Source organism: Chiloscyllium plagiosum, unplaced genomic scaffold (genome assembly GCF_037043375.1).
Source record: "Chiloscyllium plagiosum isolate Xiang-an unplaced genomic scaffold, Cpla_swu_hap1 HiC_scaffold_24, whole genome shotgun sequence".
In the NCBI taxonomy this organism is placed as follows: domain Eukaryota; kingdom Metazoa; phylum Chordata; class Chondrichthyes; order Orectolobiformes; family Hemiscylliidae; genus Chiloscyllium; species Chiloscyllium plagiosum.
The window spans coordinates 38,152,570-38,729,285 of record NW_028270162.1 but is presented as its reverse complement, the minus strand read 5'-3'; the positions used below and the strand labels follow the sequence as shown (position 1 = coordinate 38,729,285).

Below are 576,716 nucleotides of genomic sequence, written 5' to 3'. Positions count from 1 at the left end.
CAGTAAAGATATACTTTATGTCAACTAATGGTGTTGTTTCAGTACTGGGATCATGAATTGAACTTTGACAAACAGAGATTTGGTGAACAAAGAAACTGCAGGTAACCTGAGATTACAGGTGAGGATGGGTTCCTTCAGTTTGCATTACCATACATTACCAGTCCAATTTGTTGATTTGGAGACAGTATGTCTGTAGAACGCACCAAAATCAATTACCTGTTGGGTGTGGCAACCACAACGTATTAAGGCAATCACCGAGATTTTCTGAGCAATTGGAGTCAAATCACTTGGTCAATGAGTGCTCCCAGCCAAAATCTTTTGAAGGTTTTCTCAGAACTTGCAGACTGTGCCTGTATTTGGATGCCCTGTGCAATTGGCAAGCAAATCAATTGTATGTTTGAGTTGAGTCACCAGTTTTGAGTGCATATTATTTGTACCTTTTATCACCTATTTTGGTCAATTTATCGTTTCCCATTTCGGAGTCCAAATTTGCATGAATGTAAAACATATGTAAACCATATGCAATGTCAGATCATATTGTTTTATTTTATTATATTATTTTATTGTATTATTTTATTTTTTAATATTATTTATTGTATTATTTTACTGAAATCACTTTGACTACAACGATACCTCTTTCAATGGGAAATTCACGAAAACCTTTTTTTATGATCACAGCACATAAACAGTTAAGCACTCAAAGTATTGAAAGGAAAATGAAAAAATTCTAAGTGAAATGTGGGCAAAGCAGAGTGCCTTCTCATCTGATTGTAGCACAGTGATATAGTTAAAGTAAATGCAAACCCCTGTGCATACATCATTTCAAAATGATGCTCCTGTGCATCTGAACTCACCTCAGTCATCTGCCACATCTTTTTCTTATCTCTTTTAATTCACATCGAAACATGCCTGGATTACAGAACAAGAATTTATTACCAATCAGTCTAATCCGAGATAGTTTATGTAAGAGGTGAACCTTGGAATAATTGGATATATAAACATAATTGTTCATAATTTCTTATAATATTATGAACAACAGCAATGTATTTTATTGTGTACTCCTGTACACTTTATCCATTTCCACAGTTGGAATACAGTTAATGGTATTATCAGTTCTGGTATAGTACTTGGAACTGAAAAAATGCTATCAATATCAAGTTAAAAAGGTGTATTAACATTGTTATTTTGAAGCACTTAATTTAATTATTGCAGAACACTTGAAAAATGTATAGAATGTATTATAGATCTTTACAATTGTTCAGAGCCAAAAGAAGGAAAAACATAAATAGCATTTTGAGTTGTGTTTTTGCATTATTGCAGTTTTAGCTGCTTACGATTACTTGAAGATTTGTGTTGGTAAAGTATCATTTTAAAATAAGATGTGTGATTTATTTCAAATAGATTTGTGCATTTTAATTTAAACTGTTTGAGATATTATTCATTTAATAATGTATATTCAATACTGAATATTATGCTCATGATTTTCTGCCAATGTGTGGAAATAATTTACTATATCAGTATTTTGTGCATTATTTAAATTATTCACATTGAAGTGCTGTATTTACTAGCATATGGATATTCTTTCCCTGAAATATCTCATTTTGAAACATAATTGAATTACACAACACAGTCTGAATGTGCAGTAGTGGATTAAAACACCAAACTGAAAAACCTTAAGAAGTTAATCCTGCAATGACTGAGATTTCTCCACACAATACTAACAGCTGCTGTATATAAGATACAACAATGCAACACTTCACATTTCTATACTCTGAGGCATCTCAGAAAGCTTTACAGTGTGGGGTGCAACATGTGGTTGCTAAATTGATGGAGTGAACTGTTCTGCGTGCTGCCATTTTGTATCTTATCGGTGGGATCTTTAGTGGCTTTGGTTGTCTAGTTTAGGAGAAGGGAGGAACCTACCAGTTGAACAAAAAGATTCTTATAGTGTAAACAAGTTGCATCCCTGGAACAATTTGCAGGATATAAAAATCATCTCTGCATGACTACAAAGACTGTTGGGAGAAATCAGACTTAGGTCTTTCTCTCATGAGATCCTACTTTAAACTCCCACGACCCATAGTGGCTTCATTAGACCTGGCGAATAAAACTGCAATGGATGACTGTGGGACCTTTGAAATGCCCATAGCCAATGACTGTTCTCTTTCCACTTCTGGATTTCCACACAATTCGTAGACCATTTCCTGGATTCTCCTACTTTTGCAGAAGATAGATGCATGTTGTGGATGTCCATTGAAAATTGTGTGCAGGATTGAGAAAAAGCTCACTTACCAGTCAGTTGACCAGAGTATTACTGAAGTGCTATCTTCTAACTAAAAAAATAATAATTCTATGCACAGTGTCACTAATAAAGTTTGCCATAATGTTTATTCAAGTATTGAAAACAATATCCATCATTGCACAGATCTCAGAAAGGCACTATATTTAAAAATAATTAGATGGTATCACAAGATGTAATGCTCCTGAATAAAAAAGTCTCTATTTTACTCCCTGTACAGGCCAGCCAATAATTTATTGGCCAGTTAACTGGACGATCAGTCAACTATATATATAAAATGTAATAGTGTAAGAGTCACCATATAATCTACATTGATTGAGATCTTGTGATGCAAAGTCCCTATCTTGGGTCCAGAAGGCCTGGGTTCCAGCTCCATCTGCTCCAAAGGTGAGTCACAATATGTCTGAACAGGTTAATTAAAAATATCTATATCCCAGACTGTACATGCAAGTCTGACGTACCATAGTAGTGTACAATTAGCTGTTAATAAACTTCCAGATATATTCTCAATAAAAATCCAAGCCTGTTTGGTCTGCCTTATGCATTCTAGTATGTAGAAAACCAAACCACATCAATATCTGCGCAATTCTTTAATGAAGAGAATGAAAACCAGGTTAAACCTCCATTTTTGAAATGTTGGTCTCCCTTCCAAATTAAGTGGTAATAGTCAGTATTGAAAAAACAGTATTGAAAAAAACAGGATTGAAGATAGTCAGGAATTCAAGTAGTTGAACACTGACATACAAGGCATAAATTCAATTCCAACAGCTCCTTGACTCTTAAAGCTCCCTGCAGTCAGTCATCTGATGAAGCATTATGTTGTAGCAAAGTCCTTCAATCTGAGAGGAAAGAGAGATCATTTACATTCTTCTGCTTAATTTAACTGAATCATTCTTTTGGGTGTGGAAAATCCTTGTAGGGGTACTTGCAATTTACATCTGTGCCTAAACACCCCCACCCCCATCCCCACCCAAACAGAAAGATTAGAAAATAATCTGGAAAATCTGGAAAAGTGTAATTCTATCTGCAGCAAATTTAAATTTGCTAGAATTTAAACTTAAGATATTTACATTCTATTTTACTTCACTAAGCACATGCAGTTTAAGTTCTAAATAAGTCTAAATAAACAGTTGCTTCGCAAGCAAATCTCTGATACAAGGATTTTATGGCTCAAAGGTCAGTTTGTAATCTTTACCATGACGATATTGAGGAGGTGGATGATTATCCATTTGACAAAATGCCCTCTGGCATCCCACATTCAATCACAGCTGCTTGTGATAATCACAAGGTACAAACATTTTTAATACAAATGTTAAATCCATCAAACCTGTTGTGGTTTGTTTTAGCAACTAGAAAAAGGAGGTGTGCATTCTGTCTTTTGAGGGTGCAGATAGTCAGCAGTTCCAAAATGCCAAGTCTTGATAGAAACGGATTCATGTGTGGAACTGCAGACAACACATCCTGGTAGACTATGCAAGGCATAATAGTTTTGCCTGAAGGGAAAGAAAAAAACAAAAGAATCTTTTAAAAATGCATGAAGCTGGCAAAGGAAGTGAGATGTTCATTTTGTGCTGTCTCACAAAAGGTGCATAACTCACTTTGTTTCTTTAAAGCCAAAAAATGTTTGCTTCACGTTACTTTATAATGTCACTCAAAATGTATCTTGCTATTCTTTAAAGTAGCGCAGTGAGTAGTGTTATGTGCAGTGTAACCTGAGGCTACACACTAAGAGATTTTCTACTTATACTCACAGTGTCACCAAATAACATTTAGCATCTGATCTGAAAGATGTCACCGACCGGAAAACAGTGCTTCTTTAGTACTGCACTGAAGTGTCAGTCAAGATTACACTTCTTACATGGATATTATTTATAAAGAAGCTAGGCTATCTGAATGAAAGAAAAATCCAAGGTTCCATCAAAGGGCTGCTCTAGCTGATTCTGACCAATACAAGATTAAGGGTACCAAAAATAAACTTGGTCAGTGCATTGAGCATAGGAGTTGGGAGGTCATGTTGCAACTGGACAGGACCTTGGTTAGGCCACTATTGGAATACTGCAGGCAATTCTGGTCTCCCTGCTATAGGAAAGATGTTGTAAAACTTGAAAGGCTTCGGAAAAGATTTGCAACGATGTTGCCAGGGTTGGAGGGTTTCAGCAAAAGGGAGAGGCTGAATAGGCTGAGGCTATTTTCCCTTGAACATCAGAGGCTGAGAGGTGAGCTTATAAAAAAGTTTGTTAAATCATGAGGAGCATGGATTGGGTAAATAGGCAAGGTCTTTTCTCCGGGGTGGGGGAGTCCAAAACTAGAAGGCATAATTTTAAGGTGATAGGGGAAAGATCCTGCTCCTTGGATGCTGCCTGACCTGCTGCGCTTTTCCAGCAACACATTTTCAGCTCTGATCTCCAGCATCTGCAGTCCTCACTTTCTCCTTAGCAGTACATGATACAGGCCCACACATGGTGTCGAGAGTGAGTGATCTGGGCAATGCTCATTTACCTTGGCAATGGTGAATGTGCACTCTGGGCCATAAAACAAATGAGCTTTGCTTATAGGAGTGACCATGGGTGCTATTGTCTCCTCCCTGGATAATTCAATAAAATGGTGAGAAGGGCAAATAACTGGACAAATTGGGTCTGGGGGTACACTTATCCTTTCTTCCCACTTCATCAATTTAGTGCTGGGACAGAGAGTCCACTGGGGCCCTTGTAATTTTGCAATTGAAGTTCTAAAGTGACAACTAAAGGGTCTCATCTCATCACTGGCTCAACTACTTGGACTTTATAAGCGTTAGGAGTGGTTTGATTTAGGTGTGTAAAATATTGAACAGTCTTTACATTATGGACCTGAAAAGGATGTTTACTCTCATGGGGGAGTCCAGAAGTAGGCAGCACTGTTTTAAAATTAGGGGTTGCCCTTTCAGGAACTAATTTTCTCTTGGAGGGTTGTGCGACTTTGGAACTCTGTGCCACAGAAGACATGATGGTGGGAGGATCATTAAGTATTTTGAGGATGGAGGTGGATGGATTCTTGTTAGGCAAGGGAATTAAAGGTTAAAGGGAGTAGATAGGTGTGTGGGATTCAAAACAAACAGATTGGTTATAATCTTATTGATTGATGGAGTAGGTTTGAAGGGCCAATTGTGCTACCTCTGCTCAATTTTGTAAGTTTGAATATATGTCTTCCAGAAGGTGAGAAAGTGGTTGTTTTTTAACTGGGAAGCCACAGGTTATTGGGCCTGTCAGTCACTTACCTTAATCTGATGTCAATCATGAACTGGGATGGAAAGTAGCAGCAGGTGACTGCAGAAAGCCACTTGCTCCCTTGCCCTCTACCATCCCTCGCTCCACGATTCCCACCCCACTAGATACGAAAGAAAATTTTTACTTTCTTAACTTTGGTTTCCCCTGAAGGCGAGGTTTCCAACAATGGTCTCTAGGATCCAACAGCTGCAAGCATCTAATTGGCCAGCAGTTTCTGGTGAAATGGGGGGACTTCAACATAAGGCCTGTGATTTGGTGAGAAGCTCTCAGGTCAGCTCTTAACAATTCGGTAGGAGCTCAATCTGTTGTTGGAGATGAAGACTCAGTCTTCACTGAACATGATTTGGATGCGAGCATAAGAGGTACAGTTAGTAAGTTTGCAGATGACACCAAAATTGGAGGTGTAGTGGACAGCGAAGAGGGTTACCTCAGATTACAACAGGATCTTGACCAGATGGGCCAATGGGCTGAGAAGTGGCAGATGGAGTTTAATTCAGATAAATGCGAGGTGCTGCATTTTGGAAAAGCAAATCTTAGCAGGACTTATACACTTAATGGTAAGGTCCTAGGGAGTGTTGCTGAACAGAGTCGCAGGTTCATAGCTTCTTGAAAGTGGAGTCGCAGGTAGATAGGATAGTGAGGAAGGTGTTTGGTATGCTTTCTTTTATTGGTCAGAGTATTGAGTACAGGAGTTGGGAGATCATGTTGCGGCTGTACAGGACATTGGTTAGGCCACTGTTGGAATATTGCGTGCAACTCTGGTCTCCTTCCTATCGGAAAGATGTTGTGAAACTTGAAAGGGTTCAGAAAAGATTTACAAGGATATTGCCAGGGTTGGAGGATCTGAGCTATAGGGAGAGGCTGAACAGGCTGGGGCTGTTTTCCCTGGAGCGTCGGAGGCTGAGGGGTGACCTTATAGTGGTTTACAAAATTATGAGGGGCATGGATAGGATAAATAGGCAAAGTCTTTTCCCTGGGGTTGGGGAGTACAGAACTAGAGGGCATAGGTTTAGGGTGAGAGGGGAAAGATATAAAAGAGACCTAAGGGGCAACTTTTTCATGCAGAGGGTGGTACGTGTATGGAATGAGCTACCAGAGGAAGTGGTGGAGGCTGGTACAATTGCAACATTTAAAAGGCATTTGGATGGGTATATGGATAGGAAGGGTTTGGAGGGATATGGGCCAGGTGCTGGCAGGTGGGACTAGATTGGGTTGGGATCTCTAGTCGGCAAGGACAGGTTGGACCGAAGGGTCTGTTTCCATGCTGTACATCTCTATGACTCTATGAGCACACCCATATTTAGGCAAGAAAAAAAATCAGGTCTTGGATATAACAAAAACTCATTTCCAACAGGCTCATAGGGTGAGATTTTAATTCACTCAAAACTAAAAATGGACACACTATCACAAATATTTGTCAGTCTGTTCCTGAAACATATGGTTGCTTATCTGATAGAAGGATGAAAAACTGTGCATCTAACATTGCCTGAACACCTGTAATGCAATACTACTGCTGTAGCCTGTAATTTGTTTACAGGCTATAGCAGCCAGTGTTGTCTGTGCATGAACATACTTGGAGCATTTACCTCCCACATGTTGTTTAATCGCATCGATTTAATCTATTTCCCCCCACGTAAAGAGCATACTGAATTCAAGTGACAGCTGAAAGTGAGCAGATCTCATGTTAGAGTTTTTAGAGTTTGTAACTATTCACTGGATTTTACAAAATATTAATGTAAGTTTGGTTTAAAGAGTCGGGCTACAGTGAAATTAAAATGCCTTGAAATTTGCTAAAAAAATAAAAGGCATGATCTCACAGTGTGTTCTCAAACCCAATCAATGAGTTTAACTATCTAGCTTCCCACATTTACAGTGAAACAGTTTATTTTTACATGCCAAATGTCAAGTTATTTTGTGGTTCTTTTAATTACAAGCGATGTAAAACCATATCACAAAGGATCCAGGAAATTAATTCCCAGCATTTTTAAAAAACGATTGATGTTTTTGTTTTTCCAAATGTAGGTTTTGCTGTTTGATGTCTTAGCATCAGATTTTATGCTTTCCACAGCTGTTGGCACAGACACTGCTCACCTGAGGTGGTTAAAACAAGTCTATATAATTACGTGTGTCAGCGATGTGGGGGAGCTCATCCCTAGAATTAATATAATTCATTGGATAAACCTTTGCTTAGGAGACTGATTTTCAATGAGAGAAAACATGATTGCTGAGCAAACACACTGATGTTGTAAAATGAATATTTTATTCGTAGTATTGTTCAAACCCAGTTCCATACACACCACTTTTCACACCAATGCAATTACTTTTCAATCAAATTTATCGCAATCTACATACAAGTGAATTCTGTTTGCGTTAGACACCTGAATTCTGCAGTACCTTTTTCTGTTACTTCAGGTTTTAAGGGAAACGGAAACCATGTCAAACCATTGACACGACAGGAAAACACAAGTTAATTTTTTTAAAAATGAATCATTGTTTTCTGCAGGAGCAGCGCCACCTTATTCAAACTAATTGCTGATTCTTTTTGACAGTAATATTATTTGAAATAATTAATTGGAATAATTTTCAAATTCTCTTTCTTCCTTTTGTTACTGCATTTGGTGCAGTGAATCTGCTTCCTCAGTTATTTAAAACCACTGAAGATGTCGTTTTAAAACTAAATAGTGTCCAAGTGCCATCTCGTGCCATTTAAAAGTACTGCAGTTTGTGAACAGGATTTACATATATTACCAAAACAGAAAGAGGCCATCACAATATACCAGAATAATTAAATTTCACAACGCAAAAGAAAAAGTTTTACTTTTTAAAATTTGTTCATTAGAGCCAACATTTATTGCCCAGAGGGAAGTTAAGAGACACCCACATTGCTGTGGGTTCAGAGTCACCAGTGCGCCAGACCAGGTAAGGATGACAGAATGCCTTTCCAAAAGAACATTTGTGAATTATATGCCTTTTTAAATAAAAGTTGACAGTGGTTATATGGTCACCATCAGAGTAGCTTTTAATTCCAGATTGCTTATTAAATTCAAATGCAGATTTGAACCCATGCCCTGAAATATTAGCCTGGGGTTCTGGATTACTGTGCCAATGACTGCACCACTTCTATAAATCCTGTATTTGACAAATGTTTTTATGTTTAACATATTGTTCAATAAACAGAAATAAAAATAACTCAGTGAAAATGAGAACTTCTCTCTTCAGCATGGATTAATCGGCTCATATTTTATAAGCATCACTGACTACTGCCAAAAATTTATTTGAACAAATGTGGTGCTCACTTCAGGCAGAGATATATTTCAGAGCACTTGACAGAATGGCAAGTGGATAATGAGAACAGGGAGAAAGATTTTCTTTCAGGAAAGGAGCTGTGGGATGAGAGGAGAATGCTGTTGAGATTTGTAGGTGGGGCAAGCAGAGCAAGAATATAGCTGTAGAGACGTTTCTGAGGGCTGCATGTCAGATGACAAAAGAGAGATATTGAGAGTAGTAGTTCCAGAGATTGGAACTCAGTTGTTACACGAACCACCAAGGTTGAAGCAGAAAAAGAGAAAAAATGTGGAATGGGAGTAAGGCCAATGTCAGAGGTGCACAGGGTGTGCAAAGCAACATAAAGCTGGAGGAGACTGTGAAGTTAGGAAGGCATAATGCCAGCCTGAGTAAGAAAATCAACTGGAGCTTAGTAAAGACCAAATTGATGATAGTTCAGACTCACTGTGGATTACAGTAGGGTCAAATTTTCCAATCTCCAAATCACTAGAGAATGGGCATTAAACCCAAGATGCATGGTGGGACCTCACCGAAGTCATGATGCACTGACATTTGTGGGAATTGCCCAGAAGGTATGTATTTTTAAAGAGCAAAGTTAAAAATCACACAACACCAGGTTATAGTCCAACAGGTTTATTTGGAAGTATTAGCTTTCAGAGCTCTGCTCCTTCATCAGGTTACCTTCATCAGGCTTCCAAATAACCTGGACTAGAACCTGGTGTTGTATGATTTTTAACTTTGTCCACTCCATTCCAAAACTGGCACCTCCAATCATTTCGAAAGGGCAATAGCCTTAAATCACCAGGCCTTTCCACAAAAGCCTCTAACTCCAAGTTAAAGTTGGATTTTGGACAGTTCCACAGAACTTACCTTGATCATTATTCAGAAAATATCAGAGAGGTTAAAACGGTCTTATTCCAGGGTAATTTGAGACCGGTGTCTCTGACTCCCGACTACTCCTCAGATAGCCCTGATTACACCTAATGATCCCCCCCTGCCTCCAGTCCATCCTGAGACAACTAACTCTTTTGAACCATTGACCAAACCACTAGCCCAAACAAACTACACCTCTGAATCATGTAAACTCTGAAGCAACTGACTAATCCCTCTTGACCTCCACCTACCTTCCCACTCAACTAGCCTCCTAACCTGACTGCATCTCCTGGTCTTATCCAGCTATCCACCAAACACCTATCTACCAACACACATCACCACTGCTTCGAGGTGCCACCCTATTCAGCTACTCCCCTGCCCACCTGCTACTGCACTCACCTGCCACTATACACCCATATCACTAAATACACCTAATACTCTACTTACCTGTCATCCTACCCTCCTAATACCTCACCACTACCACCCATATACAAACCTGCCTACTACTCTACATATGTACTACCACACCCACTTACTGCAATATAAACCTGCAAATCTATGGACCTTCTACCCTACCAACCGGTCTCCATTCACCTACCAAGCTAACCATTTCATCCACTCTGTCACCTTAGCAATAAGGCCCGTTCGCTCTCATATCACTCACCTATTCACTGACATTCACACTGAACTTTTAACATACCTTAAGGCAGTCAACGACACAAAAAGACGGGGAGTCCCTCTGCATTTCCCCATGACGCTACAGCGCTGTGAAGGAACAATAAGAATTCCTGTTGACGCCAGGCTTTGAAGACCTGGAAATAAATACAGAGCAGTGTCTACATGCAGGGACATTTGAACAAAGCAAACATCGTCTGATAACCGGCCGCTCCATGGAAGATCCAAGCCACCGTGTTGAAAAGGCTGCAAATCTTTCTAGTATCTATTTTTGTTATATACTGTGCTTCAAGTAACAGCAAACTAATTTATACAAATATTATCTTCACAGGCACTTCAGTCTTTGGATTGGCATTAAGCTATTCAGTTACGAGTAGTAGCATTTGGTTCCCACATTGAAAGGAATGATATATTTTCATCAGAAGCAGTACAGTAAATATTCATTAAACTAGATCCTGGGACGATGATATGATTTTCAGTAAATTAGCCTATATTCTGTGGAGTTCAGAAGAACATGCACTGATCTCATTGAAATGTGTAATATTCTGAAGGGGCTTGATAGGCTAGATTCTGAGAGTTTTTTCTTCCTGGTGGTCAGTGTAATGACTCTAATGAGACCGGTGTCCTGTCACCAAATTACCCGATATTTACATATGGACACTGATCTAGCTCCCTCAGAGCCAACTGTCAGGAACAGGATGTTCCCATCAGGGAACTCAATCTATGAGGTCCACCTAGTTGACTTTGTTACAATCTCGACATTCCTTCCTCTCTTGAGTCCGAGGACGTAGGCCAGGTTTTTTTTGCAGCTCCTTCTGAGGCATTTTTAGCACTGGACCAGGTTCCTCTGACTCAGTCTTGATATGGATGATGTGTAATGCACAGTAGTGGCATGTTTCAGACCAAATTCATTCTCTTCTTCAGGAGGCAAAGGCAGCAAGGCAGTTACATCTGCTGTGTGCAGCTCAGATTCTGAGGTATCTTCGAAGCTTGATGGAAAAGGAGAACCCATGGGTTCTAGAACAGTCGGTAAGGCTGTCGAGGACCGGGCACATTTTGCTCCCGCATTGTTTGCGAGTTTCCAGCCTTCATATGGTCCATATGCTTGTTCAGAACTATCGCACCTATCAAACTTTATACGTCACTGGACCTGACCTCGCATCAACCATGCCACTTACTCATGCAGGGACATTCTTGTGGTTCCTATATGAAACCTCATCCCCTGAAGTGAACTGTCTCACTCACTCAGCATGTCTTGTGTCCAGCATTGGCATTCCTAATGCTGCTTCACCCTGCCCACCCCCAGGTCCAGGAAAATCAGATTTAACCTGGTGTGGAGTCTTCTCCCCATTAGCAGCTCAGCTGGAACTATCACTGGAGTTGTATGAGGGATAGTCTAATAATCAAACAGGAACCAGGACAGTTTGGTATTAAGTGAAGCTGTAAGGCATTTCTTTAAGCCTGCCTTCAAATTTTGGACTGCTCTTTCAGCCAGACCATTGGATGATAGATGGTATGGAGCTCCCCTTACATGATGATACTATTCGACCTTAGGAAATACTCAAACTCCCTGCTGGAAAACAATGGTCCATTATCTGTGACCAACGCTTTCGAGAGTCACTGTATTTCAAAACATGTTGCAGTTTTCTATCATCAGTTTTCTATCATCATCTATGGCATTCACTATGACTAAGAATATTGAGCCTATGAAGGGGCCTGCATAGTCAACGCGTAACTGAGTCCAGGGTTTAGCCAGCTGTTCCCATGAATGTGGGAGAGCTGCTGGCACTAATTTTGGTCCCTTGTTGGCACTCTGGGCGCTGCCCCACTTACGCAGCTTTGTTTGCATCCAATCCTGGCCACTAGACATAACTTCTCACCAACATCTTTATTTTGAAAACCCCTGGATGACCCTGATGGAGTTCTGCCAGTATGTGGCAGCAGCCTTTGCTTGGGGCAATCATTCTTGCTCCCTTTAAGAGCATGCCATCTTGTACTGTGATCTGGTCTCTCCAGGTGCAAAAGGTTTTCAATGCTGGTTGTGACCGCCCTTGGTTTTCCTCGTCACCACGTTTTGGCATTCCTAATGCTGTTTCACCCTGCCCATCCCCAGGTTCAGGAAAATCAGATTTAACCTGGTGTGGAGTCTTCTCCCTATTAGCAGCTCAGCTTTTTCAGTTTTGTTAGGATGATGTTTCTTGCATCCAAAGTATAATATTGTCAGCTGTCACTGGAAATGTGTCCAGAAAATTTTAAACCCATACCAATGGTGAAGGATCGTAACATATTCATTACTTTTCCTATTCAAGGCGGTAATGTAACAGCTATTACAATTTAATATTACTGTTATTTACCAGCTTGCTAATCTGTTGTTCAACAAGATTATCTGCTGGTTAAAGCCTGCAGCAAGATGTGATAACTTTTGCTCTGTCACAGTAAGATCTGTTAGCCATTGCTCTGTTACAATAACGAACCAAACAAGATTGATCCAACTGCTGCAGAAATCTAAAAAAATGTTTGCTGTTTACTGTGTCAAACAGATTCTCAAAATTTCCCTTTCAGATTCAGTGAAGATGTTCTGGAAGCTTCACAGCATGAAAACAAATATGTGGAAACTAGAGATAGAAGGACCAAAAATACCTGAAAATATTTATAATAATCATTGCTGGCATGTGAACTCTCCATTTATTCAAAATAGTTTTGCAACTCAACCTAAATTAAGACAATTACATTGTAAGATAAAGTTTTTTTTAAAAAATACATGCTTTCTCATAAAGTTGCTCCTTCTATTCTCTGCAGTCTGTACATTGGTTGCAATGCTTAGCTACTAATCTAGTCTGTCTCTTTAAATTCACTATGTCGGTACCTTCTTGTAGAGAAGAGGTCTAAGTAGTTCCTGAAGTCTGTTAGATGTTCATTATTTTGGATGGGTCGTTCTCTACATTGACAGGTACTTGGCTTATTTCCTAGACCAGCATATTCTCAACTTCAGAAAGGAAGCAAAAAGAGCTGGGAATGCTTATTTCTGAAAAAAAAAAGTGGTCAGATATGGTGTCAATCGTGTGCCAGTTAGATTTTGAAGATACTCAAAACTTTTAGTTATAAAGGTCGATTTTACATATTAGTTGTACATTCCAAGGACATGTAATATTAATTATTATAATATTCAAAAACGTTTTGAATAAATCATTAACATGGTTTTCCTTCTTCCAAGAGGTGAATAGTTTATTCTGCTTAACTGCCTCTATCTTCACTACTCATTCCCACCATACTGTTGATTGAGCAGAAAGGTAGAATCAATAATGAACAATATAACTGCCTAAAAAGTTAATTTCAATAATTGTTTTGTCATTTAATATAAGCTGATCTTCAGCATCAATGAGTATGGATGGCCTGGGAACTGAAACATGGATGTGATATTTCTCTGTTTAACTTAGTCTACTTTTCAAAGGAAATCAGAAAAACTAACAGATCCAGAGGTTAATTGAAGATTAATCAATGAGGGATGTTTTCATGGATTGACTTGGTTTGTAAATCCTAAGTTCCTGACCTTGGTTAATTGCCAGTTCATCGATGTGGGAATATCAGCAAGAAATTAGAACTTTCTTTTTCTTTTTTTTAAAAGAACTACTTTTCAGATGCTGAATTATAACATCTGAAATACGTAAAGGATGTACACTGGATTCTTTGACTTAATCACAGATCATATATTATTGACCACTTCAATGTGGCATGTGTATTTATTAACAGTATTTCTGCTCCAAATATAAAGTAATTGCACAGATCATGAGAGGTATGATTGGCATCTCCTGTATGAAATACACCAGTTTACTTTTAAATACAGGATTATATGTTTTCTAAAACATAAACTGAGAAAGACAGCTTGCACAATTTATGAGCATGTCAAACAATGATTTGCTGCCCCCTTCAGTAATTTTGTGAAATGACTGATCAACAACATCCTTTTACTATTTCCCTCCTTTCCTGAAGGTGTTAAGTGATCCTTTCATTGTCATTAGTCTTCCTCATGGTATCTTGCTCAAGTGGGCATTTTTCATACGTGGCCTTGAAAGATGTTAGAAAGCTATTTCACTAGATGGGTGTTGGTGAGGAGGCAAGCTCCTCTGCTCTTTAAGAGTAAAAACTTAGGATTATTTACAATGACCCAAAGAGGAAGACAGGAGCTCATCCAAAAAAACCAGCATCCCCTCAGTTTAGGTTTAGCACGTCAAACAGGGTTTTTGTGTTTAAGTTTTTTGGTTATAGGACTTAAACCCATAACTCTCTTGAACTAATTGCATGAGTGTTACCCATTAGACCAGCACTTGTAAATACATTCTGGAATCTGCCTTGTTGTCCTTTGATGACTCACAGTTAATGTGTAATATACTTTTTTTTTTTAAGAACTGTTCAACGTTTAAAGTTGAAATTTCTTTTGTAAACATTTCCTTGTCTGGATGATCTATAAGGGCAAGGATGCACATCCCCATTAGAAAACATTATAAAAATGTTCTCCCCAGTGTCTGCGTGGATTTCCTCCGGGTGCTCTGATTTCCTCCCAAAGTCTAGGTGCAGTCTAGGTGGATTGGCTATGCTAAATTGTCCATAGCATCTAGGGATGTGCAGGCTAGGTGAGTTTTGGCCATGAAAAATATAGGGTGCCAGGGATATGGCAGGAGAGTGGATCTAGGTAGGTTGCTCTTCGGAGGTTCAGTATGGATTCAACAGGCCAAATGGTCTGTTTCCACATTGTAGGAATTCTATGGAAAAGAAATTGAAGTCAGTGAATGTGAGCAACAGCCATTTCCAGCATGTGAAATGCAGTTAATAATATGACATCTCCAATTTGGTATATGTAACTGATTCCTACATTTATGGATTGGATCTAATGTTAGCAATGTGGGCTTCATTCAATGATTGGGGAATCGTCCATTAAATAAAGGTTTCCAATATGCCCAGCAGACGGTGCAATTAAATCCAACAGGGTTGGAAGTTCGCTATGGGTTCAAGACACGCATTTTTCCTCTGGAGAAAGTGAGGACTACAGATGCTGGAGATCAGAGTTGAAAAGTGTGGTGCTGGAGAAGCACAGCAGGAATGCAAAGCTTATGGCGAAACATCGACTCTCCTGCCCCTCAGATGCTGCCTGACTGGCTATGCTTTTTCAGCACCACACTTTTACACATTTATCCCATTGACTGCAATAAGGGCTACACACAACTTCATGTTTTTAAAAGATCGCAGCATCTTGCCAGTATTGGCCACACTGTTCACTGGCTGGATATCAGAACAAGAGGGCAATATTGCAGTGGCCAGCACTGCTTACAGCTAGTTTTCCCCTCTCACAGAGGAATGCATTGTGGTTGAAGGAGTGAGTGGCAGTCATGCTGAAGTTGAATCTGAACATGTGTTATGTCACATAAAGAGACATGATGGACAGTAGGCTTCTTTAGGAGGTTGTAAGTAAGAGAGATATCTTTAGCTGAAGGGACTTGGAAAGGCAATCAACCCATACTCAGAAAGCAGTTGGAGCATATAGCCATGGGTGTCAATACCATAATTCAAGCTCTGAGAAGCTCAAATACTTTACATAAGTGATTAAGATGCATTCAAATACCATGTCCCCACCAAGTGAACCACTCACTTCCAGAGATCTTATAGTACATTGTTAGAATACCTATCTCTAGGCCAGAAGCACAATTTCTGCCTTGGGAGTTGGTGGCCACAGAAAGTGTATCATAATATGGCCAAACAAGTTACTTATCAATTTATAAATCCTCCCAGTATGTCTATTATAGATGGTAAGAGTGGAAGAGTTTCCTGAACTTCTTGGTAGCTGCCTTTGCACATGAACAAAAGGCAGGAGCAAGCTCCTAAGCCTGATCCACCATTTAATAAAATCAGGGCTGATAGCACTGTACCCACAAATTTACATTCTCATCTAACTCCCAATAACTTTTCACTTCTTCACTTGTCAAGAATCTACCCTCCTTTCGTTTAAAATATTCAAAGACTCTGCTTCCATTGCCTTTTCAGGAAGAGAGTTCCAATTGACTCACAAACCTCTGGGAGAAAACAAAAACTGCCCCTGTTTTAAATGATGACTCCTTGTTTTTAGTCGGTGGCCCCTAGTTAGTTTCTCCAAATCCTGTCATAGCTTCTTAAGATCTTACACATTTCGATCAAGTCACATCTCATGGTTCCAAACTCCAATGGATACAATCCTCGCCTAACCACTCTTTGGTCAGAAGACAATGTCAAAAAGAGCAGAAGAGTCAATGTTTTGAGCATAAGCTCCTCCTGATGAAGAGCTTATGCTCGAAATGTCAATTCTCCTGCTCCTCAGATGCTGCCTGACCAGCTGTGCTTTTCTAGCATCACACTTTTTGACTCTGATCTCCAGCTCACTTTTTTCCATAAGACAATATGCCCATTCTATGTATTAGTCTGGCAAACCATCTCTGAGCTGCTTCTAATACATTTAGATTATTTCTTAAATGAGATGAATAATATTCTCACAGTACTCCAGATGTAATCTAACCAATGCATTGTTAACTGAAGCATGACCTCACTACTTTTGTATTCAATTCACCTTACAATAATTTAGAACACTATTAGCTTTCTCAATTACTTGCTGTACCTGCATACCATTTTTTTGCAATTCATGTTCTAGGACACTCAGATATCTCATCACAGAGCTCTGCGAGTTTAGATTCGATCTCTTGTTGTTACTATTTAGGTTAAAATCCTCTACAGTTATGCAGCTCATAAGAACACCGGCCCCAGCTCAGTTCAGATGGAGACCGTCCCAATGGTACAGATCTCACATTCCTCAGTATTGGTGCCAATGCCCTACAAACCAGAAGCCATCTCTCCCACACCAGACTGAGCTACCTATTCATCTTGCTAAATGCTATTTGCCCTATGTCAATTTGGTTTTGACTCAGGTAATAATCCACAATTTATCAAACTTGGTTCCACTTTCGAATTTGGTGCCACACATAGCATATTAATGATGCAGCACTTCTTTCTTCATTCTACTTATGGCGTTGGTGACCTAAATGGACCACAAAGGCTTGATGCTCCCTCACCATCTCCTACTCTACTGCAAGTTTCTCTCCAGCTTCAAGCAGGTGATCAAAACCCTACCACTGATGGGACAGCACAGCTATCTGGACTCACACTTATTACTATGGAGAACCATGTCAATCCCTCTGACTATATTGTTCCCTCCTATCACTACATTACTTTTTTTTAATCCAATTGCAATGGATTCCTGTACCACAGTGCCACTGTTAGTTAGCTCATCAATCCCGCGGAATCCACTTTCATCCAAGCCGACTAAAAGAACCTCAGACTTGCTGGATAATTGCAAACACCGAGGCTCCTACACTCCTGCTTCCCTCACAGGAAACACTAACCAAACCTGAAGACCCTATCATAAGAGGTGTGACTGCCTCCTGGTACAAAGAATCCACGTAATATTTCCCCTCTGAGGCGTCACAGTGTCTATAGATCAGCTGCCAGCCCATAAACTCTGAGCAGAAGTTGCTCAAACTTCAACCACTTATCGCAGACACATTTGCTCTGGATGAAACTGGCATCTAGAAGGCTCCATATACTGCAGCTTTGACACATAATATGTCCTTCCATCCTCAATATGTTATAGTTAGCTACTTTATGATTTTGCTCACTTACGTTTTACATTTATTTTTATCCGAAATGATGCGGATTCTTTCTGGGTCCTCCTATCACCTTCTCTATGTTAAAGGTCTCCATGGACATGTTCTTGTTATGAGCAAGCACCATCCTTGCTCTGAAGGACTACCACACACAAGTGTCAGATGCTGTTCAATTCACTATATCAGCATCGCTCATTTACAAACTATCAATCAAGAGTCATACTGGAAGCTCCAATGTCTGCCCTATCTTTATACACTTCACAGTATTGCAGATCTCAAATCCACTCTCACAATTACACAGACTGCCAACTGTTCAATCAGGACAAACACACCTGCTGATGAGAAAACATGAGAGTCATTGACACACATCTTGTCCATTTGCAGGACAAGGAGGCAACAGGAGCTAAACTGAAGGAAACATATGCTTCAAAACAGTCACTTTTATTCAACAGGAGCAAAAGCTAACAGAAAACAAACAGAGTTCCACTTGCCTTGGACAACAGACAGGGACAGCTTGTCTTTTGAACAACAACAAGAATCACAGAATCCCTACAGTTGGAAGGAGACCCACTGAGCCTGCACTGAGCCTCCAAAGAACATCCCACCCAGATCCAGCCCCCCACCATATCCCAAAGCCCTGCATTTCTCACGGCCAATCCAGCTAACCTATACATCCCTGCTCACTACGGAACAATTGAGCAAGACCAATCCCACCTAACCTGCATATCTTTGGTCTATGGGAGGAAACCAGACCCTCCGGAGGAAACCTGCGCAGACACAGGGAGAATGTGCAAACTCCATGCAGACAGTTGCCAGAGCGTGGAAATCAAACCTGGGTCCCTGGCACAATAGGGCAGCAGTGCTAACCACTGAACCACTCTCCCACACAAACAAATTTACACTCAATAAATGAGAACTGCAACCTCTCCTCTCTCCCCCCCCCCCCCACTATCTACTAGAACTGGCTATCGATTAAGTCCTTTCTGACTCGGATCATCTGATGTTGGTGTGCTGTATCATATAGTCAGTGATGTTCTACCAGCTTAATGTCCTCCTCCTCTCTCAGAAGACTGCTCCCACTCTCCCATCTCATCACCCTCCATCACATCCCATTCTTGCCTGCTCCAGTTGTGTGGAGCACAAATATCTTTCAATCTGCAATGACTAAAGACTTGATCAAGATTGCTTTTGACTAGCACTTGTACCCAAATACTGCATGAATTTCACAGGAATGATGATATAATTAGAAATGACTTCTAACAAAAGGATTTTGTGAAGAAATCTATGGTTTCATTGCTTGTATTTATTTTAAGATAGACCTTAACTGAGAAGGAAAATTGAGAAAAAAAAACTGTCCCTTCAAACATCAAATGAAACTAAGGCTGAAACTGAGATTAGAAACCAAAGCCTTTGGGCAGATTGACACTCCATGAAATCAGATCAGCTCAATTAATGATGATCCCAGTGGTGCAGTATAGGCCAGCTGAGGATGAAGGTGACTAGATCTAGAAGCTGAGAATTGAACAACATACCAATGCTGAATCTGTTTCTGTTACTTGAAGGTGGATCTATGCCATCCAGATTGTTGAAGGCAGAATTGAGAAGGTTCTGTATAAATGTGCTATTGTTGGAGACGGTCATATCTGTAGAACTTGGGTTTTTTGTGCATTGGATGGAAATCCAGCTAAAGCCTGGAAGAAGAGAAGCTGACATTCTTTGTGAGAAAAACTAAACTTTGAAGGACGTTATAACCAAGACTGATGATACAAATGCAAAATGAACTGCCAAGCCCATTTATAAGATCTGCCTTAGTTGTATCTACTATTTAATATGCACTGTATAGTTGTTAATAAACTGTAATCTACCTGTTAATACATGTTTAACCATTTTTTATTCTGGGTTTTAGATTTTTACTTATCCAAGATAACATTTAACATTTGGTGCTCTACAGTGAAAATAAAAGTATTTTGGATTAAATGTGAAATTCACTAGCTTCATTCTTTCAGTAAATGAATAAGATTTTAGATATCTTGTTCTTGAACCTTTTTTAAATGGTCTCAACTAAGATCACAATGGCTTTACAAGAACATTTCAGTTACGATTTATTCCAACACTAAATCTTTCACAAACTCTGTCTTCTGGAACATGAGGGTATTTAACATATAATCTGAGAGCAATAATTTCATTAAGATAATTGACCTTCGGATATAACTAAAAGTTGTTTGCTGATATTTGAACAAATAATTTAAAAGTGAATAAAATTAAACTTAAAGAAAGATAGGTTAAGGCAACAACTTCGAGCAAACTTCAATTATTTTCAGAGTTCATCCTTAATAACATGTGGAAGCCGATTATAATCTCATTAACTATCCAGGTTGGTAGGATACATGTGAAAGTCCCAATTCTTTCCTGTCTCATGTTTACAAAAGAATAATTGTATTTAAAAAATGTGTAATGCTTATCAACAGCAATAATTAGGTACAAGAAAACTGAAACAACTATTATCAAAATGCCTGGTACAGTTCAGGAATGCCAAATCTCCATTGTCCCATTCTTTAATAAATGATTTTAATGTTCCTTTCCGCTTTTACATAATTGTATTTCTGTATTCCATCACTGAAAGTATTTAAATGTGAGGAAGATAGACTTTTGAAATATCAGCGAGTTTACAGTGATGCTGAGATGGCATAAAAGAGGTGGTGTTCTGGCCTTAGGCAGATCAGCCATTATCTTATTGAATGGGAGGGCAGGTTTGAGGGGCCAAGTGGCCTTCTCCTGTTCCTATTGCTAATGCTTTTACATTTATCCCCAACACCTATCAAATCTTGTTAAAGAAAGGCAATGCCAATTAAACCTTACAGACTGTTCTTAAACAGGTTTTGGAGGCAACAATATGTTTTACACTTATCTTGTCACTTATATTATGTTACATTGAACATGATAAGTGACAGCCAATGCTTCTGAGACATTTTGCAGCTGCTGTCTCCCACATCTCTCTGCACTCTTCGCTGAACATTTACCCTCAGTGGGCATGGCTGGATTATGATGTCTGCATGTGGACTTGCTACTTTCCGTGTACATGTGAGAAGCTAAAACTCACAGGAACACTTCTGTGAAACAGTATTGTATGTGTTGTGTGCAGACAGGCTGAAGGAAAATGGCTTCATTGCTTCACAAAAATCTGGATGCAAGTCAGTTCCAAAATGTTTGTTGCAACACAATTTAGAGGGTCACTTGTAGGGATTGAAAAGAACCACATTGTTTAAAATATTGCACTTTATCACTCGAGGTGCTTAAGAATATATAGTTTTCATTTGGTTTCTTGGAGAGCACAATTTTTTTTAAAAAGGGTATTACAACACAAAAGAGGGATTGAGTACTTCAGCTTATTATAAAAGGAAATCAGATGCATATATTAAAAATACATCCTGACTCTATTTTGCTAACATTATACAGTTGGTATTTAACATCTTGTGAATTAGATGTGGTTTTCACTTGTTCCCAAAAAAAACCTTGGGTTCTTTTTACCAAGTCTTTATCAAACAGTGAAGAGGAGGAAACAGCCCATGACCTACAGCATAACTTGATAATTCTCAACTGCTTCTTATCAGTCCATTAAATGTAGAAATAGAATGACACCTTGTAAATGCAAAATAGCATTAGATAACGAACATAGTTGAAGGGCTTAAAGCTCTTCCCTGTTGAGCACTGCCATGTTTTCTGGTGGGTATGCTTTTCTTTTCTGTCCTGGAGGTCTAGGTGGCCCTTTCATCCAAGCTGTGCTCCAGTCCTTTATCTTTCCTGGATGAGTGAAGGCCCTGCTAGGCCTCACTGATAAAAGATAAAGCTTTGCTCTCACTGCTGGCTTTAAATGACAGTCCAATTTTAATGGGTACTTTTTTTTCCAGAATGCTAGCCAAGTGAATCATGTGCACAAGAGTACTAGTGACCAACAGTGGACAGACTTCAGACTTGAGGATGCATTATGTCAGTGTGCACCTCCTTAATATCCAAGTAATGCTGGTTAGTCTTATCAGCAAAGACCGAGTTGCTTACCATATGCTGAGAAATTGCCTCCTAGTGAAACAATGAAGTTATCTAATGTAAAATGTTGAAAATATTCATAAGAGTTTGAATGATACAAAGGAGTAGAAACAGGCTTGTCAGGATGAATGATGATGCAGTCTTAAGCAGATTTTTAACTCTCTCAGAAATGATGTACCAACTGTACCAATTCTAAATGGGACAGTGATTTCAATGAGAATTTACATAACTAAATAGCAATGTGACCAGTACATTTTTCCATTCTGTGAAGAATTGTTACACATGATGTAAGGGGTTTCCTGCACTATAGGTTGAATGATGAAAGAGAGATTTCAATTCTGTTTGATGTTCTGTTTAAAATTTCTGTTTTAAATTTATTTTTACTTGGCATATTCAATCAGCCTTTGAAGTGGAATATGTCTATTGAAAGGAAAAGATATTGTTGCATTAATGCAGAACTCACCACACCACTCAGTAACATCTCAATATGCTTCAGAGACAATTAATTGCTCCGTAGTGCACTGACTACCATTGTTCACTTTCGCACATTGTTCTGACTCCAAGCATCCTAAATTTCTTTTTGAAATGTATTATTTTTAATTTTGAAAAGGCTTAAAGCCAATTCATAATTAATGAAAATACAGTGAAATTCTCCTGACTGAAAGGAACGTTAACATCAGTTCAATGTTAGTTTTACTGTTTGTCTTACTGTTGCAATATGATTTACTCACCTGCAGTGCCACTGATCTAAGTGGCATAAATTTCATCGACTCTGTTTAAATTCCTTCTTACACACCTTACATTTTACTGTAATATTAATCAGCTGTCTATCTCCACTCTGTCAGAGTCAGTGCAGGTGTAGACATATTTATTGTGTGGTGCTTCCAGAGCTCTGTTTAATCCCTTCATGAATGCTATTCTCCTCAGCTGAAAAATGTGTTGCTGGAAAAGCGCAACAGGTCACGCAGCATCAAAGGAGCAGGAGAATCGACGTTTCAGGCATAAGTCCTTCATTTTCCTGAAGAAGGGCTTATGCTCGAAACGTCAATTCTCCTGCTCCTTTGATGCTGCCTGACCTGCTGCGCTTTTCCAGCAACACATTTTTCAGCTCTGATCTCCAGCATCTGCAGTCCTCACTTTCTCCTGATATTCTCCTCAGTCAATTTTCGTAATTGTTAAATGACTCTTGGTTGAGTCCAAAATGACTCCATCTCATAAGATTACATGAGATAATTTGGTGCTTTAACCATGAGGCTTGCAAAACTGGGTTCTGTATTGGTGCTGGTACTGGCACTTAGGAACCCCGACATCTGTACAATTAAACTTTCAGCTATTTTTGGTGTGGCTTGTATGGTCTAGATCACAGGATTATGGATCATGACGCCAATCAGCTGTTCTGGCATAAATTTTGAAAACTTTAAATGTGCAGACACAGCGTATACATTCACAGAATACTTCCAGCATGGAAGCAGGCCATTCCGTCCATTGAGTCCACACCAACCCTCCAAAGAGCGCCCCACCAAGACTCATCGCCTGATCCTATAACTCTGCATTTCCCAAAGCTAATCCACCTACTATGGGCAATTTAGCATGGCCAATCCATCTGACTTACAAATCATTGGACTGTGGGAGGAAACCAGAGGGGTACCAACCCAGACACAGAGAATGTGCAAACTCCACACAGACAATCGCCTGAGGCTGGAATCGAACATAAGTCCCTGGCACTGAGGCAGCAGTGCTAACCACTGAGCCACCATACCACTCCCTGTGCCAACGAGCTAATCACTCTCAGCTAGATATATGTTTAGCTGTATGATGGAGCCCCTTACCAGAACAAGTGCAGAATAAACAGAAAGGCATCCGACTTGCTGGTGAGATGCTTTTGATTCATATCAGTGAATGCAAAGTTTGCAGCTTGCTTTTGGAGGTCATTTGGTGGGTTGGTGCCTCCACTCTGGGAGGGCACAAGATTTGGTCACCTACAGACTCCAAAGTCGGCAAGAGGCATGAGAATGGTAGGTGCCACGTTGACAAGCTAACTCAGAAATGGAGCAGAGGCTGCAAACTAGGGAAACTCGGTGAAGAGGGGTTAACAAAAAAAGCAATGTTGCAATGTTGCACTGTGACAGATTATGAGAGTCTTGTTTCTTTTGAGTGGAGCATTTGGTTGGTCAGGATTATGGGATTCCCAGTGGTACAAGGAGACATTAAATGCACTCACTTGGCTCTGTGGTTACCACCTCATCAATGGGGAGAGGTACAGGAACTGCAAAGCCTCCCTTCCATCAATGCACAGTTGATAGGTGATCTTTCACAAACCATTTTGTCAATAAGTGCTTGCTATCCGGGCATAGTCATGATGCCTGTGTCATGAGTGTGTCTGTTGTCCCACCATCTTAGGACCTCCAAGGACAGCCAGACAGTCGCTATCATGACACAGGGATCCGTTGATAAACATGGTTTATCAGCCCCTCCCTTTGCCATCCAGTCAAGCAAGGACAATGGACATTTAATAAAAGCCATGCAGCCATCATAAACCTTATAGAGCAGACCATCTGACAGTCAAAGCAACGCTTCCACTGTATGGGCCAGTTGAAGGGAGCTCTCCGTTACACACTGGAAAATGTCTCCAGGTTTGCGATGATCACCTGCATCTTCATAATGTTGTTATCACAGCTAATATTATCATGTCATCTCAGGAGGAGTGAAAGAGAGTGTGGCAGAAAGGATACATTCAGTTCCCTTCGTTCAAGGCAGACTGTCCAAGAATAACTGCCAAGACTTTGCTTCTCTTTGGGGAATATTGCTTTTCCATCATGGCTGCACCATTACCATCCATATGGGATATTACCTCACTACCAACTAAGATGTTTCAATAAAAGCTATTGACTTTCCATGACATTTTTATCCAAAACATTTGCAATAAAATGAATAATACACTTTTATGCATTCCCTTAGTGCCTGTCTTGTAGGTGTGTGCCTTTCTGAATGCCCTCGGATGGTTTCACTCCATTCCTTGCAGCATAGTGTTTGAAGAGCTGTTGACTTGCAGTGGGGAAGACCACAGGTTGTCTTGCAGCACATTCTGAAATGCGTTCTGAGAGTCTGACTTTGGACCTGAGGCACTACAACTTACAGACAATAGCAAGGGCACTGGAAGTGTGGCAGTAGTGCGACCATGAATATAGTCATAATGAGACAGGCAACAGGGCTTCATGCTCAATGACCTTCACAGCAACACCTCACAGACCCACTAAATTTCCAGATGTCAGATTGCTGGACTGCAGAGAGACCTTCAAAACTCTGGTGAACATATGGGTTCACACCCACAATGCCAAGACTCTGAGCTGTTTTTAGAAACAAACATAATCTCATGCATCTCAACTCCCCCTGCAACCCCTCTCTCCCCATCTGACTAAAATTCACATAGAATCACCAGCAAGGCTCTGTGGGTGCTATGTGTTATACTGAGTGACGATGCTTCGTTGACACTGGTGTAGTGTTGATCTCCTTTTGTCTTCCTTTGCAGACTCCTATTGCTGGGCAGGTAGCAGATCTTGCATATTTGAAAGCAGAAAATAATAAAAAGGAGTGTGTTGGGGTGAGGGAGGGAGTGGAGGGTGGAATGCACTGGTCATGCTATCTCTAGGCCAGGCAACAGGATGGAGGGTGAACTAGAAGTTGAGAACATTAAGATGCTCTGGCCCACCTCATTGTTCTCTGGGGCACAGGGTGCAATGGGCTCTGTTGCAGTTGGCCCCATGATTTAGATCTCCTCCATCAAACTCAGCAAATGCACTTTTGCCTATCCCCCACTGCTTCAACGCTGCTGCCCTCTTACAGAGAAAAGCTTCAAATGATTGCATTGCACTATGTTTGAATTATATGCCTGCCATACCCAAATAGCTGAAGGGAAGGAAGGTAACAAGAGCTGGCTATGAGACTGGCATTACTGTAAGGTATAAGGAAGTGAAGTGGGGAACATCTGAATGGCATCCCTCAGGCCCGACCTCTGAATGAGCCTTACATTTTTATGGCATATTTCAAAAGAAAGCTAGAAGGAAAAGTAGGTATAAAAAGTTATTGATTCACCACAGAAAATGATTATCTTTACCTGATCTAGTCTGTGTCTCCAGTTCCACACAAACATTATGAACACTTAACTACTCTCCGAATATCCTGAAAAGCCATGCAGATCTATTAAACATCTGCAAACTTTCATATCATGGACTGAAAATGATGCACCAGCCCACTTGCAGATCAATAGGATAGGGTATTAAATGCTGACATTATCAGCAGTGCCCACATCCTGACTTGAAATGATGAAAGGAAAATCTGAGATTTCTGCTACTATGATACATGCAAGAAGAATAAATTGCTGAGGGAGGTCTCAGTGATTTCAGAGTACAGAGGAATTTTGATTATCCGAACAACACAGGCAGAAACTATTTTGTCAGATAATTGAATGTTCGGATAATCGAATGCCAGATAACAGTTTAGCCAAACATCGGGACCTTGCAATCTTTTTTGGTTAATCCGAAATTTGGATAATCGAATGTCGGATAATCGAGGTTCCTCCGTAATATGGAGGTAGGGAGGAAGCCAGCAGTGATTGACCAGTCCCAGTGCAAGGACTGCAAATCAGGGAATGTAATTTACAAGAGTTCACTTAACGTTGAATTGTGTACAGAAAGCAAAATAACAAGAGGGAAAGAAAGATAGAAAGAGATAAAAGAGACACAAAGGTGAAGGAAAAGGGTTTTTTTTCAGGTATCCAATAACAATTAAAATCTGAAGGAAGGAGACTCCACTCAAGTAGAATTTATTTTTGAGTGTCAGAGACTTTGTTTGGAAATAATTAAGATTTGTTATCCTGTAAACAAATCTATTTATCATAATTTCATAGATAAAGATTTCATAAGAACAACACCTTTAGATATTCCATACTTTTCAAGATGTGGAGGTGCAGGTATTGGGCTGGGGTGGCCAAAGTTTAAAAAAAAAAATCACACAACACCAGGTTATAGTCCAACAGGTTTATTTGGAAGCACTAGCTTTCAGAGTGCTACTCCTTCATCAGATGTCCTATGATCCTGTCCCACTAGCTACCTGACTAAAGAGCAGTGCTCCAAAAGCTCGTACTTCAAAATAAACCTGTTGGACTACAACCTGGCGTTGTGTGATTTTTAAGCTCATATTTTGCAAGTCAGAGGTTCTTGGCCGAGATAGTTGTGGCTAACCTTTTGGATGCTTCTAATTCCATCCTTCTAGACTGGAAGTTGTCCAGTTTATTCTTCCATAATAGTGAGTATTGATAAACTCATTGGGGTGAATCTTAAGTGATTTTTGCAACGTGCAACTTGTGTTGGGCTTCATTTTGGTGGGATTCTTACCTTGATGCCCAACAAGATTTACCATCTTATCTTTTCACTCTCCCATGCCTCAGTGACTATCTACCCTGCCCCTATTGCAACCCTCACGTTCAATTCTGTTCCCATCTTACAATGCACCATTCCCAGAACAACTCACTAGTCACTGATATCTGTTGAAAGATGTGTCTCCCTTTCACCCTTACCATCTTTAAAATCCCAGTCAGCCATTGTCCAGCTGGAGCTGTCCTGCTAACGTTTGCCACTGGACACAGCAAAACAGGGTGAAATTGTCACCTCGCTTTGAGGGCAGAGTCCTGTTGGATCGGGTGTTGCTGATGTGGGACTTTCTTTTCGCTTACAAGTCGAGACTAATACCATGCCAGAGTGTCCAAGGTTGCCATACAGTTTGGTGAAATCAGCCACCTGGAGGAATACATTGAAGGAAGAAGGTCAATGACAACTCTACTCTGCCAGCGAAAGTGTCACCATCTTCTCTCCAATAACCCACATTCATTCTATCCCTGTTACTGTGCCCACCCTTCTACCAAGTGTCATGCTTTATCGCTCTCACATCATTCGCTGTCACCTACACCAACTGACACCGATGACCCTGCATGCCCTCAGCATTGGCAATACACTCACTCGGAGCATCTCCTTATCTGCACCAAAAGTAAAATCTGTTTTACGCACTTTCATCTCTATTTGTATTTTTCCCTTTCTGATTCCATAAGGAAACCAGTCCACAATAGACAAAATAGAGGTAGGGTGTAGGCTGGCTGACACAGGACTCCTTACTCCCTGTGCGAAGACGAACCGACTCTGAATGTACCGATTGGTGATTGACTGTATACAAGCTCCTCAAATGGTGGCGGAGGTTTCCCTTGATGTTCTGTGCTGGGACTGTCACAGCAATGGCTGCCTCCCTTGACAAACTTGCCTGCTGACAGCGATGACAGCTTGTGTCTATTTTAAATGGCAGAGCAAGACAGAAGTAATATGAACCTGCTAACTTTGGCTGAGAGAGCAGAGTGCACGAAGACAAGGTAAGAGAATACAAAGCCTGATGCTGTGAGCAGAAAGATAAGCTCAGAATAAGTCAGCACTGTGACAGCAATAGGTGCAGCCTGGGGCAGTCCATGAGCTGAGTGTCAATCCAATACAATGATAGCTATGGATGCAGTCCAAGGTGAAGCCCATGCCCGGAGATGTGGCAGCCCAATAACCACCATGGTGGATCCTTGGAAAAAGCAGTGAGCTGATATTGCCAAATCTCCACTCTGACTTTCATCTCAATATTGCTTGCTTTGGCATGTTTGGTAAGACAGGAAGCTGAATATTACTGAAGTGGGTCGTGCCATTAATAAGGTATTTAACAAGTAATAATCCTTTCCACTTGGCAACAGCGAGTTGCCAAGTGGAAAACTTGCCCCGTCACTCAGTAAAAGGTGGAGCAAGACACTCCCAATGTCGAAACAGGCCTCACTGAGCTTTTTATCTGATAGTTGTGGCATAACTCTTACCATAACCTGCTTCAGTTAGAACCCTAGGAGATTCCACCCATTCTTATTTTTATTCCAAGCCACTGGAGACTCCAGGACAAACAAAAAATGTAAACCCAAAGCAGTCCAGGACATGAAACATCAGGATAGAGTAAGGCAAAAAAAGTTGCAGAATATATTGAAAGCCAAGATTGTCTGGACTATATTTAAGAGAGCTGCATTGTGATTGGAACAGAGTCTAAATTAATGCTTCTACCAGCAATGCAAATTTCCCATGATTTAAATGTGCCTGATGCAAAATTCAGCATTACCTTTATCTGACAAAGAAATTTCACCCTTGTTTTCTGCTTTCTGTTATGGGCACAGCCTGACCTTCTACGAAGCACAGCTACTGTAATGATTTATGGCTTGAAGTCTGTTTATGTTCTTTTTCATCTGTCATTAAATCCTTGCGCATATATTGAGTTCCTTCATTCTCCAAATGACTAATGGTGGTTTCCAGTGTGTACCAGTGTCAGAGAGTGATTATGGAAAGTGCTTTAAGTGCAGTTCAAGGTTTAAGGTAAAGGAGCAAATGAAGGAAAATGGAAACACTTGCTTGTTAAACATATACAAGTTTATACTTTGGGATTAAAATTTGATTCCAAGGCAGCCTATTGCTATCCAGTGTCACAAATGGAGCTTGCCATCAATAGCTGGCTCCTGCAGCTGTCTGAACCTCCCAGTGCAAGTAATGTAATTGTGATATTAGTTAATTCACTGGCTACAGTATGTTGTAAGCATTTCTTCAAATACAATTTGTCATTCATAGACCAACTTATCTGTTAATATTTTTTTGGAGTGTGCACTTGATTTGTTTTTCTGTGTGGTCCCTTTAACTTACCACATACACATGCGTGCTAAGTTAACGGGATTGATTTGTGTTTAGCCTGCACAGAAACCTTTGGACCATTGCCACCGCAGTTCAGAGGGAACACAGATACAGATGTGCCAAGCCAAATTCTGAACCCACTCCTCTCCCCCGTTCTTCATAAGTTCCAGAATTACTCTGACAACTCAAGAATCGGTGTATTTGTCAAGTGGTATTACCTTCGTAAATTGTCAATGAAAAGCTTCTGTAAACAATAACTAACCTCTAAAGGCTGAGAAGATATACTGTAGAGACTGTTAAGGAAATCTGCTTTCTTATTAACTTGTGATGCGTGGAATCAGATATGCACTAATTATTCATTGAACCATGTACCTCTTGGCACTCCTTATGTATGGTATCAATGAACAAACTAATAGATCATTCATATATTGGAAGCATTCCCAGTACAAAGTAAACTATTGCAATTATGAGTAAAACAGTATTTTTCCTTATGGAATGTAAAATCACTACTTTAGAAGCTGACTTTGCTACTTGAGGACAAATGATCCTCTACAAAGACATTAGGCAATGCTTGATGTACTATGCTGCTGTTCACAGGAGAGTGACTCCACTTCATAGAGTATCACATTGTATAATTCTCGAGTTATGGATCTGTAAATGAACAATGGTTAGAACCCAAAAAGAGGGCAGTCAGCCAATTATATCCATACTGGCTCTCTGGCAGAGCAATTCTCCTATTGCAACTGCCACAGCCCTGTAAAGTTTTCCTTTCTAGTAATAATGCCATCCCTTTTTGAGTGGCATGATTGAATTTGCCTCTACCCCAATCTCAGATCCTGACCACTCACCAAATGGTTAGAGAAAAGAGAATTTTTCCTCATGTTTACACTTCTTTTTTTGACAATCACCACAATTCTGTGTCCTCTGGTTCTAGGTCCTCCCACCAACGGGAGAAATTTCTCTCTGTCTATTCTAAAGCAAAATGAGAATATTTGTTGAGACTGACCGTGAGGAGGTTAAACAGAGGGGAGTTGATTCTCCCTCCACACCTGATTATTACAGTATATACTGGTTCAGTATAAACAGGGCAAGCTTAAAGTACATTTTACAGAACTATTTCAGTGGCACAGTAGAATTCTACAACATAAACTTTCCTTTTTTGTTCAGATTCTGTTACTTTAGCAATGAGCAATCAAATTGTCACTCTAAATATAACACCCTAAATAGGAGTTTGGAAACTATTGCACTGCAGGGGCATTGCAAACAAATGCAATCCCACCTTTACCTGATGTAAACACACATGCGCACATTTCCAGAATTAATCATTTGGCCAGTTACAATGCCACCGAATTCAGTTTAGACTTTGGTATCACGTTATTTGCCAAAGAGAACATTTCTACTGCTCAACTAGGAAGATGATGCTTTTGTGTGTTTATTTGTTGACATGTTTCCAACAGAATCCACCAGCAGGGCGAAGTAATTGCACAAATGTAAAATAAAAGAGGTTATTTTTGGAGACAGACTCAACTGATAGGTAATTCTGAATCTGGTTTGTTTTACTTCTACCCTTGCTCTGCTTAGTCCTACAATTGTCAGGATTTGCTGGTGACAGTCATTCATGATACCGGTACCCTAGTGGATAGCAGAATGGGAAGTGTTGCAAATCTGCTATGTCTATTTCCATGTGGGAAAGTGGGAGTGCAAACATTGGGAAATCTACTGCTTAGCTATCGATTTTCCTGATGCTTTAAAATGGAGGATAGGAGGGGGATGGTGCTGTGGGCAGTTATATGACCAAGAGATTGATTTCACAGTGGATTGAAGGTGCTGACATTCTGAAGCATTTGTATACTTGACAATTGGTGGGAACAATGACTAAAGGTTCCACTTTCATTACGATTAGATGGATCACACTGTCTCAGCAGCCATTTTCATAATTGGATGGAGTGAACCCACTTCACAGATATAATTCGCTCGATGTGTAAGAGTGACTCTGCACCCCAGCATGGCTTTGTGAATTCACCTTATTTCCTTGCCAACCTTTGTAAGTCTAGAAATAAATGATCACAGTTTCTTTAGGGGTGGGGACAAAGCAGAAAGAAACCCCTAACACAAATGTGTAATAATAGAATCAGTGCCCAACAAAACATAACAAGCATCTACAATACATCTGGAACAAGTTTAGAAGTCAACTTCTAGTTGATTTATTTGAATGTTTTAAAGTATGCTGGTTTGAGGAGACTCCAAATGAAGATTTTTTCAAGTGATTTATTTCAAAGAAAAAGACAAGTTTTAAAATTGTGTTCTTTTGTAAATATAACATGTACATAAAAACTGGGGTCTCAGTGACAGAAAATGATTGAGGGAACTTTTCCTGAGCATGCTGTAGGACATCCATAACACTAGACTTGATCATTTAAAAGATAAAAGACACTCTGGTTTTGTTGTTGCTCAGCATGTTGCCAGGTTACTGACATTACAGAACTTTCAGAATGTCAGAATGCCCTTCACCTATCAAAAAGCATACACTTAGTTTGCTAGTAGCTATACATTTCAATAAAGTTACACAATTCACTTTTGAGCACAGCAATTTACTGGGAAACAAATCATGGTATGATATCAAACTACGTTACATACAAAGCTTAAGACAAGTATGTAGCACAAGCTACATGGCTTCTCCCATAACGTAGTATTTGGACCAGGTAATTATTTATGTTAGAACTGCTTATCTTCTCTCCCATTATTTACACAAGTGATAATTCCTGCTGGGAGGTTGACTCCAAGGCCCCATTAGCTACCCTCCGCTCCTTCACACTTGTGATTTTGTTCAGATTGTGCACCTACTCTACAGACATAGGTTAGCTTTTTGTCTATGACAGGGATGGACCAGCGGACCCTGGTCATGTTCATATCTGACAAGCATTCAAGTGGAATTTATCAGTAAGGGTCAGTGATGGGACTCACCTGCCCAAGCCCATTCGATCTGTGACCAATTATAGCACCCCAGTGCAGTGCAGCTGAGATAAGATAAATAAATATAATCCAGGAAATCACATTACTTTGTCTGGTTCAGGCCCAAATTGTGAATGTTTTGCTAAGAACAGAGCTGTATCAAACACTAACTCTTACCAAAAAGGATTTCCCTGGTGGCATTTCCTCTTACAGATTTTTATGGTAATTGGGAAACACTCATTTAAAGTCCATTCTTCCTTTTAAAGTCTGAAGCATTATGTCATCACTTTTAAGGTGCACAGAAAATATTGTAGTTCTGTTCAATCATGTGTGCAAACTAATGTCCCCATGTTTATGCAAATCCATAATGTCCCCATAAAGTTTTGAGTTATATGAATTTATTGAATCATGATCTTAGAGTCATAGAGACCTACAGCATAGGAAAAAGCCCTTAAGCCCATTGCATCCAGTCTTATCCCATTTTTCTGCACTTGGCCCATAGCCTTGGCATCATAAGACCACATCTAATTCCTACTTAATTGTTATGAGAGTTTCTGCCTGTACAGATAGTGATTTCCAGAATCTCATGACCCTCTGGGTGAAAAAGTTATTCCTCACATTTCCTCTAAACCTTCTGCTGCTTTCCTGAAAACTATATCCCCAGTCAGTGATCTCTTTATCAAGGGGAAAAAAAATTATTCCTGTTTTTCCTACCTAAGGCCTTCATAATTTTATACATCTCAATCATGATACTTATCAATTTTTGCTGTTCTAAGGAAAACCACCCGAGTCTGTCCTATCTCACTTCATAACTGAAACTCTCCAGCCCAGGCAACATTCTGCTAAATCTCCTCTGCACCTTCACTAGTGCAATCACATGCCTCCCGTAATATGGATTCCAGACTTGCACATAATCTTGATGATCGGATAACTCACTATAAGTGCAAGTCACAGTTTGATGTCTACACCTGCTGGGAGAGCATGGAATAGAAGGTTTTTTTTATTCCTCTGCAGTAGTGGGCGGCACGGTGGCACAGTGGTTAGCACTGCTGCCTCACAGCGCCAGAGACCCGGGTTCAATTCCCGCCTCAGGCGACTGACTGTGTGGAGTTTGCATGTTCTCCCCGTGTCTGCGTGGGTTTCCTCCGGGTGCTCCGGTTTCCTCCCACAGTCCAAAGATGTGCAGGTGATGTGCAAGTCAGGTGAATTGGACATGATAAATTGCCCGTAGTTTTAGGTAAAGGGGTAAATGTAGGGGAATAGGTGGGTTGTGCTTCGGCGGGTCGGTGTGGACTTGTTGGGCCGAAGGGCCTGTTTCCACACTGTAAGAAATCTAAGAAATCTGTAAGAAATCTAAGTAATTTTACATTTATTTTAAGTGAAATATTGTTCAGATCAATGACATCTCACATTTACCAAATGTGCATTTAAAGCATTGGCTTGATCTCTCAGATAATCTTTACCGTAATTCTAATCAACAATAGGGAACACAGTCACTGTGGTGAGATGCTGTAATTTCATCAATTGCAACAGTCATTTTCAATGACATTCTTTTTTCTGTCAATTTCCATGTTTCATTGGAAAGGGAGTCTTCGCGAAGATGTGACTTATAACCGCCTCTGGTCATGCTCTGCAATTTCCACTGAATGGTATTACTGGCAGGCTGAATGACTGTGGAGGCAGCATACCAAGCATATCAATCCTCACATCTCCTCACAAACCAATTATACCAAAGCAGGAGTGGGATAATGAAATTGCATAATTAAAAATCATATAGAATGGTAGTGTAGGCTCGAAGGGCTGAATGGCCTATTTCTGCACCTGTTTTCTATGTTTCTATCCTTGGCTGAACACTCAAACACTTCTCATCGGAGCAATCTGAAGTGGGATATTTTCATTTGGAACCTGGAGTCAAATCAGCAACTGGCCCCACTCCCACACTGCACATCTCCTCCCTCACTTCACCAGCATTGAGTGATAACTCCCTGTGGAATACAAGTTAAAACTTGGAATCGCTTGTCTGTTTGGCTCATTTTCTCCCTGGATTCATTTACTGAGTCAATGGATGTTTTTGAAATTTCATCCTGGCTTTGCCATGGCTGCCAATATTACAAATGTCTGTTTCAGATTATTCTCAAAAGTTCTGTTCACCAGATACATTCCACTGAGGCATAAATACATGTTTAAAACCAAAACTTTTCTTTTGTAACCTATTTATTATTAAAGCACTATGTCTATCAGTTATTCACTTCATGTAGAATAACAGTTAGAATTCTAGCTTGTTTAAAAATATATGAAACTATTTGGGATTGACAGTATCCTATCCTCTGCAGCTTGTTATCCCATGCCTCTGAAACCACAGAGGGTATAATTGTATGTGGTGATTGCACCAAGGTCAGCTAGATGGACCTCATTGAATAGGAGTTCCCTGATTGGACCAGGTTAACAGCCCCAATCAGATCGACAGATAGAAGCAGGAGGGTCAGGGATTCTGTTCACTCCAGGAGCTGATTCTGAGTTAGCTGGGTCAGTGTCATCTACTATGCATGTGTAAATAAAGGGCAACGGGATACCAGCCTTCATGAATTTATTTCACTATATTATTTTATTCCCCAATAGTTTATCAGATTAGGTCCAGTTGGCAGTAAGTCAGGAGTCATGAAGAAAACAATACCAATAAATACCATTTGAATAGTTTCAACTTGCAATGTAAGTGTCAGTATTCTGCGCAAGGAAGACAACCCTTTGAAGAAAAAAAAAATCTCATTCAGATTAGTTTAAAATATAATTTTCCTTATCACATGTAACTGTAGCTTTAATGGTTTTAATAATCTTTCTGTTCTTGGCATCGATATTATTAGGTTCATGATTCATTGCGTCTCCTTTCAGCCTTAAACAGTAACCATTTCTCTCCCACTGCTGAATACAACTATTCTGTCAATGATACTTGGCAAGGAAGTCCTGCAAACTGTCAAGGAGAAATGATTTACAAACAAAAAAGCAAATTTGGCAAATGCACGCAGAGAATGCAAAAATGAAAAATGTTCCTCTGTCACTGCCTACCAGAATTACGGTATACTCCTTAGACGCACAGTAGCTGAAGCAATTAAAATCAACTGACCTCACTGGATCACCTCACCTCAGATTTGGGCGCCAGGACTTTATCACTTAGAAAGTGAATGATTCTACCAAAAGCTCAGTGGAATTTATAGGCTACCTGGTCCCTCTCAAACAGATTAAAGACAGGCTGAAGAAAAGCCTCATGGTCTTCAAAAGGCAGCCTACAGTGCCCAGAGATACTAGAAGGCTGTTTACCCTCCAAGAAGTTTGCATATTCCAGGTTTCACAGAATTATGTGCACAGAAATTACAAGACAGGAACAATCTGCTCAGTTGAAGAGTCCAAAACAGTGCAGATACTCCATACATACCTCCTCCTAACCTACCTTTTCAACATTTCCTAACAGCCTTTTCTCCATCAATTTCTTACCAAGCTTCCCCTTGGCTGAATCAATACGATTTGCCTCAACTGTACCATGAGGTGGCAAGCCCTACATTCAAACAGGTTTGGATCATTGAAAGTATAGTTAAGTGAGCTGAATAGTATTGCATTAACATATTCCAGCCAGGTATTTTTGCTTTACATCTCCAGTTCTCCATACGACGTGAAGAAATTCCAATAGATGAGACAGAATATCTGTTGCTTGGAATATTGGTCCGAACCTTCTCTAAATGCTGCCTCACAGAGAATCCAACATGTTTTGCAGCCACAGCAGTTTTACCATGTTGCTTCAGTATCTGTTTATCATTTTACTTCCCAACTGCATGTGTCTAGAAACTTCCTTTTGTGAATCTGCTGGGAAGAGAGAGGATCTCTTAGCCTCAGAACCTAGCACCACTCCACCCACTGCCACAATCCTTCAACTACCAAACCCACATCATCCCTTTCATTCGAAGAACTCACAACATTGTGCCTGCATGAACAGTTTTTATTACATTGCATAACAGACTGGTATATTCAGGACCATCTAGTTTTCTGTGAAGTGTAAACTGCAGCTATTAGGTTTTAACCAAGTTTGTGCATTTGAAAAGGTCGCATATATTTTGTCATGTTTTAACATCTTTCTCATGGGATGTATCTGTTTGTCACAGAGACTAGCTTCTGCTCCACTGAGGGTAGGCAATGATCCTGGGCTTAAGTCAGGAGAAATTGTTACCCATCTGTAAGAGCCAATTACATAGTAACCATTGTACACAACCCAGTTTGCAAATGATTTTGCTGGTCATAAATTACATCAAGTAATTTGCTGCTGGACTGAATAAGGCTGGATTTCCTCATGGGGTTGAACATCAGGCATATGCAACATACAGTGCATTCACAATGTTCATGATGTGAGAAGTATGCTTGATTTCCCTGGTCAGGACCATTTGCTTGACATTATTTGGCCCACTCCAACGGGATGTTACAGTCCTCACTCTACAACCATTGTGTTTGCTGCAAATGGTTGTAAAGTGACTGACTGCGGCTTACAATAGCCCATGTGACGTCGATGAAAGATCGTTGAACATGGTCATTGGGGTCATCTGTCATCAGAGTCATATCACTCAATGAAGGCTTCCATATAAACAGCAGCAGCCTTGCCCACTCTGAGTGTGCTCTCAGCCATTTTCTTCCCATCTGCAAACATCCGATTTGCATCACGATAGAAGATGACAGCAAGTGCTCTTTGGCAGTGCCTTCCCACCTTCGCCTGACCGTGTCAGTGAGATTCCCCTCCACAAGCATCCACATCCTGGGTAGCCCTTCCTATAAGCCCCACATTTTCCCAGAACCCCAGCCAAGCTGTCTCCATTTGCTTACACCTGCCCATACTTCCCACCAGCCCCTGGCATCTGAGCTGACCATGCCATATGGGTCATATGCTGCTTCACACCTTGCAGCTCTTATGCTCCTGACGGTGGACAACCCACTCCCGCATGACCCCTTTCCCAGCTGTGACTTACTGTATCCTTCCCTTTCTGCCCTCTCTTCAAAATTGTATTCTGCCCTTCCCCAGAATCTGAAGGCCAGAGAAATGAAGAATAACACATCAAGGCGTAATCCAAGGGCAATAGCTGCCCCCATTCCTCCTAACAATAGCTTACAACCCTTTTCTGCTAATTTGCTGCAGACAGACCTAATCCACTAATTGTGGTCCAGTCTTTCAACCAACCTAACCAGTCAAAATGTGTCCAGACCCGAGTGATGCTCATAAATCTGTCAGATAGTGACAGCCTCCACCTGCATTATGATGCCAAAAACCTGACATGATGTATTCCCGAGAGAGCAGAGGCACACATTCTGCAGAGGCATGCCCTCCTGACTGGGACCACTTCAGCGGAATGCCTGACCACAATAATCCCCTGAACTGGTGATGGAGGCCTCTCTTGACTCATGTGCTGGGTTCACCCCCACCCCCACCCCTACCCCTCCCCACCCCATGCTAACTTTGAGACAAAGCTGTTTGCTTGCTAGCTGCACATGGAGTGTCTTCACCACAGAAGCGGATAGCACATGGAGCACTTGAGGGGTTGATATGGCCACAATGCCATACACCCCCCCACTGAGGGCTGCTGACAAAGTAAGCTGCCTCACAGTGTAACTGTCCAAACTGGCATGAAAGAGCAAGGCAGGTGGGCATGTAGGCAGGTGTGAAGCAAGCAAGTGGCTTCAGATGCAGCCTGGTCTAATTCCTGATCTGGGTGTCTGCCCTGTGTACTATGTGTCCCAACTGTAGCTTTTCAATGCTAGGTGCCAGTATGTCCTGCAGTGCAGGTCTTTGTTTCCACAGTGCACTGCATTGGAAAGATTTCATTCCTGAAGAAGGGCTTATGCCCGAAATGTCGATTCTCCTGTTCCTTGGATGCTGCCTGACCTGCTGCGCTTTTCCAGCAACACATTTTCAGCTGCATTGGAAAGGTGACAGGATGTCTGAGAGGGTTGTTGAATGGTATATGCCAATGTCTGTAGAGGAAGAGTGCAAGCCGCTGGTGCCCGTGGATTTTGACCTGGGCTGAGCTTCTCTTTTTTATTCACTTGTGGAACTTGGGTATTGCTGGCTGGCCAGCATTGATAGCCCATCCCTTTTTGCCCTTGAGAAGGTGGTGGTGAGCTGCCTTCTTGAATCTCTACAGACCACTTGCTGTGGGTTGACCTACAATTTAGTAGGGAGGGAATTCCAGGATTTTGACCCAATGACTGTGAAGGAACGGTGTTATATTTTCAAGTCAGGGTGGTAAGTGGCTTGGAGGGGAATTTGCAAATGGTGTTGTTCCCAAGTATTCACTGCCCTTGTCCTTCTAGATGGAAGTGGTGGTGGGTTTACAAGGCACTGTCTAAGGATCTTTGATGAATTTCTGCAGTGCATCTTGTAGATAGCACACACTGCTGCAACTGACGGCCGGTGATGCAGGGACTGAATGTTTGTACATGTGGTGCCAATCAAATGGGTTGTTTTGTCCTGGATGGTGTCAAGTTTTTTGAGTGCTGCTGGAGCTGCACCCATCCAGGCAAGTGGGGAGTATTCCATCACACTCCTGACTTGTGCCTTGTTCAAATGCATCATGGAGGACATTCAGAGCAAGGGGAAAGTTGATTTTGCGAGGTACCCACTCTGATTTTCATATCTCATTTTCCCAACAGCAAGCCTGTCAGACAAGTTTAATATGAAAGGAGGCTGAATATTAGTGAGGTGGACTGCTCCATCAACAATGTATTTAGCAAACGGTAATCCCCCTGAATTGGAAACTTACCACTGTCCAGCGAGAAACTCACCATAAAAACTGAACAAACTGAGTATGCTGTAAATCAGAAACAGAAGTTGCTGGAAAAGTTCTGCAGGTTTGGCAGCTCAACAGTGAAAAGAAATCAGATTTAACGATTCGGGTCTGGTGACCCTTCCTCGGAAACTCATCATGCTGCTCATGAAAAACATTAAAAATGGGGCAAATTGCTCCTAATATGGGCCTCACCAGAATTCTCATCCAATTCTGCCACACATCTCACCTTTGTCCACATCAATCAGACCATTACACAATTCTGCCCTTTACTTTAATACAACAGGCCCTAGTATAAAGGGAATCATAGAAATTGTAATGTGAAGTGTCAGTAAATTTTAATACAATGGCCATTTTATTGAAATACATTAGAAAATAAGTATTGGAGAGGTGGAAGAAAAATAAACTTCATCATTTGAATTAAGAAATTTCAAATGTTTTAATGATATTCTTATTATGTAAGTGCTAGAGTTTTGCAGGGTGTAAGATCAACAAGAGGAGGACATTTGATCCTTCAAATCATTTAATATAATCATGACTGATCTAACTGAAATTGCAATAGTCAATGAGACAAATAGTCAGGTACCTTGAGGAACTGGAACATCCCTTAATAGCAACGCTGCTCTGTTTAATAATAAAAGCTAAAGAGTGAAAGATGATCAGAGTAAAATCAATTCTGTAGACTGGAAGAAATTTGTATGATTAGAGCCAGAGCATTTCATATATTAATTCCAATTATATACATAATACTATATATATGCAGTAATTTTAAAAGCTATATGATATTCAGTATCAGCCTGCAGCAGAAATATATTTTGGTTGAAACACTCCGTTACTTTTTTGTTAGAATATCAGCAAGTGTTATTTCCTGCACCAGGAAAGCCCCCTCATGTGAAAAAATTATCTGCATTTAACAGCCTATAACAGCACATATCCCAAAAGGTGCCCAACTGTCTGTTGTCTCCCAGTCTAAACTGTTTCTCTATTTTTAATAAAGCTCTCAACCACATCAGTCCATGACAAGTTTGTACAAGAATGCCAAATTGCTGATTTAAGAACTGGTGTGGTTTACAGGGAGCCACAATTAAACATGCAACTTCAATGCACCTTGCATGCACTTGCTGGCCTCCCACTGGAGATGTGTAAGATTCTATAAACATTCTCAGAATAGTTATGTTGGGTAGTGCACTGCATAGTACAGCAGTTAGCACTAAGTAGAAATCTCTTCTCAGCTGGTATTATCCAGCCTTCAGTGCTTTGTACACAAGCCATTCAAATAGCACACATCATTGCCAAACCTCTATGAAACTTACCCTTCATTTCAGTACCACATTGATTCAGGCAAATACTGCCTGATAAGTATCACCTGGCTTCCTCTGAAATAATTAATTGAGTTCACAGCCACTACCTCAGAATTTCTCTCCAATCGGAGTACTATTTCCAAAATCAGCATTCAATCCTTAACATGCACTAACCCATACACTTTGCCTAGGATAAAGTTCTTTGAGTAAAGGTTCATCCTCATTACCTGCTGTGGCGGAAACAAAGGACTGCAATCACTGAATAATTAACCATTCTACTAAAAAAAATGCAAAAGCATTTGAGACAAAGCACAATATTAGGACACCTTTGGTTGACTAACATCTTCAAATTCCATTCATTGATAAAACCACAAAAAACCTGCAGATATATTCATAAAATTCAACATCTTAAAACAGGAATGAGAGAAGTTATATTCTTTTGTGATCAGCCGGCAAAACATTGCAAAGTTTGCTGAGCGCTTATTTCAAATAATCTTCCTTTCATGGAAGGTGAACTTGTCTTTCAAGGAAAATGCCCGTTCTATTCTTAAAGTAATAACTGTACAGGAGAATTTGGCTTTGAAAGCAGCAATTTTAAAAATTCAGTTTTGCTAACCATCACTGGTTATGGAGAATATTGGGCATTCTGCCAATTCCCATTAAAGAGAAGAATCTCAACTCATATCATTTATTAACTAATATTTTTAAATCCTTAATCATTTCATACATAAAAGGTTAATATCCTTTAATAATCTTGAAGAAAATCTCTAATTCTGATTAAAATTGTGTTACCGATCAGTTCACCTCTATGACAGGATTTGTGACTATTCTATATTTTCGGTCTGAGACTCAAAGAAATCAGGAGACTTATGAAGGGGTTAATAAGTTGTAACTACATTTGCTGCCAGTTTCAGGTTTGAGTTTCCGACAAATAATGACACTATATGAAAATTGCTAACAATTGTTTTTTCACTTCTGGACTAACATGAAAATAAAACTGGGATTTAGCTATTGCAGTGCCTACGTACAACATCATGGGGAAAATTATGGACTTTATACTGAAATGCTGACAAACATTCTCTGAAATTGCACGTCACATTGTGAAACCGTACACAATATCAGAAAATACACTAATATTGCACAGCAATACGGAAAACGTGATTGCAAGTTATAATAAGAGATTATCTGATTGAAGGACTTTTAGATAAAAGTCCTCCTCAGAGGTCTAACACATAAGTGCTCTGTAGTTTCTCACCCATCTACTTCTCCTTTGATCAAACTTTTTTTTTCTAGCACCAATCATCGCCTCCATTCAGATTCACCTCTTCATCAGCGTGTGTTGACATCTCATTCAAGTGCTTGATGAAAGACTCAACCTCAGTTTGGAACTGGAGTCCCTTCATGATGCCCCAACATCCTCCCTCAGTAATGTTAATCCCTACAACCACATTAAACCTCCTGACTTCTGTCAGTTGAATATTATCCCGGGACCCCCTTGATCCGTTACCAATGGTAGAGACTTGAATTTACAATGTTGTAATTGTGGGAAAAACATAACTTAAAATTAATGAATTACATTAGCAGCTATTATTTGGAATTTCTTGTCAAAAAAGGTTATTACACCACTGTAGGAAGCCATTTGGCTCAGTGAGTCCATCACTAATCCTTTTAAATTTTTATTTTCTCTTTAAACTTGGCATCTCATTGACTCAGGAACAAATTGGTGGAGCTCGTTATTGTTAGGATGTGAGGAGTTTCTAATTGGAATTTCTATCATGTAAGACTGAAATATTAAATTCCTTTCATAATGCAGTATTAATTCTGATTTCCCCATTCCAGTGTGAATAATGTTATAAATAGCAGATGGGCAATCTTTCTACGCAGCTCATGCACTTCATTCCTCAGTTCATACACTCGGCAAACTGCAGATTGCTCAATTGTTCAGCGTAGATTCATCTTGATCTTGTATGAAGGAGAATGACCCCTGTTACGAAAAATATACCATTGCGTCACTCTATTAACCCAGATATTTTTCTGCTGTTCATATGTTAATCTTGTCACAAATCCAATACAAACAAATGGAGGTAACCTAAAAATGATGAGTCAACCTGGTGAACCTACAACACAGGACTATTACATGCCAAATAGCATGTGCAACTAGTGACAGAGACTCAGACTCAGAGTTATACATCACGGAAACAGACCCTTTGGTCCAACTTGTCTATGCCATACAGATAGTCTAAATTAATCTAGTTCCATTTGCTAGCATTTGGCCCAAATTCCTCTGAAGTCTTCCTATTCATGTACCCATCCAGATGTTTTTTTTAAAATGTTGTAATTGTACCCAACTCCATCTTCTCTGGCAGCTCATTCCACACATGTACCACCCTCTGTGTGAAAACCCACCCCCTCAGATCCCTTTTAAACTTTTCCCCCTCTCAACTTAAACCTATACCCTGCAGTTCTGCCACAACCAGTCCCGCCACAACCAGTCCAAAATCGTGATGGCAATTAAACAACTTATTAGAAAAGGAAGCTCCACATAGGGGAGACAGTCCAGCAATTCAGTGCAAAAGACAACGCTGAAGCGTTTGAAACAAACTTCATCTCGAAGTGTCAAGTGGAAGGTCCATTGCGGCCTCCTCCAGTGGTCTCCAGCATCTCAAATACCGGTCTTCAGCCAATTTGATTCAAAGCGTGATATTAAGAAATGATTGGAGGCAGTGGATACCACAAAGCTTAACGGCCCTGCCAGCATTCTGGCAATAATACTGAAGACCTTTGGTGTCCCTAACAAAGACATTTCATTGTAGTGACAAAAGTGGTATCCAGTCAAAAATGTGGAATAATTCACAGGTATGCCCTGTCCACAAAAAGCAAGACAATTCCAGCACAGCCAATTACCACTACATAAAGCATGTGCTGTTTTCATGAGTCTTTTTTTTTGTTAAAAGAAAGATAAAGTCACCATAGTCCCAGAGAACCATGGAATTTTTCTCATATCTGAGAGAGAAAGAGAGAGAGAGAGAGAGAGAGACTGGTTGTGAGTTTAACATGAAGATCACCACGCCTTAGTTGAGGGGCAGGACCTTCATGGTGACCTCAGCTGGTATGGGAATTGAATCTATATTGTTGGCATCACTCTAATATGTAAACTAGCCATATAGACAACAGAACTTAGTCTTGATCCATTGTTTGTTGGTCTTGTACTTATTCATTATCACAAGATTTAGTAGAAGGAAACTGCTGAAGGGTCTGTCTTAAAATAAACTAGAGCAAATATTTTGTGCAAGAACTTATTTTCATAAAGGTTATGCAATTGTTCGGTTAATTGTATAAGCAAATTCTGCAAGGGTCAATGATAGATAACACATTCAGCTCCACCTCAACGAATAATGCCATACAGTTTTGGATGAGGGTAAGGTAGAACGCCTTAGGATCCCCAGGAATGAAGACTTATGTCCTAAGGTCTCTTTATAGTCTTAGTGACGACGTATATCATATTAGAATCAGAGATTATTCACTATCCATTTGAAACCTTTTTTTATACAATAAGCAATTAGGTGAACACTAAAAGAGAATGTTGATTTCTAAACAATTTTTTAAACATTCATTATATATTATAATTTGCAAATCAAGAGAGGAAAGTTATTTTCACTGCCTGCACATCATCCACAATATATATTAATATTTATTTAATTTTAATATTAATTTGAAGTCATTTGACATGACAATGAAACTCTCCCATAAAAGCGCATCTTCCATAATGTTTATTTTCCTTCCTGTTGTCAGAAGGAGAAATAGACTTTGTTGAATCATGCTTCATAATGGATGTAGTCTTTGTGTACTTTCAGCAATACTTCACAAGGCTCCTTTCCCTACAGTCCCTACCCTTCTAAACTGGTTAAAGCAGTAATCAAAGCATAAACCATACTCTTGAAAACTGGTGGCCTGAAAACAATAAGTACCTTGCGGCCTCAATCATCTTTCATGGGCTCTATTAGAAATCCATTGTAAACCTTTGTAATTAGTGCATTAGTAAACGTCACAGACAGCAACTAAAGCATTTGCTTGTGCAAAATCAGTCAATGAACCAAGAATTGGTTTGTAAACCCTTTAAGATATTTCTTCTTTAATTTGCAGCAGGCAAAAAGCATATTAACAATTCTGCTTTTATAATTATAGTTACAGCTATAGGAAGCAGATTAAAATCAATTACCAAACTAAACAGACCTACACAAATTGCTAACACCTGTGAATTTAATAAACACAATCAGTACAAAATCATTACAATTCTAGTTTATCCTAAGTAATTCTGCTTTCTAATTGAAATAGTGGTCTCTGTTTTGCAATGTTGTTCATCTTTCATTGTTTCGACAAACACAGGAAACTTTAAGAAACAGGAAATTAGCGGACAGTTAACTGAACAATTCTTTCATCTTTAGTCTGAAACAAATATTTCTCCCATTTAACCCATGCTTCAGTTCACTTTTGAGAATTCAGCTAACAAATGGCACACGGGACTGAAACTTACTATTTATTTGGTTAAATGCAAGTGAAATAATTTTAAGAGGGATTCTCACGATGAGCCAGTGAGGTTTGTCACCACAGTTTACCTAGATAAATGCTCAGTTAGGTATGGTAGCAAAAGTTGAGTAAGCATGAGGTATTGGAAAGAAGATGTTAATACTTATGCTTGTGGAGTGAAAAAAGTCATTGACATTCCTCCAGGCAGCTAAGACTAAACTGACTCAAGTGTCAACCTTGAACCAAGCTGTCATGGTCTTCTTTTATGACTTACTCTATTAGTCCTGGGGGAGGAGGATTGCCAGTCTGTGCACCACCCTTTCACCAGGACCTCTAGGTCCCTGCCTGAAAAGCAAGGTGCCAATTTTCCTTTGTCTGTCATGTCCTGAGCAAATGTTGGGAATGGTGTAGGGCAGCTTCAGACTAACAGTGTTTGTCTGGGTGCATAATGACTTTTTAAAGAAGCCAATGGAGGCAGGATTACTTTGGCAGTACCAAGTTTTTCCAAGTATGATGATAGTAGAATGTGGCTAGAACTGGACTGCAGTGGGGTCGAAGGGGTGAACTATGCAGGTAATTAGGCAAATTTGGTCAAGTGCAGTTAGAGAACTCATTCGGCCTCTTGACGAGAAACCTTTCATGAAACTGAGATTTAACCAAACAAAAGATTCAGCCCATAGTTTCTTGGGTCAAACTCCATGCCAGTATGAGATGGTCTGAATGCTTTTCTATATATTAGCTTCCATAACACATACCAGCAAGACTGTTTTTTTTATTGAAACAGATTAAAGTTTATTAGCAACACTTTTATTAAGTGGGGAGGGAATGGTTTAATGGTGTTGTCACTGAACTGTTAATCCAGACCCAGATAATGTTCTGGGTCTTCATTTGAAACCTGCCACAACAGATGGTAGAATTTGAATTCAGTAAATGTCTGGAATTAAGAGTCAAGTGATATCCATGAATCCATTGTCAATTGTTGGGAAAAGCCCATTTAGTTCACTAATGCCCTTCAGGAAAGGAAACAGCCATCCTTACCTGGTCTGGCTTATATGTGACTCCAGACCCACAGCAATGCAGTCGACTTATCTGCCCTCTGGGCAATTAAGGATGGGCAATAAATGCTAGCCTAGCCAGTGACACCCTCATTCTATGAATAATTTTAAAAAACTATTTAAATTGATATAATGTTACTGATTTGCACATATTTTGTGCTTAATGATATTAATGGTAAAATAGCCAGAGTCCCAAATGATTATAGGGTTGCTCTCACATCACAGAGACAGAGATATGACTGGTCGTGGTGTTTAACTTGAGGGTCACCACATCTCAGGTGAGTGAGGATGTTGAGAAGGCAGACCTTCACAGTAACCTTAGCCAGTATAGGGATTGAACCCATGCTGTTAACATCATGCTGCATCACAAACCAGCCATCCAAGCTAACTGAATGTATGGCATTGACTTGATTATATTGAGAGTGACTAAAGGTGAGGTAGGTCCTTTTTACCATAATGTCACATGTTGTTGCCTTGCCATGAACAGAAGACAATGGGACACTGCCTGTCAGACCAGAATCTATTCAATAACCAAGATTCAGAAACTGTCTAATAGTATGAACCCATAGAAAACTATAGTCAGAAGAGGGCTTTAAAATCTAGTTTTATATTGTGAATCAGCAGAGGGACCATACCTGAGATTTTAGCACTCTGGGAAGAATGTGAAGTATGTATTCAGTGTTAATCTTCTGTTTTTAAGCAGAACTATTTATTCATATTTTGTAATTTTATGAAGAGACATTTGTAAAAGAGTAAAACAGTATTTTTTTTCTAAATTCACTCACTGCAACCTGCCAGAAAAGATTAAGCTTTTTCTAGATGCTGGCCCGGGAATGGCAAAGTGCAAAAGAGCGAAGGTCAAAATCAAACGTCATCGACTGGGTTGCCTGCAGCTTGCAAGTGAACTTTACAAACCAAACACGTCTGAGCCTGAAACTGCAGGGCAAATTGCAGTAGGGGGTCCTGACGCTGAAAAATTAAATTAATCCAAAAGAAGGTAGTTTTGAAGATTTAAATGTTGGCTGCGTGCCAGAGCCCTCTCAGAACGTTAAGCGATGCGACAAGGAGTGCGATGCAAAACTTAAAAGATAAATGGTACAAAGTCTTGGCAAGTCAATCAGAAATGAGTGCTCCTGCAGATAAACATTTCTACTAAATGTTCCCCACAGGATGACAAGTGGGGAAGAGGGGGTTAAACTGACAAAGCAGCAAGTCATCATCTGCTGTTCTTCATATAACTCACAAATCAGAGGTATAATTGATAAATCATTTAGTGAAACAAATAAATATTATTTACATTTAGTAACGGTAGCATTTTCTTTAATGTGCTTAATTTTCCCGTATTTTGCATACAATCAATATTATGTACTCTGCTACTCGAACACTTAATCATCGCTACTTTAAGCATTTATTCCACTGCATCCACTTCCCTCTTCAATGGATTCAATTTGTTCCACATCAAGGAATAAATATAACCTTACTTCTTTCTTAAACTGAGTAATGTTCGATGCTAATAGAGCCATGTTTTATGTAGAATGCCCAAAAGACTGAAGTTCATAACACGGTGACTTCCTTAATTAGCCATATTTGCATAATATTTATGTGGGGATGAGGGGAGGAATTCTAATGGCCAAAAGAAGTTGAGTTTGCATGAGGTGGGATGCTAAAATGATAACAATTTGAAACCTGATCCGAATTAGCTCCAAACCCTGCCTCACCCATGTCTACCACACATTTCCTATTTTAATAGAGCCAGGTCAGAAGACAGCCTAACGAATCACTCATGGGAAACATGTTGACATTTTAATTATTCTTACAAGACAATATAACATGTAACTAGCCATTATTTTAACTTTAACTCTGACCAGCTGAGTTTTCTAGCCTTCAGCAAAACCTATGGTTAATGGGAGACAATGACCACTGAATCCAGCTTGTCAGTGACTTTCCACATAGATTCTAAATCCATTTTACTTTCATTCAAAATTGGAGGTGTAGTGGACAGCGAAAAAGGTTACCTCAGTACAATGGGATCTTGAGCAGATGGGCCAATGAGCTGAGGAGTGGCAAATGGAGTTTAATTTAGATAAATGTGAGGTGCTGCATTTTGGAAAGGCAAATCAGGGTAGGACTTATACACTTAATGGTTGGGTCCTAGGGACTGTTGCTGAACAAAGAAACCTTGGATTGTGGATTCTTAGTTCCTTGAAAGTAGTTGCAGGTAGATAGGATAGTGATGGCGGTGTTTAGATATGTTTGCCTTTATTGGTTTGTGCATTGAATATGAGTTGGGAGGTCATAGTGCAGCTGTACAGGACATTGGTTAGGGTACTTTTGGAATACTGTGCACAATTCTAGTCTCCCTGCTATAGGAAGGATGTTGTGAAACTTGAAAGGGTTCAGAAAAGACTTACAAGGATGTTGTCAGGGTTAAAGGGCTTGAGCTATAGATTGATGCTGAATAGTCTAGGGCTGTTTCCCGTGGAGTGCCAGAGCCTGAGAGGGCACCTTATAAAGGTTTCTAAAATCATGAGGGGCATTAATATGGTAAATACACAAGGTCTTTTCCTTTGGGTGGAACAGTCCAGACCTAGAGGGCATAGTTTTAGGGTGAGAGTGGAAAAATTTAAAAGGGACCTAAGGGGCAACCTTTTCACGCAGAGGGTGGTGAGTGTATGGAATGAGATGTGAGAGGAAGTGGTGGAGGTTGGTACAATTACAACATTTAAAAGGCATCTAGATGGGTATGTGAATAGGAAGTGTTAGAGGGATATGGACCAAGTGCTAGCAAATGGGACTAGATTAATTTAGGATATCTGGTGGCAAGGATGAGTTGGACTGAAGGATCTGTTTCTGTACTGTACATCTATGACTCTATAATTTTATGACTCTATACTCAACCTCCTTACATAAACATCCATAATCTCTTTCAAAGTTTCCTGTTCAACTCTCCCTTAAGTCTCTGATCTCCACTGTCTGAGCCTCAAATGTTGCCTGGATCCTGCTGTGTTTCAACCACCTTAATCTTTTATAGCTCTTCTCTGCTTCCCAGTTATAGTCAAATGCTATATACCTAGTCACCTGATAGCCAGCCAGATCCAACCTGGTTGCTGAGCTAGTGAACAGGGCCAAGAGTTGCAAATTTGGTGCTGCATTAAATTTGGCAGAATTTTTCAGGAAATGCATTCTTAAAGTTTTCCAATGTACATCCCTATCTCCCTCCTTGATTAAAATCCAACCTCTAAAACAATCAAAAATTTGAAGAAATATATTGCATCATTAAACAAATATTTAAAAATACACTAAGGTGAATCATTGCACTCACCAAAACATCTCTTTAATTAGGCATTGAAAAATGCAGCAAAATTATTCTAATGGTGGTAGTGAGCTACTATTACTGTTGGGATAGCTGTTGTTTCCTGTACCATTGCCACATACAGTGTTTACTTGAGATATACCATTGATCATATCTTATTAGTTAACTGAATATACAAAATAACCCTAATGTTTCACACCAAAAGTCTTACTTTTGCATATACTTGACATATAATATATCTGAACCTTTTTAAGCTATGAAATGCCATACTGACATCTTAGTTGACCTCAATTTTCACCTGAGGAAATGTACGTTTTGCTTACCATATGCTGTAAGTTGACCCATGACATCAGCAGGTTATAAGGGCTGTGTATGAGGAAAATTCATTGCAATTTAAGACAAACCCACAAAGAATACTTAAGTGCACCAAATCAAATCATGAATCTAGTAAAGGATTCAGACCCACAACCATTTGATAGAGCCACTGCATGGAATAAAACAGGCTGTAACAGAAAATAAGAATATTCAAAGACTGTCAAGAGACCTTGATGCCAAATTGCAGGTAATAGTTAATTAACAGGTAATACAAAAAACATGAGTACTCATTAAGATGAATGAAATACTCATGAATTTTGTACCATGGAGTGTGATCTGATTATAAATGATATTATTACTGAACAATTTAGATTCCAGACTAAAATCTGGGTTGCTAGATGTTTTTTGGTTTTAATGACATGGTATTTCACTGAAACACAAGCTTACCATGTTGAATATTTAGTTTTAACAAAAAAACAGAAGTTCATTACACAAAAGAAATAAAAATAAAATTGAATAAATCAAACTATTTACAAATAGTGTACATTTAAAGATTTTTCAAATCAAGATAAAATGCAATCCTATTAATCCCAAAAGCAATTCTTTACTGTACTCACACCACAGAAGATTTCCTTCTCTGTCACAAAGGGCTTGATTTAACTGCGATTCTAATTCCAGTCTCGAGGCTCTGATAGCCTCTTGCTTTAGTTTTTATATAATTGTGCTTAGACCTTCTCAGCTGCAAATAATTGCTTCAGGTTTTAATCAAACACTTCTGGTCTAGAACTTTCAAATTAACTTTTTACACTGAGGTAACATATTTGTTAACAGTTCTAAACTCTCCCTTCTTGCAGCTTTAACCAAGAACCTCTGTAAAACTGAGAAAAGGCTTTCTATTGAACCATCTGCTGAATTCTAATTAACTATTTGGTTATTCTTATTGCATGTAAAATGCCCCCAACACAGACACATTTGAATTGGCCTCCAAGGACTCCTGCTCTCATATATTTCAAAAAGAAGTCAAAATGGCTGCAGAAATACCTATAAAACCTTTTTAAACCACTTTTTAAATAGAAACCAAATCCAACTGCCACTAGTTCAAAATCCAAATTGTAAAATAAAAAAACTAAAACATGTTTTTTTAAAGCACACAATTTACATTACAAGTGGTCAGATTCCGAAACAGCTCCAGTGAAAAATAAGGAGGACATGAGAAGAGAGGATTCATGGTGGGAGAAGCCTGAATGAGCAACATATGACATGAAAGCTGATGGTAATTTTAATACGTAAAACCATGCTCAACATCAAGTTCCTTCAAAGTGGTTTTGTGCATGACCATGAAAATAATTGAATATAGGATGAAGTGATGTGATTTTATTAATTTATAATGTATAGTATAGCCATGGGCAATGACTCTGTAAGAATGGAAGCGCCTTGAACATCCGCAGGGCAGGGGAGACAGGAAGGAAAATCAGTGATTATGTAATTAAGATATTTTGCACAGAAACATTTGACCCAACTAGTGTTTATGCTCCATTCAAGCCTCATCCCTCTATCAGCAATACCCTTTATTCCCTGCTTCCTCAAATGCTTATCTAGCTTCCCGTTAAATGTACCTATACAGCTGTGCCATTCAATGAGATCAAGGCTGAGATATAACATTCAGCTCCACCTTTCTGCCTTTTCCCCATTACCTTTGATTCCCTTGTTGATTAACAATCTATCTCAGTCTTCAACATACTTAAAAGACCAACCTCTGCAATCTTCATCCGTAAAACGTTAAGAAGCTTCACAAAAATAAGCAACTATTTTACAGACTTTGTAAATGTTAGCAAGCTCTTTCCAGAATATTGCCAATAAAAGAATCTGGAGAACATCTGAAAGAGCTCATTGTGTTACACTTACACTACACTGTTTAATGGATTAGCATTTATAACATCAATAATAGAATAACCAACACAACATGACATGTTTAAATCATACAATTCAAGAATATTTAGCTTTGCAAAATCATTTTAAAATAGCAGTGTAAATCTGAAAACCTAAGCATGAGGTTCAGGTTTACCAATCTTGTATAAGTATTTCAGTTCACCACACAACCAGAGACAAAACACTTGGTTTATTTCAAATATTGTGAATGCACAGAAAACCTTTATCAATTACTTTGGGGCAAAAATAACTCAAAAATTCCTGTTGAACTTAAATATTGTCATGGACATCTGGAAATTACAAAGATGAAAACCAAACAAGTCATGAGAAACAGAATAAGGTTACTGTGCATTGAAGCAATGGTGTTTTGAACACTAAATGTTCTATTTGAGCTCCATCTACGATATCATGTGTTTCTGTGTACTTTAGCCCTTGTCTGACAATGAAACGTATTGTTCTCATACCCTTTTACGAATGAAGTGAATCTTGTTCTTTCTTTACTTGTGACCCATGGAATTCAAAACTTGTTAAATGTAGCCCAATAATTTCACTCAATATTTGTCAATTTTGTGAATTTGCAATGGCGTAGTGGAGATGCCATGGGATGTGTAACCAAGAACTCCAGGCTAATGTTGTAGGAACAAAAGTTCAAATCCCATCATGCCAGATGGTAACATTTGAGTTAAATAAAAAAAATGTTCTGGACTAAAATATTAGCCTAATGGTGAAGATGTAGCCACTGGCAATTCTCATAAAAGGGTGTAGCTTTGCTCGCTGAGCTGTAGGTTTGATATCTAGATGTTTCATTACCTGGCTAGGTAACATCATCAGTGGCGACCTCCAAGTGAAGCGAAGCTGTTGTCTCCTGCTTTCTATTTATATGTTTGGTGAGACCACATCTGAAGTGCTGAGTACAGTATTTGTTATTCTTGTAAATGCTTTGGAAGCAGTTCAGAGAATGTTTATTAGAACAATACCTGGAATGAGTAAGTTGTTTTAAGACGACAGCCTACGCTGTGCTGGAATATGAAAAAGTAAAAGGTTACTGGTTGAAATGTACAAGTTCCTGAGCTGTCCTAACAGGTTGTATGTAGAAGAATGTTTCCTGTTTTGAGAGAACTAGAGCTAGTGGTCACTGTTTAAATATCCATGATTGCCCATTTAAAGCAGAGATAAACAAAAATTATTTCTCAGACTGAGTCATGAGTATTTAGAATGGGGTTCCTGGGGTTTGTGGTGATGTCATTTCCTGTTCGTTTTCTGAGGGGTCGATAGATGGTATCTAGATCTATGCGTTTGTTTATGGCGTTGTGGTTGGAGTGCCAGGCCTCTAGAATTCTCTGGTATGTCTTTGCTTATCCTGTCCCAGGATAGATGTGTTGTCCCAATCGAAATGGTGTTTTTTTCCATCTGTGTATAGGGCTACGATGGAGAGACGGTCGTGTCTTTTTGTGGCTAGCTGGTGTTCGTGTATCCTGGTGGCTAACTTTATTCCTGTTCGTCCTCCTACGTAGTGTTTGTGGCAGTCCTTGCATGGAATTTTGTACACGACGTTGGTTTTGTCCATGGGATGTACTGGATCTTTTAAGTTTGTTAGGTTTTGTTTGAGAGTGTTGGTGGGTTTGTGTGCTACTAGGATTCCGAGGGGTCTTAGTAGTCTGGCTGTCATTTCTGAGACTTCTTTGATGTATGGTAAGGTGGTTAGGGTGTTTGGGCTGCTTGTCGTGGCTTGTTCCTGAGGAATCTGCGGGCTGTAATTTTTGAGTATCCGTTCTTCTTGAATATCTCGTATAGGTGGTTCTCCTCTGTTTTCCGAAGTTTGTCTGTGCTGCAGTGTGTGGTGGCTCATTGGAATAGTGTTTTGATACAGCTTCGTTTGTGTGTGTTGTGATGATTACTGGTGTAGTTCAGTATTTGGTCAGTGTTTGTCGGTTTTCTGTATACGCAGGTTTGTAGTTCTCCGTTGTCCTTTCTTTCGACTGTGACGTCCAGGTTTGCAAGTTTGTTGTCGGTTTCGTCCTCCATGGTGAATGTTATGTCTGTGAGGGTGTTGTTGATGATGTTAAATGTCTCTTCTATCTTGTTTTGTTTTGTGATGACAAAGGTGTCATCTACGTAACGGATCAAGATTTTTGGTTTGATGGTTGGTAGGGCTGTTTGTTCTAGTCTTTGCTTTACCGCTTCTGCTATGAATCCTGATAGCGCAGATCCCATGGATGTGCCATTGTTTGTTTGTAGATTATGTTGTTGAAGGTGAAGTGGGTGGTGAGGCACAGGTCCACTAGCTTCATGATGTTTTCGTTGGTAATGTGATTGATGGTGGTTGGGGTGTGTGTGATGGTCTCTTCTAAAAGCGTGCTAAGTCTTTCCTTTGCCAGGTCGATGTTGATGGAGGTGAACAGTGCTGTTACGTCGAATGAGATCATTGTTTCGTCTTCCTCTATTTTGGTGTTTTTGATGATTTTTAGGAATTCCTGGGTGGAGTGGATGGAGTGCTGTGACTCTTCTACTAGGTATTTCAGTCTTGCGTGTGTTCTTTTACTGTAGCACTGTTCACCTCCATCAACATCGACCTGGCAAAGAAAACACTTACCACACGTTTAGAAGAGACCATCACACACACCCCAACCACCATCAATCACATTACCAACGAAAACATCATGAAGCTAGTGGAACTGTGCCTCACCACCCACTTCACCTTCAACAACATAATCTACAAACAAACCAATGGCACACCCATGGGATCTCCGCTATCAGGATTCATAGCAGAAGGGGTAATGCAAAGACTAGAACAAATAGCCCTACCAACCATCAAACCAAAAATCTGGGTCCGCTACGTAGATGACACCTTTGTCATCACAAAATGAAACAAGATAGAAGAGACATTTAACATCATCAACAACACCCTCACAGGCATGAAGTTCACCAACAAGGAAGAAACCGACAACAAACTCGCATTCCTGGACTTCACAGTCGAAAGCATGGATAACAGAGAACTACAAACCTGCGTATACAGAAAAACGACTAACACTGACCAAATACTTAATTACACCAGCAACCATCACAACACACACAAACGAAGCTGTATCAGAACACTATTCCAATGAGCCACGTCACACTACAGCACAGATGAACTTCGGAAAACAGAGGAGAACCACCTATACAACGTATTCAAAAAGAACAGATACTCAAAAAATACAGTCCGCAGATTCCTCAAGAACAAACCACGACAAGCAGACCAAACACAGCCAGAAACCCTAACCACCTTACCATACATCAAAGAAGTTTCAGAAATGACAGCCAGACTACTAAGACCCCTCGGAATCCTAGTAGCACACAAACCCACCAACACTCTCAAACAAAAACTAACAAACTTAAAAGACCCAGTACATCCCATGGACAAAACCAACGTCGTGTACAAATTTCCATGCAAGGACTGCCATAAACACTACGTAGGAGGAAGAAAGTTAGCCACCAGGATACGTGAACACTAGCTAGCCACAAAAATACACGACCCCCTCTCCCTCGTAGCCCTACACACGGAGGAAAAAAAGCACCATTTCGACTGGAACAACACATCTATCCTGGGACAGGCTAAGCAAAGACATACCAGAGAATTCTAGAGGCCTGGCACTCCAACCACAACGCCATAAATAAACGCATAGATCTAGATAACATCTATCGACCCCTCAGAAAATGAACAGGAAATGACATCATCCCAAACCCCAGGAACCCCATTCTAAATACTCATGACTCAGTCTGAGAAATAATTTTTGTTTATCTGCTTTAAATGGGCAATCATGGATATTTAAACAGTGACCACTAGCTCTAGTTCTCTCAAAACAGGAAACATTCTTCTACATACAACCTGTTAGGACAGCTCAGGAACTTGTACATTTCAACCAGTAACCTCTTACTTTTTCATATTCCAGCACAGCGTAGGCTGTCGTCTTAAAACAACTTACTCATTCCAGGTATTGTTCTAATAAACATTCTCTGAACTGCTTCCAAAGCATTTACAAGAATAACAAATACTGTACTCAGCACTTCAGATGTGGTCTCATCAAACATATAAATAGAAAGCAAGAGACAACAGCTTCGCTTCACTTGGAGGTCGCCACTGATGATGTTACCTAGCCAGGTAATGAAACGTCTGGATATCAAACCTACAGCTCAGCGAGCAAACCTACAACCTAAACCTCAACCTAAGTTACAAACCTTCACAAACCTTGCATTGTCATAAAAACCCTTCTTTTCACTAATGACTCTTAGAGAAGAAAATCTGCCATCCTTACCTGGTCTGGTCTACCTATGACTCCAATCCACAGCAATGTGGTTTAATCTTTCGAATAGATAATGAATGCTGGTCAAGCCAGCAACATTCACATCCCATTAATTAATTTTTAAAATTGTGAAAGTACCAAATAACAGGAATTTCTTGGTAGTATACTCTGAGCAAAGATTAAAGTATTTTGAGAAGAATTAGAGAATGCTCTTATAAATTTTAGTCTGTTTTATATATCATTTTTACAGTCTAGCTTGATGGTGAGGTTCTGCAGCAGATTATATAGCAGAAGACACGTAGATGGATCTATTAAATGAATGAGTGAAAACATTGAAAAATTTGGTGCTTTGGCAGGCTATCCGGAGATCTTGTAGGAGATCTTGGCAGGCTATCCGCAGATCCGGCAAGGAGCATGAAGGAGGCCAGTACTAACTTGGTGCAGCAGTTTGTGCTGAACTTGAAGCCTATCTTTCGGTAACATGCACTGGCCAATGTTTTAAGAGAAGCAGCGGGCACTCAACATCCTTCAGTTGGAGTGGAAGCTCAGAGTGAAGTCACACAACCTCAGCATGCTGCCACACAGATTCAAGCAACTTTCTCGCAGTTGTGAATGCCAGTACGGAAAGGAGCATGGAGAGCAGTCCAGCAATCTGTCATCATGGATTGCATGAGATGTCAATATTCCATTGGAATGGCAGCTATCCAGAGAACTTGAGCCTGCTGCCCTCTCTTGAAATAATAGCATTCATTCCCCTACCATTGCCAATCTGTCAGTGTCATTGCTGCAAACTAGCTCAGAATGCTGCTTTCCACGCTTCCCTGTACTGTGCTTTGAACCATTATTTGGTATTGCATGTCATGAATCAACTTACCTGCAAGTTGTCTTCTACAATGGTGGGACCTCAGGAGGAGACCAAGATGAAATATCAACTGGACCTTTCTGGCTAAGGGTGGTTGCAAATGATTCAGCCTGGTCTTTTGGAGTCATCTACTGAGCTCCCCAATCATTGAGGCTGAGAACGTTATTAAAGCCTCCTCCTCCTCTTGGAATTTAATTCCCCACCAATATTGATAACTGAACATAATGGTCCTGTTATGTTCTATTAAAAATAGAACTTTGATATATGTTGCAGTAAAAGCTCCAAGATTGGATCTAATTACATTCAAACATTAATAGAATGAGGTCTGCTGGTGGTAAATTGACAATCCTCGTGGCAGATTGCTAATCAATGAAAAATAAGTTCGCCTTTGTTACTTTGGGCAGGAGTTGAACTACCAACTGATACATTTTAACTGATGTGTCTCAGCTTTTAAATAACATAGATATTACTATATTGTAATATATGCTTGAAAGAGAAACTGGCAAAGCATAAATGCATGTAAACAAACACATTCTTTCCCTTAACACATGAAAATAGTTTACTTCATGTACAAACTACAAGGTTTTAAAATTCCTCTGACATGAAAAGGTTAATTCCTTTGAATTATATGGACCAATTAAAAGGAGATATAAGTATATTATGTTTGCTGAAATTGAAAGTAGACACCATAGTAATTTTCTGTTGCTTTCAAAACAAGTGAAAAGTACACTACAATTTTCCATACACTCTGCCACATTACTCAGTAAACATTTTCATCCTGAAAACATGGCCAGCATTAAATTTCATTCATTTCTAATTTATGAGTGCAAGTGTTGAACAGAGACATGAAAATACTTAAGCAAAACTAAAGTGGTTAGCAAAATTAAATTTTTAGGACATCTGGAAAAGGCTTCTCCATCCTGTTTTACATTTAAGTTCTGAAGTGAAAATTGGATCAAATTTCAGCAGATTTCATTCAATTTTTAAAAGCAATATGGTCAATTAAGCTATTTATTATTCTGATTGCTTTTATCATTGCTAACATGTTGTCTAGCCTATAAAAGGCTTACACATGCTGTATTCGTGAAACAAAAGCATTTTTGCAGGGACAATAAGGGGATTGTGAAGTAAACAAAACTCCTTCCTGTGCTTTTTGTACATATCATTTTCTTGAAGTGATAGTGTAAGGTGGCTTCTTGCACAATGGAAATACTGTTGTTATCCCGAAAGAGTTAAGAAAGGAGCTGCAGTAGTGTATCTATACAAGCCATCAAGGAATTAAGACTTGTCTGAGAAGCAGACACAAGTAATTCTGAACTGGACAAACATGAGCAATGAGAATAAGGACCACATTGGCCACTTGTAAAACTTAGCAATCTAATGAAGCTAAATATGACATGGATTAGACCATGAAATAAGCTTGTATTGGACCTATTCATTCTCATAGCTACCTGTTGTTTAGTCAATATCAACTACTATTCTGACAAGTAGGAATTATAGCAGCTGTTGTCAATGTCTACTGGTGATATTATAGAACACCCGAGGACTCTTGTAGTGCAGTTGTGGTGTCCCTACCCCTGGACTGAGAGGCCTGGGTTCAAGTCCCTCCTGCTCCAGAGATATGTAATAACATCTCTGAACAGATTGATTAGAAAATATCTTCGAGAATACATGAAGGCACACTTCAATTGTTACAGCAACTAAGACATAGTGATGATGGATAATGGCCCTCAATTCATAAGGGAAGAATTCAAGTAATTAATAAAAGATTTGGAAATTCAACACCATGTATCACCTCTGTACTATTCCCAATCCAATGGAAAGGCTGAGGTGACAATGGAAGTCAACAAAAGCACTATAAAGAAATCAAGGGAATGCAGAACAGACATGTACAAAGCAAAAGTTCAGTGGAGAAATGGATATAATGAAGACATGGAAAGTAGTCCAGTCCAAAAACTGCTGCAATGCTGCACCTAAACTACTCTTCTAACAACAAACTGAAATATTGAAGCCAGAACATGTATTATTGATGAAATCCAAGCAAAATAACAGAAAACCAAATTTCACTGATAAAATTGCCTAGGGCTGAGCCTTGAAAAGCTAGTTGGGTTGAAAACATTAAATACTCTCAGAAAAGTCAGCCCACATAGCAATTTGAAATCTGGGTTGAACAATTGTTAACTTGACCAACTGTAGTGAATATAACCTCCCAAATATGTTGTTGGAACAGAGGCATCTATGTAGACTTGAGAAGTAGTGCCTTCACTGCTGGCAGCTGATCAGGAACTTGTGATCTTGCAATATGCTCTGAGTACAAAATAACCAACAGATCCAGGTGTCCACTGCTGCCCAGGAACAGCAATGGATCAGTGATCCTTTGGCAACAGCACTCACCACTGGAATGGCACTTCTTGGAGAAGGGCACTACTCAGTGAATGAGCAGATATCAGATGAACAGCCAAACACAGAATCCACATGTACAATTAGAATTTCTGCATGATTTAAAGATTATGAATGCAGTGCATATATAGAGACAGATGAAAATGGAACTGACTAAAGCTAAAACACAGCTTTGTTAATGAATGAGATATTTTTTGTGACCATATTGACTGTTAACTTGTGTAACTTATAACTGCAAATGATAGTGAATGCACTTTTTGTGAAAAATGAGATTTTTGGAGAAATGCAATTGCATTTAGTACATTCCGCTATTATACATAGCCATGTGACTTCTATCTCTGCTATAAGTATCTTTGTGTGTAATCTGTGGGAGACATTAAAGATATATCACTTGAAGTATGCAACATAGAACATGAAAGTGTTCCATTTATGAGGAGAGATGAATGGAAAGCAGATCAGTGGGCAACTAATTGGTAGCAGATTAGAGAAAAATGCCATTGTTAATAGAGTGCAGCTTTTGTAACAAATAATGTTCCAAATTGGTAAATGGTAAACACCAGGGACCAATAAAAAATACTTCAATCAAAGTCCATGTGATAGCAACATTGGATGTTAGTACCATACTGTTGACTTGTCTGACCAGCAAATGGTACGATATTACCAGATCAGATGAATAAAAAGATTTAAAAGGACAATTGTTGAAAGCTGCATAGTGAGAGGGCATTGTTTTATTTTTGATAATAAAGCTACTTTAGATGATATAGAAGTTAAATTCCATAAGTATACAATCTCCAAACTTACTTTAAAAAAACCACGTCACTCCCATTACATATATTACTCCAGTCTTCTAGTGTTCCAGTACAGACCAGAGGATTACCTCTGATGATGCATGAGCCTCCTGAGAACAGTTGACCTCAACTTGTAGTTGTATACAAACCTGTGCTGACAGCCAGGCTCAATGCAGTTTGAGAACGTCCATCATTTCCTCTGTGAACAGAGCTTCACTTACAAGTCAACACACCAGCAATGTTCAGTATGTCTCATTTTGGATTAGAAACTAACTTTTTTTTTCCCACAGTTACACGTTTGCCATGTTTTGAAGGAAAATTTCCAAGTATTGACATTATATTAATTATTATGCATCAAGAAACTTATTAACTATATTTGATTGCAAAAAAGGCATGCATATCCTTTGCACTAAACAACTGTCATAAATTAGCTGTGCATTACAATATTAAAGGAAGGGGAAATTTGTGTGAATTGATGTCTGTCTTTTAAATGGTAGCAGAAAGCAAAGAAAAATTAATCTAAGTTAGCATTATCAGTCCATGCTGTTGATTTGCTGCTCTGCTTGTAGTTACTCCAGCCAGATCTGCTTTCATGATTCATTATCCTCATCCATCTTGGGCTATCCTCAAACATCTACTGTAACACATGCACAACTGCTCTGTGACATCTGTCAACTAACTACACTGAGGTCAACCCTCAAATGCCTAAAATGCTGACATCTTCTTTTCTGCAGGGGATGGCAATTCTTTTTACCGTTACAATTTCAAGTACCTCTTCATTTGTGTTATAGTTTGTATATGGAAATTGTTGCACACTCCACAAAAAGCATTATTTTCTTCAACAAATCATTACATATTGTCCACACATTTCTGAGATGTACAAAAAAGTGGATAGAACGTAGCATCCTGTGAGTTTTCTTTTGTCAACTTGAGTTTTCCTGTCGTTACCTTCACCTTCAAACCTTACTTCTGGTTATCTCTGCTGAAAATGTATTGCTGGAAAAGCACAGCAGGTCAGGCAGCATCCCCGAAACGTCGATTCTCCTACTCCTTGGATGCTGCCTGACCTGCTGCGCTTTTCCAGCAACACATTTTCAGCTCTGATCTCCAGCATCTGAAGTCCTCACTTTCTCCTTCTGGTTATCTCTATCCACCTGACTTCTGCATCACATGTGTCATCTTTTCCTATTATTTGTCCTAAATAGACCAAATAATCTAATTGTTCTAGTGGGACACAGTCCACTTGAATCTTCATTCTTGTTTTCACAATGTACTCCCTCTAACTATAATGCCTTGGGTCAATGTTGATGGCATCAACCTCAATTACAAATTCAAGACTTTCCCTCAGTTTCTCTCATTCAGAAGTACGTTCTTTTTGAATCATTTTAGGGCTAAGTGTGTTACACACCACAATGTACCTACTGTAACATATTTTATAAAGCCATTTTATATTCTGTAATAGCTGGTACAAATTACAGTGGAGAAAGAACCATCACTCTTTCTATTATAAACCCTTCCCATTATACCCACAGTCAAGTCTTATTAAAAAAAACTGCTGTACTTCCCTCTACAATAAAAAGTTAGTCACACATTCAGCTTATTGATAGACATCACAGTTTGAAATATCTTTCATTGGAAATTTATGTTAATTTCATTGCAATGATCAACCTGCTAAAAACCAGATGTGAGGATTTCAGATCAGAAGACCCACTCAAATATAAGGAATCCAAGTATGACCTTCGCATTGCCATTAAGACAGCAAAGACCAATATTGATCCAAACTAGAGACCCAGACAGACAACCGGCAACTATGGCAAGGACTGAATGACATCACAGGTTCTAAAAAGTGACAGTGCAAGATAGCAGACGATGACAGATCCCTCCCAGATCGTCTCAATGCCTATTGTGCTCACTTTGAGCAGAATTTCAGTGGAGAGGTAACACCTATTCCGACAAGTCCTGATGAACCTATCCCAACAGTCACTGCATCAGAGGTCAGATCAGTTTTCCTCCGTGTGACTCCAAGGAAAGCGATGGGACCAGACGGAGTACCTGGCGGTGCACTCAGAGCATGCACAGATCAACTGGCAGAGGCACTAAGTCAAACATTCATGCTTATAAGCAATGAAACACAAATGACTGAGCAGACAAATAATGGTTCTGAACAGGGGGAACTAGTTGGCATGATGTCTAGAATGGAACGTGTGGGCTAATCACACATTGGAATTCCTGAGCTAATTTTCAGGTGATTTCCAATTTTTCCCCCTAAGAATGAAACCAATGTCCTTGTGCTTCTGCATCAAGTTGCAACAGAAGGCAGTTTCAATAGGACAAAACTCCCTCACCAACGTAACAAAGATGGAGAGGTGATTTACAATCAACCCAACTGCATTCTTGGTCTCTTGCCCCTGCTGAGAAGCTGCTCCTATTCCTGACACTTGATTCCTCGAAGTGGAGTCATAAGCTATCTTTAAGGTGGAAGAAGGTAGGATTTTGTTACCTGGGGATTATTTGGGAATGTGGAATTCAGCAGGTCGGTCATGCTTTTAGTGAATGGTGGAGCAGGCTCAGTTGAAAGCCAGTTATCTGACAGCAGCAATATGGTCAATTACAGAAAAGGCAGGGCAAGCTTCTTACCCACTGCATGTTTTCTAACTGCAAGCTTTGAGCCCTGCCTACTGCATTGTGACATCCCTGCAAATGGATAAAGAATTCATTTTGAAACAATGTCTCAGTTAAGAACAAAGATCCTACAAGTTGCAGCTGGGAACAGTTGGACCGGCACAACTGTGGGAGCTTGTGAACTGACTTGTTTTGAACTCAGTCATGACCAAATGTCCCTAGGGGGCTGTGTTTTTAATCTGTAATTGTGTGCATGGATTTTGAGGGCATGTGCTGTGTTTTGGGACTTCTATGAACTGTTTAATGTTTACATCCAAAACAATAAACTTGATCAATAATTTTGTTTTTAGAACTTAAGAAACCTTGTCTGGCTAATTCTTTACAAGGAGCACATATAAAACTTTAAAAACATACACTGGATTGATAAGTCCATCTTTTAAATTTCCAACACATCCATTGCAATCGAACAAAGAAAACCAAGGACACTATCCCATCCCTCCTCATTTGATTGTAACAACATCCACAAAATATACATCAACATGTATCTTCATGTCAGTCTCAATTGGCTCCAAAATGTTGGAAATTCATTCCTTGCAGGACATCCAAGCAGAATTCACTCAGTAACAACCTGCTCACTGACAGTTTGAGTTACACCAGAACATTCACCTCCAGTCCTCACAACCTTGACCCAAACAGGGACAAAAATGCTAATCTCAAGAGGTGAGGTCAGCTTAACATAGCCTTGACATCAAGGCAGTACGTGACAGAGTGTGACACCAAAGATCATTAGCAAAATTGAAGGCAAGGGGAATTGGGGAGATCTCATGATTAGTTAGAGTCATAGAGATGAGGGTGGTTGTAGTTGTTGTCGATGACGAGGGATTAGGTCTTTACTCACTGGAGTTTAGAAGAATGAGAGGAGATCTAATTGAGGTATATAAAATGCTAAAGGTGATTCATAAAGCAGATGTAGATTAAATCTTTCCCCTTGTGGGGGCAATCTAATTTTAAGCTAAAGAGTGACAGAGTTGAAATGGAGTTGAGGAGGAATAACCTATTCTGTGGACATCAGTACATCATTGATCACAGAATCATAGAATTCTTATAGCACAAATGAAGGCCATTTGGCCCATTGTGCCTGCGCTGGCTCTTCAAATGAGCATCAATACCTACTACTAATATCCTGTTTTGTCTCTATATTCTTGGACATTATTTTTATCCAGATAATTGTCCAATGCCCTCTGTAATGCCTCAATTGAACGTGCATTTCCAGACAATGCAACTGCATTTTAATTACTCACAGAGTGATAAACAATTTTAAAAAAATCCTTCCTTTAGAAATCACTTTAAATCTATGCTCTCTTGTCTTGTTCCTTTCACTAGCTTTTTCCCCACACAAGTCTTTATGTCTTGTGTGTGGCTTCATGCAGTCGCCAACATTCAGAAGCACTATCTTCTCTCAAAGGGCTGTGAATATGTGGAGGTCATTATCCCAGAGTGCAGTGGATGCTGGGACACAGAATAACTTAAAGATAAACAGATTTTTAATTGGTAACAGGTTAAAAGGTTATAGGGAATGTGCAGGAATGTGGAGTTGAGAGTGAAATGAGATCAGCCATGCTCATATTAAAAGGTAGAGCAGGCTTGAGGGGCTGAGTTACCTACTCCTGCTCCTCATTCTCATATTCCTATGTCATAGACCAATCACACGTGTTCCTCAGGATAGCATTCACCTTTAGCAGCTGCATCAATGACCTTCCAGTTGTATGTGCTACGATACATTATCAGCTGATGTTGAAGTAATTTACTACCACCATTCCCATTCCTTTATTGGGTCTTGGTTTATTGTGGTGGAGGAAAACCACCAGTAAGTCTTAATAAGAATAGATTCTTGTCTTTAACAAGACAAGTAGTTTATTACATGATAGGAATCAGGTACAAACTATATTAGTACATTAGATATTGTTATTAAGACTATGAGGATACCTAAGATAATAGGTCTGTCCTCATCAAGATCTTAAGATAGTCTGCTTCTTCCCCACCCAGGTTCTTATGATGTCAGAATATTAGGTGGAGCTTAATACAGTCTCCAACATTAACCCTTAGGAATTATTACTGCAAATAATACCTTAACCCAAGGTATTTTTTTCCCATAGCTAGTATTTATACATTTATGTATATAATTATTTTTACCATCACTCATCTCCCCTCAAGTCTCTGACCTCACAGATTTGGGTGATCTGGAATGTTCACAGTTCTTCAAGACTGCATTCTCTTTTGACTTGGAAGATTGGTAGGTTCTTTACTTGAGGGTGTTGACCTTGATGCTGTTTTTGGCTGTCTCAGGTCCGTAAATTGTAATCATCATTGCAATCCAAACTGCTTCATCCCAACCAATTATTTGTGGATAATTGTTCTACTGAGAAACAAACTTCCTACAGTTCCTTTATACAACTGTCTCGGCAATGTGAATAGTATACAGTCACTGCTGATCTGCTGCTTCTTGAACAATTACACCTTTTCTACCAATGTGACATATTCATACATATTGCACATGTGTATCAGCCATTGTGCACTGAGATATTTATTACTGTGGGAACTGACTGCTTACACTCCTCTTCTTTATGATATTATAGAGCTAAAAACTTAACTGTAGAGACAACCTCGCAACATTTTGGCGAGTTAGGTCTTCAATTATCCCATCTGGAATTCTGATGTTGAAACACTACACTGCAGTAAGGTGATGCAGTAATTGTGTTGCATTACATCAGCACTTTTCTTCAAAAGTAACTAGACCATCTGGACCCCATGCTTGGCTTCCCAATTTGACCATAGGAAGCTTGGTGAGCTTGTGAAATGTTCAAATTTATAACTGACTGCAAATTGGTCCAAAAAATCATGAGTAAACTATGAGTTTGTTATTTGACATGATCACTTCAAGGATCACATGCAGCAAATATTTGATGTGGTCGTGGTATATGACATTTTCACATCTATTTTCAATGAGTAATAGTTGACAGCAATAAGTTAAGATCATCTGTCAAACACAAATAGTTCTATTCCCACTCATTCCTATGTTCTAATGGGGAAAGTGATGGCTATCAGTGACTCTCATGTTCTCAGTTAGCTATGAAGTCTTTTGAGATGTTTACCCTCCACACCAATGACTGAGCTCTAGCTCTGCACTTCATAATCCTGAACCATGTCTAGGATATCTTGAATTGAATATCTTCTTGTAGCAAAACTGGAATAATCAGCCTTTCATAAAACTCTAGTAAGTTATCCACAATTCTGCTGATGCTCAAAATAGGTTATCATGGCCATTGCACTGGGGCTTTGGTCTGGCCAAACTTCGTAACATTACCCAGAACAGCAACCCAAGCTCAGGCCTTCTTTTCTTAATTTGATTAACATTGTTCTGGTTTGCTGGCCTCTCCATTACTGTTGCCCAAGTATATGACTCATCTTCACTGACATTTTCTCATTGTTTACTGTAGAGCTGTCTACTGTTGTTTTGGAGAGCCCATCTGCTGAAGTTTGTAACTTTCACTGCACATGTTTCATTTCATAGGCAAACTTCATAAAGCATAATAGGAATTTCTGTATTGGTGAAGGCATCCTTGCTAACTCTTTCTGATTGAACAATTGTTCATGGTCCATCTATGAAAGTGCTTCTAGACCAGGGCGTAGTCTGAAAATCTGCTCACATGGCTAAGAAAGCTTCCTTCTCCCTGGTGAGTCTTTGTGTCTGACACTGCTTTGGTGGCATATTCTGCTTGTTTTTGGAAATGATAGATTATAGTTGGCCCCGACATCTGTGGACATCAGTACATCATTGATCACAGAATCATAGAATTCTTATAGCACAAATGGAGGCCATTTGGCCCATTGTGCCTGCGCTGGCTCTTCAAATGAGCATCAATACCTACTACTAATATCCTGTTTTGTCTCTATATTCTTGGACATTATTTTTATCCAGATAATTGTCCAATGCCCTCTGTAATGCCTCAATTGAACGTGCATTTCCAGACAATGCAACTGCATTTTAATTACTCACAGAGTGATAAACAATTTTTTAAAAATCCTTCCTTTAGAAATCACTTTAAATCTATGCTCTCTTGTCTTGTGTGTGGCTTCATGCAGTCGCCAACATTCAGAAGCACTATCTTATATAACAACTCTGGCCAACAAAGGTTAGTTCTGATATTCAGAGGTAATTGCAATATTCAGTATTATTCACCTTTCTTTGGGATCTGAAACTATCCATGCCCACATGCAACAAGACTAGGCAAATTCAAGCTTGTGCTGATAAGTGATGAGAAATATGCAACATAAGTGTCAGGCAATGACAATCTCCAAGAACATTGGTCGATTCTATTTCTCCTGACCATTTGCTGAATCTTCCTGGAAACTACCATTGACCAGAAACATAGTTGGACAAGCCACATACATACTGTGGCTGCAAGAGCAGGTTGGAGTTTAGCAATTCATGGTGAATAACTCATCTCCTGACTGCCCAAAACCTACAAGACTCAATTCCTGGATGAATGCTGCACCAACAATCAACAAGAACAACAACCCCCATGACCCAGTAGCCCCTTCCTGTGACTTAAACATTCACAACCTCCACCACCAACATACAATGGCAGCGTGTATCAGAGATGCATTACAGAAACTCACCAAGTCTCCTTCAACAGCACATTCCAAATTCAAAAATAAAGAAGCAGGTGTCTGGGTAGAACAAAACCTAAAAGTTCCCTTAGGCCACACACCATCATCACTTGCAACTATATCACCATTCCTTCACTATGGTCAATCAGATCCTAGAACCCCTCCTGACAGCATATGTATTGTTGATATTCCAAGAAGGCAGCTTGTCCCCTTCTTTTCAAGGACAAGTAGGGACAGGAAATAAATGTTAGCCTTGTGATGACGCTGTCATCCCAAGGGCAAATAAAAAAAGCTCCCTATTCAGACGATCAAGAAACTCACGATTACATCAGTCAGGGTACTGATGTAAATTGTAAATCATTATTTTATTATTCTTTCCAGATTAAAAGCAAAATGTGGAATTTGGTGCCCAAATAAATATAGTTTGTCAAACATTTATGTGTTTTCTTTGGCAATAGCGAGTAAAATAACGCACCTGTGGCTCATTATAAAATGCATCTGCAAGTTTACAAAATGTGTTATTACTTTTTCCATTAAGAGCAGTCACTTTATTTGCTGTTTCCTGGTGAACAGCATTGCTAACCCTCTATTAAAAACACAGCAATTTTCTTGGAAGGATTGTTGGAAAATACAAGTAAGCCACTTTCTCAAATGAATCGCCAATGCCCCCTGGTGGTCACTGTGGTTGTCAGAGGCAGAAATGCTCAAAGGCTCTCTCTCGTTTTTCTTTGTTGATCCAGTCGATGAGACCTATTTGGTTGAAAGCATTCACAATACGAATACCATTCAGTCTGGATTTACCATAACAGAAAGATAATAAATGTGTGATCAATTAGTTGGGATTGGTTTATTAATCGTGATGTACAGTATCTCAATGAAAAAGTAGTAAAATTTAAAATACAAATGAGCAATTCACGAATGATCATTTGCTCCTTATATTCTGACATATAATTTAAAATAGGAACCTCCTGGTAATGAATATATGTATATACTACACAGCTTTAGTTAGCAATGGCTTGCATTTATGGTAATACTAATGCAGCCTGCCATTGGTCAACTAATAAAAGAATTTTTTTAGGTCATACTTAACTCGGGAAATAAACCTTTATGTCCAAATAAATCAATTAATCTATGGTAATCTTTGTCAAGTCAGGCATATATTGGATATGGATGGATTTATAGAAGGGTTTGTGTGTGTGTAATACAAAATAATATATCTCGTTATTATAAATTGTTCAATTAGGGATTGATTATAATATAACTTTTTTTACAGGGCTCAAATTCATTAATGAAATACTATTCTAAGAATGGGGGAGTTTCCACTATTATTCTGGCCAATATTCTTCCCGAAGTACCACTAAAACAGATTATCTGATCATTATCCCATTGCTGTTTAAGAGACCAATACTGTATGCCATTTGGTTTCTTCATTTTCCCACATTACCACAGTGATTAAACTTGGCTGAGAGTGTGTTGTAATGTTTTGAGTTTGTGAAAGTTTTTTATCCAAACAAAGTCTTCTTTCCAAATGTGGTCATTTTTCTTTCTTTTGTTCCTTTGTACAGAATGTATATATTTAAACTATCTGACATATTTGGGTTCTCTCACTGTAAGATAACCAGGTGAATCCTGTAAAAACTGTAGTAAGCCCCAAAAAGTGAGCACTCATGCTGTACCTTTGGGGATCACAGTAGGACGCTCTGAGAACCTCTGCAGAATTTTAGAGTCACCGCGTCAAACTTTGTATCATTACTGCTAAAGAAGTAAACTGTTTCTATAAGGACAATCGATTACATATTTGAAATCTATTGAGAAAGCAATGAGTTGGCCACCTGCTTTTATTTTATTTGTTAGTTTGTTTTAACGAGTCCCAAGAGGAACAACAGAAAGACAATTTATGTAGGAATATTCTTTATTACAGTAACAAAAACAGAAAATGCAGGAAGTACACAACAGATCCGTCAACATCTGGTGGGTCTGTTGTGCATTTCCATATTTCTGCTTTATTTCAAATTTCGAGCATTTACAGTGCTTTTTTTTAAGTGCACTAAAAATAGCGCTATGAGAGGCATTTACATGGTTTCTAGGTTACCAATGAAGTGCAACACAATGGTTATAAGTCAAAAAAAAACTGATCTTTGCAGCAATGAACAACTGGATTTGTTCTCTTGCACTGGATCTTGACCTTATGTTAGCCTTTCCTACAATGCTGTTCCATTCTCTCAAGGACACTGACACTAAAAGCACCAGATCTCAAGGATTACCAAGAACATGTTTTTAAGTCATTAATTACAACTGAAATATCTAAATACTATGCAATTAATAATAAATCAATTTTTCATTACCAAATAATTGTTTCCTAAAAATGTCATGCTTAATTCACAATAAACTCTAGTTGATCATTTTAACCTCCTCCCCTGTACATACCTCACATTGAACTGAGCAGTGGGCTAGAACAAAGTAATGGATTAGAGCTGCACCAAGATTTAAGATTGGATTGGATTACAAATTGCCTTGATTTTATCACTGATTGGAGAAAGAGACCAAAACTACACAAAGTTTCATCTATTTTCTAACAGTTTTCCCGCCCTTTGGAATTTGCTGACTTCATCCCCAATTCTTATTCACAATACATGGTAGGGTACTGAGAAATGTAGAGGAGCAAAGGAGAGTTTACCATTAAGTGTATACCCATGGATATGAAGGGAGCTGACCAGTAGATAAGATAGTGGAGAAAGTATATGGAATAATCCCTTTCCTGTTTGAAACCACGGGTATAACAACAGGGAGATTACGCTTGAATTGTCTAACCATTAGATAGACCACAGCTATCCACGACAGCATTGCTAAGAGTGATTACCACATCGTTCTTGTGGAGATGAGGTCCAATGAAGATGCTCTCCATTGTATTGTGTGATACTACCACCATGCTAAATAGGATAGATTTAAAATAGATATAGCAGTTCAAGAGATCCGTGAGGCACTGTGGACCAACAGCAGCGACAGTGTTGTACTCTAGCACAATCTGTAATCTCATGGCCTGGCATATCCTCACTCAACCATTACCATCAAGCAAGGAGACCAATCCCAGGTGCAATGGAGAATGCAGGAGGGCATGCCAGGAACAGCAGCAGACATACCTGAAAATGAGGATTCAACCTGGGTGAAGCTACCAAACAGAAACTCTTGTGTGCTAAACAGCATAAGAGCAAGTGATAGACAGAGCTAATTGATCCCACAACCAACAGATCAGATCTAAGCTCTGCCACAACCAGTCATCAATCTTCATTGGAGAAGGAGGCTCCACAAATATGCTAATCCTCAATGATTAGTGCAGCAGATAAGACTGAAGCATTTGCAACAATCTTCAGCCAGAAATGTCAGGTGGATGATCTATTGCAGCCATGTCCTGAGGGTCACAACATCACAGATACTAGTTTTCAGCTAATTCGATTCGCTTGATGATACTTTCTATCAATTTACCGATGACTGAGAGTAAACTGATGGGCTAGAGGCTGGATTTGTCCTACTTTTACTGTACAGGACATACTTGGGCAATCTTCTGCAAGTATCATGAAACGAATAGAGACACTGGATACTACAAAAGCTATGGGCCCTGACAACATTCCAGCAATAGTATTGAAGGCTTTTGTGCCAGAACTTGCTCACCCTCTAATCAAACTGTTCCAGTAAATAGACAATACTGGCATCTACCCAACAATGCAGAAGATTGTCCAAGTATGTCCTGTACAGTAAAAGTAGGACAAATCCAGCTTCTAGCCCATCAGTTTACTCTCAGTCATCGGTAAATTGATAGAAGATATCATCAACAGTACTACAACAGTATTATCAAGCAGCACCTGCTCAGCAATAAACTGCTCAGTGAAGCCCAGTTTGGATTCCACCAGGGCCACTCAGCTGCTGACCTCATTACAGCCTTGGTTCAAACACAGACAAAAGAGCTAAATTCCAGAGGTGAGGTGAGTATGACAGCCCTTGACATCAAGGTGACATTTGACCAAGTGTGGCATCCTGATGTCCATATACATAGACCCTTTAAAGTGGCAGGATAAGTTGTTAAGTGTTTTTTTTTAAGTATATTGATTGTTTGGATTCATATTCAGGTGAATGTGATACAAAAGAAACATTTTGTGCTTGAACCTGATGCTCTCTGGAGGTGCCAGTCAGCTACAACTGTTCCAGGAAGATACTCCGATGTCAGTACCTTGTTGCGTGCAGAGCAGATTCAAAAACCAGAATTTCATTTTGGATGATTGGTGGTTTATACCTTTTTTATGTTCCAACTTTTACTTGGCCAAAATACTTACTCATTAACATTCTGCACAGTTCTGCTTTCTCCTTCTCAGATTTTCAGCTCTATGCGTAAGATTTTATTTGAATATAGATGTATAGATATTTGGCTAATCTAAACTGTTTATCAAAGACCTATATAATTGCTCATATCACCAACCTGTTACATTTAATATTTGTTATGACCATTGAAGAAGTGATGGTATCTTGAATACGTATGAAGAAAGGTTTCTGAGAAATTAAGTGTTGGTTAGGCAGGATATTAACATCTTTAGCATTACATGCTGTAAATACATGGACGATTAAGCAAAATGATTTGTGTCTGCTTTCCTATTTCGCCATAGGCTTTAGAATAAATTAACATTTAAACATCTGATGGATTTTTTTGGACAATTCTGGACACCACTCCTCAGCAAGATATAAACTAGAAAGAGCATAGAGGGGGATTACCTGGATGCAACCAGGTATATCGGATTTTAGTTCCGAATGTAAAAGACATTTATGTAACAAAATGTTTGAGGAAGCTAAAATATACTTGAAAGAATTCAAATCAGTCTCCTTATTGAATTTTAATTGAGACTGATAACAGGGCATTGTTTTTGCAGTACATTGTTATTGTAGGAATGTGTGGTTGTTGTAGAAGATTCTAGGGAAGCATTTATTTACATTTGCAGGTGAATGGGGTTATTAGGGATCATCAGCATGGCTTTATGTAGAGGAGGTAATGTCTCACAAACACTGTAATTCATTGTATTTTTCTTTTTTACCCAGGATTAGTTGAGCGATCAAATCGACTTCTGCTAATAATACAGTATTTCGAACTGCAGCATGAATTTCAGCCCCTCAAAACTAGTGCCTGTGTAATAGTCGACCCTCATAAATTGAACCTTTAAAAAAGGGTAAAAACTTCGACTTATACACAAGTATATACGGTACCTGTGATTTGACCATTGTCAGAAGGACTACGGAATTTGCATTACTGATCCAATTCAATATAAACTGTGTTCAGGACTGTCAGATTGCATTGGCATATCATCCAAGACATCCAAATCTCAGTGGGGGAGCTCTACATTTGATTGCCAAGTCTAGTTGAATGTCTTTGAGGAGATGTTAACATATGATCTCCTACTTCTAACTGCCCTGTCCCCACACTCCTGCAGTTAGTCACCCCACATATCCATCCTCAAAACATGTGCCAATTCAAAGAAAGCAGACTTTTTCACTGCCCAGTTGAATGCAAGTGAATACAAAGGGACCTGTCCTCTGCAGAAAAATAAACATGCCCAGGCATTGTCCCTTTTTTGAAAGTAAGAAAAAAGTATGGGGGCAATAGTTCTCTGGTGATTTCTCCTTGGCATAGCATCAACCAATCAGCACACTTTTCTCATGTTGTAAAAATTGTTGCTCCCTCTGAAATTGGCATTCTTGTGCCTGTCCTGATGAGTACATTCAATAGTTTTTTTCAGTATTAATTGAATGGTTCTCAATTGCCAGTCAAAAAGCCTATCTTCCGATCTCCAATTTATTTTATCAATAATAATTGAAAGTCATCAAATAAAACCAACAGCAAAACACAATGCTTTTCAGTGTCTTTGGATTGCTTGCAGCCAATACATGAAGACTAATGTTCAATTCCCATAGCAAGCCAGTCCTGGATACTTAACAACATCATTATTTGCTACGTAATGATTTATAAAAAGAGAAGGTGGAAGGCCCACAGGAACCATTTCACTACTTAGCTTATTTAAATTTATAATATTTAAAAGAAAGAGTTAATAAATTTATGACATATTGAAGAAAGAAATAGATATGTTTTTTTTTACTTTAGAGGCATTAAGGGGTTTAGGGAGAAAGAGGAAAATGACATTCTGATAGAGAATACGCCATGATCATCAATAACATCCAAGTTGATATCAAGATCCTTGTGTATAAGGCTTCTGATTCTTCTAATTCTTCTATTTGGTGCTGAAACTTTGACCCTATATAGACACTACCTCAAGGCCCTTAAGAAGTTCCATCAATACTGTTTGCGAAGGATCCGTTGCTTCAGCTGGGAGGACAGGTATGTTAACATTAACACCCTTGAAGCAGCTAACAACACCAGTTTGAGGCCATGATCATCCAAAACCAACTCCACTGGGAGCCTTAGGATGCCTGAGTTCCAACTGCCAAATCAATCTTCCTTACCCAGCTCAAGGAAGGCACCTGAACAAAAGAAGGATAAATGAAGTGTTTAAAAGACTCCATGCAGGCTTCCCTCCCCATAGATGGGAGACCCTTGTTCAGAAGAAACCAACTTGAAGGAAATTCCTGTACAAATGCTTCTTTGAGAACACCCATCGGCCAGAGGAAGAACAGAAAAGGAACCAGAGAAAGGAAGGCAGGTGATCTTAAGGCCAAAGACCAATTCCACTTCCCGGAAACACCTGTCAAATATGTGATCAGAAATGTGGCTCAAGAATAGGATGCATCAGCCACACAAGGACCCACAGAACCAGTGACCAGTGACACGGACTTTCCTAGGTGGACAATCATGCTTACCAACAATGATGCCATGATCATATCAAGTGGTAGAGCAGGCTTGAAGGGTCAAATTATTTATTTTCTCTGTTTGCACCTTGATGATTTTAAGAAGAAATTGAGGCCTAATTTTGACTTTAAAAGCAAGACAACAATAGGTTGGACTAATAGGCCAATCACACACAGCTTATTAATGGATAACTACATTAATTACAATAGAGAAGTTTTGGTTTATGCTGTGATGATACAAATGCCCAGTCTTTGAACTTGCAAAACCTGTTGAAAATATATCATGTAATTCACTGAGCATAAATATCAAACATATGTAATGTTGTCTTCGTATAGATGACAAGGTATCATTATTCAAGATGATTTAAAACATGTGTAACATTCACTGTCCCCTTACTTACATGTCATAAATTTAAAGAAAATGGAGGGAAAAATCTTTTCCCAGCATCTGGAGATTTTCTAACCTTGAAATTAGATGGCATGTCTGAAGCATTACTCTGATTCCCTCACCACAGGTGCTGCCAGACCCGCTGAGTGTTTTCCACATTTTGTTTATAGTGTTAGGAATGTGAACCACATATTCTAAATGTTTCATACTTTGGCTACATTTTAATAACTACGTAGTCATTTGATAAGGTACCTCATGGCAGGCTGATGCAGAATATAGCATATGTGTTCTCCAAATTCTTAGGGGAATCATTGTTTGCATTTTATTCAAAATATTGACCTAAAGTTTGGAATGTCATGATGTCAAAACCATCAGAATTCACTGTTATCACTCAGCTGCAACCAATGGCAACTTCTGAAGTCCATATATTGACAGTTAAAGGTGGAATTCTGAAGTTGCTCTCAATGATTGCATGCTTTTCCAAAGTACATATTGTTGACCTACTCCTCAAATCAATTTGAAATCACTGAACTGACAGAACTTGTCTTTTTGAACCATTAGTCTTGTTTTAATAAGTAAGCCCTAATTAAGTGAAATGTCATTGTGTTTCTCATCTTGTAATAAGTTTATCATTACTCCTAGAAAAGTGCTTCTGACTCTTAAACAAAATTATATATTTATTGAATGGCATTGTAATGGCCATCGTAAAAAAAATTGCATATTTTAATAAATATTTTCAGTAATTTTATTGCATTTATGATTCAGCCTAACTCCATGTTTATGCCAAATCACTTATCTTACTCTCTGTAAAATGCAGTCAAAAGGGAAGGAGAATCATTGTGTTTTACTCCTGAGGAAATACTTCAATGTAATTGGTCACTTACCCTAATCTGCCTGTATATCAATAAGGGTGCCAAAACCCAATTCAGACTGCCTTATTAAAACAAAAAGGCTACTTGTTGAACATGAGGATGTATTTTTCCACTATTGTATTTGGAACTAATTATCATTAACTACATATATCAGAGAATGCCTACAGTGCAGAAAAGTCAGTATCGAGCCTCCAAAGAACATCCCAACCAGACGCAGTCCCCTACCCCATCTCCATAACGGTACACTTATCATGGCTAATCTACCTAACCTGCACACTATGGGACAATTTAGGATGGCCAATCCACCTAACCTACATATTTTTGTCTGTGGGAAGAAACCAGAGCCCCTGGCAGAAATCCATACGGATACAGGGAGAATGTGCAAACTCCACAGAGATGGTCACACAAGGCTGAAATTGAACCCAGGTTCCTGGTGCAGCAGTACTAACCACTGAGTCACTGTGCTGTCCAAGTAAAGAGGCGATATACAAGAATTCTGACTGTTAAAAGTAGGGAAAATCCCAAGATATTCCATGCGTATCTATGGGAAGAAGATAACCAGGGAAAGGGTAGGGCCCATTAGGGACTAAACGGGCAATCTGTGGGTGGAGGCAGAGGACATTGGTAATGTGTTGAACCAATACTTTACATCAGTCTTCATGCAAGAGAATGAGGATGAAATCATGGAGCCCAGGGGGAGAGACTGTTAGGTCCTTAAGCAAATTGTCATAGAGAAGGACAAGTTCTTGCAAGTGTTGGCAGGTGTAAAAGGTAGACAGGTCTCCAGGTGTGGATGAATTTGTCCCAAGCTGCTGTGAGAGACAAGGAAGGAGATTTCAGGGGCACTGACCCAAATGTTTGATTTCCTTCTGGCCACAGAGGAGTTGCCAGAGGACAGGAGAACAGCTAACGTCATTTCAATATTTACAGAAGGTTGTAGAGATCAGCCAGAGATCTACATCTTCATGTCAGTCATAGGGAAACTATTAGAGAAAATTCTGAAGTAGAGAATTCATCTCCACTCAGGAGTGCAAGGCTTGATCAGAAATAGTAAGCATGGCTTCATCAAAGGGAGGTCATAGCAAACACGTTTGATCGAAATTTTTGATAAGATGACCAATGAGTAAATAAGGGCAGTGCAGGTGATGTAGTTTATATGGATTTCAATAAAGCCTTTGACAAGGTCCCACAGGAGACATATCAAGAAGACAAATATAGATGGGAGCCAGGGTAATTTGATAAAGTGGATTGAAAATTGGTTCAGTTGTAAGACCACAGCTAAAGTATTGTATGCAGTTCAGGATACCACATTACAGGAAGCATGCCATTGCACTGGAGGCAGTGCAGAGGAGATTTATCAGGATGCTGCTGAGGATGGAAACTTTAAGCTATGCGGGAAAATTGGATAGGCATGTATTGTTTTTGTTAGAGCAGAGAAAGCTAAGATTTTATTGAGGTCTACAAGATTATGAGGAGCATGGACAGAGTAAATAAGGAGCAGCTCTTCCCCTTAGTTGAAGTTCAGTCACAAGGGGACATGGGTTTAAGGTGAGGGGCAGGAGGTTTGGATTTGAGAAAAGAACTTTTTACTCAAAGGGTAATGATGTCAGGGAATGTGCTAACTAGGAGAGTTGTAGAGGACAGTTGCCTTACATCATTTATAAAGTAGCTGGAGAAGCACTTGGCTCATCATAATGTTCAAGAGTATGGGCCAAATGCTGGTAAATGGGATTAGGTTGAGGGTCAGGTGTTTCTCACATGTCAGTACAGACCCAATGGGTTGAAAGGCCTTTTCTGCACTATATGATTCAATGATTCAATGATGAGCAGATTCTGGTTTCTTACTTGGTAACTCTGGTTCCTCTTTTATGAATATCTATCTTCATCGGAAGAAGATAAAGCAAATACGAGCAAACTATTTAATTTGAACTAAAATAAAACAAAGAACTACAGATGTTGGAAATCTGAATCAAAAACAGATGTTGCTGGAGGAGCCCAGCAGGTCTGGCAGCATCTGTAGAGAGGGAAACGGGCAACATTCTGAGTCAAGTGACCAGTCTTTAAAACTAATCGTAGCCAGGAAAAGATGGTATATATGTTGAAGACAAAGAGACCTCCACCTCCTGGCTTCAGCATATGTTTCACCTTTCAGTTCTATCAGTTCTATCAGTTCTGAAGAAGATTAACTCTGTCTTCTGTAGGTTTATGTTTTTTCTAACTTGTATTGCGGCTGTGGAACTAGACGCCACTGGTGTACAAATATATAAACAGCAAAACAAATTGGCTGGCCATTTACTCTACTGCTATGCAGGAAAACATTATGCACAAGTTGCATGGTACTTTTAAAACATTGACAACCATAACCACACTTCAAAAGTGCTTTGGTGTCTTGAAGGACCTTGCATTATTCAGAGGTTGCCACACATATAAATGCAAATCATATTCTTTCACAAAGCACTCTAATTCAGAAAAGCAAGTGTGAAGAACAGAACTAGAACCAACTTTTATACATGTTTATAAACATTGATTTATGGAGTTATGCATTACAAACATGCTTCCTCTCACCTATGAATACTGTTTCAGTCTGTTTCTTTCTAAAGGGGCCCAAGTGAATCTCAGTTAATACTCAGCACCTGCATATAATTAAATATCACTGAAGTAAGGTTTAAATTAGAAGTCCCCATTCGATCATGATACATTATATGCAATACACTGTATCAATTCGTATTGTTTGACAAAAAGGTTGTGCATTTGCTAAACGACAGAATTAACGGTACTTGTGGATAGAGGTCATGACATACAGTTGAAATAGCTCCACAGAGGCTGGTATCCCAATACCAGGTTTGCCCTTTACTTGACACTGGTCACGCTTCCCCAGAGCTAGCTCTCAGAGTGAGCAGAACCTCGGACACTACTGTTTATGTCTGTCAGCCAGGACTCCCTGATTGGACCAGATTAATAGCCCCAATCAAGGATCTCATATTCTATGAGATCCACCTGGCTCACCTCATTATAATCACTTCAACAGTGTTGTGTATAATGAGCCCTAAGTCTTGCAAATTTGAGTGTATCTTCAGGTTATAAGGGTAGAATGGTGATTTGCATCAATGACCTTTTTTTGAGGTTGCTGGTATGTCATGACCAGGTGAGGCGGGGTAATCAGCTCTCTTTTTTTAAAAACCTCTCTTGGTTGGCCATAACAAGTACTTTCACTTCTTTGTCAGCATGTAGCAATTACACTTCAATTAAACTTTGTTAACCAGATCATGAATGAAGGAAGGCCAATTCCAACTTTTCCTTGAGTGAAAGAGATTGGAATTTTATGAAATGCAAGGAAGATAAGAAAATGCAACTTCAAACACAGGTTTTAAACAAATATGGTGCGTGTACAGACAGAAGCAATAACATTGGCCCTGAAATGTTAACTCTGATTTCTCCCTACAGATGCTGCCAGGCCAGCTGAGATTTTCCAGCAATTTCTGTTTTTGTTTCTGATATCTAGCCTTTACAGTCCTTTTGGTTTCTAATGGTTTAAGTTGCTTTTCACTGGCTTTTGATTTCAGAGGTTGAGACAGAGAGAGGTCAAGCTAACTTTGCTGTTTGCAGTTCATGATGTTTCTGAAACATGTTACTGAAAAATCATTCATTTGTATATTTGTGAAGTGAATATTTCACAGATGACCCTTCATCCCCAATATGTGAAACTGGGATGAACGTGTGAGTAGAACAAGAGATATACATCACTTGATGACTCACTCAGTTTCAGTGCCTTCTTATTAAGAGATAATTCTAATTAACGTGACTCTGGATTGCAGACTAACCGTAATGAATATTGTGAGACCTTCATTAAATGTAACCAAACTGAAATGAATCCTTAATCCTGGAATATTTATGGAAATTATAGTATCCTTAACCTTATTTATTATTTTCCAATGTTTCTATGATAATTAACATTGTTGATTTTCATTGCAATCAACTGGCTTCTCCTGCATTATTTGGATTACATTGCAATATTAAAGTCCTTCAACTTCTTATGTTTTAGCTTTAGTTGGCAGCTGAATTAGATTTCTGTTCATTTAGTTAAAGACTTAGAGATTAAGAGGATGCCACAGGCAGATGGTTATTTGGCTCATGACCTCTATCCATCAATGCCATAATTCCTCTTATTTGTGTGCTACACTATTTGGGGATCAAAATATCTTATAAGGTTTCCATATTGAGCCAAACACACTTTCTTTTTCCTAATGATGCTGTTCTTTCTGTTGTTTCCATTTGCAATATTTGTCAAAATGAAACAAAGATGTCACGCAGATGGTCAAACCACACAATTAGCATTCATCCGTAGCAATACAATAGAGCAAACAGCAAGTAAACCTGACCTCCCATTGCCAAGATTTTTGAATGGGACAATAGGTAGCATAATAACAGTAGTAATATAACAAGGTAAAAGCAAAATGAAGGAAATGTATTTCAGTAAATATTTTTGACATCAAGCCAATGCAGCAGTGTCTAGGAAGGGTAGCAAAAAGAACAATTGCTACACATAAAGTGGAAACATCAAGAGAATAAAGAGAATTAAATAGAAAAATGAACAGAATAATTGAACAGACATTACACAATCTTCAAGTCCAAATGTATTAATAGAATAAAAACAGGACTCATAATATAGAGGGCTCATTGGGCTTTGCAGCTGTAGTTTATTTTTAATAGGGCCCTAGAAAATGCGTTAAGCACTTTGGAAACAAGGCCTGAAGAATTTCCTGAAGAATCATGCAATGCAAGATTTTCTTGCAGTCATTCCAATAAATTCCTTTCAATCTGGTGAACCTATTTACATAAGTCAGTCAGTGAGGTGAATAACATTGCGTGACCAGCTGGGTAACATACAGGAACCCTCAACAATATTATTCGATTAACAAGTAGAATATAAAGTCAGTAAGCCACAGCTTGAAAAGATACTGCTTTGGCAAGAAAATAAATCTAACTACAGTTTAATAGGCTTTGAATACAAGGGTGGTAATGTGAGAAGAGGTTTGCAGTGTTTTAAAACAAAAGTTGACTGAAACCTATTAAGCAATACGAGTGCACTTCTATAGCAAAGACATAGTGTAAGTAGGTTACAAATTTTCACATTGCTCTAACTTATAATAGATAATTCTACCACATAATATTTGTCATTTGAGGTTGGCCCTGGCTTTCTTACTCATTGCATAATGGAAAATGAACATTTTAGTGGTGTAAGGAATGATGAAGTGATGCATCAAATTACTTTGGGAAAAGAGCACATAATTATGCTAAACCTCACAGTATGAGTGCAGAGATTTTGTGTTTATTGTTCAGCTTAACACAATTATGAATTTTATTTCATGTGGAATTGGACTATAAAGTATAACTATGCAATAGGATGGGTTTCTTTAGCCAAATTCTAGGATTCTATGAGTTATGTTGACTGCACAATTTCAGTGTAGAAGGACTGTCCAATATTTTACATGGGATCTTTCCTGTGCAAAAAAAACGCTGCATATGTTCTGCTGGGACTGTGCACTGTCTGCATAAAATATACATTTTGTCATACTTTTTCTTCAACTTTCCTTCCAGCTCATCTTCTTCTTACTATAACCTGATATACTATCAGCATCCTGCCGTCATATCATATTTGATCAATACAACTGTTGGACCTTCCATCGACCAGTTCTATTATTATTCTGCCTTCCCTCTCACATCTCCTCATTAAGTTTTGCTTTTAGCTTTTCTAAGTGGCCCAACATCAGTGTTGTCTCATTTTCTCTCTTTCTTTCTTATACAAGCTGAATGATTACTCATTGTAGAGCACCACAGATTTAAACAATATTTGCATGTCTTCAAATTCCTGAAAAGGAGGGTGTGATGCCTGTTCTCATGTCCCTCACAGGGTCTTAAAGAACTGGACCCAGTCAATGCAGCTTCATCTGGTATGCAGAGGAACTAGCCGCCAGAGTAAAAGTCAATTTGATGGAAAATATTATCGTTCATTGTGGAAACCAGTTCCACAGCCCACCTGCCATGAGCTGCTCGCTGCCATTGGTCCTCCAATGAATTTAGAGTTTACACAAATCATTTATGAAATGTTGAATTTTCTCAATTATTTCTCATGAACTCATGAACTTGGATTGATTCCTTGCACTGCGAATCTTCCTTTAATCCATAGAACAACTTGTTTTTAATACAATTGAATGTTTCTTCATCTAATTTTCTTCCATGTGATGATATTCTGTTCTATAGCCTATAGCCTATGACCTGACTCTTAAGATGGAATGTACACTGCAGTATTAAACAACAGTATTTTTTCCTCCATCGTTGATGTCTGCAAAAAACATATGAATTAATTTTCTAAAGTGCAATAAGGAAGCAGAATCCAGAGAGTTTAAACTGTCTCACAACTCTGTCAAAAGGCAGCAACTGCAGTTCAGGAGAATACTAGGTTTTCAGATAAAATTATCACTTCCCATGGAACTGTTCCCTAATTTTTATCCTTCAATCAACATCATAGAAACAGGTTAAAATAAATTGAACTTGAAACATTAACTTGGCTTCTCTCCAAACAAATGGTACTTGAGCTGTTGAGTTTCACCAGCACTTTGGTTTTATTTATTTTTACAAAGCATTATCATATCCCTGCTTGTTGGAGTTTGTTGTGCACAGACTGGTACTGTGTATCTCTCAATGATAGCAGAACGCTTCATAAAGTAATTCATTGGCTGTACAGCACTTTGAGACATTCATAATAAAACAAAGAATTGTGCAGATGCTGGAGATCTGAAACAAAAGCAGAAATTGCTGAGAAACAGCAGGTCTGGTGGTATCTGTGGTGAAAAAGACAGGGTTACTGTTTGGTTAAGGTAAAAGTTTACTCTATTTTTTCTCCACAGATATTACCAGATGTACAGAGTTCCTCTAGCAATTTCTGTACTTTGAGACACAACTTGATAAGAAAAGGGCATCTTAAATGCAAGTCTTTTTTTCTTCCTTCTGGATATCCAGTCCTAAGCTGCTGCCTATTCAAGATTCACTTTGCTCTGAGTATTTTTGAGTTTCACAAAGCTGGTTTGTATCAAGTTCTAAAAGTTACCATTTCTGATCAAATGTAGGTACAGTAAAAGATTTGGGATGGTGGTTTACTGGTATGCCCTTCATTCCAAACCTATGCCATACTCAATAATATATTTAGCAGAATGTTTGACACAATAGTTGGGATGCTGATTTCTTATCTTGGTCCAAATTCAGCTCAGATTTTGTAGGATGAAAGAGTCTTCTCTTTGTTGGTTGTAAGACTACTGCATGAATATTCAGAAAAGAATTCAGAAGATACCATTTTAGCCAGAAAACGGTCACACTGTGAAATGTACTATAAGATAAAATAGCTGAAGTAATTCCTGGCTAATGTTGCCCCTCTCTGTCTTGGGGTACTGGTTACATTTGTTGCAGCATTGCCACTACCCCAGCAGCGAAATCAGCAGACTGGAGATTAACATTGAGATCGTGCTGGCTTTTTAGCACTCAGGGACAAATCCCAATTATGTAGCTAAAATCTCTTTAGTTTCTGTTGGCCAAGTGTGGGGAAGAAAATTTCCTCTTGTTTTAAAGAGTGAATAGCTTCTATCAAGATGTCAGATTGAGGAGTATGTCACATCTTGCAAGCTTGTGGGCCTTCAACATCTTAACTAGGTGCATTATATAAACAATTGAAATAATTCCTGACCTTTCTGGCACATTATTTACTTTAAATACCTGCTATACACCACACACTGGACCAGGTCCAAGGTTGACTGTTGTTTTTAATATTCTTATTCAGCTGAGGCAAATGATATTACACTGGGCACTCTGTATGTGTACAGCAAGTTATGTTGAGGCAATGAAAAATGTTTAAGGTATATTGTTTTCCTTATGTACATTTCTTTCTATATGACCTTCTGAGTTATTTGATTTACTATTGCTCTCAAAAACAATCAAAACAGAGTTTATTTAATTTGATGACCATTAGTCTTTATTGTAAAATATAAATATTTAACTATTAATATAATATTAAATATTGAAATACTAAATATAGATATAAATGTCATGTAGCAGCATACAGCAATGGCCAGATATATTTTTTACTTTGAAGGCTATGCTCAACCTCTGTAGGACTTCATGTGTATCAATTTGAAATTGTAGATGGTCTGATGAAAGGGCTTCAGCAGACTTATAATAATATGCATTTTCTGTACATTTGTCATTCCTGCCTAAAGTATTAACTAAAGTTTGATCAGTAAATGCCTCTTTCCTGAGGTACTTAAACAACCTTCTCAGGTACTTGACTTAAAATCCAATTGAAATGGAAGATGAAATGTACAAATTTTAACAAATTTCTTATCAGAATTATTGGAAGCAAGCTTGGGTTCTCATTTGAAATGAGAAAAGATTCATCCTTAAACTTGTATTGTAAGGAAGGTGTTGAACAACCGGTATCTTAATAAAGGCAAAATACTATGGATGTTGGAAATCTGAAGGAAATGCAGGGATTGCTGGGGAAATGAAGGAGGTCAGGCTTCTTCTGTGGAAAAAGGTATTTTATTAGCTAGGATCATTTTGAATTGTGTCTATTTACACATATAGCATTAATGACCACAACACAATCAATGAAATGAACTGGAATTATCTTCTCATTTTAATAAGAGTAATAGTAATATAATTTCAATACTTAGATTCTCCTATGAACAGATTGTGCCACATCCTGTTGATTATTTTGAGACTTTTTCTTATTGTTATTGGATACGGGTACAACCTAAATGCAAATGGACAAAGTCAGTCCATAAAGTTTGATGGTGGCAGAGTTACATGCTGCCCAGTCTGCCATGACCTGGATGTACGAATGGTTCTCTCACAGTCTTCCACCTTTCATCTTATTAATTAGGCCATTGAGTATGTTTCTCAAGGTCAGTGTCCTGACCCTCAATCTTATCTTCATCCTCAGAAGATTGCTGTTGTTTCCCCCATTTCTTCATCATCCAGGACACTCCTCCCCGCTCCTTTGACAATGATTTGAGACATTCTGTCTGTGCTATACTGCCAGGGTCCACCAGGGTCCACCAGAATGGTCCAGACATCAAAACCTCACCTTCAAAAGCCTGTGATTCACTCAACCATGGCTTTGGTCCAAAGCATGAGCAACGTCCTTCATTCAGCAACAGTCTGAGGAGTTCATAAAGGAGTCATGAGCCATATTTGGAGGGGGCTATTCCTTATCTCTGTATGGCCCAAGAACCTTGAAATGAGGCAGGAATGTCTAGTATATCAGTCATGGCAGCTTCCAGAATATCTGGCACTGACCTCCAAAATTTGGCTTGATGTGATAACTCAAAGTTGAATAATCAAGAGATAGATTTTTTTTTCAAACACTGATGTTTTGTGACAGGCTACTCTCAAAGCAATGTGGATGTAGTCAATAGTGTCCTCATCCTGAGAGATGTCAGTGATGGTGAAAAATCCCATGGCCTGAGGTGCTTGACATAAATCCAAGCAATCTAATGCTGCAATATCTTGCCACAGGTATATCTCCAAAACTCCCCATCAGTGAGAACAAAGCTTTGCAACCTCCTGCTAGTAATGAACTTATTGTGGCAAAAAACATTACCTTTCGAAGATCTGCTACAGTCTGAAGGACATACCAACCAACAAACCAAATTGTTATTAAGGAGAAAGTGAGGACTGCAGATGCTGGAGATCAGAGCTGAAAATGTGTTGCTGGAAAAGCGCAGCAGGTCAGGCAGCATCAAGGAGCAGGAGAATCGACGTTTCGGGCATGAGCCCTTCTTCAGGCTCATGCCCAAAACGTCGATTCTCCTGCTCCTTGGATGCTGCCTGACCTGCTGCGCTTTTCCAGCAACGCATTTTCAGCAAATTGTTATTAACCCAACATGTACGTTCATATCTTAGAACAAAACCTTGAACAACAAATCAATGCTGCAAGGGAGCAAGCTTCTTTAAAGGTAGAACAACAACACATGGATGAACAATTGCATTTCTCCCAAGGTGGAAACCAGACATCTGACTCTAATAATGGAGCAGAAAAAGTATAATCACTTCATAGTTCCCATACACTCCTGCCAATTCATCACTGCACATTTCTTCAGCCATATCATCAGAGTGTCTAATATAATGGAAACTAGGACAGAAAATGTAAAATCACCAACTAGATTGAAGTATTCTATGTTGTCACAATTCCTGACCTATCTATCAAAACAGATGAATCTGGTAAACAATTTGGTGTTGAACAGGAAAGATAAAGAAGAAAATACAGAAAATGTAAGTTAAACTAATCTAAATAATCTATTTAAGAATGTATAAAATTGCTGACCAATGTTTATACAAGAGGAAGAGGTGTTGTGTAAGAACATAAGGAGTAGGCCATCCGGTCCTTTGAGCCTGCTCTGCCATTCAATAAGATCATGGCTGATCTTTTCATGGCCTCAGCTCCACTTACCCGCCCTTAATCCCTTTACTGTTCAAAAACATCATCTTAGCTTTAAAAACATTTACTGAGGAAGCCTCAACTACTTCACTCGGCAGGGAATTCCTTAGATTCACAACCCTCTGGATGAAGAAGTTCCTCCTCAATTCAGTTCTAAATCTGCTCCGCCCCAGTTTGAGACTATGCCCTCTTGTCCTAGTTTCACCCGCCAGTGGAAACACCCACTCTACTTCTATCCTATCTAAAGTGCAACGTCAATTATCTGAATCTTGGATTATCCAAACAAGATCTCAAGGTTCCATGAAAATGGTATTAGGCAACTCAGCATTCAGTTAAAGGGCATTATTACATGCATTGCCGGATAATCGAGGCTTGTTCGTTAACCGGCATTCAAATTACTGTTTGTTTACGATCAGATCATTTTTCCATTACATAGAACATTACAATGCAGTACAGGCCCTTCGGCCCTCAATGTTGCACCTCGATGTGAAACTAATCTGAAGCCCATTTAACCTACATTATTCCATTTTCATCCATATGCCTATAACCAATGACCATTTGAATGCCCTGAAAGTTGACAGGTTGCACTGTTGCAAGAAGTACATTCCACATCTCTACTACTCTCTGAGTAAAGAAACTGTCCTTGCCATCTGTCTTATATCTATCACCCCTCAATTTAAAGCTATGTCTCCTTGTGCTAGTGTTTTAAAAAATTCCCAAGGTCAAGGACCAGGCTCGCAGGAAAGTAGTCTGACACAGAACAAACAGCCAAGAGGCGAGTCTGCTAGAATATAGTTTTATTCCCCGCAGTGTCCCCACAACCAGTCTCGTACTTACAACGGGTCTGGCTTATACTCACTCTACATGTTACCAAAACTGGGAGCCGTCAGTTCTCGTAGAGCGGTTGCCAACAACCCACGCTCGGCGGTTAAACGTAACCCCGGAGCAGACTCTACCGAACTGGAGACTTCTCCAGCTGATATACCCTTTTCCAGATATAAACATTCATGTGAACAGCAGAGCAAGGCTAAAAAACACATTCCATTCTGGTTACATACAGATAAGAAGATTCACACGGGAAGGTGTATAACAAGATTCACACGGGACTAAGCGACACCTTCCATTTTCGGTTAGATTCACACATGTATTGGGACACAATTTTAACCCTTTCACCACATTCCACTGCTTGGCCCAATACATGTGTTGCATAATGATTCACACATGTATTGGGACATAATTTTACACCACATTCCACTGCTTGACCCAATACATGTGTTACATTATGCCCATATGTATTCTTTCTAACAAGCGCCTACGTACACGCCAAATATACAAGCAAGTCAGGACATTACAGCATGTTAAAATCACCAGGACCGCTACCAGGATCGACAAGGGTGGGAACAGGAATGTCCCCGCAGTGGAGGACATACCACTCAATATGTCCCACCAATGATGAGCTGACTCCACGTCCACTACACGGGCAGCATGTACTACCTCCTGTCCATGTATAAAGGTAGACACCGTAACCTTGGTGACATTGGTTTGATGCTTTCGTAATATCTGCTTAAGCTCCTCGGATCGGTCCAATGCCCGCTTAAACCGATCCAGGGAAATGTTCCAGGGATTCCTCAGCACTTTCCACTGCACCTTGGTAAAGTGGCGAGCACTGCTATAAGTGGTCAACAAATAGGTGTGATTCTGCCAGTGCCATTGATAGACATTTGAGAGGCATCCCGAGAACGGTGCTGAGGGAAGCATAGGATGTGGATTATTGGTAGCCACACAGAGCGTGTGTGGCCCAATCTGCCACATCATGTCCCTTGGAGTCTCAACAGTCCATTCGCACAGGGCCGTTCCCTTAGTCAAGCAAGGGTCCCGATACCTGTCCATCAGTAGGCAAGTTTTCCCCTGATCAGTCTGTTCACAAGCGGACAGATCATAGGTAATATTGGTATCTGGGCTAAACCACTGTCCCCTTGTCTTCAGAAAATAATATCCAGAAGATGTAATCACTGGTAATACATAATATCGACAGACCGTAACAGTGTGGGTTACATTCATGATAACAAAGTATCCGTTACACATAGTTGCGTTACACCATGTTCGCTCTGGATGGGTTATCATCCACAATTTCTCAGATACATTCCATAGTCCCCTCCACGCCTGTACATTGGGGGATGTTACCACACGCAAAAAGCGTTCTTTCTGTATTTGAGCATGCAACATTTGAATATGACAGGCAGTCCAATTTAACTGAGCCGTAATGTTCTCAAACAGTTCCTGAGTGGCGCCCCAGACATCCAGTTCCCATTGCAGAGATCGTATCATTATTTCAGCTGTCTCTCCTTGAGTCATCATTACGGATGGCATCCACCTTCCAATAGTATGTAGTCCTTGTGAGGTGGCCTGTCCCGTGTTAGATAATTTAGTACGGGTTACCTCAGAGTCAATGGCATTCGAGATACCCATAACAGTTCCTGCGCCTCCCAGCAGGGTGTCGTACCACGCTCGTCACCGCCTCTTGGTATGACACTCGGGTATGAGGGGCAACTGTACCCGCCAATGAACATCAGTGTGCAGTACCGCCCGGGCCATCTGTTGACAAGTTGACATAATAGGGGCCAACTGTGTTCGATGCGACCGCACGCCCCCCGTGGCACCCCTCTTCGGTGCTGGCCCGCCCCGCGTGGGGTTTAATAACGCCTCAGACGGGGCGTTCGTCGAGGGCAGTACCATTATTAACCACATGAATCGATGACAATTCCGAATATCGGTGGCATTGCGCAGCCACAGATCTTCCCCCCGAGCTGTGACGCTCCAATGAGTACCCGTTGTCCCGCATGTCTGGGTGCGTCGGTCCCACAAACACGTCTTGACTTGGGCATTCACCACCAGGGTGCAATTAGGCGGTATGAACGATATGTCATATTTTTCCCCATCCCGGCGCATGTAGCACTGTGCACACGTGTACAATTGACAGTCGCTGGTGAGAGTCAGAACAACGCACTGCTGACCGGGTTCACATGTAAAATCGTCCTGCGTCCGTCGCTGGCTACTGGCCTCCCACCGCACCTCATGGCGGGCGACCGGTACCAGCGTCCAGGCCGTGATACCGATGCCCTGGAGTGGCCATCCGATCGCGAACATCGCCAATAGGAGTCGCAATCCCCATGACCACCCCATGTTCAAGGCGGAGGGTCAGCCTGCGGGTGCATAGCAATTACAACATTATTTAGGTCTCACGTAAGTAGCACTGGTTCGCCGGGACGTTTGCCCAGGTCGGGTCTCCGGGGTACATAATGGTGACCAGACTGTCCTTCCCCTGTGCTATGATTTCGGCCGGCCTGGGGGGGCCGGTCGTCTGGCGCACCCATACCTTGGCCCCCCTTAGTGTCAGTAGACCCAAATCCCCCCGTCCCACGCTCAGTAACCGTAACGGGAGCTCCCATCTCTTCCACCGTTGTAAGGTTACATGGCTTAATGACCAATTGCGCTATTCTGTCCCCCTTCTGTATCACGTAAGGTTCAGCGGTGATGTTGACCAGGATCACCCCCAACTCCCCTTGGTAGTCTGCGTCAATTACGCCTGCCATCACATCAATCCCCTTTAGTGACAGTCCCGACCGCGGGAGGATATGCCCATAGGTTCCAGGGGGACAAATCAACCCTAACCCGGTCTTAATCACCGTAGGTTTCTGTTGGATCAAAGTCTGGGCAGTTAGTGCTCGTAGGTCCAGTCCAGCCGAAGCCGGCGTGGCCCTTACGGGAATATCAGCTTCCTCAGCGAACTTCCACATTTTAATAGGCTGAGTCTTTGGGGTATCACATACTCGTATCATCCTATTCAAGGGTGTTACCCCATTTCCTAATGGGCGGTTATTAATTTGTTTCACCACCCGAATTAGTTGCTTCCTCCAACCCGTTAAGTCATTGCAACCTCCTGCTTTTCGTAGTGAGGACTTCAGAAGCCCATTCATTCGTTCTATAAGTCCCGCAGCTTGTGGGTGATAGGGTACATGATAAACCCATTCCACGTGGTTATCGTGACACCACTGCTTTACCGCCCTTCCTGTGAAATGGGAGCCATTGTCACTCTGGACCTGTATGGGCAATCCATAAAATTGTTCAATCAAATCTAAACATCGCAAGGTAGCCTGTTGATTGTTGTGACGACAGGGATGGGCTACCAAAACCCCAGACATAGTGTCCACAGCTGTACATATGTGGTTACATCCTTGTGAGGAGGGTAAGGGACCCACAAAGTCCATTTGCCAGCTCTGTCCCGGACCATCCCCCCGATGGATATGTCCCATCATGTGTTGGGGCACTCCCTGCCGCTGATGTTGACACTGCTCACACTGGTTTACTGCAGTCTTAACATCATCTACCATAAGATCTATTCCTCGGTCTCGAGCCCAGTGCAAGGTTCCTTGCACTCCCCAGTGCCCAGCCTTAAGGTGTGCCCATCTAGCTAGGTCCACTGAGGTGCCCCTTTGCACCATCATGGTTCGGACGATACCATCCACATATCGGTTATGTAGAGCTTCCACATCATTTCGAGAGGTATGGGCATCTACGTGGGTGATGTATATGACCAGGTATTGAGCTTTCTCCCATATATCCTCCCATAACTGTTTACCCCACACTTCCCTATTCTGGATCATCCACTGATTGGCCTGCCAAGTTGGCATCCATTGTGTCATGCCGTTAACCACTGACCACGAGTCAGAGAACAAACAAACTCCCATGACCCCTGCTTGCATGACTACCATATGCACTGCCTTTAATTCTGCCCACTGACTACTTTTTCCCTCCCCTAATTCTTCTAGGGTAGTGCCTTGTTTTGGGTTAAAGGCAGCAGCCTTCCATCTACGCTGTCCCGCTTTCCATTGGGCTGACCCATCTACGAACCAAGCCGTGGCTTGTTCATCCGGGGTCAGTTCATCATACCGTTTTCCCATCTTAACGGGTGATTCCTTGTATTCAATCACCTCAAACCGCTTTTCCCCTTCCTCAGGGGCCTCCGCCACTTGCTCATGTAGGACTGACACTCCTTTCTGTCCAGTCCGCACTCTCTCCGACACATACCATTTCCATTTAATGATGCTGCTCTCTTGGGCAGTTCCTATTCGGTGGGTAGTGGGGTCACTAAGTACCCACGGAAGAATAGGGATAGCTGTTCTCATGATCACTTCATGTCCAATGGTCAGGGCTTCGGTTTCCACCAAGCCCCAGTAGCATGCTAATAACTGTTTCTCAAAGGGGGTATACCGTTCCCCTGCCGGGGGTAATTTTCGGGACCAAAATCCCAGTGGCTTACGGGTTCTTTCCTGTTTTTGCCATAAGCTCCAATTGGCATAATCCCCCTGTGCTGAGACTTGCAGTTCTACAGGTCCTGACTGTATCTTTCCCAAGGATACAGCTTGCTGTATCGCTTGCTTGGCCATTTCAAATGCAGTTTGATGGACCTCCGTCCATTCGAACGCTGCCTTTTTCCTCGTAACTCGATACAAAGGTTTTAAAATTTGTCCTAAATGGGGAATATGCTGTCTCCAGAATCCGAATAACCCAATAAATTGCTGCACGTCCTTCTGGGTGTGAGGGACGGCAAAGACCTGAATCTTATTTTTAGCTTTCGCAGTGATTTCCCTTTCCCCCTTGTTCCACACGATTCCTAAGAATTTTACCGTTTGTGAGGGACCCTGGATTTTGGCTGGGTTGATCTCCCACCCATATCCTCGCATATGTTGAACCAGTTGGTCCAGCAATTCCTGAACCTGCTTCTGACTTGTCCCCTGTATCATCATATCGTCAATATAGTGCGAGATCATCACTTCGTCAGGCACTTTAAAGGCAGCCAAGTGTTCTGCAACTATCCGGTGGCAGATAGTAGGGCTATGCAGATATCCTTGGGGCAGTCGTGTGAACGTGAATTGTCTACCCTCCCAAGTGAATGCGAACTGTTCCTGCCTATCTTCGGGAATAGGAATTGTGAAGAAGGCATTAGCCAAATCAATTACTCCGTACCACACCCCTGGATGATGTTGGATTCGTCCTATAATAGTGACGGCATCCGGGACCGCTGCCGTCAAGGCCGGAGTGTGACGGTTTAGTTGCCGATAATCTACCGTCATCCGCCATGACCCATCGGCTTTATGTACGGGCCATAAGGGGTTATTCCACGCCGTGGTGCATGTCCTAAGCACTCCCGCTTCCAAATAATCCTTAATTGTGGCGGATATTTCTTTATGTCCGCCGGGAATCCTATACTGTCTAAGACTTATTACGCGATCGGCGATCGGGATGGGGAAGGGGTCCATCTTAACCTTTCCCACTAACACCGTCCTACAGCGCAAAGCCATTTTCGTGATTCCAAATTCAAACTTCCCCTGTTGGAGGTGAAGTGTTAAACCGGCCAGAATGTCCATTCCCAGGATCCATTCTCTAACCGGTGTAATGATAATTGAATAAGTTTTAATGGGCATTGTACCTATCTTTAGGGGCAATTGTACTGTTCTTCCTTCAATCAGATTACCTCCCAGCCCAACCAGCGTGACTGGGGTTCCTTTAAACTTATGGGGCGTCCCATAGATTAAGGTGGCCTCCGCCCCTGTGTCCACTAGAGCCATAACGGTTTGGACGGATTTGCGCCAATAGATAGTCAATGATACATGAGGTCGAATGTCGTCTGCTGACCATTGGCTCGTTCGTGGGCAAACCCTTGGGGCTTGGCCCGATTCCTATTGTTCCTCCCATTCATCTTCCCCAGACAGCACTGGGTAAAGACGTTTGCCTCGCCCTTCTTTGTTCTTGCCTTTCTTACTAGGTTTCCGGCCACGCCTATCCACTTTATAACACTCTCGGAGGGGAGGCCGTACCTCCTCCTCCTCCTCGTCCTCCGAGGATTCCCACCGCTGGGAAGTGGAAGTTCTACCCCTTCGAGGCTCATTAACAACCGGACCCCGTGTCTGACATTTTTGTGTTAGTAATTCCACTAGGTCTTCCATAGTGGGTCGGGACTCCGTCTCTACCCGGGACACCTTCAGTCCCTTTCGTCTGCATAAGTCTTTTAATTCCGGTGTAGGTAGGCCATCAATCTCCGATGCTGGGACCTGCGCCCGTATCAAAGCTTGCCACAAAGCACGCCGTGAGGGGCCTTGGTTACTTCCTTGATTAGGGTTTACTTTTCCCCCTGCTCGAGCCTCAGGGCGACGCCCCTCCGTGCCCCCCTGAGAAGCACGGGTTGTGGGTCCCCAATCCCCCAAACCACCCATCTCCCTCATCATACTACGGGCATCTCCTAGGGTTTCTCCCCGTCCACTCAACATTATGGTTAATAACAGTGGTTTATAATGGGGGGGGGCAGTCTTCACTAGGTGGTCTCTAGTCTGTCTACTAACATTTGTGTTATCTACCTCGTCCAGCACTCCCAGCAACAGGGCATCCCGCACACACAAACGGGTTAGCCTCTGAACCCCTTCCTTAATCGTTGTCCAAGTTCCTTCCAAGGGGGGCCAATCGGACGGGAAGGGATACTGTTCGGCCACTGCCCTGGCATACATCCCAAATAGGGTCCCCATACTGCGATCTATTACCATATCCTTGGCTTGGTTGCGGTACCCCAGGTCTATGGCAGCATCCTTTGCTAATCCACCAAACTTGGGAGCATCCTGATAGTCTACCTGCACTTGTTGCCCCCCTTCCTCGAGGAGCCGAATTAGCCATAGCTCTAACGGCTCCCCAGGATTACGTCGGGTTTTCTGGGTGATAAACAGCACCTCATCGGTAGTGAAGTCTTCCGTTAATTCAGAGAATTCTGCGGGAGGCTGAGCCCGCGGTAATTCATGCATAATTGCCTCCCTTTGTTCATTCCGTATAGGGTTTCCTTTCTCATCTAACATTACCTCCCGTTGCACTGGGAGACGTCTCTGAACCTGCTTTCTCCTAACCACTGGTTTAGCTTGGAGTACGGGTGGGTCCTCTTCGTACTGATCATCTAAATCTCCCCAAATGTTCCCATCCCAATGATCGATATCCCACCGATCCCCGTTATTTAACTGGGCTACAAACGCCCGTACTTGTACCGGGTCCGGGGTTCGAGGGACCTTCCTTTTCTCTTTCCGTTTCTTAGCAGACAAATACATAATAGTTCGTCCTGCTAGTTCAGTTAATGCTGTCAATTCAGCTTTTAACTTCATAATTTCCTGCCTCAACATAGAGGCATCTCCCGAACTGAGTCCCTGCTCATGTTTCAGGAGGGCTAATTCTGCTTCAGCTTTTTGGCGCTTGTCTGACTGTTGTCTACAAGCCGCCGCACAGGCCCACATCCTCCGCTGTACCCCAGGCAATGGGTTCTTCGGCAGGACTGGGATCCTCTCAAGGGTGGACAGCAGCGACCCTGGGGTTCCTACGCCCTCGGCCTCCCAGTCCTCCGGTCGCCCCCCACCATTTCTCAAACAAACTGCCACGCCATGCCACGGCCCATGCCATCCCGGGACGGTCAGGACCTCCACAGTTTGTTCCTCTGGTTTCTTAGCCTTTTTCCAAAACATTGTTCTGTATCAAAATCTTTCCTCAATTGCGATTGATCCTGCCGGCTACGCCAAAATGTTTTAAAAAATTCCCAAGGTCAAGGACCAGGCTCGCAGGAAAGTAGTCTGACACAGAACAAACAGCCAAGAGGCGAGTCTGCTAGAATATAGTTTTATTCCCCGCAGTGTCCCCACAACCAGTCTCGTACTTACAACGGGTCTGGCTTATACTCACTCTACATGTTACCAAAACTGGGAGCCGTCAGTTCTCGTAGAGCGGTTGCCAACAACCCACGCTCGGCGGTTAAACGTAACCCCGGAGCAGACTCTACCGAACTGGAGACTTCTCCAGCTGATATACCCTTTTCCAGATATAAACATTCATGTGAACAGCAGAGCAAGGCTAAAAAACACATTCCATTCTGGTTACATACAGATAAGAAGATTCACACGGGAAGGTGTATAACAAGATTCACACGGGACTAAGCGACACCTTCCATTTTCGGTTAGATTCACACATGTATTGGGACACAATTTTAACCCTTTCACCACAGCTAGCCACCACCATCTGAGGAAAAACGTTCTCACTATCCACCGTATCTAACCCTCTGATTATCTTATATGTCTCAATTAAGTCACCTCTCAACCTTCTTCTATAATGAAAACAGCTTCAACTTCCTCAGCCTTTCCTTTAGACCTTCCTCCATACCAGGCACCATCCTAGTAAATCTCCTCTGAGCCCTTTCCAAAGGTTCCACATCCTTCCACATTCTGGCAGGCAGGTTTTCTACTGCAACACCGCTACATTTAAATTAAGTAGTGGGGGGGAGGGGACAAGCTGGATGTTTAAAAAGGAAATTGAAGGGAAAGTTAGAACAAGAGAAGCTGAAAATGTGTTGCTGGAAAAGCGCAGCAGGTCAGGCAGCATCCAGGGAACAGGAGAATCGACGTTTCGGGCATAAGCCCTTCTTCAGGAATGAGGAAAGTGTGTCCAGCAGGCAAAGATAAAAGGTAGGGAGGAGGGACTTGGGGGACGGGCATCGGAAACGCGATAGGTGGAAAGAGGTCAAGGTGAGGGTGATAGGTCAGACTGGGGTGGGGCGGAGAGGTCAGGAAGAGAAGTCAAGAAAGACAACTGTATCAATGAGGCAGAAAACTCGGGAAGGCATCATGCTGTAAGGTTGAGTGAAATAAGGGTTGATGGGAAGGGTGAGAGCAGTAACAAATTAAAAATACTATACATGAATGCACGAAGCATTAGACATAAGATGGATGAGCTTGAGGCTCTTTTGGAAATTGGCAGATACGATATTGTGGGGATAACTGAGACGTGGCTTCAAGTGGACAGGGCCTGGGAAATGAATATTCAAGGATACATGTGCTATCGTAAGGACAGACTGACAGGCAGAGGGGGTGGGGTGGCCTTGTTAGTAAGGGAAATAATTCAGTCCCTTGTGCGGGAGGACCTAGAGTCAGGGGATGTAGAGTCAGTATGGATAGAGCTGTGAAATACTAAGGGTAAAAAGACCCTCTTGGGAGTCATCTACAGGCCCCCAAACAGTAGTCTGGATGTCGGATGTAAGTTAAATCAGGAGCTGTGGCCTGTCGCAAAGATGTCACTACAGTTGTTATGGGGGATTTTAACATGCAGGTAGACTGGGAGAATCAGGATGGTATTGGGCCTCAAGAAAGAGACTTTGTGGAGTGCCTCAGAGATGGATTCTTAGAGCAGCTGGTGCTGGGGCCGACCAGGGAGAAGGCAATTCTGGATCTGGTAGTGTGTAACGAACCAGAATTGGTCAGAGACTTCGAAGTGAAGGAGCCATTGGGAAGTAGTGACCATAATACAATAAGCTTCAATCTGCAATTTGAGAGGGAGAGGGTACAGTCGAAAGTGACAGTACTTCTGTTGAATAAAGGGAACTATGGAGCTATGAGGGAGGAGCTGGCCAAAGTTCAATGATGCAATATGTTAGCAGGGATGACCGTGGAGGAACAATGGCGGATATTTCTGTGTATAATGCAGAAGTTGCAGGATCAGTTCATTCCTAAAAGGAAGAAAGATCCCAGGAGGAGGCATGGGCGGCCGTGGCTGATGAGGGAAATAAAGAAACATATAAAGTTAAAAGAGAAAAAGTATAACATAGCTAAGTGGGAAAACTGAGGACTGGGAAGCTTTTAAAGAGCAACAGAGGATTACTAAGAAGGAAATACGCAGAGGAAAAATGAGGTATGAAGGTAACCTGGCCAAGAATATTAAGGAGGATAGTAAAAGCTTTTTTAGGTATGTGCAAGGCATAAAAATGGTTAGGACAAAAATTGGGCCCTTGAAGACAGAAACAGGGGAATATATTACTAGGAACAAAGAAATGGCAGAGGAATTAAATGGGTACTTCAGATCTGTGTTCACTGGGGAAGACACAAGCAATCTCCCTGAGGTAACAGTGGCTGAAGGACCTGAACTTAAGGGAATTTATATTTGCCAGGATTTGGTGTTGGAGAGACTGTTAGGTCTGAAGGTTGATAAGTCTCCGGGGCCTGATGGTCTGCATCCCAGGGTACTGAAGGAGGTGGCTCGGGAAATCATGGCTGCGTTGGTGATTATTTTCCAGAGTTCAATAGATTTGGGATCAGTTCCTGAGGATTGGAGGGTGGCTAGTGTTATACCACTTTTTAAGAAAGGTGGGCGAGAGAAAGCAGGAAATTATAGACCAGTTAGTCTGACCTCAGTGGTGGGAAAGATGCTGGAGTCTATTATAAAGGATGAAATTACTGCACATCTGGATAGTAGTAACAGGATAGGACAGAGTCAGCATGGATTTATGAAGGGGAAATCATGCTTGACTAATCTTCTTGAATTTTTTGAGGATGTAACTATGAAGTTAGACAAGGGAAATCCAGTAGATGTAGTGTACCTGGACTTTCAGAAACCTTTTGATAAAGTCCCACACAGGAGGTTAGTGAGTAAAATTAGGGCGCATGGTATTGGGGGCAAAGTACTAGATTGGATTGAAAATTGGTTGGCTAATAGGAAACAAAGGGTAGTGTTAAACGGCTCCATCTCGGAATGGCAGGCAGTGACCAGTGGGGTACCGCAGGGATCCGTGCTGGGACCGCAGCTTTTTACAATATATGTTAATGATATAGAAGATGGTATCAGCAATAACATTAGCAAATTTGCTGATGATACAAAGCTGGATGGCAGGGTGAAATGTGATGAGGATGTTAGGAGATTACAGGGTGACCTGGACAAGTTAGGTGAGTGGGCAGATGCATGGCAGATGCAGTTTAATGTGGATAAATGTATGGTTATCCACTTTGGTAGCAAGAACAGAAAGGCAGATTGCTACCTCAATGGAATCAATTTATGTAAAGGGGCAGTGCAGAGAGATCTGGGTGTTCTTGTACACCAGTCAATGAAGGCAAGCATGCAGGTACAGCAGGTAGTGAAGAAGGCTAATAGCATGCTGGCCTTCATAACAAGAGGAATTGAGTATAGAAGCAAAGAGGTGCTTCTGCAGCTGTACAGGGCCCTGGTGAGACCACACCTGGAGTACTGTGTGCAGTTCTGGTCTCCAAATTTGAGGAAAGACATTCTGGCTATTGAGGGAGTGCAGCGTAGGTTCACGAGGTCAATTCCTGGAATGGCGGGATTACCTTACACTGAAAGACTGAAGCGACTGGGCTTGTTTCCCCTTGAGTTTCGAAGATTGAGAGGGGATCTGATTGAGACGTATAAGATTATGAAAGGATTGGACACTCTGGCAGTAGGAAACATATTTCCACTGATGGGTGAGTGCCGAACCAGAGGACACAGCTTAAAAATACGGGGTAGACCATTTAGGACAGAGCTCAGGAGAAACTTCTTCACTCGGAGAGTGGTGGCTGAGTGGAATGCTCTGCCCCAGAGGGCAGTGGAGGCCCACTCTCTGGATTCATTTAAGAAAGAGTTGGATAGAGCTCTCAAAGATAGTGGAATCAAGGGTTATGGAGATAAGGCAGGTACAGGATACTGATTAGGAATGATCAGCCATGATTATATTGAATGGCGGTGCAGGCTCGAAGGGCTGAATGGCCTACTCCTGCACCTATTGTCTATTGTCTATTGTCTATTGTCTATTGTCTATTGTCTTCCTATAATGTGGTGACCAGAATTGTACATAATACTCCAAGTGCGGCCACGCCAGAGTTTTGTACAGTTGCAATATGACCTTATGGCTCCAAAACGTAATCCTTCTATCAATAAAAGCTAACACATCATATGCCTTCTTAACAACCCTATCAACCTGGGTGGCACCTTGGCTCAGTGCTTAGCACTGCTGCCTCACAGCGTCAGGGACCCAGGTTCAATTCCTGCCTTGGGTAACTGTCTGTGTGGAGTTTGCACATTGTCCCCGTGTCTGTGTGGGTGCTCTGGTTTCCTCCCACAATCCAAAGACGTGCAGGTTAGGGTGAATTGGCCATGCTAAATTGCCCATAGTGTTAGGTGCATTAGTCAGAGGGAAATGGGACTGGGTGGGTTTCTCTTCGGAGGGTCGGTGTGGACTTGTTGGGCCGAAGGGCCTGTTTCCACGCTGTAGGGAATCTAATCTAATCTAACCTGGGTGGCAACTTTCAAGGATCTATGTACCTGGACACCGAGATCTCTCTGCTCATCTACACTACCCAGTACTCTTTATTCCTGTTACTCCTTTCAAGGTAAATCACCTCACAGTTTTCCACATTAAACTCCATTTGCCACCTCTCAGCCTAGCTCTGCAGCTTACCTGTGTCCCTCTATAACCTATAACATCCTTCAGCACTATCCACACCTCCACCGAACTTACTATCATCTGCAAATTTACTAACCCATCCTTCTATGCCCTCATCCAGGTCATTTATAAAAATGACAAACAGCAGTGGCCCCAAAACAGATCCTTGCAGTACAGCACTAGTAAGTGAACTCCAGGATGAATATTTCCCATCAACCACCATTCTCTGTCTTCTTTCAGCTAGCCAATTTCTGATCCAAACTACTAAATCACCCTCAATCCCATGCCTCCATATCTTGTGCAATAGCCTACCGTGGAGAACTTTATCAAACACCCTACTAAAATCCACATACACCACATCAACCGCTTTACCATAATCCACCTGTTTGGTCACCTTCTCAAAGAACACAATAAGGTTTGTGAGGCATGGCCTACCCTTCACAAAACTGTGTAGACTATTCCTAATCAACTTATTCCTTTCTAGATGATTATAAATCCTATTTCTGATAACCTTTTCCAATGCTTTACTCACAGCCAAAGTAAGACTCACTGGTCTGTAATTACCAGGGTTGTTTCTACTCCCCTTCTTGACAAGAGGACAACATTAGCTGCCCTCCAGTCTTCAGGCACTATTTCTGTAGTCAATGATGATGTAAAGATCAAAGCCAAAGGATTTGCAATCTCCTCCCTGGCTTCTCAGAGAATCCTAGGATAAATCCCATCCAGCCCGGGGGACTTATCTATTTTCACACTTTCCAGAATTGCTAATACCTCTTCTTTATGAACCTCAATCGCATCTAGTTTAGTAGCTTGTATCTCACTATTCTCCTTGACAGCATTGTCTTTTTCCAGTATGAATACTGACAAAAAATATTCAGTTAGCACTTCTCCTTTCTCCTCAAACTCCATGCACACTTCCCACTACTGTCCTTGATTGGCCCTAATCTTACTCGAGTCATTCTTTTATTGCTGATATATCTATAGAAAGCTTTAGGGTTTTCCTTGATCCTATTTGCCAATTACTTCTCATGTCCTTCCTGGCTCTTCTTAGCTCTCTCTTTAGGTCCTTCCTGGCTAACTTGTAACTCTCAAGCACCCTAACTGAGCCTTCACATCTCATCCTAACATCAGCCTTCTTCTTCCTCTTGACAAGAGATTCAATATTTTTAGTAAATCACGGCTCCCTTGCTTGACCATTTCCTCCCTGCTTGACAGGTACATACTTATCAATGACACGCAGTAGCTGTTCCTTGAATAAGCTCTACTTTTCAATTGTGTCCATCCCTGCAGTTCATTACCCAGTACCAAATCCAATATGGCCTCGTCCCTTATTGGCCTGTAGACTTATTATGTCAGGAAACCCTCCTGCACACATTGGACAAAAACTGACCCATCTAACATACTTGAACTGTAATATTTCGTGTCAATATTTGGAAAGTTAAAGCCCCCATAACAACTACCCTGTTACTCTCGCTCCTATTCAGAATCATCTTTGCTATCCTTTCCTCTACATTTCTGGAACTTTTCGGAGGATTTTGGAAAAATTCCAAGAGTGTGACCTCTCCTTCCCTGTTTCTAACCTCAGCTCAAATTACCTCAGTAGACAAGTCCTCAAACGTCCTTTCTGCCACCGTAATACTGTCCTTGACTAACAATACCATACCCTCCTTTCTTTTACCATCTCCCCTGTTCTTACTGAAGCATCTAAATAATGCAGTTAAATGACATTATGGTGTGTATGTCGGATAACTGGCACTCATAAATTACAGCTTGTTTGCATTCAGGTCAATATCCAAATGATCAATTATCCAAACAAAATACCCCTTAGCCGTCTCATTCGGATAATTGAGGTTGTTCTGTATCCCATCTATAATTTTATATATTCCTATAAGAGCTCCCCTCATTTTTCTAAATTCCAATGAATATAATCCCAGTCTATTCAGTCTCTCCTCATAAGCCAACCCCCTCAACACCGGCATCAACCTAGTGAAATTCCTCTACACCCTCATGCCAGTCCATCCTTTCTCAAGTAAGGAGACCAAACTGCATGCAATACTTCAGGTGTGGCCTCACCTGCACCCTAGACGCTGCAACATAACCTGCCTGCTTTTAAATTCAATCCCTTTAGCAATAAAGGAAAAATTTCCATTTGGCTTCTTAATTACCTGCAGACCAAACTATTTGATTCATGCACAAGGTCACCCAGGTCTCTCTGCACAGCAGCATGCTGCAATTTTTTGCCATTCAAGTAATAGTCCTTTTTACTGTTATTCCTGTCAAAATAGGTGACTTCACATTTATTAACATTGTACTCCATCTGCCAGACCTTTGCCCACTCAAATTATCTATGCCCCTTTGCAAAGTTTCACAGTCCTCTGCATACTTTGTTCTATTACTCATCTTAGTGTCATCTGCAAACTTTGACACATTACATGTGGTCCCCAACTCCAAATCATCTATGTAAATTGCGAATAATTGCAGTCCCAATACTGATGCCTGAGGCACACCACTAGTCACTGATTGCCAGCCAGAATAACACTCATTTATCCCCACTCCTTGCTTCCTGTTAGTTAATTAATCCTCTCCCAAACTAATACATTGCCCATAACACCATGCATCCTTAACTTATGCAGCAGCCTTTTTTGCAGCACCTTGTCAAATGCCTTTTGGAAATCGAGGTACACCACATCTACTGGGTCCCTATTGTCTATCATGCTCGTAATGTCTTCATAGAATTCCAGTATATTAGTTAAGCATGACTTGCCCTTTATGAATCCATATTGTATCTGCCCAATGGGACAATTTTGAACTAGATGCCTTATTATTTCTTCATTGACAATATACTGAATCATTTTCCCACTACAGAATTTAAGCTAACCGGTCTATAGTTCCCCATCTTTTGTCTACCTCCCTTCTTAAACAGTGGTGTCACATTTGCTGTTTTCCAATCTGCTGAAACTGCCCCAGATTCCAGTGAATTTTGGAAAATTACCACAAGTCACATTTGCTATTTGTCCCACCATCTCTTTCAGGGCCAGGAGACTTGTCTATCCTTAGCTCCATTAACATGTCCAACACTCTTTTGTGCTGATTGTTTCCAGTTCCTCACCTACCTTCATCTCTTTTTCAATTATTAGCATGTTATTTGTGTTTTCCTCTGTGAAGACCAACACAAAATATCTATTCAATACCTCAGCCATTTCCTCATATCCCATAACTAAATTCCCCTTCTTATCCTCTAAAGGATGTTTACTTTAGCCACTCTTTTTCATTTTATATATTTATAGACACTTTTGCTATGTATTTAATTTCTGAGCTAGTTTATTCTCATAATCCATCTTAATTTTCTTTCTAGCTTTTTTTGTGGCTTTCTGTTGACCTTTTACGCTTTCCCAATCTTTTAGTTTCCCACTCATCTTGGCCAGTTTGTATGCCTTCTCGTTCAATTTGATAGCCTCCCTTATTTCCTTAGACACCCATGGCAGATTATCCTTTCACCTACAGTCCTTCATTTTCACTGGTATAACTTTTGCTGAGCACTTTGAAAATTGCTTTGAAAGTCCTTCACTGTTCATCACTGTCCCACCATAAAGTAAGAGCTTATAGACCACGGAACAACCTTGTAATTATGTCACTGAGGGAGGACATCACTGAGCACAAATAGTACAGCGTGGGTGGAGTTAGAACATATTGGATTACATTCACTGTAGAAGATACCAGACTATAACTATGCAAGAATGGCATGTCTGGTGTTTCTCCTAGTTTGGCATCATCCCTGGTGACACTGCTGGTATTGAAGAATTGTTGATCCTCCAATTGGCGAGTGAGATTTGAAGTTAGGATCTCATATATTTTGGGAATGAACGTACCAACAGCAGCGCAGTGGCTATCCCATTGCCTCTCTGAAACAGCTAAAGTGAGGTTGTCCATGACTTTGCAGCCTGCCTTTGGGTCCATGAGCATCATGACAGAATTTGAGCCCAGAAAGCCAACTGCACTCAGGACACAGTTTAAGTCAGTGCATAGAAACATTGTACCTCAGTTCTAACATGACAAGCCAAAGTTGGTGAAGGTTCACATCTGTAATTTTCCACACAAGAGGAGTTCTTAAATCTATCAACATTGGGAGAATTTTAACAAAAAACAGGTAGGAAACAAAAGAAGGAAAGTTCACTCCCATCTTCACTGGTACATCTCATAGTCGCCGGGCATATCATCAGAGACCCTGAAGACACTCATCTGCCCAGTTTTTCACACTGTGACTGGTGCAATAAGAGAAGGAAAAAAATAACAAATGGCTTCAAAAAACTTTTTAAAAAGTGGTGCCATGAATCTCACAGCATCACATATAAAGTGAAGCATAGAGGCTGAGAGCACAAGGAAGCTGTTTGCTACATGGTACTTGAGTGATTTTCATGAGCAGCTGGGAAAATGCAGTGCCAGGAAGCTGAAGAAGTAGTAGGTTATAGGAAAGCAAGAAAGGTTCATTGAAATTGTTCCCCTGGTGCATTTAGCCCCTGCAAAGCATATACTCAATAAATACCATATTGCCATCCTGTTCACTATAATTATATATTCATGTAAACTTTAATTGGTAATATTAGAAATTACAGGAAAATAAAGTTCTGCACTTAATTTATTGTCAAATCAAATGAACCAACTAGTCATCACACAACATCTGAAGTATCAGAAGGAATGTAAAACAATCACCTGTGAAAGATATCCTCGGGTACCTGTCAGTCTTGAGCTGCACTGTAGCAGTTTGCACCAATAACGTTGTACAGTCTCACACACACAATATAACAATGGACTTTAATACTGAATATCTTTTCATCTGATGCAAGGTAATAATTTTGAAGCGGTCTTCCGCAAAATTAATTTAATTCAATGTGATCTTGTTAAAAGGAAAAACCAATCAGTCCGTAATGTAACATCTGACATTCTTCCTTTGAAAGACCAAATCAGATGAAGTTGTGGTTTGCAGTACATATGTTACACAGCCACTGTTAGATAAAATATCATTTAGGTCACTGCTGTCTTGCTTGAAATCAAGTTGATGATGTGGTGCTTCAGAAAATCTCGAGTTTCTATTGTGCAACAGACTTCTGTTTCAAATACTGCTGCATTTAAGCTCTGTTCCACATCATTCAGCAGTGATTAATGGCACTCAGGGAGCAATTGCAGCACTAGCCAGAGTGATACAGCCAGGACACAATTTATTTCTGCTTAATTTTTGTAAGAGCTGACTAAAAAACCTATATGAAGATTTGAATTCATTGCCTCTGGGTGCCATAAATGTACAAATGTCCATCCCTTGTTTGATAGCTGTTTGGATGCACTAAAATGCTGTGCAGTGGTACAGCAAAAACAGTGATTACTCAGAGCAGTTCCTCAGCAGGCAAGACGGATAATTCTAAATTGTTTACTCCTTCTAAGTCAATAAACGCTTACCTTAACTGAACCTAGGAGATATATGTGTTAGCTAGAGTGCATTGTATATACATTGTAAATATTCCAAGACAAGACCTGTATTTATATGCATCTTAGTGCAAACTTCTATTATTCCAAAGAACTCCACAGCTAATGAAGTACATTCAAAATCTTTTTATTTGTTCATGGAAAGTGATCTCATTCACTACACTAGCTTTATTGAGAAGGCAGTGATTGTTTGTCTTCTTGCACCATTGCTGGCATTGGAGTATAGGTAGACCCACAGCGCTGTTAGAAAGAGGATATCCTAGGATTTTGACCCAACAACAGTGAAGAAACAGCAAAATATTTCAAGACAGGGATGCTGTGCAGATTGAAGGTGAAAGTGATTGATGGTGGTGTTGCCATGTATCTATTGTCCTTGTCCTTTTAGGCAGTAATAGTCTTGCCTTTGGAGTATGCTTTTGAAGGAGCCTTAATGAGTTACTATAGTGTATTTTGCACCTTAATGAGTTACTATAGTGTATTTCGCAATTGGTGCACACTGCTGCTATTGTTGAAGGTAGTGAATGGCATATCAAATAAGAGAACCGCTTTTCCCTGTACTGTATCAAGCTTCTTGAATGCTGTTGGAACAGCAGTCATCCAGGCAAATGGAGAGTATACCATCACACTTCTGAATTACGTCTGGTAGATGGTGTACAGGGTTTAGAGAGATGCCTATTGCAGATCTACTCCTGTCACCATAATATTCATGTGACAAATAAAAACAGAAAATGCTAGAGAAACTCAATCAGACTGGTAGAAACAGTGGAGAGAAAGCAGAATTAACATTTCCAAGCCTCCTTGGCCTGCCCTAATAGTGGAAGGCAATGGCAAATCACCAATGAATGACCAAACAAAAACTGCCAAAAAGATAGTTTAGGATGAAGCAACAGCAGACAATGAGCCAAGGAACTGGGTTTGAGCAGAGTGTGCAGGATGGGATTTTGTTGACTAGCTTGCTAATTGAAATCAGATCAACAGAGAGTCGCTAATGGAATAAATCTGATCAGGGCTTAGTTAAGATTTAGGTCCACTGGGATCTGTGCTTGAGAAACATTCTTAAATTACCAGATGATACAAAAATGTGCATAGGGCTCAATTATTTAAAGGAAGTAGTAATCAGACTGATTCAGGCAAATCAATTAAAGGCCCTACATGTGAAAAATGTCATTTAATTTGAGAAATTGCAGTATCATGAGACTTGTGGTTAGGAAATTCTAGGTATCTCTGTACTCTGAGGTGTCCAGAAAGATCGAGATTGGGAACTAGATAGATCCCAGGATAATATCTGATTGCTTGTTAAAAGTACACAATCAGTATGAAGCAGCTAAATAAAAATAAAGTAGGGTTTAGGTCATTTAGCTGGGATCACTGGGTGGAAACAATGCAGTATGTAACTATTTAATAATTAGTTACAATTGCTCCTGGAGCATTATGTCTAGTTTTGTTCCACACATACAGAATGGCATGATTTGGAGGTGCCAGTGTTGGACTGGGGTGTACAAAGTTAAAAATCACACAACACCAGGTTATAGACCAAGATTTATTTGGAAGCACTAACTTTTGGAGTGCTGCTCCTTGGCATACATTTTTCAATTCTAGGCACTACAAACTATGAAAAATATCAAGGGTGTGCAAGGGATATTTTTTAAAATTGAATCAGGGACTTGGATTATGTGGAAAAATTAAACAGAGAAGTAAAGGTTAAGGTGAGATTTAATTGTGGTGACCAAAACCATGGTGGACTTTGGAGTAAATAGGAACAGGAATTTTTCTGTTCAGAGGATGTAGTTTAAGGGAATAGGCAAATCAAAAGAAAAAGGCATTGAGGAGACAATTGCTAATGGAAATACTCTTGTGATCTGCAACATACTGACTGAAAGGGTGATTGAAACAAATTCAATATAAAGGGAACTGGATAAATACCTGAAGGGGAAAAACACCTGCAATACTGTTGGGAAAGGGTAGGGTACTGGACAAAGTAAGTATTTCTTTCAAGGTGCCAGCACAGGTACAATGGGTTGAATGACCTCCTTTTCTGCTGCTTAATTCTTTAATTCTAAGGTAGGATAAAGAAGCTAATATTAAATCTTAAAACTCTTGGATTGGTGGAAAGGCTTTTAAGTTGGGGTTTTATTTTAAGAAAATGGAGATGTATTTGCAGACAATTAGAAATTGTAAAATTGTGAAGTTGGACATAATCCCAATTTATATATTTAAGAGTAGGTAAGACAGTAGGGCCACCAGAATTGCCAATTAATACAGCAGGCAGAGTTAGGAAGAAGGGCTTTCAACAGGACCATTCCATGCAAGCATATTTATTAATTCTGTTTTTTTTTTAGATTAGATTACTTACAGTGTGGAAACAGGCTCTTCAGCCCAACAAGTCCACACCAACCCTCCGAAGAGCAATCCACCCCAGTCCCATTCTCTTACATTTACACCTTCACCTAACACTAGGGGAAATTTAGCATGGCCAATTCACCTAACCTGCACATTTTTGGACTGTGGGAGGAAACCGGAGCACCCGGAGGAAACCCACACAGACATGGGGAGAATGTGCAAACTCCACACAGACAGTTGCCTGAGGCGGGAACTGGCGCTGTGAGGCAGCAGTGCTAACCACTGTGCCACCGTGCCACCCATTTTCTGATACTCCTTTTTATATTAACAAGTACTGTACCAGAGATCATAAACTTTGTAGGGCAGTTAGAACATCTATATTCTGCATTAACTGTGTATATATCGTCACTGTGCCACTCTGCAAACCCACTTAATAGCTTCCTATGTTGGAGTGAAGCTGAGGAGCAGAAACATAGGAAAACAAGTTAGACCAAGGACCTCCAAGCAGTCAGCTACAGAAAAACATAAATAAAGCTTACAGGAACATTTCTTACCTGGTCCTGTGGGCAGGATTGCAATTAACAACTGAAAAATAATTAAAAATTGGTTAGGATGGGGGAATAAGTATAGGTTCAAGCTATGGTTCTTATTGGATTCACTTGCATTCATGAATCTACATATATAATGTGTGGCTTAACATCAAACTAATATCATAATGTCAAACTGTCTCGGTGATCAAATGAAATAACAAAAGTGAATTGTTTATTCCATTTACAAGTTGGAAGAAGCTCAATGTACAACAGTATACCCCTGGATTTTATTTACCAGATGAATCGAACTCGAATATAGAGAAACATATATAGAAAAAATGGTACATTTCTTCATCATCATTATTATCATGTTTATTGTGTAAATTTACTTTGTGCTTTCCAGAAAATAAATTATTCTCACAAGTGGTGTTACTTCAATTAACTGAAACAAACAAGAATTTGAGTTGTGCCTTCTATATATCCAGATATCCTACAATGCTTCATTACTAGTAAGTTAGTATTGAACTATAAGCACTGTTTGCAGATCCGAACTACATGCAAGTCGTTTACAAACAACTCTCAAATTAAATGACTTTGTTGGCATTGTTATTAGTTAAAGGGATTTGCTGGCCAAAACCCAAAAGAAGTCTCTTTCAGTCAAAAGAGAAAGAAATAACTTTACATCTCAATTTAGTGCCTCAAAGAATAAAACATCTTTGACAGAGAATTAAAAGACTGTGAACTTTGAATAAAACACTTAAAGCTGTCTAAGAATTGCAACTGAGATTCCAAAGTAGCCATGGCCTGGAAAACACTGCATATCTGCATCAAAGTACAAGCTAACCTAAGTATAAATCAAACATGTTGCCAAAGAAGATTGCAAATCTTTGGCCATGTGTAACTGATGCACTTAGTACACTGTTGTATATGGGCCTGAAAGGGTTAATGCTTGATTGAGTGCAGTAAGAACTTACCTAGATAATGATGTCAAGAGGACTTTGTGGGGAAGTAAAGTGGGATCTCATGCAAGCTAGACCTAAGGCTAAGTCCTCCCAGACTTCATAACAACATGGAGACTATCTTATAGCCTGTAAAAAGTTGCAGAGATACAATACGCTACATTTCATTTACCATACAAAACGAAAAGATGGCTACCCTTGCATAGAGTGCACTATGCAAGATCTTAAAGGATGCACATAGATCTGGATGGCAGTACACACAACATGGTGATCAGTGTGGGATCTGAAGATTTGAGTTATCAACACTAGTCCCAATGAAGCAAACACATAAGTAACCCAGAAGACTTCAAAGAAAATACTGATTGCTAAGTGTGGTGAACCCCAAAAAGGAATTCTTCAAATAGTGACAGAAAGCCTTTCAGTCCTCATAAGGCACCTGCTGGAATAGAAAATACCTGCAGGTCCAAGCCAGAGGTACAGGCTGCATTGTGAGGCACTGGCCCATGGGAGCGGACAAAAATCTATATTCAGTCAGTCAATGAACAACTATTGGAGATTGAGAGTCAAAACTAAACATCCCTTTGGACAAAGGAGAAACTTTAAATTGCACAGTAATTCAGGTTTTTTAAAATGAGGTCCAGCCCAATCAAGCATCGACATTGTAACATGTGGGTGCCACAAGGTATGGCGGGAAAACAAAACAGAACCAGGAAAGAACAAGAGAGACATTTGTACAGTCTGGGAGCAGACATCTAGGAACATCACAATCCCAGTCATTTAAACCAGAGGAATATTGGGCAAATTAAACATTACAGCCAGGTATCCTCCTGGTTAACCAAGTTTAATTGAATTGTGATAACTAATGCCAAACAATAAGAAGAAACAAAAGTTGTGGGAATTGGCGGAGGTATGGTGAAAAAGAGGGAGCAGATAATCCCTCCTCAAAAGATCATAACAACTAAGTTTCCTGAGATGCATATGCTTAAACATGTTGCAGTTATTGTACATGAGTTATGTTGGAATAAGTTGCAACTTTAGTTCTCATGTCAAAAAAAATTAATATAATCAGGGTTTGGTTCATTCTTTGAGCCTTGCTGATTTACACTAATTGGGGCCTATTTCACACTTGAGTGTATTAAACAAGATACGCAGGAAACGTGGGCATAGTTTAGTATTGGAAGGATGGTGCCAGAATAGGCAAACTTTTGGGGTTTCATTTTTAGTTTACATCATGGGGGGAATTGAAGGCCATTTGCCCAATTAAGTGTGATTCAAAACTTTTTCTATTCTAATTTAAGAATGCTATCACTGAGCTGAGCACATATCAGGCCTGATTGGTTACACGTTGTCTGCATTTCTCGGCCAGTTGGCCTTTCAGACTCCTTGGGTAGACTTCTTTTAATTTTCATGACCATCCGGAAACAGTCGGTCAGAGAGACAGGGAGATCATAGGACTCCCACCACTGCTGGAGTTTTAACAGCACAGCAGGTTAACTGGTGTCACTGATCAATTCACTGTTCAATGGTTTAGCTTTATTGATATTTGCTCTTTCAGTCAAGTGAGAAACTGGTCTCTGACAGATACAGTGGTAGTTGAACCCACTCTCCAGAACATATATATATATATAATATATATGTGTGTGTCTGTGTGTGTGTGTGTGTGAGAGAGAGAGAGAGAAAGTGTTAATTAGAGAGATTACAGAGTTGAGGTCTTCTGGGATACGATCCCTGGGGAAGTGAAGCTGCAATCATGAGAAAGGGAAGGTTGAAGTTCTCCTGGTAAAATCAGAAGACTTGGAGGAAAGTGATGCTGGGGTGGGGAAGGAAATAGAGGCAGGAGCAAGTTGGGTAGCTGAATTATGAAAGCTTCTCAGGCAGGTATCTGAATCTGGGGCAAACGTGAAATCACTTTGTGCCTGAATTCATTAATTCCTCACCTCCATATAAAACTATTTGTTTCCTTAAACTTCAGGAATCCCTGTTAACAGTGGTTAATGTTAAAATCACATGGACATATTGATTATTCACTTTAAAGTACTGTCCTTTCTCTTTAGATCTTCTTGGTCACTCATCCAATTTCCAAACTCACTTAAATTGGGAAAGTACAGAATCTGAGCAAGTTTCAAAGCAAGAAATAGATGTTGGAGACATTATCTATGAATACATCTACCCGCGTGCCACTTTTAAGATTAAGAGTTAGTGGCGTATCTTCTAAATCCAGTATATTTTTATGTGGTTGCTTTACCTTGCACTTTAACCTAATCCTGCTTCGTGAACATTGAGATAACAAGTCTGAAGTATCTGGGGTTGTAGGTTTCTGCAAATATACTGTCCCTGAGGTTGTTTTTACCTTATTGCAAAGTAAGATTCTTAAACTCCTAATATACTATAACTCCACTTTCTAAAGTAGTGACTAAGATCTGTTTCTTCACATGCTCATTTTAGACTGGTGTCTTTATTCTGTTTAATGTCAGTTCATGTATTCAATGCATCAGGAAATTCAGTATACAACAATTTTACAAAAGGCATGGAGTCAATGATGTTTCCCATGAATTTGGGAGATGACTTCAAGTTTTACAATGATGGAAAAGAGAATCAATCCATCTACAGTAATTGCAGCATTAGAGTGCTAAGTTGTGTATGGTGCAGCCAAAGCCAAAATTCCTCTCAAAATTTGGGAGGAACATGTTTACATGCATTAAATTCAAATTCACCACAGCCAATCATATCCACAGAACCAAGTATATAATTGCTGTTACAAAACAAATCTCTCTCTAAAATGCTGTGCTGACTTCTCCCACATCTTAACAGTCACCTTGCACAATATAAAGAAACATATATACTTTCAAGGTTTCATTTTTCCCATGGATTTCAAACCGAATTGTGAATATGATCAAATATGACTTTTTGTGATTAAATGTCAAAATATTACAAACTGATTTGTCAACATTGAACTGTCAGATATATTATTTATTCCAGTCATTTAAAACTTATTCATGAACTACTCATGATTCAATGCTCGTGGGTTATGATATCTTTCTTAACTTATGAAATAAATAATGTATCCCACTGTGTCTCCAATGACTGGCCACCCAACAATCATTCAAAGTAAGCATCATAATTCACTGACAATCATGACACACATGAAATGTCTAAACAATAACTTATTGAATCTGAAATGGGTCTGTAAATGACAAGTTTATTTTCCTGCACAAAGAACAATTTATTTTGCAAAGAGCAATTAATATAATTTAACATCTGAAGTCAGATGAGTTTTAAGTTTATGCTCCTAGAGTTCTGTTTGAACTTCAGGATTCAGTCTTCATCCCTCAATCGAATGCACCAGCCTTTATCTCTCAGTCCAATGCACTAGACTTCATCCCTCAATCCAATGCCATACCTTGTATTTCCTTTATCTTCTCTTTCAAGAAAGAAACCATGCGGAACACACTGCCTGACTAACTGGACCACATATATCTTGATTGAATTCAGAGAAGATATCATTCCTGACTGTTCTTCTGTAGCCTTTGTTCCCAGATATAAAAGATATCTATTTTATTAATGTATAATATACACACTTTTCATAGATTTCTATAACTCAATTATACCTCCAATCCTGGATATAACTCTAACAGTTTGATTAGGGCTCAATAGCCCATTAAAAAAATATTCTCAGGTTATATGCTTTACTGTAAGGAAAACATTTGTTGTCCACTGATAGTTGCCCTGGATGGTTTAATACAACTGAATAGATTACACTGCCACTTCATACAGCCAGTAAGAGACAATCACAATTGTTGCAATGATGTGTAGTCTTGAGCAGATAAAATAAAGTAGCAGCTCTTCTTTAGAAGGACAAGATTGAACAAGGTGGATTTTTAAAAGAAGACAACATCTTGACGTTATAGAGTCATAGAGTCATAGAGATGTACAGCATGGAAACAGACCCTTCAGTCCAACCCGTCCATGCCGACCAGATATCCCAACCCAATCTAGTCCCACCTATCAGCACCCGGCCCATATCCATCCAAGCCCTTCCTATTCATATACCCATCCAAATGCCTCTTAAGTGTTGCAATTGTACCAGCCTCTACCACTTCCTCTGGCAGCTCATTCCATACATGTAAATGTATGTGTGGAAAATTTTGCCTCTTAGGTCTCTTCTATATCTTTCCCTTCTCACCCTAAACCTATGCTCTCTAGTTCTGGACTCCCCGACCCCAGGAAAAAGACTTTGACTATTTACACTATCTATGCCCCTCATAATTTTGTAAACCTCTATAAGATCACCCCTCAGCCTCCGATGCTCATGGGAAAACAGCCCCAGCCTGTTCATCCTCTCCCTATAGCTCAAATCCTCCAACCCTGGCAACATCCTTGTAAATCTTTTCTGAACCCTTTCAAGTTTCACAACATCTTTCCGATAGGAAGGAGACCAGAATTGCTTGCAATATTCCAATGTCCTGCACAGCCACAACATGACCTCCCAACTCCTGTACTCAATACTCTGACCCATAAAGGAAAGCATACCAAACGCCTTCTTCACTATCCTATCTACCTGCGACTCCACTTTCAAGGAGCTATGAACCTGCACTCCAAGGTCTCTTTGTTCAGCAACACTCCCTAGGACCTTACCATGAAGTGTATAGTCCTGCTAAGATTTGCTTTCCCAAAATGCAGCTTCTTGCATTTATCTGAATTAAACTCCATCTGCCACTTCTCAGCCCATTGGCCCATCTGGTCAAGATCCTGTTGTAATCTTCGCTGTCCACTACACCTCCAATTTTGTTATTTCCTGCATTTTAAACTGAATTTAAATTCTTAAACTCAAATTGTAAATTGAGATTTCAAATTAGAATCGCTGGATTGCTCACTCAGTGAGGTAACCACTACTCCACTAGTCCCTCTATCTCACATTCAATTAGCACTGTCTTTCTATAACTCATTCCACATTAAGACTGAATTGTCTATTATTTGTCTTGGGGAATATCACCTCTCCATTACGTTATATATAAAATCACCCTTCAGTTCATAGGCTATGTGGACCACAATAACAGCCTTTTGCAGAATGCAGAAAATGTGACAGGAGAGCTTTTAAACTGAAATGAGTACTGAAGGAACAAGCAAAATCTTAAACATAGATCAAATTACGAAACACCAATCCATTTCCCACTGCATTGACAGCCCTCACATACAAACCACTTCCCATTTCACCTCTGTTACAAAGAATTACTGATCCAAATGCTAAAGATTACTTAAATAAATTAAGTGTAATTAAACTCAGTTCTGAATGTTGGGATCAGTCATAGTCAAAGGGCTAGATAACTTTTGATACAACTTTTAGACAGAAAGTTACAACACAGAGAGATGCCATTCAGCCCATAAAGCCTGTACATTGATAATCTTCCAATCAAAATTCCCTACCTCATGTTTATCTGTGATATAGTTTGTTTGCCAATTCTTTGTCCATTTGGCAAGTTTTTTCAATTGTTCCCTTGTAATGTATTGCAGTAGTCTTCAGTGTTGATTACCCTCAACTTTGAAGTTGTATTTTTGATTCTGAAGTCCAAATCATTAATTGTAAATTTTAAAGAGCAACAGTCTCAGCAGTGATCCATTTCTAAACCACTTCCATAGTTCTTCTACTTATAACTACCCTTTGCTCCCATAATGATTTGTGTCTTGGTGCCAGCTAATAATGCATTTTGTCTTGTTCATGGTTCCATATTCTTTTACTTTAGTCGTTAGTCTATTTTGGAGCACTTTATCAAAGCCTTTTGAAAATTCAGATACAGTACATTTAATACATAATTATTCTCTATATTCATTTTTAACTCCCCAAACAGTTCAATAAAGTTGGTTGTGAATGATTTTCCTTTTTGAAATCAATGCTGAACATTCATTATTGTATCTTTAGCATTTAGATATTCTTCAGTTCTCTCATTTAGTAGATACTCCATTATTTCTCCTACCACTACTGTCAAACTGACTGGTTGAGGAATTGGACAGCAGTACTATTAAAGATATAGTTCACCAACTTCAGTTAATGTGGATTTTATAAGTTTTTCAAATGATAGCTGTTGAAAAAACATAGATTTTGATGTCACAGCCACACACACGCACATGGAAAGAGTTCTTTGACTGTGAAAGTTGTTCATATGAAAATTTACATGGAGCCAACTCGTAATACTATACCTCACTAGGATAATCAAAGCCATTTGCCTGCATTTGGGAAGCTCCAGTATTTTCTGGAATGTCAGCGGATTCTAAGCAATTTAATGGAGCTGCTGTAAATCTGGTGCTACAGCTGATTATAGTGATATAATGCAGACATGCATTATGTCACCTTGAATTTGATTCATAGGTTAGCCTCAGCCACCAACCAAATATGTCTGGGCCAGTGGCTAATGCTATTAGACACAAGAGCTTCATGAATTGAAAAAGGAAATTCTAACTGTTAGCAAGAAGGGAACCTTTGAATTGCAGGCAGAGTTTGGTTTTACAAGTTCACTTCAGTCCCATCAGAACTGGTTTAAATTGACTAATTTGATAGCGAATGATGACAGAAAATGTCACATCAATAATATTATTGACATTCCAACTTACTGGTTGTGGATTGTTTTGGTGACAAGGTGCCTGGATTAATTTTTGATCAGTCTCCTTGCCAGAAGAGGGAGAATTTGGAAAGAGGAAGCAGGGGAATTCAAATTACTATTATAATTCTCTCTCCCAACTAAGGTCACTGAAACACAAAATTCTCTCCCACCCCTTCAACAATAAGTCACTCAAAAGTAGTGAGGGTACTCTTTCAAAACACAAACATTTCCTGCTTGCCAGACAACCAATACACTTCAATGAATCCCCTCCTTATTTGTTTCTCATGTACTGATTGGTCCTAAAGCTATTGAGTGATTTGCTCAGTTTCTCTGCCTTACTTCACCATATATGGAAAGGTAGAAAAGAAAAAGAACTGAAAATATTGAACGCACAGCTGGTAAAGCTAAAAGACAAGTTAGTACTTCATTGGAACTGAAAGCTTAAAGATACATATGTTTTGTTATCTGGAAAAGCAATAACAGATATGCTGATGACAGAGAGTAAGTTAATTAGTTGAATACCAAGGTGACTGCTGAATGGAAGAATGATCATCTCAAGGGAGTAAAAGAAAGATAATAATAGATTGTATGAATATGTGAATAGTGAAGACAGTGAAAAATTGTGGGAGAGGACATGGGGGAGAAATGAGAAAATATGACATAAAAACAGAAAGTACAGAAGAAACTCAGCAAGTCTGGCAGCATCTGTGGAGACAGAAACAGAATTAAAGTTTCAAATCCAATACAACTCTTCTTCGAATCCCAAGAGGAGTTACACTAGATTCAAGAAATCAGTTAGAGGATACAGCTGAACAAGATCCCATGACATTTCTTGAACAGAAACAGGCAGTATCAACTGTTATAGACTAAATATTTGTCCCTCAGCCAGATTCAGATTGTTGCTTATGGTATCTTGCCATGTGCAAATGGCTATCACACTTACCTACAGAGCAACTGGGCACAGCTCCAACAACCCTTCATCAGGAATAAAACCCCGAAACGTCGATTTTGCCTGTCCTCAGATGCTGCCTGAATTGCTGTGCTCTTCCAGCACCACTGATCCAGAATCTGGTTTCCAGCATCTGCAGTCATTGTTTTTACCTACAGCTCCAAAACACCCAAAAAGCTCCACAACATCCAGGACAGAGCAGCCCACTTTCGTAGCATACCATCCATTACCCTCAACATCCACTCCTCTCACCACTGAGGCACAGGAACAGGTGTGCGTCCAATTCACAAGATGCATTGCAGTAACTGAAGTAGTTCCTTCAACAGCACCATCCAAATCCATGCTCTTTGCCAGCTAGAAGAACAAGAGCAGTAGATACATAGAAACATCACCAGCTGCAACTTCCCCACCAAACCACAGGCCACCTTACTTGCTATATCGCTATTCCTTCACCGTTGCAGAGTGAAAATCCTGAAACTCCCTATTTAACAGCACTGTGGCTGCCCCTACAATCCAAGGGGCAGTAACTCCAGAAGCCAGTTCACCACCATTTTCTTCATGAGGGATGGGCAATAAAATGCTGGTCTTGGCAGCAACACCCATCTCATGAACTGTGACTGCACCTGACAAGTTCTTCATTGTCTGGTTGGCACTTCTGGATTTTATTTTCTCAACAATACTACAAAGGAGCAATGTGCACATTCTTTGCAACATAAAAGTGAGTTACATGATGTATATCCTTGTCCTTAGAGCTTTTAACTATCAAAAGCTGTAGACTATTTAGAGCATTCAGTATCAAACTAAAATTCTATGTTTATATAAAGACATATTTATATAGTTATTCACAGTGAATATCATGTTAGTGATTTTTTTTTGCACTCAGATTCATTGGATGGAATTTAATCCAGGTTCTTACCCACTAGATGGAGAGCCCATTTTGTCTCCATTAAGGAAGTCCTGTTGAATTGAATGCCAGTCAGGCAGTTGCGGCCAGCAACAGGATCAAGAACCCTGGGGAAAAACTCCCAATCCACCCACAAGAGCTGGCAGTCAATCAGGGTCAGCAGCTTTTCACTGCAGCAAGAGATCTTGGATACCTATAACCGGCAATGTGGACAATCAGGATTAGTCAGGGAGAGAGGACAGCCATAGGTATGGGTTATGCAAATTATCTGGGATAATATTGGGTTGGAGGCAAGGGTCGTATCTATACACTCAGTGAACACACTCTCTTCTCAGTTCCAAGTTACTTCACTGAGTATTGACCACATATCTCCACTGCTCTTTCCTTCGTCACTAATTGTCACTTGCTATAGGCCTTAACTCAGTCTCTTCCACCCAGAGTAGAGCTTAGATTAGGAGCTCAATGCATGACAATAACCTGTATCCTTCTACCCATGGCACAGCATGTTGAAGATACAAGACGGAAGTGCAATTTCTTTTTAATGTTCATTGCCGCTTGGGAGGCAGGCGAGACAGTTCTCATCCTAACCATAACTTGTAAAACTAAAAGTTACATTAGATTCCCTACAGTGTGGAAACAGGCCCTTTGACCCATCAAGTCCACACTGATCCTCCAAAGAGTAACCCACCAGACCCATTTCCCTCTGACTAATGTACCTAATACTATGGGCAATTCAGCATGGCCAATTCACATGATCTGCATATCTTTGGACTGTGGGAGGAAACCAGATCATCTGGAGAAAATCCACACAGACATGGGGAAAATGTGCAAACTCCACACAGAGAGTGACCTGAGGTGGGAATTGAATCCAGGTCCCTGGTTCTGTGATGCATCAGTGCTAACCACTGAGCCACCATGCCCAAGGATTACACAGTGCAGAACAACAATATGTCTTTAATCTACTGTCATCACAAACTGCTGAAATTTATTTCCTTATAATTCAATAAGAGTTAACAAAGAGTTTAACTTAGATAAAATTAGTATATTGAGTTCATGCATTAGATGCAGATTTTGTGTATTTACAAGTTTCTCTCTGGAATATATTCTAAGTATGTTCTGCACACTCACTCTTATTTTAAATCAAAAATCATATTTTGAAGTTAGCTTTCTATATGGTAAAGGTCTAATATGAGCAAACTGGTAAGATTCTGACATGAATCCTGTGAGAGAGAACAACTTTGAAAATGGAACCTATCCTTGTGCCAGCAAACATAAGATGAATGATTAAACTATTCTTAAGGGGCCCCTAGCTCCTTTTGAACTTCCTTTTTCAGTAAGTCATTTCATTTGGTCCGCTATTTTTACAGTAAAATCTGTGGTCCCGTGCCACATGGCTATTATCTTTACCAGGTGGAATTAATTTTGTTCTGACAATGTCCCCTACCTACTGGCTCCTTTGGACCAAAATGTAGAAGAGTTTTCAATTCTTTCTGAATTGTTTCAGTGTATCCAATGACTGTCAATAAACTGCAGAAAAATTTTGCTGTGATACTAATTGGATTCCTGATCCAGAAGGTCACAATTTTAAATCTCTGCTTCGACTGTCATTCAGGCTTGTCTGCCTTAATTAGACCAGATTACATCGTTCTTGGCCAGTTCATTGCCTGCAACAATAACAAAATGAAAAGCACGTTGAGGGCAAAGACTGGGGGTTGTGGGGAGAGGATTGGGGTGATGAAGCACTGCAGGAGTTATACTTTCAGGGTATGCTGCTGTCTGCTGATTATGAAAAGTTGCTTGCAGTCATGTCTGCCTTCCAAGCTGAGGAAAGATGATGAGAGCAAGAAGGAAGGGGAACAACAAAATCTAGCTGGTATTAACAAAAATTTTTGTGTATTAATTATGGATAAACTATTGGACAATAGCTATAATCTAGGCCTGTAAACCACTAAGATTTAGGTAATCAATTTCTCATAGTCCAATATTCATGTAATGTGCATCACAAAATGTACATCTAATATTACCACCCTTAACCCATTCATCAACACCCAACATATAGTTTTATCAGTTATTACTCTTGTTGATTTTATGAGAGGGGAAACAGGTCTGTGATTAATGAGGAGTTCATTAAAATGTTCTTCATAGTCTAAGTTGGGAGGTTCTCTACACAATGAGAAATAACAGCTCGTACTTTTAAACATTTATATATTTTGTGACAAGCCATTTATGACTGCTGAGCTTTACCTTCACATTTTGAAACTGTGGGGGTTTCATATGTTTAAAATAATTTTTACAGTTAAATGAGGAAAATGGTGAACAACCCATTTTTTTCAATTGTCATTTGCAGTGAACCGAAAAGCATTTCCTTCCCATAATGTTGATTTGCAGCAATGTAATTACTTCTTCATTCATGCCATTTCAAAAAAAGAATTTGACAAAGTCAAGCTATGAAGAGACATATTCCAGAAAAGCTTCCAAGTCAAATCTGCTTTAATTTTTTAAGCATTTCAAAGCACTTGGTTTCCTTACAATAGGGAGAATGTCGTATAATACCCAGTGCAATTTGAAGCAGTACCACATAGACACAGCATTGCACTTGGAACCAGTATTCATCACTGGAGAAACCATTTGTGCTGTTACTGTTATGATTTTTATCAATGATCTATGTAAGTTAATATAGGAGTGTTCATCTAAGCATAACTATTTTGTCTACAAAGCATCTCCATAACCAAATGTTTATTATTCACTCATAGGTTAGAATACCCATGGCAAAGCCAACATTTATGATCAATCCTTAATAACCTTTGACAGGTTGATGATGAGGCACCTTCTTGAACTTCTGCAATCTGAGTGATACAGGCAACCCCACAGAACTGTTGGAAGGATGTTGCAGGATTCTGAGCAGCAATTGTCATACAATGTCCCATTTCTCCTTCAAGCAAAAATAGGGTCTGCTGGATATTGGGCAGGACTTTTAGATCTACCATTTTGGAACCTCTGTACAGTTGCCACAAGACTGCAAAAAAAACCATTTTATCCTTTTAGTATTTGGGTTCCTCGCCACCTTTGAATCAAATTTGGCTTAAACATCATCAATCCATTCAAAGTCATTCACATAGATTACGAGTAGTTGAGGCCTGAGCACGAAGCCTGTAGCACTCAACTATTTATGGAGTGCTTACCTGAAGCTTACCATTAATGTTTCTGAAGAAGGGTCCCTGAACTCGAAACTTTAACACTGTTTTCTCTTCAACAAATGCTGCCAGGTCTATTGAGTTTCTCCAGCAATTTCTGTTTTTGTTACACTTATGATGTTAAATGCCATTAAAAATAAAATTGTCCACTTGATTGTTACCCTTACCAATGGACTCAATACTTACTGTCTCCAATATTGGCATACTGTAGCTGCAGTCCATACTATTTACATGGCACACTGCATCAACTTGCCAAGTAGCACCTCAAAAAAAATCTACTATCTAAAAGGATAAGAGTGGCCAAAGTGTGGGAAGACCACTCCTCAAAATTTCCCCTCCAACACACACTTGAAGGTACATTGTCATTTCTTTTGATATTTCATTCTTATTGGATCAAAATCTTGGAATTCCTACAAAGCATTAGTTGCACAGTAACTTGATCATAAAGTCAGTTGAAATTCCTGAAAACACAACATCTTTGGAATAAGTGGGTGGAGATATATGCTGCTTGTGAGAACAATTACATCTTGTAGGTAAATCAATAAAGTATCCAAAGTGGGCTTGAGAAAAGATTAATAGCAAGATTGGATAATATTTTTATTGAATGTTTTATTGAATAATATCAATGATCAGTTATCACTTAATCTGCTTCTGTATTGAGCTTTGTTATAAACAGATGGACTCTTGTTTACTGAAAATTTTATTGTTAATGTGAACAAATTTGTTAAGCTAAAAAAAAATTGACACATCAATGGGTTTCAATAATAGAAGTTTGTGGCTTTGATCGTTCTCAACCTTTTGTTGGAATTTTTAATAAAATGCCAGGGAAAATGAATACTTAAATTAATATTTAATGGGTGAATGAACACAGGGTAGTCTAACAAGATTTCCTCGGATGGGCTCAGATTTACACAGTATACAGTGCTCTTAATTTAATGCTTATTAAAATTAGGACAAGTATCTAGCTGAGATCAAAACACAAGGTTAGATTAATTTTCTAAAAGAAAAAGGAATGATATGCCTATCTGGTGAAATCATGCAGAAATATCTTTATATAAAGCCTTGTGCAAGTCTACAATACATTTACTTATGTGTAGATCAACTTGATGAACCGCTTTTGTTTTTGTTACTGGTATTATTTTATGTAAAGCTTATTGTATAGTGCATGGTATATTACCATTGAGAATCATGCAATGGTACAATACAGTTGACTCTTCAGTCCCACATGCCTGTGTCAGCACTTTGAAGGAGCTAACCCTATAGCCATGACAACATTTTTCCCTCTACTATTTATCTATTTCTGTTTCAAAGGTTATCATTGACTCTGTTTTATATCACTCTTTCAGGTAGTGCATTCCAGACCATAAGAGCTCACTGGATTTAAAAATTCACATTTGTTTTGCCAATTACCTTAAATATGTTTCCTGGTTAATGATTAAAAAAAGGAATTGACTTGAGCAAAAACAACCATGAATGATTCTAGTCTGAATATTCAATGGAGGATAATTCATTGATGCAGTCAACTGAACTGAAATTATAGGTGGCATGGTCTTGAATTTTAAAAATCTGATGAATGGACCTTTTGTATTGAAATACCAAAAATGAAGAGGATATTTGGATTATTAAGTATTAACAGCGTAAGAAATATAGCAGTTGCTATGAAAAGAAATGTTCACGTTTCGTGAGCTTGAAATTTTCAATTGGCAAAGTAATGGTTTAGACTAAATCAATGGAGGGAGATGTTGAATAAAAGCTTATTTGTGGATAAAGAGCAGTAGTTGGGATCTTGAATAGGTTTTGAAGCAAAATGTGCAGACTAAGTAACTTGAAGAGTTTAACTCATCACCTGACCCAAAGATCTATGTTTGACCATGGACAAATTGCAATGCAAGCCATGATCCACCAGCATCAGTCACACAATACCTTTCAACCATGGACATTGGCATTACACTTGCAGGGAAGAGTTGCAACCATCCTGGCATCCTCCAATATATTATCACCATGTCCTGCAGTGGCAAACTAGTCCAGGAGGGCATACTAGCGAGCAACAGTTTACAGGTGCATCAGGTACAGGTACATACAGAAAAAGGATCCCATTAACTGAATAGACCAAACTGTCTCCCAGGATTGCTTCCTTGCTTTTTCAACATGCATTAATCTGATGCCTACTGGCATGCCCTGCAGCCAAGTAACCTGTTAGGTGGCTGTGGTGTGCAGCAGTTCTCATTCAAACTGCTGTCAATATGTTATCATACTTCAGTGCACTACATCACTCAAGCGCGTGTACCACATAGCCTCAGTCTCTGTGCCAAACATGCAGCATTTGCAGTAAACAGTCAGAGATGTCTGAAAATGTCAGGGGAGAAGTCTGTAGTGAGATCCATGGGTCACTAATCTGTCAGAGGACTTGTCATGGTTAGTCAAGTGCCGCAACCCATAGCACTTTAGGGCTTTGGCCATGGTCAGACATCCAGTCAGGGTGAAAATGTATGGAGGGACTGAGTAACTGTCACGGTCAGGGACATATGTATCCATCAGTCAATGATTGAGGCAACTGGTGGCTGGTGCTGGCAGGTCAGATCACTCGAGGAGGTGGACCACCTCCAGTCACAGAAGAGAATGACTGTGAAGTGACTCCCAATGGGTGGTATAAATGAGACAATATATGAGGGAGGGGCTACATCTCCAAACATTCGCAGCACATTCAAAGGGAAACAACATTGTCCTCCAGCCCATTTTCTGTTGGGCACTCGGGCTTGCAGGCTCTTGCAGCATTGACCATCTCAGTTGTACTTTCTTGTCTCCTTCCTTACTGGGGAACTCCCTGAGATAAACATTCCTGCGCACACAGCCAGCCAAACAGTAAACACTGACAGAAGTTGAAAGCTAAAGTATTGAAAAGAACTGTGCCATGACTACACACTACTACCCCTGCTACCATATGATGTAACGGTGATCATTGGTGAACCGTGTTAATGAGCAAGGGATGATGTCACAGGGCATAATGAAGGATCTACAGCCACAACAGAGACAGGGACTATCACATGGTCAGTGAAACATAAGGGTTTATGAAGTTTTATACTATTGCAGACCATTGGCTGTGCAAGGAACCTTGAACATGAAAGTATTATCTAAACAAATTGTGGACATAACAGCTTATGTTAAAAAGACTATTTATTCTGGATGTCATGATAACCAAACACTGTATGAGGTTTCCAGCTGTCAGCCACACAAAACATTCATACATTTTTCTCCTTCTGTGCCTTGCCTTGTGCCCCACTGAGCTCCCCTACTCCCCATGTTGGATGGAGGGACCTTGCTCCATTATGAATCATGTTGGCCCTGGAGGTGAGATTGAGCGACCATGTGGGCATTTGGGTTTGATTGGGCCACACGTGCTGAGGGGATTCTTACCAGAGGCAGGTTGATTGTGGATAGCAACACACCTGCAGTTACACAGCAGGTTCTAAAAGATGGCACTGCCCCAAGGGATGATGGTCAACAAAACTCATGAGGTCCTCATGGTGAGATTCACTCCTCCAAACTCAACAGTTAGCCAAAGAAAAGTAAGATTCTACATCTTTGTTAATGTCCTGGGAGTCTATTCTGCAGATGTAAAGGTCAAAGTCCTGATAATAGTTCTAAATTTATCTTCTTCTAACTTGACCCAATGGTCTTTCATCCTACTATAACAGTTTAATTTAAAATAATAGTCCAGATTGACCTCTCCCATTTCTCTTCCAAACATATCTTAACCATCAATAAAATCCTCTCACAGGTCAACTTTCTCAAATCAAAAAATCAGTTTTTGAGAGTGGGCAAATTGAGTGTGACAGCTGGCTGTAAGAGTTGATCAGAAACCCATCTGAATTTCCAGGCTGTCCCCTCACTAGCAACTAATGGGTGAGCTACCAGCTGAAAGACATTCCCACTTTCCATTGAAGCTGTGATGACAGCACACAGGGCAATAGGGGATACGATGGTGAGGCCATTTCTCAAAAGCACTAAAAGAATTACAGTGGAACAGCAGGCAACAGCTGTTATTTACTGTAGCATCCTTACATGCTTTCAAATTCTTTTAAATAGGTTAAAAACCAACAAGCCACTACAAACCATTAATCGTATGGGTACTAAAAACTACAGCTGTGAATATTTGAGGGACCATTTAAACACTGGAGAACCATTCCAGACATGGTTCGTAGACAGGAATGAGAACTGACTGAGTGAGCACAGAAAATTATTTTGGTTACTTCAGAATGTCACTTATTCCCCATTTACTTGTACTGTTAATATTCCCACCAATCTGAACTGGGCAGTTACTAGACTCCAGTCAGAACTATGAACATATGAAGTTGCCATTTGTTGCAATCCAACAGGGGAGTTATTATTCCTAAGCTGTGTGCTCTGTAAAAGCTCAAATAAATCTAAACAAGCCCATGAGTACTGGCTGAACACACAGCAGTGTCACATGACTCACCTCTTAAAGGGACACTGCCTCAACATAATGTGCACCAACAATAACACATCAAACCCATCTGTTTCAAAAAGGACTTATAACTAGAACAGGGGCAGTGTAAAGTGGGAAAAACCCTACTACTGCAAAAAAGGCAGCTTTGTGATAGAAATAGCCCACCATGTTTCCCCACCCATTTCCTCATATTTCAACCATATGGGTGGAATTTTACAGTTAAATGCTAGTCATGTTGAGTGTGGAAAAGTGATTCTCACCTTGAGTATAAGCAAGTTTTCTCATTGCATCTCACAAACTCACTACACTGATTGTTGGTTGAGCCCTAACAGTGAGTAAGCCTTGATTCCAATCCATATTTCCATGCACCAATCCCAGGACAACTCACTGCTCAATGGAGATCCCAGAATTGACCGACTTCCCTGGTACCAGTGCCACATTGAAAAGGCCATTGTGCATCTGGATATGCAGCATCAGCCTGAAATTTGCCTCAGACATGGTGCAGAGGGGGACTATTCATCCCACTTTCTAGGCATGGTCCTGAAGTTCCTGCTGGATGGTGTGTGGACAGGTCGGGCTTCCTATTCCCTGAGACCATGCCAGTCTGTCTGATTTTGAAGTGGCCTCAGCCATGTGGAAGAATGCCCAGCACTGTATGAAGAAGATCAACGTCCTCCACTCCACCAGCATAAGTGCCAACATTTCTCTCCAATACCTCACACTCACCCTTCATCAGTACTGTGCACTCCATACTCAGTCATACATACAGTATTGTCCCCTTCACACTGGCTCTGCTACTGTACCTACCTCATACAAGCTCTACCATTCTCACTAATACGTACAGGAGAAAGTGAGGACTGCAGATGCTGGAGATCAGAGTCGAGAGTGTGGTGCTGGAAAAGCACAACAAGTCAGGCAGCATCCGAGGAGCAGGAGGATCGACATTTCGGGCATAAGCCCTTCATCAGTACAGCGCACTCCATACGCAGTAATACATAAAGTATTGTCCCCTTCACACTCACCCACTCCAAACAGTGTCACACTAATCCTGCATGCCCTCTCCACTGCCTACTCACTCGCTGAGGAAGCCTCCCCATCTGCACCAACAGTAATAGCTGTACTATCCATTTTCGTCATCATTATTACCTGTCTCGCTGTCATTCCAGGAACAAAACAGCCCACAATAGGGCAGAAAGAGTTAAGACAGATGGTGCACTATCTGTCATTCAGTCATTCACCCCTCTTGAGCTGAGCTGCCTGATTAGATCCTGGACTGGCATATGAGGTTGCCCTTGACTTATTATGCCGGGATCCCCTGAGCTAAGATTATCCTCCTTGATTGGACTGTGGCATGCTGACAGCTGTGGCAAGTTTCCTATGCTTTGTGTATGTGCTAAATAGCACAGCAAAATAGTTGCAATATGAGCCAAGTGTCTCTGGCTGAAGTGCAAAACACAAAATGACAAGGCAAGACAGGAATGCTGTGAGCATCCATGGAGGCTCAGAGGAGTAAGTGTGCTGACAGCAAGAGAAGAGCCAGGACATGCAGCCTGATCCAGTCATAAGCTGGCTGCATGTCCCTCCGCTCACAGTGACCTTGCTTCAATATTATACTCATAATCACTGATGCAGGCCAAGTTGCAGCAGTAAAGTGCAGAAGTATCATGTCAGTCGATCATACATATACTATGTGGGTTCATAGAGGCTAGCATGTTTTGGATGCCAGTGTCCATGGATGTAGAATGCACGTCAAGTGCCTAACGTCCAAGATGTTGGTGCCCAGTATCCAACCTGGAGGATATTTAGAACATGCAACAAATTGAAGACATCACGAACTTGGTCTAGTTTCTATGTCACGTTTTCCTGATGGCTAGTTTGTATGACAAGTTTAATAAGATCGCAACCAGGGATGAGTTGTGATGTGGAAGTGCTGGTGTTGGACTGGGTGAACAAAGTTAAAAATCTGATGATACCAAGTTATCGTCCAACAGGTTTATTTGAAATCACAAGCTTCCGGAGCTATGCTCCTTTGTCTGGTGAAGTCAAGTGACCTCACCTGACAAAGGAGTAGCAATTGGAAAGCTTGTGATTTCAAATAAACCTATTGGACTATATCCTGGTGTTATGTGACTTCTGACTTTGTGACAAAGTGGAATGCTCCCAAGTGTTTAACAAACAACAAAGAACGTCAATTAGGAACTTGCCACTCACTAGCATGAATTGAGCAAAGCGAGAAAGTTGCTGTGAGATCGTCTCAACATTGAAATGATCGGAACCTGGTAGGACTGCACCCATTAAATCTCACAATCGCCACTGTGTGAGATTGAATATCAGTCCTGTGGCACTGAAAGGTATCCTGAAAGTTCAGTTCTGACCACAACACTACATAGCATGACCCTGACTTCATCTGACTCGCATTAATCTTTTCTACAATCATAATTTAACATTCTACCACCTTCACATCAGTTTGATACATTGGACATTGAGTGTACTGAAACCCTCAGATGATTTTGTCTTTGGCTGTTTCAAATCTAACAATGAATTATGTGTGTTGTGTATTTTGTCTTCCCACATGCAATACTTCATATCTGTCTGCAACAGTTATCTTTGTTCTGCCATTTCACAACCAATTATCCAACTAATAGTACTATTTCTGATCTACCAACTCTCAGTTTACCCATCGTTGTTTGGTACAATCGCAAGATCTATCCACTTTGCATTGAGTTTTTTTTATATAATCTGCATCATTTATTTACAGTTAATAATGAAATGCCAGGACACACAGTTCTTCAATTCCATATCTAACATTTTAAAAATTGATTTACAGGATAAGGGCATCATTGGCTCGGCCAGCAAGCATTTGCCCATCCCTGATTGAACAGAGTGCAGTTAAATGTCCCACATTGCTGTGTCTCTGGAATTACATGAGGCCAGAGTAGTTAAGGAGGGTAGTTTATTTCCCTACAGGACATTAGTGAACCAGATGGGCTTTTCCTTGACAATCACGTCATGGTCAGCATCCCTCATTGAATTCAAAGTCCACCATCTGTCATGGTAGGATTCAAATTCAGGTTCCTAGAAAATTATCTGAGTCATTGGATTAATAGTTTTGATATTACCACTAGCCATCCCCACTTCATCCCAAACACACTGCTTTCTCACATATGCCAAGCTTCCAAAATTTTCAAAAGCCCTCCACATTTGAGTTTAATAAATAGTTATATTTAGCGTGAATATTTAGGTACACCATTCCATGTGGCTTACTACTATTACTAGAACTCAGTTGGAAATCCATCACTGGCAACGATTACCTCAGGGAATTTCAGGTTGCTTTATTCCTGAATCTTTCTGTCACTAGAACAATGATTTTCCCAGAAGCAGGAATGAGTGGAAACCACAAGGGTACCTTCCCAATACATGCTATTAGAAATCTGTTTGGAATCCCATTGAAAGAGATTCAACTGTAATTAGAAATATACTTTCTAGTTCATTTCCCTTTCTTAACTCTCTGAGGAAATTGATGGTTAAATTATGTGTGAATGGTGATAGACGAGATCATAGACAGACATGGAATACAGCCCTACTGAATGTTAGAAAGGCACAGTTTCACACCAAAGCAGGATTATTTATGCTCCTAGTTGTTTGCTCACATTATCTACAAGCGGACTATCGCAGTCTTGACTCAATTAGCAGGTTTCTCTAATCCAGATAATTACAATCTTTGGAGAGAGTGCAAATAAAGCTTACTAGATAGAGTGAAGCCAGAAATGAAGGACTTTAATTCTGTGAAGAGGTTACAAATGCACAATTGTTTTCAGGTAGGTAATGTACAGATTTAATGGAGGCATTCAAAATTATGAAGGGTTTGACAGACTATAAAGATGGAAACTGTTTCTATTAGCAGCTAAGTCCATAAACAGAGGACCCATAGGTTCAGCAAAAGAACCATAGGTGTAGAGATGCCTTCTTTTTCACTTTTATTATGATCTGGAATATAAATTCAAAACACACAAAACAAGATAGGTTATATACTCGAAAGGAAGAGAATGAAGGGTATGGGGGCAAAGAAGCAAAAGAATAGGACTAATTGGGTAGCTCTTTAAAACTGCTGCCACAGGCAAGATATGCCAAATGGTCTTCTTTTGTGCAGAACGACTCCATGATTAGTGGATTAGATCATAGTTTTAATAATGGGATCCATGCACCATACAAATTCTATGAAATCATCATAGTTCAGTTCATTTGAAACTGGGCATGTGTTCAACAAGAATTCTGTGTACCATATTTTACTTGGCTTGCTAGCATTTTATTTCAATGCTACACCAAATGGGAAAACATACGCTATAATGACAGAACCATTCAGTTTTGATTAGTTGACGCTATTCATCAAAACACAGGAGTGTGTCTCTATTTTTGAAGTGCATATATGTTTAGAGGACTCACATAGGTACGTTTTTGAACCAGTTAGCTAAACTGGGTGATCTTCCAACCATTTTGCTGGCAGCAAACAACCTCACCCGTGGTTATGAATATTGAAAAGCTGCAGATACATTGCTTACAATTTCACTTCACTGTGGATTGTAAATGATGAGCATTGTGCCTGCAATTTCCTGACATGCCCAGCTGCTGTGTGAGGCTGGCAGCCAACAGCACAAACTCAGAAGATTGAAACTTTAAAAATAACTTTCAATTCTATAGATGACTGACAAATAGGTAATAAATATTTTTGGTACTGTATAGTCTACCTATATAGTACATTGTAAATTAATGGAATCTTGACAGCCCACTCGATACAACTTCCATTAGGATAGAATCTGCTTCCCTGAAAACGCTGCCCATAAATGTTTGTGTGAATGTATAGCAACAGTGTTGTGATAATAAATTCAAGGTGAAATAATCCAGATGTTTGCTGACATGATATATTGAGATACTTGATGATCTTCAACTGTCATGGTGTAATACTTACTTTAGCTCCTGTAACATAACTATGAGACATGGGTCACACACTATTGACGAATTCAATGAACTTTTATTACAGCACCTGGTAGCTACAAAAGTACACTGTAGTCACAAGTATGGGCTCAAGCTAAGCAATTTGGATATCCTGTAGCATGTCCTCAGCATGCCATGCAGCAAGAGGACTCAGTAAGATAGAGACTGAGACTGCTATATCATTTGATCGCATTCCATGGTGATGACATCATGAGCAAGTCCCTTAAAAGTATGTGACATATCAGCTGCACTATAACATCAGGGAAAAGTTTTGACTCCTGGTCCTGATGTACAATTGCTGTTGTGAATCGCTTATCCATTATAGAAACTGGCCAAAAGTACAAGGTGTTAATTGGCAGCCATTCCTCACAGTCAGTTTTAAACCTGAGTGAAAAATTGAAGTATTACCCTACATTTTAAAAATGCTGCTCCCTATTAATCGTGTGGATTTTACTGTATTCAAAAATCATGACAGACAACGTGACTGGAAGGTGGAGATTTTACAAACCGATAAATAATTTCTTTCCCCTTTTGAGTTGTTGACTTTCTGAATTGATTAGTTGTCAACTCAGGGCATGGGCTGTTACCTGGCAAAATGAATGATGATGATTTGAAATTTTGAAATGCAAGTGGATCGATTCCTAATTCCGGATGGAATAACAGGTTTGATTTTTTCTTAAACTGATGAAAAATAGGCTGGTTGTGTGCAACAATGGAAATTGATGATGGTGTGAGTTGGATGGCTGAATGTGTTTTTTTCTTCTTTCTATGTTCTGAAGTTCTTATCAATCCTCCTGTGAGAACGCTGTCACGCATCAAGGACATACCATACATTTGAGTCACCATGAACACTGACTGGTGATGCTAAGAGAAATACTGAAACCATAATAAAACTACATGAATAATAATAATGCATGCTTAGTGCATGAAGAAAATACTGAATGCTAACAATTTTAAATAAATTCTGTTTTCTAAGTTTTGATCAACTGTTTAACTTCAGTCTCACCTTTGCTTTCTGAATTCAAGTTCATGATCAGATTAATGTTTTTCAATCATTTTCATTTATATTACACTTTGTATTTGTAGCATTGTAAACTGTAAAAGATCTCTGATCAGTAATAAATTTGCATTTTCTCCTTTCATCAAGCTCTGCGCACACAGTGCAAAAAGCTAGAATGCCCCATTTCCTAAATGATGGATATTCCACATTCCTGCGTGTTCCCGAGCCTATTGAGAATTGATTTACTGCTGCAAGTTTGCAGTAAAAGGTGAAATGACTCCAGCTTCTGATTCACAGCCTGACCTCAGTCTGGAGGAACCAACTTGGGGACCAGATTTTCCTCAGTTTACTGATGGTATATGGAACTTGGGAGCTTGGAGAATGAGGGGCAGCGGTAGTTAGCAAAGACTGGGTTGGGCCAATAAGGCTTAGTGTAACATAGGCCATGGTCACAGAGTTTTCTGAGTGAAAGTTTACAGAATGCAGAGGATAGGAAAATATTAGAAACAGATGGGAGCAGGAGCAGAGAACAACAATGTTAAAAGGGCAGGGTCAACATTGCATTGATGTTGTGAATACGAAGTTCTAAGTTCAGCTCAAATTGAATGGAATGCCTTGATAAACTAATATTCAAATGGATGCTCCATCAACCACTATAGTCACATTGAAGGTGGGCAATGCAAGCATTCTTAATATCAAATCAGGAACTCTTGAAAAGACAGAGTGAATTTTAAATTAATCACTGAATTTCTGAGCATTTTCTTGCTACTTGGAGATTAACAAGATCAAAGGAAGTTGTAGGAAATTCAACTGATGCCATATTTTCAGGCCTTTGAACGTCAACCTGATAGTGATTGAGAGGAACTTCACATGTTCTGGGTCAGCAGAGCAAAACGGGAGAGAAGTGCCATCTCCCTGTAGGTAAACTAGTTGGTTTGCACTGCTGCCTCACATTGCTAGGGAGCCAGGTTCAGTTCCGTCTGTGCGGAGTTTATACGATCTCCTTGTGTCTGCATGTGTTTCCTCCAGGTACTCTGGTTTCCTTCCACAGTCCAAAGATGTGCAGATTAGGTGAATTAGCCATCGCTTTCTATTTAGTTTCCTATTCCTGCCTTCTCTGTTATATGTACTTGGTCACACCATTTTTGTCTGATGTGAACCTCTACTGTCGGCTGTCTGCTTCAAATGTTCATCTTACCAAATTTATCAAGGTTTAATCTGCATTCACTCATTTCCTGCTCTTATCACCAATAAATTTCAGTGAAGCCTCACTGAGAGCTACTAGAAAGTAACCAGTATTTTCTCCTCAGTGTTTGTAAATGTAATATTGAGATATTGGTATTTTCAAGGTGTACATATGAGCTAAGTTTAATCTGCATTCCAACTGCTGTGTGAATAATTAGGCCCAAGTCAAAGTGCTGGTTTTAGGCTATTTGAACATAATGTTCTGAGAGTTACTGTTGTAAATTGCCAAATTGCCATGTAGCATCGGCATGCATCATAAGCACTGTTGAAATATAAGATTGGTGGAACACATGGGAAAACATTCATGAAATGTACACTTGAGCCAACCTCTGGTTACATGTATTGCTGCATAGAGTCACCTTAGCAACCTTCCCAATGTCCACCATCTAAATGCATCCAATATTATCAGTTCTTACAAATACTGGAGACGTCAGCCACCATTTTCTTCCTGGCAAGTGGCACTGGTGAGTTCAATAGTACCACATCTCCCACACCCTGTTCATACAATATAGCCACATCATTCAAACGCTGGAGTAGCGAAGAAATAGTTTTGTGGCATTTCACAAAATATTGAACAGTTTTTTTTTATCCCTCCTAATGACCTTTCTGCTTGCTCCTTTTAAGTTGTCATTGTTGTCCTTTTAGTAATTCCCATGGCTGTGTTTCATTTGTCTGCATGTCAGCTTGCAAAGGTATCCCAATGTGTAGCCCTTAATCATACACACTTAACAAAAGAGGACCAAAGCAAAAGACTGAGATGTGGCAACTGTGTGCAGTACATTGTGAAGCTGTCCCATTGTGAGCAAATTGCTGAATTTCTGCTGAAACATCCTTTGAGGGATGAGGACATCAACTACATTGGAATAGCAACTGGAATTCGTTTCATGATAGATGAATGATATTAGTGTCGAGATCAAGGGACAGAACTGTGGTATACTTGAACAAATATCAATTGAGATTGGGTATTTTTTAACAGTTTTTGGAGGCTTAAAAATGATCAGTCCTCAGGCCCAAGTGAGGTGTATCTTAGGCTGCTATGGGAGACAAGGGAGGAGATTTCAGGGGTCCTAACATTAATTATCAAATTATTTTCTCAAGGAGAGATACTGGAGGATGGCTAATGTGGTATTATTATTCAAGAAAAGGGATAGGAATAAACCAGGTGACTGTAACCCAATGAGTCTAGCATCTGGACCAGGAACACTATTGGGAAAAAAAATTGAGATAAAATTAACCTCCACTAAGAGAGGCAAGGACTAATGAAGGATAGTCAACATAGCTTCTTCAGGGGAGCTCACGTCTGCCAGGTTTGAGTGAGTTTTTGAGGAGGTGATTCGATGTCTGTAGTCTATATGGATTACAGAATGGCTTTTGACAAAGCTTTACATGTGAGACTGGTCAAGAAGGTAACATGAAATGGGATCCAGGGCAATTTGGAAAATTGGATTGTAAATGAGCTTAGTTGTGGGAGGCAAAGGTGATTTTCCAAGGTTGTTTTTGTGACTGGAAATCTGCGTCCAGTGCTGCATTACGGGATTCACTATTGGGTCCTTTGCAATTTGTCCTGTACATTAATATCTTGACATGAATATAGGAGATTTAATTAGTAAATTTTCTGATGAAACAAAAATCAGTGCTGTGGTAAACAATGAAGACAAACGCTTTGGATTCCAGCATGATATACATGAGCAGGCCAGATGGAGCTGAACTGGAACCAATCAAATTTAATCTGGAAAGTGTAAGTAGATGCATTTTGGGAGGACAAACAATGTTAGAGAGCACATGATGAACAGTTGGATCCTAAGAAATACAGAGGATCAGAGGAACGTTCATGTGCACATGCTAATTACTTTCTAGCAGCTCTCAATGAGGCTTCACTGAAATTTATTGGTGATAGGAGCAGTAAAGGAGTGAATGCAGATTAAACCTTGATAACTTTGGTAAGATGAACATTTGAAGCAGACAGGCATAGAGGTTCACAGCAGACAAAGAAGGTGTGACCAAGTACATATAACAGAGAAAGCAGGAATAGGAAACTAAATAGAAAGCTATGGCTAATTCACCTGACCTGCACATCTTTGGACTATGGAAGGAAACCAGAGTACCTGGATAGGTGGATAAGGTTGTTAAGAAGGCAAATAGTATACTCCCTTTATTAGTTGAGGCATTGGACATAAGACAAGGGATGTTATGATGTAGCAGTATAAGTTATTAATTGTGCAACAGCTATGGTAGAGTGTGCAGTTCTGGACACCTTACCATAGAAAAGATGTGGTTGCATGAGAGAGGGTGCAGAGGCGATTCACCAGGATGTTGCTTGGGCTGGAGCATTTCAGTATGATGAGAGACTAGATAGGCTGGTGTTGTATTCCTTAGAGCAGAAAAGGCTGAGAGGAGACCTGATTGAGATATATAAAATTATGAGGTACATAAGGAGGGTGGATAGGAAAAAACCTTTCCCCTTAGTAGAGGGGTCAATAATCAGAGGGCACAGATTTAAGTTAAAGGGCAGCAGATTTAGAGGACATTTAATGAAGGTTTTCTTCACCCAGAGAATGGTGGGTATCTACAACTCACTGCACAAAAGAGCATTAGAAGCAGGAATCATCACAATATTTAGGAAGCATTTTGATGATCATTTGAAATGCCAAAGAATACAAAGCAGAGCCAAGTTCTGGAAAATGGGAGTAGATTAGAGTAGATAGGTGCTTGATGACCAGCAAGGACATGATGATGAAGGAGAAAGTGAGGACTGCAGATGCTGGAGACCAGAGTTGAAAAATGTGGTGCTGGAAAAACACAGCAGGCCAGGTAGCATCTGAGGAGCAGGAGAATCGACGTTTCGGGCATGAGCCCTTCTTCAAGATAACTGAAGGACCACTTTCCATGCTGTTAATCTCTATGACTCAAGTAACTTTTCAAGTCATGCGTCATCCCGATTTTGACAGGTATTACCAGTTCCAGTCCTTCAAAATTGCTGATTCAACATCATCTATAGGGTTGGACAATAACTGCTGGCCTTACTAATGACCTCCATATACCAGAATAAATTAAAAAATGAGAGGACTGTGTTGATTTGCTGTGTATTTCTGAAGGAACCAGAATCAGATTTCTCAGCTGAAAATGTAGAGTTCAAGGATGTCAGAGAAAAAAGGAACAATTTGACTATGATTGCTATTCCTCGGGATATCTGTGACAATTATTTCTTAATATTTTAGTTTTAGCCACATATGCTTGACTTATCTCCTCCGATACCACATTTTTGTAGATATTTCCCAAGATAGTTCCCATGTTGAATTCTGATTACTTCAACAGGTAGCAAGTGGAAAAAAGTTGCTTGAAGATTGCCTTGTGGAGACTTGGAAGGAAAATAGTTATCTTTTTTGTATAACTGAATGCATTGAGTTCAGCTAAGTACAGTGTCCTACTTTCAGTCAGGTCTAGGATTCACATTCAAACTTAATAGTTGAGTTGAGGATTCCACTCTCTTGCACTCCGTGTCAAGATGAACACTCCAAGCTCCTCATTATACCTACACTACATTCACTAGGCCACCTTCAAGATTCTTAAATTCTGATGTGGGCAGCAATTGATTTTCATTGCATAGGCCATGAAACCTGTATGTAAATGACATCTAAGAGCAAGCAAAGGTCATTTCTTAATATTTAATTTCCATCAACAGGTATACTCAATTTTTCAAAATCTGTGTTTGTAATATTATTAACTACAGAGTCATATACTCATAGATGCATTCAGCATAGAAACGGACCCTTCGGTCCAACTCATCCAAGCCGACCAAGTTTCCCAAACTAAATTAGTCCTATTTGCCTGCACTTAGCTCACATCCTTCTAAACCTTTCTTATTCATGTACCTATCCAAGTGTCTCTGAAATGTTGTAAAGATAGGCCCTTGACTCATTGTCTATTCTTGTTTCAGTCTGAGCTGTTTTTTTGACAGTATTTGCTCATGGTGGTTTATTGCTACTTTCTACGCTCAGAGGCAGGGCATGGAGGTAGTTCCTTTCCACTTCAGCTGGATTGGGAATGAAACCCATGCTTTTGGTGTTATGGTGAATCACATAGTAGTCATCTAGCCCACCAACCAATTTATTGGTTTTAAGGTCTCATCGTATAAAAACTAAATAAAGTACCAGAGAAGAATATACAATTCTTCATTCCTCTATTAGCTTCATTCTCTCACAAAGATGATTTTTCAATGTTTTCACCTCTATTGCCTTGCATCGGTTTCATCGAAATATTTCTCAATGAGATGAAACAAGCATTAAGTGTCAACTCTCAAAGTCAACCACACTTTCTGATTGTGATAGATATGAACAAAGAATAGAGGAGCTTCAAAGAGCCTATTCCTGTTTTAAAAATAACAAAATGCTATGGATGCTGAAAAGCTGAAAACCAGAATATACTCAGTGAATCAAGTAACATCAATGGAGAGAGAGAGAGAGAGGAGCAAAGTATTGCAGATGCTAGAATCCTGTACTAAAAACAAACAAAAATGTTGGAGATCACAGTGAGTCAGGCAGGATCCATGGAGAGAGAACAAGCTAATGTTTCAAGTCTAGATGACTTTTTATCAGAGCTGAGGAAGAGTCATCTAGACTCACAATGTTAGCTTGCTCTGTCTCCACAGATGCTGCCTGGCCGGCTGTGATCTCCAGCATTTTTTTGTTTTGAGAAAGAGAAACAATTTTAGCTCTGTAAGTAAATGGCCTTTGAGGGAGTTAAAATCAGGCCCAACCCTTCACATCAATATCCTTTCCTCAGAACCTCCATCAAACTGAAACATCATTTATCAACTGATAATTTTGTGTTTATCTGTGCATAGAACTTGATTTATCAGTACTTCCAAAGGTTTTCAATATAAGTTTTCAAGCATTCAGTATAACGTTTTAACAATTCTGTTTAAAAATAAAGCTAGCCACTTTTCAATTGAGACTTGGAATTGGGGAAAAGAAAAATTGAAACCGAGCTTTAAAAGTGGAAAATGCTGCTTATCCAGAAATTAGAACTTTAATAACTAGTCAGACCTGAAAGTGAACCTAATCAATTCAACAGCTGAATATTTTTTGAAGTTAGTCCATGTAGACACAATACACAGGGTTGAATGCAGGTGATACAAGTCTCCCCTGCTAGTCCCCACCCATCACCTTCCCACCAATTAAATGCCCCATCTCCAAACTCACTTTGGGTGAGAACATTAAATTGTTCCTACAATAAACAATGTAAGTGCTAGTAAGTTGATAGGGAAATAAGAAAATACCTGGTGGAATGACAATCTTAAGACAAGGTGACCCGCTCTCTACAAGGAATCAAGGTTGCCTACCTTGAAGATGTTCTCCTCCTCTCTCTACAAGGAGATTTTCCTGCTCCTCAGATGCTGCCTGACCTGCTGTACTTTTCTAACACCTCTCTAATCTCACCTTAAGACAATCCTAGTGATATGTTCTCAGTGTTGTACAAGGCAAAAAAAAAACTGTGAGGACAGTCGAGATGACAAGATATAAAATTAATTTTTAATTTTTCAAAATTTAACCAAACAATTTGATGACTTATCCATTCAGACTTAAAGAAAAATTCAGCCTTTAACATTTGATATTCTTTAATGTTGCTAAGTGCAAACCTGACATTTCTTGGAAACGGAATGATCTTTCCAATTTACAGTACTAGGTTTCATGTTCACTTGACAAGCTGCAAGGCTGTCTGTCCTGTTTAGCTCCCATCTCTGAAAATCCCTCTTCCAATCCACCTACGGGAAATGTCATCTACTGATGAACAGCACAATCAAAAAGTGTTATTTTTAACACTTCCCCAGTAAAATGATCTTAAAATAAGTCAGCCAAATGTAGTAAACTAAGCAGGCCAGTGCGAGTCTCAATGACTCCTTTGAGACTGATCGCATGCAAGTTTAATGAGGAAGATGATATAGTAAGATGACAAATGCCCCAAGGCTATTCATCATGCTCCATATGAAACCATCCCTGCTTATTCAACTCATAGATTTTTGATAGGGAGTATTATGAGTCACTTGAAGGGGTAGAGATGAAGATAATCAATCAGTTCTTATAATTATCTTAAGCAACCATTAGGCAAAATTTCACCTCAGGGTAAGGACTTGACAGATCACTCCATGCTGACTTGACAAATAACTTATTTATCACATCATACAAATTTGGCAGCATCAGAATGTGTTGCAGAGGGTCAGTGTTTCAGCCAAGGCAATTCTGTTTCTCACTGACGTACGCTGCCAAGCATTAGTAGCTTTCAGCATTGTGGTACTACAGTTCCATTAGTTGTCATATTACACTTGTGATAGCTTTACTGTAATACTCAGTTTAGATGAAAGGATTGAACAAACAATTATTTTTACAGTGAACAGGGTGCACACTGAGAAAATTGATGTAGGTTTGATTAGTTCAAAATATTAGAGATTATAAATAGGACATCAGCAAAGTATTTGCTAAGAATTGAAAGACCGCTCTTTAGTGGGTGGCACGGTGGCCCAGTGGTTAGCACTGCTGCCTCACAGCGCCTGTAGACCCGGGTTCAATTCCCGACTCAGGCGACTGACTGTGTGGAGTTTGCACATTCTCCCCGTGTCTGCGTGGGTTTCCTCCGGGTGCTCCGGTTTCCTCCCACAGTCCAAAGATGTGCGGGTCAGGTGAATTGGCCATGCTAAATTGCCCGTAGTGTTAGGTTAAACGGGTAAAGGTAGGGGTATGGGTGGGTTGCGCTTCGGCGGGTCGGTGTGGACTTGTTGGGCCGAAGGGCCTGTTTCCACACTGTAAGTAATCTAATCTAATCTAATCGCTCATATCCTTCTCAAATTGTCCGTAACTCAATATTACAAAATACAAATATCCCCAAACTCATGAAGATTGCCAAACCATGACATGCATGAACAACCTACGGATTGCGATTACTCAATGCCTACAGAAAGATATCTCAGCATTTGCAATGATTGAAAACCGAGAACAGGAAGAGGGTTGAGAAGAAGGGTGTGAGGTGGAAAAGTGGAGAAACCAAATGAGAGTTCCTATTGGTAGAGGATATGATGGGAAAAATGGCAGCCAGTGAGGGAAAGTAGAACAGTAATAATCAGTAATTAGGTCATTTTCTGATGGAGCACATTGGAATACAGGGTTGGTAATGTAATGGTGGGAGAATGGGTCTGTTGTAAGTTGAATCCACACCAATGCTTACCATCTTGTATGAGCTATCTGAACTACTGTTCACCATAACATTGACTTGCTGCCACCACTCTCCTTTTAGGGCTTTTTATTGCAATGTTGCAGAGAAAATCACTCGGTATTATGGTGAGAAGAGGCTTTTGTTTTAACATGATGTAGTTCATTACATTTAAACAATCAGTTACACGCTACAAAGACTATGAGGGAGACCCAGATGGTCAATTTGTCTCCTTCATGATCCAAAGTTGTTCTAGCATCCAAGTCTGTATGACACTATCATATTGAGTGATGCTTCATTTAAGCCTCAAGCATTAACCTGTTCAGAACCTAACACCTTATACAACAGGGAGAAACTCAAGAAAATAACTGGACTTGAAATCTATAGCAAAGGAAGCCTATGGACCTTGACATCATGGGTGGTGTCAATGGAACAGTTGACATACACAGGGGTGATAAGACTGCATTTCAATGTGAGCATAAATATTAGATTCATCAGTTGAAGAGGGATCAAGAGTTAAGAATAAAAGTGAATGAAGAATGTAAATGTTTCAAAGGTGAAAGAAGGCAATCTCAGTGATATATGATAGGTGGGTCAACATCTAAGCGTATATGCAAACTGTATGGAGATAATATGATGTCTTCAAGCAAAAGGTGTGGTAAATGACTGGTGAAGACAATAGGATAGCATCAATTTTTTTTAATGTTATAGTACTGAACCAGTTTTCAATTTGTTAGAAAATTTGGCATAGTGACAACAGCAATGTCAAAAATGGAAGCGGTGGAGCTGAATGTTATTGCCTTCACATGAATCCTTACCTTATGCTGATCCTACGAGTTCAGTGAGGATGAGTTGGCTCCTGACCTCATTGAAGTCTCAGTCAAAATATAGAAAAAAAAACTGAACTCTAGAGATGAAGGGGAAGGAAGTGACATTGAATGAATGAATGATCCTATGACTCATATATCTTGAAGATACAGTGTCACAACAGTCCAGAGCCATTTAGAGTTACAATAATGAGAAAAAAAATTGCTTAAAAACGAGTTCATCTTCTGTTCAAATTGGGGTTTCAAGGACAGCTTCAGAGCTCCTGCGAGGTCTCTGCAATATATTCTTGTCCTTAAGGAGTCCCTCTTCAGGAACAGCAATGATTACGCAGATGTCCCAGGAGACCCTGGCTCTGCTACCACATCACCTCACCAACACCGCCAGGAGTCTCTGCCCTAGATATGGCCACCATCCAGAATCCAGATTCCATGTCTACCACGTCCAGGAGTCGATGGCTCTGGAGACCGTCACTGTCACTGCCAATGCTGGAGATACTGTCCCGTCGACACCACTCTTGCCTCGAACTTGATGAAGAAAGAAAGCATAAAAAGAAAAAAAGATGAAAAGTACATGGAGAAAATGATGCATTCTGCCTTGAGTGGACAGGCTCGATGAGCCTGAACACTTCCCACTTCCCAAGATTCCCAATGGAATCTTGCTTCCATTGTCACAGAAAGCCAGCATTTGAATGAGTATAGCATCAAGGAATCCTAACAAAATTGAAATCAATGAGAAGCAAGAGGGAAACGTTAGTTGGAAACATACCTAAAGTGGTGGAAAATGGTTGTGGTTGTTGGGGGTCAATCATCTCACTCCCAGGACATCATGGCAGCAGTTTATCAGAGTATTGTCCTGGACCCAACCATCTTCAGCTGCTCTTCCTCCCATCAAAAGATCAGAAGTGGGAATGATTACTGTTGGTTGTGCAGTATTCAATACTATGTGCAGTTCCTCAGATACTGAAGTAATCCATGTTCATATGCAGTAACACATGGACAACCCTCAGGCTTGGGCTGATAAATGACAGACAGCATTCATGATGCAATATTACAGGGCAATTATCATCTCCAACAAAAGAGAAGCTAACTACCTCCCCTTGACATTCAAAGACATTAGCACTGCAAAAAGCCCATCATCAACATCTTTGGCATTAATGTTAAACAGAAACTTAACTGGAAAAACCATACAAATACCATGGTTATAAGAGCAGGTCAGATGTTGGAAATTCTTCAGTGAGTAACTGACTCTGAAAACCTGTTCACTATCTAGTTACTAATCACGAGTGTTATGGAATACTGTCCACTTTCCGCTTCCTGAGATGGGTGCTGCTTTAAAAGCACTTGAAAAGCTCAATACCATCCATGGCAAAGTAGCCTGCTTGATCAGCACAACATTAAACATTCACTGCCTTCATCTCCAGTACCCATTGGCAATAGTGTGCATCATCTTCAAGATGAACTTGAGCAACTCAACAAGACTTCATTGACACACCTTACAAATTCTAACAATCAACTCCGCAGAGAAAAACTTACTGAAGCTTCAATAAAGGTTTCTGCCAAGCATTGATGCCTCTGTCCAAGCTAGAGGTACACAGCATTAAGAATCACTATTCTAGAAAGAAAGAAATTAAGCAATGTTGTTTTCAGTACCTCGGGTGCAAAGGTTGTGAAACAATGGACACCTGGAGCATTTACTGTGGTATTAGCTTTGAACTACTGCCATGCTCTGCAATGGTGCTACGTGGAATTGTGTTTAAAAATGCTCAGAAAAGGAAGGATGAATACAAACAACAGCACCAGTGTCTTAATAGTTCTGTGTCTAATTAGGCTGGAACTAGTTTTCATTATCAACTTCCTCTGATGTCAGACAGAGAAAAAAAGCACTGAGCACAGAAAGATGCTGACAAGTATTGAGTGACAGATCAAAGTTAAATGGCAGAGTGATTAATTTAGAACATTGGGTGGAGATGGCCTTTGCCTCTAATTCTTGTGATTTAATTATAATTTTCTCGTTCTACAGAAGCAGACTTCAGTAAACTCAACAATGGACTTTATTAAGGGATTTATTAAAAAAACAATAATTTATTAAAATAATTTTGTAAATTTGAATTGTGAAGGCTACTATTTTACAGGACACCAATTTCGTTCAAGTTGTATAATGGAGACAAATTAAAAACTCAAATTTTATACTTCCTGCTTTTGAGACACATACCTATTGTTATCAAACAATGCTAGACAGATGTCCACTCCTTCTTAAGTATAGTGAATATTTCATGAGGAGGTTAAAAGGAGTCCCTTGCAAAAGCATGAATTTTATTGAGGGCCAGGCTATATTTTTATTTAAAACTTAAAAAATTCAATTTCATAGAACCAAGTGAAAAACCATTTTTTCAGATGGTTTTGAACTGGTCTCTGAAATTTGGATTCTTTGTCGTTTAAATTCTGCTTGTCTAATTCATTTTGTTAAATTGTTTTTAAAATGAAATAAAATAGGACAGTACAGTTAGATCAATGAGGCATAGGTGCAGAAGTGGGACATTCAGCCCATCGAGATGTCTTCCACCATTTAATGAGATCGTGGCTGATCTGATAATCTTGAACAGCACTTTCCAGCCTTTGAAAAGGGCCTGCAGCAATTGTTTCCATTGGTGGGAGAGTTGGTAATTTGAGGATGTAGATTTGAAATGATTGGCAAAAGAAGCAGAAATGAGAAACAAAGGTTTTCTTTTCGAAAGCAAGCTGTTATGATTGTAAAGACGGTGTCAGAAAATAGTCTGGTGAGAATAGATTCACAAGTAACTTTCAGAAGTGCAATTGGATATATGTTTGAAAAGGCAAACTTTGACGGCCCATAAGAAAGGTTCAGAGAACTATGATTAATCAGCTTTCTCTTTTAAAAAGCTGACTGTGACACAATGGGCCGAATGATTGCCGTGGACTGTAAAATTCCATACCACTACCCGCGCTCCCCAAAATTTGTTATGCTATATATTCCATTCTTATTGAGTTCTTTGAGAAGGTGACCAAACAGGTAGATGAGGGTAAAGCAGTTGATGTGGTGTATATGGATTTCAGTAAAGCATTTGATAAGGTTCCCCATGGTAGCCGATTGCAGGAAATATAGAGGCATGGGATTGAGGGTGATTTAACAGTTTGGATCAGAAATTGGCTAGCTGTAAGAAAACAGGGGGTGGTAGTTGATTGGGAAATTTCATCCTTGAGCTTCACCTGGAGTAGAAGGATGGGTTAGTAAATTTGGATGACACTAAAGTCAGTGGAGTTGTGGACAGTGATGAAGGATGTTGCAGATTAGAGAGGGACATTGATAAGCTGCAGAACTGGGCTGAGAGCTGGCAAATGGAGTTTATGAAAAGTATGAGCTGAATCACTTTTGAAGGAATAACAGGAATACAGAGTACTGGGCTAATGGTAAGATTCTTGGTAGCCTAGATGAGCAGAGAGATCTCGGTGTCTATGTGCATAGATCCCTGAAAGTTGCCTCCCAGGTTGATAGGGTTTTTAAGAAGGAGTACGGTGTGTTCAGTTTTATTGGTAGAGGGATTGAGTTTCAGAGCTATGAGGTCATGTTGCAACTGGACAAGACTTTGGTGCGGCCGTACTTGGAGTATCACGTACAGATCTGGTCACCGCATTATAGGAAGGATGTGGAAATATTGGAAAGGTGCAGAGGAGATTTACTGGATGGTGCCTGTTATGGACGGAAGGTCTTATGAGGAAAGGCTGAAGGACTTGAGGCTATTTTCATTTGAGAGAGGAAGGTTAAGAGGTGACTTAATAGAGGCATACAAGATGATCAGAGGATTAGATAGGGTGGACAGTAAGAGCCATTTTTATTGGATGGTGATGGCTAGCACAAGGGGACATAGCTTTATATTGAGGGGTGGTAGATATAGGACAGATGTCAGAAGTAGTTTCTTTACTCAGAGAGTAGTAAGGTCGTGAAAGGTTCTGCCTGCAACAGTAAAGGACTCACCAACATTAAGGGCATTTCAATGGTCATTGGATAAATATATGGATGATAATGGAATAGTGTAGGTTAGATGGCTTCAGATTGGTTTCACAAGTTGGCACAATATCAAGGGCCGAAGGGCCTGTACTGCACTGTAGTGTTCTATGCTCTGGTTCTGTACAACCCATTGTGTGTGTTGACTGGCTTTTCTGATTTTACAGTGTCAGGTAGCATTTTCTATTAACCGAGACTTAATGTGAAATATGGCGTTTGAATCTGTTATATTGATGGTGAGTTCACATTTCTGGCAGTTCATGGTATGTGGAACAGAAAGGGTTTGGAGACCTGTTAGGAGTTTTTAACATCATAATATAATCAGGAGAAAATATTTTTGTTCCACCATGACCACTAAATACTGACTTAGCAACTCAAGCACCCACCCACTCACCACTGTGCCGAGAATGAATTTTTCTTGTGATTGAAACACAGAAACAAAGTAGGAACAGGAGTAGTCCTTGGGTCCTTTGAGTCTGCCCTGCTATTCAATATGATCATGGCTGCTCATCCTGCATAGTACCCTGTTCCTGCTTTTGCCCATACCGTTTGATCCCTTTAACCCTCAGAAATATATCTAAATTCTTCTTGAAAACATTCAATGCTTTGGCCTCAATTGCTTCCTGTAGCAGAGAATTCACTCTATGGCTGATGACATTTCTCCTCATCTCAGTCCTAAATATCCTATTCCAAATCCTTTGATGGTGATCCCTAGTTCTGGACTCGCAAGTCACGAAGAGCATCCTTCCTGCATATCCTCTGTCTCGTCCTATTAGAATTTTATCGGTTTCTATGAGCTCCCCATGTTTTTGTCTAAACGCTAGTGAATGTAATTCTAACTGATCCAGTTACTCTTCATCTGTCAGTCTTGCCATCCCAGGAACCAATCCACCAAACCAATGTTGCACTCCGTCTAAAGCCAGAACATCCTTCCTCAGATAAAGAGACCAACACTGCACTCAGTACTCCAGATGTGGTCTCATTATAATTGAAGCAAGACACCCTAACTCCTATTCTCAATTTTTTTTTGCCATTAAGAGCAGAACATCATTTATTTTCTTCACTGCCTGCATGCTTACTTTCAGTGACTGGTGTATAACCCTTGTTGCTCATTCACCTTTCCCAATCAACATTCAGATAATAATTTCCCATCCTATTTTTGCTGCCAAAGTGGATGATCTCCCAGCTATCCACCTTATATTTCACCTGCCATGCATTTGTCCATTCACTCAACTTGTACAAATCAAACTGGTTGACTTTAAGTGTGATATCTGTATTGACTGTAGGTTTGTCAATGGCTGATGAATCCAAACCTAGTCTTACAGCCTTGTAGGATTAATAGAAAACTAACATGCCATGATTGACTGAGTTTGTTGTAATCACGCAAAGTATATTAATTGATCAATCTAATCTTTTACTCTGCTGAATGATAGCCAATGCAGATCTTTAATGTCATGTGACTCTGCTTGTGGAGATCATTTGGATTGTGAACAGAGTGAAGACAATGACCTAATGTTTTAGAGTTACAGCTGCAAGGATGAAGGGTACTGTTTAGCTTAGATCCAGGCATCCATAGATGATTAAAACAGAGGTAGTATACTCTCAGCTTGTTAGCCCTTATCAAGAAATCATGACCTTAGTTGTGTTCTTGTACTGGTGTGTTTTAACTTATTTAGGAGTTCAGGAATTGACTAAATATAACTTACTTATTAGAATTAACTTTGAAAAGATTGTTACTGTAAAATCCTTTAGACTTTAACATACCCTGTATACCAACCTATAGATGTAAGTACTTTCTGATCTTCTATATTAATTTTTCTTTTAAATTGGAAAGGGTAGCATAAACAGTTTCCAAGCATTTGAAAATAGCAGAAGTCAAGCCAAAAACAACAAATACTCAGTGATAATTAATTGTTTGATTTAATGGAAACTCCAGCAAATTAAACGAGGATTGACACATGAGCTCAAGGATATAAATCTTTGAGTCCTGACTGCAAATGCCTTCTTTTTTCAGCAAAGTGAAGTAAAACATTTCAAATTATCCTTTTATCTTAGGAAGGTTACAATAATAAAATTTAATTAGGAGAATGGATTCAGTCATTGACAACTTAAAGACCTAGTCAGGAGATAGCGTGAAGTAACCTCCGTCAATGTCTATCATCCCAATTAGAGATTGATCATATGCTGCTTAAATTAATTAGCAGTGAGCCTTGCTTAGGCTAGGCCAATTGGAATGCAATGATGTAATTGATCATGCTGTGGGTTGAAGCTTGGAAAGAGTTAATAAACAATGGCTTTCCACAACCAACGTGCATGAAAAGTTTACATCCAATTGGGAGTGCAAAACCCTGAGGCATTGGAGAAAGACTAAATGTCTGAGAGACCAAGGAGTTAACCTACACCCTGAGCTGAAGCAGAAAGCAAGAGCTGTAATATGTCTGTGAAATTGTAGCTGTACATTAGTGGGCGTTTCCTGACTCAATGCATGACAGTGTCTCCTGTTCCCTTAATAGTTAAAGACTCAAATGGGAAAAAAAACAGTCTTTAGATTTGAGTTTAAATTCTAAGACTCCAAAACCTACAAGGCTCTCCTGAAGTGAAGGCATTGATTGTTGGCCAATAGAGATGATGATGAAATCTTGGCTTTTGGCAATTATTCTTTCTTCCTGTCTTCGTGACCTTTCTCTCTGGATGGTCTGTTGACTGGAGAAAAAAACCTTCATTGTGGCTTTGAAATATTTCCTTGGTCCCTGTATGAAACAGACTCACTGGCAGAGCTCTGAATAGAGTATCTTTTTATAGATGGTCTTCAGTTGGGTATTCTGATTTTTCCTTAACCATTGCATCTTATGGGATTATCATGACCTCTATATTTGGTTAGGCTTCATCTGGGAGGATGGAAGTAAGGTGTGAGGAAGTAAAATCAAGGTAGTTGTGGGAATTGGTGGGCTGGAAATGAATGTTAGTCACAGCCTTGCCCCAGAAATGGAGAAAGAGGAGTCAAGAGAGGGAAGAATCTGAAATGAGTTAGATGATCAAGAAAACTTGGTTGATTTAATTTAGTTCTGGATGAGAGCAAGTGAAACCAATTGAATACAAGAGTTATGGGAAGGGGGTCAAGTAGAAATAGGATAAGGAATGTTCCATATCCCTTTTAAAAATACATATATAACTAAGGGCCCATGTACGTACCTGTTGCAATAATCTTTATTTGGAAGAATGAAAAGTTTAAAGGAGAAATTGTTCAATGTGAGATCCAGCTCAGTCAGACAGAGGAGTGTGGTTGTAGTTGTGGACAATTTGGACTTGGGTTGAAGATAGGAGCAGAGATCTTACTGTGTCATAGTAGGACATGGATGTGTAGAGATTGGACATCCATAGTGGATACGTCAGTCAGGGGTAGGAAGCTCAAAACTGGTGAAATAATGGTTACAGTAACTGCTCTCAGTGGAAGTAGCATTACAACTTGTTAAGCTTGTGATATTAAAGGCATGTCCAACAAGAGTTTGCAGATGTTCTGGAGCCTATTTCTGTGATTTCGATTGTGGATTGGAATGGGAAAAGGACTTTTGAAAATCCAAGTGTTGTGGAAAGAATTACTACATATTTTTTAAAAAACAGGTGAGCAACACTTATTTTAGGTGCTGTTTATCCAACAAATTGTTGAAGCAATAGGGGGAGGCTACTGCTGATGAACGAGATGAGTGGGAATGTACAAAGGCCAGCAACAAGTAACTAATCAAACTGTCAAATAGTGACCTATTATCAATGTTTCAGGCCCTCTGCCTGCTAACAACTGTGGCTCCCAGGTGGCTAAACAGCTTGTCGATGAGAATGATGTAGCCAGAAGGTTTTGGGGCCCCTACAAATTGGTATAGTGTTTTTGCTTACAACCAGTACAACCCATGGACAAAACCAATGTCATCTACAAAATTCATCTGCAAGGACTGCCACAAACACTACGTAGGACAAACAGGAAGAAAGTTAGCCACCAGGATACACGAACACCAGCTAGCCACAAAAAGACACGACCCTCTCTCCCTCCTAGCCCTACACACGGATGAAAAAAACCACCATTTTGACTGGGACAACACATCTATCCTGGGACAGGCTAAGCAAAAACATACCAGAGAATTCCTAGAGGCCTGGCACTCCAACCACAACGCCATAAACAAACACATAGATCTAGATGCCATCTATCAACCCCTCAGAAAACAAACAGGAAATGACATCACCACAAACCCCAGGAACCCCATCCAGGAGAAAGAAATAAATAGAAAGCAGGAGACAACAGCTTCACTTGGAGGTCGCCACTGATAATGTTACCTAGCTGGGTCATGAAATCATGATATCAAAACTACAGCTCAGCGAGCAAACCTACAGCCTTGGTATAGTGTCTTGATCACTGCCGTAAAACATTCCTAAAGCCTGAAGAAAGCCAATTTATTTTTGTTGACCAGTTGTTGTGGCTTTTGACCAGTAACTAAGAGACTTTATAATTTGTAAACTGTCATTCTGGTCCCCTGAAAGGAAATGGAAAGCACCTAGATAAAGACAGACCAACGAACAGCACGTCCTGATTAAAAAAAGGATCATATCAGTGAACTCTGTGAAAAGGGACAGTCAAACTGCCTTTCTAATTTTCCCCCTTCACTTATAACATCAATGTTTCTTTGGTTGTCTGTCTATATATTTGTGGAAGAGCAGTTTTAATGAGTTGATTTGTATGTTGACAGTTATTAATTGTTGGGAGAAAGTGAGGACTGCAGATGCTGGAGACCAGAGATGAAAAATGTGGTGCTGGAAAAACACAGCAGGCCAGGCAGCATCCAAGGGGCAGGGGAATTGACATTTCGGGCATAAGCCCTTCTTCAGGAATCTGAATTATTAATTGTTTACTTGTGGCGAGAATCTATTTATTTATAATTAACAAATTCTTAAGAAACCTGGTCCGAGCTTTTTGTTAAACTGTCTAAAGACAGGAAATTTGGGGAATTTTGAGCAGTCATAAAATCTTCAACATTTGAGGTGACTCTAGGAATAGTAGATCTTGATTTTCAGTGAGCTACCCAAGTAGATTATGACAAATAAGAGCTTCATGTAGCACATGTGCTTGATCTAGGAGATTTCTGTAATCTAGATCAGTAGCAAAAGGGAATGTAGAAGCATAAAGGGAGGACTTCTACCTGTATTTTCTGTTCAATCCTTCATTATTATGAATATGTCTCAAGGAACCCTATTTCTTCCTTTTCGCCTCCTGATCAAATCGTACACCAATGTCCAAATCCCAGTGGCACTATCTCAGTTATTCAAGTAATATAAATTTTTCCAATGCCTTGAATTTGTAATCTTGTGGGTTTATTGATAAAATTGAAATTTTTCCCTGTTCAGAGCTCCATGTCTGAACAATTTGGCTCTGATACCCTAAATCTAAGCTCTCTAAACAAAATGTGATGGGCTCATTAAGAACAGCCACATGGATTTCTTAAAGTAATGGTTAACAGTTGGATTTTTTTTAAAGACAGAGGCTTCAGGGCAATGCTACATTGCAGTGCATACAGATTTCCAACATTTCCAGAAAACAGGTTTGTGAGAAGATATCTTTGTATTCCATGAGATATAATAGATTTGTGGATATGAGTAGCTGTGTAATAGGAAATAGTAATTGACTAATTGCTATTTTTCAGACTAGAAGAATTTTTTTAGCGGTGATCCCCAGGAGTCAGTATTGTGTTTCTTGCTACATATCTTAATCTTCATGTGGAGGGGACAACTTTCAAATTTATGGACAATATAAAACAAGGAAGCATTGTGAACTCAGAGGAGGACAACATAGGACTCTAAAGGACATAGACGATGCGTGGAGTGAGAAGATAGGTCATAGTTGATGTCTTAATATGGAAAAGTGTGCAGTGATTCGTTTTGAGAGGGAGAACATAGAAATATGATATAAAATAATTCTATGTAATTCTAAAGGGTGGAGCAAGATCAGAAGGACGCAGGTGAATATGTATATAAGTCACTAAATTCATGGCAGGACAACTGGAGAGAGCCATTTAAAGAGAACACTAGCCTAAGCTTTACTAGGGGCAAGGAACACCAGAATGAAGGGGTTATGCTAAACTTGTACAAGTCACTAGATAGACATCAATTGGATGTTTTTGTGCAGTTTTGTGCACTATACTTTAAAAAAGATGTTAACACATTGAAGAGAATGCAGAAGAGGTATACAACAATGGTTTCAGTGATGAGAAACATCAGTTATGAAGATAGATTTAGAAATGTTGGGATTTTTCTGGTTAGAGAGAAGGTTTAGAGGAAACTTTTGATAAAGGTTTCCAAAGTTATGAGGTGCTGGATAGAATAGATAGGGAGAAACTCTTCCTGCTTATGCGAGGATCAAAAAAGAGAGGGCACAGATTTAAAGTGATTTGTGAAAGAATCAAATGTGATGTGAGGAATAAATGATTTGAATCTGAAATGTGGGGAAGGCAGAGTTAATTTGGATATTCAAGAAAGCAGTAGATGATTTGTTTCTCTTCAAATAATGTGCAGCGGTATGGGGAGAAGTCTGGAGATTGTAACTAAGTTGCAATGCTCAGAGATTGTACTGACACAACAGGACAAATAGACACCTTTGGTGCTGAATTGATTTTGTGATGAGCCTTTAAGTAGGAGATCATTAAAATTATTGACAAGGTTCCCTGTTTAAAACCCCATTCTGCCAAACTAAAGCGAGATGTGGATTGATCAGTTCATGAGGAAATTCTGACAATTTGGCACGATAGCTTACAATTTTATTATTCATCTATTTATTTAACTATCATTGTGATTACCTTATCTCAGGATCTAATCCTGGTAAAAAAAAAAGCATATGCCCTTTTTCATGGGCATCCTTTGGACCATGATGCCAGCTGGCATTATGCAGTCCTTCTCCTGATCTGTGTATTTATTGCTATGTAATACCATTTGATAATCTACCAGACATCTGTATGATCATTCAATTTGTTTGTGCACTTGGTCATTATTTATTCATTGCTGTGCTTGGTCAATTCACTATTTTCTATCAACTCTTGATTTTTAAATTCTGGTTTTGCTGTAAAAGGCTCCATTGTAAATTGGCTGTACTTGTCTTTTTTTTCCACTTTTGGTCAGCCAAGTTTTTGATGTACACAAACCTCCCATTGAGTTTAACTATCAGTCAATAAAGGTTCTCAGGCATATACATGTACTAATTCTATTCACCAGGTGCAGAATCGAGTCTAGTCAAACATGCTAATAAGACAATACAGGAAAGACTGTACAAAACACTTGATGTCCTCAAAGAAAAAGCACAAAAAGCTTAGACTTTCTGCACAAGTCATTTCAGTTTCTGCGTTTTTTTAAAGACACTATGCAATAAATGTTTTTCATCCTATATAATTTTGTGTGATGTAAAGATTTGAAATAAGTACAAGCATGTATGAGATTATTAACTGATTATCATTGTGAATGTTGTTTCTGCATCAAGTGTTATGATAGCGTAGAGCTTAAAGTGATGGAGGCTGGCATGTTAACAATTGGAATTATTAACTTTAATTTCTCAATGGATAATTGTGGTGTAAAATTATGTCCCAATACATGTGTGAATCATAATGTAACACATGTATTGGGCCAAGCAGTGGAATGTGGTGAAACGGTTAAAAATTATGTCCCAATACATGTGTGAATCTAACCGGAATGGAGGTGTTGCTTAGTCCCGTGTGAATCTTATTACACACCTCCCCGTGTGAATCTTCTTATCTGTATGTAACCAGAATGGAATGTGTTTTTTAGCCTTGCTCTGCTGTTCACATGAATGTTTATATCTGGAAAAGAGTATATCAGCTGGAAAAGTCTCCAGTTCGGTGAGTCTGCTCCGGGGTTACGTTTAACCGCCGAGCGTGGGTTGTTGGCAACCGCTCTACGAGAACTGACGGCTCCCAGTTCCGGTAACATGTAGAGTGAGTATAAGCCAGACCCGGGAGTCTGCTCCGGGGTTACGTTTAACCGCCGAGCGTGGGTTGTTGGCAACCGCTCTACGAGAACTGACGGCTCCCAGTTCCGGTAACATGTAGAGTGAGTATAAGCCAGACCCGTTGTAAGTATGAGACCTGGTTGTGGCGACGCTGCGGGGAATAAAATGCTCATATTCTAGCAGACTCGCCTCTTGGTCGTTTGTTCTGTGTCAGACTACTCTCCTACGAACCTGACCTTGAGAATTTTTTAAAACATTTGGCGCTGCGAGCAGGGTCAATCGCAATTGAGGAGAGATTTTGATACAGAACAATGTTTTGGAAAAAGACTAAGAAACCAGAAGAACAAACTGTGGAGGTCCCGACCGTCCCGGGATGGCATGGACCGTGGCATGACGTGGCAGTTTGTTTGAGAAATGGTGGGGGGCGACCGGAGGAACCCCAGGGTCGCTGCTGTCCACCCTTGAGAGGATCCCAGTCCTGCCGAAGAACCCCTTGCCTGGGGTACAGCGGAGGATGTGGGCATGTCCAAAAAGCTGAAGCGGAGTTAACAGAATTGAATGGGATTGAACTGAACTGAACTGAGTGGAACTGAAGTGAATCAAATTGAACGGAACAAAATGGAACTGAGCTAAATTGAATTGAAATGGACGGAACTGAATTGAACACAATTGAATTGAACTGAACAGACCTGAACTGAGCTGAATTGAACTACACTGAATTGACTGAACTGAAATTAACTGAAACGAATTGAACTGAATTAAGCATAATGTAACACATGTATTGGGCCAAGCAGTGGAATGTGGTGTAAAATTATGTCCCAATACATGTGTGAATCATAATGTAACACATGTATTGGGCCAAGCAGTGGAATGTGGTGAAACGGTTAAAAATTATGTCCCAATACATGTGTGAATCTAACCGGAATGGAGGTGTTGCTTAGTCCCGTGTGAATCTTATTACACACCTCCCCGTGTGAATCTTCTTATCTGTATGTAACCAGAATGGAATGTGTTTTTTAGCCTTGCTCTGCTGTTCACATGAATGTTTATATCTGGAAAAGAGTATATCAGCTGGAAAAGTCTCCAGTTCGGTGAGTCTGCTCCGGGGTTACGTTTAACCGCCGAGCGTGGGTTGTTGGCAACCGCTCTACGAGAACTGACGGCTCCCAGTTCCGGTAACATGTAGAGTGAGTATAAGCCAGACCCGGGAGTCTGCTCCGGGGTTACGTTTAACCGCCGAGCGTGGGTTGTTGGCAACCGCTCTACGAGAACTGACGGCTCCCAGTTCCGGTAACATGTAGAGTGAGTATAAGCCAGACCCGTTGTAAGTATGAGACCTGGTTGTGGCGACGCTGCGGGGAATAAAATGCTCATATTCTAGCAGACTCGCCTCTTGGTCGTTTGTTCTGTGTCAGACTACTCTCCTACGAACCTGACCTTGAGAATTTTTTAAAACAATAATACAATTAAGAATTGTAGCAGAATACATTTAACTGCTGGATCATCTGTAAATACATAATCATATTTTCCCTGTCTCTCCTGATGTTAAGCAGTGAAATTTGATAAATATTAATATCTCATTACACTTTCCATTCTTAAAAAAAATTATGTCAGCAAATAGTTAAATTAGTCGCTGTCATCATGGAACTTGTGTGATGTTCTGATAATATTTTAATTTCTTTGACTCTCTTGGGAAAAGAGTGAAGGCTTGGTGTGCACAGGCTTAAACATGCAATTAGACTGGAGACCGACTAAGCAATTCCAGCATTCAGGATAAAAATAATCACACCAGACTACTTCGGACAACTTTATTCATTAACTATTCTATTCAAAGAACAATTTTATTTCTAATATCAATCCAAAGTCAGTGAGGCATTTTAGATACAAATAACGATTAGAAATTGGGTTTATTCTCCTTGGAGCACAGAAGGTTAACACATGGCTGTAGTGGTTGTAACAAGATCAGTCAGGTGGATTTTATAGAAGGAGTTCACTGTTTGGGACTATTAATCTGGTCCAATCAGGGAGCCCTGGCTGACAGGTAAGAACAGGAGTGTCAGACATCCTGCTCATTTTGAGGGAGCTAGCTCAGTATCAAGGACTCACCACTTGTAAATAAAGGGTAACTTTGGTGATGGTATACTGGCGTCTGTGGAGTTATTTCAGTGCCTTTACTGAGGTGTTCAAAATTCTGAATAGTTTTGACAGGGTAAAGAAGAGTATTCTGTTTTGGATAGTTAGTGTTCGTGAATGTCAGCAAGAGAGCTAGGAGCAAGATGAAATACTTCTTTACTCAGTTGTAGGGTTTTGGAATGCACTGCCTGGGAGAGTGGTATAGGTGAATTCCAAGGGGGTTTCAAAAGAACTAAATGTACTTTTGAAAGTGAATTTAGTGGGCTACAGAGGTACGGTTGAAGAATGGGGCTATCTGGGCTGTTCTTTCTGGAGAAGGTACAGACATAATGGGTTTAATGGCCTTCTGTACTGTAAAGATTAATGATTGTAATTGTATTTCCTCCTCAAAGGTGTAAGGTTTGAAGGTCAATTTGCAACTAGTGCTGTTCTTATGCACCTGCTATCCTTGTCCTTTTACGTAGATGATTGGAAGCAGCAAATTACTTGGAGAAAGTGAGGACTGCAGACGCTGGAGATCAGAGTCAAAAGGTGTTGTGCTGGAAAAAGCACAGCTGGTCAGGCAGCATCCGAGGATTTTCTTCATCAGGAAATTACTGCAAATGCTGGAATCTGAACCATAAACAAAAAAAATGTTGGAGATCACAATGGGTCAGGCAGCATCCATAGAGAGAAAGCAAGCTAACGTTTCGAGTCTAGGTGACTCTTCATCAGAGGGATCTGCTGAAAGAGCTTTGATGAGTTGTTACAGTATACCAGTCATATAGGGAGTAAATGTTTAGGGTGGGTTGTGTAGTAGGCAGCTTGCTACTACCTGCTCAAGGGCAACAAGGAGTTGGCAATAAATGCTGGCCATTCCATGTCCCATACATTTTTTTTAAAAATCAATTAAGCTAATTGAAAGCTTTCATGTGTATGATGTAGGTGAGGTTATATCTTTGTGCAATTCAGAGTTCTTCAAAAACAAAGCTCTGTCAAGCTAAGTACCAGATTTAAAAATGTGCATGAGGATTACTTCAGTGTAAGTATTGAGGTAAATGTTGCAATCCTGTGAAAGAAATCCTAATCTTCCAGAATAAAATCCCATCTCAAACAGGTAAAGATAGTTGTATCAAGATTAAAACTTGACACCTTTAGAGTACATACTCCATAAGCTGTACTTTCTTTCCATAAAATGTCAGCCATATGAGATTTCATTAAGTCAGGACCTTCATTAATAATATGTAAGATTTCTTTCCTTGCAGGATAACTGATCCTCTTGAATCACTAATAAAATACTTCAGGTCTAATGTTCTGTTTTCAGCTCGTGAGTGCCCTGAAGCCCTGACAAGAGACCGCAGTCTCATATTACATGTTTCAGAAACTGATCTTCCCCACACTCAGATTTAGGCCTATGATATGGAAATTAATAATGTGAGTGTCACTGATATCCGCAGGACTGACTGAGAACTGGAAGCAGCAACAATAGGCTTGCCAGTGAAACACCTGCTGGACTTAATGAGATTACCTGAAATAGGAAGCAAAGCAAATTAGTTACTTTCTGCTCACAGGTGAGAGTGTCACACTTAACCACAACTGAATGCAAGATGAGCTTTCATCCATTTTTATAGATGAATGCTTGAGAACATTTGCAAATTAAAACCCCAAAGGATATTTATTACTTGGTCCTTTTTTTTATATATGTGAACACTGTATCAATAGATAAATGGATAGAGGTCTGGAAAGAAAATAAATACTAACAATAAGCAAGCAAGTAAGTGTTGTACCCCAGCAATTTGTTATTGCTGTAATTAGGGTAAATGTTTGTTCAGTTGAATTGAGTCATTGTAATTGCTTAAACAATCCTTTGATGTTTAGGCAAATGTATAAGTTGTTGGTTTTCTGTCATTTCACAACAATTAGGTTTTTTTATACTAAATACTGATGGCATGTTAATGAAAGGCAATCAGTTCACCTGTGCTAAAATTATTTATGTTTGGTGGTATTGTTCTGGTGACATGGGACCACATATCTAAAAATGGAATAAATTTGAATTATGGATAAATCACAATTTTTAAGTATAAAATTTCCAGTGAGCATTTCCATTCAAGCCAAGGGACACGATAATACATTAGATCCCCAATCTCAGCCCTCATGGTTATAGAAATTGTATCCAGTCCCTGGTTAGGCCACCCAAGATTTTAGTTTCTCTGGCTCTGGAGCAACACCTAATCTAAGTAGGAATGAGTCTCAATTAAGACATAGATGGGCTTCAATGGTGAGCTGCCCATATGGAATTGCATTGACTTTCAGCTCATTTAGATTGTCTCCTTGGAATGTATTCAGGGAAGTTTCATTATGGTTTCCTACAGCCCAGTGTTCCAATCTACAATCCCACATTTTCCTTCTTTTTAGACAGTCTTTTGGGATTTTCTCTCTCTTTCAAATGACTTGCTCCCATTTTGGGGTGATTTGGTCTTAGCAGTCGTGTGTGAACCTAGGTCCAATCTGCAGATTGTACTACATGCAGGGCACATGGTGCTTGAACGATCAAGGAGTTGAGATGTTAGGAGGTTTGTGTGCTCTCCATTGAAGCCTTATGCTGCTCCCAGTGAATTCTACGGATGTTTTTGTTACCTTTCCAAATGAACATTTCCCATTCTGATCAGTCAAAAGCAAGAAACTTTTCTGAGTGGCCTGGGCTGGAATTCTCACTGCAATACAGACTCACTGAACAGTTTCACAGGGTTGTAGACTGAAGTTTTAAAATTATCTCCAATGTTGCTTATAGCTAGCTGTCTTAATCCAAATAATCAGTAGCTCACTTTTGACACGTATAGAAACATTCAACATGGGAGCAGAAGTGGGCCTTGAGCCTGCTCTGCCATTCAATATGATCATGGCTGATCATCAAGCTCGATACCCTAATCTTGACTTCTCCCCATATCCCTTGATCCCTTTAACCACAAGAGCTAAAGCTACTCCATCTTGAAAACATAATGTTTTGGCCTCAACCATTTCTGTGGTAGTGAATTCAACAGGCTCATCATGAGAGTGAATGAAGAAATTTCTCCTCATCACAGTCTTTAAAAGGTTTACTTCTTACCCTGGTAATGAACATTCTTCCTACATATCTAGTCCTGTTAAATTTTTATTTGTTTCTATGAGATCACCCCTCAATCATCTTAACTCCAGTGAATACAATCCAAACTACCTCATTGTTTCCTCATATAACAGACCTGCCATCCCAGAAATCAATTTGGTAAGCCTTTACTACACCTCGTCTGCAGCAAGAATATTCTTCCTTAGATAAGGAGACCAAAACAATACATAATATTCCTGGTATGACTTCACCAATGTCATATATAATTGTAGCAAGGCATCCTTGTTCCTGTTGAGAATTCCAGATGGTGGTGGAGTAAGATGCTTCAGAGAGAGTCTCGGACTCAAAGCAAATGTGATGAGGTGGCCTCCTGGCCTGTTGGGGTAGTCTCTTGGCTCAATATAGTGGTCTTTCAATGGTACATGGTGGTCTCTCAGCTCGGCATGGCCTCAGCATGGACTTCCAGTCCGACATGGCTAAGCACTTAAAGACTGTAATGTTTGAACTTTCAGCTTTATTTCTTTATTTTCTACTTAAAACTAAGAAGGTGCCACTGTACTATGATCACTGCAATGCTAAAAATCACACAACACCAGGTTTATTTGGAAGCACCAGCTTTCAGAGTACTGCTCCTTCATCAGATGGTTGTTTAACTTCTAACTTATTTCTTTCTACCTTATTCTTAAGATTCTGTACCTAGGTACTTGCACCTAATATGGTGCCCTCTATGGCAACATTATACAGTTTTCACTGCTGTACTTTGTATTTGAGGACACATGATAAAAAAAATCAAAATCATACTCAAATCCTCTCAGTATAAAGTTAAACATACAGTTTTCCCTCTTTACTGCCTGCTGTACTTGCGTTCTTACTTTCAGTGAATGGTGCACAAAGACACCTAAGTCTTGTTTAACATTCACCCCTCTCAATTTATAGCTGTTTCTTTAAAAAAACTGCCTTCCTATTTTTTCCAATGAAGTGGATAATCTCATATTGTACTGCATTTTCCTATTCACTCAACATGTCCAAATCATGTTGCAACATCTCTACATCCTCTTCTCAGCTTCTCCTTACACCCATCTTTTGTGTCTTCTCCATGTTGAGATGTTACATTTCATTCTCTCATTTGAATCATTAACTTGTGTTGTGAATAGCTAGGATTTAGTACCGATCCCTGCAGAACTCCATCAGTCACTGCCTGCCATTCAGAATAAGATTTATTTATTCCTACTCTTAGTTTCCTGTCTGCTAACCAATATTCTATCCATCTCAATACATTACCCCCAATCCCATGCACTTTAATTTTGTACATTAATATTTTATATTGAACTTTATTGAAAGCCTTCCGGGGTGGCACGGTGGCTCAGTGGTTAGCACTGCTGCCTCGCAGCACCAGGGTCCCAGTTTCGATTCCAGCCTATGATATGGAAATTAATAACGTGAGTGTCACTGATATCCACAGGACTGACTGAGAACTGGAAGCAGCAACTGTCTGTGTGGAGTTTGCACATTCTCCCCGTGTCTGCGTGGGTTTCCTCTGGGTGCTCCGGTTTCTTCCCACAGTCCAAAGACGTGCAGGTCAGATGAATTGGCCATTCTAAATTTCCCCTAGTGTTAGGTGCATTAGTCAGAGGGAAATTGGTCTAGGTGGGTTACTCTTCGGAGAGTCAGTGTGGACTGGTTGGGCCGAAGGGCCTGTAAGGAATCTAATCTAAAGTCCAAACAAACCGCATCCAATGGCTCCTCTTAATCTACTCCTCCAAATTACATTCTCAAAGAATTCCAATGGATTTGTCAAGCATGATTTCTCTTCTGTAACTCTGTCCTGACTGTCTAATTCAATCATTGTTTTCTAAGTGCTCTGCTATAAAATCTTTGATCATGGACCCTGGCATCTTGCCCATTACCAATATCAGACTCTTTGGTAAATAATTCCCTGTTCCTCTCTAACTTCTTTTTTAAATAATGGGGTTACATTAGCTCCCTTCCAATTTGTAGGAATGTTTCGGATACTAAAGAATCTTGAAAGATGACCACCAATGCAATTTCCAGGGCCACTTCCTAAATTACTCTGGTATGTAGATTATCTGGCCCTCGAGATTTATCAACCTTCAAACTTATCAATTTTTCCACCATCATTTCTCTACTGATATAGGTTTGCTTCAGTTCCTGCCTCTCACTAAACCATGTGTTCCCCATTGTTTCCTGTGCCTTATATGCGTCCTCCTTTGGGAAGACAAAAGCAAAGTATGAATTTAATTGATCAGCCATTTCTTTGCTCCCCATTATAAATGCCCCCGTTACTGACTGTAAGGGACCGACATTAGTTTTCACCAATTTTTTCTCTTTATATACCCATAGAAACTTTTTACAGTCTGTTCTTACATTCCCCACTAATTCTCATACTCTATTTCCCCTTTTTAATCAGTCTGTTGATTCTATGGTGATTTCTAAAAACTGTTCCTAATCCTCAGATACACTTTTATGCCTTTTTTAATTTGCCTGTAATGCTATCTCAAATTTCCCTCAACCCATGGCTTGGCTATTGTTCTCTTTTCTCTCTTGCACCAGTAATTCACCCATTTCCTTTTGAATGTTTACCATTGCCAATCCACTCCCCTTTTATTTCAGTCACATTTCCCAATCCATCATAGCCAACTCAGGCTTCATGCCATTGTAGTTTCCCTTATTAAGATTTACGATCTTTGTCTCAAATCAACTATCTCACTTGCCTTGATGAACAATTCTATCATATTATGGTTGCTCATCCCCAAGGACTCTCTCATAGCTAAATATATATCAGGGTAAACAACGAATGTATGACAAATTTGCTGCTACATCATTACCTCCTCTTAATGTCACTGGATGAATAATCCAGAACTCCTGGTTCAAATGTTCTGGAGATGTGAGTTCAAATCCCACCATAGCAGGTGCTGAAATTTTAATACAACAATGCAGAAATCTGGAATTTAAAAGCTAGTCTAATGTCGACCAAGTAATCACTGTCAATTATCATTAAAAACCCATCTGCATCAATAATCCTCTACAGGAAAGGAAATCTACTGTTCTTATCTAGTCTGGCCAATGTGTGACTCCAGACACACTGCAATATGGTTGATTCTTAATTGCCCTTTTAATGATTGACACTAAAGGCCTCATGAGTGATGCCCATACCCCATGAACACATTTCTTTCTAAAAGGAAAACAGTAAGGCTTTAAAATAAAATTGAATCATTTCACAGTTGCGTCACATTACTCCTGTGGTCTATTCTGTTATCAAAATAGAGGTTGCAGCCACTTAGAGTTATTCTAATTCAGTCAAAGTTTTCCTGCGTTCTTCAAAATAAACAATCATGATTAAGTCTTAACTCTCGGGGACAAAAGTCTGACTCAACAATGAGCAGGCATCATGGCTTCATTTGTACCTAGTAATGCACATTTTGAAAACTGTTCATGCAGCATTTTAAAGATTCAGGTATTGTTTTGCTCTAGATATTTAATGGAATTTATTTCTAATAATATATGCCCTGTTGTGTTAGGGTCATGCACATAAACACTGTAGCCTATGTAATTGAACTCCATGCAGGAAATAGCCACTGATGAATAGTCTAACGATTTCCTTTTGTAATAAGCCTCACTGCAATATTACATTTCTAGTTGTATTAATGCAGCTCATTTTAGCGAGAACAGGGCCGTAAGATTTACACAGATGGGACTGTGAGACTATCTCACGGCAGTGATCGCATCAGCAGTAGCACCAAGCGCACACACAGTGCTGACATAAATATTTTAATGCTGAGAATTGATTGTGGCTGCTTTTTTTCTTATAATATCTACTTGAATATCATCACCCAACACCAGCATCTTCAAATGAAACATCCCTAGGGTTCTGTATAGGCTGAAAAATCCATTTAATATTTATTGTTTTCAGGAAGTTTCAGAAGAAAATTACAGAGCAACAGACAATGACTTCGATCCATTGGCGTGTCCCCTGTGCGGCTTGATTTGAATTGCAGTCTATTTTTCCACTGAATGTCAAGGAGGTAGATCTGGTAGCCACTTAATTAAAGTGATAAGATCAAGAGGAATATGTGTGCCCAAAATGTAGTTCAACTGTCAAGGATTCATTAAAATTTCATGAAGGCTAACAGATAACACTGACAGTTCACTTTGCCAGCACAAGCTTGGGACTGAAGGTCACTGTAAGTGGCAATACTGACCAGCAATTAAAAATTTTATGTTGAGCTCAGCCAATGGGATGAAAAGAGTAGGAATATTTATTATCCCTAATCTTAACTTATGTATACTTCAAATGTTACCTTCACAGGGCTGCAATGATAACTTACATTACTTCACTTTTCAACCCATTCCTGTTAACGAGTCAAGACTGAAACATATTGGTAATGCAATTTGAGTGTAAGGATATCCCTGACCATTGCTAAATATCCTTTCATGTATTATTTGCTTTTCTGAGTTTGGTAAATGAATCTATCGTATTTTAATCACCAATAACTGGAATGCACAGCAAAATGTTTCCCCAGAGTCTGCATCATTAATGGGCATATTAGTGTATTCTAGTTTTACAGTAGTCATTAAGATTTTAGAACCTATTTCTTCGAGCAATTTAACTGCAAGTTCAATTCAATCGCATGTAGTGCACTATATTTCAAATAAGTACATAAAGCCTCCAAAATGTATAACAGGTCAATTGCTTTCTTAAAAGAAAATGTAGGTTAATTACATAGATATAATAAAATGACACGATTAAGAGTCTGTTGGAGTTATTACATCAATTACTGCTGATGTTCTAAACACAATATTTTTATCATTCACCTGTTTTTGCTGTCAAACTCATCTAAGATCAGTAAAGATTGCAATTTTGAGGTTTGATTTGCTCCCACTAAGTGTGTCCTTCTTTAGATTTGAGGTCCTATTGACAGTAGTTAAGTTAGGACACATTTTCTTTTGCTATTGCTTGATCTACTTACTCTCAATTCTGATTTGTTTAGTAATTGCATTGGACAATCTTTTTGCTTTGCTGGACAAATTCAATGGAACCTTATTTAATTTTCTTCTCTCTACCCACCAGCATGCTTCATTCACTATCTCTGCACGCATGATCTAAGTGCAGACAGTATACAGAGAAGTTTGTGTTTCCAAATCACATTCAAGATCTCAACAAGAAACAATTGTGTTGTATGTAAATTTTGTGAGTGAAGAGTTTATTTGTATGATTTACATATGCATTTATTATCTTTTAATGTGTGCATTCACATTTAGAGGTGTTGATTCATAAGTTTATTTCCAATAAAAATTTGTATCTTCCTTAGGTCCTTCATGTTTTCGAAACTGCACAATGTTATGTCTGACCTGCAAGCATAACGCATTCAGGGCACATCTTCTACATTTCCCTCCCATGAGCTGATTTCATCAACATCACAAAGGTTAAAACTTTTTTGGGTAACAGTTAAGGATTTCACCTGCAGTGCCTCGCTATGGACTTCCTCATAAGCTCAATGTAGCAACTGCCAACAGCCCACTCAATTCCAAATGAGAATAATAGTTAACCAAACTGTTCCCAGTGCCAACTGTGCCCCACTGGGTGAAATCCAAGTTAGCAACTGAGATCAACTATTCCTGATTGGTCTCTCACATACTTATTGACAACCATTTCAGTCATTGTGTATTTTTTCCTCCTGGGTTTCCACACCCAAAATTTCTAAAAGCTGTCTAATAGGGTGATGCTTCATACTAGATATTCCACCAATTCCACATTCATATATGAAACAAAACATCTCAAAGTTCTCATCAATAAGTTGAAATAGGCAGTGATTGCCAGGCTGCTGTGGGAGAGATTACAGGGGTTCTGACCCAAATCTTTACTTTCTCTCTGGCGACATGGTAGATGCCAGAGGACTGCACTGATGTGGCTCTACATTTCAAGAAGTGTAGAAGAAATAACTAGGGAATTACAGACCAGTCGGTCATATTAGTGGCAGAGAGGTATTTGGAGAAAATTCGAAAGGAGACAATTAATCTCCATTTTGAGAGGTAAGATTTGGTCAAAGGAAGTCAGCAGAGCTTTGTCAGAGGAAGGTTATGCCTATCACATCTGGTTGAATTTTTTGAGGTGACCAAGTGTATAGATGATGGTCGTGCCATTGATGGAGTTTATATAGATTTTAGTAAGGCTTTCAATGTGGTCCCACATGGGAGACTTTATCACGAAGGGCTTTTGCCTGAAACATCGATTTTCCTGCTCTTCGGATGCTGCCTGACCTGCTGTGTGTTTCCAGCACTACTCTAATCTTGATCCAAAAGCACATGGAATCTAGGGTAACTTGGCAAGTTGGATCAAAGTTGGCTTAATGACAGAGACAGGTCAGTGGAAGAAGACTGTTCATATGTCTGAAGGTGAGTGTTCAAAGGTGTACTCCAGGGATTAGTGCTCGGTCCAGTATTGTTTGTGATAAACATAAATAGTGTAAATGAAGAGGTAGAGGAAATGATAAATAAATTTGTGGATGACAAGGTTTTGCTGGGTGGTGGATAGTGAGGTTACAGGAGGATATAATTGGATTGGTCAGATAGGCAGATCAGTAGCAGCTTGAATATAACCTTGATAAGTGTGAGGTGGTACACTTTTGAAGAAGCAACAAAACAAGGGAGATTCAATGAATCTCTTGGAAGCTCAGAAGAACATAGGGAACTGGGAGTGCTTGTCCATAGATCCTACAAGTGAGAAGGGCAGTTCAATAGGGTAATTAAGAAGGTATTCGGGACACTTGCCTTTATTGGTTGGACCATAGATTATAAGAGCACAGAGAGTATGTTGGAGCTATGCAGGACTTTGGTTTGGCCACCGCTGGAGTATTGTGTGCAGTTCTGATTGCCACATGACAGGAAGGATGTGGTTGCACTAGACGGGGTGCAGAGGAGATTCACCAGGATGTTGCCTGGGGTGGAGTGATTTGGTGATGAAGGGAGGCTGGATCAGCTTGGGTTGTTTTCTTTGGAGCAGAGAAGGTGAGCTGATAGAAGTGTATCAGATTTTGGGGGACATGGAAAGGGTAGAAAGAAAACAGCTGCTCCCTTTTGTTGAGGAGTCAATACCAAGGAGGCACATTTTTAAGGTGAAAAGCAAAAGGTTTAGAGGGGACTTGAGGAAAATATTTGTCACCCCGAGAGTGGTGGGGGTCTGGAATGCACTGCTTGGATGGATATTTGAGAAGGGGAAACCTTGCAATCTTTAAAAAGTGCTTATCCATATATCATAACATTCAAGGCTATGGGCCCTGTGCTGGAAAGATGGTGACATTTTGATGAATGACATACCAAGATAGCAAAGTAACACCTACAGCACATGCCAATTGTTTGTACAGCAAACACATTGCAGGTTTATTCAACTAAATGAATATGTCGGATACTGGTGGCGTTAGTCCTCAGTCCGGAGAGAATGATGTCATTCAGTGGGCTTCAATACATTTAGTCAGAGAACTGTTCACACATAATCCATGGACTTTGACATAGTCAGTCATTGACTTTAGATACTTACGGTCAAGAAACCTGTCCCAAAACAGTCCAGGGTGTGCTAAGTGGTCTGTCCAATTGGGCCAGCACAAGCTGTCAGGGGAATTGTGGTTAAGTCAGGGACCTATGAGTACAGCATTACTGGGTCTGGTCAGTCATGTCTAGGAATTGTTAGTCAAAGTTGGTCAGAAGCCTGGGTGAAACACATCCATCAACCATTCAGGGGGATTCAAGGGTGGGCTGTAAAGGCAGCCCAGGAATCAGTGACAGATGGGATAGGGGAGTCAAGACTGGGGAGGAGGATGGGAAGCATTTGGGATGTTGAGGATAAGGATGCTGATTGATCTAGTAGTGCCATATTGGTTGATGAGTATGATTTGTACTAAGGTAGCAGCAATTTGATGAAGTCATAAAAATTGAGCATATGACTAAATTTCCATGCCATCCATGGAAAATATTAATTGGATAGAATGTTCGGTACAAGTTTTGCCAGATAGGATAGTGAAGAAGGCATTTGGTATGCTTTCTTTTATTGAGTATAGGAGTTGAGAGGTCATACTGCGGCTGTACAGGACATTGGTTGGACCCCGTTTGGAATATTGTGTGCAATTTTGGTCTCCCTGCTATAGGAAGATGTTATGAAACTTGAAAGGGTTCAGAAAAAAATTACAAGCATGTTGCCAGGGTTGGAGGGTTTGAGCTATAGAGAGAGGCTGAATAGGCTGGGGCTGTTTAACCTGGAGCTTCAGAGGCTGAGGGGTGACCTCATAGAAGTTTTTAAAATCATGAGGGGCATGGAAATGGTAAATAGACAAGGGCATTTCCCTGGGATGGGGGAGTCCAGAACTAGAGGGCATAGATTTAGGGTGAGAGGAGAAAGATTTAAAAGGGACATCAGGGGCAACTTTTCACACAATGGATGGTGCATATATGGAATGAGCTTCCAGGGGAAGTGGTGGAGGCTGATATAATTACAACATGTAAAATGCATCTGGATGGGTACATAAATAGGAAGGGTTTAGAGGGATATGGGCCAAGTGCTGGCAAATGGGACTAGATTAATCTAGGGTATCTGGTTGTCATGGACGAGTTGGACCGAAGGGTCTGTTTCTGTGCTGTACATCTCTATGACTGTATATACCAGCAACAGCTCACTTATGAAGCCAGCTTCTCATTGTAAATTTACCAGACCTGGTCAGCCATGGAAACTGGAATCAACATGGACATTTTGATTATATTAAGTTACAGGACTTCAATTCCTGTCACCAGCATTACCTGGAGGCCAGTTTGTAGGTCTGCACTGCACAGACTCTGCGTTTTGCAACCATAACAACTGTACGTTTTCATTTAGTCACTTTTCACAAGGTTGTTCCCAGATTGCCAGTGGTTCAATATTGTTAGGAAATATACCAATTAGTAAGTATGGGCAGAATTCATTTCTGGTAATGGACTAAACAATGCTCTCATCTACAATTATTATGTCAAATTACTCATGTTACTTACAGTTTCTAGGACTATTTATCCATCGCTGTACCAAAGTAAAACATAGCTAGATTGTTCAGTGCCATGTGAATTAACTGAATGCAACCAACCAAATTAGGTATAAAGGTAGAGATTAAGGTATTAAAAATGATACATTAAAACATGGTAAGTAATTGACGAGGAAAGGCCATTTGGCTCATGAAGCTTATCTATCCAGTACACCTAAGCTCCTTTAATTTGAATTGCCTTATTCAGAGCAAACAAAATGTTTCTGCTGCTTTAGCCTCACCTGTTAGTTAATTAAAGCATTTTTTATACTTTAAATAATATCACTCAATCATGTGTTATTTCTCACCACAGAATGTTACTTTTTGCATGCAGTTTCTGGATCATTGGGGTGGATGATGATAGCCTTCTCATGGGCCATCCTGTCAAGTCGATTCTTGGACATTCAAATCCACGGTTCATGTAATTAAAACACTGATTGAACACTTCTTATGGGTCTTCCAGTCAATGGAGCAAAATTGAGGCCAGTGTCCAGTTAATGTTCACTTAAATATCTCATCCCACTTCCTGCCACTATGCTTACTTGCAATAGAGGGAGGTCTGCCAAACAAGTAATGTTTTTCAGGGACAGCTGGTGTCAGCAAGAGGGGAGACTGCTCTAAGATGGGTCATGCTTTTGAAGCCTCACTCCCAGACTTGCAAATCCGGTTCACTTGCTATTTCACTCCCTTTGCTGGGGTCTCTAGCTAAGATATGCCAGACTTATTGTCCTCGAAAACTTTTTCTTCAGGAACTGATATCATCCCAGCAGTAAACATCATTCAAACCTGGAACCACAGAGCTTCTGGCCAATTGGATTGACCGGCATTTCTCTGAGGCAGACATTCCTTCCGAGATGATGATAGAAATCTTGCCTTGATCCAAATCTGTCTCAGCAAGTGCAAAATGATTGTGGGACAACAAGCATTTTTACATTCAACTTCAAAACCAGCCACTGTAAGGGGAATGCCATTCATATGTTTGACATCAACCCAGGAACAGGGACAAAATATTATGTTTTTGAAGACTTCTTTTGCGATTTTTACAAGAGCTACTTTTTGACATTAGCTGCTTTTCTTTTGGTTTTCTGATGCTCCTTTTTCATTCTCTCCAACTTATTTATTAGTTGATGCAGTCACACAGGGTCAGTAACTTCTGCATTTGTGTTGACCTTTAGGGTATTTAACTGCTCACCCAAGCAGAACGAGAAGAAATCATCAATATCTCTAATAATCATCACTGTTCCATTATACACCTTAAACCATAACACACAAGAAAATCCTAAACACCTCACAAATCGCGAACATATGCCATTCTATTTCAAGTAATTCACACTATGTAAGATTCTTTGAAATGTGATCATACATAAATGCAAATGTTTATGAAACAAAATTTTTCAATATTAAATTATCTAATTGGCATAGTGTTTATTACACCAGTATCCAACATCTTTTGCCCATATAGTAAAACACGAACGTCGGCTGCGATATGGTAAAGATTCCACACTCATTTGAAAATAATTCATTACCTCTGGGAATTCAAATTTTCCTGGTTCCTAGTTAGCTGAGTGTTCTATTTTTAAATGGTTAAACTGCTATTTAAAATTGCTCCTTTGCATCTTCTCTCTCATGTTTGTAGACCCTCACTCCCCAAACCAGATCTTCCTCCCTGTCACCTTGCAGCACTTCAATGCCTTTTGCTGCCCCTCTTCTACCTTGGCAGCCAATTTCCCTCACTCTTGCAGAGCCTTTCACTCTGTTTGCTGTCCTCTTCCCTCTTTGCAGCTCCAATATCGCTTTGCAGCCATTGTCTCTGCATTTTTAACTCTTCCCTACTCTTTGCAACCCTACTATCCTGCCAGTCCCCAACCTCACTCCTCCTACCAACCTAGCAGCCTGACTCCTCCTGCAAACACCTACCCCAGCCTCTGCAACAATACTTCCTGTGACTTGGTTTGCTAGCCTCACTTCCCATCACCATTCACCTCCGCCTCACTGGTCTCCAATAGCAGCATTGTTCACTGTTGTCATTTACTTTCTCATTATGAGCCTACAAGCAGCAAATACAAAAATGAACCAGTTCAAGATTGAATCAGCAGCTCAAAGGAGAGATTCCTTGATTCTACTCATTGGTTGAACTGAGTGGAAAGAAGGGCATTTTCTTTGATTGGTAGCCTTTGTGAATGAACTGTACCAGGCCTTTTTTAATGTCTCTTGGGGATGAATTTGTTCACTACCCCAGTGTATATTCAGTGCTATCCTGAGAAATTACTCTACTCAGAGCTCAGTCACGGCAGGAAGACAAAGGAAACCCTTTGGCGATGACCTCAAACATCTCCGTTGATTCCTGGAAGTCCCTGTCTTAGAGTCATAGAGTCAAAGAGTCATAGAGATGTACAGCATGGAAACAGACCCTTCAGTCCAACCCGCCCATGCCAACCAGATATCCCAAGCAATCTAGTCCCACCTGCAAGCACCCGGCCCATACACCTCCAAATGCTTCCTATTCATATACCCATCCAAATCCCTCTTAAATGTTGCAATTGTACCAGCCTCCACCACTTCTTCTGGCAGCTCAATCCATACACGTACCACCCTCTGTGTGAAAATGTTGCCCCTTTTATATATTTCCCCTCTCATCCTCAACCTATGCCTTCTAGTTCTGGACTCCCCGACCCCAGGGAAAAGACTTTGTCTATTTACCCTATCCATGCCCTTCATGATTTTGTAAACCTCTATAAGGTCACCCCTCAACGTCTGACGTTCCAGGGAAAACAGCCCCAGCCTGTTCAGCCTCTCCATACAGATAGGTAAACATTGCAGTCATAGAGTCATAGAGATGTACAGCATGGAAACAGACCCTTTGGTCCAACCCATCCATGCCGACCAGATATCTCAACTTTGTCTATTTATCCTATCCATGCCCCTCGTGATTTTATAAACCTCTATAAGGTCACCACTCAGTCTCTGACGCTCCAGGGAAAACAGCCCCAGCCTGTTCAGCCTCTTCCTATAGCTCAAATCCTCCAACCCTGGCAACAACCCTGTAAACTTTTTCTGAACCCTTTCAAGTTTCACAACATCTTTCCGATAGGAAGGAGACCAGAATTGCATGCAATATTCCAACAGTGGCCTAACCAATGTCCTGTATAGCCACAACATGACCTCCCAGCTCCTGTACTCAGTACTCTGACCAATAAAGAAAGCATACCAAACACCTTCTTCACTATCCTATCTACCTGTGATTCCACTTTCAAGGAGCTACGAACCTGCGCTCCAAGGTCTCTTTGTTCAGCAACACTCCCTTGGACCTTACCGTTAAGCGTATAAGTCCTGCTAAGATTTGCTTTCCCAAAATGCAGCACCTCGCATTTATCTGAATTAAACTCTATCTGCCACTTTTCAGCCCATTGGCCCATCTGATCAAGGTCCTGTTGTAATCTGAGGTAACCTTCTTCGCTGTCCAATTTTGGTGTCATCTGCAAACTTACTAACTATACCTCTTATGCTCACATCCAAATCATTTATGTAAATGACAAAAAGTAGAGGATCCAGTACAGATCCTTGTGGCACTCCACTGGTCACAGGCCTCCAGTCTGAAAAACAACCCTCCACCAACACCCTCTGTCTTCTACCTTTGAGCCAGTTCTGTATCCAAATGGCTAGTTCTCCCTGTATTTCGTGAGGTCTAACCTTGCTAATCAGTCTCCCATGGGGAACCTTGTCGAATGCCTTACTGAAGTCCATATAGATCACATTTACTGCTCTGGCCTCATCAATCCTCTTTGTTACTTCTTCAAAAAACTCAATCAAGTTTGTGAGACATGATTTCCCACGCACAAAGCCATGTTGACTATCCCTAATCAGTCCTTGTCTTTCCAAATACATGTTTATCCTGTCCCTCAGGATTTCCTCCAACAACGTGCCCACCACCAACATCAGGCTCACTGGTCTATAGTTCCCTGGCTTGTCCTTACTGGGTTCAGGAGGGTTTAAACTAGTATGGCAGGGGGGTGGGAACCTGAGTTATATACCAGTGGTGAGAGTTGATGGAGATGAGGCAATAGCAAGAGGTAGCGCAGCCAGTGGGAAGGAATTTCCTGGGAAAGAACCAAGGGATCGGTTAAACTGTTGTTTGCTTTAATGCAAGGAGTATCAGGAATAAAAGTGATGAGCTTAGAGCATGGATGCTATGATGTTGTGGTCATAACAGAGACGTGGGTTTCTCAGGGGCAGGACTGGTTGCTGGATGTTCCAGGGTTTAGAACATTTAAAAAGAATAGGGAGGTGGGAAAAAGAGGAGGGGGGTAGAACTGCTAATCAAAGAGGGTATCACAGCTACAGAAGTTACCATCATCAAGGAGGGTCTGTCTATGGGTGGAAATTAGGAACAGTAAGGGAGTAGTCACCTCATTAGGGGTTTACTACAGGCCCCCCAATAGCAGCAGAGAGATTGAAGAAAGCACAGGTTGGCAGATTTTGGAAAAGTGTGAATGTAATAGGGTTGTTGTAATGGGTGACTTTAACTTTCCCAATATTGATTGGAACCTCCTTCGAGCAGATGGTTTGGAAGGAGCTGTTTTTGTAAGGTGTGTTCAGGATGGTTTCCTTACTCAGTATGTTGACAGGCCGACAAGGAGAGAGGCCATTTTGAATTTGGTGCTTGGCAATGAGCCGGGGCAGGTGTCAGATCTTGCGGTGGGAGAGCATTTTGGTGATAGTGACCACAACTGCCTCACATTCTACATAGCTATGGAGCAGGAGAGAAGCAGGCACAATGGGAGGATATTTAATTGGGGAAAAGGAAACTATGATGCTATCAGACATGAGTTGGGAAGCATGGACTGGGAGCAATTGTTCCATGGAAAGGGCACTATAGACATGTGGAGACTGTTTAAGGAACAGTTGTTGCGAATAATGCATAAATGTGTTCCTCTGAGACAGGCAAGAAGGGGTAAGATAAAGGAACCTTGGATGAGAGCGCGGAGGAGCTTCTCGTCAAAAGAAAGAAGGCAGCTTACGTAAGGTGGAGGAAGCAAGGGTCTTGCTCAGCTCTAGAGGATTACAGGCAGGTGAGGAAGGAGCTCAAAAATGGTCTGAGGAGAGCCAGGAGGGGGCACGAAAAAGGCTTGGCAAGAAGGATTAGGGAGAGTCCAAAGGCATTTTACACGTATGTGAGGAATAAGAGAATGATCAAAGAAAGAGTAGAGCCAATCAGGGATAGCATAGGGAACTTGTGTATAGAGTCTGAGGAAGTAGGGGAAGCCTTGAATGAGTTTTTTGCTTCTGTCTTTAATAAAGAAAAGGATCTTGTAGTGAATGAAACCATTGAGGAGCAGGTAAGCATGCTGGAACGGATAGAGATTGAGGAAGGTGATGTGCTGAAAATTTTGACAAACATTAACATTTACAAGTCGCCAGGGCCAGACCAGATTTGTCCTCAGCTGCTTTGGGAAGTGAGAAATGTGCTTGCTTCGCCGCTTGCGAAGATCTTTGCATCCTCGCTCTCCACTGCAGTCGTACCTGAGGACTGGAGGGAGGCAAAAGTAATTCCTCTCTTCAAGAAAGGAAATAGGGAAATCCCCGGCAATTACAGACCAGTCAGTCTCACGTCTGTCATCTGCAAGGTGTTAGAAAGGATTCTGAGGGTTAGAATTTATGACCATCTGGAAGAGCATGGCTTGATTAAATGCAGTCAGCACGGCTTTGTGAGGGGCAGGTCATGACTCACAAATCTTATTGAGTTCTTTGAGGATGTTACTTGACAAGTTGATGAGGAGCGAGGTGGATTTGATGTATGTGGACTTCAGCAAGGCATTTGATAAGGTTCCCCATGGTAGGCTTGTTCAGAAGGTCAGGAGGAATGGGATACAGGGAAATTTAGCTGTCTGGATACAGAATTGGCTGGTTGACAGAAGACAGAGAGTGGTAGTGGAAGGAAAGTATTCTGCCTGGAAGTCAGTGGTGAGTGGTGTTCCACAGGGCTCTGTTCTTGGGCCTCTACTTTTTGGAATTTTTATTAATGACTTGGATGAGAAGATTGAAGGATGGGTCAGCAAGTTTGCAGATGACACGAAGGTTGGAGGTGTCGTTGACAGTATAGAGGACTGTTGTAGGCTGCAGCATGACATTGACAGGATGCAGAGATGGGCTAAGAGGTGGCAGATGGAGTTCAACCTGGATAAATGCGAAGTCATGCATTTTGGAATGTTGAACTTGAAAGTTGAGTACAGGATTAAAGACAGGATTCTTGGCAGTGTGGAGGAACAGTAGGATCTTGGTGTGCAGGTATATAGATCCCTTAAAAATTGCCACCCAAGTGGACAGGGTTGTTAAGAAAGCATATGGTGTTTTGGCTTTCATTAACAGGGGGATTGAGTTTAAGAGCCATGAGATCTTGTTGCAGTTCTATAAAACTTTGGTTAGACCACACTTGGAATACTGTGTCCAGTTCTGGTCACCCTATTATAAGAAAGATGTCGATGCTTTGGAGAGGGTTCAGAGGAGGTTTACCAGGACGCTGCCTGGAATGGAGGGCTTATCTTACGAAGAGAGGTTGACTGAGTTCAGACTTTTTTCATTGGAAAAAAGAAGGAAGAAAGGGGATCTAATTGAGAGGCATAGATAGAGTTGATAACCAGAGACTTTTTCCCAGGGTAGAAATTGTTCACATGTGGGGTCATAGTTTTAAGCTGTTTGGCGGAAAGTATAGAGGGGATGTCAGAGGTGGGTACTTTATGCAGAGAGTTGTGAGAGCATGGAATGCGTTGCCAGCAGCAGTTGTGGAAGCGAGGTCACTGGGGATATTTAAGAGACTGCTGGACATGCATATGGTCACAGAAATTTGAGGGTTCGTACATTAAGTTTACCTTACACGAGGATCAATGGTTGGCACAATATCGTGGGCTGAAGGGCCTGTTCTGTGCTGTACTGTTCTATGTTCTATGTTCTAACAATCTTCTGCTAATTATTACACATTTTACCACTGCATGTTATTTTAAATTATTACAGCTCTACTTCAGCCATCCCTTTCTGAGTTTGGTGGAACTTACAATATTTAGTTTTCAGTCTTTTCTTTATGTAGCCATGTTCCAGTTATTCTGACCACATTAAGTGCCAAGCTTCAGGTTATTGCCCCAGTTTTCATTTTATATTGGATGATGTGTACACTGTTGTAGAGACAGTATAATTAATCATTAATAGCTTCTCATTTTTACTTTATTTTTAATAGTCCTTTTAATGTAGTTCTATTTTATAATTATTTGTGTTCTATTTCAAGAGCTCTCATATAAGGAAGATCTTTTAAAAGTTTGTCAGTTGTACATTCATGCAAAAAGTTAAACAAAAAAGATAACTGTGATCTTCAGTGCATTTGTAATATTATGAGCAGCTGGTATATTGACAGGCAAGGATCTAAACATTGTTCAATGTTCATCCAGTAAATCCTTTTAATTTTGCCTCTGTCGTGTTTGTTTTTCTTCTAATGGATTAGTTCTGATGCTCCCATGCTTGTCACAGTGTGATAATATCTTTACCCAAAAGCTCTGTTAATTCAATTTCAGACACAGAATTGAGTAGAATAGAATTGTTTTGATTCTACAGTGAACCATAAGACTGACATAGGTGAAATGGACAGTGTCTTCACAGTGAGACATTTGACAAAGAGACTGTGTATAATTGAAAAACATTTAAATGTTCTCTTGTTGGTGTAATACGATTCTGGGAAGGATAAATAAGTTGGATCAATGGCCGTTTCCCATTTTGTAAATTTGACTCCAACCTCAGATTCTTCCCCCATTTTGTCCTAAAACAAAGTCACCTACTTCAGCCTTTCTAGCATTGCCCACTTTAGCCCTACTGAAATGCTCATTTATGTCTTTGGGACATCCAGTCTTGATTTCCTCAAGGTTCTCATGGACATCATCAAACCTCCAAAAACTTCAGTGCATCGCAAACATCCTACTATATCAATGCCATTTTCCAGCTCCCTGTCTTTTCTGACTGAAATTGATTCAACTCCCTCTATTACAAATGCCAAATGCAGTCTCTTTATGACTTCAATTACTCTCTGCTCACTTCTGCCTATTCCTCACCTCCTCGATCCCCAGTTCCCTGTGTCATTTCTTCTAACTTATCTTGGTCATCCGTGACAATTGTCAGTGACTTTCCCATCTTTCTCTTACTTTTAATGAGGGAAATTATGCTGCCTTATCTTCTCACCTTCAGCTAACAATTGGTTGTGAAATAAGGAAGTCATTATCTGGAAAACCCTGCAGCTTACCATTTCAAAACACAGAACACTGATGTTCCTCCTTTTTAAATTTTTTATAAATTATTAATTAATTTCGGAAAAACACAATAGTGCACTTAGCCATCAGAGTAAGCCAAATCTTGCAATGTCACCACATCTGTCACAAGATGTTGTGGTAGCAAAATATTTTCTATTAAATTCACAATCATTTAATTGACAGAACAATGAAAAAATTTGGAAGCTTTGTACAGCTTTTTAAACTGTGACCTATTATTTGCCAAAATGCCAATTTAAAGAAATGTTGATATCTGTCAGATAAGAAAACATGCTTCCTCGTGACTCCAGTTTCCAACTATGTGAATGACTCTTTATGCTTGATGTAACAATTAACAATAAATACAGCAGCTGTAGCTCACGTGCCATGATTTTTAAAACAAAAGTCTGCAGTCTAATAAATGTAAGTTTTGCATTGCCTCTCAACTTTACTCAGTTCTGATTAGTTTTCTATGTCAAAGGTATTAATGTAGATTAGCAACATTAGAGCACTGAATCCTGTCATACTCTACTCAATATTTGCCCCACCCTTGCATCATCCCCTACTGTTTTCTTTTCTACAGCTATATTATTACTAGCATTCAGGTTTTACTTTGAACTCAACTGTACACTTTCATGAAAATCATTATCAAAGGCTTGTTGGTATATAATAACATATGATTTTCACTGTCCCATTTGCAATGCACTTTCCTCAGAAGTTTCAAGGGGACATCAGGGATAATCTTTCTCTTTTAAAGCCATGTCAGTTTTTATCTTCTGATTACATTCATGCAAGTACTTCATAGGTTTCCTCACGGTCAACTGTTTATTCTTTTAGCAATTTACCAATTGATGGATCTATTGTCCAAATTAGATTCGCCTGGTTTCTTTTATATGAGTCCTGTGTTCATTTGCTTGCCAATCTAGTTCCCCCTCAATTTTATTTCTATTTAGATGAGGGTTCACAAGTTTAATTTCAGGTCTCCATTAATAACTTGGGATAACTTGGGATAGTGCTAACCACCGAGCCACCATGTCAACATCTTGTGTCTGGCATTGATGTTCTGAAGCCGTTTAACCCTTCCCCCTAGGTCTGGAAAAATCAGATTTAACCTGGTGCTGAGTCTTCTTCCCATTAACAACCCTAATGGAGATATCCCTGAGGAATGGTCCGATAATCAAACACGAACTGGGACAGTTTGGTATCTAGTGAAGCTATAGGTTGTTTCTTCAAGCTTGTCTTCAAAGTTTGGATTACTCTTTCTGCAAGACCATTGGATGATGGATAGTAAGGAGCTGTCCTTCTATGCCGAATGCCATTTGAAAATACTTAAATCCCCCTGCTAGTAAATGATGGTTATCTGTGACTAACACTTTCAGGAGTCTGTGTTTGGCAAAAGTTGCACACAGTTTTTCTATCATCGTCCTTGTGTGTGACAAATGAACTCAATGCCACTTTGAGTGGGCGTCCACAATGACTAAGAATATTAAGCTCACAAAAGGGCCAACATTGTCGACGTGTAACCAAGTCCAGGGTCAATCCAGCCATTCTCCCAAATGTGGGGGAGCTGCTGGCAGCAATCTTTTGCTGTTCTTGGCACACTGGGCACTGCCTCACCAACGTAGCTATGTCTGCATCCAAACCTGGCCACCAGACATAGCTTCCCGCCAGCATCTTCATTTTGGAAACCTTTGGACGACCTTGATGGAGTTCAGCCAGTATCTGATAGCAGCCTTTTTTTGGGACAATCACTCTTGCTCCCCATAATAATATGCCGTCCTCTGCCGTCCTCTAATCCCGAGCTGCCAGCTTTTAAATAAGATGTTAAATCCCAGCCTAGTCTGCTTACTCAGTTGGCCATCAATGTCCTTCCACACTGAAAAAAAAAAGCAAGATTGTGGGTTGGGGTGATGATCGTGGGTCAGTTGCTATCACAGGCCAAAAAGATTCGGGTTGTACATGGAGCAGAAGGGATTAATAGCTAATAATTTACATCATCAGATTACATGTAACTGAAACCTTAAGGTTCTGATGGAGTCTGCTATTGTGTGTTTCTATAAATATCAAAGTGAGTTAATAAGTGTTCATTATTTTCCAATAGCATGGTTTACAACTCTCTTCTATCAAAGGCACCAGTATGGACATTAATAGAGGGAAGAAGGTTTGTTGAGGGAGTGAGTGGGGAAAACCCTTGTCCCTTCTGGCCCATTAGCAGTGCTGAAATGTTAGAGGTGTTCAACCTTTGCCCACTTATTCAAGATGAATTTCAACAAATATTCTTCATCAGGTGCAAGGGCTCTTAAATAGCAATAGGTTCTTGTCTGCTGGATTTTAACATACATTCCCTTCACCTGTCCACAACCATAAAATCCAAAAAGACTAATCGCTAACCTTCAAACCAGCCTCTATTACTAAAGTAATCAAGATCATGGCAGGTTGGGGTCGAGTTTCAGACGTTTGAATTTCTATCCTACTCCTGATCTTTCCTCCCACTATCCCAGGAATAATATTTTTACCCTAAATCTGCGTCCTTTGGTTATCATCTCTCTGGCCAATGAAAATAGTTTCTCCCTAGTATAATCCCTTATAATTTCGAACATCTCTATTAAATCTTTCCTTAGCTGTCTTTATTGTAACATGAAGATTTCCATCTTCTCTAATGCCACTAAATAACAGATATTCCTCACCCTTGCTGCCATTCAGGCAAAAGTGATCTGCACTGTCTCCAAGGCGTTGATATCCTTTATTCATGGATAATGGTCAGAATGAGATTCCAACTGAGCTCTAACTCAGTGACTCATGAAGATTTACATATATTTTTCCTTCTTTTTATACTCTGTATCTCCATGAATAATGCCTAGGATCTCGCCTTACTTTCATACTTAATGATTAAAAATCAAAATAATTACAAGCTGGAAACATTAATGTCAGTGTGCACAAAAGGAAGGAGTTTGCACCTAAAATTGAATTTTGGGCTCTCTGATTGACCAGATTGTACCTCCAGTTTAGCGCTTAGTAGCTTAATAAAACACATCATAATCAAAGCAAAACACGTGGTTGTATTTAATTTCATGGGAAGAGCCCCTTGTATTCCAATGGATGGGTATAAATGATCCCATGTCACTATTTGAAGTGCAGCAGGGGAATCTACTTGGTAATTGGGTCAATACTTATCCCTCAATAAACATTGTGAAATGAATTACCTGGTCATTTACTGATAAGTATTAGAATCTCTGAGCCATTTCATACACTGCACGCCAGTTCCATTCCTTATTTTATGTCCAAATCTTGGCAATCCTGCACATTCATTACTCAGCTTATTCAAATGCAACTAGGTGAACACTGGCATCTCCAAATCAGGGTACATCTGCCTTTTCTGATAAAGTAACCACATCTAGTTTTGAAGTGAGCAATATCCATATAGCACAGAATGAAATCCATCAGAGGAAAGTCTTTTCAAATAGCAACATTTTTAACAGCATATTATACTCAACCTTTTTGCCAGTATTCTATAAACATAGCCTAAAATGCATTTTTCTCAATTCTGCATGAGACTAATGTTTGGAGAAACACCTATATTTAATTTGAGCATTAAATTTGATGCTGACACTCCAGTGCAGTATTGGGGAAATGATACACTGACAAAGGTGGTGACTTTCAAATGCAATAAACTGATGTCCAGCTTGCATTCTCAGATGGATGTAGAGGATTCCATAGTGGACATACATGGAATAGTGTAGGTGGGATGGGCTTCAGATTAGTATGACAGGGCGGCGCAACATCGAGGGCTGAAGGGTCTGTACTGCGCTGTAATGTTCTATGTCTATGAGTGCTACTGAAGGAAAAGCAGTGGATTATTCCTGGTAATAAAAGCAAATTAGTGCAGATAGTAGAGATCTGTAATCATAAAAAAACAGAAAATGTTGGAGAAACTCAGCAGATCTGGCAGCCTCTATGAAGAAAGGAACAGAGGTAACATTTCAACTCCAATATGATTCTTGTTTGGAACTGGTTATACCTGGTGTGGTGGCCAATATTTATTTTTCAGTCAACATGGTAAAAAATGTCTGCTCATGTTACTGTTAATGGAAACTTAGTGCAAACAAATTGGCTGCCATATTTCCTACATTGCATCATGAGATTGCAATGTAGGATGCAATGTAAGCACTTTGAGACATCTGATCATTATGAAAAATGTTACACAAATGGAAGTCTTTCTTTTAACTTTAACTGATGGTTTTCAACAGCCTTGCCTGCAATATATAGAGTTTAGCTTGATAGTTTCCTATCCAGTGAAATCTGATTTTCTTTCTGAAACATGAACAAACTGACACATTGACTGAATTATTGACTTTCTAAGCTCGTCATCAGTGTGCATTGTGCTGTTAGCTAGATGTTGATTACACATTATCTCCTGCTTACTTTTTCCTTACTATTGTCAATGTGTAAGTTTGTAACATTGTTATTATCTTGCTGGCTGGCTATAACCAATGGCATTTTTTAAAATCTTTATTAAATTGCACAATCACTTTAACCTGTTAATGTTCACCCCATAAGAGTTGGGATAGGCAATATACCTGACATGTCATTTAAGGAATTTGGACAGCAACCAGCCAGTAGAGAATATGAGCTTAAGATGCGTTACATTGGTGAGGTTCCATATTTATTCTAAAACTCAATAATCAAAATGCAAAAACACTAATAAGACACTAGATGAAATAGGCATAAAAAGCAAATTAAAAAAACTGTAGTATTACTGTCAAGATTATTAAACAGAATAATTGTTAACACTTTGTTGAACACATGTAGACACTTTGATCACACAAAGTTTTATTAAAAGAATGAAACATTGTAAAGCATAGCTTTAAAACAATTTATTTTTATTACCTGCTCCTTTTAATGAAATCATCCTGATCTGTTAGGGTCTACTACCACCTAGTGGTAGTTTTAAAGTTGTGCATATTTTTGTTAAGTTATTTGTCATAAAAATAAAATAGTAGACACACAAGAAAGGATCATAATGGTTAAAGGAGGTGAGGCGGTGGATGGGTGCAGTGGTGACAGTGCAGATTGAGATATTTAAGCTTTTGAAAAGAGAAGTGATCACCATCCCCACTTGCGACTTATGGGTTTTACCCGTCCACTTTACAGGCAGGTTGAGCAACACCTTAGAGATTTTAAGTATTTGTAATATTCAAGTGGGTGAGCAATTCCTTGTTTAACTCAGCATTCTGGTTTTTACAGCCAGTGCACATACTTCCTCAGCTAACGGATATACAACTTGCCAAGGCCAACCAGGCAACTGCACAACAGAGGGAATACCTTCAATGAAACAAACAGGCTGGCAAGCTTTTGGTTAGTGAAACTAAAGAACTCTGGCAATGACCAATTGAGATTTGTCTGCTTAAAGTGCTCCTGAAGTCTGTATTCTTACTGCTTTATAAGCAATTTCTCTCTTCTTGGAGTCATTTCAACTGTCCAGCATTTTAATTTCATGAAGCTGCTCTTCCCTACCATTAGTCTCCACAGTGGCACAGGAGTAGCTAATGCAGCTCTACTTTGGACCACTGACTAGAATCTAGAGGAATAACCACATTAACATCAACACATGTCAACTGCCTAAAAGCAAATTACTGCGGATGCTGGAATCTGAAACCAAAAGAGCTTTGACAAAGGGTCAGTTAGAAGCTTGTGAGAAGATTTGTAGCTCGGGTGCTCGTTGTTGTGATTCTGTTCGCCGAGCTGGGAATTTGTGTTGCAGACGTTTCGTCCCATGTCTAGGTGAGATCCTCAGTGCTTGGGAGCCTCCTGTGAAGCGCTTCTGTGATGTTTCCTCCGGCATTTGTAGTGGTTTGAATCTGGCAGATTCAAACCACTACAAATGCCGGAGGAAAGATCACAGAAGCGCTTCACAGGATGCTCCCAAGCACTGAGGATATCACCTAGACAGGAGACGAAACGTCTGCAACACAAATTCCCAGGTCAGTTAGACTTGAAACATCAGCTCTTTTCTTTCCTTACAGATACTGCCAGACCTGCTGAGATTTTCCAGCATTTTCTCCTTTCGTGTCAATCGCCTCCTTCTCACCCACTGTCCCTTGGCAGAGTAAAGGATATAGACACTGAACAAAGAACATTACAGCACAGGAACAGGCCCTTCGGCCCTCCAAGCCTGTGCCAATCCAGATCCTCTATCTAAACCTGCCGCCTATTTTCTAAGGACCTGTATCCCTTTGCTCTCTGCCCATTCGTGTGTCTGTCTACATGCATCTTAAATGATGCTATCATTCCCGCCCCTACCACCTCTGCTGGCAATGCATTCCAGGCACAAACCACCCTCTGCATGAAGAACATTCCATCTATATCTCCCCTAAACTTTTCCCCTCTCACTTTGCACTCATGACCCCGAGTAATTGAATCTTGCATTCTGGGAAAAAAGTTCTTCCACCCTGTCTACACCTCATGATTTTGTAGGCCTCCAACAGTTGCCTCTTCAACCTCCTTCTTTCCAATGAAAATAATTCTAATCTACTCACCCTCTCCTCATAGCTAGCACCCTCCATACCAGGCAACATTCTGATGAACATCCTCTACACCCTCTCCCAAGTATCCACATCCTTTTGGTAATGTGGTGACCAGAACTGTACGCAGTATTCCAAATGTGGCCAAACTAAAGTCTTATATAATTGTAAACTGACCTGCCAACTCTTGTACTAAATACCCTGTCCGATGAAGCAAAGCATGCTGTATACCGCCTTGACCACTCTACTGACTTGCGTTGCCACCTTCAGGGAACAATGGACCTGAACACCCAGATCTCTCTGTACATCAATTTTCCCAGGACTTTTCCATTTATTGTATAGTTCACTCTGGAATTGCATATTCCAAAATGTATCACCTCGCATTTGTCCGGATTGAACTCCATCTGCCATTTCTCTGCCCGACTCTCCAATCTATCTATATTCTGCTGTATTCTCTAACAATCCCCTTCACTATCTGCTACTCCACCAATCTTAGTGTCATCTACAAACTTGCTAATGAAGTAACCTACACCTTCCTCCAAATCAGTTATGTATATCACAAACAACAGTGGTCCCAACACTGACCCCTGTGGGATACCACTGGTCACAGGTCTCCATTTTGAGAATCTCGCTTCCACTCTTACTCTCTGTTTCCTGTTGCCCAAACAGTTCTCTATCCATCTAGCTAGAATACCCCGGACCCCATGCGACTTCACTTCCTTCATTAGCCTACCATGGGGAACCTTATCAAATGCCTTACTAAAGTCCATGTATATGACATCTAAATCCCTTCCCTCATCAATTAATTTTGTCACTTGCTCTATTAAGTTGTCAAGACATGATCCTTCCTGCACAAAACCATGCTGACTATCCCTGATAAGCCCATTTTCTTCCAAATGGGTATACATCCTATTTCTTAGTATCTTCTCCAGTAGCTTCCCTGTCACTAACGTCAGGCTCACAGGTCTGTAATTACCTGGATTATCCCTGCTACCCTTCTTAAACAAGGGGCCAACATTAACAATTCTCCAGTCCTCTGGGACCTCCCCCGTTTTCAAGGATGCTGCAAACATATCTGTTAAAGCCCCAGCTATTTTCTCTCTCACTTCCCTCAGTAACCTGGGATAGATCCCATTTGGACCTGGGGACTGTCCACCTTAATGCCTTCTAGAATACACAACACTTCCTCCCTCCTTATGCCAACTTGACCTATCGATGCAAAGTACTCATTAAGAATCTCATCCATTTTCTCCGAATCCAGGCATACCTTTCCTCCTTTGTCCTTGAGTGGGCCAACCCTTTCCCTAGTTACTCTCTTGCTCCTTATATATGAATAAAAGGCTTTGGGGTTTTCCTTGACCCTGCTTGCTAAGGATATCTCATGACCCCTTGTATTCCTCTTAATTTCTCATTTCAGATTGGTCCTACATTCCTGATATTCTTTCAAAGCTTCATCTGTCTTCAATCACCTAGACACATCCTTTTTCCTCTTAGCTAGTCTCAAAATTTCACCTGTCATCCATGGTTCCCTAATCTTGCCATTTCCACCCCTCATTTTCATAGGAACAAATCTCTCCTGAACTTTCTTTCAAAGCCTCCCACATATCAAATGTGAATTTTCCTTCAAACAGCTGCCCTGTTTGAAGGAAAAGGGGTAGAAGAGTTGCATTCCCCTGTTCCTGCTGAATTTTGGTATAGTTGGACTTCCCCAATTTAGCACTCATTTTTAGGACTACTCTCATCTTTGTCTATGAGTACTCTAAAACTATTCCCAAAGTAATCCCCCACTGAAACTTCAACAAATGTGGCAGAGGGATGGGAACCAAATGAGGAGGTTAGTAGACCGGAAGGAAGTAGTAACTAAAGCCCTTAAGGAACGAGATCATGAAGTCAGTGTGACTAAGGGAAAGAGTAGGCAGGAAGTGGAGGAGGAATGTAGAGAGTCTGGTGGTCTGAGGTGCATTTGTTTTAATGCAAGAAGTATAGTAGGTAAGGCAGATGAACTTAGGGCTTGAATTAGTACCTGGGAGCATGATGTTATTGCTATTACTAAGACTTGGTTAAGGGAAAGGTATGATTGGCAACTAAATATTCCAGGATATCAATGCTTCAGAGTAGTGAGGCAATATGGGCAGAGCTCAGAACTAGGAAGTTCAGTACGGCCCCTTCCCAAGTTAGACTACTTACATACTGCTCCAGAAAACCCTCCTGGATGTTCTTTACAAATTCTGATCCATCTAGACCTCTAGCACTAAGTGAATCCCAGTCAATGTTGAGAAAATTAAAATCTCCTTTCACCACCACCCTGTTGCTCCTACATATTTCTATGATCTCTCTACATATTTGTAGTCTATCTCAAGTTCGCTGTTGGGAGGCCTGCAGTACAATCCCAACTTTGTTACCGCACCCTGTCTGAGCTCTGCCCATATTGCCTCACTACTCTAGTCTTCCACAGTCCTCTCCTTCAGCACAGCTGTGATACCCTCTTTGACCAGTATTGCAACTCTTCTACCCCTTTTACCTCCCTCTCTATCCCGCCTGAAGCATTTATATCCTGGAATGTTTAGTTGCCAATCATACATTTAACTTAACCAAGTCTTAGTAATAGCAATAATATCATACTCCCAGGTACTAATTCAAGCCCTAAGGTCATCTGCCTTACCTACTTTACTTCTTGCATTAAAACAAATGCACCTCAGACCACCAGATTCTCTACATTCCTCCTCTGCTTCCTGCCTACTCTTTCCCTTAGTCACACTGACTTCATGATCTCGTTCCTTAGGGGCTTTAGTTACTAGTTCCTTCCGGTCTACTAACCTCCTCATTTGGTTCCCATCCCCCTGCCTCATTTGTTTAAACAGCCATGATTTGGAGATGCCAATGTTGGACTGGGGTATACAAAGTTAAAAATCACACAACACCAGGTTATAGTCCAACAGGTTTAATTGGAAGCACACTAGCTTTCGGAGTGACGCTCCTTCATCAGGTGATAGTGGAGGGCTCGATCGTAACCCAGAATTTAGAGCAAAAATTTACAGTGTGATGTAACTGAAATTATACATTGAAAAATTGATTGTCTGTTAAGCCTTTCATCTGTTAGAATACAGTGATAGTTTCACTTCTTTCATGTCTAAATCACAAAACCTTTTTTTTAAAGTTGCATTCTCGGGTTAGTTGTTAACAACGGTGATAGCTAGACAATATGTTGAAGGTGTTGGCCCCCTGTGTTCTCTGTCTATGCCATGATGTTTAGATTGATTCTAATCTAAAAAGTGAGATAACAGAGTTTTACATAAATTCATGGAGTTTTTGAGCTCAGAATTCTACACGAATGCATGCAGTTTTTGAGCCAAGTACAATGTAACTCTGCAAGTACAAATTCACCCCACAACATATATGTGTGCATGTGGGTCTTTGTCTGTCTGTGTGTGTGTGTGTCTGTCTGGGGTGGGGGTTGTGAGTGTGAGAAAGTGTGTGTGTGTGTGTGTGTGTGTAGTGAGAGCAGAGTGTCTTAGGTCTGTGAGGGGGTGCATGTGTGAGTGTGGGAGTGTGTGTGTCTGTAAGGGTGTGTGTGGGTGTCTGTGTGTACCTGTGTCCGTGTGTACGTGAGAGTGTGTGTGTGTAGGAATATCTCTGTGTGTGTGTAGTGTAATGGTGATCACCTGTAATGTGACATGAACCCAAGGTCCCGGTTGAGGCCCTCCCTATGGGTACTGAACTTAGCTATCAGCCTCTGCTCGGCCACTTTTCTCTGCTGCCTGTCCCGAAGTCCACCTTGAAGGATGGTCACCTGAAGGTCCGAGCCTGAATGTCCTGAACCACTGAAGTGTTCCCCAACTGGGAGGAAACCCTCCTGTCTGTTGATTGTTGTGCGGTGCCCATTCATCCGTTGTCGTGGCCTTTGCTCGGTTTCCCCAATGTACCATGCCTCAGGGCATCCTTGCCTGCAACGTATAAGATAGACAACGTTGGCTGAGTCACATGAGTACCTGCCATGTACAAGGTGGGAGGTGTTCCAACGCGTAATAGTGGTATGTCCACAATCTGACACGTCTTGCGGCGTCCACTGTGACAGGGTTGTACGGAGTTGTCCTGAGAGCCGGGCAGTTTGCTACGAGCAATGATCTGTTTGAGGTTTGGCGGTTGTTTAAAGGCAAGTAGTGGAGGTGTGGGGAAGGTCTTGGTGAGGTGCTCATCCTCATTGATAATGGGTTGCAGGTCACGAAGAGCATTGCGTAATTTTTCAGCTCCTGGGAAGTACTGAACAACGAAGGGTACCCTGCCAGTTGCAGCACGTGTCTGTCTCCTGAGGAGGTCATTACAGTTCCTTGCTGTGGCACGTCGGAGCTGGCGGTTGAGGAGTTGAGCATCTACCCTGTTCTTGTGATAATTGGATATTCAAGATAATTGAATATCTTGAAAATTTTCAGCTGATCATAAGCGGGCCAGTGTGGATCAAACTAAAAGAGTCTGTTTGATTTTACTGAAGAGCTGATTGAACTAGAGGATAGGATATGTCCATGGATATTATTTATGTGGATTTTCAAAAGGCATTTGATAAAGTTCTGCTTGAAGCTTTTATAAAGTTGAACCTCATAGACTTGAAGGCAAATTGTTGGAAATTGGATAAGTGGCAACAAAGTAAGTGTCGGAATAATGAGCAAATGTTCCAGTTCCATTGAAAGCTTGAAACATTTGTGCTCAGACATGGACAGAGAGTTGACCCTTTGTTCAGAGTCTCACCTTCTTCTAGCTGGCTCCCAGCACCATTTTAATTGCAGCGAGGGCAGAGAGAACAAGGACAAGGTGGCTGCCGGAAAGGCAAATAAACTGTTTAAAAAGCTGATGCATCTGGGCAGCAGCTGAACCTGAGACACAACCAATGCGGTATCTCCCACCCACCTTTCTCCTCTAACCAAATAAAGGACTCTGTGGTGTTTTGATAAGGTAAGGATTTTCTGCTTTTTTTTATTTTATCATGTGAGTGGTTAAAAAAAAATTTGCTTCTTTTTCGTAACTTTAGTCTCAACTTAGATAAAGCTTACGATTAAAATTGGCAAGAGATCTCAGACCTGTGTTATGCTCATCTTGCTCAATGTAGGAGCTCAGGGACATAGCTGATGTCCCTGGCTCCTTCACATGCAAGAAATGTGTTCATTTGCAGCTCTTGTTAGACTGTATGATGGCTCTGGAGCTGCAGATGGACTCTCTTTGGAGCATACGTGATGCTGAGGGGGTTGTGGATAACACGTTTAACAAATTGGTCACACCGCAGATTAGAATTGCTGAGGGAGAAAGGGAATGGGTGACAAGAAAGCAGAAAAAGAGCAGGAAGGCAGTGCAGGTGTCCCCTGCGGTCATCTCCCTCCAGAACAGGAAGGGCTATAGTCATAGGGTATTCAATTGTAGGGAGTGTAGATAGGCGTTTCTGTGGTCAAAAACAAGACTCCCGAATAGTACATTTCCTCCCAGGTGCATAGGTCAGGAATATCTCAGATCGACTGCAGAAAATTCTCAAGGGAAAGGATGAACAGCTAGTTATCATGGTGCATGCAGGTGCCAATGATACCGGTAAAAAACGGATGAGCTCTTACACAAAGAATTTAGGGAGTTAGGAACCAAGTTCAAAACTGGCACCTCAGAGTTAGTAATCTCAGGATTGCTACCAGTGCGATGTGCAAGTCAGAGTAGGAATGATAGAATATTCAGGATGAATGTGTGGCTTGAGAGATGTTGCAGGAGGGAGGGGTTCAGATTTTTGGAACATTAGGACCAGTTCTGGGGGAGGTGGGACTATTACAAATTGGATGGTCTATCCCTGGGCCGGAGTGGAAACAATGTCCTTGAGGGTGCTTTTGCTAACGCTGTTGGGGAGTACAAAGATAAAAATCACACAACGCCATGTTATAGTCCAACAAGTTTAATTGGAAGCACACTAGCTTTCGGAGCGACGTTCCTTCATTAGGTGATAGTGGAGGGCTTGATCGTAACCCAGAATTTATAGCAAAAATTTACAGTGTGGTGTAACTGAAATTATTGAGGAGAAAGTGAGGTCTGCAGATGCTGGAGATCAGAGCTGGAAATGTGTTGCTGGAAAAGCGCAGCAGGTCAGGCAGCATCCAGGGAACAGGAGAATTGACGTTTCGGGCATAAGCCCTTCTTCAGGAATGAGGAAAGTTTGTCCAGCAGGCTAAGATAAAAGGTAGGGAGGAGGGTCTTGGGGGAGGGGCGTCGAAAATGTGATAGGTGGAAAGAGGTCAAGGTGAGGGTGATAGGTCAGACTGGGGTGGGGGCGGAGAGGTCGGGAAGAAGATTGCAGGTTAGGAAGGCGGTGCTGAATTCGATGGATTTGACTGAGACAGGGTGGGGGGAGGGGAAATGAGGAAACTGGTGAAATCCGAGTTCATCCCTTGTGGTTGGAGGGTTCCTAGGCGGAAGATGAGGCGTTCTTCCTCCAACCGTCGTTTTGTTGTGGTCTGACGATGGAGGAGTCCAAAGACCTGCATATCCTTGGTGGAGTGGGAGGGGGAATTGAAATGTTGAGCTACAGGGTGGTTGGGTTGGTTGGTCCGGGTGTCCAAGAGGTGTTCTCTGAAACGCTCCGCAAGTAGCCGGCCTGCCTCCCCAATATAGAGGAGGCCACATTGGGTGCAGAGGATGCAATAGATTATGTGTGTGGAGGTGCAGGTGAATCTGTGGCGGATATGGAAGTTTCCTTTGGGGCCTTGGAGGGAGGTGAGGGGGGAGGTGTGGGCGCAAGTCTTGCACCTCCTGCGGTTGCAGGGGAAGGTGCCGGGAGTGGAGGTTGGGTTGGTGGGGGGTGTGGATCTGACGAGGGAGTCACGGAGAGAGTGGTCTTTACGGAATGCTGATAGGGGAGGGGAGGGAAATATATCCTTGGTGGTGGGGTCCGTTTGGAGGTAGCGGAAATGACGGCGGATGATGCGCTGTACATGGAGATTGGTGGGGTGGTAGGTGAGGTACATGGAGATTGGTGGGGTGGTAGGTGAGGTACATGGAGATTGGTGGGGTGGTAGGTGAGATACATGGAGATTGGTGGGGTGGTAGGTGAGGTACATGGAGATTGGTGGGGTGGTAGTTGAGGTACATGGAGATTGGTGGGGTGGTAGGTGAGGTACATGGAGATTGGTGGGGTGGTAAGTGAGGTACATGGAGATTGGTGGGGTGGTAGGTGAGATACATGGAGATTGGTGGGGTGGTAGGTGAGGTACATGTACAGCATCTCCATGTACAGCGCATCATCCGCCGTCATTTCTGCTACCTCCAAACGGACCCCACCACCAAGGATATATTTCCCTCCCCTCCCCTATCAGCATTCCTTAAAGACCACTCCCTCCGTGACTCCCTCGTCAGATCCACACCCCCCACCAACCCAACCTCCACTCCCGGCACCTTCCCCTGCATCCGCAGGAGGTGCAAGACCTGCGCCCACACCTCCCCCCTCACCTCCCTCCAAGGCCCCAAAGGAAACTTCCATATCCGCCACAGATTCACCTGCACCTCCACACACATCATCTATTGCATCCTCTGCACCCGATGTGGCCTCCTCTATATTGGGGAGACAGGCCGGCTACTTGCGGAGCAAGTAGCAACTTTTTCTCACATTTAAGAGGCAATTGGATGGGTATATGAATAGGAAGGGTCTGGAGGGATATGGGCCGGGTGCTGGCAGGTGGGACTAGATTGAGTTGGGATATCTGGTCGGCATGGACTGGTTGGACCAAAGGGTCTGTTGCTATGCTGTACATCTCCATGACTCTATGGCCGATGTCAACTTTTATCACACAATCTTCTGCCCTTCTCTCTCCGCCCTTGCTGCAATTAAAATGGTGCTGGGAGCCAACTTGTTGGCACCGTACTGTGGAATTGAGTGGCAGGAGAGGAAGAAGTTCCTACTGCTGTTAGGACTTTCAAAGATTATACTGTTAGTGCCATATTTAAATCCCATATCAACATCACTTTACATGCTGGAAGCCAAGAGTGGCCTTCACACTCTGGTATCATAGAGTCATAGAGATATACAGCACGGAAAAAGAAACTTTGGTCCAACCGGTCCATGCCAATCAGATATCCTAACTTAATCCAGTCCCATTTGCCAGCATTTGGCCCATATCCCTCTAAGCCCTTCCTATTCTTGTACTCATCCAGATCCCCTTCAAATGTTGTAATCGCACCAGTCTCCAACACTCCCTTTGGCAGCTCATTCCATACACACATGAAAACGTTGCCCCTTAGGTCCCTTTTAAATAGTTTCCCTCTCACCTTAAACTTATCCCCTTAAGTTTTGGACTCCCCCGCCCTTGTGCTCCATCATTATTATCCAAGGACGTGATCCAGAAATGCAAGTTAGCACCTTGGTTTGCTGACAGCTGACGCATTTTGTGGTAGAAAGGAGGGCATGCTTTCCTTTCCTGAAAATTGATAAAGGAGGCTATGCGAACAGTCTCACCCAGCTTAGAGACTGAGATAACAGCCTGAATCAGTGCACTGTGTCACTTGAAATAACCTGTGCTTTGCAAAGGTAAATGCCGGCATCTTCTCTCTGCTCCCTAATATTCACAGGGCCACCATTCACTGTAACTCTTCTACTGCACAGTCTTCTCACTAAACCATGGATGACAATTCTCAGTATTGAGCTCATAGTGTCTATTCAATGGCTTTCATCTACTCATCCTCCCAAAATACTAACCCTTCCTGCTCTCAGTCATGGATTCACTTTATCCCACCTTCTGCTCTTGCGTCACTTCTAATGGCTCCTCTATGCACAGTCATCATACTAAATCCCTCCCTTTGTGTCATTGCAGGAAATATTGGCCCACAACTTGGACTGATGTCTCCACAGTACTGGACTGACTGACTTGTAATCGTCTGAGTTGTTGTTTCTGAACTATAGGTCTGACCGTGGCCAACCCTCTGAACTGATGATCCCCTTCACTGATGATGGCAGTAAACCCATATTCTCAATTGACTCCACTAAGGACAGCTCCATTGTGACCTTTACAAATGGCTGTTTGATTGAAGAAAATGTAACGTAGGTGCCGTATAAGCTCCTGGCACATGCTGCAGGTGTGATATTAATGCAGTTTGATGTCATATATACCTACTTCCTTGACTGTTCAATGACCTGAGCCATGAAAGGCTGCTGCCTCTCCCTAAATGAAATGCAAGTTCACAAAGCTGACAGTCTCCAAAAAAGCACAAAGTATTGAGCACTAAGACCTGAAGCTAACAGCCACTAGAAGTATCCTGTGCAGATACATATGTGTGTATGCCTTTATGCTGAGATACCTGGCAGAAGTATATAGTTCATAAATGATCTGGAACTCTTGAGTGAAATCCTAATCGAGCTTAGGATTTGGTCTGAACCAGGCACAATGCAGTGGTGAGGATGTTAGTTTGTTATTGCCAACTTGTTTGGATGAAGGTTCGAAGAGGGAGATGTCCCTCGAGCATCCAGGGATATTGTGGTACAGACAGATCTGGATAAGGCCCAGAGAAACAAGAAGTGAGCTGCTTGCCTCTAGGTTATTGCTCTGACTTTCATGTTGGAAATTGGGGCCATATAGCTTCTCAGAGGAGAGGATATTTGGAAGCTGCGTAGAAATGAAGCAAGTTGTGCTCATAATGACATGTAAATACATGGAAATAAGGTTTCACAAGAATCTCATTTGCGAGACAGACCTCACCATTTAAAACCTGAGGCAGTGGTCTCTGATCTTTCATTCTCAGTGCAATATAAATTTTAAACTAAATATACATAGGTATTTATTTTGTCTTCTACCCCCCCAAGTATCAGTGTTACACCCTTGACTGAACATTATCTGCCAATGCCTTGAAGTTGGATAGTAGGTTAAGACTGCTAGTCATATACAGTCTGTGAGGCAGGTATGAACCATGGACTTGGTTATTTTTGATTGGCGGAACATTGTCTCACAGATATATATGGAGCCAGAGTAAGCTTTCATATAAAACTCACAGGATATTAGGAATGAGTATTTTTCTTGGTTTACCAGTCCTCCCAAATCACTGTCCCTTGACCTGACTTTCAGCTCAATATTATTTTGCACAGAAATTATCTTGGTATTAACTTCGCTGCTTTGTAAATTGAACACCTGATAGGATTTAGTAGCCAACTGCCAAATGTCTACTTGAAGGAATAGATTTGAAACAAACATGTTTCCAGGATTTGTGCTTGCCATTGCATTTTCAGTGTGGATATTATTTTAATTTTGTAGAGAGTCATAGAGGCATAAGGACGTACAGTATGGAAACTGATCCTTTGGACCAACTTGTCCATGCCAACTAGATATCTGAAATGAATCTAGTCCCAGTTGTACATCGTCTTTTACTCCATAAGTCGTCCATGGCTTTCTTTTAGGCAACTATAGTGCTGTTTCCCCTTAGGGGTATAAACTGTTTTTTAAAAACATTTTTAAAATGTATACATTTTATGTATTTTAAAAGTTTACTCATGACAGATGTGCATGGTTAAGTTTACAGTTTCTGTCTAAACTTCATGAAGTCAAATTTACCTGAATCAATAAATAAAGTCTTGATTTGCCTTCCCTTTCAAGTACCACACCAATGGCAATTAGATAAATGTTCACATTCAATTAGCTAAATTTAATTTTGGTTCAGAAATAAAAAAAGAAATTGCTGGAAAAGCTCAGCAAGTCTGGCAGCACCAGTGGCCCTTGGAACTCCTTGTTAACTCTGATTTCTCTCAACAGCCAGACCCGCTGAGCTTTTCTAGCAATTTCTGTTTTTTTGTTTCTGATTTTCAGCATCGGCAGTTATTTTAGTTTGTTTCAGCTTGTTCACTAAATCCGGCTTATTACTAAACTTAATACAACATCTCGTAAGTCTGGCAGCATCTGTGGAGAGAAATAGTGAAGAAATTATCCTACACTACAAACTCTTTCTCTTTGTACTGTTGCTGCCAGACCTGCGGAGTTTCACCAGCACTTTGTGCTTTCCTTTAAGATTTCCAGCATCCACAGCATTTTGCTTTAGTGCCAGGGCAGAATTCTGCTGGAGACACCCGGTGTGCATGCATGAATGACTGCTCCTCAGGGGAGCCAGTGAGCCCTTGAACCGTTTTGAACTGAAGATTGCGCGAGGAGGGATGGGTCCCTCGCTGCTTGCCGTCTTGCCTGCCGCAGGGGTTTCTGGGAGGAGGCGTTCGCGTGTCGGGCCCGGATTTCACGACTCGCGCCGACTGTGACCGTTGGAGAGAGCGCGTGAGGAGCTCGTGGTTCAGAATTGGGAAGGAGTAGGGAGAGGTTTGGCCTGGGTGAGAGCGCTAGGACCCGGGGAGGGAGAGCGGGCTGCGAGATGTCCCGGCTCATTGTGAAGAACCTGCCGAGCGGGGTAAGTCCAAGAGGCCGAGTTGGGGGGGGTGGAGGTGTACCTCGCATCCTTCTTGTCTCCTCCCCCCCCCAGTGAGTGAATCCCAAACCTGAACAACATGCAGGAGCTGACTACACCGGGCAGAGAGAGCCCTGTACGCTGTCAGATTGTTGCACCTTTCTCCTCCTACGCACGCACCCAGTGTGCTGCAGAAACACATCAGAGTGTGCTCCTCTCATTGACCTCTGTGCCGCCGCCGCTGCTCCTCTTTAACCCGACTAGGGACTGTGGTCATCTGCCCCCAGCACAGGTCCATAACTTGCCCAGTTGGTTGTACAGACCTTACTGATGAAGAACTTTAGCCCGAAATGTCGACTCTCCTGCTCCTCGGATGCTGCCTGACCCCGCTGTGCTTTTCCAGCACCACTCTCTAATCTTGACTGTTAAGAGCTTACTGTGGTTTACTGTTCTGCGGAAAGGTCGCTGCTCTCGAAACATCAGTTCTGTTTCTGTCCCTCGTTTTGGTTTGGTTTGCTTTCTTCCTGACTTGTTATAAATGTGTTGCTATCCCTATTCAAGCATGATTTGGAGATGCCGGTGTTGGACTGGGGTGTACAAAGTTAAAAATCATACAACACCAGGTTATAGTCCAACAGGTTTAATTGGAAGCACACTAGCTTTCAGAGCGATGCTCCTTCATCAGGATATTGTCACAACCTGAAGGAGCAGCGCTTTGAAAGCTAGTGCTTCCAATTAAACCTGTTGGACTATAACCTGGTGTTGTGTGATTTTTAACTTGGTACACCCCATTCAAGCAAGTCTTCTGATACCTGAAGAAGGGTTACTGCACTCGTAACTTTAACTGTGCTTTCTGTCCATAGGTCTTGTCTGACCTGTTGAGTTTCTCAAGCAGTTGCTGCTTTTGTTTCAACTCTTCTGGTCACCTCGTATTTAATTATTTTCCAGTTCTGTTGCAGTATGTCTAAACCAGGCTGTGCTCTGAGGATTAAACTTTATATCCATATTAATTATGAATGAGATACCCTGATTCCTGAAAGATGAAGTGTTATTGTATAATCAATAACATAATTACTCAGTCATTAGTTCTGAATGAACTAAATGTCTGAGTAATTGCTGAGTATACCTTCTAATAAGGGTATACTCTTGGGTCAGATACTACCGCCATTATTATGGTCTGAATGCTTTCCTGTATGTTAACTCATGTAACATGTGCCACAAAGACCAGTTGTTCTGACACACTATTAGTATCCCTACTTCTGGGCCAGAAGACTACATGTAATTTGGTCTGTGTGCTTACTGACTTTGTGTGTGTGTGTATATGTACATGATAACTGACTGAACACACGACACTCAGATTCTGTTGAACAGAGAGTGACTGAAAACAACAACTTTTAGACAAGAATGTCATCAGTTACGGTGGTTATGTAACTGTCTTAAATGCACACTGCCTGTCTGGTCTGGAATCTCTGCTTTAATACAGCATCTCTGTTTTTCACTTTAAAGAATAGGAATGCTTTTCCAAACCTATATAAGCGTGGACATAGACACACTAATACATACATTCAGGTTAGCATTGGCATGGATGACATAACCAGATTTAGTTGTCATGCCATTATCACAACTTGGCCTGTGTCATTGCCCATGACAGATGGATGTACATCATTTATTGCAGGTGCACAGTGTTAGATGAGACAATAACTTCAGTATCCAAGTTGTCATCCTGTATGATAGGTGGTCTGTTTTATGCAGTTTGAATATGTTGCCTGTTTCTTGATAGGACTAGACCATCGCTTATTAAAATGTCATGGGACCTAGGTTGGACACACTGACGTTGTAACTTCCTGCAGGCCCCTTCATTCGTATGAAAATCTTGAAATTTTCTGCTAAGTCCTAGTTGAAGTTGGGATAACTGCATGCTCATAGATCATACGCTTGTTCCATTTTGGCTGGGGGGTGGGAGTGTGAGTTTGGGAGAGGTGAACTGAGTGAATCTGCCTTTCAAACATGAGTTGTCAGTGAGGCTAAATTATTCCCTTTAGTGACACATATACTTAGCATGGTCACCTGAAAATCTTAGTAAAGTGCTTCCTGTGGATTATCATGGATTTTTCTGTATGTACAGTGCATTCTGCAAAAATGTTTGGCTGAGGATAGTGAGGAGAAGAGGTATATGTTGAACACGTCCTTTCCTGCACTGACTTTGGAAGGGCGCACTGGTGAAATGTGGATTGTTATCAGACACAATTTGTTTATGAACACTGAACACACTGAATATAGCGGCCAACATGTCAATACTGTTGCACTAGTATCTTGGATTTGTTATAAAAAGGGGAATTTAGTGAAAGGTGCAGATAACAGTGTAATTGTGTTTTTGGTCATGGAAAATATTAGACAGGCAATCTTACATCATGATACATGAGGAACCTTAAGTTGGATGATAGGTTCTCTCAATAGTTGGGGTTCATTTTGTTGGTATGTTTCATGCAACTCGATTAGTTGATCAGTCTTTATTAATGCCAGGCCAGTAAATGAATTTATGCATCAATTACTTGGTTTTTTTTTGTGTCCTCATGTGACGTGTTTATATAGTCTTGCATGTCTTGACATAATTTGAATTGCCACTTATCATCTTTAAAAATTAAATTCACAGAGTCCTAATTTGTCTCTATCACCAGAATGAGCTTGTTCATCTAGGGACTTGTAGGATGTGTTCAGGCCCACCTGGTGCTGATGAAGTTACAGCTGGCCATCATCTGATACAGCTTGCTGAATCTGTTCTGCTTGGTTGTGGCCAAAATGATTGAAATTGTTGCTGAGAGTATCTTCAGTAATATCCACTTGTATATCAAAAATAATATATTTGTTCTTAGTTGGGCTTGGAAATCAGTGAAGAGTATCAGAGCTAGTTATTTGGGAGTCTGGTTTGTTGTGTACTTCTAAATTGTACTCTCTGACTGTCACACATAATCATTGGTGTGTTCTTCACATGCTTTCGACGGATCATTTCTAACAGTTTGTGGTTGTTATGAACAATGAAGTACTTGTTCAGTAGTTACCTGTGAAACATATATTTCAAAACCTAGAACATGAGTTTCTCTCTCAATGTTGAAGTAATTTGCCTGAGCTGATGTAAAAATATTAGAACCAAATGTAGTGGGTTTGCAATCCTGTGACAGATGTGCGCCAGGACCTTTATTGGATGTATCTACTTCTGATGTGGTAAATATTGAAGGAGCATAATATAGAAGTACACGCTTGCTAGGCTGATAGAGCACTATTGAGAGATTGAAAAATGTGCTGGTGATCTTCCGGTCAGCATGTGATTTTTTTTTGTAGAGAAGATCTCGAAGAGGAGATAACTGGTTGTAAAATTCGGGATAATGGGAGATCAGAATTGAAGAAACTGAGACCCCATTGTAAATCATCTTTGTCTAGTGGTGTAGGCATCTTCTGTACATCTTCGGTTTTGGTGGCATCATGTCTAATGCTCGTTGACAAGTAGATTGAAATAAAGGAATCAAGTTTGTTCATTTTGACTTTACATTTTGAAAACAACACTAATTCCTTGCCATTGTCATGAGTTGATGGAAATTTGTGCCATCGACATGTTTAGTTTTTCTGAGGATTGCAGTGTCATCTGCAATAAAGAGGCAACCTGGTGGATTCTTGATGATATAATTCACATAATCACATTGAGAGTAATCTAAGGAAATGATATCTAGTGAAAGATGTCCTAAAAATTTTCACTTTCTATGACTTTGCTGAAAGATAAAATCATAGAATCCCTACAGTGTGGAAGCAGGCCAATTGGCCCATCCAGTCCACACTGAACCTCTGAAGAGTGTCCTATCCCTGTAACTCTGCATTTCCCATGGCTAATCCACCTGGCCTGCATAATCCCTAGATACTAGGGGCAATTTAGCGTGGCCAGTTCACCTAATCTGCACATCTTGGACTGTGGGAGGAAACTTGAGCACCTAGAGGAAACCCACGCAAACAGGGAGAATGTGCAAACTCTACAGACAGTTGTCTGATAGTGAAATCGAACCTTGGTCCCTGGCACTGACTTGTCATGTTGCTCCTATGTATGAACTAATATCCCTTCTTAGTGTTGACTTAGAAAAATAAATATATCTGATAATTATTTGCTTTGGAGCTAATTGTTCAGAGCACAAGAAATTAGAATTGTCTGTCAGTCTGATGCTCAACATCAACAATATCTTTTTGTACAATGGAGTCCAATTCCAGTTTGAACTTTACTTGAATGTGAATGCTGCATTTGCAGGAGGATAAACGATGTGTTGGGCATTGTCTTTTAAAGTTGCTAATAATGTAAAACCTGTCTGGGTAAAGGTTAGTCAGGTTATGGTTAGACTCGATGTTGTGGTTTAGAGTCTTTTGTGTTGTAATTGATGTGTTTGTTATCTCATGGATTGTAATAATACATCAATCAGTGCAAACTTATGGACGAATCATAGGTTCTGGTGTACAACCAACGTAAAAGGTTTCAAGTGTCCATTGTGAGGAGCTATATTGGCATTGCAGACAAATAGTGTCACTGTATGGGATGTCAGACTCATTGCAAACATTTAGCTCGTGCATGGACTGCATCTCTGGTAAGATACATAAAGATGATATTTGCACTTGCATCACTGACGGTCTTGGCATATGCTTTGTAGGTTGCCCATTCCTTTTTGGGTATAACTCTTGAATAGAGCTTCAGCTTTTTTGTCAGCATCCATGCTGTGTGTTAAATTGGTCATATGGACACATGACAGGGGTCAGTAAGCAATGATGTTATAGTTACTTCTTGGACTTTGTTGACATGGGTGGAACTTTGGAAATGCTCTTGATACTGTTCCTTCCTTGACTCTTTGTCATACACTGCTCTGGAGTTGTGTGTTGCACACTTCAGCGCAATGTCCTCTTGTATATGTCACAAAATTTCTGGCATTGTCTTGTGGGTGAGATGAGCCACATCTCATAAAGGAATCCTGATTTGGACGACAGTAGGTGCTGTAAAGTCAAGCACCTGAAAATTTTGCTGGCTTACAGCAAGTGCTGTGAGCATATGTTCTTCTATCTGTGTGTCAATGACACATGCTTTAGGTTTGTCTAGAAGGTTTGTATATCTTGAAATTGACTCAGTTTTTTTTAAGCCGTCTTTCTTTATCAGTGATTTGTTGATCTGGGGAAATATAGATTTCTTCTTTTTTTCTTGAACTGAAATTCTGACAAAATGTTAATGGAGTGCTAATTCATCCTCAGCTGTTTACTTTTCATCTTTCTTCTTCTGCTTTGTTTTGTTGCCTTCTCTCTGTTTTGTTCTCCTGTTGGTGCTTCTGAGGTTGCCTACTTTCTGTTTCTTTTGCTGGAAATTGTTCGGCAGCGCTTATGTGTGGCGTTTAGACCAATGTATATAAGAACAATATTGTGTGTGTTTTCTTCTGGTTTCATTCTATTTCTGCAGTATAAAAATGGTGTAGCTGACTGGCAACTATTTACGGGCAAGGTCTTAACCATGTATGTAAATTTTTAAAAATGCTTTTAGCTGCATGTTGTTTTCAGATCGCATTGCCAATTTGGGAGTGTCTTGGTCCTCTTGCAAGCTGCCATCATTTATATTGGACAAACCTTGGCTTTTTTTTGAAGTGAGCAAATGTATTCACAACTGTTTCTTCATTGTGATTGACGTACTTAAATACTGCTTTCAGTTTGGTGGCTTTGTATACTTTAGCACTGAAGTTGTGTGGATAATCAGTCATGACTTTTTGGAAAAGAAATTTTCGCAACTGCCACTGCTGCTGTCATCAGCTGGCTGCACTAGCTAGTTGTTGCTGTTAGCTGCCACCAGTTTGTAGTGTCCATTTGCTGTCACCATGTCACACTCTGATGGGTTAAACATCACTGGCAGTAAAATCTAATCTGAGGTGGTGGGGGTGGGACCCAGGGAGATAGTGAGGAAAGATTTCAATCTGAGACTGGTACAGTTGAGAGGGTAAAAACAATGACTGCAGATGCTGGAAACCAGAGTTTAGATTAGAGTGGTGCTGGAAAAGCACAGCAGTTCAGGCAGCATTTTCCTGCTCCTTGGATGCTGCCTGAACTGCTGTGCTTTTCCAGCACCACTCTGTTCTCAACTGTACCAGAGTTTAGATTAAAGGCGAGTCAAACAGTCAGGGCAGGCAGGGACAAAGCAGAGAACAAGGTAGGGTTGATAAATTAAACTGCATTTATTTCAATGCAAGAGGCCTAACAGGGAAGGCAGATGAACACAAGGCGTGGTTAGGAACGTGGGACTGGGATATCATAGCAATTACAGAAACCTGGCGCAGGGATGGACAGGACTGGCAACTTAATATTCCAGGATACAAATGCTACAGGAAGGACAAAAAGGGAGGCAAGAGAGGAGGGGGAGTGGTGTTTTTTGATAAGGGATAGCATTACAGCTGTACTTAGGGAGGATATTCCTGGAAATACATCCAGAGAAGTTATTTGGGTGGGACTGAGAAATAAGAAGGGCATGATCACCTTATTGGGATTGTATTATAGACCCCCTAATAGTCAGGGGGAAATTGAGAAACAAACTTGTAAGGAGATCTCAGTTGTCTGTCAGAATACTAGGGTGGTTATGGTAGGGGATTTTAATTTTCCAGACATAGACTGAGACTGTCTTAGTGTTAAGGGTTTAGATGGAAAGGAATTAGTTAAGTGTGTACAAGAAAATTTTCTGATTCAGTATATCGATGTACCTACGAGAGAAGATGCAAAACTTGACCTCCTCTTGGGAAATAAGGCAGGGCAGGTGACTGAGGTGACAGAGGGGGAGCACTTTTGGGCCAGCGGTTATAATTCTATTAGTTTTAAAATAGTGATGGAAAAGGATAGACCAGATCTAAAAGTTGAAGTTCTAAATTGGAAGAAGGCCAATTTTGAAGGTATTAGGCAAGAACTTTCAAAAGCTGATTTGGGGCAGATGTTCACAGGTAAAGGGACGGCTGGAAAATGGGAAGCCTTCAGAAATGATAACCAGAGTCTATAGAAAGTATATTCCTGTTAGGGTGAAAAGAAAGGCTGGTAGGTATAGGGAATGCTGGATAACAAAAGAAATTGAGGGTTTGGTTAAGAAAAAGAAGGAAGCATATGTCAGGTAGAGACAGGATAGATCGAGTGAATCCCTCAAAGAGTATAAAGGCAGTTGGAGTATACTTAAGAGAGAAATCAGGAGGGCAAAAAGGGGACATGAGATAGCTTTGGCAAATAGAGTTAAGGAGAATCCAAAGGGTTTTTACAAAAACGTTAAGGACAAAAGGGTAACTAGGGAGAGATAGGGTCCCTCAAAGATCAGCAACACGGCCTTTGTGTGGAGCCGCAGGAGATGGGGCTGATACTAAATGAGCATTTTGCATCAGTATTTACTGTGGAAAAGGATATGGAAGATATAGAATGTGGGGAAATAGATGGTGACATCTTGAAAAATGTCCATATTATAGAGGAGGAAGTGCTGGATGTCTTGAAACACAGAAAAGTGGATAAATCCCCAGGATCTGATCAGGTGTACCCTAGAACTATGTGGGAAGCTAGAGAAATGATTGTAGGGCCTCTTGCTGAGATATTTGTATCATCAGTAGTCACAGGTGAGGTGCCAGAAGATTTGGAGGTTGGCTAATGTGGTGCCACTGTTTCAGAAAGGTGCTAAGGATAAGCCAGGGAACAATAGACCAGTGAGCCTGATGTCGGTGATGGGCAAGTTGTTGGAGGGAATCCTGCGGGACAGGATGTACGTATATTTGGAGAGGAAAGGACTGATTTGGGATAGTCAACAGGTTTTGTGCGTGGGAAATCATGGGAGTTTTTTGAAGAAGTAACAAAGAGGATTGATGAGGACACAGTGGTAGATGTGATTGATATGGACTTCAGTAAGGCAATCGACAAGGTTCCCCATGAGGTACTGGTTAGCAAGGTTAGATCTCAAGGAATACAGAGAGAACTCGTATCCAACTATATCCAACTCATTTGGATACAGAGCTGGCTGAAAGATAGAAGACAGAGAGTGGGGTGGAGAGTTGTTTTTAAGACTGGAGGCCTGTGACCAGTGCAGTGCCACAAGGATTGGTGCTGGGTCCACGACTTTTCATCAATTATACAAATGATTTGAATGCGAGCATAACAGGTATGGTTAGTAAGTTTGCTGATGACACCAAAATTGGAGGTGTAGTGGACAGCAAAGAAGGTTACCTCAGATTACAATGGGATCTTGATCAGATGGGCCAATGGGCTGAGAAGTGGCAGATGGAGTTTAATTTGGATAAATGTGAGGTACTGCGTTTTGGGAAAGCAAATCTTAGCAGGACTTAGACACTTAACGGTAATCGGGAGTGTTGCTGAACAAAGAGACCTTGGAGTGCAGATTCATAGCTCCTTGAAAGTGGAGTCGCAGGTAGATAAGATAGTGAAGAAGGCGTTTGGTATGCTTTCTTTTATTGGTCAGAGTATTGAGTACTGGAGTTGGGAGGACATGTTGCGGCCGTACAGGAGATTGGTTAGGCCACTGTTGGAATGTTGTATGCAGTTCTGGTCTCCTTATCTGAAAGATGTTGTGGGGCATGGTTACGATAAATAGACAAGGTCTTTTCCCTGGGGTGGGACAGTCCAGAACTAGAGGGCATAGGTTTAGGGTGAGAGGGGAAAGATATAAAAAGAACCTAAGGGGCAACGTTTTCATGTAGAGGGTGGTATGTGTATGGAATGAGCTGCCAGAGGAAGTAGTGGAGGCTGGTACAATTGCAACATTTAAAAGGCATTTGGATGGGTTTATGAATAGGATGGGAATATGAATAGGAAGGGTTTGGAGGGATATGGGCCGGGTACTGGCAAGTGGGACTAGATTGGGTTGGGATATCTGGTCAGCATGGATGGGTTGGACCGAAGGGTCTGTTTCCATGCTGTACCTCTCTATGACTCTGTAACTGCAATGTTTACCTATCTGTATGGTCTGGAATCTATGCAACGGTACAGCAATTGCTGTGTGAAATAATCTAGGACGAGAGAATCAATATTCCAAAGGCATGCCTTAATTTGATTTGTGGGTTTGTGTTACTTTTTCATTTCCCAGATGAAGGACGAGCGTTTTAAAACACTATTTGGTGCCTTTGGAACATTAACAGATTGCACGTTAAAGTTCACAAAGGATGGAAAATTTCGAAAGTTTGGATTTGTTGGTTTCAAAACAGAAGAGGAAGCACAAGCTGCTTTAAAACACTTCAATAAGAGCTACATCGACACTTCCAGAATTGCTGTAAGTATTCTGCAGTATTACTTTATTTCAAGTCATAAGTTCTTTCGCAGTTACATAAATGTTGTCATAATGTTGTTTGTTGAAAATCTCCCAAGACTTCTCTATAAGATACTTTTAGAAGGGATGTTTAGAAATTCATACAAGTTGTTGATTGCTATCTTGATTAGGTATTAAGTGACTGCAGATTTCAACATTTTCATGCCATAGTTAACTGGATTATACAATATATTTACTACTTTGCAGTTGGCATTGACAGATTTCATTAATTTAATTTGGGGACTGACAGAGGATTATTTATTTACCATTGAATCATTTTCAGCTTTTAGAATGCTCAATTTTTTTCTCGAGTTTGATGTTCTTTGTGTTTGTTTCCTTCATTTCTAATAACTTTAATTGGGAATAATATGCAAACAACATATTTTGATGCAACATTGTGACAACATTGATGCACTTTATCTGTACTTTTTTGATTCGATTCGATTCCCTACAGTGCAGTAACAGGCCTTTTGGCCCAACAAGTCCACACCGACCCTCCAAAGCGTAACCAACCCAGACCCATTACTCTACTCCCTACTAATGCACCTATCACTATGGGCAATTTAGCATGGCCAATTCACCTGACCCACACATCTTTGGATTATGGGAGGTAACCGGAATACCTGGAGGAAACCCACGCAGACACGAGGAGAATATACAAACTCCATGCAGACAGTTGCTCGAGGCTGGAATTGAACCCGGGTCTCTGGCGTTGCGAGGCAGCAGTGCTAACCACTGAGCCACATGCCACCCATTGAGTTAGCTTAAAAAAATTCCTGCTCCAAACAGGTGTCTTCCACCAGTGTATGCTGGAAATTTGACTGTGTTTATCTGTTCCATTTAAATTACCTGGCACTTGTCTAGCATGAGTGTTGCTTACCATTTCTAAGCCCAAGTGTGAATGTTGTCCAGTCCTTGTTGCATATGGGCTACAGTAGTATCTAAGGCATTGTGAATGATGCTAAACATGCAATCAGGAGTGAGCATCCCTACTTCTTAACTTATGTTGGAAGACAAAACCAAGTTTTGCCATTGAGGGAACAGTTTAGGAATTAGGTAACTGAGGAGTACAATACACAAGATGAAGAGGGGCTGAAGGCCGTTTCAAGTGTGTCTGTGTGCATGGAAATAGAAGTCACATATATGGATTTTGATCAGATAGGAATAGAACTGTGTGGGTGTTTTGAGAATGGACAGTGCAAAACAGCCAGCAGAAGATATTGGAATGTTGACTTTCTTGAATGGTATAGAGGAATTGATGAGGGCAAAAGCTAGCAACATGCTGCAGCCACAATCACAAGGGCTGTTGTGGGTATCTTGTTAAAACTCTGTAATTCACATTGGACTATTGTTTCAAAATATCTGTACTTAACAAAACGTTGCTGCCCATATTTAATCCTGTTGGCACCTTAGTTGAATTAATCTTTCAGAAACGCATTCTCCAACAAAGTGCAGTAGCCTAGCTTTCTCCATTATTGTAGATCTTAATGAACCTAGATGCATTGTGCATAGTGGTATTTTTATTGTGCAAGATTTCTAAGGGTTCCCGTTACTTCTGATTTTGGAATGACTGGGTTTGGTTTAATTCTAATTTAGTTACATAATTAACAGATCTTGAAAATAAAATCCCCCTGAAAGTTGATGGAGAATCTTTTCTGATGTCTTGGCAAATTTATCCTCAGCACTGAAGTCCAGCAAAAAATACATTAGAGAGACAGTTTGTTTCAAGTGTGAAACATGGGTTTGTTGAAAGTGGTATAAGCTGGATATGTACATAAGAAAGGAAAAGAGGAATATGTTGATCGGATTAGGTAGAAGGGATTTTAAGCAAAAATGCACAGCCTGAATAGGCTATTTCTGTGCAGGAGTCTATGTGGATTAAATTTTCAGTGGCGGTTGGGTTGATGAAAATTGAAATGCGAGTTCCAATTGTTTAAAATCTGCACTTCAAACACCCAAAAATATATTGTGTGGTGTCACGACATGCTAAAGGTAGAGAGAATGTTTGATGGGAGAAAGTGAGCATTGCAGATGCTGGTGGTGTTTGTTGCTGTTTGGTGGTCTAACTGGCCACCACTGTTACTTGTGCAAGCTAATTTATGGTTGTCTTGATTGGAATCTAATTTTCCAGCCTTCTTTCCTTTGAATTAATCTGTTCACTTAAACCCATTTTTTTTCTCTTTGGGGATCAAATGGCTACTTGTTGGTTGAGGAATATTGGAACTCTTTGATGCTTATTTGCAGTATTACTGAATAACTGGAGTGGGTTGCATTCTGGGCATAAGGGGATTTAAGTGACTGGTTAGTTTGGAAAAGAGGTTGGTCACTGCAGTTTAAATAATGATTTTCAAAATCATGAGCTTATACAGAATAGATAGGGCTAAACTGTTCCCATTGATGGGAGGGTTGACAGCCAAAGAAAATCAATATAGGCTGATTGGCAAAGCAACTTGAGGGAACATGAATACAAACATTTTTTTTAGGCATCAGTTAGCTGGGATCTGCAATTAACTGCCTGAGGGTATGTTGGATGCATTTTTGAATTGTCGAATTGAATTAGCACCTGAAGAGAATAAATTTGCAGTGCTACAGGCCGAAAGCAGAGGATTGGGATTAGGAGCATTGATCGTCGACAGCCAGTATGAACTTGAAGGGCTGGATTCTATGATTCTATAAAAAGAACAGTTGCTTTTACAGTATCCTCAGTTAAAATTGAAAGCTGTAGGAATGGTCAATTCTCTTAATTAACTGTCTAATTTGGTCATGTTTGGTACATTGGATTGTCTATTTGGTTATATACACATAGGGAGGAGGCATGCGTTATATATTTATGAAATCTGCTCTTGTAGCAAGTACATGAGAATTGATGAAATCTTGAAGTTTCACTCTTGTCAATAGCATGTGAAGTCTATGTTTTACTATTGCAACTTGTAACAACCACTAACAGAATCAATGCATATTATAGGTGGAGTTTTGTAAATCATTTGGGGATCCAGGACTGTCCAGACCATGGAGCAAACACTCGCAGAGGAATCAGGCTGGGCAAATTCCAAAAAAGACAAAAGAACAAAGTTGCAAAAGTGAAGGACCAAAGGTAAAAGCCTACACCAGTATGGCAGAGGAAGAGGCCTTTTGGCCCACCTTCCAGTTGTGAGAAATAAGTGTTTTTTAAAATTGAGTGACTCGGACATGCTTGAATTTATTGCTAAGTTTTCAATTTTTAAAACATTCAAAATATTTATTTACAATATTTTAATTAGTATCAATTACTGTTTGCTGTGAATTCTTTAAATTTAGATTTAGAATATAAAACAAAGCATATTTATTACAACAAAAGCAGAAATTACTGAAGAAACTCAGCAGGTCTGACAGCATTTGTGGAGAGCAAGTAGAGTTAACATTTCAGGACTTAAAACATTAATTCTTCTTTGTCTCTATTGACTACTGAGTTTCTCCAGCAATTTCTGTTTTCGTTTTGGATCTTTGGTATCCGATGTTCCTTGTTTTATTTTCCTATTTATAATATATACAGTTTTTGATTACTATTAAGAAATAGCTATTTGAAATCACTGACAAAACATATTATGTTTTTTAATGTTAATCTGCTAACGTTCTATAGTGAAGTTATGCTGGATTTTATTTGTGGCTTCCCACAAACCATAGAGATACATTATATCATTCCAATGTTTATTTTTCAATCTTGTTAAGGTTGATGCTGGCTGATTGATAAGCATGCAGATATAGTTTGTCGAGAGAGAAAGTGTGTATATACAGAGAATTTCAGTATTAAGAATAGAAAGCTTGCAAAAAAAATTCTTTATCTAGAAGTTCTGCATAAAAGTTGATTTGGTGGGAGAGATCTTTCCATTTCGTATAACAAAATTGAATTATGTATCAAAATGATACTTTTTCTATCTTACATGATCTAATCACTGTTAGCTAAATTCTTACTAGTATCTGAAACCAAGTTTGTGTCTTACCCTATTATAATTTAATTTTATTTCATCTTAAGTTTTGTAACACGCCAGCAACTTGCCTGAATTCATCTTGTTATAAATTATTTTTGCTTTGCAAAAATGAAAAAAATATTTTTTAACATGTAAATTTATGTAAATAGTGATCTGCAGTATTTTGAGGTGTATTGTAACATCTTTCCAACTCCTATCATTTATTACTAGTATCTAGAAATCCACTGATCTCTAACTACAGAGCATTAATACCATCCACATGACAATTATTTTCTGTTATTTTAGAATACCCTGATCATATATTGTGGCAAACATCCTTGTAAAATTGGGGGGAAAACTTCTACACTTTGAGGTCTGAGTGCCTTTGTTGACAACTTCAGTGCAATGTGGCTTCCTTTATGAAACTAAGTCATTGATGGAATGAGATGAAGGTATTGAAATAGCTTTATTGGCTGGTTTCAGTATAAAACTTTATCTATTAAAGTGCACTCCTGTTAAATTCTTTTGGGACTACTAGCTGTGTTAGGCATCAAAAATTGCAATTTGTAATTTCAATTTTGTAGGGATTAATATTCACCTTAATATCTCTTGTTCTCCACTATTAAACCTTCTACAATAACAATTACTTGAGACAAAATTGAAAGAAAAGTTATTTTAATATATTTTGGATTATATTTCACGTCCCACAAAACTTTTTTTAAGCTTTGTACATTTTGGGATTATAATAACTATTGTTCATTACTTTTGAAAAGTAAATGTTAGGAAGTCCTCAGCAGAGTGGGAACGCATCATGAAACAAATCAGGCGATAGCAGAAGTTCTGTCCATAGACATGTGATACTCCAGTATACAAATTGAAATAGCCAATATAACATCCTTATTGAAAAAGGGAAAGAGAAATAAACCAGTATATGTTGAATGTAAAACTACAATTGATTCATAATGCAACTGCAGAAGGCTTGACAAACTGAGCAGCATATTGGAAAATAAGTCCTGTATTTTTAATGTTTATATTGTAATGAATTGACAACCAAGTGGTATTTTTAACTTAAATTAGATAAGTGCAAAGTGTGCATTTTAAAGAAAAATAAAACAAAGAATTGGGGGATAGTGGTAATGTACCTTTTATTAAGACATTGAGAAGCATAAATGATCAAATAGCCTTAGGGTTCTATATGCAATACCCGAAGAATGCAATTGCAGTTGGAAAAGGCAGTGACATTTTGACTTGTATAAGTACAGGTGTGGCCCTGATTTTGCTGGAGTGCAGGCATTCCAAGGCATACTTGTTTGTTAGATTTGCTTGTGTATATTTCTATTTGTTTCAAAAAAAATCTTTGTGCATAGTTTCTAGTGTACAGGCTGTTGTGAAATACATGTAAAAATGACTGAAGAGAAGCATTAATTAGTGTTGATGAATTCAGGGTCAAACTGGATACAAAATTAAAAAATAGAAACAGAAAAGAAAAAGTAGAATTGAGTGTGAGGGAAAAGGAAAAGTAAGAAATTTTTTAAACTTCAAAAATAATTCATAGCCTAGTTACTAACTTAGTAACTACTGATCAAGCTCTCTTACCCAGCCAGTTTTGAAAAGGGTACTTCTGTTATTTGTGAGACTTAACTTTCTTTGGCTCCAAAATTGAATAATTAGTGTGCAAGTGCAACAATTTCTTTAAAATCAGAACAAGGTGGAGCAGCAGAGAGCACTTGCACACAGCTAAAGAGAAAATAGCTGATTTCAGTTAGCAACTTGTAATTTTCAATCCTTGGAGCATCTCTTTCTTACTACAAGCACCTGATCAAATTGCATATGAAGAGCAGAGTGTGTAATTTGCATTTTGACTTCTTTTTCATCAAACTTTGGCTAAGGGTAAAGATGTACTGATGAACTTATACAAATCCACAGTGCTCTGTATTCCAATTGGGAAACCCAGGACCATGAACGTCAATAAAAGCAAACTACTTAGATGCATCAAAATGATGTCCAGAAAAACTAGGGTTCAAAAAAGATTTACCAAAATGTTGCCAGGAATGGAGGGTTTGAGTTATAAGGATAGGCTGGAAAGATTGGGACGTTTTCTCCCCTAGAAAATAGGAGGCTGAGCGATGACCTTATAGAAGTTTATAAAGTAATGAGGTGCATAGATCAGGTGAATAGCACATAGGGTGAGCGAGTTCAAAACTAGGTGGCTTTTTTTTTTTAAGTTGAGTGGAGAAAGATTTAAATGGACCTGAGAGGCAACATTTCCAGAGGGTGCTTTGAGTGTAGAATGAACTGCCAGAGAAAGTGGTGGATGCGAATATAGTTCAACTTTTAAAAGACATTTGGATAGGTGCATGAATAGGAAAGGTTTAGAGGAATATGGACCAAACGCAGGCAAGTCGGACTAGTTTAGTTTGGGAAACTTGGTTGGCATGGAGGAGTTGGATCGAAGTGTCTGTTTTCATGCTGTACGTTTCTATGACTCCGAGTCTATTCTGATTATAATACCAAGTCAGATCCTAGAATAAAATCTGGCTTGACAGATCATATTTCAAAATTTTGTTATTAGTTAATTTGATGATTATATCATAGTTACATGAGGTTGAAGAGGTTTCTTTAAAAAAACAAACAAACCAGACTATTTTAAAAAGACCTTAACACAAAATTCAAACCAACCTTTCAATCTGTTGTTCAGCACTATCTATTATAGAAACTCCAGTCCAGAGAAATCAACTGGATCTCAACTCTTTAAAGTTCTACTTAGCTCAGTCCTTCCAGGTACTTTCTTGTGTACCATGGAGAAAATGTTATAGTTCTTTTCCAAGTCTGCTGCCATATGCTTTTCACAAATCTGAGAAGAACTTTATTTTAGTTCCATTACCTTTCAGATTTATATTCAAACTCACCTGGCCTGGAAGCTTTGCAAACCAGACACTTTTGCTGGGATGACTGGCTTCCCTTAAAAAGAGCTGGAAAACATCTACTGGGAGAGAAACTTAAAACTTGCTTGAGGATGCAACTCTGATGTTCTCTGAACTAAACTAAATTTGCTTCTGATCTCAATTCCTGACTCTTTGGCACTGAACTGAAAACAAATCTCAAAGGTATTTGCTGTATCTATTAAACTTAACAGTCATAGAGTTTTACAGGATGGAAAAAAAGACCTAACATTGTTGGTATAGTCAACAGTGAAGAAGGCTATACAAGATTGCAAAGTGATCTTGATCAATTGGGCTAATTGGGTTGAGGAGTGGCCGATGGAGTTTAATTTGAATAAGTGTAAGGCATAGCAGTTTGGTAAAATAAACAAGGGCAAGACTTGAACAGTTAATAGTAGGTTTCTAGGTAGATTTGTAAAACAGAGAGACCCAGGGGTTCAGGTACATAGTTCTGTGAAAGTTGTGTCACAGGTGAACAGAGTGGTAAAAAGGAGTTTAGTACGCTTGTTTTCATTGCTCAAACGATTGAGTATAGGAATGGGAATGCCATGTTGTGGTTGTACAGGATGTTGGAAGACCAGGTCTGGAGTACTGTGTACAGTTCTGGTCACCCTGCTGTAGGGAGGATATTACTAAATTGGAGAGCTTAGAGGGATATGGGCCAAACGCAGGCAAATGGAACTAGTTTAGTTTGGGAAACCTGGTCAGCATGAACGAGTTGGACAGAAGGGTCTGTTTCTGTGCTGTATGACTCTCTGTGCATTCATGTGCCTTTTTGCTGTAAGTTCATTTTCCAGCACTTAGTCTGGAATCTTGCATGTTATGGCATTTGTAGTGTTCATCAAAATACATACTAAATGTTGTGATGGTTTTCATTTCTATAATTCTGAGGCAATGAGCTTCAAATACCCACAACAGCGGGCGTGATGGCCTAGTGGTGTTGTCACTTGACTATTAATACGGAAACTCAGGTAGTATTCTGGGGACCCTTGTTTGGATCCTGCTAAAGCAGATGGTGAAATTTGAACATAATAAATGTCTGGATTTAAGAGTCTAAGAAACCATGAAGCTGTTGACTGTCAGAAAAGCTCAGCCACTCAGTTGTATCAGCAATGCAAAGTCTCAAAAGAGAATGAAACTGGATGGACCACTTGGGAACACAGGAAATGACAATGACAACAAACAGCCCTATCAACTCTGGAAGATCATCTTTACGAACATCTGGAGGCTAGTGCCAAAATTGGGTGAGTTGTATCATAGACTACTCAAGCAACAGCCTGACATTGTCATACTCACAGCTTGCCACTTTACAGACTTGTGTCATACACCACCGTCAGTATCCCTGGATAAGACCAATCCCACTGATAAGCCGGGCTGGCAGAGATGGTGACACGCATGGGTACAGTCGGGGCTGGGGGATGAGGGGTTGCCTTGGGAGTCTCATGGCATCAGCTCAAAAGTGGACAAGAAACTTTGAGTGGTAGAGGTATACAGCATGGAAACAGAAACTTCGGTCCAACCCGTCCATGCTAACCAGACATCCCAACCCAATCTAGTTCCACCTGCCAGCATCGGCCCATATCCCTCCAAACCCTTCCTATTCATATACCCATCCACATATAGAACATAGAACAATACAGCACAGAACAGGCCCTTCGGCCCACAATGTTGTGCCGAACATTTGTCCTAGCTTAAGCACCTATCCAATTGCCGCTTAAAGGTCACCAATGATTCTGACTCTGCCACTCCCACAGGCAGTGCATTCCATGCCCCCACCACTCTCTGGGTAAAGAACCTACCCCTGACATCCTCCTATACCTTCCACCCTTCACCTTAAATTTATGTCCCCTAGTAACACACTGTTGTACCCGGGGAAAAAGTCTCTGACTGTCTACTCTATCTATTCCCCTGATCATCTTATAAACCTCTATCAAGTCACCCCTCATCCTTCGCCGTTCCAATGAGGAAAGGCCTAGCACTCTCAACCTATCCTCGTACAACCTATTCTCCATTCCAGGCAACATCCTGGTAAATCTCCTCTGCACCCTCTCCAAAGCTTCCACATCTTTCCTAAAATGAGGCGACCAGAACTGCACACAGTACTCCAAATGTGGCCTTACCAAGGTCCTGTACAGCTGCAACATCACTTCACGACTCTTAAATTCTATCCCTCTGCTGATGAACGCTAATACACCATAGGCCTTCTTACAAGCTCTATCCACCTAAGTTGCAACTTTCAAAGAGCTATGAACATAGACCGCAAGATCCCTCTGCTCCTCCACCTTACTAAGAACCCTACCGTTAACCCTGTATTCCGCAATCTTATTTGTCCTTCCAAAATGGACAACCTCATACTTGACAGGGTTGAACTCCATCTGCCACTCCTCAGCCCAGCTCTGCATCATATCTAAGTCCCTTTGCAGCCGACAACAGTCCTCCTCACTATCCACAACTCCACCAATCTTCGTATCGTCTGTAAATTTACTGACCCACCCTTCGACTCCCTCTTCCAAGTCATTAATAAAAATTACAAACAGCAGAGGACCCAGAACTGATCCCTGCGGAACTCCACTTGTAACTGGGCTCCAGGCTGAATATTTACCATCTACTACGACTCTCTGACTTCGACTGGTTAGCCAGTTCTCTATCCAACTGGCCAAATTTCCCACTATCCCATGCCTTCTGACATATTGTTTAAATGCTGCAATTATACTAGCCTCCACTACTTCCTCTGGCAGCTCGTTCCATACACGTACCATCCACTGCGTGAAAAAGCTGTCTCTTTTATATCTTTCCCCACTCACCCCAAACCTATGCCCTCTAGTTCTGGACTGTCCCGCCCCAGCGAAAAGACTTTGTCTATTTATCCTATCGATGCCCCTCACAATTTTGTAAACTCTATAAGGTCACCCCTCAGCCTTCGATGCTCCAGGGAAAACAGCCCCATCCCGTTCAGCCTCTCTCTATAGCTCAAGTCCTCCAACCCTGGCAACATCCTTGTAAATCTTTTCTGAACCTTTTCAAATTTCACAATATCTTCCTGATAGGAGGGAGACCAGAACTGCACGCAATATTCCAACAGTGGCCTAACCAATGTCCTGTACAGCTGGAACATAACCTCCCAACTCCTGTACTCAATACTCTGACCAATAAAGGAAAGCATACCAAATGCCGCCTTCACTGTCCTATCTACCTGTGACTCCATTTTTAAGGAGCTATGAACCTGCGCTCCAAGGTCTCTTTGTTCAGCAACACTCCTGAGGACCTTACCATCAAGTCCTGCTAAGATTTGCTTTCCCAAAATGCAGCACCTCACATTTATCCGAATTAAACTCCATCTGCCACTTCTCAGCCCATTGGCCCATCTGATCAAGATCCCATTGTAATCTGAAGTAACCTACTTCACTGTCCACTACACCTCCAAGTTTGGTATCATCTGCAAACTTACTAACTGTACCTCTTAGGCTCATATTCCAAATCATATATATAAATGACGAAAAGTAGTGTACCCAGCACCGATCCTTGTGGCACTCCACTGGTCACAGACCAAGGAAGCATATGGTGAGGTCAGTGCAGGAGAGAGCGAGGGAAAGAAACTGACATCACAGTGAACCTGCGCAGTCACTGCTCTTGCTGTTGATTTCATGTATCGCTGGACATCGGAGTGCGTGTGGGAAAACTAACAAACAGTGAAATTCACAATTAATCTTCGAGGAACCTGTTTGGGAGAGGTCACAACACAGAAACTTCCTGCTGATTACCAAGAATGTTCTCCCTTGGCTGATGACACTGTGCTCCTCCTTATTGAGCAACATTTAGGGGAAGCACTTGAAGGTGGGAAAGATGCAAAAGTAAGTCTGGGTGGGGGATTTCAATGTCCACCACCAAGAGTGACTCAGCAGCAGCACTAGCAGTTGAGCTGGTTGAGTCCTAAAGGACAGAGCTGCTAGATTGGGTCTGTGGTAGGTGCTGAGGAAGCCAACAAGAGGGGGAAAAAAAAAATGATCTCATCCCCTCCAATCAGACTGCCTCACGTGGCTGTGTTTATGTCAGTAATGGTAAAAGTGACCACTGCACAGTCCTTGTATAGACAAAATCCTGCCTTCATATCAAGAGTGCTTTGCATCATGTTACGTGGCACTATTACTGTGATAAATGGAACAGACCTAACAACTCAGGACTGCGCATCCATGCTGTGGGCCATCAGAACCAGCAGAATTATACTTTAGCACAATCTGCAACCTCATGGCCTGGCATATACCCCACTCAACCATTGTCATAAAGTCAGGGCATCAACGAAGAGTGTAGGAGGACATAAAGGATCAACTTGTCGAAGGGACAAAATATGATTACTGTGCAGTCCTGCCACATCTAGGTGTGAATTGTGGTGGCTCATCAAACAAGTCACTGGAGCATGAGGTTCCACAAACATCCCCATCCTCAATAATGGTAGAGCTCAGCAAATCAGTACAAAAACCTTTGCAACAGTCTTCAGCCAGAAATGCTGAGCAGATGATCCATCTGGGGTGGGTGGGAAGTATTTCCATATAGCACTGCCGCCTCACAGTGCCAAGGACCTGAGTTCAATTCCAGCCTCAGGGCGACTGTCTGTGTGGAGTTTGCACATTCTCCCAGTGTCTGAGAGTTCTCTCCAGGCGCTCTGGTTTCCACCACAGTCCAAAGATGTGTAGTTTAATTGAATTGGCCATGCTAATTTGCTTGTAGTGTTCAGGGATGTGTAGGTTAGGTGCATTAGTCAGGGAAAATGTAAAGTAATAAGATAGGGGAATGGGTCTGGATGGGATATTCTTGGAGGGTCAGTGTAGACTTGTTGAACCATATGGCCTGTTGCCACTCTGTAAGGAATTTATGAATCTCTGTCATAAAATCTGCTCCCTGGCCCTGGACTCGTCCACAAAGGAAATATGCTTTTCACGTCCATTTGTCAAAACTGTTAAAGGATCTTTTATGCTTCAATCAAGTCACCCCTGACTTTTCTGAACTCCAGTGTAAATAAACCTTGTCTGTTCACCCTTTTCCTCATAAGTTAACCTTCTAATTTCAGTTATCTATCAATTGAGTTAATCTCCTTCAAACCACTTCCAAAGCATTTGCTTCCTTTCTTACATAAGGAGACCAAAACTGCACAGTACTTGATGTAGTCTCAAAGCTCTGTATAGCATTCTTTCTTTTATGTTTAATTCCTTTTGTAAGAAGGCAAGGCATTCCATCAGTCTGCTTAATTACTATTTGCATGTTCATACTAACCTCTTGTGACCTGCACACAAGAACACTGAGATATCTCTGAATTTTGGAATTCTGCAGTAATTCCCAATTTAAGTATGGGTCAAGTATGTCGCTATCTGTATGTCCAAAAACCGAAAACACCTAAAAATCAATGTTTTACTTTTAAAAAATGCCCTCATTGAACAGGTTGACCCGAATGGACCTGAACAGTTGTTAATTTTTGTTGTCAATTATTCCTTTTAAATCTGAGAAATTTTTGCTCAGCAGAGGTTTTAAGGGCTACGGGCCAAAGGCATGTATGTGGAGTTAGACCACAGATCAGTCATGATCTCATTGAATTGCATATCAGGCTTGAGGGACTTAATGGCCTATATCTGTTCCTATGCTCCTGTGACCCAAATGGACCAAAAAGACTGAAAATCCAATGTCCAGGATTATTTTTAAAAGGAGAAAACTTGGTGATAAAATTACAACAGGAAAGAGCTTAGGACAGTTATCAGTACCTACAAGACTACATACCGGCAGGATCAGCAGTGGAAGCTGATAAAAATAAATTGAAATAAACAGTAGCCTGTAAGATAAGTAAGCTTTAAGGTTTTCGTGAAGATCTGTAGCTCCGGTTGTGGATGAGGTAGTTGGTTAGCTCACCGAGCTTCTGGGTTTTCGTACAGACATTTTGTTACCATGCTGGGTAACATAATTAGTTTCGCTTCTGTGAAGCATTGTTGTTCTGTCCCACTTAGTTTTTGTGTGTTCTGGTGCCTTGGGGTGTGTGTCACTTCTGGGTCTTCTCTGCAGCAGTTTGTTCACTAGGTCTATCTCTGTCTTTCTTGATGGCCTTTTTGGTTGAAGACCAGGCTTCCAAGAACACTCTGGTGTGTCTCTGGTTAGTTTGTCCTCGAATGGTCTTGGTCTGTGTGTACAGAGATGAGGGAGAGTGGATCATGTCGTTTAGTTGCCAGTTGTTGTTCATGAAGTTGGATGGCTAGTAACCATTCGAGGTTAAGCTAACCAGAGACATGCTAGAGAATCCTTGGAGGCCTGATTTTTCAACCAAAAATGCCATCAAGAAACACAGACCCAGTGTACAAACCACTGCAGAGAAGACACAGAAGTGACACTCGCCCTAACAGTCCAGTCCAGACCACACAAAAACTAAGCAGGACAAAATATCAGCAGTTCAGCGAACTAACCAACTACCTCAGGTAAGTAAGCTGTATCTGAAAACCACAATTATTCGGTTTCTGAAAATCAATTGGTCCTGAGGTTTCCAGATAAAGGATACTGTTATGAAAAATTCTTCCTGCCTAAGTAAACAACTTCATGTAGTTGTGTTTGATTATTTAAAACAATGTGCTAAAACTTTATCTCATGACTGTTGTAGTACTGTATTTCATGGTCGGTTGTTTTTAGCCTGGCCTCTTTTAAAGTTGAAATATCTATACTTAAATAGCCAGTTAAATTAGGTTTTATGCTTGTGGCTTACTTTATATATTCAGCTGAAAACTGAAATCAGAAATCACATACTTCAGAGTTCGAAATTTTCTGTTACAGGATAAACAGAAGAAGTCTGTCATTGAAAACCTGGAGCACGTGAGTAGGAATTTTTAATTTGTGTTTGAATGCTTTTGATTTTTGATCAATATTGACCCATATATATCTCCTTTACTGGAAATGTGACTGTTTTTTCCAAAGCTGAAGGAAGATGATGAATTTGAGGAATTTCTGGCAGTACATCAGAACCGTTCCAATGTACCAACCTGGACTAATGATACTTTACCTGCAAAGAAAAAGGATGCAGCGCAGTTGGCTGATTACCTGAACTTTGATTCTGAAGATTCTGAAGAATTGAGTCAGGAGCAGGAGGACACTATTAAAGAACCAAAAAGTGAATACGTTACATATATTGCCTTATTCGTGTTCCATTCTTATAATTTGTAGTTTTATGGATTTTGCCTGTGAATATTTTTTTCAGGAAGTCATTGTTTTAAGTATCCCCTTTTAAATTATTTTTGATTGAAAAGTTTCTTTTTAATGTCCTTATTTAAATTGTCATTCCCTGTTTTAACATCCCTTACTTCCTGGTCATGTTTTGCATCGTAATGCCTCTTTTATCGTTCCATATGATGCATCATCAACATTTCCCACTGATTGGGAAAATCGAGTGCACGTTGTGTCTGTGCTGCAGTCAGAGTTTATTTTATGACAGTTCTGTGCTCAGGCACTGAAGTCAACTTTGTGCTTACTATTTGTTTCCAAAATTTGTCTGCTGTTTGCACTTGTACCCGTAGAAGAACTGTTGTGGACTTTTATTTATTGCTGTAGAGTTCTTTGCTGTACTGTACTTTACTTGTGCAGGCACAATAGTCTAGAAACTTGTACTTAGATTTCTTGCTTGCAAAATATTTTCAAGAATTTTTTTCTTTACTAAAGTTTTCTTTCCTTTGTTTTGCAAGTTACTATAGCTAGGAATGCCTAGGCTGCATATGTATGGCACGAAGTTTCAACTTTTCTGGGCAAAGATTGATCGTGGTCTGAAAAGAAGTTGACAACTTGCATTGTGTAAACATTTTTGAAAATAACTTTTCTCTTCTAGGCAAACAAAAGCAAACAGAAGAAAATGTTGCATTGAGAAATGAAGTATCTGACATGGATTACTTAAGATCAAAAATAGTGAAGGCTGAAGGCGAATCTGAAAGTGATGATGAATCTGAGGCAGATGCAGAAAATAATCTGAAATTATCCACTGAGGGAAGTAGCTTATTACATACAGACAGCAATTGTGAAAGTGGAGAAAAAAAGCAGGATAACAAACAGAGGGAAGAAACACAACTGGAGGTTTGCAATCTTTTCCATTAGGTTTTGTTAGCATTTAGTGCTCTGAAAATGTATTTTTAAGAATCTCTTTTTGTTCAGATGAGCTTTTGCATTATCCAGAGTTCTTTTTTTCCATATCACTTGTTGGTCATCCTTGCATGTTTGTACATGTTGCCTTATTTTAACTGTAACCTAGATATTTGCACAATTGTAAATATCTCAAAAATAAATATTTTTAAAAATTCATTCATGATATGTGGGTGTCACTGGCCAGGCCAGCATTTATTACCTGTACCTAATTGCCCAGAGGGCAATTAAGTGTCAACCATGTTGCTGCGTCTGGAGTCGCATGTAGGCCAGACCAGATAAGGACGGCGGTTTCCTTCCCTAAAGGATGTTAGTGAACCAAATGCTTTTAGCCGATTGATTAGGAAGTCTTCACTATCTATTTTAAGGGACTCTGTTACAATTTCTTTTCAACGTCAGAATTATTTAGCAAATACAAAGGGTTCTGGATTATTTGACGAACTTTAAGCATGTTTGATCTCATTATTATGCATCAGTACAATGTGTTACTACTTTCAGACAAATGTAAATATGTTGCAAAAATTAAGGAGGACATTACTTGATTTCTCACTCTTTACTAATTTATTTTCAGAAAAAGAAACAACAAAATGAACCAACTACACCATTTACTTTGAAGCTGCGAGGGGCCCCCTTCAGTGTGAAAGAGGTACCAATCTCTCTCAATTTGTACTTCCTATTGCATTCACATGGAACACTGTTCTTATAAAAAAGATTAAGCAATGTTTATGTTTCGGATTCCAGCATTTACAATTCTTTGGTGTTTTTGTTTAGGAATTAAGCAATATTGGGTAGAGGCTGATATCTCTATTGTGTTGACAGGGATAAAATTCTTTTTAGATTTTGATTCATGGCAATATAAGTAAATGTTGATATATTTACAGATTATGTGAACAAATTGTTCATCTAGTTAAAAGAAGCTGTTTTACTGCAGCCTGTAATGTTTATGATTTATATATGTATAAATATTTTTTATAACTGAGCGTTCTTTAATTTTGATAAAATTTGAATCAGGAAGTTTAAATGTGAATTATTTAAACATTAGAATGAAATCTTGGCTGTTATTCCTGTATGTACAAGGACTCGGTGTTCTGTATATTCATAAGGTGTATAAATCTTTTTCCCAGAAACAAATACGGGAATTCTTTGTTCCGATAAAACCTGTGGCTATCCGAATTGTCAAAAATGCAAATGGAAACACAACAGGTTTGTAACCAAGTATTTTTGTATGAATTATATTGTTTGAGCAATGAAGGTGCATTTCTTAATCCCAGACTGATATACATGGCATAAACATTTACTATTGAATATAACTTTTTGCATCATTAAGAATCTTACATGTTTCAATATTTGAGTTATGTATGAAATAGAATCGACAGTTTAGTTTGCACTTTAACAGATTGTTTTATGATGGTAAATTAATTTGTATTGTAGCATGTATATTATGTAGAATTGATCAAATTTCTGTCCAAGTCAAGATAATTAATTTCTTTTTGTATGAATGGAATTTCACTGAATAGTACAACAACAATAAAGTGAAGCGTATTCTGCAAGCTATGAAGAAAAATCTTGTTTTCTTTTATGATATCCTATTTTATGAGATTGAAAGCTAAGTTGCAACCAGTTGTGATCATAAATGATCTGCTCTTAATATGTCCATATATGTATGAATGGAAAGTGCAACCTTAGAATTAAAACATTCATTCTACTACTTTGTTAGAATAGTCATTTTGCATCAGGCAGGTTGAGGATCCTAAGGCCACTTGTTTACTCTCTGCAATCTAATGTTTTATTCCCCCAGCCCAGTGAAGTGCATCTGTCACAAGACGTTTGCTTCCCTCCAGTCTAATCCTAAAAGTATTGCCTTGTTGCATTGCTTTAGTTCTCTGGGAGCAGTTTTTGATATATCATCCAAGTTAGTACACTTTTCTGGATCTATAATCCATTATTGTCAATGTTGTTACACCACCATCTTCTTAAGGACAATTTGATGTCACACTTTTCTGTTCAGGTTTGTTGACTTCACTTTCCATCCTAGCATTTGGTATATAACCAAGTGCCATCCTTTAAAACAGTGGCCCACAATCCTCCTCCTTTCTTATTTGCTGTGCTTCTGATATTGTTGAGCTCTTTATTTTCTTCTTCTTTTTCCTCCAATGCACTTCCATCATATCTACTTAATCCAGTCACTATGGGCTGGGTGTCACCAACCTTTGCTAAGTGTCAATTTCAGTGAGTTTAACAGCAGGTTTCGGTCTGTAAGCCCTAGTGAGTTTCCTCAAGCAATTTTATGCTGCCCATTATGTATGCTTCTATAATGCCATGCTTCTATTTTCATGCATACACCAAAGGTGTGGCATTATAGAGGCATACATCTGAAGTGAGGACAAATTTCTTCTTTCAGGTTAGTGAATCTGTGGAATTCTTTTACTGCAGAGGGCTGTTGAGGCTGGGTCATTAAGTATTTTCAAGGCCGAGATAAGACCGATTTTTAATCAATATGAGAATCAAGGTCTGTGGCGAAAAGCCAAGAAAGTGGAGATGAGGATAACTAGATCAACTGTGATCTCATTGAATGGTGGAGGAGACTTGATTGACTAAATGACCTACTTCTGCATGTATGTCTAATGGTCTTACGGAGCTTCTGGCATTTCCACCAACTGCATCAGCTGTGCACCAGGTCAATTGTTGCTTGTCACAAAAATCCCTTCACAAAAAGTGTACTGAGAGAGAAGTGAAGTAGTAAAGCTTCTGAAGGCATATTAGTGGCATTGGGATATTTTGTCGCAAATACTAGCGCATATTTGTAAATGTTTCATTACATCATCACCTGTCTGACTGTAATTGTAAGTGCACCTATACCAATCTAGCCACACAAGCTGCCTGTCATTGGTGTTGTACCATCTCATAGACCTGTCTAAGAGCTATTCTTTCCTCAGTATTCAGTGTAGCATAATATCTTTTCATTTTTCAGTGTTGGATTGTGTATGCTAGAAAGCCTTCAAATGTTTGAATTATTTTTTGTCATTCGTGGGCTGTGGGGATCACTGGCTAGGTCAGTATTTATTGACCTTCCCTAATTGCCCAGCAGGCATTTAAGAGTCAACTATATTGTGTGGGTCTTGACCAAGTAAGGATGGCAGTTTCCTTTCTTAAAGGACATTAATAAACCAGATGGGTTTTCCTTGACAGTCAACAATGGTTCCATTTTCACCAATAGACTTTTAGTTCCAGATTAAAAAAAATGAATTCAAATACCACTATCCGCATGGCAGAATTCAAATCTAGCTCCCTTGATCTCTGGGTTAATAGCCTCGTGGTACTTTCACTAGACTATCATTTCCTCTAAACTTTTATTGAACAACTGTAAAAAGATAAAGCAAACAAAACTGCATTTACTTATGAGAGCTGCTTGTCTTATAAACAGCAGCAAATGTAATATCAAAGATGTCATTGCACCTGCCTCATTTCTATTGAAACCAGATTAAATTATATTTGTCCAGCTTATTGCGCTTGAGCCTAAGTACTCTGTTATGCTGAAATTGATAATCCTCCTTCACAATATCTTAATCTTCCTTCTGAGAAGACTGCTACTGCCCCAGCTCTTCAGCCTTTGTCACATCCCCTTTGTGCTAGCTTCAGTTGTGCAGAGCATAGCATACTAAATTATATCGCACATTGTCTGAAGTGTACCCAGAGCTGCTGTCTCTCTGTGTTTCTCTCCCCCCTCCTTTCCCACTCCTGCAATCCGTCCAGATCAATCCAAACATAGGACCCTCATATTCAGGAGACTGACCATTTGCACCCGCCTCTGATACATGAGTTAATTGCCTGTTGATGTGCCAACATGGCCGAGCAGCAGTTACAATGAAATGTATTGGAATGCTCTAAAGTGCCGCATTTCAGTGGAGCACTGTGTTTTAAGTTGGTTGGAGATGTGCCATGATGATGTGGTGCGGCTCATGCATTTCCGATGCTAACGTCTCCAGACAGGGTGTGCAGGTTTCATTGCGCATAGAGCTTACCCTGAGAAATTAGCGACTGCTATCCAAGATAGAGGCCTATAGGATCATTTGGTAAGCTGGTGTTGTCAGGAACAGGTACTTGACTTGCATTGGGAATTGTCATCATCTAGTTTTTCCCTGCCACATGCGGAATGGGAAATTGGATGTCAGTTCAGCAAGATATAAATGCATGCAAATAGGCCTCTTTTTGCACACTATTGAGTTTCTTAATTCACCTTTCAAACCTTGGGTCTAAATTGGATTATTTTGAAACCTTGAGCTACATTAGAAATACTGTATAATTTAAAGCTGTCAATTCAACATTAATATATTCTTCAATTGTTAATATTGAAGGTTGTACCTTCCTCATGATTGTCATTTAATTGTAAATTTGGTTTTATCTAATTGTGGGTTTATTTTGCAGGCTTTGTATTTGTTGATTTTGAGTCAGAAGGTGATCTTGAAAAGGCATTGCAAAGAAACAAAGACTACATGGGTAAGAAGTTTTACTTTTTGTCAAGTGTTGCCATTTACTGTGTAGTCCTTCCTTAAATAAGAGAGGGATAACTACTCAATTGGAATACCTGAAATAGAATGTGATAACTTTCTAAAATTTAACTTCAAAAGTATTTTCTGCTTTGGTTAAAGGTGGAAGATATATTGAACTTTTTAGGCAGAACAATGCTCAAACAACTAAACCAGATAGAAAAAATGTTGACCCAAAATGGCTAAAAAGGGAAAAGAAAGAAGACGAGGAGGAAGAGGATATCTCTGACTCAGGAAGATTGTTTGTTCGAAACTTATCTTATACGTCGACAGAAGAAGACTTAGAAAAAGTATTTTCTAAATATGGTAATTAGCTCATTTTTTTCTAATGTGTTGTGATCAATTGCCTTTCTTGGAAAAAGTGAATTTTGTGTCCCCATTTTTACAAAATGACTATTTATGTAATGTCAGACAGGTTTGACACTGATCTTAGAAAGGTGCAGGTAGGTCCTTTGGTTCACTGAGCCTCTTCTGTCATGGTGATAGCTATGACAACTTGAACTTTTAAATATCAATTGCCTTCCATTTCTTTTTATCTCCCGATACTCTTACTTTCTAAGTGAGAATCTATCTTTCTTGCATTTGATTTTGCCTGTTGTCATTCTCATTCCCAATTGCGTAGCAAAGAAAACATTAATTTTCAGCCTGTTCTTTTAGAAGAAAATGTGTTCCTTATCAACTGAATTTCCTCGTACTGAATTTTAAGGTCTCAATCAGATTCTTAAAGTAATATAATTGCATGCCTAATTTTGAAGATGGAATTACAGTTGCATAGTTCATAATTAATTCTAACAGTCCTTCCCAAGATTATGGCAAACTGAAGCTTTCTGGACACCTGAGTCTGATGAGTGCCAGCAAGTCATCGCAAATCTTTGCAAGTCATTATCATGGACAATTTTTTTGTTTAATTTTTTCTGCTATTTGAATGTTTCAGCAATGTCTTGTTCTACTTTAGCAACCTTGTTCTTAAATTAATTTAGATTAAAAAAAACTTAAGTCAAAACAGTTTTAATTCTGCTGTCACCCTTAAGTGTTTGCAAGTAGTAGTAATGCAAGGAACATGTTGGTGTTAACTGATCAAACTTTAGGAAATTAGCATTCTTACAGTTGACCTGCTGAGTGAAAACCAAAAGCTTCAACAGTATATGTCTCTTTTAAGCAATAGTAATTGTACTTTAAAGTGAGGAAGTGCTAAATATAGACTGTGTTTGTACTCTTGTTTCAAAATTGTATTGTGGCACAGTTTTCCAGCTCTGCCTCCTTCATGAAGGAAGCATCAACGTTCTAAGGAAAAAGGCAGGACTGTACAACTCGAGTTTGAAATTAACAAAGACTTGTAATTCGCTGACTCATCCACTATTTTGCTCACTCCTGAGTTAAGGAGTGATAATATACTGAAATATAGAGGTACTAAGTCCTAAGTATTGTGTGAATAGTTAGCAATGCAACCTGGAAGTTAATAAATACTTTACTTTATTTATTAACTTTTGTGGGCGGCACGGTGGCACAGTGGTTAGCACTGTTGCCTCACAGCGCCAGAGACCCGGGTTCAATTCCCGACTCAGGCGACTGACTGTGTGGAGTTTGCACGTTCTCCCCGTGTCTGCGTGGGTTTCCTCCGGGTGCTCCGGTTTCCTCCCACAGTCCAAAGATGTGCAGGGTCAGGTGAATTGGCCATGCTAAATTGCCTGTAGTGTTAGGTAAGGGGTAAATGTAGGGGTATGGGTGGGTTACGCTTCGGCGGGTCGGTGTGGACTTGTTGGGCCGAAGGGCCTGTTTCCACATTGTAATGTAATCTAATCTAATCTTTATAACAAACATCTGAGATGGTTAAATATTTAGCAACAGTAATCAGAGGGAAAAAAAGGCACTTGACAAGGTTTGAGTTAATTAAGGAGAACAAATGCAAACTTATAAAACACAGATTGTGCTTGACTGATTTGATTTTTTTTTGACCTAGCAACAGAAAACATTTGATAAGGTATCACATATAAGTCTCGTTAATAAAACTGAAGTTTGTGAAATTGGATGGTCAGTGTCCATTTGGAGAAAAGAATTGGGCAGAAAGACTGCTTGACATTAATAAGACTTGCATCATTCATCAATAACAATGATCCATGTGCAGAAGACAGCAAGTATATTTTTCAGAGTTAAGAATGATTGTAAGGTTCCCCAAGTTTCAGTGCTAGGACCAATGCTTTCTTTTTGGTATAAATACTTTTATAGTGAAATTCAGATGAAAGTTTCAACATTTGTGAAATAAACTTGGAGTTGTTGTACACAGTGATGGTGATATTGTCTGCGACAGAACATAGCAGAATGGGCAAATAAGTGGCAAATAATGTAATGCAGTGGAATTTAATGCAACAATGTGAGAGGTCATGCGTTTTGGCAGAAGGGATAGGAAGAGGAAATAGTGGCTTACAGGTATGTAAAGTCACTGTAATCTTACCAGACCAAATGGCTGTTCTATCATGTGAGAGTGATGAGTGATGGTGGTTTAATCTGAGGGTATCCATACATTGGAGATGGGAGAGGTTGAGAAGGAGTGTTCTAACAGCTGGTGCAGGAATTAAACCCGTGCTGTTGTGATGTCACATAAGCGCATATGGGCAAAGGCACTTGGGGTTCATATGCATTAGCCCTTGAAGGAAACAGGATATATTGAGACATCAATTAACAACGTGCATCGGAATTGAAGACTTCATAAATTCAGGTATTTGAATATAAAAGCAGGAAATCATGTTGAATGCTTCACGGTGATCTGGTTAGACCACTAATTGCAACATTTTTGATCCCAGCATTTTATGAATTATGTGATAGTTCTTGATAGATTAGAGGATATTTACCAGAATGGTTTCGGGGTGAGAGATTTTTGCCGCAATGACAAACTGAGGCTGCGGTTTTTCATCTTGGAAAAAGAAGACAGGGAGATTTTTTAGAGGTGCACAGAATTATGACTGGTTTTGATAAAGTAGACAAAGAAAGCTATTTCCAATAGCTTATGGTACAAGGATAATGGAACAAAGAATTAGGGTATTGGAAAAAAAAGGGTTGCAAGGAAGAATGTTATTAATGGTGAGCAGTGATGCCTTTACACACATGAGGATAGTGGCGGTAGAAACACTGATTTCAAATAGAAGTTGAATAAGCTTTTACATGAATTACATTTGTTGGGTTCTGGGTGTAGGAGTTGCAGGAATGTGACTGACTGGATTGTTGTGCAGATGTCATGGACTCTAAAAGCCTGCAAGGCCTCCTCTTGTACTATAACAACATCACAACTTCAAAGAAACCAAAACTGGTAGAAGTTTGAAGTAAAGGTTAAAGTGCAAAAAGTGCACGTTGCCAAAATAAATTGAAAGTGAAACCTTTATAATTGACTGCAATTCTGATGGAAATGTTTGTGGAAACTTAGATTTTTCATAAATGCCAGCAACTCTAGCTATTGTCTAAAGTTGGTAAGTGTACTTCATAATATGTAAACAATTTTTTAAACATTGCAGTGAATGTACTTGGTTTAAAATTGATTTACAAAAGTCAGAAGAATTAAATCAGTTTGTATTAGAAACGATTGTCATTTATTTTATTTATATTAATTTGGAACAATGCATTTATTTTTAATTCTAACAGGACCATTAGCGGAGATTCATTTTCCTATAGACAGCCTAACCAAGAAACCAAAAGGCTTTGCATTCATCACGTACATGATGCCTGAACATGCTGTGAAGGCCTTTGCTGAATTAGATGGGGAAGTATTTCAGGTAAGGTTTGGTAATTCTACATAAAATTCCTGATTCAAATACAATTACGTTTGAATTTCAAAATCAATAATGTGCTTATAACTTATACTATGAGGTATACCTTTCACAGGCTTTGTGGTGACAGATTTAGAATTTGAGAGATTTTTGGGATGTGAGCGATGTCTGTAGAACTCTAGTTAGAAAGTTGTACCTTTGCTTTTAGCCATCACTGAGTTATGTAAGCCATTACTTCTGAGGGGAGTCAAGATGTTACATTATAGTAAAGGTAAGTCATGTATGCAAAGTATTGTATCAGTTCTCTTATTAATTACTTACAGTTTTCCAGTTTTAATTTGGAGCTTTAAACAGTATAATGCTGGAAGAGTCCTTTGGCCCACCAGGTCAATGACAAATTTCTCGAGCTAGTGTTTTGGCTTCATTTTATAAATAAATGGAAGTCATTGCCAGTATTTTTTTTTATAAACCACATCAATCTAGCTTATTCCATGTTGTTATGACCTTGGGGAGGAGGCTAATTAATGTAAAAACCAAGGTCACTTGGGGAAATAAATAAAACGTTCCAGAAAAAAAAGTTCAGAAAAAAGTAGTCCAAGAGATCGCCTTGATCCTGATGTTGTTGAATTCCCTTTCAACCTAATTTAACAGTCCATAGGGCTGGTGTTGTATTCTTTGACCACCTTGAGGCCCACTTTTACAGACCAGACACAAGTTTTATAATATCTTGCCCTCGGTTTTCCCCCCAGCTCCAAACCTATTCAATATGTCAAGCAAATAATGTTTGTGAGCCTTTCAACTCCCACTCTCTCAACTGCACTTAAGTATTAATACTTTAAGGCTCCTTTGTAGCTCCTCTCAGCTGCTCTGCAATACGCTTTCGCAAATATTCCCATTTCTTCAGCTCCAGGACAGCTTCTAAGTTCTAACACTAATTCTTAACTGCCTACTAATTTCTAGAACCTTTCTGAGTTTGTTCTAACAGCATGAAGCCATCCAATTGTTCTTGACTCCTTACAGAGTCCTTGAACGCAGAACCTATGTGCTTCAGTTGCCTTTCCAGCAGTATAGATAACTGTTGCACTCAGGGAATGTAAATTTAATGGAATCTAGTTAAAATCGAATCAGTATCTCTCTTTCTCCCATACTTAATGACCTTCACCCCAGCCTGTTTTCTTTGAACTCCTGTTCAGTAACCTCAAAACTGTCCTGAGTGATCTGTTGAAAATGATGCAATGTGCCTTATCCCATCTCTGGGCAGTCTTGAATGTTGCTGACAATGACTCTTGTAACTGATTGTGCTCTAAATGCTACATTTCACACAGTACTGGCTTGTTCAGTACAAAACAAATGTATATCACCAGAGGGTTTCGTCACAATATGCTCATGCTATGAATTTAGAACTGCTGTGAATTTTCTTCAGTACCACAAATTCTCCAGAACCTCATCCCTATAGCAATACTTGACATCTAAGTGAAATAATGACTTCCAGAGGAAGTGGTAGATGTAAGTTTAGTTACAACATTTAAGAGACATTGACATGGATGAGTTGGACCAAAGTGACTGTTTCCATGCAGTATGATTCTATGACTATAGCACTAATACTTTGAATTGTATAAGGTTTTTATTCCAAAGTTGTCGATTTGTAACACTTTATAGAGGAGGAGATGGAAATTTTCTTTCTAAGTGAAGCATCAATTTCTAGCTTGTATATTCAGTTTTCTAAAGGTGGTAGATTTTTTTCTCATAATGCATGTCTGTGTGCACAGAAAGTAATTTTGCAAACATGCAGAGTGGAATCTTATAGGGGCCTGTCTTGACATCAAAATCAATTTGCTGCGTTTTATGCTTCCGTTCCAGGCAGTGAGGCAAGGTTCGTGGTTAGCAGTGGCATGTTGATTATTAAGGTGGATTATTGTTTGATAACAACCTTATGGACTACAGATTTTGCCTCATTAACATGCGGATTTCTATTATATCACTTGCTAGAAGCAAATTGGACACACGATTCTTGACATAAAAGTCCCAGTGGCGACTTTGGCTCACTGCTTCCTCCATGTTGAACTCCAGCCACTACTATATTGAGGTGCAATATGGGCACCAGCCTCATGCATCCCACATTCACTGACATTGGCATCTTGTAAGCTGCATTTGCTGACACCTAGGAGCATAGTGACTATACATAGTCACGGCAAAATCTCTGAAACAAATTGAAATGAAGAATGATAACCTAACAACCCTTTTTTAAAAAAGTATATACTTGAAGAGAAAAATGTTTTAAATAGAAATCATTTTTAAAACATGAACTGAGCATATGCAGTTGGAATTTGTCATTGGATGGTTGGTGTCAGCAGGCTCCTTCTAGCCTCTAAGAACCTCTGGCACAGCTGTGCTGTACTTTACGCTTCTGCACTTCAGTGCTTACTTCAGGATGCAATGGCAACAACCTTGTAATACAACATCAAGGACAATTTGGACAAGGGTGCTCAGAGGCGTGCAAGCAACCCATGTACTGGGCCGGGCTTAGACTCCAGGTGAACAGCTGGATCCTAATGTTCATTCACTTTGTATCTGCCTATGTGCTTAGAGCATCCTTCCTTTTTTTTTTGCACTCTGCCCCTTAGCCAGAGGTGCCACGTTCACAGTACTGCTGTATTTCTGTCCCTATTTACAGGGACACAAGACCAGGAGGCTTGTTGTGGTTGTGAGCAGTCAACAGTCAAGGGAGGTAGTCTTCGCTCAGCTGGGCCCAGCACAGTAAACTAAGGATAACTGCCAATGTAGTTCAATGACGTGGTTAGTAAACCACTTCAGACGAGCAGAATCTGGATCCTCTCCTCATGAGGATGGGCATCCCACCACGTCTTGACTTTAGCTGATGGCTGTTTTCCTCCTTGTGAGGCAGATATTATGGGGGATGCAAGTAGGTGGCACAGTTGGTATTTTTGTTGCAGTGGGGGAGCTCTCCTCAACAAGTGAGTAGGCAGCGCAGATGTAACTTGGGGTTAGTGGTGTTGGGGATTGGGGTATGTGACAGCAAATGAGGGAAGATGTTGCATGCAATAGTGCGAGTGGTGGAGCATAAGCCTTGGGTGTAGTTGCAGAGATAGTGAATGTAAGATATCAGAGAGAAATGGCACTTAGACTAGCAGAGTGTAATTAACTTTCTTCCTACTTTACTATTTGTACCTCCAGACAACTGAGACTGTACGGACCCAGTGGCAATCTCAGACCAGGCTGGCAGGGCCTGTAATGCTGCTGGGGGAAGAGGATGTCCACCAGGACCTCCAAGTGCCTATTTGCAAAGCAGGATGTCAAATTTCCTTTCATTTCTGAACCCAGGGCAAATATCAGCAACTGTGCTGGGCAACTGCAGTCTAACAGTGCTTATCTGGGTGTCCAGTGACCTTTTAAAGGTGGCAACCTCACTGGAATGCTCTTCATTTTGGGATATCGTGGTAGTCATGGAGTTCTTCCAGATACGAAAAGTGGTAGATTAGGGCTTGAATCGAATGAATAATAGGCCATGAGAGTGGGATAGGTAGTTAATGAAGGAAGAAAATCCACTAGGCCTTTGGGAGTGAAACCTTCCATAAAACTTGAAGAAATTGTTTTTTTTTTGGCATTAAGATTCAGTTCGCAGTTATTCATATGCAAAAACACACAAATCAATTTTGAACGGGTTGTGCTGCACATTTTTGCACATTCTTTCTTGATCCTGAACTTAAGGACAAGTAGCACAACAATTTTAAAAGTAAAGCTTTGAAGAAAATGATTCAAAGTAGAGTATCAGTACTGTTGTCTCTGCTATAACGCAATAGTTCTGTTCTTGTGTGATCTTGCGTTATCAGAAAGTTGCGCAGTAGCCGCGCTGTTTAAACTAATTGGGTAGGAAGTGTATTATAGTCAATATGGGTATGGAAAGTTTGTGTTCTACACATAACTATCTAAATTTTTCAACTGTGTCAAAGCCAATTCGTATTGAAGAAACATGCGTTAGAGCAGAACTGACTATTTGAAAGGACTGCATGTAAGTGTGCAACTCATCAAAATCACCAGATGGTGGCAGTCACTAACTAATCTGTCTTGTTGAACCTTCAAGAATTGTTGCTGAACTCTTTATCTTACCTTGCCATTAGATTTTAAAATGCTCAAATGCTGGAAATTTTAAAATTAAAATTTAAGTTCTAAAAACAAATAGTGATTGTTAACTTTCAAAATTACTAAAGATGTGCTAATGTTTGTTTCTGACTTGAAGATAAGCTCTTAAGTCTTCTGTTTCCTCTGTTCACATTTCATTTACTTTTGATGAGGTCACCGTGTTTGTGTTTTTTCACTCTACTATTCACCTTTCACTCCACACCTTCCCCTACCCCCAACCACATATTTGAAGTTAAAGCATGACAAATCCCTTACCCGAAGTCCAGAAAATGTTAGTTTGCTTGAAAAAAGTACTGTGGATTTTAACCAGTTGGGAAATTAAGCCTTCAGGATAAAACACACTTGAGCTGCCTTCAGCTTGTGCAGCTAGGACCACTGTGTAAGTATTGACTAGAGTTGAGTGCAAAAAGTGTTTCTATACAAAGTGATGAGTTTATCTGCACATCTCCATTCCAAATATGCTTGAGTATTCATTATTACACATATCACAAAAATGTCTGCCTCAGTGGGTTAATTTGGTTGAGCGTGTTTCTTTTTCCCCTCTCTACCCCAGCGAAGGTCGACAGTGAATTATTAGAAGACTGTTGAACATGGCTTTCAGCCTTCCTGACCACAGGACTTGCATCATATCAGATTCCTGTTGAAGGGCTTTTGCCCAAAACGTCGATTCTCCTCCTCAGATGCTGCCTGACCTGCTGTGCTTTTCTAGCACCACGCTCTCAACTTTAATCTCCAGCATCTGCAGCACTCATTTATGCCTGTGTGCCATACCATGCCTATTGTGACCACTCATGATGTAAATTGAAGTCAGTAGAAGATGAGTTAAATAAACAGCCTAGTTTGGTGCACATTTTATTTGGTAAATGCAATATTCACTAAACAATTTTCATTCATGGAAATCTACTAAAGAGGATGGAGCAGTTGGATTGTTACTTCAGCTTGATCTTGACTGATTCATAATCAATTAATTTTTTTCCGATAATCTTCATTTCAGTAAACCATATTGAATAATTAAGGCAAAGTTGTTATTTCAGGAGACAAAGAATTCTCAAATTGTTCCTTTTATTTCTGCTATTAATGTTCAAGGATTGGAGATTGTTCAAAAAGTTATTTGCATGCTTTAAATTGATATACACAGAATCCTAACTTGTAAACATTTGTGATGTTGACTCACTAATACTCAATGGTAAAGTTAAATGCAAATATGAAAAATCAGCAAGGGGATGTTCATTTCAATGTATTGTACCTAGTTAAAGTTATTCATAGGTTTTTAATTGCTTCACTGTGCTGTGCAACCTTTGTGCATTTTAAAAACCTTTAACCAATAAACAAGTTGGACATAGTTACTTAATGCATAAACATGAAACTTAATTTCTAAGATAAATTATTTTTCATGCTGCATGTGAGTGTGCAGGAACAGTTTGAAATTGTCAAAAAGAGTGGATAAATGCACAGTTACCTTTTACCTATACAGGGCAGGATGATGCACATTTTACCATCTACAGTAAAAAAGGAGAAGGCTGAAGACAGTGAAACATCAGGCCTCTCTACTTACAAGAGAAATAAAGCAGCGAAAGACAAGGCCAGCAGTAGCAGGTTGGGATACAATGCATGGAATGCACAGATTAATGTGATGACAGTCAATTAATGAATACATTTTGTCATTGGTTTTAAAACCTTTGCATCTGAAATACTTCTATGTAGAGGGTTTTCCTTCATGGGTGTTTGCTTTCAATTGAGCAACCAAGTGTTGTAATATGTAACTTTTAATTTAGACTTCATGAAATGCCTAGATCCTGATATTTGCATGTGACATTTTTTTAAAGACTAAATATTTGAAATGTAACATAACCAGACTAAATGCCATTGTAAACATGAGTCTGCATATATTGATTTCAATGGGCTAGCACCAAAATGTTATTTGACAATCTTAGCCTTAGACTCACCTCCTAAATAGTGGAAATCAGTCCTGTTTGGAAGTTAAATAGTCAGCTGAATCAAAATTGACTTTTCTACCTACATTCAAGAAGTTGGCCACCATTCCTCTAAGCCTGCTGACATATACAGGCCAGCCCCATCATCCTCCACTTGCTTGAGGGTGTTTCCCCTCAGCACTCAGAATTGACAAATGTATCTCAGCCATTGAACTGAAATTGTGGAATCCTATCTCTCTCTCTCAAAGCAGAAAATGTAAAGTCAGAACATTCTATCTCAAACATAGACAACGATAAAAAAATGATAGGGTTTGATGTAGGAAACCTGTATCAATGAAATTTTGTTTTAAAAATTGATCTTTAGCCCCATTAAACAAGTAGGATATCAATCAGGTTTAATTGGAAGCATACTAGCTTTTGGAGCGCCGCTCCTTTATTCTTAAGGAGCAGTGCTCCGAAAGCTAGTGTACTTCCAATTAAACCTGTTGGACTATAACCTGGTGTTGTGTACACCCCAGTCCAACACCGGCAACTCCAAATCAGGAAATCCGTATAATCAACTCAGCTCATTTTCTCTCCAATGAACTGAGAGCAATGCTTGCCCACTGAACAAGCATATATGGAATGCATCGTTCTGAGTGGAGCTGTTCACACTTATATCTGAGCTGAAGTAGAAGCATGCACACCCTCCATTTTTGGGGAGAAGCAGGATCCTTAAGCAGTGAAGTTAATCCATTTCGATGTAGAATATGACTATCCTTGTATTTTTCAGCTCACATAATTGGAATACTTTATTTATGGGAACGAATGCTGTTGCTGATACAATAGCAGCAAAATATAATGCTACAAAAAGCCAAGTTCTAGATCACGTAAGTTTTTTTTATTTGGATTGCACAAATAGTTTTATCCAAAATATTTATGCTATATGTATTATGATAAACCAATGAAAGCCTTGTCTTGAGGTAAAATTTGTGAGAGCCCACCTCTCGCATCAAAATAACTACAACTAGGAACTTCCACTTCTTAAAGCACTGTGCATGATTTACAGGTGAAAAATCTACATTTATCTGGTTTGAATCCATATCCCTTAATGTTACTTGCTAGCAAAACTGTCAGTCTCAAATTAAAAATTATGAATTTTGCTTGGACATTTTTTGGGAATGAGGTTTATGCTTCTGTTGCTTTATCTGTGATGTTTATCCTCCCTTCTCTCCTGAATGGCTCTGATTTGAAGGTTATGTCTTCTTGTCCGAGATATCCACAGTGCAGAAATTATTTCTCTTTATCTAACTTTTCTGTTCTTTCCAAAATCCTAAGACCCTCAACAAAATCTGCTCAACCTTTCATATTCCAGGTATCACAACCCTAATTGATATGATCTCTCCTTTGCAACTTAACTTTGGAGATCTGGTAACATTTTGGTGAATCTGAGCAGCATTCTTCCCACAGCTCCCCTCAGATGTGATAGCCAAGAAATGCACCGTCTCCAGATGTGCTCTAACATGAGCTTTGAACAGTTATAATGTATTTTCCTCCCTTTTTATATTCTCATCCTTTTATTTCTTAAAGATTAGTGTTTTGTATTGGCTATAATGTAATCTAAAATTTCTTTGGAGCTGTTATATTTGTAACTTCTCACCATTTTAAAAACAACTTGTATATATTTCTTTTGGTCCAAAATGGATGATTTTTGTACTTCTGTTTTGAAATTCATCTGCCCCATATTTACTCATTCAGTTAACATGTTAATATCTCTTTGTATTTCTATGCTTCTGTCCACACTGCTTATTGTGCTGCCAATGTTTGTGTCAGTGGCAAAATTGGATATTGGCTTTCTCATGTGTCATTAATGAATATAGTGTAAGGCCCCAGCAAAGGTCCTTGTGGGTCATCACTGGTGACTTCCTTGCCGCTTCTACCTTTTTTTTTAAAATGCCTTTAGGTTGTTCATTCACACGATTTGGAAATTGCTGGTAATGCAGCAGTGGCTATCTGTTCCCTTTGCACTTGATGATGTGGTGAGTCATTGTTTTGAACTGCTGTAGTTTATGTGGTGATGGTGCTCCTATGATGGTATGATGTGGGGACACCAATATGTTCAGTGATGATGAACAAATAGTGGCATATTTCCCAGACTGAATGAGATCTGACTTAAAAGAGGAATTTTGAATATGGGAATGCTGATACCTCCTTATCTCCCTGTTTTACTACCTAAACAATCATCTGACCAGATTAATAATTTGGCTTCCACTCCAGCTATTTTAATTTTAGCTGACTGTCTGAATTTTATTAATTGCCTTCTGAAGTCCACGTAAACTACATCCATAATCATTTCCTTGTTTGCTATTTCAAGTGCTTCCTCAAAAATATTGTTTAGGTTCTAAGACATGACCTATCCTTCACAAATCTATTTTGTTTCTCTAACCAGTTTAAATTTTTCTAAATGTTTAATCACAAATTGTAGATTCCAACAGCTTTTCGCCAACAGCTAATAAACTAAAAGGTTCGTCCCTCATCTCATAATAGTCAATAAATCTGAAAAGACAATAGGTCATAAGTAGATCTGCAGCTAAATTCAACTGAAGTATTTTTTGTTATATTTTAGGTTTGACTTAATTGCTGAATTTATCACCATTCTCCATTTTTTTTCCTCACAACTGTCCAGCTTCCTTATTCTTGACAGATGATCTCATACATATTTTTAGGAGTGTTTTGGTCCTGTTTGTTATAGGGTCTCCTGAACTCTGGGCCATGAGTCCAGAATTATCTGGCCTGGCGCACAATGCTGCGACCAACAAGTTATCTAGCTGCAAAGATTCACCAGCTATATTCTGATACAAAATATAAAATCTCTTTGGGATCAGTCCCTCTCTCTGTCTTGCTTTATGTCTTGCATAAATGGGTGCAAATTCAGTCATGGTATATTGGAAACTGAAAATTTATTTTTTTTAGCATAAAAACTTGCCATCTGGTGTTCTTATGCGATGTCATTCGCAGGAGAGGATTTGTGATGTTATTGCTTAATAAAACTGAAATAATAATCGACACTGGGTCATTCAAAATTTTGATTGCCAGCAAATGCAATACAAGTTGATGCAGGATTAAGTAGCGTTTTTCAATCTAAACTTGAGAGTGAATTAAAATCTGTATTTCAATCACTTCATAGTATTGGTGTCTTCTTCTGAGGAAGTGGTTTTCAAAAATGTGCAGAACACTTTCACAGATATAAACTCAACTAGTTGATATTTGCTTTGATGTTTTAAAGGAAGGAAAAGGCAGTGTTGCAGTCCGCATGGCCCTGGGTGAGACAGAGATAGTACAAGAGACCAGGCAGTTCTTGATAGATAATGGAGTTAGGTTGGACTCTTTCAGTCAGGTAAGACAATCCAAATAAATACAGCTGACACTTCAGATGAGTGTTAATAACTTTGTTGATTAATGCATTATCAGAAACATTAATGTATTTTTTGCACTGTTGCTGAAGCGTGAAGCATGTGGTAATTAATCTTTTGTCCAGTAGCTTGAACATGTTTTCCATCAAACATAGTCTCAGAAAAAGAGCACAAGAAATTCCAATCAGTACTTCAGTTCAATATTTAACAGTATCCTTTTTGTGGAAAAGGAGCATTGACTGACAATACGTATTAAAAATCCAGAGAATGTGTAAATACTTCTGACAATTTATTGTTTTTTTTTTGCTTATTTCTGATATTCAAAATTAATATAAAATAATTAATTGAGCTTTTTTCTCTGCGGTTGTTCTCTCTAATGTGAGATCAAACTTTACTCCTGGAAAATAAGTGTTAGTAAAGAAAAGCACAATGTAATTTTGGATTATTCCTAACGTAATTTTGGGGAGGCACAGTGGCACAGTGATTAGCAGTGCTGCCTCTCAAGGCCAGGGACCTGAGCTCGATTCCAACCTTGGGTGACTGTCTGTCTGTGTGGAGTTTGCACATTCTCCCTGTGTCTGCGTGGGTTTCCTCCGGGTACTTCGGTTTCCTCCACAATCCAAAGATGTGCAAGTCAGGTAAATTGGCCATACTAAATTGCTCATAGTGTTAGGTGCACTAGTCAGGGGTAAATATGGGGAATGGTTCTGGATAGGTTACTCTTTGGAGGGTCGATATGGACTTTTTGGGCCGAAGGGCCTGTTTCCATGCTGTAGGGCATCTAATCTAATCTAATCATAGGGAGTCCTGATAGAAATTCACACCGTTTTTTTATAATTAGCAATATTGAATACAAAAGTGAATAGGTAGGTTTGTCACTTAGTAGTCCAGATATTGAATGCTGCTGAAAATGGAGACATGTTGCTGAAGATTTTCATCCTGTATTTGTGAGCACAAACTCAAGAGTGCCAAGTTTCAACCAATCACAACAGAACATACTGCAGGAGAAAAAGGTGCTAATTGGTTGGTTAGCTCTGATTGGCAAGAACATTGTATTGGTGAACAATAGGCTCAAAAGAGACAATCCTTTGAATATATTCCTTCATGGCAAACAGGTCCCTGTGCATGAATTTGTCACTTTTAACATGTGTTAATGAGCCACATTATGAGTTTGGCTGATCATCAGTTGATTGTTAATGTAACTATTAATGTGCTCTGAATACTTGGTTCACCAAGTGCTACTCAATCGTGGAATCACATCTGACAACAAATATTTTTTGTGTTTTACAACTGTAGGGATTCTATAATTCTATGGACTAGCTGACCTTGTATGGACCTTGTACTCTGCCTATTACATGTTTTTATATGATTCATTTAGCCAATAGTTGTAATGTATGCTGTGTATCTGGCATGGTACCATCATTGAACTATGTGAAAAGCTGAACATCATCTTAGACTGATCACAGCATCCTGTCAGTGGAAAATATCACTCAAGTCACTGTGCATAGTGGCAGCATGGAATAGCTTGCTTAACTTGTTTTTTACGTTATTAAAATATTTTGTTCTAACAGCATATTTTGGGGTAGACAAGGCACTTTATTGGAATAAGAGTTGGAACTTTGGTGTATGTGCTAAGTTCCACGACCTGCAGTGAACAGTATTCTGATTAGGATTGCTGCTGGCCTACAGCATAGCTTCAACGTGCTTTATCTTTGTTCCACACTTGCAGGATGAACAAATGTCTTGGGTCCAATTTAAAAGATCCCTGATAAGGCCAATCTTCTAGCACAGGAAGGATTATGTAAATCCCAATGTACATACTGATTTGTGTAGGTAGACAGATCTCTTAACTAGCACGTCAAGGAAAGAGAGCATGTTAGATTGTGCCATCTCAAAGGCAAATTTATCATGGGATGGAGCACATTAAGATTTGTAGGGAATAATGGGTGAAAGGCAGGCACTCTAATAGGTCAAAGACCACTAGTTACTATAAGGAAAGAGTGGGAAAATTGTGATTGGATAATGCTTCAAAAGCACTTGCAAAAACATTAGTTGATTGACTGACATCTGAATATATAATTTTGCATGCAATTGTGCTAATACAGGTAATATTTTATAATTTTTTAATGATATTTGTATTATTATTTCAAACGTGTAGGGTGTTGGGAAGAGAAGTAAAACAGTTATCCTTGTAAAGAATATTCCTGTTGGAACACAAGCGGAAGAATTGGAGAAAGTATTTAAGAAGTATGGAGATCTTGCACGTGTTTTACTTCCACCAGCTGGCGTAACTGCCATTGTGGAATTCCTAGAACCTACAGAGGCAAAACAGGCGTTTACAAAGCTTGCATATTCCAAGGTATATAATTGCAATTACTACATATCCAAATTAATTCTTGTGATTAATTTACTGATGCAAAGCAAAATGCTTAACATCTTGGGCACTGTTTTTGAGTCAAGTAATCAGTAATGACAATATGGGCGGCACGGTGGCACAGTGGTTAGCACTGCTGCCTCACAGCGCCGGAGACCTGGGTTCAATTCCCGCCTCAGGCAACTGACTGTGTGGAGTTTGCACGTTCTCCCTGTGTCTGCGTGGGTTTCCTCCGGGTGCTCTGGTTTCCTCCCACAGTCCAAAGATGTGCAGGTCAGGTGATTTGGCCATGCTAAATTGCCCGTAGTGTTAGGTAAGGGGTAAATGTAGGGGTATGGGTGGGTTACGCTTCGGCGGGTTGGTGTGGACTTGTTGGGCCCAAGGGCCTGTTTCCACACTGTAATGTAATCTAATCTAATATTATAGAAGTGAACCCTTATGCAATAGCAGATCAATGTTTCAGCTTTTTACTTTGAGGAATGAACAAATCACTGGCCGGTGGTCAGAATGCAGAGTAATGTACAAAATTCTGGTCACCATATGTTGGACTTCTCTTCCATAGATGTGACGGGAAGGTGCAGATAATCGGATGGCTTGGTACTGCTGTGATCTATCCACTTCTTGTCACCTCAATTAATTTCCGGGTGAGAATGTCCATGGACAATGATCCCGTCCACCAACAATTAAGTCCTTTGTGATCAATTACCAAATTCTTAAGAGCCTCAATCCACTATTGCCTAAATACCTGTGTTCCCAGCAATCAAGAAAGATTGCTACTTTCCTGTCTCTGAAATCAAAGCTGGTTTAAAGAGAGAGGGTCCCATATTTGTCTCAAACTGGGACCAATTTGGGGGATGAATGGCACTGAAAGCCGCCTTGCCCTTGCCACTATCCCATGATTAAACCACCCGCCCACAGAAAAAGCACACATTTCTTGCCCTGGTCACCTTTTATGGCTGTATAACCTAGTCTTGGCAATGATCTCCAGATCCAATTGGTTGGCAGCAATTGAGTGATGACACATCTGGTAGGTCATGAAGCCCACTGATGAAATCATACGTGGCTATTGGAGCTTGATCTGGTGAATTTCTCAGTCATGGAGTTGGGGGAAGAGGGCATGAAACACGTACCCTCCTCCTTACCGAAGAGAGCACAAAATCATCACCCATATTTCAGAAAGGACATAGAAAAACTGAACAAGATACAAAAAGATTTACTAAGAATGGTGACAGTAAAATTACAGCTACTGCATAATTATGAATAAAATAGGAATTTTACAAAGTGAGAAACTTAGAAGTACAGAAGAGCAAGATACTGCAGATCTGCTGCAAATATGAAAAGTGAACAAAAAAATTGCAGCATCTTTGGAGCAAGAAACATTCACTAAAACATTCCATTTGCTTCTTACTGGTAAAGTGAAGGTTCTAAAATTGTAATTGGTTTGAATGGGGCAGATGTCAAGAAAATGTTCCTACTTATTGGAAAATCCAAAATTATAGGCCAAACATCACTTAATTGTTACTGAGAAATCTGAAAGGCAAAAGAGAAGAATTATTTTTTTGCTGTGTGTGGTTTGTTTTGTAACTACAGGAAATGGTTGAGCCAAATGGTTTAGATACTTTCTAAATGAAAATGGATAAGTGCATGACAGAAAAGGAAATGGGAAAACATGAATGACTAAGATGAGGCAGATGGAATTGCAGGAGACTTGTGGGGAGTATAAGCATGACACAGATTAGTTTGCCTGAACAGCTCTTTTCTATTCTGCCAATTTTATCTAATTCTATTCTTTGGAGTTTGATGAATTGTTATTCAAAACCAGCATTGCAGATTGTTTATATAGAATTTTAAGTTTTGCAGATTAAGGGCTGCAGTTTGCAATGACCATGTGTGAGCCATTCATAGTTGCAATTATACTCGATAGCTGAAAAATTATTAGATTGTTTACATAATTTAAAGAACACTTACGATTTCCATTTGAGGAAAGTGTGTAAAGCATTTAAGACTGTTTTCCACACTTCAAAGAAATGCCAGAGTTGGTCTCAAATAAAAGGTTTTATTTAGTTTACCAAAATAATGCTGCAAAAATAGAGAATTAGAAAATCATAGCTGTATTGGGGTGCCAGAATTATGCAGGCTTTATCCATTACTACCAGACTGAAATATTTCCATATCCTTGTTTTTAACATGTAGTTTCAGCATGTACCACTTTACCTTGAGTGGGCTCCAATGGATGTGTTCTGTTCCTCAACCCCAGAGATAAAAAAACCTGAAGAGAAACAAAGTAATACAGGTAAATAAAAACATTAGTTTTATTAAAATTATGTATGTTCATGTATAAAATTAGTCAATTGGTAAATGTTCAGAGCTCAGCAGAGATGTGCTATGTGTTCTCACTATCTCGCCCTCTCTCTTTTTCTGCCCTTTCCCATCGTGGGTGCCCATCCTCTGGCACAGTGGCTCAGTGGTTAGCACTGCTATTTTACAGTGCCAGGGACCCAGATTCAATTCCAACATTGGATGACTGATTGTGTGGAGTTTGCATGTTCTCCCTGTGGCTGTGCAGGTTATTGTCGGGTGCTCCTACAGTGCAAAGATGTGCAGTTTAGGTAGATTAGCCATGTGAAATTGCCCCATAGTGTCTAGGAATGTGAATGTTAGGTGGATTAATCATGGTAAATGCGGGGTTAGGGGATGAAGAGGTGCTGGGTCTGGGTTGGATGATCTTCGGAGTGTTGGTGCAGAAATGATGGCCTCTATCCACACTGTAGGAGTTGGATGATGATCCACTGTTTTGACTTTTCAATGACTTGAAAAGCATACCAAACCCTAAATATCATTTTAAGTCTTCCAAAAGTATGCTTCAGTTTTGTTTTAATGGGTTCTCAATGATAATGATTGACAACATTTTAAATGTTACATTTGAGATAGATTAACATGCAACCTTTCAGTTCAGAGTTTGATTAAAGAAATGTACATGTTGAATTCACTTCATCAATGAAAACTAAAAATAACTTACCCAGCATATGCAGTACAGAGCTGTATGTTGATTGTAAGTGTAAAATATTCAAGATATTTTCTATAGATGACTTCATTCTTCCAAGAGTAATTTAATAGCAGCCACTGGTAATTTAAAAGAAAGCAATTAGCTATGAAATCCTTAGAATGAGTAAACATTGTAACCATGACAATAACTTGCCTATAACTGTCTTAAAGAACTTTTCAATTTATTTCAACAATCCAGAGACAAATTTGTATGACATTGTGAAATCACAATCAGACTAAGCTTGGTGTTCACACTCTGCAACTTGTCTATCAGAATCACAACAAATTTGCAACCAGCTAGTTTGCCACTCCGTGCATATGCTTTGTTTTAGTGCTGACGAGCTTGAGCTTCTTTTTCTCACTATGTATATCCAACACGTGCTGACTTACTTTCACATGGCTATGAAGATCTGTCTAATTTTACAGGTCAAAATTTCCCATGTCAGACTTTTGGGTTGAGAATAGTTCTGATTTTCTCCTCCCCATGGGAAATGTGTCATGTCTGGCAGCCACAGGCAACAATCTGACTGCACTTCTCCAATTCTGACCCTTTCTATACTTCTGAATTTTAGTGCTGTATCATTAGTTGCCATGCTGTCATCTGTCTAGGCTGTAAACTTTAGGTTCCCTTCCTAAATCTCTGACTCACAACCTCCCTTTTTCCCTTTAAGACTGTCCTTTGATGTTTTGGCTGATATGGCTCAGGGTGAAATCTCATGATAAACTGCCTTTGAAATGCCATGGAACATTTCACAATATTGAAAGTTCTATATAAATACTAGTCATTGTTGAAATTTGGTTCCTAATAGTTTGGGAAGGTGTCAGTATACTTTGTTGAATTTATGTTCTTTCGTGATTCAATACTCTTGACTACCTGTTAGTCCTGATGTAGCCAAAAAATATATTTGTCAAAAAGTTGTATTCTGCAGGATGTTGTCCAATATTTTATTTATTCAGTCATAAGGAAGATCATTGTATCTTGCTTGTGACTTATGAATGAATTATGCAGTCTGCTTCCCAATAGAATAAGTTTAGGAAATGCATTGTCTGTCTTAGAATTACAAATCCTGTTTATCACATTAATTTTCAGGTTTTGAATTTTACACTTTGTCACTTGGGAGTGTTATGAGCCATTGATTAATATTGTTAATCAATTGATTAAATACTGGCATAATGCAAACATTTTGAACAATTTGCCTACGAAATAAATGATGTATCATGTTATTTGGGCAAATGTGATTTCTTACTTAAAAGTCAGCACAAATCTATAAACATGGCAATCTGTGTTTAACTAATGATGTAGTGGAGAATGGTAATGCAGTTGAGATGGTGTACTTGGACTTTCAAAAGCCATTGTTTAAAGTTGTAGCTCATGAAATGAAAGGGGCACTGACAGTGTGGATCTGAAATTGGGCTGAAAAACAGGAATGGTGGACCCTGTTCTGCATGTTTCTATTACAGTCAGTCTCAGAAGATCTGGTAAAAATGCATAGGAGCATTGTGTTATAGAAATTTACAACTGCACTGGCAATCCAGTGATCATTGCCACTGTACACAACATCTTGGCTGATATAAACCATAGTTTTGGCTCATTGCCTGTCAGTATCATGTCCTGAATTTGGACAACACTATGGAGAAAAACCATGTTATTCCTGTACTAGAAAATAAACTGGAGGGAAAGGGGTCGTTTCTTTTCGGTTTGTGAAATATTTGATATTCGTTTTTGTCACAAGCATTTTTTTCCTAAATTTCCCACTGAATTTAGCAATAATCTAGATTTCATCTTCATAAAACTTTGTAGAATTTTAAAACTAAACTTATTTCAGAATGACCTAGTGGGTTCAGACATCACTGTGATAGTGGAGTGGATAAAGAGTGGAGCTGGAAAAAGTACAGCAGGTCAAGCAGCCTCAGAGGAGAGGGGAGGTGATGTTTCTGAAATATTGAATCTTTCCCTCTTCCCTGATGCTGTTTGACCTGCTGTGCTTTTTCCAGCTCCACTCTATCCACTCTCTCACTCCAGCATCTGCAACCCTCACTATCTCCACATCACTCTGATAGTTCTAAACTATAAAGACAAAATGGTCCAGGTTTGATTCTGAATCATATCATGTGAAATGAGCTTTAATTTGTTCTGTCCTGTCCTAGGGAGGGCAGCAGTTACATAGGATTCCAACTTCTACTGCAGTGGAGTGACTCTTGTTAAAGACTGAATGGGGTTTATGGGCCCTGAGTATTGTAATTTATAATAAAGTGTTTTTCTTAAGATTTAGAATCACAGAATCCCCACAGTGTGGAAACAGCCCCTTCGGCCCAAGAAGTCCACATTGACTCTCTGAAGAGTAACTCACCCAGAGCCATTTCCCCCTACCCTATTTTTACCCCTACCCTACACATCCCTGAACACTATGGGCAATTTAGCACAGCCAATTCACCTAACCTGCACATCTTTGCAAGGAAACTGGAGCACCTGGAGGAAACCTACGTAGATGCTCACCCAAGGCTGGAATCGAACCCAGGTCCTTGGCGCTGTGAGGCAGCAGTGCTAACCACTGAGCCACCGTGCCGCCCAATATAACATAATGTAACACTTTCCTGACAATGTTATGTTGTTTGCATTTGTGCTCACAATTCGTAGCAATATATATGATGTCAAAACGGGTAATGTTATTCGAATTTGAGATCCTCCATGCTTCTGCTGTATATGAAGTGGCAGGTTTTCAGTTTGTGGTATGTTGTTTCGATTTCTTTTGCCTTTCAATTTTACATCTTTCCCATTCCATTTCCACTTTGGCTTTCTCCTAGACCAAATAAACTTTTTTGTTTTACTTTGAACCAGTATAACCAAACATTCTTGAATTAACAGAAAAGGTGAATTTGTTAATTACTAAATGAAAGAAGGCTTAGTAATATGACACCCATACACACAGATTAGAAATAAAGGTGAGTCTAAGAAAAGATTTTTTTAAATTTTAAAAATACATACAGTTCACTCTCTGAATTGTTTGTGACATATTGAAAGTTGAATATTGTAGCTGTTTAAGTGGATGTTACAGGTCGCATTGACATCAGCAGTTGAACAGTTCATTTCAAAATTCTTGGTTTGTAGATTGACTAATGGTATTTCATCCTGATTCCTTTCAGCGGTGGATTACTGGCAGCACTTGAAGACTTGTATTTTCTTTTACCTGCAGTGCAGGTGTGTTTAAATGGCTTTTCTCAGAGCCTTAATTGTCTTTACACACTAATCCAAACACTAGGATATCAAGCTATTAACAGGTTAGATGAATTGGCAATGCTAAATTGTCCATAGTGTTGTGTGCATTAGTCATGGGTAAACATAGGGTAGTGGAATAGATCTGAGTGAGTTACTCTTCGGAGGGTTGGTGTGGACTCGTTAAGGGGTGGCACGGTGGCTCAGTGGTTAGCCCTGCTGCCTCATAGCACCAGGGACCCAGGTTCGATCCCAGCCTCAGGCAACTGTCTGTGTGGAGTTGCATTCTTCCTGTGTCTGCGTCGGTTTCCTCTGCGTGCTCCGGTTTCCTCCCACATTCCAAAGATGTGCAGGTCAGGTGAATTGGCCATGCTAAATTGCCCAGTGTTAGGTACATTAGTCAAAGGGAAATGGGTCTGGGTAGGTTATTCTTCGGAGGGTTGGTTAGGATTTGTGGGGTCAAAGGGACTGTTTCCACATTGTAGGGAATCTAATCTAACACGTGCGTGCACAACAAGGTTAAAGTACAATTTTAACCACTGTCTGTATTCCTGAAAGGGAGAACTGCAAATGTTTCTCAAATGAATGGTTTTGTTTTCAATAATACTCTGTTTACATATTCTGAGGAAGTTATAAATTTAGTTTGCAGTGCATTTCTTCCTTTTGAAGCTCCATTGACACATTGTCAGGTGTGACATTCCAAACTCTCTCTTTAGGCAGCCACAGAATTTAGATCTGCAGTCAACGTTTGGCTGCGTTTCATTTATTCAAAAAAAATCATGCGCATAGGTGATCTGGGGTTATGATTTGTGGTCATGATAATTGCTCTGAAGATTATAGATCATGGTAAAATACATATCTAATACTTGTAAGATATTTATGGCTATGTTCATAAGCATGCTGTAGTTGATTTTAGTCATTTGTTTTCTGTTTTAATCGAACTTTGTTGTGGGTTGTTTCTAAAACAATGGCTTTTGCTTTTATCTTTGAAAATATGGAACATTATGTGAGCGTATTATGTAACTTTTATTAGAGAGCTTTAAAGCTTACAACAAATACTTTAGTTAGGTAGGATCACCTGAGAAAATAAGGGAAGAAAACAAAGCCTCTGTTGTCCAACACGAAGCAATGCTTACTCTGTAAGCAGTACATATGACTGCATTGTATTAGTGACAGGCTAATACTTGTCCCAGTGCTCTCTTCTTTCTTCGTCAAGGACATGACTCATTTTGAACTTTCATGGTTTTTTTCATACATATATAAGGCTGCAACAGTGGCCTTTGGGGGAGGTGAGCCTTGAGCTTTGAGAATGAAAGCAGCAATGCCAATCTGGCTACTAGTCACCAGGGAACTATTATCTTACTGTGCCGAGACCCAGGCCTTGTGATAATGAACTTCAGGGGAATGCTTAGCGAAGGCTGCAGTTCACTGATAATAGCTTTTGTTGTGCAGGATGTGCTTTGCATGCAGAAAACCTCAGAATTTTGTAGCTCAAGAATAATGTAACTGCTTTTTGCTTTGCGTGACTGCATTTTATCGTGCAAGCCACAGATGGAGTTGCATTTAAATCTTTTTGCTGATGGATTAACTGTCAATGATTTATTAATTTCCCCTGAGTTGACAGAACCCTTTCTTACTAAATTTAAACAAATGAAATATTTTAAATTTTCTTTTACATGAAACAAATAGAAGAAATTAAAAACACCTGAGCATTAAAGTAAACCTTTGTGTGCAGATTTTTAACAGCATTAGTACGTTAGTTGCAGAAGTGATTAATTTTGATGGAAATTACAAGTGTTAAGAACATTTGACTAGGGGAATTAATGCTGCTGAATATTTTTCTATTGTATATGAATCTCTGTATAAACTCCAAGAAAGTGAATATTTTAATTTTCATTAAACATTCTCTTATTAAGTCTCTTGACAAGGTCATGTAATAACGTAAGTTATCAACCTATGTGTGGTTTTATGGTTCTACTGACGTCTCATAAGAGGAATTGATTCAGTCAGGTTCATCAACACCTACACCATATATTTGAAATATGTTGTATAAAATATATTTTTATTCTCTGATTTATGAAATTGCTTTTTTTGTATTCATGAATAGGATGCATGGTTCCTGGAACCTTGAGTTATCCTGAATATTCTGAAATTAAAAGGCATTGTAATGTATTGTTTAACAGTTCTTTATTACTACTGTTTATTCATTAATTAATTTAGGTTTCTATATAATACGAGGTGACTTAATCAATGTTTACGTTCTCAACTTGCTGCTAACTGAAAGGTACTACCATTGAGTTATGCTTTGAAGATTTTCCATTGTGTTACACATCACTTTTCATTGTTGGAAGTTCTTTCAAAACTACAGAAGCCTCACTTTTTATTAAACAATTTCAGCCAGAGAAAACTGGGGTGGTACCTATGTGTCCTCAAATTATAGAGGGAAAATATCCACTAATGTTCCTATTAATGACCATTGTTTCCTGTATATCATTAGAGTTCCCAGCAAGCTTGACTGTAATATCTCTCAGCCTTTTTCTAGCTGCAAGTAAATGGACTGGTGATGCTGTCCATACTTCTGTGTGAAAAATAGCTACTTCAGGCACAGTCCTAAAAGATTGTTGATGCTAATTGATCATCTTAGTCACTATTTTTCCATGAGGGAGTATTGGAAAAAAAATACAAAAATTTAAAATCAGACAAGTGGAGCATAAACTCTGGCATGGATTAATTGGGTGGAATGACATATTTCTTTGCTTTTATATCTTATGTAATACTAGTTTAATATATCTTTCAAATTTCAATCAGATAATAGAATCCAGTTAAGATTAATTACTGGAGCGGATTAGTCAATACCTGAGAACAAAACTTGTTTTTGTAATGAAAGTTGCAAGCATTGAAATTGGTGTTAAGAGTGCAGATTGATACTGCTCTGATTTCAAATGAAGCTCTCTTGTATTAATGCACTTGTCAGTGGAGCTCCATACATTGGTGGAATTGAAGGAGAGCCATTTGAAGTGGAATTGAAGGAGAGTCATTTGAAGTGGAATTTTGTTGAGAGCTTAGCATGTAGAGAGTTTTGCTCTGGTTTTTAGAGGGGAAAGAAGACTCTATAATGAAAAACATTAGATGATGAATTTAAGGAAAGCATGTGTTGAAATTATCCTCAAAAGATCTCCTGTTACTTCTTCTCAAAACATTCCATCCAATGCAGATTCAAATCTTATTAGTGAAAGTGTAATATATCCACTACAAACCAATTGACTCCCACAGTTACAACTATACATCCTTACACCCTGCTTCCTGTAATGATACTAATACATTCTCCCAATTCCTCTGTCTCCATCACATCTGTTCTGATGAAACCAAATTTGACAAAGGTGGCCTCCAAAATGTCCACCTCCTTCTTCCTAAACTGAGGATTCCCCAGCACTGCCCTCAACTGGGTGTGACCCATGTCCTGCACTTCAGCCCTCACCCCCTTTCTTCCGTTTTACAGCAGTAATAGGGATCCTTTGTCCTCACCTACCATCCCTCCAGCATCCATACCAGAGGTTCGTTAGCTGTCATTTCTGCCACCTCCAGGAGGATGCCACCACCAGACACACATTCCTCTCCCCTCCCCTGTCAGCCGTCTGCAGACCATTTCTTCTGGGACACGCTAGTCCACTCCTCTTTCACTCCCAGCACCCTCCCCCCACAGCTCCATGGCATCTTTCCTTGCAATCACAGAAGGTGTGACACATGCCCATTCACTTCCTCCCCTGTCAGTATCCAAGGGCCCAAACACACCTTCCAAGTGAAGCAGTAGTTTACCTGCACTTCACTTAATCTAGTCTATTGCATTCACAGTGTGGTCTCCTGTACATTGGGGAAGTGAAGCGTAGACTAGGTGACTGCTTTGCAGAACATCTATGTTCTGTCTGCTTAAAAAAAACTGAGCTTCCACGTTCCTGCCATTTCAACATACCACCTTGTTCCCTGGCCAACATCTGTTTCAGGCCTGATGCAGTGCTCTAGTGAAGTTCAGCACAAGCAGCACCTCATTTTCCACTCGGGAATTCTGCAGTCTTCTGGACTCCATATCAAGTTCAACAATTTTAGAGCTTGAGGCACCTTCCCTACGTCCTTATCCCAGTCCCCACACAACAGGTTTTGTAATCACATGGTCTGCTATGACACACCAATCGTAGTTAACCATGAATAGCCCCAATAGTAGCTATTCATTCTCCTAGTCAGATCATTATCCACTCCTTTGTCTCACTGTTCTTCTGTCTGTTTGGGCTCTATCTCTATCTATCATTTACTCCTTACCTTCTCCCCCTACCCAATCTTCTACATAGAAATCAACTTCTTCCTAGCTGCCATCAGTTCTGAGGAAGGGTCACTGAACCTACAATGTTAACTCTGATTTCACTCTACAGATGCTTCCAGACCTGCTGAGTTTTCCCAGTAATTTGTTTTTATTATTAGTGAAAGTGTTAATTTTAATGATGTGTGTAGAATCAACGATGGAATATAATGTGGGAAAATGAGATGTACTTTGGCAAAGAGAATAAGAAACCTGAATATTATCTAAATGGGGAAAGACTGAAGAAATTGCAGGACAGAGAAATTTCAGGGTCCTTATGCGGGAATCACAAAAATCTAGTATAAAAATTCATCATATCATAGGGAAGTTGAATGGACCTTTGACCATTGTTTCAAAGGAAATGGACTATAAAAATAGGGAGGTCGTGTTAAAAGTTTACAAGGCATTAGTCAAAGTGCACTAACAATAGGTGAACGGTTTTTGTTCCCCTACATAAGGAAAGATATACTGGCATTGGAGGCAGTTCAGAGAAAGTTCACTTGGTTGAAGCTCGATATGCATTATCTTCTGAGGAGAGATTGAGTAGATTTATCTTGTACTCATTGGAGTCTAGAAGAATGAGAGGAGACCTTAGTGAAACATACTTGGAGAGGAGCCTGTACGTTGTACTGTTGCTCTAAGTCTGCATCCTTGTCCTAGGTGATAGAAGACATTGGTTTGGAAGGTGCTATGGGATGAACTATAGTGAATTGCTGCAGTTCATCTTGTATCATGAACACTGCTGCCATTCTGCCCTAGTGGTGGAGTGGGTGAAGTCGAGGGTGGTGGATGGGGTTCAAATTGAGTGCACTGCCTTGTCCTGGATGGTTTTAAGCTGCTTGTGTGGTGTTGGAGTGGCACAAATCAGGCTGGTCTCTTTGTGCCTTGCAGATGTTGGATATGCTTCGGAAAGTCAGGAAATGATTTGCCTACACAGAATGTTTGGTCTCTAACCTACATGATTTGTGTGGCAGGTCTAGTTCAGTTTCTAGTCTTTGCTACCATCTAGGAATTGATAGTTTGGAATTCAGTGATAGTAATGCCTTTGAATGTCAAGGGGAGATAATCGGATCCTTTTTTGTTGCAAGTGTTAATTTTAAGGTATTTTTACAAGGTGAATATTAGTTACTATTTGTCAGTGCAAGCCTGAATGCAAATCAGTATTGCTTCATATTGGCACGGACTTCTTCAGTATCATAGGAGTCACAAACGATACTGAACATTTTGTAAACACCAACAAACATCCCCATTTCTGATCCTAAGTAAGGAAGGTAATTATTGAAGTAGATGAAGATAGTTGGGCGAAGGACACACCCTGAGGAAACTCTGCAGTACTGCCTGGGACTGAAGTGATTGGCCTTGATTAAACATCACAATCTTCAGTTCTAATAGGTGTGACTCATATCAGAAGAGTGATATTCCCCCTGACTCCCACTGATTTCAATTTTGCTGGAACATGTTGATGTCACACTCAATTAAGTGCTGCCTGGATATCAATTACATTTATTCTCCGCATTTACTTTAAGTATCCTGAAATGCAGACCATCAATAATGTTGTACTGGACCAATAATGTTGATGTTTGTAGAATATAACTCAGTTTTCTATGGCATAGCATGGCATTAGCAAAGACTGTTTGAGGAGTCCAAAGAATACTAAATCACAGATTATTGGAACTGGGAAAGTGCTTTTGCAGTATTTTTTTTTCTCTACTCCTTCAGAATGCTGGATTAACCATTGACTGGGACAGAGAAGTCCTGAAATATTTCTCCCTTTAACCCAACAGTGAGAAGACCTTAGGGCCAGTTGTGGATTTGCCAATATTATAAGGAAGAGAAGTAGCAGTCAAGAATGATGAGAAGTGAGGCAGGAGATGAGGTGATTTAGCCCTTAATCTTTTTAGTTGACCAAGGAAATAGATAATAGACTGTATACAGATGTTAGTGAGGTATTTTATTCGAAAAACGTGCTGCACAAAAGAGATAAATAGAGAGGTGAGCCTGTTTTTTTCTGAGGATTTATGTAAGACGGTTCTGATCATACAGCTTTATCATGGCAATGAATGTTATGATCTTAGCCAGTTTTTATGTCTTGGGATTATTTGGGCAACTTCATCCAACTAATCGTGGTGCTGTCTGGGAGTGTATTTGCCCCACTTCCAGGGATTTCACCTTCTTTTGTGTGATAGTGTTGCAGCAGAGAAACAGAATGATCTTGCTGTGTACTGTTGCCAGCTTTGTCAAAATGGCAGGTACAATATCTTGCACTCAACAGTTTGTCAACTCCTATTGACCGCAACATCCTGAATAGGCAGCTTACCATTACAGTGTCCAGAATGTGAATAGCAGCCAGCTAAGAATCCTTATCACTGCAAGATGTTCAGAAGATACCATAATGCATTTCTTTGGAATATCTTGTCCTTCCAGAAGTCTACATATTTCTATACAATTGTGACCTACACAACTTTGCAATCTAAGAATGACCTGATTGAGAATATTCCTGGAAGGATTGCTGTCTCTTCTTTGGATAAAGAAAAACACTGAGGAAAGTTTCAGGATGATTATTGTTTTGATATAATTCAAAAGACATCAAGTCTCAAGTTATCGCAGAATAATTTTGCTCTATTTACCAAGTAACACCTATATGCTTGTTCAAGTAATTCTCAAAATGACGATCTTATTAATATCAGGATGACTCTTTCCACCACCTGCCTTTCTTAGATATTGCATTCAAAATACTTCTGCAATGTGAATATGTCATTTGGTTTCAACGATAATTTAAGAAATATCTGCCTGGCAAGATCAGACTGCAGAAATCGCAGATCTGGCAGTATCACTGATGTCAAGAAAGCAATTGATGCTATAACGATATAGAGTCAGAGATGCACAGCATGGAAACAGACCCATCGGTCTAACTCATCCACGTCAACCAGATATCCCAACCCAATCTAGTCCCACCTGCCAGTACCTGGCCCATATCCCTCCAAACCCTTTCTATTCATATACCCATCCAGATGCCATTTAAATGTTGCAACTGTACTTGTGGGCGGCACGGTGACACAGTGGTTAGCACTGCAGCCACACAGCGCCAGAGACTGGGGTTCAATTCCCGCCTCAGGCGACTCTCTGTGTGGAGTTTGCACGTTCTCCCCGTGTCTGCGTGGGTTTCCTCCGGGTGCTCCGGTTTCCTCCCACAATCCAAAAATGTGCAGGTTAGGTGAATTGGCCATGGTAAATTGCCCGTAACGTTAGGTGAAGAGGTAAATGTGGGGGGATTGGTCTGGGTGGGTTGTGCTTCGGCGGGTCGGTGTAGACTTGTTGGGCCGACGGGCCTGTTTCCACACTGTAATGTAATGTAATCTAATTTAATCTGTAATCTAATCTAGTCTCCACTACTTCCTCTGGCAGCTCATTCCATACACATACTGGAATTCACATACTCTGCGTGAAAAAGTTGGCCTTGGGTCTCTTTTATATCTTTCTCCTCTCACCCTAAATCTATGCCCCCTAGTTCTGGACTCTCCCACTCTAGGGAAAAGACTTTGTCTACTTACCCTATTCCTACCCCTCATGATTTTATAAACCTCTATATGGTCACCCCTCAGCCTCCGATGCTCAAGGGAAAACAGCCCTAGCCTATTCAACAAATCCTCCAATCCTGGCAACATCCTTGTAAATCTTTTCAGAACCCCTTCAAGTTTCACAACATCTTTCCGAAAGGAAGGAAACCAGAACTGCATGCGATATTCCAACAGTGGCCTAACCAGTCTCCTGTACAGCCACAACATGACCTCCCCAACTCCTGTATTCAATACTCTGACCAATAAAGGAAAGCATACCAATTGCCGCCTTCACTATCCTATCTACCTATGACTCCACTTTCAAAGAGCTATGAACCTGCACTCCAAGGTTTCTTTGTTCATCAACACTCCCTCAGACCTGATCATTACATGTATACGTCCTGCTAAGATTTGCTTTCCCAAAATGCAGCACCTCACATTTATCTAAATTAAACTCCATCTGCCACTTCTCAGTCCATTGGCCCATCTGATCAAGATCCCGTTGTAATCTGAGGTAGCCTTCTGTGCTGTCCACTACTCTTCCAATTTTAGTGTCATCTGCAAACTTACTAACTATACCTCTTATGCTCACATCTAAATCATTTATATAAATGATGAAAAGTAGTGGACCCAGCACAGATCCTTGCGGCACTAGTCACAGGCCTACAGTCTGAAAAACAACTCTGCACCACCACCCTCTGACTTCTACCTTTGAGCCATTTCTGTATCCAAATGGCGAGTTTTCTCTGTATTCCATGACATCTAATCTTGCTCACCAGTCTCCCATGGGGAACCTTGTCAAACGTCTTACTGAAGTCCCTATAGATCACATCTACCGCTCTGCCCTCATCAATCCTTTTTGTTACTTCTTCAAAAAACTCAATCAAGTTTATGAGACATGATTTCCCACGCACAAAGCCATGTTGACTATCCCTAATCAGTCCTTGCCTTTCCAAATGTATGGATATCCTGTCCTTTAGGATTGCCTCCAACAACTTGCCCACCACCGAGATCAGGCTCACTGGTCCATAGTTCCCTGGCTTGTCATTACCACCCTTCTTAAACAGTTGCACCACGTTTGCCAACCTCCAGTCTTCTGGCACCTCACCTGCGACAATCGATGATACAAATATCTCAGTAAGAGGCCCAGCAATCACTTCCCTAGCTTCCCACAGAGTTTTCGGGTACACCTGATCAGGTCCTGGGGATTTATCCACCTTTACGTGTTTCAAGACACCCAGCAATTCCTCCTCTGTAATATGGACATTTTGCAAGATGTCACCATCTATTTTCCTACATTCTATATATTACATGTCCTTTTCCAAAGTAAATACTGATGCAAAATACTTGCTTAGTATCTGCCCCATTCTCCTGCGGCTCCACACAAAGGCCATCTTGCTGATCATTGAGGGGCCCTATTCTCTCCCTAGTTACCCTTTTGTCCTTAATGTATTTGTAAGATCACATATCTTGAAGATCACAAGTTAATGCTTCCATTAATCTGAAGTATGAAGGCCGAAAAAGTGTAGAAGTTTGTTTTTGATGACCATGGAAGAAAAGGCAATCTGGTTGTGTTACTTGCTTACTCTGGTCATTGAACATCTTTGACACTGATCTGCACTCCTGGGGTCGGCAAAACTGGTACCTGCATCCCTTCAGTTTCTCTCTGTGCAATGGGAAACAGGTTTTTAAAGCTTCATCCTGACATTCTAGTTCGTATGCCTTGACTTCATAAGGAGGGTTTTTACACTGCACTGAAATTTTAAGCCAACTTTTCCTTCTGGATAGCCTTTCTCCTTTTGGGTAACTTTTACCAGCTAACATTTACCACCTACATTTTCATCACCTTCCTATTATCTGCTACTTTGTCCCAGCAAAATTTGTGTCTGATTGTACCAGTGTGAAATACTTTAAGACATTTTTCTGCATTGAGGGCACTGTATTATTGCAATTTGTAGTCGTATAAAATACTTGTTAATCAAACATGATGATGTATTATGGTAGATTTACTTTATTGTACATAATCAGCCATAAAGAACAATTGCAGTATGTTCCCACATTTTTCGGAACAACATAGATATGCCTTGAAAATTTAAGAAATACAACTATGCATCATCAGGTATTGCTGAATATGTCTTAATCATTCTAACTGACCTAAGTCAAGCTTGACTTTGGGTGATAACAGAGAATCAGATTACTGAAAACTTTAATCACTGACTGACATTAAGAGTTTTGACACCAGCTGGCACCACAATGTCATTGGCTGCAACTGTACCAAATATAGAGTAAACATGCAAATTGTGATTAGTGGTAGCTATCCACCTATTAATGCCATCCATGAATAGTGGATCTTTTGTGCTGAAATTCCAAAGATAGTGAAATGCAAGCTGTTCATATATATCCATATTTTTCATTTCTGACAAGATTGTCATTAAAATTCAAAATGTATTTTTGCATAGGGTTACATCCCAGCCTTTTTACGATCAGGAAACTCTTTAGAATATCTTTTAAATATTATTTGTGCCAATACTTTAGGATTTCTTCTGAGCAAAAGGGCCATGCCAATAAATTATCACTGGCAAGCTAACTGGATGATTAAAGGCATGCTACACGACCAACACTTTGCTAGCAAGAAGCCAAAGCACATTATTTAAACACATCAATGACTTCAATTGGGGTATATTTCATAATATGTGGAATGGTGCTGCATAGAACAATCTTCACGCATTTTTGCTTAGTTTAGCTGTCCAGATTTGACACATGCAAATGTCTTACAACTAATTTACTAAAAGTGCTATGCAAATGGCACTCTTTCTAATTTTACTAACCAGTGGTTTCAGTATGGAACGGAGAGTCTGGAAGTATGGTAGAGGCAGTTTCACTGGAGATATTCAGGAAGGCATTAGATGTTAATTAAAGGGTATGGAAAAATCACATGAAGAATGGCAGTAAATGATGATGCTCATTTGGCAAACCATTGAAGACGTGATGGGCTGAATGACCTCCACCTGTGTCATGACATTTCTGCAATTTTGGATCACTTTCTCCTGAGCTTGTGGTTTGTGTTGCATGTTAAATGAAGAAGGAAGTTTTTTTTTTGAAATATTCAAGTTATTGAGCATCTGATTTATAAAACACTCATTCATTCCCTTTGGTATTGCAGGGTTATAACTTAATTCTAGTGGAACTACTTAAATGAGGTGAATTAGATTTTGAACAAGAACCTATCTCCAAAAGTATGTGGTCCAGAAAATCGCTAGAAAATCAATTTCATTATTATGAATTAACATTTTGGACCAAGGAGATGAGAGAAAAAATCAAAGCATTGATTTGAATTCCTGTATCCTGAATTTACTGTTAATTTGGGAAAATAAATATTGAATGATTGCAATAAGAAAATTAATGTATTAAACATGACTTGTTTTATATTTTCTGGAAGATGAAGGTGACCAAGCAAAGGATGAAAATGAAGCAGATAATTTGAGTGTCAGTGAAGAAGAACATCTTCCAGGATGTACTTTATTTGTGAAAAATTTAAATTTTTTGACAACTGAAGAAACTCTGGTGAAGGTATGTGTACTTCTAAGTTCCTTAATTCATTTAATGGGCCAAAGTTAGTGGGAATTAGCACTGGAATTTGCTGTGATTAGTAAGCTGCTTTGTATTGTGCCTTTTAAATGATATCTAGGACCTCTATATATCGCGTTCTGATACATAAATCACAGTGTTAGCATACATGTATAACAAGTAGCAAGAAAGGAAAAGGAATATTGCTGTTTCTTGCAAGGGGAATTGAATTTTAAGTAGGCAGATGTTGCTTAATCTGTGTAGAACCTGAATGAGACAACATTTGGAGTACCATTTGCATTTTTAGACTCCTTACTTAAGAAAGGATGTAGTTACATTACAAGCAATTCAGAGAAGACTCATTTAATTTATTCTTGGGATGAAGGATTTATTTTATGATGAAGGGTTGAGCAGAGTGGAAATATATCCATTGGAAACTTGAAGAATGATAGCTAACATAGTGAAAGAAGTAAGGTTCTGAAGGATCACAAGATGATTTTCCTCTTGCAGGACTCATTGTGGGTATGCTTTATAAATTAGAAGCCAACTATTTAAGCCTGAAATAAGATATTTTCTTTTTGAAGTTTATTAGTTTGTGGTATTATCTTCCACAGAGAGCAGTGGGAGCTCAGTTACTTGAATATATTCAAAGCTGTGTCAGTTATTTTTGTTCGTCAAGAGAACTGAATGTTATGGGAGAAGATATGAAGAAGTAGTTGAAACCGTATTCAGAGAAGTCTTGATTTTAACAATTTGCAAAGCGAATTTAAGGGCCCAAATTACTCAACTTTTTTTGTTTGTGTGCAAGCTAAGCAGATTGTTGAGCAGCACCAAGTTTTAACTAGGAAATTGGAATGTTTAATTGAATGTCAAATCATGTACAGAAAGTGAAATTGAGAGAATTATGGTATAGAGGCACGTAAAAGATGTAAAGGTTTTTGATTTAAGATCATGATAATAAATTATAAAGGATTATGGCACTTAGTAAAAATAAGCTTTTAATGCTGGCAAAAATAAGTTTTGATGGTATATTTTTAAAAAAGGGTGAGTGGACAAATTCTAAATTTCTGGCATGGTTGTATGTATTTCTTTCATAACTACAGCAACGTATGGCTTTTTTTCTATCTTTGCTGAATTTCTCAATAGTATACTTGAGGGCCAGGGCATTCTATGTTTAATTGTGCATGTGCAGCTCCCAGAAGTTTTGCTATGCAATTTGACTTTAATGGTGGTTAAGGCTGATAGCCTCACCATTATTTTACAGGAAAAACTGGGCCATTGTTATTGCTGTTCTGTGGCACTGCTTGTTTGATTTACATGTCAGCACTGTCAGATGAGCGTTGAAAAATGTGGTTGTTCTGTCGACAAGAAAACTCTGGTTGGCATAAATGGCTGATTGGAACTTCTGGGCCAATATATATGTTGGTTTCTCATTGTTACTGTTGATGGTAAAAAGGAAAGAATTCTGCAATGTTTAAACAATAAGATTTATTCTGATCTTTCACAAATATCCTCCATCTAAATTGAATGTTAAGGGAGAGTTAACTCTCTTGCTTGTGAGTATCTGCCTAATTGCACAGCAGGCAATTATCTACATAGCATTGGTTTTGAGTTAAATATATGGTAATTCTAAGCTTTGTAATGGAGCTTCAACATATAATAAAATAATTCCGGTCAGTGAAATTAATTTAATTTGAATTAGTGAACATGATTACTCTGATATTGCAACAACTGGCCAGATGTGATGGAATATTTGCCTTTTTATTTCCAAAAAATCACGGGATGTTCATACTTTTTTTTTGGTCAAGTGACCTATGTGTCACTGGCAAGGCCAGCATTCATTGTTCACTACAAATGCTGCGAGGACAGTTGAGAGTCAATCAGTGTGTCTGGAGTCAAATTTGACCACGCCAGGTAAGAATGACAGACTTCATTCTCCAGAGTGAATGATAATTGACAATAGTAACATGGTCACCAGTGAGCTAATTTTTATTCAATGTTTTTATTGAATTCAGAATTCATCATCTGCCTTGGTGGAATTTGAATCCATGTCCCTGAACATTCACCTAGAATTTTGGGTGATTTGTCTAATGATGGTACCACAATTGGATTACTAGGGCAGTGACATTACCAAAAGAAAAGCTGTACAAAAAGCAGTAACATTTAATAACAATAGACTTTAGAATCTGGGACAATTTCATCATCTAGTTATCGTGTAATCTCAGCCTCCAAGATTGCATCATCCGAGGTTTTAACATGAAACATGCTGCTTTAATAAATAGTGTTAGGGGCAGTGACTACCTGGTACTTGTGTGGCACAAATGCTCGTTGCAACTTAGAATGTGGTTCGTGTGAAGTGAATTGCCGGGGAATTGGTAAATGCACTTACAGTTACAACATTTAAAAGACATTTGGTACATGAATGGGAAAAGTTTAGAGAGATATGGGCCAAATTCAGACAAGTGGGACTAGTTTAGTTTGGGAAACTTGATTGGCATAGATGAGTTAGACTGAAGGGTCTGTTTCCATGCTGTATCAATCTAAGCCAGAGTGTTGTCCAGTACAGACTGCATCAGTATCTGAGGAATTGCAAGTGACACTAAACATTGTGTAATAATCAGCGAGCTTCCTATTTTTGACCTTGAAACTGAGGGATAGTCATTGGTGAAGGGATTGACGATAGTTAGGCCGAAGATACTATTCTAAAGAACAAATATTTCCAGAGACAAAGCTGATTTGGCGTCTAACAACCAATTGTGACCCCGAGCTCTCCTGTAAGGGGAACATGCTATGCATATTAACCCTGTTACCACCCCTCAGGACTTAGATATTTCAATCAAGTTAGATTTCATCTTCGAAACTCCTGTGGATACAAGTCTAGCCTGTCTAACCTTTTACTTAAAGATGACCTGTCGATCCCAGATATTAGACTTTAAACCTTCTGCAAACTGTTTCAAACACATTTACATCCTCCTTTAAATAAGGTCACCAATACTATTCCAGATATGGTCCCAGAGTGTTCTGTATAACTGAAGCATAACTTCCCTATATTTGTATTTATTTATTCTCCTAATAAGTGATAACTTTGTTAACTTTCCATATTACTGGCTGAACTTGCATACAAGCCCTTTGTGATTCATGTACTAGGACGCACACATCCTTTAGCATCTCAGAGCACTCCAAGATCTCACCATTTAGATAATACGCATTTAAGTTTCCTGCCAACATGAACAATTTTATATCATACATTTACTCCATCTGCCACATTTTAACCTATTCATTTAAACTATCTACATCTTTTTGTAGCTTCCTTACGTCCTCTTTAAAACTTATTTTCTACCAGCCTTTGCATAATCAATAAATTTCGCAGCCATGCTTCATTTTTATCACTTCATTTTTTAAAATTCATTCATGGTATGTATGCTTGAGTGGCTGGGCTAGCACTTACCAATGCTACTCAACAGGTAGTATTGAGCTTCCTTCTTGATTGCTGCTGGTTCCCTCACAATTCCAGGATTTCCACCCAGCCACACTGAAGAAGAGCAACGTTTCCAAATCAGGATGTTGACGGCTTGAAGGGGACTTGCACGCAATGGTGGTTCCATGTATTTGCTGTTCTTGTACTTCTACATACTCGTGAGTTTAGAAAGTGCTGCTGAAAGAGCCTTGGTGAATTTCTGTAATACACCTTTTAGATGGTATATGCTGCTGATAGAGTTGGTTGTGGAGGGACTGAACATTTGTGGATGTGGTGCTAATCAAGCACTTAAATATTGTTAAGCTTCTTGAGTGTTGTTGGAACTGCACTCAACCAGGCAATTGGGGGGTATTCCCTCACACTCTTAACTTGCACCTTGTAGATAATGATGGGATTTGGGAGGTCAGTGGGTGAGTCATCATGGATTATGAGCCTCTGACCTACTCTTGTATGTTAGTATTTATATGGCTCTCCAGTTCAGTTTTCTGATCAGTGATAGTGGGGGATTCCATGATGGTGATGTAACTGAATGTTATGGGTTGATTTTTAGACACTCTGTTTTGGAGATGTTTATTGGTTGTCTCTTGTGTAGCACAAATGTTACTTGCCATTTGCCAGTCCAAACCTGGATCTTGTCCAAGACTTGTTGCATTTGGACATGTTTCAGCATCTAAAGAGTTGCTAAACATTGTGCAATCACCAATGAACATAATCACTTTTCATCTTATGATGAAGAGAAGTTCAGTGATAAGGCAGCTGAATATAGTTGGCCTCAGACAATACCCTGATAAATTCCTGTTGAGATGTCCTGGAACTGTGATGTCTGACCTCCAACATCCACAATTATCTTCTTCTGTGACTCCAACAAGCTCACCCATGCGCCCCTGGATTCCTGTTGACTTCAGTTTTGCTAGGCTCCTTGATTACATGCTTTATCAAATTAGCCTTGATGTCAAGTGCAGTCACTCTCCCCTTATTCCTCAACCAATATTGCTAAAACAGGTTGTTTTGTCATGAGCACATTCTCTTTCTATGACCTTACTGTGTGCAAGTTATAACCTTGCAACAGTGATTATACTTAAAATACTAAACTCATTACATAATACTTTGGGATATTTTGATATCATGAAAGGCATTATGTAAATGCTGCTCAGCCTTCACCTCTTGAGATATATTGAGGACTTGCATGATTCTGTTTGGAAGTAAAATTTCTAAACACTTTAACTAAAGCAACGTACATAGCAATGAAATTATTAAAAATAAAAAGATAACCTTTGTTTCTCCAGAAATGTTGCTGATAGGCTAAAAATACAGTAGAATATAAACAAAAAAATGTTAAAATGGTTATAGTCTTCCAGGTACGATCTTTCATTCTCACTGCCATGACATTTTAAAGCTTTATGGAGAAAGTGAGGGCTGCAGATGCTGGACATCAGAGCTTTGTTTGACCAGATTAGTCATCCCATACTATATCACTTGACTAGCTTAGTTTAATTAAGCAATCATTTTAAAATTTTATTTGCACATCACCCTCTGTTAATCCTTTTACTTTTATTAATTATTGAACATGCCATATAAAGTGATTTCTCAGTTACCGAGACAAAACATGTATTTAAAATATTTTGACTCAGTTAAAATTCTCAAACAATGGCTTTCTATTCATAGTTTGACCAAACAGTGCCTAGGGTTAAAGAATAAATTTCAGTAATTGTTGTCCAATGAGGGATGAATCAATAAACTCTGTAGGCACACCCACATTGTAAGGATTTAAAAAATGTAAATATGCCTAATGAATTATGTACAAATTAGGGTTAAAAGTGCATAATGTATTTGGAGGAAGCCAAGCTGACAACAAAACATCATGCTTAACAATAAGTATATTGATTATAATAGTGCATTTATATAACGGCCATAACCTTGTCTGCAACCCGTACGTAAAATTGGATGTGGGCCATATTGTTATGTCTGAAGCTGGAGGAGTGCTCTGTTTCATTTGTTCACTTGGCCACAGCATAATATTGAAATATTTTGCTCAGTTACTGAGAAGACCAATTAAATACTTTATGTATATTAGGTTTCGCATGATAAGAGCTTTCACTCAGTTTCTTTAATACATGCAATTTTTTTCTGATCTAAAATAGAACTTATTCAATGTACAGAATTATTATAACGGAAGTGTAAATGTTTAAATCTCTAAATAGCCCAAAACACTAATGCACATGCTTATAGACAACAGGAAAAGGATAAAACAAAGCTTCAACAAAAGAGTCTGCGTTCTGAGGAAGATCACTCAATCAGAAATGTTAACTCTGATTTCTTTCCACAGATGCTGCCAGACCTGTTGAGCTTTTACAGCAATTTCTCACTTTGTTTCTCTCTGCAAAGATTGGCTATCTGGAAAAGCACTTTGTTCAATGAGTTTTGGTTTTTGAAGGGAATAAATGTCAGGTCTTACAGTCTGTAGTCTTGATAGTCTCATTGATAAATTAATAGACTTGCAATTATCTCTGAAGTATTGGCAATCACAGCTTGCTCAGGAAATAAAATATTAAGTTCTTCTAGAATTGGTTCTAGAAGAACAATTATGTTTCACCCTCAGCTCATAAAAGAAGTGCTTTCACAAACAGCGAGAGAACAGATGGATGAACACACAATGCTACAGAAACTCAACATATCTGACAGCATCTGTGGAGAGTGAAACAGAATTAATGTTTGAGTCCAGAGTGACTTCTTCAGAATTTCTAAAAGTTCTGAAGCATCTCCATCATTCTCTGTGTTTGTTTCAGATTTCCAGCACCTGCACTATTTTGCTTTTATTTGAGACCATTTGGGCAGCCTTCCTCACAGACTTGTTATTGCACCTACTGATTCCAGACAAACTAGAAACTCTCCAAGGCAATCACTGTTCAAAAGCCCCAAAAGGAGTCTAAAAACAAAACAAAGTTAAAAGCTTATACTCCACAACCACCTGATGAAGGAGCAGCACTCCGAAAGCTAGTGCTTCCAAATAAAACTGTTGGACTATAACTTGGTGTTGTGTGATTTTTAACTTTGTACACCCCAGTCCAACACCGGCACCTCCAAATAAAAACAAGAAATTATCATAAATCCCACAACTTCCAAAAAAAAAATGCTTGAATGTCCAAGGGCCTTTCAGTGATTTTTTTTGTCTCTCTAAACCTGAGCTAGTAGCTAGGGAACCTGAAAATCAATTTTTACACAATCCTTCAAAATCGAAGTCAAGTTAAATATTATTGTTGCGAAGGCATGGATTATGACATATTAGAGCAGATAGAAGTAGATTTTTGGGGAGGCTGTTCCAGAGCTAAGAACCTAGGAAACTGGAAGAATTGCTCCAAATGAAAGAGCAAAGAAAATCAAGGGTGGGGGGCATGAAGTATTTTGTGATAGATTATGCTGGAGTCGATTACTTGTCTAGAGTACTAGACAATACTAAATTAACAAGTGAAATTGGTTTAGGGGAGAAATTGAAGTGGTCTGAATCAGAGTGTGATGAGTGTATGTGAATTCATGGAGCTTAATAAATAAGATTGGCTAGTCACAGGTATAGGTTGCATTTTTGAAGTATACTGTAATGGCTATAATAAAGACTTCCTTCAAGTAAGGGAAGTACTAAATATCAAATATTCCTGATACAAGGTGTTCGAGAGATAAAGGAGGAGAGTTAGCAGCATTAGTTAAAGAGAGCATTGCAGTTTTGAAGAGAGATAATACCTCGGAGGGTTCAAAGACAAAATTGATCTGGCTAAAGGTAAGAAACAAAAAAGCTGCAATTTCACTGTTCTGTGTGGTATGTAGACCACCAAGGAGTGTGGAGAATGAAAAGGAAAATACCTGTTTAAAAAAAAAACAGAGGTGCAGTAGTGATAATGTGGACTTTAATTATCCAAATGGAGATTGGGATAGTGGTAGTGTAAAGGGTAAAGAGGGCTGAGCATTGCAAGGTTGTGTTCAGGTAAATTTTCTCTAACAACATGTCTCACAAGGAAGGTGGCTCTGGTACTTGGAAATGAGATACGCCAAGTGGTTAAGTGCAGGTTGATGTCTTGTTTCTTGATTTCTGCCCAATGGGTGCACAGTGGCTCAGTGGTTATTGTGCCAGGGACCCAGGTTCGATTCCACCCTCTGGGAACTGTGTTTGCGTGCTCTCAAGTCTGCGTGGGTTTCCTCAGGGTGCTTCAGTTTCCGTCCACAATCCAAGGATGCGCAGGTTAGGTGGATTGGTTGTGTTAAATTGCCCATAGTGACCAGGGATGTGAAAGTTAGGTGGCTTACCCATGGGAGATGCAAGCTTATATGGATAAGGTAGAGGTTTGTGTCTGGGTACAATGGTTTTCAGAGGGTCAGTGTAGACTCGATGGGCTGAATGACCTCCTTCCACACTGTAGGGAAACTGTGATTTATGATTTTATGATTCAGTGCCTCAAAGGCCTTCTACCCCTGATTGAAGTTAGACCTGATGTCCAAACATCTTGTCTGTCTTGGTCGTGGAAAGCCTTTTAACTCTTTCCAAGCCACAACTCATCAAATGATAAATTACATGGTTACATTCTAGTCTAGGCAAGGCTTATTGCTAATTGTTTGAGATGCATAATCCATCTCTGGTTTGTAGAGTAATGGACATTGACTGATGCCACCTCTCATTATCCACTGGCTAGTTCCTTAAATTCTCAATAATCCATGGATTAATCCTCTATTAATTTTTACTATTGTCATTTTAGGACATTTTATAAATATAAAGTAATTTGGAATGTACCTTAGCTCTTTGTTAAAGAAAAAGGAGGCATTAGCGGTAAGCAACAATTAATATCTTTGAGCTCATAGCTGAATGTTTGCTTGATTAGTGAAGCCCCTATTAAATCAGACACTTATCACTGATCATTTGCATTTTCCTTTGAGACATCTGTTATCTGATGCGTTGATTTGTTTCTGCTGTGTTTGAAGGCTTGGAAACACTTCATGTCACCGTTTATACTTTAAAGGCAAAATCAATGCGGAAGATTTGAAAATATTGATACAGAAAATACTAATCTCTACAAATTATTATACATTGTATATTGATATCTAAAGGAATGTACAATTACAAACATTGTTACAGAGTTAACTACTGCAGAGATTAGATTTAGTCAATTGCTACACTTCTAAGCAACGTAGAGCACATCAGTATAATAGACAGCTGTGGTTATGATTTCTTGATAAGAGCTAACGATCTGGAAATATACTACCTCTGTCCTAATCAACCTACACATAAGCTAAGTAGAACCCTCTCTTCCTTGCAGCTATAACTCTAAAACATCAGATTATTGTCTTCACTTCTTGAATTCCCATGATGCACTTATTTGTCAAATGAAGCAAAGTAAAATCACACTATCAGAAGTTGTTGGAAAGGTTCAGCAGGTCTGGCAGCATCTCTGAAGAGTTAACATTTTAGGTCCAGTGACCCTTGCTCAGAATCGATGGTAGCTAGGAAAATGTCAATATATATGCAGAAAATGGGGTAGGGGCAGGGGATAAGGAGTAAGTGATAGGTGGGGATAGGGCCCAGACTGAAGAACAGTTGGACAAACGAAGGAGTTGATAATAATCTGTCTAGGAGAGTGAATAGCTGATAATGGGGACTGTCAGTGACTAACAATAGGTAGTATGTAATGGCAGACTGTGATAACAAGATCTGGTATGTGGGGTTGGGGGCTAGGACATGGAAGAGTTCAAGCCCTAAAATTATTGAACTTGAAATTGAGTCCAGAGGACTGCAGGGTCCCCAAGTGGAAAGTGAGATGTTGTTCTTCTAACTTGCGCTGAGCTTCGCTGCAGCTTGCACTGCAGCAGGCCTGAGACAGAGATGTTGGTTTGGGAGCACTGCAGCAAACCTGAGACACAGATGTTGGTTTGGGAGCACTGCAGCAAGCCTGAGACACAGATGTTGGTTTGGGAGCACTGCAGCAAGCCTGAGACAGATGTTGGCTTGGGAACATGGTAGTGCATTAAAGTGGCAGGCAATTGGAAGCTAAAGGTCATTTTTGTAGGCAGAACATGCGGTCAGCCAGTCTAAACTTTGTTTCCCCAGTGGAGAGGAGACAACATTGTGAGCAGTGCATGTAGTAGACTAGACTGTGTGAAGGAGAAAGTGAGGACTGCAGATGCTGGAGATCAGAGCTTAAAAATGTCTTGCTGGAAAAGCGCAGCAGGTCAGGCAGCATCAAAGGAACAGGAGAATCGACATTTCGGGCATAAGCCCTTCTTCCTGAAGAAGGGCTTATGCCCGAAATGTCGATTCTCCTGTACCTTTGCTGCCTGACCTGCTGCGCTAGACTGTGTGAAGTACAGGTAAAGTGCTGCTTTAACTGAGGTATGTTTAGAGTCTTGGATACTGTGGAGGAGGAGGAAAATAGGCAGATTTTACATCTTCAGCGACTGCAGGGAAGGTGCTGTGGGAGGGGTACTCGGAGTGAAGGAAGAGTGGACCTGGGTGTTCTGGAGATGACAGTCCCTGCAAAAGGTGGACATGGGAGGGGAGGGGATTATGTGCCTGGTGGTGGCAGTGGAATGGCAGCTGATGATCTTCTGGATGTGGATGCTGGTGGGATGATGTATAAAGACAAGGGGAATCGCTGTTGTGGGAGGAAAGAGAAGGGGTGAAGGCGGGAGTGCTTTGAATGAGTTGGACCTAGTTGAGCAATGTTGGACCTGTTGACAATGGTGCTGGGGAATCATCAGTTGAGGAAGAAGGTGGAAATTTGTAGGCTCCATTTTGAAGTTGGCCTCATCAAAACATATGCGATGGAGACAGAGGAACTGAGAGAATGGAATGGGGTCTTTGTAGGAAGCAGGGTACGAGGATGTATAGTCCAGGTAGCTGTGAGAGTCGGTGGGTTTATAGTGTATGTTAGTGGCCAGTTAATCCCCAGGAATGGAAACAGATGTCGAGGAAAACAAGAGAGGAGTCAGAGATGGACAAGGTGAACGTGAGGGCAGTGTGGAAACTGGAAGCGAAATCTATGGTTTCCAAAAGATTTGAGCAAATTTAGAGCTCATGGAACATAAAGAATAATAATACCATAATATGAAATTGGCTGAGTGACAGAAAACAGCAATATTTAATTAATATTTTTCAGGTTGGAGAAAGGTTTGTAGTGAAGCTGCTCAGGCATTAGCACTGGGACTGCCGTTTTCCTGATACATATGTTTATGAACTACACCTTGGTATATAAGGCACAATTTCACAGTTTACTGACAAGAAAAAACTTGGAAGCATTGTCAGCTTTGAGGTGAACAATGTAGAACTTAAAAAAAAGACAAGTTGGTGAATTGGATAGATAGGTGGCAGGTGACGTTCAGTGCAGATAAGTGAGAGATAATACTACAACAATCCGCCATTCCTAGATGTCACAGTAGAGTGAACAGCCAGTGGGCAACTTCAAACCAGCGTCTACGGGAAAACAACACATACGGACCAAATATTGAACTACAGAAGCTATCATCCCAACATCCACAAACGAAGCCGCATCAGAACATTATTTCAACGAGCCAACATACACTGCAGCACAGGAACTACGCAGAGCAGAGAAAAATCATTTATATTGTATACTCAAAACGAATGGGAACGAAATGAACATAGTCTGCCGATTTTTCAGCAACAAACCCAAACAAGCAGACAAAACATGTCCAGAAACTCTAGCCACTCTCCCCTACATCAAAGACATCTCAGTAATGACTGTCAGACTACTCAGACCCCTTGGCATCATGGTAGCCCGCAAACCCACCAACACACTAAAACAGCAGCTAATGAACTTGAAAGACCTATACAGACAACAAGCAAATCTAATGTTTTTTACAAAATACTGTGCAAGAACTGTGACAAACAGGCAGAAAACTAGCCACTAGGATACATAAACACCAACTAGCCACAAAACGACATGACCCTCTCTTACTAGTGTCCTTACATACAGATAAGGAAGGGCACCACTTTGACTGGGACAACACATCCATCTTAGGACAAGCCAAACAGAGACACGCTGGAGAATTCCTAGAAGCATGGCACTCCAACCGGAACTCTATCAACAAACACATCGAGTTAGATCCCACCTACCACCCCCTGAGAAAAAGAACCGGAAGTGACTTCATCACAGGAAATGACATCACCACCCCAAAGAAACCCAAACCTATAAATAAAAAGCAGGAATCATGTACACTGCTTCACCTGATGACCACTGAAGATGTTACCTAGTAGGGTGAAGAAATATCTGGAAATGAACCTCCCAGCTCAGTGAGCAAACCTACATCCAGAAAGATAATACATTTCGGTAGAAAATCTGGAGGTAGAATAATATAAACAATAGTGCTCTAAAAGGTATTGGAGCAGAGAGACCTAATTGTATGTGCACATAAATTATTCAAGATGGCAGGGCAGTTTATAAATTCCTGCTTTGGAAACAGAACCACTCTGACTCAAGGCTGGCATACAGACTATCCTCACACCTTTTAATGCATTGTCTGAGCTGCGATGTCACTTTTTAAAATATAAAACTTTAAGTTATCTTGCGAATGTGACTTAAAAGGATTTCTGGGATTTACGTATTCATGAACAGAAACTTGCAACCCATTCTGAGATGAAAGACTTGACAGCAATCAAGGTTTTTTCAAGTCATTGTTTCAGTTGCATGACAATGTAATCTTTTGCTGTCAACTGTGTTGTATGTTGCTGCTCCATAGCTACCTGATGAAGGAGCAGTGCTCCAATAGCTAGTACTTCCAAATAAACCTGTTGGACTATAACCTGGTGTTGTGTGAGGCATTTCCACATCATACTTCATGAAAAGTGTGAACTCATTGGAAGGAATACAAAAGCAGTTTGCAAGATAAGAACCAAGGTTGAGAAACCTATTTTGTGAGATAGAAATTTGAATTTGTATCTTTGTTAGGGAGAAGACTAAGAAGAGATTGGAAGGTAGTTTTCCAAAGTTGTGAGGGGTTTCTACAGAATAAGGGGGACTCGGAAGAATTTGCAATGTACTTTTCCATACAAAGTTAGGATTCGAATGCGCTGCCTGGAAGTACGGTGGTGGTAATTTCAATAGAGACGTTCAAGGGTATTAAATGTTTCTATTCAAATAGTCAATGTGCAGAGTTACAGCGAAAAGGCAGGAGATTGACATAAAGATATACTGAGGAACCTCTTCTCCAAATATCAATTATCAGAATTTTGGATTATTTGAAGAAGATCTCACTGTCCCAATAGAAACATTACATCAAGGAGATGTTTCTAACACTGATCGTGTCTTTTGTTAAAGTGAACTCTGCTTACTGAAATGCTGCTGACAACAGTCCACATCATCAATGGGAGCCCAGGCACCCTCTCCAAATGACTGCCTGCCTGCCCTCTCTTTCCCCACACTTTCTCTGGAGTTCTACACAGGGGTGTACCCAAACCTCCCTCCCATGGCATGCTTTAAGGTCCCTTACAAGTGTGTGTCTGCTCAGAAGCAAACCCTGAGACAGAGAGAGGGAGTAAGGCAAGCAGAACAAGAAGAAAGGAAACTTCAGAAAACTCAGAGCCTCAAAGGAGAGGCATTGAATCAATTACTGAATAATCAGTTATCCAAATGAAATAGTGCCTGCCCATCTCCTTTGGATAATCGAGGTTCCTTGGTGTAATGTGCTTTCAGAGAGCCAGTGCTGATGTGAAGAGTTCAAATGGCTACTTTCTGTTTTGTAGCAATCCTGAGAGGTGTGAATACAGCCCATCTAAGATGGACAAAGGAGGATGGTATGACCAAATTTGGCAAAAACTGCAGATAATCTTAGGACAGATGAAGGAGAGATTTTCTTTGTCACAGTCACAGATAAGGGCCACCTTAATGCTATGACAGAGACAGAAACTTAGTTGGAGCAGCTCAAATATTGAGTTGCTGGAAAGAGAGTAGAGAATTAGGTTGTATCACACTTTTTTACAGCTGTATCGATGATCTGCTCACATTTTTGTGAAACTGCAATTGATACTATCTATACAGTATAAGATCAGGCATAATGAAACTTGCAAAGGAACAAACTCCTTTACAATCTCTTATTGAACAGATTTTAAAATGTACGCTCTCAAAGCATTCCAGAGTTTTTAAGTTGTTCTGAACAAAAGTATTTTAAATAATGGTGTATGTTTGGTGGGAACTGTAAAGTTAATTGTGACCCCCCCCCAAATCACCCCATCATCTTGCATTCTGCCCTCATCAGAGGGATTTGGTTTTGGTTTTGGTTTTGGTTTTGGTTTTGGTTTGATCCAAAGTGCTAGATAAAGTCACAGCTGGCTAAGGATGCAAATTGAAATTCAATTCAGACACTTTACCCAAGTTCCCAGTTTAGAGTAGTTGTGCCCCATACAGGGATATCTAAACCATTATTGTTTTTTCAGAAGATTGGAATAGTTGAAAGGCCAGCAAATATATTAAATCTAATTCCCTATTCACCGAGAAATCTTCTAATGTTTCTTGAGTATTATCAATACATATCTGCATCTCTTGCATAACCACCTGATGAAGGAGCAGTGCTCTGAAAGCTAGTGCTTCCAATTAAATCTGTTGGACTATAACCTGGTGTTATGTGATTTTTAACTATCTGCATCTCCCTCGGGTAGTGATTCCAGATTCATGTAACTTTAATTGACATTTCTCCTGGTTGCATGCTTTGATGGTCAATGCCTTATTGAGAAATTGTGACCCAGAGTTTGAAATTTCCTTGACCAGTGATTTTCTCAGCAACTATCCTGTCAAAAACATGAAGGATTTTAGATGTGTCAACTAAATCATACTGATTTTGACCCCGGGAGGATATAAACCTAGCCTACTCAATTCCATCCTCATAGAACAATCCCCTCATTCCATGAACCAGGCTAGTAACAGAGAAAAAAGGGAAAGGCTTAGGGCATACACCAATCAAGCCTGCGCAGTCATTTAATTTGATCACGGCTGATCATCCAGTTCAGTACCCTTTTTCTGATTTCGCCCCATGCCCTCTGATCCCTTTAGCCCTAAAAGCTATATCTAATTCCTTCATAAAAACTGTAATGTTTTTGGCCTCAACCACTTTGTGTCGGAGATAATCATACAGGTTCACCACTCTGACTGAAAAGTTTTCTTCTCATCTCAGTCCTATATGGCCAACAGTGTAGTTTTGGAATTGTGACCCCTGCTTCTGCACTCTTTAGTCATTGGAGCCATCTTTCCTGCGTTCACTCTGCCTATTCCTGTGTTATAAGTTTTTATAAACTTTGACCATTTCCCATATTATGGTAAGCTTGTTTAAATGTGCATCTGCTACTGTAGAGCTGTTCTCCTAAAATTCCCTGAATTTTATACACTTGGAATTCATCATTGTAACTGTTTAATTTTTAGACATTTGAAAAGTGTGGATCATTGAAGAATTGCAGTATATCGAAGAAGAAAGACAAAACAGGTGAAGACTTCTTGTGTATTTCATTTTTCAGTATATTATCTTGCTTGAAACTTCAGAGTTTGCTCACTTAGTGAGCAAAGACAGATTTAACCATGTCTCTGTTAGTATAGAAAGTAGGTAAGTAAGTGATTGGCATTAATTGACCAGTTAACTGGGTAGATATAAAGGGAAATAGTGTGTAGGATGATCTGTAAGACTGAGTCATTAACAAACTCTTCCCACCATGTAAGATGTCTTTATTTCTGCCTCGTTGATTGCCTTGCATTATTTCCTTTTCGTTTCTCACTTCTTCCAACACGCCAGTCCCACCTATTGCACTTGATATCTACCCAGTACATTGCATCTTTTCTGAAGGGGAAAAAGGAATGTTGCTTCTTACTAGAAGCAGGATTAGACACACAGTTTTCTCTTTTAAAGGCTCAAGAGTAAAAGGAAGATTTTGATAATCTGTAAACATTTATGGACAAATTGTATGAGAAAGACATTGGATTAAGTGCATTTGCAGAATGTTCAAATTTAGATAAATTTAGAAAGCTGAACATTTGTTCCATAGAAGAATATCAAGTAGAATTTAAGCGACTTTATTCAAGATTGAAAATGTTCCATGTGGAAATTCCTGAATCGGTGCTTACATTTAAATTGTTCAACTGTGCCAAGGTGTGAAACACGGAAAGACTCCTAGTGTTACCTAGATTTAGGTGTTCACAAAAGAAATACACTTTTGAGGTACATATCAGCAGCCTTAAAAAGCAGAACTTAGGTTGGAATATTGCATGCACTTCTGGTCTCCTTCCTATCGGAAAGATGTTGTGAAACTTGAAAGGGTTCAGAAAAGATTTACAAGGATGTTGCCAGGGTTGGAGGATTTCAGCTATAGGGAGAGGTTGAGCAGGCTAGGGCTGTTTTCCCTGGCGCATCAGAGGCTGAGGTGTGACCTTATAGAGGTTTATAAAATCATGAGGGGCATGGATAGGATAAGTAGACAAAGTCTTTTCCCTGGGGTGGAGGAGTCCAGAACTAGAGGGCATAGGTTTAGGGTGAGATGGGGAAAGATATAAAAGAGACCCACGGGACAACCTTTTCATGCACAGGGTGGTACGTGTATGGAATGAGTTGCCAGAGGAAGTGATGGAGGCTGGTACAATTTCAACATTTAAAAGGCATCTGGATGGATATATGAATAGGAAGGGTTTGGAGGGATATGGGCCTGGTGCTGGCAGGTGGGGCTAGATTGGGTTGGGATATCTGGTCGGCATGGACAAGTTGGTTCGAAGGGTCTGTTTCCGTGCTGTCCATCTCTATGACTCTAAGTTGTTCAACGTGAGGATGAACTCACCAAGAAGAGGAAGGTGGTGGATGGAAATGGATCAGGCCTTCTTTCCAGAAAGATGTGGAGGGCCCTGAGATCATCCTGATGAGGGATGAACATGTGAAGGGATTGTATGTCGATGGTGAAGAGGAGGCATCGGATATTGTCTATGAACTTGATATTTTGAAACCAATGTGAAGAAATAAGAATGTCAGTGGGGAAGAACTGGACAAGAGAAGAAAAAGAATGAGTCAAGATGGGAAGAAATAGGTTCTTTGGGGCAGGAGCAAGTCAAAATAATGGGTCCTGTCTCTGGATTTTGGGGAGAAGGTAAAAACGGGTTGTACAGGGCTGGGAGTCTATCGATGGAGAGATCCCTAAGTGAGATGAGGTTGCTGACAGTCATAGCCACAATGTGCTGATACTTGATGGTGGTGTCATGGTCCAGGGGAAGATAAGAGGAGGTGTCAGAGAGCTAACGCTCTGCCTTCGCAATATAGAGATCAGTATGCTAGACAATAACCGCACCACCTTTGTTGATTGGCTTAATGAGAAAGTCAGGATTTGATCTGAGATTCCGAAGTGTGGTTAGTTCAGAGGTAGGTGGTTTTGAATAGGTGAGGGGGCGATTAAGGCTACCATTGTCATGTCAGCAGTTCTCAATGAGTGGGTGAAGTGTAGGTAAAAGGCCATAGGGAGAAATGCAGATGCAGGACAGTGTTGGAAGCTGGTGAAGACATTTGTGGGACGCGGGGAGCACTCCTGTGCAGGAAATGGATATGGGAGTGGAAGTGAAAGAACAAGAGTTCAAAATTCATGTCTAGTCCAAATTTCTTTGAAGCGAGGATGCGGTGGGATAAAACTAAGACCTTTGAATACATAACGTTCAGCATCAGAGTGCCGAAGTTCAGAAGGGATACGAAATACTCCATAAAAGATGGGCTAAGGAAAAAAGGTGAACCAGAGGAAAAGGAGGGATAAAATATTCCAGAGGGATGTTAGTATCTCAGAATTGTTATAGCTTGTGTTCCTTAATGCTTGAAAGAAAGAGAAAAGATTTCTTATTAAAACATCGAATGAGTCAGACAATGAAGTGGAACTGGGGGACAGGACAGCTCTTAGACAGTGTGAAATGGTGCTAATGGAGAGAGAGGTTAAGAGTGTGCATATGGTAGCACATAACACTGAGTGTGGATCTCGAGATGCGCAAGAACAGCTGTCTGGGGAACGTTGTACATCAGAGGTACCTGTGATCCTGGGTGGATTTGAACCCCGAAGGATGAAACTTCTGTCAAAATTCATTTAAGAGGAGTCTGAGCCAGCTACTGAAGAGAGAGGTGTGGCTATGGAAGCAAGTTTGGCAAAGGCTTCAAATAATCCGAGAGAAGTCAAGGCTTCATGGATGGGAAGAAGAAAATTTAGAATGAAATCTGGTCAGGAAGAGGAGCAGAACAACTTCAAGGTGACCTATCATAAAGGAATGTGGCAGTGAATTAGACAATGATATAAAATCTTTTAAAAACTGCAGGTCTGAAACAAAAACAGAAATTGCTGGTGAAATTCAGCTGGTCTGACAGCATCTGTGGGAAGAAAGCAGAGTTCATGTTTTGAGTCCTGTGACTCCTCTTCAGAACTGATAGCAGCTCAGAAAAAAAACAACAAATAGTTGGAGGCTACAGTCCATATATTTCAGGAGAAATCCAGAACTTGCTTCATTAATGAGTGATCGTTCCTCTGCTTGCAGAGTGCCTACAAAAATGTGAAGTTGTTCACTTTGAGAAGAAGAGTGTTATTTAAATAGAGAAAAACCGCAGAAAGCTGCAATGCAAAGTGAATTGGGGATACTTGTGCATAAAACACAAAGCTGGTACACAGTTGCAGCAGGTAATCTGGAAGGTTTATGGAATTCTGGTCCTTAATTCAAGGGGATGGAGTATAAGAATAGGGAAGTCTTCCTGCAACTGTATAAGAGTGAGAGACCATATAAGGAGTACTGTGAGCTGTTTTGGTCTCCTTACTTAAGAAAAGATACAGTTTCATTGGAGACAGTTCATAGAAGATGCAGTAGGATGATCCCTGGTATGGAGGATTTGCTTTATGATCAAACGTTATAAACAGGTTGGCAGTACTCATTTTAGAAGAATGAGAAGTGATCTCATTGACACATTCTCGGAATCTTTGGGGACTTGACAGAGTAAATGCTATGAAGATGTTTCCACTCATCGGTGAATCTAGGACCTGAGGGAGACTCTCTGAACAAACGTTTGCCAATTTAAGACTGAAATGAGGTGAAATTCCTTTTCTCAGTGTTGTGTGTCTGTGGAACTCCTTATCACAGATTTGTTGGGGCAAAGTTTTTGTGTCTATTTAAGGCTGAGATAGATAGATACTTGACGAGTATGGGAATCAATGGTTTTGGGGGAAAAGCTGGAAATTGGATGTATGAGATCCATCATGATCCTAGTGAATACCGGAGCAGACTTGAGGGGCCAAATGTCATACTCCTATTCCTACTTCTTATGGTGGTCTTACAGTTAGTTCCATTTTACCTGTGTTCTTGAATGCCTTGCATGCACAGAGAAATGCATTTAGTGAGGTTTAGGTTTCAGATAAAATTCAGCAAGCCTTACACAATTTCACAAGGATATCATCAGTAAATTCTAATCCAGGAAACGTGGATTGCAGTAGAGGAGGACCGATAGAGTAGAAAGGTCAGGTTATTGGTAGTGAGGGGAAAAAGAAAGTAATTTTGCAGTATGGCAACTAAACTGTAGGGGTGCATTCCTCGAGGCAAATTTGCAATGATTACACACTTACAGAATCCAAACCTCTGACTGTGAATAGCCCTCTTGAATTGTTTGATGACATTTGAATTTCTGATTTTTATTTTTATTTTGAAGGTTCTCTTTTATCAATGGGATATGGTTTTGTGGAATATGCAAAATCTGAGTCTGCTAACAAAGCACTAAAACTGTTGCAGGTAATCATACTTTTGAATTACTTATGTGGAATAGTATTTCAGGTATCTTTTCTATTTATGTAAATCAAGTTGTAGAGAATGTATATTGAACTTAGTTTTGTTAGAGTAGTGAATCGTTAGGATTTTAAAATTCTGTTTTAAACTAATATACCCGTAATTTCAACCTGTAAGATAATATTGGCTTTATTGCCATTTGTAAACAAATCTGTGTCAAGCTGTAATATGTTGATATCTAGTAATCCACATGTAATGGTAAAATAGTCAAGGTCCAGGTTGGTGAAAATAATTATGTTGGATTGCAATTCATTGTATCATAGCAAATGATAAATTAGTAACTAAAATAAAACACACGCCTGGAATGCAAAACATATTTGCAAATTATAATTGGCAAGATTTTAAGAATTCTCCACAAGTGAGATAAGAATGGTACATTTGTGAGGAAAAAAACAAACTTAATTTGTGACATTCTAAAGAAGCTATGATTATATTGGGAACTTTAACTTTTCTATACTTTTAACTTTGTGATATTTTGTATAGTTGCAATAAAATCTTTTCAAATATGATTGATTATTGCATTGAAATTTTGTAGATAAAATGTTAACATTTATATCGTGCCTTTCAGGATCTCAGGGTGTCTATAGTCACCAGTGAACCCAGTGAAGTTCTTTTAAAATGTAGTCAGTGCTAATGGAGCATTGTTGATGTAAAATCTACAATAGTAGCATCCTTTGTGTTTCAGGCAGCAGCTCATCCTGCCCAGCCAGGGCAATAACCTCATCCCCAGGATTAAATTATTCTTTGATTCTACAGTATTAATGGGCTGTCTCTTCCCTTTGTGTTGTAGAAGGTTTTTCTCCCGACCTGCCTATCACTATAGCCCTTCGCTAAATTAAGATGGGTCCTGGTATTTGTATGTATTCCGATCATAACTGTCTGTTTGTGTGATCGGGTGATTATCTTTTTTCCTGTTTGATTTGCTGTATCCAGTCTTGCTTCAATGTTAAATGATTCAATTTTAATATGGATTCTTCAGTTCTCCCATCCCCTTGTTGGTGTTTTAAGCATTGTGACACATCTCTATTTCACTCTCAATTTCTGTATCGACTCTTCCTGCTACAACAGAGGGAATTTTTATTTTGAGGAGAGAAAGATTAGGCTGGGTCTGCAATCGATGATGTTTAGGAGAATGAAATATGACTATATTGAAACATGTAAGATTCTCAGAGATTTGACGAGAAATATGGAGAGGTTGTTTCTCCTTGTGGGAAAATCTAGGACCAGAGGATATTGTCTCACTGTGAGGGGTCACTCATTTCAGAGAAATTGGGAGTTTCTTCTCTTGGAGTCCAGTGAATCTGAGGAATATTTTACCTTTAGCGGGCTGTTGGGATCGCGTCATTAAGCATTCTCAAGATCGACACACTTTTAATCAGTGAGGGAAGCAAAGGTTATGGGGAAAAATCAGGAAGGCAGTGTTGAGATTTATCAGATTGGTCATGATTTTATTAATTGGCAGAGTAGTTTCAATGAGTCAATTGGCCTACTTCTGCTTTTACATCTTATGATCTTTTACTGTCAATGTGACACTGAATTTTATTTTCATTCCTGTACTTCTGGTATACAATGGTAGCAAATTATGCTTCTTTACAGTTTTTATAAAGTAAAATTTAAGATATTTAGATTCCAAGAATGTTTGAAAGTTCTTGTTATTCTTGGAAAGAATATTTCAAACAAGATAAATGCTATGATTGTGCAGAAGAGAAAAGTATTTCTCATCAGAATTTACAAATTTTCAGGAGAGAACAGAAAAATACACTAATGTAGATAAAGCATATTGGGCAATATTGCTGCAATTGCATACTTTCTCCAACTGCCTGCTGTCTTAATGGGGATCAGCATTGTTTTCAAGAAGGGAGCTAAATAATCAACAGCTTTCTTATTGCCTGATATTAATGTTGAACCTGTAGTTTTCATTCACACCGCCAAAAATTTATTTTTTCAGGTGGACGATTATTTTCAAACTTCTCGCCTCTTTTGTTAGACTGCCAGTGACTCAGTATTCTCAGCTTCCAGCATAATTCATGTTTAACTTGTCAGCTTATGCAGTCTGACACTGAAACAAATCATACATGTAAGAAGGCTAGTTTTAACTATCTGGTAACATATTGTGTACTGAGGAGACTCTGAACTAGTATACTCATCAGAGCTTGACTGCAAGTATGCAGTAAATTAGTTCATGGTTCTGTAAAACTTAATGGTGTTTCTGGCAAATATATTAAAGTTGTAAAACTGTCGCTGTTCACTTGTTTTATCTGGATATTATACTCTGCAATATTTAAAGGTTTTGTTTAAAATTCTTATTGCAGTTCTCAAGTGATTAAATATGACTTACTTTGTCTATATGCTTATGACATTTACTTGGACTTTTCTTTTCTGGAAATTTAGCATTGTATGGTGGATGGTCATCAACTAGAGTTGAAGATATCAGACAGAGCTACAATGCAAGTATTTTGGCATTATTTAACATTGTTCTATTAAATGAATTGAATGTATCTACTTATTTTGAACCCCAAGCCAAATATCAAGCATTTGATGACATACCTGTTGTCCAAGCACTTTGAGTTTTAAGCAAGAAATTTGATGTTTTTCCTTCTAAGCAGCTATGGTTATGTAACATAAACTGAGTATACTTGAGTTTAAGACATCTGCTAAATTTGAAAAAGAGCTTTACGTTTTCAGCATACCATTCAATGCATTACAATATGAACTTTGGTGGGAGAGTTTATTTCCAAAGTTGTACAAAATGAAGAATGGAGAGAGTAAATGCAGAGGGTTAGAATCAATCTTTTAATTTTGTTGGGACTTGTTTCGGAAGTAGTCATGTACTTATGCATTGTGGAAAGTTATGTATTGCAAGCCTGCACTTTACAATAAGAATACATTTGAAATGTCTGACAAGTGTATAAATGCAGGTTTCAAGTACTAAATTAGAAATTATGGATATTTATTTCATTGGTCTATGATGTTACCTAAAATGAAGTGGGATCTAATAAAGCACAGTCAGGAGCCCACAAGCACCATTGTTTACAAGTCCAAGTGACAGGAGCAATAAAAGAAGCTTTAATTCAGGAAATTAGCAAGAGCCATTGATTTAATGAAAATTTGTGTATGAAAATGAATTTCAAAGGAGCAGCACAAAGGTCTTGGGTGTTTATGGAGTGGTCATGGAATAAGTCATAATTTCTGGCAAAATCTATGACAATAATGGTATGCGATAGTACACTGATGTGGGTTTTCAAGAAAATCTAGACTACTTTCACAACGTAATGCAACTTGAAAGGATTCTTTTCACTTTTGGAGACAAGTTTTTTTCTAAAGCGCAATTAAAGTATAGGTAATTATGTACAAAACTCAGTTTAACAAAGTTTTAGTTAAATTTTAATGCCAATAAAACTTGACTTTACACCAGTTTGTGCTGTACAGTAGCTCATATAACACCTGTTTGAGGTGATTTTACACAGTGCACTTAATGTTGAATTGGATAACTTTGTACCAGAGTTCCACAGCAAAATATGGTGTTATGAAACCAGTAATTTCAGTGTGCCTACTGTATAGCCAGTATTAACTATTAGAGAAAGCTGTTAACTGAAATTGTTGTGTGAGTATGCAAATAATACAGAAATCATTTTACAAACACAATTGTTTTAAAATCACAGTTTGCACTTGTGTAACTGACAATAGCTTTCCTAATTGATGTAATATCTCTATGCAGGTCAGCAAGCACCAAACTACTTGGGCATAAATGAGCACTCTGAGGACTTGCACTTAGAAAGTAATCACCAAATTCAACATTAGCTGGGTTTCCACCTCTTTGTACTTAGCTGTTGAGGAAATTCCAGAAAACATGAAATTGCAAAACATGTACGTGATATTTTTCTTCTCCACATTTAATTTGAGAACAACATTCACATTAGGAATTAACTGCCCTGAAAAATCATTGAAAAGTAGGTGAGGCCATGTTACATCTTCTACGTTAAAAAATCCCCACAAATCTGACTTTCATTCTGGTTTTGCCATGTCATTAGATAACTAAGGGAGGTACTTATGAGTTAACACTGACATCTCTTTGAATGGGAAGCTTTGTTCTCGCACTGTCGCACTAACATCTCAATCAAAATGTCTTCCAAACTGGTTTTACTGTTCTTGGGTTTACCCTAGTTTTCTACATCGTGATGTCCAAACTTTAGAAGCATTAGGAACATAACAAAATGATTTTTGTATGCAGCTCTGTGAATCCAACTAGAAAATTCCAGAAAACAAGGAAACAAACAGTCTCCAAAATCCTGATTCGCAATATTCCTTTCCAGACAAAAGTGAAGGAAATCCGTGAGCTTTTCAGGTAAGCCTTTTCTGCTCGCATTACCATCCACCATTATTAATTTCCTAAGGCATTATCTGTGCTCAATTGGATAACATGAGCTTTATACCCGTCTTGTTAGTATTTTTCTTTCTTTCAATATTGTAACAAGAAAGTGAGAAGTTTTATTTATACAATGCCTTCCATAACTCAACACAACTCAAAAACCTGGAATACTTGTGTAAGTGGTGTAACGTAGGTTAATGCAGAAACCATTGTGTGAATAGTATTTACATCGTTTTTTATGAAATTAACTCACCTAAATTGATGTTTCCATTGTTGTACACTTGTATTTTTTTCCCAGTTACTACATTAGCGCACAATCTGAATTCCAAAAATAGCTCAAGTTGATTTCTGAAGTGTTTCTCTGATTTTTCTTTTTCTGTCCATCTATAAATTGAAAGTAAAGTAATTTCATGGAAACAGTAGAGACACTGCAAAATCAGATGTGCACGAGTGAGCAAACGCAGCCAAGCACTATATTTGTCCAGACTCTTGTGATTTCCAGTGTTTTTGTGCATGTGGTCAAGACTGATTATAGTATTTTACAGCTGAGGCACGATTAGAGGATCAGAAGAGAATTGAATTGCGATGAGAAAGGCACTGCCAATATTAGAGGAAAGGCTGTAAAGTGACACAGACAGAAAGAGGATGAAAGAGACCAGGGTTTGAAAGTGGAGGTGAGGAGATTTTGTAGTTTGAAACATGTACAGCGGCACAGTGGCTCAGTGGTTAGCACTGCTGCCTCACAGCAGCCGGGTCCCAGGTTCGATTCCAGCCTCGGGCAACTGTCTCTGTGTGGAGTTTGCACATTGTCCCCGTGTCTGCGTGGGTTTCCTCTGGGTGCTCTGGTTTCCTCCCACAGTCCAAAGATGTGCAGGTCAGGTGAATTAGCCGTGCTAAATTGCCCATAGAGTTAGGTGCATTAGTCAGAGGGAAATGGGTGGGTTACTCTTTGGAGGGTCGGTGTGGACTTGTTGAGCCGAAGGGCCTGTTTCCACACTGTAGGGAATCTAATCTAATCTAATAACTTAAAAATTTCTGGAAGACTGGTTAACTGAGTGAAGTTCAGGTCAAGACAGTAATTTGGAGGGTTTGTGTAAGTCCCATGGATAAAGCACATTTGAAGTAGGGAGGTGTGGGTTTAGGGGAGAAGCTAATAATATATTACAAAAGTCAAGTTCTGCAGATGTGGGAAATCATAAATAAAATTCTAGAAATACTCAACAAATCAGATAACATCTGTTGAGAGAGGAAAACAGTTTGAGTTTCAAGTTGATGACCTTTCATTAAGCCATCAGTCTGAAATTTTGATTCTTGTTTTTTGTCTCTCTACAAGTGCCTGACATGCTGCATATTTCCAGAGTTTCTTATTTTTATTTTGCCTCAACTGTGACGGTTCAAGGCCTGGAAATCTGAGGAATTGAAATGAGTTTTGGATGTTTTAACTTGCTGGGGTGGGGGTGAGATATTCAAGTTGTTGGGTTAGGGAGACAGATGGTCACTTTCAGTTTTGAAGGCAAAGGTTGAGCGGTCAAGAAAGAAAAATATTAAGCGATAACTGGTTGTGGAGAAAAGCTGAAGTTTTTATATTTGCATTGAATGATGACCTTGAAGCAGGTAATTCTGAGAGGGGAAATCAAAGCCTGTTAGCATTGAATGTTGTCCATCTGGCATTTTAGAATCCTTCCAGTGTGAAAGCAGGCTATTTGGCCCATCAAGTTCACACCAACCCTCCAAAAAAACATCCTACCCAGACCCACCCCCCCAACCCTATCCCTGTAATCCTGCATGTCCCACCCAGCCTGCATATCTTTGGACTGTGGGAGGAAACCAGAATACCTGGAGCAAACCCACGCAGAAACTGGGAGAATGTGCAAGCTCTACACAGACAGTTGCCTGAGGATGGAATTGAACCCGGCTCCCTGTCACTGTGAGGCAGCAGTGCTAACCACTGTGCCACTCCAAATTTGTGTCTGAAAACCAACTGTATACTTATGAAGAGTGGAGTCCTGGGAATGCAATGGGCATTCCTAGTGAAGGAAAGGCACAGTGAATTAAGAAAATTGGACTCACTATGCTGACAGGCCCATGGAAATATGCAATCCTCTCCCAACACAAAAATTGACTAGATGAAAGAGAAATACAGTGCAAAATAAGGTACTTCCTTGTTTTATTCACCAGAGGGCACAGTAGGATTATATTTCAAATTTAATCCAGGTCAGTTTTCTACTTCCTTCATTTTGTACCACAGTAAGCATAGGCTATGAGAAAGGAAATGAGTTTTAAAAAAAGTTTGTCTGAAATCCTGATTTAAGGCTGCTTAAGTGAAGGTCCCTGATTACTACCTTTTAAGACTTTGCGCAAAAAGTTATCTGTAATTAGTTTGGGTCTGAGCAGTTTCATAACAGATTAAAAGTGTTAGAAAACCTGAAACCAAGGTGGTCCATTGATAAAGCAAGAGGACTCACACCTACACAGCAAGTTCTGGTTTCAGCCGGGGAAGACCGAGAAAGATTTTGTTTCAATGTAGTGTTTAAGTAAATTCAATGGTTTATTCAATATTTGACTGCTATTGTTCATCAACTTGTCAAGGTTGAATTGCATTGGCATAAAGGCAGACCACACACTTTTATTCAACTAGGGATTAATGCATATTTGAGTGAAAGGTGAACATTTTTTAAAAATCTAAAATGACTATAAATGGAACCTGTGTTTAAAAAAAAAAACGTCATTTCTCAGTCAGAATTATACAGCAGGGAAACAGACCTTGCAACAAGCAGCTATCCTAAACTGAACTGGTCCCATTTGCCAGCATGTGGCCTATATGCTTCTAAATCCTTTCTATTCATGTACCCATCCAGATGCTTTTTAAGTGTGGTAATTGTACCCACCTCCACCACTTCCTTGACAGCTCATTCCTTGCATGCACTATCCTCTGCGTGAAAAAGTTGCACCTTATGTTCCTTTTAAATCTTTCCCCTCTAATCTTAAACCTGTGCCCTCTAGTTTTGGATTCCTCTACCCTGGGGAAAAGACCTTGGCTGTACACCCTAACCATACCCCTCATGATTTTATGAACCTCTATAATGTCACCCCTCAGCCTCTGATACTCCAGGGAAAATAGCTCCAGCCTATTCAGCCTCTCCATCTATCTCATACCCTCCAACCCTGGCAATATCCTTGTAAATCTTTTCTGAACCCTTTTCAAGTTTCACAACACCTTTCCTGTAGCAGGAAGACCAGAATTGAGCGCAGTATTCCAAAAGTGGTCCACCAATGTCCTGTACAGCTGCAACATGACCTCTTAACTCCTGTACCCATTGCACTGACCAATGAACACCACCTTCACCTGTCTACCTGCGACTCCACTTTCAAGGAACTATGAACCTGCACCCCAAGATCTCTGTTTATCAATACTCCTCAGGACCTTACTATTAACTGTATAAGCCCTGGCCTACAAAAATGCAGCATCTCACATTTATTTAAATTAAACTCCATCTGCCACTCAGCCCATTTGCCCATCTTATCATGTCCTATGATTGCAGGAACTTCAGTGTATTTCCTCAGGCACTTGTCTGCCAAAACTCCAGAGATAATCATGCATGATCAGTGACTTGACGACGTGTGCCAGAACATCAGAGGCAAGAGGCTTTATTATGTTCCATACTTTATCTTTTTTCCTTCAAGAATAACCATTGGCCAAAGTTTTGTTATCAGTTTCTGTTTTCTGATAAACAGAACTGGATGAGAGCAGAAACTAGCACCAATGATATAATTGATATGTTCCAGAAAGAGTTGTGGGTGGCGGCCCAATTAGAAATTGAATAAGAAAAAGTCAACTTTTCAAAGTCAGAGATTTGGATGTAGGTGCCAGCGTGGATTCCAGTTATGCCTGTCTCTCTTGGGATATGTGGAATATTCTTTGTTTAATTCAGGCTGTTGAATTAGTAATTTAAGAGCTTCACTCTTAGGAGGTAATGTAAAGGTAAAACTTCATGCTAACTCTGCTTTCTTCCCTCTGATATTGGCAGACCTACTAAGTTTCACCAGCAATTTTTATTTTTAAGAGTTTGAGTTCTACTCAAATTTATTTCAACAAATTTGTACCAGTTATATTCCATAACTAAAATTCAGTCTAGTAGATAAATCATTCATTTTAATTTTGTTTTCTTGTAATTATATTGAATTCTGAAAAAGTTGTTTTTGTTTCTCAAAAGATGAATAGTTTCCCCTTGGTGTAATCGCAATAAGATGTAATTCTACTTATTTGAACATAACATGGAAATGTTAATGAGGTCTATCAACAATTGATGATTTTAAAAATATAAATTGATCAATCATTTGTGCACAGTATGTAAAGATTAAAGTTGGAGGGCATCATTTCAGTTTTATATTTTTTGTATAAATATGATGTAACAATTTAGTTAGAATATGAAACCACATGAGATTTTTCACGTGCCCGGTAGATTGTTTATGCAGGAAAATTAAGAATTATTGTTTGACAGTAAGTGTAAGGGAGGATCATGTGGAGTGAGAATGTGTATGTTGGAATAACAGTGAAGATCTGACCTTCTGTGTCTAATACATCCTGCTGTAAGCTGGAGTCTTACCCTTGAGTTTCTCCTTGAAATCCACTATGGTTGACCTTTTTAACCCCGATCTGAGTTTATAGCCACAAACCCCCTCTAGCTGTTTACATACATCTCAAGTGACATTTTTTTCCCAACCAATCAGTTGCTGAAACTTTTGTCCATGCTTTTGTTACCTCTAGCCTTGACTATTCCAGTGCTATCCTGGTTAGTCTCATATCTTGCACCGACTCTGAAATAGTGCACATCAAATGCTCTGCTACCTTGTTTCATAACGCGCAGCAAAATCAATGCATACATCAAGTATATGCTAAATAACGTACATTTCCTCACCATCCAGTAATTGTAGAATCCCTGCAGTATGGAAGCAGGCCATTCAGCACATTGAGTCCATACCGACCCTCTGAAGACAATATGAGCAATTTAGTATGGCCAATCCACCTAACCTGCACATCTTTGGACTGTAAGCAGAAACCAGAGCACCTGGAGGAAGCTCTCGCTGACATGGGGAGAATGTGCAAACTCCACATAGACACTCTCCCAAGGCTAAAATCAAACCTGGCTCGCTGGTACTGTGAGGCAGCAGTAACCACAGCCACCGTGCAACCCAAATGCCTCATTTTTATTCAGATTGCTCTGTCAACTCTCAACTCCCCCTTTTGTATTCCTAATTTTTTACATTTCTCTTTGTAGCTGCGCTTAAGCACTGCATTTCAAAATATTCAAAATCTATTTGTTTCGTCAGGTTTTGGTTCGCTATCCTGACCTCCTCCTATGTTGCTCGGTGACTGATAGTTTTTGATGTTTTAGGACGTTTTCTTACATTGAATATTTTTAAGGCTGAGATAGAATAGATTCTTGAGTGACAAGGGAATTAGAGTATTGGGACTTGACAGGAAAGTAAAGTTGAGGCCACAATCGGGTCAGCTATGATCTTATTCAGTGACCTATTCCTGCACCTAATTTTATAGATGGGATTGTATTTAAAGTATTGTTTGTTTGTGGCAACTTAAAAACCACCTGTTCATCAGCTCATCAGTTCAATTCTTAGCTTTTGAGAAATACCGACAAAGTGGAGTCTAGCTAATGTATGGTTTATCATTAGTCATTTTTTAAAAGATTGTTAACAGAACTGCTTCGTTATGTATTCATTATATGCAGTTTGAGTGAAAAACAGTGGATAACAATTGAAGTTGGAAATAATTCATTTTGTTTCTTTGCACATTGAAGTAATGTAGGCTGTAAAATTAACACCGATAAAGTCATAGAGTTATGAAGTAAAACCAATCCAGGCTAATGTAAATCAAATTTCATTAAATCATTCGAACACAAAAGTTTTGACATTGGCCTGACAGTTGTATTCCCCAGCTATTGTTTGCATCCTATAGTGAGCAATATAGAAAGTAAGGAGAAATGTACCTGGCTTTTTTTAAACTTTTCAGTTTATAATGCCCCAAAGCACTACCTGTGAGACAGCATATGACTTCCTCTTCATATTTTATGTAACATAATTTGCATCCATGCCATCTGTTTTCTCTTTCCCCTTTGGCAATAACTTGCTAAATTACACAGTTCACATGTTGCTCAGAAACCTAGAGAGCTAATTTATTGAGATGTAAATGAAACAATGGAAGATAGTTGTGTTGTTGGAGCTAAGTCATCTCAGCTCCAGGATATCTCTGCAGAAGTTCCTCAGGATAGTGTCCCAGGCCCAATTATCTTATGCTGCTTCATCCATGACCTTATCTCCATCGTAAAGGTAGAAGTGGGAATGTTGTTAATAATTGCACAACATTGAACACCATTCAAGACTCATCAGATACTGAAACGATGCATGTCCAAATGGAGCAAGACCTGGATAGTAACATTCACGCCACATTATTGCTAGGTAATGACCACCTCCATTAAAAAAGAATCTTACCATCACCCCTTGATGTTTAATGGCATCACCACAAATGAACCTCACACCATCAACATCCTGGATTTACTATTTACAAGAAATTGAACTGAGCTAGTCATGTAAATACTGTGGCTGCAAGAGCAGGTTGGAGACTAAGAATTCTGCAGTGAGCAAATCACCTCCCAATTCCCCAAGGCCTGTCCACCATGTAAAAGACACAAGTCAGAAGTGTGATGGAATGCTCCCTGCTTGGATGAGTGCAGCTCAAACAACACTTGAAAAGCTTGATGCCATTGAAGACCAAACAGCCTGCTTGATTGGCAACGTATCCACAAATATTCACTTCACTGCCTTCACCACTGTTTTTTAATCCTGCATGGCCAACTTGCATCGGTTTGGCAAAAAAAAAGTTGAAAAGCTGTCTTTCCAATTGGAACTCATAATAATGTTTTCTTTCTTTGACACAGACGAATCATGCGATTTTTGCAGCATATTTTGGTGGCAACAGCTAACATCTAGCTATTGAGTTAAGACCATTTCAGAGACTTTAGTCTCTTCTTTGACTGACACTAAAGAATGTAAGCTTAGCAGAGAAAAGAGAGCCTCTTTTCTCCAAAATATGTGACTCATGTTCTGTCTTCTCTGTCTTGATGTATAAGAACCAAAAAAGTAATAGTTTAGAATTTTACAACCGATAATGGGAGTGTACAGAAGCAATATCAGTATTGGATTCTTCAACTCACAAGCTGAAGTATTTCCTAGTCACACATTAAACCACAAGAAACCCGCCTACAATTGAGTGCCTGTCTCTGTGTAGGACTCATCGGAAATTCCATATGGCATCAGTACCATTTCACAATTTTGTGGCTTGAAGAAGTAGGATGAGCGAACAACAGCCATTTGCATAACAAATTATATTTAGAATGTAACTTTGGAAAATTCACTGTTGCTGTTTTGTACATTCCCTACTCCTTGTGATTGGGAATAAGTGTAATCAGGGGATCAGTCTGAGACATGCACTTTGAAGAATAGCCGATTACTTGGAATCTGTTGAGGCAACAACACCATGGAGCTTTGGGTGAACTCTTCTAGTCTGAAGAATTATTGGCTAAAAAATAATTGCAATTTGAAAGCTTGCACACATTGTTCAATTTGTTACCTTTCACATTCAGATGGAATAGTACGTATATAGTCAAACAAAACAAATTTTGATGTAGACACTAATATTTTTGTAGTAGAACTGCAATAAAACCTGATAAACGTTTCACATGAGTAGTAAGCGATAAAATTCTTCCATGGAAGTTACTTTCAAAGGATGAGGAGGAGTCTAATCAGGTATTGTTCACAGTATTGCTTGTACTGACTGTAGCAGATGACGTAGCCTGATATGATTGGACAATTTGTATGTATCCATACAAAAGCAGATGATGGAAGTCTGAAATAAAAACATAAAATGCTGGACGTGCTTAGCAGGACAACTAGTAGTTGTGGATAGGAAAACCGTTATGTTTGGGTTATTGACCATTCATCAGAACTGGAATACGTTAGAAATGCAACATGTGTTAAGGATGTGCAGAGATAAGAAAAGCAGAGAATTTAGGAAGGTGAAAAGGGAATTCTGTAATAGAGTGGAAAGCAGGATAGATTAAATGACCAAAGGATAGTGCAAGGTAAAAGATGGTGGTAGTGGACTGATGAGGTAATAGAACATAGAACAGTGCAGTACACTACAGGCCCTTTGGCCCTTGATGTTGTGCCAACCTTTTATCCTACTCGAAGATCAAACTAACTAACTAATCAAATATCCTTCATTTTACTATTATCCATATGCCTATCCAAGAGTCCGTTAAATGTCCCAAATGTTTCTGACTCTACTACCACTGCTGGCAATGCATTCCACATACCCACCACTCTGTGTAAAGAACCAACTTTTGACATCTCCCTTAAACCTTCCTCCAATCACCTTAAAGTTATGTCCCCTAATGATAGCCATTTCTGCCCTGGGAAAAAGTCTCTGACTATTCACTCTCTCTATGCTTACCATCCTCTTGTACGTTGCTATCAAGTTGCCTCTCACCCATCTTCACTCCAATGAGAAATGGTATGTCTGGAAAAAGTGTAAATGAGAAATGCAGAATTATAACCAAAACTACTGTTGGAAGAAATGGGAGTTGTGGTTATAATCTGAAATTGTTGAATCATTATTGAGTTCAGAAGACTGAAGTGTCTGATCAAAAGATGAGCAGCTGTTCTTTGAGCTTCATTAGAACCGTATAGGAGTTCAATGAATAGGAGTTCTAAGTGGAATGGAGAGCTAAGTTACCAAGTGACCAGAGCTCTGGGTCAAGCCTTCCAGGTTAAGTGGAAATGTTTTGCTAACAGTCATCAAATTTGCATTTGATTTCCCTCCTATAAAGAGGACTACATTGTGAGCAGCAAACACAGTATAAAACTTGAAATAAGTACAAATTAACCTGTTGCTGTCTCTGAAAGTAGAGTTTCATGGATCATGGGAAATGAGAAGGGAGGGTGTTGCATCTCCTGCAGTGTATTAGTTCTTAAGTCTGACTGGAACTTTTTTTTTCCTTGAAGATTTCAAAAAGTACCATTTAAAATCTGTTAGTCATTGCCATTACTAACTATACTAACCCACCCTGTATGAATCAAATATGTAATAGGTACTACTGAAATTTTGTGATCAATAGTTCTGATTTCTCTAATGTTTTGCTAATGTGACGTTTATCAGTGTTATTGTAAAATGTTCAGTGTTACTCTCATACTGATAGTGCGTGGCAAAGAATTAATGAAATTTTCATGTGTACTTCTGCATTGATTCTGTGCACATAGATCAGTCAATATCATCCAGATTAATTCTTGTGTAGCTCCATGCGTGAAATGCCCAGTTAACTAAACCAAGAGAATCACTAAATGCTGGAGATGGTCTGTAGTAGTTGGTGTGCTTCACATGCTGTAAGTAGAAACTTTGCAGTTGACAATAAGGTAATGGCAAATGGTTTACAATATTTATAGAATTTACACATGGCATTTTAAATGCTGAGGCCTGTGTATGATGTTCTGAATAGATATCACAATCCTTGTAGATGTTCTGGCATAACTAACATGTTCAATCTCTTCAATTACCTGCAAGCGACAGAATTAAGGCTGTTTAAAATGTGAAAGACATAAGCAAGATATTCATGGTATAAAATAGCCCAATAACCAAATGTTTTGTTTTATTAAAAGCTGTAATAAATGTGCTAACTGGAATTGTGAGGAGGTTATACCTCAAAGGAATCCAAATGCTGGTAATTGATTGTGTTCAAAATAATGCCACGTTCAAATGTTTCTTTTAACTTATCTATTAAAATAAATTATTCTAAAAATGTTTCTCTACTTTCTCTCCTGCTAAGAATCATTATGAATAATCCTTGAGTTTACATTGTGCTTTTAAACTACAGTTAAGTGGCTGTTGTACCATATACACTCAAAAGGATTTCTGAAAAATAATTGCAAAATGTTAGCAGAAAAGAAAGTATTTATATTCCTTAAAATTAATGCAACATATTCTGACTTATTGTGAATTTAGAACCAATTTAATAATAAAAATTTACCATATTTTGATGTAACAAGATGAATATTAAAATTTATACCTAGGTGTCTCAAGTGCCAAACTAATACTTTTTTTTGTATCAGATTTTAAAATATATCTGTCCTTATACTTGTGACCTCTGTGGCTGATTGTGGATTTTTCTTAAAACTACATGACTAATGCTTTGTTCTTTCAGTCTAGCAGTGCCAGTTTCATAATGGCATTTCATTCTCTGTAAACCTAACATTTGAATTTTCGTTGTATTAAAGGTCATGAAAAGGGTGCGGAACAAAGTGGATTTACTGTGTTTGCATCTGTTTTGCAGCTGTTTTGGTATCTCCTTTAACCTCTGCTTCAGCCACCCTTCTCGTATCTTCTATTAGATCTAATAAATTGGTCCTGTCATTTCACAGATGTTGCACAGTTAGGGACATTCAGCTTATTTTTGAATGATTGTGCCAGCACCCTGAACAGTCATGATATGCTTCACAGCGTATGCATAACATTTCTGCTTAACTCTAGTTTTCCTTCTTGAATATTACATAGGCAGAATTTTGAAAAGGAACGTGCAGATTCATTTGTCGTTTTCATAATCGCAAATTTGTACACTGTAGTGTTTCATGAAATGCTGGAGTTAAATGCTTGATCATGCTGGGTGAATATGTTTAGTATATGGTTGCAGCCTCTCTGCTTAATAAAGTATTCATTACTGCAGATTCTGGGTTCACATTTCATTTAGTCTAATATACAGAACATATTTATTTTTGGATAGTGAGTTAGAAAATAATTCGATGTAATTAAAAATCAGATGCATTGTACATGACCATAGCAGTATTCCTTGCGATTACAAGTCAGCCAGTCAGTCAAAAAGAGTACAGTTAAATAAATCTATTGTAACTTATTAATGTATAAGTACTTCTTGTGTTCTTTTCTTATTGAAAACTAAAATTTCTGATTCTAATTGATATAAAATCAGCAAATGCTGTGCTTAATTTTGTTTTCAAGCTATGATTGTTGCTTTCTCCTTTATGAAAATTATTTTAAAAATTGTATTTTTTAACATAGAAATGGAATAGTGGTCCCAAGAGTTCTCTCAATGGTTATTTTTCCTTCTGGAGCTGACAATGTTTTTGTTGGGACTTAATTTGATGTAAAAATATCCAATCCATGCTCTTTTAAACTGGTTTGTTTATTAACATAGACAAAAATAATATGTGTTTTCTTTAGTTACCTGGATCATTGCATTGGGATTTCTTTTCCATGTAACCATACAAGTGTTAGGTTTGGACTGGACTACAATAAAGGAGTGCATTATATGTAATCTTTATTGACTCAACAAGTATAATACCTCTGGGAAAACCTTCTATTAAAAACCAGCCATGCAAACTAAATTTTTTGTTTGTTGAAGTTTTAAGGTCCTGAAGCATGTATTGCTTTTGAAAGAATGTTGCATTTTGCAGGCATTTAGTTCTCTTGCAAAATGTTTGGTGAAGCGTTGAGAGAACTCTGAATCTGTGTGGACCAATACAATAGATCCATTTGGTATTCCACTTTTAAGTAGTGGTATATGTTTAACTTCACCTCACTTTGTTCGAAAGTACATTACTTTTGTTAGTAAGGAAATACAGTACCTCAAATGATTTTCAGATGATTTCTGAGCAGTACTTTTCATTGGAATTGATAGATTCAATAGAAGGGAAATACAAATCTTTCTAAATTCAGAGTCAGATAATAGTGTAATTTAAGACAGGCTCATTATTATTGTAGAATTATTTAGCTTGGACATACTTGGGCATAATGAAAACTCAACCACCAGATCTAGATTTAACTGTGATGTAAATGTTTACTCCAACTCAATTCTGTCAGTAGTATCTATAAGAGACCTAAGCATTCGATTTTTAAGAGTTTGCTTCACGCCATCATGTGTATTAGCATCAGGACATAATCTGAGCTCACCATCACTTTCTCAAGGGCAACTAGGGATGGATAATAAATGTTGGCCAGCTAGCAACGCCCACATCCCTCAAATAAATAAATAAAAATGACTATGATTTTTGTAATTTAGTGGTTTGCAGTTACATTTATAGTGCTCTTGGCACTTTTGTCAATTTTTTGTTTCAATAGCTTGTTTCAGCATTATGGTAAGTGAGCTGAAAACTAAGCCAGTTGGCCCAACAAGACACTAATTCCCCTGAGTCAACTCAGTACAAGTTAATGGTGTCATATACAAACAGTAATCTTGGTAAATATTTGTTGATGTTATGGACACCTAAATCTCTCTCGAATTTTGAGACTAACTTTTGCCCCACTAATATATGAATTCCTGCTTTGCCAGCCAGTAATGATTCATATTTTAGAAAGTGGAAAGAGAAGTTGACTATTTCATTACGAAGAATTCAAAAACATAAATATTGTCTCTGAACGTTTGGATATTTTATGATTTTGATGGACTGTGAATGAATCTTTCAAAATTTTTCTTCCTGTTTCAGTACGTTCGGAGAAATAAAGACTGTGCGACTGCCTAAAAAAATGGGCGGAACTGGTGCACATAGGGGCTTTGGATTTGTAGACTTTGTTACAAAGCAAGATGCAAAGGTACAGTATTTTTCAATATAATCTTTGCCAAATATGTTTCAATGTGGATTTAGCAATCATCTTATCACCTGGATAACTTCCATGTCTTCAAACTAGTTAATTAAATGAATGATTGCTCGTTTGTGGGAAAGTGACAGAGTCCCTTTTCCTCTGTGAGAATCTGCCAAAGCACTCTGACACTTACCTGTAAATCAAAGGCTGTCCAACTTTCAGCTGCTGGCAGCTGCCCTTTCCTCTTCTCACCTGCTGAATATCGTCTTCGGATTAAAACTCACCCTTCGTTGTAAATCCAAAGACGTGTGTGATGTGTATAGTCATTGAATTCTAAATAGTTGTGGTACAGAAGGAGGCCTTTCAAATCAATACTTAGTAATTACATTGTTGTAATTTTCCAAAAATTCTCACATTCTGGAGAGGTGCCAGAGCATTAGAAAACTGACAATGTGATGCCCCATTCAGAAAGGGAGGCAAAAAGCAGGTAACTATCTACTGATTAGCCTAACATCTGTTTTGGAAAAAAATGTTGGAATTCATTATAAACGTAGTAATAGCGCCGCATTTGGAAGATCATAATCTTATCAAGTAGTCATGATTCGGAGATGCCGGTGTTGGATTGGGGTGTACAAAGTTAAAAATCACACAACGCCAGGTTATAGTCCAACAGGTTTAATTGGAAGCACACTAGCTTTCGGAGCGACGCTCCTTCATCAGGTGATTGTGACAATCACCAGTCCAACACCGGCATCTCCGAATCATGACTACTATTGACACCACAATCACCTGATGAAGGAGCGTCGCTCCGAAAGCTAGTGTGCTTCCAATTAAACCTGTTGGACTATAACCTGGTGTTGTGTGATTTTTAACTTATCAAGTAGAGTTAACATAGCTTCGTGAAAAATAAATTGTGTCTAATATAGTCAGAGGTTTCAACTAGAGTAGATTGAAGAGAACCAGTAGATGTCTTGTCTTGTATGTGGACTTCCAGAAGGTATTTAACCAAGTATCTCATAAAATATTAAGTCATGAACACCAATGATTTTAGGAAGTAGTATCTTGGTGTTTCTTAGAGAATTGATGCATGGGCAGGAAATAGCAAGGACGGATAAGGGTTCTTTTTCTGGTTGACAGCCTGTAACCAGTGGGATTCTACAAGGATTAGTACTCTCATCCCCTCTGAGAGTAGAAATTCCTTCTCATCTTTGTCTTAAGTTGGTTCCCCTTTATTCCAAGACTGTCCCTCTCGTCCTAGACTCTGTCGTGAGGGCAAACATCCTTTCAGCATTTACACTGTGAAGCCCTTTAAGAATCCTATACTTTTCAATGAGATCACCACCATCAAATCTACATTTGATTTACCCTTCAAGGAAAACTGCTCCAGCTACTCCATAATGAAAGTTGCACATCCTTGGAACAATTCTTGCATATCTTTTCTAACTCTGAGTTAAAATCTGAGCGTAATACTCTAATTGAGACTGAACCAACATTTTATATGAATTTTTAGAAGACAGACTATTTTGGATTGAATATTCTGTCATTATAACAGGTTATTAATTAATCCTTAAAGAACATTGTAGGGATAAGTGATGATACTATGGTAGAATTTAACAATTTTACATGACATTTGAGAGCAAATTAAAGCAAGCACAATTATGAAAGTATGAGGCACTAGTTGGATTGGAAGAATACATCAAAAGGCATGACTGTATATACACAATGGACAGTCTTAAAAGAACTATTACCTGGCTTACAGTAACGCAAAAACAGAAAAAACTCAAAAACAAATTGTTGGTCAGCCAAAAGAAAAGGCTACTAAGATGGTTGGAAATAGTGAAAAATATGACAATTGGGAAATTTCTAGAATACAGCAAAACACAACCAATTAATTGACAAAGGAATGAAGAATAGAATATGAATGCAACCTGGCAGAAACAGATTTTACGACACTGGGTAAACCCTTCTGCTAATTTAAACCTGACACACAGGCAAAGAACTATCCTAGATTTCATTATTTAAAGTAAACATGAACAGTTTTATTCTTTACAGAGAATATTAGAACCACCAGTTATAACTCCTTTCTCTTAAACCTATCTTTTATCTCCCACTTGACAATACTGCTCCAAGTTTTTAAAAAAACCCGATCAAGATTTACAAAAAAGAAATCAAGGTCGGCTTCAATCTGCTGCACAAATTTCTAATGGACAGGTACCTTTCAGAGAGCTATTTGGCTAGCAGTCTATATTTGTTAGTTTCCTTGGCAGTTCTCCCCCTATAATGTGAAACTAAAATAGAAGTACACTTTCTCATTTCAGCCTTCACCACAATACATAGACGAGAAACAACTTTAAGAACCAGAGTGTGTATTTATATCTTGATTAACGTTGAATAAAAGATATGCTTATAAAGCAGTGAATAAAACATTATGCTTGGATCTCCATTGTCTTTCAGGCTAGTCAATTTAGTGAAGACAAATATTGTTATTTGAAAACCCCTCAAACCAAAGGATGAAAATTTGGGATTATTTCTAGTTACTTGTTTACTTACAGAGCGACATATCCTCATTTTATGACAAATTGAAAGCAACATTTTCTGTTTTTGAGGATTCATGCAAATAAAATTTCAAGAGCATTTTACTTAAAAAAAAAAAATTAAAAGCATTGTGTTGTCTGTGAAGAAATGCACAATTTCAGGTCAGTATCTCATTGAAGAACTTGCTGCAAATGAATTTTTAGGAGCTAAATCGATTTCAGGTTGTTATATATTGTGTCACTTGCAGTAGTTTTGAAGTTGATCTGAGTTTAATTTGATGTAGTCTATTATAGAGATCTGAAATATCTGGTTAAATTGCTCGTTAAAGGCAGTTTGCAGAGTTAATGTCATGGTTTAATGTGGCCATAGTTGCACAAGAAAAAGGATTCAGAGACTGTACTTAAACTGTTAAGCATCATTTGTCATGGTGAACTATTTCTCCGGCAGCTTAACTTGAAGACCCATTTCAAGCAAATACATTTTGTTGACTTTAGATGAGATTAGATTAGATTACTTACAGTGTGGAAACAGGCCCTTCGACCCAACAAGTCCACACCAACCCTCTGAAGAGCAACCCACCCAGACCCATTCCCCTACATTTACCCCTTCACCTAACACTATGGGCAATTTAGCATGGCCAGTTCACCTAACCTGCACATTTTTGGACTGTGGGAGGAAACCGGAGCACCTGGTGGAAACCCACGCAGACACTGAGAGAATGTGGCTCTTCACTTGGGAGATTTTGTGCTGTTTTGGACATTTTTTAAAAAAGATGCTGGCAAACATATATACACTGCAAGGAAAATTATTTAAAGAAGAGGCAATCACTTTAGACCTTTGTCCTCCTTATAAGGATGACTGAAGATTTATTACCATATTTAAGATTACAAAATGCTAAGATGATTACCTGCCCCGATCTTCATCACTTAACCAGGTTAGATTATGTTAGCAATTAAACAAATCCACCCCACCAACTAGGAAATGTTGCACAATAGTTTGCCAGTTTTTAAAAAGCTAGAATAGAGATAAATGATCTGACATATTAAGTATGCAATAGCTAATTGATCATCAAATCTTCGCAAGGTCTAAATGAATCACAAGATTTCATCCTAAAGGCTCCATTTAACATAGGATCAAGATTGCACTTAGTGCTCAAGGTTAATTTAAAGTTAACAAGACTGCTTGAGGCTAGAATTCTTGTGTAGCTAACTCATGTGACAATGTTGTGGCTTGAAGATGTGTGTTTTGCCATGGTTTCTTATAGAGAGAAATTAGAGGACAGGTACTGTGCAGTCAATGAGAAGATAACTTGTGAGGCCTTGGTTTTTGTTTTAAGTTGATACAATAGAAGTAGTCTCAGTGGGGTGTGGTCAAGCTCTCACAGATCAAGGATTTTTAGTTAGCTTTCAGAAGTTGATGGTCTCAGCAGGGTTGGAAGGCAGTGAATTTCTCCCAGCTGCTACACTGTCTCTCTGAGGGCTGCACGTATCTTTTTCTTAGTGATAGGATTGCATACAAGATGACCTTTTTTTGACTTTACCTTGTGTTTATGGGATGTTACTGTATTGGAACAGGTTACTGTTTAGCAGTAAAATAATCTATTATTCTAAAGTTTTTGAAAAGATTTGTTGATGAGGTCATAGATTCATTCGCTGAGCTGGTGTGTCTTTCTGCAGGCGTTTTGTCACCTTGTTAGGTGACATTGTCAGTGTGTCTTTGATAAAGTGTTGGTGGTCTGTCCCGCCTGGCATTTGTGTGCCCGTTGTTTGGTACTTTCAGTTCTGTATCTGAGTGGTTTGTCAATGGGGTCCAGTTCAATATGTTTATTGACATTGACTGAGTTCCCGTTGGAGTGCCAAGCTTGAAGGAATTCTCTTGCATGTCTGTTTTGCCTGTGCTATGATGGTTACGTTGTCCCAGTTGAATTTGTGTCCTTCGTTGCCTGTGTGGTTGGAAATGAAAGAGTACTGGTCGAGTCTGGCAGTGGCAAATTGTTGATTGTGTACTCATATACAGAGGAATCTCGATTATCCAAACGAGATGGGCGGGCACTATTTCGTATGGAAAATTGGTTATTTGGTTAATTGGTTATTTGGTTAATTGATTTCCTTTGGCTTGGAGTTTTCTCCCTGTTCAGGAGACTAGGCAGCAGCAGCACACTGCGCGCGATCACCCTACCCCAATCCCACCTGTTGCCACCCTGCCCCGCCTGCCCCCAACCCCATCCGACACTGTCCCCCCCTCCCGCCCCCAAACCCCGCACCCCTGTCCATCTCAGCCGGACTGGACACCAACAATAAGACTGCTGCTGCCTTTGTGGGGTAAGTCTCCAAATTGCGCACACGAATGCGCGCACACGTTTTGACAGGTTCCACCTTTGCCCTGTACCGGACAATGTTGGAGAGATTATTTGGAGAAAGTGTGGGTGGAGAGTGACAGGGTGGGATGTCAGTCATTTAGAGATGATGCCTGGACTGTCCAGGGTTGTTCTTGGTAGCATTTCAGTGAGCTGAGTTCGTTTCAATCATTGTACCTGTAAACAAAAGGGTTGAAACAGCTCTTTGACATAATATTTCTATTGAGACCTTGAGATCATTTTTGGATTTTCCGATATTTGGATAATTGATACTTGGATAATAGAGGTTCCACTGTAGTCAGTTTTCTTCCTGTTGTCCTATGTAGTGTTTTTCACAGTCTTTGCAGGGTATTGTATAGATAACGTTCGTCCTTTTGGATGTGGGTGTCGGGTCTTTAATGTTTGTGAGAAGCTGGTGGAAGGTGTTTTCTAGTTTTCTGGACACTAAGATGCCAGGGGGTCTGAGTATTTGGGTAGTCATTTCTGATATTTCTTTGTATGGTATAGTTACTATTATGTCCTGTCATATAGTGTTTTGTTCTTCAGGTTTATTTGAGGATAGTGCTCTTAAAGTGCCCGATTCGTTTAAATCCCTTGAATAAGCGTTCTTGTTCCACTTTCTGGAATTCTGGGTTGCTGCAGTGTGCCCTTGCCCGTTTAAATAGTGTTTTAATGCAGCTTTGTTTGTGGATGCTGGGATGGTTTCTGTTATTGTTTGGTATCTGAAAAGACACTCGAGAATTCCTTTTAGTCTGGCACTCCAAATGGAATTCAATCAATAAACACATTGAATTGGACCCTATATACAAATCACTCAGATATAGAACCGGAAGTATCAAAAACAGACACGTAAATACCAGGTGGGACACACCACCAAAACTTTATCAAAGATGCCCCAATGATGTCACCTAGTGAGGTGATGAAACATCTGTAGATAAATACACCAGCTCAGCGAACGAATCTATAGTCTATTCTATTATTATGTTAAATTTTCCAATGGATTTAAGTTATTCCAGGTTCCTCTTTCCTTCATTGTATTTTAACTATAGCGTTTGAATAAATTGTGTTTTGCTTATTGTCAAGTATCTTGACCATTGGAATTGCATCTGGAACACAGCATCTTGCATTTATCTTTTGAAGTAAGAAAACGTTAGGTCTAAGCTACCTTAATATATTTTGAGAGGGTCTGCTCTGATCCATAACACTACTTAAAGTTATGCGAAGTAAATATATGTAAAGCCACAAGTAGGTCACTCAGTTCTTAGAGTCTGTTCCATCAGGTAATAACGTGATGGCAGATCCGATTTTCACTTTAACTCTACAGTGCTGTGTTCCCTGATAACCTTAAAACCCCTTGATAACCAATAATCTGTCCGGAGCCAGTGTTGAAGGCTCCCAGGGCAACTTTCAAGTGCATGCTGTTTTGCTGCCAGCTCTGCTGGTGAGATGGTGATGGTGTTTTGTGGGACCTTGTTTGTAAGATACGATTTTGTGTGTGCATGTGTATGGTCCTTGCTTGCACAGTCTGAGACCACACTCCTGGATGTGGCACATACCTCCCGATGTGCATACACAGAACTTTACACAGTCTGAAAGGCTGTGCTTGCTGATTTTTCCATGGGGTGGGAGAGTCCATAACTAGAGGGCATGGGTTCATGGTGAGAGGGGAAAAATTTAAAAGGGACTAAAGAGGCAACTTTTTCTCAGAGGGTGTTCCGTGTATGGAATGAGTTCCAGAGGAAGTGGTGGAGGCTGATAAAATTACAACATTTAAAGGCACCTGGGTGGGTGTATGAATAGGAAGGGTTCAGAAGGATATAGGCCAAGTGCTGGCAAATGGGACTAGAGTAAGGTAGGATATCTGGTCAGCGTGGACGGGTTGGAGCAGCGGGTCTATTTCCAAGCTGTACAGCTATATGACTATGATCCTGTCATCTGAGCTGCCTTATGCAATGTCAGATGATCCATCCAATTTCATACCATTCTTTACACCTAGTGGTCATTGATAGAATTGTGTGGCTTGCTACATCTTTTTAGAGGGCAGTTAAGAATGAATCCTATTGGTATGGGTTTGAAGTAACGTAGATCAGACTAAGTAAAGATGTTAATGACCTTCCCTGAAGGATATCAGTGAATCAGAGTGGTTTTTACACAAATTGACAATGGTTTTATGGTCACCATTTGACTTTCTTAAAATTCTAGATTTTTACTGAAGTTGAACTCCATAGTTCAAGGCCATAGTGGGATTGCTAGTATAGCAGCTTTATCATTAGGCCTTGCCCCATTCTTCTTGGAATAGTGAAAGTCAACAGGTGATTTAATAGTTATTTTCAAGATCGTTAGAGATTTTGATACGGGTAAGTTGATGAAAACTATTGTCCTTTTTTCACTGAGTCAAAAGGATCTGGATGTCTCTCCCTGGAAGGGTGCTGAAAGCTGTCTCCGTAAAGAATTTGACAATAGATTTGGATAGTATTTGAGGATGAGGAGCTTTCAGAGTTGCAAATAAAAAGTGGTCATGTGAGACTAAACACCACTGTTCCTTTTCAAAAGTCAGCACAGGTGTGATGGACCATTTGACATTCTCCTGGTCCACAGGTATTTTGTGATTCCAGGATTGGAGGTCTTATGTAGAACTTTCTGTACATAGATCCTCAGTTTTGGATAAACTGCAAAAAATGTTAAATCCTATTAGTCATTCCAGCCCCTGAGTTTAATTCCAGCTGTTGACAACAGTGTTGCCTAATTATGAACTTCCCAGTGTTCTTGTTTCAATCATGTGTTGTTCTCCAAACTTCTGTATTAAGGCGATTTCCTTGTGATTCGAGGCTTAATTCCAAATCTTGTAGTTGAATTGTTAAGATTATGCCTTAATTCCATTGGTGGAAAAGGAGTGTTTGTGTTGTACTATGATGACACCAAACAGTTTTGAGAGCACAGCTGTTTTATCTGCTAGGTTTGCACTTGGGGAGGTTACCCAATTAGTGTAGAAATGTGTTGAATTAAATAAACACTTCAAAGACAGCAGTTTGTAATTTAATTGCTGTTTATGTTTTTCACAAAAACTTATTTTACAAATGATAACCAACTGTAATTGACAAATACATTTTATTCTTAGTTCAAAAAAAGTTAAGTCTTTTACTTCTGTTCTTCTGCAGAAAGCCTTCAATGCTCTTTGCCACAGCACTCATTTGTACGGTCGACGATTAGTACTGGAATGGGCAGACTCTGAAGATACAGTGGAGACATTACGCAGAAAGACAGCTGAACATTACCACGGTAAACTGTTTTTGAATTCTAAAATCATGATTTAACTAAGGAAACTTATTGAATTGCATTATGGAATCTAGGGGACTTAAATAGTCATTCTTTGATTCTGTTTGCAACATTAGATGTAAATATTAAACTGGGAAGTTTTTCCTTCAGATGTTACCTTTTTTATCTATTCATGCGATATGGGCATCACTGACTGACTAGATCAACATTTATTGCCTATCCCTAGTTGCTGTGAGGGTTAAGAGTCAACCACAAATTCAAAATATGTAAATTTCCCAAAGAAAACCTTTAATAAATGTATGTATTACTCAGAAGTAGAAATCACCTTGAAGTGTATCAAAGAGAAATGAGTGAAGATCTAAAACTTAGTCTAAAAAATTTTGACACTTCATTTTATTTCAGGTTCATGTTTGTAGATTAGTGGTACTAAATTAGTTTGTTTGGTTAGGGCATGTACCGTAATTAAATGTAGTATTAGTGATAGTCAAAATATGACATGCTATCACTTTAAGCAAGATTAACTGAGCCTGCAGCAAAAGATTGATCTGATTCAGTAGCTTGAAACCTTTTAGAATATATAGTTTTCTTTGCATTTGTTTGTTCTTGATTTGATTACATTTGCCTCACTCTAATCTGATGTGAATCCTACCCAGCATACTGTAATCTCCCAGATGGCCAAATTAATGCAAGTATTTTTCAGCTGCATATATTGAGACATAGGAGTACGTTTGGCACCGGCAGCCCTTGATCCTATTCCACTGTCCAATAGGATTATGCCTGTTGCAGTCTTAATTCAACCTTGAATATAATCAGTGACCCAGCCTCCCCTGCTGACTTCGAAGGATTTATTCCAAATGCTAACAACTCTCTTAGAGAAGAAATTCCTCTACATCTCTGTCTTAAAATGCGAGATCCTTGACTTTGAAATTATCTCAAATAGTTTTGGATGTCCCCATGAGAATTTCATCTAAGCTTCTATCCTGTTGACCTCCCTCAGGATCTTGTACGTTTTAAATAAAAGGGAGCTTGAGAGTGGGTGATCAAAGGCATGAGAAAGCGAGAAATATACTGAGGATTCAGGGAGGGGGGCAGCAAGAGAGTAAATCATTGGGGTAGAGAGTGAAACATGCAGAGAGAACATACCAGGGAATTTGAGGAATAGACAGGAAATTTGAATGAACTAGAGTGTGAGTGTGAGAGAGAGAGAGAGAGAGACAGATTGAGAAAAAGAAACAGAAAATTAACCAGAGATTGAGGGAGTATAAGAGTGCGGGGATGAGAGAAATTGAACCAGGGCAAGTGATTTAAAGAGAAACGGAGTGACTGAGCAGAGAATGATAGAGAGGAAGAGAGATGTCAAATCATGGAATGAGAGACAAGTGTGAGAACAGTAAGAGACTGAAAGGGAGCATGAAGGAGCGAATGACCGACAGAGAGAATGAACAAAGCAACCAGATGAGAGAGAAAGAACAAAGCAGAGATGGAGAGAACACAAACTTAGGAATGAGAGAGAGAGTTAGAATGAACCAGAAATGACAGGGAGAATGAACTACAAAAAGCTATAGAGAGTAAGAAAAGGGAAGAGCGAGAATGTTTTGAAACAGCCAGTGAGGTCTTTAAGATAGGCAGACAGTATCATTGAGAGGATTTGATGTGCAGATAGACTAACGGCCCTGTGTGGCTCTCTGGAGTAGTGCAGCAAGAACAGGGACGTCCAGAAGCAGACAGACCAGCAGCAGAAGTGCTCCAAGAACACCGAAGTGTGAGGTCACAAGAGCGCAGGTAGATAATTGGTAGGTATTTTTGTCTTGCCTTTTGGATATTGATTTTAATTTAACACTGTAAATACAGCTTAAAAGCTTTACACGATAACTAACATTCTAGAATGACAAAACTGGATTTCTTCACTTCTGTTGTATTTGTCCTGCCTGTAGACAGGACATGTCCAGTGAAGGTGATGCTGGTGTCTGGGATTTTGTCATGATTCCATGAGTATGACTGTTGCTGGTCCATGAGAAAGCTTTCCCTGTTTTGGATTAGTCCCCCAAATATTAGTAAGGAGGACTTTACAAGGTCAACTGGACTGTTTCTATCATTGTCTTTTCTGGCGCTGGGTCCTTGCCAGTTGGTCCATCCAGTTTCATTTGTTTGTTGATTCGTAGCAAATAATACAACTGAGTGCTTGCTAGGCCATTTCGGAGGGCTTTTGGAAGTCAACCACGTTGCTGTGGGTCTGAGGTCAGACCTGGCGAGGATGGCAGATTTCCTTTTCTGAAGCATATTAGTAAACCAGATGGCTTTTTCCGGCCTTTGACGATGGTTTCATGGATCTATAGATTCTTAATTAAAGGCTTTTTCCGATTAAATTCAAATTCCACCATCTGCAATGGCGAGATTTGAACCTGACCATTCCCTAGAATATTAACTGAGTTTCTCGTTTAATAGGCTAGCAGTAATACCAACAGGCCATTGGCCTTCTCCTATGGCTGTTTTTTTTTTTAGATTACTTAGTGTGGAAATAGGCCCTTCGGCCCAATAAGTCCACACCGACCCGCCGAAGTGCAACCCACGCAGACACTGGGAGAATTTGCAAACTCCATACTGATAGTCGCCTGAGGTGGGAATTGAACCCGGGTCTCTGGCACTGTGAGGCAGCAGTGCTCACCATTCTGCTACCGTGCCGCCCACATTTTTGTTGAAAATTCGGTATGCCATGAACCTATTCTGCATACCATACTCAATGCTGTCAGTCTTCAGCTCACTCTTGAGTATTTGTGTACTATGTGATATGTTTGCTGGTTTTATGAATTCACTAGAAAGGTGAGAAGCTATTGTAAAGTACATTAGCATGTAGTATTCTTCATGTTCTCAAGGTTAGCTCCCAGATAATAAACGCTTACTAATTCAAGACTGGATCTCAGTTAAGTAGTCTGACACCACAGATTCACAGGTGAGCGTTCAACTGAGATGACGAAGGTATAGAGTTGGGTGACATCAATAGGAAATACTCCCTTTCTGGATAATTATTTCATGAAGCAACAAGGATGAGGTAGAGGAGGGGTCAATGAATAGATCCTTCGATACGTCAGAGATAAGAGTGAAAAATTCCAATGTTCAAATTTTGTTTGAAATACCATTGGGTGTAAGATCAGAGAACTAGCTCAAAAGTCAAGACAGGATGTACAGTTCCTGCAAGGTAGGTGCAATCTTCAAATGCCACCAAGTTGATCATCTACCTGAAATATCAATAATTTTCAACATTGGAGTCAGGTGCTGACTGTCCAGTGTGACTCAGGCTAGATTCAGCCTAATACAGATTGACCCTTGCTTCCTTTTAGTAATACAATCAGTCAGTTCACCACTCAGCTGATAATCATGATTGAGCATTTGTACCCAAAGAAGAACCTGACCAAGTTAACTTGGACTGTTTATTCAAAAATGCAGTTATGCAAAGTTGGGGGTCCTTCATATCTGGCGCCAACTATGAAGGGGGGTGGGGGGAGGGGAGGAGACTATGTAAGAATAAACTGCAGGCACGAAAGAAAAGTGTTGACTTCAGACCTATTACAGAAAAAGAAGTGGAATGCTGTAAATCAATTAAAATCTTGAAATGTTTTCAGGTTAACATTACATATTTAAAAATGGGATTGCTTAGTGATATATTTATCTTGATTTAAAACAAAATAATTGGAATCACAGAAATTAAATTTGCCAAATATTAAATGTTGAAATTGCAACTTTTAAAGTGATTATATGAGTTACTAGCTAATCTATATTTTGTCAACTAAGTAGATTTAAGTTGTTGCTGCTCCAGAGTTGGATTGCAACATGAGATTTGCCGGGTTTTAATTATGTGAAGACTAATGAATCAATGGATCAATGTTGTCATCATCTGAGAACATGGGTACTAAACTAATTTGTTTTCGAATCCAAAAACGTTTCCCCGGGATTCTATCCTATCATTCTGACACTTAACAAATCACATTTTATGTAACCTGAGATAAACACAGTCTTGCTTCATGTTTGTTTGGGACCCTTTGACTCCTGTCTCAGAGTCTCACCTTATTGCGAAGTTACTAAACTCTCTTTGATTATTTTCCAGTGATCAAGGTCGTGCTATTAGGGAGCATGCTTTCACGATTACTAGAAACATTAATTCCATGATCACTGCTAGCAGTTGTAAGCTTCACACCTCTGCCAGCTCTCTTACTGCTTTAGCACTGAAAATAATTCTTGCTGTCATGCTTACTCTCTTTAGGCATACTCATTTTTAGATTTTGCTTTTCCTTATGACCGCCTTTTAATGATTTTTGATTTGAAGATTTCTGCATTCATCAAAGTGGATTTCCTGTGGATTTTAATGAAGTATCAGCATTTTCTTGCCACAATAGCCCATTATACTAGGATCAATCTAGAAATGAAGGATAACTTTGTTTTTATCCATTTCCTGTGATGTCCTGAAACTCTCCCCTGGACTTGCATGTAACAACTAAGGTATTTGTGAATTTCTTTGCCATCAATATGATTTGCTACTGTTGCTTCCTATATTTCACCTTACCCATAAAACCAAACATCTATTCCAGCCATCAAACCACTTGAACCACATCATCCAATTTTTTACTCTTCTCTTCTTGATTATAAAAATGACCTTTTATCCATTGACCATTCTGATTAAATTTCCAACTACCTAACTTCACTTCTGGTGACATGCAAGTTGACAGTAAGTAATTCCGTCTTCTGAGGTACTGGCTTTTTCACTTTTAAAACTTTTATTTTTAAAGAAGCTATTCTTTAAAGAAGCCTCCCCTTCAAAACTACCACCCCATTGTCAGTCCTCTTCTCTGAAATGCCTGAACTCACTTTGTTTGCATACATCTCCTCCACACATTTTTCCAATTAACAACTCCCTGTTACAGCAAAAAAAGTCCTAAAATGGTCTTAATTAAACCCCTGAAGTGCACAGACTGTAAATATGAAGTGTTGTGTTCATTCCTTCTTGACTGCCCAACAGCCTTTGATATAGTCAACTCTGCCAACGGTTTATTCCATGAATCCAGCCTGCTTCATTCCACTCATACATATTTAAGAATACATGGAGATGTAGATTGGAGTTTCCATTGTTTTTCACTATTATTTCTGACCTGAAACTGGGACCCCTGGGTTTTGGACTTCCCTAGTGTTCGTTCCTGTGTTCACTCTCTTCCTATTAGAATTTTGTAGGTTTCTAAGACATCCCCTTCATTCTCCTAAACTTCAATGAATATAGTCCTAACTGATACACCGTCTTTTACCATATCAGTCCTACCACTTCAGGAATCAGTTATTTTTATTTTTGATTAACGTAGAAAAAAGGGGGCGCTTGTCTTGGAATTTACACAAAACATAGTTGTGGGTGAATTTGCACAGAATCTCACGTTAGGAGGCTGAACTCTTGGATGCCAGTTATTAGAAAGCAGCATTTGTATAATGTTGCTTGGCGGAATGAGTTAGAGGATATCATCAAACTCTGGATTGGTCAGATCATGCTTTCAATCTGGTGTCCAGTTTTAGTCATAAAGACACTAAAAACAGCAAAGCCATGTAGACTTTGTTAAACAAAAGAGCCAAATGATGAATCTATAGCCTTTGGGAAAAGCACTGAGATACATTGGCTGATCCTCCTTAATGAAATGAGACTTATAAAGGTAATTTTATGTAAATCTTGACTGTAAAGTACAGGAGGCACAAATGTTTAAAGCAAATAAAATTAAATTTAGTTTGATATTAACATGGTATTTTATCACAAATTGGTGAACACTAAATTTTGGAATGGTGGAAAAAGATTGAGTCATTTAATAGACGCTTAGCTATTGTAATGTGGAAAAGTGAATAGGGGAGCATTAACTTGTGATAGTCTAACATTTGCATGATTCTTGATGATTTATGGAAATCATAGTGATCAAAATAATATTTCACAAAAACTTATTCAACTAACTTGTATTTTTCTTCTGTCCTTTATTCACAATTTTATGGTTTCATACAACAGGGAATCAATGTTTGCCTTGAGGAAACTACTTCAAGGTAGAGCTGAATTATTATTGACTTGTTCTCATGGTGTGCTGCCAACATTTCAGTTCATTGCTGCCAACAGGCAATGGTGGTCTCTTTCCAGGCTTAATCTGGAAATGATTGTTGAGGCTGCTTTGCTAGCCACACTAAAAGCATTATCGCATAGTATACAACTTTTATGAAATCAGGCAATGAAGGTGAAGTGGAAATGGGATGGAGAAAGTTAAGAGTGCATGAGAAGAAAAGACTCTACCAATTTGTTTAGGAAAAAAAATACATTTTCCCCTTTGTAATAAATTCATCATTGTTTGCGAATGATATGAATAACAATACAGCCCACTTCCATTACTACTATATAATACATTCCTCAAGGCAGTACTGTCTACAGTATTCACAGATTCAAAGAGTTTGTAAGCATATTAAAGTGAATTGACATTTGAAAATAACATGCTGTAGGTAATCTTTATTGAGAATTAATAACACATTAACAGTTCTGTATGTTAACCATATATCCTTTAGAATCATGGAATCTCTACAGTGTGGAAGGAGGCCATTTGGCCTGTCGAGTCCTCACCAACCTTCCAAAGAGCATCCCACCCAAATCCAGGCCCCATCATATCCCAGTAATCACACATTTACCATGGGCACTCGACCTAGCTAACACATTCCTGAATATTACAGCATGGTCAGTCCACCTAACTTGCCCATCTTTGGACTTTGGGAGGAAACCTGAACACCCACTGGAAACCCTTGCTGGCATGGGAAGAACATGCAAACTCAAACATTCAGCCAAGGGTGAAATCGAATTTTAGTCCCTCATGCTGTGATGCAGCAGTGCTAACTACTGAGTCACTGTGTCCACCCTTAAGCCTATTAACAGTCTTGAGTATGGCACTTTTCCTTTTCCGACATTACTATTACTATGTTTTGACAAACTCATTTTTGTCACATTTCATGGAGGATGTGTCTCCACAGAATATGAAAACTGGCTTGGCAACATCCCAAACCTGCCTCATTATCTACCTAATTCAATCCTACAGTGGTCCTCTTGTCTGATTTTCCAATTTCCCAGTCGTAACTGGGAGAATCCACTACTGCCAGAATATATGGAATAGCCTATCATCCTTGACACCGGCACTGTTTTTAAAAGGCCATTATGTATTGGTAAAGTACTATTAGTCATTGCAGATAAAGGGATAATGGCACTCCATTTTATGGACAGGAACCTGCAGGTCCGCTAAATGGGCTAATGCAGAGGAGGGATATCCTTTTTCAACAAAGAATCTTTGCAGTAGCATATCAGTGTTAGTGCTAGAGTACTCCAAAGTGCAGCACTGAATTGCCAGAACACAAAGTGAGTGTATCGGAGATGTGCCATGTGGGTGCAGGGAGGCTGGCATCTGTCAGATGCCAGTGTTTGTGGACATCTGGTGCACGTGGCCACTACCTTAGAGCATGCCCTGAGCTGTTATTGCCTGGTGTTTGGTGACAGTCCAGAGGAGCAAGTGGCGACTTTCAGAAGTTTTGTGTCAATAATTCATGATATCCAGTTTCTATCCAGCAAGTGGTAGGATGGAAACCTGCATCCTAATGAATCAAAAAATCGGTAGTTATGAGGGTAGTAATGAGCAGTAGTTCCTGTTAATCGGCTTCTCACTGCTCACTATTGAGATTCTTTTCTTGACATCCAGAACTCTTGGAAATTGTGGCATGTTTCTTGTGACATTGATAAAGGTCTTGCTGATTTCTCTCTCAATTCTCCCAGATTTCTCGCTATGGTCCCATCATCCAGGCTCTGGGACTGTTTTGTTAGTTTGGAAACCAAAGCTATCATGCAAAGTGGAGTCATGGTTAAAAGAGAAACCAAGACTAGTCAGAAATGAATGATGATTGTCAGTTTTTAAACTTGAAAGTCATTGCTGTCAACTAAGGAAAAGTACACGATCTTCTGGCAAGTATATTAGTGGGTGAAGCGACTTCCATTCACTGAGTTACTTTTTTAAATGTATTCATGGGATGAAGGCATTGCTGCTTAGGCCAGTATTTATTGCCCATCCCAGAGAACAGTTGAGAGTCAACTACATTGCTGTGGGTCTGGAGTCACATGTCATCTAGACCAGGTAAGGATGGCAGTTTCCTTCCATAAAGGCATTAATGTATCATGTGGGTTTTTCCAACAATCATTCAATAGCTTCATGGTCATCTTTAGACTCTGAAGTCCAGGTTTTATTTAGTTGGATCCCCAGAACATTACTGGGTCTCTGGATTTACAGTCCTGCAATAATACCACTAGGCCACTGCTTCCCCCTTATGTATTTGAGTTTTCCAGACTGCGACATGAGGATGTTAGTTGAGGAAGGAATTAAGTCGACTGGATATATCCTGATTATCAAGCAGTCTGCTGCCACTGTTAAGCCGGTTCATGAGGAAAGTCAGTTGGTGAGGAAGACGGTTGCTGTCCATAAACCATAACTAATCATAAATCCCAAATCTCCGAAGAGAAGGAAATGGATTAGAAATTAAAATGTAATTTCCATGACACAGACTTACAGTTTGTATTTATCTTTTTTTTTCTTGTATATACGTTTGTTATAAAAATTGTGTTCTGTAGTACCTAGGTAATTTGATTGTAAATTGAAGTTCAAAAGTTTGCAAGAAAGGAGGCTCGCCTTGCTGTCATGGGAAAGCATATGTGATGCACTTATGTATGTTTTTAATCAACCTATTAAGATGCGTTGGAGCAGGTGGGATTTGAACCTTGGCCTTTTGGCCAAGGGGTAGCAACACAACATCTCCAACACAAAAGCTGTACGGTGCATTTTATCATTGTTCACCCTGTAACTGAGAAAGCTTTGGAAAATGTAACTTTTCTGTACAATTACTTTAAACTCATTCAGAAAAATTGTTTCATTTGTGAAGTCCCTCACAGAATTCAAATCAGGGCAGTGAGCTTGAGTATGAATGCAGATGGATGAAGAACAAAATGTTATTTGGAAGGTTCAGGATAATTTGCTAACAGTTCTTGGGTTTCTGACAGCTCAGACATCAAAGTGTTTGTGTTTTAGAACTGTACAACAGACTGACGCATTAAATGTGCATTTTCTGAAAGAAATATTAAAATGAATGGCAAGTTTTAAGTTCCCCACAGTTTTTCTCTTGTTTTTCAAACGGTTGCAATAATTCATACTTTTACTAAATGTGGAGAAGAACCTTGTGAGATTTGATTACTGCCTTAGGTGAGGTATGAGTGCCCATGTTGGTTCATTTTTTTTCTCATTGGTTTAAATCTGCATGTGAGATGTCACAGTTCTGAAGGAAATTAAGGGATTGGGCAGAATAGTGAAGTTGAGTCGGAATGATCGGCCAGGATTTTGTTGCATCAGGTGGAATTGGTTCGGTCTTCTGCTTTTTTTTTAAACATACATATAATGTGTAGGTGTCCAGGTTAAGGCACCAGACATTTAGATGCCTTTTAAAAGCAAGTTCAATTTTGTGGTTTTTGTTTAACTAACAGCCCCAATTTCATAAAACTTACTGCTTGTACTTATTTTTATGTGTCAATGTTTTTGGAGGGTGTGGAAAATAATTAAATTTCATGATGGTCATTGAATTTCGATAAGACTACCAACATTACATAATCTGATTGCTCCATTCAGCCCTAGAAAACAGAATGTTTATATAAGTGTATTGCGCGCACAATCCAGGGATTTCAACCCCTTCGGCAGCTATATAATCAGACAGTTGCAGTTTTTGAATACATTTTTTTAAATTCCTTCTAAAATGATTAAGTAGCAGTTATTTATTTTCTGAACAAAAATTCTGTTTGATGTGAACTCCTCAGGCAAATGTTCTGATTTTATTCATTGCTCCTTTCTACTGTTGCAGTACAAATGATAAACCTGCCTGATAAGTGCTGTAAGTGAGCGTGATTGTCATGGCAAACAGTAGCGAAGCAGTGCTGGAGCTACCTCCAGTTATTTTTGGTACAGAGATTCAAATATTGGTATGGTATAGATGGTATTTCAGCATAGTCAACTAAAATAGTTGCCAGTGAATCTTTATTCTATAACTTCTGAAGCAAAGACATGGTAATGCTTGAAGGTGTGACCTTGCTAAGTGCTAAGTTGCAAGATGGTTTACCTCATCTGGCTGCTTTAAAATGTACATGAGCATATTGCATAACATTGACACCCTGCAACTTTCAATGCAGGTTTAAATCTTTAGGATTGTAAAGGAATAAAGTAGAGAATTGTAAGAGATGTATGAAACCTGATTAATACTACTGTTTAGTATCAATTGATGAAGCATATTTGTGCTATCATTGAACATGAATTTGAAGCATTTTTGCTTATATTTTTAAAAAGATAACATTTCTTCATTTAGGTTGCAATTATTCACCTTCACAACAATATGCTGTAAGCACCTAGAGCGTTACCTTAAAGAATAATCATTTTATATTCCAAAATCAATTTTTAAATGAAAATTGTGCATGTTTTTGCACCTTTTTCCTCCCCTTGGTGTTTTCACCTGGAAAAAAATGAAACTACATCTTTTGCTTATTAGTATTTTGCAATTCACAGTACCCTGACCAGAGAGAAATGAGTTCTCACTAGGTTATTTTGCCAACAGCAAATCTGATGCACTGTTGATCTGATGATGTGTATTTCTTTCATCTGGAGAACTGTATTAACAGCAATACTTGATGAGGCCCCAAACAGAGAAAATAAAATGCCTTGCCCGCAGGGTTTCAATTGCTTTTTAGTTACAGCCATGTAATCTAAAACACTGTGAAACATGAAGCATTTTAATATTGTTTTTACTCAATTTATAAGCAGTAGCAATTTCAAGTGGTAAAATTGTTTCAATCACTTTCCTGTTTATGACATATATTTATTCAGGAATAGTGAGGTCTTAACAATGATTTCACTCTCTAATGAAATAGATAATCGAGTATAATGGGCATTCAGATTAATTATCCTGTAGTTTAGCGGCTGTAACTTGAATTTAAAAAGAAAACAGTAGGTCAAAAGGTGCAGAATGTAAAAAATCCAAATGCAAAAATGTAAATGATAAATTGCTCAAAGTTTTTCAAAAACCTAAAATAAAAATTTGTACTCTAAGAATGATTGTTTATTCAACTCATTTTCCATGTGACTTAAATATTAGTCGATTCATGTTTTTTTAGTTATAGTTCCTAGTCTGAAATATTATCTGAGCAGTTCTACTTTGGACCCAATCATAATCACATCTGGAATAGTTTTAGCTTGGACTAAAGATTTTGTTTTTTTTTTGAAAGCTGGAGTCCACCTTTGTCAAATCTTCTATGCATCCGTTCATGATTCTAACTCAAAACTCACTCACTGCTCTGAGTACTATTTGTGTTTCGGCGTAGATAATTTCCATAAAGCACGATAATAATATCTGATTGTATTGATTCTGAAATTATTTAAATATTAGCAGGACCTTTTTATGATCTTGCAGCCCATCTCAAAATAAAATCTGCCTTCCATTTCCTGTGAGAAGGTTTCAGTTGAACAAAATAGCCTTTATTATAATTTTTTTCTGGCATCAGGAAGATGTGAATGTCAATTTTTGATATTTTTCTGCTTGTTCTGATCAGTGAATTGGCAAGTAATTTCCTTTTTCTCCCTACAATCCTTCCCTCTAAGTTACATTTAGTAAGCCTGTAAGAGTTGATGGCCTTGGATCAATGTGTGAATGATATCATGCAAGTAACTTGCAAGAATTTAACGTGAGCAAGTGCGAGGTCTTGCACTTTGGCAAAAAGAATAAAAGCATAGACTACTTTCTCAATGGTGAGAAAATTAATAAAGCCAAAGCACAAAGGGATCTGGGAGTGCTAGTCGATGATTCTCTAAAGGTAAACATGCAGGTTGAGTCCGTGATTAAGAAAGCGAATGCAATGTTGTCTCTTATCTCAAGAGGGTTGGAATATAAAAGCAGAGATGTACTACTAAGACTTTATAAAGCTCTGGTTAGGCCCCATTTGGAGTACTGTGTCCAGTTTTGGTCCCCACACCTCAGGAAGGACATACTGGCACTGGAACGTGTCCAGCGGAGATTCACACGGATGATCCCTGGAATGACAGGTCTAACATATGAGGAACGGCTGAGGATACTGGGATTGTATTCGTTGGAGTTTAGAAGATTAAGGGGAGACTTAATAGAGACATACAAAATAATACATGGCTTGGAAAAGGTGGATGCTAGGAAATTGTTTCAGTTAAACGAGGAGACTAGGACCCGTGGACACAGCCTTAGAATTAGAGGGGGTCATTTCAGAACAGAAATGCGGAGACATTTCTTCAGCCAGAGAGTGGTGGGCCTGTGGAATTCATTGCCACGGAGTGCAGTGGAAGCCGGGACGCTAAATGTCTTCAAGGCCGAGATTGATAGATTCTTGTTGTCTAGAGGAATTAAGGGCTACGGGGAGAACGCTGGTAAGTGGAGCTGAAATGCGCATCAGCCATGATTGAATGGCGGAGTGGACTCGATGGGCCGAATGGCTTTACTTCCACTCCTATGTCTTATGGTCTTATGGTAACTTCTCAATATCTGCTGCAAAGAGCTGAAAAATTAGAGGTAATCTTCATAAGGGAATGAAATTAACATGATTAACTTTGAAACTGGTAATGAGAAATGCCTTGATTGTATTCTAACTGTAAGATTAATATGTGAGATCAAACAGTGATGATGCAATGAGCTGCTTTTTAAGTCAATAGAGAAAGGCAGTTATTTTATTGAGGCTATTATTTACTTTGTGTTTCAAAGTAATACGAGGAACCTCAATTACCCGATTATCAATTATTAGAATTTCGAATTATCCAAATAACATCTCAAGGTCTCATAAAAACATTGTCAAAGTGAATTCAGATTACCTGTACTGAAGAACATGTGAACACACTGGCAAAAACAAAGAAACACAAGCACCTCAAGCAACAGCGACTGGATTGTTTTTAATGTAGGGGTTAGTTAAACAGCTCTTTGTAACAGTAAGTGCTTTATTCCCGTCACTTTACTGAACCGCTCATAAAAAATGGCAGAGAAAGTAAATACATACGCGAGGCGGTGCTTTTGTCTTTGTATCTCGACACTGGATTCAGTGGAAGTTGACAAATGCTGTTGTGATCATAGAAGCTGTTCAGGACCTTGCTTAATGCTGGGATTTCACATATTTATGTGATGGTGAAAGTTTAGTCCTTCTGAGTTTAACCTGCAATTTGCAGAATGCAAAGGTTAGTTTGTTTAAATAGCAGACTCATCTAAATTATAGATTTAAACAAAATGTCCAGTAGAGCACAGCATTAGATCAGTATGGTTTCCCTGGTTTAAGGTCAAATCGATTAACCGAATAATCAACTATCCGAATGAAATACTGCCCTCCTGACTCGTTCGGATAATCGTGGTTCCGCTATAGTTGACTATGTTGTACATATTTTGTATAGTTTCAGCAATGAAAAAGAATGTTTTGTTTCATTTTCCATACACCACTGTTGTTTCTTTTTATTCGTAAAGTTGCATCAGTTTAGCTATAAAATAGAGACCTCCATGCCTTCATATTTATTATTAAAGTATAAATTGAAAGCTCAGCAAAATGCTTGGCAGCCCTTTTTCTGTCAATCAGCAATGTCTCAGTAATTTTCAAGGGCCTTTTCTCTTCTGATGTCCCATGAATGTGATGCCTCAGATGAACTGGATATTGTTCATTTCATGTAATTTTGAACCTCAGGCAGTAGCAACTATTTAAATATTTAAATAGTATAACTTGCAAACATAGATGAACAGCTTACCGTCATCTTCCTCAAGTGCATTTAATGATGGACAATAAATGTTGGCCTTGCCAGTGACACTCACTTTCCAAAAAGGGCAGGAGGAGTTTTGGACTTCATACAGCTTCCAAAGACCTACTCAGCAGCAGCACAGATACAGGCTTGCTCTTCAGTGAAGATGTGAGGTATACATAAGTATCAAATTGAGGAAGAAAAGTAAGTTAAACAGTCCGATGCAAATTAAGTTGCTTACTTTAAAAAAAAATGAGTAGATGTACTTGCTTTGAGTATTGTCAAACAACTGACTACAAGGGAGCTGAATCCACACACAATACAAATTAATCATAAAATCAAGCTGTCAGTACCTCAGTAAGACTTCAACTGTGCAGCACCAAAAACAAAATGCTGCTCATAATGTGGTTTGCTCCACACTGGGGAGACAAAACAGACTGGGCAACCTCTTTGCAAAACAACCCATGTTCTGTCCACAAAAATGACTCGCTGCAGTGCTTTAGCAAAACCCATTGCCAAGCTGGAAGAACAGCATCGCGTTTTCAGCATGGGGACCCTGCAGCCTTCAGGATTCAATATTGAATTCAATAATTTAAGGGTCTGAGCATCTTCTCCTGGGTCCTTAACCGAAACCCCATACACCGGATCTTGTCATCACATGGGCTGCCACCATAAACAATCCATTCTTAACCATTACTGGTCCCCATTAGCAGCTATTGATTGTCCTAGCCTGATCTTTACCCATTCCCTTGCCTGTCTAACCTTTTTCCTCCCTCTCTCCCTCCCTCCCTCCCTCCCTCCCTCCCTCTCTCCCTCCCTCTCTCCCTCGCGCTCTTGCTCGCTCTCTCTCTCACGCTCTCTCTTGCTGTCTCGCTCGCTCTCGCTCTCTCTCTCTCGCGCTCGCTCTCTCTCTCTCTCTCACTCTGTCTCTCTCTCTGGGCTCCATCTTCATCTTCCCCCTGCCGCTCCTCATTTTCAGCATTGGTACCAACATTTTTCTCACTAAAATGCATCTCCAACAACTTCCACAAACTAATTCTCTGGTGATTGTGGTTTTTCGAGTTCCTGTCTCCCTTTCATTTACCGATACATAATTATCTCTGAGATGTTCTTTTGTTGTGAAGACGACTGCAAAATATTTATTCAGTCCATCTGCGATTTCCATTGTTTTAAATATTAATTCTCCAGTCTCAGTTTCTATAGGACCAACACACTTTTAAAATAAGAGTTAAAAAGTTATTTATGGAAACTCTTCCTATTGGCTTTCACTGTATGTGGCTAGCTTTCCCTTTTTTTATAATTGTTTGTTTCCTATAAATTTAATTTAGTTAATTTAATGTTCTCTAAGGAAAGAAAATGATCATCCTCACATTATCTGTCATGTAACTCCAGATCCACAGCAATGTGGTTGACTCTTAACAGCCCTCTGGGCAATTAGGGATTCGCATTAAATGCTGATCTAGCCAGTGACACTCACTTCCTGTGAATGAATAAAAACAAATTGGTTATTCCTCACTGGTTTTAGATCAGTCTTTTAGTTTTATGCTTTCTTTAACATTTCTAGCTAACCACCTCTTGGAATTTTCCTTGCTCTTTTTGATGCATCTGTGCATTTTGAAATATTCTTTTAAATATCTGCCTCTATATTCCTATTGTTTTATCCTTTAATCTAATTTGTTAATTCACTTTAGCCAGCTCTGCTTTCGTGCACTTATAACCGATCTTATTTAATGTACAATGTAACCTATGACCCACTCCACTTTCTCTCAAGCCGAAAGATAATTCAGTCATATTATAGTCGCTTCTCCTTGGGGCTCCTTCACTCGATACTCGGTATGGCTGCCACCAATGGAAAAGTACCCCAATTCCATTGACACCAGCTTTGTTGGGGTTCCTTGATGCCAAATGCTGCCTTGATAACAAAGATGGTCACTCTCAGTACAGCTCTTTTGTCCATGTTTGGACCAAGGATGTATTGAGGTCGGGACTGAGTGGCCCTGGTGGAATTTGAGTGGCACACTGTTGGTTAGATCCATACTGTTGGTTAGGTGTTAATGGATCAATCTGGCGAGGGGCATGGCTAGTTCTAGACCACAGGTCTTCAATCCAATTGCTGGAATATTGTCAAGACCCATTGCCTTTGCAGTATTGGTATCTTCAGTCCTTTCTTTTATATCACAAGGAGTGAACCAAAATTGGTTGACTGCTGGATTCTATAACACTGTGACCTCTGAGCAAGCTGTGATCAATCATCTGCAATCCCTGTCACTTCTGGCTGAAAATTTAAGCAAATGCGTTAGCCTTGTCTTTTATTCTGATATTCCAGGCTCCATCACCATTGAGAATGTGGATATTCCATTTACTGCTGGTTGTAAAATTTGATGTTTTGTAAAGTGTGATATAATCTTTGGTTTTGTTCCTGAATGTGCAATATAGATCTTCCATTCTCGGAGGTCAAGAATCAATTTGAAAAAAGAATAGAAATTTTAAATTCAAAATATTGCTTGATGAGACACTGTATGTCAGTGAACTCAATGGTGATGAGTTAATGGAATTTGGTGTAAGTTAAGATAACAAGTAGCAGAATTTTAAGTGAGCTCAACTTTATGGAGGGTAGAATATGGAAGACCACCCAGGAGTGCACTGGAATAGTCAAATCTAGAAGTAATAAAGGCATGAAGGAGGTTATCAGCAACAGGTGAGATGAGACACAGGCACACTTGCTGATTTTGTGATTGAGGTCCAAAACTTTTGAGGTCAAAGTTGATATAACAGGTTAGTTTGATCTCAAAGGATGAAATAAGTACCTTTGGAATGCGGAGTGGCTTCAGTCTTCCCAGTATTTAAGTCTAGCAAATTTCTACTCATTTATTACTGGATGTAAAGCCAGTCTGATAATTTAGTAGTAATGCAATTCAAAAGATGTGGTAAATTGAGCTGGATGTGTAAGGGACATGTGAAAAGAAATATAGAATTGACAAATTATGTCTCTAAAGTCGTATGAAGGAGAAAAATAGGAGGCAAGCCAAAGATAAATCATTAGAACACACCAGAGGTTGGAGCAGGAAACAAAGCTGGTGCATGGTCTATAGCTGGGTAAGAATGGAAACACATGAGAGCATCCCATCAGCTAGACAGCAATGAAAAGGTGTTAGAGGTGGATGGAATTAATGAAAGATACTATGTTTTGAATTGCCTCAGTTTTGTAATTTTAGGCCATCATCGCAATCTTGGCTCTTTGTTAAATTTAAAGGGCTATTTTTTCAAAACGCCATGTCTCCTAGCCAGAAGATCAGATACTATGTGTGGGCAGCATAGTGGCTTAGTGGTTAGTACTGCAGCCTCACAGTGCCAGGGACCTGGATTCTGTGTGGAGTTTGCACATTCCCCCCCATGTCTATGTTGGTTTCCTCCCACAATCCAAAGGTGTGCAGGTCAGGTGGATTGGCCATGCTAAATTGCCCATAGTGTTAGGTGCAATAGTCAGAGGGAAATGGGTTTGGCTGGGTTACTCTTTCGAGGGTCAGTGTGGAGTCAGTGGGCCAAATGGCCTGTTTCCAAATTAGGGAATTAATCTACTTTGGATTCCAACATTAAAATGTTATAAATTATATGCCTTAATTATATTGCAAAGTAGTGCATCCACTTAGTGCTTGCCAATCAAGCACTATTTTCTCTTCCAGAAGGTGTCTCATAATTTTTAGGCAAATTTAGGCCAGGGTGTGGAATCTGTTACAAGATAGTGGCGATTGTTTTCTGAATATGAAGAGAGTTGCATTTTTGGTGTGTGTTTGGGGGTGGGGGGGGGGGGCTCTTCTTGCTTTTCTAAAGCAAGACATTTGTGCAACATGTACTGGCTCCAGTGTATTTGCATGAATTCCTTTAATAGTGCATGATAATAATTGGATATGTCTTTTAATTGTAAATTTTAGAAAACATTTACTTTGGCCAATGAACCAGTCAGTTGTAATTTTATGAAAAGCCACAATGCAAAAGCATATTTGTATCAATGTGCTGGAACAGGATTGCATCCCCACATTGCAGCTGGAGATTTCCCCATAGACGGTCATTAGTTTAGATCTGACAGAGGCTTTCAGAGTCATCAAGGAGCCTTGACTGAGTAGATAGGGATAAACGGCACCCACTCTCAAAAGAATCGAGAACGAGAGGATTTAAAGTGATTTTCAAAAGAAGCAAATGAAAACTGAGAACAATCTTTTTTACAGAGGGAGATATTAGGGTATGGACTGTACTGCCTGGAAATGTGGTGCAGACAGGTACAATTGAGGCACTCATCATTGTTTTGGATGATTATTTGGATAGAGGTAATGTGCAAGGATATAGGGAAAAACAGGAAATTGGCAATATATAACTATGCTTATTTGAAGAGGTGGTGCAAACACATAAGAGTCATAGAGATATACAGCATGGAAACAGACCTTTCGGTCCAACCTGTCCATGCCGACCAGATATCCTAAATTAATCTAGTCCTATTTGCCAGCACATGGCCCATATCCCTTTGAACCCTTCCTATTCAAAATGATGGGCCAAATGGCTGTCGCCTGCACTGTAACACTTATGTGATTGAGAGTTTAAGTTAGTGGTATTGAAATTCAATTTCGGTTAATGACAATTGTACTTTAACATTGAAAACGGCCTTATTCTTAGTTGTTATGGAATGTAAGCTAGAATGCCATTCTTCATTGTTTGTTTTGTTATGCCTAAGTGAACTGTGCTGTTTATATCAGAAACTACAGAAAGCTGAGAAATTTCAAAGTGGAAAAGGCTCATTTTGCCTCTCTTCAAAGTTATGCCTAAGAAGTATTTTACTAAATGTAAATTGGTGGACTGAGTTTTCTTGCATGTTGTAATATTTGTTTTGCTTGCAGTAACTTAATAACGTTTTATCATAAAATGTGGATTGGCCCTGCGATTTTAAACAAAAACAAGTTGCTAGTTAATTTTCAATACAGACAGTAATTTCCATGCATATTAGCAGCAGAGATGTTGTAATTTCATCTTCCAGTACAAGTAGAAAAATAGTCTACTCTTTGTTATTCAATAATTTGAATCATGCACCATAAATATAACTACAAATTAGAAAATTGGTGCTTAGAGATTTAAACTTCTTAGAGAAATTTCTTCATTCTTAGAGATCTAGAAGGATTTCTACAGAAAATTTGAAGTTTCCAAACAGGAGAAGCATTTAAAATTTTTAAAAATTGTTTAAAGTTTTGAATAGTATATTCAATTTTTAACCAAAATGTTGTAAGCTGCTGGGAACGTTTTAGTTACTGCTAGTAATTAGATTATGAAATGTTTTTTCCACTGGAATGCATATTTTGTGATTCTACCTTCCAAAGTGAAGTAGTAAAATGGCACAGTTGAATTGAAATAAAAGATAGCTACGACATCATAATAATTTTGACCTAGTGTGATTGTGCAGTTGATTATCCTGTTGATTGCAGCAATTTGAAAATGTATTTCGCCTGTACTGCATCACTGAATTTCAAAAGCTACAAAGATCATTCAGTGCCTAACAGATTCAACTGAGAATTGCAACAAATATATCTATTTTATCTTTAGATTTATTATTAGGGAAATATTTGGAAGTTAAAGCAAAGAAATCTTGTCAATCTTATTTGGTTTGGCTGACTTGTGACTCCAGACTGTCAGTAATGTTTGAGTGTTAGATGCTGTCAGAAATGGCCTAACAAGTCACCATGTTGTGTCAAAAAGACTATGTAGCCTAAAAAAAAAGAAAGGAATGAAAGTGGATGGAGCATCCAACATCAACCTCGGCACCACAAATAACAAATGTAAATGTATCCCTGTCCGCCCTGCAAATGCTTCTTTATTAACACCTGGGGGCTTGTGCTAAAATTGTGAGAGCTATCCCACTGATAGGTAAAGCAATAGCCTGACATCATTTTGATGGAATCATACAATATAAACAATGTTCCAGAAAACAACATTGCCATCCCTGGGTATGCCCTGCACCACTAGTAGAACAGGCTCTTCAGAGGTGATGATACAGTGGTTTACAGCCCAGAGGGAGTTACCCTGGAGTCTTCAACATTGATTCCAGACCCAAAGAAGTCTCATGACATCAGGTCAAACATAGATGAGGAAACCTTTTGCCGATTACCATGTGTTACCCAACCCCTTGGCTGATCAATCTGTACTTCTCCATGGGAAACCAGGGAGGCGATTGCCGAGCCTTTGGCATTGATCTTTAAATCGTCATTGTCTACAGGAATAGTGCCAGATGACTGGAGGAAAGCAAATATGGTTCCCCTGTTCAAGAAGGGGAGTAGAGACAATCCTGGTAATTATAGACCAGTGAGCCTTACTTCAGTTATTGGTAAGATGGTGGAAAAGGTTATAAGAGAGAGGATTTATAATCATCTAGAAAAGAATAATTTGATTAGGGATAGTCAGCACGGTTTTGTGAAGGGTAAGTCGTGCCTCACAAACCTTATTGAGTTCTTTGAGAAGGTGACCAAACAGGTAGATGAGAGTAAACCGCTTGACATGGTATATATAGATTTCAGCAAGGCGTTTGATAAGGTTCCCCACAATAGGTTATTGTACAAAATGCGGAGGAATGGGATTGTGGGAGATATAGCAGTTTGGATCAGTAATTGGCTTGCTGAAAGAAGACAGAGGGTGGTGGTTGATGGGAAATGTTCATCCTGGAGTCCATTTACCAGTGGTGTACCGCAAGGGTCGGTGTTGGGTCCACTGCTGTTCGTCATTTTTATAAACGACCTGGATGAGGGCGTAGAAGGGTGAGTTAGTAAATTTATAGACAACACTATGGTCGGTGGAGTTGTGGAAAATGACGAAGGATGTTATAGGTTACTGAGAGACATAGATAAGCTGCAGAGCTGGGCTGAGAGGTGGAAAATGGAGTTTAATGTGGACAAGTGTGAGGTGATTCACTTTGGTTGGAGTAACTGGAATGCAAAGTACTGGGCTAATGGTAACATTCTTGGTAGTGTAGATGAGCAGAGAGATCTCTGTGTCAAGTACACACATCCTTGAAAGTTGCCACCCAGGTTGACAGGGTTGTTAAGAAGGCATACAGTGTTTTAGCTTTTATTAATAGAGGGATCGAGTTCCGGAACAATGAGGTTATGTTACAGCTGTATAAAACTCTGGTGCGGCCGCACTTGGAGTATTGTTTACAGTTCTGGTCACCGCATTATAAGAAGGATGTGGAAGCTTTGGAAAGGATGCAGAGGAGATTTACTAGGATGTTGCCTGGTATGGAGGGAAAGTCTTACAAGGAAAGGCTGATGGACTTGAGGCTGTTTTCGTTAGAAGAAGGTTGAGAGGTGACTTAATAGAGACATATAAGATAATCAGAGGGTTAGATAGGGTGGACAGGGAGAGCCGTTTTCCAAGAATGGTGACGGTGAGCACGAGGGGGCATAGCTTTAAACTGAGGGGTGATAGATATAGGACAGATGTCAGAAGTAGTTTCTTTACTCAGAGTAGTAAGGGTATGGAATGCTTTGCCTGCAACGGTAGTAGATTCGCCAACTTTAAGTACATTTAAGTGGTCATCGGACAAGCATATGACGTTCATGGAATAGTGTAGGTTAATTGGGCTTCAGATTGGTATGACAGGTCGGCGCAACATCGAGGACCGAAGGGCCTGTACTGTGCTGTAATGTTCTATGTTCCATAATAGCAAGAGAACAGAATATACTCTGGGTGGGATTCTCCAGTCTTGAAGAGTAACCCAGTAGCATCACCAAGCAGGCCAAGTCCTAAAGAATATAGCTGGAATACTTTGCCAGCGACCGGTGATGAGGGAACCAACAGGAGGGAAAACTTCTTTCACCTTGCTGCTATTCTACCTATGACAAATGAGTCTGTTCACAACAGTATCAGTTAGGAGTGACCATTGCCCAGTCATTTTGAAGATGAAGTAGCATCTTCACATTGAGGATACACTCCAACCTGTTGAGTAGTATGCCCACTGCTAAATGAGACAGATTTGGAACAGATATCGTAACTCAAAACTGGGTATCCATGAGGTGCTGTGGGCTATAAACAGCAACAGATTTATTTTCATATACAGTCTGTAACCTCATCCTCTTGTCATATCCCCAACCTTATGAATACTATCTTGAGATTTGAAGCAAGTTTAGTTTCTCTCCGACAAGGTGCTTAGGCGATTCAGGAAACGAGTCACCTCAGCAGAAGGATTCAGTTTGTGAACGTTCCAAACCAGGAAAGTTTGTTTAGAAATAAGTTGGTTATTAGGACTGAGAAAATTCAGTTGCTCAGACTTGAAACAGTTCATGTTTGGCAGATTTGAAAGGGCTCATCAAATTGTCTGTACAATCCATAGAAAAGATATTAAAAGCAGTCAATTAAACAGAGCCTTAAAGAGTTGAGATAATGCTGTAATTTTTCTGGACTTTAATCTCTAACTGATTGTGTGAGAAACAGATTGACCTTTATTTTGCTTTTTGATTTGTGTTCCAACTTACTTTGTTTTTATTTTCTTTTATGTGATAAACCTCTGTCACCAAAGAAAATTTGCACCCTTGTGTGAATATATTTCTGTGATTAACCACAATGTTAGCAAACTAAATAAAGAATAACATGATCTAACACACCAGGTTTCATCTGGGATCTGACTTGTCTAGTATTACCATCACCTGCAATTATGACATATGTCAACAGCAGAAACAGCTGACAATAGACGGGGCAAAGCAATTCTGCAAACAACGGATCAGATATAAACTCTGCAGAACTGCCACATAGACTTATAGAGATGTACAGCATGGAAACAGATCCTTCAGGTCCAACTCATCCATGCCAACCTGATTTTTTTAATTAATCTAGTCCCATTTGCCAACATTTGGCCCATGTCCCCCTCAACCCTTCCTATTCATGTACCCATCCAGATGCCTTTTAAATGTTATAATTGTACTAACCTCCACCACTTACTCTGGCAGCTCATTCACCACCCTTTGCAAAGAAAATTGACCCTTTTAAATAGTATCTCCCTCAACGTAAACCTATTCCCTCTAGTTCTGGACTCCCCCAACCCAGGGAAAAGGCCTTGTCTATTTACTCTATCCATGCTCCTCATGATTTTATAAATCTCTATGAGGTCACCCCTCAGCCTCCGACACTTCAGGGAAAACAGCCCCAGCCTATTCAACTTCTCCCTATGGCTCAAATCCTCCAACTCTGGCAACATCCTTGTAAATCTTTTCTGAACCCTTTCAAGTTTCACAACATTTTCCTATAGGAGGGAGACCAGAATTGCACACTATATTCCAAACATGACCTACTCAGCAATGATGGTAACAGGACGTGGATATACTCTGTTTTTAATGATGGAGGAGCCCAGCACATCAGTAAATATTTCCACTTTTGAACTCCCGATGGAGGGGACACCATTAATGAAACAGCTGAAGTATTTTCATCCATTTTCAGCGAGCAGTGCCAAATGGATGATCTGAACTTCTCATGAGGTCCTCAGCATCATAATGCCAGTCTTCAAATAATTTGATTCACTCTACATGATATCAGGAAATGACTGAAGGCCCTGCATGATACAAAGACTGTGAATCCTGACAATATTCCAATAATAGTACTGAAGACTTGTGGTGCAGACGTAGCTGTGCTGTCAAGCCAAGCTGTTTCAGCAAAGCTACAACACAGGCATCTCCCCAGCAGTATGGAAAGTTGCCCAAGTATGTTCTTTTCACAGAAAACGGAATAAATTCAACCAGCCATTTACCAGTTAACTTTTGATCATCAGCAAACTGTTGGAAAGTGATCTTGACATACTATGAAGCAGGACCTATAACCTGCTCACCGATGTACAACCTGAGTTCCTCTAGGCCACTCAACTCTTGATCTCATTGCAGCCTTGATCTGAACATGGATTTGATTTGATTTATTGTCCTCATATGTACCTAAGTACGATAAAAAGTTTTGTTTTGCCAGCAGTACAGACAGATCATAGCAAACAAGGATATACAGATCAGGGTGAGGCACAGGACAGATTGCTGGTTATTGTCGCTCCAAGGAACTTAATGTTCTCAACCCTCTCCACCTTAGTTTTGTTGATGTTAATAGGGGCATGTCCTCCTCCTTTCTTCCTGAAGTCAATGATCAGTTCTTTTGTTTTCTTGACATTGAAAGAGAGATTGTTATCATTGCATCACAATACCAAACACACTATCTGCTTTCTGTATTTTGTATCCTGTGTGGACAAAAGAGCTGAACTCCAAAAATGAGGTTACTGTCTGCCTTTGACATAAAAAACATAAATTTTTGAATCGGGAGGAGAGCTATTTGCTGGTTGGAATTGCACTTAGCACACTGGAAGATCGTTTTAGATGCTGGAGGTCAGTCATCTCAGCCATTGGACTTAATTGCAGGAATTCCTCAAATTATACTCCCAGGTACGATAACCTTCAGCTGTTTCATCAGTGACCTTCCCTCCATTGTGTTGCCAGAGTAGAGACACTTTGTGTAATCAGCAGTATTTTCAACACCATTCCCAACCCCTTAGACACTAAAGCATTCTGTGTCCATATGCAGCAAGACCTGAACATCATCCAGTCTTGACCTGATAAGTGACAAGCGTCAATCAGGCCAATAAGTGACAAGCGTCAATCAGGCCAAAAAGTGGCAATGATCATCTATGACGACAGCAAATCTAACAGTCACCCCTTGACATTAAACAGCATCACCATTGCTGAATCCTCCACTATCAATATTTTGAGGGTTGTCCAAAACTGAAGCTGCCATATAAATACTGTGATTACAAAACCAAGTCAGATGCAAGGAAATTGTGAAAATTAACTCCTCCATCTTCCCAATATTTGTTCACCATCTACAAGGCACAAGTCAAGAGTGTTTTGGAATGTCCTCTACTTGAGTGCAGCTCCAACAGCATTCAAGAAGTCCATTATAAATCAGATCAAAATAGTCCATTTGATTGTCATCACATCCACCACCTTCAACGCAATCAATTTCACCAATGCTCCAACTCACCAGCAGCAAGTACCAAACTTGTGACCTCCTAACATCTAGAAGTACAAGGGCAGCAGATGCATGGTAACAGCACCATCTGCAAGTTTACTTCCAAGCCATACACCATCCTAACTTGGAATAATACTGCTGTTCCTTCATTGCCATTGGGTCAAAATCTTGGAAACGCACTTTTTGACACCATTGTGGCTGTCCATATGTCACAAAGACTGCAATGGTTCAAGAAAGCAGTTCAACACCACCTTCTCCAGGACAATTATGATTGGGCAGTAAATACTGGCCTGTCCAGCAATGCTTAAATTTCATGAACAAACAAAATAAATTTTTCAAGAAAATCATTTACATTCTTCTCCTATTGTATGCATAACAAACAACAATATAGCATAGGCCCTCCAAGCCTGCGACGACACATTTTGCCTTCCATATTAAAACTGTCTTCACTTATAGGATCCCTATCTCTCTATTCCCTTCTTCTTCATATGTGTGTCCAGGTGGTTTTTGAATGCTGCTATTATATCTGCTTCCACCACCACCTCTGGCAATACATTCCAGGCACTTCCTATCCTTTATGTGAAAAATGTGCCATGCACATCGTTCCCCCCTCGCACCTTGAACCTGTGTCCCCTTGTAATTGACCCCTCCATCCTGAGCAAAAGCCTCATTCTATCCATGCTATTCGCAAGCTTAAAAATTTATATCAGGTTGCCCCTCAACCGCCTGCATTCTAGTGAAAACAAACCCAGTCTATCCAACCTTTCTTGATAGATAGAATCCCCCATACCAATCGATATCCTGGTGAACCTTTTCTGTACCCTCCAAGACTTCCACATCCTTCTGGAATTATAGTGACCAGAACTGCATGCAATATTCCAAATACGGCCTAACTGAAGTTCTGTAAGGCTGAAGCATAACTTGCCTATGCTTATAGTCCGTGCCCCTTCCAATGAAGGCAATCATGCTATTGGCATTTTTTACTACCTTATCTACTTGTGCTGCCACCTTGAGTGATCTGTGGACCTGCACACCCAGATCTCTCTGCATATCAATGCTGCTAAGGGTTCTGCTAGTCACTGTATAATTTCCACTTGTACTTGACCTTCTAAAATACATCATCTCACTTTTGTCCAGATTAAACTCCATCTGCCATTTTTCTGCCCATGCCTCCAATTGATCTATATCCGCTGTATCCTCTGACAACCCTCATTACTATTTGAAATTCCACCAACCTTTGTATCATCAGTGAACTTATTAATTAGACCAACTATGTTTTTCTCAGAATCATTTGTGTAGAGCATGAACAGCAGAGGTCCCAGCATTAATCCAAGTGGAACATCACTAGTCACTGCCTTCCAATCTGAAAAGCATCCTTCCACCACTACTCTTGTCTCCTATGACTAAGCAAGTTCTATATCCATCTTGCCAGCTTACCCTGATACCATGTGACTTCATCTTTGTACCTGTTTGCCAAGAGCGAGCATGTCCACTTGGACAACATTAACCACTTTTCCCTCGTCATCATTGTCACCTCCTCAAAAATCTCAATCCATTTTGTGAGGCATGCCCTCTCCTGTACAAAATCATGTTGTTTATCCATTATAAGTCCATTTGCTTTTAACTGCTTATAGATCTCGTTCCTGAGAATCTTTTCCAATAATATCTAGAACTCCAGCACATTTAAAAGCTTTTGGCTGATGTACAACAAGTTTTCACACTGAACTGTAAAACAAATTCATCACTGAACCTGTCACCTTAAATATAAGAAATGTGCATCAAATAATCGTGAATACCATAATTAAGGAAGTTACTGCAGCGCCAGAAAAGGAGTCCTGAGTCTGGGATTGAAACCAATAATAAAAACAGCAGTGTTAAGGGTTTTCTTTGTCCTCAAGAAAAAGTGCCATTTAGAAATATGTTAGCACATGACAACATTTGCACATGCACAAATACTCCTCAAGAAAGGCAATTGAGAATGAGGGCATTATATGAATGCCCTCATTATATGATCTCTCAATTTATATTTATGTAGCAACTTTATCATGGAAATTGCACTTAAATGTTACACATAAATTATGTCACATAAATGATGTCAAGCCAGAGCGGAAGAATAGTTTGTAGTGATTTGGAAAATTATAGTCAAATTGAAAATATCAGTAAAAGTTCACTAATGGATGGGTTTAAACAAAGGTTATCAAGAGAGTCTTTGCCATGGAGAGGATATGAGGTAGACATCTCAAATTGGTTTAACTGAGAAAGTTGTAGATAGCCTGCTTCAACGTTGCATAGTCCCTGGGGAAGGAAATAGAAATGATTCGTTTGTTGCAGGTGCCAAAATAATCACTTTTGTAATTCCCACATTTAACTGTGGAAAAATCAAGCTTATTTAAAATTATTTGCTAAGAAAGCATGCTTGACAGTACAGAAAAGTAGATTGATATCATTAGTGTAAAAGTGAAAACTGACTTCATGTATCAGAATGAAGTCACCAAAGTGCAGTATGCAGGTGGAAGAAGATGGAAACTAGCAATCAACACCAGAGTTTACTGGATATGGAAGGAAAAGTATTGCTGGAAATGCTGTGAAATAATCGAATAGATAAGAATGAAACCATGTGTGCAATCCCACTGAAGTGGATAACGGAAGATCTGTCAGAGGCATAAGATTTTGGGGTTCACATTAATTGTAAAATCTAAGTCAGTTGCACCTTTTACATATTGGATATGAAAATTATGTTTTCTCAAGTAGGGGAGTCCAGAACTGGAAGGCATAGTTTTTGAAATCAAGTCTCCCAGTCTCCAGACTTCCACATTTCGAGTTTTCCACTGTCTCCCACCTTTCCACATATTCAACTCTTCCAGTTTCCCAAACACACACCATCACAGTATCCAAACCACTCATCCATCTCTCCTTGTTTCCCTCCTATCCACCTGTGTCTCTGTCATCCCTCCCAGTGTTTCTTCCACCCCTCCACTTCCTTACTGTCCCTCCCAGTATCACCACCATCCACCCTCCCAATCTCCTTATTACCCACCAACTCCCCACCCACCCCTACTGCTCAAATAGAGGGTGCTTCAAGAACAAGGGGAGGGTGTAATCATGGTGTAGTTGGGATAATGGTAATGTTTTAACCAGGAGGAGGAGGAGGAAAATATCACTTAAAACATCAAACATTTGTTGCCTTCCTCAGTTACTCTTGAGCTGAGTGGCTTGTTCAGCTATTTCAAATCACCCACTTCACTTTGTATCCGAAATCTTACATATGGCAGATCAGATGTGTGATTAATGTATTTTTTTTAATTATAATTTAAGCATTTGGATTTTAAAATAGAGCCAAAGGATGTGGGTTATACAGAGATGATGGAGATATTCTCATCTTAACCAGATCAGAAAGAGACTTTGATGGTGACTAAAGTGCATTAATTCCAAAGAAGTATGTGACTGCAATCAAGCGCCTGTAAGCACCCTGTAGTGTTAGTGGATATACTGATGAGTTTATGACTGATGAGTTTATGACCGAATAAACATGTTAAGGCAATTAATTTTGTTTTTACTTCAGAACAGAGGATCTCAGTTCAGAAGAATCCAGAGTTCAGTTCAAAAGGTAGAAAATATTCTAAATTGAGAGGAACCAGTCACGTCAGCAAAAGTCATTTCTATTCTGTGATGTTTCCAAGATAGAAGAGTTTGTTTAGAAGTCTTAATGTTATAAAGTCATAGAGACATACAGCACAGAAACAGACTCTTTGGTCCAACCAGTCCATTCTGAACATAATCCCAAACTAAATTAGTCTCACCTACCTGCTCCTGGCCCATCTCCCTCCACATCTTTCCTATATACCTGTCTTTTAAATATTCTGGATGTAGTTTGCTCTCTGAGCTGGAAGGTTGGTGGTATAGCCCGCTTTTTATTTGTTTTTGGGTTTCCTTGGGTTGGTGATGACATTTCCTCCGGTGATGATATTTCCTGTTCTTTCTCTCAAGGGGTGGTAAATGGAATCCAAGTCGATGCGCTTGTTGATAGAGTTCCGGTTGGAATGCCATGCTTCTGAGAATTCTCGTGCGTGTCTCTGTTTGGCATATGCTAGGCTGGATGTGTTGTTCTAATCGAAGTGGTGTCCTTCCTTTGTGGGCGGCACGGTGGCACAGTGGTTAGCACTGCTGCCTCACAGCACCAGAGACCCGGGTTCAATTCCCGACTCAGGCGACTGACTGTGTGGAGTTTGCAAGTTCTCCCCGTGTCTGCGTGGGTTTCCTCCGGGTGCTCCGGTTTCCTCCCACACTCCAAAGATGTGCAGGTCAAGTGAATTGGCCATACTAAATTGCCCGTAGTGTTAGGTAAGGGGTAAATGTAGGGGTATGGATGGGTTGCGCTTCGGCGGGGCGGTGTGGACTTGTTGGGCCGAAGGGCCTGTTTCCACACTGTAAGTAATCTAAACTAATCTAAAAAAAAGATATTCGTGAGAGTGGGTGATGTCTTATTGTGGCTATTTCATGTTCATGTATCCTGGTGGCTAGTTTTCTGCCTTCAAAGTTTGTGAGAAGATTTGTAGCTCGGGTGCTCGTTATTGTGGTTCTGTTCGCCGAGCTGGGAATTTGTGTTGCAGACATTTCGTCCCCTGTCTAGGTGACATCCTCAGTGCTTGGGAGCCTCCTGTGAAGCGCTTCTGTGATGTTTCCTCCGACATTTATAGTGGTTTGTCTCTGCCGCTTCCGGTTGTCAGTTCCAGCTGTCCATTGCAGTTGTCGGTATATTGGGTCCAAGTCGATGTGCTTATTGATTGAATCTGTGGATGAGTGCCATGCCTCTAGGAATTCCCTGGCTGTTCTCTCTTTGGCTTGTCCTATAATAGTAGTGTTGTCCCAGTCGAATTCATGTTGCTTGTCATCTGCATGTGTGGCTACTAAGGATAGCTGGTCGTGTCGTTTCGTGGCTAATTGGTGTCCATGGATGCGGATCGTTAGCTGTCTTCCTGTTTGTCCTATGCAGTGTTTTGTTCAGTCCTTGCATGGGATTTTGTACACTACATTGGTTTTGCTCATGCTGGGTATTGGGTCCTTTGTTCTGGTGAGTTGTTGTCTGAGAGTGGCTGTTGGTTTGTGTGCTGTTATGAGTCCTAGTAGTCGCTGTAGTCTGGCTGTCAGTTCGGAAATGCTCTTGATGTATGGTAGTGTGGCAAGTCCTTTGGGTTGCGGCATGTCCTCGTTTCGTTGCCCTTCCCTTAGGCATCTGTTGATGAAATTGCGGGGGTATCCGTTTTTGGCGAATACATTGTATAGGTATTCTTCTTCCTCTTTTTGTAGTTCTGGTGTGCTGCAGTGTGTTGTGGCCCTTTTGAACAGTGTCTTGATGCAACTTCTTTTGTGTGTGTTAGGGTGGTTGCTTTCGTAGTTCAGGACTCGGTCTGTGTGTGTGGCTTTCCTGTATACCTTTGTAGTAAATTCTCCGTTCAGGTTCTCTGAACCATCATGTCTAGGAATGGGAGTTGGTTGTCCTTTTCTTCCTCTCTAGTGAATCGGATTCCTGTGAGTGTGGCGTTGATAATCCTTAGTAGCCACACATGCAGATGACAAGCAACATGTGTTCGACTGGGACAACACAACTATTATAGGACAAGCCAAACCGAGAACAGCCTGGGAATTCCTAGAGGCATGGCACTCATCCACAGATTCAATCAATAAGCACATCGACTTGGACCCAATATACCGACCACTGCAACGGACGCTGGAACTGACAACCGGAAGCGGCAGAGACAAACCACTATAAATGCCGGAGGAAACATCACAGAAGCGCTTCACAGGAGGCTCCCAAGCACTGAGGATGTCACCTAGACAGGGGACGAAACATCTGCAACACAAATTCCCAGCTTGGCGAACAGAACCACAATAGTTTTCTGCCTGTTTGTCCAGTGTAGTGTTTGTTACAGTCCTTGCATGGTGTTTTGGAAATGACATTAGTTTTGGTTGTTGTTAGAACTATAAAGAAAGAACTGTAACAAACACTACATTAGACAAACAGGCAGAAAACCAGCCACCAGGATACATGAACATCAACTAGCTACAAAAAGACATAACCCACTGTCACTAGTATCCTTATATACAGATGAGGAAGGACACCACTTTGACTGGGATCATGTCCAGCCTGGGACAAGCCAGACAGACACGCACAGGAATTCCTCGAAGCATGGCATTCCAACTAGAACTCTATCAAACGCATTGACTTGGATCCCATTTACCACCCTTGAGAAAAAGAACAGGAAATAACATCACTAGAGGAAATGACATCACCAACCCATGGAAACCCAAACACACAAATAGAAAGTAGACTATACTACCAGTGCTTCATCAAGAGGCTCACTGTAGATGTTACTGGTATGGTGATGAAACATCTGAAAGTGAACCTTCCAGCTCAGTGAGCAAACCTACAGCCAGGACCTCAACCTGAGCTACAAATCTTCTCAAAACTCTTCTTTTAAATGTAATTGCACCCACATCTACCACTTTCTCAGGAAGCTCATTTCACACCAAACCACCCTCTGTTAAAGAAAATTGCCTCTCGTCTTTTTTAAAATCTCTCTTCTCACCTTAAAAATGTACTGCCTAGTCTTGAAATCTCCTGTCCTAGGATCAGGTTGTTGGAACTGAGAATGTTTAGGCCACCAGAATTGATAACTGGAATAGTAATGAAATTTCTCTGGGATGGAGTCTCTATAAAAGGATAATTTGGGGAAATCGGTTGAAACTTTGTTTGATTTTTATGTAAAGATTTTTCCAATTGCCTTTTATATAACTATTTTCTTCTTTAGTGTGTTATGGACTAGGCCAGACTCCCTCAAAACACTTCAAGGAAGTAGCCTGGACCCTAACTTTGCTGACTGTTGTAAGCGGGTGGAAGGTGGATATTCCAGGAGTGATGCAGCCAGCCCAATCACTTAGTTTTAAACAAAACATAATTCATTTGTAAGATTACTGACTGAAACACAAACAAAAGAGAACAGAATGTAGAATAACAACCTATCCGAAAACCCAACAGATTATCCCAACCTAATGATGCTGTTCCAAATACTCGCAACAATCCCCATTAACACCCCTTGACAAAAAAGGTTAGATCAAACACACGGTCTTACAGGAGAGAGAGATGGCAGAGAGATTCATTATGAACACCTTTTTCCATGCAGCTGTTTTTCTAGCTAAAACCAAACCAAACCAGACAAGAGCTGAGCTGGGAGAACTGGCCACTCTCCTTTTATTGTACAAGTTTTTTTAACTTGAAAGCAGTTTGCCTGAAGCAGTATCTGTAAGCTAAAATCAAATTGGCCCTAAAATCCTTCAAACCTAGACTCTGAAACTTGTGTTTTTACAACCGCTCTGAAAGGAAAACCAAGGACAACACAACCTTGTTAAAGGAACAGCAGCATCACATGTGTAACGAATTTATGTTCTGTAATGAAGCCACAGCTGTTCTTTAATATGTAGATGTTTCAGTAACTAACCATTGTAGCATGCTACCACAAAATTAAACACATGGTCTATCAAACAAGGTTTCATTCTGGGATCCGACTTGTTCAGTATTGACTTCAGCTGCAATCATAACCAATAGATTTCCTTCCTTAATGGACATTAATGAACCAGTAGATAATCAATGATAGGTTAGTGGATAACAGTGTGAGACTAGATTTGTAATTGCAGGGTTTTTTTTTATTCTTTGAATTTAATTTCTACTATCTGCTATTGTAGGATTTGAACTCATAAAATAATGTCTGATTAGATAAAATAGAATAGGGAGGTAGGAAGTCTAACTGCTGAACTTAAGATAAAAGGTGCTCAGAAAACACAGGCCATTTAGTGTGTTTAAAAAAAACTTTGTTTCTCCTGTCAGTATAGATTTCAATCTCCATATTAAACATCCCTCAATAGATGAAAGTGGGTTGGAAGGTTTTAACCTGTTATACACAACATGTGACTTGATCCCACAACACAGGCTTATTTGGCAATTTTACAGCTGTGTTTTTCATGACAGCCAAGTATTCCTTCATGGAGAGGTGCAAGATCCAACAGTGAAATGGAGGTGGGAGTTGCTGTTTCCATAGCATTAGTAGCATTTCCATTAAATTTTATGGGCAACAAGTTGGAGGAGTGCCTTCCAAACACTCAGATCTGTCTTTCGCCATATCTGATCATTGGCTATTCACCTTCCATTCATGATGTTCAGCCTCCCTATTACAATATCTGCTCTTCTCCATTCCTTAAAAACTGGCTGTGGACCTCCTGAGACTTGTTCTTGTTCTGATAGCTGGCTAGGATGTTAATTTAGGTGGCTGCCAGATGGGAAGTGAAAACATTTATGGTATTATGTTCTGGAATCTATAGTTCCTAATTTCAATTATTCATAAATATCAGAATCCTTTTGTCAGAACACCCTTCTGTTGAAAGGTATTTGCCAACATGGAAACCTACCTTCTGTTTATTTTCAGGGCTTTATTTGGGATTTATATCATTTGATGCTTTTCTCCTTTTATTTCATTAAACCTAATGCAGGTAGTGCCTATAGAGCTAAATGCAAGGTATGGCGCCTTCAATAATTAATTTTATTAAGCATCTGTGTTATCATTGTTTGCTGCAAAAATGTGTATCCCTAATGTATAAGTTAATATCTTGTCCCTTCAAAGATAAAGTGGGTGAAAGAGTCATGGAATTTGTCAGTCTAAATTCATAATGTGTAGTGTCTGCTTGTAAGCTGCAAAGTTGCCAAGTGGTCTGCAGTCCCTTCCAGGAGAGCGGAATTTAATTTTACTCTTACACTTTTGAATTAAATATTTTATAATTTACATTATAGAGTTACCTGAACATCTATTTATTTTTAACCTCTTATGCTGGGCATAGTTTCTTCAGCTGGAGTTTTCCAAATCATTATTTATTAATCCTATTTTGAAGTGTTTTCAACATATTTTAAGGACTTTTTTTACTGCTATAGTTTGTTATTAAAGCAATGTATTTCAATGCTTTAGTGTTCACAAGCAATTGATTTTCCACACTCTGGTCTGTTGTAATTGGATTACTAACCAGAAAATCCAGTTGCCGGAAGGTTTTATACAGGATAAGCATTGACTGAATTTGTATCTGTGCTGCTGAAAAAAAGGAAAACTTTAGTATGAGATTTTTTTTGCTTACCCCACCATTTATTGCTGATCATCTATCCTATAAATTACTTTTTCATATTTATATTGGGAATTTTTATGTTCCTTAATTCTTGGACACATCACTGTGTCTGTTATTTTGACATCCTACTAGGTGTTTCGTTCCAATATGTTGAACTCCAGGTGGTTTCTTGTGTAACATGCTAGTTCTACAATCTGTGACCAATCCAGTTCAAACCTGCTGAATCTCTTCACACCAATTGTAAGCCTCCTGGAATTGTAATTGCACCTCAGTGTAAGACTTGGTATTCAAACTGGATTTTGATCACTTCACTGTTTCCAAGGCATTTTACTTCTCGACTGTCAGTTCATTACATCACTTTAACTGTCTGGAAAAAATGATTTCACCAAAGCTTTTACCACCACCCTACAATTAACAGACGTCACTCTCCAGAGAAAGTTGTACTGACCAGGAAGGATCCCTGGAATAAATTAGCCTTGTCCTTGCTGATTACCATTAAGGGAGCCCTGCTGACGGTGACGTTAGGTTCAGATATGCCAGATAGACAACATGCCAGCACTTATTGGCAAAGATTGTGTATGAATAATTGTAATTTTGATGAGGTGCAAAAGGATGACCATAATCATTGATATTGTAACCCAGTTACTGTCAGATGGGATGGCAGAAATTATTAAAGAAGTTTTAAAAGCCTTTACTTCACAACATGTATTGCCTCTAAATATACTCCAAATGTGAATAATTCTCATTTCTCCGTGTGATGTACTAGATACTGAACAGAATGACAGATTTTGACAGATGACAACAAGGTCGAAATTACAATCGAATCAGTCTCAAACTGCTCAGCGATCCACTTCTAAATAAACTATAAATTCCTTCAAGGCAACAGCAAACAAATCAAAGCAATTATCTTTTATCCGTGCCACACATTCTATCCTGCTGTCAATTTCATTCCCCTCTGACCACTGTCTCAGACTGAATCAGTGGGTTGGTAACGTTGGCATCCCATTTGACCATGTGCTTTCCAACATAGACTGCCTCCTCCTACTTCAATAATATTGTCTACTTCCATTTTTACCTCAAATCATCTATTATTGAAATTTATGTTCATGCCTTTGTGGTTCGCAAACATGATTACCCCAATTTCTGTTTGCTGGACTCCAGTCCTCCACCTTTCATAAGCTTCAACTTATCAAACACTATATCCATATCTTATACACACCACAACCCTCATGCTAATCTTGTCCTTACTACCCTTTGGATTAAGATGGAACAATATGTTTAATTTAAAGTTCTCAACCTCTGTTCAAATTCTTGTTTAGCCTAGTCTTTTCTAAGATATTAGATTAGATTACTTACAGTGTGGAAACAGGCCCTTTGGCCCAACAAGTCCACACCGACCCATCGAAGCGCAACCCACCCAGACCCATTCCCCTACACTTACCCCTTCACCTAACACTACAGGCAATTTAGCATGGCCAATTCACCTAACCTGCACATTTTTGGACTGTGGTAGGAAACCAGAGCACCCGGAGGAAACCCACTCAGACACGGGGAAAATGTGCAAACTCCACACAGTCAGTCGCCTGAGGTGGGAATTGAACCCGACTCTCTGGCGCTTGAGGCAGCAGTGCTAATCACTGTGCCACCATGCCGCCCATAACTGTACCCTTTTTCAGCTCTCTAAATCTTCCCAGCATGCTTCTCAAAACGTGTCCTACCAAAATTATCTACTTTACTGACTCTATTATTTCACGAATGTGTCGTATTCTTTTGCAGTGTGTTCTCGTAGGCATTTAGTTTGCTGAAATAGACTAATTCATTTAGTCCCTCTCGTACCTGTATGTGGACTCAGATGTTCTGATAGCCAGTGTTGCAGCACTGTAGACTGGAATTGCACATTGTAAACATGCAGAAATCCCACTCATTTGACTCCAAAGGAATTGCATGGACAATTGAACATTTTGGAGAAAGCCACTTCATGTCAGAGATTTCAGGTACTCAATTCACTTCAGATTAATGGCTATCCAGGAAAAACAAAAGAATTAAAAACCTGTTCCAGCTGTGTAACTATTAAAGTGAACTCCCAACTGCAATCCTCCCCAGCGGGTTTTTTAAATTGAGAAAGATGGCTGTAAGCTACAACATGGAGAGATTCGAGAATCCTAATTGTGGAGAGGTTGTTTCCCTTTGCTGGAGAGTGTAGGATCAGAGGGCAGAATTTTAAAGTAAGGGATCATCCAATCATGTCAGCAATGAGGAATATCCTCACTCAGGGAAGAGAATGTGTGGAATTCTTTACCACAGAAGCTGGCTTGTTAAGCATAGTCACGGCTAAGATAGATTTTTAATCAGTAAGGGAATCAAGGGTAATGGAGCAAGGACAGGAAAGTGGAATTGAAGATTTCGGATCAACCATAATCTCACTGAATGGCGGAGTAGACTCAATGGACCAAATGGTCTGCTTCTGCTGTTACATCTCTTACTGAAAAATGTGTTGCTGGAAAAGCGCAGCAGGTCAGGCAGCATCCAAGGAGCAGGAGAATCAACATTTCAGGCATAGGCCCTTCTTCAGGAATGAGGAAGGTGTGCCAAGCAGGCTAAGATAAAAGATAGGGAGGAGGGACTTGGGGGAGGGGCGTGTGATAGGCCGGAGACGGGGTGGGGACGGAGAGGTCGGGAAGAAGATTGCAGGTCAAGAAGGCGGTGCGGAGTCTGAGGGTTGGGACTGAGATAAGGTGGGGGGAGGGGAAATGAGGAAGAAGGAGAAATCCCTTGTGGTTGGAGGGTTCCTAGGCGGAAGATGAGGCGCTCTTCCTCCAGGTGTCGTGTTGCCATGGTCTGGCGATGGAGGAGGCCAAGGACCTGCATTCCTTGGTGGAGTGGGAGGGGGAGTTCAAGTGTTCTGCCACGGGGCGGTTGGGTTGGTTGGTGTGGATGTCCCAGAGGTGTTCTCTGAAGCGTTCCGCAAAAAGGCGGCCTGTCTCCCCAATGTAGAGGAGGCCACATCAGGTGCAGCGGATGCAGTAAATGATGTGTGTGGAGGTGCAGGTGAATTTGCGACGGATATGGAAGGATCCCTTGGGGCCTTGGAGGAAAGTGAGGGGGTAGGTCTGGGCGCAAGTTTTGCATTTCTTGCGGTTGCAGGGGAAGGTGCCAGGAGTGGAGGTTGGGTTGGTGGTGGGTGTGGACCTGATGAGTGAGTCGTGGAGGGAGTGGTCTCTCCAGAAAGCTGATAGGAGAGGGGAGGGAAATATATCCTTGGTGGTGGGGTCTGTTTGGAGGTGGCAGAAATGACGAAGGATGATATGATGTATCTGGAGGTTGGTGGGCTGGTCGGTGAGGACTAGTGGGGTTCTGTCCTGGTGGCGATTGGAGGGGTGGGGTTTAAATGGGCCCCAGCTATGCCTGCCTCTTCATCGGATATGTGGAATAGTCCATCTTCCGCAGCTACACTGGCACCACCCCCACACTTTAACTCCCCTTTCCACTCCGCCAAGGACATGCAAGTCCTTGGCCTCCTCCATCGCCAGACCATGGCAACACGACGCCTGGAGGAACAGTGCCTCGTCTTCCGCCTAGGAATCCTCCAACCACAAGGGATGAATGCAGATTTCTCCAGCTTCCTCATTTCCCCTCCCCCCACCTTATCTCAGTCCCAACCCTCTGACTCCGCACCGCCTTCTTGACCTGCAATCTTCTTCCCGACCTCTCCGCCCCCACCCCCTCTCCGGTCTATCACCCTCACCTTAACCTCCTTCCACATATCGCATTCCCAACGCCCTTTCCCCAAGTCCCTCCTTTCTCCCTTTTATGTTAGCCTGCTTGGCACACCTTCCTCATTCCTGAAGAATGGCTTATGCCCGAAACGTCAATTCTCCTGCTCCTTGGATGCTGCCTGACCTGCTGCGCTTTTCCAGCAACACGTTTTTCAGCTCTGATCTCCAGCATCTGCAGTCCTCACTTTCTCCCTATTACATCTGTTAGTCTTGGAAAGTGAGTGGTCCATTTAATTCCACCTTGCTTTCTTGGCACAGTAAATCAAGTGGAGCAGTTGAACAGATATCTAGCAGGCACTCAATGGGAAGGTTAATTTGGGCAGAAGGGCATCTGCACCCAAGGTCATGGCATCTTGCAGCAGTGGGACTGCGCCCTGAATAGTCAGTGTGACTATCAATTTAGAGATATCCTCATTTTTTTGATATCAAAAAGGTGGAAAGAATGAAGTCATTGAACAGAAATACTGCTACATTTTTCAGCTGGCTCTGCTGCTACATACCCATCCTGCCATTGACAGCCTTTCTGCCCTTGTGTGTGCTGCCTCCTCATACTGGCATAAAGAATTAGCTAGCAATTTCACATTTGTCACAAAAAAATGGAATGGACAAGTACAGTAATATTAATTTGGGCTGTCAATTGGTTATTGCAAAATGGAAGAGTTCAAGTTTCCTCACCCACTCACCTCTTATTGAAAAATTGTATAACATGGATTGCGAACCCAATGTCATCACACTGTAGTTTCCATATGCACAGGGACACAGTCAGCTCAATTTGAGGCCCTTTACATTAAAAAGTAATATCAATTTGTGGAAAGTGTACTTTTGGAAGGGACAACATGACAAGAAAAAAAGGACTGTAATGAAACTTTTTTGGGTCATTTCCTGCTTTGCTACACCTCATGCATGTTGTTTTAATTATTGAATTTTTTTTTGAACATCTGTCTTGTTGCCTGTATTTCTGCAGTTCTAGTTTGTATCTGAACACAGGCATTGTTTGCTCTGTTAGGTATCATTTACTCTTCAGGGTCACTTTGATGCCTCAGTCCTTTCTGTGAAGAATTTTGACTTGAAAATCTGCAGGTACTTAATGTCACCTTGACTTTGTCCTTTATGAGGTGAATGCTTCAGAAGTTTTATTTGAGTCAACTGGATTACAATTAGGCAAAATAGTTTCTTTATCAAGACACAAGTTAAATTCATTCTGCACAGTGGAATAAGCACACACTTCCCATCAATACTCTTTTTCATTTTCATTGAGCACATTTTCTGAGGAAGGTCTAAATCTTTTGATTAAAAATAAGTTTTTGAGCTGAATTCATAACTTTCAGCATAATACTCTTTCTAACTTTTTTAAAGAAAAATGGAATGATTTCCCCTTCAAATAGAAATCCTTCATAATTCCTTGCATCTCTTTTTTTTTTACACCCACAGTAAAAATATTAGAATTGATAGATTTCTTCCAAGTACCTTTGATGCATCTTTCTTTAAATGAAGATTGATCACATATACATGCCACCCATTTACCTCTGAATTTCCAAGAATGTGCCTTTAAACGTCCAACTTTCTATTGGTGATAGTATGCCGGTCACCCCTATCAACCACATTATCATCGGGAAGAATATGCTGTTTTATCTCTAATATCCCTTTCATTGTAGTTCAAATTCTGCTCATTTGTATCTGGTCCACCTTTTCAGTTCTTAAATGAATTTACAAATGGAACTCTTCTGCCACCTAGCTGTCTATATTTTATTGTTATACTCATTAGCTAAAATAGCAGCTTTCCTGTATTTTAAAAACTTTAAGGTCTTCTGGATGTGTTTGACTAACTAGTGAAGTGTTCTTAAATTCCTCATTCATGTTTTTTCCCCTCACATTCTCAAAAATCTCATCTCATCTCATTAAACAATGCTACCCATTGAACAACATTTCTTTTTTTCCCGAACAAATCCTGAGAGGCTTAGGTCTACCTTCTCCCCCACCCAGTCTAACATTTGAATTGGATGCTTTAGAAACAAGATCATGTGTGTCAGGTATCCAAATGTGGTTCTTCAATTAAGCTTGTATAAGGAATTGCTTTTCTGACCAACCACTTTTTCAAAATCAAAGCCTTTGTAACATTAGCCACCATAAAATTGTAGCACTCATATCAAATCAGATAAACTACCTTCCAGTCTCACCTGTAGCAACCTTAGGCACTGGCTGGATATACTTTTCCGAATCAAAATTAGGAGTTAGATTTAAACCACATTCAAAACTCCAGTTCTTCCTTCATACGTGAACAAAGCCTTTTTCTACCTCATGCAAATTCTCTCTCCTCCCTTTCTCTTTCAACCTGTAATGCATATTTAATATGTAATGTTTCCAGTTTAAGTTTAAGGTTTTCTTTATCCCCTGACAGTTCAAGATACTTTATCTGCAACTGGATTTTAGCTATCTCGATCTATGTTTGATCTGGTATAACCTTTTCAGTTCCAAATGCTGTATTAAAATATCCACTAATTCTGTTTTTGGAGTGCCTACTTTCAACAACAAAAAAATTTTTTCCTGTTAATTCAATGAACCTAACATTGGTTAATTCTTGCAAATCACTTGGGGCTCATTTTTCCCTTGCCAGAAAAATCTTAGTAATTAACAATGCCATTCTGCTTCTTATTAAGTACAGTCATAAAATTTGTCATCAAATCCTGTCAGTTTAGACAATATTCCAGCATAGTAATCTCTATCTGTGGATTCAAAATCCCAAGAAGAACCCTCAACTTTGTTGTTATCTTTTTGAGAAATGTTAATATCTAAAGAAGAAATATGAACACCCAGCAATGATGACAGATCTGCGCCAAGAAATATCATGCTTTTAACCAAAACAAACTGTATTAAATAACAAATATGATTTTTCAAACTAAGCACCATTAACACATTATCTAAGAAGTATTAGCATTATAAACTGAGTTCCACTTTCTGATTCACCTTGGAAGTTTCCTTCTCTCATGTAATCTTCAAGGTTCATTCACTTTTCCTTGGACCAACTCCAAAGGTATAACACCTTTGGAGTTATACAAAGGTATAAGTAGGTTTTCAGCCCACCGAGTCTGCTCATCAATTCAAAGAGATCATGGCTGATCTGGTAAACCTCCACTCCACTTTACTGCCTTTTCTCAGGATCTTTGATTTTCTTATTGATTAAGAAACTGTCTGTTTCCGCTTTGAATATACTTAATGACCCAATTATAACAGCTCTCTGTGATAAAGAATTCTGTAGATCCACAACTCTCTTAGAGAAGAAATTTCTCCTTGTCACTGTCTTAAATGTGTGCCCTCTAATTTGAGTCATAGTCATACAGCACAGAAACAGACCCTTTGATCCAATTCGTCCATTCCGACCAAGTTTCCAAAACAGAACTAGTTCCATTCACCTGCGTTTGGCCCATTTCCCTCTAAACCTTTCCTATCCAGGTACCTGTGTAAATGTCTTTTAAATGTTGTAACAATACCAACATCTACTACTACCTCTGGTAGTTTATTCCACATACGAATCGCCCTCTGTGTGAAAAAGTTGCCATTCAGGTCTTTCTTAAATCTTTCTCCTCTCACCTTAAAATTATGCCACCTAGTTTTGAACTCCCCCAGTCAAAGGAAAAAACCTTTGCTCAGGACCTTATCTCTGTCCCTCATGATTTTATAAACCTCTATGAGGTCACCCCTCAACATCCGGTGCTCCAATGAAAAAAGTCCCAGCCTATTCTTATAATTCAAACCTTCTAGTCCAGTAACATCCTTATAAACCTTCTTTGTACCCTCTCCAATTTAATAATATCCTTCAGAAACTTAGATAACCTTCTTCACAGTATACTGTTACAACACAGGGTAAAGTCCTCTGCTAATTTAAGTCCAGAGAGTTTCACCTCATGCTGTTAAATTTCAAGAAGCAAAGAACTATCCCAGAGGTCACTATTTAAAGTAAAAATAGCAATTTTATTCTTCAAGTCCAACAGACGATATTAAAACCATCAACTATTTACATCTCCTTTCTCTTAAATCTATCTTTTACCTCCCAATTGTACAATACTGGTCCAATTTTTAAAAAAAAACACCTCGATTAAGATTTTAGAAAAAAACGAATTCAAATTTCAAAACCATCCAACTGTTGAATTTTCTCTCTGTATTTTCCTCTGTCATCTTTTCTTCAGTATTCTGATTCACAGGTCTTATGAACAGGTACCTTTCAGAGAGCTATTTGGCTAGCAGTCTATACAAGTTGGTTTTCTTGGAGTTCTACCCATAACTGTTCAAAATGACCGGTTTTATACCCTAAAACATTGGATCATTTCATTAGTTGAAGTTATCAAAATACTAAATTCAAATTTGATTGGATTTTTGTATCTGGGGCATAATTTAAACTGATCAGTTTGTTTTTGTATCATGGCAACTCATCTGCACCATTAGTTTCACAGTCAAATGTTACATTTTAAATTCTTTCAGAACACTGTGCCAGCCAGAAATTTAAGCTCCCTTAAAGATGCAGTACACATCTTAAAGCTGGGCATATGGACCAGTAATTTATGGTTCCTTATTGCAACAATTGTGATGGCAGGGTGTGGTCATGGTTTGATGTTCTTGCAAGCAAATCCACCAAGATCCTTGTTTTGGATGTAAGAATATACCCCTATCACTAGTGGTGGTTAAAATTGGGGGGGCTAAGTTTTCCCCTGAGCGCTCCTGTATCATGATGAACTGTCCTCCCAAGGCTGCTACTCTCCCTTGGCCATAAATAGAATTATGCTGAGTTCCGTACAGAGGGGCTGTAAGCAAATGACCTCACAGTCATCTCTGGTTGGTTGTGGTTAATTAACGTCTGACAGTGACTCAGTAATGCATTTCAACTGTGATTAGCGCTTCCAATGGTTGTTTAGGCCTGAAAGAAAAACAAGCGCTGCGTCACTAATTATGATCACCTCGTAAGGTCCTATCCATTTTGGCATGAATCTTAACTTCTCTGGTCTGATTCATGTCATGCACAATCTCTTAATACCTAGCTCCCTGCAGCTGTCTCAGCGTGCAGTTTAGCTCACTCACATGCTGCTCAGTCACTGACTCACCCACCCACGTCCTACTCACTTAGCATCAGTCACAAAGTTCTCTGGCAACCTCAGTAACTGCAAACTTCCTTAATCACTCCCTCTGTAAAATGTGTTCCCTATTCTGAATCCATCTGCATTGCTGTTTCTCCATCTAGGGATTTCCTATTCTGTCATTACCCAAGCAACCGTTGTAGCTGAACAATCTTATGTAAGTAAGCTCCCACCCACCTCAAATCTTAGGTAAGTAAGCTTCCACTCACCTTGTAAATTAACCAAAAATTTAAGATCCACTGGTGCTTTAGCAGCTTTCACTAATTCCTTAATTACGATCTCATGTTGTGCATTACCCCTCTCTTGAGTTGATGTATGTCATTCGACTTCATACTGTCATGCATTGTCTGCTTCTCCAAAGACATGCTTATTGTCAGAGTAAATGTTAGCCCATTGAGTACAGTATTATGTGAGTGCGATAATCTGTACCCACCATTTCAATTTGTTTTCAAGGTTCTATTTCTTCTTCTCCACCATTTTTGAATGTGGATGGTCACTGTCTACCTGTGATAATATTGCCCACCAACTGATTAGTTCATTCAATAACATTGTTACAAAATTATTGTTCTTAAATGCTGTCAAATTCTTACTTGCTGTCAAAAAGTGTGGCATTAGAAAAGCACAGCAGGTTAGGCAGTATCTGAGGAGCAGGAGAGTCAATGTTTTGGAGATAAATTTCAGGAATGAATCAGATCCTAATTGGTGGTAACATAGAGAAAGGTGAGAGTTTAGGGATTGAGGTCAGTGAGAATTGAAGTATGAGAACAGGAATGTGCAAGGAAGGTGAGGTAAAGGTGATGGTTGCAGTCCAACATTCAGATTCCTCCTTGAGGGGCTGGATCATAATTCTGAGTGAGGGCTGAGCAGTTTGCTCCATCGTTAGTTCGGGTTTTTTTATACAAACTGCTGTTCGAGCTCAGGTTGCCAACCTTCCAGCATGATCGTTAGCCAGTGGCAGGATTGTGAAACTGATGGCGAAAGATATTTCCCAATCAACCTGTTCAGAGATGTTATTACACATTTCTGGAGCAGATGGGGCTTGAACCTAGGTCTTGAACCTTGAACCTGGTATGAGTAACAAAAAGATGGGGTACTGGGCTAATTGTCGGATACTTGGTAGTGTGGATGAGCAGAGGGATCTTGGTGTCCATGTACACAGATCTCTGAAGTTGCCACCCAGGTAAATAGTGCGGTGAAGAAGGCATATGGCGTACTGGCTTTTATTGGTAGAGGAATTGAGTTCTGGAGTCCTGAGGTCATATTGCAGTTGTATAAGACTCTGGTGCGGCCGCATCTGGAGTATTGTGTGCAGTTTTGGTCGCCATACTATAGGAAGGATGTGGAGGCACTGGAACGGGTGCAGAGGAGGTTTAATGGGATGTTGCCTGGTATGGTAGGAAGATCGTATGAGGAAAGGCTGAGACACTGGGGGCTGTTTTCATTGGAGAAAAGGAGGTTTAGGGGTGACTTGATAGAGGTGTACAAGATGATTAGGGGTTTAGATAGGGTTGACCATGAGAACCTTTTTCCACGTATGGAGTCAGCTATTACGAGGGGGCATAGCTTTAAATTAAGGGGTGGTAGGTATAGGACAGATGTTAAGGGTAGATTCTTTACTCAGCGAGTCGTGAGTTCATGGAATGCCTTGCCAGTAGCAGTGGTGGACTCTCCCTCTTTATGGGCATTTAAACGGGCATTGGATAGGCATATGGAGGATAGTGGGCTAGTGTAGTTAGGTGGGCTTGGATCGGCGCAACATCGAGGGCCAGAGGGCCAAAGGGCCTGTACTGCGCTGAATTTTTCTATGTTCTATGTCTCCAGACTCCGAGGTAGGGTTACTACCAGTGCACCACTGGTTCGAGGCAGGAGGTCATGTGGTACCTCCATAAAGAAATTCCAGTTGAGTTGGCTAACCATAGTTTGAAGTGCTGAAAATGTGTTGCTGGAAAAGCGCAGCAGGTCAGGCAGCATCCGGGGAACAGGAGAATCGACGTTTTGGGCATAAGCCCTTCTTCAGCATCTGCAGACCTCACTTTCTCCTCATAGTTTGAAGTGGTTGGGTAGGGGTTGGTTGTGTGCATCTGAGAGTTGATTGACTCCCTAGTCATTTGCAGAATATAGTGATGTCAATCTTCAACTATGTTTGCTGTGCTCTTGAGTCCTGTTATTCAACAGTCTGTTCTGTTGCAGATGTCCCATTGGGGAGGTGATGGCCTAGTGGTATTATTCCTGGACTGTTAATTCGGGGACCCAGGTTTGACTCCAGCCACGGCAAATGGTGGAATTTGGATTCAATAAAAATATCTGTAATTAAGAATCTAATGATGACCATGAATCCATTGTCGATTGTGGAGAAAAAACTGATCTGGTTCAATAATGTCCTTAAGGGAAGGAAACTGCTGTCCTTATCTGGTCTGGCCTACATGTAACACTGACCCTCTGGGCAATTAGGGATGGGCAGTAAATGCTGCCTAGCCAGCGATAACCTCATCCTGTGAATGAAGAAAGAAAACAAAAATCCAACCCAGTTCCCTAACCAAAGAGAGGGAATTGTAGGCTGTGAAGGATGAGGGAATTTGCATTCTTGCTCTATAAATTTGATTTTATATTTAGATGGGCCTATCTATAGAAATACAGAAATACGGTTTTACACGTGCTGTTTGAGGAAATTGTATCCAATTTCCAAGGTGGAGATCACCTGTCAAAATTCTAGTTTTTTTCCTAAGTTCTTAATTAACTGCTCAGCCTGTGCAAAAATGTATGCAATTTCTTTGAATTCTGGACTGTAACTTTTTATGGGTCTGTACATTCGGATGACATCTGATTGCTGTAGTAACCCTATGATCCTTGACTGTCAATTTACTGAAATAAATTTGACATTTTTGACAAGCCTGCTATGTGTGAAGGCATAAAATTCAACTTAATACTGATAAAATGGATTCTGTCGCATTGCAAGTTAATATGTATTGTCAACTTGGCTATCATATTTTACTTGTGCTTTGTGAGTAGCTTGAAGGTACAAATTAAAAAACAAAAGTGTGATAACTGTAAATTATATAGAGGAATATTTTATTAGACTGCAAATAGCGCATGAGATTAGGCAACATTATGTTATCGTTTTAACATCAATTTGTTAAAAATTGTCGTGGGCTTAGTGTTTTGTTTCAAACATATTTTAATTGTCTAGTTTTAAAGATGAATTAATGATGCCTACACTATCAAAACATTGCCAAAAACAAGGGTTTTTCATTAACAATTTGCTCCATGCTGCACTCCTTCATCCCTCACAGCTCAATTATTCCCAACTCTAGTTATCTGGCCTTAAATTTCACTGCATTCATTACCACTTCTAAAATAGTCTCCTAGATCTTTACTTACAGCCCACTCCATCATGCAAGCCAGCCTTCCATCCACTGACCTCATCTATATTTCTCGCTGCCTCAGGAAGGCAGCCAACATAATCAAAGACCCTCCCACCCTGGTTATAATCTCTTCCAACCTCTTCCATTGGGCAGAACACACAGAAGCTGAAACACGCTTACCAACAGATTCAAGAGCATATTATTCCCTGGTGTTATTGGACTTATCTTAAATTTAATGTTGACCTCGCTCTTTGTGCACCTGCTCTGCAGCTATAACTTTGCATTATGCTCTCTGTTCAACAACACTAATACATTTTGTATGGTGTGATCTGCCTTTACTGCACGCAAGACAAAATGTTTCAATGTACCTAGGTATATGTGACAACAATAAATCAAATCAAATCAAAAATACAGATTGAGTATCCTTTATTTGAAAACCTCGGGACCAACTGTGTTTTGCCGAAGGGTGTATTTAGTTTTTGGATACACTTACCTTCCCCTCTAATGTTCTTTTACCAATCATCTCTCATCCAAACGTCAAGTATTCATTTAACTTTTGAATTTGTTGTATCCTAGTCTGTTGAGAATTAGATTGACATTACCTTTATCAAAATCCTGATGATATCTGTAAACATTTTTTCATTATTGCTTCACTTTCTGTAAACTCTCTCCATTTGTTGCTACACTCACTACTTAGGTCTGTTTGTGTGCATTCAGTCCTTGGAAGAAAAATTTTGTTTGGTCCAAACTAACCTAAAAGTTGTTTTTTGTCAAAGGGCTGAAATGGAGCTATAGACAGACTGAGCTTAGGTCTGTTTGGAGCAAGCAAAGCTCTTTATAAAGGGCCCAAACTTAGTGCGTCTACAGGTCTATTTGGGTCCACTTTCAAAAAGACTTTGGGTTTTATGTCTTCGCAGTTTTTGGACGTGCAGATAAAGGATACCCGACTGTATCAAAACTCCTCATTAGAATTTTATCAAAGATTAGATATGATTCTATCTTCAGCCTTTGGTTCTTTATTTAAATAAAATGGATGATGAAGTAAGCTGTATGATTATAATTCAGCAGTTTAATATCTTCAAATATTCATCATTAATTTGTCACTTTAATAACTCAAGTACTTCTCAGATTTTAAGCAAGGCCTTCCTTTTGTTGAGAACCCTGTTTCCTTTAGAAACTAGATATGCCATGAAAGTATGCCCATAAGAGCAAGCCTCTTGTGAAAAATAATTACTAAATCCTGATTACTTTTTCTTTCTCAAACTCCACACTACCCTCTCAGTTCTTTGATGTGAAGTTCCTGTATCAAAATAGCATGCAAGCAGCTGCTTCTGTGCCTCTGCTCACATACATATAATCAATGATTGTTTGAGAGTAGCAATGCTAACTGGTTAAAAATGTTGGAAATAGAAGGTTTTGTTAACAACCAGTCAAACTGCTGAAGCCATTTGCAGTGTTCTTCGCAGCTTTCCTTGTGACAAGTGAAATGAAGAAGAAACCGTGAGCCAAAAATGGAAGCAAAATTCTAAATTTTGTTTTAAAACAATTGTATGCTATTTGTATAGTTTAATCTTATCAATGGATTTGTCTCATCTAATAAATGTTTTGTGATCAAAATATTATTTAAAAGAAATTACATACTTTTTTGTAAGGTTTGTCCAAGAGATTTCAAGGCGCAATAACGCTTTGTGCAATTAAATTTCTTAAGTTCACTGTGCCCTTTAGTTTCAACAAGCCTTTCTACCTGTTTTAAATTTGTTGAAGATTGTTAACTCACCTACTTCTTTAGTAATCTGGTTAAGGCCAAATAAATGAAAAAAATATTGAGTATTGTGATCTGTTTATTAATTAGAAATGAATTAACTTGTAAACTGGAAGATGTTTCTAAATGATCAGAATTCTTAAAATAAAGACCATCCACAATGATGTTCCAGATGGCACAGGCAGATGATTGCATTTAATTTGTTACACAAACAGCTCTGGGTAATTTTGTATTTTACAAGCAGAAACATCATAGCCGTTTTCCTGTCTTTTTACTGAAAATTTCTTGAAATGATAGTCAAACATAAACTCCTCAAACTTTAAAAATGGTAAACCTAGTCACATGTATTTCATTTTCATTCCTTTCCTTCACCTTAAAATTTAAATATATCACTCTGCCTAAGAATTAATGGTGATTGGTTTAATCAGTTGTTCATCTGCAGGAGTATTCCAGTCTATTGTTAGTGCTAATGATGTAAATGATAGACAGTTCATGCTTTGCTGCTTACTGTTATATTTCTAGGCATCCTACTGTTACTACTCCCCAAATCCAATTTCCCAGCCTATTGTATGAATGGCCTATTTATTACTGCCGAACAAATTAGACTCGAAATGGAAGAAGATCAAATCTAATTATTGCATATTGATTGTCTTCAAATTCATATCTTCTATTAAATTTTCTTTATTCTTTCTCTGTGTTCATTCACAATAGATTCTCCAAAAAAGAAAAGGCAGTCAGAGATCCTGGACGAAATTATGGAAGAAAAAGACTAGATAATTTTATTTCTTTCAATGTAAGTAATTTTGTCTGCATTTTTGCTCCCTGTTGATCTTGTGCAAATAAAATTCAGGGAATTTTATATTAAGGAGATTCCTGCATGTGTGCAGAAAGCATATCCTACAGAACTGAAAGACACGTTTAATCCTTTGAACCTTTTTAATATATTAATTGTACCATATTAAATTGGTAAATTTGACACAAAATAAATTGTATTTATTTTAATGAAGGAGATGCAGAATTTAGAAAAGCAAAAATAATCAACTTACAACTACCATGCCAGAAGCTAAAATTGTTCTCCTAAGAACTTTTGGAACTTATTTGTCATTTAACTTAGTTAAAACATTGGTCTGGTACTGGATTGAACAAGAAAAGCAACCAGTTGGGTTGAAGGATTGTACAATTAATTGTGCAAGGATTGGCATGGACATGCAAAGTAGAGTGGGTAAAATAGAGGGGGAAGGGTAAATTGAGGGGGAAAAGATACAACGCAGAAGTAAATAAATGCATGTTTTACATTGTAATTTTTAAAAGATTTCAAAAACAATTAAAAAGTGTAGGATTGACATTGTATAATATTATTGGTTAATTTTCCATGACAGAAAGGTTCCTTCGCCTTAATTACAATTAACATGTTATAAAAAATGCTTTGCCTGGAATAGCTAAGATTTAACTTTTTGTGCTGAGTTTAGTTTGTATATATTGCACAAATGCACTAACATTGTACAATAGTGAACCACTCAGCACTTTTGTGATTCTAATGACTAAAACACCCTTTGACCACAACTGTTTTCTCACATTTAACTGTGCATCTGCTCCTCACCTGAAGCTGCTGTGCCATTTGGGGGGGGGGGAGGAGAGAAAGTAACAGTTTGTGCTGTTTGATTCATCATTATTCTAACACAAAAATCTAGACAGTTGAGATAAGCCTTCAAATATGTTGCAAATAGGTTTTGAAGAGAAACCAGATGCAAATTCAGTTTCAAGAATATTTATAATTTTTTAAAGAAAATTGAAATAATGCAATATGAATGAGATTAAGTAGATCCTGAAAGAGCATACAGTAACATTTCTAGTAACATTGCTGAATATATAGCATAAAGTCAGTGTTGCATGTAACAGTGTTGATCACAGAATTATTTAATGAGAACTGAATAAAAAGTTTTACATGTGTTGTGAAATTGTGACATGTCAAAGCCAAAAACAAAAACTTTAGTTAGTAACGAACTGTCAGGCATTCCCTGAAGCAGAATAGTAAATTCCATAAAACATTGCCTGTATCGAGCTGAAATTTCATGCTCGTAACCCATGATTAATCCTGACAACATTGCCAAAGCCAACCTTGACTCAACTTGTCATATGATCATGCCAACCAATCAGAACAGTGTTAGACCACACGAGTACAATATCATGGAGTGCTGGATAAACTATCATTTGACGTCGAGACCTCCCTGTTAAAGAACACGCAAAGCCTGCAGGTATGATTAAGTTGGTGAAAAAGTTAAAAGTGTTGTTGATTGAAAGGAAGATCAAGTTTGTACAGCAAGTGGAAAACTGTTAAATGAAATGGAAAGCAGATATCACAAAGAAATGGATTGTTTGTCTATCATTCTGAAACACAAGGGAAACAACTTGGAACTATTCAATGAGCAGAGAGTCTGTCCAGCATGAGAGGGAGTTAGAGTCTCTGCCTATCCAGATAGTAAAATTCAAGGCAGTCCAAGCTGAGAATGTTGTCATCTCCATTCCAATCCTGCAGAAAAGAGCAGGGACATGGGGTTTACCTCAGCCGATTCAAGGCAAGACCCTGCATCATTTTCCACTTGGTAAGCAGTAAGAATGTGGTCACTCTGGCAGCAATGACAGATAATAGACTCCAAAACCAAAACAGTCTCATTCACGGCTTAGCAGAGTATACATTATTTTTTATAAGGTTAGGCTATTGCAAGATGTGCACAAATGAATAAAGGCATTCTCCCAGGCTTTACTCAGTTTTCACCTGGAATTTGAATCTGTTTTGTTTTGATATTTACTATGCTTCTAGATATAATGGTTACGAAGAGATACATTAATGTGGAATTTGGTTGTCCTTCACCTATCATGATGCTCTACTTAACAAGAATTTGAGTGTGGATCCCCTGGGATTCAACTCATTGTGATGTTCCTATATTTGACTAAATAAAATCAGGCTTTTCTCAGAATTTTGTGAATTTCATTATTTTCGAAAAGTTGTTTATTTGAAAATTAAGAGCTAGTTGCCTTTCTAAAAAATAAATCTGCTGTAAACAGCAAGAAATGTATATTGAGGTTAAGCACTGTGATCAAAACATAGGTTTAGTTGGAGGTTCAGACCTATTTTGTACATATTTCTTGTTACTCTGATTTCTTAAATTTTCTAAAGACGAATTCTGGAATCCATTTCAAACCTACAGCTGCTGGTAATTTAAAGATGTGTGATATTGTGTTCAACAGCAATGATCTGTTTCATGCTACTCTAATTTTGTGTTTCACGCACTTAATTGATTACATGACCTCTGCTTACTGAACTATATTTGAGAGATCTATGCACAAATGTTTCAAATGAAAATACAGTGTTTGTCTGGAATCAGAATGTATTAAGGAATTCAGTTTGCATAATGTACCCCTTTTATCCATCCAAAATGATAATAGATGCATCAGTTTACTTTGCCAGTGTTTAAATATTCTTGTTCTCACCGTTTTTCTTCATATAGAGTCATAGAGTATGGAAACTGACCCTTCAGTCCAGCCAGTCCATGCCAAATATAATCCCAAACGAAACTAGTCCCATCTCCCTCCAAACCTTTCCTGTTCATATACTTATCTAAGTGTCTTTCAAATGTTGTAACTGTGCCCATGTCCACCACTTCCTGAGGACGTTCATTCAACATGCGAACCACCCTCTGTGTAAAACATTTGTCCCTCATTTTTTAAAAATCTCTCTCCCCTCACCTTAAAAATATGCCCACTATTCTTGAAATAACCCATCCTAGGGAAGAGATACCTACTACTGACCCTGTCTATACCCCTTATCCTTTTCTAAACCTCTGTAAGATGACCTCTTAACGCCCTACGCTCCAGTGTATAACTCAAACCTTCCATACCCAGCAGCATCTGATAAATCTCTTTTGAACCTTCTCTAGCTTAATAATATCCTCCTTATAACTGGGCGACCAGAACTGGGCACAGTATTCCAAAAGAGGCTTCATCAATGTCCTGTACAATCTGAACTTGATTTCCCAACTCCTATACTCAAACGACTGAGCAATGAAGGCAAGTGTGCTAAATGCCTTTTTAACCATCCTATCTATATGTAAAGCAAACTTCAAAGAATTATGTACCTGCACTCCTAGATCCATTTGTTCTACATCACTACCCAGGGCCTTGCCATTAAATGTGCAAGTTATGCCTCTGTTTTTCGTACCAAAATGCAATACCTCATAGTTATCCAGATTGACCTCTGTCTGCTATTTTACAGCCCATTAACCCAATTGAGCAAGATCCTTTTGTAAACTTAGAAAACCTTCTTCACTTTGTCATTATTTTTTGTGTCGTCCGCAAACTTACTAACCATGTCTTCTATAATCTCATCCAAATCATTTATATAAATGACAAATAAAAGAGGTCTCAGAAATGTTACCTATGGAACACTACAGGTGACAGGCCTCCAGACTGAAAAGCGCCCTTCAAAACCGCTCTCTGTCTCCTGCCATTAAGCCAATTATGTATCCAATTGGCAAGGTCACCCTTTATCCTATGTGAGTTAACTTTACTAATTAGTCTACCATGTGAAACCTCGTCAAAGGCTTGACTAAAGTCCAAGTAAACAATGTCTACTGCTCTGCCCTCATCAATCGTTTTGGTAACTTCCTCAAAAAACTCAAACAAGTTTGTTAGACACAATTTTCCTTGCATAAAACCAAGCTGACTATCCCTAATCAATTTTTAGTTCTCTAAATGTCTATAAATCCTATCTTTTAGAATCGCCTCCAACAATTTATCCACAACTGAAGTCAGACTTACAGGTCTATAGTTCCCCAGTTTTTCCTTACAACACTTCTTATACAAAGGCACAATATTAGCCACCCTCCAGTCATAAGGCTGGAGTTTTAGATGATGCAGATATTTCTGCAAGGGCCCTCACAATTTCCTCCCTTACTCCCCATAGCATTCAAGGTTACCTTAAGAATGCTGCTATACTCTTCCTACTGATTAAGAGATTCATTTGAACCCCGTTGTCCATATCTAAAATAAGATCCTCTTTATCATTGACGAGAACCTCAACATCTTTCATCATCCATTGTTCCTTAATCTTACTAGCCTTACCGTTCACTCTAACTGGAACATAATGCCTTTGAACTCTCACCATCGCACCCTTAAAATTCTCCCACTTGTCAGATGTCCTTGTACCTACAAACAGTCTACTACAATCAACTTTTGAAAGTTCTTGTATGTGCATGTGTCTTATATTATTTACATATTTTACACTTACTTTGGTCCAATTCTCTCTTGTGGCACTTTTCAGTACAATTGCCTTCCACTATCATAGTTTGTCAGTATCCAGTGCATATTAGAATGCTTTGAGAAATTGTTTAAATTATGTATACACCTCTCAATTTTCATTGTGACCTGCAAGATTAGACAATGCAGCAAAGGTTTTCAAACTATATTTATAATTTGTATTGTATAACTAAGACCACCCATTTATATCTCTGTAGTGTCAGGCAGTTTAGTCCCTGTCTCAATTTATCTGTTGCTGACACTGTAAGTTATGCCTTTTTATGTCTTGACTTGACTATTTCAATGCACATCTACCATCAATAAACTTCAGATGATCCAAAACTGCCATGTAAATCTTCATTTGCACCTAGTCTCATTTCACCTATTAATCCTGTTCTTGCTAAGTTACTTTGGTCCCAGCCAAACAAATCTCTATTTTAAACTTCTCATCCTTGTTTTCAAATTCGTCCATGGCTTTGCCCTCACTGTCTGTAATCTCCTCCAGTCCCACAAACCTCCAAGCTATCCCTCATCCATTCAGCTTGACATTGTGTACATCCCTGTTTTTACTCACTGCACCAATTGTGATTGCTCTTTCAGTTGCCTCGGCCCTGAATTCTGGGATACCCATCCTACGCCTTCTGCCTTGTTTTCCTCTATCATGACATCCCGTAAATCCACCTCTTTTGGCATCCATCAGAGTATTGCGTAGTGTGACAATACTGCTCTTTTAACAAGGCAAAAGTGAGGACTGCAGATGCTAGAAACATGATGAAGGACTTTTGCCCGAAATGTGGATTTTCTTGCTCCTCAGATGCTGCCTGACCGTGCTCTTTTAACAAGGTTATTCTGTCCTTTTTTTATTCGAGAAGAGTCGTAAAGGCAGAGGTTACAATATGTCTGAAAATATGTACTTGAATAGGCTTTTCAGTTTTTTTTTTAAGAAACACTTGTACAATGAAAGGGGAGTGGCCAGTTCTCCCAGTTCAGGGTTTTGTCTGGTTTGGTTTGATTTTAGCAAGCAGTCTGTCAACGTTGCTGGTCAGGTTTTAAGCTGGGAATCTAAAGAAAACAGCTACAGTGACAAGAGGTTCCATGCTGACACTCTCTCTCTGGCATCTCTCCTGTAAGAACTTGTGTTTGATTTTACCTTTTTTGCCAAGAAGGTGTTTATGGGATGTTGCAAGAAATTGGAACTGCATCATTAAGTTGCGATAGAGGTCGCTTTGGTTTTCAGATAGGTTGTTATTCTATATTCTGTTCTCTTTTGATCTCATTTCATTTGGTAGTAAATAATTTGGTAGTAAATAAATTCTGTTTTGTTTAAAACTGAGTGGTTGGGGCCAGCTGTGTCACTCCTGGAATATCCACTCTACGCTTGCTTAAAACAACTAGAAAAGTTAGAGTCTGGGCTACCTTCTTGAAATGTTTCGATCGTATCTGGCCTGGTGCATAACAGATTGGGGGCTGTTTGCAGGATTGGTTCTATAGTTCCAGTTTGGGGTTAGGGTTTTTGGACCCAAAGGCAACAAATGGTGTGCGTTAGTATCTTTTGTTCCACATGTTGAATTTGGTATAGTAATGGCTTTTTCAGTCACCAAGACTTCTCTGTGGGTGGACGAAGTGACTTTGGAGGTTTTACAAAGGGTGAATAAGGAAAAGTTGCTGGAATTGGCAGTCAAGCTGGAGTTGGAGCTGCCTCCTTCCATGAGGAAAGGAGAGACAATTATAGCAATAGCTCAGCATTTAGGTTTGCTGGAAATACCATCAAAGTCTTTGGAGGTGGTTGAAATTCAATTAAATGAAGCAGCTTGATTTAGAGTTAAACGGTAAAGACAGGGAAAAAGAAATGAAATTGTTTGAATTACAATTAAAAACAGAGGAAAGAGAAAAATAATAAGAGGCCCCAGCAAAACAAAAAGATAAAAAGGGAGAGGAAAGGGAGAAAGAGAGTTTGAACATCATAAATTGGCACTTGGACAGGAAAATTGGTTCAAAAGGATGGAGGTAAAGGCAGAAGGTAAGCTGAGTGAAGATGAGCAAACCCATGGTAGCCAAAGGCCTGGTGGGGATCTGTTTAATATATTCAAAGATTGCCTCAATTTGATGAAAAGGATGTTGAAGCCTTTTTCATCTTATTTGAGAAAGTGGCTAAACAAATGAAATGGCTCCTGACCATGTGGTTTTGTTGAGCTTGTAGGTCGAGCTAGTGAGGTATTTGCATCACTATTAGAGGAGGTATCTGGGGCGTATGAGGAGGTGAAGAAAGCTATTTTAAGTGTATATGAGCTTCTACCAGAAGCTTACAGACAGTGTTCAGGAATCTAAGGAGGGACCCTGGTCAAATCTACATTGAGTTTGAAAGGATCAAACAAAGTAATTTTGATTGTTAGATAAGGGTTTTAAAAATAGAACAAACCTACGATCTTAGATAATTATTTTGGATGAGTTCAAAAATTCACTTCCTAAATAGTGAGAACTCGTGGAAGAGCAGATAGTTAAAACAGCAAAATTTGCAGCTGAAATGGCTGGTGATTATGAGTTGGTCCATTAGTCAAAGTTTGGCTTACAACCTTAATTTCAATCAGTGAGGGATAGAAATGGGGAAAAGAGAAATCCTCACGTGATAAGGGGAAAGTAGATCTCCGTGAAGGTCATAAGAATAACTTAGCACAGGGTAAAAGGGAAACCCTTGAAGTGGAAAGAGAAGTGAAAAAACTCTGGTGTTTTCACTGCAGTGAAGTAGGCCTCATGAAGTCAGTGTTCCTGGGGTAGGAAAAGCACTGGGAAGACAGGTTTAGGAAAACAGGATAAGTCAGTGAATTGTGTTGGAGTGGTAACAGAAAGCACAATGGAGGCTAGAAAGCTGCACCAGAATGTTCAACCTGGTTGAAGCTGGGTTAAGGAGGAAGTGCCAGATCTTCTTGATGAAAGTAATTGCGAAGGTAAAGTTTTGTCACATAGGCCAGGAGCAGCAGGTGAAGAGGTTACAATATGAAGAGGTAAAGGATCTTCTCAATCTTTGATGTTGAAAGATGAGATATGTACCTCAGAAGGACTATTGCTAGAAAGAGTGCTAGTAATGGGAATTCAGGTGAGACAAAAAGTGCTCAACCATGTAGAATGAGGCTAGAGTGCCAAGTGAAAGTGAAGAACTCATAGTAGGAGTACTAAACAAACTCTCAGCTCAAGGAACACAATTTGTCCTTGCAAACGATGTAGCTGGTTCACAGGTAGAAGTGCTGCCGACTGAAAAGCCAGTAAAAAAATCAGGCAACAGAGGTATTACAGGACACATATCCTGGGATTTTTCCTGATAGTGTGGTAACAAGGTCACAAAGTCACCAGTTGAAACAGGAAAGATCAAAGAGTACAGATAAGGTTAAAGTGGAATTATCAGAGACACTGTTTGATCAAATGCTCGATACAAACCATGACTAGATGGATGACAAAGCAGACATCTTTAGCTCAGAGAAATTAAGGTGAATTACAGCAGAAAGATGAGAAACTAAAGCAATTGTATCAAAAGGCATACATGGAAAAAAAATCCAAACGTATCCCTGAATGCTGCTATCTTAAAAATGATGCCTTAATGACGAAATGGAGACCAACGCATAATCTCACAGATGAGAAATGGGCAGCAGTTCACCAGTATTGCCAGTGGATTATAGAAAGGAAGTGTTTTAGTGGCACATGAACTATCAGTAAAAGGTCATTTAGAGGTAAGGAAAACTTGAGCTAAAATACAAAACGTCTTTACTGGCCTGGACTGCACAAAGATGTAGTTGAATTGTGCCAGACATGTCATATCTGTCAAGTAATTAGAAAACTACAGGCTGTAATAAAACCCACGACTTTAATACCTATCCCCACATTTGAGGAACCGTTTACAAGAGTCTTAATTGATTGCACCCTACCTAAAACAAAAAGTGGTAATCTCTATCTGTTAACAAGAATGGGTGTGTCTTCTAGGTTTCATAGGCCATTCCATTACGCAATATCGCAGCTAAAAGGATTGTAGAGGAGTTTCTCAAATTTTTCATGAGATGGACTACCCACAGAGATACAGTCAAAACAAAGGTCAAACTTTACATCGAAAATATTCAAGGAAGTTATGGACAGCTTAGGAATAAAATAATTCAAATCCACTGCGTACTATCCAGAATCACAGAAAATGCTAGAAAGGTGACATCAGACCTTAAAGACCATGTTAACAACCTGCAGTGAAGACTATCCGGATGATTGGGATAAAGGAATCCCATTTATAGATTTTGCCATCAGAGATGCGCCAAATTAATCAACCAAATTCAGTCCATTTGAATTAATTTTTGGGCAAGAAGTGAAAAGATCACTAAACTTGATTAAGGAGAAATTGGTAAGTCAGAATTCAGAAACCACCTATTTGGACTATTTTAGGGAATGGTTAAATTGTGGGGGAGTGGGCTAGACAGCATTGAAAAGTATCACAGCGTACAATGAAACAGGAAGTCAAAAAGAAATCAAAAATTCGCAATTTTGCGATCAGAGATAGTGTTAGTGTTACTTCCAATTCTAGGCGAACCTTTTAAAAATCAAGGTTTGGTGGACGTTATCAAGTCAAAAGGAGATTGAGTGGGGTGAGCTATTTGATAAGGACTCCAGCCAGAAAGAATCTCACAATGTGTTATGTGAATATATTCAAAAAGTATTTTGACAGGGAAGGAAAGCAAAAGAAGACTGTATTACTGGTTACAACAGAGTGAAGAACCAATTCAGAGGATTATGAATTGGACATTCCTCAAATTAAATTGGACACTGAGGAAATTGTCCAAAATTGGAATAAAGTATTAAGTTACCTTCCAGAGGAAAATTGAAATTACCTGAAAGAGTTATTGCTTTTGTATGGAGAGATATGTGGAAATAAGTTGGGAGGTATGAACCTAATTATGCATGATGTAGAGGTAGCAAATGCTGTTCTGATTAAGCAACATCCTTGTAGGCTTATCCCTCTAAAGTTGGCACAGTTTCAAAAGAAGATTTAACACATGCTCCAAGACAACATAATCAAGGTGAGTTGCAGTGACTGAAGATCACCCATAGTAATGGTGCCAAAACCAGATGGTAACCAGTAGTTATCTGTGGACTATTGCAACGTCAATGCAGCAACAAAGTCTGACTCTTATCCGATTCCATGTTTGGAAGACGATGTTGAATAGGTGGGTCAAGCAACTTATAGTTCTAAGTTGGACTTGTTCATTCAGCTTTCGTAATGCTGGATGGACTGCATCAATTTAACATCATGCCACTTGGTATGAAAAATGCGCTGGCCACATTTCAGAGACTAACCATTAAGGTCATTTCTGGATTACTCAACTGTGTAGTTAATTTTAATGACCTGGTGATTTTTAGTTACACATGGACAGAACATTTGTAACATTTACCACAATTGTTCAATCAACTTTGGGAGGCAGGCTTGGTGATAAACCTTGCTAAGAGTGAATTTGCCAAAGCCCAAGTCACTTTCATGGGCCATGTTATTTGGTTTGGACAAATGGCCCCACAGAATGCAAAACAAAGGTAGTTGGGGTGTTTCCCACACCATTGACACAAAAAACAGTATTATGGTTCCTGGGATTGAGTAGATTTTAGCAGTATGGCTGCTTCACTCTCTGAATTACTAAAGAAAGGCAAGAAGTTTCAGGGGACAGTGGAATTTCAGAAGGCATTTGACTGTCTGAAGGCTTTGTTAACTACTTCCCCAGTGTTCGCCACTCCTAATTACGCAAAGCCATTCAATGTGGCTATCGTACAAGTGATGTGGGAGTCGGTGCTGTGTGTTCTTACAAGAAGACGATGAGAAGATAGAAAAACCTTTCGGGTGTTTCTCAAGGAAACTGTGCATTCATCAGCAGAAATATTCAACAGTTGAGAAGGAGACTTTGAGCTTGGTGTTGGTGTTACAACATTTCAACATTTGCGTTATCAGTAATGTATCTGAGACGGTCATATATACTGATCATAACCCATTGAAGTTTGTGGAGAAATTTGAAGACAAGGATTCCAGACTGTTTAGATGGAGCTTGTTACAGCCACTCAATTTGAAAATTGTGCATATGGCAGGACGAGAAAATGTGATTGCCGACGCATTGTTGAGACTTGGATGAGAAACGGTGACGTTCATTAGCAGGAGTAAACTGACTGAAATAGATCGTAGTAGTGCATGTTTGCATGGTTATAGACAATGTAATGTTTGTGTGTTGTAGTGCTGTAAGAATGTAAGATTAAGGGTTTTAAAATGAAGCGATCTTTTGATGTTGTTAGTTCGATTTTTAAGGGGGAAGGTTTGACGATGCTGTTCCTTTAAAAACGTTATTCTGCCCTTGTTTTTTTTCACGAGGTGTCATAAAGGCAGAGGCTCCAGCATGTCTGGAGATATTTATTTGAAAAGGCTTTTAAGTTTTTTTTAAAGCACTTGTACAATCAAAGGGGAGTGGCCAGTTCTCCCAATTTAGGGTTTTTTTCTGATTTTATTTGGTTGGGTTTTAGCAAGCAGTCAGTTCAAAGCTGCTGGTCAGATTTTGAGCTGGGAATCCAAAGAAACAGCTACAGTGGAAAGAAGTTTCATGCTGATTCTTTCTCTGGTAACTCTCATGTAAGAACCTGTGTTTGATTTTATCTTTTCTTGCCAAGTGGATGTTTATGGAATGATGCAAGAAATTGGAATAGCATCATTAAGTTCCAAGAGAGTTGCTTAGGTTTTGTTTGAAACGGAGTAATTTTGAGGGGGTCTGGCCTGGTCCATAACAATAATATGACTATTTTGATTAATAGTGCTCTTGTAAAATACTTTACTACCTTTTAATGATGTTCAAGGTACTACAAAATTGTTAGGATAGAGGAAGTAACAGCAAAAATAAAACAAAGTTGTTGAGTTCACAGATCTAAATGCACAAACGGAATTTCAAAGGCAGTGCAGCACATCCATTGAAAAGTAAAATAATTTTTAATGGGCAGACCAAAAAGCACTTTTGCTAATATTTAATGAGGAAGATTTTTATGTCAAAGCTTTTATTGAAAGTATCCCTCACATCAGAGAAGCAAATCTAGAAAACATTAAAGTTGTTTTTAAATTAACTATTTTTCACTATCTTTATATCAGAAATATCTTGCATCTTGAAATGTCCAAGTTCATTTTGATGGGAGATGCAACTTTGGGCAGGCTTAAAAGTACACCCAGCTAGCCCACAAAGAACACATTCCCAATAGGAAACTTCCTAATAAATATAATTTGAACAAGGTGATTCGCGACAGACTTTTCTCCTTCTTTAAGTTTAATGTTAACTTTATACCTCTGTTTCACAACTCCTACTTTTTATATTCACAAAAGCATAGAAACTAGGAGCAGGAGTGTACCATTTGGCTCTTTGACCCTCTTCCACCAGAAAGTATAATCATGACTGATTCTCCATCTCAAAGCCATGTTGCTATTTTCTCTCCATGTTCCCTGATGCCTTTAATGTCTAAAACTTTATCCATCTCTTTCTTGAATACACCCTGTGTCCTGGTCTCCACAGCTGCCTTTGGTAGCAAATTTCACAGGTTGACCACTTCTTGACTAATAAATATTTCTTCATCTCATTTATAAATGGTCTACACTGTATCCTGAAACTGAGATTCATAGTTCTAGACTCCCAAACTAGGGGAAACATCCTCCCTGTATAGAGTTTGTGTCACTCTGTTAGAATTCTGTATCTTTTAATCAGATCCCTTCCCCCCCCCCCCCCCACCAATTCTTATAAACTCTGGTGAATACAAGCCCAGTTGATCTAATCTTTTCTTACAACCATCCTAACATCCTTGATATCAGCCGACCTTTGCAGCTGTCCCTCTATGTCGAGTATATCCCTTTTTGGGTAGAGAAGAAAACTGTATGCAATACTCCAGGCTTGGTCTTACCAAGACCCTGTATCAGTGCCTAAGACATCCCTACTTTTGTACTCAAATCCTCTTGTAATGAAGGCCATTGCACCATTTGCCTTCTACATCTGCTTCTCTACTTGTGTTTTTCCTTCCTGTTTTTACACCAAAATGTATATCAATGTTATACTACATCTGCCACATGTTTGCGCACACTCAATTTGTCTAAATTGCTCTGAAGCCTCATTACATTCCCCTCAAAACTTAGAATCTCACCTCTCAACTCAAACTGTCTTGTGACAAAGGATACAATTCTTGACTTGACCCCTAAATCGCTCTAATTCTCCATCATTCCTTACCTTAGATTGCTGAGATTAAACTATATTGTGCTTTCTCTGTCTTAGATTCAAAATGAATGTTCTTGCACTTGCCCCACAAAACTCTACTTGTCACACTTCTGCATACTCACTTAATCCATCAGGGTCACTTTGGAGCATTTTGCTTTTATCTGTACTGTTTCTGTACCACTCAGTATTATTGGAAAACTTTGATGTTTGATTCTCTGTTCCTTCACATAATCCATCAAAAACTGAAAAGTTTCATATGCCAAAAATGCAAGTACACATCCTCGAATTCTTCTTGCCCAACCCTACCCATTATTCGTAATATTTAATTGTCTCCTGCCAGTTCCCTTTCTTTTGTTTTTGCTGATAACTTTGTATGTGCACTCTTAAGAATGTGTTCTGTAAGAACAGATGAATAACATCTATAACAAATTCCTTGTCTACCACATTAGTGACTTCAAAATGTTAGGATAATTGAACATGATTTACCATTTACAAATCCCTTCCAACTTTCTCTGATCAACTCATCTTTGTCTAAGTGCTCAATCACACTGGCCTTATTGACAAATTATTATGATTTCCCACGACAGACATTAGACCAAATGGTCTATAAGTTATTGATTTCTGTCCCTCACCTTTTTATGGATAATGGAGTTGTATTGGCAATGTTTCATTCCAGGAGTACAATTTCTGAATCAAGAAAATAATCAGGCAGAATCCGTATGCTTTTGTGGAAGGGAAATTAGCTCGAACTAATTGAAGTCTTGGAGGAAATAATGTGCTGTGGATAAAGGGAAACCAGTGTAGTCTACTTAGATTTCCAGAAGGAATTTAATAAGAAGTCTCATCAAAGGGTATTGTGGAAAGTAAAAGTTCATAGTATAAAGGGTAACATTGACATGAATAGGAAACTGGCTAACAAGAAACAGTGAGAAGACATAAATGAGTAATTTTCTGGATGGCTAGATATAGTGAATGGTATGCCACAGAGGTCAGTGCTGGCGCCTCAATCTTGTACAATTTATAAGAATGATTTGGATGAAGAAACTGAAAATATGGTTGCTAAAGTTGGGAAGTAAGTTGTGAAGAGGGCATGAAGCTAAAAAAGGGTATAGATAGTTTGGGTGATGTGGCAAATAGTGTATACTGGGAGAAAGCAGTTAAATTGTCTAATTTGGCAGGGAGGTTTCAAAACAAAAGCGTATTTATCTAAATGGTGAGAGATAGCAGACATCTGAAATGCAGAAGGATCTGGGTGTCTTGGTGCATGAATTGCAAACATATAATATAAAGATAGAAGTAGTAATCGAAAAAGCTAATAAAATTTTGCAAGGGGAATTGAAAATGAAATAGGAAGGTTATGCTTCAGTTATACAGGGCACTGCTGAGCTACTTCTACTTTTTCCTGTCACTGCCCAGATCTCGAAAAGCTAAATAGTGTAATGCTGGTAGTCTGAAGTAAATGTAGAACTGAGAAACATCACGTTGGTCTAGAAACATTTTTTTTCTCTATGGCTGCTGCCAGAATTACTGAGTTTCTATTCTTTTCTGTTTCTTGTTTACTTATACTTTTCAACTACACTGAACATTACTGTGCAGTACAGGCCCTTCGACCGTCGATGTTGTGCCAACCTGTGGAACCAATCTGAAGCCCATGTAACCTACACTATTCCATTCTTGTCTATATGCCTATCCAATGACCATTTAAATGCCCTTAAAGTTGGCTAGTCTACTACTGTTTATTGGCAGTATGTTCCATGTCCCTACTACTCTCTGAGTAAAGAAACTACCTCTGACATCTGTCCTATATCTATCTCACCTCAATTTAAAACTATGTCCCCTTGTGCTAGCCATCACCGTGCAAGGAAAAAGGCTCTCCCTGTCCAACCTATCTAACACTCTGAATACCTTATGTCTCAATTAAGTTATCTCTCAACGTTCCTCTCTCTAATGAAAGCAGCCTCAAGTCCCTCAGTCTTTCCTCATATGCCTAAATGCCATACCAGGCAACTTCCCAGTAAATCTCCTCTGCACACTTTCCAAAACTTCCACATCCTTCCTATAATGCGGTGACCAGAACTGTACGCAATGCACCAAATGTGGCCGCACCAGAGTTTTGTACAGCTGCAGCATGGTCTCATGGTTCTGAAACTCAATCCCTCTACCAATAAAAGCTAACACACTGTATGCCTTCTTAACAACCCTATCAACCTGGATGGCAACTTTCAAGGATCTACGTACTTAGATACCGAGATCTCTCTGCTCATCTACACTACCAAGAATCTTACAATTAGCCCAGTATTCTGCATTCCTGTTACTCCTTCCAAAGTGAATCACCTCTCACTTTTCTGCATTAAACCCCATTTGCCATCTCTCAGCTCAGCTCTGCAGCTTATGTCTCTCTGTAACCTACAACATCCTTCGTCATTATCCACAAGTCCACCAATCTTAGTGTTATCTGCAAATTTACTAACCTATCCTGTGCCATCATCCAGGTCATTTATAAAAATGACAACAACAATGGACCCAAAACAGATCCTTGTGGTATACCACTAGTGATTGAACTTCAGGATGAATATTTCCCATTAGCCACCACCTTTTATCTTTCAGCTAGCCAATTTCTGATCCAACCCGCTTAATCACCCTCAATCCCATGTTTTGTGCAATAGCCTGCCATGGAGAACCTTATCAAACTCCTTACTGAGATCCATATACACCACATCAACTGCTTTCCCCTCATCCACCTATTTGGTCTCCTTCTCAAAGAACTCAAGGTTAGTGAGGCATGACCTACCCTTCACAAACCATGTTGACTATCCCTAGTCAACTTGTTCCTTTCTAGATGGTTATAAATCTTATCTCTTATAACCTTTTCCAACACATTACCCACAACTGCAGTAAGGCTCACATTTCCAGGGTTGTCTCTCCTCCCTTGCTATTCTCCAGTCTTCTGGCACTATTTCTGTAGACAATGATGACATAAAGATCAAAACCAAAGGCTCGGTAATCTCCTCCCTGGCTTCCCAGAGAATCAGAGTATAAATCCCATCAGGCCCAGGGGACTTAGCTACTTTTACACTTTCCAGAATTGCTAACACCTCTTTATGCACTTCAATCCCATCTAGTCTAGTAGCCTGTATCTCCGTGTTCTCCTCAATCACGTTGTCTTTTTCTAGTGTGAATACTGACGAGCGCTTCCCCTATCTCCTCTGACTCCACGCACAACTTCCCACTACTACCCTTGATTGGCCCTAATCTTACTCTAATCATTCTTTTATTCCTGATATACCTATAGAAAGCCTTAGGGTTTTCCTTGATTCTATCCACCAAAGACTTCTCATGTCCCCTTCTGGCTCTTCTTAGCTCTCTCTTCCCTGGCTAACTTGTAACTCTGAAACACTCTAACTGAGCCATCACATCTTGTCCTACGATAAGCCTTCTTCTTCGTCTTGACAAGAGATTCAACTTCCTTAGTAAACTATGGCTCCCATGCTCAACAACCTCCTCCCTGCCTGACTGGTACATACTTATCAAGAACCCACAATAGCTGGTCCTTTAATCAGCTCCACATTTCAATTGTGCCCATACCCTGCAGTTTCCTTCCCCATCCTATGCATCCTAAATCTTGCCTGATCACCTTTTCTGCAGTTATAACTCTTGCCCTGCAGTATATACCTATCTTCTTCTGTCACTACAGTAAACATAACCAAATTGTGGTTGCTATCACCAAAGTGCTCACCTACTTTCAAATCTAACACCTGGCTGAGTCAATTACCCAGTACCCAGTGGCCTTTCCCCTTGTTGGCTGTGAATATACTGTGTCAGAAAATCCTCCTGCACACATTGGACAAAAACTGACCCATCTAAAGTACTTGAACTACAGTATTTCGAGTCAACATTTGGAAAGTTGAAGTCCCCCACAACTATCCTGTCACACCCGCTCCTATTGAGGATCATCTTTGCAATCCTATCCTCCACGTCTTTGGAACTGTTTGGAGGCCTTTAGAAAACTCCCAACAGGATAACCTCTCCTTTCCTGTTTCTAATCTCAGCCCAAACTACCTCAGTAGATGAGTCCTTAAATATCCTTTCTGCAACTGTAATACTGTCCTTGACTAACACCACCCCCTCTTTTACCATTTTCTCTGTTCTTACTAAATCCCGGAACCTGCAATAACCATTCCTGCTCTTGCCCTACCCATGTCTCTGAAATGGCCACAATATTGAAATCCCAGGTACTAACCCATGCTGCAAGTTCACCCACCTTATTTCAGATGCTCCTGGCGTTGAGGTGGACACACTTCAAACCAACTTATTGCTTGCCGGTGCCTTCTTATGATATTGAAATCTTAGTTCTGACTTCACTACTCAACCTCCCGTATACTTGAACTACAATTTTGGTTCCCATGCCCCTGCTTAAATAGTTCAAATCCACCTGAAGAGCAATAGCAAATCTCCCCCCAAGGACATTGGTACCCCACTGGTTCAGGTGAAGACCATCCTGCTTGTAGAGGTACCACCTACCCCAGAAGAGCCCCAATTATCCAAAAATCCAAAACAGTCCCTCCTGCACCATCCCTCTAGCCATGTGTTCAACTCCTCTCTCTCCCTTTTCCTCACCTCGCTAGCACGGGCAACAAACCAAAGATAACAACTCTGTTTGTTCTAGCTCAAGCTTCCACCCTAGCTCCCTGAATTTCTGTCTTAAATTCCCAGCACTCTTCCTTCCTATTTGGACTATGACGGGCTGCTCCCCCTCGCCCTCAAGGATACACTCAGTTGACATTTTCTCAAAGCTGCTCAACTTCAGAGTCTTCACAGTCATGGATATAAAGCAGAATATGAAAAGATGAATGTCATTACCCTTGACATGCATATTGACCAGGCTGGAGGTAGTAATGTCCAAGATAAGTAACAGACTGATGAACAACAGCAACCTGATCAACGTCAGTCAATTATGACTCTCCCATTCCTGCATCCTCCATTCACTCCTCTATACTGGTGAAACCTGAACTTTTATAGATGCGCCATCGAGAGCATCCTGTCTGGATGTATCACTACCTGGTAGGGCAACTGTACTAGTCAAGATTGGAGACGATTACAGAGAGTGGTGAACTCGGCCCAGACAATCACAAAGGTCAACGTCCCATCTATAGAATCCATCTACCAGGCCCGCTGTCAAGGAAAGGCCGCCAGCGTTCTCAAAGATCCACCCCACTGTGGCAATGTTTTTCATACAGAAGAAGGTACAGAAGCCTGTACACACGTACCAGCTGGTTCCGTAACAGTTTTTACCCTACTGTTGGTAGAATACCAAATAAACTCTCAAACTCTTAGCATTTGCCTATACCTGTTTTTTTGTTTTTGCCGCTGTTTGCCTATTATTTACTTATCTATGCTACTTAACTATGTGACCTGCCTGTATTGCTCGCAAGACAAAGCTTTTCACTGTGTCTCTATACACATGACAATAAATTCAATTCAATTCATTTCAAGATAGGCAAAAGCAGGAGGGAATGAACACTTTCCACCTTCAGTGACCAGATGTATCCTTGACATCTCCTGGTAGGACAATATCACTAAATTAGAGGTCCTGGAGCATGCTTAATTACATCGAATAAACTTCTAAAGCTAAGTTGTCTCTGCTAGCTGGTTGTGTGGTTGACAGCAATGTCCCCAAATAAACTCTGCAGTGAACTGGTTATTACCTGTTGGGCACCCATATCTTCCCTACAATAGCACGTGTAAGTCAGAAACAAAGGTGGCAAATGTTGCAGATAGTCACTGACAGCCATGGCCTCTAATGACTGACTGAAGAGGCTTTGAAAGGTGCAAGTTGAAATGGAAAGCCCTAGCTGGCTGAGAAGAGAGGTCAGAGACAACAGAGATCAGCAAATGCAGCAGAAACTGCCAAGTCATACTGTTCCTGAGGCAGACCGGAAGCTGGTTAACACAGAGTTGACTACCAATTCACAAACTGTCATCCTCTCGCAGAAAAGAGTTACTTAAAACTTGGTACATCTCAAATTTCATTCCAGCACTTATGTAAGGCAGCAATGAGAAACAGTGGGTAGGATTTTATGGTGTCTGATGGATATGGAGTAAGGTAGAAGGGGCTGTAGAATTACATAGAAGTACTTTTTCAGACTCCTGAATCTAGAAACTCTGAACTACATTATGGCAGAAGTAAGGAGGCTGGAATACTGCATGGAAATGGCAGGAAGGCAATTGAGCTTCTATTAGAGATACTTGTGTTTCATTTGCAAGTCTTCGAAATGGGAGCAGTGGCCAGCAAACTCTCAAACATTAATTGCTAGACCTGCAAGAGGGAAAGCTCAGAGGAGCACAGTGACAGGACTACAGGCCCCAGACAAAGGCCTCAGAATCGCTAAGAGAAGCAATCAGTGCAGGTAATTGAACAAGACAAAAGATTCAAGTACCCATCCTGATCCCTGAGTAGAAGAGAAGTACAGATAAGTGCCAGTGGGTCCATTATTGACATTGTAGCCTGTGGCACTAAAATTTGCCAGAGTATTGAATTTCTATGTATTTGACTCCATCTAGATATTCACGGGGTCCTGTGTTAGTTATCCAAATCAGTCAAACACCATTGCATTATAAAGGTCACCCATTGTTTATTCAGAATGCTGGTGAGTTTGTGTGCTGTCAACAGTTATCTCTTGGCTTCAGGGCCATTGCAAACTACACGACTGTACAGTGTGCCCATGTACTTGGGGGCAAAGTACTAGATTGGATTGAAAATTGGTTGGCTGATAGGAAACAAAGGGTAGTGATAAACGGCTCCATTTCGGAATGGCAGGCAGTGACCAGTGGGGTACCGCAGGGATCCGTGCTGGGACCGCAGCTTTTTACAATATATGTTAATGATATAGAAGATGGTATCAGCAATAACATTAGCAAATTTGCTGATGATACAAAGCTGGGTGGCAGGGTGAAATGTGATGAGGATGTTAGGAGATTACAAGTTAGGTGAGTGGTAAAAACAATGACTGCAGATGCTGGAAACCAGATTCTGGATCAATGGTGCTGGAAGAGCACAGCAGTTCAGGCAGCATCCGAGGAGCTTCAGCAATATCGACGTTTCGGGCGCTTTTGCCCGAAACGTCGATATTGCTGAAGCTCCTCGGATGCTGCCTGAACTGCTGTGCTCTTCCAGCACCATTGATCCAGAAGTTAGGTGAGTGGTCAGATGCATGGCAGATGCAGTTTAATGTGGATAAATGTATGGTTATCCACTTTGGTGGCAAGAACAGGAAGGCAGATTACTACCTCAATGGAATCAATTTATGTAAAGGGGCAGTACAGAGAGATCTGGGTGTTTTTGTACACCAGTCAATGAAGGCAAGCATGCAGGTACAGCAGGTAGTGAAGAAGGCTGATAGCATGCTGGCCTTCATAAGAGGAATTGAGTATAGAAGCAAAGAGGTGCTTCTGCAGCTGTACAGGGCCCTGGTGAGACCACACCTGGAATACTGTGTGCAGTTCTGGTCTCCAAATTTGAGGAAAGGCATTCTGACTATTGAGGCAGTGCAGCGTAGGTTCACAAGGTCAATTCCTGGAATGGTGGGATTACCTTACACTGAAAGACTGGAGCGACTGGGCATGTATACCCTTGAGTTTAGAAGACTGAGAGGGGATGTGTTTGAGACATATAAGACTATTAAAGGATTGGACACTCTGGAGGCAGGAAACATGTTTCCGCTGATGGGTGAGTGCCGAACCAGAGGACACAGCTTAAAAATACGGGGAAGACCATTTAGGACAGAGATGAGGAGAAACTTCTTCACCCAGAGAGTGGTGGCTGTGTGGAATGCTCTGCCCCAGAGGGCAGTGGAGGCCCAGTCTCTGGATTCATTTCAGAAAGAGTTGGATGGAGCTCTCAAGGATTGTGGAATCAAGGGTTATGGAGATAAGGCAGGAACAAGATACTGATTAAGGATGACCAGTCATGATCATATTGAATGGTGGTGCAGGCTGAAAGGGCAGAATGGCCTACTCCTGCACCTATTGTCTATTGTCTAAATTCTGTTTGCCTGTGCGCACTGATGGCATATGTATGTTTTAGCATTCTCAAGTGCCGCAATTGGTCCAGCCCCAGGCATGATTCTAGGGGTCTACCCTTGGGGACAAAGGGTATTCACTCAACATGGCTATTGATGCCAGTGAGAATCTTCCACTTCCAGCTGAGGTGTGAGTGGTGCAGTGATTTCCATGGGTTGATGTAGGCCATAGTTGAGGAGGAAGGTCCATACATTTTCCCAACCTCAATGATGAGTGAGCCCAGCATGTCAGTGCAAAAGGTACTGTAAAGTCTATGGACCTTAAAAACAGTCCCCTGTAGTACAAAAGACTTACCTTCAGAACTAGCTGCAAATTTAGCCAAGCTGTTCCCAGAACAGTTAGAACATGGGGCTATTCTATCCATAAAAAGCAGAACAAATCCAACCTGGTCAATTACTGCCAAACTTGATTGGCATCCCACCTAATACTTCTAGCATTTCACACTCTCCACCACTGATACACACCAGCAGGATTATATGTCACCTACAAGATGCACTGCAACGACTCACTAACCACTCGTTCGGCAGCACCTTCATAACCTATGACTTCTGTAACCTAGATGAACAAGAGCCACAAATACCTGGGAACGCCATCACCTGCAAGTTGCTCTCCAAGCCCCACACCTTACTTTGATGGAACCATATCACCACTGTCACTGGGTCAAAGTCATAAAACTCAATTTCTAACAGCACTCTGGTTGTACCTACACCACATGGATTGTAGCCATTGAAGAAGTTCTCAAGTGCAGTTGAGACTGGCATTAAATGCTGGCCTAACTAGTGACAACCACATTGTACAGATGAATAAGAAAAAGGTGTTCAACCTAGAGAAGATGTGACTCCGCTTAGACCATTTAGTGGAGTAATTCAGTACAATTCAAAACCAATCTCTTGGATTATTGTTGTTTGCTGAACTGAACTGACCTAACATGGCAAAGGGGGAGGAGTTTGAGGAGACTTGCACCTCTTCTGACAAGAAAGATATGGAAGAAGGAGGAGAGCAGGTGAGACAGCGGCATAAGGTACCAGCACAGAACTAAGCCTTGGAGAAACTCTCGGGTAGATTGGATCAGCTTTATTTTACCTGTTTTTCAGCTCATCTGAAGTATTTGAGCTGTCTGCCACGTGAGATCACCAGTGAATGTCGCTTCTACATGCAATGGAGGTGCGGAGACTGTGCCTTCCACGTTATAGACAAACGATGTGGATAAAAGCGTTCATGGTGCAAGTGAGAAGACAACAGTCAGTGAATAAATGCACCAAAGTTCAAAAACCCACATGTGTCCCTCTGTTGTGTCAAGGTGTTCTTTCTAACATGTCTCTGTGTATCCCAAAGTGCAGTCTCAACATCGGAGTTGAAGGCTAGCACACAATGTCCCATAGCCTGTGTGGTTTTCTGGATGTGACTTGCCATGAGTGTCGCCACTTTCTCCATGGACAGAACGTTGTACTCCCATACATTTAACCTGTCAGTTCTCTTCTAAGCTACACATATCCTCCAACATTTCTGCCAGATGTTACCCTATCTGTTGCTAAAGCTCCAGGTTCCACGTTACTGACAACGGAGACCAATCATCAGAGTCTGACTCGACTAGCAATCCTCCAACTTCAGGCCTCAGCTGTCTCAAGCTCTGTCAGCTGCTGCTGTGTGTCTGAAGTACTCACAAGATTGTGACTCCTGAGTCAAGTTGCAGTTGTATATCCATCAAACTGAAAGTATGTGCCAGTGGAGCAAATGGGAAGTGATATACTGCATCCTCTAAGGCTGCAGCAACATTTTCCTCAGTGGTGTCAAGATAGCAGCCCATTCGTCAGGTAATCTGCATTAGAAAATGCAAAAAAATTAGGGCAAAGATATTCTCAGTTCCTCTTCCCATGCTTGATGCAAGCTTGCTTCCTGCCCAATGAGGAGAAAGATTCCTGAAGAAGGGCTTATGCCCGAAACGTCGATTCTCCTGTTCCCTGGATGCTGCCTGACCTGCTGCGCTTTTCCAGCAACACATTTTCAGCTCCTGCCCAATGAGGTCTCCTCACCCTCACTTCACACTACATCCCAATCTCACAATACATTATAGGCGAGCTTCACTGACCTCCAGCCTTGTCAACTCCCTCCTTAACAGCAGATGTCAGAGTTCAGAGATCTGCACTATCGTACTCATTTTCACCTTTTCCTAATGTTTTGCACCCTTTTCTTCTGCTCTTGGAGGGGAAAGTGAGTCTTCATACAGTGATCAACTCACCAATCAGCTGGCATATTTATGGCAGTAAATTAATGCATGTTGCTGATTCTCATGAGACAGCTGCTGCAACATATGAATCTTCACCTGGTGGGTTAATCTTAGACCTATAGTAAAACCACAACCACTCAGCAATCCATTTATACTAATCTTTTGGGTGTAGAAGATGTAATTAAAGCACTACAGCATCTGGACCCATGTATGCCGCTATTCTCCACAACTATTAACCTCTTCAGCTGCCTCTCTGTAGGTTCCTAGATCATTCTAGAGGGTTGCTTGCCATATAAGCAATATAAGCTTGCCATATCGCTTATAAGCAATATAAGCAAGAATATCGCACTATTCCAAAACAGACTCAAAGAGATTGATGGAGAGGCATTCCTAAACCTTGAGGCAAACTTTGTTTGACCTGTGGCATTCCCTGTTTGCAGCTTCCTGGCCCATTAGTTGGCTATGCAGTGCAGGCGCAGGGAGTGAAGATGTTGATTAATTCAAGAAAGTGTATCTTCACAGAGGCTGATAATAGCTTTGGAACCTTTGAGGCACTACTGTCAAGTGTGGCTTGTATTTAAAAATTGCACCAGTATTTATGGTCCCTTCACCTGATGCCAGAATTAATGCTTTCCTGTCAATGTCAACACTTGATTTACTGGCCCCAATTTTTTAATTGTCTGGCCAGTTTATAATCGTGTTCAGACAGCCACTTCCACTCCAATCAGCAGTGCTGTCTTATCTCAAGTCTGCTAGCATATCCTGCACCACTGCTGATAAATACTACCAAGTAACTGTTTCTCTGTTCACAGAAACAGTTTGACATCAAAACATAAGAAATAGGAGCAGGAACAGGTCATTTGACCCCTCAAATGTGTCCTGTCAGTGACTGGTCTACCCAAGGCCTCAACTCCTCTTTTGTGTCAGCTCATCATAGCCTTCAGCTCTGATAATTCAACAGTGTTCCTGCTTTCTCTTTCTTTATATTCTGTGGTCCAGCCTCTTCAAGCTCTGGATTAGATAATTCCAGACATTCACTACCCTCGGAGAAGAAATTCACATACACTACATCTGCCAGTTCCCCTTTATCAAATCTGCTTATTATATCCTCAATGATTCCAGCTAATGTGTCAAACATTATTTCCCTTTCACAAAACCGAGGTTGACTTTGAATTAAGCTTTTCTAAATGTCCTGCTACTTCTTCCTTAACAATAAACTCGCATTTTCCCAACTACATGTGTTAGGCTAACTGACCTATAATTTCCTGCTTTTTGATCCCCCACCCCCTCCCCCACCTTCACTTGAATGGATCAGGGATTGGAGCATTCTCCAGTCTGCTGGAATGCCCCCAGAATCTGGTGAGTTCTGGAATATTTCAAACAATGCTTCATTATCTCTCTAGCCACTTCTTTTAAAACCCTTGGATGCAGGCGATCAAGTCCTGACAAGTTGTCTACCTTTAGTCCCATTTGTTCGTCAAATACCTTTCTCCTTGTGATAAAGAGACAATTACAAGATGTTTTCTCCCATTTGCACCTGGCTTATCTGTTATCTTTGGAATATGTATGATGTCCTCCTCCATGAAGACCAGTTGCACCATCCTAGACGCCTGTAGTCATAGAGATGTACAGCATGGAAACAGACCCTTCAGTCCAACTTGTCCATGCCAACCAGATATCCCAACCCAATCTAGTCCCACCTGCCAGCACCTGGCCCTTCCTATTCCTCCCTCCAAACCCTTCCTATTCATATATCCATCCAGATGCCTTTTAAATGTTGTAATTGTACCAGCATCCACTACTACCTCTGGCAGCTCATTCCATACATGTACCACTCTGCGAGAAAAAGTTGATCCTTAGGTCTCTTTTATATCTTTTCCCTCTCACCCTAAACCTATGCCCTCTAGTTCTGGACTCCCCCACCTCAAGGAAAAGACTTTGTCTATTTATCCTATCCGTGCCCTTCATAATTTTATAAACCTCTATAAGGTCACCCCTCAGCCTCCGACACTTCAGGAAAAATAGCCTACTTTCACGACTCTTTTTATATACCTGTGGAGGTTCTTGCTCTTTGTTCTTGTATGTCTTGATAATTTATTTTCATTATCAGTTTTCTCGCTCTTTATTTGTTTTTTGGTAATCTGCTGTTAGTTCCTGAAAAAAAATTCTCAATCCCCATCCCCAACTATTTTCACAGCTTTGTATGCCATAGTGTTCAATCGACACTTTTCTTGACCACCTTTGTTAAAAACACACAGTTCATCTTTCTGAAGTTCGTTTCTTTGATCAGAACAAATTTTTGCTGAGTATTATGAAATATCTGCTTAAAAGTTTGCCAGTTCATGCACTGACTTTTCCTTTAGTCTATTCTCCCAGCCTACTTTAGACAGCGAAGGGTTTGGAGGGATATGGGCCGGGTGCTTGCAGGTGGGTTGGGATATCTGGTCGGCATGGACGGGTTGGACCGAAGGGTCTGTTTCCGTGCTGTACATCTCTATGACTCTATGACTATTTTTTAAATGATAATACAATGAAGATTACATTACTTTCCACAATTAAAATGATGTGAGTGTTAGACAATTAAACTCTCGTTTTCCTGCAAAAAACCTTTGCAGAGAGAAAAAACGTCACTGAAGAAACTCAGCAAAGAAACTTCTGTGATTACCGGGGAAAGTTATAGTAAAAGAAACTGAGTTAATATAGCCTTTCAATTTGTTAGGACCATCATGTACCTGTCTTACATGAAGCAAATTGGCAATTAGGTGTATTGATGGAAGGTGGTGTTACTGAGTTCACAACAGCTCTGTTTTACTCCTATTTATACTTGAATATTATTTTTATCTAATATATTTTAACTAAAGTTATTGAATTGAGAGCATTTTACTCATTTTTCATAAACACAACTTTAAAAATTGAGAAATGGGAATTGGATAAGCTATTACAACTATGTATTTTAAAATTATTAAAGGTGCATTGTGCATATGCTTGTAAATGCCAAGTCCATTTGCACCTTCACTATTTAAGAAATTATGGCATTCAAAGCTGTAAGTTCCTCCATATACACTTTAGCCACTGTTGCGCTTGAGTAATGGAACTGTTCATTATTCAATGGCTTTTGCTCATACTTGAAGATTTTTATAGATAATGCAGAGTAATTATTCATTCATGACAAATGATTCTCTGCATATTTAAAATGAATGGTGAACATACACCTACAAAAGTGAGGCAATTAAAAAAGAGATGTGAGAATTCATGAATTATTTTGCATTTTGAATAAGCCGTATGGTATGTGAGTATATGGTTAAACTCGACTGGAAAAATGCACTTTAGGTTACTGAATATTGAAAGGCCTTAGTGTGGTTAACTTACCTTCATCAGAATTTAAGCGCAGGTAGAAATGGAACACACCTGGAACTTTTGACTCCATTTAATATTTTAATAGTTTAGTTTAACCATGTACTTTAAAGGATTGCATTTTAAAATTATGTCTTAATTGAAAGTCCTGGAAGCAGTACAAACAGTACTGGTAAAAGCCGAGTTGATCTAATTAAAATGATGGTGTATCTTCAGAACAGAATTAATTTCAGTCCATGTTTTCCATATTGAATTTGAAATGTTCAGGGGCTTTTTTTCCATAGATTATGTTTATTGAAATTTAGGTGAGAGCTGACAGAAATTGCAACACTTCACAAATTATTTTTGAACCACAGGAACTGTTAGGAGGGAAAAGGAGAGGTTTTCTGCGCAGGCAGGCTCCAACAACCAGTGATATTTTGTTAGCATTGTTAATGGCATAGGAACAGGTTAATCAGCATGCTTTTCAGTGGAAGAATGTAAAACACTAATTTTAAGGAACTGGAAAACCAAAAAGATGTTTAATAACAAAATAGTTCTTAGTGAATCAATACTGATAAATATTATTGATGTGAGATAAAAGCATGCAATCATAATGGTCACATTAATTTACTTGTTTGTATTGCTGTAATATGTTAGAATATAAAGTTCACTGCACTTGATGCCAATGTTTTTGACAAGTTAAAGAAAAGTTCCTAAATTCAGTCTGCAACATAGATTAAAAGCTGCTGTGTGTGGATAAGTGACCCATTTGTGGAAACAGGTTTCCCACATTTTTTTGGAAAACCCACATTTTAAAAATAATGACCTCTTATTGTTTTGGGGAAAGCAGATGTATCATCGATTTGATTTTTATACTAAGTTCTTGATCTCCACCCTCCTGTTGTGCAAAGTTATCAGGCTCTTTTTTTATGGCAAAAGACATCAAGCAGAACATCATATTTAAGAGAGCTTAATGAACGTCCTTGAAGCCAGTCCAGAGCAGTATTGTGAGTAATCTTAAAGCAAATGAGTTGTGATACAGGTATCACCTACAATGTAGATGAACACGCCCTCCGAAAACCAGATCGCTTACAATGTTAGTTGTGATTGAGTATTATTAAAACATTTGAGCATAAATCAGACCTTCCAATCTCATGGAAATCATCAGGATATTATCAGGCTCAATCTCCAATCTCCCTTACTTTAAAATTGACTCTTCCATGCCTTTCAGAGATTACAATTACATGTTTTTACAGCATAGTTTGCAAACAGAACAGTACATCACCAAAGCAATAAATGAGGCAAGGATAACTTGTATTAAAGGCACAAGAAAACAAAATAAGTAAGCTACAAAAAGGAAATAAATCAACGATACTTTGACCAAAACTGAACTCTTTTGCAAACCAGTATCTCAACCAAGATAGAAATTCACATTTTTGAATATGCCACAATTTCTTAAGTGTTATATGGAGTATAATGGGGATTGTTCCTCTTTTGAGCAATTTACATTAGGTTATAAAAAGTTGAAATATTTTACTTGGGTAGTGAATCTAAGTTTTGCAAGAGAAATTATCTTAGACTTCACTGTAGCTCTTAAAAATATAATGGTGATGCATTGAGAGCAGTATAAGGATTTTCCTGTAGGGTGCTACAATGTTATTTACATAGTCTTTGACCCACACTGACTTTTTTTGCATAATACATTTGATATACTGTAGCTTTAGGATATGTCAGTTTAGTCTGGTTCCATTTGACCTGAAAAGGGAAAATGCAGTTACCCTTTTAATGGAGATGTCAATTTGAAATGAGCATCATTAATTTGTGATAAGGAATGGTGGCTGCTATCACAAATACTCTATTTTGCTTTTCGCAGCTAATTACATGTGTTCAAATTTGATGCTGTGCAGGAGAACTTAGTATCATGCCAAACAACAGATGTGTTAGTGAGCCACTTAAAATAACATGTGGTAAGCTTCTTGTCATGTAGATAATGATCCTGGTCTTAGGGCGAGGGTCTGTTTACCAACATTAAGATGTGTTTACTGCTCTCATGTTTTTGAGGTGATGTTGATGATTGTAAGGGATGAATGTGGTGGTTGATTCAATCCTGTTTCTGTGCATGATGAGCAATAGCTTCAAAAGCCACTTCAGTGTAATAATGTGCGTTTTTTTTAAAATGTAGCTTGTTTGAAATTTGGCCTCTGTAATAAATACCCGTGTATTTCAAAAGCAGACTGCATAGCTGAAGGCTGTGTTGTGAAGTTACTTAGAATTCAGCCGTTAGATCTGTTCTCTGATGGCTGAGCGTGATTGACACTTACAAATTACCCAGCTGAAAGTGTTGAGTCTTTGACCCCGGAGTAACATCTTCAGTGCGGCTGAGATTTCCCAGCATTTTGTCATCTAATTACTGCAAATCCCTTGAAAATTCACTTGATGGTGAATTTTTAATGCGGGGCAATTTCAATGTGATGCATAGCGCAGATGCTCACATTCCTAGTTTGTAAAATATGATTCAAATTTTTTAAAATGCCAGTTTTTGTATTATATCTTTCTTAGGAATGGTGCTTCACTTCTCATTTTTTAAAAAAAAGAATCATAACATAATAAACATTATAATTTAATGTGAAATGCGACATTGGAGGCACAGGATTGTTTAACTAACATTAGCTGTCACCTCCTTCATTATTTGTGCTGTTTTTGGAATGTCTACAATATTTTATGCTCTACTGTTTCTTGAGGTACAGAAGTGGTTTAGCTGAAGCTGACATCCTGCAAGTGTCTTTCCAGCTTTTTATGATATCACTAAAATAAGTAAATTTATAGATCTCTGCAATGGAGAACAAACACAAACACAATGTGAAATTGCAAAAAGAAATGTCTGTTTCTTGATAGGCATGTGCAATGTCCCCATGCCCCTGTGGAAAAGGCAAGAGAGAAATGATACTTTGTCAGATTGGATGCAGCTAAAATGTTAAGCTATTTGTCGTGCTACAGTTTGCTAAAGTGCCCATTAGTGGAATAATAGTTATAGGCTAATCCTATTTCCCAGGAGCACTATGTTTCCATACTGCTACTCTACCACTTGCTGATAGACTGCGGCATTTTTAATTTCAGTCTTGTGAAAATATAACCTTATTTTGCTAATTTTGTGGAGGTAGTTGGCTATTGTTTTAAAATGATGTTCAGTTGCACTAACTTTCTACTTCAATTACTTTGATTAGAAAAGTTTTGGCAAGAAATTGTTGGTGCAGTTTTTTTTCCAAAAATGATTTCTCTGTTTAATATATACACCATCATTTCACAAAGAAACTTAATAGTTTAAATGTGGAATATGTTAGAAATGTTTGGACGTGATGTAGATTAAATTGAAATTGTACAGTATTTTGATTATAAAAAATTGAGCAAATTTGAAATATTTCAATTGCATTGTCTCTTGTTGACAAGTCCTAGTGAGTAGAGATGTGTAAATAGGAAATTACAAATTAATCTGTAAGAAAATATTTGTTTAGATATGTGTACCTGTGAATTAGCAGGTGGGAGATATGGGTATAGAATAGTCATGATAAGTATATTTCAGTCAGGTATCATGCAAAGCGTGTAGTTTGGGAGCTGTTTAGTTGTTTTTTTTGTTGGAAATTAATGGAGAACTAGTGAATGTTAACTGGAGTAATGGTTACTATGAAACTAAAATTGTCAACCTTTTGAAAAATGTTTTGCATAGATGCCAGTAGAGACAGGTATGCTACTGGTGACTACCTAAGAACATTGGTGTCTTCCTTCGAAAATACATTGTAGTACCATACAATGATACTGACAGCTATCTTTTTCCTTTTTATTTCTCCACCAATACCTTTTCTCCAACCCCTAACCACCTTGCCATCACCACCACACCTCCCCCACTTTCAAACCTTCAGCAAAATCCTTTAAAGCTTCTTGTCTGTCTGTATCTTCCCCCTACTCAATATTATGTGTCTGGATATCTATAAGCAAAGTCTGTAAATTAATATCTGTGCCCTTCCTTGGTTGTTGCTTTTGACATCCGTTGTATAGGACAATTCAGAGATGACGAAAATACTGTGAAACATCTGCTAACTTCCAGTGAGATCCCATGAAAGACTAGGCAAAAATGGGTTAGATATTAAACTTTACTTTCAGTCCAAGGAGAAAAATATATTTTAGTATATATCCTTGAAACCTCAGCTGTTTTTCATTGATATTTAGTCAGGATTTTAGTGCATTATATCAGCAGAAAATGGACCAGAATGGGGTGGAATGGCATACCAGAAAATAGCTATCAAATAATAGATCCTTGCTTCATATCATAATGTCTACTGTTATTTTGCTGTTGAAACCTGGCTCCTATGTTTTATGTTTCGTTGAATGTTATGATTCAGACTACAGAAAAGCAAGGTTTATGTTTTAAAACAGTACTACCAATACAGTTTGTTGGCTCTAGTTTATGTGAGACCTTTAATCTGTGAATTGAAATGGACAGCCGGAGTAATTTATCGAAATTGATAAAAACATATAACATTTTATTATTCAAATATGACTTCAGCCAGTTGATAATGAACATGTTACTGTATGTTTCACACACAGGTATAAAAGTTCAAAATTTGAGGTACAGCTGAATTTCTATACTCATTCATTGTGTAATTCATCTGCAAGTAGTGGAAATATTATCCTGATCATTTGTACAGAATATGCTTCAAAAATATTTAACTTTAATTTTTCATTGAACTATTTTTGACCATGATTTATAAAGGAACTTCAAGGCATTATTTATAGAGCAACATGTTCTTCAGTGGTCAGTTTGAGAAGGTTGTAGAAGTTAGCAACTGCACAACTGAATTGTAAATATGTGCTATTTAGCTGTAAGTACAAGATTTAAAAATCTGCTTAATATGTTTAAAAAGAGACCTAAGTGAGGTGTATGTAGAATTTTAGAATTAGCTCATGGAACTTTTCTTAAATATCCTATTCCAGGAAACAGTGCAAGATTCTACTTTTAAATCGAGTACAGATTTCCTGTATGATGACTAAACACTTCTAAAAGAGGTGAAAGCGGTGGAGTATTCATACTCAAAATTAGACACCTCTGAAAATTCTATAATAATATTTAAAATGGAAAATTAAAAAAAATCGCCTTATCCTCTGTTAGTGTATCTTTCCCAATACTTTTATGTAAATAATCACAGACTTGAGCCAGAAAATTTATAATTTCAGTTTTATAATTTATAAGATGAATTGTTTAAGCTTATGTTATATTAGCAATACTTTCAAATGGTGCATTGTGAACTATGCATACGGCACTGCTCAACCTGTTTCAGTCTTATAGTTAGACATGTACTATTAAAATTAGCATAAGACTGATGAAATGAAAAGATGTCAGTTCTATGGCAAGCTCCTCTGATGATGAGGGTTGAAATTCTGTGAATATGAATTCCCTATGGATCTTGCAAGGTAGAAGATTTTAATTTTCACCCTCGAGACAGACCGTCTGATGGCACTTTTTTCAAATGGTAATTTCTCAGTTTGTAGCTAGAAATCACCCAGGCTTGTCTAGCTGATGCGTATGAAGGGAATTGGAGAGGATGATTTTCAAGGGCTTCATTCTCACCTGTCAGTCCTTGCTGCAAGGGAGAATCAGAAAAAATGATTTGGGTTTGACATTGGGGGTGAAAAAGCAAGGGTCAGAATGGAAAGGATGCAATCAGGGTGCTGTGTGGAAGGCTTGTGCGCACATTGAGTATTGTTGCTGAAATGTTAAAAACACTTCATTGTGTTTGAGTGCTGACTGATCATTCTTTTACTTGGCATTAGTCCTGCCAGGGGACACCACTGAGTACTAATTTTCTGTTTGAAACATACTCTCTGTCTTAAATACACAGACAAAGACTGACTGTTTCATTATTGAATTTCTGACAACAGAAATTAGATTAACTGACTGAACATGTTAGACTTGAGGAAAAGAAAATACCTTTTATTGAATTTTGCTAAGACAATTTTTAAAAAATGTATTTTCAAGGGATATAATGTTTTGTAAAGATCCTGATTATATAGCATAAATTATACTGAAACTGAAGCTTAATGAACTGGTAGCTGCAATTCTTTATCCTTTCACCTTATTTGTTCTTTGATTTACCTTATTCATTTTTTTATCTTTATGGTTAGATTTTTTTTGTATAATATCACTTTCAGTTTGAAAACCAACCAATGGTTTTCGAAAACACAGTATTACTGTTAGATGAACCCCTGTTTTAATTCATTTCTTTACTATTGCTTCAAGTGTCTTTTGTTTGAAGTTAAATTATTTGACTTCTTAAGCTTGGATTTGGTTAAAACAAGTCTGAATCATATTCTGGCAAGCCATACTAGCTTATGAATCTTAAATTACTAGTGTCATTTCAAGTTGGACTGTAACAGAGCTTCTGCTCTTCATGTACTTGCCAATAATTCCATTCTCAATTCAAGTGCCTGCTTGAATTGTGCTTTGAAATCTTACTTGGTTATTGTTCTAAGTTGATCTAACGTAAAATTTAACACATTTTATAATTTCAGTTAATAAGAGTTATAATTGCAGCATTATATGTCTTAGCTATTTCTGTCTTGTCAAATTGGTTGGTATGTTATCATGCAGTTTAATCCATTACATTGTATTTGGATCAAATTATCTGCATAGCTTCAACCACATCATAATTTGAATGACATAAACTGGAAATACGTGTGTGTAGATCACTGCCTCAGACTTCTCTAATTCTTCTTTTTGCTTCATGACTCTTTGTTAAACAGATTACATTTTTGACTATAGAAAATTTAGTTCTCTAAATTAAGTTCATGGCATAAATATGACAGATTCTTTTACCTTAACCATATTGTTACCAACCATTTGTAGGAGTATAACTTTGCTTAGGAGCATTGAATGCACAAATGCAAAATAATGTGATCCATTATTTGACTATTTAAAATATATTGACACAATAATTATATTGCGACTATGAAACCAGTTGAGTGAATAATAAGCCAAAGGTTGTTGTATCCTAACTGTTACATGTTGTTTGTATGACATATTTTCTTATGGTGACTATGGAACTTTAAATTGTTAATTTCAATACGCAATCAAACTTAATTCACTTCAAAACACCTTTAAGTACAGAAATAGACCATTCAACCTCTTGAGCCTTTTCTGCCACTCAGTTACATCTGTATCTTAATAGCATTTCCTGCTTTCCTTCCTTCTCCTTAATACCCTTGTCTAACAAATGTCTATTTTAGTTTTGCAATTTTCATTTGATGTACTCTCAAGAGCTTTTCTGTGGGAGGATATTGCACAGTTCCCCTATCCCAGAGTGAAGAAGTGCTTTAAGACATTACATATGAAAATATTTGGGCATGCTTTAAGGTAATGGCCTCTTGTTCTGAATCTCCTACCAGAGGAACTATTTCAACAACCTTTATCAGATCTTTTAATTTTCTGAAACATATCCATTTCATCACTGCTTAGCCTTCTAAACCTCAGGCAGTATAAACTTACTCTATGCAGCTTTTCCCCAGAACTAAATCTTTTTAGCCACAGTATTGTTTTGGTGAATCTATTCTGCACCACTACTAAGGTCAGTCTAAGCCCTTCCTAAGGTGTGACCCTGAGACTATACACAATAGTACAGATATTGTTTAACCAGAGCTTTGTATAATTGTACCATAACTTCTATGACTGTACTTCAGCCATTTAAGATGAAGGTTAACACTTGGTCTCTTTTACTCCACAAGATTTTAGTTACCTCATTTCTCATGAGACCCTAAATTGTTATCTTACAGTTCATAGCTTCTCACTCTTTAGAAGATGTAAAGTGGATGAACTTAGACTTCCCTATGTTGAATTCTATCTCCCACAATGTTTCCCATTCAATTTAATATTCTGCTGAACTTTCTGCTGTCAACTACACTTTTTATTACGCCTTCTAACTTAGCATTGTTATCAAACGTTAGTATATGCAGCCATAGAATCAAGCAGTACAGAAGAGGCCCTGTGGCCCATCAAGTCTACAGCAACAAAAACTGCTCTAAATCTACACCAGTCACTTTGCAGCACAAAACATGGAAGAATCTGAATTTCCGAGAAGCATAATTGCACTTGACGTTAAGGCCATCTTTGACCAAGTGTGGTATGAAGGAGCCTTAGGTAAAGTTGAAATCACCAGGAATAAAGGGAGAAAAACTCTTCACTTCGCTGGAGTCAAACTTTACACAAAAAGATGAAGGTAATGATTCATGGAGTCTGTTCATCTCTGTTCCAGAACACCATTGCAGGAGATTCACAGAATAATATCTCAGCCCCAACTATGTTTAGCTGTTTCATCAATTACTTCCTTTCCATCATGGTTCGAAGGGGTAATGTTTACTGACAATCTACAGTTCTGTTTAAAAGCTCACAAATAAGCCCTATCCTCTCATACAGTAAAATGTTTCTTTCCCTTCAGTTTGGTATTTCTTCCAAAATGTCCTGAAGAATACAACACAAGAAGCTTTGACAAAAGTGAGTCATTTCTTTTTGCCAGTGCTCAAATTATTTACTCCTAAATGACTTTTTCATCTTCTACCACTTCCTTGTAATCAATCCTGCTTTCCCTGCTGGTGAAAGCAAAATACTGTGGTTGCTGGAAATCTGAAACAAATGCAGCGATTGCTGGAGAAACTTAGCAGGTTTGGCACCATCTGTAGAGAGAGAAACAGGGCTAATGTTTCGAGTCCAGTATGACTTCTATTCTGAAAAAGAGTCACTAGACTCGAAATGTTGACTGTTTTCTCTTTATAGGTACTGCCAAACCTGTTGAGTTTCTCTAGCGTTCTCTGTGTTTGTTTCTTCTTTCGTAGGACATAGAAAAGTACAGCACAGAACAGGCCCTTTGGCCCACGATGTTGTGCCGAGGTTTAATCCTAATGTAAAAAATAATAACTTAACCTACACACCCCTCAACTCACTGCTCTCCATGTGCCTGTACAGCATTCGCTTAAATGTCCCTAATGACTCTGCTTCCACCACTGCCGCTGGCAATGCATGCCAGACATTCACAACTCTCTGCGAAAAGAACCTACCTCTGACATCTCCTGTATATCTTTCCCCTAATACCTTAAAACTATGACCCCTGTTATTGAAAACCAAAACACCATATGCTTTCTTGACAACCCTATCCACTTGGGTGGCAACTTTGAGGGATCTATGTACTTGCACACCCAGCATACCCAGATCCCTCTGTTTCTCCACACTATCAAGAATCCTGTCTTTAATCCTATATCAGCATTCGAGTTCGACCTTCCAAAATGCGTCACTTCGCATTTATCCAGGTTGAACTCCATTTGCCATTTCTCAGCCCAGCTCTGCATCCTGCCTATGTCGCGCTGCAGCCTGCAAATGCCCTCGATACTATTGACAACACCTCCGACCTTTGTGTCATTGGCAAATTTACTAACCCGCCCCTCAACCTCCTCGTCCAAGTCATTTATAAAAACTACTAAGAGCAGAGGTCCAAGAATAGATCCCTGTGGGACCCCACTCAACACTGACCTCCAGGCAGAATACTTTCCATCTATAACCACTCTCTGTCTTCTGTCAGCTAACCAATTCTGAAGCTAGATAGCCAAATCTTCCTGTATCCCATACTTCCTGACTTTATGAATGAGCCTAACATGGGGAACCTTATCAAATGCCTTTAACCACCACATTCACTGCTCGACCTTCGTCGAACTGTCTTGTCACCTCCTTGAAGAATTCAGTAAGATTTGTGAGGCATGACCTGCCCCTCACAAAGCCATGCTGACTACCTTTAATCACGCTATGCTTTGCTAAATAGTCATAGATCCTATCCCTCAGAATTCTTCCAAATCTTTGCTGACCACAAACGTAAGACTAATTGGTCCGTAATTGCCAGGGATTTCCCCTATTACCCTTCTTGAAAAGAGGAGCAACATTTGCCTCCTTCCAATCCTCCAGTACGACCTCCATGGAGAATGAGGAGGCAAAGATCTTCATCAGGGGCTTAGCAACCTCCTTTCTCGCTTCCAGAAGCAGCCTAGGATAAATCTGGTCTGGCCCTGGGGACTTATCAATCTTAATATTTTCCAAACTTTCCAACACATCAATTTCATCAATCTTGATCTGGTCAAGCCTGTATCCCAGCTCCTCAAAGTTCTCATTCACAACAAGGTCCCTTTCCTTAGAGAGAACTGAAGCAAAATACTCATTTAGGGCTTCCCCTATCTGCTCAGACACCACGCACAAGTTCCCTACGCTATCCTTGAATCGGTCCTACCTTCTCCTTGATCATTCTCTTATTCCTCACGTATGAGTAAAATGCCTTTGGGTTCTCCCTAATCCTATTTGCCAAGCCTTTTTCATGCCCCCTCCTGGCTCTCCTCAGTCCATTTCTGAGCTCCTTTCTAGCAAACCTGTAATCCTCTAAAGCTGTGCTAGATCCTTGCTTCCTCCACCTTACGTATGCTGCCTTCTTCCTTTTGACGAGAAGCTCCTCTGTTCTCGTCATCCAAGGTTCCTTAATAATTCCTTCTCTCTTTTCACTTTGTGCATTGTCACATTTACACAATATGAACCCATAAGCTATGAATGTGAACGTGTGAAGTATAAACCGAAAATGAGCACTTTTCTATTACTCAAGACAGGTGTCATTTGACAGGTCAGATGATCTTTAGAAGGGCTTATGCCCAAAATGTCGATTCTCCTGCTCCTTGGATGCTGCCTGACCTGCTGTGCTTTTCCAGCAACACATTTTTAGCTCAGATGATCTTTTAGCCAACATGTGTAACTGTAAAAGCCCTGAGGTAATTTTCACGTCTCAACAAGATTTGGCAAAGTCATTAAAATGCAAACAATCCTTCATGTGCTAGTACTCCTCAGTCATCCTCCCACACATCCACTCCCAGTGCCAGACTTTGTCCTTCTTTCCCCTAAGAAGAGGAAGCTCTGATTTGGTAAGCCCCAGGTTCACCAGCCCCCTTCCCAGTGGCACATGTGCTGATGCTGATACCATCTACATAAAATATAATCACGAGTAATGCATGCACCAATGTTTTCTGCAGCCCGTCCTGTTGCAGGCAACAAATGTCATGGGCTGCATCTGCATGGGGACTATTTTAACATTATTGATAATCAGTCCTGTTCTAACCAGGCATATTCTGACCATGCAAGCAGAAACATCTATGCCAATGAAGGTTTAAAAAAACCCTCCTTAAGAATATTCCTGAAACTATATTTAGAAAGGGTCTTGAGTTGGCCTTGAACTATCTACCTGAGGAACTATACCAGGACTTGCTTCTCTTTGGCAATTTTACCTGGACTGTAACAACAAACTTGCTCCTGCAAACATCAAACAGCAATGAACCCAACTCCTAAACTACAGTAGGTGAAAAGAATTATAGCGGGCCTACATCATTTCAATACTTCACCCCAGGAATAAAGTAAGTACAACAAAGAATTGGTGATATCATAAAGCATAAGTACATATTACTTTTATTGTTGTAACTTTTTTCCTGAATCTGAATTTAGTTCAGCCAGTGTGGATGTCGTTGGATATCTTGGCTGTTGTACAATAAATGTATTATTTTTCTTCCAAAACTTTAAAAAGCTGTCATTTGCCTGTTCCTGACAACGAAAGCAATTTGGAGTTTTGCAGCACTCTGTTTTCAACCAGTGGATAAGTGAACAGAGAAAGAGAGCCATGTCTGTCATCTCTTTCATGACAGCAACATTATTTGGCATAGAATTAAGCATTCTATCAGAAACCACCAGGTTCAATCTCTGCACATCGCAAAAGAATTGGCTCAGGATATACATAACTTGTTGCTTTCTTCCCAATTTCCAGTAGCAAGTAAACTCTAATCTCTCTCCAGTTCTGTCTTTTCTCTCTAATGGTTTGAAAGACTGTGTCCAGCAAGATCAGCTTCATTTCTTCGGTGCCAAAGTATAAAAGCTAGTAGTTAAATTTTGGGGTGTCAGCCTGGACTTGTGCAACCAGTCTTCAATACTTCTGTTCCAGAACTTCTGGGCGGCACGGTGGCACAGTGGTCAGCACTGCTGCCTCACAGCGCCAGAGACCCAGGTTCAATTCCCGCCTCAGGCAATTGTCTGTATGGAGTTTGCACATTCTCCCCATGTCTGCGTGGGTTTCCTCCAGGTGCTCCGGTTTCCTCCCACAGTCCAAAGATGCGCAGGTTAGGTGAATTGGCCATGCTAAATTGCCCGTAGGGGAAGGGGTAAATGTAGAGGAATGGATCTGGGTGGATTGCTTTTCAGAGGGTCGGTGTGGACTTGTTGGGGCGAAGGGCCTGTTTCCACACTAAGTAATCTAATCTAATCTAATCCCCTAGCCAAGCCACAGATGCAAACTGACATCTACTGACAAAGTGGAAAATTGGGTAGGTATGTCTTCTACCAAAAGACAGGGCAAGTCCCATCTGACAAATTACTGCCCCACCAGTCAGCTCTCAATCAAAACTAATGGTGTAAGGTATTGTCAAGCAGAACTTGCTTAGCAGTAACAATTCCAAAGACGTTCAGTTTGGATTCCATGAAGGCCACTCAGCTCCTGACCTCGTTGTAACACAGTGATGATTGCACAACACTGCACCATTTGCAACTCCTCAGATACTACAACAGTCCATGGCCAAATGCAGCAAGACATGAATAATGTGGTAACATATACACCACACAAATGCCAGGCAATGATCATCTCCAAAATGAATCTAACCATCACCCCTTGACATTCATTTATATTACAATAACTGAATCCCTCCCGCTATCAACATCCAGGGTTTACCATTGACCAGAAACTAATTGGACTAGCCATATAAATACCATAGTTGCAGGAGCAGGTCAGAGGCTAGAAATCCTACAGCGAGTAATTCACTTCCTGACTCCCCTTAGCCTATCCACAATACACAAGTTGGGAGTTTGATGGAATATGCTCCACTTGCCTAGATAAGTGCAGATCCAACAAGCTTCACAACATCCAGACCAAACAGCCAGCTTGATTGGCATCACATCCACAAATCATGCTCCTTTTCAGTAACGATGCACAGGAGCAGCAGTGTGTATTATCAACAAGATGCACACCAAAAATTCATCAAGTGATCTTGGACAGCACATTCCAAACCCACAGCCGCTACCATATCGAAGCACAAAGGCAATAGATACATGGGAATGTCACCATCTGCAAGCTATTCACCATTCTTAGTTGGAAACATATCGCCCTGATCTTTGAGCACCATGTGATAAAAATCCTGGAACTGCTTCCCTTATGGCATTGTGGATGTGCCTACACCAAATTGATTGCAGCAGTGCAAGAAGTCAGTTCACCAGCACATTCTCAAGGGCAACTAGGGACAGGCAATAAATGCTAGCCCAACTGGTATCATTCACATCACATAAGCAAACAAAAGAAATCGGCTTATCTCTGAAAAGATTCAATAAGTTTGCCATTCCTTTTTTTAGGGCATTGTTTTACCTTCAGTTGAAGTTGACAGTTCTATGGTGAAAAACCACAAGGCAGTGATGCTGTGGCAGAGTGCATGAGCACTCTGACAGCAAAGGAACAGGCCAGAGGTGCAGCCTGATCCAGTCCATGAGTCAGATGCACATCCCAAACCACCAAGTTTCCTTTCTGCAGCGTGACAATGATAGTAGTGCAGCATTGAACTGCAATGTAAGCAGATGGGAGTTATACCCTGAGAGATCTTAGAGGCTGGCACATATTGCATGCCATAGATGTGGGGTATATGTGGTCATTGTCCATGGAATGTGCCTGATGTTCAACATGGATGTCCTAAGCAGTGAGCTGAATTCTTCAAGTCCTCACTCTGAATTCCATATCAAAATTTTGTCTGGATTGTATGGCATATTTAGTGAGATAGGAAGCTTAATATTAACAAGGGGAGTTGTGAGATTTATAAGGCGTTTAACAAGTTATAATCCCCCTTAATTGGCAACTTATTGTTGTTTAGCAAAAAACTTACCATTCCATTTAGTCAAAAGCATACATAATGCAGCAAGATGTTCCAGACATCATTGTAGGTCTCATCTGACTTCTCATGCCATTCTCCCACAAATCTTGCTAGAGCCCACATCACTCAGACCCCTATAAGAATTCAACTAATTCTTCTTTTCTTGTGTGGGACAGTGGGCATCAAGACTCCACTCCTCGTGCAATGCAATGTATTGCCCTGCAGCCCAGGTGGTGTCCTGATCAGATCATGAAATCCTTCCTCTTAAATGTGCTTTGCCAAGTTTTCTGTGGTTCATAGTTCCTTAAAAGTGGAGTTGCAGGTAGACAGTAGTGAAGACAACGTTTGGTACACTTGCCTGTATTGAGTATAGGAGTTGGGATGTCATTTTGCAGTTGTGCAGGACATTGGTTAAGCCATTGTTGGAATACTCTGTTCAATTCTGGTCTCCCTGCAAGAGGAAAAATGTTGTTAAACATGAAAGGGTGCAGAAAGGATTTACAAGGATAGTGCTGGGCTTGGAGGGTTTGAGCTATAGGGAGAGGTTGAATTGACTGGGCTATTCCCTGGAGCATTGGAGGCTGAGGGTGACCTTTTATAGAGGTTTATAAAATCATGAGGGGCATGGATAGAGTGAATAGCCAAGGTCTTTTTCTCAGGGAAGGGGAATCCAAAACTAGAAGGAATACATTTAAAGTGTGAGGGGAAAGATTTAAAAAGGACCTAAGGGGCAATGTTTTCACACAGAGGGTGGTGTGTGTACGGAATGAATTGCTAGAGGAAGTGGTGGAGGCTGGTACAATTACAACATTCAAAAGGCATCTGGATGGGTCCATGAATAGGAAGGATTTAGAGGGATATAGGTCAAATGCTGGCACATGGGAGGAGATTGATTTTAGGATACTTGGTCAGCATGGATGATTTGGACTGAAAGGCCTGTTTTCATGCTGTACAAATTTGATTCTGTGGTTGGCCCCTTCTTCCCATTAGTTTATTCATTCAGTTGGCAGGGTGTACGTCTGAGTTGTGAAATACATGTTCTGACAAATCTTGGTTGTCTCTCTGCCACACTTCTCTTTTGGGGTACCTCTGACCAGTTCTCTGTAGCTGTTATTCATTGCTGGTGTGTCTCCAAGTGATATCCAGGATCTTACATAAGTGCTGGTGGAAGATGTCAAACTTGGATGACGTCTTTACTGTTTCTTTAATAGATTATTGACATGGATTGCAGTGAGGAGGCTGTCCAATTGAGATCATGTGGGTAGAACATTAAAAAGAACGAGCAATCATATTGCTGGGAGTGTACTGTAGACCCCCAGATAGTCAGGGAAAGATGCAAGGGCAGATATGTGGGCAAATTTCATAAAAATAGGAAGGTATTTAAATTTCCCCAATATTAACTGGGATAGACTAAGTGTGAAAGGCTGAGAGGGGTTGTTTTAAAAAAAATTCTCAAGGTCAAGGACCAGGCTCGCAGGAAAGTAGTCTGACACAGAACAAACAGCCAAGAGGCGAGTCTGCTAGAATATAAGTGTTTTATTCCCCGCAGCGTCGCCACAACCAGGTCTCGTACTTACAACGGGTCTGGTTTATACTCACTCTACGTGTTACCGGAACTGGGAGCCGTCAGTTCTCGTAGAGCGGTTGCCAACAACCCACGCTCGGCGGTTAAACGCAACCCCGGAGCAGACTCTACCGAACTGGAGACTTTTCCAGCTGATATACTCTTTTCGAGATCTAAACATTCATGTGAACAGCAGAGCAAGGCTGAAAAACACATTCCATTCTGGTCACATACAGATAAGAAGATTCACACGGGAAGGTGTGTAATAAGATTCACACGGGACTAAGCGACACCTTCCATTTTCGGTTAGATTCACACATGTATTGGGACACAATTTTAACCCTTTCACCACATTCCACTGGTTGGCCCAATACATGTGTTACATTATGAGCACACATGTATTGGGACACACCACATTCCACTGCTTGGCCCAATACATGTGTTACATTATGCCCATATGTATTCTTTCTAACAAGCGCCTACGTACACGCCAAATATACAAGCAAGTCAGGACATTACAGCATGTTAAAATCACCAGGACCGCTACCAGGATCGACAAGGGTGGGAACAGGAATGTCCCCGCAGTGGAGGACATACCACTCAATATGTCCCACCAATGATGAGCTGACTCCACGTCCACTACACGGGCAGCATGTACTACCTCCTGTCCATGTATAAAGGTAGACACCGTAACCTTGGTGACATTGGTTTGATGCTTTCGTAATATCTGCTTAAGCTCCTCGGATCGGTCCAATGCTCGCTTAAACCGATCCAGGGAAATGTTCCAAGGATTCATCAGCACTTTCCACTGCACCTTGGTAAAGTGGCGAGCACTGCGAGAAGTGGTCAACAAATAGGTCTGATTCTGCCAGTGCCACTGATAGACATTTGAGAGGCATCCCGAGAACGGTGCTGAGGGAAGCATAGGATGTGGATTATTGGTAGCCACACAGAGCGTGTGTGGCCCAATCTGCCACATCATGTCCCTTGGAGTTTCAACAGTCCATTCGCACAGGGCCGTTCCCTTAGTCAAGCAAGGGTCCCGATACCTGTCCATCTGTAGGCAAGTTTTCCCCTGATCAGTCTGTTCACAAGCGGACAGATCATAGGTAATATTGGTATCTGGGCTAAACCACTGTCCCCTTGTCTTCAGAAAATAATATCCAGAAGATGTAATCACTGGTAATACATAATATCGACAGACCGTAACAGTGTGGGTTACATTCATGGTAACAAAGTATCCGTTACACATAGTTGCGTTACACCATGTTCGTTCTGGATGGGTTATCATCCACAATTTCTCAGATACATTCCATATTCCCCTCCACGCTTGTACATTGGGGGATGTTACCACACGCAAAAAGCGTTCTTTCTGTATTTGAGCATGCAACATTTGAATATGACAGGCAGTCCAATTTAACTGAGCCGTAATGTTCTCAAACAGTTCCTGAGTGGCACCCCAGACATCCAGTTCCCATTGCAGAGATCGTATCATTATTTCAGCTGTCTCTCCTTGAGTCATCATTACGGATGGCATCCACCTTCCAATAGTATGTAGTCCTTGTGAGGTGGCCTGTCCCGTGTTAGATAATTTAGTACGGGTTACCTCAGAGTCAATGGCATTCGAGATACCCATAACAGTTCCTGCGCCTCCCAGCAGGGTGTCGTACCACGCTCGTCGCCGCCTCTTGGTATGACACTCGGGTATGAGGGGCAACTGTACCCGCCAATGAACATCAGTGTGCAGTACCGCCTGGGCCATCTGTTGACAAGTTGACATAATAGGGGCCAACTGTGTTCGATGCGACCGCACGCCCCCCGTGGCACCCCTCTTCGGTGCTGGCCCGCCCCGCGTGGGGTTTAATAACGCCTCAGACGGGGCGTTCGTCGAGGGCAGTACCATTATTAACCACATGAATCGATGACGATTCCGAATATCGGTGGCATTGCGCAGCCACAGATCTTCCCCCCGAGCTGTGACGCTCCAATGAGTCCCCGTTGTCCCGCATGTCTGGGTGCGTCGGTCCCACAAACACGTCTTGACTTGGGCATTTACCACCAGGGTGCAATTAGGCGGTATGAACGATATGTCATATTTTTCCCTATCCCGGCGCATGTAGCACTGTGCACACGTGTACAATTGACAGTCGCTGGTGAGAGTCAGAACAACGCACTGCTGACCGGGTTCACATGTAAAATTGTCCTGCGTCCGTCGCTGGCTACTGGCCTCCCACCGCACCTCATGGCGGGCGACCGGTACCAGCGTCCAGGCCGTGATACCGATGCCCTGGAGTGGCCATCCGATCGCGAACATCGCCAATACGAGTCGCAATCCCCATGACCACCCCATGTTCAAGGCGGAGGGCCAGCCTGCGGGTGCATAGCAATTACAACATTATTTAGGTCTCACGTAAGTAGCACTGGTTCGCCGGGACGTTTGCCCAGGTCGGGTCCCCGGGGTACATAATGGTGACCAGACTGTCCTTCCCCTGTGCTATGATTTCGGCCGGCCTGGGGGGGCCGGTCGTCTGGCGCACCCATACCTTGGCCCCCTTAGTGTCAGTAGACCCAAATCCCCCCGTCCCACGCTCAGTAACCGTAACGGGAGCTCCCGTCTCTTCCACCGTTGTAAGGTTACATGGCTTAATGACCAATTGCGCTATTCTGTCCCCCTTCTGTATCACGTAAGGTTCAGCAGTGATGTTGACCAGGACCACCCCCAACTCCCCTTGGTAGTCCGCGTCAATTACGCCTGCCATCACATCAATCCCCTTTAGTGACAGTCCCGACCGCGGGAGGATATGCCCATAGGTTCCAGGGGGACAAATCAATCCTAATCCGGTCTTAATCACCGTAGGTTTCTGTTGGATCAAAGTCTGGGCAGTTAGTGCTCGTAGGTCCAGTCCAGCCGAAGCCGGCGTGGCCCTTACGGGAATATCAGCTTCCTCAGCGAATTTCCACATTTTAATAGGCTGAGTCTTTGGGGTATCACATACTCGTATCATCCTATTCAAGGGTGTTACCCCATTTCATAATGGGCGGTTATTAATTTGTTTCACCACCCGAATTAGTTGCTTCTTCCAACCTGTTAAGTCATTGCAACCTCCTGCTTTTCGTAGTGAGGACTTCAGAAGCCCGTTCATTCGTTCTATAAGTCCCGCAGCTTGTGGGTGATAGGGTACATGATAAACCCATTCCACGTGGTTATCGTGACACCACTGCTTTACCACCCTTCCTGTGAAATGGGAGCCATTGTCACTCTGGACCTGTATGGGCAATCCATAAAATTGTTCAATCAAATCTAAACATCGCAAGGTAGCCTGTTGATTGTTGTGACGACAGGGATGGGCTACCAAAACCCCAGACATAGTGTCCACAGCTGTACATGTGTGGTTACATCCTTGTGAGGAGGGTAAGGGACCCACAAAGTCCATTTGCCAGCTCTGTCCCGGACCATCCCCCCGATGGATATGTCCCATCATGTGTTGGGGCACTCCCTGCCGCTGATGTTGACACTGCTCACACTGGTTTACTGCAGTCTTAACATCATCTACCATAAGATCTATTCCTCGGTCTCGAGCCCATTGCAAGGTTCCTTGCACTCCCCAGTGCCCAGCCTTAAGGTGTGCCCATCTAGCTAGGTCCACTGAGGTGCCCCTTTGCACAATCATGGTTCGGACGATACCATCCACATATCGGTTATGTAGAGCTTCCACATCATTTCGAGATGTATGGGCATCTACGTGGGTGATGTATATGACCAGGTATTGAGCTTTCTCCCATATATCTTCCCATAACTGTTTACCCCATACTTCCCTATTCTGGATCATCCACTGATTGGCCTGCCAAGTTGGCATCCATTGTGTCATGCCGTTAACCACTGACCACGAGTCAGAGAACAAACAAACTCCCATGACCCCTGCTTGCATGACTACCATATGCACTGCTTTTAATTCTGCCCACTGACTACTTTTTCCCTCCCCTAATTCTTCTAGGGTAGTGCCTTGTTTTGGGTTAAAGGCGGCAGCTTTCCATCTACGCTGTCCCGCTTTCCATTGGGCTGACCCATCTACGAACCAAGCCGTGGCTTGTTCATCCGGGGTCAGTTCATCATACCGTTTTCCCATCTTAACGGGTGATTCCTTGTATTCAATCACCTCAAACCGTTTTTCCCCTTCCTCAGGGGCCTCCGCCACTTGCTCATGTAGGACTGACACTCCTTTCTGTCCAGTCCGCACTCTCTCCGACACATACCATTTCCATTTAATGATGCTGCTCTCTTGGGCAGTTCCTATTCGGTGGGTAGTGGGGTCACTAAGTACCCACGGAAGAATAGGGATAGCTGTTCTCATGATCACTTCATGTCCAATGGTCAGGGCTTCGGTTTCCACCAAGCCCCAGTAGCATGCTAATAACTGTTTCTCAAAGGGGGTATACCGTTCCCCTGCCGGGGGTAATTTTCGGGACCAAAATCCCAATGGCTTACGGGTTCTTCCCTGTTTTTGCCATAAGCTCCAATTGGCATAATCCCCCTGTGCTGAGACTTGCAGTTCTACAGGTCCTGACTGTATCTTTCCCAAGGATACAGCTTGCTGTATCGCTTGCTTGGCCATTTCAAATGCAGTTTGATGGACCTCCGTCCATTCGAACGCTGCCTTTTTCCTCGTAACTCGATACAAAGGTTTTAAAATTTGTCCTAAATGGGGAATATGCTGTCTCCAGAATCCGAATAACCCAATAAATTGCTGCACGTCCTTCTGGGTGTGAGGGACGGCAAAGACCTGAATCTTATTTTTAGCTTTCGCAGTGATTTCCCTTTCCCCCTTGTTCCACACGATTCCTAAGAATTTTACCGTTTGTGAGGGACCCTGGATTTTGGCTGGGTTGATCTCCCACCCATATCCTCGCATATGTTGAACCAGTTGGTCCAGCAATTCCTGAACCTGCTTCTGACTTGTCCCCTGTATCATCATATCGTCAATATAGTGCGAGATCATCACTTCGTCAGGCACTTTAAAGGCAGCCAAGTGTTCTGCAACTATCCGGTGGCAGATAGTAGGGCTATGCAGATATCCTTGGGGCAATCGCGTGAACGTGAATTGTCTACCCTCCCAAGTGAATGCGAACTGTTCCTGCCTATCTTCGGGAATAGGAATTGTGAAGAAGGCATTAGCCAAATCAATTACTCCGTACCACACCCCTGGATGATGTTGGATTCGTCCTATAATAGTGACGGCATCCGGGACCGCTGCCGTCAAGGCCGGAGTGTGACGGTTTAGTTGCCGATAATCTACCGTCATCCGCCATGACCCATCGGCTTTATGTACGGGCCATAAGGGGTTATTCCACGCCGTGGTGCATGTCCTAAGCACTCCCGCTTCCAAATAATCCTTAATTGTGGCGGATATTTCTTTATGTCCGCCGGGAATCCTATACTGTCTAAGACTTATTACGCGATCGGCGATCGGGATGGGGAAGGGGTCCATTTTAACCTTTCCCACTAACACCGTCCTACAGCGCAAAGCCATTTTCGTGATTCCAAATTCAAACTTCCCTTGTTGGAGGTGAAGTGTTAAACCGGCCAGAATGTCCATTCCCAGGATCCATTCTCTAACTGGTGTCATGATAATTGAATAAGTTTTAATGGGCATTGTACCTATCTTTAGGGGCAATTGTACTGTTTTTCCTTCAATCAGATTACCTCCCAGCCCAACCAGCGTGACTGGGGTTCCTTTAAACTTATGGGGCGTCCCATAGATTAAGGTGGCCTCCGCCCCTGTGTCCACTAGAGCCATAACGGTTTGGACGGATTTGCGCCAATAGATAGTCAATGATACATGAGGTCGAATGTCGTCTGCTGACCATTGGCTCGTTCGTGGGCAAACCCTTGGGGCTTGGCCCGATTCCTATTGTTCCTCCCATTCATCTTCCCCAGACAGCACTGGGTAAAGACGTTTGCCTCGCCCTTCTTTGTTCTTGCCTTTCTTACTAGGTTTCCGGCCACGCCTATCCACTTTATAACCGTACCTCCTCCTTCTCCTCCTCGTCCTCCGAGGATTCCCACCGCTGGGAAGTGGAAGTTCTACCCCTTCGAGGCTCATTAACAACCGGACCCCGTGTCTGACATTTTTGTGTTAGTAATTCCACTAGGTCTTCCATAGTGGGTCGGGACTCCGTCTCTACCCGGGACACCTTCAGTCCCTTTCGTCTGCATAAGTCTTTTAATTCCGGTGTAGGTAGGCCATCAATCTCCGATGCTGGGACCTGCGCCCGTATCAAAGCTTGCCACAAAGCACGCCGTGAGGGGACTTTTCCAGCAGATATACTCTTTTCGAGATCTAAACATTCATGTGAACAGCAGAGCAAGGCTGAAAAACACATTCCATTCTGGTCACATACAGATAAGAAGATTCACACGGGAAGGTGTGTAATAAGATTCACACGGGACTAAGCGACACCTTCCATTTTCGGTTAGATTCACACATGTATTGGGACACAATTTTAACCCTTTCACTACAGGGGTGGAATTCTTAAAATGTTTACAGAAAATCTTTTAAGACAATATATATAAGCACCTACAGGACAGGGGTGGTACATGCCCAGCAATGTAATTGCTCACTCCTTTTAAAGTTTTACCCACGTGACCTCAGTTAGGAACCTTCTAAATATACCATCCCTCCAAATTGTAATAATTGAATCCTTAATCAACATTGTGATATTGCCTCCTCTTTTATACACACACACACACACACACCCGTTTTGCCTGAAGGTCCTAAGCCCCCAAATATTAGGCTTGCAATCCTTCTCCTCCCTTAATTATGTCTGTCATAACAACTATGTCATATCCCCACGTGTTAATCAACAGTCTCAGCACATTTGTCTTATTGCAAGACTTCTTGTGTTAAAATAAATGCCATCCAGTCTTGCCCAGCTCCATTATGTCTTGATTTGCCCACATGTAATCTACCTGCTGGACTGATGTAGCTGTCCTTCTACATTTGCTTTTGTATCATGCACTATTATACCTCCATTCCATATTCCATACCCCTGCCAATTAGTTTAAAACCCTACCAATGGCACATGCATGCCCACTCTGCAAGTATTTTGGTTCCTTTGCATTTTAGGTGCAATCCTTCAGTCTTGTAGAGGTCCATGATGGTGGTGATACAGGGAAGAGAGGGGAGGGGTTCCTTGTTACCATTCCGTCACCATCATCTTTGGTCTCCTCATAGCTGGTGCACAGACTAACCTCACAACTCTGTTCTCATGACTGGTGGTCATGTTTTGAAACATGTTCAAATTTTCAGTCAACAAGCCAATTGTCATCTGTAAAACCCAGACTTGTCAGTAGTTTGTTGCAAAAAGCAGCCTGAGCCTTCCTCATGATGTAATCAATTAATGAGAAACAGACTGGGGGACGTATGCAGCTTTGCTGAGCTCTTTTGATGATGTTGAAGGAGTCCATGATGTACTAGTAAGATTCTGAAGATGTTAATATACTGCTGCAGGATGCTATACTGTTTTGTAATATACAAGAGCGACAGCCAATGGATATTATTCAAAGCCCTTTATTGAAATGAATGATTTGATAACAAGTGGCTTCTCATATTCTAGGCTCAGTTCTGTAATGTTCATGAGAATACCAATCTGCTCATCACATTATCTGTCAAGCTAGAAACCAGCCTGTTCTTCACAAATCCAGTTCAGCTTTTAATCTGATGTGAAAAACCCAGAGGATCTTGCTGGCTACTGACACCATTGGTTGTTGCAGTTGTGATGTTTATTTTCTTTGGCATTTTGACAATTAATCCTCATATTTAGTCATCCAATACATCCTCTGCTGTCCAAATTTTCTTGAACAGGTCTATAACCTCAGTCCTTTTATGGTGAACTTGTACCTCGTCAAACTCCAGGTGGTTTACAAAGATATGAATTGGGAGCAGAAGATGATAATTTGGACCCTCAAGCCTGCCCCACCATTCAGTACGATCATGGCTAATTTGTTTGTGTGTTTCTATATTCTCTTATGTTCAATGACCTTATATGTTTGATAGACGAGGGAATCAATCTACCTTCATATTAAAAATAACCAGTGGTGCCGTCTCCACTGCCTTCTGAGACTGTGTTCCAAAGTTGCACATCCCTTTAAGAGGGATGTCCTCCTCATTCCAGTTATAAAAGGGCAAATCTCATTCTTTAAACACTGATCCTTCATTCTGGACTCATCCACGAAAGGAGACATTATTTCCGCATCCACCTTATCAAGACCATTAAGGATCTTATACTTCAATCAAGATGTCCCTCACCCTATAAACTAAACTGGAAACAATCTCTCCTATCTTTCCTTATAGGACAGCTCACTCATTCCAGATATCAGACTAATAACCTTCTCTGAAGTACCTCCAACACATTTACATCCATCCTTAAATAAGAAGACCAACACCGTACACAGTAATGGAGATGTGATCTCAACAGTGCCCTATATAACTGAAGTGTGAAATCCTTACTTTAACATTCAATTCCTCTTGTAATAAAGGATAGAATTTAGTTAGCCTTCTTAGTTACTTGCTGCACTTGCATACTAACCTTCTGTGACTTATGAAGGGCCAACAAGAGGGGAGGCCATACTGGATCGAGTACTTGATAATGAACCAGGCCAAGTGCTTGATTTAGTGGTAGGTGAGCACTTTGGAGAGAGTGACCATAATTCAGTTACATTTAGTTTAGCAATGGAAAGAGATAGGTATATGTCACAGGGCAAGTGTTATAGATGGGGGAAGGAACAGATATTGCATGTCCTTAATAGAAATGTCCCTGTCAGGCAGAGGGGAAGTGATAAAGTAAGGGAACCGTGGTTTACTAAAGAAATTGTATCGCTTGTTGAGCGGAAGAGGGAAGCTTATGTGATGTTGAGACAAGATGGTTCAGATGAGGCGACGGAGAGTTACAGATTAGCTAGGAAGGATTTAAAGAGAGAGTTAAGAAAAGCAAGGAGGGGACATGAGCTGTCTTTCACAGGTAGAATAAAGGAGAACCCCAAACACTTTCTAGAGGTATGTGAGAAATAAAAGGGTGACTAGAGTAGGAATAGGGCTAGTCAATGACAGAAGTGGGAGTTGTATATTGACCCTATGGAGAACAGAGAGATGCTAAATGAATATTTCTCATCTGTTTTCACTCAGGAAATGCAGAATATTGTAGAGGATAAGACTGAGATACAGGCTTTTAGACATGAGAGGAGTGAGGTTGGTAAAGAGGTGGTGTTATCAATTCTAGAATGTGTGAAAGTAGTTACGTCTCCTGGGCCAGGCTTATCCGAGGATTCTCTGGGAAGCTAGGGAGGAAATGGTGGAGCCTTTGGCTTTGATCTTTGAGTTGTCATTGTCTACAGGTTTAGTACTAGAGGACTGGAGAATTGCAAATGTTGTGCCCTTGTTCAAAAAGGGCAGTAGAGATGACCCCCAGGTAATCATAGACATGTGACCCTTACATTTGTTGTAGGAAAAGTTTTGGAAAGGATTATAAGAGATAGGATTTATAATCATCTAGCGAGCAACAATTTGATTGGAGATAGTCAACATGGTTTTGTCAAGGGCAGGTCGTGTCTCACAAACCTCATTGAGTTTTTTGAGAAGGTGACCAAGCATGTGGATGAGAGTATGGCAGTTGATGTGATGTACGTGGACTTCAGTAAAGCCTTTGATAAGATTCCACATTGTAGGCTATTGGAGAAAATGTGGAGACATGGGAATGAGGGTGATTTAGCAGTTTGGATTAGAAACTGGCTTTCTGTAAGAAGGCAACAAGTGGTGGTTGATGGAAAATATTCAGCCTGGAGTCCGGTTACTAGTGGTGTGCTACAAGGACCTGTTTTGGGATCACTGTTGTTTGTCATTTTTATAAATGACTTAGACGCAGGCATAGGTGGATGGGTTAGTAGGTTTGTAGATGACACTAAAGTTGGTGGAATGGTGGACAGTGTGAAAGAATGTTGCAGGTTGCAGGGGGACTTGAATAAACTGCAGAATTGGGCTGAGAGATGGTAAATGGAGTTCAATGCAGATAAATGTGAGATGATTCACTTTGGGAAGAATAACAGGAAGGCAGAATACTTATTCAATGGAATGATTCTTGGATAGAGTGGATGTGCAGAAGGATCTTGGTGTCCACGTACATAAATCCTTGAACGTTGCCACCCAGGTTGATAAGTGCTGTTAAAAAGGCATTCGATGTGTTAGGTTTTATTGGTAGATGGATTGAGTTCCAGAGCCATGATTTCATGCTGCAACTGTACAATACGCTAATGCAGTCTCACTTGGAATATTGTGTATAGTTCTGGTCGCCCCATTACAGAAGGGTGTGAAAGCATTAGAAAAGGTGCAAAGGAGATTTACCAGGATGTTGCCTGGTCTAGAGGGAAGGTCTTGTGAGGAAAGGCTTGAGGGACTTGGATCTGTTCTCATTGGAGAGAAGGCGGCTTAGAAGGGATTTAATAGAGACATACAAGATGATCAGAGGATTAGATACGGTGCATGGTGAGTGTCTTTTTCCTAGAATGATGACATCAGCTTGTACAAGAGAGCATAGCTGCAAATTGAAGGGTGACAGATTTAAGGCAAATGTCAGAGGCAGGTTCTTTACTCAGAGAGTGATAAGAGATTGGAATGCCTTGCCTGCCAATGTATTTAACTCAGCCACATTAGGGGCATTTAAACAGTCCTTGGATAAGCATATGGATGATGTTGGGATAATGTAGGGGGATGGACTTAAATTAGTTCACAGGTTGGTGCAACATCAAGTGCCGAAGGGCCTGTTCTCTACTGTATTGTTCTATGATCAGCTAGATCCCTCTGCACCTCAGAATTCTGCAATATTCTTTTTTTCTCCTGATGACTCGTTGGTCCTCTCATCTGGTAGTTTCTCCCAGCTTGACATTCAGCTGCTGAGGGGTGGTGCAGTCACCAAATTAGACCATTAAGTTTGGGCTGAACTGGTTTAGGATCACTTGAAGGTATTGCATCTACTTTCCTTTCTGCTCCTTGTCAGTGAATAGCATCCAATCATCCTTGCTTTTGATTGGTAAAGTGGCATTGCTCCTTAAAGCCAGAGAGTATCACACCATTGACACAAACCCTTTGGTCCAAACATTCCATGCTGACCATGTTTCCAACCTAAATTAGTTGCACCTGCCTGCACTCAGTCCATTCCCTCCAAACCTTCCTTATTCATGAATTTATTCAAATGTCTTTTAAACTTTGTAACAGTGTTTCCATCCACTAACTTTGTCTGCAGTTAATTCCACGTGTGAACCACTCTTTTTGTAAAAATGTTACCCCTCGTCCTTTTTTTCTAATCTTTCTCCCCTCACCTTAAAAATATGCCCTCTGGTTTTGAACTCCACCACCCTAGGGAAAAGACCCTTGTCATTTGCCTCAACTTCGGTAACATCCTATTTAGCTTCTTGAAATCATTCTGATATGCCACTACTCTTAATCATTGTCATACAGTCATAGAGATGTACAGCATGGAAACAGACCCTTCGGTCCAACCCATCCATGCTGACCAGATATCCCAACCCAATCTAGTCCCACCTGCCAGCACCCGGCCCATATCCCTCCAAACCCTTCCTATTCATATACCCATCCAAATCTGACATAAGGCCTTTGATACTTATTTTGATGAGTTTCTAATCTTTTGATCCTGGATTCCTATGAGGAACATTGGGAAAAGACAGCTCCATTCAGTGAGAAAATGCCAAATTCTGCCTCTTAAATGTTGCAATTGTACTAGCCTCCACCACTTCCTCTGGCAGCTCATTCCATACCTGTACTACCCTCTGTGTGAAAAAGTTGCCCCTTAGGTCTCTTTTATATCTTTCCCCTCTCACCCTAAACCTATGCCCTCTAGTTCTGGACTCCCCAACCCCAGGGAAAAGACTTTGCCTATTTACCCTATCCATGCCCCTCTTAATTTTGTAAATCTCTATAAAGTCACCCCTCAATCCCGTGCCTTTTAATTCTATCCAGTTTCATATGTGTCACCCACAACTTGTCTTCGCATTTTATCCAGTTTTCAATGTTTTCATTGTCTAAACATGTTTAAAACATAGGCACCTTATAAAGTCTGCCATCCATAACACAATTGCTAACAGTACTGTTCTGTTCCTTAAAATATTTGTACATTGCTATTGCCATTCTAGGGCTCTTTAAAAAGCAAACATTCATAACATTTCCTCATTTCCCCTCCCCCCACCTTGTCTCAGTCTAATCCATTGAATTCAGCACCGCCTTCCTAACCTGCAATCTTCTTCCCGACCTCTCCGCCCCCACCCCAGTCTGACCTATCACCCTCACCTTGACCTCTTTCCACCTATCACATTTCTGACGCCCCTCCCCCAAGTCCCTCCTCCCTACCTTTTATCTTAGCCTGCTGGACAAACTTTCCTCATTCCTGAAGAAGGGCTTATGCCCGAAACGTCGATTCTCCTGTTCCCTGGATGCTGCCTGACCTGCTGCGCTTTTCCAGCAACACATTTTCAGCTCTGATCTCCAGCATCTGCAGACCTCACTTTCTCCTCAAACATTCATAACACTCTAGTATTAAAAAATAATTGAATGCCAACAGGCATAGTCAGGAACCTGCTGGTGGAGATTATTTCTGAATGACCTCACCTCAATATATGTCCTGAGTTGGTGTTTATTTTGACTAATTTTAATTGCAGGTGCTTTAAATTTCCCACTTTTAATTTTCTTTTGTTTCCAGAAAAGTATAACTAATGAAAGAACAGCAAACCATTGTTATCATAATTTAATGTTTAATGAAACAACAAACAGTCCCTCTGCATCCTCGTTTAGAACTGAAACAATAGTTTGTTGTCAACAAATATTGTTACAGATTTAATACACCAACCATCCGGACACATGAAGATAGGCATGATTTTTAAACTTTTTATTTTCAGCTTAGGCACAAACTTAAGAAATTCTGGCAGTGGAACGTCAGCTTAAATCTAAAACTTCAAGACCTGTTTAAGGAGGATGGAGACAAGGATCAAAAGATTCAAACAGTTTTGCTTGTTCTTTTGAAGTATATATGTGGATATGTTTTTAATGTCCATGTATTACAACACTATTCCACAACTAAGATGATGGCTGTTCAAAGACAGAGTCACCAGAATTTGGCATTTTCTCACTGAATGGAGCTGTCTTTTCCCAATGTTCCTCATAGGAATCCAGGATCAAAAGCTTAGAAACTCATCAAAATAAGTATCAAAGGCCTTATGTCAAATTGGCATTTGTCAGTAGACCAAAGTTCTGTGCCATGCTTTTCCACTGCAATGCTTTGTTACATTGCCATAAATTCTCCCATCATGTAAAAACCTCAAAGCACAGTAGAATCCATTAGGATAGTGGTAACAGCTAAACCCACATTTCACCATATTCAGAAGATAAAACTTTAGACTTCAGCACATTCTAAACTGTATTTAATTACTTCATTGAAATTCTGCCAATATGCTGTATTGTCAGAGGTGCCTTTTTCAGATAAAGTGGAAAACTAGGTGCCATCTATTTGTTCAAGTGATGGAAGAAATTCCTTGGCATTATTTGATATACAACAAAGAATTCTCCTCATGTCATGGGCAACTTATTTCTCCTTCGTTGACACAACCAAATCAGAGCTCGAAGGTTTGTTTTCAGATGTTTCATCGCCGTGACTAGGTAACATCATCAGTGAGAGTCTCTGGTAAAGTGCTGGTAGTATGTCCCATCTCTCTATTCATAGGTCTTGGTTTCTGAAGGTGGGTGATATCATTTCCAGTTCTTTTTTTCAGGATCCATTAGATGCTACCAGCAAAAGTAATGTCATTTACAAAATACCATGCAAGAACTGTAAAAAAAAAAAAAATACTACATCGGACAAACAAGTAGGAAACTTGCCACCAGAATACATGAAAACCAACTAGTCACTAAAAGACATGACCCTCTATCACTAGTTTCCATACAGACAGACAAAGAAGGACACCACTTTGACTGGAACAACACACACATCCTAGGACAAGCAAAACAAGGACACAATGAGAATTCTTAGAGCATGGCATGCTAACCAGAATTCCATCAATAAACATATAGACTTAGATCCCACCTACCTTCCCTTGAAAAAATGAACCGAAAATGACATCACCCACCTTAAAAAACCAAGACCTATAAATATAAAGGCGGGACATACCACCAGTGTTTTACTGGAGACTGTCACTGATGATGTTACCTAGTCATGATGACGAAACATCTGAAAACAAACCTTCCAGCTCAGAGAGCTAACTTAATTATCATCAATCTGAGCTACAAATCTTCTCAAAAATTGCTATCAGTCTTACATATCAAGAAAATTCCATGATAATTTCTGAGTCTATTAAGTTCTTTGTTCATAGTCAGATCAGTATTAAGGATACCTCAGATAGCTAGTATTTCACAGTTAGAGAGGGGGATATCAGCTATTGTTTCTACCGTACAAGATACTATGACTGTGTATACAGAAAATAGGTGAGGACTAGATCAGACAGGCATGAAGAATAAATTGGGCAAAATTGGCACACAATCAGTAGCCTTGAAATAATACCCCAAAGAAAATATTGTTAGTGGTACTTGTCACTGAAAGAACAGAAACCAACTTTTACATTATAAAAAGTGCAAATAAGACGTCACTTTTACACTGGAAAACTAAAGCATGGATCCTCCAGACCATACAATCTTATTTTCTCATCGGTCTTCTGGGGCTAGTTTAAGAAAGTGGGCAATTGATGACGCTACCAGAAACTTGCCAAGGTTGCATCATAATAGTTTTTAGCAAGTGAGGGCAATGAAGATGAAGGCATTTTCCTTAATCAAGTGGACACTTTGATATCGATTTGAGGGCAGGTCATGTACATCATCTCTTATTTTCGGAGGCAGAATGCCAAACATCTCTCTCATTTGAAATGAAAGGGACGGCACGGTGGCTCAGTGGTTAGCACTGCTGCCTCACAGCGCCAGGGACCCAGGTTCCATTCCAGCCTCGGGTGACTGTGTAGAGTTTGCACATTCTTCCCGTATCTGCGTGGGTTTCCTCCCACAATCCAAAGATGTGCAGGTTAGGTGAATTGGTCATGCTAAATTGCCCGTAGAATGGGCCTGGGTGGGTTACTCTTCAGAGGGTCGGTGTGGACTAGTTGGGCCGAAGGGCCTGATTTCACACTGTAGGGAGTCTAATCTAATCTAATGTCCAGTATTGCTAAGAGGCATGAAATATCGTTGGGACTATAGAAGACAGTAATACCACAAAAAAAGTGTTTTAGCTATTTCTTCACCTGTTTCAAGTTGGGTTCTCCCAAGTTCATTCTGGTAATTGTTGTAATTTGTTTCCCTTTCTTATTGGGAAATGTGCATCCTAAAAGGGATTTTCCCTACCAAAAACTTCAAGGTGGGGAAGTCTGAGAATGAATATTTGGTAGGTCAGAGTTTGCAAAAAAAAAATTTAAACAAGTGCACATATGTGATTTTGATTGATAGATAGTTGGTGCTGGTAAGACTTCTTTGAGCAAAGGATACTAAGTCAGCAGACCTGAGGCATCCAAATCTAAAAGCAAATTACAATAGGTCATTCCCTTAAGAGTCCCGCATAAAAAGCAGGATGATCAGTAGCTAATGTATCCTGATTGATCGCAACTGCCAAGTCATTGTCACCATCAAATTCTGCAGGAAACGTACACTTACCTAGCAATGAACTGTCTCCAGTGCCTGAAGGATCAAACTAGATGTCATGCTGTTTTCCTATCTACCACAATGATACCAGCAGTGAACAGGAATCTGTAAAGAACGGAATTTCTACCCAGTTGAGCCTACACATGACTCCACATCCACAGCAATATGGTTGACATTTAAGTGCCTCTTTATTTCGAAGTTAACAGGGGACAGGCAACAAATGTCGACTTTGCCAGGATATCACATTCCTTGAAGGATTGAAAAAGCAGAAGAATTATTGATGACCACTGAATTGCATTAATTAAGCTCTTTCAAATTTAAAAAGCTATGTTATTTAGTGTTTATAATATTGGAGAATTAGGACTTTAGCAATGAATTAGTAACAAGACACAAGGTTCAGTGGCTCAGTTGGTCAAGCTCTCACCTCTGACTCAGAAAATTGTGCTTTCAAAAAATCAAAGCCAACATCTCAGTTCAGTACTGAGGGTTGCAACACGTTTGGAGCTATTGTTCATCAGGGTAGACAAGAGGGGGGTTATCCCCAGTGTCCTGGCTAATATATATCCCTCAATCAACATTACTGAAATGTATTATTTAGTTATTATCATATCATTATTTGGAGCTTGTGTGCATATTGGCTGCCATGTTTCATACATGAAATTGTGACTGTACCTCAAAAGTATTCCCTTGATAGTGAGCACCTTGAAATGTACATTAGTCATGAGCGATAATATGAAAATGTATGCTGTTCATTTAATTATTTATGGTGAAAAGTATTAAGTTTATCATTTTTATTTTATTGAAATGCTGATTGTAACTATGTTAAGGTCATTATGATAGGTTTTCTAATTTCCTTGTGGCTCATTAATTAAAGTTATTGCATCAATTTAGCAAGATGGTCTCAATCTACAATGGATTGAAAAGACAATTTCAAATTGACCTCCATATAGCATTCTCTGCACAGGGTGGGACTCCAGGTTCTTGTCAAGATGTTGCTTATACCTGTCGTTGACAGTGGAGAATGTTTTGTTGTCTGCCCAAAGATTCATTCTCTTTGTGAAAGGTGCTGTTATGATACTCTTAAAGATATCAAGGGTGCCACTGAATCATACCAGTGCACTATTTCTGTTTGACATCCTCTTGACCCTGTTGCAGGGAAATTGTCAGGTTTCCTAAATCTAACCTGTTAGTGTTTAATGCTGTGTGGCAGTAGAGGGCAACCTTCACGTTGTAGATTGAAGCACTTTGAAGGTGGCTAACTTTTAGAAAATGACACAAATCTTGCAGTTGAAGTATGAACATTCCTCACAATCTGGTTTTTAGCCATACTGCATGCTGAAAGCTGGGTGACATGTTAACAGCATCCCCTCATGCAAGGCACAGTGTTCCACCCTATAGAATGGAAGACTGTCAAAACCTTAGTGGAACAGCCAAGACTCACCCAGCTGGTGGATAAATTAATAGATGATAACTGTTGCTACCACCTAATCAATCACTCCAGCCATCTTAAACTTCATTAATTCAACAAAGCCTTCATAATGTGCCAGGTATCCTATGAATAACAGTATGCAACCACATGTTAAAACTAAACAATGTGAGCTCCATTGAAAAAAATAGTAAATCACTTTCAGAAACAAAATTCCTGTCTGAATATATACAAGCAACATTACTTTCAGTAAAATTACATGGGTATTTTGTAAAAGTAGTTTCACAACTTTCAATCAAGCACATTTCAGACCCAACCATTTACTACTGTATTTAGTGTGTATTAAGAGAGCCAAGGGGCCAATTTAAACTCCAGTTTATTAAAGGTGTGGTGCTGTTGCTGGCGAGAGGCTCAGCTGTTTTAACAATCGGACTGCATTTATTTGCTGCGGGCAATTGATGCAGCTATCTGATTGCAAGAATATGGAAATTATCCAGCTCTCTCACTGAGGCTGCTGATATTCAGAATGTGGTTATGGTGAGAAGAGGTGGGAGATGGTCCCAGGTCAAGGCACTCATTTGAGACAGAAATGATCCAGATTATATTGTAGGCCCAAGAGGAGCAGTCCTTCAGGATGTGCCAAAAAATGTAATGTTCCATGGTTCATTTTGTTCTTGCAATATGAACAATCTCCTTAAGCACCAAGTGGCCTAACAAGTTTTATCACGTTCACAACTTGTATAATATAGTTAACCTTCTGCGTAAAATAAACAGGTCCTCCAGCCACCCATTTCAGCACTATATTAAAAATGACTCCACGCACACTAATGGCAGCAGAGCACGGTGTTATCAAGTTTTATTTTTTGGATGCCACTGACCAATTTTCATCGAAGAATGCAAAATTGCAAAAATCTTCATCAGTTACATTTACTAATGTTTTTCTTCTGTCTTTCAAATCATGGACTTGTATCAGCATGTGAAAAGCACCAGCCTGATTGAAATATTTGGGTGCTGTTGTCAGCCAGGGCAAATCAAAATTGTCTGAGCAAAAGCAGCAGCTAGTGCCCCTAAAATCCTGTTGCTGCCCAGCAAAATTGAAAAGTATGGTGCTGAAAAAGCACAACCGGTCAGACAGCATCCAAAGAGCAGGAGAGTCAATGTTTCCAGCATAGGTTCTTCATCAGGAAAGTGGGGGGGGGAAGCAGAGACAAATGGGAGGGGTGTGGAGCGGGGTGGGTTGCTGAGAGATAAATGGGAGGGAGTGGGGCTGGGGGCAAGTTAGCTGGGAATGCAATAGATTCCACACACATGTTGGGATGATGGTGATAGGTTGGACGGGAGGGTGGAGCGGAGAGGTGGGAAGGAAGACGAATAGTTCAAGAGGGCGGTGTCGAGTTAGAGGGTTGGATCTGCGATAAGTTGGGGGCAAGGGAAATGAGGAAACTGGTGAAATCAGCATTGATCCCATGTGGTTGGAGGATCCCAAGGTGGAAGATGAGGTGTTCTTCTTTCAGGTGCAGGGTGGCTAGAGTTTGGCAGTGGAGGAGGATCAGGACCTGCATGTCCTTGGTGGAGTGGGAGGGGGAGTTGAAGAGTTTGGACACAGGGTGGTAGGGTTGATTGGTACGTGTGTCCCAGAGATGTTCCCTAAAATGCTCCAGTGGTAGGTGTCCTGTCTTCTCAATGTAAAAGTGACCACATCAAGAGCAACATTCACAGTGGATGATGTGTGTGGAAGTGCAGGAAAATCTCTCAGATGTGGAAGAATCCTTTGGTGCCTTGGATGAAGATCCCAAAGGAGGTCGTCCCCTAACCACTGTCCAAAGCCGCAAAGGATCCTTCCACATCCTGGGCTGCCTCCACTGCTGAAAGCCAGCCACCAGATGCCTGGAGGAAGAATGCCTCATCTTCTGCCTTGGGACCCTCCAAACACACGGAATCAGTATTGATTTCACCTTTTTCTTCATTTCCCCTGTCCCCACGTTATCCCAGATCCAACCCTCTAATTCAGCACCATCCTCTTGAACTGTCCCCCCGTCCATTTCCCTTCCCACCTATCTGCTCCACCCTCCTCTCTGATCTATCACCATCAACCTCCACCTTCATGTACCTATCACATTCCCAGCTACCTTCCACCCAGCTCCACCCCTCTCCCGCTTATCTCCCAGCCATCTTGTCCACCCCCACTCACCATTCTTGATGAAGAGCTTATGCTCAAAACGTCGACTCTCCTGCTCCTTGGATGCTGCCTGACCAGCTGTGCTTTTCCAGCAACACACTTTTTGACTCTCATCTCCAGCTTCTGCAGTCCTCACTTTCTCCTAGCTGCCCAGCAAAGGCCTAGTGACCCTTTTGTCTTTGCTTGAAGGCATGCTTCGATGGAAATCTGGGAGAAAGCTGAACAGCCACAAAGACACTAACAATATAGAACATTGCAAACAGTATAAATTTCTATTGACTCAGGAAGAGCACTGGATAGGCCGCTCAGCATCTGATTATTAGCACAGACTCTGCCACTGGTAACTGAAAATTAAGGTTCAATCTTTTAAATGCTGGAATATCCGAATTAACCTGAAAAAAATCTGGTGCTGCTGCACCCATGTTCTGAGCAGGCCAAAAATAAGGGCAGCTTCAGCTTTAGAAACCAACCAGTGCTGCACTGTGGTTTTCAAAGAATGTCCACACCTGGCTAGCAGAGGTCATGAGAAGCATCTCACTTGTCAGCAAAATAGAGCAAGTCATACAATCAGTAAAATAAATTAAGCAGTGAAAGTGAAACGTAATGTTTCTCCAAAAGTATTTGCTCAGTTACTTGAATTTTGTTCTCCTGAAGGTCACATTTAAGATGCCAGACATTGAATGTATCACCTGACAAGTAGACAAAGAGTCAGATGAGTTAGTGGTCATTGTAGCCATTGAACCACTCCTGGTAGTGTGTAGTGTTTATTGCAAACTTCTTGAGCTTTAAGCATTGAAGAAAGTGTCTCCTCTACTTGATGTAATGCTTCTAAAAACACAGGAGATGGCACTCTTTCAATGTTAAACAATCACTTATCTACTGATTTTTTTTTCTGTATGTTATTTTAAAATGTCTATTTGAAATAGTTTGAAATAAATTCTGTCTATCGCAAGTGCTGTTCTAGTATTGTCTGCTTTTAAAAGCCTGAATTCTTTTCAAACTATGTAGGATACCACTTTTAGTCAGCATGTTAGGACTATTCCCTCTGTAAAATGCTTTGTTGGACTACAAACCTTGGCCTGAGGTGTCTGTGTGAACGCTCAGTGATATAATCAGTGGTTACATGCAGCGACTGCTGCACCTTGAGCCTGACAGCTCACTTCCTGTGGAGACCATATACTGAACTACGTATTGAGCGAAATTCTGCCTTTATACTTTCTATTCCATATGAGCTGTTGCTCCAGGACCTTCAGAATATTTCTAAAATCCTGATTCTTAAAATTTTGTCTACTCTCCCAACTGCTGTTAGTGCAATGAATGAACATTTACCTGGATATTTATCTAAACACTTACAAGTTTATTGATCCAAGAGTTTGCTTTTCCATTTCAAGTATTGTAGATATAGAATTGGATTTAGAACTTTTGCATTTATAAGTAGATCGTAAATAAACTTCACTTTGTTCACACAAGACGAAAAGAGATTCCAATATGTCTATTGTCGAGATTTGTGGAAATAATAGGGTACATTCTTAGTTTTAGACTGTTTTGCCTACTGCCCTCACAATTGTCAGTCGTGCTATGTAAACTCACAGACCAAAAGCAGACTGTGAGCCTAAACATGATCAATTAAGTGAATGATTCTGTGCTTGTTAAACTTCAATATCTTATCATTTTTTGCAAAACACCTAATCAGAAAACAAAATTAGAGTACAGAAACAAATTTTCTACCCCTGAACCAGAACTACTGAGTGATATTATAATGCCTTGCCACCGAGATCAACTTATGATCACAAACCTTGGATCAAACTGAGGAACTTTCCTTCTTGCATAGATCACCAAATTCAAAGCTGTGAGGAAATCCTATGCAGACTAATTCACACTCAGCAAAGGGCCATCGGGTATCAGATTGCGGTGATCAGATTTAGTCTTGTATTCACAATGGCAATAAGCAAGATACCTTCACCTGCCATGCCAAAAACTGCTAATTGAATCTACCTAAAGAAATTGCTCAGATTCTTGTGATAATTCTTTATAAATGACTGCTATAAGTTATTTCTTGAATTTCAGAATGACAGCATGGAAGAAAAGCTACAAAGTACAAACACTTCTTGTACAAATTCCTAACTCTGAACTCTGTAAAGTAAGATTTTGAAAACAAAAAGAGATCTATTCTTGCTGGAGCTCTTTAAATCACAGTAATATTCAGTTTGATCCATAACTGGTAACAAGTTCAGGTTTTCTCTCTTGGCTCCCTCTTCCCTTTCTCACCAAAACTCATCACCAACTCAAACAATATGCTGATTCAGAAGTTATACCTAAATGTTTTGAATGTTTTGGACTCCTCTTTCATGAAGATAGGACTTTACGTTTGTTAGCCAAAGTTACTATCTCAGCTTTTATTATCTAGATTTAAACAACAATGTAATTCTCATTAATAATATATACATACATCAATAATATAATCCTCATGTTCTGAGAAAGGGTCACTGGACCTGAAAGATTAAATTTGATTTCTTTTTGCAGGTCCTGTTCAGCTTCTCCATCAACTTCTGTTTTGTTTTGGGTTTATCGCAATCACAGTTCTTTCAGTTTTTGTTTTATACTGTCTTTGTTTTATCTGGATGTTGAGGATAAGCATGTCAATTTAATGACAAGCCTATCAAGTTAATTTTATGTCCTCAAAGGCAGACAAAACTCAATTTCTATCCTCTAATCGTATTTTATAGCAAAAAACAATTGTTTCTGAATGTGGAAGTCACAAAGCTTCTTTGAATTTCTTGATCTTCATGTCCGTGGTTTTGGTTCACAGTTTTGTACATCACTTGGCTTGTTGTGAATGATAAAATTGTGAAATGTCTCTACTGGAGAGAGCACGATAGATAATTGTGGGTTTTTTTTTGTAACATAATATAGACAGAAAAGGTAAGACTATTTTACTTGCCAAGCAGACATGAAGAGGACCCCATATACCTTAAGCAAGACAAACTGAGAAGGGATGGTTCCCTCAGTGGAGGACATCAGTAAACCAGTTTGGTTTTTCCAACAATTTAGCAGTCATTATGCATGAACTTGAATTTGTTTCCATAATCTGCTATGCTGAGACTTGTACTGTTATCCTGTTGGTTCCTAGTCCCAAGCCATAACTACTAAATTGCTACAATATTACACTTTATAATGTGGGTGTTCCTTACATTAAACAGACAAAATACAGTCGATGCCAGAAATCTGAAATAAAAACCAAAAATGACGATCACTGAGGAGGTTTGACAGTAACGGTGGGAAAAAAAAAGAGTTTGTGTTTCAGATCAATGAACATTCATCAGCACTGTGTGCCTTACTGTGTTGTCTTTGCACTCTGATATTGATGGTTCTAGACTTGGAATCTTGTTTTATTTCTAACTCCGAGCCCTAAGTTGAGGCAAGATGTGTGACATTCTGATCAGTCCTAACCTAAAAACTTGTTCGTTAAAAGGATAATATTTTTCTTCTTGCAGAACTTTAGTCTCAACACTTTATATCTATTAATGTTGCTTACAAGTCTTTATTACTGTTACGTAGTAGTTGATATTGCAAAGAAATTGCTAGATATCACATCCATGGATATCCAGATTTATTGAAGAGGATCACCATGTTAATCGCCCTTTACAAAATTATTTGGTGTATGGTTTCCAATTTTCAGTTTATACTTTTGCACGTGTTGTTTAATAGAAGACTTCTGTATGAAATTAATGTTCTAATGATAGTTCCTTCATTTGGCATGAAGTGTAATGCACTCCTGTGTCCACATCTTAAATTCTCCGATGTGTTGGCATCATACTTCCTTGTGGGCCAAAAGGTTACTGATCCCTCATTTTACCCACTATTTCATAAATTACTGAGTCATGTTGTTTGACATGTATTCAAGCAACTTTGTCTCCATTGTAGATAGGACTAAATTGTCTCGAAATATGTGTGGACTTGGAGAGGCTAAACAAATCATATACCCGAGGATCAAAATAGTGGTTGGCTTTGTCCCAATCTGTCAGTTGACTAGGCGTGATGGCCTTGGATTCATTAAAGGGCAGTAGCAATTTGTTGAGGTGCATTCCTGCAAGGCATTATTTATAGTTTTGTGAATTACGCTATTGTAGCATTGACCTTGCAAAAGGGTATACTTTGCCATTCTTCCGTCTTCGCATTAGTTATTGGCAAGAATTTGCTGTAAAAATAATGGTCTAATGATGCACACTGTTATGCTCAAATCAAACAAAAATTTCAAGCAAAAGCAGGTACATGTTTAAGCTCAAAATTTTAAAGGTTTCTCTGAGGTGTGCTGCTGTGTGGTAAACTGAGAAAACTGCATCTTTCTGCCTATGTCCCCAGTTAAATCTATTGAATGCATTGAGGTTCTTATACCAATGCTGAAGATGTTCTGTCACTCATTACAAGTATCATTGTAACAGCGTGCAAATCCTAATTACGACTAAACAGCCTCTTTGGCACTGAAAATTAGATTCTGCCTCTGTGAAATCACATTCCTTCTAAATGTTATTGGAGATTTATTTCTTAAAATTAAATATTATTCACTTTGTCTCTCAATCTGATTCTTTCTTCCTCCTGTTTCTTACTTTCTAATTATGATATGACATTGAAATCACTGTCTTAACTTGCATTTCAGACTCTAATAATTAATTCATACTTCTTCAACCTGATTGTTAGGGAGAAACATGGATGTTTGCCCTATTAACAGGTACCAGATTCCCTCTACAGGGCATTCTACTATTTTGATCTTCCTCTTGCAGCTGCTTATTATGCAAAAGCTCATAGAATTTTAATGAACAAAGCCAAATTTTTGTCAATTAAAGTATATATTGTTTCATTATTTTCCTCTATAATGGATTGTAACCTTGTCTTGACTGTTGCTTTTAGAGATAGCAGTTATCATTCATCCAACACAGTTAATTCCATTATCCATCCTTCTATCTTCCTTTGCTTTGGACTAATAATTACTGATAATATACTGTCCCTGATGTGCGCTGCTTTAATAGCGTATATATTACCTGTAAGTAGTTGATTTACATAGTTCAGTTATAAATGTCATTTGACCATTGTTTCTGGGTCAAGAAATTGGATTCCTTTCAGTATGATTCCTTTCACTGCCTTATACTAATGGTTTTTAAACTGGGATCCAATAAACAATGGAAATGGGACCTCTGGTTGCTAGGGTAGGCTCTCAGTGTTGACCATCCCAGTTACAGGCACACTATACTGTAGGAAGTAGTCATGTGGTGAAATATTCAGGAGGTGTATTGGAGGGTGGATGTTTGTTGACATTGTGATGATAAGGTCTTCATACCTTTGGCGGAATGCTCCTTGTGCTTGTCCAGGGGCCTTCTAGTAAAACATGGTCAAGGAAGAAGAAGCAATAAGTTTTAGCAAAAGAGGTACAGTCTCAGGTAACAGGATAAGGTTTACTATATCTAAGTAACTATATGTGGCTTTTGTTATATTGATGGTGACATGACTCTCTCCTTTAGCTATCCAGAACTATCTCAGACACCAGATACTCTATCCAGTGGTTGTGTTAGATATCATAGTGACAGAGATTCAACTCTGCTCATTTATTAACCCTTTCATATCCATTACCTTAAATGGAATGCGAATTATATCAGACAGCCTTGGTGCAGTTACATTGAAGCCACTTCAACAGGAACTCATGAACCTTAAATTCAGAACTGTAAATATGCAAAAAAATTATGGTATTATAATTTAGTTGGCAAGACCATGATTATCTAATCCATTTGAAAAAGAAGTCCTTCAACCAAAAGTGTTGAGAGTCACTGCCTTAAGGGGAAAATTATCCCCTTTAATTATTACTGGTTGACTAGACAACCTACCTATGTGAAGGATGACTTCCTTCAAAGAATGATAATTCTAGTTCCTAAAGGCAAGTTTCTTTCTTTCTTATGAAAGTAAAATTTCAATTCCTGCAGATAGAGTTGAAGCCTGTTAATTGGAATGTCCTAATGGAAAGTAAATTGCCCTATTTTGTTGTCTGTAATTAAGTGAAAGCTGTAAGGACTGACTTAAGTACACTGAAAACCAAGTGCAGGTTGCTGTGAATATATCCCTTATAAAGGAACATCTTAATTAATTACATCCCTCTTAACTGGTGTCAAGTACACTGTGAACCTTCAAAACAAAACTAAGGTGAAAGTTGGGGACGTTGTGCAATTATGTAAGTCCTTCAGTTAACAATTATTTGTACCCAACTTTCATAAACTATTTTTCTCTTTTAAAAATGATTTCAACAGTTTTTCAATTTAAGGTGAATATATTAGTGAAAGATTTTGCAATTCTCAAAGCCACAAAGATTCTTTCAGCTAACACAAACATCTGGTACTAATGCATAATAGTGGACGGAAAGTGATGCAAACTGATTCATCTTCCAATTTCTTCTTAGTAAAGTGCATTGCCCCTATTCAGTACCTCATCAGTCAGCCAGTATTCAGCAAGAAGCTCAATTTGTTGAGAATGCCGGTGGAAAACTTCTATCACTGCACACTAGTTACCTGCATCACTGCTTCATCTGGAACGGTTGTTCTTTTCTGATACTTGTATTATACTCTTTCAATCCCATTTATTATCCGGTTTTGTGGGGGGAAAAATGGAACAATGCCTTACAGTCTTTAAGAACAGAATTAACTTCAGTGTTTTCTTATGTTGCTTTTTTGATGAATGAAGATAATTTCTTTCTGGCTTACAGTGTAAATTCAGAGGATGATTTTGACAAAATCTACTGTTTTCTCAGTCCATAATGCATATGAGACAATTCTTTGGTATATAATTTAATTGGTAACTTTGATCACATATAGCTTTCACTAGCATTAATATCTTCCTTTAATAATCTAGGGTAATTTATAAATGTGACATTATTTGTACACCATTTGGAATGTTAACTACAATGTCATGACTGAATACTGACATTAGCTTTTGAACGTCTCAGTGGTACACGAGTGCTGCAGGTGCTGTCATTTTTACACCATCATTACCAAAAGTGCCTGGCATGCTGCAGGCAACTGTCCAATCACCCACAACCTTTGGCAGAACAACACTGAGACTTTCGCCGAGCAGTATGCAACTCATGGTTTGGATTTAAAATATGCAAAACATTTGCAGATTTTTTAATAATCAGTCATTGCATTACCTTTTTGAGCACATTGCTATTCCTCAAGATTTACTGATGTATCTTATAAGAAATGTTTAATGAGACAAATTATATCTTTTATCCAGTTGATTGCTTTTTAGTCGTCTGGTTCACGTTAGAAACGAAATGAAGCTATTGCAACTGCAGAGTATACGATACAAAGCCTAAAGTGTGAAAAGCTGTTTCAATCTTTCGTTGTAGCTTTGTTTGTGATGAGAAATAAGAAATCAGTTTAAGAATTAACTATTTTTAGAGATTTCATATTTTGACTTTTTCCTTTGAAGTGAAACATAAGCATACGTTTTTAACAATATGTTAATAGCTTGTGGTTAAAAGAAAATGACAAATATCAATCACATTTCACAACTGCATCTCCACTACTTACAATGTACAACAAGTTATTATTGTGATGAAATAATCTCCATTTGCTTGGATAAATACAGTTGATACAGCCACAACACTTGAAGATCAACACCATATGGGGAAAATACGATCCATTTGACCAGCTACCCATTCCATCACCTCAAGAAACGTGCAGAGGCAAAAAGCAGGAACAGATTATTGAGTTGGATGATCTTCTATTATAGTAGTGAATGGTTGAGCAGGCTGGAAGGGCCGGATGGCAGATAGGTGCTCCTATTTTATGTTTCACTCATTCCACTCCTGGCATTTGGTGATATCACTGTGATATCTCCAAAATGCATTGCAGCAACTTGCCAAGATCCTTTTGATAACACCTCCAAAAGTCTATATTTTGAAATGTAGAAGAACAGGAATATAGGCTAGGTGCATTAGTCAGGGGAAATGTAGAGCAACAGGGTAGGGGTATGGGAAGGATACTCTTCGGAGGGTCGTTCTGGACTTGTTGGGCCAAATGGCCAGTTTCCACACTGTAGGGATTCTATGATGATGAATATTTTGTGCATCTATAAGAAACACCAAAACCTCTGCCATCCCAGCTTGGACATATATTGTAACTCCTTCATCCAAGGATTCCTAATTTCACAACAGTTTAGAAGTACCTTTACAGTATGCACTATAGAAGTTCAAGCAGGTACCATAGTAAGGTCTCATTTGAAAGTCAACCAAGGAGTTTCGCAAAGGAGGCAATAGCAGAAAATTGGGGAGACCATTCATCTCAAGACCTTAGTGTGTACCTGTTGGAAACCAGTTATACAGCAGCTTCACAGAATCAGGGGATAACATAATCTACTCTTTTTTTAGTTGGATTACATAAGCAAAGGAAAATAATAGAATAACAATAACTAAAATGAGAATCCTACACCTTAAAACTATTCCAAATTTTCCAAGATATGTTGAGTTGGGGAATTGAAATGAACTTTCAAAATGGAAGTGAACCCAACAACCTTGTACGGGGAATTGTGGCTACCTTGTCTCGTTTTACCTTATTTAAATGTCAGCCTGGGAGGAATTCTTGGATTACTTACAATAAGCAAAGCCATTGGATTCCAAGTCATCCTCAGGAAATAGGCAATTAAAACATTGTTGTCCCTGCTAAGACAAGCAACCAAGTTGAGCTTTTTAAAAAAAAATGTGCATTAATTGGTGAAAGTATTTCTGATGACTAATGTGTAAGTTAGATGGTCGATAGCATTCAAAGGTCATTCAAATCTTGCAAAACAATAGGTACAATTGTTATCATCCCAGCTTATGTTATTACCAGACAAGTCAGATGCCAGCCTGAATTTTGGTTTGATAATTTAAATATTTTGGTTTTAATAAGGTGGTCACTTACTGAAATACAAATATGCAATGATGAAGATTTGTGTTTAATAGTAAAGACAGAAGTCAGTCATGCATAAAAAGGAATGAATGCACCCATAACGCAGTTTGAAAGATTTTGAAGCATACAGTAAAATGCAATGTTCCATCCATCCCAACAGCATGCCTTTACGCAAACACCAGAGAGCTCATTCTCTATCACATCTATAGATTTGACTTAAATGTTGCTTTCAATATCCAGTCCTAAGAGTCTTCCTTGAATATTCATATAATTGAGCTTAAACCTTTTCAGCTTTAAACAACTCTTTCAGTATTGTAACCAAAATTTCTAGACTGGAAATTTTAAACTAAATCTTTATACATGGATTACCTATTTTTAACTTCTGTGAAGTATCTCTTTATTCCAGGAGAATGTTTCATAAACCCAACTTCAGCCAGGATATCTGTGAAAAGAAAGTAAAAGCTTTCTAAGCTATTTGGGTTTTCACCTAAACAAAACTTATCAACTCCTGATTCATCTAATCAAACGCAGCTAATAAGGTTCAATATTTACTCTGTCCACTAATAAAACTCTCCCAGTCCAAACAAATCCCCATTATTACTCCAGGAACTGTCTTCCTTATACTAGTTTAAAAGAAAACCGTTGTACCAGTAAAACTGACAATTATTAAACCCCCTCAACCACACCTAAAGATCAAACCGCATATGCCATTAGTTCAAAATTCAAACTTTGAAATAAATGATATTCAGATATGTATAAATCATACACCTCGCATCACAATGTACCAGTGACCTCGCAGAACAAAATTATGATCTCAATTATTTTCATTGTTCTTTCTATGCTCTTTTATGTCTATTTGTGAATTTACAATGATAACTGAAGTTGAGACATTGTTCAAGCAAAGAAAATTTTACCAGAAAATGTCAAGTCCGAAATAATTGATAAATTTTGTAAGTGCATTTTAAATTGTACAGCCTACTGCTGTTTATATTTTATTTAAAACAAATTTCAGTATATAGAAACATGGACAAATGGAGCCAAAAAGGAGACATGAGTTAGCTTTGGCAAATAGGATTAAGGAGAATACATTAAGGGAAGCCTTCAAAATGAGATAATGAGAGTCCAGAGACAGTATATTCCTGTTAGGGTGAAAGGAAAGGCTGGTAGGTGTAGGGAATGCTGAATAAAAATAGAAATTGAGGTTTTGGTTAAGAAAAAGAAGGAAACATATGACAGGTTATAAACAGGATAGAGTGAATCCTTAGAAGAATGTAATGGTAGTAGGAGTATACTTAAGAGAGAAACCAGGAGGGCAAGAAGGGGACATGAGATAGCTTTGGCACATAAGGTTAAGGAGGATCCAAAGGCTTTTTATAAATACATTAAGGACAAAAGGGTAACTAGGGAGAGAATAGGGCCCCTCAAAGATCAGGAAGGCATCCTATGTGTGGAACCACAGGTGATGGGGGAGATACTAAACGAGTATTTTGCATCAGTGGTTACTGTGGAAAGGTCATGGAAGATATAGAAAGTAGGGAAATAGATGGTGACATCTTGAAAAATGTCCATATCACAGAGGAGTTGGGGCTGGATGTCTTGAAATGCATAAAAGTGGATAAGTTCCCAGGACCTAATCAGGTGTACCCTAGAACTCTGTGGGAAGTGATTACTGAGCCCCTTGCTGAGATATTTGTATCATCGATAGACACAGGTAAGGTGCCAGAAGACTGGAGGTTGGTTAACGTGGTGCCACTATTTGAGGAAGGGCGTAAGGAAAGGCCAGGGAACTATAAACCTGACATCAGTGGTGGGCAAATTGTTGGACGGAATCCTGAGGGACAGGATTTACATGTATCTGGGAAGGCAAGGACTGATTATGGCTTTTGTGCATGGAAATTAATGTCTCAAGTTTGATTGAGTGTTTTGAAGAAGTAACGAAGAGGATTGATGAGGGCAGAGCAGTGGACATGATCTATATGGACTTCAGTAAGGCGTTTGACAAGCTTCCTCATGGTAGACTGGTTAGCAAGATTAGATCTCGTGGAATATAGAGAGAACTCGCCATTTGGATACAGAACTGGCTTGCAGATAGAAGGCAGAAGGTGGTGATGGAGGGTTGCTTTTCAGACTGGAGGCCTGTGACCAGCAGTGTGACGTGAGGATCGGTGCTGAGTCCACTACTTTTCATCATTTATATATGATTTAGATGTGAACATAGGAGGTATAGTTAGTAAATTTGCAGTTGACACCAAAATTGGAGGTGTAGTGGACAGCAAAGAAGGTTACCTCAGATTACAATGAGATCTTAATCCAATGGGCCAGTGGGCTGAGGGGTGGCAGATAGAGTTTAATTTAGATAATGTGAAGTGCTGCATTTTGGAAAAGCAAATCAGAGCAGGACTTATACACTTAATGATAAGGCCCTAGGGAGTGTTGCTGAACAAAGAGACCTTGGAGTGCAGATTCATAGCTCCTTGAAAGTGGAGTCACAGGTAGAAAGGATAGTGAAGAAGGCATTTGGAATGCTTTCTTTTTTGGTCAGAGTATTGAATAAAGGAGTTGGGAGGTTGTGTTGCGGCTGTACAGGACATGTGTTAGGCCACTTTTGGAATATTGCATGCAATTCTGGTCTCCTTCCTATCAGAAAGATGTTGCGAAACTTGAAAGGATTCAGAAAGATTTGCAAGGATTGGAGTTGAGGGATTTGAGCTATAGGGTGAGGCTAAATAGGCTGGGGATGTTTTCCCTCTAAAATCGGAGGCTGAGGGGTGACCTTATAAAGGTTTATAAAATCATAAGGGGCATGGATACGATAAATAGACAAGAGGTGGGTGAGTCCAGAAATAGAGGTCATAAGTTTAGGGTGAGAGGGGATAGTATAAAAGGGACCTAAGGAGCAACTTTTTCACAGAGTGTAATGCATGTATGGAATGAGCTGCCAGGATGGTGGAGGCTGGTACAATTACAACATTTAAATGGCATCTGGATCGGCATATGTATAGGAAGAACTTAGGGGGATATAGGCCAAGTACTGGCAAATGGGACTAGATGAAGTTTGGATATCTGGTCGGTATGGACGAATTGGACTGAAGGGTCTGTTTCCACACTGTACATCTCTATGACTTTGTGTTTGTCATATTTGATATTTGGAGCAAGTCAAAGTTACTGTCTTAATTTTGAAAATTAGCAGAATGATAAAGCAATGTTAACATCTGTTTTCTTTAATTTGTGAACAGCCTTCTAAATATTATATTTGAAAGTAACTTTTGCAAACTGAAAAGGCCTTCTGATGCCAGCATTTCCACTTGCATGTTGTGATAGGCTAATATAAACAAGCAGTGTAAAGCTTGATGTTAACTCTTTGAATAGCTGACAAAATATTGAAAATATGTTTCCTGAAAATATCGATGAATGTTTCACTTTCTCAACAATTGTGTATTTAAATTACATAAAATATGCAGCATTGAAACAACTGTTGAGTCCAGCTAGTCCTTGCCAGTGTTTATTTTCCAATCAAGCCTTCCCTATTTTTCCTCAACCATCTCAGCATAATCCTCACTTCCTTTCTTCTGCTTATAGTCTTTCTAAATCATCCCAACGCTTTCATTTTCTCAATATAAAAATGTCTGGTCTCCATATCTATTCCTGATGCATATAATCTAATTTTGTAATATCAACGAACCAGAACAAAGAATGGTTCAACACAAGAACACCTTCAGCCCACCAAGACTGTGCCGACACAATGCCTTTCCAACCAAAAACCTTTTGCCATACACAGTCCATAACCCTCTGTTCCCTGCCTGTCTATATATCTGTAGATGCCTTGTAAATGTTGCTAATGTATCCACCTGCACCACCACCTCTGTCAGTATTTTCCAGGCATTTATCTCACAATGTTTAAACAAAACCTGCCCCTCATATCTCCTTTAAACGTATCCACTTTTATCTTAAGTCTATGTCCCCTAGTAATTGACATTCCTACCGTAGGAAAAAGACTATTAATTTGATCCATGCCACTCATAATTGTGTAAACTTCTGTCAGGTTGTCCCTCATCCTTCAATATTCAAGTGAAAACAAATCAGGTTTGTCCAATCTCTCTTCATGGTTAAAAGTCCTTGCAAATCACACTCTCACCTTCTCTGATTAATTTTTAATAAAAATTTGGCAACCAGAACAGTACACTACTGCAAGTATAACAAATGTTCGGGACAAGTTTAAGATAACCATGTGTAAGCTTGCATCTAGCATTTATCAAACTATCTTTCATGACCTAAATCTGCATTTCAGTTTGCAATGCTGTATAGATGTTGCAAAGTTAATTCTTTTCATGTGAATGAATGGAAATGAACAAACTTCACAAATACAACTAAAATGAAACAAAAGGTAAAATTGTTGTTCACTAAAATGGCATACATTGTCTGCAAGATAATACTGTGAAGATAGCTTTTGCATGGCATCACAGGGTCAGCAAAGTGTTAATCCCACCAAAAAAAGATGCATTTTGCTGTGAGCAAGTATTTGTCAGAGGGAGTGATTATTTTAATATACTGGTTTTGAATGTTTTCGAATTGTCATTGGCATTGGATCAGTTACATTACCCAGGTCTGCTGACAGCTGATTTTCCAGTATGTGAAACAGCATTTGCAGTTAGCTGTTAGATGTGGTCAGTGTGTAACACAGCAGCGGCTGAGCAGACCGATTATACCGCCAGAATAGTCAGCAGCGAGATAGCAGACAAAACATCTGTGTCTCATTTTCATATCTAGCTAAATAAAATGACACAAAAACACACAAGCAGACTCGGGGGTAGTTGTGTGTTTCTCCTGGGAATGAAAAAAGCATGTTGGAGAGATGCAGGTTATCAGAGAACCATGAAGACAATAATATAACCTGACACATTTGAAATGAGACACCAGTTGTCATGGCAACAGCTCACGTGGGAGTAGATCTCGAGAGACAGCTATGAGATGTAGTATAAATGATGTTTGATTAGAACTTAAATCATTTAGGCTCATGGAAGATAGGCCTTTTGTCAGCATGGAACCTTGGGTCACTTGTAAAGCGACTGGGCCTGAACGTATTAGCCTTACACGTGGTCCTTGGGGTGAAAGGGCGTACAGACTGATTAGTTTGCCCTTCTTCACTTAGTTTTTCATAACCTTCTGTGTATTAAAGCATCATTTCTATACCAAAATCCACTTCACATGTAAAGAGAGCGTTTGCTCTTGGTAATAGAAATACTGCTAACAATTTAAAAGTTAGAGCATTGAGTTGCTTAATGTGGCATTGTTTGCATTGGTTTTGTGTTATGAAAGCTTTTCTACATGTTACAGCACTTTTGGGTGGCAATGTAAAATATCCTGAAAAAAATAAAAGAAGTGGATGCCACTGTGTCTCACTTATATGAAATCAAATTTATTGCAATGTGCATGCAATATTAATGCCATTGTAACTTAAACTTTAGAATCATTGACTATATTTTAAGTTTCACTTTGCATGCACAGAGCAACAGTATTCATCTTATTCGAAACAAAATTCTGGCAGCTTCGCCAATTTGCAATTAATGTAGTTGCGGTTTATTTTCTGTGTTCCTCCAGGCTGCTGGAAATTGCATGTTTCTTTTATTTGGTGGCGGTAAGTGCAGAAATGTAGCGTGTGCAGTGCTTGCCTGAAGGGCCGTGTCATTTGCAGTGTTTCAAGTAATGAATCCTGGATCTGGGCTCTCTTAGACAAATGACCTGTGGCCTAGCGGCCGTTTGTGGACCCAAATGATTTTGTCAGCTGTCACTTTGTAGCCAGAAAAATGTCAAAGCCTGTGGACAAGTGCTGCATGAAAGAATTTCTATCTACCATTAAATATTCTGTGCTAAGTAAGCCCGAGTTATCTAATAACTAATGTGAATAAAATTCCTTTGAGATACAACATGTAGTCTTGACTCCTTATTTTGGACTAATTTTCTATTAACCCTCAGAAGACGAGACGTTACCTGTTTAGAATTTCTGTTTACTCAAACAGCTTATAGAAGATTGCGTCACGCTCAAAGGGCAGTGACTGCTTTAATGGAAAGTTTGATTTAATTTTAAGTTTTGTCTATATTGTATTTTCAGTGCCATTTATCTCATTTTTTATATTCTGTTTAGCATTCTCTTTTAATTTTTAGGGACAGTTTAACAATGTCTGTCCATTTTTTAGCACACTTAAACAGAGGTAAAATTAAATCTGAATATGTTATATAACTACTAGGTTTCTTTACATACTGGGTACTAGTAGGAAACAAAAGGCCAAATATGTCTGTTGCTGTCTCAACCAGAGATTGGTTTTGAACACTTAAAGCAGGTAACAGGTAAGGAAATCAAAGCATCATTTGTGATTCTTTAATTACCAAAAAGAAATCTTTAATTAACATTGACAAAGTTAATCATGTAGTTATCAAACATTAGTACTTTGCACACCTGATTGGTGAATTTACAGAATGCAACACAGACAATTCCTGTAATGAAGGGCACATTAAAAATTCTTAATTAGTAATTTAATGCAAGTTGAAAGCTGATGGCTTTTTCATTAAACTAATATATTTGTTCTAAATCTAAGCTTTTAAATCATGTTAGTTTCTTCATCTGATTAGCTTGCTATTCCAGGTACAATAAATTGTGTAAGTTGAGGCCAACAAAATGTTTCATTTGTCGTGAAGCTTGCTGTTATATTCAATTCATAATTCAAGACTGAGCTCAGTGAAGGACTAGACCATGTAGTGAACTACATACTTACTTTCCACTTCTGTCTTCAAATCCATTCTCATTGATGAGGTAGAAGTCTTTCCCATCTAATGTCTGTGTGGCTCAGAGTAGTCTCAATACAATTTAATTTTTAAGGAAACAACTGTACAGAAAATCCTAAAGTTCAACTTTAATTTAAATCTGAGGCACATAACATTGGAAGGATGGCTTGTAACTAAAAGAATAATGCACGTTGGTGCAGTAAGGCTTATGAAACTGGAGTTCTAGTGAGTTGTTGAAGGGGAGTGGAAACTATATTCTGCTTCTCATCATTTTGTACATAATGTGGAATTGCTTGGTGCCAATGTAGGGTATGCAAAATAAAGCTTTCAATTCCCAGAACTGGCATCTGTCACCTTATTGAGCACAAAAACAAAATTGGTTCAATTTTTATTGCACTAATTATAATTACTAATATTTTGGCAGGATATCAGGGAAACTATTCACTATGACTCTGTGAAACAAAGCTAAACAACCTGATAGAATTATTCCATAGTTACACCCAGCCATTGCATTCAGATAGAGGACATGGGGGTAATCAAGGCAACTGGAAATATAAAAATAAAAGCCACGTGTGAGGTGATCCCATTTTTGTAGGAGCCAGAATAGGAATGATTTAGCAATGACATCAAATGGATAGCTTAAAATATGAGTGTAGTAATTTGCTGGAGAGAAAGCCATGCTAATATCAAAAGTATTTAACTCATGCAAGTTCAAGGTCACAAGTTATGAAACCTGATATTATTCTAGTTTACAAAACAATTTTTTTCACATGTCTTAATACTTCTAATTTCCTGCAGTCATCTGCTGAAGACAACGATTCTTATTAACATATGTTTATATTTGTGCCAGCAGCACACTGCTATCTCACCTATGTCTTTTCACTTGAAGCTAAGTAGTGTTTCCAACCTGTATAACAATGTGGGGCATCATATCTAAGTTCAGTAATCTCTGTCATGTACATATAGAATGTGTTCTTGCGCGCTCTCACTCTCTCTCCTGTGATACTCATTGGATAACAATCAGGTATGGTAACCCTTATTTTTTTCCATGATCCAGAAGACAGTTCAGCCATGACTAAGATTTGGCATGGAACAAGCATTCTTTTTGGTCTTTGATATATTGCGCACAAGATGACATTCCTTTGATGTCATGGTTTGTCTTCTAACTATTGAAACCTAAGAGCTCACTAAGAATTTTCTGCAAGTTGTAACTTGAAATTCAACATCTTGATTATAAATTTATTCAGTACAGCCCAACTGTGATCAATTGTTACTTTGTTTTTGAAATTGAACATTAAAAACAATATATTTTATGGTTTTGATAGAAATATAATTTCTATTGTACAATCTTTGAACACAATTATTTCCTAGATATGTCATGCAAATGCTCATAAGTGACTCAAAATACATAGAAGCATCTTAGAAATGACACCTTTTCTTTCCCTATTTTTATACTAAGTCTACGCATTTCTATGTGCATATACAAAAGGAGGACGGGATTGAAGAATCAGTTAACCTTTTCATTACTTTATTTTCTAAATTTGAGGCTTAATGGGATGCATTTGAAATAGATTGTATTAAATGAAATTGAGGTTTGCTTCACATATTTTTTGTTTTTAAAAAAAGGATTAAATCTAGATGAGCTTGTGTTGATATTGATGAAAATTAACTTTATGCCTTTAAAACAAGACTATCTAGGGTGTAATCCCTAGTTCTAAATAACATAATTTAGTTAGTTAAAGGACTGAGCTTTGTAGACCAGGAAATTCACAGATTCAGCAAGCCTTGCCACTCCTAATTACTATTCCGTCCTAGTATATAGTCTGTAGTTGAATAGCCTTCCTGTGCTTAGTCTAGAACCCAACTTGCTTTTGAAGAGCAACCACTTTGACAAGGTAGAGGAGGACAATTGTCATTGACAACAATGTACCTACAAAGAATGTAATCAGTATTGCAGGGAAAACAATTAACAAAAGAGAAAAAGTTTCTTGCCATCAGTTGAGAACTCATGGAAACTAATTGTATAGTTTGAATAGTCATAGAATCCCTACCGTGTGGAAACAGGCAATTTGACCTATTGGGTCCACACCAATACATTGAAGAGCATCCCACCCAGACCCATCCCCCAACTGTAACCCTGCATTTCCCATGACTAACCCACCTAACCTGTGCATCCCGGAACACTGTGGGCAATTTAGCATGGCTAATCCATCTAACCTGCACACCTTTGGATTTCTCTATTCATCCTTAAACTATGTATTGTTTCTCCTGTATACTTCTTTGCGCACATGGTGCTATCACAATGTTTTGTCAGTTTTTTTCAAATCATTCTCAACCATAAAACTTTGCAGTCGCAATAAACTTCTCAGTTGATTACACAAACTGCTTACTCTGCTGATACAAAAGTCAGATTAAACCATTCACATTCACTGTGATCCTTATGCATCAGATAGCAAATATTCACTTCTAGGCCACTGTTTGGTGCTATGTGATGGGTTTGATCAGTGAGTTTTAGTCAACTGCTTTTGACAGTGATTCATAGCTAAGGCAAGCCTCAGATTTTCTGATAGGAGCTTTCACTGCACAACATTATGTGCATCATAGATCTGTTGGAGAATTCTTTAAGCCCTGCAAACAGTAGCAGGTTTGGTATAATTGAACATTAGTTGTTCTCTAAGTGCTAAAATAATTTTGGCATGTTAACTTTCCCACTGTTTGCCAGGCACATGCCAGCTATACTACTGAGAGGTTCATCTATATCACTGGTGTAAAAAACAAGCAACATGACAGTGAGGCTTCAGTGCACTTGGGAAGAAATTTGTTTCTTCCTTGTAGAATTTCAGTGGCTAGGTTAACCCTTCAACCTCACTTTATTGTATGTTGTAAAGTTCTTGTTGTACATTTCTAATGTGTAAAATGAATTGCTTAAAACTTCAGAGTTTTAAACCTTCTTTTTCCTGTGAGAATTGTACCATGCTCTTTGCAAGTGAGTTGCATTTCTTTTGTTAGTCTTGTGGCCCAGGGTCAACAATTATCTTCTTGTAGTACCTAAGCACTAGATTTTAAATAGAACTCCAACATGTTATTCTATCAGTTCACATGCAGAAAGATCATCTGCCAGACTTAACGTACACAAGGTAAAATAAGTTTGATTTTGTACAAATTAAACAGAATAGGGAAAATTATTTGCTGCTACTGCACACCCTGTAATTTTAAAAATATCGAACCTATATTGAATGTATTATTTTTCACTTTTCAATAAAGTTTTATCAGCATATTTTACAGCACCTTTCTGCCTATGCAAGAACTGAGGAAATTCCCAGCTGGTTATTGTGAACATTGGAGGTATAGGCTAGCAGGCACTTTGTTTAGCAACGCATCAATGAAGGCCGTAATTTTAAATAGTTCCTGTGAGTTCAAAGCTCGCTAAGGATAATGAAAGATCAGGGCAAATCGGTAAATTTAACTGCATAAAATAATTCAACATTAAATACAGTATGTAAAATCCAGTAGAAAATTAATCTTAAAGTTCCTGTAAAAACACTCACTTACAATGCAATTTTTGGATGTCACTCTATCTCTCCCAGGCTTATCGCCATATAGTAAGGTGTAGAAAAGCAGCTTTCCTTAAAAGTGATGAACTGGCTACAAGTCCAGATTTCCTCCACTATTAAGGAATTGTTGCATTGTTATAACAATGTTCTATAGTCATTTTCTGCTAGCCCATAACTTGTCGCATCTACTGAATTTGATATCACAACCTGTCTAGATACAAAATCATATTTTTATTTCTGCACTCAATCCAGTTTGAATTCTGATATCTGTTCTTCCAGGCATTGTTTAGTCTGATCATCAAATTTCTATATTTGCGCAGCTGAATGGGAGATTGTAAAATTATACAGTAATAACATTAAAATAAATTTTCATTCTTTATTCGTATGTCCAAAAATGGTTACCTCAAAATGTTCTATATATTCTGCATCTCATACTTTCTCATTATCTGTTTATCTGTTCTGTTATCTCCTGCATTCATCCTTGTGGTGTCCCCAGTTTGGCACCATTTGTAATCTGATATTCAGTTGTTCACGTGTGCATATGTCAATGTGCATATATGTTTACTTATGGATTTGTGTGTATATGTATGCATGTGAAGATGTATGCATGCACGTACATAAGTGCTGTATATGAAAAAGCAGCATTTGCCAAATGTCTGGAAGATCTAACAATTGATAGCTTTGTGAAGTATTTGTGTCTTTTCTTGAATCTTTGTTTTCAGCAATTGTTTATCTCAATTCTAGGTTTAACTGTGTCTTAAAGTTAGTCTAGTCTATGTATCTGCTCGACTTTAGAGCTAATTTTTTTTATTTCTGTGAAGAGTTGCTATTGGATCGTTCTAATATTGATCATCTTTGGGCAACAGTAGGGTCTACTATCTGTGTACGTTATTTTCTTCCAAATGCATTTTTGTTGATTGAAGCTACAAAAAAAGGGTTATAAATAGAGTAATTTTACCATCAGTAGTATAGAGAAAAGATCTGTGTGTAACATTGTGCATCTACTTTTGTCTTTGTTTAAAAATTAAGGTAAAGGTGGGGTTTAATGGTGCAATACAGAAGATAGTTTTCAAATGGATTTATCTTGCTTTTACACTGCACTTATTATTAATGGAGTTTGAAGCACAGAAACAGTGTGCCTATAAAAATCTGAAATTATAGTCAACATATTTCAGGTTGATGGTTGCCTTTACTTTTTGTCAATAAAACATAGGATGAGTTAGCAATACAGAGGCAAATATATTTGCTTTCTGTCTCTCGCCTACAGATTTATTAATCATTTTGTAGGCAGTGAGCGTACATACACTGCTGGAATAGCATCAGTCTCCAAGAGGCCCATTGATGCGTGTTGCTGGTAGCTGCTTTGCTGCATGGCTAGTCAGGAGAAGAACAGCGAAGACTGTTTTATTGTTTCTGGTGGAGCGAGCTAGGCTGATTGGAAAATCCAATGAATTTAAATCGCTGCGCTCTATTGTATCAGGGAAAATAAAAAATACAGTAAGAAAATTCATTTTTGCCAAAATATTCACGTATAGGTTTTGATATAATGGTGCTTCAAGCACAATCAGTTAACTGGCATTGAAAACTAGTTGTGCCAAACAAGCAGTCTGTTTGCTGTCCTGAGTAGTGTATCTTTTATATATGCAGCATGTCTCCCATTGTTTCTTTAACAACACATGCAAGGAGTTTATATCCCAGCAGAATTTAAAATAAAACTTTGTGATTTGCCTTTTATATGAATCCAATTTCTAGTGCTTTGGTAATAATTTAATCAACTGTGCAAATAACCAATCTAGAAACCAATGTTACTATTTCCCCATTCGTAAAACAACATTATTTGGGCCAGGTGTACTGGTTCCAAGTTATGTGTAATATAGTTATATCCAAGTCTCCATAAGTAAACTAGGGCCAAATTCTAGGCAATCAGTTTGTGTTATCATGAACAAAGGGAAAGCTGTCAGATATGATGCATTTCTGATCCCCTGCTGGCTACTGGAGAAGGAAACAATCCCTGATGCTGAATCCCAAAGGTAAATACAGCCACAGGGGTTATTAGCTGAACCAGGCACATAGTCTCAAATAAACAGAGGTTGAAAAAAATTGCAAATTCTGAAAATCATGTGAAAGCAAAAATATTGGTAATGTATAGCTGATATGTCAGCGTAAAGAATTTCAAATTAATGTGCCAGGTGGATGCCTAAACTGAATCTGAGGTATCTACCTGAAACATTAATCTGTACTTTCTTTCAAATGTTGATTCACTAGCCGTAAATTTCATTGTCTTCTTTAAAATTAATAAATTCCATTTGTTTGCATTTGGTTTCTGCTATGATTCCAAAAGTAAGCTAGTTACTTTGTCTTCTGTGCTCTAGAGGAATAATAGAATGATACACACAGAAGGAAGCCAGTCAGCCCTTTGTGCCTGTGGCAGCTCTTTTAAATGACCATCTAGTTAGTACCATTTTTCTGAACCTTCCCCAAAGTTCCCCAACCTTCCAAATGTTTAACCAATTATCTTATTGTTTCTGCTTCTGCCAGCCTTTCAGATGGTACATTCCAGATCATTACAACTTGATGTGCTTAAGAGAACACTTAATCTATCTTCTGATTCTTTTGCCAATTATTTTGCATATATCCCCTGGTTCTGTTATTAGAAATAGTTTCTCCTTATTTACTCTATCAAATTCACTCGAGAATTGAATACCACCACTTCACCTTCTTTAACTTTCTCTGCTATAAGGAGAACAACCCTAGTTTTGGTAATCTTTTAAGGTAACTGAAGTTTTTCGATCCAGAGTGGGATTTTACCAGAAATCAGCTAAGCCTCAATTTCTGGGTGTTTCATGGATGGTTTTTCTCTGAGCTCCAACAAGTTTCTCTCTCTCTCACAATTTTCTGCTGCTCATCTCTAAGTGTGAACTATACCTCCATGGCACCATTCTTGTGCTATATTGCTCTCAATAGCAATAAAATGTTCATCAGTGCCAGGACCTGTGGAATTCATGCTGTAGTTCCATATTTAAACCTCACCTGTGATCTGTCAAATGCTGCTAACCTGCTTTGATATAACCACCTGGATCAGTGCAGTGTCAATGGTCCAGGGAGAAACACCAATGCTACAAGAAGGTTAATGACCTTCTGCATTCTGCAAGACTAAGTGCTACCCCATCTTCTCTGTGGTACCTTTCACTCTAACTGTGCCATCATTCCCATATCCTACAAAGTCTCATGAACTCCCATTCTCAATATCGCATGCACCACCTTCTCTCAATGGCTCTTACCAACCCTGTCCACTCATGCTACTACTTCCTGTCATCTGAGTTTCCTATTCACTCATGGCATCTCATAACTCTTTCTTGACTGCCAAAGAACAGCCCCTAACTGATCATAGTCCCTCTTGATTATCTTTTGCTTCCAAACGTGACAGGTTTGCAATAGAAGGCAAGACAGCTATTCTGTGAGCAGCAAAATAAATAAAAAAGGAGTGAGCGCTAAGAAAACTAGCTACAAGGCCTGAGATGTACTGTTTGAATGAATGAGATGCCTTTCCCTGTGTGCAATGTGAACTGGCAGCACCTTTGCATTGTAGGGTATCAGTGAGCTTCAAAGTACAGTATTGAAGAGGAGAAATGTGTTAAAAGTGAGTCTCAAATGTGCCTTAATTATGTGCTGAGGCTTATGCATGTGATCGCAGCCCATCAAGTGTGCCCTGAGGGAAGTGCTGACCATGATGGATTCCCAGAGAAAATGGCAGTGAGGTGTAGCCACCAAGTAAACACTCAGACTTCCATGTTGGAAGTTGTTGCCATCTCATTTCTCTGCACTGCCAGGGGAGATAGCACATAGTATACAATTGAGGCAAGATTAGGAAGTAGATAAGTTAATACATGGAAATAAACCCCTGATGAGCAAGATTATCATCTCACTATCTAAACCTTCAGTGTGGAAAATTGGACCTTTCTTTTCAATGTTAAGAGTCTCATTTTTCCAATCTCGCCTTATATTCACAACTGGCTTGTCATTACCCAGATTGTTCAGGAGCTGGGAAGATTCAGGCCCTGATTTCCATTCTTATAAATCTTTTCTATCTCCTTCCCAATATTTTGCCTGTAGTTTATGGTCAGTAACATGATAGCTTCTCCAATTTTAACTAAATAGCTACTGATCTTGAATCCTCAGGTTCAACATCCATTCTGGTATCATTCATCAAACCCCTGTTGTTCCCTAAATATAAGTAAAATGCTGTGGATGCTGGAAATCTGAGATAAAAACAGAAAGTGCAGAAGAAACTCAGAAGTCACATGACCCCAGGTTATAGTCTAACAGGTTTATTTGAAATCACAAACCTTCGGAGAGCTGCTCCTTCGTTAGATGGAGTCCACCTGATGAAGGAGCAGTGCTTGGGATTTTAAAAAAACCCTTGTTGGTCTATAACCTGGTATCGTGTGACTTCTGAGTTTATCCAAGCCAGTCCAACACCGGCACCTCCACATCAGAAGAAACTCAGCGTCAGTGGAGAGATGTTGCCAGTTTCATTCTGCATCCAGTTTCAAAGTAGAGTCATACTGGATTTGAAATGTTAACTCTGTTTTTCTCTCCATAAATGTTGCCAGATGTGTTGAGTTTCTCCAACACTTTCTATTTCTACGTCTCTTTTGCCTTTTCTGTCTTCCTGAGTAGTTTGTAAATGGGAATATTGCTTGCTCCACTCTTTGGTTGATGCAGGTTTCAATTATTGTCACTATGTGCCTCCTCAAACCTCAATGCTGCCCCACTCCCACCCTCTCTGAACCTTTCTATTCTTTATTCTAATAATGTTAGTCTCATCAAACCTGGTGTATCCTTTCTGATGTTGCTTCCTGGTGGCCTTATCTGAGCTAAATTTAATTTAAACTCTCATTATTTATAGAAAATAGAGTAAGCGTTATGTTCTTTGAATGGCATTGTTTATGAGCAATTTTGTTTTATTTGGAGCAGCTTAACTGGTAAAGTGACCAGTGTCTTGAAGGCCACTACCTCAGCCTTTTTATTGAAAATAACCTAAACAGATCCACAGACTACCAGAGGGTGTTTATAGTAGCATAGAAAATAGGAGCAAATGTAGGCTGTTTGGCCCTTTGAGCCTTCTCTCCCATTCAGTATGGTCATGATTGATACACTATCACAATGCCAAACCTCTGCACTCTCCCCATACATCTTAATACCTTTAGTTGAAAAATGTGGTGCTGGAAAAACACAGCAGGCCAAGCAGCATCTGAGGAGCAGGAGAATCGACGTTTCGGGCATAAGCCTTTCCTGAAGAAGGACTTGTGCCCAAAACGTCGATTATCCTGCTCCACGGATGCTACCTGGCCTGCTGTGTTTTTCCAGCACCACATTTTTCAACTCTGGTACTCCAGCATCTGCAGTCCTCACTTTCTCCTACCTTAATACCTTTATCCTCTTAAAATCTATCTAATTCTTTCTTAAATGTCTTCAGTGACTTCACCTCCGCCATGGTAAAGAATTCCATGGGGTCTCCACCCTCTGAATGAAAAACCTTGTTGGTCTATAACCTTGTATCGTGTGACTTCTGAATTTATCCAACCCAGTCCAACACCGGCACCTCCACATCAGAAGAAACTCAGCGTCAGTGGAGAGATGTTTCCTCACCTTGGTGCTAAATGATTTACCCCATATCTTGAAAATATGCCCCATTGATCTAGGTCCATCCAATTGAAACGGCATCATCATTAACATCAGTCCAATCCTGCCAGAATTTTATATATTTCAATGAGATGCCTTCTCATTCTTTTAAACTCCAATTAATGCAACTTAGTCAACCCAATCTCTCTTCATAACTTTCCATCCCAGAAATCAGTCTGTTGAACCTTTGTTAAACTCCCCGAATGGCAAGTATATATTTTCTTAGGAAAAGGGATCAAAACTGCACATAGTACTCCAGACATTGGCTCACTAAGGTCTCTGTTCAGTTGCAGCAAGACATCCTTGTTCCTATGCCCAAATCCTATTGCAGTGTAGGCCATTGCACCATTTTAAATGAAAGCACTGCAGATGTGGAGTTCCAAAATAAAAAAAGGCAGAATCTGCTGAAGAAACTCAGCAGTCTGGCAGTTTCTGTAGAGAGAGAGAGAAAAAAACAGTTAATGTTTTGAATCCAATATTACACTTCTTCAGAATCATTTGCATTCCTAACTTGCCTTCAGTGAATAGCAAACTAGAACACCTTGGGCCGTTATACATTAACATTTCCCAATCTACTACCATTGAAATAATCTGCCATTCTGCTTTTCCTATTAAATTTGACTTATCCATGTTATAGTGCATTCCCTCTCACTCAACTTGTCTAAATTGCCATGAAGCATCTTTACTTCCTCCTCAGCACTCTCAATTCCAATTTGTTTTATGTCATTAGCAAACCAGAAAATATCGCATTTAATTCCCTCAACCAAAGAGTGAAAATTAAATTGCAAGTAGCTGGAGCCCAAAGACTGATCCCTGTGGTAATTAGTCACTGCTCCACTCCAAAAAAAATCACCTCGTCCTGCTTTGTTTCCTATCTGCTGACCAATTCTTTATCCATGCATTTCTCTTATTCATTTGTGAGATATGAATGTCATTGACTGACCAGCATTTATTGCCCGTTCCTGGTTGCCCTTGAGAAGGTGGTGGTGAACTGCCTTCCTGAATCGCTGCAGTCTACCTGCTGTGGGTTGACCCATTATACTGTTAAGGAGGGAATTCCAGGATTTTGACCCAGTAATAGTAATGGAACAGTAATACAATTGATTTGATTTATTGTTGTCACATGTACTTGAGTACAGTGAAAAACTTTGATTTGCGAGCAGCACAGCAGATCATAATGTACAAGGACATATTGGTCATATGGTGTTTAGATGGAGGGAAGCATACCGGATTATGGCTGCACAAGAGGTGCACAAAAGCAAGATCAACATTAGATATGAAATTAGAGAGGTCCATTCAGCAGTGTAATAACAACAGGGAAGAAGCTGTTCTTGAACTTGTTCATACGTGTGTTCAAGCTTAAGTATCTTCTACTTGACATTTCCAAGTCAGGTTGGTGAATGGCTTGGAGGGGAATTTGCAGGTGGTGGTGCTGCTCTCATCCTTTGAAATGGAAATGGTTGTGGGTTTGGAAGGTGCAGTCTGAGAGTCTTTTGTGAATTACCCCCAATCCCGCATGCTTTACTATTGCACACAAAATTCTTGTGTGAGATTTTATCAAAAGCATTCTGAAGATCCAAACACACCACAACTACTACTTCTTCCTTCATCTATTCTGCTAGTTACATCTTCAGAAAATTCTGATAGGTTTGTCAAACATGATTTCCCGTTAGTAAATCCATGTTTACTATGTTTAGTCGATTAATATTTTTAAGTGTATCGTTATTGTAGCCTTCACAATAGATTCTAGTATTTTAACTGCAGCTGATGTTAGACTAGCCAGTCTCGAATTCCCTGTTTTCTTTCTCCCTTTTTTAAATATTAGGGTCACATTGCCACTCTGCAATCTGCTAGGATTGGTCCAGAATCAAAATAACTTTGGAAAATGTCAACCACATCCAGCATGACCACGTCCTTTAGTACCAGGAATATGGATTACAAGGCACTGGGCAATTATCAGCTTTCAGTCCCATTAATTTATCCACTATTTTTACTAATACTCATTTCCTACAATTCCTCATTCCCAATCAACCCTTGTTTCCCTAACATTTCTGGAAAATAATTTGTGTCATCTTCTGTGAAGACAGGCCTACATCATTGTTTAATAGTACTGTCCATTTCCTTATTCTCCATAATCTATTTTCCAATTTCAGATTGTGAAGGTCCTACATTTGTCTTCACTAATCTTTTTCTTTTGCATACTTAAAGAAGCTTTCACGGTAATCTCTTACTTTCCTGCAGTTTTGCTCTCATCCTCCATATTTCATCTCTCCTCTTTTGGTCTTCCTTTACTGAATTCTGAAGTTTCCAAATCCTCAGGCTTCCTACTTTGTCTTCCAACTTTATCTGGTGTATCTTTGTATTTAGTGCTACACTTATTTTATTTTGTTAGCCATATTTGGACTACTTTTCCTGCTGGATTTTTGCACCAGTGAGGAATATATAACTTGCAATGCATGCATTTGTCCCTTAAATATTAGCCATTGCCTGTTATCATCATGCCTTTAAATGAAGTTACCTATTCTATCGCAGTCAACTTACAGCTCATTCCTTTGTAGCCTCCTTGATTCAGATTGGACTACTTCTATCCACATGAAGCATTCCATTATTTCACAGTCACTCTTTTTTAAAGGATATCTCACATCAAAATTATTAATAAGCCCCTTCTCATTGCAAAATACTAATTCAAGGAAAGCCTATACTCTAGTTGATTCCGTAACAGCCTAAAAACAAATCCTGTATATACTCCAGTAATACTTCCACCACCATATTATTGCACACATGATTTGCTCAGTATATGAGTAGATAAAGTCACCCATCCTGCCCTTGATATATGCATCTCTAATTTTCTGCTTATTGCCATCCTCTACCATACCATTACTGTTCAGAAGCCGATAGATAACATCTACAATTGTTTTCTGCTGCTTGTTACTTCTTAGCTTCACCCAGACTGATTCTACATCTGGATTCCTTTCTCACTTATTGCACTGACTTCATCCTATATATAAAAAACCACTGGTACTCCATCTCCCTTTCCTTTTTGTCTGTTCTTCTTAAATGTTAAGTATTCTTGGATTTTCAATTTCCCAACTCTGGTCACCTTGCAGCCATATGTATATAGTCATGTCATACTATCTACAACTATCTGCACTATTAATTTGTCACCTTGTTGCAAATCTTCCATGCATACAGATGGAGTATCTTTAGATTTCTCTTTTTTAAACATTTGTACACATTTTCCTTTGTACTACAGCCATATTTGCTACTATCCCTCGTTTCCTGTACCTTCCACTTTTTTTTTCTTACTTTGTTTCTCTCTTTTTGGGTCTCACTGCTCACGTTCCCATCCTCCATCATTTAAACTCTCTTACTTCCAACCACCACCACCACCCTAATTGCTGGAAGTTTGTTCAGGTTCCTTCTAACTTCTCCAGGCCAGATGGAAATAATTAGCAAATCACACTCCCTTTTTTGTATATTTTAAAAGTTTAGTAATGATGTAGGTTTACTATCCTTTTTCAGATTTAAAATTAATTTACCCTAATAAAATTATAGAATAATACATTTTCTTTATTATTTTTAAATCTTGGATTAATCTTTAGCCCACAAAGAACGGAGAAAATTAAATATACAATGATTTTGCGCAGAATGTAGAAGGTAACAGGAAAATAAAGGTTGCATTCAAATATTGCATAAACACCTTGAGGGGTATTTGTTTATAATTGTGAACATAAATAAATCTTCTGTATGAATTATCACCAAAAATGCAACAAATTGGAGTTCCAAACAAAAATGGATATCGAGTGGAAACAGTGTTAATTTTTTAACTCAAACTTGATCCAAAGTCAAAGCCTTTCTATCACTATTGAATTGTTTAACCACCATCAATTGCAAAAAAAAAATGACTTTCACATCTATTACAATAGGCAATTTTTCTTTGGAAAGGTTGGTGAACGATCATTGACTGCTTGTTATCAGTTAAAATTGTAGAAAATCACAAGCTTTCATAATTTCTGATTCAGTAATCTTCAAATGATTGAAAGCAAACTGCATCACAGCACAAATGTATAGTAATCGTTAACAATATTCCAAAAACATGGAATAAAATCTAAATATTTCCTTGTGTTCATTTCTTCCATATTCCATAGCATCCAGTCACTTTGCTCAGTATTTGTGAAATGCCATATGCATACCTACCAGTTTCACATGCCTGCACTAACATAGAATTGTGTGGACTTTAGTGAGTAGTTTTTGGGAATGGAAACCATGGTTTTAACCCCAATGTCATATAAGTGATATTTTTATATTTGTGAAAATGATAGCTTATTACATAACACTGACAATATTTAATAATTTCAACATGTGAATTATAATATCTTCGCTTGTTTGTGATCAGTCTCAAAGAGGATGTGTAAAGCACATGTAGTAATTACAAGATAGAGTATGAGAATAATTTCCAAAATAAATGCAAAATTTTGTTTTCGATCGCATTGTCTGCTTCTAAATTTTTCTAATTTCCATGCATTACCAACTTGAAAGGTTGTTGTAGCCCTGTCAGAAACCAATTTACTAGATGCAAATTTATCTCATTCTTTCTGTATCAGTGTCTTTAAAGCTCTATATAATTGGTCAATCTGAATAACGTCTATTAAAAGCCTCATTCAAACTCTCTTTTCCACTCCGTTAATATTGCAGAACAAATTGAATCCTAAAAAAAGCAGATTTTCTTACTTTATTCCTCAAGGCAATAGCATACCAGATTGCATGCATACTGTTTAAAAGTTAAATACTTAAACCCTGCTTTCCTAGATAAGTTGTTTTCTCACATTTATTCCTTTTTGTACCTTTCACAAGTTTTATAAAGCTGTTTACATGTAAGAACACATGCACACAGAAGTATGTAAAATAGATAGTACGTTTCATCCAAAGTATTAGCTTCACAAAAAAAACCTACTGAGGATGTTAGGCTTAACAGCATGCAGCTCCACAGCCACCAATATTTTATGGTCTTATGGACAAGTCTGAATATGCCTGGAAAAAAATATAATATTCTGTGTCTTGTTTACATCCCTATGCATTTGTTTGCTGCTGTTCAAATTGAATTTCTGCCCTTTCATTACAAAGAGATTGTCTTGTTGAAATTGAGGTCTTTAATGTTTTGGCAGTTAAACCCCTTAACTGGTTAATATCACCTGGATATCCTCCATTGTTTCTTCATGGCTCACTATGCATATTGAGGAAATATATGTGAAAATATACTAAGATACAGAAACAGTTAAGAGAAGTAGCTAGCAGGGGCAGGAAGAACATCAAGCTGTACAAAGAATGGCCAAAAGGGGCATTAACTACGTGAGAATGGAGTAAGAAAATAGATAGTGGAAGAAACACTCTTTGAATCAAGATAAATATTGTGAAAGGTGTAGCTAAGATTAAACCTTATATCACTTTGTAATGGCACTTCCATTATTTTTTCATGTCTCTTTATGTAAAGTCATTATAATTCTGTGAAACTCCAAATTAAAACAATTATCAGCATTCACTGAAAAGTTTGCAATAATCAGAATGAATGCAAATATTCAAACTTCTACATTATGATTGGGTGGTGAAGGTAGTAAAGCAGCAATGCGTTGTGTGTGGAACAGCCCAGGCTACTAAAGTTCCAGCGACCAGCATAAGTGAGCTATAAAATAATTAACAATAATTTTCTGGCCTTCTGAACTACAGTTTCAGATCACTTGCAAAAGGAACTTTCTGATTGCTGTTATATCCTCAAGGCTGACTGGACAATACCATGATATTAGTTATCCTTGTAACCTCAGGACGTTATTTCAGTGCATGTGTGTAGAAAGTTACAATGTTTACTGAAAACAGTACATTCTTTATCATTCACTTATAGACCATATTCTAATAAAGGGAATGATGCAGCAGCTCCAAAAAACTAAATATTTTGACTCTGTGTTTGCATTTAATTATAATAGATGTCCTCTTCATGAATTTTGTTTCTCCCTCCAGTCTTTTTTTAATCTGTTAAAATGCACCTGCCATTTCTCTCTCAATAAAAATTTTACATTTTAACAGATCAAAAAATGAATGGGGAAAGGCAAACTCAAAGAAGAGATTCCTTTTACCTATATAAACCCACTTTATATCAAGAGATTGAGCTGAAGATCGGATTAAATGTTCATCTTAATCTTGGAAGAAAAGATAGCCAGCAGCCTTGCATGTCATAATGTTTTTATTGATGCGACTGAATAGCCAATGACAGTCAGAATTATTATGCCAGATTTATTTTTGGCTTTGATTCAGTTTTCCATATTTTGCACAGTTTTAATTTCAGTAATGTTTTCTCTTTTGTAAAGGTAAGCCATGAAATGGTTACAGACAACCATCAAAAACCAAAGACCAGTAACAACAAGAACCTGTGGGAAGAAGTAAGGCCTTGGTCCTATCAGCAAGTTGGAAGAAGTCAAATGACCATCTGTTTTGAACTGAAATGTTCCTTGGCTTTATTGTGAGGACTCTTAACTGCAAACAGTACAACCTGGACAAACCCTGATAGATATCAGTGCCTGTTTGCAGTCCAGTCATAAATCATGATGCATGAATGGCAAACTCTACAACCTATTGAGCAACGTTTGTGAAAAGTAGCGGTAGTGTAATCGATTTTTGAACTCCCATCTCAAACACATGATGAAAAACCGTTGTGCCAACTGGTTATGTATTCATGGAATACTAAATAAACTTTATGAGGTAATTTGAAGCCTGACACACAGTGACTGGAAGATGAAAACTAATAGCTGAAGAAATCTTCCATGCGCACGAATATTGTGCAGTTGTATTGATCCTGCTGTTGGAGAGAGAGGGAATACAGTAACTTCTCTCCATCAGTCATAAGTCTGAGAATGTGGATAGTCAGTGCTTTATTGTTGGTTTTCAAGATTAATAGCAAAGGGTTTTACTGAATTTCTATCTTTGAACTTAAAACATGCAGTTTGGTGGGAAACTGTTCCTAATGAACCATTGCTATTATTATTCTTAAGCTAGTAAAACATTTTGCCGTGCGTTTATAAAATCTTCATCATACCTAACAACATTTTCTTAAAAGTAGGATATTTTTACATAATGCAATAAAAGATTCACAATGTATAGAATTGGTATGTTGCACTTTGTTGTAAAATATTTGGTACATCACACATTTAAATATCTGGCGTGTTGGGGCCTAGTGGTTCTAAAACTTCCATGTACAGCAGAATGGAAAATTTTGATAGATATATTTTGATAGATGAATATATCCTCGTGACTCTGATGTGAATTTTGAAAATGAGTTTTATATGGAATGTTGAATTTCCAAGAAAGCATATTACAGAAAATGTAACATTCCATATGAAACTCATTTTTCTTGGAAAGCATAACTATAGAGGAACCTCAATTATCAGGCATTTGATTAACCGAATTTCAGATTATCCGAACAAGATCATAAGGTCCCGATGTGTTGCTAACTATGTTATCTGGCATCAATTGTCCGGCATTCAATTAACTGAATGAAATACCTCCTGCTTGTATTCTTTGGAGAATTGAGGTTACTCTATATTTGGTGCTTAAGTCTCTGAAAACAATGTGGCTTCAGGAGCTGTAGTACCACAGGCTTTAAGGAGCAATTACATCTGTTTATTGCATATATTTACATGCATAATGGGTACTGATGTCTGAGTTGAAGGTTGAAGTATGTGTTTCCTTTGTTGTGTACATGTGAATGTACATAGCAACGCACTAAATTTTCATATGCAGAAGTGTTTAAATTTTACATGTTTCTGCAGTTTAGCCTTAAAACAATAACCAACTGATTTGCCAAAGGTGAGTTTAGATATGGATCTATTGTATTTTAATGTTCAGCAATTCAAGCATTTTTGTGCCTCAGTTTATGTCAAATTTATGTTGCTATTAGTGCTCTTTATGAGCTGTTCCATTTCCGGTTTTTTGATCTCCTAGCAGGTAATTTTTACTATCAATGCAGAGGCTAATATTGAAATAGAGTCCAACATAATTTTTACAATTCTAAATGCAAATGTGACTATTGAACTTTTTAACTGTATTTAGTAGGGTCTATGACTTACAGAATTTCACAAAGTCATAAATTTATCTTGGGAAAATAAAAAAACTTTCACCAAGTTCTCAGCTCATGTGCTTTCATTTATTTTTGAATAAGTGATTTTTGACCCTTTGTTTTAGTAGTGCTGTATCTTTTTAAGTGTAACATTGATATATATTAGTAATTTCAAATACATTCACACTGAAAGCCCAATTTCAAACTTGACTCCAATCAGTATTACAGAAACTTTCCCTCTCTCTAATACCTGTTAAAGCAGAGAGAGAGAAAAACTACAGAAGTTGGAAATCAGAAACTAAAACAAATTGCTGGGAAAAATACTTGCAGGTCTGGCAACATCTGTAGAGAGAAAGCAGACTTAACATTTTGGGTCCAATGACCCTTCTTCAGAACTCTTTTCCAGTAAAATTTCAAATTGGTCCTTGTTTATCTTGGCAATGCTTGTGTGTTTAGCAACACCTGATATGGCTTGGTAGGTGTTTTGATCTTATTCTTATATTTCATGCACACTATGTCTACAAATGTTCCTTATGCGCCATACGTTTTAGTCACATTTTAATGAAAGCACCTTAATGATAACACTTCACACAGAAATTTGTTCTAGAAGAAATGTACTTAAAACTGTAAATTTTCAATGTAACAGTGGTTGCATCAAGTTACTCAAAATTCATAACATGAATAATAGTGTCTTTAGTTCTTAAAGATCTTGCCATGTTTAATTCAACTGATATCTCTTAAAATAATTGTTACTTACCATCCCACCTTGAATTTCCCAAGACATATATCAAAGCCTCATTGCAATCTGCTTCTCAGGACACCCACACTTTCTTTCCTCAGCTCTGTTGCGAACAAAGGTTTACGTTCAAGGATTTCAGTCTTTATGTCAGATTACCTTGCCTTTCTCTGAGTTTTTCTTCATTAAACTACTCTCACCATAAACTCTTCTACCATATTTATGACCATTTCCTTCTGCATCATTTCTTGAAAAACAAAATCTCCTTATCACAATATAATCATGATTTTAAACTCTCAACTGCTAGGTTGTTCATCCTCCTTTTGCCATAGTCCATCAGCAGTTATTGCTGTGCTCAAGCATTCCTTGACCCCTATTTTCTCTGATTTCCTTTGCCCACCTTCTCAGTTATTTTCTCCAGCTTTTAGTTGGTGGATCCTCCCAAAATATTTATTCCTTTCACTGTTTTCTTCCTTTAGATGTTGTCCTGCACATAAGTATTGTTTTGTTACTTCCTTTGTTCAGGATTTATGCAGGTGCTTTTTGTGCGCATGCATTGCTTTTATTTGTGATGTCCCATTTCTCATGTGCACATTAACACTTCTGCAGGTGCCTCATACTTTTGCAAGCATGCCAAGTTCCATTTTCTTTTCTCCAGTAGGTCTTCACCATCTTTCATTGTTCCTTAGCCTTATTTCTAGGTGCAAACACTTTATAACTTGGACAAATTACTGAATCCACAAATTCAAGACTCATACATTTTACGGTCAATATCTTCTACTCAGCCATGAAATCTGATAACAGAACACAGTGGCAGTTCAGCTAGGATCAGTAAATTTCATTATTTATAACTAAATCACTCATTTAAAATTAAGTCATTGACTAAATGTTCTAACTCCACAAGTGATCTCCTGTGGCATGGATCTTTAAGAAGAAAAGATTTACAAGGATGTTGCCAAAGTTGGAGGATTTAAGCTAAAGAGAGAGGTTGAGTAGGCTCGGGCTGTTTTCCCCGGAGGTTGAGGGGCGACCTTATAGAGGTTTATAAAATCATGAGGGGCATGGATAGGATAAATAGACAAAGTCTTTTCCCTGGGGTGGGGGAATCCAGAACTAGAGGGCATAGGTTTAGGGTGAGAGCGGAAAGATATAAAAGAGACCTAAGGGGCAACTCTTTCACGCAGAGGGTGGTACATGTATGGAATGAGCTGCCAGAGGAAGTGGTGGAGGCTGGTATGATTGCAACATTTAAAAGGCATCTGGGTGGGTATATGAATAGGAAGGGTTTGGAGGGATATGGGTCAAGTGCTGGCACGTGGGACTAGATTGGGTTGGGATATCTGGTCAGCATGGACGGTTTGGACCGTAGGGTCTGTTTCCATGCTGTACATCTCTATGACTCTATAACAAGCCGATTAGAAATTATCTATTGGGCCTACAGTGTGAAAATGTGTGCATGCTAGAAGCTACATGTATTAACAAACAGGTCCCTGTTCCATGTAGCAAAATAAATTTCTCCACATTTTTCAGTAGGAAAATTATGACAGAGACCATCAATCCCTACTGCATTCTCCCTGACTAATCAGAGTTTACCTGCCTAGTCTAAGGTTTCTTTTTACAACTGACTAATATTGCCAGTAAGCACGTCCTGTTGCATTTCTGTGTCACCATGGTACAATCTCTCAGCACTCTCTTGTCTGCTGTAAAAATTAGTGTTCCCTTTCCAAGCTTGCTTCTTTTTTGTGTGTCAATCCTGATGAGTTAAAGATAAATAGCATTAACTTTGTCTCCCATAAGAGGTTAGTGTGCAAACCAAAGCATATGGGATTGGAATCCTTATACATCAGTCACTGAAAGCAAGCATGTAAGTGCAGCAAACAGTTAGGAATGCAAAAGTTTCGTAATGCCAAGCAATTTTATCTCTTTTTAATGAATGCTAACATTTTTTGTATTCTGATGTTATGCAGCATTAGAGGTCAGTTGGGTTGAACGTAGAACGCTCATCAAATTCACATAGCTTGCATTGTATGTATCTGTAGCCTGCAGTTATTTTTACAGCTGAGAGATATTCCACATTAACCATTGTTTTCTTTTAGTCAAGGTAACAACCTTCTGTTTCTCTCAATGCAACCTTTGTGCTCCCTGCTAAATTACGATGTGCTACACCAGGTATGTCAAATGTTCCATATTTGAGGAACCAGAGAATAAGATGCATTTTTTCCCAAATCTCTCAATGTTAGCATTTTTAAAATATTTTTATTTCCATTCACTTAATGATTACCAGCTTTATAATATAATCAGGTAAATGGATTACTCAGAAAAGCTTGAACAGTATGAAATGTTAATACTCACACAAATATAAGCATATTTTGCAATGTGTAATAGGTTACTCTGAGCAGTTCATATACAATGTTAATGATAGGATTACGTATTTGTGTGCAAACACATTGTTTTGTGAAGAAAATGCTAGATTTTAATTCTAACTGACAAATCTCTTTCTGGAAGTATCATGCAACTCTTAAGTAGAGACAATCTACTTATTTAATTTAGAACGCATTTTACAGCTATATTTTACTTCTATTTTGCATGATGTATATAAACACTAATCTGAGCGAATGTGCATAAAATCTTACAAATGCTCTCAATGCTTTCGAGAGGAGTGGGCACTCCAGCGGGTGGGGTGCCTTATCATGCCCTCCAACTCCATTATTGTTTAATCCCCTCCCTATCTTTTGCTCCCCTTTGGCATTGTTGCCCACTGCCCCGACATGGTTTGAATGTAAATTGATAATTGAAAACATGGGTGATTTAATGGTAATGGATAAAGGTGAAAAGTAATGCAGGTGACTTGGTGGTGGAAAATGCTATTCAGTTGTGCACAAAAGCATTTCTGGATATAAGAAGAACCTTACAAGTAGTAACTTAGATTTGATTATCTCCCTTTGGAGGTAGCTTTCAAGGAAGGCAAGTAATTGGGTGCAGTGGCCCCAAAGAGGTACTCGACCCCTTCTCGCCATCTTGGCAACTAGCTGCTGAACAAGAATGTCCTTGTGGAACTTTTTCGTCTTGCTAACAATTAAGGCCCTTCGGTGGTCAATTAATACCTGTGTAAGGACTCAACTTGTGCTCTCCCACATGACCTGCCTTCATGGCAGGCAAGCAAAGTAGCAAGTTTCCCAACTCAGAAACCAGGGTGCCCTGACTGCCAACAGCATGTTTAGGGTGGGTGAGCATCAAATCACAATGGTCCAAATCAGGGGTAGGGATGGAGGGCTGCAGTCCCTCTGCCCTTAATACCGACCCACACTTCTCTCTGCTCTCATTGCCCATTGAGACCTGAACAATAGCAGTTAGCTTCTCACCATTTAAGCCTTTAAAATACTAGGCCTGCAGCGACAGTCCATAGGACCCAGGAACTGCTGACCTCTGCTTAGCTAGCCATTTCTAGTAGGACAAGTCACCAGTATCGAGGTTGTGATTTGCTGAGAGGCTCACCAGTCATCTCTGAAATGGATGATTAAAGTTTGATCCATTGTGTTTACTTGCTGTTGGGGTTTGGGGGGCAGTCGCCTCTGAAGAAAGCCACCCTAACACCTGCTGCATGGAGTACCAAGTATTAACCATGGTTTTATTGAAAGCCATTGGAATTTAAACACAACATAATTATTCACCTGCTTGTTAAAGTTGTTTCTAAGCTGCACACTTGTGTGATAATTTTATTTTAAAAATATTTCACCTGCTCTATTACTTTTATCAGTACTGCCAGAGTAATGAGACCAGAATCATCTGTTTCTGAGAGGTGAATTTTGTTTATAAGTTTAGCTGATCTAACTATGATGTTCTGTATGTACAATCTGCAACATAACAGGTATTTAAAATGATGAAAGTCTGGGATACATTAGAAACAGAGTCTCCAGCACTCACAGATCAAAAGTAAATGACTACAGGTCAGAGATTAAAAGTCCAAGAATTAGAACAGTGAGACTCCTACACAGAGTTAAGAGATTGTTTAGTGTTATGTGAGGGTGACCATTAACATATTATAGATGCTTGAAAGACGGGATACAGTGATGGCAGTTTAGCAGATGGGCTTGATGTTTGTGACATTGCTCTGAGTTGCTCATATTTGTTGCTGAAGGTGCAAGAGCCAGAAAACAGTTTTTTGGGTGATTGATACCAAAGGATATAACAAAGGCTATGGATGCTAACAGCATTAAAGTAATAGCACTGCAAACCTGTGCTAATGAACTAGAACTACCGCTCTAACCAAGCTCACCCTAACCAAGTACCACTACTGCTACTCTGCCACCAATGTATAAAATATCTGAATTATGTCTGTACACAAAAAGCAGAACAAATCCAACACAATCTATTACCCCTCCATCACCTTCTCTCGATCAGCAGCAAAGTGATGAAAGCAGTCATCAGCAATGCTTTCAGGTGGTAGTTATTCATCAATAACAGGCTCCTTGATGCTCAGTTTGGATTCTGCAAGGATCACTCAGCTTCTGACCTCATTACAAATATGGATTAAAGCACTAAATTCCAGAGGTGAAATGAAAGACTGCGCTTGACATCAAGGCACCATTGGGCCATGCATGGCATCAACGAGCACAGTAAAACTGGAGTCAGTGTGAACTAGAGTGGGAGGGGATTCTCTCCTGCTTGGATTTAGAACAGGCACAAAGGAGGACAGTTGTGATTAATTCAGGTCAGTCTTCTCAGCTCCACTGCAGGAATTCATCAGCTTTATATCCTAAGCCTAACTATCTTCATCTGTTTCACCTTTCCCTCAATAATTAAGTCAAAAGTTTCATGTTTGCTGATGACACTACAAAGTCCGGCAGTAGTGCGGCTCTTCTAATATTGAAGTAATCCACATCCATATGCAAAATGAACTGGACAACGTCGGGGCTTGGGCTGACAAGTAGCAAGAAATACTTGCAGAATCTCAGAATTGCTATGGCATCAAGGGAGACACTTTGGCCCATCATATCTGCACTGGCTCTCCAATGAATATTGTGACTTAGAGCTGTTCTTCTGCCATTTCCCATGCCCTTTTCACATTGCGTTTGTTTAAGTAATAATCTAATGCACTCTTGAATGCTTCAATTGAACTTGCCACCAATGCATTTCCAGACACTTCATTGCAGACACAAAATGTTTGTCACAGGGCGTCATTGTAGACAGTAGTGTGGGACTTAGTAGATCATGGGAAAGGATAGAGAGGCCTCGAACAGGAGACGTCAGAGCTGGTCATGGTCATTCTGGCCACACTCTGAGGAGGAAGGAATGAAGCAGAGACATTGGTCATTTAAAGGGGATTAACTGAAACAGGAGGAGGGTAAAGAGTTATCGTGAGTACAAGGAGCACCACACAATAAATGGACATATAGAACAAAGATTACTTTGTGGATCACAGCTGGAACCGACCAGTCATTGAAGGGAATGCCAATTCGCAACTTCAACATATTGATCAATAAGTCAACTGTATAATGAGGTTTCAATAGCAATAAGACAGCATCTTTTTTTTATTTTGAAGGGGGTTGGCATTCAGGACTGAAACATGAGGTCTCATAGAGGGCAACCCCAGTGATCAGGAATCCAGGACCTAGCTTCCTGAAGGAGTACAGCACTGGGCATCAATGTCTGCTTTAAATATTCAGCTAAAGTTGGCAGCTATAAGCATAGGCTCGCTTTTTAAAATGATCTTCAGCCTGTCAACAGCAATTTGGTGTTACTCTGTGCACACTTCAGTAGAACCCCAACTACTGCTCAACCATGTAGTTAATTATGCTTTAAATATAGTTCTTTGGGCTAAAAGGATCAAAGAATTTTGGGAGCAAGTGGGAACAGCTGAATTGAATGATTATATTGAATGGTTGAGTGGTCTCAAAGGTCTGAATGGCCGAATTCTGCCCTATTTTCTAAGTTTCTACCTGTTTCCAAACCTGGGCCAGTTTTTCTGCTGAAAGGATGTTACCATATGGGAGGGAACTCGCCCATATCTGCATCATGTAGAGCTTGGTAGGTGCAACCTGTCTTGGCTCTACACAAGCCTTTAAATGTTGTGAGCTACTTCAGTAAATCTGCTCACTGTTCTGCATCTTGGTAAGTGAATAGGAGTCTATATTTGCCAGTATTTCTATATTAGTCAACTAGATAGTGGATGGTTAGATTAGATTAGATTAGATTACTTAGTGTGGAAACAGGCCCTTCGGCCCAACAAGTCCACACCGACCCTCTGAAAAGCAATCCACCCAGATCCATTCCTCTACATTTACCCCTTCCCCTAACACTACGGGCAATTTAGCATGGCCAATTCACCTAACCTGCTCATCTTTGGACTGTGGGAGGAAACCGGAGCACCTGGAGGAAACCCACGCAGACATGGGGAGAATGTGCAAACTCCACACAGACAATTGCCTGAGGCGGGAATTGAACCTGGGTCTCTGGCGCTGTGAGGCAGCAGTGCTAACCACTGTGCCACCGTGCTGCCCACTGTCACCTTCCCCCACATCTCCGTCTATTTTGTTCCTGCTGCTCCTATCATCCTCTTGATTGGAGAAATGAGACACAACGTTATCTGCATGACCACTTCTTGGTGGTGGTCTTGCTTTATCATGTTGACATCATGCTGCCTTTGCTTTTTACCCTTGACTTGGGTCACAATCAGATGATTGACTTCCTCAAGTTGCTTGACAGCTTTGTATGAGCCACTGAACCAGCCCTTTAAAGGTTCACCTGATATTGATAAGAGCATTCATATCTTGTCTCCTGGCTGGACGATCAGGCTGTAGCATGGTTGTTTGCCTTTTATTTCATCATTGTCTGGGAGATTTTAAAGTGGTGTTTTCATGATCTTGCGGGAGACAATCGTGGAACTCTGCTTTATTGTCGAACATGGAGATTTCCTCTTCCTGTTCAAAAAGCACTTTTGTTTCAGAGCCCTCCAGTTAGGGTGTTGTGATACTATTCCAGTCTCCACCCCCATTCCCCCCATCTCTCCCATGACTTACAGTTCCCATGACTTCCTGGAATATCATGGTCATGAAATTTGAATATTGGAAGATATTTCTCACCATCCAATACTTGTTGTGAACAATATGTAATCAATCCAAAGGAGTGGAGGTGTTGAGAATGTTGGTGCTGCATTAAAGGTGGGTGTCATCTGGAATCTGATTTTTATTTGCCTATATCAGCAAGGGCAGCATGCAAATGAGAAATAGGAACAGACCAAGGAGAGTGGGAAAAGACCCATTACAATGCCATGACTAAATAGGTAAGAATGGAACCAGCTGAGGGCAGTCCCACTGAACTGGGCAACTGAGCAGGGGAGTTGCAAGGTTTGGTGTCAAAAGTATTATGATCAAAGCTCATTAATACAGAACAAGTCAGATCCCACACTTGAATCTGGCTTCATAGACCACACAATTTATTTTTTCTTTTATGTTTTTTGAACAAAGAGACCTTTGAGTGCAGGTTCATAGTTCAAGTAGAGTCGCCGGTAAATAGCATAGTGAAGAAGGTGTTTGGTATGCTTTCCTTTATTGGTCAGAGCATTGAGAATAGGAGTTGGGAGGTCATGTTGCAGCTGTACAGGACACTTTTGGAATTCTGGTGCAATTCTGATCTTCTTCCTATTGGAAGGATGTTGTGAAACTTGAAAGGTTTCAGAAAAGATTTACAAGAATATTGCCATGGTTGGAGAATTTGAGCTATAGGGAGAGACTGAATAAACTGGGCTGTTTTCTCTGGTATTCAGAGGCTGAGGGATGGGGCAGTCCAGATCTAGAAGGCATAGGTTTAGGGTGAGAGGGGAAAGATATAAAAGGGACCTAAAGGGTGACTTTGGCATACAGAGGGTGATGTGTGTGTATATGGAATGAGCTGCCAGAGGAAGTGGTAGAGGCTGGTACAATTACAACATTTAACAGGCATCTGGATGGGTATATGAACAGGAAAGGTTCAGAGGGATATGGGCCAAGTGCTGGCAAGTGGGATTAAATTAGATTAGGATATTTGGTCAGCATGGGCAAGTTGGACCGAAGGATCTGTTTCTGCACTGTACATCTCTATGACTATAACAGAGTCATTAAACATATTCACAAGAAGCTGCCAATGTACTTTTTTTAGATTAGATTAGCTACAGTGTGGAAACAGGCCCTTTGGCCCAACGAGTCCACACTGACCCTCCAAAGAGTAACCCACCCAGACCCATTCCCCTACCCTCTATTCACCCCTGACACTATGGGCAATTTAGCATGGACAATTCACCTGACCTGCACATCTTTGGATTGTGGGAGAAAACTGGAGCACCCAGAGGAAACCCACACAGACAGGGGGAGAATGTGCAGACTCCACATAGACAGTCACCTGAGGCTGGAATTGAACCCGGTCCCTGGTGCTGTGAGGCAGCAGTGCTAGCCACTGTGCAGCCCCAAAACTTTTAACAAAAGAACATAAAACCTTCTTCCACACAGAAGGTAAAGAACGCTACCAATATTACAGGATACAGGAACTGTTGTATTACAGTGTGGAAACAGGCCATTTGGCCCAACGAGCCCACACCAACCCTCCGAAGAGTAACCTACCTAGACCCACTCCCCCATTACTCTACATTTACCCCTGACTAATGCACCTAACCTTACACATTCCTGAACACTATGGACAACTTAGCATGGCCAACTGACCTAACCTGCACACCTTTGGACTGTGAGAGGAACGGAAGCACCCAGAGGAAACCCACGCTGACACGGGGAAGAATGTGCAAACTCCACACAGACAGTCGCCCGAAGCTGGAATCGAACCCGGCAGCTGTGCAACACCAAGCCATGTGCCACTCTAAGCCACTGGGCCACCCTAGTGCAAAGGAAAAAAAGAAAAATCTTCTGTCATGTTTGTCTAAATGTGATTAGTTTTGTATCATATCCATTTATTTGACTCTCTGTGTAACACTGTATGTATGATCCAGATTGAGACCTGACTTCATGTGTATGCAGGATGTATGAGGGTTTGATATCTAGGGTGACAGCCCGAGGAGAACAAGAAGTATAGGGATCTGGGTTCTGCTGACACCATCATTCTTGTGGTTAAATATCTCTGTCCTTTCCCTGGCCTCTGTGTCGAAAAGTGTTGGTGTCAATGAGGTGATAGATATTGTCTTGGCCAGAGACAATTGCAGCATATAGCTGGGCAATGCATTAGGGTGGCCAGGCATTAGGGATCATGCCCTGTACAGTGCATGGCCCCATGTGAAATATTGTTTCCCTTTAAAGGGTCTCAGACCAATGTGTTCCAGTGCCCTCCCTCACAGGTTGAGACACTTACCTTTCCAACTCTGGAGGATAGACACAGCTATTTCTTCCCCCATTTCATCCTTTCAAATTCCAGCACAATGGAAAGTGACAGTGAACACTCATTGGCTAGTGGTTCCCAGCCTCTGTCTCTATGTATCAGTGAGGCCATGAAAGATCCGCTTCCTGGTTGCCCTTCTTTCAACTCAATTGGCATCTCCCCAGCTCCCAGCAAACTGCCTGCATCGGCCCACTACCCTCAGTCCCAGGTCAGTTATGGTTAACTGCAACTAGCAAATTAGAAAACACATGTTCCTTTTCCTTACTGCCAAAACTTTTCCGAATGCTTTATGTCTTGGTGAATTAACATTTGAAACCAATCCAGTCCAGACGGTACAGCAAAGACTCTGACTTTTACAAAAGCACCTACATTGTCTCAACTTTTGCTCCAGGTTTTCAAAAGAGGAACTTCCTGGAGACTTAAATCATGATTTCATAGAGAGTGGCATGATGATTTTAACCTCTCATTAGGTGCTGTACAGATCTCCTCAGCTCTGGCTTTACTCTTGGATGGGACTTGCTGTTGTAACCTGCTTGTAGTTGGCACACCTTGTTAAGACAGATGCATGTTCCAATAGTAATAACATAGTTATTCTGATTCACACCAATTTTAATGGTACATAAACAGCTAACAGTGGCTAGATGGTAAAGGCATGAATTGGTTTTTGGCTCAATTGAAGTGAAATTTAAACTTTCTTGGCCTTCAGTATATCAGAGAGATCTCTAGTCTACACTATCCTATTGTATTCTTGAGTAATATAAATTAGCTCTGCATTTCACATTCGCGGCAGAGAGCGTGTTAATGTTGTTTCATATCAAACCTTCATGTGGCTATATACCAATTATGGTCAATGTTCATAAAATGATTAACAGACAAAAAATGATTAACAGACTGTCAATACTTGCAGACCTCAAGTACTATCAGTTTGAATTACTCATTTATTCCATGCAGCATAAAGGACATTGTATGTTTGCAGATTGTGTCTTGTAGATATTTCCCCAGCATTTCAGAAAATCTGACAAACCCACATTGCATATTCCAAATGGGGTCCATGTGGGATATAACATAATAGGTGAAAATAAAAGGGCTGTTCCCCTGGCTCAACAAATTTTAAAACAGTTTGCAACAGTTGTTGAGCAAAGTAAATTACGATTAGTTGGGATGTTTGATTGATTTCAGGGATGGATTCAGGTGATGAAGGACATCTGTACAAGTGGATCAAGTAGATTGTTTTGTACAGTCCTTATCCATATCTCTGTATTAAACACTTTAATGCAGTGGTCCATCAAGTGCACTAACCTTTTTAATAGTTAAGCACTTGTGAAAGAAAATGTACAAAATACCGATCATTATTGCAAAAGACACCAATAGTGTGACTAGCCCTCTGCTAAATAAGTTAATGCGCATAATGAAATGGCATTGACATGGTGTAGAAGTTTTTTTTAGCCTACAGTATTGTATATTTCAGATTGAATGGGCCAAGTGCCAGCTATATGAATGCACAACACAAGTGTTGTCTCCTAATGTCCTGGAATACATGGTCAGGATTTTGCTTTAGAAAATGCCATTGAGATATTTTTGTAGATCAACCCAATGGTTCTATGGAGGTGAGGTTTTAAGATCAATTATAAAGAAATCAAGTTAAATAGAGATACTTTCTGTGATATCAGTGCGCAGAAGATGCTCATTTTGAGGTGATTTCGTTGAATTAGGCCTTTAATGGTCGCAATGCAGCATGTGGCAAGGATTTTAAGTGTTATTTTCACACATCGATATTATTTTATTTTTGCCAGTGTGAAATAACAGTGCTGGGACTGTGAAAATAACACTAAAGTACGCTGAATCCTATCTATGCATATGCTTTACAATATATTTTTATGGGAGTGTGAGGAGGAAAGTATATTTTTTCACTCCTAAGCTCTGCTTGGCTGGGATCCAATGTCAAACATTTTTCATAGTTAATCATTACTGAAGCAAACCAAAAATAGCTGGGAACACAATGCACAACATAAATATTGTTACAAAATTGAGATCAAACTTTTTCAAAAAAATAATAAGCAGATGTAAACGATCGAACTTTAATCTCTCAGACGAGTTTGCATTGTTTATTTTTATGAAATGAGAACAGAATGCTGAGATTCTATCTCTCTTATTAGCTGGAAATGTTGCTTTAATAGCGGTGGCCAGGCCTCGCTCAGTTAATTTTACTTACCCTTGCAGCACACAAGTCACAACAATCGGGAAGGACATTGCCCGCCTGCCTGTTTTATTTCATACACTGCTGTGCAAGAAATTGCATGAAATTTAGAAGTGTCACACCACATTTCGGTGAGATGCGAGGAAGAGGTGGGAGGCCTGGTGTCTGTAAACAGAACGTAGCAGAGATGGAAATGGTATTACATGTCACTCGCTATGGGAATATTTAATCCAGATGACTGAATTCTGATGGGGTATGGCTTATCGAAAGAAAATGTATATCAGGAATGCAAAATGCACTTAAATAATGTATACAAATATTTGAATCGAAAAGAGCGAGTTGTTTCAGGGGCAGCTTGGAGCTGTATGCGTCTCAGGGTGCACAAATGACCAGCACCCAAAATTAAGGTTTTAATTTTCAAACTCTTGAGAGAAAAACTGACAGAATGTTTTGAATTGCTAACTTTCTTTTCATCCCTTTTGTTAGCCAAACAGCAGCTCATAAATCAACTATTATTTCTGTGTTCAGGTATTGTAATCTGTCTGTTAGGAGCAGACTTAATGAATATTGTTTTTATGTGATGGAATGTTTAATTTCTGTTTGGATGAAATTTACAATTAGGTTGAGGCTGTGTTGCCTATGTCCTGGGCTGTGAACTGCACACATGGTTGGTTCTGCAGATGACTGCTGTAGTTTAATCTTGTTTGTTTTCATGCCCGATTAGTGAAACTGTCTCCCAAGTGTCCCGCTTGCTGAGATTTGTATGCATTAAATTCCTTTAAACAATTGCAGGACAATTTTTTTTCAATTTAGCAGCACTGGTAGAATTTTAAACTGTGGCTGTGAAAAATGTACAGTGCATATGCAAATAGCTGTGACGTTTAATGAATCTCTGTTATGGTGAGCTGGACTAATCACGAGAACATGTGTGGGCTGGCATGGTGTAAATTGTGTTTTTGCAACTGTTGTTAAAGGCCAGTAGTTATGGTCCAGGCTGCAAAAATCATTTGAAGGTGTTAACTGAAGTGTGAGAATTCAGAAATCATATTTTGTCTTTGTTAGTAACATCTTAGCATTGATATCTATTTTTTCAATGCATGTAAAAATAGCCTCAAAATATATTTGGGAAAGGTGGAGTTCTTAATTGTGTTATAGCAAAATCTCATCAAAGCTGTTAAGGTGTGGTTGCTTAATTCTTATATGATATATGTTTCCATTAAGAATGGTGCAATTGTCCTTTCTAAAAAGGTTTCTAACTCACTATCCAGTGACAGCTTTCAGGGAAGAGCACGTGTAGACATATAGTGAGGACATTAACTCATTTGGTGATGAAGCACCTCACATTTGCGTAGCTTGCTAACATTCACCATCTACATTGGCGTATGGAAAATGGCATATCTGGCAAAATAATCAATGAAGTAACCCATTTCTTACAACAATCATTTTTTAATGCCATTTTCAACATCAACCTCAATGTTATCAACATGCAGTTTTAAATGTAATTCCAATTCCAGTTAAGCACCAGTCTTTTAACATCTCTCTGTTTAATGTTGTCATCAATAAAAAAAATACCAATAAAATGACTGGAGCAGTACCAAAATGCGAAAGTGGTTCATGCAAGGTACATTAAATTTATTTATTTTCTTATCAATGGCTATGGAAAAAGAAATATTACATTCTGTTGATTAAGAGATACAAAACAAAAAGACTTGTGCATAGATTCATATTGTATTCATATTGTGCAGTAACCTATTCATTTTCATTCAAACCTTGTTAACCTACCAGAACTGCGAGGGACTTTTTAATATACACTTTTTTATGTTCATTTCTTTGCCAAAGATACTGGTCTCAAATTGTTTAAGGGCTCTCTCAATCTCTTGCATTAACTTTGCAGGAGGGCGCTCCAAAATTTATTGTTGAAAATCATTTTCAGTGCTTTTTTATGCCATTTCGCTTGAGATTCTACCAGCCTTCTGCTGAGGTTATGTCACGAGATTGGGAGACTTCCTGTGGAATTCCAGGAACTGGGAGTTGCCACAACTGGGAGTTAAATGCTTGCAGTATGGGGAGAGACAATAACTCAACTTAGAATGGATGATGCATTTCGGGATCCTGAGGAAGTTCTATTCATACGCAGGTACCTACATGATACTCCAATTGTTAGTATCTCACCTTACACAGATTTCTTACCTCACAAGATTTCCCTACGGCTACATAATCAGATGCTGTTTGCCCGGAAGTTTGCACAGATTGAGTCAGTGCTTTCCCTAGCAGGTTGAAAGCCTGTTGAGGAGCACAGCTCCAAGTAAATCAACGTAAGCTATGTACGGATCAGTAGCAAGGGTAGGCTATTCATCCCCTTGAGCCTGCTGTATCACTCAGTACGATACAAAGATGCGCAGGTCAGGTGAATTGGCCATGCTAAATTGCCCTTCGTGTTCAGGGATGTGTAGGTTAGGTGAATTAGTTACGGGTAAATGTAGAATAATAGGGTTGGGAAATGGGTCTGGGTGGGTTACTCTTCGGAGGATCGGTGTGGACTTGTTAGGCCAAATGGTCTGTTTTCACATTGTAGGGAATATATGATGATTCTGTGATCTTGGCGAATCTGATTGTAACCTCAACTCTATGTTTCCATCTTCTTCTGCTTCCTTCTGACTCCCTCATTTGTTAAGAATCTATTTATCTTTGCATTATTCAAGCATTTCAGCTCCCACCACAATCCTGACAATGTTCATAGACGTACCCAGACATTGCTCAGCCCACACTTCAGGACAAATATCTTTTTGTTTTTCTGTATTTTTGATTGTGGACAGAAATGGGAAAGGGACAGTTTGAAAAGCTAAGGATTGTTGAAAGGTTGCTGCACTTAAAAAAAACACAAGTTACATGACACTCATTGCAAATGCTGTTTATACATTTGCTTGTCCAAGTAGCAGGGAAGGTCTAGTTGCAAAAATGCAGGAGCCAAGTGGTCTACACAAATGGAGCCTTGGCAGGCAACAGGTAGCTGATTGGTCTGTGGACGGGTGACCAGTTCTCAGTGACAAGGGCGTTCTGCCTACCAACACCTATATGATTGTTTCTCAAGTAGCCAAAGAGCTTGAGATTATGAATGTTTGTACAGAAACCATTAGACCTCTGGAAGGGAAGGAACTATTTTGCAGTAATAAACACCTCAAGCCTTGTTATTTCCCTTCATCAGTAGCTATGACATGTAATTGTAAGTGTGAACCAGTTACTTTGTGCCTACTGCAAATAAGACAAAGCACCTACAGGAAGAAGATTGAGAAGCAGCATTCTGATCAGCAAAGCAATCATGTCAGTAAAGCCTGTGGACGGGAACCAGCGAATTACTTTTCTCATCTTTCACTCAGCCCATAACATCCCTCCCAGCCCCACACATAACCAATCCCATCTGCCTCCCCCAGTAAATGATAACTCCTGTCTCCTGAAAATGCATGGTAATATTCATCTCCCTGCTGCCAAATTTTAACCCGCATTCCACTCTCCCAGCAATATTAATCCACCCCTTCCTGGAATTGATCACCCCCACCTTACCCCACTCCTGACAATGCCTACCTGCCCTTCGAATTCCCCTTCCAGAATCCCTAGCTTTTGCCCAGCAGACTTCAGGACAGTTGCCATTTTCATGGATTTGAAGGGTTGGAAAGTGGGTGAGGCAATGAGCATTGTTGAGCATTGTGGGGTAGGTGCTAAAATTGTCTGGAGTTGAGGGAGAGAGTGAGTGCTGTCAGGATGAGAGGGGGAAGTGAGAAATGTGAAGGAATGAAGGAGCGATGTGAGGGAGGGGCTGGGTGTTTCAAGTCATTTGTTGGAGGCAATGCGTGTGTTCAGGAATTTGAATGGGGTTCGTGACCATGGTTCTAGCGTGGGCCTCAGGATGATGAACACACAACCTTAAGGCCATGTCTTCAGTTCAGGATGAGAAGGGGGATGTGACGTCATGTGAATTATACTCACCACTTGGCCTCCCAACTCTCATCCTCACTGGATTCAAACTAGAACTGGCGCTTGATGATGAAATGGCTCCAGTGTAAAATGGCAAGTGGTCAGTTTAAGTCACAGTTATCACTGGATGCACCTATCCATTGCTGATGAGAGGATCTAGCCAAATGTTTTGCCATCGTGGTGTTATCTTGGCAGACCCTGAAATCAATGGCATGAAAATTAAGTGGGTTATCCCACAAATGAGAGGCCTGTGTTGTGAAGCTAATAAGTCACTGTTCTGTCAAAGTTTTGGAATTGATGAGGAGGCCATTCCCAACATTTTAGCATACATTCACATCTCAAACCATAGCATTAATGTGGAGCACGTACACTTCACTGAGACTTATTTCAGAGATGTTAATACAGCTTGAATCCAATAGCCGAACCTGGTGTGACAGCAAAGTGAAGGAGGATCTGATGGAATAAGTGCCAAAATCTGTCCCCTTTTTTTCATAATAATTTATGCAGTAACACCAAACTTACATTAGACATTGGTTTTGGGTGATAGTGCAAATTGATAATCAGGAAATGTTGTATAAACCAACTGATTCAACACTTGCCTACTCTACACTATCATTCAAATTCACAGATATCCACAATGAGTTTTGTGTTAGTGCAGAACAAAGCTGCTGACCACTCAGTGACTTTTCTTTGTGAGTGCACTGATAAAATGAAACTCAATATGAGGGACAAAAGTGTGCCTCACCTGTTCACAAGTTTTTATTTTATAAATTGAGCAATACCAGAACTAACAAATAATACGCTTTTTACAACAAATATCAGAAGCAAACAGATGTATTTAAAACAAAGGTGGGACACAGCATATTTTATGATGGATCTCATTCCTATATCAGGCATTTTTATTGCCTCTCTTAAATGAAATTATCACTTGGTGCCAAATTATGGGTGGGTTGTGGTGTGGACATCTGCCCTATCAGGAATGTATTGAGACTGCCAAGATGAATTTTGTTTTAGACTCTTTATAAGCAGCAGCCGCAGGAGATTTTCATTTGACTTCAAGCCAATGTCTTGAATTCTCCTGGTAGATTGTTTACTTAGGTCTATGCTGACTGGCTCATCTCTGTCTGCATCGATGGAAATAACTTTACAATCATTTTTATGTTCTGAGTTAAGAAGAGGCAAAATAGCTGATCTCTCCTGCTCCTCTCTGCTATCCATTGACCTCAGCTGGAAAGCACACTTGCTTGGACATTAGCTAAAGATAACCTTAGCCTCAACAATCGCAAGGTTGATTAACGTCCAGAATTTATGAGCTTTCTGCATAAATACTTGCCATTTTTGGCACCAAAGCATGGATCAAGGAAATTCAGGAGAGAAGAAAATATTGAGAAGGTGGGGGGATGGAGATTAAATGTCAAAGAAGAAAATAAATGCTTGTCCCCCACTGTCCTCCTCTTCCAATCAGTCAGTTGAAAGTGTACAATATCTATTGAGGAAGGCAAATGGTTTTGGCTTTTATTTCTAAGGGAACAGAGTGTAAAAATAGGAAGCAAACAAAAACAGAAATTGCTGGAGCATGTCTGGCATCATCTGTGGAGAGCAAAACAGAATTAATGATTCACATCCTATGGCCTTTTTTCAGAAGTTCAGAATCTTCTTCAGAAGCGTTTTAGTTTTATTATTTTAAAATGAGAAAGTCTTGCTAAAACTATAGAAGACACTAGACAGACCACAGCTGGAATACGGTGAACAGTTCTTGTCCCCTTATCTAAAGAAGGCTATATTGGCATTGGAGGCAGTCCAGGGAGGGTTCACTAGGTTGATCCCTGGGTATGGAGGGTCTGTTTCATGAGAAGAGGTTGAGTAGGGACAAAGGACAAAATCACAGAGTAAGCAGTCAACTATATAAGACGGAGATGAGGAGGATTGTTTTTGCTCAGAGGGTGGTGAATCTGCAGAGTTCTTTACTACAAAACAATGAAGAGGCTAAGTCAATAAGTCACCGAGTCCAAGATGATGCTGGAGTATGGTGACTCCTTGCCAGCTGTCTTCAGCAGATCTCATTCTTCCATATCTTATAATCTTCTGCACTTTTAATACTCAATTCTACGTCCGTGAAATTACTAACAATGTTCTCTTAAATCTATTTGCAGGTCTGGGGATCGATTAGAGACACTGCAACCACAAGCTAAAGACACCTGGATCCCAGGTCTGACCAGGGCCGGAATGAGACCTGACTCCACGGTGACCAGATATCGAGGAGGCTCAATCAGATTGACCTTAAGACCCCCCCACCCATGAACACTTAAGGTTGTGATTGGTGCCCAAAGACCCCATTAGGAGCACCTACTTACCTTGCAGACACTGGAACTGGAAGCCCAGAAAGATCAAAGGCCTTCCAAGCTCTTACAGGCCTGATCCAGAAACGAGGCCAGGACCCGTTGGTGACCCAACTTCAAGGAGGCTCAACCAGAATCACCACAAGACACCCCGCCCCCAAGTACACTCAAAACTGTGGCTTGTGCACAGAACCCCATCGAATGCACTCACTGACCTTCTGGAGCAGCAGACTTCCCTCACCAATGCCTGAGATTAACTGACAAGAAGAATGCTCCCTCCCCACTCCCAACGCTCCCCTGGAGTGTTTAGGCTGCTACTGGTGCCCAGGACTCCATCAGAACCACACACACATATCTCTTGGAACAGTTGGCTTCCCTTACCGATGCCAGAAATCGACTGGAGGTAGTCACCAACCCAGGAAGTGTGGGAGACACACTGGACTTCAAGTGAAACTGAAACTCTGAGGTTTCAAACCCCCGCATCCCAGCATACTCCTACCAAATGTCCAAGCCATTGAAAACAAGTTGAAAAACCTTAAAGCTAGACTCACCTTCCAACAGGTGGCCCTGTTTTAAACAGACATGGCTCAGTCCTGCTGCACCTGAATGGGCCTTTCAACCTGAGAGCTTCGCAGTTCACCGACTGAACCATTCGACATCCTTGGGTAAGGCAAGGGGTGGCATGGTCTGCTTCCTGGTGCTCCAACATGGTAACCCTGATGACTCACTGCTCCCCGGATCTAGAATATCCAACAGTGAAATGTCGTCCATACTACCTGCCACTTAAGCTCACCTCTGCCATCCTGACAGTGATCTACATCCCACCCCATGTGGAATTGAAACATGAAGCCTACAGCAATGCAAACAGAATACTCTGAAGCCTTGTTCATCATAGCTGGTGACTTCGACCAGGCCAACCTCAAGAATGCGCTACAAAATAATCAATACATCTCCTGTCTACCAGAAGTCTGAATATCCTTGACCATCACTACACAACTAACAAAGATGTCTACCCCTGCAGCTCCTGTTAGCATTTTGGAAAATCAGACCACAATGCTGTGTTCCTCCTCCCAGCTTACACGCAGAAAGAGAAGCATGAGAACCCAGTACAGAAACTAATGCAGTGTTGACCTGAGGAAACAGAAGGACTTCTATGGGATTGCTTAGACTTGGCCATAGTCAAGAACCCTGCAGCCAACCTAAACAAATATGCCACCACCATCACAGACTTCATTAGTAAGTATGTAGGTAACTACACGCAGAAGAAGTTCACCTGGAAATTCCCCAACCGGAAACTGGATGAACCAGAAGATCCGCTCCCTACTGAAGTCCAAGTCTGAGGCGTTCAAGTCAGGCAACCCTGACCAATACAGGAAATCTAGGTACGACTTTCACATGGTCATAAGGGACACCACGCGGCAATACCAAACTAAGATTGAGACTCAGATCACCCACATGGACGCTCATTGTAAGACTTACACAAAATAACGGGCTACAAACTGAAGTTGAACAGTATCGCAGGCAACAGTATGTCCCGACCCAAAGAGCTCAATGCATCCTACACTCACTTTGAACAGAACGGAAGTGAAATGATATCACCTATCCCATCAGCCTCAGATGTACTCTTCGTCACTGCTGCAGATGTTAAATCAGCCTTCTTAAGAGTGAACCCACGGACAGCAGCTTGCCTGGATGGAATTCCCAGCTGTACATTCAGATCCTGTGCAGACCAGCTGGCAGAAGTATTCGCAGGCATCTTCAGCCTCTGCTTACTACAATCTTAAGTCCACACCTGTTTCAAGAAGACTACTGTCATTCCAATGCCAAAGAAAAAAATCAAAAATCAATGACTAATGCCCAGTGGCTCTGACATCCATAATTACGAAGTGCATCAAGAGTTTGGCCATAGTTCACATTAACTTCAGTCTTTCAGACTGCCTTGATCCCTTGCAATTCACCTACCAATGTAACAGGTCCATGGCAGACACCATCTCCCTTGCCCTACATGCATCCTTAGAACCTCTGGACAACAAGGATACCCCCTACATCAGGCTTCTACTTATTGACTACAGTTCCACCTTCAATAATAATTCCATAATTCCAAACAAACTAATCTCCAAACTCCAAGACCTTAGAGGTTTATAAAATTATGGTGGGCATGGGTACATAGACAAAGTCTTTTCCCTGGGGTGGGTGTGTTAAGAACTAGAGGGCATAGGTTTAGAGTGAGAGAGGAATGATATAAAAGGGACCTAACGGGCAATGTTTTCATGCAGAGGGAGGTGCGTGTATGGAATGAGCTGCCAGAGGAAGTAGTGAAGGTTGGTACAATTACAACATTTAAAAGGCGTCTGGATGGGTATATAAATAGGAAGGATTTAGAGGGAGATTGGCCAAGTGCTGCCAAATGTGCGAGATTAATTTAGGGTATCTGGTTGGCATGAACAAGTTGAACCAAATGGTCTGTTTCCGTGCTGTTCATCTCTATGACTCTATAACCTAGGTCTCGCAGTCAGTAAGAATCGGCGACAACACTTCCTCCATGATAATCCTCAACACTGGTGACCTGCAAGACCGTGTACTCAGCCCCCTATTTATACTCATTATAAATACACAGCCAAAATCTGTACCAAATCCATTTACAAGTTTGCTGACGACACCACTGTTGTAGGTCAGATCTCAGACAATGATGAGACAGAATACAGGAAGGAGATAAAGTGCTCAGTGGCATGGTGTAAAACCAACAATCTCTCCTTCAACGTTAGCAAAATGAAGGAGCTGGGTCATTGACTTCAGGAAGCAGTGGGGGACATGCCTCTGCATCAATGGTGCTGAGGTGGAAATGAGGTCAAGAGCATCTTGAGAGTGATGATCACCAACAATCTGAGCTGGTACATCCACGGTGACACTATGGTCAAGAAAGCACAATAATGGCTTTGCTTCCTCAGGAGACAGAGGAAATTTGACATGTCCATAAAGACCCTTACAAATTTTTATAGGTGCAGTATATTTGGATACATTACTGTGTGGCATGGCAAATGCTCTACTTAAGACCTGTAGAAATTATGGAGAGTCATGAACACAGTCCATACCATCACACAAACCAGCCTTACATCCATTGACCACCTATGCTTCCTGCTGCCTCAGGAAAGCAATCAACTTAATCAAAAACCCTTCCCTACCCGGTTAAACTCTCTTCCACTCTCTTCCATTGTGCAGAAGATATAAAAGTTTGAATATACATATGAACAGATTCAAGAACAGCTTCTTCCCTGCTGTTATCAGGCTTTTGAATGGACTTCTTCAATGTTAATGTTGATCTCTCTCTGCATCTTCTCAGCAGCCATGACACTATATGTTGCACTCTGTTCTGTTACCCAATGCACTGTACAATTTGCTGGTAAAGCAAATGAAGTAACACTTTTCACTGTAACTAGTACATGTTGCAGTAATAAATCAAATCAAATCAAATCAAAATAAGTATATTCAAGATTGAGATGGACAGACTTTTAAAGGAATCAAGGGCTGGAAGGAAATGGCAAGAAAGGGGAGTCAGTTGTGATCATATTGAAGGGCAGAGCAGATTCAATGGGCTGAAGAGCCTCCTTCTGTTTCTCTCATAGTATGGCCTTATGTTTATCCAGTATCACTGGCAAGGCCAACAAATGTTGCCTATCCCTAAATGCCCTTGAATAAGTAGTGATGGGCTGCCTATTTGGATTGCTGTAGTCCTTGAGGAGTATGGACACTCACACTGCTGTTGGTGGGGGGTCCAGCATTTAACCCAACCAAACTGAAGGAACAGGATTATAATTCCAAATCAGATGGTGTGTGACATGGGGGAAACTTACATTTGCAAGTGTTCCCATTTGTCTATAGTCCTTAATCTTCTACTAAATTGGAGGTTTTGAAGTTGCTATTCAAAGAGCCTTGTTAATTTGTTGCAGTGCCTCTTGTAGATGGTACACACTGCTGCCAAACAAATGTGCTGCCAATTCCATAGGCTACTTTGGATGGTGTCAAGCTGTTGTTGGGATTGCATTCATCCAGACAAGTGAAGGCTGTTCCATCAGGCTGCTGACTTGTATTTAGTACATAATGGACAATAATTGGGAAGACAGTGCTGCAGTATTCCTAGATCCTGGCCTGAATTTGTTGCTATCACCTTTATGAAGTGACACAGTTGAATTTCTTGTTAATGGCAAGACCCAGGATGTTGAATAACAAGAGGAAGTGATCAGATTCTCACTTGTTAAAGCTGATACGTTATTTGGCACTTGTATGGAGGAGATGCTCCTTGCCACTTAAGCCACAATTTTTCCCAAGATTTTCTTCATGCAGGCGCGTGTTTGATGAATTTTGAATGGTACTGAACACTGCAATTGTCAACAATGATCTTCACTTGACCTAATGTTGGAGGAAAATAGCTGCAGATGGTACATTTTAGGACACTGCTCATTTATGTTGAAATATGCTTCTCAAATTTATATTCAAGACTTCCAAAGGAAAGCAAAATTGTAGATCATCTTACCCCTTATAGCTCCTTAGCAATAGCAATATAATGAAGCACTTGCAGCTCAGCTAAAAACTAGGTGGAATCAGATAAACAAAACGTCACTTGTCAACTTATCTACCCAAAATAAAAGCTTCAACTGGGTGCACACCCAGCATAATGCAATCTGTCTGCCTTTTCAAATTCAAATATCAAACAAAAACATAATTCAATACTGCTGACAGAACCAAGAATGGAACATTTTGGACATATTGGAGATCACCAAGTGGAAAACAGAAATAGATTTTTTTTAAATGTCATTACCTTTCCCAATGTGATTATTGTCATGAATATTTATTCAGTTTGGCATAATGCAAGCTAACTTGCAACAGAAATTCTGACGCACATTTAGAATTGAATAGTACTATATGATGTGCATTAGTTGCATACTAATGCTGTTTGCTGTTTATAAATTTAATGAAAAAAATACATGGATGAGACAATGCCCAGGTTTTCAGAGGAATCAACATTTTATATTCATTACCAATGAGTTCTAAATCAGGGAGATGAAGCTGTAAACCCCATTATTGAGAGCTGTGTTGGAATTTAGTGCTTGCAAGGACTAAAAAATAAATATGAAACTTGCCTTTGATTTCAATGTTTCATGATCTTCAAATACCTGTTTGTAAGTGAATGGTGCAACGGGGTTGAGAGAATATTTCAAAGTATTTCTTTCGGACACCAAATATTTCGGTGACCCATTATAAAATGACCTTGCCCTTAGAACTACCATGAGCAATATTTAACATAATTCTTCACTCTAATCATTTTCAGTGCAGAAACTTTATCATAAAGCCATCACATTATTATGTGGAGAATATTAAAGAACTCTCCTTTATTATTATAATCCTAATACAGTTGAAATTCAATATACTTTAAACACATCTCTTTAGCCAAAGAAAATAACTCTGGGTTAAATAGAGTATTTTGAGAGCAATCTCATAATCCATTTATCCCAGCAATAAGGAAGACCTTCATAATTCATTTGTGTCTCCTATGTTTCTTTATGAGCGAAAACTAGTACACTATTCCATCCATTAAGTGCATCTTCTATATACAAGATAAAGCTCCCTAAAGATATTTACAACATAAACAAAAGCAAAATGTTGTGGGTATTCTGTTTTCTTTAAGTGGTTCTGTCACAAACTCAGCAGCCCAGCCATAAGCTAAAGAACAATTTAACGTATCTTACTTTAAAATGGGTAACTCAATATTAATTGTTTTCTGTCACAGAAAAACATTTGTTATAAGAGTTTCAATAAAAGTTACTGCTAATATGTACCAAAATACGTTTTCAGAATAAAGAAGACAGATAAAGTTAGGGCAAAACAAATTGTACATATCTTCTATTGCTTCCTTTTTGCAAGTTACTGCATTTCTCAGGTCATTTACACGATTATTAATTAAGAAGTGTATTAGTCTGTATCAAGACTATCTTTCTAGATACTGGCTAGAATTCCTCAGTAACCACTGATATTATCAATAATACTCTCAATAGTTAACCATCACTGATCCACTGAAAGCATTCTGACCCATTAGTTTACGTCCAGAGCTTCAGATCAGTTTTGCTGGATGATGTATTGCTGACTCCCTGTGCTGAAGAACCAGAAACTTGTGTAACAACACAATCTCTGACCAACAAAGAATCACTCAAACTATATAAATGATGAGACTTTTAGTGATTTGATGTAAATTTAGTCAAGAGAGATGGAAGTGTGAAAATGTGAGGAATGGGATATGAGTGCCTTAATTATTGAAAGAGTTACTAATATTAGCACTTAATGAGAATCAGAAACAAAACAGAGTCCTTCTACCTACCCCAGCCTGACTCCACCAGCAGGCCATTAAATATTGATATTGGCAGTGGTTGTTTCTCAGCCTCTTGAGTAGGCAATGGATTGGGGGTGAAGAGTGAAAGAAGTTTTTGTGTGTAAATGTAATGATCTTTAGATGATTGCGTTACATTATAAATATTAATGAAGACTTGTTGTTACGAAAAGGTTGACTAAATAGCCAAAAGCATTTCCAAGATAATTACTTCTTTGTAAAATCCCACCTTCAAAGCAAGCAGTTAAAAAAAGACAGGTTATTGGCTGATCAGCGTACTAGCACGATGAAAACAGGAGAGTCATGCATATCACAATAAAACCCATTGCTGCTATTGTCAACTAAATTCATGACTCCAACTGCAATATGTTTACTACTACAAATATTTATATATTATTTTTATATATATTTATATGTGGTGCTTCTGTTGCACAGTGTGTAATTCATCAGAACTGCCTATCAAGGTGAAGGATTCATGAGTAGTGTGAGGCTCATGTTGAGAATGGAGTAATTATACTACCTGATGTAGCTGTCAGTCAGCTGTAACAGAGTAGAGACAGGTGATGGGCATAAATTTATTGGTATGTCTAGTTTTATCTTAGCATACCATTAGCCAATTAAAAGGAAAATTAATTTGTCACTGAAGAACGTTACATTACGATGCTAAATTCAGGTTACCATCATCCAATCAAGAGAAGACTCATATGATAGCTTGCTGTAACAAAATAATCTTTTTCTGAAGCTTTAAAATGAAAGTGTGTTTTCTAATATTCTTAATTACAACAGATGACCATTTTAAACTCTCTTGGTCTTTTTTGGTTCATATGATATTCTGGATTAAGGTCATGGTATAACATGTTAAAGCAGTGTTTAACACTGGACACTGCACTTAGCCTCTTGTGACTAATATTGGGAGACTCTACATAGTCAAAAAATGTGGCAATGGAAAAACACAGCAGGTCAGGCAGCATCTGAGGAGCCGGAGAGTCGACGTGCCGGGCCTAAGCCCGAAACATTGATTCTCCTGCTCTTTGGATACTGCCTGACCTGCTTTTCCAGCGCCACACATTTCAATGTTGACTCTTCAGTATCTGCAGTCCTCACTTTCTCTCATACTCTACATCACGTCATGCAGTTAAAATATGGGTGCTACACATGCTGTGAGACCTGCATGCTTTCTCAGTATTACAGAAAAACACTAAAGAGATCACATCATTGGCATTTCCTCCTCCACATACTTTAGACTCAAAGGGAGCACCATTGAACAATCACTCCATTCCTTCTTGTAGCCCACTCCATGAGCATTCAGGCAAGATCCTGCAAAATCGACTTTGGGGGACTGGACACTGTGTCCTAATAACTATAAAATCATGCCTGGTCCTGATTTCCCAACTCTTAAATAGTCAGTACTCTCAGGGAAGACACTTTGAAACTCTCTTTAGAACACAGCAGCATTGACATTAATGATGAAAGGAACTTGCTACCAATCATTCAAAATGGTGACAACTTGCCCATAAAGCTGAATCACCCTCTGAGTCAAAATATTTTAATAATGAGTCAAAATTGTAGCAGAAAATGAAGTAATCCCCGAACCATGTTCCCAAGATCTATGGATTGAAAATTAGCCTGGTCAGTCACCTGAAGACCCTTGGCAAAAACCTCCAAACCTGAATATACCTATCCTCAAATCAAGGGGCAGACAATGACAGCTGCATGTGATATCCTTTGCTGAGTTTTGGGGTACTCTATAGGGTATCCTGTGTATACTGTACATTGTGTTCAATACTCGTTACATTGTGTTCAATACGTCATTGGGCAATGAAGTGGACAGGACACAAATTAGCAACGTTTCACCTCCCATATTTCAGTCACCTTTGAGCATGCTGCTACTGTGAAGACTATGTCAGTAAACAGCCTTCTTCATATGAAGATTCAAAATTGGACAGACCCTGAAAACTGCGAACAAGAAGGAAACAGTATCTTAGTGCCGACCATGTTTCAAGATTATCTGATATTTGATGCTATGTTGGAAGAGTTGGTCAGGAGGACAAGTGTCTTCTATCCACAAGAAAGTCCTTCAAGCTGTGTGAAGACAGATTGTATCACCAGTCAGTACCATATATCCAGCTTGAATACACCAAAATGGTCAGTGACCTCACAAGTAATCCACCAGATTAGGAGAAAGAGTAGGCCATTCAGCCACTCGTGGCATTCTATAAAATCATGACTGACTTGTCCCAGAATTCAACTCCTCATTTATACTAACTCCTTATTGCCCTCAACTCCTCACTATTGCAAAATTCAATCTATCTCCTGTTTAACTACTTTCAGTGATGTCGCGTCCACAGCTCTGTACAGTAGAGAATGCCAGATATTCACTAGTCTAAGAGAAGAAATTCATATACATGTCAGTTTTAAATGACAGTCTTCTTATTCTGCAAGTATGCACTTCCCACGTCCACCCCCCAGAACATACACACACTCCCCATTTCGAGAGCTTCCTCATCAGTGGAAACATCTTCTCAATATCCATGCTGTTAAGCCACCTCTGAACTTTCTATGTGTCAATAAAATCATCACTCACTCTTTTAAGTTCTAACAAATAAAGGTCTAAATAGTTCAGTCATTAATAATAAGTTAACTGTTTCGTCCCAGGAGTCAGTTTAGAGAATCTCTTTTGAACTGCCTTCAATTGCATTTTATCCTTTCCTAAATATGGGGACCAACAACCTGTCCAAATTCAACACTCAAGCAATGAAAGCCATGATTCTATATTGCCCTCCTAACTACTTGCTGCACCTTTGTGCTTCATCATCAAAAAAACTCTAATCCCTCTTTGCTACAATTTTCTAGAGTAGTGGTTTTCCTTTGAACAATATCTCTATCTTTATTACTCATAAAAATAATAGTTTTCACCTGTATGCTGACAACAACCAGGTCTACCTCCCCAATACTTCTTTCAACAACTGCATTTTTAAATTACCAGATTGGTTAATTGATTAATCCAGAAATGGACGGGCAGATATTTCTTCCAAATAAATATTGTGAACATTGAAGACATTGTTTTGGCTATATATTCTGTTTCCTAGCTACTGACTTCATCCCACTCCCTGTCATCTGTTTGAAATTAAGCCAGTCTATCTGAAACCCTTTGGTGTCATGCTAAGTAAATTTTTGATCTCATATTGTGCCAGCACTAAAAACCTCACTTGCTGCAGAAACCCTCATCGATGCCTTTGTTAGCTCTAGACTTGACTACTGCAACATAATCCTGGCTGGTCTACCAAGTTCTACTTTCTGTAGATTTGAGACTCCCCATGCCTTAACTTATATCAATTACTGTTCACCTGGCCTATGTTGACCTCTGGTCAAGCAACAACTAAGTTTAAAATTCTTGTGCAAATTTTCAAATGCCCGATCTCAGTAATCTCCACCAACCACACTACTCTCCAAGGGAATTATACTTCTTTAATTCTGGCCTTTTGTGCATTCTGAATTCTAACTGCTTCACCATTGGTGGTCCCAACTTCAATTGATTAAGCTTAAATCTCTGGAATCCCTTCCTCCATATCTTTCCCCCTCTCTATCTTGCTTTCCTTCTGTGGACACACACTCTGAGAGGTGGTGCTGTGGTCGTAATGTCTTTGGATTAGTAATCTAGAAGCCCAGGCTAATGTTCAGAGGACATGAGTGTGAATCCCAGCATGGCAGGTGATACAATTTGATTTCAATAAGAATCTAGTCAAATGGCAACCACATAACCATTATCAATAGTTCCGAAAATAAATATCTGCTTCATCCTTGGCCTTTAGGCAAGTAATTCTGACATCCTACATATGACCCTAGAGCTGTAGTATTTGGTTAAATCTTAGCCTCAAGGTTATTAGAGATGGGAAATAAATGTTAGCCTAGCCAGTGCTGTTCACCCTCTGAACAATTTTTAAAAAAACATCATTGACCAAGCTTTTTGTCCTTACGTGGCTGTGTATTGTTATGAACCAGGCCAGACCCCCTCAAATCTTTTAAGGAAGTAGCCTAGACCCTAACTTTGCTCGTTGTTTTAAGTAGGCAGATATTCCAGGAGTGATGCAGCTGGTCAAATCACTTAGTTTTAAACAAAACAGAATTTATTTACAAAATTACAGAATGAAACACAAAAACAGGTGGCTCAGTGGTTAACACTGCTGCCTCACCGCACCAGAGACCCAGGTTCGATTCCAGCCTTGGGTGGCTGTCTGTGTGGAGTTTGCACATTCTTCCCGTGTCTGCGTGGGTTTCCTCCGGGTGCTCCGGTTTCCTCCCACAGCCCAAGGATGTGCCACTCAGGTGAATTAGCTAGTCAATCCAAAAATGTGCAGGTTAGGTGCATTGGCCATGCAAAATTGCCCGTAGTGTTAGGTGAAGGGGTAAATGTAGGGGAATGGGTCTGGGTGGGTCGGTGTGGACTTGTTGGGCCGAAGGGCCTGTTTCCACACTATAAGTAATCTAATCTAATCTAATCTAAATTGCCCATAGTGTTAGGTGCTTTAGTTAGAGAGAAATGGGTCTGGGTGGGTTTCTCTTCAGACGGTCAGTATGGACTTGTTGGGCTGAAGGGCCTGTTTCTACACTGTAGGCAATCTAACCTAAAAAGAGAACAGAATGTAGAATAACGTAACCTATCTTGAACCCAACAGATTATCCCAACTTAATGATGCTGTACCAAATACTTGCAACAATTCCCATAAACACCCCTTGGCACAAAAGGAAAAAAAATCAAACACAGGTTCTTACAAAAGAGATGTCAGAGAGAGGGAGGATCAGCATGGACCTGCTTCTTTGGATCCAGCACCTTCACAATGATGGACTGCTTTCAGCCAGACTGCTAAAAATTAAACCAAACCAAACCATACCAAAGAAAAGCTGAGCTGAGAGAACTGGCCACTCCGCTTTCATTGTGCAAAATTTTTCTTTTAAAGTTGAAAGCTTTTTTTCCTGAGGCAGTATCGGTTAGCTATAATCAAACTGGCCCTTAAATCCTTCAAACTTAGACCTTTCAAAATCACTGCTTTTATGACCTCTCTGAAAATAAAGCCAAGGACAGCATAACCTTGTTAAAGGAGCAGCATTATCACAGTATCATACTTCATTTTATAATGCTTCTGTGTAGCACCTTGGGAAATATTATTGAACTAAAGGTTTTACTCAAATGCCCCATCACTGAAAAGTAATAAAAATGGTCACATTTGCAATTCTCCAGTCCTCTGGTCTCACCCTTATATTCAAGGAGGATTAAGCAATCCTGCTCATTGCCTCCATATATTTCACCCAACTTCCCTCTGCAACCTCAGATGGTTCCCTTCCAGATATAATGTTGTGTCAACTTCCATGCTTTTGAAGACAACCTCATTAACAATTTTTAGCCCATCCAGTATCTCAACTATCTCTTTTGCGATGATGTGGTCAGTATCAACTTCCTTAGTGAAGCGATACAAATTACTAATTTAGTTCCTCAGCCTCCATTTGTAGCCAGCTTTATGGTCCCTGAATAGCCCCATTCTTCCTGTTACTACCTATCTGTTAATTATCTGCTCATTGAAGACTTTTGAAATCCCCCTTAAGTTAGTTGCTATTCTGTTCTGACTTGCTACAACCTGACCCCAGGATGGTCCTCCAATTCATTTCAATTCCAGCAGGATATCCCAAATTATTAAACTCTCAGGTTGGAAGGATCAACTGACTCCTCCTCATTGTTCAGCCACCCCATGTGACTGCACCTTGGTTAATTTAGAAAGGATCTCTTCTCTTGTGGATACCTTTCTCCTGGATCCAAATTAACATGTTTTAAAAGGAACCGCTTTAATCAGCATATCTTAAATTAACAAAAAAAAGTGAGATTATTAATTGCTAACCTCGAGAGAAATTAGTAACACATCACACTTACGCACAGACTAGAGACAAGAAGTGACCGCAAGGAGACAAAAACATTTTTAAAAAGTTATGTTAAGCAGTCTTTGAATTATTGCCAAAGAGTTGATAGTTGAATATGGCAGTGGAAGTTACTGGTAGAGTTGACTTTGCTAGTTAAACATTCAGCTTCACAATACTTAGTTTTGCAGCTTGGTTGAACCGTGTTTTGAACCCTTTATATGTCCATTGTCGTACCTTTTTCAATATCATTGCCTAATCTACCACAACCATATACCCAAAATATGTCACTTACTTTGTTTAGATTTAAGATCCTAATTTCCGATTAAACTATGTCACTTTCAAACTTAATGTGAAGCTTATGTAATGGTTACTGTTCTTGAGAGGCTTCTTTCTAAAAAGATTATTATCACTTCCTTATTGTGTAATACTAAAACTAAAATCCATTCTCCAGCAGGTTCCTCACCATACTGACCTCAAAAACCATCCAGTATATATTCCAGAAATTCAACCTCTTTTATAGCATTGCTATTAATTATGTTTACCCAGTCTATGTGTAAACTGCTGTTCCCTATGAATACAGTGTCGCCCTTGTTATAGAGACATCTCATTTCCTGATTAACACTCCATTGCCAGTGTGGCCTATAAATAACACCTACCGATGTTTGTGGCTCTTCTTAGCTCCAACTAAACTGATTCTACATCTTGACCCTCTGACCCAAGATCATTTCTCACTAATAATAATGGTCATTTTCTTTATACACAACACTACCCTGATTTACCTTTCCTATTTGCCTATCCTTCCTAAGGATCTAATACCCTTAACTATTTCGTTCCAAGATTTGGTCGCCGTTGCAAAGACTCACAATTGCAAAGGCTGAGGCTTCCCCGCTTCTACAATCCCGGGACGTGTGCCTTTCTCTACGGGCCGCAGATATTCAATTTAGAAATGCTTGTATTAATCACAGGTGTCAATGAATGAATTTGTATGTTCTGCAGCTGCCACACATCATCTACTCTGCCACTTTTGTAGCATTAATTAATTTGTTACTTTTATTGATTAATTTTATTTGATGTCTGTGGTCCTTCCTGTACTTGTATTCTTACTGCATCAAATTCCATCACTCGTCAAATTCACAAGTTCATACTCTGTATGTCCATCTAAACAAACAAATGAATTAGGAGTAAGATCTCATTTAGTGAGACCAAGTTTGATCTAACTGTAACCTTATACCTATCTGCCAACCCCAAAAACATCTTTCACCATTTTCACTAACAATCCAGCTCTGCTCCAAAAACATACAAGGACTCTGTTCTGTGAGAAGAGGCTCTCTTTGTGTCTGATTTCTTCACGTACATTGTGAGACTTCCCAGCTGAAGTATTACAGAGATGAGTCTGTGCAGCTAATCGCAGTTCAAACTTACAAATGACTCAAGTATTGAAGTTCAGCTGCCTATCCGTATTAGGCAGCTTGTTTATCCCTCAGACTGACAGAAATGTAACTTTAAGAATAACTTGTAGCTAAATGATAACTGCAAACTAGATCAGGTTTTCAAAAAAAATTTATTCTTAAAATTCCCTTCCTCACTAAACTCCCAAATTCACACAATGTTTCCAGCCATACTCAGTACTGAATTATTTTCTGTTAATGTAGCAAGTAGTTAAGAGGGCGATTGGGATAATTAATTGATTAGATGGATATAAAGGAGAAATGGGGCTCTTGTGGTGTAGTGATAGTGTTCCCACCACATGATCTAACGGGCCCAGGTTTAAGCCGCACCTGCTTTAGTATTGTGTCATAACATCTCTGAACAGGTTGATTAGAGATTATCATAAAGGAGGGATCTCTGTAGAGAGAGATGGCCACCATGGGGGATGGAATATCTATTTTCCCCCTCCAATTCCATTTTGATTTGGGCCACTCCTTCTTTCCCTCACCTTTGTTGTCGTCACACTGGCCCTGACAGGTTTTGCATATAAATTGGTAATTGATTCACTGACATGGGTGATTTGGTAGTGGAAATAAAACCATTCAATGGTGCTTAAAAGCACTTCTGAAAATAAAATCAATGAATGAGGAAGGCAGGACAGGGATCCTTGTAACCTAGTTGTAGTGTTGTTACCTCTGACCCAAGTTGCTTCAAGTGTTACCTCTTCCAGAGGTCGATAATAGCATGCATGAGAAGGTTGATTTAAAAATATCGAAGGGAAGAACAAGTGGAGCTGCTATGTAAGAGTTGATGCAGTGCATTACCTCTCTCTCTCTGACTCTATTTTGATTTAATTGCTTCCCTTTCTTCTTCGAACTTTATTGCTGGAACAGCACAGCAGGTCAGGCAGCATCCAGGGAACAGGAGATTCGACGTTTCGGGCACAGGCCCTTCTTCAGGAATGAGCAGAGAGTGTTCAGCAGGAGAAGATAAAAGGTAGGGAGGAGGGACTTGGAGGAGGGGAGTTGGAAATGTGATAGGTGGAAAGAGGTCAAGGTGAGGGTGATAGGTCGGAGTAGGGTGGAGGCGGAGAGGTCAAGAAGAAGACTGCAGGTCAGGAAGGCGGTGCCGGGCTGGAAGGATCCGGCTGAGACAAGGTGGGGGGAGGGGGGATGAAGAAACTGGTGAAGTCCAAGTTCATCCCCTGCGGTTGGAGGGTTCCCAGTCGGAAGATAAGACGCTCCTCCTCCGACCGTCGGGTTGTTGTGGTTTGGCGGTGGATGAGTCCAATGACCTGCATATCCTCGGTGGAGTGGGAGGGGGAGTTGAAATGCTGTGCCACAGGTTGGTTGGGTTGGTTCGTCCGGGTGGCCCAGAGGTGCTCCCTGAATCGCTCCGCAAGTAGGCGGCCTGTCTCCCCAATATAGAGGAGGCCACACCGGCTGCAGCGGATGCAGTAGATGATGTGGGTGGAGGTGCAGGTGAATCTGTGGCGGATATGGAAGTGTCCCTTGGGGCCTTGGAGAGAAGTGAGGGGGGAGGTGTGGGTGCAAGTGTTGCACCTCCTGCGGTTGCAAGGGAAGGTGCCGGGAGTGGTGGTTGGGTCGGTGGGGGGTGTGGATCTGACAAGGGAGTCGCGGAGGGAGTGGTCTCTACGGAAAGCTGATAGGGGAGGGGAGGGAAATATATCCTTGGTGCTGGGGTCTGTTTGGAGGTGGCGGAAGTGACGGCGGATGATGCGCTGTACATGGAGATTGGTGGGGTGGTAGGTGAGGACCAGTGGGGTTCTGTCCTGGTGGCGGTTGGAGGGGCGGGGCTCAAGGGCGGAGGAGCGGGAAGTGGAGGAGATGCGGTGGAGGGCACCGTCGACCACGTCGGGGGGGAAATTGCGGTCCTTGAAGAAGGAGGCCATCTGTGTTGTACGTATTTTGAACTGGTCCTCCTGGGAGCAGATGCGGCGGAGACGAAGGAATTGGGAGAATGGGATGGCGTTTTTACAGGGGGCAGGATGGGAGGAGGTGTAGTCCAGGTAGCTGTGGGAGTCGGTAGGTTTGTAGTACAAACCTACTACAAACCTACCGACTCCCACAGCTACCTGGACTACACCTCCTCCCATCCTGCCCCCTGTAAAAACGCCATCCCATTCTCCCAATTCCTTCGTCTCCGCCGCATCTGCTCCCAGGAGGACCAGTTCAAAATACGTACAACACAGATGGCCTCCTTCTTCAAGGACCGCAATTTCCCCCCCGACGTGGTCGACGGTGCCCTCCACCGCATCTCCTCCACTTCCCGCTCCTCCGCCCTTGAGCCCCGCCCCTCCAACCGCCACCAGGACAGAACCCCACTGGTCCTCACCTACCACCCCACCAATCTCCATGTACAGCGCATCATCCGCCGTCACTTCCGCCACCTCCAAACAGACCCCAGCACCAAGGATATATTTCCCTCCCCTCCCCTATCAGCTTTCCGTAGAGACCACTCCCTCCGCGACTCCCTTGTCAGATCCACACCCCCCACCGACCCAACCACCACTCCCGGCACCTTCCCTTGCAACCGCAGGAGGTGCAACACTTGCACCCACACCTCCCCCCTCACTTCTCTCCAAGGCCCCAAGGGAAACTTCCATATCCGCCACAGATTCACCTGCACCTCCACCCACATCATCTACTGCATCCGCTGCAGCCGGTGTGGCCTCCTCTATATTGGGGAGACAGGCCGCCTACTTGCGGAGCGATTCAGGGAGCACCTCTGGGCCACCCGGACGAACCAACCCAACCAACCTGTGGCACAGCATTTCAACTCCCCCTCCCACTCCACCGAGGATATGCAGGTCATTGGACTCATCCACCGCCAAACCACAACAACCCGACGGTCGGAGGAGGAGCGTCTTATCTTCCGACTGGGAACCCTCCAACCGCAGGGGATGAACTTGGACTTCACCAGTTTCTTCATCCCCCCTCCCCCCACCTTGTCTCAGCCGGATCCTTCCAGCCCGGCACCGCCTTCCTGACCTGCAGTCTTCTTCTTGACCTCTCCGCCTCCACCCTACTCCGACCTATCACCCTCACCTTGACCTCTTTCCACCTATCACATTTCCAACTCCCCTCCTCCAAGTCCCTCCTCCCTACCTTTTATCTTCTCCTGCTGAACACTCTCTGCTCATTCCTGAAGAAGGGCCTGTGCCCGAAACGTCGAATCTCCTGTTCCCTGGATGCTGCCTGACCTGCTGTGCTGTTCCAGCAATAAAGTTTCAACTTTGATCTCCAGCATCTGCAGACCTCACTTTCTCCCTTTCTTCTTCCCCTTCCTTTATTTTCTTTTTTTCCTTTTTTACCCCCACACTACCGCCTAACTGCGGTAGTGCTTATTTTTTCCCCAGCACCCATGTTGTGTGTGTGTGTGTAGGTGTGAGACACAAGGTGAACGAATCTTTATTCAATTTCCACCACCAGGAAGAAAGGAAATACCTGAGTGGCCAGTGACAAGCAGTGCCCTTCCCCTTCCTTTATATATGTTATTGTTGTACTGCCCCTAGTGGACAGTGCTTGTAATTTGTTCCTTATCTAATTTGTCAAATGAAGGATTTGTTAGTGGGTTTTTTAAAAAAAACTAAGTAGTTGGTAACTACATTCCACAAAGAAAGGTGTTGTGGTTTTCTACCAGGCAGAAGATTGTAATTGGAGTTACTTTGGAGCGAATAGATCACAATAACAAGGACAATGAAGCATGCTCGGGGCACCATGACAACTAAAAATATAATTGAGAAATTTTACAAAATAAATTAGAAGATATGTTTGTAAAGGATGCCAAATAAAAATAGTTAAACAGCTTCAAAGAAGTTGGTGTGAGTACTGAGGTAGTGGATACAAGACAGCTAACTATTCTTATCACACAGAGAAAGTGCCCACTGACGAAACAAAAAGCCTAATGCCAGACTAATGGCTCTGAGTTTCTAAGAAAAAAAATCCAGTTGTCAAGATGTTAAAATGGATTCCACTACTTCAGGAATAGTGACATTGAAGTTTTTCTTAACTCCTTAAATCCTGGTAATGGATGTCAATTGATATATAAGCTGCATTTTTTGCAGGATGAAAATTTTCCAAAGGAAGTAATTTTGAAAGTACCTGAAGAAGCAGGTAAACAGAAAAGAAGCTATGGAAAATAAACAAATCTGTTTATGGATTGAATAGTGCAATTAAGATATTGCATTTTGCAGTTATGTCTGTTTTGTTGAAGGCAAATTGCATTCAGCTGAAAGTGGGCCCAGCAATATTGTACAGGTAGCACATAGTGAAACTGGTAAGCATCTTTATAATGCACGTAGATGATTTCTGTTTTGGGAAGGGTCCATGGTATTTGAGCGGTGCATGATAAAATGGCATGTCAATTTAGGATTGGAAGTCAGGCTCCTGGGCATTTTTAAATACCTAGCTGAATAAATCAACAGTGGCTTTGGAAAAACAATCTTACTTGGATTGTGTTCATCGTATCCCATTAACTAGGAAAAAGGTCCTCACTGGAAAAAAAAATTATTTTGTATCCAGGAATGAAACAAACTCGTTCACAAGTTTAATACAACAGTTAAATTAACCGTATACTCAGACCAGACTTGATGCCAGTTATTGTAATTGAGTATAATGGTGAAACAAATTTTTGTTGAGGAAGAAGGGTGTTAGCTGGTGTGGTCCAAAGTCTCAGCGCTGATATAAAATCAACACTATATGCTCACACTGATGTTTGCACAATCGAGCTATTCTCCATTCATTTGTTTATGTGCTAACCCTTTCACCAAATTGATGCCTTGAGCAATTTACACCAGAAGTCTACAGGTGACACACCATTTTAGAGTGAAGTGATCCCCCAAAACAGGGAGATTTGGAACTGAAACTCAGTCAAACATTAGCAGATTATAATTGTGTGTTTTCTGTGCTGAGCATTGCAGTATCTCTTGATTAACAAAACAGTCTGGGATACCCACTACTTCTATAACTTCAGCTCATCTAAAATTCTGCTACTAGCATGGTAAAGTGAACTCAGTCCCACTAACGCATCATCCCTGTGACTGCTGACTTACACTGACTCCAGAAATCTAATTCAGTCCTTTCATAATCCTTTCCTACATCTGGAATCATCTTTAGTTCTGTCATCCTATAAAACTTTTGCTTTTCTCTGGAATTTTATATAACTACCAGTCCCTTTCTCCTCATTATTCATATTTGTGCCTTCAACTGTCTTACATTTCCACTGTATCTGCCTTTCCATATCTGCCTCCCTCTTTAAAGCATTTCTTAGAAGCTATTTATTTAACTATGCTTTTACAACCAAATCTACTATCTCCCTTGACTGGCATCAATTTTTATCTGATTACACTTCTGCAAAGAGCTTTGGGATATTTCTCTATTCTCCAGATGCTACGTAAATACACATTTTTGTTCCTGATTAGCAGTAGGATTCACATGGTCAATATCCTGTGATTAGCATTCGACTTGAGAATGTCTGTAATATCATCAACAATAAAGACCCTATTCTCTTGATTAAATCCCTACATCGGAACATACAATAAAAGAAATTGCTAGAAAAGTTTTAGAAAATGTATTTATAAATATATAATACCCTTGTTTTGAAATGCTTGGTCTGATTTACTGAGGATTGGTCACGTGTCAGCTAACAGCTGTCGCTATTGCCCTGTAATAGACATCAGCTGTCAGTGGTCTTCAGTGAGTGATGCCAGCAGGCAGTAGAGTAGAAACTATTGCCTGCCGACATTACAAACCACAAGCCTGTAACAGATGACAGTAGTTCTTTTTAAAACCTTTTCACTCAAGGGTATGATAAAACAAATATTGACTGCTGTTTGGCTGCAATGGTTGGCAAACTATTGCCCAGAGTTATAGAAAATGATAGTCAATGTGCATTCATGACCAAAAAGAACTAAAGACTTCCAACAGATTTTTGGTGACTTGTGTAATCCTGAGCATAACAACTTACTGCAACTTATTTCCACAGATGAGGGTGCAAAACTGCATGTGAAAAATAAACAGCCTGCATTCTAAACTGATTAAGTCACGCATGGCTGTTTCCTTAAAATGTCATGTAAATGAAAAAGCTCAGAGACTGTCTCATATGAACACATTTCCTATTTAACGGCAGAGTCTCATTGTCTGTAAATTTCAGTCGTTTGTGTTTGAAAATGAAATGTACAACCAGTTCCATTTTGCCAATGTTAAGCAGAGAATTTCCCAGGGGTTATAGTGATAATTTTAAGTCATCTGTAATGTACAGTTCCCAGACAAAAAAAAATCAATTTCTCCTCATATGACATGATAAATAATTATAAGATATTAATTTTAAATTACGTGTCTAATACCTTTCATGATTTTTCACTATTCATATAAATTTAATTTGATTAATTTGAACTGGTATAGTAAAGGAAGGTGCTGACTGGGGAATATGGGAGGATGGTGAGTCTTCATTGCTTTGTCACCTTTTCAAACAATATCCAGATTCACCCTGACTGAAATTCTCTGGGGAAATTGTTATTATCAAATTAGGAGAAAAAAAATATTGCTTTGTGATATATTTTGAGACAAAAAGCAGAGATCCAAAAGGCATATGCGTAAGGTGAGTGTTTTAAGCTTTTTTTTGAGGCACATTGCAAGGTTTCAAAGATTATCGCTCCATCTTAATTGTCAAGAAATTAAAAAGAAATCATGATATGTGAGGATTTTCCAGGCAAAATGGCTGTAAAACAGGAGCTATATAATTGATTTAAAGCTGTTCCATCCCTTTTCATATGGCCCACTTGTCATTTTCATTAATTCTATATCAACCCACCAGCAATCTCTATCCAGTCAAAGCACTTTAGAAACCAGATCCTCAGTACATAGAATTACTGAAATTCATTTCAAATAATTGTTAAATAAAGGATTATTAGGTAAAGGTTGCATAAATTACAACTGATTTAGAACTGTACCTATAAAAAGCCCAAGAAATGTGGTCCTGTATTTTTATGCATTGCCAATTCCTTACTAGCTTTTCTACAATATGTCCAGGAGTGATGTTATCATACATTCAAGCTGCATAAAATACAGTATCCTAGAATATGGCCAATCCTAAGCATTACAAGGACAACTTCTGAAATCAATAATATTCTGATGGGCAGACTCTGTGATTTTCCTCTCTATGGTCATTTCTAGTTTGCGGTTCCCTTCTGAAAGCTAAACAGTCTATGGCTTTTCTTGTTTCCTAGCCTGCCTGAGGCTTTTGAAACAATTCTTTAAAGACACTTGGTGAGGCCTTTCCATCATTGTTTTCTCTAGCTGCTTTTTCAACTTGTGAATCCCATCTGTGCCCCTCTCGCCCAATTTAAATAGCAGAAATAGATCAACTTTGTCTCAAATCCTTACGTAATGCTAGAGTTGTTTCAGAGCTCCTTGCATTTTGCATTTATATAGCACCTTCAAGATAGTAAAATGTTCCAACACACTTTTACAGGATAGCATACAACATGGTTTGACACAAGGTTACGTAAAAAATACATTTGAACATAAGAATATGGTCAAAGAGGTAAGTTTTAAATGTTACCTTTGAGCACTACCTGAAAGAAAGAAAGAAAGAGAGAGAGAGCGAGGGAGGCTGAGAAGTTTAGAAAGGGAATTGCAGAGCTTGAGGCCTTGGCAAATAAAAATGTGCATTCATCACTGATAAACTTTAAGAAAGTGGCAAAGGTCAGATTTGGAGCCAAGCGCACGTTTTTGTTTGAAGGATTGTAGGGTTGAAGGAGATCACTGTGATAGAGAGAAGTGGAATCATAGAAAGATTTGGAAACCAGGATAAGAATTTTTAAATTACAATAGCACAGAAACATTCTAGCAAGAAGCTGGAGGGTCTATGGTTCCCTATTGTTTTCTACACGGCAGTATCTCAGAGTCGACTTGCCAGCCAATCAGTGCCCTTTCTTTTGCTGTAGTCATCAAATTGTTGTGGTCAGTTGAAATTTGACATTCTTACATTAGTCCTGGTGAATGAAAGCCTAAGGTCTTTTCCCTCTAGGTTATGGACATAACCTTACTCTTATCTCAAATACAATAGTGTAAATTACCCCTGTAAGTGGTTTAAGTATTTATGTTTAGAGGAGTCCCACATTATGCATTATTCATTAGGAACATAGGAGTAGAAGTAGGCCATTCACCCTTTCGACCCTGCTATATGATCGCTGATCATCTACCTCTACACCATTTTCCCTCACAATCTGCATATCACCAGCAGCTATAATTCTATCAATTTCTTTCTTGAATTCACTTAAATTTGAGGCTTCCACGGTTCTCTGGGGTAGAAAATTCCCAAGATTTACCAGCCTTTGAAAGAAGAGGTTCATGTCAGCCTTAAATGGCTTGCCTTTTAGTTTGAGACTGAGGTCCCGAGTCCTATATCCCAAAACCTGAAGAAACTTGGTGTGGAAATTTCCCAGTTCCTGAGTGAAGATTGAGAAAATTGTGAAGAAAAGGGAAAGATGAACATTGAGGACCTCCTCGACATCCAGAGCAAAAAAGTCTCATTTTTCCAACCAAGTGTTGAATGGTGAGATGTTGTTCTTGCTAAGGAGTGAAGAAAGGTCTATTTGATGGATTATCATTCCATTAATGCTGTCATTTTACTTAATCTCGTCTCATTAACATGCAGTTTTTGCTTCTCCCACCCATCAGATAGAAACTAGATACTGAGAATTCCCAATATGACAGAGCTGTTACCTGGCAACTCCAGACTGCTGTTTGTTCCTCTGATCCTCCATCTTGGACACCCAGTCCCAGAATCTCGGGGCACACTCCATGGGCAGTGCCTGCTTGCACCCCTTATCCACAGTCATTGGATCAGATACATGCCATCTGTATTGTACCCTCATGGCACATCTCCAATCCACTTCTAATATAGTTTTGCATTTCAGTGCTGTATTTTGGAGTGCACCTTTGTTTCAGTGCTGCTGCAAGAGTGTTTTACATTTGGGGTGGAATACTCAGCTCATGATTTTAGGGATCCATGCCCTCTTAGTGCTGCTCACTTTGAGCCTACTTAAATGTTGTAAAAAAAATCCCTGCCTTACCTAGCCTTGCCTTGCCATGTCTTTTTGTGCTTTGCCCCTTCAGGCAGATCTAACAAACTCATAGTATGTCAGTCTTGACTTGCCTTTTAGTACAGGCACAAAGCCAGGCACCTTATGGTTGTGTGCAACTATTTGTCACTGGGATGAACATGTTGCTATGTGACACCATGCTACATCAATCTTATACCTGAGCCATGTCCTAGCTGTGTATGTGCCAAATGCCTGCACATGCTAGAACTAAATTTCCGCATTTCAAAGACTAAGGGGTGCATTCTTCAGTCACGTTGAGTGACACAGTTCAGGGGGTTGTGATCCTGACACAGTAAGTCAACAACATCATCCTAAATCAGTCCAAGGGCTTGAACACAGTCAGTCCACCACTTGGAGCAGTCATAGAGATGTCCAGCATGAAAACAGGTCCTTCGGTCCAACTTGTCCATGCTGACCAGATATCCCACAGTCATGGACAGGATCTTCCCTCATAGAAGATCAAGAGCTGAATGTCAGGCACCACAACCCAAATCTTGGCTCTTTCTGCCTTACTGTTGACCAGTTCCTCCCGGAATGAGACAAAAGGTGGCAGTGAGTGAAAGAGATGTTAGTTTTATAGCTTAGCTGTTACTGCCGGTGCAGGGTGGGGGGAAAGGTGTTGAAGTGTTCTGGGATGAGTATGTAGGAGGGGCAGAGGCCATGTAGGGTAAGTAGTCTGGGGATATGGGATTGGGTGGGTTGATGGGCACTGTGACATGCAGTAGTGAGAGTGGTAAATTATGAGCATCAGTGGGAGGAGCATGTGGTGGTAATGGCAGCAAACTGAAGAAAAGATGATTGACATTCCCAAGGCATTTCAGGGTCTAGACAGCTATGTCTGTATCAACGTGAGAGGCAACGTTGAAGAAGGCTGACTGGGTCTGACGTTGTAGGAGGAAGTGAGGCCTGCAGATGCTGGAGTACCAGAGTTGAAAAATGTGGTGCTGGAAAAACACAGCAGGCCAGGCAGCATCCGAGGAGCAGGAGAATCGATGTTTCGGGCATAGGCCCTTCTTCAGGAATGAGGCTGGTGTGCCAAGCGGGCTGTGATAAAAGGTAGGGGGGAGGGAATTGGGGGAGGGGCACTGGGAATACGATAGGTGGAAGGAGGTGAGGGTGAGGGTGATAGGCTAGAGAGGGGGTGGGGGCGGAGAGGTTGGGAAGAAGATTGCAGGTCAAGAGGGTGGTGCTGAATCCGGGTTGGGACTGAGATAAGGTGGGGGGAGGGGAAATGAGGAAGCTGGAGAAATCTACATTCATCCCGTGTGGTTGGAGGGTTTCTAGATGAAAGATGAGGCGCTCTTCCTCCAGGCGTCATGTGGCCAGGGTCTGGCGATGGAGGAGGCCAAGGACCTGCATGTCATTGGCGGAGTGGGATGGGGAGCTAAAGTGTTCAGCCACGGGGCGGTTGGGTTAGTTGGTGCGGGTGTCCCAGAGGTTTTCCCTGAAACGTTCCGCAAGTAGGCGGCCTGTCTCCCCAATGTAGAGGAGACCACATCGGGTGCAGCGGATACAGTAAATGATGTGTGTGGAGGTGCAGGTGAATTTGTGACGGATACAGAAGGATCCATTGGGGCCTTGGAGGGAGGTGAGGGAGGAGGTGTGGGCGCAAGTTTTGCACTTCTTGCGGATGCAGGGGAAGGTGCTGGGAGTGGAGGTTGGGTTGGTCGGTGGTGTGGACCTGACGAGGGAGTCGCGGAGGGAGTGGTCTCTCCTGAATGCTGATAGGGGTGGAGAGAGAAATATATCCCTGGTGGTGGGGTCAGTCTGGAGGTGGCAGAAATGATAGAGGATGGTATGATGTATCTGGAGGTTGGTGGCGTGGAAAGTGAGGACCTGTGGGGTTCTGTCCTCGTGGCGATTAGAGGGGCGGGGTTCAAGGGCGGAGGTGTGGGAAGTGGAGGAGATGTGGTGGAGAGCGTCGTCGACCACGACGGAGGGGAAATTGCGGTCCTTGAAGAAGGAAGCCATTTGAGTTGTTCGGTAGTGGAATTGGTCCTCCTGGGAGCAGATGCGGCGGAGGCGGAGGAATTGGGAATATGGGATGGCGTTTTTACAGGGCACAGGGTGGGAGGAGGTGTAGTCTAGGTAGCTGTGGGAGTCGGTCGGTTTGTAGTAAATGTTTGTGTTGAGTCGATCGCCCAAGATAGAAATGGAGAGGTCTAGGAAGGGGAGAGTGGAGTCTGAGACTGTCCAGGTAAATTTGAGGTCAGGGTGGAAGGTGTTAGTGAAGTGGATGAACTGTTCAACCTCCTCGTGGGAGCATGAGGTAGCGCCAATACAATCATCGATGTAGTGGAGGAAAAGGTGCGCTGTGGTGCCAGTGTAGCTGCGGAAGATGGACTGTTCCACATATCCGACAAAGAGGCAGGCATAGCTGGGGCCCATGCGGGTGCCCATGGCTATTCCTTTGGTTTGGAGGAAGTGGGAGGATTGGAAGGAGAAGTTGTTAAGAGTGAGGACCAGTTCAGTCAGTCGAAGGAGGGTGTCAGTGGACGGGTGCTGGTTGGGTCGGCGGGAGAGGAAGAAGCGGAGGGTTTGGAGGCCTTTGTGATGGGGGATGGAAGTATATAGAGACTGGATGTCCATCATGAAGATAAGGCGTTGGGGGCTGGGGAAGCGAAAATCATGAAGGAGGTGGAGGGCGTAGGTGGTGTCCCTCCGCTTCTTCCTCTCCCGCCGACCCAACCAGTACCCTTTCACTGACACTCTCCTTCGATTGACTGAACTGGTCCTCACTCTTAACAACTTCTCCTTCCAATCCTCCCACTTCCTCCAAACCAAAGGAGTAGCCATAGGAATCCGCATGGGCCCCAGCTATGCCTGCCTCTTCATTGGATATGTGGAACACTCATCTTCCACAGCTACACTGGCACCACCCCCCACCTTTTCCTCCGCTACATCAATGATTGTATTGGTGCTAACTCGTGCTCCCACGAGGAGGTTGAACAGTTCATCCACTTTACTAACACCTTCCACCCCGACCTCAAATTTACCTGGACCATCTTAGACTCCTCTCTCCCCTTCCTAGACCTCTCCATTTCTATCTCGGACGACCGACTCAACACAGACTTTTACTACAAACCGACCGACTCCCACAGCTACCTAGATTACACCTCATCCCACCCTGCCCCCTGTAAAAATGCCATCCCCAATTCCCAATTCCTCCGCCTCCGCCGGATCTGCTCCCAGGAGGACCAGCTCCACTACCAAACAACTCAAATGGCCTCCTTCTTCAAAGACCACAATTTCCCCTCCGTCGTGGCCAACGACGCTCTCCACCGCATCTCCTCCACTTCCCGCACCTCCGGTCTTGAACCTTGCCCCTCCAATCGCCACCAGGACAGAACCCCACTGGTCCTCACCTACCAACCCACCAACATCCGGATACATCCCCTGTCATTTCCGCCACCTCCAGACTGACCCCACCACCAGGGTTATATTTCCCTCTCAACCCCTATCAGCGTTCAGGAGTGACCAATCCCTCCGCGACTCCCTTTCAGGTCCACACTACCCACCAACCCAACCTCCACTCCCGGCACCTTCCCCTGCAACCGCAGGAAGTGCAAATCTTGCGCCCACACCTCCCCCCTCACCTCCCTCCAAGGCCCCAATGGATCCTTCTGTATCCGTTGCAAATTCATCTGCACCTCCACACACATCATTTACTGTATCCGCTGCACCCGATGTGGCCACCTCTACATTGGGGAGACAGGCCGCCTACTTGCAGAACGTTTCAGGGAACATCTCTGGGACACCCACACCAACCAACCCAACCGCCCTGTGGCTGAACACTTTAGCTCCCCATCCCACTCCGCCAATGACATGCATGTCCTTGGCCTCCTCCATCGCCAGACCCTGACCACACGACGCCTGGAGGAAGAGCGCCTCATCTTCCATCTAGGAACCCTCCAACCACATGGGATGAATGTAGATTTCTCCAGCTTCCTCATTTCCCCTCCCCCCACCTTATCTCAGTCCCAACCCTCGGATTTCGCACCGCCCTCTTGACCTGCAATTTTCTTCCCGACCTCTCCGCCCCCACCCCCTCTCTAGCCTATCACCCTCACCCTCACCTCCTTCCACCTATTGTATTCCCAGTGCCCCTCCGCCAAATTCCCTCCCCCCTACCTCTTATCACAGCCCACTTGGCACACCAGCCTCATTCCTGAAGAAGGGCTTATTCCCGAAACATTGATTCTCCTGCTCCTCGGATGCTGCCTGGCCTGCTGTGATTTTCAAACACCACAGTTTTCACTCTGGGTCTGACGTTGTGGCCTCTTCTGCTGGTCCTGGGGGAGGAGGACATTCTCAGTACTACCCCATCCACCAGAACCTCCATTTTCCTATTCACAAAGTGAGGCATTAATTTTCCCCTAGTTCCCATAGCTATGGCAAATGTCATGTACAGTTCAGGGCAGCTCCAAACTGCCAGCCCTTGAGTGGGTGATAGCCACCTTTTACATAAGGCATGGCACCAGGAATTCTGGAATGTCCTAGCAGTGACGAGTACTTCAGCCTACTGTGGGTGAGAGAACAGGGCTAGCATTGGATGAGCAGGATACCACAAGAGCAGGGCATATGGTTAATGAAGTGAGTTAAATAACAGTTCAAGAAAACCTGTTTGGCTTCATGGAGAAAATCCTCCATGAACCTGGACAATACTAACAGTCATCTGGTTTCAACCAAGATTCAGCCATCCTTTCGACATCTACTCTGAATATCCCTGTAAGAATTTTATACAGTTCTCTGAGATCACTGCTCATTCTTCTAAATTCCAGGGAATTCAGCCTCTGTGCCCTCAATTTCTCCTCATACTATCCGAAGGATCAGTCTGGTGAACCTATGCTGCACTTCCATGGCAAATATACCCTTCCTTTGGCAAGAGAACCAGAATTACACTCAGTACTCTACGCGCAGTCTTTCCATAGTTCTCTGCTCTTCAAGCAGGATTCCATTGTTCCTGTACTCAAACCCTCTTGCAACAAAGGCTAATATACCATTTACTTCCCAATTTGCTAGCTGCACCAGCAATTTATGAACAAGGACATCTAGGTCCCTTTGGATCTCACATGTTCCGATGTCTCTCAATTTGAAATACTCCATACTTCACTCATCCTACCAAAGTGGATAACCTCACACTTATCCACCTTATCTTCCATATGCCTCACCCCTGTCCACTCACTCAGCCCTTAACGAATCCCTCAGTTTGTGGGCAATCATCAGCATAGACACAACAATAGCCCCTTTCAAATCCTAAATTTGCAGCAATTAAGGGCAATAAGCCTCATCTTCTATATCCCGAAAAGCTTTGCTTGCTGTTTTCCAAAGTCATTTGACTTTCTGTAATCAGTGGGTGAAGTCTACATTAGTTTATTGACCTCATTTAAAAAAAAAGTGGATTTCCTTCAAAACCTTCATGCCAACTCTTTTAATCCAGAAAATGCTCAAATAGATCAATTTTCTGCATAGTCCATAAATATAGATATGTATTACTAACACTAACCCCCAATCTCAAACTCCTTAATGTTGTACAAAAACATCTTGCCACTTTACCAAAAGCCTTCTGACATCCAAACATACCACATCCACCCTTTATGGACATCACACACAAAAAAATCTCCATTAGGATTGTCAAACATATTTTGCCTTGATAAATTCATGTTGACTCTATCCAACCAGACAATTAGTTTCTGAGTATCCAGTAATCGTCTCTCTTTTCTTTCTTGCGGTTATAATTACAACCTTCCAATCTGCAGGCACAATTGCAAATTAATAGAATTTCGAAAGATGATCACCCATGTATCCATTATCTCTGCGGCCACTATTTCAACTCTGTAGATCGAAGGCTATCAGTTCGCGAGAATTTGTCAGCGTTCTACCCCGTTAATTTCTTCAATTTTATTTATTCATTCAGCCCCTTAATAAATGGCGAAAATTGGTAAACCTTTGCTGGAGATGCTTCAAGTAAATATTTTGTAAAACCAAGCCTGGCTGATAATTGTAGTAGGGTTTTTTCAGGACATGGTTGAAGCTGAAAATGTGTTGCTGGAAAAGCGCAGCAGGTCAGGCAGCATCAAAGGAGCAGGAGAATCGACGTTTCGGGCATGAGCCCTTCTTCAGGAATGAGGAGAGTGTGCCAAGCAGGCTAAGATAAAAGGTAGGGAGGAGGGACTTGGGGGAGGGGAGTTGGGAATGCAATAGGTGGAAGGAGGTTAAGGTGAGGGTGATAGGCCGGAGTAGGGGTGGGAGCGGAGAGGTCAGGAAGAAGATTACAGGTTAGGAAGGTGGTGCTGAGTTCGAGGGTTGGGACTGAGATAAGGTCGGGAGAGGGGAAATGAGGAAACTGGAGAAATCTGAGTTCATCCCTTGTCGTAGGAGGGTTCCTAGGTGGAAGATGAGGCGCTCTTCATCCAGCCATCATATTGCTATGGTCTGGCAATGGAGGAGTCTAAGGACCTTCATGTCCTTGGTGGAGTGGGAGGGGAAGTTGAGCCACGGGGTGGTTGGGTTGGTTGGTCTGGGTGTCACAGAGGTGTTCTCTGAAACGTTCTGCAAGTAGGTGGCCTGTCTCCCCAATATAGAGGAGGCCACATCGGGTGCAGCGGATACAGTAAATGATGTGCGTGGAGGTGCAGGTGAATTTGTGGTGGATATGGAAGGATCCCTTGGGTCCTTGGAGGGAAGTAAGGGGGGAGGTGTGGGCGCAAGTTTTGCATTTCTTGCGGTTACAGGGGAAGGTGCCGGGAGTGGAGGTTGGGTTGGTGGGGGGTGTGGACCTGACAAGGGAGTCACGGAGGGAGTGGTCTTTTTGGAATGCTGATAGGGGAGGGGAGGGAAATATATCCCTGGTGGTGGGGTCTGTTTGGAGGTGGAGGAAATGACGACGGATGATACGATGCATATGGAGGTTGGTGGGGTGGTAGGTGAGGACCAGTGGGGTTCTGTCCTGGTGGCGATTGGAGGGGCGGGGCTCAAGGGGGGAGGAGCAGGAAGTGGAGGAGATGTGGTGGAGAGCATCGTCGATCACGTTTGGGGGGAAATTGCGGTCTTTGAAGAAGGAGGCCATCTGGGTTGTACAGTATTGGAATTGGTCCTCCTGGGACCAGATGCGGCGGAGACGAAGAAATTGGGAATATGGGATGGCGTTTTTACAGGGGGCAGGGTGGGAGGAGGTGTAGTCTAGGTAGCTATGGGAGTTGGTCGGTTTATAGTAAATGTCCGTGTTGATTCGGTCGTCCGAGGTAGAAATGGAGAGGTCTAGGAAGGGGAGGGAGGAATCTGAGACGGTCCAGGTAAATTTGAGGTCGGGGTGGAAGGTGTTGGTAAAGTGGATGAACTGTTCAACCTCCTCCTGGGAGCACGAGGCAACGCCGATACAGTCATCGATGTAGCGGAGGAAAAGGTGGGGGGTGGTGCCAGTGTAGCTGCAGAAGATGGAACACCCCGGTGGCTCAACACTTCAATTCCCCCTCCCACTCCACCAAGGAAATGCAGGTCCTTGGACTCCTCCATCGCTAGACCATAGCAACACAACGGCTGGAGGAAGAGCGCCTCATCTTCCGCCTAGGAACCCTCCTACCACAAGGGATGAACTCAGATTTCTCCAGTTTCCTCATTTCCCCTCTCCCGACCTTATCTCAGTCCCAACTCTCGAACTCAGCACCACCTTCCTAACCTGCAATCTTCTTCCTGACCTCTCCGCCCCAACCCCCACTCCAGCCTATCACCCTCACCTTAACCTCCTTCCACCTATCGCATTTCCAACGCCCCTCCCCCTAATCCCTCCTCCCCACCTTTTATCTTAGCCTGCTTGGCACACTCTCCTCATTCCTGAAGAAGGGCTCATGCCCGAAACGTCGATTCTCCTGCTCCTTTGATACTGCCTGACATGCTGCGCTTTTCCAGCAACACATTTTCAGCTCTGATCTCCAGCATCTGCAGCCCTCACTTTCTCCTTGATGATTGTAGCAGCAAGAAGCAACAGTTAAGTAGCAAAATTGGTAAAGTGTCAGATGAATGACTTACCTTGTGATTTTCACTCTGCTTTCAGCAATGTAATACTCTGATCAGTTTGGCAGGGACTGCAAGGAAAAGGACAAAGGAATGTGCTCTTGTCTGGGTGCACCATTATCCCCTGAGATTATAACCTACTGTAAAAGTTGCACTTATAAAGTGAATGGGTTTATCAGAATGAGGTTAACAAAGGAGTGAGACATAAGCATGTTGGATGGTCATGAGTTGAAGCTTCAAAAATAAAGATTTTTCTTTATAGAGAGGTGGCAACTGTATCTCCTTAATTCTCAGAAGTTCAATGACCTGAGGAAAACGAGCTTATGCTGACTGCTCTTGATCATCCTGAGCACCATTATGCTTGTCACTGTAAAATAAAATGTTAATAGCCGCACAATTCACCCTTCCCAATGCACTCCAGTCAAAAACGTATTAATTTGTGTTCTCCCATGTAACACCTGAGATGCCTTCACCTTGAAGGTAATGAGGTAATATTAATGTCAGTGGGGCATTGGAAATTCACAGAGGAATTGGAGAGGAGCCACTTTCAGAGGGAGAGGAAGCTTGGTATTATTGGACACGGTATCCTCCATGCTTCCTGAAAAATCAGTTACTTGAGAACATTGTATGTATGTGTAAAGTAAAAGTTAGTTTCCGAGGATGTGAGGCAACTGACAGCTGAGTGTCTGGATTATGCTGCTATCGTGAGAATAATGGAAACTTGTTCTTTGTGAGAGGATGTGGTACATTTCCTGAGATTTATCAGCTCCTCCCCTCAGCACCTCAGAAACACACCTCAGATACAGCAAGGTGCCAGTCTGTGATTTCTCCCCATTCTGCATGAACTGCAGCTCTGGTGGCTGTAAAGAGCAGATGAGACACTATCTGTGTGCTGCTTTCCCAGGGACCTGCTGAGATGCAGGCTGCTGTCTGAGATCTGATAAGTGCCATCAGACCAGCCAGTGGAATTGTGATGGCTGAGACAGACCTCCATGAGGCTGGTGATTCCTGTATCTCCACATCAGGGCATTTAGGAAGCCACACCAGGCACCAGACAAGCAGCCAGAACACAGCTCTTCCTTCAAGGGCAACCTGCCAAGACAGAGTGCTCCTATTCCCTGTTAGCTATTTGTGAAAACAGAGCAGCCAGCCATTTCTTGTGATATGGGTCCTGGATTTGTAGCTGGGAGCAGCAGTAAATCAGAAGAAAGATTCATTTAGTCACTGGGAAATCACAGCATTAAGAAAAACTAAGTTGGTTTCTAATTATTTTAGAATATGTTATCTAATGGGAAATATGTAATCGTGTTGTTATGGAGATTATTATGACACAGTACATCCATGTTTATTTTATACTAACTTATTCAATCTGATGATTAGAATTTATGCGGCTGTATGCATCCCCTGTCTGAATTAGCTAAAAGTCATACAAGTTCTTAGATGCAGGATTTGGTGGACAAGTACGTGCTGTAGGTTACCCTACCCTCACAGGCAATGCGAGGCAATCCAGTCAAATGTAAAGCCTGTAATATGAGGGCATTTAATGGATCCCTCCTGAGTTGGAGATGACACCTTTCTGAGCCTCTCCATGTGGAGAAGACCACATTCCTCAAGCTAAAATTTGGAGCTTCCTTTGCTTGATCCCTCTCTCTTCCTCTGCTCAGCTTTCCATTCGGATTGTTTCTTATTTTTATTGTTAGGATCTTACTTCCAAGTTGCATTCATTTATCCTACATTTCAGCAGTGATGACTCTTTAAAAATAGTTTAACCACGAGACAGCACTTTGATTGAAACCTGTTATCTAAATTCCAGGAACCTTTTTTCCATTTTATTTAGAAATTCCATTTCCTCAATTATACTAGAAACTTTAAGCATAAATTTAGAAAACCATTTGGTTCATAAAATGCTTGCTTTTAGAGCTTTGATTTTTATAACTTGATATTTGGATCTGACAGTTCCATTTGAAAAATCTGATTCTGATTAACAATGACTCCAAACTTCCATCATCCTGTGAACACACCAATTATCCTTCAAGTGTGGTCTCTGACTGAAGTTAGAAAGAGTCATAGAGATGTACAGCATGGAAATAGACCCTTTGGTCCACCTCACCTATGCTGACCTGATATCCTAATTGAATCTAGTCCCATTTGCCAGCACTTGACCCATATCACTCTAAACCTTTCCTATTCATATACATATCCAGATGCCTTTTAAATGTTGCAATTGTACCAGTCTACACCATTTCCTCTGGCAGCTCATTCCAAACACACATCACCCTCTGTGTGAAAAAGTTGCCCTTTAGGTCCCTTTTATATCTTTCCCCTCTCACCCTAAACCTACACCCTCTAGTTCTGGACTCCCCTATCCCGAGGAAAAAACCTTGTCTATTTATCCTATCCATGCCCTTCATGATTTTATAAACTTCTATAAAGTCACCCCTCAGCCTCCAAAACTCCAAGGAAAACAGTCCTGGCCCATTCAGCCTCTCCCTGTAGCTCAAACCCTCCAACCCTGGCAACATCCTTGTAAATCTTTTCTGAACTTTTTCAAGTTTCATAACATCCTTCCAAAAGCAAGAAGACCAGAATTGCATGCAATATTCCAAAAGTGGCCTAACCAATGTCCTGTACAACTTCAACATGACCTCCCAACTCCTATACTTCATGCTCTGACCAATAAAGGAAAGCATACCAAACGCCTTCTTCATTATCCTATCTGCCTGCGACTCTACTTTCAAGGAACTTGATTTTCTAAAACACAATACCTCACATCTAGCTAACAAGGTTTATCATATTTTAGATACTACACACAGCTTACATTATACTGATGGTAACATGGGAAGTAGAAGACATGGCTGACTCCACCTACAACTGTCCAAAACGTCCAAGACTCCGTAAGGACTGCCTAAGACTCCTCAGCAGCTGTTTCCATATCAGTGGTTGAAGCTTCATCTTAGTTCCTAGATTAACCCTTTCACATCCATTACCTTATGTAAAATCTTCTCCAGTGTGTTTTTCATTTTTCTGCATGCTCAATCTATTATATAATGTTACGAAGAACTAAAACATTTACTATTAGTCATATTCCCCCGCCATGTCTCTGACTTCAGAAATTCAAGCAAATTTCACAATTTTTCCAAAATGCATTGGTTTCAGACTTGGAAGAATGCTAGGTCATTAACTTGAGGATTATTGTTATTAATATTGACCGTGATTTTATTTCTCCACTCCAAGAACCTTTATCTCATGAATCCCTTTCTCAAAGGAGCTGGCTGACCATTGATGCTTGTTTTGTTGGTGACCTATTACTGTATCAGGAGGACCTTTGTTTTCGCAAATGTCATTCATGGAAGACAGTTATGCTGATGAAGCAAATAGTTTTATATTTAATACCATATACCAATCATGTGACTGATCTCTCTCAAAAGGTTGACCATTGTGGATATCTTCCATCATATTTTATGTGCCTTTGCATGATTTGATTTGCATCTGTGTCATCAGGGAAGTTGACTGTTCTGTATCACTCTGTGTTTAGCAGACTGTTGTGCTGTTCAATTAACAGTTCACAAACGATCATCGTGGACTGCAATGCTCAAATTTAGCAGCAATGTTAAGTTCTTATCTCAAATCTTGTTGATAGTTATCCCCTGAGCAATGTGTATCTGTACTTCCTTCCATGCCAGTATTGTTGAAATAAGTCTCGGACTCCACCGTAAGTAATTTCTGCTGGTTGAACTTTCTTCTTAGGTTCAGCTTGGAAGGTCTATGAATGGATTGTATCATCCTAGATCAGTCACTGGCAGTTTTCTCATGAAACAGTTCAACTACATCAATGAACTGGAGAATGTCAATAACAAAACACATAACCTTACTCAAGAGTGAGCTTTGGTTCTGGATGGCATACACATTCACAAACATCCAATGTTCCTAAAGCACATTCCTATCATTCCTTTTAAGCAGAGGAGTAATTCCACCTATATCACATAACTTTAGATCTGTAGGGTAAAACTTCTTGTATGGTCAGATAAGACAGTGACTTTTGCCCTGTAACAAACTCAAATTGAATAAGATATCCATTGACATAAACAAATTCTTTTTTCATGAAGGTTGGTGATCTACTGTGTAGAGGTCTTTGCATGTGTTCCCACAATTGTTGAAGAACTGTCTCAGCATCTCCTTTGGAAGTGAACTGTTTTACTACAGACGTAGCAAACTTTTGTCTGAGCCAAGTTAAAAATTACACAACACCAGGTTACAGCCCAACAGGTTTAATTGGAAGCACTAGCTTTCAGAGTGCTGCTCCTTCATTAGGACAACAACCCGATGAAAGAACAATGCTCCAAAAGCTAGTGCTTCCAATTAAATCTGTTGGACTATAACCTGGGGTTGAGTGATTTTTAACGTTGTATACCCCCATCCAACTCCAACATCTCCAAATCTTGTCTGAGCTAGACACTGTCTTGGCCTATGAAGCATTTTTTGTGTTGAGTCTATACTGTTGACGTAGACTCTTAGGACTGCACCTTATACACTTTTGGCTAAGTGCCTGTTGTGTTGAGTTTTCTTTTTGCGAGTGTTTTGCAGCGGGAGGTTAAGTGAGATTTTTCTGTCTGCCTTAGAAAACACACTTCATTAACCATCCATCCAACTTCTTTGGTAGTCTCTCATCCAACCCTAGCTCACCATGTGTTGTTCCCTGAAGAACTTGCCATCAGCAGATGTCTGTCAATAGAGCAGCACCCATGTTGTATTTAAAAGGCTATCGTTCACCTCTGGAAATACGGGCATTCTCAGGCTGCCCTCATCGGTGATGGCCATCATTGTGTGTGTGATTGGTGTTGCACACTGCCATGCAGCAATGTGTACAACCCTGTGACAGTGGACTGTTGAGCAGCAAGTCAAGCTGTCTGGTCATGTGACAGAGCTAAGTGGCAAACATGCAGCTAGCCGCTAAGTGTGCAAGCACTATGGGAGGAAATGGGCAGCGCTGAGGTGCAGCCTTGTCCAGATCATGGTGTGGGTTGCTGTCCCTTGCAGCAGCTTTTTGAGGCTAGTTGACAATGCACCCTGCATTGCAAATCTATACCTGCTAAGCATCCCGCAAGGATGCCTCCAGTATTGTGAGGTGTTCGCAAATGCTGATGCTAATGACTATGGATGATGGATACATGTGGATGGTGTCCATGAATCGTGCTCTGAGATGCTGTTCCACGCTGACCAATGTGGGGTCACTTTTCTGGCTTTCATGCTGAAAATTCTCAACATCTGGTATGTACAGTATGTTTGTTATGAGAGAAAGCTGAATATTAATAATGAGAGTAGTGCCTTTTAATCACTTCGCAAGTCCAAAACTGGAGGGCATAGGTTTAACATGAGAGCAGAAAGATTTAAAAGGGGCAACTTTTCACTCAGAGGGTGGTGCATGTATGGAATGAATTGCTCAAGGAAGTCGTGAAGGCTGGTACAATTACAACATTTAAAAGACATCTGGATGGGTATATTGCCTGACTCTAAATTAATCTGGAGAGGTCATGAATGAAATAGTCCATGGATTCCCTTGGAATTGAACTCCTCTGTTAATGCTTGACCATTCAAGAATTCTATTTATTCTGAAGTTCAATTAATTGCCAAAAACTTTCATAATGCTATCAAAAGCTTCTGTTTCTTTTTTGGTGATTTATAACATCATCAGCAATAGAGCCTATTGAATATAATAGAGTGGTAACTTTTTCTGTTTCTGATTTGGTCCTAAGTTTTGAAGCAGTTTTGAGTCTTAGGAACTGTTTTGATCCACTATTCCAGTGTTGAACCAAGTCTTATGAATCTGCTCAAAATTAGCCTTATTTTGTTTCTCCTGAATGCGTTGACAAAACTTATTACTATGAACAATTTTAATGTGGACAATTTCAGTTCTTATTTATAGATCTAATTTTCTGTAAGCTTAACTCTTGTTCAGAAATGCTATTTTATTTAAAGTTACTGTAATGCTTTCTAGTATCGTTGCAGCTTTTTCTTTATTTATCAGTCCTTGTTAAAACTGCATCACTGTTAAACTGTATCAAATTCTTCTTATAAAGCTTTAAATAATTTTTACTTGTTCCGTATGATTAATTGCTTCTAGTTCTGGACTACTTTTCCTTGTAATTTAATAAGAAAGCTTTAAAATTTTGTACTGTGGGAGCATTCTTTAAAGCTTTTAAAATTATTTTAAATATTTCAAAGTTCGTAAATCATGTTAAATACTTTATTCTGAGGTTTTTGAAATGAAAGTGAAAATGAAAGATTCTCACCTTTTTGCTTTATCTTGGGAAATTGTAGAATCAAAAAATCCCCGTAATGCAAAAAAGAGGCGATTCAGCCCATCAAGTCTGCACTGACCCTCCAAAGAGCATCTCAACCAGACCCCATAGCCATGCATTTCCCATAACTAATCCACCTAGCCTGCACATCCCCAGACACCATGAGTAATTTAGCATTGTCAATCCACCTAGCCCGCACATATTTGAATTGAAAGGAAATCAGAGCAGGCAGAGGAAACTCACTCAGTTATAGAGGATGTGAAAACTCCAGTCACCCAAGGCTGGAATTGAACTCTGGTCCTGGACGCAGTGAGGGAGCAGTGTGTGAGTACTATGTGTCTTAAAGCCCTTAATATTCAATGACGTAGTTTTAAAGAGTAGATGCCATCGTCATATAAAAACCATTTACATGGTAGCTGATGTTGCTACTGTGGTTTAGTATTGGCTTCTGTGCTACAGGTCACAGTTTCCAATTTATTTGCAAGACTGGGAATTCCTTATTCTTTGGATGATTATGGTCTCAGGCTGAATTTGCAAGAGCAGGTACAACTGGTGTTGACAAGAGGGAAATTGCTGATTTCCTGGGCAGGTTTACTGCAGCCACAAGTTTGTTGAAGCATGAGTTTGTGCTTCGAATGCTGCTATGCCACGTCACTCAACCCCTCCGTCCTGTGTATTAGCATATTCCTGGCTATTTGACTTTTGGATAATGTCTTCATAAGAATTCCTTCCTTCTTAGTGATGGACTGAAATGTCAGAGATGGATATTTGTTATTTGCTTGACCCAAAATACTGAAGCTCAGGTCATGCAAAGCCTCAAATTTAACAGCCATGATGTGAAGGTGCTGGTGTTGAACTGGGTGGACGAAGTTAAAAATCACACAGTACCAGATTATAGTTCAACAGGTTTATTTGACAGTGCAAGCTTTTGGAGCTTGGACTTTCAAATAAACCTATTGGACTAAATCCTGGTGTTGTGCAATTTTCAAATTTAATATGCACACCATTGCTTCATTGCCTTGACTATCTCTATCTCTAACTTTGTTGGTTAATCTCCTGCTGTTTTAAAACCTTCCATGATATCTGCAATGCAAAAATTCAGACTGCATGGGCATCACTAATTATAATTGCACCGCCAGACCATGCCAGGAGCATCAGTAGTGAGATACCAATCTTGTGTGAGATAGTGGAAGAAGCTACTATAGCCAGTGCTAAATGATCCCACAACGAAGTGAGCACATCAAAGCTCTGTCATCCTCCCCATATCCAGTTATCAACAGAGTTGGATAATTAAATAATAATCAAGAAAGTTCCACAAACATCTCTATTTTCAATAATGGAAGAAAACATTCTCACAGAGCAAGAGGTACTGTTGAAACATCTGTGGCCATCTTGATGAAAATTGTCTTGCACTTGTGTGGTGTGCATACTACTTGTTGTTTACCACTCCAATGTTGATGCTGCCCAGGTCTTGTTGTCTATGGCTACAGACTGCTTTGATATCTCGGGAGTCAAGAATAGTACTAAAAGGACAATTGGTAAACATCCACACTTCTGATCTTATGATGGAGGCAATGTCATTGGTTAAGCAGTTCAACATGGCTGAGCCTAGGACAGGACCTAGCCAACCTCTTGCAGTGATATCATGAGACTGATATGATTGGTCTCCACTAACCACAGCCATCTCACTTGGTGCTATGAATGACTTCCACCAGTGGAGAACATTTCCCCCATATCCACATTGACGTCAATGTTTCTAGGTTTCCTTGATGCCACACTTGGCCAAATTGATGTTAACATAGAAAATAGGTACAAGAGTAGGCTTTTAAACCCTACTCTGTTATTCAAAATGATCATTGCTGATCCTTTATCTCAACACCATACTCTTGGTCTCTCCTCACACCCCAAGATGTATTCAGCTTCTAGAAATGTATTTATTTCTTTTTTAAGCAGTGAATTTATCTCCACAGTTTTATGTTGTTGGCAATGCTACAGGTTCACTACATTCAGCGTAAAGATATTTCTCCTCACCTCGGTCATATCCTGGGACCATGACCACTTGTACTGGGCACATGGGCCTGGGGAAGCATTATACCAGCATCAAGTCTGTCCTGCCTTCTCAGAATTTCACACATTCTCATTGTTCTAAACTCCAGAAATTCACCCACAGCTTTTTCGCCAGCACCTTCCAAATTCATGACCTCTGCCACCTAGAAGGTGAAGGGTAGTAAGATACATGGGAACATCACAAGCTGCAGAGGCCCATGCGAGTTACAAACCACGCTAACTTGGAACTATATTGCCCTTTTTTCACTATCATTGGGTCGAAATCCTGGAACTCAATCTTTAATACCATCCCTGAGCAGGATATGTGCTGAATGCATACTGCAGCATTTCAAAAAGGCAACAGGTCACCACCTTGTAGGGGACAACTAGAATCGTACACCAGCAAAGCTAGAGACACTTAAATTCCCTGATTGATTAAAGAGAAAATTAATGGCTGTGTCTTCATCTGCCAAGACACTCAACTCTAGAATTCACTGCTTAAATCTCTCAACTTGTCTACATCTCAGTCTCCTCTTTGACCAAGCATTTGGAATTTGATCAAATATCTCATTGTCTGATTCATTATCAAATCTTGATGTTTTATAATACTCCTCTGAGATGTTTCCTATACAGAAGGGGCTGTCTGCTGGATAAATATAAGCTTTTGGTAAATAAAAGTCAAATTTTAACCTTTCTCCATGATCGCCATGAGGGTACATCTGCTTCAGTTCAGAGTGTATTTGTTTTAGAATCAATAATTTGGATCTGTTGGTATACCACTGTTAGAGGAAAAACTGAAATAAACAAAAGCAGTTTTGATATGCTTTGCAATACCACATTGGGCTCAATTATTCTTATTTCTTAGATACTTTGTACTCAATCATTGCTCTTTAGCATGGTGTTGTTACATATTTCTGTTACCCTATTCCTACTCAATCTGTTTGTTTTTCTTTAAAGGTACACAGGTAAACTGCATTTTCCTTATTGATTCTTTGGTTCTCATCACAATCTCTCCCCATGCCATCAAACACTTGCTTCTCCTTGATTTGTTGATCTTTACAATTTGCAACTTACTATTTGATTTCCCATTTCATACTATTATTTGTAAGCGCTCCATCCATACAATCTCCTTTTTCCAATGCTATTACAATGCATGCCCCCTAATCACAGAGACAACACAACACCAGCTCAGTGCCATCTCACTGACATCTCTAAAATCTCATGGGAATTGAATAGCAACTATTGCTAAATTACTACAAATGTGCATCTTTATGAATTTCTTGAAAGGAGTAGTCAGAGTGCTGAATTATCCTCTGAAAGATTGAACAAACAAAACAAAAGCTTGTTCTTTTAAAAAAAAGGAAATTAATTTTCTCAATAAGTGGAATGCTAAAGAGAATCTGAGTAAAGCAGAGGTTAGGCAGAGTAACCTGTTGAGCCAAATATGTTTGCAGAAATGTTGGGTTGGATGCTGATTTTTTTTATTCAACATTTTATAGTTCTGTCCAATTAATGGAAGGTAACCCAATTTGGAGCTTTCAAGATTGAGACTGATAGATTTTTGTTAGTCAAGAGCAAAGGCAGGGAAATGAAGTTGTTCCATTGGTCAGCCATGACCTAACTGAATAACAGTATACACCCAAGGGGCTGAATGGCCTGCTTTTGTGCCTTATGTGCAGGTTAGGTGGATTGGCCATGGGAACTGCAGGTTTACAGGGATAGGGTGGTTGGGGTCTGGGTGGTATGCTCTTCGCTGGAGCAGTGTGGACTCGATAGGCCGAATGGCCTGTTTCCACACTGTAGGAACTCTATGATTCCAGATCGGGAGACTCGCTGTTTCCAGAAAGACACATTGTTCAGACCAAATTAATACAATTTTAATGTATCAAATTTCAAACAAAAAAAGCAAATTAGTGACAATGAGCAGAATATTATATGAACACAGAACAAGAGGAGGCCAACTGACCCTTTAAGCCTGCATACACCATTCAGTAAGATCATGGGTGATCTGATTTTAACCTCCACTCTATATCCCTGCATATCCCAATTTCCATTTATCCCTTGGTAATCAAGAATGTATCTACCTCTGCATTAAAAAATTTTTAAAGATTCTGTGTCCACTTCCTTCTGAGAGAAAATAAAATCCTCATCTCAGTTTTAAATGGGCACCTCCTTATTTTTAAACTATGACTCTAGTTCTAGATTCTCCCGCATGAGAAAACATACTTTCAACATCCATCCCAGCAAGATCCCTTAGGATCTTGTATGTTTCAGTTAAGTCACCTCTGACTGAAGAGACAGGTTTAGCCTGTCTTACCTTTCCTCAGTAGACAATCTGCTCATCCCAGGTGTTAGTTGTGTAAACATTGTCTGAACTGCTTCCAACACATTAACATCCTTCCTTTAGTATGGTGACCAGTACAGTACACAGCATTACCAATGCGGTCTCACTAATGCCCTATATAACTTAACCATAACATCCCTACTCCTGCATTCAATTCCCGTCACAATAACCCATGACATTCTTTTGGCTTTCCTGATTGCTTGCTGTGCCTGTGTGTTAATTTTCTGTGATTCATGCACTGGGACACCCAAATCTCTCTCCAGCTCAGAGCTCTGCATTTAGTTAAGATGCTCCTTTTGCCAAAATGGACAACTTCACACTTTCCCTCATTGTACTCCATTTGCCAGATCTTTGTCCACTCAGTTAACCTATCTATATCCCTTTTGGACGTTTCTAATATCCTGGTCACACTCTGGTCACACTCCCCTTTCTTTGTACCAGTTGCAAATTTAGCCACCATACCTTTGAATCCTTCATCCAAATCATTTTATGTCTTTGTAAAGAGCTGAATTGCCAGCTCTCACCCCTGTGCCATGTCACTCATGATATTCTTCCAACTTGCAAAAGACCCAGTTACTCCCATTCTCTGATAAGGGTCTAAGCAGTGTGGGGCTACAGTGAGATGGGTGGCAGAATCAGATGACAAGTGCGGAGAAGTCAAAATCATCTCATCTGCATCTTGTTAGGCTTTTCATAAATTGGGTGGCAACATGCGGCCTGGGCATTGTCAAGATGCTAAATGACAGTCATTGTTACCTGTTAAACATATCAATGTCACAATTCACCACATGAATATCCATACTCCCAACTTTCCAAACTTGCCAAAGAAGCTCAGTGTCCGGGCAACTCACAGAAACCTCATGAGCAGTTGAGAGATTCAGCTCACTGCTTGCTCCAACCAACCTCCATATTGGAATCTGGGCACCAACAGCTCAGAGCCTGCACCATGGGCATTGGCTCCACACACCCCATGTCCATAGATATTGGCATCTAAAATCTGCCAGCCTCCAAGAGCCCGCATGACACAACTCCAATCCACTTTAATAGGAGTCTTCTGCACCTTAGGATTGCAGTAGTGCTGTAGTAAGAACACTGCGTGCTGAGGAACATGCAGCCAGTTCATGGCTGCATCTCCAGGCAGCTTGCTTACTGTCCTAGTGCTCACTCACTGAGCAGACCTGGATGCTCACAGAATCTTTACCTTGCCTTCCTGCACTTTGCTCCTTTTAGATGGAGATACCTAGCTCATATTACTGCAGTCCTGCCCTGTCATTTAGCACAGACACAAAGGTAGGAAGTTTGAAATGGTTGTTTGCAGGGCTCAGTGCAGTCAGGGGGATAGCCTTCGCTCAGGGATCTGGCACAATCAGTCAAGGGCAGCCTCTGGTGCCAGCTCCTATACTGCTTAGTGCAGTCAGAGTAAGATCATCTCCCCATAAGGGCTGTTGAGCCAAATATTGTGGAGCCCACCACCAGGTCTTGACTGTGTCTGCTCGCATGATGACTGTTTTTTATCATGCAAAATGAAAGAGATAGGTATCACGGAAGATGAAAGTGGATGGCACAGCTTTATTGTTGGTGCTGTGGGCATGTATGCCGAGTGAGTGAGTGGACAGCACAGAGGGCATGCAGGGTTAGTAATCTCAGGGTTGGAGTGAGTAATAGTGAGTGGGGAAGATGTAGTAGATAATAGTGAGAGACTTAGTGGGAGGCAGGTACAGTATCAGAGAATGAGTCTGCAGTTTTGGAGGAACTCACCCTGGCGGAGTGGAAAAAGATGTGACTTTCTTCCTACAGCACTGGGGATTCTGAGAGTACCTTAACTCAACTGTCAACCTTGAACCATCTGATGTTGTCCTCCATTACTGGCCCTGGGGGAAGAGGAAGTCCTGTGTTGGTATCACCCCATCCAGCAGATGCCTCTTGACTCTGCCCACATAGGAGGCCACCGATATCCCTTGCCTGCCATGTCCAGGGTAAATGTCAGGAACTCTGCAGGGCAGCTCCAGACTGACCATGCTTATCCAAGTGCACTACGATCTGTTAAAGATGGCGCAGGTGCAAGAGATGGCAATGAATTTTGGGAGATCTGCTGAGCGGCGAGTTTTCTGAGAATGATGGGTGGAGAGATTGGTGTAAATTGGGCATGAGCGATGCCATGAGGATGCAGTAGATAATTGTTGAACTGGGTTTTCAAAGGTACAGTTAGGGATCATGCTGGTCCCTGTCGTGAATGACCCTCCAAAACCCTGAATGCAATGTAGGCTTTGCCAAAGAAAAGTAAGTTTCCGCCTTGGAAGTCCATTCTGAATTGCTGAATACTGTTCACTGTTGGCCATTGTGTACATGCTAGGAGCAAATCTGAATGTGAATATTTTAAATGAACTGTTTTTAACATCATTCTTTATTTGGATAATATACTCAATATTTGCTCTTTTTTATAAACTTCTGAAAGTGATGGCATTATTTTTCTGTGATTACCCAGTTCTCAATATTATCCACAAACGTACGAATGTAAATATATGAATGATTTGCAAATATACTGAGATTATGTATTTTTTTCCTCAAAAAACTCAATTGATGGTATCTATAAGGTGTAATGAAAATGATATTTATTTCTTTCAGTGTACTGGCCTTTTAAAATATGTTAAACAGTTTATCAAAGTGAAAAAAAAGACTTTCAAAAATATGCAGCTTTTTTTGTTCTCAGAGAAATAAAGATCGATGGACACCCAGAACCCGAGATGAGCAAGAGTTGTAACTCACAAATGCGTTGTGACTGCATTAAGCCCGTGTTTTTTCAAATCACTCTCCACGCTTTGGACTGCTTGACAAACCTCTAATTCAACGTTTTCATCTGCTAATTGCCAAACAAAAGCAGCTGCCACTTGCAACGCCTTCAATAGCAGGAGCTGCATGAGGGTATTCAGTGCTGCAGAATTGAGTGGCATACGACAAAAAAAAATAATGAAAGGACATTTGGGGAAAGGTGTGTGGCTGGAGTTTGCTCAAATCCGCCTGACTGGCAGCATTGGCTTTTGTTGCACGGAGTGAAATTAACATCTGCTTGATTGCAAGCCTCGACAGATGCACGTGCCATCTTGAAGGGACAGGGAATCTCCAGAGCACAAGCACACAGCAACACACCTGCCCTGCATTCAGCTGGCACAGCCAGTCAACCGGTTCCACCATGCTGGGCAGATGGCAGCTTGCCCACAGTCTCCTTCAACCTCTGAGTCTGTGACAGTGTAAATCAATGGGACAAGTCTGGATGTACACAGTGGAAAAATGCTCAAGCATTCGGCGTGGCGTCTCACGTTGAACTGGCACAGCCTAAATCACAATTTGTTGGCAGTCTTACAGCGATTGTGCAACATGACAGAAATGACATCACAACATGTTGAATTTTTTGACGTTGTTCTAGCCTTTCTCAAATGACTCATCAGAAATGCTGTACTTACAGACAGATGTCATGTGATAAAGCCTAAGCTGGGTCTTAGCTATAACTTGGGTTTTAGACCCTTTCAAAATTACATTACTTCATGCACAATCTTATTTTCTGACACCCTACTTCGATGGTTGAAAAATGGTCACCTTGCACATCCTTACATTGGCTGTAAACTACTCTGTGCTTTAAAAAATTATTATAATAAATTAATCAAACTTGGAATCTGTGTTCTGAATGGCTTAGTTCCTGATTGGTCTAAAAAGTTTCACTCTTTTTCTGGTCAATCTTTGTGAAACTTGACAATGTTAATGTAAGAAGCCACTCTCAACTAGTTGCTCAGGAGTGCTTTTGTCTCAGTGGGGATTTGATTGAGCCCTTGCAGTATCCATGTCTCACGATTCTACCGATGTCTTTTGCCAGACTACTCGGATGCTGTCTGACCTGCTTTTCCAGCACCACTTTGATCTAAACTCTGGTTTCCAGAATCTGCAGTTCTCACTTTTGCCTAGTGTTTCCACATGTCTGCTTTCAATTATTGTGTCAATGAGTTGTGATATTTAATTTTTTAAATCATTATTGTAAAGATAATAGCATTTCTTGCTTCCACTTTTTAAAAAAATGTTGTTGCTGAAAATATTAGAGAAAGAATTCAGTCAGAATCAGGAAGAGAAAAGTCACATTACATTTTTCGACAGTGACAAGAAGGAGTTTCACCCACGTGATTTTCCCATCATAAATGGCTTACTTCAGAGGAATTAACCTGGAGAAATAAGTGGGCAGGTCTGCCACACTTGAAAACATTCTAAATGATGTGAAACTCTCTGAGATAATGGCAACTTGTTTCAAGTTGGACTTCATCTTAGTTATGGATTTTGCCACAGCACGCATCAAACATGTGACAAATCATCTCTGGGAGGATAACCCTTGCTTTTTGTGCTGTTTTATCTAACTCATTTGTTTTGCTTTTGTGATGGATTGTTTCCACACTTAATTGTCTTCCAATAACTGATTCCATTCAATCCAAAGACAAGAAGCAGCCAATTAATTATCCTCCCATGATTTCAGATGGCAACCCTACTCAATGGCAATTAGTAGATTCTTGATAAACAAGGAAGGGAAAGATTATTAGGGGTAAATGGGAATGTAAAGCAATCAGATCAGCCACGATTTCACTGAATGACAAAGTAGGCTCGAGCTTTTAATTTATATGTTTCCACAGGAGGCTTCTTCTCAAAAGAAGAATACCTTTCAACACAGATAAAATTGATATTGTTTTGTGATACTAAGCTGCAACATAATTTTTATTTTCAGAAATGAGGAAAAATGTTATGTAAGGCAAAACATGTTTATACAAAATATAACATTGCCCTACTTGAGTTTAGAAATTAGGAGCAGGTAAGAAATGACATCTGGTTCACTCCACCTCGTCATGTCAAGAAAATCACTATGCCAAGTGTTTCCATACAGTTCCAGAGCTTTTGCTTTCACTAAGCCATTCAATTGTCTACTCTATGTGGTCATCAGTATCGTCCGCTTTCTCTCAACTTGACGAAGGCATTACCCAAGTTTGCAAATTTCTTCATGAGACTGAACAGGCCAAGTTTTAACTGAATTGAATTGAATTGAATTTATTGTCACATGTACCGAGGGACAGTGAAAAGCTTTGTCTTGCTAGCAATATAGGGACATCACAGTTAAATAGCATAGATAAGTAAATAATAGGTAAACAGCGGCAAAAACAAAAACACAGGAACAGGCGAGTGCTAGGAGTTTGTGAGTCCATTCAGTATTCTAACAACATTAGAGTAAAAACTGTTTCAAAACCGGGTGGTGTGTGTGTTCAGACTTATGTACCTTCTCTCCGATGGTACAGGTTGTAGAAAAGCATTGCCAGGCTGGGATGGATCTTGAAGAATGCTGGTGGTCTTTCCTTGACAGTGGGTCTGGTAGATGGATTCTATAGATGGGAGGTTGGCCTTTGTGATTGTCTGGGCCAAATTCACTCTCTGTAATCGTCTCCGATCTAGAATGGTACAGTTGCCATTACCAGGTAGTGATACATCCAGACAGAATACTCTCGATGGTGCACCTATAAAGGTTGGCAAGGGTATTTGCTGTCATGCCACTCACAGTGCTTGGAGCCAATGGGGCAGCATGTTGCACAAGGTAATGGGATCTTCTCTGTGGATTGGCATCTTAATGTGATAAAAAAGCTTGAGCACTCCAACAGTCTTTTCAGTAATGTCACTGATGATCCTTGCACTCTTTGGGGCCACCATGGCAGCAAGGCTCTGGGGAGGTGCTGGACAAATTGTGGTCTGAAGTTCCTCAACAAGAACAGGCAAAGAAAGTCATTATGATCATTACAGTTTGATCCATCACTGAGATCTGACCACCAACCTGTTAAATTTTGTGGATAATGACAGGGCTAAGGTCCCCACTTTAAACAAAATCACCAGGGTCTTTCTTCTACCACATGCAAATCATTTATTTAGGGATGGCAAGAATCTGGAATTAATGCCTTTTCTGAGGAGGGGTCACAGACCTGAAAAGTAACTGTTCTCTCTCCACAGTTTCTGCCTGATCCATTGAGCCAGTATTTTGTGTTTTTTACATCGCATTTTTAAAAAAAATTCATTGGAAATTGGGCATCACTGGCAAAGCTGGTATTTGTTGCTAATCCCATAATTGCCCTTGAACTGATTGGCTGCTTGGGCTATTTCAGAGGGCATTTGACAGTTATCCACATTGTTCTATATCTGACTTGCATTTGCCGACTTACATAATGTGTTGAAATCACATTGAAACTTTTCTGCATCCTCACAGCGTACTGTCCCTCCTACCTTTGTGTCATCTGCAAACATGGCATCTTGACTCATGTTAGAAATCACACAACACCAGATTATGGTCCAATAGGTTTATTTGGAAGCACTAGCTTTCAGAGAGCTGTTCCTTCTTCAGGTGGTTGTGGAATAGAAGATCATAAGACACAGCATTTATAGCAAAAGCTTACAGTGTCATACCATGATATATTGAACAAACTTGGATTGTTTATTTATTTCAGTACATGACCTCTAATCCCGTGTGGTCTAATTTTCCATCCTAATTTTTTGTGTAACCTTATTGAATATCCACTCTACTAATTGCATCCTCACTTCTCTGCAAGTCTTGCAGTGAAATTCGTCTCTTTATTTGGATCTTGAAGTATGATTTGGTAAGAGCACTGTACAATTTTAACATGATGTCATTTAATGTGTATTTTGCTGTTTATGGTTCACAGTTCAGCAAGCAATTTGATCCACTGATTATTGTTTTGGTGTTCTACAACATTTAAGCCGGTCAGGCAGCATCCGAGGAGCAGAAGAGTCGACTTTCCAAGCATAAGCGCTTCATCAGGAATCTGATAAAGAGCTTATGCTCGAAACATTGACTCTCCTGTTCCTTGGATGCTCCCTGACCAGCTGTGCTTTTCCAGTACCACACTTTGACTCTGATCTCTAGAACTGCAGTCCTCACTTTCTCCTACAACTTATTAAGTAACAAGTCCCATGCTCACTGAAGTCAACTATTTTGGTGTAGTTCATAAGGAACATGAATTGCACATTTATCTTCCTATCTCTGTAATTCTTTATACCTTTTCATGATCAATTTGTACTCCCTTACAGATTTCCAGGTTCAAATGGGTTTGAACAGGTTCCATCACATTCCAAGACTTGAATCTAAATTAAAGCAGTTGAGGGGGAGCTGTCAATTACCGAGGTAGTTGACTTAGTCACTTAATGTTTGTCATAATTTTCTACTAATGTCGCCATTTACTAAACCAATACAAAGCAAAAGAGCAAAAGACAAATGTAATTGGTTTAAGCCAAACTTTGCACAGGGTGAAATCTTGCACATATTGAAGAGAGCTTGAACATGACATAAGTACATTCAATAAACCAACTGCTATGCTGCTTTTCTTTTTTGTGGAATCAGTGGATTAAACCATGGAATATAATGTTTGAAATGTTAGAAAAGACTCTGAAATCTCAAATAATAAAGTTGGAATTTGACTTGGGACACATGAAAAATTGATTTAGTTGCGGTAGTGCGATTGATATGGCATTAAATTAGCAAGCCAAAGGTTAGGAGGTCAAATCTCACCTTGACAAGCTGTGAAATTGAATTCAATAAATCTGGTAATTTGTGTGTTAATGCCAGACAAAATGACGGTGAAGGCAGCCTTTGGTCATAAAAAGTTGGTTCACTAATGTCCTTCAGGAAAGAAAGAGCTTGCCATCCTTGCCTGGTCTGAATCAAGCATTTCTGTTACTTTTTATTTAATCTATTTAATAGAAGCAAATCAAGTGTGATTTAAACCAAGATTCAGAATCAATGTATAATTAGTAGCACCTTTACAATAAGGTTCTTTCACTACAACCTACATGTGACCATATTTGCATTCCACGTTCTTCCTAATGTGACACTATTCAGTTTAGGAGAAAAATGTACTTTAAATACATAATATTGCCTAGATACAAAATTATATGTGTACGTTGTTTGGCACAAAAAGAAAAGTCATTGTCATTGTATAACAGTACAACAGGCAACTTTTAAAATAAAGCTAATGTTGACTCTGACTCTGAAGTATATTAGAGCAGAACGTCCAATATTGTGTGGTCTGACGAAGGTATTCTTTAACAAGGCCACTTATTTGCAACATTTAATTTGGGTTTGACAGACTCGCATAAGACATCTTGGCTGGAATATTTGAAGAACTAATCTAAAGCTGGAATTCGGAGAAGGTTAGAAGTTGCAGAAAAAAGATGGATTCTTGGTGGCAAAGGACTGCACCTTGTTCTATCAATGCATCATATTGAGGAGTCAGAGAGAACTGATGTTTTCTGTAAATCTTTGGAGGAAGACCCTTGCTGTTGCCACATAGAAAGCGTGGCTTGAAATGACCAAGCTGATAAGCTGCAGGAACATTGTGCAATACAAGTCGTTCTGCTATAACATGTGTTTCATTAACGTGAATTCACTGTAACCTAATTGATGAATTAGGGACACTGTTTATAAAGCACAAATTTTAAAAACCTGTGTTGACTGTAACATGATTACATCGCCATAACTATAAGCACTGTTTCGAAAGCATGATTTTTCTATAACACTGGGTTGCTCACCAATGCAACCATTGCTTTATAGAAGAACGACTTGTACTTCAGATTTCAGTATAGGAAATATTTATTAATAACAGCAAAGATTCACCCAAATTTTAATAGTACAATTCACCAATCCTAGAATCCTCCAAATTCTCCTTTGTCAGAGCAATTTTCATTCCACCATCCACAGAACATACCCTTGTACCCATTGTTCTCACGTTATGCAGTTTCACACATTCTCACCAAAATTACTGCATCTGTTGAGTAAACACACATCAGTGCAGTTACACATAAGTCTGTGATTTTTCCCATTGCCAGTGTCATTTCCAACAAGAGAAAGTATAACTATTTTCCCATGACATTCAATGGGATTACCATTGCTGAATGTTTCATCAACTGGGACTTGCTATTGACCAGAAACTTAACTACACCAAACAGACAAACATCGTAGCTATAAGAGTAAGTCAGAGGCTAGGAATTCTTTATTAAGTAACTAAATTCCTGACTCCCCAAAATCTGTATATCTTCTATGAGTCACAGGTCATGTGTGTGATGGCGTATTCTGCACTTGTCTACAGGGGTTCAGTTCCAACAATATTAAAAAATCTTTATACCACTCATCCCAGAGCAGCCTGCTTGGACATCACACTGACTTCCACCTTAGCATTCTCTCCCTCAATCGGCAGAGCCGAATGTAAATCAAATACAAAGATGCACTGCAGCAACTTACCAAGACTCCTTCTAACAGGCACTTCAAGACTCGTGATCTCTATCTATTCATGTTTGGACACGCCACCTGAGCTCCCCCCAATCCTGACTTGGATTTAAATTGCTGTTGTTCCGCCATTGCTGCATCAATACTCTAGTACTCCCTTCCAAATCGCAATGACCACGTACCTACACCAGACGGACTACCATCATTTAGAAGATCGCTCACTTCCATCTTCTAGAGGAAAGTTATGGTGGGCAACAAATGGTGATGCTCACTTCCCAAGAACTATTAAATAAAGAATCCCTTGCTTTTTTTTCCCATGCCTCTGTTGATTTTCTTCTTCAAATATATCTTGAAAACTATGGCGCTGGAAAAACACAACAGGTCAGGCAGCATTCGATGGGCAGAACAGTCGACGTTTCAGGCATAAGCCCATTCCTGATGAAGGGCTTTTGCCCGAAATGTCAATTCCCCTGTTCCTCGGGTGCTTTCTGACTTGCTGTGCTTTTACAGCACTACACTCTCGACTCGAATCTCTAGCGTATGCAGTGCTCACTTTCTCCTTCTTCAAATATATATCTAATTCCCTTTCAAAAATTGTTATTAAATCGGTTTTTAATACCTTTTGAGGGAGCACATAATACATGATAATTTGCTGTACTAAAGAATACTCATTTCTCCTTTGGCAGTGCATGAACGTTAAAATGAATAAATATATACAGAAGGTAACATGATGTGACTAGTCTTGTGAGAAGACAGTCCCCAACCCTGAATAATCAAGTGTCACTGCACTAGGCACAGATTACACTACTATTTCTTGCACATCCAAGTACCTCATCTACTGTATCCGTTGCTCTCAATATGGTCTCCTCTACATTGGGGAGACAGGATGCCAACTTGCAGAACATTTCAAGGAACATCTCCGGGACACATGCACCAAATAGCCCCACCGTCCTGTAGCCGGCCACTTCAAATCTCCCTTCCACTCCACCAAGAACATGCAAGTCCTGGGTCTCCTCCATTGCCAAATCCAAACCTAGACTAGACGCCTAGAGAAAGAACGCTTCATCTTCCGCTTTGGGTCCCATCAACCAAATGACATCAACATTGACTTAACATTTTTCCAAATCTCTGCTCCCCATCTCATCCCAGATCTAACCCCTCCAACTCAGCACAGCCCTCTTGACCTGTCCTATCTGTCCAAATTCCTTCCCACTTATCCACTCCACCCTCCCGACTGACCTATCACAATCAACCCCCCAACTGCATCTACCTATCGCCTCCCAAACGCCCTTCCCCCAGTCCCAACCTGCTATTTATCTCTCAGTCTCCTTATCCTCCTCCATATTCCTGATGAAGGATTTATACCCAAAATATTGGCTCCCCTGTTCCTTGGATGCTGTCTGACCTGCTGTGCTTTTCCAATGCCACACTTTTCAACTCTGACTCTCTAGCATTTGCAGTCCTAACTTTCTCCTACCTAGACTCATAGAGTCATAGAGATGTACAGCATGAAAACAGACCCTTCGGTCCAACCTGTCCATGCCGACCAGATATCCCAACCCAATCTAGTCCCACCTGCCAGCACTCGGCCCATATCCATCCAAACCCTTCCTATTCATATACCCATCCAAATGCCTTTTAAATGTTGCAATTGTACCAGCCTCCACCACTTCCTCTGGCAGCTCATTCCATACACGTACCACCCTCTGTGTGAAAATGTTGCCCCTTAAATCTCTTTTATATCTTTCCCCTCTCACCCTAAACCTATGCCCTCTAGTTCTGGACTCCCCGAACCCAGGGAAAAGACTTTGCCTATTTATCCTATCCATGCCCCTCATAGTTTTGTAAATCTCTAGGGTGTAGGTTTGCTCGCTGAGCTGTAAGTTTGATATCCAGACGTTTCATTACCTGGCTAGGTAACATCATCAGTGGCGACCTCCAAGTGAAGCGAAGCTGTTGTCTACTGCTTTCTATTTATATCTATATATAGATATATTTATATAGATATAAATAGAAAGCAGGAGACAACAGCTTCACTTCACTTGGAGGTCGCCACTGATGATGTTACCTAGCCAGGTAATGAAACATCTGGATATCAAACCTACAGCTCAGCGAGCAAACCTACACCCTAAACCTCAACCTGAGCTACAAACCTTCACAAACTTTGTAAATCTCTATAAGGTCACCCCTCAGCCTCCGACGCTCCAGGGAAAACAGCCCTAGCCTACGCAACCTCTCCCTATAGCTCAAATCCTCCAACACTGGCAACATCCTTGTAAATCTTTTCTGAACCCTTTCAAGTTTCACAACATCTTTCTGATAGGAAGGAGACCAGAATTGCATGCAATATGCCAACAGTGGCCTAAACAATGTCCTGTACAGCCGCAACATGACCTCCCAACTCCTGTACTCAATACTTTGACCAATAAAAGAAAGCATACCAAACGCCTTCTTCACTATCCTATCTACCTGCAACTCCACTTTCAAGGAGCTATGAACCTGCACTCCAAGGTCTCTTTGTTCAGCAACACTCTCTAGGACCTTACCATGAAGTGTATAAGTCCTGCTAAGATTTGCTTTCCAAAATGCAACACGTTGCAGTTATCTGAATTCAACTCCATCTGCCACTTCTCAGCCCATTGGCCCATCTGGTCCAGATCCTGCTGTAATCTGAGGTAACCCTCTTCGCTGTCCACTACACCTCCAATTTTGGTGTCATCTGCAAACTTACTAACTGTACCTCTTATGCTCGCATCCAAATCATTTATGTAAATGACAAAAAGTAGAGACTCAGCACCGATCCCCTTGTGGCACTCCACTGGTCACAGGCCTCCAGTCTGAAAAACAACCTCCCCTACCACCTCTGTCTTCTACCTCTGAGCCAGTTCTGTATCCAAATGGCTAGTTCTCCCTGTATTCCATGAGATCTAACCTTGTTAATCAGTTTCCCATGGGGGAACCTTGTCGAACACCTTAATGAAGTCCATATAGATCACATCTACTGCTCTGCCCTCATCAATCCTCTTTGTTGCTTCTTCAAAAAATTCAATCAAGTTCTTCAAGTTGGCCAAGTTATGAAATCAACATGAGATAAATAACCATTTTAACAGAAGGGATTGTCACCAGTCAACCCAGTTAAGGGTGAACAAACTTCCACCTCTTATTCTGATTTACACCTTCATGTGTATTTTCACACGTTGGAGATGGAACCTCATCTATCATTAGCAAATCTAAGGAACTATAACCTCTGCAGATAGAATGAACAAACCAAGGTTATAGTTCAAGGAATGGTTTTTGGATGAACAGGGACTGGAACTAGCAGGACAAAGGGCTGTCTTGATTTCTCAAGAAGAACGAAAAACTGATTATAAATAAACATCAGAACACTGAGAACTCAAAAGTCAACTTAAAATTTAGCTAATGCCAATGACTCAAGATACCTAATAATCCACTGTGGTCTTAAGTTAAAATCTTACGGTTCAAGGACATCCAAAGGACTTGATTTCTTTCACCTTGCTTTTGTCCTATCAGTATTCCTTTTTAACTGTTACATACATACGTGTGTGTGTCTGTGTGTGTGCAAGCACTTACTGTTTCATTTCATTACTTTTCTTTGGGGTTGGTAGATAACAAAATCACTTTTTCTTTTGTTTAAGAAAATCTTGTAACTGGCCCCTTATTCATGTAGTAGAAAACTATATTTGTATCAGAGAGAAATAAAACATTCTAAAAAGAGCATAAATCTTTATTTAGCCGAATAAGGAGGTTGAAAAGGGGTGACCCAATTCACCGGGTTGTAACACGTGTTAATTATGTTAGTGTTAAATATGATGTTTAGGGTGAAGGGCCCACCCAAACATTTTGTCACCTGCTGACTGATCTTTTGTCAGTAATACCTATTATTGTGAACACAAGCAGGCTCTTGGTATTTTTCTGAACTGAGTATTAGTATCAGGTTATTTTGGAAATAATCTCAGTGATTGTGAAGTATTCCATTTGCCTGTAACCAGTGAAGTGGTTACAGGCAAATCATTTTAAATTTTCAAGATGTGTTTGCTGCCAAATGAATGATCACCTGACCTTGCTGCAAATATCTTTTTGAATGGCCTAGGAAGTACTCAGATTCCCTCGAGCCTACTTTTGTCCAAAAGAATCCGCTTGAATCTTGCGGGGTGCTTGGATAACATAATCCAAAGGATATTTAATTAAATGGAATCCTGTACCAACATTTCCTGGTTAGAGGGGGATGGGGAAAGAAACTGGATAAGGGCGATAGCAAACGTGCCTGGGGTACAGAGAGAAAAGGAAGTATAACTCTTTCAAAGACAGAATATTACAATCACCTGAATATCAAAAATCCAGTCCTGGCATTTTTAAATTCCTATGTTGTTCTCAATGCCTGATCAGGTATAAATGTGAAAATAAAACAAGTTGCTAGAGAAACTCAGTAAGTCTAGCAGCATCAATGAAGAGAAAAACACAGTTAGTGTTTTGACTTGAAAGAAGAAGAGTCACACTCGATATTGATTCTGTTTTCTCTCCACTGATGCTGCCAGACCTGCTGAGTTTCTCCAGCAACTTCTATTTTTGAAGTATAAGTATGATAGTTGTAAAGTCCTAACTGAGTCATTCCAAATATTTTTGTTCTATTTTGAAGTTGTCTTATTTGGTTCTTAGTGTTGTTGAAATAATTAATTGCTGAGTTGAAGAGAGAAATCATAGGCTCTTGTATATATACAGCGGTGTGAGGCACCTCAAAAAGAAATGGGGAAATTAATGGGTTGTCTACTGCAAAATGCTACTCACTTTTACTACAAAAAGTAAGATACTGGCATGGTGTGTGCTGAAGCCTGGCAAGCAAGTCACCCCAGAGGCATTTTGTCCAAGCCTAACATTAACTCAGGAAGGCTCGCAGTTGTCAGTCTGGCCATCATCATGCACTCTGTGCATTTACTGCACAATAATGTGGCCCTTAGCAGCAGCAAGTGTACTGCTCTGGGAGCTCTCAGATGGCAGCAGCAGGGTTATTCATGCACAGACAGCAGTATTGCCAGCAAAATGTCACAGCACACTGACCATTCATATAGATCAGCGCAGAGCGTCTCCTGTGCAGAAATTCAGCTTCTCTGCACTTTATTATCCTGACAGTGGAACCCATTTACTGTAAATAAAATCAGGCTGTTGTGATAATACAGCACCAACCAATTTATCATCAACTGCAAAGATTGGATTTATCTATTTTCTTGAAAAGAATGTTATGCACTTAATCCATATTTATAACTTCATATTCAAACGAACCACTGAAGTGCATAATTGCACTTAAACATTTTAGTCATAAGGTTGTTGTCTCATCTTTGAAGCACTTTTCACAGGGGAGGGAGAGATCATGTTCACTACCAGACACAGGAATGTCTTTGAATGCAATAGCCATGACAGGGATGATGATCTTCGTTTTCCTTTAGGATAGCTTTTTTTTGTGAACTCCTTATTTCATACAGTCTGTTTGTATCTGAATCAAGCTGTCAATGAGTAGGCCATTGGTATTTAGCAGCAGGTGCCATGGACTTAACCTATTGCTCAAAAATCAGAGATCGTCCATTTAAAAGAGATTAGGTGATTTTTTTTATCTATTAGATGAGTATTTGGAACTCTATCTGAAAAGGTGATGAAAACAGAGACCTTGAATATTTTTAAAGCTGACTGCAAAGGGGGTAAAAGCTGATTGGGGATAGGCAGGACTGAGGAGTTGAGATTAAAAGCAGACCAGTCATAACCTTATTGAATGGCAGAACAGGCTCGAGGGGCTGAATGGTCTACTTCTGTATCTAAATTGTACATTTGCATGTACACCTTTATTTCAGAAAAAAGGTGAGTACCCTTCACACCTTCACAAGGTAAACTGCAGCCTTTCCTATGGTTTCAAATGTAGATGAGTCAGATCTGAAATTTACAATATTGTTAAGAGCATTTTGTGTGGGTTAATTTGTATTCATTTAATCAGGAGCTATCCTTGGACAAGTTGCATGCTGATGTCAACAAAAACTAGAAATAGGCACTTCACTGAATGTTTCTTATCTGTGTTTTGACAGTGACCCCACTTTCCCCTTATATACAAATATGTTTCCATATTATGTGCCTTTCAATTAATATTGCTAGTGAATGTATACAGCATCTGACATATGTAATATCTGATGTGTGTGCTATGGAAATTGGCACTTGGGGTTCTGAGAGTTTGTAATGTACTAACATGTCCAAGAAGACAGACAATTTTGTGATTGAGGAGATGTTTAAAAACTCATGTAAATAAATCTGTTATACATTTAGAAAGTAACACATCTCTGCATTGCTCATAAAATTAGAAAATAAAATAAACTCCTGTGTAAAAAGAGTCTAATAAATCAAACAACTGAATTAGAATGACAACACTGGACCTTACTCAAAGACAGACTGCAGAGACCCACTGAGGCATGCTAAAGCACACTTCTTAAAGTCTGTCCAAAGTGTGACAGTATAATATACCACAAGGTTTGCCATCAAATGTGCTATTGTTAATAATTCATAACCTCTCTCATTATAATAGTCAAAACATTGCAATACTTGCCTCATTTTCATTGCAAGTTTCTGATTTACCATGGGTATATATAGAAAATTGGCATCACCGCCGAGTGTGTAAATAGATTCCTCTCCTTACTTAGTAGTGAAGTTATTCACTTCTGTTGCAGTCCATCACAGACTTTCACATTGAGATGCAATATTATAAATAGGGCCTGAAGTACTTGTTCACCTTGCAAGCTGGATGTGGAAATAAGTGCAGCAAAGTTATCCTGCAATATCAATATCATTGTTTGCTGTGTATTACAACAGGGGTAAAGGCTGGCGCTTTCGGGATCTGAGAAATGTCTGATCTACTTCAAATTAGCCATGAAAAGCAAAGTATCTCCAAACTTTGAACAACAGGTTAAGCAAACCATTTCACATCACTACTTCACAGTGGTCATGCAAGTGTTATTTTCCACCAATAGAATCCAAAAAAATGTTCTGCCTGACAGATAATTGAGCAATGTCATGTATGATTTTCATTACTGAGGTAATGCCAGTAATAGCATATTTCCCAGTGATTGATCAGCTGATCAGTTGAAAAACACATTCCATCAATTGCGCAATACAGGCAAAGTATTAACTCTATTTAAATCAGTTTGTATTTGCATAACACAAAACATAACTTGTATTTTTAGATTCTGCATGATTCCACAGTTGGACAGCACTTGCTGAACAATCCTAAGTGCATTAATAGCTCCACTAACAAACAATTTAAAATAATCAGCCAAGCATGTAACGTGACTCATCTACATTTGCTGGAAGCAGCATATAATCATGTGCAAGAATTCGCTTCCTGCAAGCAAAGGGAATATGTTCTAGCCTTGTACATTTTTTTAATTATCTGTGATTTTTAGAAGCTTATAGTTCCCTATTGCTTTCTCTATAGTAATCTCTTAGCCAATCAGAGTCAACTTGTCAAACGGTCAGGACCCTTTTCTCCTGAAGTGTAAATTGTTGTGATTATTTAGAATTTGACATTCTTGAGATTGTCCTGATGTGTGCAAAATCAAAAGTGTCAGGAACATGGCTTCCTTCTCAGCAATAATAAATTAATATTCTGTAAGTGCTAGTCAATAGTGTCATTCTGTCTTGGCATTGGGAAACTGTATTAAACTGGAATATAATGCTTATTACCTGATCATTTATTATTGTCATATAGTATTTGTTATAATCCAAACTCTCTCCAGACCCTGGTCTAGTGCCTAAAACAAAATGTTGAGACCCATTGGTAAGCCTCTTCCTTATGATTTGAACTTTGGGTTTATGAGTGACATGGTTTCAGTTAGCATGCTGAGGCAGACAAATAACTTTCTCTGTTGCTCGATTATACCTAGGCCTTCCAATACATTTTGTGGCACCTGAGATGACAATTAAAATTAACCACGCTGGCAATTTTTAAAGAAGCCAAACTACTTAACACATCATTCGATGTAATTGTGGCTATCTAAGTTGTATACCAATCCAAGTCAGAGAAGTACCATCAAACTGTTGTGCCCTCAGTAAATGTCTGATCAGTCATATCAGGAATTTGACAGGCTTAAGCAGCTTGATTTTGACTAGTAGTTACAGACACGTAAGACACAGGCTACTTATAAAAATTTTGTGAAATAATTCTTCTAGAGTGGTATTTCGGGGCTGGAATTGAAAGAGAGAAGTTCAATAAGAGTGAGGCAGGACATGGATGAATGATTTTGCCATTATGATACAAAAACGTTCGCTAGTCCTGATGGAGAGAAACCTCCCATGAAACTTGACAAAACTGACTGAGCTAAAAAAAAAGTAAATTTCGCCCATGATTCATCCCAGACAAGCTCCACCAGTCAAGGTGGTATTTCCTGCAGAATGATGTCCAGTTCTAAAGTTTAGAAGACCTCAAGGAGGTAATAAAATAGTACACCCATGCTAACGGCTCTGCCAACTGAGCCACTGTTAAAAACATTAACTCAAAATGCTCCTACTGAAGCTGAGGCAGAAGCATTGCCTGAATGCAGCTATGATGATGCTGCGGCTTTAAGAAGTGTACTCTGTCCTGGCTTTTTATTATTGAAGAGAGGTTTTGAGCCACAGGTGTAAAGCTGTCTCTTTCAAGCCAATAAAGCAGACAGCTTAGGCTTTATTAAGTTGGGACAATAGAAGCAGTATGACAGAGTAGAGTCAGGCTTCCACAGTGCAGGGTTATGGTTTAGCTTTCAACAGTTGCAAGGGTTTTGAAATTGGATGTGAAAGCTGCCATACATCTCTCGCTACCCAGAGTTTTCTCTTGGTGCTGTTTTCTCCTGGACTGGAGAAACATTGCATATGAGATAATCTATTTTACTGAATTTTCCTCTACCAAGGGTGTGTTTATGGGATGTTACTGTATTGGAACAGTTGCAGTTTAATAGTTAATTAACCTATTAATCTGTTAAGTTTTCCAACAGAGCGAAAGTTATAACAGTTCTTCTTTCTTTTGTTTGTATTTTAGCTAGATGTAAAAATACAGTGTGTTTTGCCTAAAGCTGAGTAGTGTAACCAATAAAATTATACCTGGAACACAGCACCTTACACTTGTCTTTAAACATGGTAAAAGTTAGGGACTGGGCTATCTCCTTGAAATATTTGAAAGGGGTTTGAAAGGGACAATAATGCAATGCCATTAAAAGTGAGGTGCTGAGAGGAGATGGAAATGTTCCTCACAGACCCATGAATGGGGAGTTGACAATGATAGATATCATTGGGAAATAGTGTGGCTAGATCTTTCAATGTTGATGATTGTATGTATGTCTGTGCACACAAAACCTCAGCTTGGATCAGCTGGCATATTTACTGGTCACAGCTCCACAAGGTTATCGGAGAGTTTTTCAGAACCTGCCACACCCATCAAGTTGTGGAGAAAACCCAACCTGTGATAAAAAATCTGCCTCATTGATTCCTATGCTGACTTTTATAGTAACCCCATTCAGCGAGGTATTAGTGGTTTCTGTGAGACAGGTGCACGAAACAATAAGGGCCTATCAGTTTATCCTGACCATCATGGAGATGGTTACCAGTTTCCCCAGAGGCTGTTTTCCTCAGAGCCATATCTGACCAAAACAGCAAAATCTGACCAAAACAGCCAAAATCTTTTTGATAAGCTGAAGGCCATGTACTTGCCACTCCTAATGTTGACCATGTGCTTATGGCAACCATCAATAGTGCCAGTTCTTAATATTAAAGTGCACACTTAGAGAATCTTCGAGCATTTTGAGAGGTTGAAAAATATTCTGGTGATCTTCCTGTCATATGTCTGGTGCATTCTTGCAGAGAAGATAGCTATGAGAGGTGCCTTGGTCACAAAGTTTAAAATATATGGGAATAAAACGTTAAAGAAATTAAGACATCTTTGTGAGTTACCTTATTCTTGTAACATCGGCATCTTCTGTATTTCTTCTATTTTGGTAGGATCAGTTTAATGCCAGTTAATGAGTAGATTGAACTGAAGAAATTGATTTGACTCATGGTGATTTGATTTTTTTTTCAGTGTTGGATACAAGACTGCAATTCTGTGTCATGGTCATGAGCTGATGGAAGTTTATGTCATACTCCTTGTTAGCTCTTTCAAGGGCTGCAATGTCAACTGTGCTGACATCGACTCATTTTATCCTTCTGAAACTTTCAGTCTCCAAAGTGACAAGAGGTTTGACGGTCTGATTTTTGCCAGCCATCTGATGGTTCATAAAGTAAAAATTGATTTTTTTACTTGAAACAACTGAAGTTCTGACAGAATGTCAATAGATTGTCAGCCCATGGCCAGATGTTCGCTTTCCATGTAACTCAAGTCTTCAAAAATTGCAAGCAAAATGGAAATTGCAGTGTCTATTTTTTTATGTTTTCACTTTAAATTTGCGGTTAGCTTCTATTCTCTCTGTTATATGTTACTTCCCCTTTAAAAATTGCAAGCTTGTACCTGTGGGTGGCATTTGAGCTACAACAGAAGCAGTCATAACGTCATGTGTACTTTCTTTTATTTTCATGTCATTTCATAAAATGAAAATGGTAGAAATGGCTATGCTTGGACACAGCTAAGGTCTATTTAGTATAGAAAATATTTTTGAGCTATAGGACTGATCTTTTTGGTTGAAGCACTTAGTTCAGTATCTTTTAAACTGTCATCATTTTAATCAGATCAGGAACAACTTCTTGTGTTTGTTTATTTAAAGGAGAGAGAGGAGATACAGTTGCAACAGGACAGATTTGTCACCTTCAGTTTTCATGGTAGCCCTTCAGTCTTGGCTGTAGCTGTAACTTCAGTTATGAACTTGCACAGATTGGATGACTGTTATGGAAAAAAGACATCATAAGTCTGACAAGCTACTTTTCAGATTTTAGATTGCCACAAACCAGTTGTCATGGCCAGCTTTGAGTGCCCACTTGCTGTTACCACAATACACTTTGTCATTTTTTTTTGGTGGCCCACATAACAGTTTTATTATTCATCCAGAGGATGTGGGCATCACTGGCTAGGCCAGCATTCATGGCCCATTCCTAATTTCCCAGAGGGCAATGGAGAGTCAATCACATTGCTGTAGGTATGGAGTTACACACAGGCAGACCAGGTGAGGATGGAAGATTTTCTTCCCTGAAGGACATTAGTGAGCTAGATGGATTTTTATGACAATCAACAATGGTCATCAGCAGATTCTTAATTTCACATTTTTAAAACTGAATTCAAATTCGGCCATTTTGAAATGTATTAATTCTAACTATTTGTAATGTTACATATATCACAGACTAACACACATAGTCTGGATTCTGTGCTTTCTAATGTTACTGCACTTTAAATATACATAGCTGACTACACTAACTCCATTATATAGACAGATTAACTGGAAGTGCGTAACTATATAGTGGAATGTCACACAATGTGATATAATGAAACTGGTTTAAAGGAACAGGCCTGTCTGGTCTTGAACCTATGCCATAATACACCAATCTTCTTCCACCAGTTTGCAGGAACTTCCTTCTAAGACTGCACTACAGATTTCCAATGTGTTCAATCAATGATAGTCCTTTCAACGGATAGTATTATTTTACTGTATTGACAATGCAGTATGAAGCCTGTTCTGAAACACAATGCCAAACTGTATCCTTCAGCCTTTGCAATATGTATCCATTCAGAAAGTCATTCATCTTTTGTTTGGCTTTCTCCAGTAATTTTTCTATTATGTGAAGCCAATAATCATCATATTTTCAAGAAAAAAATGTTTATTTTTTACTGGAATACAGTACTTCATTCTATCTCAATTCAAGGCCTAATCTTCATAATTTTAAAATGACAGCTGGAGTGTATTATCTCTGTTGTTTCCCTTTATGATATTTGTTGGGTTTCTCAGCTTGATAAATTCACCAAGTTAAACTCTGAAAGCCTGGCAAACAGGTATCTCTTCATCAGCATTTCCCTTGTTTCCAAAGGGAGGTTGATCGAATGTCAAACTTACGAAAATGTGAATTGATTTTGTTTTTATCCTCCTGTGCCCACAAAGATCAACAACCTCTGTGGTCTTTCCCTCTCCCAAAAGCATTTAAAACCGATGTCAAGTCACCGGGCAAGCTTAGTGTGATGTCAGTGAGTTTACGCAGCATGCCAACAATTTACAAACTTAATATCCTTCACTTTTCACTCAGACTTTCAGATGAATAAGTGAATTAATATGATTTTTGTCAAGTTAGAAGCTCATCATTGACAAACATTTGATAAAATTCTTGTTTTGAAAACGATCAGAAGTTTTAGCATTTTGGGGAGATTGACATTCCGCAAATGTAAAATTGGTCATAGTTATTCCATTTTTAGTTAGAATCATAAAGGCATAGAGATGTACAGACCCTTCGGTCCAACTTGTCCATGCTGACCAGATTTCCTAAACAAATCTACTCCCATTTGCTAGCATTTGGGCCATATCCCTCTAAACCCTTTCTATTCATATACCCATCCAGATGCCTTTTAAATGTTGCAATTGTACCAGCCTCCACCACTTCCTCTGGCAGTTCATTCCATGCACGCACCTCCCTCCGCATGAAAACGTTGTGCCTTAGGTCCCTTTCCTCTCTCGTACTAAACCTATGCCCTTTAATTCTGAACTCCCCCAAATGGGGAAAAAACCTTGTCTATTTACCTTTTCCATGCCCCTCATGATTTTCACTGCCTTTGTCTGTCATCCTCCTTTTTAAGGTATGATTGTTTTGATCTTCATCTTTCCCAAAGTTCCAAAACAATGCAACAGCTAATAAAACAGTAATTATGAGACATCAGCTCTAACACTGAACATACCTCAAAAAATGAGCAGCTCTTACAACCTCAATTTTTCCCATTTTCCATCTTGGATTATCCAGAATCCTCAGTTAAAATGTTTTGTCCACCATGGCTCAGAATTACTTTACTCACACTATCTTCCACACTCACCTCATTAATTATATAACAGGGCTTTGAGCGCCTTTCTCAAAGAACTGTGTGGCCAGAAAGGTGAAAGTCTTTGGCAAAGATCAGATCTTCCAGGGTAAATGCTCTGGCACCATTTGTAAAGGCAAGTTGCACACCACTCCAATTGTTAGCAGCCATGAATGACACCTCACATCGTAATACTCAAGCCTGGGTATAGGCCAGGGGAAGAAAATCTTCATTGACAGTGACTTACACAGCTTGGTTCTTGGAGTGGTGAAGAGGAAAGCAATCCTTTTTCAACTGACCATTGCAGGAAACCACACCACCAGATCAAGCCAGCCGAGACATAGATTGCAGCCTGAGAGTGTGGTGCTGGCAAAGCACAGCTGGTCAGGCAGCATCCGAAGAGCAGGAGAATCAACGTTTCAGGCATGCTACACAGATCCTGCCTGACCGGCTACGTTTTTTCAGCACCTCACTCTCGACTTTGATCTCCAGTATCTGCAGTCCTCACTTTCTCCCATAGATTGCAGCCTGGATCAATGCAATGTCCCAGGTGAATAGAATGCTCAGCAATGCAGGAGGAAGGTCAACAATCTTCTGCACTTTGCAAGGCTTGGTGCCACTATCTTTGCTGTGCAACTTCAACTCACTCATTCTACATCTGCCACTGCACACTTTTCACCAATTCTTATTATCATTGCATGAATCATCTCAAACACCTCATCATGCCAAACTACTATCCCCTTCCTCCCTCTGCACTTCCTGCTGACTCACTGGGGCACCTCATCATGACTAACCACTACTCTACCCACTTCCAACAAACTCAATCTCTCCCTTTGACTCATTGCAAGAAGAATTGGCTCACAGTAAGTCATTATATTCTCAGAACCAGTAATTATGAAATCAGTATACCACTCAAAGCCAGCTATGCCTCATTCAACGACATGTAACCTTCTCCAGGTTTGTACTGAAAAGTTAACGATTCAAAAGTGGAGGTTGTTATAAATTGCTAAAATTTGTAATTGATCGCAGCCTCAACATTACACCCTGCAGAGAAGTGTAGGACAAAAATCTATAGCTTTTCACTCTATTCTACATGAGCAGTCTCAGAGGCTATTGTCAATTGCAGTGCAATCATGACGTTGATCACTAACAGTGTTGTTGTAATTACCACCACAAAAATCTAATCCATTATTCCCACCCTTGAAAATGTGATGCATGTTGAATGAGGAATAATTAAGTTTTTAACAGTTTAACAATTGCAGTTGCTGAAGAACAACTTCTGGCCTTGTAAACTAATATTATATTTGTGAAATGGCAAATTTCTCCATTATGATAACAAAAATTCCCAAGATTTTAAAATATTGAAAATGACTTAATATTTATTTCAGATATTCCATCTTCAGTATTCATGTTTCAATCTTTATTTCACTCTTTTTAAAATTATTAAAAACGGAAAGATGATCTTTTTTTCTACTTCCTGGTTTCTTGTTGGTGAAAATTCCTAAATATGATTAGTACTCATGCTGCTTGATAGCATGGATTGTTGCTGCATGGGATCCACCATATTTGGCATCAGAGGTCAACTGAGGTGTAGCTGTCTGAGGTGAAATCCTCACCACAGGCATTGTTAGGTCAGAATTGGAAGTTTTCTTCAAGCTTGACAACAAAGCCATCACCTCAATGCTGACCACATACCAGTTTTAAAAATTAATCTAATTTAAGTGACACAATAGAAAAAGCACTAAATAAATTGCTCAGACCCTAGGAGTTGGGACATTATGTACAGGACGTTGGTGAGGCCTCTTCTGGAGCACTGTGTCCAGTTCTGGTCACCCTGTCATAGAAAGGATATTATTAAGCTGGAGAGAGTTCAGAAATGATTTATCAGGATGTTGCTGAGAATGCAAGGTTTGAGTTATAAGGAGAGGCTGGATAGGATGGGACTTTTATCACTGGAGCGTAGGCAGTTGAGAGGTGACCTTATAGAGGATTATAAAATCATGAAGGGTATAGATAAGGTGAATGGTAGGTGTCTTTTCCTTGGGGTGGGATATTTTAAGACTAGATGGCATATATTTAAGGTGAGAGGAGAAAGATTTTAAAAAGACATGAGAGGCAATTTTTTCACACTGAGAGTGGTTCATGTGTGGAATGACCTTCCAGAGGAAGTGATGGATGTGACTATAGTTGCAATGTTTAAAAGACATTTGGATAAGTGCATGAATAGGAAATGTTTGGAGGCATATGGGTCAAGCGCAGGCAGGTGGGACTAGTTCAGTTTGAGATTATAATCAGTGTGCACTGGTTGGACCAAAGGGTCTGTTTCCGTGCTGTATGACTCTATGACTCTCTAAATGGTCAAGTTTTTTTTATTGTTTCAGCTATACATTTACAATGTAACCCATAACAGCCAATTCACGCTGTTCAACAATGCTAACAGTACATTCACCCTTAAAATTTGCAATATATAATTTGCCATGAACCCCCTTCATAAGCAACTGTCCCAAGAAATGGGTTTCTCCCTTTCCCCAGTTCTGGAGTAGGACAGGAATAGTTCTTTAGCATTTTATCCATGTGGCATTTCTTCGTCTGTGAGCCTACCTATGAGTGAGTATTGAAGAGGATATGTGGTGGTGTGAAGCACTTAATTAAGCCTAAGCTTTTTACCATATTATATTGCTGCAGTAATCACAGCATTCTAATCATGAGCGGAGTTGCTGACAGATTGAGTTTTATTTTTCCCCTCAATGGAAGCCAGCAATATTGAGGCCAATTGTAGCAATCCCCAATAACTGCTCCACTCCCAGCGCATCTTCTTAGATGAGATCAGCAGCTATCTGCCTGGTGTATATGGCCCAGCAATGCAATAGCCTGCTGAACCATAAAGAAAGACCATAATAATGAGGTTGTCATACAGAATTAAAATATAGTTTGCTATCAGCTAGGATTAGCCGTCAGAGATTAACTGTATAAACCTCACCATTCAATTTTGCAGGAAAGAAACTTCGCGATAGCATAGTCCAGACAGGCCAATGCCATGCTCATATTCTGCAAACCTCTCTAAAAGATTAGGACACTTTGGAGTTTACCCAAGACTGCTTTCGAAGGATTAAGATTGATCATATACTTTTTAAGAGGAAATTATTTTTGGTGGGCATAAATGTTTTCAAATACTTTAATAAATGATTTACTTATCAGTTTAAATGCAAGAAATATTTTACACAGGACTTGAGCACTTGAGATATGGTAGAACTCCCATTTCTGCTGCAGAAGATATTGTGAATTCTATTTAACAAAACGATACGATGGGAGGTAAAAGGAAATGTGATTTGCTGATTGTGACATTTCACCTGTATGTTGTTGACAGGGTTTGTGCTGTGGTGGTTACCAACAGATTTACGCAAACTGAATAAGTGTATAATTCGGGCCTAATTCTGAGACAGGAACTGAGCCCCCATTCATTTCTGTTATGCATCAGCATTGTTCTAAGTATAATCATGAGAGAAGCATTATAATTCATGAAAACATTGGTAGTGTTTATCCTGACTCAGCGATGTGTGCTAATTATGGAGATTCTTGATTAATTTATTCAGATGTGCAATATTCCCATTCCTACAAGTGTTAAAGTTCCCTTATTTTATTTTCAGAATACCTAAAATGAACAATCTGCACTTAGGAGTAGCATTTTCAATGGTGTTCAAGGTGCTTTACAGAAATTAAAGCAAAATAATTGATGCTGAATCAAATAAACATGACGAGGAATGACCAGAAGAGCTTAGTTTAACAGAGGGCCTTAATGGAAGAAATGGAGTTGGAGGCAAGGAGGTTTAAGAAAAAATAATTTGAGTGTGTGCAATAAGGTGGCTGAAGATCAGATTGCCAATGGTGGTGGGAAGGAAGATGTTGCACAAAAAGCTGGAGTTGGAGGAGCACCAAATTGGACAGACAGAGGGAGGAGGAACTTACAGAGACAGGAAGTGGGGTGACCATGAACACATTTAAATAACATCTTCTGATTACCATCTTGAGTTTCATGCAGTAAGTTAGATGTGTGTAGGATTTGGTTAAAGACAGTGTTGACATGAACTGTGATATTTTCATCACAATGGAATAATCAGTTAACTGTAGATTGCAAGAAGAGAGAAGCAATAATCTGAACCAGAGAGATTGACCTCACAGTGGAGCATGTCTAATTATTTCAATAAAAGGCATTTTTTTTAGAAAGCAACCAGAGTCAGACTATAATCACGCTTAAGGAGGCAGGCCACATTTACCAGAAGACAGATCGTAACAGGATCCGAGAAGAGAATTCAAGCTACAAACCTTTAGCAATGATTATCCAGAGTGGTCTCTTAGTTGAACAACCCAAGAGCGGGTAGTGCCAATAAAACCACAGCCTGCACAATTTCAGATTGGAGAAAAGTCACAGATAGTCAAGGTAGTTAAAAAGGGATTCAGCATGCTTGTCTTCATTGCTCAATCCTTTGAATATAAGAGTTGGGGAGTCATGTTGGGGTTGTACAGAACATTGGGGAGGCCTTTTTTTGGAATACTATATCTGGTGAAGGTTGGCCTGTTATAGGAAGAATATTATTAAGCTAGAGAGCGGTCGGAGGAGATTTGCCAAGATGTTGCCAGGTACGCAAGGTTTGAGTTATAAAGAAAGGTTGGGACTTATTTCACTGGAGGTTGAGTGGTGACCTTATAGATGTTTATAAAATCGTGAGGGCATAGATAGGGTTAACGGTAGATGTCTTTCCCTAGGATGAAAGAAGGGGCATATTTTTAAGGGGAGAGAAGAAAGTTTTTTTAAAAAAGACATGAGGGACAAATTTTGTTATGGTTCACATGTGGAATGAACTTCCTGAGGAAGTGGTGGATGTGGACACTGTTACAAGACACTTGAAAGACACTTAGATAAGTACATGAATAGGAAGAGTTTGAAGGGATATGGGCCAGGAGCAGGCAGGTAGGACTAGATTAGCTTGAGATTATGTTTGGTTGGATAGAAGCATCTGTTTCTGTGCTGTATGACTCTATGACTCTATGACTCTACGAGAAGTTACATTAAAAACGAAAAATTGCATGATATTTCCTGGATATGTGCATCACAAACTGGCCCACATCTGCCATCTTTCTATGTGTCTCTTCTTCCAAGGATTTCCATATTAATACAGTTGTCCTAATAATTATTTTGGATGTAGTTGATGTCCAACTTTCATATATTTTTATGGCACTTCTAGATCAAATCAATCATGCAACGTAGCATTTCTAAGAACTCTGAAGGAATAAAAACCTACAATAATTTTAGTTTGTGAGCAATTGGCATTCTACATTGTGGAGTGCACCCAAAAACATTTCAAGTGAGGTACTTGTCTTTGTGCCAGTTCTATCTGTGGACCATCTGATATAGTCTTACCACCGAAGGCATTGTTTAAGAATTTTTCCACATTACAGTTTTCCCTGTATAAGCCCAAGGCTACAGCAAAACCATTCATTTAACTCCTTAAGTTGGCTTTCCAGTAAGGTTGCAAATCTTGCAATCTTTTGTACTACTTATAAATATTTCTCAATTGCAAAGGTCTTTAACTTTTATTAATATAGACTGCTTGTAATTTTTAAAAGTATGGGTTATCTCATTGATCTTGCACAGCTTATTCCATATGGCATGTTAGAAGGTCTACCAGAAGTCAGAACTGACAATCAGTGCATGCATTGTGCAATCAGCTAAAATTGCTAACTTCCTCTTTTTTTTGGGTTTGAGTTAATCTTAAACTTTCTATAATACAATGAGGTGTCTCTCTGCCCAGCACTAAAATGAGCAGATTTTGGCAGAGCAGGGTCATTTTTCAGTTCCACAGCTCATAAAGGCCACTTGGTCAATTGTATCCTTTCTATATGTTCTACTTGGTGACTTTGAAAAACTGAGCTCAGTCTTTCCCCTTTTACTTAGAAATTCTAAGAACATTCCCACTTAAAACTGATGACATCTCATTGACAATATGAAGTAAATTTGGCCCATATACCCTTCAATAATGTAGTGATAGAGAAATAGCAAATATTAGCCCAGGTCATTACCCACTTGGTGCAGTTAATCTCTGGCTTCCTCAATGGGTATTGGTTAGTCCTTTGTATCCATTTATTTTAATTGATAGCAATTGCACAATGCATGCACTGATTGTCAGTTCTGACTTCTGGTAGACCTTCTAACATGCCATATGGAATAAGCTGTGCAAGATCAATGAGATAACCCATACTTTTAAAAATTACAAGCAGTCTATATTAATAAAAGTTAAAGACCTTTGCAATTGAGAAATATTTATAAGTAGTACAAAAGATTGCAAGATTTGCAACCTTACTGGAAAGCCAACTTAAGGAGTTAAATGAATGGTTTTGCTGTAGCCTTGGGCTTATACAGGGAAAACTGTAATGTGAAAAATTCTTAAACAATGCCTTCGGTGGTAAGACTATATCAGATGGTCCACAGATAGAACTGGCACAAAGACAAGTACCTCACTTGAAATGTTTTATAAGCAGAGACTTTAATTTTAAGTTCTATCTATTTCTTAATGTAGAGTGAAAATCTCAAATAAACTGTGAAAAAAAACAGAAAAAAAGAACTGCAGATGTTGGAAATCAGAAATAAAAACTGAAATTGCTGGGAAAATTCAGCAGGTCTGGCAGCATTTGTGGAGAGAAAGCAGAGTTAGCAATTTGGAACATTTCTGAGGAAGGGTTGCTGGACCGGAAACGTTAACTCTGCTTTCTCTCCACAGATACTGCCAGACCTGCTGAGTTTTCTAGCAATTTCTGTTTTTGTTTGTGAAAAGAAAACACACACCAGCTTCCACAAATCATTTAGTGTTGTTAAATAACCTCCAGTCTAGTCGTGATGTAAAATTCCTGAGCAGTTGAGTGCTCAGTTTAATGGCAGACAGATTTTGGAAGATTTACATCAGCAATGAATGTGGATACAGTGCAGTGCGAATTACAGCCTATCTTTTTGTTTGTTCTGTGTCTGGAATGACAAATATTGTTCTGACTTGACTCATTCTGATGCTGCCAAGTCCTCCCATTATTGTAAGACCAATAATAAATGGTCCAAGTGTGGGAGAAAATTCCTCTGAAACTGAATAATGATTCCAACAGAATCTGGACCTTTCCCATCGTCTACACTTTAAAGCGCACGCTCCAGGTATTTGATCCCGAATGGGGTCGCCAGCACCTCCCTTCACTCCCTTTCGTTAGCTCCCTTGAATTATTTTTAAATTCTCATAAAAGTAGTGTGCTCCATCAGATGGATTATTATCAGACTCATTGAAGTTTCTTTTATGTGTTTTTAAAGGACTCATTGATCTTTACTGAGTCTGAGATGATTTTTGTACTGAAAGTCTGCACTGTAGGAATTACTGATTTACCAACCAGTTCCTTTGCTGATATGCAAGTGGTTTACCTTCCTTATCTCCTTGCTCATAAGAATGTTGTCTGAGTTGTAAAAGAGAGAATTCTACTTTCTCTGACATCAGAAGTGTTGTTTTTGTGTGTTGTGGCCTGCAATGTGTAATCGGTCTACTTACTGTCTGATAATGTATATGCTTTATCTGCGCTAATTTTCATCCTTTTTTATTCCGTGAACCTCCCCAGTCTAGACAAAATATCTGAAAGTGCCCCTCAACACCACACTCAACATTACCTATTTAGTGGCTCGTAATTTCACAGAGGGAGACAGTGAGGTCTGCAGATGCTGGAGATCAGAGTTGACAGTGTATTGCTGGACAAACACAGCAGGTCAGGCAGCATCTGAGGAGCAGAAAAATCCTGTAGCCTTCATCAGGAATTCCTGACTCCTGATTCCAGGATTCCTAATGAAGGGCTCAGCCCGAAACGGTGAATTCACAGAGCCAAACCAGTGACCCATAAATTCATCAATTTCCATTTTGATTTATGCTGTTAACATTTTTAAAAATTCAAGAAAGATTATTTAAATGCAACCTGTTTGTTTTTGCTGAAGCCAGCCTTAACATTGTGATGGGAGAGAAATGGTGAAATTCACCTTGGATGGCAGCTCAAGGTAAGTGACACCATATCGATAGATCCAATAGAAACAAAACAGGGCCAAGACCAGCACAGGCAAACAATTCACTCTTAGCCATTTTACATTTTTGCTCAAAATGAACTTCATCTACGTGGCCTGTGAAGAAGAGTACATTCCAAATTGTAAATGATTTAGATTTAAGTTCTTGACTTTTGGTGTTGTCTGGAGAAGAATGCACAGGATGACAATATAAAGTAAAGTGTCTAGTGTGTACTTTCAGGTAATCAGAATTGTTGGTCAACAAAATGCCCACATTGCTGCAAAATCCTTTTAAAATGCCTTTTTATTCTTCTATTCTATTCATGTTTGGGTTTGACACAATGTTGGCAGAAAATGAGGTGACCAGAACAAAATTTACCAATGTAAATCCATTAACCGTTACCCGTTTCATTCCCCAATATTTTCCATGCAGACTTATTTATAATTCGTATAGAGATCACTGCTATCTATGGTGATTGCTCTGGCTGTACACATTATTTCTGACTCAGCATGAGAAAAGCGCCACTTTACAATTGCAGAGACTTTTGGGGAGATTTCATGTGCTCATTTCCAGAGACAGAACTCACAAGCTTGGGGCTGAAATAAGATCACCTGGAAGGTTTATTGAATTTCTTTAGGAAGCAGGATAGAGCTGGAGGAAAATAGATAAGATAGTATATTTTTAAAGAGCAAAATCTGGTGAAAGGAAAATTGTTAAGAATACAAGCATAGAAAGACAAATTAGTCAGTGGTTTTAAGTACTATAGTCGCTTTCAATAATAATGCAGTGTCAACAATTTGCATTTGATGAATGAGATAGTACTGTTGAAATAAACTGCGCCATCTTTCAAAGTGGCACTGCTTCACATTAATGCTATCATTTACTCTTTTCTGTTTGTTTCCTGTTCACTTGACTGTAATTTTATGCCACCTCAGGCTCAGGTCGCCAATAAAAGAAAGTAACTTTGTTTTTCTGAATTGCTTGAGTGGAAATCTGAATCTCATCAGGAAATCAGTAAGCAATGACTGCATTGAACACTTGGACTCTTCCCCTTACCCCTCTCAAACACTGAAGCAAAGTAATTCATCTGCTGCCTTGAGGGTTATATAGATAAAATTCATTTTGAGCAATAATGCAAAATGACTAAGAGTGAATTGTTAGCCTGCTGGCTTCAGCCATATTTTGTTTCTATTGAAATCAATGAGGTGTCACCTGTTTTGAGCTGCTATTCAAGATATATTTTACAGTTGTCACACCCAACGACATGATAGTGACAAAGACAGCCCTTTGGGACAGTACCTGAAACTTCTAAATTAAACCCCAATCATTCAGTTTAATCCTTCTCGTGTCTTAGAACTGTACCTAGCTCAAGGTAATTATTAGTGCAAAATTAGTTTCTTGTAACTTAAGGGGAAAGAAAAGGATGATCAAGGGATGGGGGAATGCATGTAATGAAAGATTTGTATTGATAAGTTCCGTTTGAATTCCTTGTAAATGAAAGTATTTAAAAATCTATACATTAACATGTATCTGTCAACACAAATCATCTTGTCTTGATGCTGTAATTTCCAACTGCAATTGCATTTGACAGTAACACTTTTTAAAGTAGTTTTGAAAAAGAACATTGGAAGTAATGTGTGAAGCTAAATGAGAGCATGAAGGATATTTAATTTCCAAACATCCCTATCTATGCCAGCTGGATAGCACTTCTCCAAATGGGCTATTAATTGTATTGCCACAAAATCTGTATCGATTTTGCCAAGATTTCACAAATATTCCTACATATAGTTGAGATGGCCTGCATTGTGGTGATGTTTATTAATTCAGATGGAAGTAATCAAAGTGAATAGTCAATATTTGAATTGTTTTTTCGAAGGTGATTTTGCCAAAATAGAGTCCCTTGCTATTCATTGTGTATACCAATGATTTTACCTGGAAAGGACTTGATTAAAAGGGTTGCAGATCATATGAAAATTGGTTGAGAGGTTGCCCGTGAGAAACAAAGGCGGACACTTCAGAAAAATATCAATGAGCTGCAGGAGTTCCTGAGGGCAGAGTTCAGGAGTCAACCATTTTCAGTTACTTCATAAATAAGCTTCCCTCCATCATATGATCAGAGTGCAATTATTCACTGATGATTCTGCAACCTTCAGTTGCATTTACAACTCTTCAGATAATGAAATAGTCGATGCCTGGATGCGGCAAGACCTATAATAGAATCATAGAATGGTCACAGCAGGGAAAGGAGTCATTTGGCCTGTTGTTTCCATTTGGCTCACTGTAAGACCTATTCAGCTAGTTCCACTAAATTGCCATTTGTCTAAAGGTTACAATTTTTCTCTTTTTAGACAATTAGCCAATACCCTTTTGAAAGCCACAATTGAATCTGCCTTCATCACACTCTCAGGCAGTGCATTTTCAGATTTTTGTTATTTGTTGCATAAATACCTTTGTCATCACTGCTTTTTCTCTTATTGTGTAAGTGCAACCTTGTGATGGTGTCATGATGATACTGCCCACTGGGTATAAATAGCACAGCGTGGACTGAGCTTGATAGAGAGAAGCACATGTCTTTCAATAATGTAGCAGTATGATTAGAACCTGGTATGTGCCCAATTGCCATGACTAGTAGTAATTTGTGTTAATATATAATAAACAGAGTCCTAATGAAGCCAAACCCTGAAACCAGTTTTGTGTTTGCCTTCCCCTTGACCTTTCCGGTTTGACCCCATAAAAGCACACAGCAAAGGATTTTTGACAATCACTTTGCATCAGTGACCCTTGTGTTATGGATAGATCAAGCCTCTTCAAAATATATCACGGAAACAGTCTAGACCCTAATATTTATCTTCTTTAAAGGCAAGTATGAGGTGCTGTGTTCTAGATATGACTTGATTGGTCCACTTCTAGACTTTAAACAAAACACTTCATCCTTACAGCATGAAGCTAAAATGCAAACACAAACAAAGGGAATTGGCATTGCTTTAACTCTATTGAAATACTTTACTAAAGAAGACACTATTTAACTTCTAATCGTCAACTGTTCCAAAATAGCAGCATCCTAGAAACATGTCCTTGGCAAAGGCAAATTCAGCAACTCAGACTTTCTCATGTGTTATCTCCAATCTAGGAGAAAGGAACATGTACAGAAACAATCTGGCAGCAGACAGAGAATTCAAACTTTTAGCTGCAGTGGAGAGAGCTGTATCTAGCAGCTTCAATAGCTAACTCCAACTTAAACTGAAAGTAAAACTGAAACCCCAGGTCTGCGTAAACCAGACTCCACCTACTCATGCTTTTTTTGTCTATGTTAAAAATCACACAACACCAGTTTATAGTCCAACAGGTTCATTTCGAAGCAATAGCTTTCGAAGCGCTGCTTCTTCATCAGGTGGTTGTGAAACAGGAACATAAGACACAGAATTTATGGTGAAAGATTAAAGTGATACAATGGTACCTTGAACAAACCTAGATTGTTAAGTCTTTTGGAATGGGTTTGCTGTTTTTCGTTCTTTAATATCCCAGAACTTCTTTTAAGTCATATTCTCAAAATAACTTAAGGTTTTATAACAAAAGGTGACATCTCAGCTCAGACAATGCACAGAAGGTGTAAGCTTAGAGTCTGTATCCCAAACTTGAGTCAGACTGATTCTATTTCCAAAGTGGAATGAAAAAAGCACATAGATTGACTACCTGCACTGACCACCTGAACATTCTTTTTGAGTAAAATAGAATGTATCTGCAAATATAATTCTGCGAATCCAAATTCACCCCATAAACTTATGTGTGTGTCGCATGCAGGAGAGAGAGAGAGAGACAGTGTGAGTGTGTGCTTGTGAGTGTGCGTGTGTGAATGTGAGTGCAGGTGAGAGAGAGTGTGTTTGCATGTGCGCAAGCTTGGTAATGTGTGTGTGAGTGCGATAGATCATCAGCCTCTGAGACGGTGCATGCGTGGGTGCGAGTGGGGTGGTATATATATGTGTGTGTATGAGAGAGAGCTTGTGTATGAGAGAGGATCTGCGTGAGTGTGTGAGTATACAAGAATGTGTGTGTATGCTTGTATGTGTGTGTGTGAGAGAGAGTGTATAGTATAATGGGATCACCTGTGGTGTGACATGAATCCAAGGTCCTGGTTGACGCCATCTTCATGGGCACCGAACTTGGCTATCAGCCTCTGATTGGCCACTTTGTATTATTGCCTATCCCGATGACCACCTTGAATGATGATAACCAGAAGGTCTGAGGCTGAATGTCACTGACCACTGAAATGTTCTCTAACTGGGAGGGACACTCCTGTCTGTTGATTGTTGTGCGGTGTCCATTTATCCAGTGCCATAGTCTCTGCTTGGTCTCGTCAATGTACCATGCCTCAGGGCATCCTTGCCTGCAGCGTATAAGATAGACAACGTTGGCTGGGTCACATGAGTACCTGTTGGTGGTGGGTGGTGTCCCAATGTGTAATGGTGGTATCCATGCCAACACTCTGACAAGTCTTGCAGTAGTAGCCATGACAGGGTTGTACGGTGTTGTAGTCGATGATGTCTGAAGGCTGGGTAGGTTTCTGAGAACAATGGTCGATTTAAGGTTTGGTGGTTGTTTAAAAGCAAAAGGTGGAGGCATATGGAGGTTCTTGGCGAGATGCTCATCCTCATCGATCATATGTTGCAGACTGTGAAGAGCATGGGATCGTTTTTCAGCTACCGGGAAGTACTGGACAATGAAAGTTGCAACCTCTGTCTGTCTCCTGAGAAGGTCATTACGGTTTCTCACTGTGCCACGTCAGAGGGCATCCTTGAGCACCTTCAGGTGTCCGTCACGTTCCTCCTCAACTGAACAGATCCTGTGTATGCGTAGAGCTTGTCCAGAGGGGATGGCTTTATGTTTTGGGTGGAAGCTGGAGAAGTGTGGTATCATGAGATTATCCGTGGGTTTGTGGTAGAGTGAGATGCTGAGGTGCCCATCCTTGATGGAGATGCATGTGTCCAAGAATGAGGCAGATAGTAGAGAGTAGTCTATGGTAAGTCTGATGATGGGATGAAACTCATTGATATCAGTTGAGGAGGAACGTGACGGACACCTGAAGATGCTCAAGGATGCCCTCTGATGTGCCACAGTGAGAAACCGTAATGACCTTCTCAGGAGACAGACAGAGGTTGTAACTTTCATTGTCCAGTACTTCCTGGTAGCTGAAAAACTATGCAATGCTTTTCACAGTCTGCAACATATGATCGATGAGTATGAGCATCTTGCCAAGAACCTCCATACGCCTCCACTTTTTGCTTTTAAACAACCACTAAACCTCAAATCGACCATTGTTCTCAGAAACCTACCCAGCCTTCAGACATCATCGACTACAACACCGTACAACCCTGTCATGGCTACCACTGCAAGACTTGTCAGAGTAGTTGTTTAAGTGACTCCTTACTATGGGTCCAGAGGAAGAAAATGTTGTCAATATATTTGGTGTATATCTTTTGTCTAATTTTTAAGAATGCACTTGGGGAGTTCAAAACTGTTTGTCCACTGCATCTAAAGCAGATATTGTGGCACCACTGGCAAGAGAAACAGCACAGAACAAATCCCTCTCCCATATTGTCACATCCATTTCTTGACCCTTCTGCAATGGGAACTGTTTATTTTCTCTGCTTAGAGTGCTCTTGACTTTGAACATCTCAATTAAATCTACTGTCAAATTTCTCTGAAGAGAACAGTAACACAGGATTCCATCCTTTTAACTGAAGACCCTCAAATCTAGGCCCATTCTCATGGTTCTCTTAAGCACCCTCTCCAATGTTCTTCCTATAGTATGTTTTCCAAAACCAAATACTATACTGACATTGAGACTGAACAAGAGTTTTATAAAGTTTCACACTTACCTCGTTCCCTTTGTGTTCTATGCCTACATTTATGAATCCCAGGATTCCATCTATAGTATTAACTGCTTTTTAACAACTTGTTCTGCCACCATAACCTTGCAATCCTCCCTCTTTTCAAGAAATTATCCAACACACTCATGGAAGCCTTCATTGATCCTGCCTCTACCACACTCTCAGTCAGTACATTCCAGATCCTACATCCCGCATTCTCTATATTCAACATTTCTCAGCATATCACCCGAAGTCCCTTGCCCCACCCCTTTAGATTAGCACAATTTAATTTATGTTGGCTCTTCCTACCTAAATCATTTCACACTCCTCTGCATTAAATTTCATCTGCCACATGTCCATCTATTCTAATCAGAAAGTCTGCTTTTTGAAGTCTATCACTATCCTCCTCACAGTTCACAATCCTTTCAAGTTTGTGTCGCCTGTAAATTTTGAACCTATATACTGGGTAGTCAAATCTATATCAATAATGCAGATCAAAAGGTTGATGCCATTTAGGATGAAGCAATCTGCTTTATCAGTATCATTTACATCAGTCTGAACAAGCCACCCCTTCTATTACAATGTTCTAAATTATGTACCATCTACATGATGCGCAAAAGCAAACACCAACATTTCATTAATTGCATGCCATCTTGATGGGCATGGGAGCAAATGTGTGGGAATACCACCAGTTTTGACATCTCCTCTGAGCTGTATACCATGGAATTATTTCACCATTACTCAGTCATCATTGAGTCAAATCCAGAACTTCCTTCCAGGCAGCAAGGTGGACACACCTACAGCTGCAGCAGTTTAAGAAAGTGGATCACTCTAACTTTCTCAAGAGCTGTAGGAATGATCCAAAAATGCCTGTCTTGACAGCAAGGCTCATATCATTTGATTGTAGTCCAGGAAAGTTCCACATTTGGCCCCATCATAACTGGATGAGTTTTGAATGAGTAAAAATCTTGTATATTATTTTGCAAGATTGTGCAACTGTGGATTCCTCAAATTCCTACAATATTCCAAACACTTTTACACCTGAAATGTGGCATTAACTACTTCTTAGTTTATCTTACTTATTTGTTTTAAAGGTTGTCAAGACCCAGTTGGGAAAGAGATCTGACATTTGAGACCACTACTCTTCATCTCGTCACAAAAGTTAAAGGTTGCACCAAACTGTTGAAAGCCCCAGACAGTTCCCCTCCCAACTTACTTGCCAATTCATCTAACCTGGCTTTTGTGATTTCTTCCAAGTCCATCAGGAACAACTCTGCCATCTGCAGGAAGTGCTTCACAGTTTCTAGTGCAGCTTTATCCCTGTGTTGCTTACTAATATCACAGCCAAAACTTCATTTTCTCTGCATGAAAATAATCGTGGCAAGAGACACCAATCTCTTGAAACCCAGATGGAAATATGAGCTGATACTCAATCCTCACAGCTCCAGGATTGTCACAAAAGTTCACGATTTAAATTAATATTCAAAGTTCCCAATTATCCTGTGTGATTCACTCAAGTACCAGGAAACACTGATCAAGTCTCAGTACTTAACATTATGAAGGATTCAATTCTATTTACTAACAAAAAAAGCCGTAATCATAAACATATAATTGTGCTGACTGAATTGTTCAACCTCTTCTTTAAAGCCACACAGACAGAAAGAAAGACACAGACAAACAAATTTTGATGTTTTGGATATAGGGAAAAATATTGCTGTGCTGTGCACTCACTCCCATCATGTTGTGGCATCTGAGACATCCTCCCCTCTGCTTCAACAAAGCAACAGTGTAAACACAACTCACAATGAGTTTCCTTCACTTGTTTTTAAAACTGCAACATCTCTTTCCACAGTCGTTGTTTAAAAAATATTTGTCCTATTTTGATCCACATTCTCAAATAAAAAGAAATGAAAAGTGTGGTCTTTATAACGTGCTTGGGGTGTGGCCAGCACTGGCAAGGCTGCACTTATTATCCATTCCTGTTTGGCCTGAGACGATGGTGATTCTAGGGGTTTATATTCCAACACATGATGTACAGTTGGAGTCACATGAAGGGCACAGTGGATCTGTTGCTTTTATTTCCAAACAAAAAAGGAAGTTTTCATTTGACCCTCACTGGCCCACAGAATGAACAATGTCTTAACATTGCATGGCAGGATTTGGGGGAATGTCTGCTGTGTTCCTATCTCATTACCAAAGCCATTCCTGAGCCCTAGTCATAACCCACACTGTTGATCTTGACACTTGGCCTAAATTTCTCAAATGTCAATCAGTGCCTTATCTTCTTATAGGTGATAGTCACAGGGTATACTTTTAACAAGAAAAATGTGGAGTCTTCTGATTCCCAGTCGCAAAAAAAAATTCTTGATCAATGATCCACATATTTGTTCAGTTAGTGAATTCATTTACTTCATAAAAGATGAGCTAAAAGAACCAAAGTCCCAGTTTCAACCTTGGATATGTAATTACTGACTGTGTATAATTAACAATATAACTATACACTGATCAATACCTCTGTGTCGAACCGGGCTGTCTCCAATTCTAGGGAAAGGAGTTCTGCCTTGTTTCCATTTTAAAATTGGCTGAAAGTTTAAATATTGCGAGTAAGTCAACAATGGCACTTCTCATGAAAAAAAACCACAAGGCTTAGTGAATGAGTTCCAGTTATGAATGAAAGGGAAAATATAAAGAGACGGATATAGTTACGATACTAAATATCAGCGCAATAAATTCAACAGAAGTCTTCCCAAACATTGAGAGCTTGCAGCAACTTTGAAAAGAGTCCATGCCATGGAGATTATAGCTATTGGATGACAAAGCAGTAGAAATAATTTATAACAGTTCATTGTTGGCAGTGATACATAGGAAATTGCCATTGTAAATGTTGGCCTGAAAATGTTAATCAAAAATCATGACAGTCAGAAATTTTGTGTGTAGAGACAAAGTTTTAAATAGATTAACATCTCTGGGACTTGAACCAGCAGTGATTGGAGACAGAGCTTCTATTGAATTCTGTTGGTGTTCCTGTTTTGATAGTGACAAATGGTGTGACATGGTTAGAAACTATAGATCTGTACCTGAGTTATACAAACAAGACTGTTACATTTACTTGTTCCATCTGAACCAGTGACATTTTTAGATGAGCAGCAGATTTAAAATTTTTTGAATACATTCATTTATAGTTTACAATCTAGTTCTGAAAAATCAAGAATAAAAAAGAAATTCAGAGCAAAATGCACCCAGATTAATTTTAGACTCAAACAACTGACAAATTTAAAGGGGAACTTTCAGAAAATCCTTTCAACTCATGTCCTTACAAAAATGAGCTTCTTTGTGCACTATCGTGCAGTCCAGCTACCTAATCCTTGAAGAAAATGTGTGAGTTCAGTACATAAAAGCCATAGCCAGTTTACCTGTTCTATTGTTTTCTATCTCCCGCAAGCACTACATATGGACACAGATATGTTGCATCCTTCCAGTAGGCATGAGATGTAAGGAATATTTTCATTCAGTTCAGTACAGCAGGAAGCAGTGGAGAAAGTAATTGAAAACAAGTCAAGTTCCAACCAGTTTGTTGCAATATCCAAGGGTTTTGTTGTATTACATTAGGGGATTGGAGAATCAATATCATGTCGCTTTAGTTTCTTCAAAGGTTTACCTGTGGTTATTCACTTCCCTCAGGAAATATAAACTCGACAATCAGGCAAGTTCTATATGGTGTCCAGAAGAAATCAGCTTGATGGATCAAATCTTAATCTCAAATGTCAATCAGTGTCTTATCTTCTTATAGGTGATAGTCACAGGTATGCTTTTAACAAGAAACGTGGGGATTTCAGATTCACAATCGTCAAAAAAAAATCTCTTGATCAACGATCCACATATTTGTTCAGTTAGTGAATCCATTTACTTGATAAAAGATGAGCTAAAAAAATACAATGTCCCAGTTTCAATCTTGGATATGTATTTATTGGCTGTGTAGTCAATAGGTTCGCCAATATTCATCCTTCCCAATTGTGGTTGAAGTGCAAAGAAATCACCTCCTGCCTGGAAACAAATGTGGGGAATGCTGGCAAACTCAGCAAATCTGGTAGCATCCTTGGAGAGAATAACTGGGTTAATGTTTCAAGGCAAGTGTGATGACTTTGCATGAATAAGGAGCTTTTTGCTTACAATGCCTTTTCGGATAGAATTTGATATGGCACCCACATTCTCATTTACCAGTGAATAGTCCTGTGCCCAATTTGTCATTTGGTCTTGCTGCCAATTAATGAGTTCTATGTTAGGTGCAACGAGAGGCACCCATTAAAAGAAAACACTCGAAAATGCTAATTTGAGCCCCAAGGCCAACTAAAAGCCCTTCATCACGAGTGAGGCCATCAGGACTAAGGGCTTTTGCCCAAAATGTCGATTCTCCCACTCCTCCAATGCTGCCTAACCTGCTTGCTTTTCCAGCACCACACCACACTCTAGAGAGAGAGAGAGTGAGATTTTGAGAAAGAGAGTCATTCATGATAACCCCAGCCACTGTTGGCAGCAATCTGCATGACTAAACCACTGTCCAATCAATTAAGCTACTGACTCCCTGTAACAAATGTAATTCGCATATCAAATACACATACCTGTGCAATTTTCCACTCATTTTACCATCTTTGTGTAAAGTTCATTTTTGAACAGAATAGGGAAGAGCTAGTGTGCCTGATTTTCATCACAAATAATAAATCACTTATGAAATTATACTTATCATACATTTTAATGCTAAATGTCTTATACTTTATTAACAGTTCGTTAATTAGGGACAAAATAGGGTTTCTGCCCCTGTATGCTAAAAGAGGAATTTGTCCCTGCCACCATCCAATCACATCAATCCAAATAACTTTCATCTTGTTACAACCATTTGTTGTTATACAGAAAAGTGCTTCTTGTAATTAATTTAACATGTAAATGTGAACTGATTAGCATGATGTGTTGATGCACCAAATGCACCAGCACTATGCTGTACCTCCCACATTTCAACTTATGGGTTTTCTATAAGGTAAGATTTCTCTTTCTCTCTTTCAAAGGACATATTAATTATACCCTCCAATGCATTAAACACTGCAATCTGATTTTTTAATGATAATAAATTAATTATAATTGTCTAATTTGAATATGTATATTAGTTCAAATCAATAGAATCATCTATTCTTTTCATGTAATGAATCTAAAAAAAAAGCATCTTCTCTGAGTTTTGAATAAATCTAACTATTTTATTACTTGAGCTATTTAATATGAGCAAAGAATATGAGCATACCACCTGGCCCATGCAATATAACCCGGCATTCGTGAAGATCTGATTTTAACCTCAGTTCTACATTCCTGGTACCTCTTGATAATCTTTCATCCTCTCGGTAATCAAGAATCTATCTATCTCTGTCTTTAAAATATTTTACGATGCTGCATCCACTGTCTTTTGAGGAAGGGAATTCCAAAGCCTCTCAAACCTCTGAGAGCAAAAAATTGTTTTCTGACCTCTGTTTTAAATGGGTGATTCCATGTTTTTAAACCATGACCCCTGGATCCAGATCTTTCCGCAAGTGAACCATCCTTTTGAAATCCACTTGGTCAAGTCCCCTCATGATGTTAACTGTTTCAATTCAGTCATCGCTAACCCTTCTAAACTCCAAAGGATACAGGCCTAGCCTGCCTAATGTTTCCTCACAGTGCAATTTGCCTTTTGTTGAAATCATCAGCTAACGTGCAGACATGAGAGGGGTGAGGCTTCCAGGTATTGATGCATTCAAAATTTCGTTGCCATCATCCGTTTAGACCCAATGTCGATTTACAGCCAATGAATGTTTGTAGCCAGTATAAACTGAGCTCACCAGCAAAGTGCAAAGCCATGTTTTGGGGAACAGCAGTCACTGTAACTTTAGTCCCTTCACTGTATGGATATGGCATTGTGCATTTGGTTTGGAGGGGCTGGGAAGTGCGAACAGCAAAAGCCAAATAGAAACTGTGCAGGTATGAACAGCATTCCCTGTCCTTTATGAGTTAAGAATATTCTCACCAGCTCAAGGTGCTCTCGGTGTTGTTTCTTGGAGGTCTAGCACACTCCACTCTTAACACTATAACAATTGCCTATGTCATCATCCATTCAATGTGAAGTTCTAAAATGAAACACAAACCACAAGCTAATGTTACGACACAGCGGTGAACCCTTCTGCTAATTAAACCAAATACCCAGAAAAACCTCACCTTGTAATCTGTTGAAGTATGAGTGACAGAGAACTCCCAAATTCCACTATTTAAAGAAAAAAACATCAATTTATCTTTAACTCTAAAAATGAACATTAACCAACAACTATTTACAAACCTCAGCTTCCTTTCTCTTAAATGCTTGTTATCTGCCTCCAACTCTATAACAATATACTGTTCACATAAAAACTTGCATTAAAATTACATCAACTTAGTTTCAAAACCCCACAGCGGCTGTCATCTCCGGTGTCCTCCTTCTTTTTGCTGAAGCTCTCCCTTGGATGTCTTCTGTCTTTTACTGCAAAGATGTTTCATATGAAAAAGGCACCTTTAAGAAAGTGTGTCTTGCTGGCAGTTACTCTGTCAATGGCAGTTAGTCTCTCTGTCTAACTTTCAAAATGTCTGCTTCTTTATACTCTAAACATTGGATTGTCTCATTGGTTTGAAGCTGGCAAAAACAATAAATTTGAAACCAATTGAGTTTTAGTATCCTGGGGCATATTTCAACTGATTGGTTAAATTCAAATTGTGGTCAAAACAACTCAGCATCCAGTTTACAGCCAAATGCTACATATTTTCAATTTTCCAATAAACTCTGAGACTGCTAGTCAATCACATGACAGGTGCCTACAAGCTCTCAGTGCAAAACAGCATTCACTCTCTCTCTTAAAGGTACAGTACATGCTGTCAACTTCATAATAATAAAGATTGGGATAAAAGTATACCCAATTTTGCTCGGACCCTGAAGGCTACGTTTACCTGGAGCTGCAATGAGCAGCATGTAAATCTAAGATATGCAATCTGTGTGCCACAACATACTGAGATCTTAATTGTGGCTGTTATTGTGGAAGATGGATCTGGCCTTGTTACCATTGTGTGGTTCATTATATTGGATAGTGCTGTACCATCAATCCCTCCTGGAATGATTGCTGCAGAAAAATACCTTTGACTGTGATCCCCTCTGCTAATGGTCTGCACACAATGTGATTGAGGCCCTGTGAGTGAAGAAATGGTGAGTCCTGTAAGATGGTTCCCTGAGCAGGATGTCAAAAGAGTTAGCAGAATGCTTTATTACCAAAGTTTTGAAACAAGCACAAAGATATATAGTAACTGACACTGAGAGGAACTGTTTTTGTGAGATCATTGTTTACCTGGAGTCTCAATGCCTCTGTATACTACATAAAAATTTGGATCTGCTGAACAAGAGACTTTTACCCACCTCTGTCTGGAACAGACCTTGCAAAGACTGCTTGAAAAAAAATTGGAATGATTTTTGTTGTTTCATTGTCTGCATTTCTGTACTGGAGGACTCTGAACACTATGGTCTATTCCCCAGGACACAGAATGAGATAAACATCAACTGCTGCAGGGTCATCAATTTAGTGAAAGGCATTCTTTGGTCTGCCCAAGGTTTAGTGGCCTTCGAGAGTAAAGTGCTGACTATAACCGATTGGAGTAAAGTAGCACGTTCCAAGGTCTGTCTGTTTATTGATGCGCTGAAGCTTGGTCCAGCTACTCTTCACAGCACAGTGTATAAGGGTCATTTCTCAAGATCCACTCGCTACAGGCACCAAGGGTCTGAAACCAGTGTCAAACCTCTGGAACCATATGTGTCAGACAATGGTTGAAAGTTTGTAAATCTGACCCGTAACATTAACCATGGGGAGATATTTCACAATGTATGTCTTATATTGAAACCAATTAAACTGCTTTACTCTGTGACATCGTAAATTGTACCAAGATATGTTCTTACAAATTTTATGAGTGAAATGTATATTTTAAAGAAATTTCTTGTACTTTAGGAAAGCACAATAATCTGACAAGTAACCAATCTCCAGTTTGCCTTATACTACTTGTAAAAAATATTTGTTCATTGGATATGAGCCTCTCTGGTGAGGTCCGAATTTATTGCTCATACCTAATTGCCCTTGAGAAGGTGGTGGTCTGCTGCATTCCATTTGGTACAGGTACAACCACAGAGCTGTTAGTGAGCTTGTTCCTGCTGTACACTTAAAAAGTGCATCTTGAAGCTGCTAACCATCACAAACCAATACAAGATTTGCTGTGATGTATATCATCTGTGAAAATAACACAACTGCAAGTCACAGGTCATGTGTCCACATAGTCTTCCATTCACCATTTCCTAGATGTAGAGATAAGCTAGAGGAGGGTGGGGTTGGGGAGAAAGTAGCATAGAGTACAATGGGTAAGTGGGGGAGGGGATGAAGGTGATAGGTCAGGGAAGAGAGGGTGGAGTGGATAGGTGGAAAAGGAGATAGGCAGGTAGGACAAGTCCGGACAAGTCATGGGGAAAGTGCTGGAAGTTTAGAACTAGGGTGAGGTGGGGGAAGGGGAAATGAGAAAACTGTTGGAGTCCACATTGATGCCCTGGGGTTGAAGTGTTCCGAGGCGGAAGATGAGGCGTTCTTCCTCCAGGCATCTGGGTGGTGAGGGAGCGGAGGTGAAGGAGGCCCAGGACCTCCATGTCCTCGGCAGAGTGGGTGGGGGAGTTGAAATGTTGGGCCACAGGGCGGTGTGGTTGATTGGTGCGGGTGTCCCGGAGATGTTCCCTAAAGCGCTCTGCTAGGAGGCGCCCAGTCTCCCCAATGTAGAGGAGACCGCATCGGGAGCAACGGATACAGTAAATGATATTAGTGGATGTGCAAGTAAAACTTTGATGGATGTGGAAGGCTCCTTTAGGGCCTTGGATAGAGGTGAGGGAGGAGGTGCTGCCTGAACTGCTGTGGTCTTCCAGCACCACTAATCCAGAATCTGGTTTCCAGCATCTGCAGTCATTGTTATTACCTAGATGTACTCTTATCATACAAATCTAGAAACTAGGTGCAGAAGTAGGTAATTTGGCCCCTTGAGCCTGGGACTACCATTCATGCAATCTCAGTATCCCACTCCACTTTCTCTCCATGCCTCTTGATCCCTTTAGCTGCAAGGGCCAAGTCTAGCTCCCTCTTGAGTACAGGTATATCTAATGAACTGGACCCAACAGCTTTCTGTGGTAGAGAATTCCACAGCTTCACATCACTCTGAGTGAAGACATTGTTCATCTCAGTCCTGAATGGTTTACCCCTTATTCTTAGACTGTGAACCCTAGTTCTGGACTTCCCCAATACAGGGAACATCTTTCCTGCATCTAACCTGTCCAGTGCCAGACTAGGAGACAAAAACTGCACACAATACTCAAACTGCGGCCTCACCAAGGCCCTATATAACTGCAGCAAGAAATTCCTACTCCAGATGTTCAAATCCTCTTGCTATGAAGGCAAACATGCCATTAACTTTCCTCACTGTTTGCTGCAACTGCATTCTAGCCTTCAACAATTCTTCCACCATGACACCCAGGTCTTCCTGAGACTTTTATCTTTTCCTAAACTGCCACCATTCAGGTAATAATCTGCCTTCCTACAGTTGCGGCCAAAGTGGATAATCTCACATTTATCCACTCAGCCAGTCTGTCCAAATCACCCTGCAGCCTCTTAGCATCTTTCTCACAGCACACACTGCCACCCAGCTTAGTGTCATCTGCAACTTTGGAGATATTGCATTCAATTCCTTCGTCCAATCATTAATGCACATCGTGAACAGCTGGGGTCCCAGCACTGAACCCTGCGGCACCCCACTCGTCATTGCCTGCCACTCTGAAAATAACTCATTTATTCCAGCTCTCTGCTTCCTGTCTGCCAGCCAGTTCTCTATCCACGTCAATACATTACTCCAATACTGTGAACTTTAATTTTCCTTAGTAATCTTTTGCGTGGAACCTTGTCAAAAGTCTTGTGAAAGTCCAAATCCACAACATTTACTGATTCACCCTTGTCCACTCCACTGGTCACATCCTTAAAAAACCTCCAGAAGATTTGTCAAGCAACATTTCCCTTTAGTGAATCCTTGCTGACTTGGGACTGATTCTGTCACCAATTTACAAATGCTCACTTACCCATTCTTAATAATTGACTCTAGCATTTTCACCACCACTGATGTCAGGCTAACCACCACTGCTTTCTTTCTCCTTTATTAAAGAGTGGAGTACTAGAGTACTTTAGCTACACTCCAGTACAGTGGAACTCTTCCAGAATCTATAGAATGCTGGAAAACGATCACCAATGAATCCACTATTTCTAGGACCATCTCCTTAAGTACTCTGGGGTGCAGAGCATCAGGCCCTGAGGACATATTTGGTTTTAATCCCACCAATTTTCCCAATACGATTTCCTGACTAATAAGAATTTCCTTCAGTTCCTCTCCATGTTTGACCCTCCGTCCCCTAGGATTTCCAGAAGGTTATTTGTGGCATCCTTAGTGAAGACAGATCTAAAGAATTTGTTCAACGGGTCAGCCATCTTTTTATTGTCCATTATGAATTCACCTGATTATATATGTAAGGGATCTGCATTTGACTTCACCAATCTTTTTCTCTTCACATATCATCAAATAAGGAAGACCCATTTTTCTTCTACCAATCCTTGCCATATGATTGGTATGTTTGTGAAAAATGGAGGTTTGTGACAGTTTTAGGAATTTGAACCAGCAACAATCTAGATTCTGTTTTGTTGGAGATGGTGTTATGGACTAGGCCAGACCATTCAAAACATTCTTAAACAGGCAACCCTAGACCTAACTTTGTAATTTGTTTTGGTAAGTGTACAGTGAAAATTAACCAGAATAAGATAGTTTGGTTGACTACTTGACTTTAAAACAGACAAAAAATGTATTCACAACATTACACAATGAACACAAAGAACAGAATTAAGAACCCCAACAGAACTCAACTTATCCAGCTAAACATAATTATGTTGTTCCGAACACACATAACAGTCCCAATAAGCACTCTCCCTTTAAAAACCAGTATAAATGGAACACATGCTTACAGGTTGAAGTTGAAGGGCAGAAAAGAGAGAGAGTTTCCACACAGCTCCCTGTTGAAATTCCCAGTTCAAGACTAAACTAAAAACAGCACAGTTCAGCTAAAGAGCTGACCACTCCCCTTTCATTACATAGGTCACTTCTAAAACATGATCACTTTGGCCTGAAGTTTCATCTGTTCACATTGAAATAAAATGCCTCTCAAAATCCTTTTCATCTCTGTACCATACCAGATTGATCGGAGCCTAGCCCGGCTTATTGCCCCTGTGAAAAAATCAAGGACAGAGTCTTCTTGAGCCAAAGAACAGCGTAGAAACAAAGAGGGACTAGCTTTGTGACAATGGTCAAAATCACACGACACCAAGTCATAGTCCAATCGGTTTATTTGAAACCACAAGCTTTCAGAGCCCCCGCTCCTTCATCAGGCAGCTACTGAGAGAGAATACATTAGACACAGAGTTTATAAGATAAAGGTCAAAGGGTCATACAACTTCTGCGAATATATTGAACAAACCGAGATGTCTATTAAATCTTTGATCAGTTACAATGGAGGTTTAGGTTTCGATTGATTAATTTTAAATCCCAGAATTTCTTTCAAGTCAAGATAACTTCAGGTTTTGTCAGAGTACAGGTAACACCTATAAAATAAAGTTTTTGATGTTGACCACCGCAGTCCAACGCCAGCACCTCCACAACATTGTTGGAGATGGCCATTGCCTGGCAATGAATGTTGTAAATGTTACTTATTTCAAAATTACTACATATCAATCCAAGCCTGGACGTTATCCAGTCTTGCTGCTACAATCAGTATCTGAGTAGTTGTGTATGGTAACAAAAATTCTAATCATTATCACACACTCTGACCTTATGTTGGGGGGAAGGTCATGGATAAAGCAGCTGCAATTGGTTAGGTGTAGAACACCACAATGAGGAAGTCCTGCCTGAGGCAATGGATGTTCAACAACCACTTGGGGTGCATTTGATCGGCACGCAACCAGATGTACTGTAAATATCAGTTACACAGGGATTGTAACTGGGATCACTTTTATAATATGACCTTGAGGGTGAAGAACCTGGACTAGGAGGCATTAGAAAATACTTGCCATCAGGTGGTCTGCCAGCTTTCTTCTGGATAAGAAAAGGTGCGGTTCTCTGGACATATAAAACCAAGGTTGAAAAAGTTGGTGACATTTGGAACAGCAATGTGTGGCACCATCAGAAGAATGGTAAATCGCTTTGATCCCAATAAGTTGCTGATCTTGGCTGCACTGTTGCAAGGTCAGCTGATGGTGTAGTTCTTTCTCTCATACATGGATAGAATGACTCCAGGTGAATCAAGCAGAATCACTCTAATGATGCTGCTATCAATTGACTCAGAATGACAGAAGCCTGTGAAGGGACCTTTAGAAAAGGAGAGCTAAGGTTGAATCACATTTTACTTTACGTTAGCTGGACTCTGCTGGAATAGCAAAGGGAGAAAAATCAAGGAAGATATTGTTCAAAGCCATTGTCAAATTGATAGGTTCTTATTCCTGATCAAAAGCACATGAGCATGCACTTGAATGGATATTATGCAAGGAGAAGATTGCATTTAACTCCAATGCGTTTTGCTCTGATCCCAGTGACACACAATCAATGTATAAAAGACCAACGTGCACTGATGAAACCATGAGCTGGCAAACGATGTTGCATTCATGGGAATTAGAAATTATGGGCTGGATTGTCCTCTGGCCAGACAGTTATTATTCCAATATAGGTGGGAGCTGCATACAAGGACCCTGTGGAATCACCAATGTAGCAGATTCCACAGGAATTATGCAGGAAATTAAAGATTCGTCTGGGCATTTCCTCTACATCTGTCCAAAAGTCTTTATTTAAATTGGAGAATTGTGAGATTTCCAAAGAAATTAAGTAAAATTGTTACTCATGAAAAGTTAAACTATTAACTACATAATCTAACACCTAAATAACAATTCAACTGGCTCCATATTTACCCACCCCACCCCCACTACACCTCTCCTAACCCTCCTTATAACCCCTAGACTTTGATCCAACACTGTCAGGAGCTGGTACCCCCTTCTCCAATTTTGCACCCGACCCTCCTCTTCACATGCCTCTGCACATTCCCACCTTCCTCCACTCTGTCACCTCTCCATCTTCTCTCACTACCTGACATCCCCTTCCCCTGCCACTGGAACATTCCCTGGTTTACCCACTGCACACCCAACTTCCCATCCCCCATCGTCAGACGTGATTCACCCCACTGCTGCTGCCATATCTGAATACCAGCTCCCCCACCCGCAGTGGAGTAGGGCCACTCACCCCATACCTCCCCACCCCTGAATCTGACATCTGTATATTCCCCCCAACCACCTACCAACCCCCACCGCCACACCTAACCTATTCAACACACCCATACCTACTGTAAACACTGCTTACTGCCCACCCCTCTCACCACCTTTTATGCTGGCACCCTGCCCACTTAGTATCCTACCTGTTTCCTATGGCACCCTATACACCTGTCACCATACTCCCCTAGCCAGCTGGAACCCTGCACCTGATACCTGGCACACTATTTATCAATACCCTGGCACCCCTACTGACCTGGAACCCTATTCCTTAACCCATATGACACTATTTCTGTCACACTGGCCACCTACCCAACTAGCACTCTGCTTTCCTAGCACCTTACCCCTTCCCCATCTGGTACCCTGCCCTCCTGCCACTATAGCATTAAGCTTATCTCATGTACTTAATGTTCAACAGGAGCTGTCAAAGTTGCTGTCTATAATTCTGAACCTTGAAATTTTAGTGAAAGGGGAGGCAGGTTTGCCTTCTCCCATATTTCTGATGGGGGTCTGATCAGAAAGAAATCTCCCCTCAGAAACGCAGAGCTCCCGGCTTTCATAAAAAGGAGCAGTCTGCATGATAAAACCTGCCTCAGCAAATCCGACTCAATGTATCAAAATCCAGGGGAAACACGGTAGATTAGGAAAAATATGTTTTTAAATTGATAAATATTTGTGTTGGTGCTACATTTTGATAAGCGGAAGAAGCCACAAGCAGTGGGGATACTGAGCTGGAATTCCAAATGGACTCTGGGGTAGGAAGTGATTGACCAAATATCCATCTTTCAAAATTGACCACAAAGTTCTGATTCAGGAGAGAGGTGGTCACAGCACTTTGGCTAGGGAGCATTTGCAGGCATTCTGATGAATTCAGTCTGATGCACCTCTGCTGGAACTGTAGTGCTTGTGCAGAAATGGATCTGACTGTCAAACAAACAAAGGAGACTTGCCATGGGACTTAGCATGGAGAAGGTTTTAAAGAAAGCAATAAATCTGAGAAGATGGGCTGAGCTGAGGTGCTCTCACCATGCTTGCAGCGTTTGCATTCCACAGCTGTTGAAGAGGAAGAAAGATTTGTATTTGTGGCATTTTCCCAGGTTAACATCCTGTGATATTTGCCATCTTTACCGGTATGCGGTACTGAATAAGAATTGTTTGAGGTAGTTCACTGCAACCAATCTTCATTTCTTTTTGTTTTGTCTTAGACCTATCTAGTGTTTAGTAGTAACTGAGAGAAAAAAAACTGTAATCCTTGGAAATTACGCAGATTGGTCTGATTTATCTTGAATACCTGAAAATGAGAGTTTAGTGTGGCCAAGATGGCCATTTCCCTGTTGTGGTGATCTTAATTTTTTTTCTCTCTGTTACCCCACTGTAGGGTATCTACAGAAGAGCACTGTTCTTAGGTAACAAGGATTTCCAACCGTTGCGCATGTAGAATCACTCCAGGGGACCAGTCAACAAATTTCAGAAAGATAAGGTAGACCCCAGTAATCATGAACTTCAAGGGAAAAATAAAATGCCAAAGCAATGAATTGATTATTTGAACTAATAGTTAATTTAATTGACCAATAAACAATGCCAAGTGGCACAGCAGAGTGGATGTGTTTGCTTGTAGTATTGTCATTGAACTTGTAAGCCAGGGATGTGGGTTAAAGGAATAGGTCCCAATTCCTAATCACCAGCACCAGGCATAGGAGTTGCTGATAGACTCTTTATTAAACCTATCAGCAACAAAAATGGACAAGTAAAAAGCCTTTGGGAAGACTTTCAGAAATGTCCATTTGGACTTATCGGGATGTTTAACAAAGGCTAGTCAGGTCCAATGGACCCCTTCCTGTCCAGAAAACTAGACTGCCCCTGGACCCTGGCAAACTGGATTGCCAGCTTTGTGAAGGTAGCTGTGAGTGTTGCTCATGGCACCAGAAATAACTCCCTGATGAGAGAGTTTGTAGGGCAGCGGTATCAGCTGGCTCCGATACCAGCTGCAGGCTTCAGGAAACGTTTTGTGGGATGGGGAGAGGGAGGAAAAGCAATCCTGGGGTTGGTGGAATGGGTGCTGGCTGGTTTCAATGAGGAGTTGAGAGGACTACTTTCACAAATATTAATGTTAAAAATCACACAACGCCAGGTTATAGTCCAACACGTTTATTTGAAAGTACAAGTTTTGAAAGTACATCCACATCATGACAAATATTAATGGGTGCCATGCAAAAGGTAAACAAGTGTTGCTGCATTTCGCACAGGAGTACTCAGGTAAATACTGAGGCAACAACAGATTATTCAGAGAGGTGGAGCCAGAAATGGGTTTTAAGACGAATCTTAAACAAATTCCCGATCATTGGAGATACAGGCTGGAGAGGCAGAGAAGGAATGCTAGAGCATGAGGCCTACTGAGTGGAAGTCATGACTATCAGATGAGTAAAACAAAAAAAAATTCTGGAAGATTGAAACAGAGTTTAAGTTCCAGAGAAGGAATGGTGAGATAGAACTCTTATTCACAAAACAAACTGAACAATTAATCATATTGTGAATGGCTGAATAAAGAAATACAGCCAAACAGGTGGCGTAAAATAGGTATCTGTCATTATCAGCCTGTAGCAACTGAATACAATATAAATATGATGCCATACAATGTAATGGTACAACATGTTTCTGTTCTTCAAGACAATTGCCTCAATGTCAGAGAATTGATGGACCAGTTTAACAAAGCATTTTGCCATATTTCCAATTGTATCACAGCCTTTCCAGCACAGAAAGTGACGGTGAAGCAATAGAGAGAGGGATACACACATCATATTTTGCGTCACAATATGCTTTACTGATAATTTCTAAATATCTTTCTGTTCACATGACAATATCTTCCCTAATTGTTCCTGTGGTAATGTTCCCTTCATGATCAGGAGTTAAAGCTAATCTTGAAAATGAAATAAGCAGACGAGCTGGACAATACAATGTATGGGATACAATGCCAGCCATGTTTATTAGTACCTAACCACTGAACAGGAAATCAGTTCATATGTAACTTCAACAAAAGAGGGGAGGTAAGAGGCAAATCATACTCTAAACCATCATAAACCATTTTTAGCTGCTGCCGGTAATGGCGCATTCTTATCAAAAGAGCTCTTTTAAATATTAGTGCATCTGTAGTGTTGGCTCACAGTGAACATTTCCACTTCAGATGTGGCTATTTCTGCTGGCTGTGGAAAGCAAGTCTGTATAATAGCAGCATTAAAGCTGGATTGGTGCTGCAACCGCCACATTGTACTTACACTAAGTGGCATTTGTATGGAATTACTGGGGGGACTGCAGTCTCCTTAGTGTCTGAATTAAAGCAATTAACTCAATCAGTGTTCTCTAAGTATCAAATACTGAGAGATCTCAACATTGTACGTGAACATTGAAATAATAAGACATTTTAATAAAATTAACTTTTCACTCACATCACACGGCCACACATTTACTCATTGCCTATGACACCTCACATGTGCACAGAGGACAGAGAGTGAAGAACCTCCTCCTTAATAATGTGCAAACAAAAAAGCAGTTTGTTAAGCATTACCTCGGGTCCTTGATGAATGTAAAATTATCTCTTGGAATTAGGCCCCAAGCAGTCACTAAGTTTGCCTTCTGAGCCTCATCCGTTTCCTTGGCAGTCTGCTCCTATCCTCATCCCTCTGCAAACGTCTCCATTTCTGACAAACAATTGAATATTTTAGCTTTTGTCTGGTTGTCGCAGAAACCTACATTTTTGAGTAAGGTATTGGAGTGTGACAGAAAAGAATGAGTTCTCTAGTTTGTTGTCTGTGGTTTCATTGTCTTTCAGAAAATAAACAAACGCAATGTTTCCTCACTACTGATGGATCTACCCAACATTCATGGATTCATCAGCTGGCTCTCTCAGGAGCTATTGGAAAATAACAGATCTGGTGGCCTTATACAGTTTTAGAATGAAATGATCATTATTATAATGGCTGTTCCTTTAAGGTTGATATTCCAGTAATGATTTGAGGCATTTTAAGTCACAAAAATCCCTGTACTATTACAATGACAATGGGTATATTGTACTAACTGTAATATCTGGATTCTTGATTGGGTAACAGAAGGATTCCTCTGAGGGTGACAGATCTTGCTCAATTGAAGCAGCCTGATAATGCCCAATTGTGTGATTACAGAATGCTGCAAAAAATGCATTGTGCATTATACACTGGCGGATTACCAGTTTAAGTTCAAACCTTAAGAAAACCTGATATTTGTTCCTTCAGCTAAAATGTGTGAGCTGCAATTAATGTTTCTTAAAGAGTATACATCCATGACTCCAAGCCCTTCCTGATGAAGGGCTTGGAGTCATGGATGTATACTCTTCCTGATGAAGGGCTTAAGCCCAAAACGTCAATTCTCCTGCTCCTCGGATGCTGCCTGATCTGTTGTGCTTTTCCAGCGCTACACTCTCGACTCCTCCATGAGTTGTCTATTGCATTTCATGAATACCTTGCAGGATTTCCTTTATGGTCTTTTAAGAATTACAGTTTACACTGTCCCATTGTATGCCAAAATAAGGAATAAAACCCAACTCATTGATATAATGTTGTGCACACATGGGCAGTAAATGCAAGGAGGTTGCCTGTTTGCAATGATACTTTTCCAGTTCACCCAGGGCTTTCAGGGTAAATTCAAAGGTTTTATGTCCACCTCTACAGTTCTACAAGAATTAGAATAAAGGGGAGACATGTCTGATATTCTTGTGAGTCTACCTGTAACTAAAACTTTCCTGTTTATTTTGTGTTGAATTGTACATCTTCTTCCTTTATGCTGAATACGTTTTATTGGATCTGCTAATGTTAACGAAAACTTGATGTACAATGATGTTCTTCTGTTTTGTGCTGAAATTTGAAACCTTCTCTCACACCCCAAATAAATCATAATCTCCTCTTCCGTAAACAACTGCAAGACAATGGGAAAAGCATAAATAGAGAGAGGGAATAGATGATCCTTTTAACCTACAGTTTTGATAAACGTCTTCAATACATTACATATGATTCCACAGCTGAAGGCAAGCCCTAAGGAATTATTTTGCTACAGGCTATAAGTGGAGTTAAATATTAACAGTGGTGAAAACTTGGCAAGCAGATAAAAGTGGAGAACGAAGTGGATATTACCCCACAGCTTCCAAGCTCATAATCCCCCAGTTACCCACACCTGGTTCCTACCTTCTTCCCAAAATCCACAGACAGGGTTAGCCCAGACAGACCCATTGTTTCTGCTATATAGAACTTAACTCTTCCCACCTTGTCTCAACCTTTTTCTCCCCTTGTTCAGTCTGTTCCCACTTGCATCCACGATTTTTCTGATGTTTATATCAGTTTCAGAATTTCAAATTCACAGGCTCCAGCCACCTCCTCTTCACCATGGAAAGTGCAATCCCATTACATGTCCCATCCCCATCAGGGTGGTCTCAGGGTTCTCCACTTATTCTGGGACAAAAGGCCCGAACCATTCATCACCATCCCCCTCCACCTGCCGACCTCACCCTTACGTCTCCTTTAACTCCTCTCGCTTTCTTCAAGTCAAAGAGGTTGCCTTGGGTAAACAAATGGACAGCAGTTATGCCTCTCTCTATGTGGGGTGTGCAATACATTCCTTGTTCCAGATATACTCAAGCCCTTCCCCACAACTCCTTCTCATCAGCACTGCTTTCTTCTCTCATCCAGAATTGGAACCATTTCACAATTTCACTTTGAATTTTCACCCTGCTCTCACCTTCACCAAGTCCATCTCTGACTCCTCCCTTCCCTCCTTTGACATCTCTGTTAACACTTCTCAGAACAGGCTGGCCACCAATATGGACTACAAACTCACCAAATTCCACACTTACGTGGATTATACATCCTCAGACCCAGCTTTGTGTAAGGACTCTATCCCATACTCCCAGTATTGTCCATCTCCATCACATCTGTTCAGACGATGCCACCTTCTGCAGGGGATGCTCAGAAATGTCCACCTTTTTCCTCAGCCAAGGCTCACAGCTGTGTCCAACGCACTTCTGCCCTCACACCTTCTCTTCCCTCCCACAACAACAAGAAGGTCCACCACCCTTACTCCACCTGCACCAGCATCCAAAGGATCATAAACTGCTATTTTTTCTCACGAGCTGCTGCTAGACCTGCTATGTTTCTCCATCAATTCCTGTTTCTGTTTCAGATTTCCAACATTTGCAGTTCTTTGTTTTATTTTGGTGGATATAGAAGGGGTTATGTTCAAATGGAGTTATGTTGTGGACATAAACTGGTATTCTCAGTGGAACTGTAGCAGTGTATGAGCCAATAATACAGGACCGACAGAATGAATGTATATAATTTACCACAAAAACAAGTCCATATCATGGGCCTACGACAAAAGAGATAACTACTTTGATATGACCGGCTAAAGGTCAATCAGGCGACACAGATTTAGTCAGGAAGTTCTTTAAAGATCTGCAGGCAGGAACAGTGAACACCTCAGTATTGTAGATACTGCTTACAAATTACATTTGTATGACAAGTGACTTACCTAAGGAGCTCACAGAGAAGGGCTCAGGAGTAACCTACTGTGTTTGTTTTCTTGGCAGCTAACATTTTAATTTCTTTAAATTGTAAACAGCTAATTGCACGATATGATACATGTAAATTACCTATATTTAAATGTTTCAGTGGATGGGGTTGACAAATGAGCATGAGTTACATGTTTCATGAGTTTGCCTGTTTGTATTTGTCCCGTGTGCCCCTACCTTGTAGTCCCAAACAATAGCAACTACCAACAATTGTAAGATCATTATTGTAAATGTAGTCATGAAAACCTTCTTTTTCCCTGAACACTAGTGCAATTACATTCTCAAAAAATTCATACTTTAAATTGGAGTATTCCCACTTTTTCTATTTATTCATAGCAGTTGGATAATGCAGCAAAGGCACACTCTTGCCCAGGAATGTAATGATGCCTGTTTGCTTTTCTAAACCACTGAAGTCCACATGATAATGGAACAATCACATTGGCATGAAAGATTTCAGGAAACTGAGACCTCAATGTCGTTGGTGGTGAAGACTCAGTGCAAAGTGAGGCTGTGAGAATTCAGGCCACAAAACGTTTTTTTCTTATTCTAGACAGTCATTATCTCACATTCTAGAGCACAGCTTTTTCAATCATTTTCTAGTCTACACCAGCAATAGACAGACTGACTTGAACTTCCTTAAAAGTTATGAATGGAGCTGAACAACGTAGTGTCATTGGTTAGTACAATTCCTGACATAATGATAGATGAAAGGTCAATTGGTGAAGGAGTTGAAGATGCTTGAACTAAAGATGCTTTCCTAATTACTTTCTAGAAACTAAATAAAACACTTGTCTTAATGTGTCCTTGCACATCACTTATAACATCTGTCCCAATCGTATCAGCGCAAATAAGCAGGTCTTCCCCAAAACTGTCATGCTCCAGCACCCCACTGCCTTGTAACAGCATAACTTTCACCTCACCTACTCAATGGCATGCAAGATATGCTCATGGATTTTGAATATTAAAAGATCTAAATGCCATAAGTGGTCTGGAATCATGATGTAATTATACACTTTTTGTAATAAATGGGCTGATTTGCTTTTAATTAGAAATTGTAGGCAATTAAGGGTGGACAATAAATATTGGCCTTAACAGTAATACTCACAGCTCATTAATGAATTTTAAAAATCTTCTTTTTGGCATCATGTAGCTTTGTTTGAAATAGACTTTATTTGCCTAACCTTGGTTGTGCTGCTAAATTTCATAAAATAATATGCAATAATATATGACCATAAAATTCTATCTATATCCAATTTCTAATTATACTTAAATGTGCAGAAATATTTAATCCTATGCAGGCATTAAGTTTAAATTATACTACAGCTTGCAAATATTCATTTCGTTCAGTTCATTCTACTAAGCAAATCACAGCTGGAATTCTCTCCTTACGTGCAACTTGGAAGTTAAATTCAAAAATTCACTTACTCTGAGCCCATTCTACATTTCTTCCAATTATAACAGACCCAAATGTAAAATCGATAAAAGCAGCCCAAACAAGGACCAACAGAGAGTTACCAAACTTGCACCATATATTTCTTCTATTAATATGGAAAATTAAGGTTCCATCTGTTCAACCATCATTACTACAGGTATGACATGTTTAAGAAACTACAAAATGTGAAGTTTTTCAAATTTTAACATGACAAATGTTGGTTATGCCATAAAAATCCATTCAAAGAAACAAAAATAAAAAGGAATTCTCTGTAAATTATTTGTTTTCTTAACGCTGCAGAAAATGGCACAAAATAAATAGCATAAAAATTATTTTGTTTCCTGCAGCTTTCAAAAATTTGGTCATTATTGGTCGAATGCCTCTAAGCAACAGCAATAGCAGGAAGTTCAGCTATAAGGTTCAGAACTTGGGGGCAAGACCATTTTAAAGGGCAATATACGTTTCAGTGAAGGGGTTGATAAATGAGCATAAAAGGTCATGGTAATTTGGACAAAATTGTACTTATGCATGTAATTTACTTGTGCCCAATCTTTCGGCTGTGTAATTGATTTACGCCCAGATTGTGATAATTCTGGGTCAAATATATCGGAAATTCCAGGCACCTGCAAGAAATTGTTTGTTGGTTGGGTGCATTGCCCTTTCAAACAAAAATCATTGACTGGCTGCCTGTTAATTGATAATATAATACAACTTTTATTTTGTTATCTTTCTTTTGTGTGGAACAACAATTTATACACAACTTCTGTAACATACGGATAATTAAGTGTGCTGGACACAATATTAATCTGAACCAATCTCAAATTAGTTATACTTAACCCTCACAACATTGGGGAGATGTGCAACAAATCACATCATAGCCAAAGGTGTTTTGTGCAATTCTCTCTATTAGCAATGAAGGCATAAGTAAAGTGTGATATATTAGAGCTATATAAGAGTGCATTAGCATGATAAACTTATGTATACTGAATACTTACTCATCCACCATTACCATTCGATTTTAGTCTCTTATTACAGGTATGCCAACAAGCACATTAAATGAGACAGAATGGATCACTGGCTCTGGTTTTTGGCAGAATTCTGAGATTCTCGATTACAATGCCCATGGATTTTTCTTTGTATCTCCAGTGCCATCTTGCAATATACATGATGGTTCAGTCAGTTCTTCTATAACACGATGGTCGTATTCTTGTGCAACACTGCATAAAAGAAAAATTACACTTTAGAAACAGCACTCACAATGTTAGCGCTGTAATCGCCAACGCACTTTTTAAACGTTTGCGCTCTAGAAATCGTGTCCCCAATTTGTCAAATGCCTTATACCAAATTTGTGTTGACGAAATGCTCGTTATAACAGAATAACCCTTGTACTTCGTTGCAAAATCAAGTTATATAATGATCAGCTACAATAATGTGTATGCCAGTAATAACTTTTAATTTGTCTAACAGGTTGATGGACGTGACAGATTTCCAGATTGGCTGATTTTCTTTTTGATATATATATATATTCTACAGAAGTAGGAAATGTATAGCACTGAAGTATTCTGTGACCATATGAAGCAAGGCTTGTCACAAATGATGGGGTTTGTGCACTGGAAATCAAGCCTCACTATTCCCAGAGTCGTAACAAATGTCAAGGTTTAATTAAGTAACCGCGAATCCCAATTTGTCTCAGACTTACTGCCAGCCAGGATAAAAGCAATAGACAATAGACAATAGGTGCAGGAGTAGCCCATTCAGCCCTTCGAGCCTGCACCACCTTTCAACATGATCATCGCTGATCATTCCTAATCAGTATCTTGTTCCTGCCTTATCTCCATAACCCTTGATTCCACTATCTTTGAGAGCTCTATCCAACTCTTTCTTAAATGAATCCAGAGACTGGGCCTCCACTGCCCTCTGGGGCAGAGCATTCCACACAGCCACCACTCTCTGGGTGAAGACGTTTCTCCTCATCTTTGTCCAAAATGGGCTACCCTGTATTTTTAAGCTGTGTCCTCTGGTTCGGCACTCACCCATTAGCGGAAACATGTTTCCTGCTGCCAGAGTGTCCAATCCTTTCATAATCTTATACATCTCAATCAGATCCCCTCTCAGTCTTCTAAACTCAAAGGTATACAAGCCCAGTCACTTCAGTCTTTCAGTGTAAGGTAATCCTGCCATTCCAGGAATTGACCTCGTGAACCTACGCTGCACTCCCTCAATAGCCAGAATGTCTTTCCTCAAATTTGGAGAACAGAACTGCACGCAGTACTCCAGGTGTGGTCTCACCAGGGCCCTGTACAGCTGCAGAAGCACCTCTTTGCTTCTATACTCAATTCCTCTTGTTATGAAGGCCAGCATGCTATTAGCCTTCTTCACTACCTGCTGTACCTGCATGCTTGCCTTCATTGACTGGTATACAAGAACACCCAGTTCTCTTTGTACTGCCTCTTTACCTAAATTGATTCCATTGAGGTAGTAATCTGCCTTCCTGTTCTTGCCACCAACGTGGATAACCATACATGTATCCACATTAAACTGCATCTGCCATGCATCTGCCCACTCACCTAACTTGTCCAGGTCACCCTGTAATATCCTAACATCCTCACCACATTTCACCCTGCCACCCAGCTTTGTATCATCAGCAAATTTGATAATGTTATTGCTGATACCATCTTCTATATCATTAACATATATTGTAAAAAGCTGCGGTCCCAGCACGGATCCCTGCGGTACCCCACTGGTCACTGCCTGCCATTCCGAAATGGAGCCGTTTTTCACTACTCTTTGTTTCCTATCAGCCAACCAATTTTCAATCCAATCTAGTACTTTGCCCCCAATACCATGCACCCTAATTTTACTCACGAACCTCTTGTGTGGGACTTTATCAAAAGCTTTTTGAAAGTCCAGGTACACTACATCTACTGGATCTCCCTCATCCATCTTCAGAGTTACATCCTCAAAAAATTCAAGAAGATTAGTCAAGCATGATTTCCCCTTCATAAATCCATGCTGACTCTGTCCCATCCTGTTACTACTATCCAGATGTGCCGTAATTTCATCCTTTATAATAGACTCCAGCATCTTTCCCACCACTGAGGTCAGACTAACTGGTCTATAATTTCCTGCTTTCTCTCTCCCACCTTTCTTAAAAAGTGGTATAACATTAGCCACCCTCCAATCCTCAGGAACCGACCCCGAATCTATCGAACTCTGGAAAATAATCACCAACGCATCCATGATTTCCCGAGCCACCTCCTTCAGTACCCTGGGATGTAGACCATCAGGCCCCGGAGACTTATCAACCTTCAGATCTAACAGTCTCTCCAACACCAAATCCTGGCAAATATAAATTCCCTAAAGTTCAGGTCCTTCAGCCACTGTTACCTCAGGGAGATTGCTTGTGTCTTCCCCAGTGAACACAGATCTGAAGTACCCATTTAATTCCTCTGCCATTTCTTTGTTCCCTGTAATATATTCCCCTGTTTCTGTCTACAAGGGCCCAATTTTAGTCCTAACCATTTTTTTGCCTTGCACATACCTAAAAAAGCTTTTACTATCCTCCTTTATATTATTGGCCAATTTACCTTCGTACCTCATTTTTCCTCTGCGTATTTCCTTCTTAGTAATCCTCTGTTGCTCTTTAAAAGCTTCCCAGTCCTCAGTTTTCCCACTCTTCTTTGCTATGTTATACTTTTCTCTTTTAACTTTATATGTTTCTTAACTTCCCTCGTCAGCCACTGCCACCCATGCCTCCTCCGAGGATCTTTCTTCCTTTTAGGAATGAACTGATCCTGCATCTTCTGCATTATACACAGAAATATCCGCCATTCTTCCTCCACGGTCATCCCTGCTAAGGTATTGCACCATTGAACTTTGGCCAGCTCCTCCCTCATAGCTCCATAGTTCCCTTTATTCAACAGAAGGACTGTCACTTCTGACTGTACCCTCTCCCTCTCAAATTGCAGATTGAAGCTTAATGTATTATGGTCACTACTTCCCAATGGCTCCTTCACTTCGAGGTCTCTGACCAATTCTGGTTCGTTACACAATACCAGATCCAGAATTGCCTTCTCCCTGGTCGGTTCCAGCACCAGCTGCTCTAAGAATCCATCTCTGAGGCACTCCACAAAGTCTCTTTCTTGATGTCCAATACCATCCTGATTCTCCCAGTCTACCTGCATGTTAAAATCCCCCATAACAACTGTAGTAACATCTTTACGACAGGCCAATTTCAGCTCCTGATTCAACTTACATCCGACATCCAGACTACTGTTTGGGGGCCTGTAGATGACTCCCAAGAGGGTCTTTTTACCCTTAGTATTTCACAGCTCTATCCATACTGACTCTACATCCCCTGACTCTAGGTCCTCCCGCACAAGGGACTGAATTATCTCCCTTACCAACAAGGCCACCACAGCCCCTCTGCCCGTCAGTCTGTCCTTACGATAGCACGTGTAGCCTTGAATATTCATTTCCCAGGCCCTGTCCACTTGAAGCCACGTCTCAGTTATCCCCACAATATCGTATCTGCCAATTTCCAAAAGAGCCTCAAGCTCATCCATCTTATATCTAATGCTTCGTGCATTCATGTATAGTATTTTTCATTTATTACTGCTCTCACCCTTCCCATCAACCCCTATTTCACTCAACCTTACAACATGATCCCTTTCCGAGTTTTCTGCCTCGTTAATACAGTTGTCTTTCTTGACTTCTCTTGTTCTAACTTTCCCTTCAATTTCCTTTTTAAACATCCAGTTTGTCCCCTCCCCTCTGCTACTTAGTTTAAATGTAGCGGTGCTGCAGTAGAAAACCTGCCTGCCAGAATGCTGGTCCCTAATCTATTAAGGTGCAAACCGTCTCTCTTGTAGAATTTATGCTTACCACAAAATATACCTCAGTGATCCAAGAACTTAAATCCTTGCTTCCTGCACCAGTTCCCCAACCACACATTCAAGTCCGTTATCTCCCTGTTTCTGGCCACACTAGCCCGAGGAACTGGAAGCAAACCGGAGGTAACCACCTTGGACGTCCTGCATTTCAGCCTTCTTCATAGTTCTCCGAAGTCCCGCTGTAGTATGTTCCTCCTCTTCTTCCCGACATCATTTGTGCCGACATGTACCACCTCTGGCTCTTCACCCTCGTCCTTGAGGATTTCCTGCACTCTGTCCGCGATGTCTTTCACCCTGGCACCAGGAAGGCAACACACCATCCTTAAATCCCGTCTGCTGCCACAAAAACCCTGGTCAGTTCCTCTCACGATGGAGTCCCCTATTACCAAGGCTCTGTGCGATGTCCGACTCTTCCGCTCTGCCTCTGCACCAACTTTTGATTGACAGACCTGGCCGCCTTGCGAACTGGCAGTGTCATCAGTCTCTACTGTTTCCAAAAGCTTCAACTTGTTCCTGAGAGGTACTTCTCCCGGGGTTTCTTGCACCTGTCTCCTCTCTGCCTTCCTCATCGTCTGCTCTCTTCTGCTCTCTTCTGGCATGATTGGTGTAATAACCTCGCTGAAGGTCTTGTCCAGAAAGATCTCGTTCTCTCGAATGAGCCTAAGGTCCTCGGGTTCTTTCATCAGTGCTGCAATATGCTCGGTCAATAGCTGAATGCGCACACACTTTCCACATATATACGAGCCAGACACACCAGAATCGTTGACCTCCCACATCAAGCACGTAGCACACTGAACCAGCTGGGCAGTCATGTCTTCACCCTCTTCAGATGTGGCGTAATCACTTCACTCAACCTCTTCGTCAAAGATTCCTGAGCTGAAGCCTCACTCTTCAATCCAAACTTCCTTAGACCCTCTTTTTGAGGCAAGTCTGTGGACTCTTAATTTAGGTTAGAGGAGGAGGGAGGGAGGGAGACCCTACTTTGTAGGACCTGGGGTTTAGAACTCACCCACTCTAATAGCAATCACTTACCTTCCCGACCGGCTTTGTGCTCCGCCTGAACTTCCGCCCAGCTCCCGCCGCTCTCTGCTGCGAAAAGCAAACCACACCATGTCCTTACAGTAATAATAAAAAAGCAACACTATTTATTGTAACACTTAACTTTAACAAGAGCAGTAAAATGACATGATTTCTAATTTATGTAACTTAAAGTTCACACCTTTTAAAATTACCACTACTATGACGTGCATACTCACAAAATAAACAAATATTATGAATAGAGGGAAAACAAAGTAGAGGAACAGAGTTCTTTATCATTAGCCCAAAATCATAACTCTTCATAGTTATTTCACAATCCTTTTAATTTCTTCCATGCTGCCTCAATGTTATGTGCACAGCGATGATCAGTCTTTAATTCATTGTTTCATACAACCTGGGGTTTTTCTTATCCAGTTGCCATTAGTATACTTCCTTTCAATAATTCTGAATGTAATTTTCCCTCCACTTTTGAGCTGGAGTTTGAGAAGGTAATTTTTCAGAACAAAGAAGCAAAGAGATGGAAAAATGGTGATGTTGCAAGCTTCTATTTTCATTTCCTCTCACAGCGTCTGTGTTAAATAGCAGTGAGTCCAATCAACGGGTTGTTACAATGCTTGCCTGAACCAACAACAACAGGTGCCAAATAAAAGCCTGGCTCTGGGCAGGATGCTGTGAACACGCAGGAGTTAATATTCCTGATACATTGGTTCCACCCATTCTGCAGATGGCACATGAAGTCTGTGAGTGATGATAAAAGAATTTTGTATTCGCTTTCAGAGGAAGCAGATGTATCTGTGCTAACTCTTTAAGGTCCCAGTAATTACGTCTGACCAAGTATAGTTAGACTTGATGCAATCATGCAATAAGCCTTCCGGTGCTCTGTGGACAGTGCCTCTTCTGTAGGTACGCCATGTTAGAGTATCCACTTCCACAAATTGAGTCAAGACAAAACAAAGACAAAAGCCACTTTGGCTGGTATACTATCCCCAAAAGTGATATTCTTTCATATGCCTCAGATAGCTTCGTTTTAAAAGCTGAAAATAAATCCTTCTACTCTCCCCTTTTTAAAGTAGTCATAGAATCATAGAGATGTATAGCACGGAAACAGTCCATGCCAACCAGATATCCTAACCTAATTTAGTCCCATTTGCCAGCACCTGGCCCATACCCCTCTAAACTCTCCTTATTCATATACCCATCCAGATGCCTTTTAAGTGTTATAAACGTACCAGCCTCCACCACTTCCCCTGGTAGCTCATTCCATACATGCACCAGCCTATGCGTGAAAACATTGCCTCTTAGGTTCCTTTTAAATCTTTTCCCTCTCACCCTAAACCTATGCTCTCTAGTTCTGGACTCCCCACCCCAGGGTAAAGACCTTGTCTATTTAGTCTATCCATGCTCCTCATGATTATATAAAACACTATAAGGTCAACCCTCAGCCTCCGATTCTCCAGGGAAAACAGTCTCAGCCTATTCAGCCTCTCCCTGTAGCTCAAATCCTCCAACCCTGGCAACATCCTTGTAAGTCTTTTCTGAAATCTTTCAGGTTTCACAACATGCATTGATTAAAAAGTAACACTGAAAAGCTAGACCATCAAGAGTGTCCTGGCCCAAGGGTTTAAGTGTGTCCTGCTGATCACAATCATATTCTTGAAATTTAAAGGTAAATCTCCTGATTTACCCTACGTGAATAAAGAAGTATTCATCCTTTCTCATTTTCAGTCCATAGTCCAAAGGATTGCCTGGAATTCCCTTCCTAATAGTGCTGTGGGTTACCGCCAGCATATGGACTGCATTGGTTCAAGAAGGCAGATCATCACCACTTTCTCAAGGCAACTAGGTTCTGTTCACCAATTGTACATGGCATTGCTGGGCTACATGGGGCCTCAACTATCCTAAATTTAAAATTCTCTTTTTTGCATTCAAATCAAAAACTTAGTCCCCCCTGATCATTGCAGAATCTCCTAGCTCCAGAAAACAAACCAATTGCCTGTGTCTCTGACTCTGGCTTGCTGTGTATTCGTCTTCCCCTTTACCCAGAGCCAAATAAGCACATTGGTCAATAGGTTCAGTGCATTGGGGTGTTTCAGTCAGTTTGGAACAGTGATTGAATACTCTCTTTCCAATTCCTTTTTGGTTGGTTGCAGCAAATAGTTCATTGAATTTTTTTGCTTTAGTCCGTAGCTATCACACTTCAATTTAACTTAGTTAACCACATTAAAAAATGGAATGCCAAATCCAAGGTCTTAAGTGAAAGAGAGTGGAATTTTATTACCTGTAATCCAAGAAAAACAGTAAATTACAACATCAGTGGGGAAAGACTCCCATCGAAGGTCTTTTTGCTGAAGTACAATGGGGGTCTGTTCAGTTATTGGACCCTCCTAGTGCCTCAAATGCATGTAAATATAGTAAGAAAAGCCTTAGGTTTGTTGGTTCTCCATATGTAGAGATTGTATTGAATTAAACTGCCCTAGTGACTATGTTTATAAAGATTTTTATGAATAAAGCATGTTTTTGAAATTAAAAAACAAACATGTACACACAATACAGGTTGTAACTTTAAATAAAAGAATTGGGGAGGATGCCTATGCAGACAGAAGATATAGGCAATTGCAATTTCTGGTTTTCAATAGTCCTGCAGTTGCAAGAGTGAAACCCGAATACAACTCTTTAGCTCTTGTCCTGATTCCTTAGGAGTGGTGAAGATTGCAGATCTTGAGTTCATGGTAAAAAGCTGTTATTCCCACTTACTTTTGCACCAGATACTGTCTTTGAAGTTGAGAGCAATAGAGACAGAAAGAGGAAGCATAAAGAATGCCTTCCAGTTCTTGTTCACAAATCTATTTTTTCTTGTTTCTCCTCTGTTGTTAGAAGCAGCTGTTGATAAAAGTCCTTTTGTATATTCCTGACTCTGTTCATCGATTTTTTTGAGTTGGATATGTTGCAGACAACACTACCTCAATGTGTAATTTCCAGAGAGGTGTGAATCAACAGCGAGATACAAATCTGAGATACTTAAACAGTCTTCTTTAAAAGGCAGTCTATTGTTCCATTATTACAGTTCTGCCAGCTAATCTTTGATTCCACTATACCTAGGTCAGATCCATTCTTACCCCACTGAGATTAGTTTTTTCCCAGTTAATTATTTTTACTTGGGATTTCTTAGTCTGTAGTTGCAATTCGAATACATACCCATTATCCTTCTTTCTGCCTGCTGCCATTTAACTAATCTCTTAATTATGTTAATGCCACAGAGAGCTGTTGGGGGCAGAGTCCTCATGTAAAAATAGATTCTCAATCAAGACGGAAATCAATAATTACAGGGAAAAGCACGAAAGAGAATCATCTTACATGGTGATCACTTTTCTCTACATATTTCTCTATTGACACTTGATCTACTTGGCCCATCTCAATCTCATTAACTAGGCCTAACTAGCAGTTAGCCTCCACCCCCGAGGCTCCCAGCCTCATTCCTGACGAAGGGTTTTTGCCCGAAACATCGATTTTCCTGCTCCTTGGATGCTGCCTGACCTGCTGTGCTTTTCCAGTACCACACTCTCAACTCTAATCTCTAGCATCTGCAGTCCTCAGTTTCGCCTAACTAGCAGTGCTTCTTTTTTTATTTGTCTGAGGACATACCGTTTAGCAAGTTTTCCTGAATGGAACTCTTGTCCAGAATAGGAAAGGTTTAGAGGGATATGGGCCAGGAGCAAGCAAGTAGGACTAGATTAATTTGGGATTATGTTTGGCATGGACTTGACTCTGCCTTTCACTCTTCTAACAACATAAATTTAGTTCCTTTGCTAAGTGTGGCAATGGGTAGCAAGACGTCACCACCAGCCTGAGCTCATCATACTCTCTTTTGTCCCAGCCAAAGTGGTGTCCTATTCTTATTGGTCTTTCTTAAATGTTCTTTATGAGATCTTCTATGGCTTGTACCATTTTCCTCTTCAGTCTGATGGTATCTACTCTACTGCCATTCTGGTGATGCAAAATTCCAAGAAGTAAAGGATGTGTCCTTTTAATGGCAGTCATCTCTCCATCATGATATCCTGCAACATCTCTGACTAATCTTTGATAGTGCTTCCATGTTGGTTCTGCTGTCTCTTTTTGCCTTGCTCCAGATCCTATGCAGATGGTGATGGTGAAAGGTATCCAATTTATGTGTTGCCTTTCCATGTATCTGGTATAATTTGGTTCTACTATGGATATGGTAAAAACAATGACTGCAGATGCTGGAAACCAGATTCTGGATCAGTGGTGCTGGAAGAGCACAGCTGTTCGGGCAGCATCCAACGAGCATCAATTCCTGATGAAGGGCTTTTGCCCGAAATGTCGATTTTACTGTTCGTCGGATGCTGCCTGAATTGCTGTGCTCTTCCAGCACCACTGATCCAGAATCTACTATGGATATGTAGATTTACAGTTTTGTGGCTATGTTGAAGCTGTTGGATGCCCAGAACATGTGGAGCCGCTGCAAGGCCAATGCTGCTTTGCCAATTCTTTTGTTGATGTTGATTTCTACATGAACCTACCAGCTTACCAGGTTGATGTGCTGGATGTTCTGTCCCCCAGTGGTCATGAGGGTTCTTTTTGTCATCCATTGACAGTGTTCTGGTCTTCTAATACATTGACTAGCCTTGACTTCGTAGACTCACAGCTGGTAGCCATATGTCGGGGTGTGCTCGATTCTTCAGTATCATCTGTGAAATCCACATCTTTTCCTGTTGGAGTTGTTACAAAATGCCAAAGTCTACATCCACATTGCTTTCCCCCTGATTAAATTAATACCAAAAGGTCAAAGAATGGTGAGAGTCTATGTCCTATTATATCCCGGTAATATTGGTGAAGAAGTTCATAGTGCCCATGCTCGTCTTGATGCTGGATTCACAGCAAGAAGCTCTGAAGATGTTAATGTCCCACTCCAGAATGCCATACTGTCTCACAGTCTTGCAATGTACCATAGTGATTGTTAATGGATGCCATCAAAAATCAGTCAAAAATTCTTGAAATCAATGGTTTTTGAATAAATGGCTTCTGATTCTCTTGATTCTGTTCAACGATGTTCCTGAAGATAAAGATCTACCTGTTCTACTTCTGTTTTCAGTCCTTTGAGCAGTACCCTGCTGAAGTTCTTGCTGGTTACTGAGAGCAGTGTTATGTTCTGTCAGCTGTTGCCATCGACTTTTTAACATCATGACGATTACTCCTCGACCCTAGTCACTAAGGACAGTCTCCACAGCCCAGATCTTATTGAACAGCTCTGTCATGAAGGTGTAACAAAAAAATAGAAAATGCCGGAGAAACTAGGCTGTGGAGAGAGAAACAGAGTTAACTCCATGAGTCCAAAGCCTCTTCTTTGGAACAGATCTATGCACCCCAACATATGGCTCAACCCTCATCCTCTTCCTCCTCCTTTTTCAACAAGAATTGGGATTTGTGTCAGTGGAGTCACACACTGCTGTCCCTCCCGGCTGTATTTAGATAATTAAAGCCCCCTGTTCCAATGACCTGTCTACATGCCACTGGGAAGAAGTGAAGGAACAACTTTACATGGACGTTACAGAGAAGTAAGTAATTCTGACATTTTTCTGAATTTCTTCCCCCTATTTCTTTCCCAGTAGTCAATGGCATACAGATTACACCAAATAACTACATCATTTTAGTTTCTTAGCTCCTGTTGAAATAGATTCTGTCCTTGACACCACCTGCCATCCTCTCTCAACAGCACTGCATTTTTCTCCTTAATTATGCTACCACCTATGTACTTTTCTTCAGTTTATATATTTCCTACAAACCTTGTATTAGAAGTATTTAATACCCATCTTTGAGCCAGGTATCTGTTATCACTGCAATATCTTATTCCCATATGGCTATCAGTTTCTGTAATTCACCAATCTTATTTTCCTCACTCTGTGCTTTAACATGCAATATTCTTTGCACCCTGATAGCCCTCTCTAGAAGTACCTCCTGTTATCCACACTCCTGTCAATTTAGCTTAATTTTTTTTATAAGCAGATCACTCCAGAAGGAAATTGGTTCTGGCTCAGTTTAGTTGGAAACAGTCCAGATCCCATCCCTCCCAGAAACCAGTGTCCCAGGAACCAAAAGCCTTCACTCTTGCACCATCTTCCTATCATGCATTCAGCTGCTGTAAACTTCTATTTTTGTACTCACTAACAGGAGTAATCTGGAGTTTACTACATTTGAATTCCTGTTTGCCAATTTCCTATGTAGCCTCTTATATTCTGACTATAGAACCACATCTCTCTTTTTTCTTATGTACCGATGTGGACCTTAGACTCCTGCTTATTCATCCCCCACCACCATGACACATCCTCATGATAGTGGCACAAAGAAGGCAACATATCACTGCCACCAATGCCCTTGTCTGCTTCACACTCCTTCCTGTCTGCTGCACACTCATTCGCTATCAAATCTTCTATCACTTTTGCTTTTCCAATCCTTTTGTTCCTGTCTTGTATGGCAGTACTAACAGTGACGCCATGGATTTGGCTCTGGCAGTGCTCCCCAGAGAATCCATTAAATTCTCCACTATTCAGAACTGAATACTGCTTGCAGAGTGGAATGCACTCAGGGGAAGTATAGAATCATAGAACCATGCAGTACAGAAGAGGCCCTTCAATCCATCAAGTTTGTACTGCCAAAAAATACTGCTATCTACACTCGTCCCACTCTCCCACTCGGCTCATAGCCTTGAATGTTATGATATTTTAAATGCTCATCTAAATTCATTTTGAAAGTTGTGAAGTTTCCCACCTAAACTACCCTCTCAGGTAGTACATTCCAGACACCATCACCCTATGGTGATAAAGATTTTCCTTCCACTTTGAAACTGTGCCTCCTTGTTATTGACCCTAAAGCTAATGGAGGCAACTGCTTCCTATCCACCCTGTCCATGCCACTCATAACCTTATACACTTCAATCAGACCTCCTCTTAACCTTCTCTGCTTCAAAAAAAAACAACCGAAACTTATCCAGCCTCTCTTCATAGCTGTAATGTTCCATCCAAGGGAGCATCCTGGTAAATCACCTTTGCAACCTCTCCAGTGCAATCACATCCTTCATATTGTATAGTAACCAGAATTGCAAACAGTCCTTCAGCAGTGGCATAACGAAATTTCTGTACACCTCCAACATACCGTCCCTGCTCTTATAATCTATGCCATGACTGATAAAGGCAAGCGGCCTGTATGCCTTCTTAACTACCCTAATAGCTTGTCCTATTACCTTCAGGAATCAGTGAACAAGCACCCCAAGATTCCTCTATTCCTCTAAGCTTCCTAGTGTCCAGCCATTCTTTAATACTCACTTATCTTGTTCCTTCTTCCAAAGTGCATTAACTCACAGTTATCAGCGGTAAATTCCATTTGTCCCTTATCTACCCATCTGACCAATCCATCTATATTGTCCTATAACCAAACACCTTTCTCCATACTGATAACCACTTGGCCAATCTTGGTGTCTTCTGCACTATCTGCCTATGTCTTCTTGACTGCTTTGACTGTGGTCATCCATTTCATCTCTCATAGCTTACTGTGCCATTTTGCCAACCCTCCCACCTCACAACCCACCTCCAAAGGGCCCACGATATTATGACCATTCTTTTAAGTGGTAGTGCAAGAGAATAAAATGACAATTAACGATGCAGCAACATCACAAAATGCCAGCCATTCTGGAAATGGATTGATATAAACAACACCGCGTAGATTACAAGTTGCAGCATGTTGTGTTCGATCAGTATAATGAGGTCTGTCCCACTTTCAGTCTCTAGTCTCCCTCCCCCATCCCCAAACTGCATTCCTGTTCTCCAGTTCCTTCTATATCCCCCTATTCTAATTTCTTCCCCAGCTCTGGCAATGGTTATTGCTGACATAAAGAGTAATAAAATCTTTCAGTGCCTATATGAGACCTTCAAGATGGCAGCTGTGATCTGTACGAGTCCACTGGGACCATTTCAGTTGAGATCCTTTTTATTTGGCAGAGCAGTTATCTAGGTTGGACGCACGACACTGTGTTACATTATTCAGTGCTCTAGAGCTCCAACAGCAGCACTTTGGGTGAAAAATGGACTGCTTATACTGGCAGCGGTGGGAGAGGTTATTGCTAATTACACGTCTTGCCGGAAAGTGGTGAGAGAAAGCTCAGGGATGAAGCTCTACAAACTCCTGTTGAACTATCTTGGACATGGGGAGGGGAATATCAGACATGGAAGGGCTGTTTAAAGTATTTTGTTTTTGATGCTGCTTATATTGGGAAACCTTTCAAAAATGCTCTGCGGCATTTCTGGGATTAAAGTATGATCACACACATCAGTTCACAGGGTGACAAAGCTGAGCAGCAAAGCTTAGAGCTTGAAGGTTTTGGGGGGGACAAAGTAATGGATTCAGATGCCCAGATCAGGCAGAATGTTCCGCTGCATTACTCTTGTATTCTTTTCTCCAGTCACGAGAATGAGACAGGCTATTACATGGCTTGCATTGGAGATATTAATTATTCGTTAAATGCTCCCTGGGCTGTCGTTACGCTGCTTTAGGTGACAGCTGTTCAATAAAATTTCAAAAAAGCTGCCATGATTGTTAAATGTCGATGTGCAGAGGGTCAAGAAATGGTTAATAGATCTTTATTCTCTGAATCTGAGGACACTGATGGGTGAGGGAAAGGTGACAGGCAGTGTCAGGCATAAATTTTATTCGGTGTATCCATGCAGCAATCCCTCACGAAAACTAGTGGGAAGTGCTAGCTAACCCATACTATGTGAAGTATATATTATATAAAATAACCACCTTTCACCGTCAGTCAGTCGCTTTCTATGGAATGACTTTCAAATGATAGATTTTTTTGAAGTGTTATCTGTAAATGCAAATACAAATGGTTTCAAACTACATGACACTGAAATGATTTAAATAAGTACTGCTTGCTTCAACCATAACAAATGAACCATTTTTTCTATTCTAATTTTCACGCTGTAGGTTATTAGAAGGGTATTCTTGTCGGTTAAATTGGCTTGTGCAATAGTTTATCTAGATAATTGTATGAGAGGAAATTGCAATAATACAAGGAGCACTGATGACTATGTTTGTGAGATAAATGTTCCTTTTTTTTAACTTCTTAATTTTTAAAAGGATACAGGGAAAGAGTGATGAACGTTTTGTTTTATTTGGAAGGCTGAAGGTTCACAACTCAGTTTCTGCAACTGACGTGGTTAGCTTTTAACACAAGAGAACAAAAAATAATGTTTGTCCAGCATGTTTACATAAAGAAAGAAACGGTGGTTCCTATATTAATAGCTAAAACAAAACGATTGATAAAATTCATTTCCTGGAGAGAGTAGTGTATGCTTCAGTGCAAACAGTTGATGCAGGAACCATTGTGGGAGTGAGGCAGCAGACTGTCTGGCACTGGCTGTTCCAAGAACCAAATCTGCCTAGAAAGTCGTGATAGATGCAATAAGCTTTGTTTAAGAATTGAAACAGTCTGGCTTCCTCCATTCATTATCTTTCAACATTCATGTCTGCGCACCACTGAAGATTAAAGCTGAGAAAGAGAAATGTCTGTGACACAGATTTAGCGCAAAAATATCAACTGAGATGTCACACAGCTCCACTGTTAATTTGTCTCTGTGCCAGCCATTTTTTGCGAAACCAAAGGACTAGCCTGTAATTCTTAAAATCAATCTCCACCTCCAGTTTCAGTGAGCAGAGTCGGATAGGGGCAGGTTCAAAAGAGATGGTCACTGAAACGATGCAATCATGAGCTTCCACAAAGCTGGATAGGCACCAGAACCTATTAACAGGAATCTAGGAAGAGGTAGAGGGAATGGGATTAGTTGTCTCTGTTATCTCATTGATATGCTGACATGCCCATGTATTTGCCTTTTCATTAGACACAATGAAAGTGAGCTCCTTCTTTTGGAGAAGCTGGAAGGAGGTTTTCAACACTCCAATCCACTTCCCAGGAGTGCTTGAACCAGGCTCTTTTCAAATGATTTGGAAGGCCCTCAGGTGACCACATGCCATGTGTGAGCATTGGCAGACTGTTCAACCTTAAGGGCATTACAGATAATTCCAATCTTGGCCTCATTCATGCACGTGCACATTCTGGTAGTGAGAATATTCATTGCTTTATCTCTTGTCTTTATAAACTTCCACCTTTTACTTCCCAGTCG

The 576,716-nt window shown here is 39.9% G+C and overlaps 2 protein-coding genes, 1 long non-coding RNA gene and 1 pseudogene across 8 annotated transcripts; 2 read left to right on the top strand and 2 right to left on the bottom strand.

Moving 5' to 3' along the window:
- Positions 1-87,199: 87,199 nt before the first annotated feature.
- LOC148145398 (uncharacterized) lies at positions 87,200-95,321 on the bottom strand. Its single transcript, XM_088000315.1, has 2 exons — positions 95,149-95,321; positions 87,200-89,488 (listed from the first exon to the last, which is right to left on the bottom strand). The coding sequence occupies exon 2, from the start codon at positions 88,752-88,754 to the stop codon at positions 87,561-87,563; it is 1,194 nt and encodes a 397-aa protein (XP_087856441.1). The 5' UTR covers positions 88,755-89,488; positions 95,149-95,321; the 3' UTR covers positions 87,200-87,560.
- Positions 95,322-167,679: 72,358 nt separating this feature from the next.
- On the bottom strand, positions 167,680-185,719 carry LOC148145397 (uncharacterized; annotated as a pseudogene).
- A 6,855-nt stretch (positions 185,720-192,574) lies between these two features.
- rbm19 (RNA binding motif protein 19) lies at positions 192,575-442,772 on the top strand. Of its 6 annotated transcripts, none has more exons than XM_088000100.1 (25): positions 192,575-192,740; positions 201,856-202,038; positions 205,040-205,168; positions 215,765-215,803; positions 215,912-216,098; positions 216,807-217,048; positions 217,686-217,760; positions 218,239-218,317; positions 221,540-221,611; positions 221,764-221,967; positions 225,295-225,425; positions 231,055-231,176; positions 232,287-232,383; positions 234,780-234,890; positions 237,065-237,265; positions 239,474-239,573; positions 254,887-255,017; positions 269,898-269,958; positions 274,168-274,247; positions 276,693-276,748; positions 278,533-278,646; positions 291,235-291,340; positions 299,381-299,501; positions 348,273-348,354; positions 440,969-442,772. In XM_088000100.1, exons 1-24 carry the CDS (start codon positions 192,705-192,707, stop codon positions 348,332-348,334), a joined length of 2,739 nt encoding a protein of 912 aa, XP_087856226.1. In that variant the 5' UTR covers positions 192,575-192,704; the 3' UTR covers positions 348,335-348,354; positions 440,969-442,772. The 6 variants fall into 6 exon arrangements, with proteins under 6 accessions (XP_087856226.1, XP_043571783.1, XP_087856225.1 ...); XM_043715848.2 differs by having other exon boundaries at positions 215,906-216,098; XM_088000099.1 differs by lacking the exon at positions 192,575-192,740 and adding an exon at positions 198,003-198,391.
- Positions 442,773-455,018: 12,246 nt separating this feature from the next.
- LOC148145396 (uncharacterized) lies at positions 455,019-466,458 on the top strand. The gene is made up of 2 exons (XR_015761269.1): positions 455,019-455,256; positions 461,129-466,458. It is a non-coding gene; the product is annotated as an uncharacterized LOC148145396 (long non-coding RNA).
- The last annotated feature ends 110,258 nt before the right edge of the window (positions 466,459-576,716 follow it).

Coding starts and splice junctions, on each gene's coding strand:
- LOC148145398 (XM_088000315.1), bottom strand. CDS start 88,754: ATGGGTATCTCGAATGCCATTGACTCTGAGGTAACCCGTACTAAATTA.
- rbm19 (XM_088000096.1), top strand. CDS start 198,296: ATGTTGTTTTCAGATCGCATTGCCAATTTGGGAGTGTCTTGGTCCTCT. Junction 205,169..215,764: donor GCAAAAGTGAAGGACCAAAG/GTAAAAGCCTAC, acceptor TTTCTGTTACAG/GATAAACAGAAGAAGTCTGT. Junction 217,761..218,238: donor CCCCCTTCAGTGTGAAAGAG/GTACCAATCTCT, acceptor TCTTTTTCCCAG/AAACAAATACGGGAATTCTT.